At 35.2% G+C, this 462,519-nt stretch overlaps 102 protein-coding genes, 3 long non-coding RNA genes, 6 other non-coding genes and 2 pseudogenes across 137 annotated transcripts; 64 read left to right on the top strand and 49 right to left on the bottom strand.

Annotated features, from left to right (window-relative positions):
• Positions 1-39,680: 39,680 nt before the first annotated feature.
• LOC106420107 (putative zinc finger protein CONSTANS-LIKE 11) lies at positions 39,681-41,902 on the bottom strand. 2 transcript variants are annotated; one of them, XM_013860942.3, is made up of 4 exons: positions 40,984-41,902; positions 40,707-40,892; positions 40,309-40,595; positions 39,681-40,202 (listed from the first exon to the last, which is right to left on the bottom strand). In XM_013860942.3, the coding sequence occupies exons 1-4, from the start codon at positions 41,494-41,496 to the stop codon at positions 40,052-40,054; spliced, it is 1,137 nt and encodes a 378-aa protein (XP_013716396.1). In that variant the 5' UTR covers positions 41,497-41,902; the 3' UTR covers positions 39,681-40,051. The 2 variants fall into 2 exon arrangements, with proteins under 2 accessions (XP_013716396.1, XP_022564693.1); XM_022708972.2 differs by having other exon boundaries at positions 40,062-40,202; positions 40,305-40,595.
• Positions 41,903-42,115: 213 nt separating this feature from the next.
• LOC106419858 (choline-phosphate cytidylyltransferase 1) lies at positions 42,116-44,886 on the bottom strand. Its single transcript, XM_013860700.3, has 8 exons — positions 44,632-44,886; positions 43,863-43,976; positions 43,678-43,773; positions 43,528-43,570; positions 43,290-43,445; positions 43,119-43,199; positions 42,567-42,665; positions 42,116-42,480 (listed from the first exon to the last, which is right to left on the bottom strand). The coding sequence occupies exons 1-8, from the start codon at positions 44,787-44,789 to the stop codon at positions 42,259-42,261; spliced, it is 969 nt and encodes a 322-aa protein (XP_013716154.1). The 5' UTR covers positions 44,790-44,886; the 3' UTR covers positions 42,116-42,258.
• A 121-nt stretch (positions 44,887-45,007) lies between these two features.
• Positions 45,008-47,174, bottom strand: LOC106420012 (probable pectinesterase 8). Its single transcript, XM_013860848.3, has 5 exons — positions 46,526-47,174; positions 46,231-46,402; positions 45,910-46,116; positions 45,459-45,718; positions 45,008-45,319 (listed from the first exon to the last, which is right to left on the bottom strand). Exons 1-5 carry the CDS (start codon positions 47,095-47,097, stop codon positions 45,163-45,165), a joined length of 1,368 nt encoding a protein of 455 aa, XP_013716302.2. The 5' UTR covers positions 47,098-47,174; the 3' UTR covers positions 45,008-45,162.
• Positions 47,175-49,040: 1,866 nt separating this feature from the next.
• On the top strand, positions 49,041-52,150 carry LOC106420080 (protein GRIP-like). Its single transcript, XM_013860910.3, has 4 exons — positions 49,041-49,998; positions 50,310-51,314; positions 51,399-51,629; positions 51,718-52,150. The coding sequence occupies exons 1-4, from the start codon at positions 49,921-49,923 to the stop codon at positions 52,081-52,083; spliced, it is 1,680 nt and encodes a 559-aa protein (XP_013716364.3). The 5' UTR covers positions 49,041-49,920; the 3' UTR covers positions 52,084-52,150.
• A 257-nt stretch (positions 52,151-52,407) lies between these two features.
• Positions 52,408-55,895, bottom strand: LOC106419810 (ubiquitin-like modifier-activating enzyme 5). The gene is made up of 14 exons (XM_013860646.3): positions 55,652-55,895; positions 55,328-55,396; positions 55,126-55,239; positions 54,918-55,046; positions 54,754-54,822; positions 54,335-54,487; positions 54,102-54,138; positions 53,799-53,881; positions 53,497-53,571; positions 53,324-53,398; positions 53,151-53,237; positions 52,941-53,059; positions 52,811-52,863; positions 52,408-52,708 (listed from the first exon to the last, which is right to left on the bottom strand). The coding sequence occupies exons 1-14, from the start codon at positions 55,730-55,732 to the stop codon at positions 52,563-52,565; spliced, it is 1,290 nt and encodes a 429-aa protein (XP_013716100.2). The 5' UTR covers positions 55,733-55,895; the 3' UTR covers positions 52,408-52,562.
• A 166-nt stretch (positions 55,896-56,061) lies between these two features.
• On the top strand, positions 56,062-58,602 carry LOC106419824 (vacuole membrane protein KMS2). Its single transcript, XM_013860662.3, has 8 exons — positions 56,062-56,301; positions 56,639-56,850; positions 57,027-57,105; positions 57,182-57,469; positions 57,552-57,700; positions 57,792-57,908; positions 57,989-58,168; positions 58,245-58,602. Exons 1-8 carry the CDS (start codon positions 56,253-56,255, stop codon positions 58,425-58,427), a joined length of 1,257 nt encoding a protein of 418 aa, XP_013716116.1. The 5' UTR covers positions 56,062-56,252; the 3' UTR covers positions 58,428-58,602.
• A 1,827-nt stretch (positions 58,603-60,429) lies between these two features.
• BNAANNG16210D (phosphatidylinositol/phosphatidylcholine transfer protein SFH10) lies at positions 60,430-63,806 on the bottom strand. Its single transcript, XM_013860850.3, has 7 exons — positions 63,434-63,806; positions 63,192-63,309; positions 62,585-62,673; positions 62,457-62,503; positions 62,268-62,356; positions 61,484-61,617; positions 60,430-61,275 (listed from the first exon to the last, which is right to left on the bottom strand). Exons 1-7 carry the CDS (start codon positions 63,536-63,538, stop codon positions 60,607-60,609), a joined length of 1,251 nt encoding a protein of 416 aa, XP_013716304.1. The 5' UTR covers positions 63,539-63,806; the 3' UTR covers positions 60,430-60,606.
• Positions 63,807-70,307: 6,501 nt separating this feature from the next.
• Positions 70,308-70,381, bottom strand: TRNAN-GUU. The gene has a single exon. It is a non-coding gene; the product is annotated as a tRNA-Asn (tRNA).
• A 2,446-nt stretch (positions 70,382-72,827) lies between these two features.
• On the bottom strand, positions 72,828-73,919 carry LOC106420043 (transcription repressor OFP12). The gene has a single exon (XM_013860878.3). The coding sequence runs from the start codon at positions 73,839-73,841 to the stop codon at positions 73,032-73,034; it is 810 nt and encodes a 269-aa protein (XP_013716332.2). The 5' UTR covers positions 73,842-73,919; the 3' UTR covers positions 72,828-73,031.
• A 173-nt stretch (positions 73,920-74,092) lies between these two features.
• Positions 74,093-80,359, top strand: LOC106419960 (non-specific lipid transfer protein GPI-anchored 21-like). Its single transcript, XM_013860798.3, has 5 exons — positions 74,093-78,342; positions 78,497-78,523; positions 78,621-78,677; positions 78,867-78,932; positions 79,033-80,359. The coding sequence occupies exons 1-5, from the start codon at positions 78,021-78,023 to the stop codon at positions 79,176-79,178; spliced, it is 618 nt and encodes a 205-aa protein (XP_013716252.2). The 5' UTR covers positions 74,093-78,020; the 3' UTR covers positions 79,179-80,359.
• Positions 80,360-82,164: 1,805 nt separating this feature from the next.
• LOC125578648 lies at positions 82,165-83,170 on the top strand. The gene is made up of 3 exons (XR_007316734.1): positions 82,165-82,371; positions 82,561-82,626; positions 82,727-83,170. It is a non-coding gene; the product is annotated as an uncharacterized LOC125578648 (long non-coding RNA).
• A 2,180-nt stretch (positions 83,171-85,350) lies between these two features.
• LOC106420103 (protein SOSEKI 1) lies at positions 85,351-88,640 on the bottom strand. The gene is made up of 7 exons (XM_013860938.3): positions 87,810-88,640; positions 87,274-87,447; positions 87,117-87,186; positions 86,910-87,025; positions 86,359-86,830; positions 85,991-86,095; positions 85,351-85,913 (listed from the first exon to the last, which is right to left on the bottom strand). The coding sequence occupies exons 2-7, from the start codon at positions 87,404-87,406 to the stop codon at positions 85,718-85,720; spliced, it is 1,092 nt and encodes a 363-aa protein (XP_013716392.1). The 5' UTR covers positions 87,407-87,447; positions 87,810-88,640; the 3' UTR covers positions 85,351-85,717.
• Positions 88,641-90,935: 2,295 nt separating this feature from the next.
• Positions 90,936-91,519, bottom strand: LOC106419958. Its single transcript, XM_013860797.2, has 2 exons — positions 91,318-91,519; positions 90,936-91,201 (listed from the first exon to the last, which is right to left on the bottom strand). The coding sequence occupies exons 1-2, from the start codon at positions 91,517-91,519 to the stop codon at positions 90,936-90,938; spliced, it is 468 nt and encodes a 155-aa protein (XP_013716251.2).
• Positions 91,520-92,368: 849 nt separating this feature from the next.
• LOC106420150 (beta-hexosaminidase 2) lies at positions 92,369-95,055 on the top strand. 2 transcript variants are annotated; one of them, XM_013860992.3, is made up of 3 exons: positions 92,369-92,486; positions 92,724-93,558; positions 93,922-95,055. In XM_013860992.3, exons 2-3 carry the CDS (start codon positions 92,778-92,780, stop codon positions 94,869-94,871), a joined length of 1,731 nt encoding a protein of 576 aa, XP_013716446.1. In that variant the 5' UTR covers positions 92,369-92,486; positions 92,724-92,777; the 3' UTR covers positions 94,872-95,055. The 2 variants fall into 2 exon arrangements, with proteins under 2 accessions (XP_013716446.1, XP_013716445.1); XM_013860991.3 differs by having other exon boundaries at positions 92,444-92,581.
• A 249-nt stretch (positions 95,056-95,304) lies between these two features.
• LOC106420120 (B3 domain-containing protein At2g24670-like) lies at positions 95,305-96,779 on the bottom strand. The gene has a single exon (XM_013860958.3). The coding sequence runs from the start codon at positions 96,399-96,401 to the stop codon at positions 95,493-95,495; it is 909 nt and encodes a 302-aa protein (XP_013716412.1). The 5' UTR covers positions 96,402-96,779; the 3' UTR covers positions 95,305-95,492.
• Positions 96,780-97,007: 228 nt separating this feature from the next.
• Positions 97,008-99,219, top strand: LOC106419853 (probable uridine nucleosidase 2). Its single transcript, XM_013860696.3, has 9 exons — positions 97,008-97,165; positions 97,427-97,542; positions 97,637-97,696; positions 97,786-97,971; positions 98,051-98,155; positions 98,230-98,326; positions 98,452-98,559; positions 98,651-98,786; positions 98,947-99,219. Exons 1-9 carry the CDS (start codon positions 97,114-97,116, stop codon positions 99,053-99,055), a joined length of 969 nt encoding a protein of 322 aa, XP_013716150.1. The 5' UTR covers positions 97,008-97,113; the 3' UTR covers positions 99,056-99,219.
• An 882-nt stretch (positions 99,220-100,101) lies between these two features.
• Positions 100,102-100,809, bottom strand: LOC106419957 (B3 domain-containing protein At2g24670). Its single transcript, XM_013860796.2, has one exon. It carries the CDS (start codon positions 100,807-100,809, stop codon positions 100,102-100,104), a length of 708 nt encoding a protein of 235 aa, XP_013716250.1.
• Positions 100,810-101,294: 485 nt separating this feature from the next.
• On the top strand, positions 101,295-110,551 carry LOC106420083 (type I inositol polyphosphate 5-phosphatase 13). Of its 2 annotated transcripts, XM_022707888.2 has the most exons (10): positions 101,300-102,476; positions 102,549-102,801; positions 106,817-107,627; positions 107,732-107,856; positions 108,154-108,238; positions 108,440-108,605; positions 108,708-108,748; positions 108,814-109,081; positions 109,516-110,003; positions 110,078-110,551. In XM_022707888.2, the coding sequence occupies exons 1-10, from the start codon at positions 101,648-101,650 to the stop codon at positions 110,372-110,374; spliced, it is 3,363 nt and encodes a 1,120-aa protein (XP_022563609.1). In that variant the 5' UTR covers positions 101,300-101,647; the 3' UTR covers positions 110,375-110,551. The 2 variants fall into 2 exon arrangements, with proteins under 2 accessions (XP_013716368.1, XP_022563609.1); XM_013860914.3 differs by having other exon boundaries at positions 101,295-102,476; positions 108,440-108,748.
• A 765-nt stretch (positions 110,552-111,316) lies between these two features.
• Positions 111,317-112,402, bottom strand: LOC106419829 (selenoprotein F-like). Its single transcript, XM_013860667.3, has 4 exons — positions 112,146-112,402; positions 112,017-112,075; positions 111,757-111,938; positions 111,317-111,586 (listed from the first exon to the last, which is right to left on the bottom strand). The coding sequence occupies exons 1-4, from the start codon at positions 112,342-112,344 to the stop codon at positions 111,511-111,513; spliced, it is 516 nt and encodes a 171-aa protein (XP_013716121.1). The 5' UTR covers positions 112,345-112,402; the 3' UTR covers positions 111,317-111,510.
• Positions 112,403-112,755: 353 nt separating this feature from the next.
• Positions 112,756-113,722, top strand: LOC106420013 (protein FAM136A). Its single transcript, XM_013860849.3, has 3 exons — positions 112,756-112,946; positions 113,226-113,363; positions 113,440-113,722. The coding sequence occupies exons 1-3, from the start codon at positions 112,818-112,820 to the stop codon at positions 113,620-113,622; spliced, it is 450 nt and encodes a 149-aa protein (XP_013716303.1). The 5' UTR covers positions 112,756-112,817; the 3' UTR covers positions 113,623-113,722.
• Positions 113,723-113,748: 26 nt separating this feature from the next.
• On the bottom strand, positions 113,749-117,413 carry LOC106420114. Of its 2 annotated transcripts, XR_001283928.3 has the most exons (5): positions 114,882-117,413; positions 114,622-114,724; positions 114,289-114,388; positions 114,128-114,213; positions 113,749-114,025 (listed from the first exon to the last, which is right to left on the bottom strand). It is a non-coding gene; the product is annotated as an uncharacterized LOC106420114 (long non-coding RNA). The 2 variants fall into 2 exon arrangements; XR_007316733.1 differs by having other exon boundaries at positions 113,749-114,213.
• A 243-nt stretch (positions 117,414-117,656) lies between these two features.
• LOC106420020 (ras-related protein RABA5e) lies at positions 117,657-119,268 on the top strand. Its single transcript, XM_013860856.3, has 2 exons — positions 117,657-118,119; positions 118,757-119,268. Exons 1-2 carry the CDS (start codon positions 117,786-117,788, stop codon positions 119,077-119,079), a joined length of 657 nt encoding a protein of 218 aa, XP_013716310.1. The 5' UTR covers positions 117,657-117,785; the 3' UTR covers positions 119,080-119,268.
• Positions 119,269-119,469: 201 nt separating this feature from the next.
• On the top strand, positions 119,470-125,728 carry LOC106420139 (histone-lysine N-methyltransferase ATX2). The gene is made up of 24 exons (XM_013860981.3): positions 119,470-120,086; positions 120,161-120,212; positions 120,297-120,371; positions 120,456-120,675; positions 120,951-121,077; positions 121,197-121,301; positions 121,438-121,643; positions 121,726-121,818; positions 121,920-122,017; positions 122,101-122,262; positions 122,423-122,566; positions 122,665-122,712; positions 122,811-122,928; positions 123,000-123,065; positions 123,172-123,233; positions 123,369-123,425; positions 123,557-123,625; positions 123,727-123,922; positions 124,230-124,475; positions 124,575-124,636; positions 124,721-124,798; positions 125,018-125,113; positions 125,205-125,308; positions 125,393-125,728. Exons 1-24 carry the CDS (start codon positions 119,635-119,637, stop codon positions 125,532-125,534), a joined length of 3,078 nt encoding a protein of 1,025 aa, XP_013716435.1. The 5' UTR covers positions 119,470-119,634; the 3' UTR covers positions 125,535-125,728.
• A 475-nt stretch (positions 125,729-126,203) lies between these two features.
• On the bottom strand, positions 126,204-129,499 carry LOC106420140 (aspartic proteinase 36). Its single transcript, XM_013860982.3, has 10 exons — positions 129,154-129,499; positions 128,948-129,077; positions 128,621-128,868; positions 127,833-128,060; positions 127,374-127,536; positions 127,213-127,286; positions 127,029-127,116; positions 126,867-126,942; positions 126,555-126,626; positions 126,204-126,464 (listed from the first exon to the last, which is right to left on the bottom strand). Exons 1-10 carry the CDS (start codon positions 129,390-129,392, stop codon positions 126,322-126,324), a joined length of 1,461 nt encoding a protein of 486 aa, XP_013716436.1. The 5' UTR covers positions 129,393-129,499; the 3' UTR covers positions 126,204-126,321.
• A 550-nt stretch (positions 129,500-130,049) lies between these two features.
• BNAA09G50190D lies at positions 130,050-131,443 on the bottom strand. 2 transcript variants are annotated; one of them, XR_001283905.3, is made up of 3 exons: positions 130,957-131,443; positions 130,731-130,869; positions 130,050-130,375 (listed from the first exon to the last, which is right to left on the bottom strand). XR_001283905.3 is itself a non-coding variant. In XM_013860836.2 (2 exons), the coding sequence occupies exons 1-2, from the start codon at positions 131,312-131,314 to the stop codon at positions 130,790-130,792; spliced, it is 438 nt and encodes a 145-aa protein (XP_013716290.1). In that variant the 5' UTR covers positions 131,315-131,443; the 3' UTR covers positions 130,612-130,789. The 2 variants fall into 2 exon arrangements, 1 of the variants encoding a protein (XP_013716290.1); XM_013860836.2 differs by lacking the exon at positions 130,050-130,375 and having other exon boundaries at positions 130,612-130,869.
• Positions 131,444-133,602: 2,159 nt separating this feature from the next.
• LOC106419843 (endonuclease III homolog 2, chloroplastic) lies at positions 133,603-136,272 on the top strand. Of its 2 annotated transcripts, XM_013860684.3 has the most exons (11): positions 133,603-133,800; positions 133,879-133,976; positions 134,123-134,186; positions 134,492-134,566; positions 134,671-134,789; positions 134,928-134,994; positions 135,085-135,176; positions 135,259-135,396; positions 135,486-135,590; positions 135,682-135,765; positions 135,878-136,272. In XM_013860684.3, exons 1-11 carry the CDS (start codon positions 133,656-133,658, stop codon positions 136,019-136,021), a joined length of 1,131 nt encoding a protein of 376 aa, XP_013716138.1. In that variant the 5' UTR covers positions 133,603-133,655; the 3' UTR covers positions 136,022-136,272. The 2 variants fall into 2 exon arrangements, with proteins under 2 accessions (XP_013716138.1, XP_048597908.1); XM_048741951.1 differs by lacking the exon at positions 134,492-134,566.
• A 216-nt stretch (positions 136,273-136,488) lies between these two features.
• On the top strand, positions 136,489-142,121 carry LOC106420137 (ATPase family AAA domain-containing protein At1g05910). Its single transcript, XM_013860979.3, has 11 exons — positions 136,489-136,666; positions 136,992-137,267; positions 137,537-137,638; positions 137,727-139,577; positions 139,656-139,844; positions 140,011-140,147; positions 140,230-140,472; positions 140,708-140,894; positions 140,984-141,049; positions 141,149-141,398; positions 141,500-142,121. The coding sequence occupies exons 2-11, from the start codon at positions 137,040-137,042 to the stop codon at positions 141,907-141,909; spliced, it is 3,663 nt and encodes a 1,220-aa protein (XP_013716433.1). The 5' UTR covers positions 136,489-136,666; positions 136,992-137,039; the 3' UTR covers positions 141,910-142,121.
• Positions 142,021-147,944, bottom strand: BNAA09G50160D. Of its 3 annotated transcripts, none has more exons than XR_001283929.3 (20): positions 147,799-147,939; positions 147,529-147,707; positions 147,031-147,433; positions 146,794-146,941; positions 146,426-146,536; positions 146,128-146,338; positions 145,560-145,989; positions 145,331-145,478; positions 145,094-145,204; positions 144,786-144,996; positions 144,232-144,658; positions 143,996-144,143; positions 143,760-143,876; positions 143,525-143,666; positions 143,251-143,445; positions 142,952-143,170; positions 142,804-142,870; positions 142,591-142,716; positions 142,435-142,501; positions 142,021-142,354 (listed from the first exon to the last, which is right to left on the bottom strand). XR_001283929.3 is itself a non-coding variant. In XM_013860980.3 (20 exons), the coding sequence occupies exons 2-20, from the start codon at positions 147,676-147,678 to the stop codon at positions 142,188-142,190; spliced, it is 3,609 nt and encodes a 1,202-aa protein (XP_013716434.1). In that variant the 5' UTR covers positions 147,679-147,707; positions 147,799-147,944; the 3' UTR covers positions 142,021-142,187. The 3 variants fall into 3 exon arrangements, 2 of the variants coding, with proteins under 2 accessions (XP_013716434.1, XP_048597907.1); XM_013860980.3 differs by having other exon boundaries at positions 142,580-142,716; positions 147,799-147,944; XM_048741950.1 differs by lacking the exon at positions 147,799-147,939 and having other exon boundaries at positions 142,580-142,716; positions 147,529-147,780.
• A 2,075-nt stretch (positions 147,945-150,019) lies between these two features.
• LOC106419956 lies at positions 150,020-153,883 on the bottom strand. Its single transcript, XM_022688252.2, has 11 exons — positions 153,103-153,883; positions 152,935-153,001; positions 152,705-152,859; positions 152,553-152,619; positions 152,296-152,467; positions 152,117-152,210; positions 151,909-152,003; positions 151,737-151,814; positions 150,383-151,641; positions 150,213-150,279; positions 150,020-150,134 (listed from the first exon to the last, which is right to left on the bottom strand). Exons 1-9 carry the CDS (start codon positions 153,244-153,246, stop codon positions 151,545-151,547), a joined length of 969 nt encoding a protein of 322 aa, XP_022543973.2. The 5' UTR covers positions 153,247-153,883; the 3' UTR covers positions 150,020-150,134; positions 150,213-150,279; positions 150,383-151,544.
• A 146-nt stretch (positions 153,884-154,029) lies between these two features.
• LOC106420130 (protein SEMI-ROLLED LEAF 2) lies at positions 154,030-159,716 on the bottom strand. The gene is made up of 19 exons (XM_013860970.3): positions 159,620-159,716; positions 159,316-159,523; positions 158,736-158,810; positions 158,538-158,653; positions 158,347-158,461; positions 158,140-158,268; positions 158,007-158,054; positions 157,801-157,922; positions 157,233-157,719; positions 156,689-156,838; positions 156,336-156,596; positions 156,102-156,251; positions 155,916-155,991; positions 155,705-155,832; positions 155,425-155,613; positions 155,140-155,280; positions 154,942-155,067; positions 154,632-154,835; positions 154,030-154,539 (listed from the first exon to the last, which is right to left on the bottom strand). The coding sequence occupies exons 2-19, from the start codon at positions 159,448-159,450 to the stop codon at positions 154,381-154,383; spliced, it is 2,811 nt and encodes a 936-aa protein (XP_013716424.1). The 5' UTR covers positions 159,451-159,523; positions 159,620-159,716; the 3' UTR covers positions 154,030-154,380.
• Positions 159,717-160,133: 417 nt separating this feature from the next.
• TRNAT-UGU lies at positions 160,134-160,205 on the top strand. The gene has a single exon. It is a non-coding gene; the product is annotated as a tRNA-Thr (tRNA).
• A 1,015-nt stretch (positions 160,206-161,220) lies between these two features.
• LOC106420131 (calmodulin-like protein 7) lies at positions 161,221-164,220 on the top strand. Its single transcript, XM_048741949.1, has 3 exons — positions 161,221-163,465; positions 163,672-163,754; positions 163,884-164,220. The coding sequence occupies exon 1, from the start codon at positions 161,347-161,349 to the stop codon at positions 161,800-161,802; it is 456 nt and encodes a 151-aa protein (XP_048597906.1). The 5' UTR covers positions 161,221-161,346; the 3' UTR covers positions 161,803-163,465; positions 163,672-163,754; positions 163,884-164,220.
• BNAA09G50100D lies at positions 163,407-164,220 on the top strand. Its single transcript, XM_013861033.3, has 3 exons — positions 163,407-163,464; positions 163,670-163,754; positions 163,884-164,220. Exons 2-3 carry the CDS (start codon positions 163,688-163,690, stop codon positions 164,051-164,053), a joined length of 237 nt encoding a protein of 78 aa, XP_013716487.1. The 5' UTR covers positions 163,407-163,464; positions 163,670-163,687; the 3' UTR covers positions 164,054-164,220.
• A 612-nt stretch (positions 164,221-164,832) lies between these two features.
• On the bottom strand, positions 164,833-166,866 carry LOC106420185 (B-box zinc finger protein 24). The gene is made up of 4 exons (XM_013861032.3): positions 166,744-166,866; positions 165,857-166,367; positions 165,400-165,693; positions 164,833-165,322 (listed from the first exon to the last, which is right to left on the bottom strand). The coding sequence occupies exons 2-4, from the start codon at positions 166,037-166,039 to the stop codon at positions 165,095-165,097; spliced, it is 705 nt and encodes a 234-aa protein (XP_013716486.1). The 5' UTR covers positions 166,040-166,367; positions 166,744-166,866; the 3' UTR covers positions 164,833-165,094.
• Positions 166,867-172,526: 5,660 nt separating this feature from the next.
• Positions 172,527-179,445, top strand: LOC125578647 (putative nuclease HARBI1). Its single transcript, XM_048741948.1, has 2 exons — positions 172,527-175,525; positions 176,928-179,445. Exon 2 carries the CDS (start codon positions 177,407-177,409, stop codon positions 178,733-178,735), a length of 1,329 nt encoding a protein of 442 aa, XP_048597905.1. The 5' UTR covers positions 172,527-175,525; positions 176,928-177,406; the 3' UTR covers positions 178,736-179,445.
• On the top strand, positions 175,842-176,708 carry LOC125578250 (glutathione S-transferase T3-like). Its single transcript, XM_048740600.1, has one exon. The coding sequence runs from the start codon at positions 175,842-175,844 to the stop codon at positions 176,706-176,708; it is 867 nt and encodes a 288-aa protein (XP_048596557.1).
• A 143-nt stretch (positions 179,446-179,588) lies between the features above and the next one.
• Positions 179,589-183,626, top strand: LOC106419876 (delta-9 acyl-lipid desaturase 1-like). Its single transcript, XM_013860719.3, has 5 exons — positions 179,589-180,024; positions 181,588-181,728; positions 181,845-181,985; positions 182,133-182,239; positions 183,249-183,626. The coding sequence occupies exons 1-5, from the start codon at positions 179,701-179,703 to the stop codon at positions 183,445-183,447; spliced, it is 912 nt and encodes a 303-aa protein (XP_013716173.1). The 5' UTR covers positions 179,589-179,700; the 3' UTR covers positions 183,448-183,626.
• A 1,012-nt stretch (positions 183,627-184,638) lies between these two features.
• Positions 184,639-187,785, top strand: LOC106420060 (delta-9 desaturase-like 1 protein). The gene is made up of 5 exons (XM_048740599.1): positions 184,639-184,953; positions 185,055-185,072; positions 185,788-185,928; positions 187,385-187,491; positions 187,587-187,785. Exons 1-5 carry the CDS (start codon positions 184,639-184,641, stop codon positions 187,783-187,785), a joined length of 780 nt encoding a protein of 259 aa, XP_048596556.1.
• A 9,882-nt stretch (positions 187,786-197,667) lies between these two features.
• On the top strand, positions 197,668-199,428 carry LOC106419874 (delta-9 desaturase-like 1 protein). The gene is made up of 5 exons (XM_013860717.3): positions 197,668-198,032; positions 198,119-198,259; positions 198,334-198,474; positions 198,567-198,673; positions 199,074-199,428. Exons 1-5 carry the CDS (start codon positions 197,718-197,720, stop codon positions 199,270-199,272), a joined length of 903 nt encoding a protein of 300 aa, XP_013716171.1. The 5' UTR covers positions 197,668-197,717; the 3' UTR covers positions 199,273-199,428.
• LOC125578645 (probable hydroxyacylglutathione hydrolase 2, chloroplastic) lies at positions 199,360-204,348 on the bottom strand. Its single transcript, XM_048741946.1, has 8 exons — positions 204,174-204,348; positions 203,799-203,957; positions 203,519-203,722; positions 203,323-203,446; positions 202,908-203,008; positions 202,726-202,800; positions 199,779-199,877; positions 199,360-199,666 (listed from the first exon to the last, which is right to left on the bottom strand). Exons 1-8 carry the CDS (start codon positions 204,225-204,227, stop codon positions 199,514-199,516), a joined length of 969 nt encoding a protein of 322 aa, XP_048597903.1. The 5' UTR covers positions 204,228-204,348; the 3' UTR covers positions 199,360-199,513.
• Positions 204,349-205,147: 799 nt separating this feature from the next.
• Positions 205,148-207,113, bottom strand: LOC125578646. Its single transcript, XM_048741947.1, has one exon. It carries the CDS (start codon positions 206,447-206,449, stop codon positions 206,237-206,239), a length of 213 nt encoding a protein of 70 aa, XP_048597904.1. The 5' UTR covers positions 206,450-207,113; the 3' UTR covers positions 205,148-206,236.
• A 660-nt stretch (positions 207,114-207,773) lies between these two features.
• LOC125578644 (pentatricopeptide repeat-containing protein At1g06143-like) lies at positions 207,774-209,690 on the bottom strand. The gene has a single exon (XM_048741945.1). It carries the CDS (start codon positions 209,551-209,553, stop codon positions 207,844-207,846), a length of 1,710 nt encoding a protein of 569 aa, XP_048597902.1. The 5' UTR covers positions 209,554-209,690; the 3' UTR covers positions 207,774-207,843.
• Positions 209,691-217,840: 8,150 nt separating this feature from the next.
• Positions 217,841-219,246, top strand: LOC125578643 (ethylene-responsive transcription factor ERF094-like). Its single transcript, XM_048741944.1, has one exon. The coding sequence runs from the start codon at positions 218,359-218,361 to the stop codon at positions 219,046-219,048; it is 690 nt and encodes a 229-aa protein (XP_048597901.1). The 5' UTR covers positions 217,841-218,358; the 3' UTR covers positions 219,049-219,246.
• A 2,085-nt stretch (positions 219,247-221,331) lies between these two features.
• Positions 221,332-223,849, top strand: LOC106420109 (TOM1-like protein 2). The gene is made up of 4 exons (XM_013860948.3): positions 221,332-221,492; positions 221,691-222,192; positions 222,887-223,171; positions 223,251-223,849. Exons 2-4 carry the CDS (start codon positions 221,707-221,709, stop codon positions 223,620-223,622), a joined length of 1,143 nt encoding a protein of 380 aa, XP_013716402.1. The 5' UTR covers positions 221,332-221,492; positions 221,691-221,706; the 3' UTR covers positions 223,623-223,849.
• Positions 223,850-227,570: 3,721 nt separating this feature from the next.
• Positions 227,571-230,965, top strand: LOC106420108 (transcription factor GTE4). 2 transcript variants are annotated; one of them, XM_048741938.1, is made up of 5 exons: positions 227,571-229,760; positions 229,849-229,897; positions 229,992-230,105; positions 230,201-230,292; positions 230,524-230,965. In XM_048741938.1, the coding sequence occupies exons 1-4, from the start codon at positions 228,039-228,041 to the stop codon at positions 230,248-230,250; spliced, it is 1,935 nt and encodes a 644-aa protein (XP_048597895.1). In that variant the 5' UTR covers positions 227,571-228,038; the 3' UTR covers positions 230,251-230,292; positions 230,524-230,965. The 2 variants fall into 2 exon arrangements, with proteins under 2 accessions (XP_048597895.1, XP_048597894.1); XM_048741937.1 differs by having other exon boundaries at positions 227,572-229,760; positions 230,201-230,287.
• A 351-nt stretch (positions 230,966-231,316) lies between these two features.
• LOC125578641 (LOB domain-containing protein 2-like) lies at positions 231,317-233,034 on the bottom strand. The gene is made up of 2 exons (XM_048741941.1): positions 232,954-233,034; positions 231,317-231,985 (listed from the first exon to the last, which is right to left on the bottom strand). Exons 1-2 carry the CDS (start codon positions 232,969-232,971, stop codon positions 231,365-231,367), a joined length of 639 nt encoding a protein of 212 aa, XP_048597898.1. The 5' UTR covers positions 232,972-233,034; the 3' UTR covers positions 231,317-231,364.
• Positions 233,035-233,658: 624 nt separating this feature from the next.
• On the bottom strand, positions 233,659-235,622 carry LOC106420203 (metacaspase-1). The gene is made up of 5 exons (XM_013861053.3): positions 235,124-235,622; positions 234,605-234,935; positions 234,272-234,392; positions 233,953-234,183; positions 233,659-233,854 (listed from the first exon to the last, which is right to left on the bottom strand). The coding sequence occupies exons 1-5, from the start codon at positions 235,482-235,484 to the stop codon at positions 233,795-233,797; spliced, it is 1,104 nt and encodes a 367-aa protein (XP_013716507.1). The 5' UTR covers positions 235,485-235,622; the 3' UTR covers positions 233,659-233,794.
• Positions 235,623-235,629: 7 nt separating this feature from the next.
• On the top strand, positions 235,630-242,255 carry LOC106419954. The gene is made up of 4 exons (XM_013860792.3): positions 235,630-235,877; positions 235,958-236,002; positions 236,199-236,542; positions 238,752-242,255. The coding sequence occupies exons 1-3, from the start codon at positions 235,779-235,781 to the stop codon at positions 236,529-236,531; spliced, it is 477 nt and encodes a 158-aa protein (XP_013716246.2). The 5' UTR covers positions 235,630-235,778; the 3' UTR covers positions 236,532-236,542; positions 238,752-242,255.
• On the bottom strand, positions 236,810-238,565 carry LOC125578642 (heavy metal-associated isoprenylated plant protein 28). The gene is made up of 3 exons (XM_048741942.1): positions 237,773-238,565; positions 237,586-237,661; positions 236,810-237,418 (listed from the first exon to the last, which is right to left on the bottom strand). The coding sequence occupies exons 1-3, from the start codon at positions 237,776-237,778 to the stop codon at positions 237,030-237,032; spliced, it is 471 nt and encodes a 156-aa protein (XP_048597899.1). The 5' UTR covers positions 237,779-238,565; the 3' UTR covers positions 236,810-237,029.
• Positions 242,256-243,047: 792 nt separating the features above from the next.
• On the bottom strand, positions 243,048-246,372 carry LOC106453639 (protein AGENET DOMAIN (AGD)-CONTAINING P1). The gene is made up of 3 exons (XM_048741943.1): positions 243,534-246,372; positions 243,274-243,451; positions 243,048-243,190 (listed from the first exon to the last, which is right to left on the bottom strand). Exon 1 carries the CDS (start codon positions 245,410-245,412, stop codon positions 244,975-244,977), a length of 438 nt encoding a protein of 145 aa, XP_048597900.1. The 5' UTR covers positions 245,413-246,372; the 3' UTR covers positions 243,048-243,190; positions 243,274-243,451; positions 243,534-244,974.
• LOC106451399 (ribosomal L1 domain-containing protein 1) lies at positions 246,318-247,384 on the top strand. The gene has a single exon (XM_013893328.3). It carries the CDS (start codon positions 246,435-246,437, stop codon positions 247,209-247,211), a length of 777 nt encoding a protein of 258 aa, XP_013748782.1. The 5' UTR covers positions 246,318-246,434; the 3' UTR covers positions 247,212-247,384.
• Positions 247,385-248,494: 1,110 nt separating this feature from the next.
• LOC106420232 (ras-related protein RABA1a) lies at positions 248,495-249,663 on the bottom strand. The gene is made up of 2 exons (XM_013861088.3): positions 249,265-249,663; positions 248,495-249,099 (listed from the first exon to the last, which is right to left on the bottom strand). Exons 1-2 carry the CDS (start codon positions 249,486-249,488, stop codon positions 248,652-248,654), a joined length of 672 nt encoding a protein of 223 aa, XP_013716542.1. The 5' UTR covers positions 249,489-249,663; the 3' UTR covers positions 248,495-248,651.
• Positions 249,664-249,818: 155 nt separating this feature from the next.
• LOC106419998 lies at positions 249,819-251,074 on the top strand. Its single transcript, XM_013860835.3, has one exon. The coding sequence runs from the start codon at positions 250,210-250,212 to the stop codon at positions 250,822-250,824; it is 615 nt and encodes a 204-aa protein (XP_013716289.1). The 5' UTR covers positions 249,819-250,209; the 3' UTR covers positions 250,825-251,074.
• Positions 251,075-251,248: 174 nt separating this feature from the next.
• LOC106420090 lies at positions 251,249-254,119 on the top strand. Its single transcript, XM_013860922.3, has 5 exons — positions 251,249-251,736; positions 252,096-252,292; positions 252,393-252,509; positions 252,599-252,653; positions 253,838-254,119. Exons 2-4 carry the CDS (start codon positions 252,104-252,106, stop codon positions 252,650-252,652), a joined length of 360 nt encoding a protein of 119 aa, XP_013716376.1. The 5' UTR covers positions 251,249-251,736; positions 252,096-252,103; the 3' UTR covers position 252,653; positions 253,838-254,119.
• Positions 252,978-253,748, top strand: LOC106419952 (glutathione S-transferase T3-like). Its single transcript, XM_013860790.1, has one exon. The coding sequence runs from the start codon at positions 252,978-252,980 to the stop codon at positions 253,746-253,748; it is 771 nt and encodes a 256-aa protein (XP_013716244.1).
• Positions 254,120-254,522: 403 nt separating the features above from the next.
• LOC125578249 lies at positions 254,523-255,742 on the top strand. The gene is made up of 3 exons (XM_048740598.1): positions 254,523-255,084; positions 255,403-255,653; positions 255,731-255,742. The coding sequence occupies exons 1-3, from the start codon at positions 254,523-254,525 to the stop codon at positions 255,740-255,742; spliced, it is 825 nt and encodes a 274-aa protein (XP_048596555.1).
• Positions 255,743-257,795: 2,053 nt separating this feature from the next.
• Positions 257,796-264,357, top strand: LOC106420119 (probable CCR4-associated factor 1 homolog 1). The gene is given in 2 exon segments (XM_048741939.1): positions 257,796-259,122; positions 259,124-264,357. Coding segments are annotated over 2 exon segments (1,113 nt in total). The 5' UTR covers positions 257,796-258,031; the 3' UTR covers positions 259,146-264,357.
• Positions 264,358-265,155: 798 nt separating this feature from the next.
• On the top strand, positions 265,156-275,555 carry LOC106420093 (callose synthase 7). Its single transcript, XM_048741936.1, has 40 exons — positions 265,156-265,776; positions 265,851-265,951; positions 266,077-266,168; positions 266,268-266,355; positions 266,452-266,562; positions 266,655-266,807; positions 266,898-266,987; positions 267,076-267,167; positions 267,282-267,405; positions 267,686-267,820; positions 267,905-267,981; positions 268,063-268,153; positions 268,235-268,357; positions 268,435-268,552; positions 268,636-269,020; positions 269,250-269,310; positions 269,533-269,614; positions 269,698-269,747; positions 269,817-269,903; positions 270,034-270,138; positions 270,232-270,326; positions 270,424-270,505; positions 270,586-270,749; positions 270,856-270,979; positions 271,081-271,184; positions 271,407-271,515; positions 271,599-271,750; positions 271,838-271,947; positions 272,026-272,145; positions 272,238-272,306; positions 272,409-272,586; positions 272,668-272,779; positions 272,860-273,101; positions 273,215-273,298; positions 273,374-273,486; positions 273,558-273,787; positions 273,863-274,660; positions 274,743-274,793; positions 274,881-275,066; positions 275,146-275,555. Exons 1-40 carry the CDS (start codon positions 265,542-265,544, stop codon positions 275,407-275,409), a joined length of 5,787 nt encoding a protein of 1,928 aa, XP_048597893.1. The 5' UTR covers positions 265,156-265,541; the 3' UTR covers positions 275,410-275,555.
• A 590-nt stretch (positions 275,556-276,145) lies between these two features.
• LOC106420096 lies at positions 276,146-276,677 on the top strand. Its single transcript, XM_013860930.3, has one exon. It carries the CDS (start codon positions 276,146-276,148, stop codon positions 276,539-276,541), a length of 396 nt encoding a protein of 131 aa, XP_013716384.1. The 3' UTR covers positions 276,542-276,677.
• Positions 276,678-276,686: 9 nt separating this feature from the next.
• On the bottom strand, positions 276,687-281,340 carry LOC106420097 (4-hydroxyphenylpyruvate dioxygenase). 2 transcript variants are annotated; one of them, XM_022707625.2, is made up of 7 exons: positions 280,980-281,340; positions 279,700-280,909; positions 278,036-279,632; positions 277,852-277,952; positions 277,427-277,499; positions 277,180-277,264; positions 276,687-276,981 (listed from the first exon to the last, which is right to left on the bottom strand). In XM_022707625.2, the coding sequence occupies exons 2-3, from the start codon at positions 280,845-280,847 to the stop codon at positions 279,458-279,460; spliced, it is 1,323 nt and encodes a 440-aa protein (XP_022563346.2). In that variant the 5' UTR covers positions 280,848-280,909; positions 280,980-281,340; the 3' UTR covers positions 276,687-276,981; positions 277,180-277,264; positions 277,427-277,499; positions 277,852-277,952; positions 278,036-279,457. The 2 variants fall into 2 exon arrangements, with proteins under 2 accessions (XP_022563346.2, XP_022563347.2); XM_022707626.2 differs by lacking the exon at positions 277,180-277,264.
• Positions 278,595-279,541, top strand: LOC106419950 (peroxisomal and mitochondrial division factor 2). Its single transcript, XM_048741940.1, is given in 3 exon segments — positions 278,595-278,831; positions 278,834-279,085; positions 279,088-279,541. Coding segments are annotated over 3 exon segments (675 nt in total). The 5' UTR covers positions 278,595-278,611; the 3' UTR covers positions 279,291-279,541.
• Positions 281,194-283,011, bottom strand: LOC106420094 (pentatricopeptide repeat-containing protein At1g06580). Its single transcript, XM_013860928.3, has one exon. It carries the CDS (start codon positions 282,967-282,969, stop codon positions 281,476-281,478), a length of 1,494 nt encoding a protein of 497 aa, XP_013716382.2. The 5' UTR covers positions 282,970-283,011; the 3' UTR covers positions 281,194-281,475.
• Positions 283,012-283,156: 145 nt separating this feature from the next.
• On the bottom strand, positions 283,157-289,716 carry LOC106419869 (anaphase-promoting complex subunit 5). Of its 4 annotated transcripts, none has more exons than XM_022707621.2 (20): positions 289,320-289,708; positions 288,992-289,151; positions 288,793-288,914; positions 288,232-288,436; positions 287,764-287,938; positions 287,593-287,671; positions 287,427-287,512; positions 287,110-287,239; positions 286,670-286,702; positions 285,986-286,234; positions 285,806-285,883; positions 285,451-285,713; positions 285,291-285,350; positions 285,094-285,161; positions 284,845-284,950; positions 284,562-284,727; positions 284,342-284,440; positions 283,979-284,243; positions 283,622-283,689; positions 283,157-283,455 (listed from the first exon to the last, which is right to left on the bottom strand). In XM_022707621.2, the coding sequence occupies exons 1-20, from the start codon at positions 289,488-289,490 to the stop codon at positions 283,303-283,305; spliced, it is 2,736 nt and encodes a 911-aa protein (XP_022563342.1). In that variant the 5' UTR covers positions 289,491-289,708; the 3' UTR covers positions 283,157-283,302. The 4 variants fall into 4 exon arrangements, with proteins under 4 accessions (XP_022563342.1, XP_013716163.1, XP_022563343.1 ...); XM_013860709.3 differs by having other exon boundaries at positions 284,562-284,703; positions 289,320-289,693; XM_022707622.2 differs by lacking the exon at positions 286,670-286,702 and having other exon boundaries at positions 289,320-289,716.
• A 108-nt stretch (positions 289,717-289,824) lies between these two features.
• On the top strand, positions 289,825-289,897 carry TRNAA-AGC. Its single transcript has one exon. It is a non-coding gene; the product is annotated as a tRNA-Ala (tRNA).
• Positions 289,898-291,689: 1,792 nt separating this feature from the next.
• On the top strand, positions 291,690-293,780 carry LOC106419994 (1-aminocyclopropane-1-carboxylate oxidase homolog 3-like). The gene is made up of 3 exons (XM_013860827.3): positions 291,690-292,403; positions 293,003-293,324; positions 293,427-293,780. The coding sequence occupies exons 1-3, from the start codon at positions 291,883-291,885 to the stop codon at positions 293,679-293,681; spliced, it is 1,098 nt and encodes a 365-aa protein (XP_013716281.2). The 5' UTR covers positions 291,690-291,882; the 3' UTR covers positions 293,682-293,780.
• A 631-nt stretch (positions 293,781-294,411) lies between these two features.
• Positions 294,412-297,916, top strand: LOC106419996 (1-aminocyclopropane-1-carboxylate oxidase homolog 3-like). 3 transcript variants are annotated; one of them, XR_002660803.2, is made up of 4 exons: positions 294,412-295,236; positions 295,679-296,000; positions 296,103-296,409; positions 297,632-297,916. XR_002660803.2 is itself a non-coding variant. In XM_013860830.3 (4 exons), exons 1-4 carry the CDS (start codon positions 294,716-294,718, stop codon positions 297,633-297,635), a joined length of 1,011 nt encoding a protein of 336 aa, XP_013716284.1. In that variant the 5' UTR covers positions 294,412-294,715; the 3' UTR covers positions 297,636-297,916. The 3 variants fall into 3 exon arrangements, 2 of the variants coding, with proteins under 2 accessions (XP_013716284.1, XP_022564236.1); XM_013860830.3 differs by having other exon boundaries at positions 296,103-296,266; XM_022708515.2 differs by lacking the exon at positions 297,632-297,916 and having other exon boundaries at positions 296,103-296,578.
• Positions 297,661-299,560, top strand: LOC106419992 (1-aminocyclopropane-1-carboxylate oxidase homolog 3). Its single transcript, XM_013860826.3, has 3 exons — positions 297,661-298,190; positions 298,762-299,083; positions 299,174-299,560. The coding sequence occupies exons 1-3, from the start codon at positions 297,661-297,663 to the stop codon at positions 299,426-299,428; spliced, it is 1,107 nt and encodes a 368-aa protein (XP_013716280.1). The 3' UTR covers positions 299,429-299,560.
• A 396-nt stretch (positions 299,561-299,956) lies between these two features.
• LOC106419997 (oxygen-evolving enhancer protein 2, chloroplastic) lies at positions 299,957-301,665 on the top strand. Of its 2 annotated transcripts, none has more exons than XM_013860833.3 (4): positions 299,957-300,334; positions 300,560-300,792; positions 300,885-300,935; positions 301,228-301,665. In XM_013860833.3, exons 1-4 carry the CDS (start codon positions 300,088-300,090, stop codon positions 301,486-301,488), a joined length of 792 nt encoding a protein of 263 aa, XP_013716287.1. In that variant the 5' UTR covers positions 299,957-300,087; the 3' UTR covers positions 301,489-301,665. The 2 variants fall into 2 exon arrangements, with proteins under 2 accessions (XP_013716287.1, XP_013716288.1); XM_013860834.3 differs by having other exon boundaries at positions 300,224-300,338.
• Positions 301,636-303,923, bottom strand: LOC106419995 (PTI1-like tyrosine-protein kinase 1). 2 transcript variants are annotated; one of them, XM_013860828.3, is made up of 8 exons: positions 303,687-303,923; positions 303,292-303,416; positions 302,962-303,215; positions 302,766-302,892; positions 302,419-302,692; positions 302,212-302,344; positions 302,047-302,133; positions 301,636-301,944 (listed from the first exon to the last, which is right to left on the bottom strand). In XM_013860828.3, exons 2-8 carry the CDS (start codon positions 303,374-303,376, stop codon positions 301,813-301,815), a joined length of 1,092 nt encoding a protein of 363 aa, XP_013716282.1. In that variant the 5' UTR covers positions 303,377-303,416; positions 303,687-303,923; the 3' UTR covers positions 301,636-301,812. The 2 variants fall into 2 exon arrangements, with proteins under 2 accessions (XP_013716282.1, XP_013716283.1); XM_013860829.3 differs by having other exon boundaries at positions 303,292-303,435; positions 303,687-303,857.
• A 139-nt stretch (positions 303,924-304,062) lies between these two features.
• Positions 304,063-310,372, bottom strand: LOC106420065 (ribosome biogenesis protein BMS1 homolog). The gene is given in 18 exon segments (XM_022707974.2): positions 304,063-304,937; positions 305,031-305,234; positions 305,313-305,561; positions 305,640-305,849; positions 306,258-306,497; positions 306,584-306,802; positions 306,863-307,213; positions 307,293-307,628; positions 307,785-308,077; positions 308,218-308,458; positions 308,542-308,758; positions 308,846-308,928; positions 308,930-309,037; positions 309,116-309,234; positions 309,580-309,670; positions 309,761-309,844; positions 309,846-309,911; positions 309,991-310,372. Coding segments are annotated over 18 exon segments (3,411 nt in total). The 5' UTR covers positions 310,123-310,372; the 3' UTR covers positions 304,063-304,769.
• A 451-nt stretch (positions 310,373-310,823) lies between these two features.
• Positions 310,824-313,544, top strand: LOC106419903. Its single transcript, XM_013860748.3, has 2 exons — positions 310,824-311,008; positions 311,274-313,544. Exon 2 carries the CDS (start codon positions 311,304-311,306, stop codon positions 313,365-313,367), a length of 2,064 nt encoding a protein of 687 aa, XP_013716202.2. The 5' UTR covers positions 310,824-311,008; positions 311,274-311,303; the 3' UTR covers positions 313,368-313,544.
• A 170-nt stretch (positions 313,545-313,714) lies between these two features.
• Positions 313,715-317,793, top strand: LOC106419949 (calmodulin calcium-dependent NAD kinase). The gene is made up of 7 exons (XM_013860788.3): positions 313,715-313,992; positions 314,064-314,449; positions 314,530-314,591; positions 315,142-315,363; positions 315,452-315,895; positions 315,990-316,134; positions 316,610-317,793. The coding sequence occupies exons 1-7, from the start codon at positions 313,983-313,985 to the stop codon at positions 316,880-316,882; spliced, it is 1,542 nt and encodes a 513-aa protein (XP_013716242.1). The 5' UTR covers positions 313,715-313,982; the 3' UTR covers positions 316,883-317,793.
• Positions 317,794-317,802: 9 nt separating this feature from the next.
• LOC125578639 (probable galacturonosyltransferase 6) lies at positions 317,803-321,085 on the top strand. 2 transcript variants are annotated; one of them, XM_048741932.1, is made up of 9 exons: positions 317,803-318,148; positions 318,275-318,309; positions 318,482-318,523; positions 318,621-318,744; positions 318,828-318,886; positions 319,077-319,339; positions 319,452-319,809; positions 319,878-320,402; positions 320,575-321,085. In XM_048741932.1, the coding sequence occupies exons 1-9, from the start codon at positions 318,037-318,039 to the stop codon at positions 320,848-320,850; spliced, it is 1,794 nt and encodes a 597-aa protein (XP_048597889.1). In that variant the 5' UTR covers positions 317,803-318,036; the 3' UTR covers positions 320,851-321,085. The 2 variants fall into 2 exon arrangements, with proteins under 2 accessions (XP_048597889.1, XP_048597888.1); XM_048741931.1 differs by having other exon boundaries at positions 317,804-318,148; positions 319,071-319,339.
• A 212-nt stretch (positions 321,086-321,297) lies between these two features.
• Positions 321,298-322,512, top strand: LOC125574955 (DNA-directed RNA polymerase III subunit RPC8-like). 2 transcript variants are annotated; one of them, XM_048741935.1, is made up of 7 exons: positions 321,298-321,418; positions 321,509-321,601; positions 321,701-321,788; positions 321,864-321,948; positions 322,025-322,088; positions 322,177-322,266; positions 322,375-322,512. In XM_048741935.1, the coding sequence occupies exons 1-7, from the start codon at positions 321,308-321,310 to the stop codon at positions 322,456-322,458; spliced, it is 615 nt and encodes a 204-aa protein (XP_048597892.1). In that variant the 5' UTR covers positions 321,298-321,307; the 3' UTR covers positions 322,459-322,512. The 2 variants fall into 2 exon arrangements, with proteins under 2 accessions (XP_048597892.1, XP_048597891.1); XM_048741934.1 differs by lacking the exon at positions 322,375-322,512 and having other exon boundaries at positions 321,298-321,601; positions 322,177-322,365.
• Positions 322,513-325,953, bottom strand: LOC125578640 (prolycopene isomerase, chloroplastic). The gene is made up of 13 exons (XM_048741933.1): positions 325,381-325,953; positions 324,952-325,158; positions 324,780-324,879; positions 324,607-324,689; positions 324,479-324,535; positions 324,247-324,399; positions 323,917-323,995; positions 323,681-323,829; positions 323,456-323,590; positions 323,253-323,366; positions 323,069-323,179; positions 322,889-322,997; positions 322,513-322,807 (listed from the first exon to the last, which is right to left on the bottom strand). The coding sequence occupies exons 1-13, from the start codon at positions 325,771-325,773 to the stop codon at positions 322,734-322,736; spliced, it is 1,764 nt and encodes a 587-aa protein (XP_048597890.1). The 5' UTR covers positions 325,774-325,953; the 3' UTR covers positions 322,513-322,733.
• Positions 325,954-327,019: 1,066 nt separating this feature from the next.
• On the top strand, positions 327,020-327,594 carry LOC125578638 (monothiol glutaredoxin-S11-like). The gene has a single exon (XM_048741930.1). The coding sequence runs from the start codon at positions 327,118-327,120 to the stop codon at positions 327,415-327,417; it is 300 nt and encodes a 99-aa protein (XP_048597887.1). The 5' UTR covers positions 327,020-327,117; the 3' UTR covers positions 327,418-327,594.
• Positions 327,595-328,222: 628 nt separating this feature from the next.
• On the top strand, positions 328,223-330,480 carry LOC106419809 (transcription factor RF2b). The gene is made up of 4 exons (XM_013860645.3): positions 328,223-328,791; positions 328,881-329,013; positions 329,716-329,800; positions 329,894-330,480. The coding sequence occupies exons 1-4, from the start codon at positions 328,382-328,384 to the stop codon at positions 330,241-330,243; spliced, it is 978 nt and encodes a 325-aa protein (XP_013716099.2). The 5' UTR covers positions 328,223-328,381; the 3' UTR covers positions 330,244-330,480.
• Positions 330,481-330,598: 118 nt separating this feature from the next.
• LOC125578849 lies at positions 330,599-330,685 on the bottom strand. Its single transcript, XR_007316930.1, has one exon. It is a non-coding gene; the product is annotated as a small nucleolar RNA snoR114 (small nucleolar RNA).
• A 3-nt stretch (positions 330,686-330,688) lies between these two features.
• On the bottom strand, positions 330,689-330,759 carry TRNAG-GCC. Its single transcript has one exon. It is a non-coding gene; the product is annotated as a tRNA-Gly (tRNA).
• Positions 330,760-331,955: 1,196 nt separating this feature from the next.
• On the top strand, positions 331,956-334,311 carry LOC125578637 (probable thylakoidal processing peptidase 2, chloroplastic). Its single transcript, XM_048741929.1, has 6 exons — positions 331,956-332,813; positions 333,166-333,234; positions 333,324-333,392; positions 333,575-333,661; positions 333,738-333,805; positions 333,903-334,311. The coding sequence occupies exons 1-6, from the start codon at positions 332,169-332,171 to the stop codon at positions 334,027-334,029; spliced, it is 1,065 nt and encodes a 354-aa protein (XP_048597886.1). The 5' UTR covers positions 331,956-332,168; the 3' UTR covers positions 334,030-334,311.
• Positions 334,312-338,321: 4,010 nt separating this feature from the next.
• LOC125578635 (UDP-xylose transporter 3-like) lies at positions 338,322-341,237 on the bottom strand. 3 transcript variants are annotated; one of them, XM_048741926.1, is made up of 9 exons: positions 341,083-341,237; positions 340,833-340,880; positions 340,579-340,756; positions 340,042-340,226; positions 339,880-339,947; positions 339,503-339,635; positions 339,247-339,408; positions 338,892-339,164; positions 338,322-338,553 (listed from the first exon to the last, which is right to left on the bottom strand). In XM_048741926.1, exons 3-9 carry the CDS (start codon positions 340,697-340,699, stop codon positions 338,425-338,427), a joined length of 1,071 nt encoding a protein of 356 aa, XP_048597883.1. In that variant the 5' UTR covers positions 340,700-340,756; positions 340,833-340,880; positions 341,083-341,237; the 3' UTR covers positions 338,322-338,424. The 3 variants fall into 3 exon arrangements, with proteins under 3 accessions (XP_048597883.1, XP_048597882.1, XP_048597884.1); XM_048741925.1 differs by having other exon boundaries at positions 340,833-340,883; positions 341,083-341,216; XM_048741927.1 differs by lacking the exons at positions 340,833-340,880; positions 341,083-341,237 and having other exon boundaries at positions 340,579-340,775.
• Positions 341,238-341,395: 158 nt separating this feature from the next.
• On the bottom strand, positions 341,396-343,633 carry LOC125578636 (nardilysin-like). Its single transcript, XM_048741928.1, has 6 exons — positions 343,416-343,633; positions 343,117-343,320; positions 342,900-343,003; positions 342,669-342,819; positions 342,467-342,588; positions 341,396-342,396 (listed from the first exon to the last, which is right to left on the bottom strand). The coding sequence occupies exons 3-6, from the start codon at positions 342,959-342,961 to the stop codon at positions 342,150-342,152; spliced, it is 582 nt and encodes a 193-aa protein (XP_048597885.1). The 5' UTR covers positions 342,962-343,003; positions 343,117-343,320; positions 343,416-343,633; the 3' UTR covers positions 341,396-342,149.
• Positions 343,634-344,598: 965 nt separating this feature from the next.
• Positions 344,599-347,079, top strand: LOC125578634. Its single transcript, XM_048741924.1, has 6 exons — positions 344,599-345,179; positions 345,259-345,536; positions 345,814-345,986; positions 346,079-346,139; positions 346,231-346,292; positions 346,809-347,079. Exons 1-6 carry the CDS (start codon positions 344,660-344,662, stop codon positions 346,813-346,815), a joined length of 1,101 nt encoding a protein of 366 aa, XP_048597881.1. The 5' UTR covers positions 344,599-344,659; the 3' UTR covers positions 346,816-347,079.
• Positions 347,080-347,810: 731 nt separating this feature from the next.
• LOC106420039 (transcription repressor OFP4) lies at positions 347,811-348,981 on the bottom strand. Its single transcript, XM_013860873.3, has one exon. It carries the CDS (start codon positions 348,888-348,890, stop codon positions 347,985-347,987), a length of 906 nt encoding a protein of 301 aa, XP_013716327.2. The 5' UTR covers positions 348,891-348,981; the 3' UTR covers positions 347,811-347,984.
• Positions 348,982-351,203: 2,222 nt separating this feature from the next.
• Positions 351,204-351,911, top strand: LOC106420104 (transcription repressor OFP17). The gene is made up of 2 exons (XM_013860940.3): positions 351,204-351,402; positions 351,485-351,911. The coding sequence occupies exons 1-2, from the start codon at positions 351,204-351,206 to the stop codon at positions 351,778-351,780; spliced, it is 495 nt and encodes a 164-aa protein (XP_013716394.2). The 3' UTR covers positions 351,781-351,911.
• Positions 351,912-352,491: 580 nt separating this feature from the next.
• Positions 352,492-355,828, top strand: LOC106419947 (annotated as a pseudogene).
• A 1,564-nt stretch (positions 355,829-357,392) lies between these two features.
• LOC125578633 lies at positions 357,393-358,157 on the bottom strand. The gene has a single exon (XM_048741923.1). It carries the CDS (start codon positions 358,091-358,093, stop codon positions 357,590-357,592), a length of 504 nt encoding a protein of 167 aa, XP_048597880.1. The 5' UTR covers positions 358,094-358,157; the 3' UTR covers positions 357,393-357,589.
• Positions 358,158-364,822: 6,665 nt separating this feature from the next.
• LOC106420116 (GDSL esterase/lipase At1g06990) lies at positions 364,823-366,985 on the top strand. 2 transcript variants are annotated; one of them, XM_013860954.3, is made up of 3 exons: positions 364,823-365,632; positions 365,930-366,191; positions 366,605-366,985. In XM_013860954.3, exons 1-3 carry the CDS (start codon positions 364,838-364,840, stop codon positions 366,793-366,795), a joined length of 1,248 nt encoding a protein of 415 aa, XP_013716408.2. In that variant the 5' UTR covers positions 364,823-364,837; the 3' UTR covers positions 366,796-366,985. The 2 variants fall into 2 exon arrangements, with proteins under 2 accessions (XP_013716408.2, XP_022563960.2); XM_022708239.2 differs by having other exon boundaries at positions 364,829-365,632; positions 365,930-366,185.
• A 163-nt stretch (positions 366,986-367,148) lies between these two features.
• LOC106420221 (gamma-interferon-responsive lysosomal thiol protein-like) lies at positions 367,149-369,025 on the top strand. 2 transcript variants are annotated; one of them, XR_007316732.1, is made up of 6 exons: positions 367,160-367,506; positions 367,705-367,770; positions 367,857-367,997; positions 368,084-368,176; positions 368,652-368,930; positions 368,963-369,025. XR_007316732.1 is itself a non-coding variant. In XM_013861074.3 (5 exons), the coding sequence occupies exons 1-5, from the start codon at positions 367,237-367,239 to the stop codon at positions 368,856-368,858; spliced, it is 777 nt and encodes a 258-aa protein (XP_013716528.2). In that variant the 5' UTR covers positions 367,149-367,236; the 3' UTR covers positions 368,859-369,025. The 2 variants fall into 2 exon arrangements, 1 of the variants encoding a protein (XP_013716528.2); XM_013861074.3 differs by having other exon boundaries at positions 367,149-367,506; positions 368,652-369,025.
• Positions 369,026-370,110: 1,085 nt separating this feature from the next.
• On the bottom strand, positions 370,111-371,060 carry LOC106420004 (protein LIGHT-DEPENDENT SHORT HYPOCOTYLS 6). Its single transcript, XM_013860842.3, has one exon. It carries the CDS (start codon positions 370,830-370,832, stop codon positions 370,236-370,238), a length of 597 nt encoding a protein of 198 aa, XP_013716296.2. The 5' UTR covers positions 370,833-371,060; the 3' UTR covers positions 370,111-370,235.
• A 3,013-nt stretch (positions 371,061-374,073) lies between these two features.
• Positions 374,074-374,147, top strand: TRNAI-UAU. Its single transcript has one exon. It is a non-coding gene; the product is annotated as a tRNA-Ile (tRNA).
• A 1,899-nt stretch (positions 374,148-376,046) lies between these two features.
• Positions 376,047-381,708, bottom strand: LOC125578632 (6-phosphofructo-2-kinase/fructose-2,6-bisphosphatase-like). Its single transcript, XM_048741922.1, has 23 exons — positions 381,398-381,708; positions 381,250-381,313; positions 380,294-380,586; positions 380,000-380,218; positions 379,727-379,936; positions 379,544-379,639; positions 379,342-379,440; positions 379,218-379,247; positions 379,083-379,136; positions 378,855-378,908; positions 378,706-378,783; positions 378,540-378,631; positions 378,396-378,453; positions 378,194-378,268; positions 378,028-378,075; positions 377,776-377,873; positions 377,429-377,504; positions 377,260-377,322; positions 377,061-377,152; positions 376,779-376,847; positions 376,634-376,697; positions 376,413-376,478; positions 376,047-376,309 (listed from the first exon to the last, which is right to left on the bottom strand). Exons 1-23 carry the CDS (start codon positions 381,569-381,571, stop codon positions 376,232-376,234), a joined length of 2,250 nt encoding a protein of 749 aa, XP_048597879.1. The 5' UTR covers positions 381,572-381,708; the 3' UTR covers positions 376,047-376,231.
• Positions 381,709-383,302: 1,594 nt separating this feature from the next.
• Positions 383,303-383,971, bottom strand: LOC125578631. The gene has a single exon (XM_048741921.1). It carries the CDS (start codon positions 383,889-383,891, stop codon positions 383,514-383,516), a length of 378 nt encoding a protein of 125 aa, XP_048597878.1. The 5' UTR covers positions 383,892-383,971; the 3' UTR covers positions 383,303-383,513.
• Positions 383,972-384,902: 931 nt separating this feature from the next.
• On the bottom strand, positions 384,903-386,823 carry LOC125578630 (ran-binding protein 1 homolog a-like). The gene is made up of 4 exons (XM_048741920.1): positions 386,562-386,823; positions 386,308-386,459; positions 386,095-386,220; positions 384,903-385,518 (listed from the first exon to the last, which is right to left on the bottom strand). The coding sequence occupies exons 1-4, from the start codon at positions 386,714-386,716 to the stop codon at positions 385,274-385,276; spliced, it is 678 nt and encodes a 225-aa protein (XP_048597877.1). The 5' UTR covers positions 386,717-386,823; the 3' UTR covers positions 384,903-385,273.
• Positions 386,824-387,552: 729 nt separating this feature from the next.
• Positions 387,553-391,720, bottom strand: LOC125578629 (protein SMAX1-LIKE 6-like). Its single transcript, XM_048741919.1, has 3 exons — positions 390,278-391,720; positions 389,395-389,647; positions 387,553-389,315 (listed from the first exon to the last, which is right to left on the bottom strand). Exons 1-3 carry the CDS (start codon positions 391,420-391,422, stop codon positions 387,858-387,860), a joined length of 2,856 nt encoding a protein of 951 aa, XP_048597876.1. The 5' UTR covers positions 391,423-391,720; the 3' UTR covers positions 387,553-387,857.
• A 1,938-nt stretch (positions 391,721-393,658) lies between these two features.
• Positions 393,659-397,042, top strand: LOC125578628. Its single transcript, XR_007316731.1, has 4 exons — positions 393,659-394,742; positions 394,873-394,942; positions 395,107-395,278; positions 395,669-397,042. It is a non-coding gene; the product is annotated as an uncharacterized LOC125578628 (long non-coding RNA).
• Positions 397,043-398,015: 973 nt separating this feature from the next.
• On the bottom strand, positions 398,016-401,828 carry LOC125578248. Its single transcript, XM_048740596.1, has 5 exons — positions 400,665-401,828; positions 399,324-400,517; positions 398,961-399,080; positions 398,291-398,852; positions 398,016-398,179 (listed from the first exon to the last, which is right to left on the bottom strand). Exons 1-5 carry the CDS (start codon positions 401,826-401,828, stop codon positions 398,016-398,018), a joined length of 3,204 nt encoding a protein of 1,067 aa, XP_048596553.1.
• Positions 401,829-405,922: 4,094 nt separating this feature from the next.
• Positions 405,923-407,595, top strand: LOC125578627. The gene is made up of 5 exons (XM_048741918.1): positions 405,923-406,142; positions 406,232-406,494; positions 406,717-406,809; positions 406,947-407,006; positions 407,104-407,595. Exons 1-5 carry the CDS (start codon positions 406,040-406,042, stop codon positions 407,296-407,298), a joined length of 714 nt encoding a protein of 237 aa, XP_048597875.1. The 5' UTR covers positions 405,923-406,039; the 3' UTR covers positions 407,299-407,595.
• On the bottom strand, positions 407,541-409,836 carry LOC106419813 (O-glucosyltransferase rumi homolog). The gene is made up of 7 exons (XM_013860648.3): positions 409,563-409,836; positions 409,222-409,460; positions 408,783-409,133; positions 408,521-408,710; positions 408,387-408,451; positions 408,091-408,301; positions 407,541-408,012 (listed from the first exon to the last, which is right to left on the bottom strand). Exons 1-7 carry the CDS (start codon positions 409,674-409,676, stop codon positions 407,665-407,667), a joined length of 1,518 nt encoding a protein of 505 aa, XP_013716102.2. The 5' UTR covers positions 409,677-409,836; the 3' UTR covers positions 407,541-407,664.
• Positions 409,837-411,207: 1,371 nt separating this feature from the next.
• On the top strand, positions 411,208-412,903 carry LOC106420200 (flavonol 3-O-glucosyltransferase UGT71C4). The gene has a single exon (XM_013861049.3). It carries the CDS (start codon positions 411,313-411,315, stop codon positions 412,735-412,737), a length of 1,425 nt encoding a protein of 474 aa, XP_013716503.2. The 5' UTR covers positions 411,208-411,312; the 3' UTR covers positions 412,738-412,903.
• Positions 412,904-415,029: 2,126 nt separating this feature from the next.
• LOC106419946 lies at positions 415,030-416,343 on the top strand. Its single transcript, XM_013860786.3, has 4 exons — positions 415,030-415,115; positions 415,248-415,574; positions 415,652-415,831; positions 415,907-416,343. Exons 2-4 carry the CDS (start codon positions 415,251-415,253, stop codon positions 416,117-416,119), a joined length of 717 nt encoding a protein of 238 aa, XP_013716240.2. The 5' UTR covers positions 415,030-415,115; positions 415,248-415,250; the 3' UTR covers positions 416,120-416,343.
• Positions 416,344-419,983: 3,640 nt separating this feature from the next.
• Positions 419,984-421,903, top strand: LOC125578625 (nucleolin 1-like). Its single transcript, XM_048741917.1, has 5 exons — positions 419,984-420,159; positions 420,428-420,498; positions 420,934-421,257; positions 421,339-421,458; positions 421,533-421,903. Exons 1-5 carry the CDS (start codon positions 420,076-420,078, stop codon positions 421,768-421,770), a joined length of 837 nt encoding a protein of 278 aa, XP_048597874.1. The 5' UTR covers positions 419,984-420,075; the 3' UTR covers positions 421,771-421,903.
• A 58-nt stretch (positions 421,904-421,961) lies between these two features.
• LOC125578626 lies at positions 421,962-423,916 on the top strand (annotated as a pseudogene).
• Positions 423,917-427,071: 3,155 nt separating this feature from the next.
• On the top strand, positions 427,072-430,081 carry LOC125578623. The gene is made up of 3 exons (XM_048741913.1): positions 427,072-428,089; positions 428,297-428,719; positions 429,655-430,081. The coding sequence occupies exons 1-3, from the start codon at positions 427,266-427,268 to the stop codon at positions 429,902-429,904; spliced, it is 1,497 nt and encodes a 498-aa protein (XP_048597870.1). The 5' UTR covers positions 427,072-427,265; the 3' UTR covers positions 429,905-430,081.
• Positions 430,082-430,150: 69 nt separating this feature from the next.
• Positions 430,151-432,829, bottom strand: LOC125578624 (GDP-mannose transporter GONST2-like). 3 transcript variants are annotated; one of them, XM_048741916.1, is made up of 10 exons: positions 432,298-432,829; positions 432,094-432,225; positions 431,831-432,023; positions 431,620-431,759; positions 431,400-431,529; positions 431,225-431,323; positions 430,991-431,145; positions 430,782-430,892; positions 430,578-430,675; positions 430,151-430,478 (listed from the first exon to the last, which is right to left on the bottom strand). In XM_048741916.1, exons 2-10 carry the CDS (start codon positions 432,204-432,206, stop codon positions 430,435-430,437), a joined length of 1,083 nt encoding a protein of 360 aa, XP_048597873.1. In that variant the 5' UTR covers positions 432,207-432,225; positions 432,298-432,829; the 3' UTR covers positions 430,151-430,434. The 3 variants fall into 3 exon arrangements, with proteins under 3 accessions (XP_048597873.1, XP_048597871.1, XP_048597872.1); XM_048741914.1 differs by having other exon boundaries at positions 430,776-430,892; positions 432,298-432,822; XM_048741915.1 differs by having other exon boundaries at positions 430,776-430,892; positions 432,094-432,219; positions 432,298-432,822.
• Positions 432,830-433,322: 493 nt separating this feature from the next.
• Positions 433,323-434,349, bottom strand: LOC106420146 (josephin-like protein). Its single transcript, XM_013860988.3, has one exon. It carries the CDS (start codon positions 433,864-433,866, stop codon positions 433,471-433,473), a length of 396 nt encoding a protein of 131 aa, XP_013716442.1. The 5' UTR covers positions 433,867-434,349; the 3' UTR covers positions 433,323-433,470.
• Positions 434,350-434,980: 631 nt separating this feature from the next.
• On the bottom strand, positions 434,981-436,370 carry LOC125578621 (leucine-rich repeat extensin-like protein 3). Its single transcript, XM_048741911.1, has one exon. The coding sequence runs from the start codon at positions 436,284-436,286 to the stop codon at positions 435,246-435,248; it is 1,041 nt and encodes a 346-aa protein (XP_048597868.1). The 5' UTR covers positions 436,287-436,370; the 3' UTR covers positions 434,981-435,245.
• Positions 436,371-436,741: 371 nt separating this feature from the next.
• Positions 436,742-438,126, top strand: LOC125578622 (proliferating cell nuclear antigen-like). The gene is made up of 4 exons (XM_048741912.1): positions 436,742-437,130; positions 437,218-437,370; positions 437,546-437,643; positions 437,732-438,126. Exons 1-4 carry the CDS (start codon positions 436,812-436,814, stop codon positions 437,951-437,953), a joined length of 792 nt encoding a protein of 263 aa, XP_048597869.1. The 5' UTR covers positions 436,742-436,811; the 3' UTR covers positions 437,954-438,126.
• Positions 438,127-438,389: 263 nt separating this feature from the next.
• On the top strand, positions 438,390-443,305 carry LOC125575141 (receptor-like protein 1). The gene is made up of 9 exons (XM_013860750.3): positions 438,390-438,818; positions 439,100-439,255; positions 439,338-439,409; positions 439,490-439,564; positions 439,640-439,711; positions 439,783-439,857; positions 439,925-439,999; positions 440,221-440,289; positions 440,558-443,305. The coding sequence occupies exons 1-9, from the start codon at positions 438,398-438,400 to the stop codon at positions 442,759-442,761; spliced, it is 3,219 nt and encodes a 1,072-aa protein (XP_013716204.2). The 5' UTR covers positions 438,390-438,397; the 3' UTR covers positions 442,762-443,305.
• A 156-nt stretch (positions 443,306-443,461) lies between these two features.
• LOC125578620 (receptor-like protein 1) lies at positions 443,462-448,625 on the top strand. Of its 2 annotated transcripts, XM_048741909.1 has the most exons (6): positions 443,462-443,901; positions 443,981-444,136; positions 444,250-444,321; positions 445,808-445,879; positions 446,099-446,167; positions 446,249-448,625. In XM_048741909.1, the coding sequence occupies exons 1-6, from the start codon at positions 443,466-443,468 to the stop codon at positions 448,447-448,449; spliced, it is 3,006 nt and encodes a 1,001-aa protein (XP_048597866.1). In that variant the 5' UTR covers positions 443,462-443,465; the 3' UTR covers positions 448,450-448,625. The 2 variants fall into 2 exon arrangements, with proteins under 2 accessions (XP_048597866.1, XP_048597867.1); XM_048741910.1 differs by lacking the exons at positions 443,462-443,901; positions 443,981-444,136; positions 444,250-444,321 and adding an exon at positions 445,457-445,705.
• A 647-nt stretch (positions 448,626-449,272) lies between these two features.
• LOC125578619 (receptor-like protein 1) lies at positions 449,273-454,227 on the top strand. Its single transcript, XM_048741907.1, has 5 exons — positions 449,273-451,086; positions 451,165-451,320; positions 451,404-451,478; positions 451,729-451,797; positions 451,897-454,227. The coding sequence occupies exons 1-5, from the start codon at positions 450,660-450,662 to the stop codon at positions 454,074-454,076; spliced, it is 2,907 nt and encodes a 968-aa protein (XP_048597864.1). The 5' UTR covers positions 449,273-450,659; the 3' UTR covers positions 454,077-454,227.
• Positions 454,228-454,368: 141 nt separating this feature from the next.
• Positions 454,369-455,186, top strand: LOC106420184 (ras-related protein RABA2b). Its single transcript, XM_013861031.3, has 2 exons — positions 454,369-454,587; positions 454,669-455,186. Exons 1-2 carry the CDS (start codon positions 454,423-454,425, stop codon positions 455,146-455,148), a joined length of 645 nt encoding a protein of 214 aa, XP_013716485.1. The 5' UTR covers positions 454,369-454,422; the 3' UTR covers positions 455,149-455,186.
• Positions 455,187-455,932: 746 nt separating this feature from the next.
• Positions 455,933-458,248, top strand: LOC106420038 (methylsterol monooxygenase 2-2). Its single transcript, XM_048741908.1, is given in 8 exon segments — positions 455,933-455,962; positions 456,440-456,499; positions 456,502-456,579; positions 456,877-457,022; positions 457,214-457,333; positions 457,415-457,646; positions 457,679-457,797; positions 457,875-458,248. Coding segments are annotated over 8 exon segments (846 nt in total). The 3' UTR covers positions 457,936-458,248.
• Positions 458,249-462,519: the final 4,271 nt, after the last annotated feature.

Raw genomic sequence — 462,519 nt, 5'->3', positions numbered from 1 at the left:
TATATCTTATGTCAATAATTATAAATAATTAAAAATAAATATAATAATTTATTTTAATTTTAATTTAAGTGTATTTTTTACAGTGTTATTGTAATATGAATCATTTCAAAATTATTATAAATGAATAAATACTTTATTTTAAATTTAAATCATATGATTTTTTAGTTATAGATTTTTTTTAAAAAAAAATCTTACATATGTATATATATATACACACATATGGATACGCTTTCAACACGTACTCGCTTCCTAATTTTTTTAAAAATCTCACTTATGTGCTTTCATACGCTTCCGCTTCCACGTACCCGCTTAAGTTTCCATGTAACATAACTGTAGGTAAACTTAAAATACCATGAATATGTATTATTAATCTGCAAAAGAAGCGGTTTACGTAGTTTCTAGATATAAACGTAATCCCTTATATATTAATTGAGAAATATTACAACGTTATTTTGTAGCCACGTGTCACCATGAGAATGAAATTCAGAATTCTTAGATGAGTATTTTTTAAGAATTTTTCATCAATAGGTTGTATTTTTAAATAATTTTCTTAAAAACTGTTATTTTTGAAAAGTTTTCATTTTCTTGAGAAATATTGTAGATTTGGGTTTGTGTGTAAGAAATTAGGATACCAAGAATATTTGTGGATAGATGAGTATTTTGTAAGAATTTTTCATCAATAGGATGTATTTTTAAATTATTCTCTTAAAAACTGCTATTTTGGAAAGTTTTCATTTTTTTGAGAATATTGTAGATTTGGGTTTGTGATTTATAAATTAGGATAACAAGAATACTTGTGGATAGATGAGTATTCTTTAAGAATTTTTCATCAATATGTTGTATTTTTAAATAATTTTCTTAAAAAACTGCTATTTTTAGTAAGTTTTCATTTTCTTGAGAAATATTGTAGATTTGAGATTGTTATTTATAAATTAGGATAACAAGAATATTTGTGGAGATGAGTATTCTTTAAAAAAAATTCATCAATATTTTGTATTTATAAATTATTTTCTTAAAGACTGCAATTTTTGGAAAGTTTTCATTTTCTTGAGAAATATTGTAGATTTGGGATTCTGATTTATAAATTAGGATAACAAGAATCTTTGTGGATAGATGAGTGTTCTTTAAGAATTATTCATTAATAGATTGTATTTTTAAATAATTTTCTTAAAAACTGCTATTTAGAAAAGTTTTTATTTTTTTGAGAAATATTGTAGATTTGAGTTTGTGATTTATAAATTAGGATAACAAGAATACTTGTGGATAGATGAGTATTCTTTAAGATTTATCATCAATAGGTTGTATTTTTAAATATTTTCTTAAAAACTGCTATTTTTGGAAAGTTTTCATTTTCTTGAGAAATATTGTAGATTTAGGATTGTGATTTTTAAATTAGGATAACAAGATTATTTGTGGATAGATGAATATTATTTAAGAATTATTCATCAATAGATTTTATTTTTAAATATTTTTATTAAAAACTGCTTATTTGGAAAGTTTTCAATTTTTGAGAAATATTGTAGATTTGGGATTGTGATTTATAAATTAGGATAACAAGAATATTTGTGGATAGATGAGTATTCTTTAAGAATTTTTCATCAATATTTTGTATTTTTAAATAATTTTCTTAAGGACTGCTATTTTTGGAAAGTTTTCATTTCTTGAGAAATATTGTAGATTTGGGATTGTGATTTCAAAATTAGGATAACATGAATATTTGTGGATAGGTGAGTATTGTTTAAGAATTTTTCATCAATAGGTTGTATTTTTAAATATTTTCTTAAAAACTGCTATTTTGGGAAAGTTTCATTTTCTTGAGAAAGATTGTAGATTGGGATTGTTATTTATAAATTAGGATAACAAGAATATTTTTGGATATATGAGTATTCTTTAAGAATTTTCATCAATAGGTTGTATTTTAAAATAATTTTCTTAAAACTACTATTTTTGGAAAGTTTTTATTTTCTTGAGAAATATTATAGATTTGGGATTGTAATTTACAAATTAGGATAACAAGAATATTTGTGAATAGATGAGTATTCTTTAAGAATTTTTCATCAAAACGTTGTATTTTCAATAATTTTCTTAAAAACTGATATTTTGGAAAGTTTTCATTTTCTGAAATATTGTAGATTAGTGATTCTATTGTAGATTAGATAAATTTATTAGGATAACAAGAATATTTATGGATAGATGAGTATTAATTATTCATCAATAGATTGTATTTTTAAATAATTTTCTTAAAAACTGCTATTTTTGGAAAGTTTTCATTTTTTGAGAAATATTAGAGATTTGGGTTAGTGATTTATAATTAAGATAACAAGAATAATTGTGGATAGATGAGTATTCTTTAAGAATTTTTCATCAATAGGTTGTATTTTAAATAATTTTCTTAAAAATGCTATTTTGGAAAGTTTTATTTTCTTGAGAAATATTGTAGATTTGGGATTGTGATTTTTAAATTAGGATAACATTGAATATTTGTGGATAGATGAGTATTGTTTAAAAATTTCATCAATAGGTTGTATTTTTAAATAATTTTCTTAAAAACTGCTATTTTGAAAGTTTTCATTTTTTTAGAAATATTGTAGATTTGGGATTGTTATATATAAATTAGGATAACAAGAATATTTGTGGATATATGAGTATTCTTTATGAATTTTCATCAATAGGTTTTATTTTTAAATAATTTTCTTAAAAACTACTATTTGGAAAGTTTTTTTTTTTTGAGAATATTGTAAATTTGGGTTTGTATTTATAAATTAGGATAAACAAGAATATTTTGTGGATAGATGCGTATTTTTAGAATTTTTCATCAATAGGTTGTATTTTAAATAATTTCTTAAAAACTGTTATTTTGGAAAAGTTTTCATTTTCTTGAGAAATATTGTAGATTTGGGATTGTGATTTTTAAATTAGGATAACAATAATTTTGTGGATATATGAGTATTCTTTAAGAATATGAATTTCAATTTTTTTATGAGATATTTGTTTTTATTTTAAAATAGGATATTTTAGATTCAACTTTTATTCATCAATATATTGTATTTTAAATAATTTTCTTTAAAAACTGCTATTTTTGGAAAGTTTTCATTTTTTGAGAAATATTGTAGATTTGGGTTTATGATTTATAAACGGATAACAGAATATTTGTGGATAGATGAGTATTCTTAATGAAATTTTCATCAATAGGTTGTATTTTTAAATAATTTTCTTAAAAACTGCTATTTTGGAAAGTTTTCATTTTCTTGAGAAATATTGTGATTTGAGATTGTGATTTAAATTAGGATAACAAGAATATTGTGGATAGATGATTATTTTTTAGAATTTTTCATCAATAGTTGTATATTTAAATAATTTTCTTAAAAACTGCTATTTTGGAGAAAGTTTTCATTTCTTGAGAAATATTGTAGATTTGGGATTGTGATTTTAAATTAGGATAACAAGAATATTTGTGGATAGAAGAGTATTCTTTAAGAACTATTAATCAGTAGATTGTATTTTAAAATAATTTTCTTAAAAACTGCTATTTTTGGAAAGTTTTCGTTTTCTTGAGAAATATTGTAGATTTGGGATTATGATTTTTAAATGAGGATAACAAGAATATTTGTGGATAGATGAGTATTCTTTAAGAATTATTCATCAATAGATTGTATTTTAAAATAATTTTCTTAAAAACTTCTATTTTTTGAAAGTTTTCATTTTCTTGAGAAATATTGTAGATTTGGGATTGTGATTATAAATTAGGATAACAAGAATATTTGTGGATAGATGAGTATTCTTTAAGAATTTTCATCAACATATTGTATTTTTAAATAATTTTCTTAAAAACTGCTATTTGGAGAAAGTTTTCATTTCTTGAGAAATATTGTAGATTTGGGATTGTTATTTATAAATTAGGATAACAAGAATATTTTTGGATAGATGAGTATTCTTTAAGAATTTTTCATCAATAGACTGTATTTTTAAATAATTTTCTTAAAAACTGCTATTTTTGGAAAGTTTTCATTTTCTTGAAAAATATTGTAGATTTGGGATTGTGATTTATAAAATAGGAAAAAGAATATTTGTGGATAGATGAGTATTCTTTAAGAATTTTTCATCAATATTTTGTATTTTTAAATAATTTCTTTAAGGACTGCTATTTTTGGAAAGTTTTCATTTTCTTGAGAAATATTGTAGATTTGGGATTCTGATTTATAAATTAGGATAACAAGAATATTTGTGGATAGATGGGTGTTCTTTAAGAATTATTCATTAATAGATTGTATTTTTAAATAATTTTCTTAAAAACTGCTATTTTGGAAAGTTTTCATTTTCTTGAGAAATATTGTAGATTTGGGATTGTTATTTATAAATTAGGATAACAAGAATATTTGTGGATATATGAGTATTCTTTAAGAATTTTTCATCAATAGGTTGTATTTTAAAATAATTTTCTTAAAAACTGCTATTTTTGGAAAGTTTTCATTTTCTTGAGAAATATTGTAGATTAGTGATTCTGATTTATAAATTAGGATAACAAGAATATTTGTGGATAGATGAGTATAATTATTCATCAATATATTGTATTTTTAAATAATTTTCTTAAAAACTGCTATTTTTGGAAAGTTTTCATTTTTTTGAGAAATATTGTAGATTTGGGTTTGTGATTTATAAATTAAGATAACAAAAATAATGTGGGATAGATGAGTATTCTTTAAGAATTTTTCATCAAGTTTGTACTTTTAAATAATTTTCTTAAAAAATACTATTTTGGAAAGTTTTCATTTTCTTTGAGAAATATTGTAGATTTGAGATTGTGATTTTTAAATTAGGATAACATGAAATTTGTGGATAGATGAGTATTGTTTAAAAAAATTTCATCAATAGGTTGTATTTTTAAATAATTTTCTTAAAAACTGCTATTTTGGGAAAAGTTTTCATTTTTTTGAGAAATATTGTAGATTTGGATTGTTATTTATAAATTAGGATAACAAGAATATTTGTGGATATATGAGTATTCTTTATGAATTTTTCATCAATAGGTTGTATTTTTAAATAATTTTCTTAAAAACTACTATTTTTGGAAAGTTTTTATTTTTTTTTGAGAATATTGTAAATTTGGGTTTGTTGTAATTTATAAATTAGGATAACAATAATATTTGTGGATAGATGAGTATTCTTTAAGAATTTTTCATCAATAGGTTGTATTTTTAAATAATGTTTTAAAAACTGCTATTTTGGAGAAAGTTTTCATTTTCTTAAGAAATATTGTAGATTTGGGATTGTGATTTTTAAATTAGGATAACAAGAATATTTGTGGATAGAAGAGTATTCTTTAAGAATTATTCATCAGTAGATTGTATTTTAAAATAATTTTCTTAAAAACTACTATTTTTGGAAAGTTTTCATTTTCTTGAGAAATGTTGTAGATTGGGATTATGATTTTTAAATTAGGATAACAAGAATATTTGTGGATAGATGAGTATTCTTTAAGATTTATTAATCAATAGATTGTATTTTAAATAATTTTCTTAAAAACTTCTATTTTAGGAAAGTTTTCATTTTCTTGAGAAATATGTAGATTTGGGATTGTGATTTATAAATTAGGATAACAAGAATATTTGAGGATAGATGAGTATTCTTTAAGAATTTTTCATCAATATTTTGTATTTTAAAATAATTTTATTAAAGACTGCTATTTTGGAAAGTTTTCATTTTCTTGAGAAATATTGTAGATTTGAGATTCTGATTTATAAATTAGGATAAAAGAATATTTGTGATAGATGGCGGGGTTCTTTAAGAATTATACATTAATATATTGTATTTTTAAATAATTTTCTTATTAAACTGCTATTTTGAAAAGTTTTCATTTTTTTTTAGAAATATTGTAGATTTGGGTTTGTGATTTATAAATTAGGATAACAAGAATACTTGTGGATAGATGAGTATTCTTTAAGAATTTTTCATCAATAGGTTGTATTTTTAAATAATTTTCTTAAAAACTGCTATTTTTGGAAAGTTTTCATTTTCTTGAAAAATATTGTAGATTAGGATTGTGATTTTTAAAATAGGATAACAAGATTATTTGTGGATAGATGAATATTATTTAAGAATTATTCATCAATAGATGTATTTTTAAATATTTTCTTAAAAACTGTAATTTTTGGAATGTTTTCTTTTTTAAGAAATATTGTAGATTTGGGTTTTGTGATTTATAAATTAGGATAACAAGAATACTTGTGGATAGATGAGTATTCTTTAAGAATTTTTCATCAATAGGTTGTATTTTTAAATAATTTTCTTAAAAACTGCTATTTTTGGAAAGTTTTCATTTTCTTAAGAAATATTGTAGATTTGGGATTGTGATTTAAAATAGGATAACATGAATATTTGTGGATAGATGAGTATTGTTTAAGAATTTTTCATCAATAGATGTATTTTAAATAATTTTCTTAAAAACTGCTATTTTGGGAAAGTTTTCATTTTTTTGAGAAATATTGTAGATTTGGGATTGTGATTTATAAATTAGGATAACAAGAATATTTGTGGACAGATGATTATTTTTTAAGAATTTTTTATCAATAGGTTGTATTTTTAAATAATTTTCTTAAAAACTGCTATTTTTGGAAAGTTTTCATTTTCTTGAGAAATATTGTAGATTTGGGATTCTGATTTATAAATTAGGATAACAAAAATATTGTGGATAGATGAGTTTCTTTAAGATTTATTCATTAATAGATTGTATTTTTAAATAATTTTTTTTAAAAACTGCTGATATTTTTGAAAAGTTTTCATTTCTTGAGAAATATTGTAGATTGGGGATTGTGATTTATAAATTAGGATAACAAGAATATTTGTGGATAGATGAGTATTTTTAAGAATTTTTATCAATAGGTTGTATTTTAAATAATTTTCTTAAAAACTGCTATTTTTGGAAAGTTTTCATTTTCTTTGGAGAAATATTGTAGATTTGGGTTTGTGATTTTTAAATTAGGATAACAAAAATATTTGTGGATAGATGAGTATTCTTTAAGATTTTTCATCAATAGTTGTATTTTTAAATAATTTTCTTTAAAAACTGCTATTTTTGGAAAGTTTTCATTTTCTTGAGAAATATTGTAGATTTAGGATTGTGATTTTTAAATTAGGAAAACAAGATTATTTGTGGATAGATGAATATTATTTAAGAATTATTCATCAATAGATTGTATTTTTAAATATTTTCTTAAAAACTGTAATTTTTGGAATGTTTTCATTTTTTGAGAAATATTGTATATTTGGGTTTGTGATTTATAAATTAGGATAACAGAATACTTGTGGGATAGATGAGTATTCTTTAAGAATTTTTCATCAATAGGTTGTATTTTTAATAATTTTCTTAAAAACTGCTATTTTTGGAAAGTTTTCATTTTCTTGAGAAATATTGTAGATTTGGGATTGTGATTTAAAATAAGGATAACATGAATATTTGTGGATAGATGAGTATTGTTTAAGAATTATTCATCGATAGATTATATTTTTAAATAATTTTCTTAAAAACTGCTATTTTGGGAAAGTTTTCATTTTCTTGAGAAATATTGTAGATTTGGCATTGTTATTTATAAATTAGGATAACAAGAATATTTGTGGATATATGAGTATTCTTTAAGAATTTTTCATCAATAGGTTGTATTTTAAATAATTTTCTTAAAAATTACTATTTTTGGAAAGTTTTTATTTTCTTGAGAAATATTATAGATTTGGGATTGTGATTTACAAATTAGGATAACAAGAATATTTTTGAATAGATGAGTATTCTTTAAGAATTTTCATCAAAATGTTGTATTTTTATAATTTTCTTAAAAACTCATATTTTTGGAAAGTTTCATTTTTTTGAGAAATATTGTAGGTTTGGATTCTGATTAATAAATTAGGATAACAAGAATATTTGTGGATAGATGAGTATTCTTTAAAAATTATTCATCAATAGATTGTATTTTTAATAATTTTCTTAAAAACTGCTATTTTTGGAAAGTTTTCATTTTTTTTTAGAAATATTGTAGATTTGGGTTTGTGATTTATAAATTAGGATAATAAGAATACTTGTGGATAGATGAGTATTCTTTAAGAATTTTACATCAATAGGTGTATTTTTAAATAATTTTCTTAAAAACTGCTATTTTTGGAAAGTTTTCATTTTCTTGAGAAATATTGTAGATTGGGATTGTGATTTTTAAATTAGGATACCATGAATATTTGTGGATAGATGAGTATTGTTTAAAAAATTTTCATCTATAGGTTGTATTTCTAAATAATTTCTTAAAAACTGCTATTTTGGGAAAGTTTTCATTTTTTGAGAAATATTATAGATTTGGGATTGTTAATTATAAATTAGGATAACAAGAATATTGTGGATATATGAGTATTCTTTATGAATTTTTCATTAATAGGTTGTATTTTAAATTGTTTTCTTAAAAACTACTATTTTGGAAAGTTTTTATTTTTTTGAGTATATTGTAGATTTGGGATTGTAATTTAAAAATTAGGATAACTTGAATATTTGTGGATAGATGAGTATTTTTAAGAATTTTTCATCAAATGTTGTATTTTTATATAATTTTCTTAAAAACTCATATTTTGGAAAGTTTTCATTTTCTTGAGAAATATTGTAGATTTGTGATTGTGCTTTTAAATTAGGATAACAAGAATATTTTTGGATAGATGAGTATTCTTTAAGAATTATTCATCAATAGATTGTATTTTAAAATAATTTTCTTAAAAACAGCTATTTTTGGAAAGTTTTCATTTTTTTGAGAAATATTGTAGATTTGGGTTTGTGATTTACAAATTAGTATAACAAGAATACTTGTGGATAGATGAGTATTGTTTATGAATTTTTCATCAATAGGTTGTATTTTTAAATAATTTTCTTTAAAACTGCTATTTTTGGGAAGCTTTCATTTTCTTGAGAAATATTGTAGATTTGGGATTGTGATTTTAAATTAGGATAACAAGAATATTTGTGATAGATGAGTATTCTTTAAGAATTATTCATCAATAGATTGTATTTTAAAATAATTTTCTTAAAATCTGCTATTTTTGGAAAATTTTCATTTTCTTGAGAAATATTGTAGATTTGAGATTCTGATTTATAAATTAGGATAACAAGAATACTTGTGGATATTTTTTTTTTGACATCGAATACTTGTGGATATATGGTATTGTTTAAGAATTTTTCATCAATAGGTTGTATTTTTAAATAATTTTCTTAAAACTGCATTTTGGAAAATTTTCAGTTTTTTGAGAAATATTGTAGATTTGGGATTGTGATTTATAAATTAGGATAACAAGAATATTTGTGGATAGATGAGTATTCTTTAAGAATTTTTCATCAATATGTTGTTTTTAAATAATTTTCTTAAAAACTGCCATTTTTGGAAAGTTTTCAGTTTTTTGAGAAATATTGTAGATTTGGGATTGTGATTTATAAATTAGGATAACAAGAATATTTGTGGATAGATGAGTATTCTTTAAAAATCATTCATCAATAGATTGTGTTTTTAAATAATTTTCTTAAAAACTACTATTTTTGGAAAGTTTTCATTTTTTTGAGAAATATTGTAGATTTGGGTTTGTGATTTATAAATTAGGATAAAAAGAATACTTGTGGATAGATCAGTATTCTTTAAGAATTTTTCATCAATAGGTTTTATTTTTAAATAATTTTCTTAAAAACTGCTATTTTTGGAAAGCTTTCATTTTTTTGAGAAATATTGTAGATTTGGGATTGTGATTTTTAAATTAGGATAGCAAGAATATTTGTGGATATAAGAGTATTCTTTAAGAATTATTCATCAATAGATTGTATTTTAAAATAATTTCTTAAAATCTGCTATTTTGGAAAATTTTCATTTTCTTGAGAAATATTGTAGATTTGAGTTTCTGATTTATAAATTAGGATAACAAGAATACTTGTGGATAGATGAGTATTCTTTAAGAATTTTTCATCAATAGGCTGTATTTTTAAATAATTTTCTTAAAAACTGCCATTTTTTTAAAGTTTTCAGTTTTTTGAGAAATATTGTAGATTTGGGATTGTGATTTATAAATTAGGATAACAAGAATATTTGTGGATAGATGAATATCTTTAAGATTTTTTCATCATATGTTGTAATTTTAAATAATTTTCTTAAAAACTGCCATTTTTGGAAAGTTTACAGTTTTTGAGAAATATTGTAGATTTGGGATTGTGATTTATAAATTAGGATAACAAGAATATTTGTGGATAGATGAGTATTCTTTAAAAATTATTCATCAATAGATTGTATTTTTAAGTAATTTTCTTAAAAATGGCTATTTTTTGAAAGTTTTCATTTTGTGAGAAATATTGTAGATTTGTTTTGTGATTTATAAATCCCACTATATAAAAGGGACTATTTTTAAGCTTCTTAAACTAGCCACATGCTCAAAATAATCAGAGCCAATCAAATTGCCACGTCACTGCCAGATTAGGCTTCAAATTAAAATCACGATCTGGCTTCCTGTGCGCTAACTCATTCTCCGACTCCGTATTTTTGTTTGCGCCATCAGCCGAAGTGAAGCCAAACTCAGATAATCACTTTCACCCAGCCCGCCCATTAATCCCATCAATTGATAATTCACTTTATCCCAGTCCAGCCCATTAACCCTATCTACGTATTGTGAGACTCAAGCCAAAGCGCACACAGCTTTCTCATCCTCTGAATAACCTAATCGCCGTCTCCCCCATTACTTTCTCTCATGACGACCCATCTCGAAGCCCATTCCCGAGCCATCTCTCATAAGCAAAATCCCGTGTTCTAAACATCCCGTGTTAAATTTTTTAAAATACTCATATCTTAGAAATAGTTTAGAAAATATCTTATATAAATGTTTTTTCTTGAATAATATTTAATTATAATTTTTTGTATCTTTTACATTTTATAATAAAATTATTGTTTTCAGATAGCTACAAAATATAAATAAGAATTATCTTATTTTTAAAATTTTTTGATAATTTTATTATATTATTTTAAAATCATTATTTAATATTAATATAAACATATAAATTTTATTGATTAAAATAAAATTCGTTTTTAATAATATAAAATTCATTAAGGGTATTCTTTTAATTAACACATTAGCGAATCAGTTAGAAATTAATAATAAATCAATAACCTATCTAAAAGTCTAAAACCTAATAAAATATGACAAATAAGAATAACTAACTAATTTTAATTAAAATGAAATTTAATATTACTAAAAAAAAATCATTTTTAATATATATATTTATAATATTAATTAAGGGTATTTTTAAATTAATAAATTAGTGACTTAGCTAAAAATAAATAATAAATCATGATTTAGCGAAAAACCAATAAAAACATGACAAATAAGTAAATTATTTACTTAAAATTATGGATAATATAAAATATAATTGATTTCTTTAATACAAAATTAAAATAAGAGTTTTGTTAAATAAAACATAAGTTTGCCGTATCGGTCTAACAAAAAAAAACAATCATAATAGTGTCGTAGGAATTATGTTTTTTTCCCATTAGCGAATAAAATTGAAGCATAGTGTTGGAGGATAACTCAACGTGTAGACAAGATTATGGAGATTGACATGGGAGTGAGGTAACGGACACAACTTTTCTTTCGCAAAGAAACGCTCCTGCTAGACATCCTGGATAAATGAAAGAGACATATCTTGACTTGGCTTTGTGTTAATGGATGGTGACTTTCCAATGCTGTTGGAGTAAGGACCGATATACACGCACCAAATCACCACTGTAAGCGGAAGCTGAAGGTTTGCTATGGGCAATGCAAGTGATACTGAAGTTTAGAACAGAGAGATGGTCTTTCAATCGACTGTGAACAACTGGTTATGCTTATTCAAAAGGAGAAAGATTTGGCCTGTGTTGGACTCGGAGCTCAACGAAATACAGGCTGTATCTAAAGAATTTTCTGAACTTTCTATTGCTTATATTCCTAGAGCTTAAAAATTCCGTATGAATAGCCTAGCAAAAGGTGTCCGATCACGCGCATCTCAATCAGCTTTTGTAAACCTTTTTGCACCAAGTTGCTAGCCCCACAAGCTAGCATGAGGATGTCAAAAAAGAGAATAAATAGTTAAAAGTGAAACTAAATATCTCAATGAACAAATTATCAGAAGTCCATATTTATTGGTGTCTATTAAGGACAAACAATTTTTTTTAGACAATTATAGAATATAGTCACGAAAATCAATCTAATATATATAATTAAAAAAACCATCAAAATTTTCAAATTATTACACCAAATAAGAATATAAAGACCAATAATTCTCTTAGTATAATGTGTTTGGTAAGATTCAAAAAAATTAACTTACTTACAGTAAGGAAAAACTAGATTTTAATTCTAAATTTACAATAAAAACATAACATTTTAAAAAACTAAACAATTGACATAATAGTACAAAAATATAAAAAAAAAAAACAAAATACTATCCGCGCGTAGCGCGGACAAGGACCTAGTTAGGATAACAAGAATATTTGTGGATAGATGAGTATTCTTTAAGAATTTTTCATCAATAGGTTGTATTTTTAAATAATTTTCTTAAAAACTGCTATTTTTGGGAAGCTTTCATTTTCATGATAAATATTGTAGATTTGGGATTGTGATTTTTAAATTAGGATAACATGAATATTTGTGGACAGATGAGTATTGTTTAAGAATTTTTCATCAATAGGTTGTATTTTTAAATAATTTTCTTAAAAACTGCTATTTTGGGAAAGTTTTCATTTTCTTGAGAAAGATTGTAGATTTGGGATTGTTATTTATAAATTAGGATAACAAGAATAGTTTTGGATATATGAGTATTCTTTAAGAATTTTTCATCAATAGGTTGTATTTAAAATAATTCTTAAAAACTACTATTTTGGAAAGTTTTATTTTCTTGAGAAATATTATAGATTTGGATTGTAATTACAAATTAGGATAACAAGAATATTTGTGGATAGATGAGTATTCTTTAAGAATTTTTCATCAATAGGTTGTATTTTTAAATAATTTTCTTTAAAAAATGCTATTTTTGGAAAGTTTTTATTTTCTTGAGAAATATTGTAGATTTGGGATTGTGATTTTTAAATTAGGATAACATTGAATATTTGTGGATAGATGAGTATTGTTTAAAATTTTTCATCAATAGGTTGTATTTTTAAATAATTTCTTAAAAACTGCTATTTTGAAAAAGTTTTCATTTTTTTTAGAAATATTGTAGATTTGGGATTGTTATATATAAATTAGGATAACAAGAATATTTGTGGATATATGAGTATTCTTTATGAATTTTTCATCAATAGGTTGTATTTTAAATAATTTTCTTAAAAACTACTATTTTTGGAAAGTTTTATTTTTTTGAGAAATATTATAGATTTGGGTTTGTATTTATAAATTAGGATAACAAGAATATTTGTGGATAGATGAGTATTTTTAAGAATTTTTCATCAATAGGTTGTATTTTTAAATAATTTTCTTAAAAACTACTATTTTGGGAAAGTTTTCATTTTCTTGAGAAATATTGTAGATTTGGGATTTTGATTTTTAAATTAGGATAACAAAAATATGTGGATAGATGAGTATTCTTTAAGATTTTTCATTAATAGATTGTATTTTTAAATAATTTTCTTTAAAAACTGATATTTTGAAAGTTTTCATTTTCTTGAGAAATATTGTAGATTTGGGATTTGTGATTTTTAATTAGGATAACAAGAATATTTTGGATAGATGAGTATTTTTAAGAATTTTTCATCAATGTTGTATTTTAAATAATTTTCTTAAAAACTGCTATTTTGGAGAAAGTTTTCATTTTCTTGACAAATATTGTAGATTTGGGATTGTTATTTATAAATTAGGATAAAAAGAATATTTGTGGATAGATGAGTATTCTTTAAGATTTTTCATCAATAGGTTGTATTTTTAAATAATTTTCTTAAAAACTGCTATTTTTGGAAAGTTTTCATTTTCTTGAGAAATATTGTAGATTTAGGATTGTGATTTTTAAATTAGGAAACAAGAATATTTGTGGATAGATGAGTATTCTTTAAGAATTATTCATCAATAGATTGTATTTTTAAATATTTTTCTTAAAAACTTTATTTTTGGAATGTTTTCATTTTTTTGAGAAATATTGTATATTGGGTTTGTGATTTATAAATTAGGATAACAAGAATATTTGTGGATAGATGAGTATTCTTTAAGAATTTTTCATCAATAGGTTGTATTTTAAAATAATTTCTTAAAAACTGCTATTTTGGAAAGTTTTCATTTTCTTGAGAAATATTGTAGATTTGGGATTGTGATTTATAAATTAGGATAACAAGAATATTTGTGGATAGATGAGTATTGTTAAGAATTTTTCATCGATAGATTATATTTTAAATAATTTCTTAAAAACTGCTATTTTGGGAAAGTTTTCATTTTCTTGAGAAATATTGTAGATTTGGCATTGTGATTATAAATTAGGATAACAAGAATATTTTGGGATATATGAGTATTCTTTAAGAATTTTTCATCAATAGGTTGTATTTTAAAATAATTTTCTTAAAAATTACTATTTTTGGAAAGTTTTTATTTTCTTGAGAAATATTGTAGATTTGGGATTGTGATTTACAAATTAGGATAACAAGAATATTGTGGATAGATGAGTATTCTTTAAGAATTTTTCATCAAAATGTTGTATTTTTAAATAATTTCTTAAAAAACTCATATTTTGGAAAGTTTTCATTTTTTGAGAAATATTGTAGGTTGTGATTGTGATTAATAAATTAGGATAACAAGAATATTTGTGGATAGATGAGTATTCTTAAAAATTTTTCATCAATAGATTGTATTTTTAAATAATTTTCTTAAAAACTGCTATTTTGGAAAGTTTTCATTTTTTTTTGAGAAATATTGTAGATTTGGGTTTGTGATTTATAAATTAGGATACAAGAATATTTGTGGATAGATGAGTATTCTTTAAGAATTACATCAATAGGTTGTATTTTTAAATAATTTTCTTAAAAACTGCTATTTTTGGAAAGCTTTCATTTTCTTGATAAATATTGTAGATTTGGGATTGTGATTTTTAAATTAGGATAACATGAATATTTGTGGATAGATGAGTATTCTTTAAGAATTTTTCATCTATAGTTGTATTTTAAATAATTTTCTTAAAAACTGCTATTTTGGGAAAGTTTTCATTTTCTTGAGAAATATTGTAGATTTGGGATTGTTAATTATAAATTAGGATAACAAGAATATTTGTGGATATTGAGTATTCTTTATGAATTTTTCATTAATAGGTTGTATTTTAAATTGTTTTTCTTAAAAACTATATTTTTGGAAAGTTTTTTTTTTTTTGAGAAATATTGTAGATTTGGGATTGTGATTTAAAAATTAGGATAACAGAAATTTGTGGATAGATGAGTATTTTTTAAGATTTTTCATCAATATGTTGTATTTTTAATAATTTTCTTAAAAACTCTATTTGGGAAAGTTTTCATTTTCTTGAGAAATATTGTAGATTTGTGATTGTGATTTTAAATTAGGATAACAAGAATATTTGTGGATAGATGAGTATTCTTTAAAAATTTTTCATCAATAGATTGTATTTTTAAATAATTTCTTAAAAACTGTTATTTTGGAAAGTTTTCATTTTCTGAGAAAAATTGTAGATTTGGGTTTTTATTTATAAATTAGGATAACAAGAATATTTGTGGATATATGAGTATTCTTTAAGAATTTTTCATCAATAGGTGTTATTTTTAAATAATTTTCTTAAAAACTACTATTTTTGGAAAGTATTTTTTTTAGAAATATTGTGATTTGGGATTGTGATTTATAAATTAGGATAACAAGAATATTTGTGGATAGATGAGTATTTTTAAGAATTTTTCATCAATAGTTGTATTTTTAAATAATTTTCTTAAAAACTGATTTTTGGGAAAGTTTTCATTTTCTTGAGAAATATTGTAGATTTGGTATTGTGATTTTTAAATTAGGATAACAAGAATATTTTTGGATAGATGAGTATTCTTTAAGAATTTTTCATCAATAGATTGTATTTTAAATAATTTTCTTAAAACTGCTATTTTTGGAAAGTTTTCATTTTTTTGAGAAATATTGTAGATTTGGGTTTGTGATTTACAAATTAGGATAACAAGAATACTTGTGGATAGATGAGTATTCTTTATGAATTTTTCATCAATAGGTTGTATTTTTAAATAATTTTTTTTTAAAACTGCTATTTTTGGGAAGTTTTCATTTCTTGAGAAATATTGTAGATTTGGGAGTGATTTTTAAATTAGGATAACAAGAATATTTGTTGATAGATGAGTATTCTTTAAGAATTTTTCATCAATAGATTGTATTTTAAATAATTTCTTAAAAATCTGCTATTTTTGGAAAATTTTCATTTTCTTGAGAAATATTGTAGATTTGAGATTTGATTTATAAATTAGGATAACAAGAATATTGTGGATATTTTTTTTTTTGACAAGAATACTTGTGGATATATGAGTATTGTTTAAGAATTTTTCATCAATAGTTGTATTTTTAAATAATTTTCTTAAAAACTGCCATTTTGGAAAATTTTCATTTTTTGAGAAATATTGTAGATTTGGGATTGTGATTTATAAATTAGGATAACAAGAATATTTGTGGATAGATGAGTATTCTTTAAGAATTTTTCATCAATATGTTGTATTTTTAAATAATTTTCTTAAAAACTGCTATTTTGGAAAGTTTTCATTTTTTGAGAAATATTGTAGATTTGGGATTGTGATTTATAAATTAGGATAACAAGAATATTTTGGATAGATGAGTATTCTTTAAAATTTTTCATCAATAGATTGTGTTTTTAAATAATTTTCTTAAAAACTGCTATTTTGGAAAGTTTTCATTTTTTTGAGAAATATTGTAGATTTGGGTTTGTGATTTATAAATTAGGATAACAAGAATATTTGTGGATAGATGAGTATTCTTTAAGAATTTTTCATCAATAGTTTTATTTTTAAATAATTTTCTTAAAAACTGCTATTTTGGAAAGTTTTCATTTTTTTGAGAAATATTGTAGATTTGGGATTGTGATTTTTAAATTAGGATAACAAGAATATTGTGGATAGATGAGTATTCTTTAAGAATTTTTCATCAATAGATTGTATTTTAAATAATTTTCTTAAAACTGCTATTTTGGAAATTTTCATTTTCTTGAGAAATATTGTAGATTTGGGTTTGTGATTTATAAATTAGGATAACAAGAATATTGTGGATAGATGAGTATTCTTTAAGAATTTTCATCAATAGTTGTATTTTAAATAATTTCTTAAAAACTGCTATTTTTGAAAGTTTTCATTTTTTGAGAAATATTGTAGATTTGGGATTGTGATTTATAAATTAGGATAACAAGAATATTTGTGGATAGATGAGTATTCTTTAAGAATTTTTCATCATTATGTTGTTTGTAAATTTAATAATTTCTTAAAAACTGCTATTTTTGAAAGTTTTCATTTTTTGAGAAATATTGTAGATTTGGGATTGTGATTTATAAATTAGGATAACAAGAATATTTGTGGATAGATGAGTATTCTTTAAGAATTTTTCATCAATAGATTGTATTTTAAATAATTTTCTTAAAAATGCTATTTTTGAAAGTTTTCATTTTTTTGAGAAATATTGTAGATTTGTTTTTGTGATTTTAAATTAGGATAACAAGAATATTTGTGGATAGATGAGTATTCTTTAAGAATTTTTCATCAATAGTTGTATTTTAAATAATTTTCTTAAAAACTGCTATTTTTGGGAAGTTTTCATTTTCTTGAGAAATATTGTAGATTGGGATTGTGATTTTTAAATTAGGATAACAAGAATATTTGTGGATAGATGAGTATTCTTTAAGAATTTTTCATCAATAGTTTGTATTTTTAAATAATTTTCTTAAAAACTGCTATTTTGGGAAAGTTTTCATTTTCTTGAGAAATATTGTAGATTGGGGTTGTGATTTATAATTAGGATAACAAGAATATTTGTGGATAGATGAGTATTCTTTAAGAATTTTCATCAATAGGTTGTATTTAAAATAATTTTCTTAAAAACTGCTATTTTGGAAAGTTTTTCATTTTCTTGAGAAATATTGTAGATTTGGGCTTGTGATTTAGAAATTAGGATAACAAGAATATTTGTGGATAGATGAGTATTCTTTAAGAATTTTTCATCAATATGTTGTATTTTTAAATAATTTTCTTTAAAAACTGCTATTTTTGGAAAGTTTTCATTTTCTTGAGAAATATTGTAGATTGGGATTGTGATTTTTAAATTAGGATAACAAGAATATTTGTGGATAGATGAGTATTCTTTAAAAATTTTCATCAATAGGTTGTATTTTAAATAATTTTCTTAAAAACTGCTATTTTGAAAAGTTTTCATTTTTTGAGAAATATTGTAGATTTGGGATTGTTATATATAAATTAGGATAACAAGAATATTTGTGGATAGATGAGTATTCTTTAAGAATTTTTCATCAATATGTTGTATTTTTAAATAATTTTCTTAAAAACTGCTATTTTTGGAAAGTTTTCATTTTTTTGAGAAATATTGTAGATTTGGGTTTGTGATTTATAAATTAGGATAACAAGAATATTTGTGGATAGATGAGTATTTTTTAAGAATTTTTCATCAATAGTTTGTATTTTAAATAATTTTCTTAAAAACTGCTATTTTGGAAAGTTTTCATTTTCTTGAGAAATATTGTAGATTTGGGATTGTGATTTTAAATTAGGATAACAAAAATATTTGTGGATAGATGAGTATTCTTTAAGATTTTTCATCAATAGATTGTATTTTTAAATAATTTTCTTTAAAAACTGATATATTTTGGAAAGTTTTCATTTTCTTGAGAAATATTGTAGATTTGGGATTGTGATTTTTAAATTAGGATAACAAGAATATTTGTGGATAGATGAGTATTTTTTAAGATTTTTCATCAATAGGTTGTATTTTTAAATAATTTTCTTAAAAACTGCTATTTTGGAAAGTTTTCATTTTCTTGAGAATATTGTAGATTTGGGATTGTGATTTATAAATTAGGATAACAAGAATATTTTTGGATAGATGAGTATTCTTTAAGAATTTTTCATCAATATGTTGTATTTTTAAATAATTTTCTTAAAAACTGCTATTTTGGAAAGTTTTCATTTTCTTGAAAATATTGTAGATTTGGATTTTGATTTATAAATTAGGATAACAAGAATATTTGTGGATAGATGAGTATTCTTTAAGAATTTTTCATCAATATTTTGTATTTTAAATTATTTTCTTAAAAACTGCTATTTTTGGAAAGTTTTCATTTCTTGAGAAATATTGTAGATTTGGATTGTGATTTATAAATTAGGATAACAAGAATATTTGTGGATAGATGAGTATTCTTTAAGAATTTTTCATCAATAGTTGTATTTTAAATAATTTTCTTAAAACTGCTATTTTGGAAAGTTTTCATTTTTTTTGAGAAATATTGTAGATTTGGGATTGTGATTTATAAATTAGGATAACAAGAATATTTGTGGATAGATGAGTATTCTTTAAGAATTTTTCATCAATAGTTGTATTTTTAAATAATTTTCTTAAAAACTGCTATTTTGGAAAGTTTTCATTTTTTGAGAAATATTGTAGATTTGGGATTGTGATTTATAAATTAGGATAACAAGAATATTTTGGATAGATGAGTATTCTTTAAGAATTTTTCATCAATATACTGTATTTTTAAATAATTTTCTTAAAAACTGCTATTTTTGGAAAGTTTTCATTTCTTGAAAAATATTGTAGATTTGGGATTGTGATTTATAAATTAGGATAACAAGAATATTTGTGGATAGATGAGTATTCTTTAAGAATTTTTCATCAATATTTTGTATTTTTAAATAATTTTCTTAAAAACTGCTATTTTTGGAAAGTTTTCATTTTCTTGAGAAATATTGTAGATTTGGGATTGTGATTTAGAAATTAGGATAACAAGAATATTTGTGGATAGATGAGTATTCTTAAGAATTTTTCATCAATAGATTTGTATTTTAAATAATTTTCTTAAAAATGCTATTTTGGAAAGTTTTCATTTTCTTGAGAAATATTGTAGATTTGGGTTGTGATTTATAAATTAGGATAACAAGAATATTTGTGGATAGATGAGTATTCTTTAAGAATTTTTCATCAATAGGTTGTATTTTAAATAATTTTCTTAAAAACTGCTATTTTTGGAAAGTTTTCATTTTCTTGAGAAATATTGTAGATTAGGATTGTGATTTATAAATTAGGATAACAAGAATATTTGTGGATAGATGAGTATTAATTTTTCATCAATATATTGTATTTTAAATAATTTCTTAAAAACTGCTATTTTTGGAAAGTTTTCATTTTTTGAGAAATATTGTAGATTTGGGTTTGTGATTTATAAATTAGGATAACAAGAATATTTGTGGATAGATGAGTATTCTTTAAGAATTTTTCATCAATATGTTGTATTTTAAATAATTTTTTTTTTCTTAAAAATGCTATTTTGGAAAGTTTTCATTTTCTTGAGAAATATTGTAGATTTGGGATTGTGATTTTTAAATTAGGATAACAAGAATATTTGTGGATAGATGAGTATTCTTTAAAAAATTTTCATCAATAGGTTGTATTTTTAAATAATTTCTTAAAAACTGCTATTTTTGGAAAGTTTTCATTTTTTGAGAAATATTATAGATTTGGGATTGTGATTTATAAATTAGGATAACAAGAATATTTGTGGATAGATGAGTATTCTTTAAGAATTTTTCATCAATAGGTTGTATTTTTAAATAATTTTCTTAAAAACTGCTATTTTTGGAAAGTTTTCATTTTTTGAGAAATATTGTAGATTTGGGTTTGTGATTTATAAATTAGGATAACAAGAAATTTGTGGATAGATGAGTATTCTTTAAGAATTTTTCATCAATAGGTTGTATTTTTAAATAATTTTTTAAAAACTGCTATTTTTGGAAAGTTTTCATTTTCTTGAGAAATATTGTAGATTTGGGATTGTGATTTTTAAATTAGGATAACAAGAATATTTGTGGATAGATGAGTATTCTTTAAAGAATTTTCATCAATAGTTGTATTTAAAATAATTTTCTTAAAAACTGCTATTTTTGGAAAGTTTTCATTTTCTTGAGAAATATTGTAGATTTGGGATTGTGATTTTTAAATTAGGATAACAAGAATATTTGTGGATAGATGAGTATTCTTTAAGATTTTTCATCAATAGTTGTATTTTAAAATAATTTTCTTAAAAACTGCTATTTTAGGAAAGTTTTCATTTTCTTGAGAAATATTGTAGATTTGGGATTGTGATTTATAAATTAGGATAACAAGAATATTGTGGATAGATGAGTATTCTTTAAGAATTTTTCATCAATATTTTGTATTTTTAAATAATTTCTTAAAAACTGCTATTTTGGAAAGTTTTCATTTTCTTGAGAAATATTGTAGATTTGGATTGTGATTTATAAATTAGGATAAAAAGAATATTTGTGGATAGATGAGGTTCTTTAAGAATTTTTCATCAATATGTTGTATTTTTAAATAATTTTCTTAAAAACTGCTATTTTTGCAAAGTTTTCATTTTTTTTAGAAATATTGTAGATTTGGGTTTGTGATTTATAAATTAGGATAACAAGAATATTTGTGGATAGATGAGTATTCTTTAAGAATTTTTCATCAATATGTTGTATTTTTAAATAATTTTCTTAAAAACTGCTATTTTTGGAAAGTTTTCATTTTCTTGAGAAATATTGTAGATTTGGGATTGTGATTTTTAAAATAGGATAACAAGAATATTTGTGGATAGATGATATTCTTTAAGAATTTTTCATCAATAGTTGTATTTTTAAATTTTTCTTAAAAACTTAATTTTGGAAAGTTTTCATTTTTTTGAGAAATATTGTAGATTTGGGTTTGTGATTTATAAATTAGGATAACAAGAATATTTGTGGATAGATGAGTATTCTTTAAGAATTTTTCATCAATAGGTTGTATTTTTAAATAATTTTCTTAAAAACTGCTATTTTTGGAAAGTTTTCATTTTCTTGAGAAATATTGTAGATTTGGGATTGTGATTTATAAATTAGGATAACAAGAATATTTGTGGATAGATGAGTATTCTTTAAGAATTTTTCATCAATAGATTGTATTTTTAAATAATTTTCTTAAAAACTGCTATTTTGGAAAGTTTTCATTTTCTTGAGAAATATTGTAGATTTGGGATTGTGATTTATAAATTAGGATAACAAGAATATTTGTGGATAGATGAGTATTTTTTAAGAATTTTTCATCAATATTTTGTATTTTTAAATAATTTTCTTAAAAACTGCTATTTTGGAAAGTTTTCATTTTCTTGAGAAATATTGTAGATTTGGGATTGTGATTTATAAATTAGGATAACAAAATATTTGTGGATAGATGAGTATTCTTTAAGAATTTTTCATCAATAGATTGTATTTTTAAATAATTTTCTTTAAAAACTGCTATTTTTGGAAAGTTTTCATTTTCTTGAGAAATATTGTAGATTTGGGATTGTGATTTTTAAATTAGGATAACAAGAATATTTGTGGATAGATGAGTATTTTTAAGAATTTTTCATCAATATGTTGTATTTTAATAATTTTCTTAAAAACTGCTATTTTGGAAAGTTTTCATTTCTTGAGAAATATTGTAGATTTGGATTGTGATTTATAAATTAGGATAACAAGAATATTTTTGGATAGATGAGTATTCTTTAAGAATTTTTCATCAATAGGTTGTATATATTTAAATAATTTTCATCAAAACTGCTATTTTTGGAAAGTTTTCATTTTCTTGAGAAATATTGTAGATTTGGGATTTTGATTTATAAATTAGGATAACAAGAATATTTGTGGATAGATGAGTATTCTTTAAGAATTTTTCATCAATATTTTGTATTTTTAAATAATTTTCTTAAAAACTGCTAATTTGGAAAGTTTTCATTTTCTTGAGAAATATTGTAGATTTGGGATTGTTATTTATAAATTAGGATAACAAGAATATTTGTGGATAGATGAGTATTCTTTAAGAATTTTTCATCAATAGATTGTATTTTAAATAATTTTCTTAAAAACTGCTATTTTGGAAAGTTTTCATTTTCTTGAGAAATATTGTAGATTTGGGATTGTGATTTATAAATTAGGATAACAAGAATATTTGTGGATAGATGAGTATTCTTTAAGAATTTTTCATCAATAGGTTGTATTTTAAAATAATTTTCTTAAAAACTGCTATTTTTGGAAAGTTTTCATTTTCTTGAGAAATATTGTAGATTTGGTGATGTGATTTATAAATTAGGATAACAAGAATATTTGTGGATGATGAGTATTAATTTTTCATCAATATATTGTATTTTTAAATAATTTTCTTAAAAACTGCTATTTTTGGAAAGTTTTCATTTTTTTGAGAAATATTGTAGATTTGGGTTTGTGATTTATAAATTAGGATAACAAAATATTGTGGATAGATGAGTATTCTTTAAGAATTTTCATCAATATGTTGTATTTTAAATAATTTTCTTAAAAACTGCTATTTTGGAAAGTTTTCATTTTCTTGAGAAATATTGTAGATTTGGGATTGTGATTTTTAAATTAGGATAACAAGAATATTTGTGGATAGATGAGTATTCTTTAAAATTTTTCATCAATAGGTTGTATTTTTAAATAATTTTCTTAAAAACTGCTATTTTGGAAAGTTTTCATTTTTTTGAGAAATATTGTAGATTTGGGATTGTGATTTATAAAATAGGATAACAAGAATATTTGTGGATAGATGAGTATTCTTTAAGAATTTTTCATCAATAGGTTGTATTTTTAAATAATTTTCTTAAAAACTGCTATTTTGGAAAGTTTTATTTTTTGAGAAATATTGTAGATTTGGGTTTGTGATTTATAAATTAGGATAACAAGAATATTTGTGGATAGATGAGTATTCTTTAAGAATTTTCATCAATAGTTGTATTTTTAAATAATTTTTAAAAACTGCTATTTTGGGAAAGTTTTCATTTTCTTGAGAAATATTGTAGATTTGGGATTGTGATTTTTAAATTAGGATAACAAGAATATTTGTGGATAGATGAGTATTCTTTAAGAATTTTTCATCAATAGATTGTATTTTAAAATAATTTTCTTAAAAACTGCTATTTTTGGAAAGTTTTCATTTTCTTGAGAAATATTGTAGATTTGGGATTGTGATTTTAAATTAGGATAACAAGAATATTTGTGGATAGATGAGTATTCTTTAAGAATTTTTCATCAATAGATTGTATTTTAAATAATTTTCTTAAAAACTGCTATTTTAGGAAAGTTTTCATTTTCTTGAGAAATATTGTAGATTTGGGATTGTGATTTATAAATTAGGATAACAAGAATATTTGTGGATAGATGAGTATTCTTTAAGAATTTTTCATCAATATTTTGTATTTTAAATAATTTCTTAAAAACTGCTATTTTGGAAAGTTTTCATTTTCTTGAGAAATATTGTAGATTTGGGATTGTGATTTATAAATTAGGATAACAAGAATATTTGTGGATAGATGAGTATTCTTTAAGAATTTTCATCAATATATTGTATTTTAAATAATTTTCTTAAAAACTGCTATTTTGGAAAGTTTTCATTTTTTTGAGAAATATTGTAGATTTGGGTTTGTGATTTATAAATTAGGATAACAAGAATATTTGATGGATAGATGAGTATTCTTTAAGAATTTTTCATCAATAGGTTGTATATATTTAAATAATTTTCATAAAAACTGCTATTTTGGAAAGTTTTCATTTTCTTGAGAAATATTGTAGATTTGGGATTGTGATTTTTAAATTAGGATAACAAGAATATTTGTGGATAGATGAGTATTCTTTAAGAATTTTTCATCAATAGTTGTATTTTTAAAAATTTTCTTAAAAACTGCTATTTTTGGAAAGTTTTCATTTTTTTGAGAAATATTGTAGATTTGGGTTTGTGATTTATAAATTAGGATAACAAGAATATTTGTGGATAGATGAGTATTCTTTAAGAATTTTTCATCAATAGGTTGTATTTTTAAATAATTTTCTTAAAAACTGCTATTTTTGGAAAGTTTTCATTTTCTTGAGAAATATTGTAGATTTGGGATTGTGATTTATAAATTAGGATAACAAGAATATTTGTGGATAGATGAGTATTCTTTAAGAATTTTTCATCAATAGTTGTATTTTTAAATAATTTTCTTAAAAACTGCTATTTTGGAAAGTTTTCATTTTCTTGAGAAATATTGTAGATTTGGGATTGTGATTTATAAATTAGGATAACAAGAATATTTGTGGATAGATGAGTATTTTTTAAGAATTTTTCATCAATAGGTTGTATTTTTAAATAATTTTCTTAAAAACTGCTATTTTTGGAAAGTTTTCATTTTCTTGAGAAATATTGTAGATTTGGGATTGTGATTTATAAATTAGGATAACAAGAATATTTGTGGATAGATGAGTATTCTTTAAGATTTTTCATCAATAGTTGTATTTTTAAATAATTTTCTTAAAAACTGCTATTTTTGAAAGTTTTCATTTTCTTGAGAAATATTGTAGATTTGGGATTGTGATTTTAAATTAGGATAACAAGAATATTTGTGGATAGATGAGTATTCTTTAAGAATTTTTCATCAATATGTTGTATTTTTAAATAATTTCTTAAAAACTGCTATTTTGGAAAGTTTTCATTTTCTTGAGAAATATTGTAGATTTGGGATTGTGATTTATAAATTAGGATAACAAGAATATTTGTGGATAGATGAGTATTCTTTAAGAATTTTTCATCAATAGGTTGTATTTTTAAATAATTTTCTTAAAAACTGCTATTTTTGGAAAGTTTTCATTTTCTTGAGAAATATTGTAGATTTGGGATTTTGATTTATAAATTAGGATAACAAGAATATTTGTGGATAGATGAGTATTCTTTAAGAATTTTTCATCAATATTTTGTATTTTTAAATAATTTTCTTAAAAACTGCTATTTTTGGAAAGTTTTCATTTTCTTGAGAAATATTGTAGATTTGGGATTGTGATTTATAAATTAGGATAACAAGAATATTTGTGGATAGATGAGTATTCTTTAAGAATTTTTCATCAATATGTTGTATTTTTAAATAATTTTCTTAAAAACTGCTATTTTTGGAAAGTTTTCATTTTTTTGAGAAATATTGTAGATTTGGGTTTGTGATTTATAAATTAGGATAACAAGAATATTTGTGGATAGATGAGTATTCTTTAAGAATTTTTCATCAATAGGTTGTATTTTTAAATAATTTTCTTAAAAACTGCTATTTTTGGAAAGTTTTCATTTTCTTGAGAAATATTGTAGATTTGGGATTGTGATTTTTAAATTAGGATAACAAGAATATTTGTGGATAGATGAGTATTCTTTAAGAATTTTTCATCAATAGTTGTATTTTTAAATAATTTTCTTAAAAACTGTATTTTTGGAAAGTTTTCATTTTTTTGAGAAATATTGTAGATTTGGGTTGTGATTTATAAATTAGGATAACAAGAATATTTGTGGATAGATGAGTATTCTTTAAGAATTTTTCATCAATAGTTGTATTTTTAAATAATTTTCTTAAAAACTGCTATTTTTGGAAAGTTTTCATTTTCTTGAGAAATATTGTAGATTTGGGATTGTGATTTATAAATTAGGATAACAAGAATATTTGTGGATAGATGAGTATTCTTTAAGAATTTTTCATCAATAGATTGTATTTTTAAATAATTTTCTTAAAAACTGCTATTTTGGAAAGTTTTCATTTTCTTGAAAAATATTGTGATTTGGGATTGTGATTTATAAATTAGGATAACAAGAATATTTGTGGATAGATGAGTATTCTTTAAGAATTTTTCATCAATAGGTTGTATTTTTAAATAATTTTCTTAAAAACTGCTATTTTTGGAAAGTTTTCATTTTCTTGAGAAATATTGTAGATTTGGGATTGTGATTTATAAATTAGGATAACAAGAATATTTGTGGATAGATGAGTATTCTTTAAGAATTTTTCATCAAAATTTTGTATTTTTAAATAATTTTCTTAAAAACTCTATTTTTGGAAAGTTTTCATTTTTTGAGAAATATTGTAGATTTGGGATTGTGATTTATAAATTAGGATAACAAGAATATTTGTGGATAGATGAGTATTCTTTAAGAATTTTTCATCAATAGTTGTATTTTAAATAATTTTCTTAAAAACTGCTATTTTTGGAAATATTGTAGATTTGGGATTTTATTTATAAATTAGGATAACAAGAATATTTGTGGATAGATGAGTATTCTTTAAGAATTTTTCATCAATAGGTTGTATTTTTAAATAATTTTCTTAAAAACTGCTATTTTTGGAAAGTTTTTTTTTTTAGAAATATTGTAGATTTGGGATTGTGATTTATAAATTAGGATAACAAGAATATTTGTGGATAGATGAGTATTTTTAAGAATTTTTCATCAATAGTTGTATTTTTAAATAATTTTCTTAAAAACTGCTATTTTGGAAAGTTTTCATTTTCTTGAGAAATATTGTAGATTTGGGATTGTGATTTTTAAATTAGGATAACAAGAATATTTGTGGATAGATGAGTATTCTTTAAGAATTTTCATCAATAGATTGTATTTTAAAATAATTTTCTTAAAAACTGCTATTTTTGGAAAGTTTTCATTTTTTTGAGAAATATTGTAGATTTGGGTTTGTGATTTATAAATTAGGATAACAAGAATATTTGTGGATAGATGAGTATTCTTTAAGAATTTTTCTTCAATAGGTTGTATTTTTAAATAATTTTATTTAAAACTGCTATTTTTGGAAAGTTTTCATTTTCTTGAGAAATATTGTAGATTTGGGTTTGTGATTTTTAAATTAGGATAACAAGAATATTTGTGGATAGATGAGTATTCTTTAAGAATTTTTCATCAATAATTTGTATTTTAAAATAATTTTCTTAAAAACTGCTATTTTGGAAAGTTTTCATTTTCTTGAGAAATATTGTAGATTTGAGATTGTGATTATAAATTAGGATAACAAGAATACTTGTGGATATTTTTTTTGACATCGAATATTGTGGATATATGAGTATTTTTAAGAATTTTTCATCAATAGGTTGTATTTTTAAATAATTTTCTTAAAAACTGCTATTTTTGGAAAGTTTTCATTTTTTGAGAAATATTGTAGATTTGGGATTGTGATTTATAAATTAGGATAACAAGAATATTTGTGGATAGATGAGTATTCTTTAAGAATTTTTCATCAATATGTTGTATTTTTAAATAATTTTCTTAAAAACTGCTATTTTTGGAAAGTTTTCATTTTTTGAGAAATATTGTAGATTTGGGATTGTGATTTATAAATTAGGATAACAAGAATATTTGTGGATAGATGAGTATTCTTTAAAATTTTTCATCAATAGGTTGTATTTTTAAATAATTTTCTTAAAAACTGCTATTTTTGGAAAGTTTTCATTTTTTTGAGAAATATTGTAGATTTGGGTTTGTGATTTATAAATTAGGATAACAAGAATATTTGTGGATAGATGAGTATTCTTTAAGAATTTTTCATCAATAAGTTGTATTTTTAAATAATTTTCATAAAAACTGCTATTTTTGGAAAGTTTTCATTTTTTGAGAAATATTGTAGATTTGGGTTGTGATTTTTAAATTAGGATAACAAGAATATTTGTGGATAGATGAGTATTCTTTAAGAATTTTTCATCAATAGATTGTATTTTAAAATAATTTTCTTAAAAACTGCTATTTTTGGAAATTTTCATTTTCTTGAGAAATATTGTAGATTTGGGATTGTGATTTATAAATTAGGATAACAAGAATATTTGTGGATAGATGAGTATTCTTTAAGAATTTTTCATCAATAGTTGTATTTTTAAATAATTTTCTTAAAAACTGCTATTTTTAAAGTTTTCATTTTTTGAGAAATATTGTAGATTTGGGATTGTGATTTATAAATTAGGATAACAAGAATATTTGTGGATAGATGAGTATTCTTTAAGATTTTTCATCAATATGTTGTAATTTTAAATAATTTTCTTAAAAACTGCTATTTTTGGAAAGTTTTCATTTTTTGAGAAATATTGTAGATTTGGGATTGTGATTTATAAATTAGGATAACAAGAATATTTGTGGATAGATGAGTATTCTTTAAAATTTTTCATCAATAGATTGTATTTTAAATAATTTTCTTAAAAATGCTATTTTTGAAAGTTTTCATTTTTTGAGAAATATTGTAGATTTGGTTTTGTGATTTATAAATTAGGATAACAAGAATATTTGTGGATAGATGAGTATTCTTTAAGAATTTTTCATCAATAGGTTGTATTTTTAAATAATTTTCTTAAAAACTGCTATTTTTGGAAAGTTTTCATTTTCTTGAGAAATATTGTAGATTTGGGATTGTGATTTATAAATAGGATAACAAGAATATTTGTGGATAGATGAGTATTCTTTAAGAATTTTTCATCAATAGATTGTATTTTTAAATAATTTTCTTAAAACTGCTATTTTTGGAAAGTTTTCATTTTCTTGAGAAATATTGTAGATTTGGGATTGTGATTTATAAATTAGGATAACAAGAATATTTGTGGATAGATGAGTATTTTTTAAGAATTTTTATCAATAGGTTGTATTTTTAAATAATTTTCTTAAAAACTGCTATTTTTGGAAAGTTTTCATTTTCTTGAGAAATATTGTAGATTTGGGATTGTGATTTATAAATTAGGATAACAAAATATTTGTGGATAGATGAGTATTCTTTAAGATTTTTCATCAATAGATTGTATTTTTAAATAATTTTCTTTAAAAACTGCTATTTTTGAAAGTTTTCATTTTCTTGAGAAATATTGTAGATTTGGGATTGTGATTTTTAAATTAGGATAACATGAATATTTGTGGATAGATGAGTATTTTTTAAGAATTTTTCATCAATATGTTGTATTTTTAAATAATTTTCTTAAAAACTGCTATTTTGGAGAAAGTTTTCATTTTCTTGACAAATATTGTAGATTTGGGATTGTTATTTATAAATTAGGATAACAAGAATATTTTTGGATAGATGAGTATTCTTTAAGAATTTTTCATCAATAGGCTGTATTTTTAAATAATTTTCTTAAAAACTGCTATTTTTGGAAAGCTTTCATTTTCTTGAAAAATATTGTAGATTTGGGATTTTGATTTATAAATTAGGATAACAAGAATATTTGTGGATAGATGAGTATTCTTTAAGAATTTTTCATCAATATTTTGTATTTTTAAATTATTTTCTTAAAGACTGCTATTTTTGGAAAGTTTTCATTTTCTTGAGAAATATTGTAGATTTGGGATTGTGATTTATAAATTAGGATAACAAGAATATTTGTGGATAGATGAGTATTCTTTAAGAATTTTTCATCAATAGATTGTATTTTTAAATAATTTTCTTATTAACTGCTATTTTTGAAAAGTTTTCATTTTTTTGAGAAATATTGTAGATTTGGGTTTGTGATTTATAAATTAGGATAACAAGAATACTTGTGGATAGATGAGTATTCTTTAAGAATTTTTCATCAATAGGTTGTATTTTTAAATAATTTTCTTAAAAACTGCTATTTTTGGAAAGTTTTCATTTTCTTGAGAAATATTGTAGATTTAGGATTGTGATTTTTAAATTAGGATAACAAGATTATTTGTGGATAGATGAGTATTCTTTAAGAATTATTCATCAATAGATTGTATTTTTAAATATTTTCTTAAAAACTGTATTTTTGGAAAGTTTTCATTTTTTTGAGAAATATTGTAGATTTGGGTTTGTGATTTATAAATTAGGATAACAAGAATACTTGTGGATAGATGAGTATTCTTTAAGAATTTTTCATCAATAGGTTGTATTTTTAAATAATTTTCTTAAAAACTGCTATTTTTGGAAAGTTTTCATTTTCTTGAGAAATATTGTAGATTTGGGATTGTGATTTATAAATAAGGATAACATGAATATTTGTGGATAGATGAGTATTGTTTAAGAATTTTCATCGATAGATTGTATTTTTAAATAATTTTCTTAAAAACTGCTATTTTGGGAAAGTTTTCATTTTCTTGAGAAATATTGTAGATTTGGATTGTTATTTATAAATTAGGATAACAAGAATATTTGTGGATATATGAGTATTCTTTAAGAATTTTTATCAATAGGTTGTATTTTAAAATAATTTTCTTAAAAATTACTATTTTTGGAAAGTTTTTATTTTCTTGAGAAATATTATAGATTTGGGATTGTAATTTACAAATTAGGATAACAAGAATATTTGTGAATAGATGAGTATTCTTTAAGAATTTTTCATCAAAATGTTGTATTTTTATATAATTTTCTTAAAAACTCATATTTTTGGAAAGTTTTCATTTTTTTGAGAAATATTGTAGATTTGTGATTGTGATTAATAAATTAGGATAACAAGAATATTTGTGGATAGATGAGTATTCTTTAAAAATTATTCATCAATAGATTGTATTTTTAAATAATTTTCTTAAAAACTGCTATTTTTGGAAATATTGTAGATTTGGGATTTTATTTATAAATTAGGATAACAAGAATATTTGTGGATATATGAGTATTCTTTATGAATTTTTCATCAATAGGTTGATTTTTAAATAATTTTCTTAAAAACTACTATTTTTGGAAAGTTTTTTTTTTTAGAAATATTGTTGATTTGGGATTGTAATTTATAAATTAGGATAACAAGAATATTTGTGGATAGATGAGTATTTTTTAAGAATTTTTCATCAATAGCTTGTATTTTTAAATAATTTTCTTAAAAACTGATATTTTGGGAAAGTTTTCATTTTCTTGAGAAATATTGTAGATTTGGGATTGTGATTTTTAAATTAGGATAACAAGAATATTTTTGGATAGATGAGTATTCTTTAAGAATTATTCATCAATAGATTGTATTTTAAAATAATTTTCTTAAAAACAGCTATTTTTGGAAAGTTTTCATTTTTTTGAGAAATATTGTAGATTTGGGTTTGTGATTTACAAATTAGTATAACAAGAATACTTGTGGATAGATGAGTATTGTTTATGAATTTTTCATCAATAGGTTGTATTTTTAAATAATTTTCTTTAAAACTGCTATTTTTGGGAAGCTTTCATTTTCTTGAGAAATATTGTAGATTTGGGATTGTGATTTTTAAATTAGGATAACAAGAATATTTGTGGATAGATGAGTATTCTTTAAGAATTATTCATCAATAAATTGTATTTTAAAATAATTTTCTTAAAATCTGCTATTTTTGGAAAATTTTCATTTTCTTGAGAAATATTGTAGATTTGAGATTCTGATTTATAAATTAGGATAACAAGAATACTTGTGGATATTTTTTTTTTTTTGACATCGAATACTTGTGGATATATGAGTATTGTTTAAGAATTTTTCATCAGTAGGTTGTATTTTTAAATAATTTTCTTAAAAACTGCCATTTTTGGAAAATTTTCAGTTTTTTGAGAAATATTGTAGATTTGGGATTGTGATTTATAAATTAGGATAACAAGAATATTTGTGGATAGATGAGTATTCTTTAAGAATTTTTCATCAATATGTTGTATTTTTAAATAATTTTCTTAAAAACTGCCATTTTTGGAAAGTTTTCAGTTTTTTGAGAAATATTGTAGATTTGGGATTGTGATTTATAAATTAGGATAACAAGAATATTTGTGGATAGATGAGTATTCTTTAAAAATCATTCATCAATAGATTGTGTTTTTAAATAATTTTCTTAAAAACTACTATTTTTGGAAAGTTTTCATTTTTTTGAGAAATATTGTAGATTTGGGTTTGTGATTTATAAATTAGGATAAAAAGAATACTTGTGGATAGATGAGTATTCTTTAAGAATTTTTCATCAATAGGTTTTATTTTTAAATAATTTTCTTAAAAACTGCTATTTTTGGAAAGCTTTCATTTTTTTGAGAAATATTGTAGATTTGGGTTGTGATTTTTAAATTAGGATAGCAAGAATATTTGTGGATATATGAGTATTCTTTAAGAATTATTCATCAATAGATTGTATTTTAAAATAATTTTCTTAAAATCTGCTATTTTTGGAAAATTTTCATTTTCTTGAGAAATATTGTAGATTTGAGATTCTGATTTATAAATTAGGATAACAAGAATACTTGTGGATAGATGAGTATTCTTTAAGAATTTTTCATCAATAGACTGTATTTTTAAATAATTTTCTTAAAAACTGCCATTTTTTTAAAGTTTTCAGTTTTTTGAGAAATATTGTAGATTTGGGATTGTGATTTATAAATTAGGATAACAAGAATATTTGTGGATAGATGAATATTCTTTAAGATTTTTTCATCATTATGTTGTAATTTTAAATAATTTTCTTAAAAACTGCCATTTTTGGAAAGTTTTCAGTTTTTTGAGAAATATTGTAGATTTGGGATTGTGATTTATAAATTAGGATAACAAGAATATTTGTGGATAGATGAGTATTCTTTAAAAATTATTCATCAATAGATTGTATTTTTAAGTAATTTTCTTAAAAATGGCTATTTTTTGAAAGTTTTCATTTTTTTGAGAAATATTGTAGATTTGTTTTTGTGATTTATAAATTAGGATAACAAGAATATTTGTGGATAGATGAGTATTCTTTAAGAATTTTTCATCAATAGGTTGTATTTTTAAATAATTTTCTTAAAAACTGCTATTTTTGGGAAGCTTTCATTTTCATGATAAATATTGTAGATTTGGGATTGTGATTTTTAAATTAGGATAACATGAATATTTGTGGATAGATGAGTATTGTTTAAAAAATTTCATCAATAGGTTGTATTTTTAAATAATTTTCTTAAAAACTGCTATTTTGGGAAAGTTTTCATTTTCTTGAGAAATATTGTAGATTTGGGTTTGTGATTTATAAATTAAGATAATAAGAATACTTGTGGATAGATGAGTATTCTTTAAGAATTTTTCATCAATAGGTTGTATTTTTAAATAATTTTCTTAAAAACTGCTATTTTTGGAAAGTTTTCATTTTCTTGAGAAATATTGTAGATTTGGGATTGTGATTTTTAAATTAGGATAACAAGAATATTTGTGGATAGATGAGTATTCTTTAAAAAATTTTCATCTATAGGTTGTATTTTAAATAATTTTCTTAAAAACTGCTATTTTGGAAAGTTTTCATTTTCTTGAGAAATTTGTAGATTTGGAATTGTTATTTATAAATTAGGATAACAAGAATATTTGTGGATATATGAGTATTCTTTATGAATTTTTCATCAATAGGTTGAATTTTTAAATAATTTTCTTAAAAACTAATATTTTGGAAAGTATTTTTTTTTGAGAAATATTGTAGATTTGGGATTGTAATTTATAAATTAGGATAACAAGAATATTTGTGGATAGATGAGTATTTTTTAAGAATTTTTCATCAATAGGTTGTATTTTTAAATAATTTTCTTAAAAACTGCTATTTTGGGAAAGTTTTCATTTTCTTGAGAAATATTGTAGATTTGGGATTGTGATTTTTAAATTAGGATAACAAGAATATTTTTGGATAGATGAGTATTCTTTAAGAATTATTCATCAATAGATTGTATTTTAAAATAATTTTCTTAAAAACTGCTATTTTTGGAAAGTTTTCATTTTTTTGAGAAATATTGTAGATTTGGGTTTGTGATTTACAAATTAGGATAACAAGAATATTTGTGGATAGATGAGTATTCTTTGAGAATTTTTCATCATTATGTTGTATTTTTAAATAATTTTCTTAAAAACTGCTATTTTTGGAAAGTTTTCATTTTTTGAGAAATATTGTAGATTTGGGATTGTGATTTATAAATTAGGATAACAAGAATATTTGTGGATAGATGAGTATTCTTTAAAATTTTTCATCAATAGATTGTGTTTTTAAATAATTTTCTTAAAAACTGCTATTTTTGGAAAGTTTTCATTTTTTTGAGAAATATTGTAGATTTGGGTTTGTGATTTATAAATTAGGATAAAAAGAATACTTGTGGATAGATGAGTATTCTTTAAGAATTTTTCATCAATAGGTTTTATTTTTAAATAATTTTCTTAAAAACTGCTATTTTTGGAAAGTTTTCATTTTTTTGAGAAATATTGTAGATTTGGGATTGTGATTTTTAAATTAGGATAACAAGAATATTTGTGGATAGATGAGTATTCTTTAAGAATTTTTCATCAATAGATTGTATTTTAAAATAATTTTCTTAAAATCTGCTATTTTTGGAAAGTTTTCATTTTCTTGAGAAATATTGTAGATTTGAGATTGTGATTTATAAATTAGGATAACAAGAATACTTGTGGATAGATGAGTATTCTTTAAGAATTTTTCATCAATAGGATGTATTTTTAAATAATTTTCTTAAAAACTGCTATTTTTTTAAAGTTTTCATTTTTTGAGAAATATTGTAGATTTGGGATTGTGATTTATAAATTAGGATAACAAGAATATTTGTGGATAGATGAGTATTCTTTAAGATTTTTCATCATTATGTTGTATTTTAAATAATTTTCTTAAAAACTGCCATTTTTGGAAAGTTTTCAGTTTTTTGAGAAATATTGTAGATTTGGGATTGTGATTTATAAATTAGGATAACAAGAATATTTGTGGATAGATGAGTATTCTTTAAAAATTATTCATCAATAGATTGTATTTTGAAGTAATTTTCTTAAAAATGGCTATTTTTTGAAAGTTTTCATTTTTTTGAGAAATATTGTAGATTTGTTTTTGTGATTTATAAATTAGGATAACAAGAATATTTGTGGATAGATGAGTATTCTTTAAGAATTTTTCATCAATAGGTTGTATTTTAAAATAATTTTCTTAAAAACTGCTATTTTTTGGAAGCTTTCATTTTCATGATAAATATTGTAGATTTGGGATTGTGATTTTTAAATTAGGATAACATGAATATTTGTGGATAGATGAGTATTGTTTAAAAAAATTTCATCAATAGGTTGTATTTTTAAATAATTTTCTTAAAAACTGCTATTTTGGGAAAGTTTTCATTTTCTTGAGAAATATTGTAGATTTGGGTTTGTGATTTATAAATTAGGATAATAAGAATACTTGTGGATAGATGAGTATTCTTTAAGAATTTTTCATCAATAGGTTGTATTTTTAAATAATTTTCTTAAAAACTGCTATTTTTGGAAAGTTTTCATTTTCTTGAGAAATATTGTAGATTTGGGATTGTGATTTTTAAATTAGGATACCATGAATATTTGTGGATAGATGAGTATTGTTTAAAAACTTTTCATCTATAGGTTGTATTTCTAAATAATTTTCTTAAAAACTGCTATTTTGGGAAAGTTTTCATTTTCTTGAGAAATATTATAGATTTGGGATTGTTATTTATAAATTAGGATAACAAGAATTTTTGTGGATATATGAGTATTCTTTATGAATTTTTCATCAATAGGTTGATTTTTAAATAATTTTCTTAAAAACTACTATTTTTGGAAAGTATTTTTTTTGAGAAATATTGTAGATTTGGGATTGTAATTTATAAATTAGGATAACAAGAATATTTGTGGATAGATGAATATTTTTTAAGAATTTTTCATCAATAGGTTGTATTTTTAAATAATTTTCTTAAAAACTGCTTTTTTGGGAAAGTTTTCATTTTCTTGAGAAATATTGTAGATTTGGGATTGTGATTTTTAAATTAGGATAACAAGAATATTTTTGGATAGATGAGTATTCTTTAAGAATTATTCATCAATAGATTGTATTTTAAAATAATTTTCTTAAAAGCAGCTATTTTTGGAAAGTTTTCATTTTTTTGAGAAATATTGTAGATTTGGGTTTGTGATTTACAAATTAGTATAACAAGAATACTTGTGGATAGATGAGTATTCTTTGAGAATTTTTCATTGATAGGTTGTATTTTTAAATAATTTTCTTAAAAAATGCTATTTTTGGAAAGTTTTCATTTTCTTGAGAAATGTTGTAGATTTGGGATTGTGATTTTTAAATTAGGATAACGTGAATATTTGTGGATAGATGAGTATTTTTTAAGAATTTTTCATCTATAGGTTGTATTTTTAAATCATTTTCTTAAAAACTGCTATTTTTGGAAAGTTTTCATTTTTTGAGAAATATTGTAGATTTGGGTTTGTGATTTATAAATTAGAATAACAAGAATATTTGTGGATAGATGATTATTCTATAAGAGATTTTCATCAATAGGTTGTATTTTAAAATAATTTTCTTAAAAATTGCTATTTTTGGAAAGTTTTCATTTTTTTAGAAATATTGTATATTTGAGATTGTGATTTATAAATTAGGATAACAAGAATATTTGTGCATAGATGAGTATTCTTTAAGAATTTTTCATCGATAGGTTGTATTTTTAAATATTTTTTTAAAAAACGGTTATTTTTGGAAAGTTTTTATTTTCTTGAGAAATATTGTAGATTTGGGATTTTTATTTATAAATTAGGATAAAAAGAATATTTGTGGATTGATGAGTATTCTTTAAAAATTATTCATCAATAGATTGTATTTTAAAATAATTTTCTTAAAAACAACTATTTTTGGAAAGTTTTCATTTTTTTGAGAAGTATGGTAGATTTGGGTTTGTGATTTATAAATTAGGATAACAAGAATACTTGTGGATAGATGAGTATTCTTTAAGAATTTTTCATCAATAGGTTGTATTTTTAAATAATTTTCTTAAAAACTGCTATTTTGGGAAAGTTTTCATTTTCTTGAGAAATATTGTAGATTTGGGTTTGTGATTTATAAATTAGGATAATAAGAATACTTGTGGATAGATGAGTATTCTTTAAGAATTTTACATCAATAGGTTGTATTTTTAAATAATTTTCTTAAAAACTGCTATTTTTGGAAAGTTTTCATTTTCTTGAGAAATATTGTAGATTTGGGATTGTGATTTTTAAATTAGGATACCATGAATATTTGTGGATAGATGAGTATTGTTTAAAAACTTTTCATCTATAGGTTGTATTTCTAAATAATTTTCTTAAAAACTGCTATTTTGGGAAAGTTTTCATTTTCTTGAGAAATATTGTAGATTTGGGTTTGTGATTTACAAATTAGTATAACAAGAATACTTGTGGATAGATGAGTATTCTTTAAGAATTTTTCACCAATAGGTTGTATTTTTAAATAATTTTCTTAGAAATTGCTATTTTTGGAAAGTTTTCATTTTCTTGAGAAATATTGTAGATTTGGGATTGTGATATATAAATTAGGATAACAAGATTATTTGTGGATAGATGAGTATTATTTACGATTTTTTCATCAATATGTTGTATTTTTAAATAACTTTCTCAAAAAGTGCTATTTTTTGGAAGTTTTCATTTTTGTGAGAAATATTGTAGATTTGGGTTTATAATTTATAAATTAGGATAACAAGAATACTTGTGGATAGATGAGTATTCTTTAAGAATTTTTCATCAATATGTTGTATTGTTAAATAATTTTCTTAAAAATTGTTATTTTTGGAAAGTTTTCATTTTCTTGAGAAATATTGTAGATTTGAGATTGTGATTTATAAATTAGGATAACAAGAATATTTGTGAATAGATGAGTATTCTTTAAGAATTTTTCATCAATATTTTGTATTTTTAAATAATTTTCTTAAAAACTGTCATTTTTGGAAAGTTTTCATTTTCTTGAGAAATATTGTAGATTTGGGTTTGTGATTTATAAATTAGGATAACAAAAATATTTGTGGATAGATGAGTATTCTTTAAGATTTTTTCATCAATATGTTGTATTTTTAAATAATTTTCTTAAAACCTGCTATTTTTGGAAAGTTTTCATTTACCTGAAAAATATTGTAGATTTGAGATTGTGATTTATAAATTAGGATAACAAGAATATTTGTGGATAGATTAGTATTCTTTAAGAAATGTTCATCAATAGGTTGTATTTTTAAATAATTTTCTTAAAAACTGTTATTTTTGGAAGGTTTTAATTTTCTGGGAAATATTGTAGATTTGAGTTTGTGATTTATAAATTAGGATAACAAGAATACTTGGGGATAGATGAGTATTCTTTAAGAATTTTTTATCAATATTTTGTATTTTTAAATAATTTTTTTGAAAACTGCTATTTTTGAAAAGTTTTCATTTTCTTGAGAAATATTGTAGATTTGGGATTCTGATATATAACATAGGATAACAAGAATATTTGTGGATAAATGAGTATTCTTTAAGATTTTTTTATTAAAATTTTGTATTTTTAAATAATTTTCTTAAAAACTGGTATTTTTGGAAAGTTTTCATTTTCTTAAGAAATATTGTAGATTTGGGATTGTGATTTATAAATTAGGATAACAAAAATATTTTTGGATATTTAAGAATTTTTTATCAATATGTTGTATGTTAAAATATTTTTTTAAAAAACTGTTATTTTTGGAAAGTTTTGATAAACAATAATATATTTATTTTATCCCGCGTAATTGTAACCTAGTTAAAAAGAATTAACAATCATTTGGACATTAGGGGAAACATCATTAAATCGGTGAAGAACTTCTATTAAAAATTGCTATGAGCAAACACCTACACTATGTTCTGCTTCTTGGAGACTAATCATTTTTTTCTCTTTGACTGTCATATCAAAGTCTCTGAGGCAAAAGCGAGCCTTCCTTTTCCTTACATATACATGGACGGACACTTAGGTTGAAAAAAAGTTCTCTAGCTAGAATTGAAATGTATTATTGTTTATCAAAACATTAATACCATAATAATAAAAGCTCCCCCCTGCCAAAAAAAAGTCTCTTTTAATAATGTAAGTGTTTGACCTCTCTATCAAAATTAAAAAAAGCGTACGTCGTCGTACTATAACTAATTTTCTGGGCAATAAAAAAAGAGAGTCTAAACACATCATGGAGCCATAACGAAGATGATCGATCATATGGTTGCACGCATCTTTTTATTAGGTCTTCGTTTATTAGCCTCTTTGATCAACTTTTTAATTAGGTCTTGGTTTTATAAACCTCTTTGATAGTATTATTGGCTCGTGGGTCATAATCATATTCTGCATCAGCTTTTGTAAATCTTCCTTTCAGTCGTTTCTTCGTATCAGCTGAAGACTTTCGAGATTCATATCTAATTTTCTTCCCAAACCTGCATGCATTCAATATAACCTTAATATTGTACGTATAATTTTTCTTTTGGTGTTATCTATACGTTAAATGCAATATATCTCATGAAATAATAAAATAATACCTACTTGCGTTTCTTTTTCTTTTCAAGATATCTCTTCTTTGCCTCTAATCGATACTGGGGTGTGTATATAGGAGATTCAAGTAATTGATCATCCCATGGTAACATCTCATCGACATCAGTCAGAATCAACTGCGATGGTCGACACTCATCATGAATATGAGCGTTAGGGAATAATATTCCAACATTATTATTGGTCTCCTCCTTTGCCTTTGATTGAATCATTTGATTCGTGTTGGAATCTTCACAACTTGCATTACCCAAAGCTTCAATGTTGTAATCTGTATGTATAACCTATGACATACCCGATGATGAAGCCAATATAATCTTTAACCAAAAAAGTAGAGAAAGATAATTAATCAAAACATCAATTTGCGATAGATTTATGTTGATGTTTGCTACTACCTCGGTTGTGGTTTCATCATTGTGTTTCATTATTGCATCGATTAGTTGATCGGTTAGGATCAATTCTTCCCTGTAAAGATATTCTTTTTGGTCTAATAGTACTGCCTTGTTGTCATCAAAATTGTTCAACCAAACATTCTCTATATCTTTAGTTTCGTAACCTTCCAAGCCTGAATATGAAAACTCCTGCGTAGAGTGACACGTCAAAATAAGAACAAAAATGTATCATCATAATAATATAATCCCAGACACATCTAAACTAACCATAAGAATATACCTTAGAATTGTCCATATAATCGGGCTGAAGCATTTGCCCTCGTTGATCACTATTATTCTTTGTATGATTATCAAAATTTTGAAAAATGACAGAGGAAGATGATGATGAGTCCCCATTTTTGGGAGATAATGGAACAAAGTGATATCCCCAACTGAGATCAGTTAAAGAAGATGACAAAGAGGAGGAAAAAGAATCAAGATCGAGATCTCGTGGAAAACTATAACCAGAATGATTATTAGAAACGTTACAAAAAGGAAAACGTGAGGTGACGGTGGCGTTTGGAACGCATGTTTGGCATAGGCACAATCCTTGCTCAAGGCACTGGACATCTGCGGCCTGCGAAACGCATTTTTCGCACAACAGAAGCCGCGAGTGATCGGGACTATCCATAGTCACATAGTGGTGTAACTTCCGGTCACATTGAGAACAAATCCTAGCCAAATGTGTCTTACAATAAACAACGGCTTTTCCCATATTGCAATGGTCGCACATTGGTGAACTCATTATATGCATTTTTCTCAAAAAAAAAAAAAAAAAAAAAAAAAAAAAAAACCAACGAACAAAATTTAGCAATCTGATCTGAGATTTTCAGATTGAGATATACACAAACCACACGTAATAGGCTTCTGCTTTTCCCAGCTTGTGTTCTCTTAATTTATAGTAAACGTGCTAAGGATCACGCTAAGTGAATTAGCACGTGCTAAATGTGGACATGCCTGTAGATCGGGATATTCCGTTTGCTTTCGATTTTTTCAACTTAAGAAAAAGATTTGTTATAAGGATCTTAGCTTTTGAATCTAAATTTACATAGAACATAATTATATTTCAAAATTATGGTTATTTGGGGTCTAAATCTTTATCCATGTTATACCAATGTCGGAAAAAATTAGTGACATATATGTCACGTAAAGAAAATAGTATCTTTTGAAATTTTGTCATTAACCAGGCCTAACCAAAAACATAACTCACTGAAATCACCAATTAGAACATCTAATGTTACAAGGTTTTTAAAAAAATTAAACCAAACAAGAAATATTAAAACAATGCATGGTTATAATTTTTTTTTTTGAACAATCCTGGTTATAATTTATAAACTAAATTATACAAAATAAAACAAAAATCTAATAAAAAGAGGGCAGCAAAAGGATTGTCTTTAAAAAGAAGATCACATAAATGTTTTCTAAACTCTTGTAGCTAACTAATAAGTCATTTGATAAGCATTTTACTGCAATAGTGAACAATAGGGCACTAAAACAACATAAAAAATATCTTCCTCTAGTTACTTTTTAATGCTTTTGAGGCACTACATTGCTCTTCAATCTCGTCATAGTACTCTTCTTCATCGTCTTCGTTGTCTTCACAGCTGTCAACAATGTCATGCTCGAAATATTCTTCGTAGAACTGTTCCTCCGTGTCTTTATGCTGACCCGTCTCGAGCAATTCTTTGGACTCTTGTCTCATTAACTTCTCTTGGATACGGTCTCTGATGGCAGTTCCCTAATATACAAGTTATTATTTTATGACAGATTAGTGCAAACTCCAAAATCACGAAAAGAGGATTTTTATTAGGTTTGCTAACTTACCATCTTATGGCAGCCTTCTTCAAACATTTCAAGGAATCCAGCTACCCAACGATCTGCATTCTCCACCCACTCATTACGTACCATTTTCACAGTTTGGATCTGCAAGGATTAGAACGAGTTTGATAGATTAGAGGGTAATAAATCTATGTAGTGTTAACCAAATCATTAAAACTCGATATCAGATATCAAAGTTATCAGAGATCTTAAAGAGAGAGAGAGCTCCACCACAAGACATAATACAGTTTTCATGCGTGGGCTTAACCACACTCGCAAACTGTATGCCACTAAAGTCTACAGATAGATAATTCAACCACTTGGTGTGCCATATTTAAACAGAAGAATCCTGACGAAAAACTCTCAAAAATAGAAGGTACATAAACTAGAACAATGATAGTGTCTCAAGAGCTAAGATAACTACATAACCTTTAACACTTGGTATGCCATATTCAATGATAGTGTCTCAAGAGCTAAGATAACTACATAACCTTTAACACTATAAACAAGGGACTCAGGATGATCAATCTACAAAGGAAATGTGAGTGAAATACAAACCTTTTCACCAACTTTCTCTTGTTGTGCTTTGACCTTCTCCTGAAGTTTCTTCAGCCTCATATTAACTCTAAGTCTCTTCTCCTGTTGCAGGTCAACACATCCAAAGTTTACTCCTTCGTAGAGAAAATTTCAAAACAACAAGATGAGAAAGGTCGAGAAATGATGTCATACTTTCACAAAGCTAACTCCAAGATCCTCCCTTGAATATCCCCTGTCAAGGTTACGCATGACATACTGGTTATAATCCTTCACTATCCTCATTATTATATCCGAAGTAGATATCCCTTCAGTCCGCTTAGTCTCCTTGAACCTCCCTACTTTTTTGACCTGCAATGAAAACTCAGTGACTATATCAGTCACAGATAACGGCAACAGAAAAAAAACAGTATGAAAATCAACTCAAACTCACGAACTCATAGACATCTTTTCCAGCTCCGCTAGCATCAGCATACCTGTGAATAATATATATTAGTCGACGCTAATTGTTTGAAACAAACTTCACTATTCAACACTAAAGTCCTGCATTCTTTTTACAAGACAAGTGATAAAGAAAGCTTACGGAAGAGCATCATGAGCCACATAGGCAATACGGTGCTTGTCAAGAAACTCTTGGTTGATCACCCATGGTGCATCAGGGATAACTTCATCCACCCATCTACACGATAAAACAGATTCAACTTAAGCTAAATTAGTTAAACCATCTCCATCACTAGTACTAACATGAGTGAGATAAACAAAAATTACTTGCAATGTCGAAGAGATTCATATCGTTCTTGATCATTCATCACAGTCTTTCCCTTGTACTTGTGAGTAGTATCATCATTGCAGCATCCCACAAGAAGGTAAGTGTTTGGAAACCTGCTTAGCGAATACCACAACAGTGCACACAATATAAGCACTAAGCACATAAATGACAAAACGAATCTACCTACAAGGCTACAAGGAAGACTTGAAGAGTCATCAAAATCAATGCCGTATGCTACATATCTTGACTACAATCACACAATCAACACTAAGATAGGCACCGTTGGTGTTTACGTGTCGCGCGACCTGACGACTAAGATTATGTTCGTTTACATGTTGCGCGACCTGCGACGAAACCTGCGACCTACTACTAAAATTATGTTTGTTTACGTGTCGAACTGCGATCTGCGACCAGTCGCTCGATCAAAATTTTCTTAATTTTTAGTCGCTGTCTTTTCAGGCGACTTAAATCGGAACCTACGACTGGTCGCGCAACATCAAAACGAACACAATCTGCGACTTGCGAAGGTCGCATGTTAAGCGACAGCAAAACGAACAACAACCTGCCACCTGCAACTCATAGGTCGCAGGTCGGGCGATAGGTAAACGAACAGGGCCATACTCTAATTCGAATGAACTTTCTCGTTGCGAGAGATACTATCACCATGACTACCATAAACCACAAACATATACACTGTAACAGCTACGCAAATCGAAATCGAGATCGAACAATGAGGAAACATTCCCGCGAGAGATAACGAGTACTAACGATTTCTTAGCTTGTTCGAGAGATCGAGCGTGACCGAAGTGGAACAGATCGTAGATCCCATCTGCGTAGACACGGATTGGAGGATCAGACGGAGGCGAACTCTCCGTGACGGCGGCTGAACGTCCGTCTCCGTTACGATCTCCGGCGACGTTAGTCATAACTTCCGGTAGGTTGCGAAATTCGCAAAGGTGCGAGCGTTGTTCCTCTTTATTCTCTCGAGCAGCATTTTCCCGAGGAATATGCGGAGCATGTGAAGAAGATGCAATTGCAAATTAATGTTTTCTCAAATTGAACCGAACCGGCCGGTCCGATTATGGTTAATATACATTTGAGTTACTATACTCTTGGTTAAGCAACAAAATTAGGAACTCCACGATTAGATTGGAGAAATGTTAATTAATGTCTAGATTATGTTCAACAAGTTTTACATGTACAACTCATTTCGCATTTTTTTTTATTTCAGTCCCGTAAACACAATTTGTTACTGTACTGTTATAGACAATAGAGTTAGAGATTATGATTTATCTCTAATTAAAGATCGGATAATTGTAACCACTGGTCTCCATCAATAAAAGTCATGTTAACGAACTCAGCAACTTGAGTGTCATTCAGCTTCTGAACATACGGTGCCCTTTTCGAAACATCAGCTCCTGGTCCCGAACAATTATACTCTCCATAGAATATTGTCCTAACCCCAACAAAGAAAAATATGGATCTTACTTAGTATTATTCTTGTTAAATCTTTTTTTTTATTCTTGTTAAAGAGGCGAAACATAATCTAACTTTCGGTAAGAAAATATAAAAGTGTATTTAAAGTGTGTGCTTACGCATCCCTTGAGGGGTCGTTGAAGTTGTTCCAGCCTTCAGATGCAATAACATCGGTCATATAAGTGGAAACAAAGATAACACGCGAGTAAGGCCTCCATGCACGACCTAGCCACACATGTCCAGTGCCGCCTATTGTGCAGTTGACGAAGGCAAAGCCACTGTTCTCATCCTTTGAGTTACGGCCATTAGCAGTCACGGCTCCGTTGACCGACTTTGACCCTGGGCTCACTTGGTTCGCCATTGATATTATTTGACAATCCTACTAGGAAAAAACTTATTACATAAACATACCAAATTTTAACTTGGACTTAATGTAACTTGCATGTACTTCTTTTTGGCTCGGAGATATTTGTTTATAAATTATATTAAGTTATTATTTATAGCGTCGATAAAATGAAGTCCATTAAACTATATAACGAAAAGTCTAATTATCCAAGTAAATATATATACCTGGTAGAGAGATTTAGCGTTGCCAAAGATGAAATCAATGGAGCCTTGAATGTAGCAATTCTTGAAGTAATGACGACCTCTATCGTCATGAAGAGTGTCTTGAGCTCCAAAGAAACCACATCCCAAAAACGCAGATTGATCTCCCCCGATTCTTATCGCCACCGCCTGAGCTCCTACATCTCCAGGCTTCGGTATAGGAGCCACGTTCTGTCACCAAAATATATCCCAAGACTAATATATATATTTCATTCTAGGTTTCTAGCCTTTCAATTTAAGTATGGTATATTGCTTGTGAGTTGTGTCAAAAGATAATGAAATTACCATGAAACTTATGTTCTTAGCGACGAACTGAGAACCAAAGACTTGAACCGTGGCACAATAAAAAGTGCCGTTAGCCGAGTAGGCCGTATCGTTCCAAGCTATGGCTGTCGTCTCGAACCCTTGTCCTTGTAACGTGATATTTGGCTTAGTCTTCGGAATCACCACTTTTTCACTGCCACACAATAAGTATATTTTATTTACTTTTACGTATTAATATTTTTACTATAATTAATAATTAAACAGGATCGTTATAACAATTACTTAGTGGAACAAAAAGGTTATCACGAAAACATACTAGTACATGCCGGAGTTGATCCATATCACGTTTCTTTTCTGGCTAAAGTTTCCGATTGCGTCCACGGCTGATTGCACTGTCGTGAAATTGCAGCAGCCTTTCTTATCGACGCAGAGATAGGACGTCGTATCGGTGTCTGGTGGAGGTATGTTTTTGGGGAAATCGTCGCATATTGATACTTTCTTTTTGGTATCAGATGGTTTTTTATGGTGGTGGTGATGATGATGGTGGCGGCGGCTGTAAACGGAAGTTATAGCTGAATATGATATAGCTTTGATTGTATGCAGAACATCGAAAGGATTGTGCATGAAGGCTCTAGGATGTGTGTCAAATAGAGTTTTGGATGCTAAAATGGCCACGATGGCAATTCCTATAGATAGAGGTAATGAAATTGTTCTAAATTTCATATTTTTGGAACAAAATGATATTTGGAGAAAAAAAAGTATTTGGAAAATTTTCAGGTTGTTGTTTTTCTTAAGAGGGAAGGGGTAGAAGGAACTTGATGAATAGGAGAATGCAAAAAATAGACATATATTTATACGAACAAGGTAATGAGAAACATGAAATTGCATGAAGTATAAGGATTTGTTGGAATGCCTTGCAAATTACCCTTTTCTAATCTTTGCTTTCTTATAATATTAAACAATCCCAATCGACCAACCAAAAATGCTCATAACTTCTACAAGAAACATTAGAAAGAAATATTTACATGTATCAACTTATCTCAACTGTGAAGTGATTATAATATATAGGAATTGTAAATATATGTAGTGTGTATAACTCATAAAAAGGATTATTCATATATATTATGTTAATCATTTAGATGGATAAATTATATACAGGTACATTTTGTTGTTGTTATACCAAAGAAAGAAACACTTCAATTCTAGATATGCATTTTCAATAACTCATTATTTGGAAGTTGGGTACACATTTAAAGTTATTGATTAGTTATTTGACTATTTTGTCTTTAACTTTATGAAAAACTAGGATAAGGCTATGATACAAAAATATACTCCCCTTGTATCATTTTAAGAGGTGTTTAAGGTTTTTGCACAAATATTAAGAAAATAAATTTTTTTATGTAATTAGCTTTGGTAATATTAAATAAAACTAATTCAACCAATAAGAAAAAGATGCAGTATTTTATAATTGGTCAAAATTTTAAAATTTCATTAAATTTCACCTATAATTGTGAGAACATTACATATTTTGAAACAAAATCAAAATCTTTAAACACCAGTTAAACTAGTTAAACTGATACGGAGGGAGTACCAATTATTAACAATGAACAATATAAATCGGGATCGGACCATCATATCAAACTCAAACCGGGAAAACCAAAATAAGGGATGGAACCGTGGAAGAGGAATTTAGACAGTTAATTCATCCGTTGAAATTGCCTTTCAAAAATACAAAGAGAGACCTATATTTCTGCTGTTCACGTTATAAACTCTAAAACAATTAAAAGAGAGATTTGTCTTCGTCTCTTCCATTGACATCTCTTGGTCTTCTTCTTGTTCTCCTCGTGCATTTTCATTTCCCCATTTACGAGAAAATTTTTTTTTTTTGAAAAAACAAAATCCAAAAACTAAAAACAGAGAAAGAAAAACATATTGAGCAGATTCAAGTAAGCATCTCAAATCCACCGTCATTTCTTTTGTTTTTTTGTTGGATCTGGTGATAGGTCCAACTCGTCTTTCTGTTTTAGATTGTCTTTAAATCTAACTATATCTGATAGTGACAACGATAACTTCTACTTAGGAATTCAACAGATCAATGGATGATGCATCACCTTCCTATACTAGTAGTATGCATATTCTTTTTTCTGTCTATACGTGAGTTGTTTTAAAATTTAACAATTGATTATTCTTATATTACCGATTCATTTCTCTAAAAAAACACGAATGGATCGTAATATTAAACGTGGTAACTCTTTTGATGATATTTCTTTCAAGAATTAGGCTTCACTTGCAACTTTCAAGCTATATCTCTATCTATAGATAGCGTTTAGAAAACTAGGTTAATGATTACAATTTCTTAATTCATCGAATGTTCTTCGTTTATATCGTTTTATGCCCGGTTTAGCCTGATACAGTGAGAATTTGTCATTTTGATGAGACGTTAGTAGTATCTTCCACGTCTCTAGTTTATAACGGCCGTGATAGTTTTTGTTTTGTGTTTAACCAAAACTGACAGAATAATTCAAAAATAAAATTTTGTTTTGGATTTGTGCACACAAATTAAAGAAACAATTAATTTTGTCTATTTCTTATATAAAAACACAACTATCTATACACTTAACTATATTTCAACCAATAGAAAAATATATTGTTAAATAAAATTAATAAATTTTGCATTAAAAATCGAAAACGATATTTATTTTGTAGCAAAAAAATTTCTATTTTGTGAACTATTTTTCTTGTTTAGTTAGTAGTATATTGTGCCATCACTATTCATCTGGTCGCCATTGCTTATGATTTTCTTATTATTATGTTAATTGTAATAAGTTTGTGATTCTTTATCTTAGTTGTATACTTGGATTTAAATATATTTGTTTTCAAATTTTATTCGTTTCCAATATGTTTTAAAGTAATACTAGTGTTTCCATTTGAAATTTCTTTTCGGATAGTCTTCTTGTCAAATACTACAAATTTAATAAACTACTATTGTATACACAATTTAAGAGAGGGCTACCAACTTTGTGGGCGTTAAACATGCCCTTTTATTTGTTAGTTGACTTTATATATTGACACCCTAAGCACATCTTGGTTTGCACATACATAAATTACTCGTTAATATTTAATAATACCTCCGTGCGTGGCTATCCTTTCTTTATTGGTTGGTAAAGCCACCGTTAACTTGTTAGCCTTTCCAAAAAAAGGTTACATCGAATCTTGATAAGTGCGTCAATCTCAAACGGTACAGAACAATGATCACATAGTTGAGTATGTTTATGCTTTATGCTTAATAGTTTCATCAACCAAAAAGTAAGTTTGTTGCAAATTCTGTTTGGAGTTTGGTTACTTTATACTTGTGTATGATCGTAAGCCTTTGTTCTATTCATAATCTTTTAAAGAATGTTGTTGGCAATAATAAATCCACCATTTACTTGAAGATTACAGTGAGACACTATTTAACCAATTATATTTTACAATCTATTTTCATGAATGGTTGAAAAATTTTGGTTTCTCTTTCTTACAAGCTACTAAAGGATTTCCATTTTCTATAAGATAAAAATGTTGCGGTTGGAATGCAACTGAACTTGATCACATATCTTGTTGATGCAAGAAACAAAACTTATAAAACCATGGTGAATTACTCATTATTAGTACCATTTTCAAAGCCTTAAATTTGTCATCGGTTGCAGAACAAAAGGTATTAGGAACTGCTTGATGGAAAAAGAGAATTCCGAGGTCCATGTAGTGAAAGGTGCACTTGAGGATGTAAAGACGGTCGATGTTTCTGTTAAGGTAATGATCTGTTTGTTCATAATGAAATACTTTTACAAAATTTTAATGTTTTTTTCTCTTGTCATTGAACATACAGGTTATCCTCTATAATCTATTGTTGTACAATACTACAATTCATTCAAGTTCACTCCTAACTACTCTAACTATAGGAGAATTGTTTTCTTTTATATCTTTGACATTAAATAGATTGATATGACAAATAAAATATTTTAATTCTAGACGTGCCCTTTAAGTAGAACTGAATCTATCAACTTTTTATTATTACTAGTTATCATACGAGATTTAAGTATTGTGACTGTTTTTGATTACAGGATGTGAAGGGAGAAATGACCAAGGAAGATAAAGTAATTACGAAAGAAGAGGAGGATACTACATCTGATGGTGGATTCATAAAGGTTGAGAAAGAAGGGATTGACACTAAGGATGGTGAGAAAGCAGAGAAGCAAGTTCCTATTGAAAGAAGCTCAAGCACTCCACAGAGAGAACTATATGAACTGCAAGAAAAGGTGAAAGCACTGGAGCTGGAACTGAGCCAGGAACTTGAGAAGAACAAAGCTGCTGGATTAAGGGAAAGCGAGGCGATGGAGAAGCTGAAATCAGCTGAAGAGAGACTTGAGAAGCAAGCAAGAGAAACAGATGAAGCTAACAGAAGAAGCAAAGAGATAAAATATTTGCATAAACACTCAGATCTTAGCATTCAGAAGGCAATGAAGGAACTCAATATCATAGATACGGAGGCCAAGTCATTGACCGAGAAATCGAAACATTTGGAGAAGAGAATAAGATTATATGAAGACAAGTTGGCTGAAGCATCTGAAGATCTTTATCAGTCATCCTTGGAGAATGAGTTACTATCAGACACAAACAATCAACTCAAGATCAAGATTCAAGAACTTGAAGGCTTTCTGGTTGCTGAGAAGGAAAGGTTTAATCAGAGAGACATAGAAGCTAAAGACTTGGCTACAAAGTTACAATCCCATGAAAACCTAATTGAGGAACATATTAAGAAAGTCCTAGAAGTATCTGAAGTTGCTGATACTAGAAAAATAGAGCTTGAAAAGGCTCTACAGAAACTCAAGACTTTTGAAGATACAATCAAAGAGCTTGAGAAAGAAAATGGATCTTTAGCCGAAGTGAATCTAAAGCTGAACCAGGAGCTAGCCGATCATGGGTCAGAGACCAGTGGCTTTCAGGCAATGTTCGCTGCTTTAGAAGCTGAGAAGAACCAAACAGCAAAAGAGCTACAGGCTTCAAAGGGGGCCATAGAAAAATTAACAAACAAGCTTACTTCTGAAACAGAAAGATTAAGATCACAGGTAGACAAAACATTCACAGAATCTAAAAAATCATGTATTAGTAAACCATCTCATGATATATTTTGACACTGCTTTCTACTTTAGGTTAAATCCCTTGCAGAAGAGAATAGCCAAGTCAATGAGATACATCACAGCACAAAGAATGAGCTCATAAATATTCAAGAACACCTCGGAGTAGAGAAGTCTAAACTGGATGCTATGGCATCCGAAATCAAGAAGCTCACTTCTGTGGCTTCTGAAAAGTCGGTGTTGGAGTCCAAGTTTGATGAAGTTGAAAAACAATTGAAAAACGCTGAAGCTCAGTTGAAAGAAGAGGTAACAGTATAACTCAGGACAATGGGATAACATTTTAGGAATGCTGATTCACAATTTGTGTGGTGTTTCTTGTGTCTTTTTTTTTCAGGTCGAAAAAGTTGCAGAACTGACCTCAAAATTGCATGAGCATGAAGCTAAAGCAAGTGAACAGGTTTCGGTGGACGAGGAAGCAATGAAGCTTCATAAATCAAACTTGCAGGAAACTGAGACTATAGGAAAAGGAGAAGTAGAAGTTAAGCCTCGAGATATTGATTTCTCTTTTCCAACTCCAAAGCAACGTAAGAGTAAGGAGGAGTCAGATCATGCTTCTTCTGCTTCACATTCGTCTTCTTCTTCAGGAAACGTTACAACAACTCAGAAAGCTGAAACATCTCATTTCATGACATTGAAGATTGTCCTCGGAGTGGCTCTTGTGTCTGTCATTATAGGTGTCATTCTTGGTAAAAAGTATTGAAAATTCTTAATGGTGTGTCATTGCTTTTTCTTTTTATGTATGAAAGATTTCTTCTGGTTTGGGTTGAGTGTGTTTTGTTTTTTACCATCCTTTTTATTAACCCTTTCATGTTTGCCAAGTAAGGCTACTTTTAAATATTCAAACCCGACCCGAAATAACCGAACTCAAATTAAAAATATTTAAACCCAATAAAAATATTCAAAATGGATTCTAAACTTCAATACCAAAATACCCGACCCGAACGCCCATGCCTGTAGAAAACCATGCAATATCTGCAAAATTGTATAACTTCAACTTTGGTAAGCCAATAATAAAAGGGAGAAATCATCATCCAAAAAGATTATTGTTTATATGCCTGTGAGATCCAATTTATCAAAACCTCAAACACTCTTTTCTTTTGCTTTTACACAATTGCGTTTGTCACCTCTTTCAAGTAAAAACTGATAAAACAACTATATTATGTCTCACAATAAAAGACTTCAAGCAGCATTAAGAGCTTCGAGCTGCTTCTTCAGATCTTCAAGGTCGTCCTCTTCCTCCTCTGCCTCTCCAGACCCTATAGCTATTGCCTTCTCATACTCATCTGCGACTGGAAGCTCCCTAGTAAGCCCTTCTGGCAATGTATCTATTACAACCACAAAATCAATTTCAAGAATTGTCAGAAGAAAACTTCAAATTTTAATACACTTTCACATAAATGGTACAGAGAGTCCCAAGTTGAAACTACCTGAACTTGAGGAAGCTTTTGCTGCATCCTTCTCATTTTCATCATCAACCACACTTACAAAAAGACATAAGATACACATCAGATCTCTCGTTGCATATATGTCTGTTAACTAATTTTACAGAGTTGTTACCTTATGTTCCACTCATTATCATCATGGAGTGGACCATCATCAACAGCTGTTAACGCATCAGCTTCCATCTTAGCTTTGGCAGCAGCGTCCCTTGCTGGTTTTGCAAGCATGTACTCTTTCTGCATTTTTGAGATTTCCATTTTTAACCTTGGAACAGTGAAACAAAAACGAGCTGAGAGAGTATTGTAGTTGATTTTCACTCAAAGTTACCTGCCGTTCCATACAAGCTGCGTTAGAGCATTGTGGATTTGGTCTCATTTGCATGGTTGGGAAAAAATCCTTCAGTGAATTGTAACCCTGTGGACGTCAAGTAGCAGAATCATAAAACGATTGAACTTCAAATGATTCATTATGATAATGCAAGAGGAGCTAAGACTTTTTACCAAGTATGGAGAAACTTCACCAAAGTTTAGTAAGAACTTGAGAGAGTTTTGAACCAAAAGCCCCGCAACAACACCCTGAATTCAAAATTAAGCAAACACATTGTCTGCTACATGATAACTAGTTATAATATCCAAATGTTCTTCAACAGTACTGTAAGGTGGTTGACAATTACCATAGTAGTAGGCAGAGATGCAGCACAGACCCCTTCTCGCTTAAGTGTCCGTTCATCAATTCCAGATGCCACGACCTATAAAATATAAATAGATTATTTAGAGGAGATGCAAGTGTAGTATTAACAGCACCCTACCAAAGTTCTACTTATAAAGATTCTGGTATGTTATTTAGAGGAGATGCAAGTGTAAGTTAACAGCACACTGAATCATAAAATCCTTAAATTTACTAATGTTCTACTTCTAACATTCCTCAAGCATCTAGGCAGTTGTATGACTGATGTAAGAAGGAAAAATAACATACCAGAGGAGGTGCACAAGCAAAACAAGCAGTTTCTCCAGGAACCAGAAGCTGTATGTGACCTGAAACGGCATCTTCAGAAACACCTGCACAAAATATCGTATTCTATGTCAGCTCAAATACAGACTTCACGAGCTGAATGTGATTCATAAATAGATGACTGATCCATCAGAACTGGTGAACTGCGAACAGACAAGACTGCTACAAAATATGACAATCCCTTTGTGCATAAGAGCCACGGAGACATGCCAATTCATAGGTTGTTTCCAATGATACATGCAATTATAAGCTTTTCATAGTGTTTACCTGACTCCATCCACGTTTGACTTAACTCATTGCATGCCTATACAATATATCCATCAAAGAATAAACTCAAATCAGAAGCTGTCTATCTTTACCACTCACAAGCATAACCAGATGTTGTAAGTAACAACTCATCTACAATAAAAGATCGAAAAGCTTGATGGAGAAGTAAAAACTATGTGGCAAATTTGTAACAAAAAGAAGGCTCTTTCTCGAGAAAAAAAAAAAAGAGGTACCTGGTTGACAGCCATCCTTGCTTCATAATTATCAACACAGCTCAAAACAAGATCCACACCACATCCCTCCTTGGTAGGACAAAATGACTTGTTCTTCAAGCTCGACGTGAAGGTCTCAAAGCCTTGCACCGTTGTTATGTTCATTGTGAAACTCTAGGAGAAAAAATGCAAATTGTGACTTCAGTTAAGTGAGTGCTAAAGTAATAGTTCTCAGTAGAAAAGAGCAGAAACAATAAACTATCCAGAAAGAGGCAAAAGAAACGAACATCATACATCAAAGACCTCCTACATAATATGAAAATAATTTAAAGCGAATCCATAGACTTTTCATTTACAAGCAAATATGATATAAACAACCTATAAACTAGTATCAGGTATGTTTAATCCCCATGAAGAAGACAATCAAGTAGAGAACTTACCTCAAGGACTACGTCAGGGTTAATTTCTGCAAGGGTCTGTACAGCAGCATCAGTCTTTGTCATACCAACCTACAGTCACCATTACTCGGAGATCAGAACACAGACAAGACTAACTGAATGAAAAAAAAAAAGAGAGATTGCAAATTAAAATGAAAAGAGAGAACCTGATCAGGTCGGAAAAAGAGTCGGTTCATGTTAGCAAGTTCGACAGTGTCATAGTCATACAACAAAAGCCGACCAATACCACATCTAGTCAGCATTTCAGCAGCAACACTTCCAACACCTCCAATGCCCTGTCAATGTAAAGTTGTATAAGCTATAAATGGAGAGAAAAAGTTGGAAACAAAGGCAAAGAGAGAGAGGGATACATACAACAATGGCGACTGAAAACTCTCTGATTCTCTCATAGTTCTCGACAATACCCATCCGCTGAAGAGCCATAAGCCTACTGTAAGGATTACTATCTACCACTTCCGAACTCAATTCCTGCAATAGAGGAGATCCCCTTGAGCTCAGACTGTTTTGCATTGATTATATAAATTAGAAGAATTTAACAAGTTATATAAACTCATACCTTGACTTTGGAACGCCGGTGAGGGTTACACTTAGACAGAGCCGCTAGATTCTCAACATGTGATCGCAGCTGTATGATTCATCAAAAACATAAGAGCAATTCAACAACAAAAGCTTTGACATTTGCCATAAAGATGAATGCTTTCAATAGAATCCAGATCAATACAAGGATAACTCTTAAACAGTTAAACACCAATGCATGTGAAAAGTTCAGTTCTTTTCGAATTTAAGACAGCAAAAACATAATCCATGACACAAAAGAGACGGACTTGGAATAAGTAAATAATCCACTTAAGAACGAGATCAGAAGCAAAAGAACAAACACCTTCTGGATCGGAGCCGGATCGGAGAGAGATTTCTCGAGAACGTTGAGATCATCGAGCAATGCTTTCAATTCAACCTCCATGAGCACTACGAAATCTGCGATGCTCGTTTGAGAAATAGAAGGGATTTGGAAGAGAAACTCTGGAGTTGGACAAAGGGTTTTTTTAACTTTTTTAAGACAAACAAAAAAAAAAACGTTATTACACTCGCGAAGGTAAGAACAAAAACAAGTGTTGACTCCCAAAAAAATAAAGAACATAACAGTTGACCGAGAAAAGAGCCTTTTTAAAGTTAAGAATCCAATGGGCTTTAAACTAAGCCCATTAACTATCCCCATCGGCCCGTTAAATTATTTTTAATTTTTCAAGTTGAGGATCGAATTATAAAAACCAAACACGCCCAACAAAACAGGAACCTGATATTTTGGTCGCACACCGTAAACACAGGAGAAGAGAAGAATAGGAAAAAAAAAAAAAAAAGACGTAACTTTCAAATCGAGATCGAGACATTGATTTCGATTCAATTCCAAGCTCCACCAACATACCCAGTGTTCATCAGAGCCCAGAGTTTCAGTAGGAATCGACAAAATTTGCCTCTGGAAGATGGGTTCTTCGAAACGTGCTTCTTCTACAACAAATCCTGCAATCTCAGGTGCCCTTCTTCGTTCCCCTTCATAAAGTTTCAAACTTTAGGTTTAAACTTCCTACATTGAATCTGATTGGTATAATTAGACAGAGATCATGGATTTTTAGAGCTTGAGTGGTTGTCTAAACGATGTAGCAGCTCTTTTATTGAGTAAAGTTTGAAACTTTTTAGGGTTGAACATTGGATCAGATCGATATGATTCATTGATGTTCGCGCATTCTTAGATGATTATCCCAATTGATATGAATAGACAGAGAGATCCATTGGTGTTTGATTTGATTCATGAGTTTTGAGTTTTTGTTTGTCTAAAAAGTAATAGTCTCTATGTTTTTTTTTATGCCAGGTTTGCGAGAGAAGCATCAACAGGATCTAGAGAAACTCACATTGACCTCGCAGCCTTTCAAGACCTTTAGACTATTTGTCGCTGCTGTTTTTCTTTATCTAAGAAGATCTGCCTCCTACCTTCTTGCTAACGGCGGCTTGTTTATGCTCTTCACTATCGTTTTTGCGGTAGTTTCAGCTCTGCTTGTGACCCTCGATGGCCCACACGTTAAGGTAAAATAGCTTAAAACCGTTTCTGTCTGTGTGTAGCTTTAGGCAAAGGGAGTGGTTACAAAGGAAATAAAACTCTGCTTGTGATCTTAGCTGTTAGCTCATTCGCTTCTTTATTTGAATTTTACATATTTGGATGAAGCAAATTGTAATATCTATTTATTTTCTACCAAGTGCAGCACCTTGAGGAACTCTCTGAGTACGTTAGATTTGGGCTATGGTGGATCTTCTTAGGTGTTGCATCCTCAATTGGTCTTGGTAAGAATATGTTTTAAACACCCTCAAGGCTGATATTGTTTTGATGAATACTAACAATACTTTTTGACGATTTCAGGATCTGGTTTGCATACATTTGTTCTTTACTTGGGTCCTCACATTGCATTATTCACCATAAAAGCAATGACGTGCGGTCGCGTCGATTTAAAAACCGCAATCTACGACACAATCCAGCTGAAGAGAAGCCCCTCGTGGCTTGATAAACCTTGCAACGAGTTTGGCCCACCAGTTTTCTCGTCAGGAGTTCCTCTTAGCAGCATACTGCCTCAGGTTCAGATAGAGGCCGTTCTTTGGGGTTTAGGAACAGCGTTGGGAGAGCTCCCTCCTTACTTTATCTCAAGGGCAGGTAAAAGACTCAAAACTTACTTGATGTTTGTTTATGAAGAAGCTAAGGGAGTGAGCTGCTAATACTCTTGGCTTCTTTGCAGCGAGTCTTTCCGGAGGAAAAATGGAAGAGCTGGAAACATGTGGTGGTGACGGTAGTGGATTCATTGGTAGACGATTAAATAATCTCAAAGGCTGGTTATTGTCACACTCACAATACCTCAACTTCTTCACTATTCTGGTTCTTGCTTCGGTATGTTTCTGATGCGCCTTCTGAACAATTCAGTGCTTCTTATGATTCCAGAAAACTTATGATTTTGGTGCAACGTGTCCTTACAACTCAGGTTCCTAACCCATTATTCGACCTTGCTGGAATCATGTGTGGACAATTCGAGAAACCATTCTGGGAGTTTTTCCTTGCAACGTTGCTTGGAAAGGCAATCATCAAAACGCATATTCAGGTTTGTTAGCGTTTCCATAGTACTTTTGTTTTGTGGCACTTTCCTTCAGGGTTGATCTCAAACTCTTGCTGTTTTTGCAGACGGTCTTCATCATATGTGTATGTAACAATCAGCTTCTTGACTGGATAGAGAACGAGCTGATATATATATTAAGCTTTGTGCCTGGTTTTGCTACTGCGTTGCCTGCGCTCGCAGCCAAACTCCGCTTAATGAAGGAGAAGTACTTGATTGCTTCACCTCCAGTGACCTCTGACATCAATGTAAGAGATTCTTGTTTCTCTTTACTTCAGCAAATAACGTTTTGCATTGTTAAATGATTGTTTTGTTGGTTCTCAGGTAAAGAAATGGGATCTTTCTTTTGCATCCGTGTGGAATGGAGTCGTGTGGCTGATGCTTTTGAATTTCTTCGGCCAGATTGTGACTGCAACTGCGCAGAGATACCTCAAGAAGCAACAAGAAAAAGAATTAGATGCCTTGACCAAGAAGAAGTCGTCGCCAGTCTCAAAGAAATCGAATTAGTCCAAGAAGTTTATTGATAATTTCTAACTTTTGGTTTTTCTTTTTCATAGAAACCACATAAGCTTGTGCTGCTTTTCATCTGAGAACCAAAAAAAATAGAAAATGTGTCCTGAGAAGAAAACATAGAAGAGAAAAATTGGGAGTTTAAAGAAAGTACTAACTTTGGTTTGTTTCATGATGGTTTCACATTTTTAATCATTAGTTTTCACAAGTATAACATTGCGATTATTTCAACTATTTTTTATCAAAAGTTTTGGTTAGTGTGGAATATAAATTAATATTGTGATTATTTCAACTATTTTTTTATCAAGAATTTCGGTTACTGTGGAATATTAATTAATCTTGTTCATAGTCTCTTCAGTTTAAGATATATTTTGTTGTTCAGAAATAAATTGATCAACTAAAAAACTCCAAGATTAAAATGCATATATGTTAAATCAAGAAGAAACTTAGGGGTTGGTTAAAGTCCCCATATGATGCTTCCAATATTACTTGGATTTCAAGTTTCTAGTTAATTCCGGATAAGGAGTATTAATTCTCACTCTTTTTTTTTATCGCAGACAAAGTTACTGGAAAGTAACCAACATTTAACCAATGGTATTAACAAAAAAACTAACAAAATTAATGAGTTTGTCCGCAAGCTAAATCAATTTACTTCAAAGATATAGTTTCGTTTAAAAGAAGAAATGAATTTTATGAAATTACTACATAAAGTAACAAACGAAAGGGACAAATGAGAACTCATTACTGCAGAAATCGACAAAGAATAAAAGTCGAGAAGAGTAACAAAAAGAAACTGTTCATCTGTCTTTAGATTATTTTCCCCATGCGAAGAAGACACACATATCAACAGTTGAACAAAAAGAAAATGACCCCGAAAATTATGCAAGTAAAGGCCATTTTAATTTAACTTTATGAAAAATAAGTATACTTGGATAAAAATACATATGCGTAATTCCAAAAAGAAAATGCTTAACCCAGGTTACGTCATATCGCTTCACAAATGTGATTTTCAATAAACCTTGATGCAATGAAGACAATTGCTCCAAGACATAATACGCATTTCTCTATGATGATATAAAAGTATCTTAATAGTATAATTTTGCTTGCAATAGTACACTTAATATTATAATGCAACACCATGCAAATACACACAACCACTACAAAACAGAAGAAAGTCCACCTTGACCTTTTCATTCAATTATAACATTATACACTTACTCAGTTTACACATATTCCTAACAAATATTAAAACTAGTTGGATAAAGTACTGTCAAACCCATAACCTCTATGGCTTATTTACATATCTGAATCCTTTTGCGTTAAATTTGAAATTATTTTGAAAAAAAATGCAAGGGTTAAGTTTATGTATGTATCTCAGCTTTTTACGAGGTCCTCCTCCATTGGGACTAATTCTGAATAAATAACTAAGTAGGTTTGACAAAGAAATAGGTTTGACAAAGAAACGAAGTAAAAAATTATAAGGGTAATGTGTATACATATTTCAATTAAAGTGCATATACGTAGCTTTCTCATACAAGGTTAGTGAATGGATTCAAGAACATCAAATGTCTCTTTATTTGTCTTTTAGCTAAAATAAACGAAAAACTTTAACTGCTTACACTTTCTTTTCAGTTTTTTACTACTATAAGATTATTTGTCAACGGTTTGCTTATTTATTTATTTATTTTATGATTAGTAAATAATGGGGTCACATGTAGGTACTTGTATGAATAAAGAAACAACGGCAACATCGCATTTTTCTCATTTGAATTTCCCCAAAAGAACCATTCTCCGTCACGACCACGTTGTCTTTTCTTCAAAACGAAGACTTTTTGCATGCTTATCCCGAACTGTGGCCATGGTAATTATTAACTATAATCATGTATGAAAAAAAAGCTAAAGTATTAAAATTCAAATCATAACTTATACAACGCATTGAAAGTTCAAAAATGTTTGGAATAATTTAGATAGTTGAAGAAATCAAACCAATAGAAAAAAGTTGCTGAATAAATAAACAATTGATCAAAATTATTAGAAATACATCTTGACGAACTAAACATACATATGATAGAAACAAACAATAATGGATAACTCTCATAATAAAATGGCCACAAAATGGTAACAAAAGTTATATACTATACTACGTACTTCTTTAACTGGTTGATAGCTTCATGAGTTAGAACCTTTGAGATAAAGACACGTGGCGGCGTCTGATCTGGCTAGAAACAATAGAGACAAGACCACCGAGTGGGGGCCGCATCTTTGACCTATAAGTCATCTCATCGTACGGCCTACGATAAAACTTGAGAAAAGGAACGAACGAATCTCGCGGCTTCTCAGTTTTACTAACTTGTGACTCTCGCCGGAAAAACACCGCCGGAGACTGGAAGAAAGACGGGCGAGGTATCCGCGGGTCACGGAGGGTTCCGATAGAGTGACGGTCGCTAGTCCTAGCTGGCATCGGCGTGGAAGCGAAAAAGCTTCTCCTTGGTCCATCGATGGGCTCGCGCCTAGCCGCGGGTGACGCGAAGGAGAAAGAACGCGCGTTTAGCGGTGAGATGTACGCGCTCGTGTGTCCGAGTTTGGACGACGATGACGTGTCGGTGAGAGTGAGGCACCACGGTTTGACCGTGTCGAGACCGTCGCGGGACACGGTGAAGGCGAACCTAGAGGATGCGGAGGAGCTAATCTTGTCCGTTGGTTTTGTTGGTGACTTGTCGAAACGGAGGGAGGAGACTCGTGATGGGTATGATGAAGTGAAGTCGTCGTAGTCATACAAGTTTTGGAAGTCTAACATCGATACAATCGTCGTGGTCGGTGACAGATCCACGAATGCACGAACACCCTACACGTGAACGTAGAGGATCAGTCTCACTGACTTCAACTTAAAAAGTCTTGATGTTACGTACTTACGTTACTTTAGATAGGTGAACTAACACTTTGACTTATGCTAACTATATTCAAATTTTCAAAAATGCAGTCACGTTAGATGTACAGCTAAGTTTACTATAATATTTCGTATATGATAGTAATGCAATTGTCAAATTAATTACCTTCCAAAGGTAGGAGAAAAGAGAAGGAGGATCGATGACGAAAGTTTTGTAAAGACGACAAGGATAATACTCTGCAACTATTCTGAGTGTAGTCACAAGTATGTTCATGAAGGCTGATGCTGATTTGAATAAGCCTGAAATTTCAAAATAGTTGAAAAAATATTAGCTAACCATTCACAATCAACGTGTGTATGGAATGAATAATAACCTTTGTTACAAAGACTGAAAAAAAATATGAACGCAAGTATTTGTTTGTTCAATATTTGATAATCTTAAAAAAAAAATTTTGGTCAATGATAATCTTAAATTTAAAAAATAAATAATGCATGAAAATGGAAGGTGTACTGTAGGAGTTACAGAGGATCAGAAGAGGAACATTTAATGAAAAGCTGAACAGTACTATCAGTGTTTGAGAAGTGCTGCAACAACTGTAGAAGCTTGACATAAGTTAATGCCAATACTACCCTCAATAGTTTGAGACTGTGATTCGTGTGACCGAGACTAAACAGGGATACTACGGACAATTTCAGAGCGTTATCTCTCCTACTTTCCTGCCGGGGTTCCGACATGTTCCGGTCCCCAAATTTTACCAATCTTCTTTTGGTTAAAAATAGACATTTGTGTTTCATATTCACTCACCGTGACAATATTACCATTGAGGATAAAAGACAAAACAGAAATAGTTACTTATACTTTTTTGAATTTTTTCACTTTTTCTCCTTTATTTAGAAACCTTGTTTTCCTAAATAGTTTTCCTACAACAAAAGATAGATATCGAACTTACTAGCATCGAAAAGGATGACAAATTCTTCGACGTTCCTGGACATGGTTGAGATTGCCACCTCCAATGTAAAGACCACCAAGCGAATCAACCTTTTTAAGAAAAAAATTAAACCAATATAGATTAATTTTGAGAATTTCTTTTATTTGATATTTGATGTTTTATTTTGTGTATATGGTGATTTATGCTTACTGTTTCTGCGTATGTAACTTCTGATAATCTTGTTTAATGCGGAAAACCTAAGAGAAAAATGTATTAATTTAGGTTTTTGGGAATAAATGATAAACAAAATCATAAAAAGGTGAGAAACATTAAGTTACCAAAACGGGTCTACACTCGTCGTCAAGACCGGCGACATAGGCAAGACCTTCAGCTAGCTCCGCCGTGAACTCGTCGGCGATCAAGCTCTCTGTAGCATGTTAATATATTTATAATAAATTTCAAAAGAAAAAGGTAAAACAGAATCTTGAAAATTAAACAGAAGAGGTTAAAATAAGTGGGTGTCATAATGAGTGGATATTCACTTTAACGCTCGATGTTCAAACATGGGACACATCAAAACCCGAGAAAAAGCAACGAAACGTCTGTTCTAATTACACAAAAGAAATACAAATATCAAAACTATAGCCACTAACAAATCTACCACCTATCTATACACTACAACACCATGCTAACTTTAAGCTTTATGTTATTTTTATCCTCACTTTTGATTGTTTTTAAAAAATTGACCGTTTATTTAAATAAAGCTTTGGACCTCTGAAAATGTAACGTACGCGTGTTAGTACACGAATAAATATATATACACATGTATTTATGTATATTAACATATACGTAGAAGAACATCATATATACTGATAAAGACTGCAAATATACGTGCATAGACTATATGAATAAGGTTTTTAAGAGAGAGAGAGAGAGACAATATACCGATGCCAAGAGAAGATCTCCATGAAAGGCAAGACCTTAACTGTTTAGCTGCTCTCTTCACATTGTCTCCTTTTGTTCTCAAGAATCTACTGACACAAGCTCTGTTACAGAACTTCTCCTGCAATAATATTACCCGACAATAACAAAAATTAAATAGAGTACCAAATAAATCAATACATAAAAAATAAACCAGTAGCTAAATTAATGAAAAGATTAGTGGGCTAATGCATTAGTAAACAAACCTGTTTGAGAGTGAGAGGAGAATGTTTACGAAGGAGATGAAGAACCGCTTCAACTTTGTCGACGCTCTCTACTGTTGAATGATCCTTCTGCTCTTTCTTCCCCATTTTCTTGAGATATCAACTCAAAGATATCTTCTTCCTTCTTCTTTATTTGTGAAAGAGATTGATAAAATAGCCCGTTGAAACAACTATACCAAGCTTGTTCTTCAAGCTAGAGAGAGAATGTGTGTGGGAAAAAGAGATTTTGAAAAAAAAAATGGAAGTGAGAATGGTGTGAGAGAGAAAGAGATTCCCTTGTTGTATATATTTTGGTGATTGAGGTTAACGGCAGCTGACGCCGTTGAAACTACTCTAGCCCAATGTCATGGACTCATGGTCATGTCTTGAATATTTTATTGATATATTAATTTAATAAGCAAAAAAATAATTTTCATCAACTTTTGTTTTGTAAACAAGCAAAAAGGAAAGTGGATATACTTAACATAATATTACCGAGAGCCTAATGAAATGATTTTTTTTTTTTTGAAAACATAGAATCAAATAAAAGTTACATGATAGGAAGGGAGTAATTAAGAACATATAATTTTTTTCAAAGATAGAAGGTCAAAAAGAGGTCAAACGGCGTGAAGAGTTTATAACAGCTGCTTGCCCGTTGGAACAGACATTTTTACAAGGATTCGACTTTTACTTAAAAACTCGTTGAACTTTCAATAGTAGTTTCTAAAAGCAATAATATTTGATCACATCAATCTCTCTTTTTTCCCTTTGAAATGGATGAATATTGTTGTTAGCGCAACAAACATATTCTTCTTTTTGTTGACGTCTACTACAACAAACATATTCTTCTTTTTCCACGTATATGCTATAGTATACTACAAGTCTAGAACTAACGTATTATTATTGAGGTTTCAAACAATATATATTTATATCAAATTAAACTAGTCCAACTTGTTTCGCATGAACATATAAACAAAACATGACAATTGTTTACTTCAATGGGTGTGAAATCATGATAACATCGGATCTTAAATCAACATGTTACTTTGCTTCAGACACAAGCTATTGCTTATTGAAAGTATCATTTTACATCAAAACAACATTGTATTGTCGAAGATGGTAAAAGCTAAAGAACGCGAAGAAATTTACAAATATTATTCACACAGTCTTGATAAATACACGGATGATATACGTAAAACATGTGAAGATACGTATATGACATACTTTAAAAGAGGAAACAAGAAATGGTCAATAGATAGGTTGACTGGGCAGGTGTCTCTCGTGCTATGAATCGGATTTAATTCACATCACTTTTGTCCCCGGCGTAGTAATTACGCATAATTTTAGTTTATTAAGTAGTCTTCAAAGAAATTAAATGCCAAAAAAGTAGCTTCAAAGAAATTAAATGCCATCACTTTGTCACTCCTACAGAAACAACAAACAACGACAAAAAAAAACAAAGAAAGCAAACATCGGACCTATTAAAGTTAATTAATAACCGGTTGTAATATTTTAAACGTATTAATGAAATTAGTAAAATATTAATCTATTGAATTTTTAGTCTGAAATTAATTAATGAGATATAATTCTCTATTGTTTTTTATCAAGCGAACCTAAAAATTCTATTTTCACTCTATACTTGACAAAGAATCATAACATGTTTTGGTAAATTTTGTTTTAATCCCTATATTCCTAAAAGATCCATGTTATAGTTTTTTCACACTTATTAAGAAAACATTTAAAATTATATTCTCCAATACATTGTTTTTCCTAATTAACTATTTCCAATAACTTTTAACCAATGAAATTTTATTAATTTTGAAAAGTATAATTTTTCATTAATTAATGTATTGAAAATGTAAAAAATGTATCTTTTTCAAACAATTTTTTTTTCTTCTAAAAAATTGATCTTTAAGGTACAGAGGGAGTAATATACAAGCTTAATATATTTTCCAACTTGTATAGCTATAATAAAACGTTCGAGTTTATCTGATCTCGTTATAATAAAACGTTCGAGTTTTTTTTGGTTTTTTCGGAACTTGATAATCAATACTATTAAAAGGGAAGGAGTCTAAAAAAATCTACCTATAAAAGTTGTTTGGACCCTTTCATTTAATTCATTATTTTTGGTCTTACCTTAAATTTATACTAGCAATATGTTACCATATATTTTTCTAACAATAATTTAGTCAATTCTTTTATTTGTTTAAATCTCACTCTTAAATCCTAATCATTACTATTACTATATTTATCATTTTGATTTTTAATCGTAAAAGCATTGAAACTAATGTTTTATATTATCACTTTTATCATATAATATATAATTTAAAGCAAGATAAATTACAAGACATATATGTGTACATTCTAACTTCCTCTTTCGTTTATAATAAAGTAATTATATCATATATAAACTTTCCCACTAAAATCTCATATCATATACTAAACTTTCAACCATCTATAGTTTGATAATATTTTCATATTTAAAAATGATTTTTCTGAATATTCATGTTACCTTCAAAAAATGAAGAAATTCATTGGTTCTATTAAAGCTAAACCGACTTCACGATATCAATATTGATTATTCAAGATTTTGAAAATTATTTGTTTAGATATTATACTTTTATATACTTTTCACTTACAACAATCAATACTATTAAAAAGGAAAGAGTTTTAAAAAATCTAATATAAAAAAGTTGTTGGAGTTATGTATAACTATTTATTATTTTTCTGATAATACATTAATCATTCTAAACGTACAATATTTTAAATATTTTTAACAGATCTTAATATTATTTCTGATGATATCTTTACTCAGAAAAATATTTCATCAACCATGTTTTTGTACAATAACTTTAAAAATTATATCAAAAGGTTGTTGGACCTGATATGAACGTAATGTGTCCACATCTGTTCGGGTATTTAAGATCCTAAAAGAATTTGAAATATATAAAAAATCTGAAAATACCCGAAACACGAAAAGTATTTGAAACTCCAAACAAATACCAAAAAAGTTCAAATACCTAAAAATTTAAAATCTTATTCAAAATCTGATACGATGAACTGAAAAATATCCAAAATTTTATCCAAATACCCAATTTTTTTTTTAATTTGAAAAATTTACCTGAAATCAAAACTCTAATCGTAAACCAAAAACTTAAAAACAATATCCATAATACCGGAAACATATTCAAAATATTCAAATATACCTAATAAACATATATTTATGATCGGGTCTAGGGTAGGACACAGACTCAAACAAAGACCTGCGGGTAAAAAAAAAACCAATAGGTTATCTTCTGTGGACATGAACTAAACCTATAATTTTGGATCGGTTGGTTTGTTTTTTGATCCGGATATAATTCTCATGTCGAAAAGAAACTTACGTAAAAGTGTACATATAAAATCTTAAATAAACTAATTTATAGATTATATAGCTGTTAAAAATTATATTTTTCGATATAATAAAACTTTGTATTATAATATAATCTAATAACTCCGCGCTTTCCAAGCACGGGTCAAAATCTAGTGTGTAGATTATAATTTGATTTTATCGATCTATTGTTTTCTCTACCAAATATTGTTTGGAGTCTGTAGTTTTCTTATACAATTTGAATAATAGACTCTTGAAAAATGAGAGTAAGAGAGATCATTGAACACTGAGACCAATGAACTATCTTGTGAAATTGTGATAGCACGGCATGGACAATCTGTACACGTAGTTAATAATTAAAATATCGTACAACTCACAACGGTCCAAGTTATAAAATTAAAGTTTGGTGATATTTGATAAGAATACAAAGGTTCATCAGTAGGAAGTGGAAACGACAGTTTAAAAGTCTATGTCTTTGACAGCCAACAGCACAAAATCAAATATTCGTATCAGCAAAGGTGTACCTTCAAGTAGAATATAGTGACCTTGTGTTTTTCTTTTGTATTATTTTTCATATTGGCTATAAGATTTCATATGCATAATCTTTGGTTCATTTAATTGTTCTTATCCATACCATTTCAAACTTCTTTGACCAAATATGAAAGAATTAACCAAGATAGAGATAGCTAATGGTAAGTACTAACTTGGAGCATCGGGTAAACCTATCTGTTTTGGGTTTGATTTTTGTTGGTAATATTTTTTTACTGCTTAGCCAAACAGTTTACATGTTAATTTAATAATAGATATTTGATTGTTTCTAATATTAGTCAAAAGTCTTTTTAAACCCGGACTAGTTAGTATGATACTCAATCCACTATGTAGCGAGCGAATCTGATAAGAAATATATATATATTTTTAAAAGAATTATGATATAAATGATGTAAAACTATAAAATAAGTATAAAAGATTATCATAATGATAGAGATCATTCAATTCAACAAAATAGTGTCACACCCGAATAGCAAAATGCCAAATTGTTCACATCCGCAACGTTTATCATAAACGTGTTTCTTTTTCTCTTCTAGACAATAGGTAAATCTTTGTTTTTATGAACTAAATATTTTCTTAATCAAATACTCCCTCTGTTTTCTTTTAAATGACGTTTAACAATTTTTCACACAAATTTAGGAGATTAAGACAGTGCCTAATCTATCATTTTGTATATACAACTCATTATTACGACAGATCATAACACAAGGATAAATGAAATCAACTTTAGTTATTATTTGCCTATATTTTAGGAAACGTCTAATATTTTGAAACAAAATCAAAATGCTAAAACGTCAATTATAAAGAGACGGAGGGAGTATTATTCTTTCAAAAACAGATGTCCGGTTTTTTCTTAACAGAAAATAAGATAAATAGAAGTCTTACTTTTGATCAAAACTAATAACTTCATCCTGGAAATTAATAAGAAAACAGAGGCATGTACATAAATGAAAAGCTGGAGGAAAAGAGGATGAAGCCCGTGAACAAATAATTGAATGTGATATCAAAATGTATCTTTGATGAAAATAAAAGCATACTTACTTAAATAAAATAAAGTACATATTTAACTATATCATGACTCATGAGTGACCTTTTACTTTTATGGCTCTTCTGTTTGTATTTACCCATATTTTGGAAGAGATGATTATAAAATACTATCTGCATGGAAGGAGGAAGTATTTATTAGTAATATACAATGCGACGACTTCGAGTTAATTTCAAACTTTTCATTATTAATCGCATGAAAAGTCACATGATTATGTTTGTTTGTTCATTTATAACACACTTATTGCATTTAAGTAGTACTTATTTAGTTTGGTTATCTTTTAATGACGATTGTAAATAACCTTTAATTCAAATAAATTTGCATGCATAGTTGACCAACCCTTTTATTCATGAACTGTTTTCTTTAAAATCTCGATTTCATCAGTAATCAAACAATGTATGTTGAGATCTATTCGGTTAACTCAATGATTACTTAACCAAAAAATCACATGATAATTTATCTAATGTTATTTTGATAGTAATTTTGAAATTTACGTTGACTATTTTAAAATTATGACTAATCAATAAATAGGAAAAAACTAGACTGTTCTCTGAAATTGAAAATTTCAATTTCACCTCTGTTAAACGTACATACAATCAACTATGTACGATCAGCTCTGATTACAATCTATTAACCTATTCAAATGTGAATTAGTTATAGATTTTGAACAGTGGTGACATTATTATTACAGTAATAATTGACTTAGCCACTTTTGGAAATATTATACTAGTTAAGTTGGTCTGACGCATTATGTCAACAACAACTCACGTGACCCCTCAAGACTCTTACTTACTTCTTCTCATTCTCACTAAACATTTCTTTCATATGTTACGAAACTTCCTACAAACTCGATTTCATCTTCTCCTTTCTGTTGGGTTCTAATATCTAATTTCAAATTTTGAAATCGATGTAAGTGACAAGAAACAATGATACTTTCACTGAGTTAGTGGCGTTTGTTAAACATTCGATATTTATCGCATCATTTCACATTTTTACATATCTTTGACTGATCAAACAATGTATTAGAGATGAATTAAGTGTTCTGCCTTTTCTTATAGCCAATACATAGGTGATTACATATAATTGGTTCCTCCTTCCATACCCGTTCGGAAAGGTAGTCAACACAAATACATTGATATATTGGAGAAGGTAATTGTTGGGATTGATTTATAAATGTGAGACGAACATAGCATGTATATAATGTTTAAAACATAGCAGGTATGAAAAACAATAAAATGAGAAATATAACAATTGCGTCGGCCCATGGACATTTGAATTTTTGTTAAAACACATAAGCACAAACCATAGCCTATTTTCCCAGTATAAACAAAAATGTTGGGCTTCATATGTACATTCCGTTGCCTCTTTCCACAAGAAGGGTTTGTAACATAGAAATTCGCTGTAGTTAGTAGATCAATTTCCTCACTAAAGGGGGCTTAATTGATCAAATCACAAACTATATGGTGCATTTTGATAAAGATGAATTACTATAAATATCATTCAGCTTCATTCATCAACTGTCAAAACATGAAAACAAAAGAGGAAGAATGTTACTTCTCCAGCTACACTCTTCTGCCCTCTCCACTTGCTCAAATAATCACGAATCGATTCGATGGCACCAACAACTCTTTCCTTCTCTGCATCATACTTCTCCTCTGCATGTAATCCCGAAAACTCAAATGTGGCCAAGAACGAAGCACCGACACAGTTCAAGAATCCACGACGAGCAAACAAAGATGATTGGTCTTGTACATAACATAACCGTGAGAAGATTTCTCTTGATGATCTTCGTCTGTTTAATTGAAATTTTCAAACAGTTAGAGGACAGGCTTTTGTGAAAAGTGAAATGCATACAAATTCGTTCACGAGACTTGATTGATTCAAGAAGTCAAGAAGATAAAAACATAAAACTGCGCTAGAAGGAGGGGTCGAACCTCCGACCTTGTGGTTAACAGCCACACGCTCTAACCAACTGAGCTATTCCAGCTTGCGTTAACTCTAATGCGACTAATATTATTCTTCACAATGTAAAACGCCACCATATGAAATTATGAATTTTTACTTTTATCTTATATATTAATTATATATTAAAACAGAAGTCACAATATCTTTTATCTATGAAGCGAAAAGTTTAATTTTTTAAAAACTTTCTAAATTTGTAAAATATTACAATATGTTTGAATATGACAATAAAACAATATTTTACTAACTTATGTATATATAGTTATGATTTTAATAATGAAATAATAATCTAAAAATATATATATAGAAAAAGATAAAAATACATGTGAAACTTTGAAACAATATATTCAAAGAAAAAAATATACAATAAATTTATTATGTTTTAAAAATTGATAGACACATATGTATTATAATATATACCAATTTAGAATTGAAAACAAAATATTTATATAAAAATAAATGAAAAGAAAAACCTGCGTGGTTGCGCGGATCGAAATCTAGTTTATTAATTATAAGTAAGTTAGATATTTTTCAAACAGGACATACAATTATATCAATCCAAATAAGTCGCAGTTTAAATGCTATACGAAAGAAAAAACTTATATTATAATATCTTGAATATAATAAGATTATCAATTTCTTAGATCATCATTTTTTTCAAGATGGATTTACTTCATGAATTGGATTCAAAGTTTTTTATTTAGTTATTTTCACTAAATTAAAATAAGGGTAACCATATGAGCGAGAGTTGAACTTGACTGGAGACACAGTTACAACTGTAAAATCGAATGCTAAAAATCATTGGTTAAGAAGGTTGAAGTATTTCGATCAAAAAAAAAGAAGGTTGAAGGAAAAAAACTCTTTATTTTCGCCTTTGCAGCATATGCTATATCACATGTTTCAGTCAACCATATGTATTAGTTTAATTAGTCTGATGAATAATTTTTTATACTGGAATCACCAAACAGCATAATTAAAGGCAATATGTATAGTATATCATATGCATATCATATATATATGTAAATCACGACTCTTCTATATCTCTAGACTTATCTCTCTCAAGCACATGTGAGCAACACACATATGTCACACAAACATATATACATATACTTGGCCAGGTAGAGTTGGAGACAAGCGGCCTAAAATCAGGCACTAATTATACCAACTTATATTGTATATAAGACAAGCAATTTGCTTAGTTCCTGCGCCAAAAACCGTATGCTTGCTTAAAAAATAATGTTAGTGTGCTTTTAAAGTCTTGCACAAATCGAATATACATAATCTTATGCTTTTTATACTTCTAATTTACTTTTAATAATCTGGCTTGGCTAATTGAGTTATCTCTCATAATGAACAATTATCAGTAATTCGGCTAAATATGCATGGACCTAGCTATAAGGCTTCACCCAACATCCATCTTAGGATTCTCTTATTTTGTTTTTTTTTGTCTCACCTTGTGTTATGTGAAATCTCTTGCATGGGGAAGAATCACAAATTTAACAGATCTCAATATTTGTGAATACGAGTGATTAATATATTACTTGTATGTATCATCATTCCTAAATAAGCCATGTTTTGATGTGCTTCCTTTTCTTAAGAAAAATTGAACAATAAAATGAACGTGGCTAAGATTTTCTAAATATTTTAAGATTGATGTTCTCATTCACGGAATATATTTTTATATAAAAACATTTTTGTAAATAGATTTCCTCTATTATTTACACAATTCAACTTTATATCTAAATATCCAAATCTTAGTATTTTATGAACAAAAATTAAGCTACTCTATTTCACTAAATAAGTCTTAATAATATAATACGCGCCTTTATGCGACAAGAGTCTCTCGATGCCTTAAGACGTGGTTTGGAGTCATTCTATATACTATATCCACTCAACCTTGTCCAACATTCATGTTCAAGTTTATTATTCATATAATTTTTTGGACGCATTTCATTTGCCTCGTTCAATTGCAGAACAAGAAACTTATACAAAATTTTATTTAAATTACGAGAAGTTCCAATTTCACAATCACGGTCATCTTATTGGTCGAACTCGTGTTTATTATGCTACTGTATGGTTCGTCTAGCTATGGGATATGTCTATCGCCATGATAGCACTAAACCAGCGTATTGAAAAAACTGGTGATATTTTTATCCAACCTACAATTTACAAATTACAAATCATGAATAAATAAAAAAAACTCTATGTAAAACTTATCATATATATGTCCATTTTAGTTCTTGTTTCGATGTGAATGTAAGTGAAAACAGCACGAAAAACATAAGAAAGTCAATCTATTTTTTTTAGATTCTATATATAATTGATACGTTAGGACAGATGAAATAGTACCAATTGTCAGTCGACATAGTTTTCTTTGTTTGTCATGGCACTTACACCTGGCGAAAATTTTATCACTTCAAAATGATAAAACGAGTATCAAAATTTCAGATGAAAACGATAAATCCACAATGAAGTTTCACAATACATGTTTTATTTTAAAAGGTTTAAAACAAATCTAACTGCATGCGATCGAGACAAAACCCCACGCCTCTCTCGATTTTCTCGTATCATTACACAATAATTACATTAAAATATTTTTTTTGTCCTAAAGCGTTAATCCCAAAAAAACATAACATGAGTAGTTTTTTTACTACATAACATGAAAACATCCCACGTCAGCTTGTCCGGTGACCGTCCGATAAGAGAGAGACGAGAATGTCGGCGAAAGCTCTGATAATGAACTTATGTGTATCTGCTGCATTCAATGAGAGGTAACTGAGTAACAGCTCGTGCAAGAACTCGTAACGGCGAACATCTCCTGCGTCTGTAACGGCGTCAAGCATCTCCTGCATCGATCGCCTGAAGTCGTTGTAAGGATCAGGAGATTGCACATATTGTTTCACGGCGGTTCCTCCAGTGAGAAGCCTAGTAGTAGTCGTGGCAGTGGCAGTTTCGTAGTTAAACCGGGGACGGAGATCCGGCGAGTCGGTGATTAAGTTAGAACGGCCAGGGGAAGAGACGAAGAAGCGACGGGAGGCGAGAACGGAGGTTAAGTCAGGAGGGGGAGAGTGTTCAGGGGTAAAATCGTAATCATCAGATTCATCGAAGGACGCGGAAGAAGAATAAGCGGCGGTGGAGGTCGAGGCAGTGAATGTCGTGGTGGAGGAAGGTTCGGCGTCGATGAGGCGCTTGGATATGGGGCGGTCAGTGGGGGAGGAGTCGCTGTAGAGGAGGTTGAAGTTGTTGATGAGAAGAATGGATGGACGGTTGGGATCGTCGTCGGAGACGGCGGCGTCCGACGGAGATGAGGAGGGATTATTGAGATTTGATGGGAAGCAATGATGGAAGCCTTTCCACATGATTCTTGGCATTGTGTTTTTTTTAGAGAGAGACCACGAGATAATGTATTGAGCAAGTGGATTAGCTAGGTGGCCATGAATGTCTTTATATATGATGCACGAGTACGACCATGTACTCATTTGCATACTTGCTTACTCGGTTACTCCATGCATCGTGCGTTGCTGTAAAGGTTAAAACCAAATTATATTAATCTTTATTATGCCTACTTATTTTAGATGAAATACAAACTTACACAAAATTATGAAAATTATATGAATCATTACCGGATGCATGAAGGAAATCAGTTCATTTTAATTCTAATCTTAAATTGCTAATTTTGGTTTGTTAAAGTTGGTTTTATATAGTTAACAAAACCCATATTCTGTTCTTTTTGGTAAAAAAATTCATATTATATTGTCGTTAGTGAATCTAATTATGATTTTTGTTAAATTTTAATAAAATAAATTATCATCTGTAATACTACAAACAATCTATAAATAAAAAGGAATTCTCAGTTCGAAATTTAATATTGTAAATTTAATAAGAAATTATATTTCCTTTTTTGTCTATAGTTTATGTTGAGATAGTGAATCTGAGCTTGAGGAAGCCTACCTGTAAAACTAAAGGACCACAAAGCTATTTGTTTGTTTATAATTGAAAGATGGAAAAATAATTTAAATAGAGATGAAGATATGTATATGTTTTCATTATCTAATGTGCCATATAATGATAATGATTCCAGATGATGAGGAAATATATCATAATAATAAGGGTAATGACTCCAGAGTTTATACTAGTACATTACTTTGGATATTACTATAAATTATAAAAAATCAGTATCTACTTCATTTCTGTATATAATTTTCTCTTCTTCTACATAAATACTTGAATGTACATAGTGAAGGTCAATAATGTGGATATATACACTTCAATAATTAGAATCCAAAAAAGTGTAACATTTTATTGTCTTTTTGTATATCCACTTATTCTGAATATAATGGCAAAAACAAAATTCGTGGATGTAATTACTTCATTTCATATTGAGAATTCAAGAAAATAATACACCGAGTAAAAATTGCAAAAGAAGAAGAATCATTGTCCTTGCAAAACAGCAATAACTCACGAGGGGGTATTTTCTTGGCTTACCTAAAGTGTGGTCATCTCATGACTCAAAGACGAGAGATCGATGTTTGTGCAAATTATACTGACTCACTGCACTGCAGATTTTTCCGCCTCTTAACTAAGCTTTGTTTTTCCCTTCACTTGAAAGTACTCTTTTTTTTTTCTTTCTAAAACTTCAAAGTACTCTTTTGATTAGCAAGACATTCACCAGATGATATGATGTCCGATGATCAGATGAATGTGCTCTTTGACAAGAAGCGTTCCACAAGCATATCTTAAAACAAATTACAAACTTAGTTTTTTTTATATGTTACATAGAAAACCTACTGACTGTTTCGAATATAGTTAAGAATTAAATTATAGTTCAATATTTTTTTTTCTCCAGTTAAATCGTGATGCTTGTCACTATGCTGAGAATTTTTTTGAACTTGCCAAAATTTTCGGCTTCCATTCAATTTGGTTCTAGAATTTGATTTGATTCGGTAATTTTTTGTTCAATTTGGTTTCCGGTTTAAGTTGACAATCAATTAATTACTTTGGTTTTCTACTTTTACCTCCAAAAGTTATAATCAAACCTTACCAAAAATCCGAATCAAACTAACCAAACTAACTAAATTTTGAACCGAACTAACTAAAATTAACCTAATTTAACTGAATTTATCCAATTTTTTTTTAAAAAAGTTAAACTAAAATCTAACTGATATAAAACTTTGGTTAAGTTCAATAGAATTTCCAAAAGCCCAAATAACCGAATAATATCATTGAATTTTACTTGAGAAATCTATACATGGCAACTTTCTTTAACCAACAGCGATACTTAGATTTTATCAATCTATATCGATGTTACCCCCTGTCAAAACTGGGATCTGGGTGAGTGACAAGTCACACAACATCACTCATGAATATTTATACAAACAAATATTGATACCACATACTAGTTGGACAATAGTATGGAACTTATAAATACTATTTTAATACTAGGGGCCTTTATGACCTTATCATTGTTTGGTCTATAAATAAGAAGTGGTGTCAAGGTGTCAGATAGAGTGTACAACATTATTTAGCCCACAAGTTGTCATTTTCTTATGTATTTTGGGATCAATATCTATTTTTGTATTATTTTGAATTCATCATATAGTTTTATTGGATTTATCACAAGAGGAATCTCATCAAATGCAAAGTGTGTGGTTGTTTTCCTTGGGCTGGGGGTGTCAATCTCTATCACTTAGGGAGTTAGGGTTGTTGTCATTGTAGGGACATGTAAAAACTTGTCGACAAAAACGCTCCATTAGTGGGAGACATATCAAGATTTCACATGATTCTTGAAGTTGTGAAAGTTGTAGATAATTCCATAATACACAGTCCGATTCAAGATCGTTTTCAAAACCCTCTTAATAAGTAATTAGTGCCGGATTGCAATCTTACAATTTTGTGGACTTACCAATCCCTATGAAGCAGCTGGTTAGAGTCCATTTGTTTATTTTACTAAAAATGATAAAACAAAATTTCAGCTAGAGATTATCAAGTTTATAAATGTCATTGTGTTTTCTATACAGAAGTGACTCTTTTAAGCTTTTTTTTTACATCAGTGATTTTTTTAAGCTTTATCTCACTTGATATACCCATGAATATACTAAAATACCTTTTGTCAATTTATTTACATTTTAAATGGTAAAAGTGATGGATTAACCAAAAAAATGAATTATCTTTCAAATATGAAACAGCTACACAGTAAGTCAGTAACAGTCACAAGAACTTATGTTCATGACTATACGACCTAAAAGATGACAATATGTCAATGCTTGGAATGAAGAAACCAAAAAAAACCAATCCATTTTTTCCTTATAAGCTTCTAAGTTGGTGTCATTGTGGTACCCTCTAATACCACTACACTATAAGATTCCGTGAGGCTGAAAACATCCAGAAAAGCTCCCGGTTAACATTCTTTGCTGCTTGGAACATCATGTGTGCCAAAAGATCAGTTGCTAGTGACACCAAAGTCGAACCCTCCACCACCGAGCTTAGGTTATACTCAAGAACCCACGTGTTGGGATCAAGTTGCAGAACCGATGTGCTACATTTAGTTTTCCCCCACGAAGTATTGGCCTCATGTATAGAGTAACCGAATCTCCCTTCTGACCACTTCAAGAAGAACATCACAAACAAGAGAACAAGAACAAAGACTTACACAAACAGATACTAAACAAATAAAGCATTGAGATTTGAATCTAAATGATTTACCTCAGTGACTCGGCCTGATAACACCGTGATTGAACTTGTGGAGAACCTGACCGAAAAATCCTGATGTCTGCAAAGGCCATCCCCATATACTCAACTCTTCAGTGACAGATTTATACAGAACACATTTTGACATCAACATCAGACCATCCACAAAAAAAAGACAGTAACTTTCGATCAACCAAACGGTCTTTATTTGCCCCGGATTTTGTCTTTATTTGTTTATTTTACCGTCAGTTTGATATTTAAATATCAAGTCCCCCAACGGTCCTCGGGTTTTTGCGGTTTTGTTTCACGTACAAAGACTAACATACCCTTCATACGCAAATGAATTAGAATTTAGAACTACATGTGTTTAAGTATTAAAAGTGAACGATGATTATAAATGCATAGACAAAACGTCAAACGTTGATTAATGTTTCCATACGACTAATTCAAAACACTTCACAAGCTCTTTCTACATTTGGAACAACTAGTAATACTGGAGTTAATTTATTCAGAATTTACTTCTACCATAACCAGAAATAATCAATCAATGTACGTGTTAACTAACTCACTCAAGTCCAAAATGGTAGGACGCTTGGCTTCAAGAAACCTTAGTGTTATTAGCTAAATAATTAAAATATATAACCAAATCATCGTAATCTCTTTTTTCTTTTAACAAGCATAGCAAACATTTTTCTTAGTATGCGTGTATATATGATCAAACATTTATGGTTGATGGACTTTGGTTTACAGAACCAAACCTAAAGGCTAAAAACTAGCTTTCAGTGGTAAAAGTTAGTTAAGGTGAATAGGTGATTGCGCTTCAAATGTCAAAACAAAACCAACTTCCATGAATTACTTTACTAGCCTCCTCTATCCTCTATATATATCATTCACAAGGAATCATAAAAACCTCATGACCATTTGGTCTTGAATAGAGAAAAAAGATTCAGCTTGCCAAAACCACTAAACAGAACAAAATGGATCCCAAATCATTCCTAATCTCAGCTCTAATCTTCTCTCTACTTTCAAATTCTCCAATACTGATGAGTCTTGCTCAAATCAACACTCCATGTTCACCAACCATGCTCTCTAGCGCTACTGCAGGGTGCATGAGTTTTCTAATGGGAGGTGCTAGTTCTCCGACTTCGGATTGTTGTAGGGCTCTTAAAACGTTAACCGGAACCAGTATGGACTGTTTGTGTCTGATTGTGACCGCAAACGTGCCACTCGATCTTCCTATTAACCGAACTCTAGCCATCTCTCTTCCTCGTGCATGTGGTGTCCCCGTTCAATGCAAAGGTACGTATCTAATTCTTTTTTAGATATTTTTTGAAATTTTGAGTCTATTTTATATTATGTTTTGCTGTTTATATATATATATATATATATATTTTTTTTTTTTTTTAATTTCTTTCTTTTTTTTGTTAACGTAAACATTTGTGAAATCTCGCAGCTTCTTCAGCACTCCTTTATGCTCCAGGTAAATTGTTAATTAAGGATAATTTCATTGAGTTTGTTTTAATCTCTTTACGAATTACTTTCTGTATATTAGCATATAAGATCAATATGACTTATAGGCCCTGCGTCTCTCGGTCCAACCACTTCTCCTCCTACAGAAACCCAAATTCCTGAAGGTAAAGTAACAAAATTCTATAACTCCAAACCATTTTCCTCATCAATTGTTTACTTACATTATCGAGTTTATTGACATCACGTCGACCGGATTATCCCGAAGGACCCGTAAATGTTAGTAAATACTTTTGCTGACCCGAGTATTAACAAAGTTCATTATTAATATTCATTAACATATACGTTACTCTCAGGCCCTGCTTCTTTCGGTCCCGCCACTTCTCCGACAAGTTCGATGGATCCTGATGGCATGCCTGATGGTAAAGCACACTTTTTTTTAAGACTTAAAAAGTGTTTTTTTTTCTAAGCATTTTCTCATCATTTGGTACTGATATATTCGAGTTTATTGACATTGAGCAGACACGGATGTTTCCGGACCGCGCAACGGAGGAGACCCGAGGGAGCCACCAAAGACTTCAGCGTCGTCGCCTTCCTCTTCACTCTCTCTCAAGCTTTCGCTTCTTCTATTTGCTCTGTTTGCCTTTGAGTTTATCAGTTTCTTCTAATTCGTAATATATGATGTTCTTTACTTTCCTCTTTATATGATTCTGGTTTTAGCTAGGGATGTTAACGTAGGGTAAAATAACCCAGCCCAGCCCAACCCACAAATAACCCAACCCAGTTTATACCCAACCTGCAAAAACCCAGAAACATCAGGGTTGAAATCCAAACCCAGAAAATAAACCCAATATGGTATAGGTTTACCCGTGGGTACCCAAAGTATTATCTTATTTATTCTGAAGTTTAGCAGTTTTGGCAGGAAACCTCGCTTTTGCGGTTTTGGCGGAAAAACTCGTTTTTGATTTTGATGGAAAAACTCGTTTTTACGGTTTTGGGAAAAAACTCGGTTTTCGGCTTTGACGGGAAAACTCGATTTTTCGATTTTGGCGGGAAAACTCGATTTTTCGATTTTGGCGGAAAAACTCGGTTTTGCGGTTTTGGGGGAAAAACTCGGTTTCTCGTCTTTGGCGGGAAAACTCAATTTTCGGTTTTGGCGGAAAAACTCAGTTTTACGGTTTTGGCGGGAAAACTCATTTTTTGCGGTTTTGGCGGAAAAACTCATTTGCGGTTTTGGCGGGAAAACTCATTTTTTTTGCGGTTTTGGCGGGAAAACTCGGTTTTTGCGGTTTTGGCGGGAAAATTGAGTTTTACGGCACTGGCGGGAAAACACCTTTTGCGGTTTTGGCGGAAAAACTCGATTTTGGGGCTTTCAGTCGGAAAACTCGATTTTACGGTTTTAGCGGGAAAACTCAGTTTTGCAGTTTTGGTGAGAAAACTCAGTTTTGCGGTTTTGGCGGGAAACTTAGTTTTATGGTTTTGGCGGAAAAACAAGTTTTGTGGTTTCGGTAGAAAAACTCGATTTTTCGGTTTCAGCGGGAAAACTCGTTTTTGGTTTCTGTTAGAAATATTAGTTTTAGGGTTTTTGCGAAAAAAAATCATTTTTTGGTTCTGACGGAAAAAAACGTTTTTGCAATTTTTATATAATTTAATTAAAATGGTAAAAATCTATATATATAATTGAAAACCCATGGGTACACCATTACCCTTTTGTATTTACCCAACATAAATATGGGTTTTAAAATTAATACCCATGGTTGACCCAATTAATCTTAGATGGGTAAAAACCCAGCCCATTATTAGTGGGTTTGGGTAAACCCATGGGTAACTACCCATGTTAACATCCCTAGTTTTAGCCAGTCCCTTCTAAATCTCTATTTTAAAGTTCTGTAATGTTTTTTTTTCTATATGGGACAAGGCGTTATATTGTTGGCTATGAACTTCTATTTTAATGCAAGATTGGTCATTAGTTTATCTAGAAACCCAAGTCCAACGATCATTACAAGACAGCATCCGTCGCAATTGTCATTAAATATTTTTTTCTTCTTTGTGTAATTCTCATGACACTTGACATAAACCTTTTACTATAATAAACATTACTAGATTTTGATCCGCGCTTTCAAAACAGTTTGATGGCAGTCTTTCCCTAGCAATACACGGGCTAAGAGACAATTCAGTCTAAGTATTTCTCAAGTTTAGCTACAAGTGCATTACTGAATCTCACGAATCTCTTTTTGATTAAGTGAGTCTAGTCCATGAAAACAGCAAAAGGTAGTATTCATATGTGGACTTACTTCAACTGCATCGTTTCCCTTGTCCATAACCATAAAGCAAAAAATTTTTTTTATCAAGATACCAAACGTACAAGGACAGGTGAGACTAGGCTGGGGGTATCAGGCTAAGGTTTATTTAGAGAGAACAAGGCGAAGAAGTAACCCTAAAAAAAACTAAGATTAGCCTAAATCAATGGACACACTACATACAGATCTCCAACTCACCGATCAGTTGTTGGCAACCGCAACAAAACGGCGGCATGTAGGACAACAAGGACGCACGAAAAGCCATCTATAGACGCAATCACGGTGAAATCTATGCAAACAAACTGGCAGCCTAACAACAACACCACCACCAGAACCTCTTTGCAGATCTTCGAGGCATATTGGACAACCTTCTTCTTCTTCTTCGACTTCTTTTGTTGAATGATTAACCATCCATGATTTCACATAGTTTATCAATCTCCTCACCTTCCTATGTACGTTGACGTAAATCTCTTGGGTGACCCGAATGAACATGTAGCCGAATATGAGGCCAAAAACTAGGTAGAGAGGCCTCGGAAGCATAATATGATGTGGATTGTAATTTGGATCTGGCCAAGTACCAAAACATGCGTATAGGGTAGAGCCGGAGAAAAATCCCGTTAACATGAAAGAAAAAGAACCTGCAAATATCAATTGACATATTGAAGCCTCTCGAATGCGGTCGGGTCTGGGTAAACGAAGAAGATCCATAGAATTGTTTATGTCAAAGACTATTGTTTATTCCTAATTTTGCTTTTGCTTTTGTCTTCATGACTGACTTTATTGTTTTCGTGTACAAAAGCAAAAGGAGAAAATATAATAAAATTGTTACTACGACCAAATCTCCTATATATTAATTGAGGAATACTTTGTAATAATTTGAAAAGATTTATTGTTTATGTGTCAATCAATTAGGTAGTTTATTAGTTCTACGTGTCAAACTCACATTGAAATTGAAAAACAATTTGGTCCAATTCGATTTTTATATCTCATTAGAAACATTTAATATCAACTACATGATATCATATGATATTAACTAAAGCAAGGTGACTATTTATTATATATTATTTCCTTAAATAAAACCTACGGAATTATCTAATGTGATTATGATATATATAATAATTAATGATTTTAAATAATGAAGATTTGCTAATAATCTGTATGCTCTATATTATTTTTGTTTAATTATTTACTATTAAAATAAATCACACAATTACATTAATCATATATTAAAATTTTAGATTTTTTGTATATGTTGGATTTTGAATTTTTCAAAATGAGTATAAATTACTAAAACTGTTAAATGTCTCACATAAACTTTTATGATCAATGTTTAAATTTTTTTCTATAATAATAGGTGTAAACATTTGTGAAATCTCGCAGCTTCTTCAGCACTCCTTTATGCTCCAGGTAAATTGTTAATTAAGGATAATTTCATTGAGTTTGTTTTAATCTCTTTACGAATTACTTTCTGTATATTAGCATATAAGATCAATATGACTTATAGGCCCTGCGTCTCTCGGTCCAACCACTTCTCCTCCTACAGAAACCCAAATTCCTGAAGGTAAAGTAACAAAATTCTATAACTCCAAACCATTTTCCTCATCAATTGTTTACTTACATTATCGAGTTTATTGACATCACGTCGACCGGATTATCCCGAAGGACCCGTAAATGTTAGTAAATACTTTTGCTGACCCGAGTATTAACAAAGTTCATTATTAATATTCATTAACATATACGTTACTCTCAGGCCCTGCTTCTTTCGGTCCCGCCACTTCTCCGACAAGTTCGATGGATCCTGATGGCATGCCTGATGGTAAAGCACACTTTTTTTTAAGACTTAAAAAGTGTTTTTTTTTCTAAGCATTTTCTCATCATTTGGTACTGATATATTCGAGTTTATTGACATTGAGCAGACACGGATGTTTCCGGACCGCGCAACGGAGGAGACCCGAGGGAGCCACCAAAGACTTCAGCGTCGTCGCCTTCCTCTTCACTCTCTCTCAAGCTTTCGCTTCTTCTATTTGCTGTGGGGACACACTACAGTTGATTAATATAAAGAACAAATCAGCATATTTTTTCCTAATTGGGGAACAAATCAGTCAAACCATATATACAAGACGTTTTTGTTTTCTTGCTGTTATACAAAAGGGAAATTTACCATGCAGGAGTGAGACGTTTCTCCTTGGGATGCAAGTCATCTCCAGAATATCTATCTGAGTTCTCTGAGTATTTGTACGTTGGTGGGAAATAGATCTTTCCTTCGTTCCATCCTTTGAACACATGGCCTCGTTTCTTCTCCATTCTTAACTACATGTAAACATTCTTCTTGAAATAAGAAACTTAATGCTCTTTGTTCAGACCACTATGTACAAACGTATCTGGTAGTTTTCTAGCAACGCTCTCCAGTTCTGCATAGGGCTTTGGCAGATCGGTAAGACAGTGCTATCCGGTAATTTAGATCGCCAAGCCATATTACACGGCTGGTAAAAAAAGATATGATGAAATGGATCAAGTCAAGATACTGGCAAGTATAAAAACAATGTTTCTTGAAGTATGGATCATTAGTCTTACTAATGCTGAAGGATATTCTCAGGGGACTTGTCGTCTTCTGAGGTCTTAACGCGAGGAAACCTTTGTCTTCTTGAGTATCTCGATGACATCCGAGTTTCTCTTCAGCTCATCACCTTTTTTTTTGTGCCGAAGTCAAGTGCGTACAAACAAAGCAAAATCTCGTTTGATGGAGCAACATGCTTATTGAGATCGATCCCTAAAAAGAAGAGGCAAAGACATACGCTCACTCACAAAACAGAGTACTCTGTAATGAAGAACATATGTCCAAACCTTATTCCCAAGCAGATCCCATTAGTCCTCTGCCAACACAAGATACTTTCATGTTCTTGACGTGTTTCCACAGGAATAGGGCAAGGCAAGGCGTGTGGTACCCGCTAGTTCCTGGTCGGTTATTGAGCGTTTTCGGGATAAAATATAGCCATTTATGAGCAGGTCCATTGTCTTCAGCTCCAAGGATATTACCAGCATTAAGAGGAACAATCACTTGAAACCTGAAATAGACCAAAAATGATTCAAGAAAAGACTAAAACGAAGTTCATCAAAAGATGATGTGTGTTTGAATCATACCCGAGGACATACATATCTGCGGGAGCTGATGAATGAAGCCAGTCAATAAGGTTTAATGTCAGAAGGAGGAGAGTGTCCAGCTACATTCCATGTAGCAGTAAGGATTCTGCTCCAAGTAATCAACACCAGGATTTTTAGTAGCAATGGATCATAGTTTAGTTATGACATATGTGATGTGTTTTTTGTATATATAAACCTGTAGTTTTGGACATCAATGATCCTAGGATTCTCATAGTTCATTCTCCCTTGCCTAGCTTGCTGCTCACAGTTCTTACTGAGATTCTCTGTGAAATCAAGAAATCATCAGTAAAAAACATTGTACTTTTGTTAGTTTTGATGACGCCATAAATGTGGACTACATGTATGGTTTTTACCAGTTTTAGGTTTCTTGATTGTGTTGGGTGCTTCTTCTGCTGAGAAGCTACTTATGCGCTCTGCTTCAGCTTCTTTAATCAATATCAGAAACAAGATTTATCTCAGAAGAGACAAAAATAAAACCTAACTCTACAGGAAAAAAAAGAACAAATAAAGACAAGAGAGAGTTTACCAACAGAAGCAGGATCATAAAGAGGTCAACTGGAAAATTTATAGAAAATGGCCTCATCGGTATCCTACTTTACATTTCTATAGATGAGCTTTGCAAAAAAAAAAAACAAGAATTCTTAGTCTCAGATCAAATATTGTGCTGTTGCTTTCAAATTTATGAGTCTGCTTGTGCTCCTTGGTTTTGTTGTGTTTCCATTGTCAAAGCTGAGAAAAATTGGCTGAATGTGGAACTTGGTATGAGTTGGGATGGAAACTAATCCTAATATAGTACATAGCATCAAGACCATGGTTGTGTGTACCTCTTCCAGTTCAGGTACTTGCCCTCAGTTGCGTATTTCATATGATAGAGGCTTAATAACTACAACTAGCAATCTCCATACCAAACCAATAACTAATCTAGCAATCATCTTTCAGATACCAACAGATTCTTGTCTTGAATAACGGGAAATAAAAAAACTGACCTATGGTGGACAGCAACACTGAAGCATAGTAGAGTGATACAGTGTACATCTGCGCGATCTCCATTTCCGCCAAGTTCTTGTCACTGATCGGAATGTTAGATAACCAACTGTTCTTTATTTCCCCAAGTCTGTGAAAATCAGAAGCTTGATGGTAGAAGATGCAAGCGGTGAGATGGACGTCCCCAGCTAGAGATAAGAAAAACAAAGCATAATTGGAAGGATAGACAAACTGAGTTTTCATTTTTATTTCAGTAGTTGAGGTTAAGATCTGCCCCATATGATACAATCATTTAGCTGCTTCAAATTTTCTTCCTGAAGCTGCAATGTGTAGAGGCGGTTGTCCAGCCGTATTTCTCAAGTTGGGGTTCATGTTTGTTTTTAGAGACTCCGAAGTAACGCCACATTGTTTTCTAAGATGGTTTTGCATAGAAGTTCGCCATTAGCATCTTCCCAAGAGATGGAACCAGTCGAAGTAATCATTCAACAACTCTATCATGCTCATTTCTCAATGCTTCAACCAGTTAACTAATAATATCAATATTTTCGACTGCACTGTCTTGACGTAAGACTTGCCAAGTTACTTCAAATGATTTCTAAAACATAATTTTTCAAATTGTGACCCAATAGTTACTACAATATTCAATTAGATTATCCAAATCCAGTGTATGGTGACCAAATACCTCCTGATTTTTGAACAAGGTTTGCGCTTCATCAAACAAAAATTCGCTAAACTAGAAAATCAACAATAACTAAACAGCATCATTCTTTCAGAATAGTCCTGACTAGACGTGAATGTCCTGATGGATTTCCATGAATGTTTCTGCACCGTTGATGCCTCGGTTTAACGACATTATTTCCCATCATCAAATCAGTCCTCGCTGATGGACTTTTCATCTTTGGACACAATTTCATGTGTGAATGCATTTTCTCCGGTTTGAATGACTTCCCACATTGCCTGTATTATGAATCATCATTGATCATTCATTAATTATATGATTCGCCACAATATCACTAAGTGATAGTGAGGCTTACGAGCATAATGGAGCCATAGTAGGCTTGCTTGAAGCCACCTTTGGTTTACATAACTCAATTGTCTCTTTCATCTTTATGCTACTCCATGCCCCTTCTAAGCTTTTCCTATAACCAAGAACACGTGACCAATTGATTCAAATTATTAATATGATATTAGGCCTGGATGATAAAATATAATATAGCTTGAGAGCGAGAAACATTCAGCCAAAACGTAATGGTTGTAAATATATTATACACCAAAGATTAGTCCCACTAATATGTGGCATTAACAGCTAAAAAGTAACAAATTTAAAAGAACTAAACAAAAAAAACCACTAATTGATTAACTGATTAAAAAAAAAGAGAGTAATTAGTACTTTGGAGCATACCGAGCATTCTGCTGTTGGTGGTATTGGAATCTGCGTTCATCTTCCCAAGCCGCACCAAAAGCCCCAGACGCAGACTTATTCAAAGGCACCAAAACGACATCGTTTGTGTCCATACCACCACACTTCATCAAGTTCCTTAGCACATGGGAGGCACGCAAGCTCGAATAGCTCTTACTCTTAATAAAACTCGAAGACGACGACGTCGAGGACGATACACTGGGTCGACCCGACTCTATATCGTTACCCGACCCGTTTCCCGTCGAAACGTGTCTTTCACCGGATACTTTTTCCCTGTCTGGTTTCTTGAGAACGACCACGTCTTCTACGTTCGTGGTGAATTCATCAGTGACTGTCGACGTTGTAGCCGTCGATCTCTGAGAGCAGAAGACCGGAGATTCTTTGTGGATCGTCTTAGCCAATATTCCATCGTTTCTTGTCTCCCAAGCTTTCTTTGCCGCATGAGGAGAATCCTCTGTTTAAAATAACCATTAATTAAAGAAGCCTTACTAATCAAAGTTTCTGGAAATCTTAGAGATAGTTACGTGACATACCCTTTGGAGGTTTTAGAAGAATCTCAGATCCTTTTAGAACATATTCATTGTCGGAGATTGGTGTAATAAGATCATCATCCGATAAATCTTGCCATACATATCCGTTCTTATATCTCCTGTATATCACAAGAACAATATTCAAACCATTGGCACATATATAAATCGATAAATGTCATAATTATTGATTGAGAATGTGACAGTTTGTACCTCTTACACGACCAAGAATATGCGTCAGGCATTGCATCGCCTCGTACACCCGCTAGCCATCGCTTCACATCTGCATTTTTAACAAACTTTTAGATGAGATTGTTCGAAATAAAAGAGATTAAGACAAGAAAAAAGTAATTAAGAAGAGATGATTAACCTCGAAGGAAGACACCATTTCGAGAGATATGATGAACAGACAAAAGATGAGGCTGGTCAACATGACCGGAACGGCTGAGGAAATAAACTAATCTCACTCTTCTTACTTCTCCTGCTCCACCATTACTTTCCATCTATCTCTCTTTTTGTCTTCGAATTTATTCTTCTGTGTGTCCTTTACAAAAGAACAATAAGCCAAAGCTACTTATAGATTTTAAACAATATGAAAACAGTCTCAAAGCTTTTCAGACAAGAAAGAGACAAACAAGATCAGACTAAGTAACACAAGGCCTTTTTTAACTTATAGACTCTTAAAAATGATTTTTTTTGGAGAGCAAAGTTTATTTTATCCCCCACAAAAAAAAATTGAAAGTTTTGAAATATTTAAGTAAAAAGAGAAACCAATTAGACATGTTTGTGGAGACAAAACAAAACATATGCATAGATAGAGATGAAAAAGTGTATTGCGGATTAACGGAAACTGCATGTTTCTCGTAGGACTCCAAAGAACAAACATAGGGTTTCGAGATCACTCACCTTTTGTTTTTGAAATTTCCTTGGTTCAATATATTTTTATTGGAACTTCTTTCTCTTTTTTTTCCCTTTTAATGCTACGTGAAGGCATACAAATCTTGAAAAAATACAGGAAAGGTTTAGTAAGAAGAGATCTTGAAGGAGAGATTTATGGTCTTAGTCTATGTAAAGCTAAAAATAGAAAGAAGATAAAGTCTTATAAGCAGATTTATCGTGATTTAGCAACTTAACATATGCATTATCCCTTAACAACATATACCCTTGCCTTTAAAGATCTTTGACCAGGACTAGCATTTATGAAAAAATAAAACTTCCTTTTAATAATTTGATACTTCTTTGGTTTCTCTTTAATTAGTTTGAGACTTTTTTGAACTGAGCTAATCCTTTTTTGGGTACTTAATTGAATTGAGACCCTTGCGAAATGATACAATTCTATTTTATTGTGCGGAAAATGTAGATCATTCCTTACTTGTAATCTCTTATGATAACATGTATGTAACATGTGGAAAAGCAAGAATCGAACGTACATCATTCGAAGTATCGTTCTTTTGTTTTGTTCAAAATAACATTGTAGTCTTCAAAGAAACATTGTAGTCTCTGTCTCTAACATGTAACAGAAAGATCACAAGTACTTCTTTATAAATCATCAACGTCCCTCGTTCATTCTAAAAATAACTCATAAAGAGAAATTACCTTTTTACCGTAAGATTAGTTTTTCTTTTAAAGAGTTTTTTTAATAGCCATCGATTTATTAGTTCTTGTGTTGTTAAGGGATATATCTTGTGGTGATCATAGTTGAAGTACGATTATAGGCATAAAAGGATATAATAAAATGGATTTGAGCTGAGAGGAAGAAAATTAATTTCACAATGAGAAAATTGGAAGTTCTTTAAACTGAATAGAGTTACGCTTTCCAAGATCGATCACATTCTCTTTGGCTAATAAAAAACAGTTTTTTTTTTGACAAAGCTAATAAAAAACAGTTTCAAAGAGTACATGCGTATACTTCATAAATGGTTCAGCATCGCTAGTCGTTGGTGGTCCTCTTCGTTGTCATGCCCATCTATTCGAACATATACTTCATAAATGGCTCAGCATCGCTAGTCGTTTTATAAAACTCCATTATTTATTTTAAAAATAGAGTTCTAAATGAAATATGAATATAAAAAAAAATCTACAAATAGAATAAATTTTATTTTTTGTTCTTATTCCATTTTCCACTTCATTTTTTAGAATAAATAATGGACTAAATAATGTAGTAAGGATGAAGATATTCTTAGACTCTTAGCTCCACCTCCAAATGGATTGTTACCGACACTGTTACAGTTATACATACTACACTAGATAATAACCCGCGCGTTACGCGGAATGTGATTATTAGTTTTGTTTTTTAATAAAGAGACACTAATCTGTTTAATCTAGATATCGGTTCGGTTTTAGTTTTTTTTTTTGGTTTTTAATCTCCTAAAATATAACTATCATTTTAAATCAATATTTATTTGGTTTATTCAGTTAAAATGTTTGCGGTTTTTTTTTCCTGTGATAATCAAAAATTACTATTATTTGTTTATTTTCATGTTATGAATCTTAGATAGTCGTGATGTCGAACCAATAGTTTCATATTATAGTTTCTAAACGGATAATAGTTTAAAAAATAAAATTATTAAGACAAATTATTTTACTACAATTTGGTCGATAGTGAAAGAAGCATTAAGAAAAAAATATTTTAACGTCCTAAAAATTAAATATTTCAGTTGTGGTAAATACTTACTTATAAGGTGTTCACATCAATGTGCACATGTATGTGTATGTAAAAGTATATAAAATAGTTGATAAATATATAAAGATACTGTTAATTAATATTAAATGATATTTTTTTCAAAATAATACATGAAAAATAAAATTCTTAAAATAAAATTATTTTAAAAAAAATATTGTAAAATTTATATAAACTATAATAAATAAATTATACATAATTATTTAAATATATGTATATATATGCATATAACAGATCAAATTGGTTATCCGTTCCTATAAATATTGATATTTGTGATTTGTTTTTTTTTTCATGGATATTGCATTTTAGTATTTGATTTGCTTCGTAGAATAACAGATATTCAGATTTTTTGGTTCGAATCAAAACGGATAACAAATCGGATCAAAATTTATGAATAATTTGTCGAACTCTATTCGTAAACATTAAAAATAACGTAAAGAAGAACCATGCATGTGAGTTTTATATTAAAAAACGTAAAGTACATAGTGTGAACATATTTATGTAGAGTTTGGCTGAGAAGCTCTCTACATATGACATGTGTCCATTTTAGTGTGAACGCATTTATTACAATGCCTTTACACGTGACATGTGTCCAGTTTAGTGTGAATGCATTTATTACAATGCTTCTCCTTTAATATATAAGGGATTCGTATACAAATTATTATGTTTTAGTTTCTTTGTATATAAAATTTGATGTTCTATTTTTAATTAATGCATTTTATTTTTAAAACTAAAACATAAATTAAAATCTAAAAACATAAGTGAAAACTTTATCGAGAAACAAATAAAACTAACAAAAACCAATAATTTAAAGTATATATTAATTTGTATAAATACATGTGCAAATCCTAAACATCAATTTTTTTGGTAACGAGTCATCTTATTATATTTTTAGGCAACATTTCTGTTCATTAGATGAAAAATCTAGTACAACAGTGGCCAGATAAATTACAACGAATCTACTACTTCCTCCGTATACCATTATAAGTGATTTTTAAGGATTTTTATTTTGTTTCAAAATAAATGATGGGGGTGATTGGTTAGACTGTACTGTAAAAAATTTACTGTAGAATTTGTACTGTAGGTGTATTGGTTGTAGCTGTACATTTACTAAAGTATATTTTTTCTGCAGAGATTTTTGCTGTAGTTATGATAACTGTAGCTGTAAACTATTGGCTGTACTTTTGTAAAATAAAACATGATTGGATAAAATGTGTTGTAGCTGTAAAAAAAACTTTTCTGTTAATTTAAAAATATAACAATTTATAAAATCTATCCAAAATAAAGAAAACCATCTAAAATTAAAAAAAAAAATAGTCAAAGAAAAACCACCATCTAAATAATAATAAATTTTATCTACGAGAATTCCATAAATTCATTGCAATCTCATCTCGAAAGCCTTCCATGTATTGCCGAGAATCGACCATTTGTGCATCTTCATGGTCTTCAATCTCTTCATCTATTTGATGGCTGCCCCCTTGCTGCCAATTTGCTTCAAAATCAGGATCTGGTATACTTGATTTTCGTACAAAGTTATGCAGTGTCATTGTTGCTGCCACAAGTTTTCTTGTCGTTTGAATGTCATATCTTGCTCGATCTTGCATTATCCTCCATTTTCCTTTCCACACTCCAAAAGTTCTTTCAATAACACATCGAATCGAAGAGTGAATACGATTAAATTTTTCTTTGAAATTGCTCGGTGGTGCTTGATTTTGAAACTGACCGTGATGGTACCGAGATTGTCTATATGGTGCCAGATATCCACGACGTAAAGCATACCCTGAATCAACAAGAAGTATTTGCCTAAAGGTGGATGCGGAAAAATAGGATCTTCCATAGCCAATGCTAGAACCTTTGCATCATGAGCAGACCCAGGCACACCAACATATGCATATGTGAACAACATGTCTAAGTTGCATATTCCTAGAATATTCATGCTGCATTGATTTTTCCTGTTCCAGTATCGTTGTTGATCTCGTCCTGTTCCAGTATCGTTGTTGATCTCGTCCTGTTCCAGTATCGTTGTTTGGTTTTCTTACCGATGGACACGTTTAGCTCCAACAGGCAATAGTTGTTCTTCTTTCTCACGTGAGTTGGAAAACGTATTTAAAAATTTAGTTTTCTAGACTTAATGCTTTGAAGAAGAAAAGCTAGGTATTTATAAAAGCTAGGTATTTATAAAACAAGTGTTACGTTAGGGTTTTCCTTACGTCGTATGTTGATGAAAATAAAACGTGGGTTTTTTTTTCAGTTATGAGTTTATTTTTTCTACAGCCCAAATAATAAGGATGTAGGATTTTTGTCTAAAACAAATAGAAAAGTTAAGGTTTTATTTTTTTTGCTGTATCTTGAAAAAATAAAGCTACAACTTGATTGGCAAACATTTATTAAATTTTGCTGTAGACTTTAATTTAGAAAATAAAGCTAAAGCATGATTGGTTAGGATTAGTGCTTTAGAAAAAATTAAAGCTAAAGTACTAAGTTAAAGCTCAACCAATCACCCCCGATGTTTTCATTTTTCTAGACAAAATTTAATGCCACTTAAAATTTGTAACCAATTACAAAATACTGTATCTTTTGTTTATTGGTTGAATAACATAAATAACATAAAACTTTGTATTTTTATAATCTTTGTGAAAAAAACTTAAAATAGTACAGAAGGAGTAATAAAGCAAAGAAAATACGAATTTAATGTTTAATTGTTAACAAAAAGATAAAGAAGATTCTTGAATCATAACTTAATAATATTTTTTGTCGTTTACTCATTTAAGGGTAAGGGTAGTGAATGCATCACTATCAATCTCAGATCTTATTATCCGGAAGTGAAGTAGTCCACACATTTATTTATTGCATTTTCATCAAGTCAACCAGCCTTCGTCGTCGCTCGCCTCCACCGTTAAACTGTAAGTTTTATATCCTCTCTTAACGGTTCTCTGCAACTCCAACTCCTTATAGAAAGCTTAAGCTTGGCTAACGAATCCAAGTTCCCCTTTTAGAGGTATCACTTCTAGGGATAAGTCACTTGAATTGAACAGTATCACTTGGATCTCTTCTTATTTCTGAATTCTGATACTGCTGCTTCCTGTCTAAATGTTTAATCTAGTGATGCAATTACTATATTTGGTTTCTTCTTTTTGCAGTTTTGAATACCAAATGATAGTTGAAACACCTTGTGGTTAAAACCAGGAACAATCATGTTTACTTTTCCCAAGCTTCATCTGCTACTAATCTTCTTCATTTCACTTCTTTCTTCGTTTCTCTCCACTGCCTCACCTATCAACATTTGGCCAAAGCCAAGATTTCTATCATGGCCACAACACAAAGCCATCACTCTCTCTCCAGACTTCACCATCATTTCCCCTCAACACCAATACCTTACAGCCTCCGTTACACGCTACCACAACCTGATCCACTCAGAAAATTACTCTCCGCTCATCACCAGTTCCATCAAACTTATCAAACGCTACACCTTAAGCAAACTTGTAGTCACTATCACAGATCTTTCTCTTCCCCTTCACCACGGTGTTAACGAGTCTTACACCCTCTCCATCCCCTTTAAAAGCTCCTCAGCTCACTTATCAGCTCATTCGGTTTGGGGAGCTATGCATGGCCTTGAGACATTCTCTCAAATAACTTGGGGAAAAGCTCCTGAGTTGTGTGTACCAGTTGGAATCTATATTCAGGATCCTCCTTTGTTTGGTCATAGAGGGGTGTTGCTAGATACATCAAGGAACTACTATGGAGTAGAGGATATAACAAGGACCATCAAGGCTATGAGTGCAAACAAACTCAATGTGTTTCATTGGCACATTACTGATTCACATTCTTTCCCATTGGTGCTTCCTTCTGAGCCTTCACTTGCTGCAAAGGGATCTTATGGACCGGACATGGTATACACTCCTGAAGATGTCTCAATGATTGTTCAGTTTGGTTTGGAGCATGGTGTTAGGGTTCTTCCTGAAATAGACACTCCTGGTGAGTCACTGAGGGCCTGAGCATTTTAGACTCGAAAATCCGACCGGAAACTGACCCAAAAAACATGTTCGGATAGGGTCCGGGTAAAGGCAAATTAACTTGTCGGGTCCGGGTCCAAAACTATTGTATATATTAGGTATATTTCAATATTTCGTTTTTTTTTTTGGTATTACATATATATTTTTAAGTTTTGTGTTCGAGTATTCGGTTATAGTTTCGAGTTGCAGGTAAAATTTCATATTTTTGGAAATATAATTTTGGGTATTCGGGCAAAATTTTGGGTACTTTTCGGGTCTTCGGGTCACTCAATGCTTGATTTGCTAACATATCTTGGTTCTAATGGATACTGTTGAAACTTTTCAGGCCATACAGGTTCATGGGGAGAAGCTTACCCGGACATTGTCACATGTGCCAACATGTTCTGGTGGCCAGCTGGAAAAAGCTGGGACGAGCGGTTAGCCAGTGAACCGGGGACTGGTCAGCTTAACCCCTTGAATCCAAAGACATATGAAGTTGTTAAAAACGTTATACAAGATGTGGCTAAGCTATTCCCTGAGCCTTTCTTTCATGGAGGTGGAGATGAAGTCATCCCAGGCTGTTGGAAAACAGATCCTGCAATCACTTCCTTCTTGTCCTCTGGTGGAACACTAAGCCAGCTTCTTGAAAAGTACATAAACTCGACGTTACCTTACATTGTGTCACAGAACAGGACAGTTGTTTACTGGGAAGATGTTCTGTTGGATGCACAAATCAAGGTGGAATCATCATTTCTTCCTAAAGACCACACAATCTTGCAGACTTGGAACAACGGTCCTGTGAACACCAAGAGAATAGTAGCTGCTGGTTACAGAGTAATTGTATCTTCATCAGAGTACTACTACTTAGACTGTGGTCACGGCGGGTTTCTAGGGAACGATAGTCAATATGATCAGCAAGGAGGCGGTGGTGGTAGTGGTGGTGGCTCTTGGTGTGCACCGTTTAAGACGTGGCAGACCATATACAACTATGATATAACGGATGGTTTGGTAGATGAGGAAGAGAGGAAGCTTGTGTTGGGAGGAGAGGTAGCGTTGTGGTCAGAGCAAGCTGACCCTACGGTATTGGACTCAAGGCTGTGGCCGCGTGCCTCTGCGTTTGCTGAGAGCTTGTGGTCAGGGAATAGAGATGAGAGAGGTGTTAAGAGGTGTGGGGAAGCTTTGGATCGGTTAAACCGTTGGAGGTATAGAATGGTTAAGAGAGGGATTGGTGCTGAACCTATTCAGCCGTTGTGGTGTTTGAGGAATCCTGGGATGTGTAATGCTGCAGTTTCATAGTGCTTCAGAAGATCTATAAAGAAAGGAAATAAATGAAAATTTGATTTAACTTAAACAAAGTTATTTTTCTTCTAATAAAATTAGCATGTCTGTGATAAAAGAGACATTTATGCTTGTTAATGTCACAAGCTAAAGTTGTAGGGATATTTTTACGAATGGTTAAAAGTTATGGGGTTAAAGGCTAGACAATGCCATCTCTCTCTTCAAGAGCCTTCATGAGTTCAATTTGCATGTCTGATATTGAGACATTAGTAGCATATGATGGATCATATAACTAGTGAATATAAGAAAAGGTTTTACTAATTACAGCATCAAGTGAAGTAAAATAATTAGGTTTCACTCTTTTTTTGTCTGGACATAGCAAACCATATTAAACCTTAGCTGATGTTGCTTCACTTGACAAATCTTGATGCGTTTTCAGTTTTGACTTTGTTGAGAGACATATAGTAAATTAAATAAAATCTTTGCCAAAACTTCTTTAATCATTGATATCATCAAATGTTTACAGAAGCTAGCACGAATAAAAATCTCAAAATTCCAACAGTCTGAGAAAAGCCAAACACCCTGAAAAAAAACCTAAGACCTCTCAGAAAAAAAACCTAAGACCTATGACAAGCATTATTACTTGGGTTGCAAGTCATCATTAGACTTGTCATAGATCACTAAAGCAGAGCTCATCTCCTCAGGATTGGCATCTTCTGAATCACTAGCCGGAGGAGGAAGAAGAAGAAGATCGCTAAGAGGAGCAGGAGTATCGAGGACAAGAGCAAAACTGAGTTCACCATCAGAGTGGTAAGACCAGAGTCTAATCTTATCATTCTCACCTAGACCACAACCTTCGACCACTTTATTCCACCCTGTGACCAAATTGTAAATAAAAGTGGGGCTCCCTTTCTCCTTAGGCATCTTCCACCTCCTCAAATTCACACCAAACTTCTTTAAATCATCAGAATCCACGAATTTAACCACGAGTTTCGCGTTAACTCCAGTCTTGTGCTTCTTCCCCTCATCTTCTTCTATGAGCCCTTGTTCCGCAATGCTCAAAAACTCCAAGTCCATGATTTTGCTGCAAGGCATGGAGAGACGGTTGTGATTATGGTTAACATCGGTTGCACTCAGTTCCTTCTCGATGATCCTCATCGGCTCATCCTCCTCTCCCTCCACCAACTTCAACAACCAATCAGGAGTTGGCTCTGACGCCCACGAAGAAGCGGCTACTACTTTTGCCTTCTTCTTAGGTTGTTTTGTAATAGGAGGAAACGGAGGATGACGTTTCTTGCGGCGCAAGGGAGGAGATGCATCTTCTTGACTCACGTATTCCACTATAGCAGTTGAGCAAGAAGGATGCATAGGAAAGCTTCTTCTCATCTTCCGAGAAGAAGATCTCTTCTGCTTTGGAACTGCAACTGGAACTGGAACTGGAACTTGAACAGGAACTCTATTCTCCTTCTCCATTGTCTTCACAACAACTCTAGGTTTTGAACGACTCAGAGCAATTAGTATATGTGCGGCTTCAATATCACTAATCATTGTACTTAGTATAGCTCTTTTTCTTTCTCTACTTTGTGTTCTAAATTTTGCCAAAGCAAGCCAAACAAAGTCTATATATAGAGATAGAGATATCTCAATTCCATCAGTATTTGGGATTTCCTTTTTTTTCGTTTGTTAATTAAAAAGGCTATTTTCCTTTTCCTAATTGATATTACAGAAGCGATTTCTATAGTTATCTCGTTTTATTATTATTATTATCGATAAACATAATTTTACTGTTAGTAAAAAAGGAAATAGCGTTGAGATCATTCTAGCTTCAGTATAGTTAAACACAACTAAGAATGGAAAGAATATGCGACGACGTTTGAATAAAAAAATTTCTTTTTTTTTCTAAACTTTTTTATTATGGATAAACATAAGTTTAATGTTGGTAAAAAAAGGAAAAAAAAGTTTGATTAGCGTTGAGATAATTTTAGCTTCAGTAACGTTAAACCCAATTAAGAATGGAAAGTATAAACCGAACCTGAGTGGTCAAAATTAGACATAACCGGTGTCTGAGAATTTTGTACTTGTCTGATGTAAGAAGAAGACGCCAAAAAGGAGACACGATCGCAGACCACTTTTTATATGATTGAACTCTTTTGCCTTTTTGGTTTATTTTAATGTACTTTTGGGATAAAGAGAGAAAAAGACATAAAAGGTGGTGTCTTTACGGTGTTTGGGTCCACTCTCTTCTCAAAGTTCGGTGGCGATGGTGGGAGAGCAGCGCAAGAAGATTATCATCGATACTGATCCTGGAATCGGTTTCGTATCATCTCCTTTCTTTATTAAAAATAAAAAAGATTTTTTTTATTGGATTCGATTCGATTCCGATTAGCCTCACTCAATGAATAGTCTCTGTTTCTGTCTTTTGGATCTTCTAGAATTTTCAAAAGTTTGTCTTTTTACTGATCCTTTACATAGAACTAAGAGTTTACTGATTCAAAATCTTGGTTTTACGAAAAATTTGAAGATCTGAGATGGATCCATTTGTTTTTCTTTCACCGTGCTTGATGATAATGTAGATGATGCAATGGCGATATTCGTGGCGCTAAACTCACCAGAAGTTGATGTCATTGGACTCACTACTATCTATGGCAACGTCTACACCACTCTCGCCACTCGTAACGCCTTGCATTTGGTAACCTTTATTCTCTTCACTTTTGGATCTCATAATCAGAATCAAATAACTATATGATAAGATGACGTAAGCATATTTTGTGTAAATTTACTAGTTGGAAGTTGCGGGTAGGACAGACATTCCTGTTGCTGAAGGAACACATAAAACTATCATGGTATGTTTCTACTTCTATGTCCTTTACATACTGAATGACACCATCTTTGACCACTTTCTCATATCTCTGTGCCTTTAATATTGTTAAAGAACGGCACAAAGCTTCGAATAGCTGACTTCGTTCACGGTAAAGATGGGCTTGGCAACCAAAACTTCCCACCACCTAAAGGAAAGCCTATTGAAAAATCTGCACCTGAGTTCTTAGTTGAACAAGCTAAGCTTCACCCTGGTGAAATCACTGTTGTTGCTTTGGGACCGCTGACCAATATGGCACTGGTTAGACTTTCTCATGCTCGTTTTTGTAGGTTTTACTTATCTCACTGTCTCATTTGAAGATTTCATTACTTTGATGCAGGCTATTCAGCTTGATCCTGAGTTTTCCAAAAATGTTGGACAAATTGTACTTCTTGGTGGAGCATTTGCGGTAAATGGAAATGTTAATCCAGCATCAGAAGCTAATGTAAGTTCTTTCACCCATTACCCTTATACACATTAGTGACTAGTTTATATATCACCCACTATCTTCTTGTGTAGATTTTTGGTGATCCAGAAGCTGCGGATATTGTGTTCACATGTGGTGCCGATGTGATTGCTGTGGGAATCAACGTGACTCATCAAGTTATCATGACAGGTTATTTTAAAAAATCTTTTTGCCTGCTTTGGTGTTTTATGCATATGTGTACAAATGTTTTTATAACATTCTTTCTTATCATCTGAACTTCTTGTTTTTTTTGGCTGTGTTTCTGCTTGATTTAGCTGATGATAGGGACAAATTGGCCTCATCCAACGGGAAATTAGCTCAGTATCTCTGTAAGATCCTTGGTGTGTACTATTCTTATCATCTTGACGCTTATGAGATTGAAGGTATGATTTGATAATTTTTTTCTGTAAGACTTTAAAAGTAACAAAGCTTATGCGTTTAAATGGTCTCATGTTAACTTGTTTTCCACGGTAGGTGTTTATCTTCATGATCCTACAACCATCCTTGCGGCTTTCCTTCCTTCTCTGTTCACTTATACTGAAGGAGTTGTTAGAGTGCAAACAAATGGTATCACTAGAGGACTCACTTTACTGTACAACAATCGAAAGAGGTAAGATTCTTGAAAACAGGTTTATATAGTAGAGAGAATGTTTACATAACCTGAAGCCTTTCATTAGGGATTTTTGAAGCTAACCAATTGTAAGAAGAAGATTAGAATAAAAAACTTTGGACTTATAAATGGGGCAATGAAATCATGTGATGTGAACCAGGTTTGAGGAAGTGACCGAGTGGACAGACAAACCATCGGTAAAAGTGGCAGTGACGGTTGATGCACCAGCGGTCTTGAAGCTCATAATGGATAGGCTTATGGAGTCTTGATCATTTGGGTTACTTACATCTCTCTTTGATGTTGCTCTTCTTGTGAGCCATTTTCTCTTTTGGTTTTAACACAATCCATATTGAAACAAGGCTCTTGTTGCAGAATTGCAACTCAAAACATCATTCTTATGTTTTATATCTTATCAACTGAATATTATTTCTCATTTGATGATCTACCGATACTAAATAACACAATACCTATTCCACGATCTACCAATAATCAATAGCATTTTAACTCAAAAAGTCTTAAACTGTTAAAGGATTGCAACTGTGTGTGTGTGATTTTTGTAGTGTTCTGACAAAATTTGTGAGGAAACTTCTGAAAAATTGAATTGACAACAATCTGTTGTAACTAAGTCTAATATTATGTCCTGAAAATTTTTGAGTTCACTAATTTATGGTGTTTTGGTTTCCATCAAACTTAGGTGATGCATACATTAATACATATCACGGAATGTAAAAGGGTTCTGGAATGGACTTAACTAAGTTTATGAATATTACCTAAGAGAGGACGAGATCAACAAGCATACTATCTTGAAGCATGAGCGAAGTTTGTAACTTCGGTATGCAAGTGCAAATTCATTAGTAATAACTTTTTTCAAATTCTTATCGAAAATTCTTTGAAGAAGAAGTATCACTTTGCCTAGGATAAACTGCAAACATTTCTTGACGCCGAGGGACCAATCAGAGGGTTTTAATAAATACAGCGTCAAGTAAACTAAACTAACTAGGTTTCATTCTCTTTTATGTGTACTTCAACTTTTTGTATTTGTTTTGGTTTCGTAAATCAGAATCACTAGGAACGTCTGCTAAGATATCTTGAGGATGCCCTAGCTGATGTTGTTTCAGCTCACAAATCTTGACATATAGTAAATTAAATATAACCATTGCCAAAACTTCTTTAAACCATTGATATCATCAAATCTTCATAGAATCAAACCACGCTTAAAAATCTCAAAATTCATAATAAAGATCTAGAAAAACCCAAAAAGCCCTAAGAAAAAATAAATCTGAGAAAAACCTTAGACCTTGAAAGCAACACTTCCTTAGTTGGGTGGCAAGTCATCATTAGACTTGTCATCGATCACTAAAGCAGAGATCATCTCTTCAGGTTTGGAATCTCCGGAATCACTAGACGGTGGAGGAGGTGGAGGAGAAAGAGTAGTGAGAGCAAAATAGAGTTTGCCATCAGAGTGGAAAGACCAGAGGCGAATCTTATCGCTCTTCTTTAGACCGCAGCCTTCATCTTCGACCACCTGCTTCCACCTAATCAAACTGTAAACAAAACTGTGGTTCCCCCGTGTCTTGTGCATGTTACATCTCCTCAAATTCACATCAAACTCCTTTAAAACATCAGAATCCACAAGTTTAACCACGAGTTTCGCGTCAACTCTAGTCATGTGCTTCTTCCCCTCATCTTCTTCTTCTATGATCCTTTGCTCCATGGGGCTCAAAAATTCCAAGTCAATGATGTTGCTGCAAGGCATAGAGAGACGGTCGTGAACTCGGCTAACATCGGCTGCACTCAGCTCCTTCTCTATGATCTTCTTCAGCTCGGCTCCGTTCTTTTCTGTCATCAACTTCAGTAACCACTCAGGTGTTGGATCTGTCGTCCACGAAGAAGAAGACGCTCCCACTGTCTTGAGTTTTGCGGCTCCCTTCTTTTCTCTCTTCAACTTCAGTAAGCACTCAGGTGTTGGATCTGTCGTACATGAAGAAGAAGACGCTCCCACTGTATTGAGTTTTGCATTCATAGTATAAGTGGGCGGAGGACGCTGTGACTGGCTGATTATAGTTAGTATATTTGCGGTTTGTTCATCAAGATAAAACATTGTACTATACTTTTGGTTCTTAATACGCCAAAGTAAACAAGAAGTTTTATATATATAGACAGAGAGATGCAATCCTCCTAATTTTATTTGACCTAGTTCCATTATTTCCTTTTTATTTGTATTTTCGAGCTATTTTCCTTAACCAATATGAGAAAATAACGCGATTCGTAATTATCCATTCATTCTCGTCATAAAATAAATATTTAACTCATGAAACCATACTTATCTTTTGTATCTTATCAACTGAATATTATTTCTTATTGCTGACAAAAAAAATATTCTCTTATTTGATGATCTACCAATAGTAAATAAAAATCCCTAGCTATCCCATGATCTACCAATGATAAATAACATTTTTAACTCAAAAAGCCTAAAACTGTTGAGGATTGCAACTGTTTTGTTTTTGTAGTGTTTTGACAAAATTTGTGAGGAAGCAAACTTCTGAATTGACATCAATACTCATGAAGACAATAAAAGGCTAAAAGCATAAGCTATAAATGGAACGAATGATACGACGACGTTTTTTAATAAAATAAAATATCGTTATCTCAGACAAACATTCGCTTCCGTGTGCAACACTCATCAAGACAAGAATAACAAAGAACATTCGCTTCCGTACATTTCTCGTCGTCGTCATGCTTCTCTCTCTCCCGCAACCACGTGCGTGCTTTCCTCTCATCCTCTCACTACTCTCACACATTCTTTTCTTCATTCTCTAATCGTTTGAGTTCCTCTGATCATCATCACCCTCTCATCATCCATGGATACGCTTACCATCGAAGGAGAAGACGAGGCGGCGTTGGCCTCCCTCGTCCCCGCTCCTCCGCACCGCAAGACGCAGTCCTTCAGCCACCAGTTCGACCTGAAGCCTCACCCTCAGATCCGCCGCAGCCGCAAGCACAGCCTCGACGAGATCCCTCAATCCGCCGCCTTAGCCGCCGAAGCTGCCGTCTATTTCGACTCCTCCGACGACGAGTTCTCCACCGGAGGACTCGTCGTCAACGGAGATAACGTCTGCGACGGAACCGTCACCGGCGAGGATTACGCCGTCGTCACGCCTCCTCCCGACGCCGTCGTCGGGGATGACGACGTCAAGCCGCTCCCGGAGTTCATCGGCGCGGGAGGCGGTGCAGGAATTTTCAAGGTGCCGGTGCGCGCGGCGGTGCATCCCGGACGGCCGCCGTGTCTGGAGCTGAGGCCGCATCCGCAAAGAGAGACGCAGACGGGGAAGTTCTTGAGGAGCATTGCTTGTACGGAGACGCAGCTCTGGGCGGGTCAAGAGAACGGCGTGAGGTTCTGGAATTTGGATGACGTGTACGAGCCAGCGAGCCTGATCGAGGGCCAGGTACGGCGAGGGGATGAGGATACGTCGCCGTTTCATGAGTCGGTTATTACTTCTCCTACACTGTGTTTGTTGGCTGACCAAAGCAACAAGCTTATGTGGAGTGGGCACAAAGATGGGAAGATCCGGGCTTGGAAGATGGATCCGCCTCCTTGTGGTTCTGATGATGATTTAAATCCTTTTAAGGAGCGAATCTCCTGGCTAGCTCATCGTGGTCCTGTGAATTCAATTGTCATTAGCTCTTATGGTTAGTTTACTCTGGCATTGGTTGGTTTGTTTGATATGTTCTTGTTCATCATGCTTTATGTTTATGATGTAGGTGATATGTGGTCATGCTCTGAAGGAGGTGTGATCAAGATATGGCCGTGGGAGTCGTTGGAGAAGTCTCTTCTTCTTAAGCCGGAAGAGAAACACATGGCTGCGTTGTTAATAGAGAGGTCTCCCATTGACCTCAGGAGCCAAGTTACTGTCAATGGGACGTGCAGCATCTCTTCCTCTGAAGTCAAGTACTTGTTAAACGATTCAGTAAGAGCTAAAGTGTGGGCTGTGCAGTCACTCTCATTTTCAATCTGGTAGGTTTTTTTAATCTTCTCTAGCAAATGACATACTAGTTTAAGAAAAAGATTTCTTAAAATTCGATTTAAATGGTTCAATATGTCCTAAATCGGTTTAAATAAGTTTAAATAGATCAATATAAATTGGTGTAAATTAACTAAATCAAACAACAAGGCTAATGAAAATCCACAAATTTGTTTGATTTCTTCTTTTTATATATCCAGTCTATACTATTATTTGCGAAGTAAATTTTTATAATGAAGCTCTCACGTTGAAAGTTAGAGTGGTTAATATATCCTTAATGAATAAAATGTATAAATAAATTAAAAAATAAAAACGAAATTTTAATTGATTTTGATTAGATAATTGATTATTATTAAAAATAGTAAGAATTATCCAAAATCTGAAAATATAATTTTAAAAAGAGATAACTTCTGTATATATTGTATTGTTATCTGAAAAAAATCTTTAAGTAAAAAGTTAAAAACATAAATTCTATAACTAAATATTAATTAAATAAAATTATTAATTATAATTAAAAATAGAATATTGAATTATCCAAAATCTAAAAATATAATTTAAAAGATAATTTATATATATATATATATTGTTATCTGAAAAAGTATTTTAGTAAAACGTTAAAAACATAAATTATATAATTAAATATCAATCAAACAATTTTTTTAATTATATAATTTTAAACTATTATTTGCGAAGTAAATTTTCGCAATGAAGTTCTCACGTTGAAAGTTAGAGTGGTTAATATAGTTTAACCCTTAATGAATAAAATGTATAAATAAATTAAAAAATAAGAACGAAAGTTTAATTGATTTTGATTAGATAATTGATTAATATTAAGAATAGTAAGAATTATCCAAAATCTGAAAATATAATTTAAAAAAGAGATAACTTCTGTATATATTGTATTGTTATCTAAAAAATTCTTTAAGTAAAAAGTTTAGAACATAAATTTTATAACTAAATATTAATTAAATAAAATTATTAATTATATAATTAAAAATAGAATATTGAATTATATATATATATATTGTATTGTTATATGAAAAAATATTTTAGTAAAACGTTAAAAACATAAATTATATAATTAAATATTAATCAAATATTTTTATAAATTATATAATTAAAAATATAATATTGAGTTATTTTAAGATTTATTTTAGTAATGAATCTATATATATATATAAAAATATGTTTGTCTCTCTCCTAAGCTATCCACGTGGAAAGTCACTCTCTGACAGACCGACACATGTCTCTGAGTTTTATTTCTTTGGCTAGACTTGAGTTTAACTTTGGGCTTATAGTATGAACAATTGAAAGAGTTTTTTACTCTTTAGTATTATTGAATGTGTTAATTATTTCTTAATACATAGTAGATAAAACAAAAAAACACACACATTACGATATGGACGTGATATTATTATCAAAGCAATATTTACCATATGTACCTCATCCTTTGATAATTTATAAAGTAACAACGAATCTATGAGTTCAGCAAATTTGCAATTACCTACTTTAGAATTTTAAGTATATAAACAGTCAACAGTAGTGTGTTGAATATTATATTCATATGATTTAGAAGCTTTTACAAATTTTTATTTTTAAACATACACCAAAAACTTTATGAAAGTAAATATCCATTCAGGTTCTCAACCACTTCAAATACCACCAACACCAAAAAAATTTAATCAAGTGCACAAAAACTAAAATATATTTAAAACTACAATAAATACATTAGTTATTGAAAAATCATTTTTAAAAAATATTGTGGATGCATACATAAATATTAAGAGAAATGTATAAAAGGAAATAAAAGTAACAATAACTTGAAGAACAAAATATATAAGACTCAAAATATTTATGATTTGTGGTATAAGATATATTCAACTTATTGTCACAAAAAACCTAAAAAAAAAATACATATTATAAGAACATTAAAAATCACTTTAAAATTTTTAACATTTTAAGAAAAACTATAAATCAATAATATTAATATAAAATTTTATCCCAAAAACTCAGCACTAAATGCATAAACAAAAAAACAAACAAACCCTAAACCCTATAATCCTAAGCATTATTCAAAGTCAAACCTTAAATCCAACATAAACCAAACGCTAAACCTTTTCTACTGCCTAAAACCCTAAATCCTACCTAACCCTAAACCTTACATAAACCTAGACCTTAACCCTATCTAACCCTAAACCCTACATAAACCCTTCATACTACCTAAACCCTAAACCTATCTAATTGTAAACCTACCTAACCCTAAACGTAAACCCTACCTAACCCTAAACCCTATTTAACCCTAAACCCTACCTAACCCTAAACTCTTCCTAACCCTAAAACACAACCTAAAACCTAACCCTAAACCCTACCTAACCCTAAACCCTTTCTAGCCTTAAATCCTATTAACCCTTTCTAACCCTAAACCATGCTAACCCTAAACCCTTTCTAACCCTAAACCCTACCTAACTCTAAACTCTACCGAACCCTAAACCCTACCAAACCCTAAACCTACCTAACCCTAAACCCTACCTAACCCTAAACCCCTTCTAACCCTAAACCTCACCTAACCTTAAACCCTGCCTAACCCTAAATCCTACCTAACCCTAAACCCTTTCTAGCCTTAAATCCTACTAACCCTAAACCCTACTAGCCCTAAACCCTTTTTAACCCTAAACCATGCTAATACTAAACCCTACCTAATTCTAAACCCTACCTAACCCTAACCCTAAATCCTACTAACCCTAAACCCTACCTTACCCTAAAACCTTTTTCTAGCCCTAAACCCTACTAACCCTAAACCCTACATAACCCTAAACCCTACCTAACCCTAAACCCTACCTAACCCTAAACCCTACCTAACCCTACCCTAAACCCTGCTAACCCTAAACCCTGCCTAAACCTAACCCTAAAACTCTACCTAAACCTAACCATAAATCCCGCTAAAACTCTACCAACCCTAAACACTAAAAAATAATCTCAAAACTTAAAGCTAAAAAAACCTAAACTCTACCGCTATGTAATTTGTTGTTGTGATATTCAAATAACAAATTACATAGCGGATTTTAAATCGTATATCCGTTATTTTAATTGCCAAAATATTTTGAAAGTTGTATTTTATGAATAAAAAAAGGTAAATTATATTTTAATAACGTTAAATTTTGTTAAAATAGAATGAAAAACTATTATCATAAATAAATAAAGAATTTTGATGAAATTTGAAAATCTTCGAATCGATAACAATTAATTAGTAATATTTCAAAAACCCTTAAACTATTATAGCAGTAGAATCTCAAAAAAAAAAAAATTAAAGTTCTCAAACATTTATTTGCCAATAAACATCCTTAAATCTTTGCTGATTCACAAAAAATAATATTTTTTACGTAAATTGGAAACAAGTTTTATTTTTTGACTAGAGACCCAAGTTTAAATTATACCACTAAAATATTTTAATATTTAATTATTCAGAAATAACAAGTTAATGTTCTTAAAACAATAACCATCCTTAAATCTTTGCTCATTCAAAAAAATAATATTCTTTACATAAATTGGAAACAAGTTTTGTTTTTTTACTAGAGACCCAAGTTTAAATTATACCACTAAAATATTTTAATATTTAATTGTTCAGAATATATATATTTATATATTCGAGAGTATACAATGCATAGATGATACTAAACTGATCGCAAGAATTCTTTTTGGAAAACACAATATAACTAGTATAGTATACAAAGAACTTTTCAAAAATTTAGGAAACTTTTTAAGCCCGCATCGCGGGCAAAACACCTAGTTTGTTTATAATTCATCAATTATTTTTATAATTAAACCCAAAAACTTAAAATTACTGATATAAATACAAAATATTTTAATAAATAGATTAATAATTTTTTAACATCTAGGTGTTGTCAAGGCCAGGATAAGCTAGGCATATAGAGTTTTAGTTACTGCCTAGTGAATTTTTGAACATTGGGTTATGTTATGTTCCTTTTAATCACTTTTTGATCTGTGCAGGGATGCTCGGAGTAAAGACCTCTTGAAAGTTTTAGACGTGGAGGGGCAAGCTGAGTGTCGTGCGGACATGCCACCTCTACATGGCCAACAAGGTGACCACGAGACGAGAGTAAAGTTTCCCACACCTTCCAAAAAGGAAAAATCACCGGGCTTTCTACAGCGTTCACGTAACGCCATAATGGGAGCTGCAGGAGCTGTTCGCCGAGTCGCCACCAGAAGTGCAGGAGGGTTTGTGGTGGAAGATACAAGGAAAACAGAAGCTATCATCTTAGCCGTAGACGGAACAATTTGGACCGGAAACATGAGTGGCCTAATCGTCCAGTGGGATGGAGATGGGACCCGCTTGAGGTATGTGAACCATCATCACAGGGCTGTTATGTGCTTTTGCACTTTCGGAGATCGGATCTACGTGGGATATGCGAGTGGATACATCCAGGTCTTGGATCTTGATGGAGATTTAGTATCAAGCTGGGTTTCGCATAATGAGCCTGTGATAAAGCTGGCAGCTGGTGGTGGTTTTGTTTTTAGTTTGGCCACTCATGGTGGAGTGAGAGGATGGTATGTGGCGTCTCCAGGACCTTTGGACAATATAATCCGAACGGAGTTGTCTCAAAAGGAAACTTTGTATGCAAGACAAGACAGTGTTAGGGTTTTGATTGGTACGTGGAATGTTGGTCAAGGAAGGGCTTCACACGGTGCACTTATGTCGTGGCTTGGGTCTGTCACTTCAGATGTTGGTATTGTCGTTGTTGGGTTGCAAGAAGTCGATATGGGGGCAGGTTTCCTTGCCATGTCTGCTGCTAAGGAAACGGTAACTTCTTTTTCTACACTTTTTGATGTTGCTTGTTTGTAAAGATAAAGGTCAATGGCAGCTTTATGAGCTTGGTTGACCTCGTATTTGGATCGTGGTTGTAGGTTGGACTTGAAGGAAGTGTTGCGGGGCAATGGTGGATTGATGCAATTGGGAAAGCACTTGATGAGAAGAAAACTTTTGAGCGTATGGGTTCAAGGCAGTTGGCAGGGCTTCTTATATCTCTTTGGTAAGTGAAGTTTTCAGTTATGAAATGATGCATGTTTGTAAGGTATACCACAAGCAGTTGTTTATCTTACATGATTAATCAACTAATAATGTATGTGACACTTGTTTTTATTCCCATTCTATTTTATTTTTACCTTTTTTTAATTACTAGGAGGTTCGGGCCAAATCCCTAATCCCCCAATGCCCGAAACCACATCATTTAATATTAGTTTCGTTCCAGCAGTTACTCAGACGCATTCATAAATCACATTTCTTTTCCGTGTTTAACTGTACTTCTATGTTGTAATTTTCTGCTTAGGGCGAGGAAGGAGATTAGAACACATGTTGGAGATCTTGATGTTGCAGCAGTCCCATGTGGCTTTGGCCGTGCCATTGGCAACAAGGTAGCTCTTACACTATCTCCACATTTTTTTTACTTGAAATCTGATTATTGAGCCTATTCACACTCATGCCTTTTAGCACTTCAGTATCTTTTATGTCTTTTATGAGGAAGAAAATTATTTTTCAACGTGTTCTCACTTGCAATATATTTCTGAATTCATATTTTTATTCTTAACGTATTAATCTCTTACTTGTCTAAAAAGGGTGGTGTGGGTCTGAGAATCAGAGTTTATGACCGTACCATGTGCTTCGTGAACTGCCACTTGGCTGCGCATTTGGAGGCAGTTAACCGCAGAAACGCTGATTTCAATCACATTTTCCGGTTAATGGTCTTCTCACGAGGACAAAACCTAAGTAACGCTGCAGCTGGTATGGTGTTGTTCCTGTTCTTGTCTTGCTCACTTGGCTTTTCCACATATTTATTTTGCCTGCTTTACTCTTCTGGTTTGCCATGGGCCCTCTCTCTTGCAGCCGGTGCCTCAACAGCCGCTTATACACTAAAGACTACCACTGTATGTTACTACAACATCTATTTGCTCCTATATCTTTGTAATGATCATGTTTCTTTGTTTCTCAGAATCCAAGTCCCGGCGCTGAAGAAGTCAAGTCTGATTTAGCAGCAGCAGACATGATCGCATTTTGTGGGGACTTTAACTATAGGCTGTATGGTATAACCTATGATGAAGCGAGAGATTTCATTACGCAGCGATCCTTTGACTGGCTTAGAGAAATGGACCAGCTTAGACAAGAGATGAAGCTTGGTAAAGTCTTCCAAGGAATGCGTGAGGCATTGATCACTTTCCCTCCCACTTACAAATTTGAAAGGAACCGCTCAGGCCTAGGAGGTACCAATTATATATACCTGAATTTGAGACAGTTTTGTTCTGTTCTGTTTTCTGCATGGTTCTAAAAACTGGTCAAAACGGTGTCTAGGCGCCCAAAACAATTTTAAAAAAAATCTTATTTATACAATTTAAACCATTATAAATCAGTTTAATAGATCTAAATTAGTTTAAATCTGCTAAATTAAATAATAAAGTTAGTACAAATTCTTTTTTTTTTGAAATGAAAAGTTAGTACAAATTCACAATTTTGTTTAATTTCTTTTGTTTTTTTATATATTTAATTTTGATAATTCATCAAAATGATTTTATAATAAATCCAAAAAACTAAAATATCTTCCATAAATATAAAATATGTATACAAGAAATCAATATTTCGTTAAGACAGAGAATTGTTTCGGAACCATTAAGCTTGCTTTATGTTCTGTACTCTCCAGGATATGATTCAGGAGAGAAAAAACGTATTCCTGCATGGTGTGACAGAGTTATATACAGAGACACCCAATCAACCCCATTCTCAGAGAGCAACTTGCAATGCCCTGTAGTCTCATCGGTTATAATGTATGAAGCTTGCATGGATGTTACTGAGAGCGATCACAAACCCGTGCGCTGCAAGATTCATGCGACCATAGCTCACGTTGATAAATCCGTAAGGAGACAGGAGCTGGGGAAAATAATAAAGTCCAATGAAGAGATAACATCTATATTCGAGGATCTAAAACATGTTCCAGAAACAACTGTGAGCACCAACAACATTGTTCTTCAGAGTCAGGACACAGAGACCTTAACAATCACAAACAATTCAACCACCAGCAAAGCCATTTTCAGCATTCTCTGCGGTGGTCAGACTATAGTTAAGGATGATGGAGAAGAAGAGGCTGAGTATAATCCACGAGGCTCCTTTGGTCTACCTCGCTGGCTTGAGGTATTAAAACTCTATTTCAATGGCAATGAATCACATGTAGTGTTTATTCAAGAATCTTTGTTTTGTTTTTGTAGGTTTCACCAGCATCCGGGATAATTAAACCAGAAGAAGCCGTGGAAGTGAAAGTTCATCACGAAGATTCACACACTGTGGGAGAGTATGTTGATGGTATCCCACAGAGTGAAGACACTCGAGATAAAGAAGCAATCCTTATGGTGAACATTAGAGGAAGCTGCTCAACTACATGGACAAGCCACTCTATCAAAGTCCGTCACTGCTTCTCAGCTGGAGTATGTCTCCTTGAGTCCAAACCCACAAACCCAACAGAGAACCTAGACGGTTCACCTCGAGAAGACGGTGAGGAGCACTAGTAGCATTGACCGTTTACACTTGTAGCATTCTTTGGAGAATCTATTTTTTTGTGTCAGAAACTGTAGATTTCTTTCCTGATACTATTCCTCGTATTCAACTTTTGACTCTCTTTAGATTCAAGTAGACTTGTGTACACATTTGTTACTCTTACATAAATAGATGATGTTCTTGAGACTAGTCTCACAGAGTGTACGTTCTCTTGATGAATTTGTTTTGTTAATAATAAATCCACAGTAGAATAAAATATATTTACAAAACAGCACCATGCATTGACCTTGACCTTGACCTATTTAACCGGAATAAACCGAAGTAGCAGGCCTTAAAATATATCCGGTCTTTTCTTTTATTTTACAAACCCTAATTTGCTTTCTCAATTCCTCCGCACGAAAGAATCTGATCTTGTCTTTCTATTGAACACTGAGACTAGAAGCTGTCGATTTGGAATCGATTGAAACTTCATCTCTGAGTATTGTTAGCAAAGCTGAGAGCTTCTTGAGCTATTATGGTGTGGTGTAACCATTGTGAGAGCTTCTTGAGCTAAGAACATGCCTCCCCCAGCCACAGCCATGGAATCTGTTACCAGAATGCTTGTGAAAAATGTAAGAGTGTGTATCTTCTTCAATGGCTTTAAGACTTTTGGAGTTGTTGTTTGTTCCTCTTTCTGACTTGAGTCTGGACTTTTACAGAGGCTTACTAGGTTATTGGAGGAGCTCTCTAGATTATCTTATTGTTTCCTTCCTTCTCATGGCATTTACAACTTTCTTCTCATTTTTTTCAGCCAATTGAGAGATCACCCAAGAGATCGAAAACCAAGACAGAAGGAAGTGAATAGTTTTGAATGTGGTGCATAGGAAAAACATTATGCTATACGAATTTTCCACCATAATCCATTGTCCCATGTCATCTCTCCATTCATTAGTTAATTATACTAAACAACTAAATACAAGAATCTCATTACCCTTTCATAAGAACATTAAATAGAAGTCATTAAACAAGGAGATTGCTAAGTTTCAGAACATACAGACTACTGAGGCGGAAGGAGCAAATAGCTTGGAGAAAGTAAAGATAAGTCTCGACCACAATGTGTTCTTAACTATTTGGTTTGACACAAAGGTATTGAGCCCTACATGCGATCTTACAAACTTGCTGAAGTGGGCTTGACCTTCTCCCGCATGTACTGCAGTAGATGCTCACGTTTCCAATTGTCGATTCTGTAAAGAAAGCAAAATCAAGAAACAAAGAGGGTCAAACACATCACTAGCCTCAACCCAATTTTCATTTGGAGGGTTTCTGCTACAGATCTATTGATAGTTACATTTACACATTTATCTACCATGCTAACATGAACATATTAGATTAACTTGACAGTCTTAAATCATACCTTATGGTTTCCTTATGTTCACCATCTTCATCAAGCATGATCAACTTGGGAGGTGAGTTGAAAATGTACTGAACGTTAACACTAGGGAACTTTTCTTTCTCTTCTTCAATAAAACCAACAATCTCAGGGTAGAAAACCAGCTTCCTCATACACACCTCTAATATAGCACCTGAATAAGTAACCTGAACAAGTCATCATCATCATCACTGTCGTTAGCGAAGTTACAATCTCCATCATCTTAATCTATTCCACAGCATTACCTTACTCATCGAATCCTCAGAATCATCAGCGCAACATTTCAAGCAATCAGATACCAACTCTGCAGAATACAATCCACAATCATAGATCAAGCGTATACTCGAATCAAACACGCGTATGAGGGAACGAACCTTGATCCTTGACGTATTCAGAGAGTGAGTGGCAATCGGAGCAGAGAGCGAGGCCGGTGAACCCTAGATCCTCGCACTCTTTGCCGCTCAGCTGCTCTTTAGCTGAGATCGTCCATGTCAACATCATAATCATCACCATCGTCTTCGTCGATGATGCAGTCATCTTCGTCCACCCTCGAGCCATCTCTCTCTTTCGCATCAACAAATCCAAAGTCTTCGCAGAATGTCGTTGATTCAATTGCTAGTAATCCGATCCGGTTAATCCCGGTTTTAAATATCGGAAAATGCAATTGTTAATTGGTCTAGAACATCGTCTTCGGTTTAATAGAAAACCGGAAAAACCTCGACCGGTTAATCCCGGTTTCAATTATCCAAAAATGCAATTGGGAATTGGTCTTGAACACCATCTCCGGTTTAATAAAAAACCGGAAAAGTCTTAACCGACCGACGTGAGAAGTGGTTTAAAAACACAGACGCCTTTGCTAATCTCCGATCCGGTTAATCCCGGTTAAAAATAATATAAAAATTGCAATTGATACCGGTTAATAGAAAACCGGAAAAGTCTCGACCGACCGACGTGAGAAGTGGTTTAAAAACACAGACGTGGCTTGTGAGCATCTTAAACCCCTAAAACCCTTAAAAAGTCAAAATCACCTTCGCGAGAGAGAGACGATGGATCACATAGCGGCGGCGGAAGAGCAAATTGTAACGGAGAGGCTTCGAAGAAAGCTCGAGGAAGTCAATGTTTCTGCTCAGTCCCAGCTCTCTCCTATTCAGGATCACATCAATTTCACCCTTCAGGTATATGCTCTTGTTCTCCTAGTTTAGGAACCAATTGTTAGAAGAATAGCCCAGAATCCGAAGAAAAAGGGATGATTTTAGTGAACAATTCATCTGTTTTAGTGAAATTCGCTTGTGGTCTGAGCTTAGCTCGAAAAACAAATTTCAATTTCATATTAAGATTTGGTCTCTAAGGTCACTGGAGAAGAAGATGTGTCTATGTTAACTAACTTGCTGGAAACTAATTGTTTTCTTCTCCATGTTAAGTTTCGGTTAACTTGATGATGATCTAATTTGCAGCAAGCTTACTTCAAGTGTGCGTACGAGTGCTTTGACAGAAGCAGGAAGCAAGAGGAGATAGCTAACTGTGTTGAGCACTGCAGTGTTCCTGTTGTCAAATCTCAGCAGTATTTCGAAGGCGAAATGGCTCAGTTTCAGGTTGTTAATAATGATTATATTAACTCACAAGCCGTGCTTTTTTTGTTGCTATGTTACTGAATTTTATTTTTTTCAGGAAAGGATGAACAGATCTCTCATGGTCTGTCAAGACAAATTTGAGGCTTCGAAGCTCCATAAGAACAGGGTTGATGCGGCCAAAGATATGGAAGGCTGCGTTAACCAATCCATTGAGGAGAGTCTCAACACGTTGCCTCACATTGTGCAGAGGATGAAGACAGCCTTTTCCATTCGCGACTAAAACAATATGCTTTGTAACTGTGTTCTGGCTTCAGATTTGATAGTTGTTACTTCCGGTTTTCTGATATTGATTATTGTTTTAGTTGAGACTCTTTTTTTCAGTCGAACCAAACCAAACCAGCAGAAGTAATACAAGAAGAAGAAGCTTTAAGCCTGAAAAGGATTACAGAATCTGACCTCGAATTGAACATTATGAATCCCATCTTTATGATTATTAACATCTCAAACCCAAAATTAAAATTTCTACTTTTAACTAATATAATGAGCTAGAATGACACAAAATATTTTAATACTAAAAGGAACAAACAAAAGTAAATAAACACATTAGTTGACTTCTTGGCTGTGAAATCTTCATTCTGCAATCTTTCCATCGCTTCCTTTTTTAGTTTCTCCAGTAAAATCAACTGTATTAAGAAAAAGTGGTGAAAATATAATTGCAGTCATCACTTGGAAGTTAAATTAATGATTTAGAAAAGGAATATTAAAAAACAATAGGAAAATCTCACGCCGTTATGTACAGAGATCTGAAAATCCCGAACACGTTGATCTGCTCGCTCGTAACAAACCTTCATTTTGTATGAATATAGACCACCTGCATGAGAACCGCGCAACACGTGTTTTAAAATGGATCCGGTCATAAAAAGCAGCAAAAGATGTTTGATTGTACCGGCTCTGTTATTTGCCCGGTGCTTTACTTTTGCTTCCTCAAGCCTCTTGGCAGCCTGCTCCAGGTAATATTTCTCCTCTTTTTTAAAGTACTCAAGGGACTTGAGGTCAAGAGATTGAACGAAAGAGATCAACAAAAAAAAAACAAATTGTTGTTGTTATTATTATTATTATTAACAAACTACTAGATAGCTACTGAACAGAAATTCAATTCGACAGCCAAAGAAAAATAAGAGTTCAAAAGAGATGACTATTGGTAAGTCTTTAACTATGACCAAAACAAACGGTTCTAAAAACTTTAAGAAAAAAACAAATAGTCAAACCGGGAACATACCTGCTTTAGGTAGTCTATTGAATTTTGGAGAGCGTAGATATTATCTTTGTTGGATTTCCCGGCGAGCCAAGTTAGGATCATTATAAACACCCTCTGATCTCCTCTACCAAAATCCAAGCAATCAAATAAATATATTATAACATGCATATACTTGCATTCCAATAGCATTAGGGTTAGCAGCGTCATGAAGTTAGACCTAAGGAGAGGTACGTTTCTACAATACCAGAGAAACAAAGATTTTTAGGGTTTTACGAACTTACTTTAAGACACTGCGATTGTGACCAACGCACAGACCTGACGGATCAAGAGGAATATCAGAACAAAAAGGCGTTGAAACTAGTTTTTATATCGAACAACTGAGGGTTGCCGAATCTAAAGCCAAAAGGATATGTCCAACCGAGTCATATAAACGTGGAATGACTTATTCTATCATTTCAAAAAAAAATAAAAAAAATTACTTCCTCTATTCTTAAATGACTCATGTTTTAGAAAAAAAAAATCAAAATACAAAAACTAAGTTTTCAATATATTGTTTTATGGTAAACTGTAAGCTTAAAAAAAAACTGTTTTTATTGAAAATCTATTAGCTAAACATTCTAGAAAATATTTAATTACAACAAAAACAATGTATAGACAATAAAACATTAACATGTTCATTTAATATGTCTTAAAATTTTTAAATGAGGCTTTTTGGAACTGATGGAGTACCATTTAGGTTGTAACTGGTAAACATGTTTAGGAATTGGTGGAATGAAAATTAATTGAATAACATTAATGGAATGTAGAGAAAAAAATGGAATAGATTCATTCCATTCATTCCTTATCAAAAAAATTTATGGATCTTTTTGTAATTTGTCAATTTATTTTTAAAATTGATGGAATGATCATTCTATTCCATTCAAGACAAATGGTGAATTTATTTTTGGAATTAATGGAATAAGTCATCACATAGCATTTCATTCCAAATATTGATAATTTAGTTGCACCCTTACTTTTAGCTTGAATGAAATAGTCAATTTATTAGTTCCAAAGTAATTTTAGGTAAAATACAAAGAGAATTATTCCATAACAAATTTGACGAAGAACAAATGAAATGAATTATGTTCTATTTTTTCTATATTTCATTCATGCTATCCCACTAATTTATATTCCATCAATTCTAAAGCACATTTACAATTACAACCTTAACCATTCATAATTATTATTTTTGTTTTGTTTCTTTATGCATTAACTTATTTCACGTGATGATAATGTGATGACTTATGGGTTGTGAGGTATTCATTCCACAACACTTGAATTATTTTTCAGTTTCTCTGCCTAAATAGAAACTGCCTAAATTAGTGGACACTTTTTGTACATATTTAATATTGTAGCTTCGAAGTTGTATCAAGAGATATGTTGTCTAGCGAGAGAGTAAGATTTGGAGATGTTTCCTCCTCCCAAGTCGTTTTGAGCATTCATTTTAGTGGAGATAACACATCGCCTAATTCTTTGAGTGTGTAGCCTGATTTTTGATTATATGGTATGCAACTTTTTAAATTTGGAAATTTCAATAATGCATTGTTTGAGAAAATGGACAATTCATATTCAAAGCTAAGCATAGATTGGCTTATGTACTCTCTAAGCTTTTACTCCCTGGTATCAACTTCTCCGTGTGGCTCAACTTGTACATGTGGTTGAGCTTCTCTTTATTTCATCTTTGTGGTAGAGATTGAAGTAGCTTAACTCTAATTTCTTTTGTCAATAACTTAACTCTAATTAAGATGTTATATCTCTTCAATATTATTATGATTTACAACTAAGCAATCAAATCTTAACTCTTCAAACCAGCAAAGCAAAGCTAGAGCATGCAATTGCAACTTCTGATACAGCCAATGCCCTAAAGATAACTGCAGATGCTATGAAAAGTGCACTAGAAAACTTGTAAGTGAACTTGTAAGTTACATTAAATATATGGGTTCACTTTTGGATTATCTTCTCCACTTTTGGATTCATCAGCATTTTCCTCATAATTTTGTATCCTCTTCATCTTTTTTTGTTTTGTTTTCTTGGTCTCAGTAGTCATGAATTATCTCATTTTATTGGCATTATCTTTTCAACCACTTCCCTTCTTGGTCAATGATTCTCTGATCCTCTCTGGCTTTTTTCGTCATTCATTCTTTCATCTCTTTACCTATCTTTTCAATTAAAAAAATCAATTTACTTCAATCAACGGTTTATGATGTTAATCAATATTCTTCGCCAACCGATTCATATCTCTATTTTCATCTGAAACTTATTCATGAAACTGTAATAGTTTTTTGGTTATTTTTTCAGTTGATGTCTTATTCAAATCATTCTGATAGTTTTACGGAGCTAGATTTTTTTAATCTGGTGTCTAGTGACATTTTTACTTTTACTTTGTTTTTCATATTATATCTTTGTATGCTTTTGATCCTATCCTGATCATGGATCCAATATATAAACTTTTTTATTTGAAAAAAAAAATCCATTTTTGATTTTGAATTTGCCTGGATGATAGCTATTAGCTAGCAATTTAACTTTACTATAACTTCTCTGACAAAACCAAAAGTAACAAGATTTGCATCCGCAAGCACACCATTCGTGTAGTAAGACATAAGCACATAATTCTTACCCGAGTTCTATACTTCTAAAATCACTTATGTACTAAACAACAATAAAGCGAAGAACATCCTCATTATGGGAGTAATTCGTATATTTCGACATTATTATATGTAAGTAAGAATAAATGTTTTGTATATTTAGATTTTGTCATGGTGCATAAACCTCAATAGGCCATAGTTTTTTTAGTAGATGTTGAGATCGGGCTTCCGACTAACCAAAATACACTAGTAGCGTGTATGCACGTTACAAAGGTAGATTCAACCTTGACTTTTTTTGGTCAATAGATTCAACCTTAATTAAAGATACATTTTCTTCAACTATAATGTATTAGACTATTTAATATTTTCTTACCTATAGATATACTTTAGCGTATATATAATTTATAAATTACGTGAAAACGTCAATGATATTAAGACGGGCACTTAATGCGCAGTATGTCCTCTTGCCAGCTTGTTGCACCGTCCACCGTCTCCTCTCTCTAAAACCATTCCTACTTCTCTCTCTCTCTAGAAACCAGAAGAAAGAGAGAAGCTATAACGATGTATTCAGACGACGAAGGGAGAGAAGAATATCTGTTCAAGATCGTGGTTATCGGCGACTCGGCGGTCGGAAAATCAAACCTCCTGTCACGGTACGCTAGGAACGAGTTCAGCGCGAATTCCAAAGCGACAATAGGTGTGGAGTTTCAGACGCAGAGCATGGATATTGATGGCAAGGAGGTTAAGGCTCAGATTTGGGACACTGCTGGCCAGGAGCGCTTTCGTGCTGTTACATCCGCTTATTACCGTGGCGCTGTCGGTGCACTTGTTGTCTACGACATTAGCCGCAGGATGACCTTCGAGAGCGTCGGACGTTGGCTCGATGAGCTCAAGAGTGAGTCTCCATTTTGTTCCATGGCCCATTTTTTTTTGGTTGAATACGTTTCTGATTAACAGATTTGAAGACGATGATGAGATGCATTCGGATTAATTCATAGAATATCGGTGTGGTAGATTATGACATGATCTGTTGTTCAAAAAAAAAAAAAAAAAAAAAAAAAAAAAAGATTATGACATGATCTTGCTACAAAAAGTCGTAGGGTTGACTAGAATTATGGAATATTTTAAACTAGTTTTGGCAGAACACTATTAAGATGTTAAAGTGCTAATCACGGTAGGTACTATTAGTCTATTACATTTGAAGGGTCAAGGGATGGCTTTGTCTTAATATTTTGAAGATGTTTCTGTTAGGACACAACGGTAGATTAAGTATATCACAAAAATACAGTTTTGGAATTTAAAAACATAGGAAGATTGCTAAAACGATTGTAATGAAGAACATATGAAATGAGAATAATCAACCGACTTCTTCAGTTCTGCTGAACTTCATGTGCTCTTAATCATTGTTCATAATTTAACTTTGTTTCTATGTACACGCATCGTTTTCGTTTATTCATATAAATCAATAGAAGTGTTGGCATATCAGTAGGAGAAATAATAACCCTTCTTGCTTTTTGTTTTTGTTTTTGCAGTTCATTCTGATACAACGGTGGCGAGAATGCTGGTGGGGAACAAGTGCGACCTAGAAAACATAAGAGCAGTGAGCGTGGAAGAAGGCAAATCCCTAGCAGAAGCCCAAGGACTATTCTTTGTAGAAACATCGGCTCTTGATTCAACTAACGTTAGAATAGCTTTTGAGAAGGTCATTCTTGATATCTACAATAACGTTAGCCGTAAACAACTAAACTCGGACACTTACAAAGATAAACTCACCGTAAGTCGGGTAAGTCTTGTTAAGGACGATGATAACACTGACTCTAAACAAAGCTCCGGTTTCTCTTGCTGTTCCAGTTGATACTCAAATCACAATCTATTTTGATTTTCTTCTCATTTGTTTTTCTTCCTTTCTTTCTCATTGTAACTGATCAAATTATTGTTGTCTCATAGAAAAAAAATGTAATTCATTCCTTTTATAATTTTGGAAAATATTTTAATTATATTTGTTTGTAATATTTTTCAATTTTAAATAACTCTCCACCATCAACCTGGAAATTTTAAGAAAAACATTTAAATTTAGAAAAAGGAACCTGCATTAGAAAAAGGCATCTTCTGAATAACTTCCATTTTATTGGTTTGATTTGATATTTATTCCAAATTAATTTCAAATATACAGTGACTAGAAGAATTAGAGAGACTCTAACCCAATCAGAGTCTTTAGCCAAAACCGTTTACATACACTTGAGGAGAAGGTGAGAGAGTGAGGAGCAGATCTGGAAATAGAACCGGCGGGAAAGAGATCTCCCCCGCATCATTCATCGTCTTCTCCTTAAACCCTAATTTTTCCAATTCCAAATCTCAATTTCAATTCAATTGCATCATCAATAGCTAGCGAGTGAGCGACCTCTCTTCAATGGCGAGTGTCCCCGAGGAAGAAGAAGACACCCAAATCAAACCCGAACTCCCCCTTCGCTACGCCTCTCTCGAGCGCGTCTACTCCGTCTCCTCTTCCTCCTCCTCTTCACTCTGCTGTGTCAACAACACCAGCAATGCGATGATCTCCAGCAAGGTCAAAGCCGAGCAGCTCCCAGTCACCACCGACGCTTTCGAGTTGCGCCGACCTGAGATTGTTCGCGTCTACAGTCGCCGTAGGAGACGACTACCTGAGGAGGAGAAGAAGAAGAGAAGGAGGATTGGTAACAGCGAGCTGATGAAACTGGGAGTGGATTCGACTACGTTGAGCATCTCCACTACTACTCCGATTTTGAGAGGATGTAGAATTAACGCTAATAATCAAAACGGATCTTCGAAGAGGAAGGGGAAGAAGCTTCTCCAAGCTTCTCCCACAGCTAAGAAATGGATTAGGTTCGTTAAGATTAACCTAATTGTGGTTTTAGATATGACACGTCATTGCTTCATGTGCTCTATTTGTATTTCAGGTTAAGTTATGATGGTGTTGATCCTACTACTTTCATTGGACTGCAATGCAAGGCAAGCGGCTTAGCTTTGTGGTGGTTATGTGTTTTAGCTTATTCTGTTGCGTGTTTTGACACTTGATTGTTGTATCATCTCTAGGTTTTTTGGCCATTGGATGCTGATTGGTATACTGGTTCTATCATTGGGTATAATGTAGAGAATAAGCATCATACTGTAAGTTTATTTCTCTTTATTGGTCTTTCTTTTTCTGATGCCATTGTTTTCGGTATATCTAAGGGCTTTTTCTTTTCTCTACAGATTAAGTATGGAGATGGGGATGTTGAGGAGTTAGCTCTTCGTCGTGAAATGATCAGATATTTAATATCTCGTGAAGAGATGGAGCGGCTGGATCTGAAGTTTGGTAGTAATGATGTGGCTGTCGGTGGTCAGGATTATGATGAGATGGTTGTGTTGGCTGCTTCTTTTGAGGGGTGTCAAGATTTTGAGCCTAGAGACATCATATGGGCGAAACTAACTGGTTAGTGTGTACCCTATACTAAACCTGTTTGCTTGTACAGTTATTTGCTTAACTTCTTGTAGAAAGTATTTAGGCATATATAACCTGCCTTAATGGTATAAGAAACGTGTTGCTGTTAGGAAGCATATAATTTACCAGACTATTTTCTGTTAGGATTTTGTGGTGATTAGCATGTTTTGCCTAGCTTCAAACACTCTTGTTTCCGAAAGAACTTTTGGAAAAGCAATTATGCCTTACTGAGAGCGCTACTGCTGTTTGTTACCTTTTCCGGACAGGTCATGCTATGTGGCCAGCGATTGTTGTGGACGAATCTGTTACAGTAAAGCGGAAAGGTCTAAACAACAAGGCACCAGGAGGAAACTCAATCCTTGTACAGTTTTTTGGCACTCATGATTTTGCTAGGTTAGAAAATCTTCATAAACCTTTAGAGTTATTGTTTGTTATTACTACGGAATTGTTGAAACGAATGTTCCAGTATAATTATCGAGAGGAAATTGACATTTTGTCACTTGGTTGTCTAGAATACAAGCCAAGCAAGCGGTATCATTTCTTCAAGGGCTTCTCTCAAGGTCTCCCCTGAAGTGCAAGCAACCTCGGTTTGAACAGGCGATGGAAGAAGCAAAAATGTAAGTTCTCATGCTTTTCACTGGCATTCTACATTTTTAATTTGCCAATATAGCGAAGTTGTTTACAAATAGTCTATGTTTATCTGAACATCAACATTCATGCATGTGCGAAATTGCTGTAATTGATCTTACCCAGGTACCTAAAAGAATTTAAGCTTCCAGGAAGGATGGATCAACTTCAAAAAGTTGCTGATACTGATTGTTCTGAAAGGACTAATAGTGGAGAAGAGGACAGCTCAAACTCTGGTGATGAATACACAAAAAATGGAGAAGTCTGGTTGCGACCAGCGGAACTTGGAAATTGTTTGTATACGATAGGAGATCTGCGGATAATAAATCTTGGTAATCTATGAAACTTGTGTATTATTCTTGGTTAGAATGGACTATGCTCATTGTGCATAGGCGTATGTCGATTGTCTTCCAGGAAGAATCGTGACTGACTCTGAGTTTTTTAAGGACAGTCATCATACTTGGCCTGAAGGGTATACAGCTATGAGAAAGTTCATATCACTAAAAGGTAAATTATTTGTCATTTTCGTGCTTTTCTATATTAATCAGGCAGTTTCTGGTTTTGGTTGATTGAATTAGTTGATCAATATGCCCAATTTCTTGCTTCAGATCCTGGTGCATCTGCCATGTACAAGATGGAAGTGCTTAGAGATGCTGAGTCAAAGACTCGTCCTGTTTTCAGAGTGACCACAAATAGCGGTGAGCAGGTTAGTTTTCTAGGTGGAATGCTTGTGTGCATATAAAGTTTGTTATAGCCATGTGTTACATTGATACTTGATTTTTTTTACAGTTTAAAGGAGACACTCCATCTGCCTGCTGGAATAAAATATACAGTAGAATAAAAAAGATTCAGAGTGCTTCGGATAGTCCTGATATATTGGGTGACGGACTACATGAATCTGGTACAGATATGTTTGGCTTTTCCAACCCAGAAGTTGATAAACTTGTACAGGTACGCATTATTAGGAATCTTTTATTTTTGTATGGAAGTTTTAGACCTTCAAGCTATAGGCATTAAATATTTCTTTGCATCTCTTTGCACTTTAAGTTTCTCAGTGAAATTTTATTCTTTCCTATTGATGCTCTATGATAAGGCTTGAGCTAACTGGCAGGGGCTACTACAATCCAGACCAACCTCAAAGGTTTCTCAGCGCAAATATAGTTCGGGGAAATATCAAGATCATCCTACTGGTTACCGACCTGTGCGGGTTGACTGGAAAGATATTGACAAGTGCAATGTCTGCCACATGGATGAGGTTAACAATGTTTCGTTTGTGATTAAATATTTTATATGCTGATCTTACTATAGAACGCTTTAGTAAGTTAGCTCTGACTTAGAATTTCTTGTCTGCAGGAATATGAGAACAATCTGTTCCTGCAATGTGATAAATGTAGAATGATGGTATTGATCTTTCTTTCTTATGTCACTTAAGATATCTACTCTATAGTGGCTGGTATCCTTTATACTTCGAGGTGATGCTAGAGTTGATTTTGGACTAGGTCCATACTAGATGCTACGGGCAGCTGGAACTCCGTGATGGTTTTCTGTGGTTATGCAACTTGTGTCGTCCTGGCGCGGTTGATATTCCTCCACGATGTTGTCTTTGTCCTGTAGTTGGTAATTTAACCAAACCTGTTCGGTATGGAGTCTTATATGCTTTCATCAGTGACTAATAAAAGATTTATCAGGTGGCGCTATGAAGCCGACAACTGATGGGCGCTGGGCTCACCTGGCGTGTGCCATATGGATCCCAGGTCCACTCTTGACCTTTTATTATATTATTCTGATGTGTATCTTTTCTGCTATAGATTCTTCTTTTATTTTCGAAGATGTGTGAGTAACCCATGTGATATCATTCAGAAACATGCTTATCGGATGTCAAGAAGATGGAACCCATTGATGGGGTTAATAAAGTCAACAAGGTTTGAGTTCTTCATTTTCACTTTTCTTTACATATGTTGCCTCAGATAGAGTCAGTGGCCTTCGAAACATAGTATGATTTCTAGTAGCCGCATGACGTTTGATCAGTTGTGCTATTTTCTTAACATTTGAAATAGGATCGTTGGAAGTTATTGTGCAGCATCTGCGGGGTATCTTATGGAGCTTGTATCCAAGTAAGAATTCTTTTGATGACAAGATAAAATGATTCTTTGTGTATCCTTCACATAAGAGTATTTTCGAGAAGAAAATGTTAGCAATATTACTGGCACTTAGAAGAACAAAGTAATGAGCTACATATTTTCAGTGTTCAAACAGTTCTTGTCGAGTGGCATATCATCCACTATGCGCACGAGCTGCTGGTCTCTGTGTTGAGGTACTTTCATATCCTATAGGAGATCATGAGATTCTGCATCCATTCATATACGTTATGCGTTTACTCAACCACACAGCTTAGCTATGATTGCATTCTTGTAGCTTGCGGATGAGGATAGGCTTTTTCTTCTATCAATGGAGGAGGATGACGCAGATCAGTGCATCCGCCTACTTTCATTTTGCAAGAGGCATCGGCAAACATCAAATAACCACCTAGAAACAGAGTACATGATCAAACCTGTTCATAATACTGCGAAGTTTGTCCCACCTCCTAATCCGTCAGGGTGTGCTCGTACTGGTATGCAGTTGCATTGATCAATACCTGTTTCAAATAAAGTGTAGATTTACAGCACCTCTTTGGGATGAAATTGTATTGCTAGTTATTCTCTTACCTCACATGTAGCAATGTGTGTCTTTTCGTTGTCGTCATTGATCTTACATTATTCTCTGGTCGCTTTTACAAATTATGCTCATAGATCTAGTCTCATGTATTTTTTCACATTTTGCTTGCTTGTATTCATGCTCACAAATAAGGGGGAACTCTATATGCCAGTTTATAGCTTTATCTTGTATAACTGCTAACATTTTTCCTCGGTTTCTGGTAGAGCCTTATAACTCTCTTGGAAGAAGAGGACGAAAGGAACCTGAAGCTCTCGCTGGTGCTTCTTCAAAACGATTATTCGTTGAAAATCAGCCGTATATTGTTGGCGGATACTCTCGACATGAGTTTTCCACGTACGAACGCATACATGGATCAAAGGTGTCTCAGATCATCACTCCAAGCAAGATTTTATCTATGGCCGAGAAATATAGATACATGAAGGAAACCTACAGGAAGAGATTAGCATTCGGTAAGCATTTTAACAAGCAATCCTAAAAGATGTTACTACTCATTCAAAACTAATTTTCTCTGATCCGTTTTCCTCTGAAATGGTTCACTTACTTTACAGGGAAATCAGGAATTCATGGTTTTGGGATCTTTGCAAAGCTTTCACACAGGGCAGGAGATATGGTTAGCACTCTTAACTTGAAATGTAAATTCTTGTATGGCTAAGTATCATAGTTATGAGAATATTGTGAATTTGGGTGGGTGCAGGTTATTGAATACACTGGAGAACTCGTTAGGCCTTCAATAGCTGACAAGAGAGAACATCTTATATACAACTCAATGGTGGTGCGTATCTGACCTTGTACATTTGATACTCGATAGAAGATTTCTATGGAACTATATTTAACTTTTTTTCCTGAGCACTGGAACATTCTTTTAGCATTCCCCCGGTAGTATCTACACATCTTACCAGCTTTCACTCGCTGATTTTTGGTCTCTGGTATTTTCGGTTGAGTGTTGAATTGTAAAATATCAGTTTAACAAATAATTAATTTTGTGATATAGGGTGCGGGGACCTACATGTTTAGAATTGACAATGAGCGGGTCATAGATGCAACAAGGACAGGGAGCATTGCCCATCTGATCAATCACTCATGTGAGGTATGGTCAATAACTCTTTTTGAGTATTTGAATTTGACTTAGTTAGCATCTGCAGTATCATAACATTACTTGTGGATTTGATTCTGTACAGCCAAATTGCTATTCGAGAGTCATTAGGGTTAATGATGATGATCATATTATAATATTTGCAAAGAGGGATGTCGCAAAATGGGAGGAGCTGACATACGATTATAGGTTCTTCTTCTTGCTCTTTATTTTCTCAGGTGCTTTTGAAATTCTTTTATCATGTACTGATTCTCTCTGTCTCCAAACTTGCAGGTTCTTTTCAATTGATGAGCGACTTGCATGTTACTGTGGCTTCCCAAGATGTCGAGGTGTTGTTAATGACGCAGAAGCCCAAGAACAGCAGGCAAATATTTATGCTACTCCCTGTGAGTTAAAAGAGTGGACAGAGGCCTGAGAGAATGATAGAAGAAAACGAAAGCCTGTGAGAGAAAGGTTTTGACCTAACTACAAACTTTGTTCCAACTACTAAAAACTTAGTGTTTCCCATTAATTTGTAGAAAAACATAGATTTGTAAGCACAGTGATTAGAGATTGAACAGGGGGTTATGTTTTGAGTCAGAAATAAGAGATGCATAGTTTTCTTCATCACTCCTTTAGTCCTACTTTGGTCATCTCTTACTTTTTCAAACAGGTAACTTCAAACTTTGAATTGTAACCATAGTATATACACATGAGAGGGAGGATCAAATGTATAGGGTTTTGGAGAAAAGTGTGACAGCAAAATCAGCGAATCAACGGTGGAGCAGACGAGAGAACCAACAAAGTTCAGAGTTGAGTTGATGAACAAATGTCCAATCATCAACCTTCGTCTGAAATATCAAGGGTTTTCTCAGTCGCTTGTGGACCCCACACTCCTCCGTGTTCTCTCCTCTTCCGCCGAAACAGTGCTATCAATGACGGCTTGCCGTTGAGTCCAATCCAGACTCTCGTTCAACTATAACTCACACCAGTTTGGTCGGAGCCCCCTTTCTTGGTCGTTTCAGTGCGAGTGAATCATCAATAAATTGCTCTTTTTTTTTGTGCACCATCAATAAAATGCTCTAAATCAATAAAAATAGATCTCTTTGTTCATCAATCTACTGGTTTTTTTTTTTGTATTATCTATATCCAGACCACCTTTTTACCATTTGCGATCAATATGTTGAATCTATATACAAAGGAGAAGCTATAAGTTGTCTCTACTATAGGAGAAAAAGAGTAATGAGGAGGAGTAACAAAAGTGAAAACAACGACGTATCTAGAGAAAATGCAGAAGAGATGAAATGTGAGCCTACTAGATGAACTGTTCCTGTTCCTTCATCTTTTACTTTGATGCTTGATGAACCTGCAAAGAGACCGGACAAAGACAAAATGTGATTCATATTCAAAAAAAAATCACAAAACTGTGAGACATGAATCTTGGTCTATCACTTACAGTTGTACTCAGTCCACCCAATGAGCTGATTTTCAAGATCGTAGAGAACAAGCTTGTTTGATAGGACCAAATCTGCAAAGGGAATGTAAGATATTGAGGGAGCGAACGGGATTGATTCAAACACCGTGCAAGAATCACTAAAGTTTGTCATTAAGTCATGCTTTTGTATAATACATTGCAAAACTATAGATCTAAATTTACAATTTACAAATTACAATGGTAGAGATGACGTGACACAACGCATGATCTAGAGCTTGCTAATGGAAAAGAGGAACAGAGGTGAAGAAAGGTTTGTGAGTATTCTTAACGTACCTCCCAAAAGTGTCATGTTTCTCCTATCTCTGGATTGCATTCCACTATTTTGCCAACCAATGCACCACATTCCTTCCTGTTAAACAATTTACTTTCATGAGTATGAGGCGAAATGGGCAGCCTGATGCGACAAACCAAACAGAAAAGGCTGAAAATGCTTACATAAGGGAACAGATAGTCATGCGGATAAACCCTGAGGAAGACCGAGTTTTCAAAATGGAAAGTGACATTCGGAAACCCCTCATCAACTCTGCCGCAAAGCAAAGGTAAGTTGTGGTTCATACTGTGTAAGGTATGCAGTTCACAATTTGCAGTAATGATAATTAACTCAAGAGATAAAACTTACTTTCCAGAGTACTGAAAGCATTTGTAATCTTTATCAACTATGTGAACTTTCAGAGAAGGCTCCTGCGAGGTTATCTAACAAGGAAGATCCAAATATATGAGAACATAATCTGCAGAAAAAAAAAATCTTTGAAAACTTAAAAAGTTTTTTATGCAAGGTACCTTTTTCACCAATGGTTCGTAGATTATCTCTGGAAGATAGGCCAAGGTTGTACCACTGTCAATTATTGCTCCTTTTCTATCTCCCGGTTGAAATAAATCAGCTGGGATATCTAGAAACTCCTGACCAACTTGAACTGCTGTCATATTGACATTGTAGTGTGGTCTACAATTAAAAAAGAAGATAGTCCATTAACAGAAAATAACTAGAGAATCGAGTACATTCACCACATCAGTAAACGCAAGAATATTCAATCTATTTCACGTAAACACTCCAGCTATTCCAATGTTACACCAAGAGGTTTATATCTCAGCAGCAAGCATGTAACACTAGTCTAAAGCAGGACTATAACTAGATTGGCATGGTAGCTCTACCGGTATCTCACTAAGATATCTACCCAGATTGTAAGGCGATGATTTCATTTCCAGCATATGATTGAAAAAGAAACAATATTGACATACTGATTGGGTACCAATGGTGTCATGTTTACTTTTGGTTGTACCACACGTCCAATGGCAAATATACCACCCCCATTTCTTCCATCTAAGCAATGAGCAAATATCTTTTTCACTCTTCCTGATGACGCCAGCTGAGAAATCATTGAGGAATTAGCTTTTCCAAACCCAAGTATTCCGTCAAGTGCTTCTTCATTAGAAGAGTCGAGATCTCCTGACTGCCTAGCACCACACCTTCAAAATCATATTACAATTAAAACATTAAGAAATGTAAAGAGGTTGCAAAGAGGAATGAAAAAAATTGAAATGGACAGCTAGAATATAATTTTCACAGAATTTTAGGGATTTAATAAGCAAATCAATCAGTTATCATAATTCAAAACAAAAGATATTTCAGTAAGGCATATTGTTTATCTGCAATACTTCACTCCATGAGAAAAAAACCAGAGACCAGACATGGTGGAGACTTATTCACTCCACGAGAATATCACCAGACATGGTATAGAACTTATTCACTCCACGAGAATATCATCATCACACATGGTGGAGAACTTATTCACTAAAATTGAAAGAAAAAAAACACAGAACAGATTCCAGGAAGCACTCTTAGTTCGGTCAGAATCTTAAGATTATTTCTTTAACCAATCAACTTTCTGGCCTACCTATGTGCTTTATCAACTGTTCGCCAATTAATCAATTTAACAGCCTTTACCAACAGTCACCACAAGCAAAGGAAAACTTGTCCTCTTTTCAGTATCTATGCAAAAGTCTATGCAGCAAGCGAGATGACTTACCCAAATATGACACTCCCATTCGCCGTCTTAGTCTTAAGATCCCCAGCCACACTATCATACTGCACAACGTCTTTCACAAAATAGCCAGCAGTAGAGCTCCCATCTCCATAAATCTCAAGATACGGACACGACATATTAGCTTTACATCCAGAGAGAGGACCGCCACTAATCTGGTAGCAAAAATCCTCATCACACGAAACCAACTTCGCGCTTTCTGACTCCTCAATGTCGTACAGTGTCAGCTCAATCTACATACAACACATCAAAAAAAAAAATCAAACCTTTTGATAAAAAAAGAATTATTGAAAGAGGAGAGTGAATGCTTACACCAAGATTGCTTCTTTTTGGACACTGTCTACACTGTATACAGTTAACCCACATGATATCACTCCCTGTGTCTACTTGCACGTAGTAGCTCTTCGCAGGCGTTCCGATTCCAATCTTCGCGTAATACAACCTAAGAGAGAGCACACAGAGAGAGATCAAAAATTGGATTCAATCAAAGAGAATTTTGAATTGAGGTAAGCACGAACCCTAGGATGTCAGGGCGACCGGTTCCGCCGAGAGGTAGATCGATGCCGGCGAGAATTGTGAGCTGGCGCTTGTCGTCGTGCTCCTTGAGGGCGCTGAGGGAGCCTTGGAGCCTTGGGTAACGGTACTTGACGTTGAACACTCCCGGATTCGAAGAGACGCTGACGAGAAAGAGCGTGAGAATCGGAATCAGCGTGAGTCTTGCGCGGATGGAGAAATCGGCGATGGGTGACGTCATCATCGTCGGGCCGGCGAGGGCGACGACGGCGACGAGGGAGCTGAGGAAGTTAGAGAGAGAATAAATATCAGAGTCAGTTTGTTGGTCAGTTCTATGACCAATACGATACAAGCCTCTTTGTATTTTAATTTGCCTTCGTGGACTTTTCGATTTTTTAATATATTGACTTAATCTTCTTCACACATATACGTTGGAGAAGCCCATGAATAATTCTTAAATAAAAGCCCATTAAATGGTTTGATGATTGAACGGCCCAACGAGCTTTGTTAAGTGGCCCAAAGTGTTTTTTTTTTCTTTTGTAAATGAAGAGGCGGTGATTCATTGCGTCTCCTCTTTGTTATTACATTTGATTTGTTAAGTTCCTCATTACAAATAGCTGAAAATATGTAATCTCAAGTGCAGCTAGAATGTGTTGATTACTTAACCAGTGCTAGTCTAACCCAGTATTGTTATATTTTGTGTATGCAGAGGTCAATCAAAAGAAGTAACTTGTCCATCATGAGTCTAATGTTCAGAATTTATTAATTAAGAGGCTTTGTGTTTATATAAGCCCTTGAGGACTATGCTTTTAGAGAGGAGAAAACATTTATCAAAAGCTACTTAAGCTTATCACATGCACTCTAAAGATCCAAAAAATGAGTTACTCATATTCACAGCATCTAGGAAAATAGTCATCAACTTATTCACCAATTAAGACAGTTACTGAAAACACAAAGAAGATGAACACACATAACATCTGAAATCATTTATTTCTTTCTTTTCCTCCTCCAAGGAGCATCACAAAAATAGGCAATTTAGCCATAGATTGTTAAACTTCAACCCATATTGACGAAGATGGAACGAGTTGGAGTATAGTAGTAATGTCATTTGCCTTCATAAATAAAGGTTATGTTGATCCAGCTCCAAGTTAGCATTAGTTACCTCATCAAGTAGAGAGGTCCATAACCAAATAGTGATAGCTCTCATAACACACACGTCTCTCACCACTGCACAAGGACAACAATCCAGATTTTATTTCTCACGTGTACTAAGCTTTACTTTGTAGTTTAAGATATCCATACATAAAACACAACACCACACTCAGTTAACATATTAAGTAAGTTATCTAAGTAGGGCCATGAACTAGTCAGGTGAGTGAGATGAATGCTCTATAAATCAGAAAGAACAAGAATCCAGCTTGTTTAGTTGTCAGATGTTAAGCTCTCAGAGACTATCAAGGAAATAAGAAAGAATTTTTTTATTCAATGATTCCTTTATTTCAGTTCATAAAAATTAATTAGACTAGGATACATGGTAATTATAGTCAAGAAACACTATAGATGTTTTAGTTAAGTCCCAGACCTTCCAATGCCTTCCTGGGATCTCCTCTAAAAGTTCAGGCATCATGACAATGAATACGTTCACTTGCACAACTGGACAGTACAGGCAACGGCTTGTGCCCAGTACTTGAGCCTAGCTTTCACATCATCCGGATTATCACCTGATAAACAAGAAAGCAACCTTAATTAACACTTGTTCACATACTAACACTACTAAGCAGCAAAACTAAATGAATAAGATTACTCACCAGGGCTAGATATCTTCCAGTTAGCAATCGGAGGCGACGGAGGAGAAGCGTCCACCGACGAACTCTCCGGTGTCTTGTTGTTGTTCTTATCGTCGGAGAATCTCCGCCTCATGGAATAACAAAGCTCTAAAGCAGGTAGAGTGTTGCAAAGCTCAGGGATCTCGTCGTAGCTGAAACCAAAACCAAGATCTAGACAACCCTTGAGATCTTCGAGATCGTCATCAGTCAAGCTCTTGGCTCTTGTCAGATCGTCCTTATTATCCAGCGTGGCGAGAGTCTCCACGTAACCCTCCACCAACACGTTGCTCTTCTTCCTCTCCAGCTTCTTGTAACTCTCTCGATTAACAACACAACCCATTACTCACTCTTTCTCAGTTATGTTATATTTTTCTTGTCAGGGCCTCTCTGTGTTTCTTTCTGTATCTCTTTTCAGTTTAGTGTCTTGTCGGGAGAGAGATGTAGAGTCCGATGTGGTTTACTTATAGAAGCCGCAATGAGCTGGATGTACGTTCGTCCATGATGACGATGGATGATGGATGGTAACATCTTCTCGCGTGACTAAATGTCGTATTAAATTTTGTGGGGCCCAAACAAATAATTGATAACAAAATTCACGGCCACAAGTAATTACTTTCGTATCAATTATCATTACTTCAGAATAAAAACGATTTTATAGAAAGTTTTTCGATTTTTAAATGATCAATCATCCGTAACTCTCAAGTCACATGTCCACCTTAATCAGCCATTAGTTTTAAAATGTATATAGATATAGATAGATGCGCACCACTAGTTATGCGGTTAATTATCAGGCTTTTTGAGCCATGTATATGTTATGAGCAAATATATAATTGTCACGTTGTAACTTGTAAGGAGTCCCTTTTGTATGAATTGTGAGAAAAAATCGGGGTTATAATTATTTACTGAAAACTTTGATAAAAATATTTTTTAAATAAAATTTAGGAACTTATATTTATATAACTTCCAAAAATGTAAGTGCCAAATCCAATGTTTCATTAGGTTGTTTTTTAGAAAAATGGTGTCAATAGCGGATGTACGTGTGCGAAGATGGTCGCATTTGCCCACAAAATTTCCAATTTCTTTTGTAATACAGACTATACAGTATACCCAAATTTTTCCTACTGTCTCTTATTAAAATTACATTTTAACCTTGGTTTTTATATTTATGAGTGATTTGTCCTCTCTAAATTTATATGCTACATCCTCCATTGATGGTGTCAATGTAAGGACATGGTTGTGACACCAAAGATATACAGCTAGAGTTGCGACTTGGAACACGTGAATGAAAACGAATGGAGAGATCCTAAACTGAAGATGAATATAGACCAACAAACCCACGTTCCCTTGTCTCTGTCGCTCTATAATTTAGCTGGTATGAGAAGATTACAAAGTCACATCATTATTGTTGTTGAGCTCACAATTATTAATACATGGTCCACAATTTTTTCTACATTTATGTCTATTTTCCAGGCGTATCTACAAATGAAATGCTAGGAGCTTTTTCTTCTTAAAAATGAACCTACTGAATTTTAGGAGTAACGAAAACTAAATTCCACCGAATACACTTTTTTCTTTTAAAAATGTTATATTTCTTAGATTAAAATATTAAAACTCGGTTGCTGTGTAAAGCTGAGGTTGACCACTTGCACTCGTGGTGCGAGCCATAACGGAGACAATGGTGGGATCCACACGATCTAACGCTTTCGGTTTTCCTTTTAACCCTTGAATGGCTACACACACCTGGCCTAAAGTTAAGACCACGATTAATGTAGGTCTTTTGCGGAGAACTTCTTAGCGAATATAAGAAACGTTTCTTAGTGAATATAAGAGACGTATCTTAACTTTTAACTAAAAAAAAATTAAAATAAATCTTTTAAATAAAAAATATAAAAACATGGTTAATGAAGGTTTTTAGGGATGGGGTTCTTAATGTATAAGAACTGGTTTTTAACTTTAACAAAGAAAAAAGTTAAGAACCGGTTCTTAACTAAGTTTTTAAGAACCGGCTCTTAATTTTTCTCTTTGTTAAAGTTAAGAACCGGTTCTTAAATTACGATAAGAATCCTACTCCTAAGAACCCTCATTAATCATGGTCTAATGATATATTTATTAAAAGTTCTTAGTGTAATATAAGAACCGTCTTTTAACTTTTAACTAAGAAAAACTAATAACTGACTCTTAAATAAGATATTTAAGAGACGGTTCTTAGTTTTTCTTAGTTAAAAATTAAGAAACGGTTCTTATATTACATTAAGAACTTCATCCTAATAATCTCCCAATAAATATGATCTAAGAGACTTTTTTTACTTTTTTTTTTAGTTAAAAACTAAGAAAAGTTCCTTAAATCCGTTAAAAGACTCTTCCTAAAAAAAACCTGTATTACTCATGCCCTAAACAGAACTTTCCGCCCAATAAGCTAATTACTAAATTTAATATTTTTTCTTAGTAATTTTATTTCCTTTTGTAAGAAGGCGCGAAACTCTCTGATTCGTTGATTTGGGTATCATTTGTAACCCATATTCAAATATCGCCCCAATCAAACTTGTAATTAGGCTTGGAAAGTAAATGGGCCCAATCAAATTACTGGTCCATTGAGGGATGATTAAAATTACAAAATAAATAGTTTTTCTTTTCTTAGGAGGAGCTTTTAGCTTGTTTGTAAATGGTCATTTTGAATTTGAATGAAAGTAAAAGCTCTTATGATTCTCACCTCCTCCGCTCGAGCTTTTAGTGCTATGAATCGCCGGATGTACTCTACTCGATCCATCTCCGCAGAATCCCTAACTCTTCCTTCCGATTCCAATTCCAATTCCAATTCCAATTCAGGTTGGATTTTTATGGTGAATTTTGTTATTTTGATCGAATTGCGTAGATTGTTTAATCCAATGCTTGTTTTAATATCAGAATCAGCCAATGGAGCTTCCGGGTCTGAGACTCGAGTATCACCTCTAAGGAGGAAAAGGCTAAAGCAAGAAGTTTTGGATTCAAGCAGTAGCCATAAAGTAACAATTTTCAAAATACTAAGATAGATGTTGAAAGTTTAGAGCTTTATAGCCAATTCGTTGACCCATTTTGGTTTGTAATCTGGAGAAAGCTTCTTTTATAACTTTCACTTTTTTTTCTTCTATTTGTTTATGTAATGATGCAGGAGATGTGTGGAGTATTACCAGATATAGAAGATCTTTCGTACAAGAAGACAAATGTATCTCCTAGTAAGTCTTAGCGTATACAGTACATTTCCTCATTAGATGTCTTAATGGCTTAATATATACAAAGGGACTTTGATTAGGTAACGTTGGATCCAATCCAACTAGTGATTCAGGGTAATACTAGATCATCCCTTTGTATTTGTGGTATAATGTCTTGTGGTTCAAGTCTTTTTATCCAGTTTATTGGTGAAATGAATGTTGATGATGAGTTTAAAAAAAAAGAGTAGGGATGATGCGTCTGAGCGAAAAACTTGTTGTGGCTACGCTCCAACTGATAGTAGAAGTTATTGTATGAAATGGTTTTGCAGGGGAGTCAAAACTAAACTCGTATGTAAAATCAACAGAAGCTAGCACATCCGCATCGTCGTCGATCAGAACAGCAGGTTGGCTTTCACGAGATAATACTAGTCGTAGTGGCATGCATCTTGGATTCTTTATGAGGAAATAAATATGATGTCCCTCCCTAAGATGTTATATTGTATAATAGGCAAACCACCTGAGAACTGGGAAAAGGTGCTCGAGGGTATTCGAAAAATGAGATCTCCAGAAGAAGCAACAGTTGATCCTGTTAATTGTGATAGAACCGGAAGCTTTTTACCTCCCAAGGTATAATATCTTACTTACTCTCATTTGGTAATTGAGCTATAGCTGACTGTTGGATTGTTTCCCCTTTTCATAAATTCAAAAATAGGCTTTGCCCTTCTTGTTTCTTTTGATTCTCACCTTATCTCTTATTATTTATAGGAAAGGAGATTTTATGTTCTCATAGGAACACTACTTTCAAGTCAGACTAAAGATCACGTAACTGGTGGTGAGGTTTCACTTTGAACTGCTTAGCCCCATGTTGGGAGAACGCTTAATTTTCACCACTCTAGTGTATATCTGACTTCTAAATATGCAGCGGCAGTAGAACGTCTTCGTCTAAATGGCCTTCTCACTCCTGAGGCCATTGATAAAGCCGATGAATCAACCATTAGGGAATTGATTTACCCTGTATGTTGTTATATTACTTCTTGTTATTGAAGGCCTCTATTACTTAATTTTGATATGAAACTTACTTGCCGTTTACTTTTAGGTCGGGTTCTATACTAGAAAGGCAACTAATGTGAAGAAAGTTGCGAAACTTTGTCTTATGAAATATAACGGTGACATTCCAAGGTCTTTGGAAGAGCTACTCTCACTTCCAGGAGTCGGTCCTAAGATTGCTCATCTGGTAATAAAATTATAAATACTAGTCAGTTTTGTAAGAGAGATGTACGTTTTAAAAAGTTCTCAAAGGTTTCTTGTGATGTCCTGCGATAGGTTTTGCATATAGCATGGGATGATGTTCAAGGGATCTGCGTAGACACACATGTGCATCGCATTTGCAATAGGCTTGGTTGGGTGACTAAACCAGGAACGAAACAGGTGCTTTTCAAACATCATCCTTTGATAAATATTAGCTCTTAACACTTTGATAAAGATTCTATTCATGTTTTGTCTTGCTCTTTGTCACCAGAAAACGTCTTCCCCTGAGGAAACTAGAGTAGCTCTGCAACAATGGCTTCCAAAGGAAGAATGGGTCGCTATTAACTTTCTTTTGGTGAGATTCCAACTTTTAAGAGATGCATGAAACATAATATTATGAACATGTCCTTTGTATAACTCCACTGAATCCACTTCTCCATTTTTTGGTCTGAAACTCATACTTACAGGTAGGTTTCGGACAAAAGATATGCACACCGCTAAGACCACGCTGCGGAGTTTGTAGTATCAGTGAGCTTTGCCCTTCTGCCTTCAAAGAGACCCCAAGCAAATCATCCAAACTGAAGAAACCTATCAAAAGCAAGAAAGTTTAAATTGCTTTTGTGGCTCTGGAGTCTCCTCCTTGATCACTTCAAAACTACTTTGTGATTAGTCCTCTGTAAAAGATAAATTGTTTTAAACAAATTGTATAGTTTATGGAAAATTGAAGAGCAAAGAGCATCCCCTAATAGTCTTAAGCGATTATCGGATACTTAAGAAGAGGCTGAGATTGCTGAAGATTGTAAATCTGTGATGATATATATTTATACTTAATTATTATGAATGAGCTTAATTATTATGATGATATAATTGGTCACTAAAATTTGATTTGCTACGATCACTTGCTGTTGCTTGTGGTCTGCTAATTGCTATTAGTGTTTAAATGATATAACTGAACAAACTGAAGTTTTGGGGTCAATTTGTGATATATGATAAATTTGGGGGAGTAGTTTCGAAATAATCCAAACTCGTTAAGAGAATATCCACGGGCTTATGAAAGACAGGGATATAGATACTCCAAAGCCCAAACAGAGAGCGTTGTAGAAACTTTTATTAAAGCAGCAGCCGAAAAAAAAAAACGCTCGAAGAAAAAGAAAAGAAAAAAGAGCAAACGAAGACGAACCTGCAAAATTCTCCAGTCTCTCTCCACTGACACTTTTCGGGATCTTTCCTCTCTTCTCACCTTCTCCAATCCTCAGGTACTCGCGTCTCCACGTTATCATCAATCTCTTAGGCTCGCTCGATTTTTCGCATTATCGTAATTGATTCAGCTCGTTCTGAGTTCTATAGCTAATGCAATCGGATAAACAGTCTGTTACAGCTGTTCGTAAGGAGTAATCTCTTCTACGTTATCGGAATAATCGTTAGATTAGATTGAACTGATCGCTTCCAGATTCTAGGGTTTTTGATTAGGTACTTTCGTTGTAAGTGCTCTGAGGTTTAGTAACGTCCCTTCTGAGGTTTATCTATGTGACTGCATGTGTATTTGAAATGTGATTTTTGAATCTTGTGTGTGTTTTGTAGTTTATGGAAGGAGGAGATAGTTAATCAGAGTTAGTTAGCGTTTTCCTTATGCTTCCGAAGGGATCGAGTCAAGGAGATGAGACGGATGCTAAGCCTGTTAGAAGCAGTGATAGGCTTAGGAGGAGGCCTAGATTGTATGGTCGTTCGTGCTATTACTACTCACCGAACATGGTGCATAATAGGAAAAGGAAGAACACAAAGACGAGAACGGCAGCTTCGCAGATTGCAAAGATGCTTCATAAAGGGAATAAGCCAGCACGGGCATCAAATGCTGCGGTAAGCATCAAATTGCTGTTAAGTTTAGTGAATGAGTGGAAAGAGGAGTTAGTGCTGTTAAGTTTAGTGTTATTTAGAGCATTTGTCCTCCCTTGGAGTTTTAAGTAGATGACAGTGTTTAGTTGAGGTGCCTATTATTTATGCCGCTATGATGTTTACATTCAGAAGAAGATGATCATTACTGTCCAACAATAATGGGGTTTTGACCCATACAATTTATATTAGTCTGATTGAACAAGAATGTTGATAACATTGCTAATGACGTGCAGCCAGATGCATCTGACCTCCGACGTTCCACGAGGAAGAGAAGAATTTCTGTAAATCTTGAAGACTATACTGACAGTTCTGGAGCGGAGGATGAAGATATGATGGTCAGGATATCTGCCTCTTTGATTATGTAACCTTTTCTGTAAGTACTGTGGTATCCTTTTTGATAATAAGTTTCTGATCTTTTTTCAGAGTCCAGCATATCGAACTTCGAGGAGTAGGGTCAATAATGGAGTTCATCGAAATTTCTCAGCTTCAAAAAGTAGAAAGACATTGGAAGCTGAATCGGCACCACGACGTGAAGGCCTCCGTCCTCGTCGTTCAAAGATACTTGCTAATAAACGACTGAAAACAGAATCTGGCGCCAATCGAGATTCATCAGAAGAGAAAGATGGCCAAGATGAAACCGAGAATGGAAATGAACTAGATGACCATGATGCTGATGATGGCGAAAACGAGGTTGAGGGTGAAGACGAGGGTAATGGAGAAGATGAGGGTGATGGCGAAGATGAGGAGGAGGAAGAAGAAGAAGATGGTGATGATGATGTTGATGTTGATGAAGAACAGGAGGGAAGAAAGAGATATGATCTGCGAAACCGTGATGAAGTGCGTAGGATGCCTACAGAAGAATTTAATAAGCAACAACAACCTAGATCTCCTCGGAGAGTGTTGCATCAAGGCATAGGCACCAGGGCTGGAAGGGATGTCAGGAGAGGCGGGTCTCGACTTCACAAGCGCCACCGCTCTACAAGAACAGATGATTCAGATGATTCTCTTCTTGTGGATGAATTGGACCAGGGCCTTGCAATTCCCTGGGCTCGAGGTGGAAACAGATCTGGACCACCTTGGCTATTTGGGGGTATGGACATGCACGGGTCAAGTTCATTGGGGTTGAATGTTGGAGCTTCTGGTTGGGGTCACCAGAGTGATGGTTTAACTGCATTAACCTCCGGGGTTCAGACTGCTGGGCCAAGCTCTAAAGGCGGTGCAGATATTCAGCCACTGCAGATCAATGAGGATATAAATTTTGACGACATTGGTGGTCTGTCCGAGTACATTAATGATTTGAAGGAAATGGTTTTCTTTCCGTTGTTGTACCCAGAGTTCTTTGCAAGTTACAACATTACTCCTCCCAGAGGAGTATTGCTATGTGGTCCTCCAGGCACTGGCAAAACACTGATTGCTCGAGCATTGGCATGTGCTGCTTCAAAAGCTGGACAGAAAGTTAGCTTTTATATGCGGAAGGGTGCTGATGTCCTTAGCAAGTGGGTTGGCGAGGCTGAGAGACAACTAAAGCTACTCTTTGAGGAGGCTCAGCGAAATCAGCCGTCGATAATTTTTTTTGATGAAATTGATGGTCTTGCTCCTGTAAGATCTAGCAAACAAGAACAGATACATAATTCTATTGTTTCAACTTTGCTGGCGCTGATGGATGGCCTTGACTCACGTGGTCAAGTTGTTCTAATTGGAGCAACAAACAGGGTAGATGCAATAGATGGAGCATTACGTCGCCCTGGTAGATTCGATCGAGAGTTCACTTTTTCTTTACCAGGCTGCGAAGCAAGAGCTGAAATATTGGATATCCACACTCGTAAATGGAAGAATCCTCCTACTAGGGAACTGAAAGAGGAACTGGCTGCTAGTTGTGTAGGGTATTGTGGTGCTGATCTAAAAGCGTTGTGCACTGAAGCTGCCATTCGTGCTTTTCGTGAGAAATATCCACAAGTTTATACTAGTGATGATAAATATGCCATAGATGTTGGTTTGGTTAAGGTTAACAAAAGCCACTTCGTAGAGGCAATGTCAGCTATAACTCCTGCTGCCCATAGAGGGTCTGTCGTACAATCCAGACCACTCTCTCCGGTTGTATTGCCATGTTTACAACCACACCTCCTCAAATCCATGAGTTTAATATCAGATATTTTCCCCTCGTCAGCCATGTCATCAGAGTTCACCAAGCTGTCAATGCTTTCATTTGGATCCGCAATTCCTCTCGTTTATCGTCCTCGCCTTCTGCTCCTTGGTGGTGAAGGAGTTGGACTGGTAATTGCTTGTCGTTTCTTGTGATTATCCTCACAAGGCGTTATTATTATGAACTGAATTCACTTGTTGGCTCAACAGGATCATCTTGGACCTGCTATTCTACATGAGCTAGAAAAGTTTCCTATTCATTCTCTGGGACTTCCATCTCTTCTTTCGGATCCTGGTGCCAAGACCCCGGAGGAGGCGTTAGTACATATATTTACTGAAGCTAGGAGAACAACACCTTCAATACTTTACATACCGATGTTTAATAATTGGTGGGAAAATGTAAGTGTGTTTCTTACTACCTAAATTCATTTTGCTGCAGTTACTTGGGGAGATAATGTTTGCATGTTTGCTTACTATAATGCATTTTGTTGTCTTACTGGTTGTAGCAGGAACTGGTTTGAGTTTTAAGTTGCCAGTCTAATGTTCTTGCTACTGATGATTGCAGGCGCATGAACAGCTTAGGGCTGTATTTCTGACTTTATTAGAAGAATTGCCATCAAATCTGCCCATACTGTTACTTGCTACATCTTATGGTGAATTATCTGACATTGAAGACCAGCCAGTATTTGACAATCGATCAGTGTAACTTTTTCATTCTTTTGGTTGTTCATTCACGCTTGTGGTTTTCTACTCAGTTTCTTAGACTGTGTAACTTTGCATTCAGCTATACTGTGGACAAACCATCAAGCGAAGACAGGTCTTTGTTCTTTGACCGTTTGATTGAAGCTGCTCTCTCAGTCATTTCCGGCTTAAATGGCAAACCTGATGGATCACAAGCTCTTCCAGAACTTCCCAAGGTTGTAAAAGAACCTACTGGTCCAAAACCCGCAGAAATAAAGGCCAAGGTGGAAGCAGAGCAGCATGCCCTCCGAAGATTGCGTATGTGTCTCAGGGATGTTTGCAATAGGTAAATGTACATTGGCCTTGACTTTCAAAAAACATCCATTCAAAGTGTCTGCTCGACCCATAATCTTATGAAAGGCCTACTGCGCACAAGTCTCAAATGTTCTTTTTATATCTATATTCTTATGCGGTAGCACAGTTGGTTTCTTGGATATATTCCAGATGAGCGCGTTTTAGTTGTATCTTTTTACTGTTTTTTTAATATATATTATAACTTGTGGGATATTTTTGTTGTGCAGGATACTATATGATAAAAGATTCAGCGCATTCCACTTCCCAGTTACTGACGAGGATGCTCCAAACTATCGCTCAATAATTCAAAATCCAATGGATACGGCTACTCTGCTGCAGCGTGTCGATGCTGGCCAGTACCTCACTTGTTCACCGTTCTTGCAAGATGTTGATCTCATTGTGAAAAATGCCAAGGTGCACCCCTATTTAACAGCACATCTCTTTTTAATTGGCTATAAAACCTTGGAAGAAAGTTTGGTCTCATGTTGATCTCATTTATCCAGGCTTACAATGGAGATGATTATGCTGGAGCGAGAATTGTCAGTAGAGCCTATGAGCTTCGAGATGTAGTATGTTTTCAAGTCTCTTTCCATGATTTTTTTTCTTTTCTGCAGGCGTATCATCCCTCAGAGCTTTTCTCTGAAGCCATAATTATCTATATGTTTCAGGTGCTTGGGATGCTGTCGCAGATGGACCCAGCATTGCTAACATATTGCGATAAGATCGCAGCTCAAGGTGGCCCTTCACAGATACCAGATGACCTGAATGGATCTATCCTTGGTTTAGCTCCTGTGGTGCAGATGGGGACTGTTACTAGATCAAGTGCCCGACTTCGAAATCTGCAGCCAGAGGTTAATATAGATCGAGACTATGAAGGTCTTAAAAAGCCCAAGAAAACAGCTGATGTTGTCTGTACAGGTAACATGCCTCTGCAAACGCATAGTTGGTTACATGTGAAGAATCAAACTTGTTGCTGGATATTGAACAATAATTGTTTGTGTTTATATTATGATGAACAGACTCTGCTGCAGACAAACACCAAGATCCAGACGTAGAAATGACATCTGTGGAAGCAGCAGGCAATTCAAACTCACCAGCGCCTTGTTCAGCAGATGGTGATGAAGAAGATCAAAGCGAGCAGCCGTCGAGGAAAGAGGAGGAGGCTTGTGCGGAAGAAGTGAGTGGTGACTGTTCCCGAGATTCAGTGAAGCCAGACCAAGACATATCAAGCGGGATAGAATCTGTGAAGGGAGTGCTCATGGAGCGTACTGAAAACTACAGCATCCCGCAGATGGAGAGGGTTTATACTCGAATCATGAAGGGTGTTCTTGAGACTTTGGACAAAGGGCTTAGTGATGATGATCAAAGCCCTAAGCATTCAATTTTGAGATTTTTATCGGAATTCGCCCAGCTTCAGGCGAATTTCTGAGGCTAATCTTTTCTCATATCGTTTCACTAGGTTATAGATTTGGTAAGAAAAGAATGAAAAGGAACCAAAGTTTTTTTACTTTTAAATCCGGATTTTGTCTGACTGGAGAAGTTGCAAGAACAAAAAAGTAGTACATCAGTAGAATCTTCTTGTAAAGTTAAACTTGCAACTTAATTTCTAAAACAGGTCCAAAAGCTGTGAACTTAATGATCTTTACAACCTTTTTCTACTCATGTTGGAAGTTAGTTTGGTCCTCTTGAGTTTCTCTTGGATCTCACTCAGTCATGACGAGAAGTTGATGGCTGTTGTCTTGTGTTGTGTTGTAACCTACGTAGCAGGCAAGCTGCCGCAGATTCCCTAGCTTCCTCTGCATCAGACTTTTCATCTCCACAGATTGTATGCGCAAAGCGAGTCTCCTTTATTCTTACTTCAGCTTCATACCCACCTGTATTGGACAAAGCAACAACATCCACAAAAGATTTTGAATTAGTAGCATGAATTTCACATATGAGCTCAAATCATTACCATCTGTTGAAGACACACGATAGGTTGGTAGTACCCAGTTATTCTCCAGACATAAATCATCGAGTTTCTGCAACAAATAAGGGACATGAATCTTTTTATTTGAACCTGAAGTGATCAAGATTAAAGAGTTACCCAAAATTTTTACCTGACACATACTTTTGGTAAAAGGAAGAGGTTCAGAGAGCTTCACTCTCTTGTTGCTTTGAGATTCTTGAAGGCTACGCCTCGGGTATGCCTCATTACAACACTCAAGTATTGTTTCTAGTTGCAGCTCCCAGTTACCTATACAACACCCATGATAAAGCATTCAAAAGTTCATACAAAAATAAAAACTCCGTCAGAAAGGTAAGTATGATAGTATATACACACCTTTGACGTTCTTGATGAGTTTGTCACATTCAGCAATCTCGTCTTCTATGTCTCGCTGCTGAAGAGTCTGGATCCAAGTAAGAAGGGAGCAAATAAGAATATATGCTATTAAATTCTTTAATCTTTGATCAAATTCTACAGTTATTACCAGCTTATCTCGTTTGCAATGAAGAACTTTCAACGCAGTCTCAGAGAGTGATGATGCTCTAGAGAGAAGAGTAGTTTGTAGCTCCTCAAGGTTTAGGTTAGAGTCATGAGCAGAAACAGGAGATGCATTATTAAGCTTAAGAATGCTCTTAAGTTTGTCAGTAACAGCTTTCTTCCTCTGGTTATCTCTTTCTCTTTGATAATTTGAACCAGACCCAACCTGCATTTGCAAAATGGTGATGAAGAATACTAGATAGAACATAGAATGTCTGATTAATAGTGTAGGTTTTAGACTTTCACCTCCATACCACCTCTCTCTCCATTATCTTTACAAGGACTCATTTCATTATCTGCATTATTAGCCTTCAACGCAACTACCGTTTCAACCTGGGGTTCCACTGCAGGAACTGTTCTTCCTCTCAAGTTACGAGAATAGAACTTGGGAGCAACTTTTTTTCTAGCTTTAGGACTGCTACGTGAAGCATCATTTCTAGCCTGCAATTTTTTAAATGTTTAAGTTTTCTTCTGCAGAGCCAGTTTCCTCAACTCAGTTATCAGAATTACCAATACATACATTAGTATCATTACTCCTTTTTGAAGTAGCATTATCTCCTCCTCTTCCAGGAGTGTCGAAAATATCAGACTCATCTGCCTTTCCATTCTCATCAAATACAGCTTCTGCTTCTTTCTCTATCACGAACTCAGTGTCTTTTCGCCTAGGAAAAGAAAAAACAGAATCAATTAACAATGCTGCTCCTGAACTGATGCAAAGAATAGCAAGTTGTAAAGACAAAAGGGTTCAGATATACCTGGAGAACCAGTCTGTTATTAGACTGGCATATGGAAGAACGTGGAAGTATTCCACTACGAAACTCGTAGACCATTCAGAGACAGAGAAGCTCTTCTCAAACAAAGGACCTTGCATGCTATATTCATACAGAGAAGAGCAAAGGAAGCTGATTAGTAAGATCAATAGAGACCATCTTGCCAAAATCTTACAAATATGAAATCAATTTTATTTGTAACTTCCTTTAAATCTACTTACCATTTAAGTGCTTCTTCCACAGGGAACTCTCCAGAAAATTTGTCTTGTGAAGTGCACTTCATTATGTAAAACTGGGCCGTTGTCTTCTCTTCACTCAATGAGGGTACCAAATGCCTCTCCAAGATCACAACATCTTTGTGATTAATACCTGAAAAAAATTCAAAACTGTTTAAGTAACTTCCACCAAGAATGCAACTACAAAGTAACCATATGGTTAACCTCTCTCTCTTACTAACCTGTGGCCTCCTTAATAGCTGCAAATGCAACTTTTTGAAAGATAGCCTCTTCATTCTGGCCTTCAGCAGCAGCAGCTTTCTCAAGTAGTGACCACACACCTTGTGTGATGGAACTATGTTGAAGATAACAACAAGTCTTCTTTGAGTCGACTAACAAGACTGCAACTTTCTTTATGGGCCACTTCTTCAAGCTGGAAAAATCTGAAGAAGCATCCAAGCTCATGGATAAGCTGCATGCATCCACAATAACCTTCTCTAGAAATATAGTTTGTTCCAAAACTCCATCTTCTCCAGAGTCCGTAAAATGGGGCAAGAGAGCAGGCCTCATAACAGTAGTCAAACTACGGAAAGAGTCAAAAGACAAGCACTCAAGATGAGGATGCTCTCTTCTGTGGTAATAATTGTACAGCAGCACAACAGCATGAACCTGAATCAACACCATTTGCAAAAAAAACATAAATCAAGAACTCTAAAAGACACCACATTGTTGTCTTAGATGTCTAATTAGAGATTTTGAAGTCCACCAAGAGAGTGAGAGGGACTTTAGAACTCACCTGTTTAGCCACTGCTTCACGCACAGCCTTGGAAGGAACATCAGTTGGAGAAGGTTTGGGTGGAAGCAAAGGGTCGACTAAATTCTCTAACAAAGCTCTAATGGCGTCCCCTGTGTGACAAACATCAGACTCATCTGCCTTTCCATTGCTTTCGATCTCATCACACACAGTTTCTACTTCTTTCTCTATCACAAACTCAGCGTCTTCTCGCCTGGAAAAGAACAAACAGAATCAAGAGAGGTGCAAAACAAACTCAGAAACTGATGCAAAGAATAACAATTTGTAAAGCCGAGAGGGTGCAATTATACCTGGAAAACCAGTCTGCTATTAGATTGGCATAAGGAAGAACATGAAAGTATTCCACTATGGAATTGGTAGACCATTCAGAAAAGCTCTTCTCAAACAAAGGACCTTGCATGCTATTCAAGCAGAGAAGAGCAAAAGAAACTGATTAGGAAATATCAATGCCTCTCTATACTTACATAATATCTAACCAAATTTATTAAATATGAATCAGTTTCTTTATAGTGCCAAAATCTACTTACCATTTAAGTGCTTCTCCCACAGGGAACTCTCCAGAAAATTTGTCTTGTGAGGTGCACTTCATTATGTAAAACTTGGCCGTTGTCTTCTCTTCACTCAAGGAGTGTACCAAATGCCTCTCCAATATCACAACATCTTTGTGATTAATACCTGAAAAAGATTCAATACTAATAAGCATCTCCCAGCAAGAATGCAACTACAGTAACCATATGATTAACCTTTCATACTAACCTGTGGCCTCCCTAATAGCTGAAAATGCAACTTTTTGAAAGATGGCCTCTTCGCTCTGGCCTTCAGCAGCAGCAGCTTTCTCTCTTTCAATGGCTTTTTCAAGCAGTGACCACACACCTTGTGTGATGGAACTGTGTTGAAGATAACAGCAAGTTTTCTTTGAGTCAACCAACAGGACTGAAACTTTCTTTATGGGCCACTTCTTCAAGCTGGAAAAATCTGAAGACGCAACTAAGCTCATGGATAAGCTGCATGCATCCACAATAACCTTCTCCAGAAATACAACTCCATCTCCAGATTCCTTAAAATGAGGCAGCAGAGCAGGCTTCACAACCGTGGTCAAGCTACGGAAAGTCTCAAAAGACAAGCATTCAAGATGAGGATGCTCTCTTCTGTGGTAGTAGTTATACAGAACCACAACAGCACGAACCTGAATCAACACCATTTGCACCAACTCAGAAAGTTAACAAAAGAAAATGAAAGTCTAAAAGACACAACATTGTTGTATTTTCGTCTAATTAGAGATCATGAAGTCGACCAAGAGACAGAGAGGGACTTTAGAAACCACCTGTTTAGCCACAGATTCCCTGAGAGCCATGGAAGGAACATCAGTTGGAGAAGGTCTGAGTGGAAGCAAAGGGTCGACTAAGTTCTCTAACAAAGCTCTAACGGCATCCTCTGTCGTACAAATATCAGACTCATCTGCCTTTCCATTGCTTTCCATCTCATCACACACAGCTTTTGCTTCTTTCTCTATCACAAACTCAGCGTCTTCTCGCCTGTAAAAGAATCAGGAGAGGTGCAAAACAAACTCAGAACTGATGCAAAGAATAACAATTTGTAAAGACAAAAGGGTGCACATATACCTTGAAAACCAGTCTGCTATAAGATTGGCATATGGAAGAACATGAAAGTATTCAACTATGGAATTTGTAGACCATTCGGAGAAGCTCTTGTCAAACAAAGGACCTTGCATGCTATTTATGAAGACAAGAGCAAAAGAAACTGATAAGGAAAGATAATTATATAATCTGAGTCAAATCTTTAAATATGAATCTATAAGTTTCTCAAACAAAGGACCTTGCATGCTACTTAATTGTCCAATCACTCAATTAATGAAGTAAAGCCAGTTCAAGAGACTATCTTGCCAAACTTATGAGTCAGTCTTTAAATATTGAAATCAATTTCGTAGATGAATATGTAACTTTCCTAACAATGCCAAAAATCTACTTACCAGTTAAGTGCTTCTTCAACAGGGAACTCTCCTGGAAAATTATCTTCTGAAGTACACTTCATTATGTAAAACTGGGTCGTTGTCTTCTCTTCACTCAAGGAGTGTACCAAATGCCTCTCCAATATCACAATGTCTTTGTGATCAATACCTGAAAAAGATTCAAAATTTTCTTCAGCCACTTTCATAAATAATGCAACCACAGTAACCATATGATTAATCTTTCATACTAATACTAACCAGTGGCCTCCTTAACAGCAGCAAATGCAGCTTTTTGAAAAGTGGCTTCTTCACTCTGGCATTCAATGGGTTTCTCAAGTAGTGACCACACACCTTGTGTGATTGAACTGTGCTGAAGATAACAGCAAGTCTTCTTGGAATCAACCAACAAGACTGCAACTTTCTTTATGGGCCATTTCTTCAAGGTGGAAAAATCAGAAGACTCGTCCAAGCTCATGGATAAACTACATGCATCCACAATAACCTTCTCCAAAACTCCATCTTCTCCAGATTCCTTGAAATGAGGCAGCAGGGCAGGCCTCATAACAGTAGTCAAGCTACGGAACGACTCAAAAGGCAAGCGTTCTAGGTGAGGATGCTCTCTTCTGTGGTAGTAATTGTACAACAGCACAACAGCATGAACCTGAAATCAACACCAAGATAGATAAAGACACAACCTTTATTGTCTTAAATGTCTAAATTTTTGAAGTCCATCAAGAGAGGGACTTTAGAACTCACCTGTTTAGCCACGGATTCACGGAGAGCCTTGGAAGGAACATCACTTGGAGAAGGTTTGAGTGGAAGAAGAGGGTCGACTAAATTCTCTAACAAAGCTCTAATGGCGTCCTCTGTCGGACAAGCAGGTAAAGAGCAGTCTGCTTCCTCCATAATCTCAATCCCTAAGCGTCAAAGGTTCACTGCATCAAAATTTGTAGCGAGGAGAGAAGTTAAAGTTGAGATCTTTTTTGTTAATTTCGATTGAAATGAAGAGAAAGTGTGAAACTTTACCGGAAAAGGAAACCCTTTTAGGCTTTGTAATGAAATTTCCCTAATTGCCGTTTCTGGAAAATGAGAAAACTTTAGAAAAAGTGTCAGCTTTGTAAGTTATAGGCAGAGAGAGACAACAAGGAGCAAAGAGGAAGAAGCTCATAAAGACTACTTCATGTGTTAACACAAAAAGCATTTGTTTTTGTGTTTTTGTGTAAATAATAATGAAAGAAATTCGAAAAGGCGCCAATACTTTTTGTTTTCCCTGAGGTTGGTTTCACTGTAATATTTTGGCTCTTTGGAGGGTATTTTAGGGAGTTTTTTTTCTTTGCAGATAGTGTATACATAATTTGCTCTTTCTTCAGTTAAGTGGGTGTCTTTCAGAACTCAGAAGACAAGTGTCTTAATCTCTTTACTACGTTTCTTGAGAACTGAGAAGATCAATGGTGATACTGTTTACTGAAGAACGTGGTGGTGGGAACACCAATGCTGCTGATTCTCATCTTCCTTGTCGGATGGATCCAACCCGTACACGAGTAAGCAGATACTTATTTGATGCTAAACGATTATACTAATACTTGGTAATTTTATAAGAGACATGAGAACAAATTATACTCACTCTGTTCCGTAAAATTATATAATTGATATTTCACACATCTTAATAAAACACATTAAATTTGCATAACTTTTTGTGTTTATTTTTTTTTCATAATTTTGAACTAATAAAAATTTAACTAGTACAATTAGTTAATAAACCATGCATTGAAAATATAAAAATAAATCTTTTTGAAACAAAATTTTTTGTTTTGTATATCATACTATTTGTTTACAGTTTTAGTTTGAGATTGTTATTTTCCCTTACATTTATATCAGGTTCAGTTTGAACGTTAAGGTTTTTTTTAAGTTTACAAAAAGTGAAGCAAAAGTTTACAAAAAGCTTTTCTTTTTAAGTTTACTAAAAAGTTATTAGAAGTTAGTCACAACTTCACCTAGGTAATTATTACGTATGTCCAACCCATCTTTCGTCATTCAAAACTCAAAATAAAGCGTTCTACATGCCCATACTTTACTCCATGGAGCTTTTCTTATTGGTTGCGTAGTACTCCTTGATCGTTGATTCTATTGTTTCCAACAACCGATCACCGTACCTACTTACTTTGTCCCTGAACGCAAGTTTAAAAATAACAGTATAACACATGAATGTAATCAAACTCGTTTGAGTTCTTATCTCGATGATTACTGAGTACAGTTTCTGGAAGCAAAGATAACTTACTTCCCAAGGCCTTCTATCTCAAGGAGTTCCTCTTTGTTTCTCGGAATCTTGGTGCTTATCTTCTGAAGCGTTGGGTTGCTGCCGCCACAACACACAAAGTATTTTGTAGGTGCATGGATCAAATTGATAATTCATAAAAAATAAGCAAACAAATAGTTTTTTTTTTATCAAGACTTACGTGAATATATAAGTTCCCATGACACCACCAGGGCATTCTTTGACAAGAAGTGAACGTAGCTTCCTCAAGGCTAAGAACAAGTTGGTGGTAAGATCCTATACAAAAAAGATCAATGAGCCATAATATTATAATCTCAGCAGAAAAAATGAGACTAGATTACAAAGAGAGATGGAGAGAGATACCACATCTCCAATTGCAAATGATGTTAATGGATCTTCTTCTGAGGTTTCACCGGGTGTACTCGGCTGCTTCAATATTTTTACTGAAGATGGGGATCTGCATATGCAACTCTTTAGTGACGTTCAATATTTAACAAGCTTGAAACAGATAAAACACAGCAATGATTTTGCAAGAACCTGAAAGGTCTTCTGGTACGAGATCGTTGGCTGTTGGTTTGCTCTGGTGTAACGTATTTAGCAAGCAAGATAGCCGCTGCGGATTCCCTAGCTTCCTCAGCATCTGACTTTGCCTCTCCACAAATTCTGTGTGCGAACTGAGTCTCATTTATTCTTACTTCAGCTTTAAATCCACCTTTTTGAACAAAGCAACAACATGTAATTCAATTGCAATGTTAGTAAAGGAGCTTGCCATATATGATCTAAAACCCTTACCATCTGAAAGAGACACATGATAGCTTGGTAGTACCCAGTTATTCTCTAGACAGATATCATCGAGTTTCTGTAATAATATAGAAGAAACGAATTTTTTTTTATTTGAAAGTGAAATGACCAAAGACTCAGCAGTTTAACCAAAAACTTACCCGACACATACTTTTGGTAGAAGGAAGGGGCTTCAGCCTCTTGTTGCTTTGACATGCTGACTTGTCATAAGATTTTTGAAGGCTACCCCTCGGGTATGCCTCGTTACAGCTCTTGAGTATTGTTTCTAGTTGCAGCTTCCAATCACCTATATAAACAATCCCCGGGATCGATAAGCATTCAAGTTCATGTAGAAATGAAGCACAAAAATAAAAAGGGAAAGTACCTTTGATGTTCTTGATGCGTTGATCGCATTTGGCAATCTCGTCTTCTATGAACCGCTGCTCAAGAGTCTGCATGCACGCATTCACAAAGAAGAAGAGAGCAAGCTTCGGATATGCTATTAGCAATCAATTAAGTACATGTGTGTCTTTGATCAAAGTCTATAGTTATTACAAGCTTATCTCGTTCCCAAAGAAGAACTTTCAATGCAGTCTCGGAAAGTGATCTTGCCCTAGAAAGAATAGTCGTTTGTAGCTCCTCAAGGTTTAGATTAGAGTGAGGAGAAGAAACATGAGCTTGAATGTTATTAAGCTTCATCTTCTTGGTATTATTTTCTATGTGAGTAGAGAAGGGTGTTTTTTCCTTCTTCTTTTTTTTTCTTGTTAAGACAATAATGGAAATTCGAAAGGGCTCTAACTGTAATCGTTTACATTTTGGTTTAACTGTAATTTTGTATCTCTGTAAAGGGTATCTAGAGAGTTCCAGTCTTGGTACAGTAGGTTGATCTTATCTTTATTTAGAGATTCCTGAAGTGATTGATAGATATGAGTCTTTTAATCTAATTTAAGATTTTGACATAACAGCCTATAGCTCAAAAACCTGAAAAGGCTATGATATCTATTAAACAAGGCACTATAATTGTGTGTTTTAAACTGTTTTGAACGTAGAAAAGTTCAGAACAAAGAAAAAAAATACTAATTAGCAAGAGAACTAAATAAAATATTTTGGTGAATGAACAATCGTGTGAAAAATTGTTCAACAGTAAATCACAAATGTAGTGTCTATCTAATTCTTAGAAATTATTCAAATGCTTTCTAAAAAAATTTATCTTTTGTGAATTGCCAAAATCTCATATTCATATGCAGTTTGTGTTCTGGTTATTCACAAAAGAGACGGTAAATAAAACAATCAACAATACTTCACACCAATGGTAATGCAGCCAAAATGAAAAAAAGCAAAGAAAAACGAAAGAGACAATTCAAGTTTCTGCATGACTTTTAAGCTGCTTCTGTTCTTGGACGACAGATTGTTCAGATTAAAGCATCCGATTTAAAATCATTACGTAGGTTTTGTTACCATGCAGATTTGTTTAAACCATACCGAACTGGGACACAGCCACTTAAAAAGATGATGCATGAAAAACTAAACACTGAATAACAAGTTTCTGATCTACTTAACATTAAGGTTTACCTAGTAGGCCTTAGAAGTTTACAAAGTCTTTGAAACTAAAGTTTCAGAGTGGTCACAACTACACCGAGGTAATTACTCTTTGCCTCAGTTCCTAACACATCTTTGTCCTTCAAACTCCAAATAAAGCTTTCTCCATGCCCACACTTTACTCCATGAAGCCTTTTTTATTGGTTACGTTGTATTCATTGATCGTTGATTCTATTGTTTCCAACAACCTATCACCGTACTTTTTTACTTTAGCCCTGAACACAAGTTTAAAGATACACATAATTTTTCTTAAATCATTGCTTTGATAATTACTGAGTAGAGTTTCTGGAAGCCAAAAAAAAAAACTTACATCCCGAGGCCATCTATCTTGAGGAGTTCCTCTTTGTTTCTCGGAATCTTTTTGCTGATCCTCTGAAGCGTTGGATTGCTGCCACCACAAACACACGAGCATTAATATTTTGTAGGGGGCATGGATCAAAATTGATAATGATCTGGTAGCAGCTTCAACTTTTAAAACTTACGCAAATATATGATATGACATGACACCGTGAGGGGATGCTTTGACAATATCAGAACGAAGCCTCTCCAAGGCTGCGTATATGTCCTCGGCGAGATCCTAATATAAAAATGTCAATGAAAGCACAAACTCAGCAATCCAAAAGTGGTAAGATTAATCTCAAGACTAGACTACAAATAGAGAGAGAGAGAGAGAGATATATGTAACAAAACTGCTGTTTGAAGTGGAAGACTAGTCTGCTTCTCCATTTTGAATGGATCCTCGCTGGGTGCACTCGGATTCGTTACTTTAACAGAAGAAGAAGATCTGCAACCGAATATGAAAGTCTTAGCTAAGATATATCTTTGACAAGCCTAAAACAGATAAAACACAACAATGATTTTGCATGAACCTCAAATGGTCATTTGTTAAAACATCGTTGGCTGTTGTTGTGTTCTGGTGTAACTTGGTTAGCAAGCAAGCCGCTGCAGATTCCCTAGCCTCCTCAGCATCTGACTTTTCTTCTCCACGAATTTTGTAAGCGAACTGAGTCTCCTTTATTCTTACTTCAGCTTCAAACCCACCTATTTGGACAAAGCAACAACATCCACATGTAAGTTGTTGTGTTAGTAAAGGATATGTATTTGCTATGTGATCTTAAAAACTTACCATCTGATAGAGACACATGGTAGCTTGGTAGTACCCAGTTATTCTTGACGCAAAGATCATCAAGTTTCTGCAATAAAATAAGAGAAAAATGAATTTTTTTTTTATTTCAACATGCAATGATCAAAGACACAAGAGTTTCTCAAAACACTTACCTGACACATGCTTTTGGTACAAGGAATAGGTTCACAGAGCTTCATCCTCTTGTTGCTTTGACATGCTGACTTGTCATGAGATTCTTGAAGGCCACGCCTAGGGTATGCCTCGTTACAGCTATCAAGTATTGTTTCTAGTTGCAGCTCCACATCACCTATATATGTATAATCCGTACGATAAGCATTCAAGTTTATGTAGAAACAAAGTTGGGGCAAAAGAGGGAAAGAACCTTTGATGTTCTTGATGCGTTCATCGCATTTGGCAATCTCATCTTCTATGGACCGCTGCTCAAGAGTCTGCATGCATGCATTCACAGAGAAGAAGAGAGCAACCCTTTAGAAGAAGAACTTTTTTTTAGAGTACATGTGTATCTTTGATCAAGAGCGAGAGTTATTACAAGCTTATCTCGTTTGCAAAGAAGAACTTTCAATGCAGTCTCAGAGAGTAATGTTGCTCTTGAAAGAAGAAGAGTCCGTAGCTCCTCAGGGTTTACATCAGAGTGAGTAGAAGAAACAGGATCTGGCATGCCATGAAGTTTCATCTTCTTTGATACCTCTTTCTCTTTGAGTCAGACAGCACTCATTTTCACACAATCTTCAAGTTTTTTCGATGGAAACGAATGAGAGAGAGTGAGGAAGAGAAGAAAAGGGAAGGGAAGGGAAACCCAACTAGTATAAGAAGAGAAGGTGACGGTCAGATTTATTTTTCTTGTTTAGAGAATAATGGAAATTCGAAAAGGCGCCAATCGTTTACATATGATTTGACTGTAATTACTAATTTATGTCTCTTTAATTAAGGGTATTTGAAAAAGTTCTGAAGTGATTAATTGATAGGAGTCTTTGAATCTGGATTTGAGATTTGACATAACAGTCTAAAGCTGAAAATCTGAAAAGGCTATGATATCTAATTATTTACTAAAGTCTGATTTTTTTTTGCTCTTTGAAGTTCTTTCAACAGAGAACAAAACACACTAATGCTCACGCAAATAAAACAACACTTCACATTATTGCACATAAAATAATACAAAAATAAAAACAAAGAAGACAACTGCAGAGTGGTTTGAGCGATGCAGAACAAGTGGTTTAATTGCGGTGCGGTTTTAACAATTATAAAAACGTATAGATATATAGTATATGTAGAAATTTTTGTTACTGTTAACTGTAGTGCGGGACGGAACGGTTGTAACATTCGAAGCCTTAAACAGCTTCTGTTCTTGGACACATAAACATTTTTCTCATCACAACATACAAATGGAATGATTTAACCATAGTTGCTTCCAAGAAGAGCCAAGACGTGGCTAACTGAATATGCAAGATTTTACGAATGTACCGGGGTTTAACACTTTATTTGACTTGTTAATCCATTAATACAAACCACAAGACTGGTTTCAAACTCCAATTCGTACAACACAGAACAAAACACACGCAGCTCACCACAAACAAACAAAAAATAATCAACAACAAATGCTTCCTTGATGATACAACATTTTTTTTGTTCATCACACATTACAAATGGAATGAATCGAATCATATTTGCTTCCAACAAGAGCCAAGGTGTGACTAATTTGTATATATGAAGCACATGATTACACGTGATAATATATATATATATATATATATATATTATACCGTGTGTCTATATATATATGCAAGATTTTACGTAATGTACCGTGGGTTTAACATCCAGCTGCTTTCAAGAACTTATCGTAGGGGCTTGAAGGCGGCAACCGAAAAGAGTTTTGTTCCACTTCGAGTGAGCAGGATGCGTACTGGCCTTGAGGTTGGACGTGTGTCACAGTGAGTGCCTTCTGATCATCTTCATCAGCTTCTTCTGTCTGCAACACCAATACCAAAACGAACTTTAAGGTTGATGAGAGGACAATTAGTTTCAAAGAGAATAGAGTAACAAACTCTCTATCTCTCTCACCTCCTTGAGAAGAAAGAGCTCCTCCTTTTCATCTTCTTCTGAGAAAGTTATAGCTTTGGTTGCTTGGGGTTTGAAACTTAGAAGCACAGACATCTTCTGCTGCTTGCCCGTCACGAGAGCTTCACACTGGTTCATCATCTGGTCATAAGGTACAGGAAGGGAGGAAACAGGGAGACTTGCTACTTGCCTAGCAGTTTCTGATACCTACACATCACCAATGAAAGAAAAATTACATGAGAAAAGAGGATCACAAAAGAAAACAATACAAATTACTAATTAGTACGAAGTACTGAGTGTGTATGTATATTACCGATTCTAACAACTCGTTGATACTCAGAACATCTACAGGGTTAGTGTTTGTGGACAAGGACGTTCTGTGACTCCCACTAGCCCCCGGTGAAATTTCTTCAAATGCAGCTATTTCTGAAAGCTCAGCCTGAAGAATAAACGCAATTTCAGTAAGGAACTCACACACCTGAAGCAAGTTTTTCTGAAAGAGTCACTATACCTCTTCAAAAGCTGGAAGTTCCATTTGATTAAGAGGAGAGCTAGGTCCTGGTGTATCCATGAACATTGGTGCACCAAGCGGGTGTGCATCATCTCTTGAAAGATCTGACTGAATCTCCTTTCTCAAACTTGATTGCTCCTCCTAAAAGAATCACACACAAAACATTTTCAGAAAAAGGCGAAGATCATTGCAAAGCTCCAGCAAGTTTATCCTAATTTCTTTTGTTTCCTTATGTATATTACACTGACCAAACACAACATTAGGACAATATCATTAGATAAGTACCTCGGATAATGTCTGAAACCTCGATGTGAGATGAGTGATAATGATTTCCTTAAGGCGACTATCATTTGCCACAATCTCTGGTGAGCTGAGAGCAGCACTATCATCTTTATCAGATCCATCTTCCTGTGGAAATCCAGAACATCCAGCACGCAGTCTGATATCTCCTTCCAGTACAAGATAAGGATCAACCTATTCAGGACACGAAAGAATTGCACATACAAATTAGAAGACAGCTGAGCATCCAAAAGCAAGAGATATGCAATATTTAACAAAAACTAACCATTTGGCCAGTTAAAGATTCTTTGACAATTGGAATTAGCTCCGGTATGTTAGAAATCTTGGCACTGAAAATGAGCAAGTATGATGCAAACGTGAAGATTGATCTTCTACGAGAGAGCTGCCAATCTCCTTCATAAATCATACCAAATATATGTCAGAGTTGCCTTGTATCTAAGCCAACAAAGTAGGTAATTTCACACTCTTTAAGTTACCATCTTGGTTCAATGAGAGATTCCGAAGAGAGAACGCAAGCTGAAAACACCGCACCAGAGCCATGTGATTTGATTTCTGCAAATTGCATTCACCAAATTAGAGAAACTTTACAATCTATATAGAGAGGATCCATCAAGTATATATGGTACTCTTTTTAAAACATAGCATAAGATAAGTGGACTAACCTTTGCTAGTGAAAACAAAATAGTGGTATTAAACGTGCTAGCCATCGCCTCAAAATTAGCAGGGGTGTTCTCGGTAGAAGTCGCTTGGATCCATAGTGATGTAAGGAGCATGTTTACTTGGTGACTACTTAGTCTGAGTGAACATAACGACTGTAAAAACCATGAAAATTACAATATAATCAGCTCACTATCAAATACATTCAAAAATCAATAAAGAGATGTGCTAATCCATACCTTTATACCACCATCATTTAAGCTATCCAAGGACTCACAACTAAGACTTGTATGAGATGTGTGGTTTACATCTTTACGCAGATCACTGTTTAAGGATTCATCAACTTTATCCCTCTCCTCCTCCTTATGTTGGTCTGACCAAGGCAAAAGAAGAGTTCGAAGAAGCAGAACTGAGAAAACATTGTGTGCTTCAACTCTAGTTTCATAATCCGTGTGGGACATTGCAAGGAGCAGTTGGTGAAACAAGGCATCCGGAAACACCTGGGAGTACAGAACCACAGTAAATCCGTTAGAACAGAATAATAGTCAAGAAACAAAACAAAAGCTGTTGCAGAAAAGAAAAAAAATCTCACTTTCTTGTGGTAAGAAACATTTGGGACCACTGATATAATATGTGCAGCACGGAGAATGGCTGATGCTGTGGTCCTAGCAATTAGTACATTGGTGGATATCATCTCAAGAACCACCGCCAGCATATCAAGAATGGGCCCTGCATCCCCAACCTTATAGCAAAACCAAAACAAAAAAATTCAACAAAGTTATGTGATTGTCCACAACTTGAGACATATAATACACAAGACCTAGGCATTAACAAATTATTGATTTATTTTACATAATTTTACATTTATACTATAAGATATTTGATTTTTTTTTAAATAATTATTAATATTATTTTGATGAATTAGCCAAAGTAGATATATTATTTTGGATTTGTACTAACATTATTGCTTAATTTAACAGATTCAGACTAACTTAGATCGATTTAAACTGAATTAAACCAATTTTGACCATTTAAAATAGTTTAAACCGATTTGAATCGCTAGGACTGAGTTGCTGCCTATTAGCAATACTTGTGAAGAGGGTAGGATCAAAACCACATAAAACAGTAAAACTAACCTTATTTGAGAGCTCTGCAATGCACTTATCTAACGCAAGCTGCAGGTCAGAGTTCTGCTTCGCTACCTCAGCAGGCAGATCTGACTCAGCTGCATTTTGCAGGCACTTCCTCAAGTGCTTAATCAAGTCAGCTATCACAGCAGTCATAGCTCCTGAAGCTTGCTGCTTAGCATGTAGCGCAAGGCATGTAGCTACATTCACCATGTTAACTTGAACTCCTTGTTGCTTCGTTACATTCTTATGATCCAAGTGCTTGATCAAAGAAGATACCAGCACATGACAGTTCTCTCCTGATTCTTCCAGACGAGACTGCAGAAACAATAAAACAGAAGAGGCAACGCCCTTCTCTGGAGACCAGTAATCTCTACTGTCGAAAGCATTCAGAAGCGGTTCCAGAACACGGCGAACAGTGGTGGTTTCCTTTGCTAACTTGGCTATATTGCAAAGGCATACCATAGACCAGTATGAGGGGCTCTTGGAGATGTCCCTGAAATGGATTTAACAAAAAAAATCAAATAATAAATACCTGATGCATTACTAGTAATAATAAAGTTCTGAGAAGCCTTACATGTTTTCCAAGTTAAAGTCAGTCACAGGATTATGTTTGAAAGAAACCATTTTACCAGCTTCATTGGTATCTTCTTGGCTCTTCTCTAAATCCATATAATTCTCCAGAATCACAGAAATAATCTAATTCAAGATGAAAAAAAAAGGAGTTAATAATCTAACTACAAAGCACCAGCACTTGTATGTATAAAGTAACCGATGACTCACCATATCCAAGTCAATTGATAGTTGGGCATGCTCACCAATAAAAGATACCTGACAATAACTATTGGTTAGTAACAAAATAATATTTTATCTCAGTAAAGCAAAATGAACAAGTGAAAAGAAAAAAACTTATTACCATGAAAGCCAAAGCTTGCATTCCTGCTGAGCGTAAACGGAGTGATCTTTCATCATCTCCCATTTCTTGAGCAAGTTGACAAAGCTTAGGGATTAGACCTTCTAAGTTGAACATGTGTGAATTCTCAGTCTGTATTTTTAACAAATGTGTTACCATATGACATTTTATGTAGTCCAAGCTAGACAAGTAGCAACTGCTCAATGTTACCTGTAAGCTTATAAAGTCAACAAGGGTATTGCAACCCAATATCTGAACTTCTTCATCTCTTGTTTGCTCTAAAAGAGTTCGGACCACGCTTAGCAAACTACATGAAAACAAAGGCCTACAATAAAAGAAAAAAGAGTTCAGTATCATATGATAAACTAGTTATAAGCAAGCTTGAAGAAACTACTACTTACATCTGCTCCTTACATGATGAAAGCAACTTCTTGTAAATGCACAAGACGACTTTAACTGATCCGATGTTTCCATTTCGCAACTCTTTGTAGCATTTCTGCTCAAGGTACTCTGTAATCTGTCAAGCAAATACTAACAACACATGAGAATATAACTGAGAGAAGTATGGCGAGCAGCTACACAAAAACATGCAACCCCACCTTTGGGATTCGTAAAGGGTTCCTTGACGCATACTCACAAAGCTTGCCTATTTTTCTATCATTTGCCTCAGCTTCCTGCCAAACCACAACAACATGTGCAAAAACATAGAAACTTTAAGAAGAAGCCCTTGTAGCAAAACCAAGTATATATTCATTCCAAGACTACCCTCTAAATAATCACTACACAGAAAGAAAAAAAAAACTGAATAATCTAGATGTTCTTCCTTAGCACCCAAAAATTGAAACTTTTAAAAGTTTAACATAAAGCTTCAACAAGACTACCCCTCTAAATAATCACTAAACAAAAAGGGAAAAAAAAACACTTAATAATGTAGATGATCCCCATTAGCACCCAAAATAACTGAATCTTTAAGATGATTAAAATTAAACTTAACAAGTATAAAACAACAACAACAAGACTAGGTGATCTACATTAGTACCAAAAAAAATGAAACTTTAAGAAGATTAAGATAAAAACTTAACAAGTACTATAAAACTTCAACAAGACCAGATGATCTTCATTAGTAACGAAAAATTGAAACTTTAACACAATTGACTGATAAAAAATAAAAGAGTTGACCTGGTTACGAGGGAAAATCTCAGCGAGCATCTTCTTGTAACGTTTAACGGGATGCCTAGACCTAGCCCTCAAGGAAGGACAGAAGAAACAGAGGTTACCACAGGCGGGCAAAACCCGTCTGGACATAACCCCCATTGTCTTCTAAAATCCTCTTCTCCCCCAGCAGCAACCCTAATTCAGTATCCACCTAACCTACCCAGATCGCACCCTGTAAAAATAAAAGGGGAAAGATTTTTACAATTGGGATCACAGCAAAAGGAATCAAATTTACACAATAATTGAACAGAGAGATCAAAGATTTTACGCGAGGAAGATGGATGAGGAGAGAGGCAGCCGCTGGAGAGAAAGGGAGAAAATCTAATCCAGCTCGCCCGCTCAGAGGTGGCATCCTTCTTCTCTCGTCTCTTTATCATTATTACTTAATAATCTCATTATTAAAAATCTTTTTCTCTTTTGATCAAAAAAAAAAAAAAATCTTTTTTTCTCTCTCTCTCTTTCCGCCATTAATGTCGGAAAGTGTCAGTCCGAAAGACAGCGTATATTACGATTTTACCCTTTGAAATATCTTTGTCTTGATCAGACAGAGTATTATACTTGGTCCGAGCGATATACGGTCCGGGTTTGGAATGGAAGGTTCTTGTCGGCCCGTGCGCTAAGATTCAACTAATGGGCTACAAGTATCGGCCCATATAAAACAACCACAAGCCTTTGTGATACCTTTTTAGTTAATTGAGTTTGACCAGTAACGATGGTTTGGGCCATACAAATAATAACAAGTGATTTATTGTTTCAATCTAACTATTGTAGCATTCAACAAAGCCCGTATAGCTCAGTGGTAGAGCGTCAGTCTTGTAAACTGAAGGTCCATAGTTCGATCCTGTGTGTGGGCACTTTTTTAAATTCAAGCTTTAAAATATTTTCTTCTTCTTTTTCCTAGTAAAATAGAAGAAGACATACCTAGGAAAAATCCTTTTTGCGTCTAAATTTTTCCATTAAGATCGAGTTATGGATTCTTTAACCAAAAACAAAATCTTTTTGATACTTTCCTATAATGGTCACCACTCCATTGGATTTTAGTTTCTTTTTGCTAGCTGTCTTTCTTCAAGAAAAATATTAATTAAATGGAGTTATATAATTATAGTAAATTAATTGTTCGAAACTTTGAATATTGATGAATTGAATGTTTGGACCAAAACGTGCAACCAATCCTCCTCTAAGGTGGGGAGGGTAAGATCCATACTTGCCAACCATTATTTACAATCTAACTGTCTTACATCAAAACATATATTTGCTCATCTTATTTGAGAATATAACTGAATTATTCTTGATTTAATGGGATTAATTGTAGTTGGCATTTTTCTTGTGAAACTTTTGATTGTGATGATAGGTCTTACTGTTATATTGATAAGAAATCAAGCATACATATTGCGTTGTGCTCATAATAACCACTCATCAGATTTCGAGAATGTGAATCCTACGGCTATGTCGTGCATGAGTTAATTAAATATATCTCTCCTAAACATGGTTATATGTTTTCTTTTGTGACAATAATATAATGTGTTTTCGTCACAAAAATGGCACTTGCGTTGTACGCATAGAGAGACATGGAGCCGATGACGTGAAAGTATTTACAAAAGTATATCTTTAAAAGATACAGAAATCTATAAGACTATATATTATTTGAAAGCTGACTCCACTTTTCCCGTAGTCCTCCTTGCTTATTTGTTTGGTAATGATTTGATTGCATTCCCAGTTAAAATAACATTTATAATATACGATTCCAGAAAGTCACAAGAGTTGTATCCTTTTTAAACCCATCAACATTTTCTCTCAACCATTAATAATAACACCAACCAAAAGACAAATCTCCCTCTTCGTGTCCCTCCCTACTTTTGCCAACTATAATGTATCTCGTTGCATCTCTTTGAGTTCTTTAACTTCCCCCAGAGTTCTGAATCGTCTGCCCTAATCGTAGCCCACACTATTCTCATTTTCTTTTTCCACACGCAACCTTATAACACTAAAGAAGAAATGGATCCAACTGAGCTCAAACGCGTGTTCCAAATGTTTGACAAGAACGGTGACGGTTCAGTCACGAACAAAGAGCTGAGCGAGACGCTACGAAGCCTAGGGATTCACATCTCCGACAAGGAGTTGACTCAAATGATGGAGAAGATCGACGTGAATGGTGATGGGTGTGTAGACATAGACGAGTTCGGGGAGCTTTACAAGACGATAATGGACGAGGAAGACGAAGAAGAAGAGGACATGAAGGAAGCTTTCAATGTGTTTGATCAGAACGGAGATGGGTTTATAACGGTGGATGAACTGAAGGCGGTTTTGTCATCCTTGGGGCTCAAGCAAGGTAAGACATTGGATGATTGTAAGAAAATGATTAAGCAAGTGGATGTTGATGGTGATGGTAGGGTTAATTACAAGGAGTTTAGACAAATGATGAAAGGTGGTGGTTTTAGCGCTTTGGGTTAATGTTATTTTGTGTGTGTATGTTTATTTCGTCTTTGCTTTAATTCTATTTATAAATATGAAAAGCACAAAAGAAAAAACACACAACACACATGTTTATCACTACATATAGCGCCAACTCCGTTAACTAATAGTTGATACCGGCGGAGGCTAGGCCTTAACGGCGTCTTGGTGGCAGAGCCGGCGTTTGATGACATTTTCTTCTTTGGTGGCTAGCTAGGGCCTAATGTATTGTATCCGGTTGGTTTCGGTTTTTTAATCCAATTCCATTTTTGTAAACCGCTTCTAATCTCCAACTACCAGGGTGGTATAGACGTACCTATATATACATGCAGGGCCGGAGGCAGCTTTGAGGGAGGGGGGACCCCTGTGAATTTTTTATATATATATTTATAAAGAGGACCCCTATGAATTTCTATGAAAAATCACTTTTTGGTTGTATTTTGTATCAAAAAACTAGTGAAATGTCTCCAAATTAGTTGATTGACCACTGTAATTTTTGTTCAAATTAATTTGAACATATGACTTTAAGTTTATTCTCCCATTTAATTAGCATTTTTCCTTGTATCCTTATTTTTTTTAATTGAAAAAATCCCAATACTTCTATCTTTGACACATGATTAACCATTTTCATTGTACATATTTTTTCCTTTATAATTATGTTTTAGATTTTCTTAACTGTGTATTATTTCTGTTAACCACACTAACTTTTATATATCAAATTATATATTTAATATTTTATACTAGTATTTAAGTATATTTGGCTATTAATTTAATGACCCCAGTAAAAATGGTGGCTGGCTCCGCCAATATAATCTATATGTTAATACTTAATACGTATAGTTACTTCATAGTTTTACGTTGCCACAGTCATGCTTATGCAACTAAATCGGGACTTTGGCGTGATGATTTAGTCGAACTAGGCTCCGTTCGGCTTCAAAATACATTTTGACAACATTCTTTGTCAATAACATCGTCGAAAATGCCTCGTTTCTTTCCAACAACCATTTCAAAAAAAATTGTCGGTAAGTTTCCAACAAACTGACGATGAACGTCCTTTCCTACACTAAAACTCCGATCAATTATTGGCTGTCTTAAATGTACCGGAGATCATGGCCCTGCGACGACTTTCCAAAATATTTTGCTGACTTTTTTTGTAGTGATGTTGCCAACCTAACTCTGTCGGCATGGAGACTTTCCAAGATACTTTATCCGTTCCGAATTTTTTTAAAGAATTATGATACATATTAACGTATTATTTGTTGTAATTAACTATTTTATAAATTAATTTTTAACCAATAAAACTTTAATAAACACTATTTTTTTTTTAATTTTACAATTTACCTTTAAATAATGCATTAAAAGCCCATATATAACAAAATGTTGACGATATGGCCATATGGGCTTTTTTACATATAAGGCTAGGTATGAAATTCGCCATATCACTCTGTTAGAGATTATACTTCGGCCCATACCGAAAATTCAAATAATAATGTGGTTTAATTTGGTTTAAGATATTACATCGGTTTAAATCATCCGGTTATAAACAATTAGACCAGATAGTTGCTACCACTACGATTCAGTCCACCGCCTGGAGAGACAAGACACTCTTCCTCCTGAAAAGTTCGTCGCTTTCAAGCTCTCTGGATCTTTGAATACGTAAAAGGTTTCTTTTTCTCTCTCCTTTCATCGCTCTATCGATTTACTCAAAGCCCAACCAGTAGCAATCAGTTTTGAAAATTTTGTAAATTTCAGTCGACGGTTATTTTACAATCTCTTAAACTCGTTTAGCTGTATTGAGATTTAGGGCTTTGGTTTCAAAAATTGTATTTTTTTTTTTAATTTTAATTTTGGAATGAATGTGTGATGCAGTGCTGCAAGGGGCAAAATGGGAAGAGAAAAGAAGAGTCCTGGATTGAAGATCCTCTGGGTTTGGACTATTGGCACTGCTGCTAGTATGACACTCTTTCTCTAATTCATTATTACATTCTAATCCTTGTTGATTTAACAACAGTCTATGGATAGATTAATAGATGATGATCTGTAATATTTTGACTAATCTTTTTTTTTTTTTTTTTTTGCAGTATTGGTGGCGAGTGTTGTCCGGACAAGAATGCATGACATGGAGACGATGATGAACCAGGAACAAGCACCACCGAAACAAAACCAGAACGTAAATGCTGGCCACTCTGTCTTAACGGATGAAACTGTTTTGCCTGAGTCGGATCGAGAGATTGCCAAAGAACTCAAATGAAGTACAAGACTTGTTCTGCTGTTTTTTCTTCTTCTTGTTTTATCCTCTTCCTTTTGTTAGTTTATGTATGTGTAGTTTGCGACTAATATTATCATTAGAAGATCCTAGATGATGTTACATAGAGAATAATCTAAAAAATGAATCGACCAAGAAGTTTTATGAGTGAATGAGAGTACACAACAGATCATTTTTAGTTTAAGTCTCTGTGGCATCCTTTTGCTTGTTACACTCGGCGAAAAGGGATGTCGTTGCTACACTAAGGTAATTTGATTGCTTGTTAATCAAGAAAGCTAAATTGAGACTCTTATTATACACTTACAAAAAAAAAAATTGTAGGATTTTCATGGATCTGTTGAAGCTTTCAATGTGAATGCGGTGGATACTACTGGAGCTGGAGATTCATTCATCGGCGGGTTTCTAAGCCAGATTGTCGATGATCAGTCTGTACTCGAGGTTAAACGTAGCCCTAGACCTCTCAGTGATCTGTTGTGTACTCTCATTTACTGATATTTTTTTTTTGTTGTTGTTGAATTAGGAGGAAGAGAGATTGAGAATAGTGCTGAGATTCTCAAACGCTTGTGAAGCTCTCTGTTTTCTTAAAGACAATTAGAGACGTTGTTGCAACCTTTTGAGTCCACAAAGTTGCTCTTGTCTAATTTTATTTTATTTTTAATTCCTTGCTAATGATTCTGTTGGATCTCTTGCTAATAAAACGAAATAATTTTTTTTTCCTGAGGCATGAATCATCTCTTTCTCTGTTGGTTTATGTTATAAAATAGAGTAGGGGAAGTTCCCTTTTATTCAAGTTTGGTAGTAACACAGATTATATCAAACACCATGTTCTAGGGGTATATGAACAAACTCAAACACAAACATCTCATAGAGACTCGGACAAAAACGAATAATGTAATAAGCTTCCAACATAGCTTACTCAACTTAGAGGATACTATATAGATATGCCATTGACTCCACGCATCATTCTCCTTTTGAAGATAAGTTTCTAGCTTTACTTTTCTATAGAGTAATGTCTACATATAGCTTTTAACCTAGATCAGGGACAATGAAGTGCTCTTCATCATCATCATCACCACCTCTGATCTCCAACCTAGGCTTCTTGTATGATACGTTTGACTTCATCGGTCTGTATGAATGAACCTGACCCATATGCGAAACAGAAAGCTCGGGAACTTCAGCTGCAGGAAGAGTCTGATCACCGAAGAACCCCATGTCTGAAAACCACTCAAACTCCCCAAGATCAAGCTCTCCTTTCTGCTCAATAAGAAACTCAATAAAAAAAACTAGCTACAAAACAAAGTATTAATCAACATATCAATCTCAATCTCTACCTTATCGGTGAACTCAGGCTCAGAGAAGTGAAGGAAATCATCAACAGCCCACGGAAGAGGAGTAGTAGCAGAAGAAGAAGGCTGCTTCTGGCTTAGGGTTTTAGCTGGAATCTCCTTAGACTGATCCTTCTCCGTTTCTTTGGTGCAACTACTTGAGCTAAGAGCCACTTTGATCCCAGTAGCTAAAAGCCTCTGGTGATTCGCAGATCTAGAATTAGCAACATGGATGGATTCATCACAGTCCTTACAAAGCAGAGCTCTATCCTCAACACAGAAAATAAAAGCTGCCTTCTCCTACAAGTCACAAACAAACATAATGAACATATACTTCTTCAGTTACTGTAATATCTATGTCTTAAACTTTGTAATAAATTAATAATATCTAAACTTTTTTTTTGGACTGGTTTCTAATTAATCTTTAATTTCTTTTTTTTTTTTAAATAATATCTGAACTTACTTGGCAGATATCGCAACGAGGGAACTTGGTGATGAGAGAATCGAGATGGAGGCGTTGGTGCTTGCTAGCGAGTTTGTTAGCAGCGTGAATCTCGACGTCGCATTTAGGGCAAAGAGCTGCTTCGTCGGCACAACATATAACCGTCGCCGGAGCATTCTCACACACATCACACTGTATCTTCATCTTGCCTCTTTACAAAACTACAGTTCTTGATGTATGGGTTTTGAATCAAGAATACTTGAATCAGAGAGTAGCTTTAGCAAAACTTAGGTGAAGAGAAAGTGTTTATGAGATGGAGAGATGTGAAACAATAAAACAAGTGGTGGTGAATGAAAGGGGAGAAGAAGAAGAAGAAACAGAAGATAAAGAGATTTTGATGAATCAAAAGGAAACACTTACAGCTAGGTCACGTGGATCCCACTCTTGTTCTGTGGCTCACGTTACTCCTTTCGGTATCTTTCCAAATTTGGATACTATTCACAAAGTGGAATATTATTCGACTCCACGTAATCTGAAAAAATGACATTTTGGAGTTATTCGTTGGAATGACGACATTTCATGTAACATGCACCACCAGTAGATAGAGATATTTTCACATTTTGTAATTCATGTTTTTGAAAAACTTATTTCTGTTTGTAAATTGTCGTTTATGTTTTGATTTTTGCCCATACATTCAAGATTTTTTTTTTTGGCAGAGCTTCAAAGCCAAAACCAAAAGAACTTGAATATGTCTAAAAAGATTACAGACTTGGATTCAAAAACCCTTTGTTATAACTTATAACCAAATCCAATAACTTATTAAAGAGCTTAGGACCATACAAATAGAAGACTGTAAACTACCAGAAGACAACAAACAAAGGATTCACTAACAACTTCTGGACACGCACCTTCGGAACTATCTTATTTTTTTACTCTAGAATGCAATGAATCCCAAACCCATGAGCCTCTGATCATGAGCCACAGCTTTGTAATTGGAAAGAGTAAGGAGATTTTCCAAGCACCTCATTATATTACCGTTAGATCAATAAGATGGTCATATTAATATATACTAGTATATCCTTCCGTGCTTTGCACGGTTCCTTTTCAATGTATTTCCAAATTTGATTGGTATATTAGTAAAGTTAACAAATTGCGTAATAATAAATATATAAATGTATCATAGATAAGTTGGAATATATACTCCACAATCCACATAGCTTCACATATGTTCTAATAGAAATTCATTGCACTCTTTTTTTTAAGGGAAAATTGGAAATATAGGACACTTTGAACTTTGATTTGTCACAATAAGATTTTGTTTAAGTTTTGTGTCTTATTAAGATTTTAATTAATGTTAATACGATTATACCCTTAGATTATTGAAATTTTAATTTAATTAAAATATAGAATGTTTATTAATTAGATTTATTTATAATTGTTTTTACATTAGGGATGGAAAGAAAAATCAAAAGCATTAAAAGTTACGTAATTGTGTCTGTTTCATTTTTTCTTCTTCCACAATTCAAGGCACGACATTTTTTCACAAATACCTTTATGAGGTTTCTGTTCTCATCTTCTTCTTTATCTTCTCAGATTATTGTCTCCATCTTTACTTGATATCCTTCTCAGCCTCTTTGATTTCGCATTGTGTCATGTGAAGATGGTTTATAGCATCTTCGATTTTATTTCGTATTTGATTTGATGGGTGATTTTCTTTTGTTCTTGATTAGATCCTTTGTTAAAGGCGGCCATTAAATCGGAGTCACCAAACTTATTTCACGTTTTTAAGTTTTGAAAGCTTGAAACTGGAAGATACATGCTAAATCTACAAATTTAAACCATACCCAACAAAAAAATGCAAAAATAATGGACGAAATCAATCAAAGAAAGCATGGCGGCTCTGTAAAAATATCTCTGTAACCCTAAAAATAGTCGAGGAAGATGATGACTTATTTACGGTTATGCCATTAATGAAAATAAACACTAAAAAGAGCAAAATGCACTTCTTGGGGATCGAACCTGACAACCGGGCAACATAAACCTACCCAATTCCCACTAGGCCGCTTCAATAAATGATGTTCTCTATACAAATCACTATGTAATATAAACAATTTTCTGAAAATTGAAAAACAGTGTTTAAAATTAATCCCCGATTAATCGGTATTTAGTAAAGATATTTAAAAAAAAATGGAACTTCCATATTTTTGGTTTAGACTAAATTTATTAAAGATATTAAATAAAATATTCTTTGAGAGATTTATGATATATTTAGTTTAGATTCAGGAAACATTTTCAACTGAATATGGAAGTTTCCATATTTTCCGGATTTACCTAGAATATGTATACTACCTACGCAGAACAAAATATAGTAGGCGAGAAACATATTCTTCTTTAAGGCATCATAAAAGGTAAAAGGCAGAACAAGTTATGTAACATAATATAACCGACCTATATCATTGAGTTGTGGCTATATATCGTTATCAAACTGTAGGTAGACCGAAGACATCTTTCTTGATTATAACGTAATCAATTCTATTTGTGCTAGATTATACAAGAAATGTTAGTTTACAGTATATACCCTAGATATATCTATGTTTAAAACTTAGAATCGGATATATAAACTAGGTAGATTACCAAAATGAGTTTTCTAACTGTACCTAGAAGAGAAAATAAAATATGATTCCAATTTTTTTTTTAAAAAAGTTTAAACATATATATTGTCATACTTATGTTTCCAACACTTATCATATTTTTTTACATTTTTAAAATTCAATTTACTATTTTTCTCATTAAAAAAGGGTAAAACATGTCCAAAATTACCAAAAGTATGAGAAGTCTTATTGTGACAAACAAAAGTTCAAAGTGTCCCATTTTTCCAATTTTCCCTTTTTTTAATTCCCTGTAAAAATTGTTTCTACCAATTTTATGTTTAACAAAAACTTGAATTCTATCTCTTTAATATATAAGAAACGTCTACAAAGATAAATTCCATCTATTTAAACATGTATCTTAAATGAAAATGAAATTACCTTTCTGCCACAAAAACAGATTTTCACATAATTTCTGATAGTAATAATCTGTGAAACAAAGCTTTGATTTCCCACATTTTCTTGAAAAAATAACTACAAAATAGAAGCACTGAGAAGAAGACAAAAAAAACCAAATAGAACAAAAAATACGAAACTATTGAGAAGAAGAGGGAAAAATATATAGGTTAACAATATACTAACACCACATTTATTATTCTACTTTATATATGTGCCTGATAAATATATATATATATATATATCTTTTGTTTTGCATATATATGGTTTTTAACACATTTTGCATATATTTAGCCTATCTTTTTTTTTTCTTGTATAAATGCTCCACTAATCGCATATTTACTCGTTTCCTTTAGAAACATCATCTAAACATGCAAACAGTCTTCTTTTTTTTTTGACAATTCATGCAAACAGTCTATTAACTTCCAAAAAAATTATACTTTTGATTGACATATTTACTTTCTAAAGAGAGCAATAAAAGTTGATTTGCAATTAGCAAAGTAGATTGAATTTATTTATTTTTACCTCATTTGCAAACAGTAGTGCTTCGATTTCCTTTTTTTTTAAAGAAATAAACATTGAAACAACAGTATATTTAAGTGACATCTTCTATCTAAATCACGTTAAAAGAATCAAATATCCAGCAAAATATAAAAACAAATATAAATAGAGTAGTCATAAACCTGTATCGATTTTCGTTGATGCATTGAAAAACTGTGAAAACTTTGACGAAGAATACGAAACATATGAAACATGGAGAAGAAAGTGAAAAGCAAATAGAAAAAAATAAGTTATTGGAATTTATATAGAAGATGATACCGTTTGATTTTGTGTCATGGAAGTTATAACGTGAAAGTGGTAGTAGTGCTCAGAGACAATCTATTCTATTAAAACAGCAGCATGACCAATTGATAAAAAGTTGTGTCCAACTAATTACTTTTTTTTTTATTTAAAAATAAAACAAGATGTACCTAATTAATTAACAACAGTTTGTTTCTATTACAATATTATATATTTTCGTTTGATCGTGGACATAATGTGTTTAGTGGCTGCCATACTTTCGTTGATAATTTCTAATATAACCGCATGTTCATATAACCTTAATATAAATGTCCTATTAATAATTAAATGATCATGCGTCTTTTCATTTACATTGGATCTTTTTATTTACATTGGGTCAAAATTTAAAAAACTCATTTTTAATTGAGAATTTGTACTTCCTACACACCAAATATCCCTTATTTGCACTCCATACACTATATCCCTCTAATTTTCTTCCCCCCATCATTTCCATTTTCCCCCAATTTTATGGTATCTCATCCTTTTTAGTATATTCAGCAAATTAGCTCTTTTTAATTTCACGACAAATTATTATGTGTAATAATAACGTTATATAAATCATTATATAAAAAATCAAATCATGAAGATTTAATAAAAACATATGTTCAAAAAAAAAGATTTAATAAAAACATATAATTTATCTATTTAATTACTATAAACAAAATTGTAACTATATTTTTTTAAAAAAAATATTAATAACTGTATAGAAATAAAGTACAAAATAAATGTATGAAATGACTATGACACAAGTGTATAGTTATGCAACATCACAAATTCAATACAATTATCAAAACCTCTTACTAATAATTAAAAAAAAAATTTACACAAATATGATTACAAAGAGAAACATAAATATGACTACAAAGTACAAAGAATAGAAGAGGGCACTCGGGTCCTTGGGCCAGGTCTTGTCGGGTACGGAGCCTTCGGGTCTTATATATTTAGATCTAATAAGATAACTAGAATTTGTAGAGGTTTGGTTCTGTTCTGGAATGGGTTCGGTTTGGATTCGGTCTAAAGAAAACCCAAAAAAACTTAAAAATATTTAAATATCCAGAATTTTTCTGTTATCCCAGTTATATTTTTGAAAATCTAAAATTTTATCTGAAATCCAAACCATTACCCTAAAACCAATATCTGAAAATATTTAAACACCCAAAAATATCCAAAACCCAAAAATCTGACCCCAAAGACATGAAAATACCAGAAATCTTATATGTTATCCGAATTATATTTTTAAGAACCTAAAATTTTACCCTAAATCCAAAATCATTCCCGAAAACCCATATTCGATATTTAAAAAAATACATGATACCAAAAATATACTGAAACACTCATATATACCTAATATATACTAAAATTTTCAGACCCCCTTCGAGTCTTGGATTCGGGTCGGTTCGGATCCAAGATCCGCGGGTCCTCCACAACAAGATCCAATAGGATAAAAATATCGGTTCGATTCCTATTCGAACCAGAATTTTCCGGGTCAGTTTCAGATCGGATCTTCGGGTCCGGATAAAATGCCCAAACATAACAAAAAAAAACACAAATATAAAATTAATTAAAAAAAAATTAAACAAAAATATACCCGCCCTTTGTAGGGCGGGTCAGAATCTAGTTTAGGGATCTAAAACAAAATATATCTTTAAAAAATTTGTTCTGTGTTAAAACTATTTTTCTTGCATTGAATTTTCTGATAGACTTTTTTTTTAACAAAATATAATGTGTTTTAGTTTGATTGGTCATGTATCTAAATTTGTAGATAGAAAAATTATGAGAAAAATTGTTTAAAGTGGTAAAATTAATTTTGAACGTGAATGAGATCATTTGAGAAAATATAGGAATTTAAGTATTTGCAATTACAGAAAATATAGGGTTAACGTGGAGGTTTTTTTAATTAATTTTATTTATATTTTTTTTGTAAAATATTGCTTATGTATCAAAATTTTATTGGTCAAATGACTTGTGCTTTAGTATATAAGGGATGTCAATCAAAGAAGTTGGAGTGTGTCCATAATTTATGGGCCGTGTGGTGAAAGAAAAGGCCCATAATATACATTTGTATTTGAGAGAGAAGATAAGGATACACATGATCTCACCACAATTGATAATTGAATGGGTGCAATAACTCTTCCTCTCGCTACCTAAACTGAAACATACTTCAATTCAGATCTAATCCTAAAATACAAATGGCATCAACTTTTTAAGGTAGATTAAGCTTTCCTGTTTAATTTTTAGCAATTTCCTTGGATCATATTTAATTATGCGAATGCCTTGTGTAGATTCGTTGGCTCTAAAACTGATCCATATCATTATTATATAGACCACATGGCAAGCCTTAGTGTACACATAACTGAGTCCATGCAAACCATAACCACCGAGGTGCCAAGACAAGTATAACACAAAATGTTATACAAAAACATTCTTCTTCTTTTTTTTTTTCTTAAAAAAAACATTCTTCTTGTTTAGGCCAAAACTAGTAGTTTGGCTCAACTATCTCGTGTTCAAAACGAATATTGTTAAAACAATTTTACTTTAGAGTTCAGGGGTCTTATTTACAACCCAGACGTATTCAGACATCAGGTTTTCCCAAAAATAAAAACTGTTTGATCCTCAGGTTCATTATTGTGTCATCATGACAAAATATCGTATGCTGTTGAGTAGAATTTAAAATTTAAAATTTTAGTCCAGTAAACACAGTTACAGAACAGGCTCGAATCAATGGCGAGGCATGGCCTTAAATGATAGCAAAAACAGACATAATTGGATTGGACACCGACCTGTATTGTACCATTAAAATCTCTGAAATAGAGGAAGTTTCACATTTTCTTCATTGAGATCTGTGATTCAATACATTTACTCGTTGATGTAATGACCTATGAGAGATATAGGTTAAAAACGATTTAAATAAAAATAACACTTACATAACTTCAACTTCTGGTGAAGACTAGTTAAAGAAAGAAACAATGGGTATGCCCATTTGTGGTGTTTGCAGGTGCGTCATTGACTTTTTGGCCCCAAGTCTAATTAATGTCTATTGTAGTTATGATGTTGAAACTATGGCATTTTTGCCTGTGGGTACTCTTGAAATCGTTCATCTACTACAATAGTTATACTGCCCGCAGTTTATACATTCTATGTGCAGTTGTGGTTTTGATTTATCTTTAATTAACTCTTGTTTTATTTATTTTATTTTGTATCTAACTTGGTGAATTCAAGATTTATTTGCCTTAGAACATTCTTCACAGAAATTTTGAACCCAAAGATCTGTCCAAAATAAACATAAATTGATATCCCATAATGCACAAGTTTACCAAATGAACACAAATGTGGGTATTAAAGCTGATCAGTCAAAGTGTTTCGTTTCAGTAGTATACCTGATTTCGAAAATATTGCTATATTTGTAACAAAATTTTAACTTAATTAACATTTCATGGAACCGTCTTAACGTTACATATACAATAATTGGCCACTATATGACGATGCTTAGGAGTTAAAGAACTTCCATGTAAAAACCAGCTAAGATACACAATGTAAGCCAGTATTCTTGTGTGTACGAAATTTGATCTTCCTAGATACAAAATTTGATCTTGTATATAAAATTGGCATTTAACATTTTTCATCCCGCAAAGATCGTGGGATTAATGTTTTCGTTGTTACGATGTTGAGAGTACGAAGTTATGGTACGTATGGGTGTCACGAAAATCTTGCACTCAAAATGAATAGAATGGATAATGGCTACATTCTGTGTATAAACGTTCACATGGACCAACAAAGTCATTTTTCATACCTTTTTTGTTTGTCTACTCGTAATTTTATCGAGATGCATATATAGTAACATAAAATTTAATAGATGCTGATGTATATATATAATGAACAAATACAAGGAACTCTTTTTTTTTGTAGATCAATAATAGATTTGGATATATCCATTATTTTAAGCTTTTGGTATCTGAAATTCTGTTTAGATGGATAACAATGAATTCCGCTGTTGCTACCAAGTTCAAACTTATAAGGTATGGGTATGTCTATTTAATGAAGGAATGGGTATGTCATGGTTTTGGAAATGAATCTTATTTCGTTCATACGAGTATATGCTTAGACACACACATGGGAATAGTAGTAATTGAGAGCGGACTAAAAGAAAAATGCATACACATATAATTTCCTTCCTAAACAGTTTCGAGACTTGAGAATTCACAATTCACCCAATATAGGCACTCGTATCAAGTTAGATTTATTTTATACTCTTGGATAGTTGGATGATGTCCGTTAAAATTTATATCGTATATAAGAATTTCTGTGACAATTTAACATTTACACCCAAAAAAAAAAAAAATTTCTGTGACAACCTTGTAAGTTTTTGTACATGATCTTGATTTGATTTGCAAATCTCTATTTGACAGCATGTGTGCTTTGACCCATAATTTGATTTTTGCTGGAAAAATACATTTGGACAACAATAAACATATTATTTTTTTCCAAAATAATACACAAAAGATTTAGAACAGCATGTTACAAACACCACTTCTGAATCTACTCAGATAATAGTCTCCATCTCCCAGGTTCTATGCATACATTCATTGAACCAGCATCCATACAGTTATAAGAAATACTAAAATAGTTCATAATTTTTTTTGGGTACTTAAATACATTCTTTGTTTTATTTAAGAAATGAGCATAGTACATGTAATGTATATAATATACACTAAACAGTCGATATGGAGCTCCGTGTCAGCTTTTATGCTTCCAGGCATCATCTCTAGCTTCCTATAGCAATAATATTAACAAGTTAATGGAACTGTTACGACGACTAAACGTCCCAACTGCAACAATATACATATACGATGGAAAAGTGGCGCTAGAGAAGAAATAAACCTATTTAGAGCATCTTTATCGCGGTTAATTAAACCCGTCTCTTCCTTTTTTTTAGATTAAAAGAAAATTAAAAAAAGAAGAAAACGCAAGAGACGTGTGTTTTGTCGTCTCGTGAAGGAACGCCTCCTGGTGGACGCGTGTCAACAAACGAGAGGCTGGAGGTTTGGTTACGCATTAAACGCATCTCAAACTTGTCTTTCTCTCTCTCTCTCTCTCTCTCTCTCTCTCTCTCTCTCAAGCTCTCGACGAAGGCGATATGTTTGGCGATTTGATAGATTATGCTTGTGATTGAGCCTCTTGTTGGTATGATCGGTTGTTACATGTTGATTCTCGTCGAATCCTTCTCTCGATGGTTCTCCTCGACGGCGCCGGAGCTTTTACGCGGTGGCTCGTCTCTAATCGAAAGGTAATCCGGTTCTTTGTCTCATGCATGTGAGTGATCTCTGTTCAACTTGTTCTGATTGCAATTTCTTCTTCTTTTTGGGTTTGTGCGGTTTGATTTAGTGTATCGGTGGCGACGGAGATCTCCTCTACGGTGCGGGAGCTCTCCTCGACGGCGACGGAGCTCTCCTCGATGGCGATAAAGCTGTATGTCGGTGGCGACGGAGCTCTCTCACAGTGACTCTCCTCGAATCGAAGGTAAAGCTTCTGTTGTCTCATGTTCTGAAATTTTTTTTAATTTTTCATGGATCAAAATCGATTTGTTGTATGGATGGATCAAATTTGATATGTTCAAAAATCACTGATAAAATCGTTTTGTATAAGTTCTGACTTGTTGTTTGAGTGTGTGGGTTTCTCAAATACATTGTTGATCAAGTTAGTAGTCTCTGACTTCCGGTTTCTCTGTTTGTATGTTTTCAATCTCAACGATCCACGGTGCAAGAGGAAGGAACCTCAAAGCAGAAGAGTGCAAAGCAGAGCAATACAGGTAAATGTCTACGTCTGTCCAATTTAATGAGCGCCTTGATGTGGAGTTAGGTAGTTAATGTTCTGCTTAGTGATATATTATGGTTGAGTTAGTAATAAATAGGTGTAATGGCTAGGTTGATGGTTAGATAGAAAGCGTGGTTGAAGTGTGATAAATGTGTTAGGTTGATGTCAACTCCAAAATCTTCTTCATCTATTTAAGATAGTGTCTTCGCTTTCTCTCTTCTGTCTCAGCTTCTTCTTCTCTTCCTTCTATCTTTCTGTCCGTGTTCTTTTTCTTCTTATTTTCTTTCTATCTTTTTGTGACGTTCTCGGGGATGGATTCTGATCCATACCGGCAGAGTACTAACTATGTTGATCTCCTTACGAGTCAACATGGTGTCTTTGGTTCTTCATCGCAAGTCCCTGTCTTTGGGACTGAAAGAGCTGAAGCTTCAAGCGTCCCTCAAGATACTACCGCAGAGCGTAAGGAACGCAGGATGTGGACGCCTGTAGAAGATATGGTGCTCATCAGCTCCTGGCTTAACACAAGCAAGGATCCAGTTGTGGGAAATGAGCAACGTTCTGGGGCATTCTGGAATAGGATCGCCACTTACTTTGCGGCAAGTCCCAAGATTGCAGCCACTGAACAGCGAGAATCAACTCATTGCAAGCAGCGTTGGCACAAGATCAATGATCAAGTCAACAAGTTCTGTGGGTCTTTTGAAGCAGCAACCAGAGAGAAGACAAGTGGGCAAAATGAGAATGATGTTCTCAACAGAGCTCATGAAATCTTCTTCACCAACCACCGAAAAAAATTTATTCTTGAGCACGCTTGGAAGGAGCTCCGGAATGATCAAAAATGGTGTGCCACTGCTACATCTAAAAACGAAGGAAACACTAAAAGGAGGAAGTTAGATGAGGGTTCACAGTCTGACAATTCACACGCACCTCAAACAGCGACTGAGGAGGAGCGTCCCCCGGGTGTTAAGGCAGCAAAAGGGAAGAACAAGAAGAATGCCAAGGGGGAGGAAACGCTGTCACAGTTTCAGACTATGTGGGAAATTAAACAAAAAGATTTGGTCTCCAAGGACAGGATAACAAAAATGCGGTTACTTGACCGCTTACTTGCAAAGCAAGAACCCTTAGATGAGGTCGAAAATGATCTAAGGAAAAAGCTCATGTATGAGTTGTTGTCTAACTAGTTGAAGTATTGGTTTAAGAGTGTGTTAGTTGAACTTGTTGTTGTTTCACGTGTTTTAAGAGTTCGTTTAAAAGTTTGTTTTAGTTGATCTTTATCTTGTTGTTGTTCCACGTGTTGGTAACGTTTTAATATATGATATTGTTCTGTTGCGTTTATTGCTCTTGCTATATGAACTTATTAATCTTAGTTAAATTTATATTACGTTTTTCTTTCTTGGCAGACTGGAGCATTGGAGCGTGAGTGAAGAAAAGACAAGGAGACAGTGAGTCACAAACACACATGTGAAGGAAAAGACAAGAGAGACGTTGGAGCATAGCTCATGTCACGGACACACACTTTATTGTAGCATAGCTCATGTCACGGACACACAGTTTATTGTGTATTATTGTATCACATGTCTATCTGCCAAGTCTTGTATTGTTTTGTATATCACGGACACAAGGCTTCAAATTTTATATAAATGAAACTTCTTCTATCTCTCTCAGTATCAAACTGCCATCTCAAGTCCTTCTATCTCTCTCAAGTTATCTCAAGTGTAATCACTTTCTCAAACTTCTCTTTTATAAACACATAATCACTTTCTTCCTTCACAAGTTCTTCTTAATCTCTCACTTTATAAACACTTCAACACCTAATTAATTTCTTTCTTCACGTTAAACTCTTAGTCACTCTCTATTTAAACTCTTTTTAATCACGTTAATGGCTTCCTCTTCTTCTCAAAACACTTTTGATGATGCTTTTGATGATACATTTGATGATACATTTGATGAGCTTTTTGATCAACATTTTGATCAAGCATTTGAGGATTTTACCATTCAAGCTAATCAAGAAGAACGAAGAAAAAAAAGAAAAAAACGAGTTTATATTGAAAGACATCGTGAAGAAGGGCATAATCGTTTATGGAACGATTATTTCAGTCAAACTCCAACGTATCCTCCTAATTTATTCCGACGACGTTTTAGAATGAACAAGCCATTATTCATGCACATTGTGGATCGACTCTCCAACGAAGTTCAATATTTTCGGGAAACAAAAGATGGTCTCGGAAGGAATAGTCTCTCTCCACTTCAAAAGTGTACCGCCGCCATTCGTGTCTTGGCATATGGTTCTGCAGCTGATACCGTCGACGAATACCTCCGGCTCGGTGAAACAACAACTCGGTTATGTGTAGAAAATTTCGTGGAAGGAATAATATATTTGTTCGGCGAAGAATACCTAAGAAAACCAACACCAGCTGATCTTCAACGTCTACTTGATATTGGAGAGTATCGTGGCTTTCCCGGGATGATAGGAAGCATCGATTGTATGCATTGGGAGTGGAAGAATTGTCCCACCGCTTGGAAAGGGCAATATGCTCGTGGTTCAGGTAAACCAACAATCGTTTTAGAGGCGGTTGCTTCATATGATCTCTGGATATGGCATGCGTTTTTTGGACCTCCAGGTACGTTAAATGATATCAATGTTCTTGATCGTTCACCAGTTTTTGATGACATAATAAATGGTCAAGCTCCGAAAGTCACTTTCTCTGTCAACGAACATCAGTATAATATGGCTTACTATCTCACCGATGGTATTTATCCGAAATGGTCAACTTTTATCCAATCTATTCGTATACCACAAGGGCCGCAAGCAGTTTTATTTGCTCAGCATCAAGAAGCTGCCCGAAAAGATGTAGAGCGGGCTTTTGGAGTCTTGCAAGCTCGTTTTGGCATTATTAAAAATCCTGCGAGGAGTTGGGATAAAACCAAAATTGGGAAGATTATGAGAGCATGTATCATACTCCATAATATGATCGTAGAAAACGAAAGAGATGGTTACACACAATTTGATGTTCGAGGGTTCCAACAAGGAGAAGACCAAGGAAGTTCACATGTTGATCTCACGTATTCTACAGATATCCCTTCAAATATCGCAAATATGATGGGTGTTCGAACAAGAATTCGTGATACACAAAAGCATCAACAACTGAAAGATGATTTGGTTGAACACATATGGCGTAGATTTGGAGGTGGTGAAAACAACAACTGAGCTCTCCTGCTTATTTCAAATAATTCTCGTTCATTTTAATAACCTTTGTTTTCATGTTTTTAATTTAAAATCTATGTTTAATATGTTGTCTTTTATTTACTAAAAAATATAAGTTTTTAAATAAATATTTAATATTATTTTATTTTCAAGAACTCCAAAGCAAGAGACTTGCAATGCAGACATCAAAAACTCAAGGTTCTTGACAAAGTCTCTTTAACACCTTTATGTCTTAAATATTATTAATTTTATCTCAAGAGACCCTTAATGGAGTTGTGGGATAATGATGCTCTAAGTTTGTATCTCTCTCTCTCTTTCTTAAGTTTGTATCTCTCTCTCTCTCTCTCTCTCACACACACATGAATGCCATTACATCAGTTTTCACAGACATAACCTAGAACGACATATCAGCTTGTCTCTGTGATTTTAGGAGGAGGCAAGCAGAGAGAGAGCCACAAAATAATATATATGCATATAAATCACAATCACTACAATATCAATACGAGTTTTGTGACATCTTTATGCTTACATAGTTACATGCATGATGCATCTATCCAAGGATTGTAAATTTTTTTGTTTTTAACTTTATATAAACACAGCAAGTTAATGTAGCTAGTATTAACGACTACTTCCCAACTGTAACAAGCCAACAATTTACAGATAATATGAAAAGGGAGCATGCACAAGGCGAATGCCAAAACCTCGTGCCCCACAAATTTGAATCACGCCTTAATCCCCCGGAAACCTAGGCACGTGTATGTGCATGCATTAGAGAATAAATTACGGCGTCCGTTAGTAAGTCAGTCCAATCTATTTAATTCCTCCTTCCCCTCCAAGTTACTATAAATAACAACGATACTCATTCACAACCTTACTCACAAAAAACCATCATAGCACTCTTTGTGCAAACTTCAGATCCAAGATAGTCTTTTTGTTTCATCGACTTTCACTAAAAAAATTACTACAAAATGTCAATGTCATCGGAGGAGGAAAATCACCGGAAAAACGTAGAGGACAAGGCTGAGATGGGGAGGAGAAAGAGGGCAATTTGGGAAAGAAAGTGGAGGAGACTGGACATTGTGAAAGCTTTTGCTTCTTTCTTTGTGCATTTCCTCTGCCTCTTAGCTCCTTTCAATTTCACTTGGCCAGCTTTACGGGTTGCACTCGTTGTCTATACGGTGGGTGGGCTCGGTATTACCGTCTCTTACCACCGTAACTTGGCTCACCGGAGCTTCAAAGTCCCTAAATGGCTCGAGTATTTGTTTGCTTATTGTGGCCTCCTTGCCATTCAGGTTCGCTCTCTTTATTTTCTATTTTTTCACATTTTTATTTTAACAATCTTTTATTTGTTTTATTAACAACATGCATTTGAACCCTACTGTCACTACAAGAAAACATCAAATTAGTGACTTATTCTGCAACTACAACTGGTAGTTGCAAATATATATGACTCATGTTAATGTTTTTGCAATTGTTTTGTAACTAGAATAAAAACATCATATATTAGTCGCAAATGTATGACCAAATTTATTGGTTATAATTCTGTTATTTTATTGTGACACATATGAGGTATCTTTGCAATTAAATAGCATGGTTGCAAAACATTAGCAATATATTACAACTTAGGGGTGTTAGTGGAACTTAGATTTCTATAGAATTTGTTGATTTTAAAAGTTGATAGATTTGTTAAATTTAGAAAGAGTTGTAGAGAATTTTGTATATTGTAAAAATCTATGAAAATAAAGTAATGTAATGATTCTAAGAATTCAAAGGAAACATGTACTATTCTCAAAATCTTGTTTTGTGAGTTAAAATGTTAAGAATTTAACTCCCAATAACACTTATTTTAATAGATTTGTAGAATCATTAAAATCTAAACTTTTTGAATAACAAATGATTTTTTATAGAATTATAGAATCATCAAACCAATAACATTAGATTTTAATGAGAATGTGAAAATCTATAAACTAATAACACTAGACTTGAAAATTCTAAAACTCATTATAAATCCAATTTCCACTAACACCCCCTTAAAGTGAAACTACGTTTGTTGTTGCAAAAGTTTAGTTACTGATTAGTTGCAAAGTAATTTAAATGTGACAAGTGTACCTAATTTTAGCAACTATTCCCATAGGAGTTGCAAAATAGTCTCAAAATTTTATCTATATAATTATGGTTACAAATCTGAGATACTAGTCCAAATTAATTATTAGTCTTTCTGTTTGACACTCAATCTGCAACACTTTTGTACCTCACATGTGTTTTCGTAGTTCCTAAATTCCATACACAACACGAGTGCAATAGAAGCTACATAATTTCTTAATTAGTTTGACCGGTTGAGTTACTATATATAAATGGATCACTGGATGCAACCATCAATCTTTAACAAAACTAATATTTATCACAGTTTTGTCGAAAAAATCCACAGAATGCTACAAATCGTAGGTCTGATCTTGTGTGGACTCATAAAAAAGAAGAATACTCAACCACTAAATTTTTGGATTTAACATTTATCAGACTACAAATTTGTTTTTAGAATAAAATTGTATAGAATGACTAATTCACGTAGATTTCAAATTTTTTTAACCATTTGGATGGAATAAAAACAAATCTCATTACAATAATTTTTTATGGAATGTATAATAAATGGAATGTAGTCATAAAACACATGATTATAAAGTTCATGAATGAAATGGAATGATATAGAATAGAATTCCATCTTTTATTCCATAATTTCTCTTATTCTTTTCACTTGCATTCTATTTTTTAGTTCCATTTATTCATAATATTTATAAATTTTATAACCAGCTATTTATTCTGTCCTAAACAATGAATATTTATTTTGTTTGTAACAGGGAGATCCGATTGATTGGGTGAGCACACATCGATACCATCACCAGTTCACAGACTCGGATAGGGACCCACATAGTCCAAGGGAAGGGTTCTGGTTCAGCCATCTCCTATGGCTATTTGATACTGGTTATCTTGTAGAGAAGGTAATTAACTATTGGGGGTGCTAAGTAACAAGATTAGTTTACTTAGATCACAATCAAAGTTTAATATCATATTTTTTTGTTTGATCAAAGTTTAATATCATATTATAATGGCACAGTGTGGGAGAAGGACAAATGTGGAAGACTTAAAGAGGCAGTGGTATTATAAATTTCTTCAAAGAACGGTCATGTACCACATTTTAGCATTTGGTTTCCTCCTCTATTACTGTGGTGGTTTATCTTTTCTTACTTGGGGAATGGTAATATTCTCTCTTGTTTTATTTTACTTTTCCATTTTATTTTTGAATCTTTGCCAAAAAGCGTGTAAACGACTATATATATGACTAATGCATTTGTCTATTAATACTAAAAATGATATAAAAAAAATTGTAATAATGGGTGTATAGGGTATTGGGGTAGCAATGGAGCATCATGTAACTTGCTGCATCAACTCTCTTTGCCATATTTGGGGAAGCCGAACCTGGAAGACAAATGACACTTCTCGTAACGTTTGGTACGTAGTACAAATCTTTGATCAACAATGATTCATAATGAGTGCATATACTAGTGTCATTTCATTATGTATACACAAATTCTTCAGTCGCTAATTTCAATTTATAAAATATATTGGGATTTCTATTGACCATAGATAATTTATATTTTAGCTAGTTAAATGAAAGATGCCTCAACCAAATTTAACATTTTACCAAAAAAAAAAAAAAAAAAAGCCTCAACCAACCACTTCTGTTTGACAAGGTTGGTCAAGATATTAAATTTCACATTTTCCAAGAAAACGTTCAATTTAAACTAGATTGACCAACTAGGAAAAAACAACACAATTGTAAGTCTGATATGCAGATGAGTACAAATCGTCTGAAATAGAAACTCATTTTGGCCAATTTCAAAGGCATTTATTTAGTTCATCATCCATAAACACGACATACGTATATATTTGACTTTGTTTTTTTTTTGTATGGTCCATCTCAGTTAATACCACGTACATTGTTCTAAATTGTGTATTTTATTTTTTAAGTAGATTTTGTTTTCACTGTTTGATTTAAGAAAATACTTAGTAAGATTGTACACGCAAACAACTTTTAATCCGTGGTTCATATTTGAATTTTAAACTTAGCAAAGATATATTATTAACAATTATTTTCTTAGACTATGAACTAAATATATTTTAAAGTTGAAACATATTTAAGCTGATAAATGATAATAAAGTGAATAAATTATTATTTGGAAGCTAATACTATTTGTAACACAACCAGTCGAAGACAAAAGTCCTATGCATAGATTTTCCCGGACTTTCAGACTGATGCAAACTTGTTTTGGTCCCTGACTCGCTAAGATGTACAGAACGAATAAAAAACCTTTTTAACAAATAAATAAATGGGGGAAGGTCTATGCATGCATGTAAATTTGGGGAGTGGGGTGCATGTATACGCATTTTTTTAAATTGGCAATATATAATGATAATTATTTTTGAAGAAAATAATTAAGTGGTAGAAAATGGTAAATAGGTGGCTGTCTGTATTCTCATTTGGAGAGAGCTGGCACAACAATCACCACGCGTTCGAGTCATCCGCGAGACAAGGCTTGGAATGGTGGCAAATCGACATATCTTGGTACATCGTCCGCTTCCTCGAGATTATCGGTTTGGCTACTGACGTTAAGCTCCCTTCAGAGAGTCAACGACGGCGTATGGCTTTGGTTCGTTGAAAATGGAGGATATTAGCTCGATTTCTCGTCTCCGTTAAGTTTACGTTAATGTCTACGTACGCTTAAAGTTTTCGGTAAACGTAACACTTGTAATATCATTGTGCTATGCGGTGTTTTTCGCTGTCATGTCGTGTGTGGTATTGGAAACGAACATGCTATAAGATTAAAGTTGCAAACTATGATTTTGACTCTGTGAGAGAAGCTTTAGTTGACAAAACACAAGGTTTCATTAAATAAAATTGAAAATCAAACTTCTAGGACCAAACCTAAAACGCAGCCAGACCTACTATGTAGTACTCTATCTATCAACCATCGATTTCCACGGTCCCCAAATAAACCCAATAAAGGAGCTCAAAACAAAACTTTTATTGCCCTTAACTCTAGCCCGCAACTCTAGTATCCACAAACTTCGAAAATGAAACATTAACGCTCTATATACGAATAAGTATATACTGAAAACTACCAACAAAGTGTGCACGGAAAGGGTATACTATTAAAACGTATTAATTGATGATTATGCAGTATAAGGAATTTTGAAGTGTGAATATGTGATATCATAAAACAATACAATAAACGAGATATTCACATGCACTAATCAATCATACACTAAGATAGTGAATTGATCAAACAAATTACAGAGGAAACAAGCTTAAAGTTTATGGACGTTCACTATTTAAAACTAGAAACATTTGTAGATACAAATGTTTTACAATTTCCTAAATGTCAAGAGGTATCAATATGCGCATGCGTGTAATTTTATGACGTAAAAGCATTCGTAAACTACCCATATAATAGTTACAAATGTCCATGCTGTACATGTGCTTATTATGCTTAGCTCGTAATTCTTGGAGTAACCAATAAATGATCAGGATCGCTACGCAAAACATTAATGGATAGCTTGTCTACCAAAAAAAAACACTAATGGATAACTTATCGAAAGAAAAAAAACCTTAATGGATACGAAGAAAATTGGCCAACCAAATGGCTTTATTTCTTTCCTAACTAAATCCTCATTTGGAGCCAATAGGCAAATGCGAGGAAGAGTGCAAGTAAGTTATTTCGTTGTTAAGTAGTGGTGATTACTCAAATTCATAACATTACGCCTGAATGCACCAACATCATCCCATATATATATACAATCAAACATTTGCTAAATCATAGATCTCGAAACACAAAACCCATTAGTCCGCGATGGATGATACCACCAAAGAAGATGGCTCTGGCTCTAGCCGAAAACCTGTGCGTAAGGAAAAAAGATCATATATCTTTAGGAAATGGACATGGATCGATGTAATGAAAGCCTCCTCTGTTGGGACAGTGCATTTGTTGTGTATCTTGGCTCCTTTTAACTTCAAATGGGAAGCTCTCCTATTCGGTGTTATTCTCGCTATGATGTCTGCCCTCAGCATTACGTTCTCGTACCATAGAAACTTGGCTCATCGGAGCTTTAAGCTACCTAAATGGCTTGAATATTCATTTGCTTATTCTGCCCTTTTCGCGCTTCAGGTAAATATCATTTAAACTGAAAACAAACATGAGACACACATGTATACTCACCTTTTTTTTGTAACTGTATACTCATCTATTTCATTTGTCTTTTTGGAAAGGGTCATCCAATAGATTGGGTGAGCACACATAGGTTCAGGGCCGGCCTTGGGCTAAAGCCCATGAAGTTAGGGCTTTAGGCGCCATAATAATAAGTAATAGAGGGGCGCCAAATTTGCTGAAGTTCATGTTAGTCTAGTGGTCTTCAACTTCTAGTGTTGTCCTTCATGTGCGAGGTTCGAGGCCCACTGCATTTATTTTGATTTTCCTAATTTTTCCTTTTCTGATAAATTGCATCTACTAAAGATTTTTTCAATCATGAATACGGAAAATTTGGTTACACGTTTCAGCAATCCTAACTTTATTATTATGCATGCATGTATGTCTCTTCTGTATTTTTTTGTAAGTTTTTGTAATATTGTTAGAAAATCATGAAATTCAGAAAATTTAAAACTATCCTAGACATTTAATATTTTGCAAAAATCTATGAAAACAATAAAGTTGTGAAGTTGATGTTATCGTACTTATATGTTTTGCTTTATCAATATACTATATATTTTGTTCATTTTTCTTTGTATTTGTATAAAACTCTATTAAAGTTAGTATTAGAAATTAACTAAGTGAACTTAAAAGATAAATTAAAAAAAAACAGACAAGATGAGTTACAAATAATCTTTAGATCTTTTGTAATCATTTAATTTAAATTTTAATATCTGAGACTATTTTGATTATATTTTAAAATATAATAAAATTTTAACTGTAGTTAAAGGGTAATATTTTTATTGTTCGCTTTAGGCACCGGACAAGTCCGGACCGGCACTGCATAGGTTCCATCACCAGTTCACAGATTCGGACCGTGACCCACATAGCCCCATTGAAGGTTTCTGGTTCAGCCATGTCTTCTGGATATTTGACAGCAGTTATATCAGAGAAAAGGTAACACAACGTTATAATATCTTTACCCTGGGTCGCATTGGACTAAATCCCATAAAACTAGGTTTTAGGCGCCAAAGTTATATAAATGTTAACTCTCTTTGGTCAAGTGGCTTGAGTTCTTTACTTCTTTTAAATATTCTTCACGGATGCAAGTATGAGTTTGCGATAACTGAAAGATTCTGCTACAAGCCATGTTTGTGCAAACACATCAGTTGACATATAAAAAAAAAGAAGTAAAAGGAATCAGACTTTTGTTCTTTTCGTTTACAAATTATAAAATAAAAATCAAATTGAACAAAATAATAATAATAAAAAATAAAAATCAACTAAAAACCAAAACCTCTAATTATCTTTTCAAATCAATGCTATTTACCATAGATGATTCAACTTTCCACTTTTATTATCCTATTTTTCTCCCAATTATTTTTATCTATATATTTAAAAATAAGAACACCCATGAAAATAATTGTTTGGTTCTAATACTCTTAGACAATTGAAAATTCCGTAATTTTACAAATTAAACAGATTTTAAAGCGACCATTGTCTTGTGTTATATTTATCAGTTTATGTATTGTTCTGTTTTTTTCACTTTAATAAAATAAAGCTATTATAAATTTCATGCATTTCTAGAAAGTGATGCTGTAAACAAAATAAGAAATCAGCTAAGTTGATACAAAAGAAATTGATGTAATATGAAACCAATGGTATTCTCTGGTAACCTGTTCAATGGAGATGAATATTTTAGAATCATAATTTTAACAGTGTAGTAGATTAATCTATTACGTTTTCTGTTGAAATTGCAGCATTGTGAAAACAATTTTGGCTTTTTGTTTAGCTTGATTTTAAAAGTTTTTTTTTTCAAAAAAAATTGTTGTTATTAGAGGGCATATTTTTATAGTGTGCTTTAGGGCATCTCCATCTCCACTCTATAATTTATTCCAAATATGGAGTAAAAAATGGAATATGAACAAACAATAAAAAATCACTCTATTTATAGAGTAATCACTTTTTTTTGTTTTTTCATTACTCTATTTTCCACTTCATTTTACAGTAAATTATAGAGTTGGGATGGAGATGGTCTTAGTAGCCACGAGACCTCGGACCGGCAACGTCTCTAACAAACCAATATTTTTTTTTTTGAAAAAGGGCTTTAACAAACCAAGATTCTTATGATAAAACAATGGCTAACGTACGTACATGTTGCAACCATGCAAATTAATGTAAACAGTGTGGAGGACGTGACAACGTGATGGACTTGAAACAGCAATGGTTCTATAGGTTTCTACGAAACACAATTTGTCTCCACATCATGACGTTTTGGACCCTCGTCTATTTGTGGGGTGGCCTACCTTACCTAACTTGCGGCGTGGTAAGAAAGTTTTATTGTATTAATGTTAAAACATATATAAACGAACAAGAAAATTCTCATCTATCTAGTGAAACTAATTTGCAACAGGGTGTTGGAGGAACAATCACTTATCATGGGACTGGGATCGTAAACTCGGCTTGCCATATTTGGGGCTCACGAGCCTGGAACACCAAGGACACATCTCGTAACATTTGGTATATATTATCTCTAGTAGTTTTTTTAGAGACATAATCAATCCATAACACCTTAACCGAAAATGATATTGAGTAATACTTGTGGAATGGTGTAGGTGGCTGGGACCATTCACAATGGGAGAAAGCTGGCACAACAACCACCATGCCTTTGAAACCTCGGCTAGGTATGGACTGGAATGGTATCAGGTAGACTTAAGTTGGTACCTCATTTCGTTCTTCCAGGCTCTCGGTTTAGCCACTGACGTCAAATTGCCATCAGAAGCTCAGAAACGGAAGCTGGCTTTCGCTCGTTAATCTCAACTCTAAACCTATATATTTCACTTTCAACACTGTTGTCTTCATTACATATATTCATTACTCGTTCTTTTGTTTTTAACAATCAGTTCTCATGAACATGTAAAACTAGTCTGATTCAAACAAATTAACTTACATTGCACGCTGCAAGAACATGTCGATCTGTACACCCTTTTAGATTAATATTTATCAGAATATTATTTATGGTATTTTAGCTATTTTGTCTAGCTAGATATTTATATGAATTTTTAACAACCTAAAAATCCTTCGATTCTTAGTACCTTTCAATTCTATCTTAAACCAGGAACATTTTTTTTTTTGTAACTGGGAGATCCAATTGATCGGGTAAGCACACATCGATACCATCACCAGTTTACAGACTCTGATAGGGACCAGTGCCGTGCTAAAGATTTTGGGGGCCTAAGAGAAATTTTTAAAATAATCTTATTTTATAATTATAATGAAAATAATTTTCTAATACAATATATCATATTCATCAAATACACAACTCTAACACTGTAAAAAAATAAATTTATTAAGTAAATATACTATATTATGTCATATAAGAAAAATAAATTGATTCAGAAAGTGAGTTAGTCAAATCTCTCGAATTGTTTTTCTTTTAAATAAATCTAAACCACTATATTAGAAATTATTTTAAATTTTGGAGTCCTAAAAAAATCATATTAATCGGAAGTCCGAGGCGAGTGCCTTTTTCGATGGCACGCCGCTGATAGGGACCCACATAGTCCTAAAGAAGGGTTTTGGTTCAGCCATATATGGCTATTTACCGGTTATCTTGTAGAAAAGGCAATTAACTATTGGGTGTAATTAAGAAGATTAGTTTACTTTAATCACAATCAAAGCTCAATATCATATTGTAATGGCACAGTGTGGGAGAAGGACAAATGTGGAATACTTAAAGAGGCAATGGTATTATAGATTCCTTCAAAGAACGGTTCTTTACCACATTCTAGCATTTGGTTTCCTCCTCTATTACTTTGGTGGTTTGTCTTCTTACTTGGGGAATGATGATATTTAACTCTTTGTTTTTCTTTCTGCTTTATATGTTCATTACTTTCCAAAAGAATATCTTGAAGATATATATACCTACAAGAATGCGTTTGTCTTCTTACTTGGGGAATGCGTTTGTCTATTATTACAAGTATTAATAAAAATGACAAATAGTTGTAATGTTGGCGTATATGTAGGGTATTGGGGGTAGCAATGGAGCATCATGTGACTTGTGCATCAACTCTCTTTGTCATATTTGGGGAAGCCGAACCTGGAAGACCAATGACACTTCTTGTAACGTTTGGTATGTAAATACGTATCTTTGCTCAATAATGATTCATCAAGAATACATATACTAATGACATTTCATTTGGTATGTACAAATTCTTCAGTTGCTTTCAAGTTACAAAAGAGATTGGGATTTCTATATTGGCTTTAGATAGATTATAATGAAAGATGCCTCAAGCTTTAATTTTGGTTAACGTAACACTTGTAATACTATTGTATACTATGCGCGGTGTTTTGTTGTCATCCCGTGTATGGTACTGAAAGTCTGAAACCAACCCTACTCAATTAATTTACGTCCGTTTTCGTATGAGCGAAATTTTAGTATGCGTAATGAAGTTTGCAAACCACATCGTGACAAAGCAATGTCAGTATTGTAAGCCACTAGATTTATCATTGGCTTATTTATAAACATATAATACTGTCGTTGTTAGATTGTTTTTCAGGAAAACATGCAAGAAAATTAGAATTAAGCAACAAGAAAACATTTGACCAAAAAAAGCAAAAAGAAAACGAAAGAAGCGGATTGAACAAAAGCAGGCAGAAAAATGGTTGCTACCGTCATGAAGAAGGCTATGTACGTACTAGAGTTACTTTGTAACGAAAAAGTTACAAACTATGATGTGAGAAGCTTTAGTTGGCAAAACATGTACAGGGTTAATTACATTACCAAAACAATATTGAAAATAAAACGTCTATGAGCCAAACCTAAGATATAGTCCATTGATTTCTTCCTTGGATATTTCCAACTCTACTCTAATTTTCCTTCTAAATTTGAATTTAGAGTAAAAATGCTTGTACTCTATATTTTACTCTATAATGGTGTAAGCCTATTTTTTACTCTATATATAGAGTAATTTTTTTAGTTTTTGTTCATCACTCAATTTTTCACTCTAAAATAGAGTACCATTGGAGCAACATCCAACTCTATTATAGAGTTATTCTATTTTAAAAGAAAAAACAGAATAAACCTTTAGAAATTGTCTCAAACTCCAAACAAACCCAAAAATGAAGCTCGAAACTATTTTTATTGCGCTAGCCCACAACTCTAGTATCCAAAAGTTCGAAAATGAAACCTTAACGCTCTATATATAAAGAAATAGATAGTGAAAACTACACAAGAAAGTATGCATGGAAAGGCTATATTAAAGAAACTGATGATTAAGTGAATAGGCCCCCCTCCATCTGCTAAACTTCGTCTGGGACCTGCTCCTGGTCCTTCACCTGAGCCTGCGATGAAAAAGCGACTAGGGAGACCCCCAGGCACAAGGAAGGTCGCGGGGAGTCCTGCTCCTTTAATTGGCACAAGCCTACGCAAGCGTAAGGTACAAGTAACTAAACCACCACTCTGCCGGCGAAAAATTCAGACAAGCAAAGAAACAGAGTCACCAAGAAGAAGAAGATCTCAAAACAAAACCGGTGCTGGTGCACCTAGAGCAAACACGAGGGAAAACTCAAGCACAAGCAACTCCGAGAACCAACCGCTGTGCAAGCTCATACCGGCTACATCAAAGAGAAGGAAGACGGATTTTCAGAATCCGTCACTTCCCGGTCCTTAAAAATTATGATATGGAACTGTCAAGGGTTGGGGAATCCCTTGACAGGCCAGAGAATCCGGGAAATCAGTAAAACCATTTCACCGGACATCTTCTTCTTGATGGAGTCAAAAAATCCCACTGAGGTCGTCTTAGACAAATTCAAGCACTCAGGCTACGAATTCCACTATATTATACCACCAGCCGGGCATGGAGCTGGAGGATTGGGTTTATTTTGGAAGGAAAAGATAACCCTTGAGGTGTTAGATGCAACACCCAATCTTGTAGACACTTGCATTACTTATGAAGGAAAAGTTTTCTTTGCCTCTTTCATTTATGGAGACTCAGACTCGCAGAAACGTCGTTTGTTATGGAACCATCTCACGACACTTGCTGAATCACGTGATGCCCCATGGTTTATCACTGGCGACTTCAATGACTTACTCAGCAGGGAAGACAAAGAAGGTGGCCCGACCAGAGCTGAAGGATCTTTTAGCGACATGCGTACTTTCTATGCCGAGAACGACCTCTATGATCTACAATACTCGGGTGACTCCCTGTCATGGCGCGGACAGAGAGGAATCCACTATGTACGCTGCAGGCTAGACAGAGCCGCTGCAAACTCCAAATGGGCGGAAATATATCCAACAGCAAGAAGCATGTATATGGCGTACGAAGGCTCTGATCATAGACCACTGCTGTCTGTATTTGAACCAGGAAAGAAAAAAGGGAAGGGGCTTTTTAGATACGATAGGCGTTTAAAAGATAACCCTGAAGCCACCCAACTTATAGTAGATGCGTGGAAAGAAGAAGCCAACAAACCAATCAGCCATCGTATAGCTCGGGTTCGAAGTGCAATCTCCATATGGCACAAGAATAAGCATCTCAACAGCAGAGAAAAAATAGTAGAAAAGAAGATGGAGTTAGAAGAGGCCCTTTCAAGCACAGCTAATGATCTTGCGCTGATCCGAAAAATCTCTGAAGATTTGAAGAAAGCTTACGCGGATGAGGAAGCGTATTGGAAACAACGGAGCCGCCTACTCTGGCTCAGACTTGGGGATCGCAACTCTGGGTATTTTCATGCAGCCACAAAAAATAGAAAGCGGGCAAACTCCTTCTCAGTAATCGAAGACGCCGAGGGGAATATGGTCTATAAGGAGGGGCAGATCTCCACAGTGATAATAAACTACTTCAAGGACCTGTTCACCAGCGCTGGTAGAGACGACTTGGATATAGTAGAAAGGGCCCTAACACCCAAGATTACAGCGGAGGACAATGAGCGACTTGTCTCCATCCCCAGCGCAACAGAGATCAAAGACGCTATCTTCTCAGTTCACGCCGACAAAGCGCCCGGCCCGGACGGTTTCTCTGCGAGCTTTTTCCATTCGAACTGGGATTCTATTGGAGTGGACATAGTGCTGGAGGTGCAGAAATTCTTCGAAACTGGCTTTCTACCCGAGAAGATCAATGAAACCTTTGTCCGACTAATCCCAAAGATCCAGAATCCGAAAGCCGTCTCGGACTACAGGCCCATAGCCTTGTGCAACGTTTACTACAAGATCTTCTCCAAGATCTTGACAAAGCGTATGCAACCACTGCTAGCTCAGGTCATCTCTGAAAACCAGTCCGCATTCGTCCCTGGGAGAGCGATTTCGGATAACGTCCTCATTACACATGAAGTCCTCCACTACTTAAAGACGTCCAAAGCAAAACAGAGAGTCTCAATGGCGGTGAAAACTGACATGAGCAAAGCTTATGACAGACTCGAATGGGGATTCATTCGGAGAGTATTATTGCGGCTGGGATTCCACGCAAAATGGGTCGACCTGATCATGGCTTGCATCACATCTGTTACCTACGCCTTCCTCATCAACGGCTCGCCTAGAGGAAGAGTTAAACCGAGCAGGGGAATCCGACAAGGAGACCCACTATCACCATACATATTCATCTTGTGTAGTGAAGTGCTCTCGGGGCTGTGTAACAATGCGCAAGCGGACGACAGCATGGAGGGGATCAGAGTAGCCAGGGGCTGCCCTCAGGTTAACCACCTCCTCTTTGCCGATGACACTATGTTCTTCATTAAAGCGGACAAGGACAGCAGCTCGGCTCTGGTTTCTATCCTGAAACAATACGAGTTAGCGTCGGGTCAGACAATCAACCCAAACAAGTCGACTGTCACCTTCTCTTCCAAAGCGCCGGGACCTTTAAAGACAGCCATCAAAGACGTGCTGCAGATTCAGAAAGAGGGAGGTATTGGCAAATACCTTGGCTTGCCCGAACACTTCGGTAGACGGAAAAAAGATCTCTTCACTGCGATTGTGGAGAGAATAAAACAGAAAGCGAAGAGCTGGTCAAATAGATTCCTCTCTACAGCCGGGAAACTCACCATGCTGAAAAGCGTCCTAACGCCAATCCCCTCCCACTCGATGACTTGCTTCAAGCTTCCTGTCTCTCTTTGCAATAGAATACAATCCGCATTTACGCGCTTCTGGTGGGACAGCAATGACGGGACACGGAAAATGGCTTGGGTCGCATGGTCAACAATGACAAAACATGCTTCGGAAGGAGGATTAGGTTTCCGCGATGTACAATGCTACAACGATGCCTTTCTTGCTAAGTTAAGCTGGCGAGTCTTAAACCACCCGGAAAGCCTGATGTGCAAAGTACTTCTTGGCAAGTATTGCGCCAACGAGAGGTTCATGGAAGTTGAGACAAGGGCCAACGCATCCCATGGGTGGCGTGGAATTATGATAGGACGGGACCTTCTCGCAGCAAACACTGGCTGGACGGTGGGTACGGGTGAGGATATAGAAGTATGGAACGACCCCTGGTTGGATAACGCAAACCAACTGCGTCCGATTGGACCGGCTCCCGAACTCCTAGTTCATCTAAAGGTTGCGGACCTGATTGACCCTATCCAACATGACTGGGACAGAGCAAAGATCCAAGCCACCATCCCTCAGTATGAAGATACTATCCTCAGAATAAAACTGAGCAAAACAGGAGCGGCTGATAAACTTAGCTGGCTCAAAAACGCAACGGGTGACTACACTACCAAGTCTGGCTACTGGACAGCGTATGAAATGATGCGACAACACGAAGAACAGCACCACCAGGCGGAGTTCGACTGGAATAAAGGGATTTGGGGACTGGAAGTTGCCCCTAAGATCAAACTGTTTCTGTGGAAGGTTTTCCAAGGAGCATTACCAGTGGGAGAAAGATTAATCTCGAGGAATATAGCCGGTGATCCAAAATGCGTGCGATGCGGTCTCACTGAATCTATCCATCATCTACTCTTTCAATGTGAGTTCACTCAAAGGGTATGGGCACTAGCGCCCATCACCCCAAACGTTGAGGGTAGCGGATTGATAGACTTTCCTGTGGATTGGCCGAACCTGCTAAGGCTGAACTGCCTTCCCCCAATTGGTCTCACGTCTGCTGTACTTACCCCTTGGCTTCTCTGGTCCTTGTGGATCGCGCGCAATAACCTCCTTTTCAACAAGAAAATGGCCTCACCAGAAGATGTCATCACCCGGGCTGTAGCTGCTTCGAGAGAATGGCTAAATGCACAGGAACCAACTGTCAACAACCCCCGAAGAAACCCTAGAGTGGAGACAACAGTTGAGAACTGCCACTGCTTACAAACAGATGCAGCATGGGGAGCAGATACAGGACTCGCAGGCCTTGGATGGACCGTCCACAAGAACTCAGAGCGTTCAGAATTTGGTGCACACTGCTACTACGTGGCGTCTCCTCTGGTAGCGGAGGCACTAGCCATGCGCGAAGCAGTCCAGAAATGTCGAGAGTTGGGGATCCAACGCCTCCGATGTGAAACTGACTCCGGTCTGCTTGTCAAAGCAATTACCTCAAGGAAACCAAGTCCAGAACTCTATGGCATTATTTCCGACATTGTTGCCTTAATCTCAGAGTTTGAGCTGATTCAATTCAGGTGGATCCCACGGGAGAAAAACAAAGCTGCCGATGCTTTGGCTAAGAAAGCTTTGCGCCTTGAAACTGTTGTATTGAACTCAACCCTTAGGGGTCTTTAAAGTTTGAATGAATGAATGAATGTGTTACAAAAAAAAAAAAAAAAAGTGAATTCTCTGTAAAGAATTTTAAAGCGTGATATGTCATATCAGAAAAATACAATACACAAAATATTAACATGCAAATACTTTCGTATTTGTATTTATATAATATTTTATTCTTACTAAATTAAATTCGTATCCCTTATATATTAATTGAGGAACATTTGAAAAGATGTAACCTCAATTTTGTATTAATTAAAAGAGGCCCCAATGCATAGGTGGCACTCAATTAGGTAGTCAATTACATTCAATTGAAAAATAAGTATGTCCACATTCGATTTTTATATGTTGTTAGATACATAAGTTGGTCAAACTATATGATATAATGATATGATATGATATTTTCTTTCCTTAAATAAAACCTACGGAATTACCATAAATGACTAATATATATATGACAATTAATGATTTTAATAATAAAGATTTGATAACAATGTATATCTCCTCCATCATTTTTTGTTTAATTTTATATTATTAAAATAAATTAAACAATCAAATTAGCTATAAAAATAAAATTTAGATTTTTTCGTATATGTTATATTTTGAATTTTTAAAAACGACAATAAATGACTAAAACTATTAAAATTATTATGTTAAAAATTAATGATCAACGGTTTAACATTTTTATTATAAGAAGATACACATGATTTTAAAACCATATGAGTAAAAAATATCGTTTAATAATAAAATAAATAAATATATATATATATATATATATATATATTAAACACTATATACCATAAGATTACATAAATATTTTAATATTAAAACTTTCAATGAATTTTCAAGAACATTTATAAATTATAAACTTATTAAAGATTTCAGATTGAAAATTTTGTTATCGATGATTTAAATATTTTGTTATAAAACGATATGAACGATCATTGAACCGTATGATTATAAATTCTTATTTAATAAATAATTATACTATTCCTAGAAAAATAGGTTGGTCCATCTTAACTTATATTACACTTTTTATTAAACTAACTATCGAATTGATAAATAACGTACCAAAAAATGTTTTGCACTTTTCTTAAATAAAAGCTACGAAATTACCTAATATGATTAACGTATATGTGAAAATTAATTATAATGAATAATAAATATTTGATAACAATTTTTGTATCTTAGTTCTTTTTTTAATTTTATATTATTAAAATATATTTAAAAATCACATTAAATATATAATAAAAACATTTAAAATTTTTCTTATATGTTATATTTTGAATTTTTCAAAACGTCTATAAATTATTAGAAATTTGAAGATCCCCACTCTGAAAATTTTGTGATCAATAGATTATTTTTTTGTCATAATAAGTTACAAATGATCATAAAATTCTATTAATATGAACTTTTATTTAATATTATAAGAAGATACACATTATTTTAAAACCATATGAGTAAAAAATATCATTTAATAATAAAACATATATATATATATATAGATTATACTATATACCATAAGATTACATAAATATTTTAATATTAAAACTTTCAATGAATTTTCAAAAACATTTATAAATTATAAACTTATTAAAGATTTCACATTGAAAATTTTGTTATCGATGATTTAAATATTCAGTTATAAAATGATATGAATGATCATAGAACTGTATGATTATAAATTCTCATTTAATAAATGACTATATAAAATATACTATTCTTAGAAAAATAGGTTGGTCCATCTTGACTTACATTATATTTTTTATTAAACTAACTATCGAATTGATAAATAATCTACCAAACTTTTTTTTGCACTTTCCTTAATTAGAAGCTACGAAATTACCTAATATGATTAACGTATATATGAAAATTAATTATTATGAATAATAAATATTTGATAACAATTTTGGTATCTTAGTTCTTTTTTTTTAATTTTATATTATTGAAAGATATTAAAAAATCACATTAAATATATAATAAAAATATTTATATTTTTTCTTATATGTTATATTTGAATTTTTCAAAACGTCTATATATTATTAGAAATTTGAATATTCCCACTCTGAAAATTTTGTGATCAATAGATTATTTTTTTGTTATAATAAGTTACAAATGATCATAAAATATAACGCATATGAATTTTTATTTAATAAATATTCAAACTAAATAATATATATATATATATATATATATATATATATAAACACTAATGATTTAAAGCAACAAGATTGGCTGATCAATTTAGTCGTCCAGTTGAAATCTTTCAAAAGTATGTGAAAGACTAAAGTCAAAATAAATATGGATTTAGAATAGTAGTTATATTTTACTAACCAAATACCGAAAAAACCGAACCGAACCGAAACCAACCCGATATCCGGATTGAACACCCGTAATCCAAATGAAGCCAAACTATTGTTTCATTCTCCAAAATATAATAAAAATAATAACTTAATCCCGCGCAAGGCGCGGGTCTTATCCTAGTTGGTTATATAAATATATTACACTGTAATCATATAATCTAAGATAGTTAATAGACACTATATCACAAATAAACATAGAGGAAAAAAGTTTAAACTATGGACGCTTCACACTGATTAAATATTCGAGACATTAGCAGAAGAAAAGTTTTCCAAATTTGGATACTTTAAACATTTAGAAGGTATCAAATTGCGTTTTTAAATTTATGACGTAAAAGCATTCGTAAAGTATTCATATAAGTTACAAATGTTCATGATTGTACATGTGCCTAATATGCTTTGCTCGTAATTCTCGGACTAATCAATCAATCGGGATCGATACGCAAGACAATGAATATTTGAAATGAAGAAAACTGGCCAACCAAATGAATTTATTTCTCTCCTAACTACATTCTCATTTGGAGCCAATAGGCACATACGAGGTAGAGTGTACAAGTGTATTATCTCGTTGTTAAGTAGTGGTGATTACTCAAATGCATAGCATTAAGCCTTAATGCACCAGCATACTCCCATATATATATATATACAATCAAACATTTGCTAAATCATATAACTAATACTATCTCAAAACACAAACCCATTAGTTCTTAATGGGTGACGCAACCAAGGAGGATGTCTCTGGCTCTAGCCGAAAAGTTGTGGGAAAGAAAAGAAGAGCGTATTTCTTTAGGAAATGGACAAAAATCGATGTAATGAGAGCCTCCTCTGTTGGGACCGTGCATTTCTTGTGTCTCTTGGCTCCTTTTTACTTCAAATGGGAAGCTCTCCTATTCGGTGTTATTCTCGCTTTTCTGACTTCCCTCTGCATTACGTTCTCGTACCATAGAAACTTGGCTCATCGGAGCTTTAAGCTACCTAAATGGCTTGAATATTCATTTGCTTATTTTGCCCTTTTCGCGCTTCAGGTAAATATCATTTTAACCTAAAATAAGCATGAAACCACAAATGCATGTATATATACTCAGTTATTTTTCATAATCTTTTTGGACAGGGTCATCCAATAGATTGGGTGAGCACACATAGGTTCCATCATCAGTTCACAGATTCGGACCGTGACCCACATAGCCCTATGGAAGGATTCTGGTTCAGTCATGTCTTCTGGATATTCGACACCAATTACATCAGAGAAAAGGTATAATATCTCTACCAAACCTAACCATTCTTGAACTACGTACATGTTGTAACCATGCAAATTAATGTAAACAGTGTGGAGGACGTGACAACGTGATGGACTTGAAGCAGCAATGGTTCTATAGGTTTCTACGAAACACCGTTGGTCTCCACATCATGACGTTTTGGACCCTCGTCTACTTGTGGGGTGGTCTACCTTACCTAACTTGCGGAATTGTAAGAGAAGTCCTCTTGTACTAATGTTAAAAACATATATAAATGAACAAGAAAAATGTCATTTATCTAGTGAGACTATTAATTTGCAACAGGGTGCTGGAGGAGCGATCGGTTACAACGGGACATGGCTCATCAACTCAGCTTGCCATATCTGGGGCTCACGAGCATGGAACACCAAGGACACATCTCGTAACATTTGGTATTTACTAGCTCTAGTAGTTTCTTATAGAGACATAAAGAGAAAGACTAAAACATATATGCCTAGAGTCGTCTTTTAACATATGTAATATGCAAGTGAAAAGTGTAGCGGTCCAACATGATCTAGATCTAAAAATAATATTTTTTTTGGAAAATATATATGTAAATTAGGATGTACAATTCAAAATTTTATATATCCTTCTAAATTTAGAATTTATAAATTTCAAAATAAACTTTAAACATAAATTTAAAATTAATAACTTTAAAACTATATCATTATGTCGTTAAGTATACTATTAATAACTTTTTTGAACATGGTTTAGAAATAATTTGAAACGGCACTCGTAATCACCATATCACTTTCACCGAAGATGATATTAAGTGAATGTCGAATGATGTAGGTGGCTGGGACCATTCACGATGGGAGAAAGCTGGCACAACAACCACCATGCCTTTGAAGCCTCAGCTAGGCATGGACTTGAATGGTATCAGGTAGACTTGACTTGGTACCTCATTTCATTATTCCAGGCTCTCGGTTTAGCCACTGACGTCAAATTGCCATCAGAAGCTCAGAAACGCAAGTTGGCTTTCCCTCGTTAATCTCATCTCTGATTCTATCTATTTCGCTTTCAACTTTGTGTGTTCTTGATGATATGTACTCTGTGACTTTATTTATGTAAAACTGTGTTGGTAACAATCAGTTCTCATGAACATGTAAAACTTGTCTGATTCAAACAACTTAACTTTTTAAGTACATTGCACGTTGTAAGGACAATGAAAACATTATTAAACCAAACTATTCATGATCTGTACATAGCAAAACATTATCTAATGATTTAGCTTAAGCTTTAAAATTGTCCTTTGCTCTTCTTATAACGCCCAGAGCTTCTGCTTCATCTGCAGTCTCTGGTACACCTAGAACCCGGCGAATATCCATGTTCCCAGTGCGGAGAAACGGGTTGCACGCTTTCTCCATTTTCACCGTCGTTGGAATCTGAGATTAAACAGCCACAAGTGATCACTTCGGAGACTTATTTTATTATCTATTGCAACAAAAGTAACATGTATGACAGTGAGATTACTGAAACGAGAGAAGAAAGATTTACCGTAGGTAACTTCTTGCCACGGAGCTCTGCAATGTAAGCTGCATAAGACTGGAGTACCTCGTTAGTTGGTTCTACAGATAACGCAAACTTGGAGTTACTCTGCAAAATAAAAAAACCATTTAATGTTAGATAAACTAGATTTTTTAACCGCGCTACGCGCGGATAAGATATTATATGTATTTCACAATTCTAAAAAATAATATATAATATTGTATTATATTATTTAAAGAATATAAAATAAGACTACATAACATAAATATATTTTTTATTTTTTCTTTGTGAAAATCATTATGTTGTTTGATTGTTGTACTTAATTCACATATTTGCATAGATATTTGTGATAGATGAATAACTATATTTTTATTATCAGTAAATAATATATATTTATTATATAATATAAGAAAATTGAAATTATTTACTTTTTAACAAACTTGTCTCATGTTGGGGACTCGGTTATAGACATATCATATTCGAATGAAACATTTTTACACTTATCAATCTTCTTAACAATTAAGAAACAAATCTAATCTTCTTAACAATTAAGAAACAAATCTGAATATCAAAACAATATCTCATACGATCTCTTTGTGGAATAACTGCTCTGAAGAAATTGAATTTATGCATCAAAAAAGACTGAAAATGGATGTGCATATGTGTTATCTAAGTCAGTTTTAAAAAAAAAACTATTTATAGTTCATATATCATTTATGTCCATCCTATTTTTTTGTCCATCATTTCTTAAACATCTTGAAATAAGTAATGCTAATTAATAATAAACTTTTTGCTCACAAAATAAAAATCAAATTTGTTTAATTATCGCTTAATTTGTCTAACTGATATATGTATTTCTCAATTCTAAAAAAATAATGTATAATATTGTATTACATTATTTAAAGAATATAAAATATGACTACATAACATAAATATACTTTTTAAATTTTCTTTATGAAAATCATTATGTTGTTTGATTGTTGTACTTGATTCACATATTTGCATAGATATTTGTGATAGAAGAATAACTATATTTTTATTATCAGTAAATAATATATATTGATTATATAATATAAGAAAAATAAAATTATTTACTTTTTAAAAAACTTGTTTCATGTTGGGGACTCGGTTATAGACATATCATATTCGAAGGAGACATTTTTACAGTTATCAATCATCTTAACATTGAAAAAACAAATCTAGATATCAAAACAATATCTCATATGATCTACTTGTGGAATAACTACTCTGAAGAAATTGAATTTAGGCATCAAAAAGGACTGGAAATGGATATGCAGATATTTTATCTAAGTCTGCTTCACAAAGTACTATTCATAGTTCATATATCATTAATGTCCATCCTATTTTTTTGTCCACCATTTCTTAAACATCTTGAAATAACTGATGCTAATTAATAATAAATTTTTGCTGGAAAAAAATCAAATTTGTCTTATTATCACTTAAATATTTTATTAATATGGTCTAAGAAGCTTTTAAGTGATATCATAGTTTAATTTATTAGTTTTTTTGTTACTTTTTAGAGGTTTTTGTATTTAAGATTTTTTTTTCATATTAAACTTCTATTTCTTTCACAGAATTGATATATATATATATCATAAAAATTACCATCAAATCAGTTTTACTTATTTATTATTTTGTTTGAACGAAAATACACTTTTTAAATAATTTAATTTAAAATATAATTATATATTAATTTGCTGTATTTTAACAATTTCATTGATTTAATTAATTTGCTTTGGTGGATAACTTAAAAAGTTTTCATATGAATCTGGGAAAGCAAGCTTATGTTGTTATATTATATTTATTTTGTGTATATAGAATCTATATATAATGTTAGTTTAATAAAGAAAGAACATTATTTTTTTTGTAACTTCAAAAAGATACATTATTACAATTTGAAATGAATCAAAATTGAATAAAATGGTAATTAAATATTTGTAAATCTAATTGTTTAGTTGGATTCTCATGAAAAAAAAATCGATTGGTTAAACAAATGTTTTAAAAAAAATTGTGGTATTTTTTTGTCTATAAATTATAAATTTATTGAATTAATATATTTAATTATTGCATCCTTAAATAATATTTTATTAAGACATTAGAAAAATATGTTTTGAGTTGTTTTGTCAAATTGTACAAAAATCTATGCTTTTTCATATTTGTAACTTCAAAAAGATACATTATGACAATTTGAAATTAATCAAAATTGAATAAAATGGTAATTAAATATTTGTAAATCTAATTATTTTTTTTATCTTGTTTAGTTGGATTCTCATGAAAAAAATCGATAGGTTAAACAAATGTTTCAAAATTTGTTGTGTTATTGTTTTGTCTATAAATTACAAAATTTATTGAATTAATATATTTAATTATTACACCCTTAAATAATATTTTATTAAGACATTAGAGAAGTATATTTTAATTGTTTCCTATGCTTTTTCATATTTGTCACGAAAATTTATATGTTAAACTTACTTTTACAAAATTCTTAACTTTGTCACGAAAACAAAAATCTATGCTTTTTCATATTTGTCAACGTTCTCACACTTTCTAAGAATATATTAGCTTAGTCACTTACTTATTTTTTTTTTACAAAACAAAGTATCGGAGTCTTGAAAGTTGAATTTATATTATTGTAAATGTACATAAGAGTTTGTGATTATATACTTAGTGGTTCTTGTATATGTGTCCAAGAATGTTTCAATGGCTTAGTGGTAACTGTCCTATATATATATCATACTAACCCGGGTTCGATTCTCACCTTCGCATTGTTTTTTTTATTTTTTACGAAAAGTAAATGAGATGACATGGCAATTTCGGGTTCTCTGATTGGTTGATTTTTCTATCCTATGTGGACACCCTCTCCAAGGCTTATATCCCCCTTTTAGTATAGTATAGATTTTCCAAACGTATGGTACTCAATATAATGATCACAAACCAGTGTATATTCATGGCCACAATATATGCTTGTGTCATCTGGCAAAGCAACTATCCTCTGGAGCGAAGCTAGCATCTTCAGAACAAGATCCAGATTGTTTGAAAAGAAGAACACAAGGACTGTTAAAAAAATACAATGCTCTGGCAATGCAACCATGAAAGATTATTATAAATGATGCATACCTGCTCTGGAGTACCTTCAAAGAGCTTACCACACGATAAGCTAAATAAGGTGTCCCCAGTGAAAACTGCTCGTGCCCCTGGAAAGTAGAAACTAATATGGCCTACAAGCAAAAAATGAGAATTTTTTAGAACAAGGCTTAAAACAGTAAGCCTGCCGGTTCGGGTAGTTCGGTTTTTGTTTAATTTGGTTCGACATAAATCTTACCGAATTAACCTGAAATAAAATTTGATTTGGTTTGGTATTCGGTTAGTTCAGTTCGACATAAATCTTACCGAATTAACCCAAAATAAAATTCAGTTCAGTTTTGGTATTCGGTTAGTTTGGTATACGGATAAAATAAGTGAGCTTTGAAACCACTATAAAGCAGGACTATACTAAGTTAAACACTGACAAGGTAAATTGCTGTAAACCAACCTATTGTGTGGCCAGGAGTTTCCATAACATGGACTTCATGGCCAGCAAACTCCCACTTATCACCATCTTCCAGAGCTATATCAATTCCAGGAATCCGTTTCCTATCTACAGCTGAACCTACCACCTAAAGTACATACCAGGTTATATAGTGTGCAATTAATTATTTACAAGAAAATTGTAGAAAACACTTGCTTACCTTTGCACCATACTTTTCTTTTAATTCCAAGTTCCCACCAGTGTGATCATAATGGTGATGTGTATTCAATATATATGATAGAGTTCTACCGTTCTTATGCAAGGCATCCATAACGGGAACAGCCTCAGAAGGGTCAACCACACCAACTGTACCAGTATCCTCGTCGTGTAATATATAAGCATAGTTGTCCGCAAGACATGGCACCTGCAAACAATAAAGGATTATGACGTTTTAATCAGACACAGAGATATAAGCAAGAAAAGTATCACAAGACACAAACCAGTTCAATTTGCAATGAGGAAGAGATATTGGAGGCACTGCAGAATCTTGACACGGGAAGAGATCTACTCTTAAGAGGCGAAGAGAACAACTTCATCGCACCAGAGGCAAGACCTTTTCTGAGGCTAAGCTGTCTCATACATGGCTGACTTGTTAGCTTCTGATAAACAGAGGAAAACAGAGTTTTAATCAAAGATATGAACAAGAAAATTTATTAACAGCGAAGGGCTAAGCTTTAGAGTGATAAGCTTATGTGCATAACTCTGAAGCTACTAGAAAAATAATTACCAAAGCAAAATTTACAATCCTGACACTGAGAGACAAAGATTAGAGGAACTATACAGCACGAGTTTAAAGAGGGAAAAGAAACACAAACCGTAGAACATCGAAAGAAATAGGCTGCAGAAGAAACTTTCGAGATAGCTTGCATCTCTCTCAGCTGAGAACTCTTTCTTTGCTCGATGGAGTGTAGAGAGAGAGAGTCGGCGCGATTTCTACAGAGAGGGGTGAGATTTTTCGTGAACGTTCTAACAGCAAATACCGACCCAATCTCCACTTTTACTAAACCAAATCAAATTAACTAGACCGAACCGAACCAAACCAATAATCAGGGAACCAACTGTGAAATTGATATTGAGCCACTTAACCTGTTTGTATATATATATATCTTTCATACTTGGATATGCTATTTTTAATCATTTCCCACCCTATTCGATTTCTTATTTCAAAATTAAACCTTTTTTAATTTTACTCTGTTTTCATTTTATAATAGATTTATTTAATAAAATAAATTTTTTTTCATAAAATTATTTTATTTACAAAAATAAAATAAAGTTATACATTATAAATGCTCTTACGAACTTGTTATTTTTTGTCATCTGAAATTCTATGGATCCCCAAAGCCAAAGCCATTAAGTAAAATACCGAGTATGATTAAATCAAATAAGATCGAAACAATGTTCTTAGACATATTTAAAGTTGAACCTCACCAGTCACCCTACTATATTAGAAGTATTGAATTTTGTAAAATCAAAATAAGGGCTGACTTTGAATTATATAATAATTCTTTTAATACACATTCATATAGTTTTTTTGGTAACTTACACATTCATGTAGTTTCTTCCTTGAACTTTCCAGTTTCGTATACCGATATACACGCTCAGGCACACATGAGGTTTGCCGTGCTTAACATTTTAAGACCTAAATCAAAGTTCTGAGTCAAGATCGGATCGGCTTTCTAGTCCTGTAGAGAGGTCTGGTCCAGTGGTCAGGTGGATAATTATGCTATCATTGAGGCAACAGGTTCACCAGCCAATTCAGTTTTAGCATGTAGATCTCACTTAACATGCAGATTTTATATGAAAGATCAACTAACTAAATTAGTTCATTATACGCATATTTTCAAACATGAAAAATAATAATTATCTAGTTGCTTGGCAGCTTAGCTGTTCCTGAAATGAGTATATATTCATAAATGAAAACTTTGACGTAATAGATTTAGTACATTTCATATATGGTAAACGCGTCCATTGACATGTAACATAGTTTATCTTTTTTCATTTCATAGTTCACATTAAACATAACGTACCCCACACGCTTGAATCAAATGTTGAACACCATTATTCTTTTTGTAGCTAATATACAGTCAAAGTCAAAGATAGTGAAGAGAAAAAAACCAAAGTGAAGCCATGAGATGTTAGCCAAAAATACTCTCTCTATTTGTAAGTGGCACTATCGAATTACAATAAAACCAAAAAAAAATTACAATAGCTACTAAAAGGCCCTACAACAAAAATTACGTTCCCATACGTAAAAGAAGTGATCAGTTTATGTTTCCTTTGGACTAATAATAGTTAAAGAGTAGGAAAAAGATATATGAAGACACATACTATGTTAGTTGACATTTTTTGTTGTTTCCTTAGACATCAAGCGCGTTTAAGCCATTAGGACGTTCCCAACCTCCCCCGTTGAGATACGGTTCGTATTCTAGGTGCTGGAAAGGGGTCCGGTTTGCGGGTCGGGTCGAAATTGTTGCACCAACCTTCCCATGTACACATAGACGTAGGTGCCATGGGTGACCGATCACTTGATTATTTATCATTGCTGGTATCATATTTTGTTTGTTTCAGAATAATTTCGTGAACTTCATATATTGCGTACCACCAATATAATCTTGGTTTAATTATATCAAAATATCAAACAGAAATGCCTAAAATAAAAGAATAATGATTAAAAAGTTACATGTTTTCTTTGAACTTTTAAGTTACATATGAGTTCATAAACAAATAAAAGAATAGCTAGCTTTGACAGCTCTTACAGAGTTTATAGTTCGAGCCGATACACAAAATTATAGTTGTGTTTATTGCGTTAATTAACCTTAAGAAAATAAATAAATAAAATTTAAATAACCAGTATGTATAATCAGACTAATGTGACGGCTCAGCCGTGGCACGTTCCCGAGCCTTTTGGGTCGTTGGTACAACCGTTTGGACCTGACGGTGGCACCGTACCTCTTTGCAGCAACTGGAGCACGAACTGGATCTTACCATCGGTTCGTAACGGCCTAGCCGCTTCGACTGGTGTGGTGGCCAAGAAAATCACCAAGAGTCCGAGCAAAATCACTCCAAATATCAATTGCCTCTTCATCATCATTTCTATCTCTCTCTTTTTTTTTTGCGTGTTCAAGTAAAGAATAAAAAAAAAAAAAATTCTGGTTTGCCAGTAGAAGCTGTTGTATGTCTTTACCTCCTGTTTGATGTGTATCACTTTAGTTCGATAATGACCTATATATAAGGTTTCGATTACGTTGTTGGTTGATTTTTAAATTGGTAGCTTTGTGTGACTTTGGGGCTCTTGGTCTTACTTCTGATATTCTTGTGGCTTGACTTTTACTTGGAAAGACTTGGTTTTCAAATTTGAACCAAACTTATAGGAATTGATCAAACAAGTTAAGATGACACGCTGCTTGGACCGCAATGTATATCACAAGTAAACATGAAAAAAATAAGTGATAAGCCAAATCACTATACCGGTTACAACCGTTAATTAATTAGACTCCGGTCCAGTTTGTACTTTGTACAATTGTACTCATTGATTAATGTTTAGCTTTCGACATTTAATTTGCTACTCCATGCGAGTCTAGTAAATGTAAGAGAGCAACCGGTTAAGCTTAAGAATTGTGGTTAAACCAATAGTTTTTTTTGTATAAAAATAAACTATTAATTATTATTTTTATGTTGGTCAACCAGACTATTGATTCTTTATACTTTTTTTGGTTTTCCAACCCTATTTTAAACGTTTCATGACGTAGATTCACATTCCATTTTGGAGGTCAGGATGACATGCAGAGCCGGTCCTATAAGGAAGCGGAAGAAGCGGGTGCTTCCAGCCGCAAATAAATATTAAATTTAGCGGCCACATTTAACCAAAGTTACTCAGTAGCTCTAGTGGTAGTGTTGAATCTTTAGTTTGCGGATGTTATGGGATCGATCTCTCATAATACATAATTGGCCACTTTTTACATCTGGCTTCGAGCCGAATAATTTCACGGACCGTCTCTGATGACATGCCATCACCTAAAAAACGAAACCACTAAGCAAATGAACTTGGAAATTTCAAATGTCTCATAAAGCGAAAAATATATTCAAATAGATGAAAAATATTCAATTCACTAGTTTGATTCAGTCTTTACTCTCATAGACTCCACCAGAAAAACGAAGACATGCACTTGTAGGTGTGAGTATGTAACATTAAATATACATGAATCAGTATATGAAATTTCAAAGAAATTCGTAACTCACAAATACATTACGACAGTGAGAAAAAAAACAGCTTATTAAATTTTAGTTTGTTTTGATATGTCATTATGTCTTGGGCTTTGACTTTGTGTTACGCGGCTAACATATATTTGACTTTTCTCGGGTGGCTATTCTACGGAACCAAGGCTCTGATGAATGGTGAACTGTGAAGATCTGGGTTTCTACACTAAAAACATCAATTTGATGAACATCTGGTGATAAAGTACAATGAGTAGCTTCTAGTAACTCCTAATATACACCTTCAGATTCCTGCACGTATCCAGCTAATGCCATCTGTTCATATACCTCATCAAGCAACAAGTAAACCTCATCTGAAGCAGAGTGAGACTTATCAGCTGCAGCAAACACATGAACTCGTTTACCTAACTCGATCCAACTTGTCCCTGGACATAACTTTTCTATACCCAACCCTCTCATCCTTCCTCTCACCTCTGCAACATCTCTCCACCTGTTTTCTCCAGCATACATGCTAATTAAAAGCGAATAGTACCCACTATTCCTCGGCTCCAGAACCATCAGTTTCTTAAACGCTATCTCAGCTATCTCTAAGTTCTTGTGAAGCCTGCACCCATCAAGCAACGCCCCCCAGATAACAGCATTTGGTTCAAACTCCATACTTTCAATCAGCTCTAGAGCCTCTAGAATCAACCCAGCTTTGCTGAATAAAGCAACCATGCATCCGTAGTGTTCAATGTTAGAGACAATGGAGTAATCACTACTCATGCTACGGTATACTTTCTGCCCTTCTTCTACAAGACCAGCGTGAGTAGAAGCGGTTAAAACACTAACGAAAGTGACTGCGTTAGGTTTGATCAACTCCACCTCCATCTTCTCAAGCATTCTCAGTGCTTCTCGTGCATAACCATGAGCCGCTAACCCTTCGATGATTGCATTCCAACAGAACAGATTCTTTTCAGGCAAATTAAAGAACACAAGAAGCGCTCGGTTCAAGCAGCCGCATTTGGAATACATATCCACCAATGCTGAGCCAATGTAGACATCAAGAACAAACCCGTTCTGCACCGTGTACATATGAACCTCTTTACCTATCTCCACCACTCCTAGATGCGCGCAAGCTGATATAACTGTCGACATAGTCACCTCATCAGGAACAATCCCTGCCTCGGTCATTTTGTAGAACACTGAGATCGCTTCTCTATACCTCTTGTTAAACGAGTAGCCTTTGATCATACTCGTCCATGTGATTATATCCTTCACAGGCATCTGATCAAACAATGACTCAGCTACTTCCACGTTACCTAATCTCATATACCCATCAATCAAACAGTTCCACGTGGCAACATTCTTCTCAGACATCCGGTTAGCTAACGCATTCGCAGAGTCCATATCAAAGTCTCTAACATAAGCAGAAACCATAGTAGTCCAAGTAAACTCATCTCTCTCAGGCATTTCATCGAACACCTTCCGTGCTTCCTCAATTCTACCCAATCCCGAGTAAAACACGATCAGAGTCGTCTGAATTTGAACATGGAAGCAAAACCCAAACTTCCAGATGTGCGCGTGAACAGATTCACCAACCACACGATCGAAAAGAGACGCCTTTACGAGAGAAGAGTAAGTGTAGCTCGACGGAGAAACATAGTCTCTGAGCATACGGACGTAGAGTTCGAGAGATCGAATCGGGAGAGAGCACGTGACGAAGCCTTTGATCAACGCGTTGTAGACGAATACGTTGGGTTCCTGCATCTGGGTCATGGAGGAGAGAGCGAGATCGATGCGGTTGAAGGAAGTGCAGGCAGTGATGAACTGGTTCATAAAGAAACAGTCTTGGTTTTGGCTGGTCTTGACCATTGCGGCTAGAGCTGAGTCCAGGAGCTTGGGGGATGAGCATTGCTTGATTAGCTGCAGAATCGGGAGGTTTTCGAGAAGTGAAGTTGAGCAACGTCGGAGGCTGGAGACGGTGGTCAGAGCATTCATGTAAGAATCTAAGGTTGTCGGTAAAGACACGACTTTAGTTTATTAAGAAGGCATAGAGACAAACTAGCGAAGACACTCCGGGAGAGACAGAGGGTTTAGACTTTATGAAAAATCAATTAAAAGAGGAAAGTCCAGTTTTGTGGCTGCCTGTTAATTATAAGGCCTTTGGGTTTAAAAAAGAGAGAGTCCATCATGTGCATTACTTTGTTGTTTTGGCCTTGCATGTGCAACAACTTAAAAAAAAAAAAAAAAACTTTAAGCAAGCTATGATATGGTTACTTTCAAAATTTAAAATATTTTGATGAAAACTATCTGAGTTTTTGTGATTAATTAGTTACTAATAAAAAAATTTGCTCGATTTTCTTTCTCTTCACTTATGTTTTTCATTTTGGTAGATTATATTATGATGTGGCGTATCACTCCATCTTTTAATATGGTTAGTTGTTTTACAAAAAGTATCATACTAGTTTCTTTAGAAAAAGCCGCTATCACCATGTTATTGTTTTGTCTTGTGTCTCACTGGAACAACGAATTGGAGGGGAAGAACCGTAACACTCTTTGAGAGTTTTTAATTGGCTAATGTTAAAGCCTAATAAATTATATTGCTAGCTACTTGCCTAATTTTGATGCACAATTTAGATATAATAATAGTCAATCAGTTGATTTTTTTATATGTTAAACCAGATATAGATATGACGTAGCTGGGATTCATTCGATACGGTCATAACCATGTATCCCCACTTCAAATTATTTATGGCCACCAACGGCTAACGATGTTTCATTTATTGTTGTTTATCACTGCATACTTTCCACTTATATCATAATATATAAAAGAGGTAAATAAAAATAAGAAACAAGCTTCCAATTTTTTCGCGTGGCTGGCGACTAAATCATGCCCAAATAAATAGACACGTGATGGAATTGAAGGTGCATGCACTTTCTTGCTTTCCAGATGAGGAATTCAAGTCGAGCATGAAAAGAAAGATTCTCAGGACTAATTAAAAAACTCAAATTGCTATACGTAATTGACAACCCCATATAAACTCACAATGCTTTCATTTTATCTCTACTTGTAGTGTAGATTTTGGAACATATATACTTTTGTAAAACATTTACTTATATTAATTTAAACGCTCACTAAATTTAGACGAACGTAACCAAAAATGAATTTGACTATAAAATGATAAACGAAAATCACTAATATATGAAGAAAGATAGAAATATGAAAAGGAGAAGAGATCCATAAAAAAAGTTCATTTGAATCCTTAAACCATTGTTCAAAAACCATGCATGTATATATATAAATATATATATATATATATATATATGTTCCAAAACTAATAGATAAGTTTGACCGACTGATTATCAGCTATTTTCTATAAAATTAATTCTAACGTATACGTATTTCCAAACTATAATGTTTATGGTGTACTAATTTAGTGATATTTAACTTGGAGTTCTTAAAATTTACTAGTTCAATTTTATTTAATTAAGAGAGAATTTTTATGCATAACACATAATACTATTGATGGTTGGACATAAACACAAGAAAATTTTATACTTCAAAGAGTTATATAAATATCAATTTTATGTCTTCATAGTTTTATCGAGATGAGAACATGCATTTATCAGTGTTCTAAATCATACATCAACACAAAAATCTTAAGTGGCTATTAAACTCAAATAAACAAACAATATTTTTCATAATTTCGGTAAACAAATCAAGAAAGCAACAAAAATTTGTAGCTTGAAAACACCACAAATATTATTGTTATTTTTAAAATCTTTATTTATTTTTTATCAAACAAGTTATTTTTAAAATCATCCATCATTTTTCCTTCTGCAAGTTGAACCATTATTGTAGATGATTGAAACCAACTACTTTTTTTGCTGGAATTTAATAATTTCCCAATCAAACAATTTACCTTCCTTTTATTAAAGTTATTTAATTAGTAGGGACCGTAAATACTGATAGCATTGTATGTCTGAGTTTTCTTGGTCGAGAGGAAAAATAAAGGACTTTCTAACCTGCATTTTAATATTACCAATTTAAATTGGTTCACCGTCGACGCTAGCAGGCCCGGGCAAAAAGAAAATTACATATCAAAAACAAATAAAATTTAAGAGAAAGAGTGTTCATGCACCCGTCTCCCTTCGCTCTTGCTAGGTGTTATTATTGTATCCTCAAGTTGCGTTATAACTTATAAGCCAATAATAATTCAATGGTCCACCACTATAGGCTCATGCATCCCACTCAATTGATTTTACTTTAAAACCCAAATCTTTACATAACAATTTATTAGTCTGGTACATATCCTCTTACACTATTCTTAACTACGTTCTAAAACACTATTCCTAACCATCTTCTTAAGAAGTTGACCGAAAAAATTATCTTCTAATCAGAATGATTCATCTCTGGTGGTAAAAAAATTACGGCTATAACTTCTGCCACTCGGATTCGATTTGCACTGGGAGAGAATATTTACAATGCTTGGATTTCTGGTAAAGAAGTGAAAACATCTTTTTTGCCAAAAAAAAAATTATCTCTAAGTTTTTCTATGAGTATCACATATCCAGTTCTCAAAATGCAGACTTATCCTAGAATGATTCAATTCGAATATACATTCTTACAAAATTAAAAGCCTTGTCTCCATGCCAAGTACCATAAATTGTTTGAAAAGAGACAATTTTAAGTTTGTAGTTCAAATCATAGTTGTATACTTTGTATTAAGAATCCAAACTCATGATATTTGTTGGAAACTTTTGAAGGTGAATTTGTGGGAAATTATTCTCCAAAACAATCTATTATTGTCAAAAGTAGTCAGATGGTATGGTGTATACACCTCATGCTGATAAAAAGGAACCACCAGTATTTATTTCAACAAAACAATCTATCTGGATTAATCTTATCAAAGGCTTGAAAACTATTTTTGAAGTGAAGAAAGATCAACAATTTTATGAAATTGTTTATATAGTTTAATAGTTATCTTGTTTAAATACACTTTTTCAAAATTTTGCAACAGAGGAAATGTATTCAATATTATTTGTTTCTTAAAATAATTTCCTCTGTGGCAAAAAAAAAGAAGTCTCAAGATATATTGTAATCGTTGGGAGCTATTCTTTTTGGGATATTTCAGATAGTTCTCCACCTCAAATGGCATCTTGGTATATATATTTTTAGTAAAACACAGTCATAAGAGTTTATTTGCCAAAACGATCAAACTTTGGCCATTCGTTATTATCGTTTGTAATCAATAGAAAACCGTTTTGACAAAAAAATCATTATATAATAACAAAAAACTGTGAGCATAGCTCCAACAGGATATATAAACTTTTTTCGTGATAACGATATGACATTGTATCAAGGGGTATGCACTTGGACAGTAGAGTCAATATCGACCTATTTTAGAGAATAAACCTTAGATTCTTTTATTTATTTTTCAAAAATTTGCTATTCCATCATTTTATTAATTTGTTAAACTAGGCTGTAAAATCTTAGGCTCAACCTTGTTTTAAATATTTTTTTGCCTTGGTTGAACCTAACTGATCTCAACTCTCTTGTAAAATTCTACTAACATTTCATTGTATGAAATTCAAAATTTTGGCAAATATATATATTTATTGTCCATCTCTTTTTTGTTATCCATCTTTTTTGGGTGCCATTTGTGCTATCCATCTTATATCCAATACCTTAGGTTTTGAGGTTTGCATGCATATATGGTACGTAACAGAAACAAACACCCACTCTCTTACGCACAGTGTGACACTAAACACCAATTATTCGCACAACTATCTAAAAAATGACACTAAATTACATTCTTACATATCTAGGACCTGGTCTTGGATACACAACCTAAAGAATCGGCACAACAAAACCTCATTTAATCAAGTTCTGTACGTCTACCAAAACTTAGCACACATATATACGAGTTACAAAAAAACGTTGAGTATTACTGTATAATGTATCGGATATTTGTCGCAGACTGCTAGAGCAAATGAAGATAAACAAAAGCTATTAATTATATCAGATTGATCGCTTAAGTTTTGAAAAATGCAAGATTTTCCATTCTACAGACCAGCTGACACTTTCAAATAATCTATATAGAGTTGTCGTTAAGAGGTCCAATGATTCTTTTGTACGCTTAGAAATCGAACCTTCTCATCTACTGTCAATTTATTAGGTTTCAACTTGCAGCCAAACGACCCCGCATCAGTCTTATCAGTCGTCTCTTCTGATTATATGGGGTATTTTTCATCCATATTGAAAGTCAGAACTTTCTTTTTCATATTTAAGAAAGTTTTACTATTCTAATTATCTGACAACCACTATGATATGATCGTAACTAACTTACATATAGGGGTGTCAAATAGGCCGTCCGGACGGATTTGGGTGTGTCCAGATGGGCTTATTTTTTTTGGGCACGTTTGGTCAAAACCCAAATAATACCATTTCCAAATAGGACCATAACCAAATAGGACCATGTCCAGTTGGACTGTCCATGGAATCCAGATGTCCACTTAATGTAAAAAATCTAATTTTCAATTTAAAAGATGTACAGATTCTAAATGTCAAATATAACATTTTGAACTTACTTAAACTTCATATTTTAACAAAAGATACTTAAAATCTTAAACTAAGAGCTATCGATGAAATCCAGACTCTACAAGTCTATAATCGAACATAACTACATAAGTCGAACTCTACAACTCTTAATCCCTAAATCCCTAATCCCTAAATCGAGAGAGAGAGAGACTGTAACAAACCTGAAACAAGTCGGCTTACGAGAACGTTTGGGCTTGACCGTTTGAGTTACGAGAGAGAGATTTGATGGAACATTTGGGTTACGAGAGTGAATAAGATGAAGTGAAGAAGATCGAGCTCTCTCTCGTGATTCACGAAAAGGGAATTCTGATTTTTTCTCAAATCGATTAACCCTAAATATTTTAAAAATTTGGGCCGCCCATGTCCATCTGGTTTTGCCCATTTAGGCCATGGGTTTATTTGGGCCTCGTCTATTTGGACACACATTTTTCCAGACGAATATGGACTATCCATATTAGTCCATATTAATTTGGACATGGGCTGTCCATGGACAGCTAGCCCATTTGACATCCCTACTTACATATAATTAGAACTCCGCACACTAAGTAACACTGATCATACTACAATTTTTTTAACGCTGGTTTATTATATTATCTCAAACTATAAAATATATAACATAGATAATTTTATAACCAATAATTTTATTTATTTTATAACAATTCACAGTTAAATATATCATTCTAAATCGTCCTATGAAGATGATTCTACTTACATCATCGGAAACCCCTTCCTCTCTCCTCTCACCCCTTCCTCCCCCCGACTCTCTTCTCCAAAGTTCACCACCATTTTGCTTGCTTTTTCCGGCGGCCGCTCCGCCGTTCGCGGTCGTCGGATCCCCTCCTTTCTCCTGTGTGTTTTCTTCTGTCTTTATCTTCTTTGTGCTCTCTTATCTCTGCGGCAGGGAGAGCTCTGCGTAAGCTCAGATCCAGAATTTTAAGTTTCAGATCTGTGGCCTCCGGTGGCGAGTTTAGGCGCGTGAGGACGGTGTCTGTCTTTCCTATGGTTGTGGCCTTCAGTCTCGTGCTTGGAGTTCCGGCGTTTTTGTTTTGCTTGGTGTGGGCTCTCGGGTGAGCAGTGGCACGTTGACGCCGGTTGGGTCTTCTTCACGGTGGTTCTCTCGGTCTTTGGTCGGGGTGTCTGTCCGTGGTTGGCTCTGGCTAGGAGCTTTGTGGCAGGCTTCTTGTTTCTGTTCAGTCTCGGGTTATCGGTTGTCCTTCCGGTAACGGCGCGTGAGAGTCAGTCCGGAGCTATAGTCGGTAAGCTTGGTCTCTGGTCTCTCTAGTGGTCACGCGTTTGGTCAGAACTTTGTTTCTTGCTCTGTTCGATCTACGGATCTGGGGTGTTGCAGAAGTTTTTGCCTCCGTTTGTGTGCAGGTCCGATGTTGTGGCCCTCGGGTTACTCTCGCCTTTCCTAATAAAGATGTGGGGTTTGGCGGTGGCGGTCGTCGTTTCTCCATCCTCTCGGGTTTTTGGTGATGGTTTAGCTGTGGAGTTGTTTGGGTTAGCAGGAATTGGATAGGCTTTAGTTTGGCTCCGGCTTTCTAGCGTGCTTGGTGGTATTTCTTCGGAAGAGGTGTTTCTGGCCGGTCCCACTGCTCTATATGAGCCTTGGGTTCAACGGGTGTACACGGTCACGGGTTGGTGAGTTGGAGGCAGCAATCTTCAGCACCCTTCTCCGAACGACGGCATCGTCGGTTGTGAGATTCTCTTCGTGCTGCCGGTTAAGTATCTCTCGGGTTAGCTAGCGAGTTTGGGTTGTGATTCTTTGGGCTGTTTATGACGTTTGAGTTCTCCGGAAGCTGCAGGAGCCGTGTGTTTCAAGGTTTGAGGGCGCCTTTCTCTCCGGTAGCTCGTGGCGACTGGTAGCTCTCTCTGTTGTCGATTCGCTTTCTGGTCCTTCGCGCTAAAGTTGAAGTTTTGTTCATTGTCAGCTTCTTCTTTGCTTCATTAGTTTTTCGTTGCTTAGATCTCTTTTGTTTAGTTTATTTATGTTCTTCTGCTACTAGTTCGCTGTGTATCGTCTGTAAAAAATTGAAAAGTTGGTATAATAATTTAACATTTTACCAAAAAAAAAAAATGATTCTACTTACATCATGTTAAATATATTATGTAATATTTTTTTGATTTGACAAAAAAAAAAATTGTTAATTTGCATTTTTCACTTTTTCTATAACTCAAATTCAGTCAAACCAATAGACTAAGAGAACTTCCATTATTATACTAGGAATCCAAATTCTAGTTTAGTACGCAATTCCCGTTGATTTTGATGGTTTAAGTTCGAACTCGTAACTTTGGTTGTTTTTAAACAAAAAAAATAAGGAATCATTAGTACACGATTTACTGCTATTGAGTTTGACCATTCTTTTTACATTGTGTTTTTGTTTACTGAAATGTTTGTATAATGGCTAAAAATTACTAATTCGTATGTAAATAATGTAATGCATGGAGGTGGACGCTTAATGATGTGATATAGGGACAAGTCATAACAAGTGTTGAAAATACTTTTATACCAGCAATAACAGTGAAAATAGAAGCTTTGGGATCTGTACATTATAGTATTATAACGCTCCAATTATAGAGGCGGCGGCGACGAAACCTGAGCCAATACAACTTCTTCATCTTGTAACAGAAAACATAGTCAATTCCGTGAAGCGCGAATATTATTATGTGACAGTCAATCTTTATACCCCGACAAGACTACCCTCCTGCAATACAATTTGACCAAAATATACCTTGTTTGATAAATCTATTATCAGTTTGTAATTACTTTTAGCCTTTGTAATGAAGAATTATATATTCTAGTTACATTTGATAATGATCAAAATGACAGTATATATTTTTGGCAAAAAAACAGTATATTTCTACTACACATCATTCATCGAAGGTTTTATTAAGTTGTTTTACATATATAATTTCTGGTACACCGTGAAAAACACTCGGAACATGTGAAAAGAAAAAGTATAATAATAAACTAATATTATAACATGTGAAGAAACATAATAATAAAGTAATATTATAAGTTAATAACTTGCATGGAGACGTTGAAAAAACAGTGATTCTTATCAGCTTTTTGTCGCATGTTTGACCCATTTAGCCGCATATTTGTAATCACTATTGTCAGTAAAACAAATCTTGCATATTAAAATTGATATGTTTTGTATAAAATATATTGTTTGTTTGACCAAAAAAACACATATATTGTTAGTTTGTTACTATGCATGTGCTATATAAACGATTTATCTATTTAAGATACAATGTAGCGGTTTAATGTTAGCATTCTACAATTTACTCGAGTTATTATACTAGTGTGTTGCAGGCTGTGATCAAATGGTAGATGAAACCTGGGAATGTGCTAAAACATCCTCCAAAATCTGAGTGTCTTTAGAAACAATCAGACTTGAAATTTAGTGTATGTAATTAGTACATTAACATGTAAAATCTTATTTCTGACATTAGTTAGAAAACATTCAAAATTTGAATTAGACATATAATGTTTTTTTTAAAGGCAAGACATAATGGCTCTTCAGAAAAAATCATATATGTAGTACTAACTACGTTACTATCAAATGAATATAAACCGATATAATATAAAGAATCGTTATATTATTTTTTCAAATTCGGATCACATTTTGATGTTTCGTTTAATTTCTTATCTCGTATTCTCTTCCATTATATGCTAAATATAGTAATTAAGATGTAGCCATAAATATTGTTACCAATAAAAAAACTGTACTAACGACATCTCGAGAAACAAACGCCAACATGGCAAATATATGCCATGTCAACAAATGGGTGACCTCATGTATTTTGTCGGAAACACGCCGCCGTACGTCATTCCCTCACACTTGGTCTTGTCCCACGTGGAACAATGCACCCACCTCTGTGTTATCGTATTAGAGATAGATCCTATTACGTATTTTACCTTCTTTTTTTGGCTTGTTTCTCTTATATTATCTTTTTGCATGGCCCCATTTTCCATTTTTCTTAAAAAAATGGTTATTGAGTTTTTTGGGAGGCAGCCTTGTTATTGATTGGTTGCAATGAAATAAATATATATTAAATATATATTATATTATTAATAGCTCCCTCATTCAAATATCTAATCAGTTCCCCATCTCGTGTATATATATCCCATATATTTTCCAAGTTTATAGCCACTTAATATAGAGATCTTAAGAAGAAAATCGTTAAAAAGATTGTAAATGGAGTATCAAACTAGCTTCTTCTACGAAAACCAAGCTCGAGAGTTCTCACCGGAGAACTCTTGTTCAACAAACTCATGGAGCTCACAAGAATCATTCTTGTGGGAAGAGAGTTTCTTACATGATCAATCATTTAGCCCTTCCTACTACTCTGACGACTTCTTAGCATTTGGATCATCACTCATCAAGGAAGAAGAAGAAGGAGAAGACACCGTGGCGGCCTTGGAGGAGGAGGAGAGGTCATACAGAGGAGTGAGGACGAGGCCGTGGGGGAAATACGCAGCCGAGATAAGAGACTCAACGAGGAAAGGGATAAGAGTGTGGCTCGGGACGTTCGACACTGCGGAAGAGGCTGCCCTTGCTTATGATCAGGCAGCTTTCGCTTTGAAAGGTGACCTTGCGGTACTCAACTTCCCCGTAGATGTTGTTAGGGACTCTCTCCAGAAGATGGAGGATGTAAATCTCGATAACGGAGAGTCTCCGGTGATAGCTTTGAAGAGAAAACATTCCATGAGAAACCGACCCAGAGGAAAGAAGAAGTCTCCTCCATCTTCCTCTTCCTCTTCGTCTTCATCTTCAAGAAGTAGAATACAAAGTGTTGCTATGAAGCAAGAAAGTACTACAACACTTGTAGTTTTTGAGGATTTGGGTGCTGAGTACTTAGAAGAACTTATGAGATCGTGTTCATGATCATCTCTCTTTTTACAATGATATGAGATTTAAGTGACCTCTGATTTTTATAATAGTTTTTATTGTTGTCGGATTTTGGAAGGGCTGTGATGGAGATGTTGGAAGTGTATAGACAAGTGGTCTACCGTTGCGTTATTGTTGGAAAGCATGTATTATGAATTATCTAATACTACGTAAATCACTATACCTTAATGCTTATTTTCTTATAATATATTTGTTAATCCAAGTTGATCGTATCTTTTAAATATCCGAGAAAAAGTTGTTAAAAGGAAACCCAAATCCAGTATAAAGATAACTTTGTATTCTAATCACAAAGTCAAGGCTAGAACAAATTTTTTTTTATCTCTAACCAAATCACATGATTGATTAAAGGATTCATGCTTGGTTGTCTATAATCACAAACTGGAATATATTTATCAAAGAATTGATCACAAACCTTCATGTTGAACAACAAGCTGCGTTGCTCGGCTGCTAAGTGGTGAGGTAAGCTCAAGTTGGTCAAACACTTAATTTGGAAACGAGCTTGATAGTAACTTGGTTTCCTATGACTAGTTCATCAACCTCCATGACGTGATGTTAAAACCCAAAAAAGCTCAATCTATAAGTAGTAACATTAATAGAAACATTATATACTAATGTGATTATTAATGATCATTATTGAAGTAGTTAATAGTAGAACACACATTAATCAGTGGAGTAGCTTCCATGTATTGTTTCTCCAAAACTTCCATATCTGTTCTTGAAGTTTCTTACTTGAAGAAGAAGTTAGGTCTATATAAGTAAGTAACTAATCCTCGGTGGGATTTGGTATTAGGTTCTTTAAGTCACCAATCCTGTCTTTGAAGTGAACTCTTCTCTCACGTTCTGTAGGAAAAACTTTCCTCTTTCTAGAACCTTTACGGCCAAGACCATTCTCAGGGTTGTTAGTTGTTAGTAGTATGTGATACATATTACATATGCTGGACCTTGAAAGTTTTGGGGCATTGAACTATGGAGTTGGTGATCACAACTAGGAGTAGCATCTTGGTTGTTAGTTGAAACTTTCCTCTTTCTAAAACCTTTACGGCCAAGACCATTCTCAGGGTTGTTAGTTGTTAGCATGTGATACATATGCTGGACCTTGAAAGTTTTGGGGCATTGAACTATGGTGTTGGTGATCACAACTAGGAGTAGCATCTTGGTTAGATAGAAACGGAAACAGATACGCGGAATGTGATTTTTGATTTTTTTGCTTTGGAAACATTTTAGAAACGTCTATAAATATATATATTTATATATGTAACTGATTAATATTTGCATTCATTTTTATTATGTTTAGTATATCATAGAATACAAATAAACAAATAGCCATTATATTTAATCATACAAAAATAAAAGAAGTCATCTTTAAACATCAAAATGATATAAAAAAAATAAAATAACAAAAATCCAGTACTTAAATATTAAATAGTTTAACTAAAATAAAAATCATAACAACAAGTCATAACCAATTGGAAAGTTCTATTCAAAACAGAAACGCAAGTTTCCAAAATAGAAACACAAGTTTTCACTAAGTTTTCAAATTGAGATTTTTAAGAAACGAGTTTCCAATGCGTTTCCGCGAGTTTTCGAGAGATTCCGATTCCGAAACGTGAAACGGACCTTCAACCGAGTTTTCATGCAACATAGAGTAGTATTGATGTGAAGCTAGGGAAGAGTCTTGTGTGCTGAGGTGAAACTCAGAGAGATCTTCTAGGCTGCAGTTGATGTTGCTTGTGCTGCCGGCAACCGTTACCGATGGTGGAGACTCCACCAGAAAGCACCGAGGCCTATAGAGATAAAACATTTTAATAGGACTCCATTTAATATAAAACTACCAATTTTTTTAAAAAGTTGCTTTTATACATTGATTTATAAAAAAAATATTTTAACATAGTGTCTGAAAATTTTGAAAATTTTGAAAAATATATGTACTAATTAAATGTATAATAGGTTTTCTTCATTTTAGTTATATTTATATCATTTTGCTTTGTTTTGTATAGTTTTTTTAACTATAGTTTTTGATACTATACAAATATGTTTTTCCATAAAAAATTCAATGGGCCCCAATTATGTCAGGGCCTCACGGCCTGGCTCTGGAAGCACCCCGTTAGTTTTCTCAGCCTCCTCGTCGACGTTGTCTTTTAGTATGGAGAAAGAAATATTTTTATCAAATTAGCCCCGAATCTATTCTCAAGTTTCAAAATTCACATGTATTAAAACATTGAACAAATTAGCCCCCACGATGAGAAATTTGACCAATAAATCTGTATTGACTTTCTCAACATGCCACGTGTACACAACCTTTATCCTCCCTCTTTGCTACTTCTCTTCTCATCATTTCGATCCGACAGGTTTGTTTGAAGATTCAACCTTAAAAAAAAAACAAAAACAAATTTGATCGTCCGAAAGAAACTACATCTCAGGTTCGTTCCTATTATAATTTTTTTTTTGTTTCGTCCTTCAGATTCTCCTCTAATTTTAAGGATCTACACATTTTAATTAGATCCAATTCATTGCGATTATATTAGAATTTGAAAGTTTTGGTTTGCTTGATCTCTCTATTCGAATTTGACGATTGTTTAGTGTTAAATTGAGAGAAAAGTTTTGATTTTTATGTGAAGGTGATTCACAAGAACGATGGACAAATTGAAGATAGCTGAGTGGGGAGAGAAGCTGAAGACAGGAGGAGCTCAGATGAGCAGGATGGTGAGCGACAAATTCAAAGACATCCTCCAAGCTCCCACTTTGGAATCCAAAATGGTCGATGAAGCTACTCTGGACACTCTAGAGGAGCCCAACTGGGGTATGAACATGAGGATATGCGCTCAGATCAACAACAACGAGTTCAACGCCACGGAGATCGTTAGAGCCATCAAGAGGAAGATCTCTGGTAAAAGCCCTGTGGCCCAAAGGCTGAGCCTTGAGCTTCTCGAGGCTTGCGCTATGAACTGTGACAAGATTTTCTCTGAAGTTGCTTCGGAGAGAGTTCTTGATGAGATGGTTTTGTTGGTTAAGAACGGTGAAGCTGATTCTGAGAATAGAAGCAGAGCTTTTCAGCTTGTTAGAGCTTGGGGACAGTCTCAAGATCTTGCTTATCTTCCTGTCTTTAAGCAGACTTATCTGGTAATAATAACCTCTTTTGAATCTGATTTGCCACGGTTTTGTTTAGGCATGCGGGTTTGGGTAATTTGGTTTGGTAGTTAGGTTTTCGGTTAGTGCAGTTCAACATAAATCTTACCGAATTAATCCCAAATAAAGCTAAGTTTGGTTTAATACTCGGTTAGTTCGGTTTGGGTAGTTAGCTTTTCAGTTAGTGCAGGTCAACATAAATCTTACAGAACTAATTAGTTCGGTTCAGTGTTCAGTAAAATCGTACTGAAGTTTTAGATTTGGATTATATTTTGATTAATTTTGTTAAAATTTTGGATAAGTTCAGTTAATTTTGGTTAGTTCAGTTGTTTTGGTTTGAAATTTGGTTAGTTCGGTTTTGTTTTTGATATGGTTTGGTTATATATTTTTAAGATAGCCAAAGTAACTGATTGCCAACCGAAAAACCAAACTTAAGAAAAAATCTACCGAACTAACCAAAATTTTTGGTTTGGTCGGGTTCAAAATCCCAGCCTTAGTTGTGTTAATGTGCTTATAATCCATGCTTGGTTTTTTTTTTTCTTGTTGAAATGTTAAATTTATTTGTCAACAAAAGAAAAATATGTTTACAATACGGGAGGAATTGGAAAAATAGGTAGAGGCATTAGCTTAGGAGAAAAATAATAATTGATAAACTAAGTGGTTCTTCCAATCCATGCTTGGTTGTTAGAGCTTGGAAGGAGATAATGGTTTAAACTCTCGTAACGAGGAGAATCCAATGAGTGGACAAAGCTCTCTGGAGTCTCTCATGCAAAGGCCTGTTCCAGTTCCTCCACCTGGTAGCTATCCTGTTCCTAATCAAGAACATGGTCATGGAGATGATGGTGGTGGTCTCGACTATAACTTTGGAAACTTATCGATCAAGGATAAGAAAGAGCAGATTGAGATTACACGGAACAGCCTCGAGTTGCTCTCTAGCATGTTGAACACTGAAGGGAAACCAAATCACACAGAGGTAATCTCTGCGTTATTCACTCATGCAAACATATATAAAGATAGAGTAATGTTGTTTATTATAAATGTTTTGGTCACAGGACGAGCTAACGGTGAGCTTGATGGAGAAATGCAAGCAGTCACAGCCGTTGATTCAAATGATCATAGAGAGCACAACAGACGATGAGACTGTTCTTTTTGAGGCTCTCCACGTGAACGATGAGCTCCAACGCGTTTTAGCTATTTATGAGAAGACTGATGAAAGTGAGAAGAAGACGTCCATGGTGGAACAAGAATCATCGGGAAGCAAAGATGCTGGTCCGAAACCAACAAAAGAAGAACATCATGTGAAACAAAAGGATGTTGACGATGGGAAACATTCAGAATCATCAGGATACTCCAACAAGGCTGGCAAAGAAGATAAGCAGGTGAAAATAGAACTCGGGTTATCGAGTGATGAAGATGAGAAATGAGCAAGTCTGTGTGTTGTCTTCCTAGGACGTGGTTATCAGAATGTTGGGGAAGCTTTGCTGTTCTTTTGATGTTTTCTTCTGCAATGTACGTTCAACTATACATATGTGGAACCTTGTTTGGGTTCATTTTCTTTGCTCTTGACATTTTAAAAACCGTAGGTGAATCTTCACCCGCCACCGTATGTATTCATATACGTTTGGTGTATTCATACGAGGTGTTTTGGTCAGCTTTTATGGTATTTGATGATGTATATAATAGTATAAAGTAGGGCTGGGATTGTGAAAATTTCGGTTAGGTCGGTGAGGAATTCAGTCCGATTCGGTTATTTTCCTTAAGTTTATTTTTGTTTTGGTTCGGTTTGGCAATCGGTTATCTCAAATTTTTAAAGCAAATTATAATCAAACATATCAAAGTTTCAAACCGAACTAAGCAAAATTGACCGAACTTATCCGAAATTTTAACAAAATCAAATCAAAATGAAACTAAAATAAAAAATTTGGTAGGAGTTTCAAAAATCAAACTAACCAAATATCAAACCGAATTGAACTAAATTTTATTTTGGATTAATTTAATAAGATTTATGTTGAACCAAATTAATGGAAAACCAAACTATCCAAACCCAAATCCAAGGTATATTCATCCAAAAAAGACACTGATTTAAGTGAGTGGACTAAATTGTTAAATAGGAGAGTTATACGGCGGTTATATGGCTAATTACCCAATTCATACGGTTTAAGGAAAAAACTTACTTGTGTTCAAAAAAAAGAGGAAAAAACTTTACCTCTTTCCTCGGATTTGATTCTCTGTATTTTTAACAAAGAAATCCATGCAAATCCATTCAAATACATTATGAAATCAAATCTGTTGGTAAATCTGTATGATTGAATAACACTTGATTTGAATTAGAATTTATGAATCATTATACGAATAACACATTATTTCAAAATATATTTTAAAATCATAGAACCAATAACACTATATTTAGTTTGGAATTTCAAATCCATCAAAATATGTATTGAAATTCATGCAAATCAATTCAAATACATTATGAAATCAAATCTATTAGTAAATCTGTATGATTGAATAACACTTGATTTGAATTAGAATTTATGAATCAATAAACGAATAGCACATGATTTCAATACATATTTTAAAATCATAGAACCAATAACACTATATTTAGTTTGGATTTTCAAATCCATCAAAATACACCAACCAATAACCCCCACTAAATGAGGAGTTGAGGAAGAGGAAGCTCAGAGGTAAGCCAGAATCAGTTTCAGTTTTATTTTATTTTTCAGTGTGAAAAACACGTACACTTTATCTTTTTCTTGTTTTGTTTGTTTGCATTACTATAAATTACGTTTCTAACATGAATGATTCTAACACAAAAATTATGAAGCTATATGCCAAATCTCTTCATCTTTTAATGAACGTCAGTATATATAAAGTTACTACATACACATCACACGCCCATCTCTTCTCCAAGCAAAGCAAAAGCAAAAAAGAAAAAAAAATGATTCAACATTTGAAAACTCTTTATGCTGTGGGTAGTAAATTGTTCATGTAGGCCGGAGAGTGCTAAAGGAGCAGGGTATGAAGATGAAGATGAAGCGCAGAAGAGGTGAGCGAGAATCTATTATGTTATTTTTCTCCACTAAAAGTCACCTACTTTAATCTCCCCTCTTTTTTTCTCATTTTTTTAGGCGGGAAGGAGAAGGTGGAGTCAGAGGCTAAGTCTTGAGACTTAAAAGGGGTTTATTGAATTGATGATTTGATAGGATTTTATATTTTGACTAAATCTCACCTTATTGAATCTAGTGTTTATACAATGGACTTATCATTTACACAATTTCCATCGAATCCTCCCTTATTGCAAAATAAATATTTCATCTAATAAAATATGTATGAAACTATTTGGAATTATTTTTAAAATTGTTTGTAGTTAAAATTTAGTGAACACAATGGTATTTGAAAAATAATTAACTGGTTTTTCTTTTTCTTTATTTAACTTTTGGCAAAAAAAATTTTGTTTCGGGAGAATAACAAAAACCATCTTTTATCTGTCAATGGAGAATAGAAAATATTATCGATAGACTTATCATCATCATGAGAATGCGTGGACTGATTTTGCTGTTTAGGTTGATTTTTGGAAACACCAATTCATATTCTCCCCCGAAAATTTCATGGGTTTGCTCTGTTTTTAATTCTTATGAAATTTGTTTCGTAAAAAGAAAGAGATATAGAGAGTGATGAAAAAGAGATGTACAGTTTGGAGACCATTTATGATGAGAAAATAAACTTTTTTTAACAGTAACATCAAGGTTTTCCGATGCTATAATTAATACTATAAATAATTCTAATATCCAGACATGCAAAGTCTTTTATAAGAACTGGAAAAGGTGTATGATTTATTTATGTCATGCGGCATGTTCAAAAGAGAAGAGACGAGATGAAGCTGATGAAATGATCTTCCGTGATTATGGTAGTTGTTTGTTTTATGTTCTTTTAAAATATTAAAAACTTACAAATCACTAATTTTTAGAAAACAAAGTCTGCCAAAATTACCCATTCAAATTCCTATCAAAAACTCTCATATCCTTTTCAAAATCTACAAATTTCATATCAACTCCATTAAATGTAAAATCCCAATCCATCACTATATTTAGTTTGGATTTTCAAATCCATGAAAATATGTATTGAAATCCATGCAAATCCATTCAAAAACATTATGAAATCAAATCTATTAGTTAATCCGTATGATTGAATAACACTTGATTTGAATTAGAATTTATGAATCATTAAACGAATAACACATGATTTCAATACATATTCTAAAATCATAGATCTAATAACACTATATTTAGTTTTGATTTTCCAGTCCATCAAAATATGTATTGAAATCCATGCAAATCCATTCAAATACATTATAAAATCAAATCTATTAGTAAATCCGTATGTTAAAATAACATTTGATTTGAATTAGAATTTATGAATAATTAAACGAATAACACATGAATTCAATACATATTTTAAAATCATAGACCAATAACAATATATTTAGTTTGGATTTTCAAATCCATCAAAATATGTATTGAAATTCATACAAATCCATTCAAATACATTATGAAATCAAATTTATTAGTAAATCAAAATATGTAAAAAAAATTAGGAAAACATTGGCAAAAAATTAATAAAAAATAACGAAATGATAACAAGAAAAATAAGAATAGGCCGAAGAAGATACATAACATATGTTGTAGATGTTAATGTGATAATTAAATATATAATTTCACAAGCATTTGTTATTACTAATATTTCTCAGTTATTTTTATATCAAATGCGATTTTCAGTGATAAAAAAGCAAATCCGACCCAATTACGGAAACAAATATCATCTAAAATTGCCTTTTCCATCTCCGGAAATCGTCTTCATTTTATGTTAGGATTTGAATTTGAATTTGAAGATTTCGAGTTTTTAAAGTTCAATGACGAAGATAATTGATAAAAAAAAAGTTAACAAAAGTCAATTATAATTTAACAGTTGGCTATTTTAGTTACCAATTTTATTAAATCAACTATTAGTTGGGGAATAAAATTATGCAAGTGACACCTCAGTATTAAATTGCTGATTTCAAATAGTTGAAGATTTAAGTGGTCTTTTTTCCTTACTAAACTCATAGAAAGTTTTCTTAATACTTTAAAAAATCAGGCTTAAAGAAAAAAAACAAATAAATTTCTATTAGTTTGTGAAGTTGGCTCTTTTTCCTTATAATAAATAATTATAATCACTTTGGTGATTAAACTTTAAAGTATACTTTTTTTCCAAAAATAATATAAAAAAATTCAATTTTTCTTTTACATGAGTGTTGTTCTTTTAAACTGATTTTTTGCCCAATTGATTCTGTTTCCGGCCCAACCCTAAAAGCTCCGGGTCGGGTTTAAAGAAAAAGGAAAAATCAATCTCGGGTTGCTCTTCTTCACCTCTCTCTCTCTCTCTCTGCGGCGCCTTCCTTCTCTCTCCCAAGCTTCCTTCGATTCACTTTCTTAAAACACCAATATTGCTTCCTCTTCTTTCGTTTCTCACCTCATGCCTTCTCCTTCTCTTTCTCCCCAGGGTTTGTTTCAATCTCGAATCACATAGAGATTTCAATCGACCTAATTGTCTCGCCTCTCATCAAAAACCCAACCCCAATTTCTACACTCGGCATCTACTCAATCTGTGGCGTAGAAACCCCTAACTCGTGGTCATTTTGCACACTCTCCCAAATCGAAAAAGGCTCCGTCTTGAAATTAGGGTTTCTCACGGTGGAGGCTTTTTTCCGATCTAATTTGAGATTTAAACGAGGCAAGTGAAGGAAGAAAGGGCATCAATCGATCGAGAATCGTGAAATTAGGGGTTTTCGAAGTTCATGTATGGCTTCGGAGCCTGTTAACGGAGATGGAGCTCGAGAGAAGAAGCAAAGCATTAGAGTTTATACGAGGAAAGGTAAAGGCCAGAGGAAACATTCACCCTACTTTGCATTTGACGGCGGCGATAAACCAGAAAACAATCATGCGACTCCACCTGAAACCCTAGCTCGAGAGTCTCTGGATCCTCTCCATGAGGCACGTGCCACTGCACCTGAAGCACGTGCCATTTTAGACGATGTCAATACAGTGGTTGTTGATGAGAACTCTATCAAGGAACCTCCTAAAAGCCTTCCCCTTGAGGATGCTACTAACATGGTTGTTGACAAGAAGGCTATTGAAGTGTCTTCTGAGGATGAGGAATACGAAGATCACCTTATAAAAGAAACTCATCCTGAAAATGCTGCTGCTGAAAGCGTGCCAATGGAGGAGGATGTAGATGGACGGATAAGGATACATGTAGCCTCCAAGTCTAAGCAGCAGAAGGAGGAGATCAGGAAGAGGCTTGAAGATCAGCTCAACGTGGTCAGAGGTCTTGTTAAGAAGATTGAGGACAAAGAGGGGGAGATTGGTGCGTATCACGACTCTCCTCTCACTAACGGAGGAGGAAGGATTCTCTCAGGGTTCGCGTCAGCTGGACTTCCTCGTGAGGTCATCAGAGTGCCAAGGCCTTTGAACCAACTCAGTATATCAGTGCTGGAGAATACTCAAGGAGTCAATGAGTATGTGGAGAAAGAGAAGAGAACACCCAAGGCCAATCAGTTTTACAGAACTTCAGAGTTCTTGCTTGGTGACAAGTTGCCACCGGCAGAGAGTAACAAGAAATCAAAATCGAGTTCAAAGAAATACGGAGGGGAGGCTGGTCATGGTTTTGGTGCAGGCTCCAAAGTTTTCAAGAACTGCAGCGCTCTACTAGAAAGGCTGATGAAGCATAAGCACGGTTGGGTGTTCAACGCTCCTGTAGATGTGAAGGGTCTAGGTTTGCATGATTACTTCACCATTATAGAACACCCTATGGATTTGGGAACCGTCAAGTCTACGTTAACGAATAATATGTACAACTCACCGAGAGAGTTTGCCGAGGATGTTAGACTTACTTTCCACAATGCCATGACTTACAACCCACCAGGACAAGATGTCCATATCATGGCGCAAGTGCTGTTACAGATGTTTGAGGAGAGGTGGGCTGTTATAGAGTCTGATTACAATCGTGAAATGAGGTTTGTCACTGCTTATGAGATGAATCTTCCAGCTTCTACGATGAGGTCTAGACTTGGTCCAACGATGCCGCCACCGCCTATCAATGTGAGGAATAGTACAATGGATTGGAGTAGTCGCCCTGCGGACTTGCAGCACCCGAAACCAACCACAACTCCTGGCAGAACACCGACCAGTGCAAGGACCCCTGCTCTGAAGAAGCCAAAGGCAAACGAACCGAATAAAAGAGATATGACGTATGAAGAGAAACAGAAGCTTAGTGGCCACTTGCAGAATTTGCCTCCAGACAAATTAGATGCGATTGTGCAAATCGTTAACAGGAGGAACACTGCTGTGAATCTAAAAGATGAAGAAATTGAAGTCGATATTGATAGCGTTGATCCGGAGACTTTGTGGGAGTTGGACAGGTTTGTAATCAACTACAAGAAGGGATTAAGCAAGAAAAAGAGAAAAGCCGAGTTGGCTATGCAAGCTAGAGCAGAAGCTGAGAGGAATGGTCAACAACAGATGGTACTTGCACTCCTGATGATCCACTCCTTTTATCCTTTCTTTAATCTGTATGTTCGTCTTTATATATATATATATTCTCTTATTACAGGCTCCAGCACCAGTGGCACGTGAGTTTTCTAGGGAAGGTGGCAACACAGGTAATTTTACAGGCCATTTTGTTAATTCCAGTTGCCTCTGTTTGGTTTGAACTACGTAGGGGTTATAATTGCTGTTTCTGCTTTGTCGTATCAGCTAAAAAGACACTCCCTACGTCATTACCGTCTCAAGTGGAGAAGCAGAACAATGAGGCAAGCAGATCAAGTAGTTCAAGCAGCTCTTCCAGTGGGTCCAGCAGCTCTTCTAGTGGTACGTTCTTTTATTTGAGTTATCTAACTAATGTATTGCCTTGGTGCTGCTGTTGTGATTTTGGTGACTAAACGCCATCTGTGTTTGGTATGCAGATTCGGACAGCGACAGCTCTTCTTCGTCATCTGGGTCAGATCAGACCTAGAGACTACTGTTCAAGAGGGTTTGGTGTTGACAAATATGTAAGGTCATCCAAAGATTCATCTATTATCCATTGTTAATCTGTTAAGAAGCTTTTGTTGACTGTTTGCTAAATAGCACATGTGGCATCTTACTTGTCTCTGTTTGGCATGGTTGTAATACATTTGTATGTGATTGGTCTTGTTCAGTTCATAAGTCTTGGTTCCTAATAGATTGATTATGCCTTAACGGTTTCTGATTATATAACCAGAATTATTATGCTTTGTGGGTGAAACAGGGCGTTTGAAAAGATGGAAGATTAGAGTTAGAAGAGCATTTGGGAGGTTAAAGATGAGGTGACGTACAGGCTTGAGGCAGAAATATTACAACGTGGTTTTGTGCAAGGAAAGATTGTATTATATTCACGAACTGTTAGATTATAAAGAAGTATATTCTTTCTTTTTCTTTTTTAGAATTGGTAGTTAGTTTGATTATGTGGCTGGTCTACTTTTAGATATAACCGTAGGGTTGGTTTGGTCTGTTTCGGCACTTTTGTATATCTCTGCCTCTCTCTCTATCGTTCTTCTGGTCTTTAGCTGTTTAGTTGGTTTGCCTCATAATATTTTCTTAGTTAGGGCTTTTGAATCAGCAAAAAGCATCACAACTGATTCTTGATGACTTGTGTTTTGTAAGCTTGTTATCAAGCAGATTTGTTTTGGCCACTTATCACCTTCTATCTCTTTGCTATGCCTTAATATTTTTCACAAACCTTTTCTTTGTTATTGCATCTTGAAAAAAAAAAAACTCTTCCCCAAGTGTAGACTGGCTTTTGATTTTGCACGCAATAAATAACAGCTTCTCTTGTGTTCGGAGTTTTACGTGTGTTAAACCTAACCGGATATATATTCAATGGGTTTTCGTTTAACCGGAAACTCGGTTCAACGACTAAGTTCGTTAAATGAATTTTAATCCTATGAAATGTAACTTATATTCGCACCAATTAATAAGCATACAACTCTTTTAGTTTTTATTACCATTAAACCTCAATTACACAATTCACAATCATATAAAATACACTACGAATCGCATTAAAAATAAGAAAGAAAAAAACTCAACAATGTATAATAAGCTAGAATTACTTAGTGTGGGAGATGATGTTTAAACCCATTAATCACAGCATAACATTGTTGCCTTTGATCTTGCTTTAAATTTCCCCAGCCACCTTGCAAATTCCTTGATGTATATCCACCGTTTATAATCTCCCGATTCACACCAACACCATTGTTATTAACAACACTAAACCCACCCGAGCCACTCGAGTTTATCGCTGATCCGTTCTTGTTGTTATTGCTATTGTTGAATACACGTTGTTGATTATTATTATTATCCCAAGTAACAAGAGATTGGTTATGAATTAAGCTTTTGTACAGCTTGAGCTCTTCACTCTGCCTCATGTACTCTCCATAAGAGCCAAGGACCGGATCTTTCTGTCTCCATAGAGCTTCCCATGTCAAAGAATCAGTCAGCTTAGGGCGGTCCTCTTCACGTACGGTCCGTACCATTTTCTGTACGTTACTAACACCAAACACTTTGTGAACAGCCTGAAACTCCTTGGTCTTGCGAGCTGGAAAATAAGGCGATAAGATGCATTCGTTGTTGCATTTCTTTCTCTGGTGTTTGCATGAAGCACAAGCTTGATGTGGAGGTGCGTTATTGGAGATGTTGCTGTTGTTAAAGTTCATTTGCATCATGTCATCTCCCTAGTGGTTACAAATATCACATTTTAAACAAGATAAATTACATTTCTCTGCGAACCAATATGGTTTTAGAAAATGTCCACGTTATAGATTTACAAAAATGTTTATTTCTTTTTTTTTTGTATAAAAAAAAGTGACAATATAGCAACAAATAGCACAAACAGAATTACATGTCAAAGTCTAGAGAAACATTGGATTCAAAAAAATTCTACATATTGATTTCCTTAATAAAAGGTGTTATTTTAGGGTTTTGACAAATGTTTTAAAATCTATATTATATTCTTTACCGTTTCCGAAATAAAATTATTTAGTTTCTTTTCCAGATAATCAATTATTTTCAAAAGGATAATATTCAAATTTGTTACAAAATTGTGTTGACAACATAAATTTACATTGTTAAACAACAAAATGCCTAAAGATATATATTAAAGTATGTCATATTTATCGATTTGGAGGAGTATAACTATAAATTATGAGTAAATTACGAAAACAAAGATGATGTTATACGTCCCAACATCATAAGAGAAACTAAGGAGTCGTAATGAATTAGTTTCACGAAATCTAATATTCTAACCAGAAACACAACTTACAAGTGCGAGTTCATACATACGAACGAATACATAATATGGTCATTCCACCATTCTTAAATATATTAAGAGAGAAAATGTATTAAATATGTAAAGTATAACAAATGATTATGTATCATACTCTATAGATTATGAAAATCACTTCTACGTCTGCATGTATAATACATGCATGGATGTATCTAGTAGCCTACGTCTGCATATGTATCTATATATATATATATATATATATATATATGCATGGATGGATCTAGTAGCCTATAATTGAAGCCTGATACATAAAATATAGCCACGCCATAACCGTATATAGTCATAATTTACAAGAGAAAACATCTATCTCAGAAGAATAAGAGTAGTGAACATAACTTCAAGAAGGGTCATACAAACCTCTTGCCTTTCCTTCATTTGTGGGTAAATAGCAACTGGATATATGTGTTTATATCGATGACAAAGGGATTAATATAATGGTGCACAAAGAGTCTATTAATGTACACGAAAAGATTGTTTGGTTCAATGAAAGAAAATGGTGTTTGGATGAAAGGTCGATTATGAGATTTTAGGTTGCTCATGACAAAAGGAGAATAACAATTTAACAAACCGATTTTAAAGTAATTTTTAATAATAATAATTAGATTTCGGGAAATTATAATTCCAATAAAATTGTTACTATTTTCGGTATTTCTGAATGAAAATGTGTGGACAGTCAATATAAGAATATGTTAAAAACTATTAACAGTTTGGTTAGACAATTATTTGAATATATGTTGTAAAAAAAAAGACAATTATTTGAATACATATAGCAATGAAACATGGGAACAAGTCTTAATACTTGCACATTTTGGTCCTGCTCTTAGTATAATGAGGATCTTACCATGTTCTTATGCATTATGGACGAGAGTTTGAGATACCTTGTTATGTTTGATTACCAAATACGCAGTTTGAATTATGTATTTTTGTTAGTATGAATTTCTCCATGTTTACCACGTGAATTAGATATTATCACCTATAGAACGAGCAAGGATAGTAGCACTTGTCTCTGTCAAGATTCTGCTTGCTACTGCATATATAACAGCATAAGCATAAGCATAGACATATAGCATATCATATCCTCATTAAAGCAACGAATCAATGTCTTACATATTATTCTTTTGAAAGAAAAAAGTAAAAAAAAAAAAAATCAGATGGACAGATTCGCATCGCACTCGCTATACATTAAGTTTTGTCTTTACTAAAGAATGAAAGGCTTTGCATAGACATCGAATGGTTCACAAGCAGTAAGTTGAGGCTCCTGTCAAAACACAGATTCAAACACACATTACTACCAATTCAAACACGCATTACTACCAATTAGTCAGAACAGGAGTAAGTGAAACAAGGATTATATACCTGTCTTAATCCACCCATACCACTTCCCCCTGTCAGAAGCATGGTCAGCACACTCGAAACAACTCCACCACCGCCACCACCAACACTAACACCACCGCCACTCCCTGTATTCCTTATCGTTGTACGCATAGAGTTCAGAATGTTTCCATAGGTTGTACCTTGTGGGCTGCGTTCAATCGCTTGGATAAAACAGAAAGTCATAGCACCAGTAGACGTGATCTTCGACAACGCCTGTACACACACACACATGTTTTCAATCATGAGTTTAGGAACACAGCTACAAATGCAAGACATATGACTTAAAACTCATTCTACTTACTGATGTATCCGCCGATGTCTGATCATCATCACATCCACTTATTGATATAGCTTCTCCACCAGCTGTTCCTTTCCACAAACCTGACCTTGGCCTATGGTCTTCCCACACATACTGCCCAGATCTGTTTCAATATCAAACAAGTGTGTCCATCAACGGCAATTAAAAGAACATATTGGAGCACTATTATAAATGCATAATTTTTGAAATTATCAATTTCTAATAACTTCAACCAATAGTAAGTAATTCAATAAATCTAATTAATTCTCTTGAAGTTTACAATTTCTATATAGTAAACATAAAAATAATTTTTTTTGTGAAGGTAAAAAAACTAACCTGTCCATTCTACATAAGAACGGTAAATCAAGAACAGTTCCACTATGGCAAGCATCAATAATCGAATGAAGCTTAACACCATGCGGAAGAGGACGCACAATAGTCGCATTAATCTCATCATCAACAATCATCCCCTGAGTTTCGAAGTCCAGAGGACAGAGCGTCTCATCATATCCATCAACTTCATCACCGTTGTAGTTTCTTTGACGAGAGCCATGACCAGAGTAGTGAAAGACAAGCGAGTCGCCAGCTGTACATCCCTGTACTAGCCAATACAACGCCATCCTCATGTTTTGCTTGTTAGGGATACGGTACGGGTCAGTTTCTTCCTCTGCATCAAACAGTTAAACATCATGAGAATTAAAATAAAAATATAATTAAAATGTGTTTTTCACTTTAAACCGTGTTCTAAAAATGCCTAGACGTCCGATTCGGTTTATACCGGTTTAGACCGGTTTAGACCGGTTTAGTATTAGTTTAATCAGTTTTCAAGGACAATCATCACGGTCATCTCTTTACCGGTGAGCATGAGAATGGAATCTGGGGCGAATTTGAACTTATTGATGAGAAGGTGACGCATGCACTTGGCGTCGTTGATGCATCCCTTAAGCTCGTGGCGAGAGAAACGGTACGAGATACCGCAGATCACAGCTCTTTTCCTGCCGTGAGGGTGAGGAAGCTGACCGAGAGGCGCGGGGACGTGCGAAGGAGGAGGAGCGACGGCGGAGGAGTGCGATTGAGGAGGAGGAGGGGCGGAGCGAGGATCGGCGATGTGAGTTATGGCTTGGCAGAGAGCGCAGCGTATGGATCGGGCGCCGGATGGGAGCTGGAGAGGGGTTCGGCAGCCGGAGCAATTGACGAGCATCGGAGGAGGGTACATGATTGGCGGGTGATGATACTCTCTCTCCGGTGAAGAATCTGATGAGGAGGAGAACGCGTGAGGAAGACGAAGAGGAGGACGAGTCAATTATTATTAGAGGAGACGCACTTAATGGAAGAAGAAAGCTAGATTAGGTTCTGACTAGTCACCAAACACCAACTTGCTCTTTAATGGGCTTTATTAAGCCCATTTAATAGTATTAAGCCCAATGTAACTTTTCGAAATTTGAATTTGACAGTAAGTCTCTTTATATTTCGCTCAGCGCTAAACCAACAAGCAAGAGAGACGGAGGAGATGAAGGGAGGAGGAGAGAAGAAGATGACTCTAGAAGAGTACGTTGATTACTTCAACTCTGGAAAGTCCATCGACTTCACTTGCTCATACCTCAATCAGGTATTTTGATTCTTCCGTCTGACTCTGATAGATCTGATTCTCCTCCTCCCTTTCTAACATTTGAATACTCATCTCTGTAGATCCTTCATCTGCACGGTTTCCGAAAGCTTCACCATTCGACTAAGGTAACCATCGATCGATCATCTCTTAAACCCGTAGAAATTTGAGAAAACAGCTTTGAGATTTTGGTTTGATCGAAGTTTTGAAGCTTCAGTCATCCGATTCCGTTAATTTGATTGTTTCTGTTAAATACTGGTTTACTCTGGTTTACACTAAACCAACTATACAATTGATATCTACTCTCGCGAATGATTGTACCAGAAAACTGTTGGCGAAGCCGTAGACGCAGTGGAGCTGCTAGATCTCTCTCGCTCGACTCTGAATCAAACCACACTCTCCTCATCGTCAGCTTCCCTGACTCTCGATCAAGTGATAAGCGATATCGAAGCTCTCAAATTGCAGGAATGCTGTATCACCTCTCTCCAGATCATCAGTTCAGATGATAGTAGTACTCGAGCAGTGGCCAATCCGAAAGAGCGATCGAACAAGAGAAAGAAGCAAGGAAACGAAAAGAAGATGATGAAGAAGAAGAGGAATGTTAAGAGCATCAGATCTGTGAATGAAGCAGCAGCTGAAACCTCATGCTCGTCCTAAACCACTCTCTGGTAATTTCCAATTAAGCTTTTACTATTCCGTAATCTCATGCTCCCTGTAGCTTGTGATTGAAATTTTTTATATCAATTGGGTACTTACGTTTACGTAGATAAATAACTATGGATTATACTTCGAGAAAAAGACTACGCGTTATACTATAAATGGTATAACAATGCGTATGAGCTCTGAGTGACACATCAATTAATTACCATTTGGACGCAATTTTTACCACTATATGGAAAATAATTTAAGAGAAAATTGTGTGTTACTTGTTTGCATATTGAAACTGATAATTATATTAATCTCTTTAAACTTAAAACAGAATTAAGTGCCAAAAAAAAACTTAAAACAGAATTAAGTAACCACTTGAGCTTAAGTTACATTACATAAGCACACAAAAAGTAACACATAATAGTTTTTTTTGAAGTAATGAACTTAGTTATGATTTCATACTTACGCTCGTACCATATAAGTACTAAGCAAAAAAAAAAACCACTTTCACATAATAGAACAAGCAGCATTAGGATTCTCGTCGCTGAACTTAGAACCAGCTTGGTGGCTGAAGATAGAGGCATGAACAGGATGATGCTGGTAAGACGAATAGTCGTTGCTATCGTAACCGTGCTTGTAATAATTGTAAGAAGAACCCGGGACCGGTGCATGGTGGTTGATTGGGCCGTTGCAGCCGTGAGGGTTGTAGAAGTAACCACCGTTTGTGCTATTGCTTCCACCGCCGAGGAGAGAGCTGTGGTCAGGGTTGAAAGGAAGCTGCCATAGCTCAGCTCTCCTACCGGTTTTTCTAACTTTCTTTAGAACTTTCTTCTGATCGGCGTAGCCAGTCACCGTCACTTTCTGCTGCACCATGTCGATTTCTACCTCATCCACTCCTGTTTTCATTCAACTGAGTCAACATCTCTAACTATTTTTAACACCCTTAGTTTTTGAAAATTAAAGTAAATGCAACTCCAACACAAGCACAACAATTTTTTTGATATAGTCTATGATTTACAGGAAATATATAAAAGCAATTCTCTATAGATCAAAGAGTTTTTACCTCTCATCTTCTGAAGGGCAGATTTAACTCTGCTCTCGCACCCCACACAGTCCATGTGAACTCTCATTTCAATAGTCTGAAGATAGATCAGAGATTGTTAAAATTCATATACAAGAAAAGACATATATGAATCAGAAAACATTTAGAAAATGCAAGAAACAAAATTCAAAACCAAAAGAATTCTTACCGTCATCTTGCACTTTATGTTGGTGATTTTAGAATGTAAGTAGTCAGATGCAAAATTTGTAGTTTGCGTTGAATAGTTTGATGAATGAATGGCATTGGCATTTGCACTGTATATATAGTGTTCCTTGCTCTTCAAGCTTACGCACCTATTTTCTTAGTATAAATTTATAAGTTTTTTGGTAAAATAAAATTATAAGTTTTCTATATTCCAAATCATTTAATAACTTGGGGACCAACGTAAGATAATAAGGTATTATTTTGCACCGACCTTTGTAAAGCGTGTAGTCCCAGCTGGGAAGAGGTTGCTTCATATGGGCATCCACAACGGCCACTTATTGTAGTTTCATTATATGTATATAATTTTCCGGCGTTTGCATGTATTTCGAATTTATATATACTAGAGACTTCGGCCGCGCTACGCGCGGAAAATGTTGAGTTTTAATAAGTTTGAGATTGAAAATTTAGACGATAGATATAAATCATGTCTTTTAGCATAAGTCTGCGAACAATCTCATGTAAACTCTTATTCTCTATATATTTAAATTGCTTAGTAAAGTTTGAAAGACATAAGTTGAGTTTAAGATTTTATAAAGAAGTAAGATTTTAAAAAAAAAAGCAATGAAAAAATTGTTTAAAATGCAAATAAATCAAGGTATCAAGCTATGTGGGAAAGAGAATAATAATCCGGATGATGCATGAATTAAAGTCACTCTTTGCTGCATGCTTGTGCATGATTTTTTATTCGCCTTTTGAAATGCTTTATGTAATCAATTGATTTGTTGAAGTAGAAATTTTGTTGCTGGTGATGAACTGAGTAGTAGTTTGCATGGAAAATATTGAATATTATTGTTCTGTTGATAAAAAAAATAGATATGTATTATGTTTTGATGTGTTTAACAAAATTATTTACCTTGGAAAAGTTTAGGAATTATGCTTGTGATGATGACAACTTTAAATTTCGTATTCTTCTTGTTTTGTAGGATGCTAAAATCTGCCGTTTACTTGTCGCGCAGTATGAATTTAACAATTGTCGACCTGAGATAGAGGTATATGTATGAAGAGAATTATGATTTCGTTTTACCTACTGTGTTAGACTTACATGTTTAGTCGTAGACCAATTGGGGCATCAATATTGAATTCTGGGTGGTACGGATTTATTTTTTGTATTATGAGTATCTGCCCGACGACATCTGCACAATGATTATGAGTTAGAATAAACATCCATATTTGTTTAATTGATATTGGGCTGACTTACTTACCTGGTAAGTAGGTGGGTGTAGTGGCTAAGCACAATAGATTTTTGTAATTCTGGGGAGAGAAATTGTGAACTGGAAATATTGGACCAATGTCTGTAACTTTCGATGTTATTGTCTTTTGATCGATCTGAATGTAATACGGCAGTTGGGTGAGTTTTCGATGTCGTGAATTATGTATGACAGAAAATCCTGAAAATTCAAATATTTTTTGGATTATTTGGCTGAATGTTTCCGGTGAACCGACCTTCTAAATAGTTGTCCCTGAATGTGAACAAATTTTGATGTGCCGAACCAATTGAGTAAATAGTGAGTATTTTAAACCAAATATGTTGAATTGGAAAATACATATATATGTATATGTTAAAGTTTTAATAAAAGGCTTACGTGGTGGTCGTAGCACATGAAGCCGATGCAAACTTTAGTATTATCCGCTTGGTGTTTTCTGATGTTCCAAACACTTCTTATATAAACCGTGATAGGGCGCACTGAGATTCCTTCCTGAAGTTGGTGGATTCTTTGAGGAATGTGTTGCATGTGAGATATCAATGTAAAACATGCGATTTTAAGCAAGAATATACATTCTCCAGTATTACAAAGTTATAATATATTTAAATTAATATTCTGTTAATTATTAAATATTTCATAAAAATAAAAATAATTTATTCTAATGTTGTTTGAATTGATAATATATGTACATACTTTTTTGTAAAATTATTAGGTCTGCGAGTGCAACCAAAACAATATCATTCATACAAAGCATAAGAAATTCATCCGAAATTACAGTTGTCTTACCTACAAAACTTCTAATAGTATAGTTAGCTAACTTCTTAATACAAATTTTATATCATTGACTATATAGATAGATATTCTTACATTGCTTACCACGTTTTTATCTGAAATACATAACTTCCTGCAAAATTGTAATTGCTATTGGAATTACACAAGAATGTCCAATACGATATAATAGAGTTGTATTTTGTAGTATGAACATTATAATTAATATATTTTCGGCGTCTTCTAATATGTAATTTGGCTTGTCTTTTTGGTCTACAAATTGTAATAAATAAGTAAAATATATATATTTTTTTTAAATGTTTAATTTTAATAAATTAGCACTCATCATTAAAATGGGTTATAATTTGTAAAGTATATAATATTGTTTACAAAAATAAATTTATTAACATAGGCTAAACTCTTATATCTATAACTATATATTATCTAAAAATAAATTTATTCGTAAACTATGTAATATATTTTCTAATCACCAGATCGAATGGATTGACGTAAAATTGTTTTAAAACTATCAACAGTATATTGTTTAAAAATGTTTATATAAAAAATATAATAGTATATAATAAACTTTAGTTCATATACTATTTAAAAACATGTTATTAGTAAACTTTGAAGTTTTGGTAATTAATTTAGAATATTAAAGAAAAATCAAATTTAAATTATAAATTTTCTTAAATAATATGATATATGCTACTATGCATAAAAATTTACTAAAATAATAGAGCTGCATTATTTAAACAGAACAGAATTTTTATTTCTAAATTCTGTAAAATACTACAAGGATAGATGTCAAAAGTATAATATAAATTAATTTAAAATGTGTTATATACAAAATATATAAATCAAATAATAATATATTTTATTGTACTTAACTTGAAATATAGCAGTAAGTAAAAAACTAATAAAAAGTTAAATGTATTAAAAAATCACTATCCAGTAACAAAAAATAAATAAATAAAAATCACTATATATTAATAATATGGAATAAAAAATATAAACGATAATATCATAGAGTTACACAATATATAACACTAAAATATAAATTATACATTTAGAACATTGGTTTGGAGTCTGTTTTTGCAAGTCTTTCTCAGAATTTTTTTATATTTAGTCTATAATTCTTCTCTATGTAATTGTCAATCCAATCTTTGATAAATAAAAGGGTTGGATAACGTGTTGGAGCAAGGATAATAAACGCAACAAATGGCCTCAAACAATTATAAACCTTAAGGGTAGAGCCTAGCTTAAAAGCAACGAAAAGTATAAAAGCTTCTACGCTGAACAATTCGAATCAGTTCTGAGATTTAGCCATGGCTTATTTCCGATTAAACACTGCAGAGAATGAAGCAGGAGATGACTTGTTTATCTGCAAGCGATGTGGCTTGGTTGGAGGGTGTGTTATCCATTCTAGTCTTGAACAGCGACTGTTGCAACCAACTCGCTGCAGATCAGATATGTCAATACAGATACCTGCTTACTAATATGTTGAGTTAATATTGATTCTATTTAGCTTACAGAGCTTCTGGAGAATAGTCGTGAGAAGGTGGGAGAGAGGAGCTGTTGGTTTAGGCAAGAAAGAGGTAGGTTTATGAGAGAATCGTTTACAACAGGGTATTAGGCAAGAGTTCCACTATTCAGTTCAAAGAAGCATTGTTAAGAATATTAACTTTCCTTTTCATACGCAGATTGATATAAATATGGTATTCTGTAATGATTTCAAAAAAAAAATACGTTTGTAGAGTAGACATTGAGAGGTATTAATATGTTTGCTTTGATTGCGTAATAGTAAATCACAGTTTCAAATCATTAACGTAGGCAATTCAAGCAAAAAAAAATGAATGATGAAAATCATTTCTTCTTCCACTTTGTTTCAAAAGAGGGAGTCATTCTTTATGACTAAAGGAAACTTCAATCCAAAAACATCAACAACAAAGAAAAAAAATAATGCAAAGAGAGTGGTGCATATAGATGGAGCGCAAAGTCAATCCTGTGAGCGTTTAGTTTCTTCTGATTCTCACCTCCTCTTCAAGCATCTGCACACTGCATCATTTGAGACAATTGGAACAATCAAATCAAAATTTTCCTAAATTTTAGAAGTATCGTAAACAAAAAATATCAAAAGTGGAGTTTTATCTTTACTACTACTACCTTCTGCTCCAAGAAACGAACCTGAGAAGATAGAGCTGTCCCCCTTTATGTCTATGAATATTCACAAACTTAAAGACTCGTAGCACTCTGTCCTCATCACACCAAATTGCAGCATAGGTAAATACAATACATAAAAGATCATAATACAATATGTAAATTGCTCAGAAGGATAAGAAGAAACCATATATCGAAATTGTATTAAAAAAACTTAAACATAAAAGTAAAAAGCCAGAAGTCTGAAAGGAAAAGAACACAAAGCCAAAAGAGAAACATAAAAAAAAAGACTTGGAATGCAGCAAAAAAAAAAAAACAATCACTGCATAAGAAGATAAGTAGAAAACCCATTAGCCACTCTTAGGACGTTTTTCCTCATCTGCCTCAAGGATCTCAGTGGCTTTTCTAGCCTTATCACCTGCAGTATCTCCAGAGCTTCCTTTGCGGTCGGTGGAGATCGAAGATCCGTTTGGTTTCACAGACGCGGAGGAGACGACGGTCTTCTCGCTGATCTTGCAGTCGGTGGAGATCGAAGATCCGTTTGGTTTCACATACGCGGAGGAGACGGCGGTCTTATCGCTGATCTTGCGGTCGGTGGAGATCAAAGATTTGCCGGTGGGTTCCATCGCAATGAATTTTAGAGAGAACATTATCAACTTTGAAGGACGCATAAGATAGGAAAACATATTTATAAACAGAAAATTGGTGAGGAAGGTGGAAAGGATCCATTGAATGATTTTAGTATAGTTTTGGTTAGAGGAGTTAATGGAGATATTACTCGGCAAAACGGTTTTGGAGAAAATATATAGAGATGGAAGAGATGGAGGTCGAAAGGCGAGAGAAGATCGAAGGAAGAGATGGAAGTCGAAAGGTGAGTGAAGATCGAATTAGGGTTACGAAGACAACGCATAACACATCGGGTCGGGCCAGCATCTGCAGACTGTGGGCCGTAAGAGCAACATTATTGGTAGGACTAATTTTTAAGTCCTTAGCTTATTTTATTATTATTTTATATTAAGAGACAAAAGTAAGAGACAATTTCAAAACTGTAGATTATTGGTAGGACTTCTTGTTGTCTCTAATGAATGTGCAAATGGGTGTTCTTATTCATGAAAGTAGATCGAAAATTACAACAAACGGTAATCATATCATCGGCGAATCTAACAAACGACAAGTAATCTAACAAACGCAAACCATTAAACATCTCCATAAACTCCAATGAAACAAATCTGCAATTTACAACAATTATAGACTTCAAAAGCCTTACCAAGCAAGAGAAAATAGGACACATAAACGAATCAAATGAAAGTACCTCTATGTTGAGCCCAAGACTTTACACAATTCTTATGGTACTTCTTACCACAGCTTTTACAAGAAAGCATCCTCCTTGCTCTCTCACTTCCTTGGCTTTCTCCCCAGAAGCACATTCTGCACGTTACATTCACGCCGGACTGAGCCAACTCTTCACCAACCTGATCGTTAGAGGAAAGCTGTCCAAAAAAACAAACAAACCCGATTCTTTATATCATCAACAACGAATACTAGTCAACGCAATTGGTAAAGAAAGTTAACCTCATTGACACCAGATTTAAACCTCTCATTGACACCAGATATTCGAAGGTATCCTGGTGGATCTTACGCCAGCGCAATTGAGGTTTCTCTCCTTGATCGTTGTAAACAACTTCAGTGTAGAAGTGCTTGGACAACGTCATTGTAGATGATAAACCCATTGTATCCCAAAGAAAATCACAAAGAGAACGAACACAGACGAAGCTACCTTCTACTCGTATAACCAGATACGAAACCAACAACATGAACAAATCCTTTCAAATCAGCATTGAGTACGATTTTATTATCATCAATTTACAAGAACAAAACCAGATTACACAAAGGATTCTTAAATAATTTTTTTTTGCTCAATTCCCTATATCTACCCTAATTTTCAATCTAATTTACTCAAACACCAACCATTCAATCAGATTACACAAAGCATACAATCAAATCGTCACAACAAAATCCAACCAATCCCCAAAACAGACAAGATTGATCGAGAATGACAAAAAATTCATCCAACTCTGAAAACAGAAGACAGAGGAGGAACACATACCTGATTTTGATTGGAAGCGGCGGAGAAGGTTTGTATATGAGGACAGAGCGGTGTGGATTGAGCGACAACAGATCGGGAGAGAAGAGGGAGACGATGAAAACGAGAAAGACCGTAATAAGATTCGGTCTTCCTTTCAGAGGCTGACACGTGCACTTAAGGACTAGCATAAAAACTTCTTAATTAGCAAACGTCCCTCTCCTTTTTCTTTATTATTGATTTAAATTAAATGATTATTATGCTAAGATATGTCCATAAGGACGGCGATAATCGTGCTCTAAGATCAAGATAAAAACAGGCAGAAAACATCAGAAACCCAAACCACGATGACGTGGCGATTTGCTGCATTATTACTGGATGAATTTACATGCTGATGTGGACCCCCTCAGAGGGCTTTATATTTGGCTTTTAGTATAGTTTAGATTATAAGAAAACAATATATATTTTCGATAATCAAATCATTTGTATGGGGTATTGATTGTTGAGTGATCTTTATTGGAAAATAGTTTAGACTACAATCTTAAGAAAAATGTATATGATGGCTGACCTTTATTGGCTGTAAATGTGAGGGATGGGAGAAGAGAGTTGACTTTTGGAATCAGTTCATGCATGTAAACTTGGGAGCAAAGCATGGACGATTGACACTTAGTGCTCAGCGTGCGACACTGACGGATCTTGTCCATACTAGCCGACCAATAACGTTCATAATCAATTTTTTACTGCTTAACCAATCTAAAGTTATCTGTTAAACCGGTTTAGAGGGTTCAAGAGTTCCGCTGAATTCGTGAAAGAATGTGGCTTTAAAAATTAAATATTTTGTGACACAAAAATTATTAAGTGGAATTTAAGAATATTTATCTAGTTATTAATACTAAAGACAACAGTTAATGACAAGAAACATGTCAGAATCTAAGAAGCACGTTGTTGCCTTGCTGCTGAAGAAACCCAGTGTCCGTTAACCAAATCAAAATGCCTTCTGAGACGTTCAAGTGGGTACTCGCACACATCATTGGTCGTGGGAAAGTAAACGGAGAACATATCGCCTTTTTGTCCGATGATCTCTCCGAACCACCACGCGTCTAAGTCGAAAGCATCAACCTTATCATGACGTCTAAACGTTGACGGCTGAAATAATTTGGGTGGCATCGGACGGATTTCGTCAGCGGAGATGATTTCGATCAATGGCATAGGGTCTTCACCTTCTGTCACAAGGTTCTTGTACTTAACCTTGTAGAAGGAGCCGCAGGGAAGCTTGGACAGTACCTTGGCCTCGAAGTAAGACCCGAAAAAACCATCTTGTTTGCTGCATACTTCAACTTTATCTCCTTTCACGAACTCCTCTTCCATTGTTAAAGAATGTTTATCACTGATTTTGTGTTTTATTTGTGAAGATACAAGAAGAGGGGTTGTGTGTATTTATAAAGAGTTTGTTTCCTTTTTTGTAATTTCCTTTTTAGTTTCGAACTGCTTGTTGTTTCCTTTTCTTCTCTGTTTTTTTTTGTTTCATTTGTTGGATTAAGCTTGAAGAAAAAAAGAAACTTGAGAAATAAGTTAACTTCTAATCCTACCGAGTTATGGTTTAAAGGATTAGGAAAATATCCAAATATGTTATACCTAATGAGTTTAGGAAATTTGAGATATATATAAGGAGATGCAAGTATGTTGCATAACTTATGAGTTTTGTGATTGTGTGAGAGCTTGAGGTTTTTGAGTGAGTTTTCCTCAAGAGATTAATAAGAGAGTTATTCTTATTATTGAGTTTATACAATTCGAGATTCTATATCATTTTCGTAATTAAATGGAAATTAAATGATTAGGCAATGAGGAGGCGTATTATTCTATTGACAATCTAATGTACATGAAATTTTATTGATAATCTAATGTACATGAAAGTGACTGTATCGTCACTGGTTATCTTATATTTTACAATTAAGGCATAATTGATAATTTTGGCAAATATTACTAAAAAGCATGTGTAATGAGATTCTCAATCTCAATCTCAATCTAAATCGAAATATAAATATTTTATATTCTAATAATGAATCTCTCAAAATAATAAGAAAACTACACTAAAATATTTTTATTTTTATTTGAATATTCAATATCATTAATTCTAATATATTTTATTTTATTACATTTTGAGACATTTTTAATACTATACCCAAGGAAAATAAGTAAACGTTTGTTGAAAACGCTAAAACGCCGTTAAAAATAAATTACAAAAGAAAAAGGAAACGGCAACGCTGAACGCTTCATAAAACTCGTACAATAACAGTCCTAAACCCTTTGTTTAGATCTCAAAGCCCTAAAATCGCAATTCTACCAGTCTTCTTCGCCCCGCCGCCTCTCCCTACTACTCTCACCGGAGAATGAGTTCCCCCGCCGCTCCTCCACCGTTATACCACTCGAAAATCGACGCAAAGAACGTCAACAGAGCCTTAAAGTCTCTCCTAAAATGGCGTGACTCCAAATCCAACCCACAGAACTCATCAGAGCCCCTCGATAACAACAACAACAGCGACGACGGCGGCTTCGTCTACCTAGTCGTAACCCTAAAGAAGCCTCCTCAAATCGACCGCACCAATCCGATAACGATCCCTCTCCCTCACCCTCTAATCGACTTAATCGACTCCCCTCCGGAGCTTTGCCTAATCATCGACGACAAGCACAAGAACAAAATCACGAAGGAGACGGCTCTGAAGAAGATCGAAGCGGATAACGTCCCGATCACGACGGTGATCAAGGTCTCGAAGCTGAAGGCGGAGTTGAAGAAGCTGGAGGCGGAGGAAGGGAGGCGCCACGAGCTCTTCTTCGCGGAGAGGAGGCTGATGCCGATCTTGCCGAAGCTTCTGGGGAGGGAGTTTGTTAAGAGGAAGAAGAGTCCGATCGCGATTAACTTGAGGAGCGGGAACTGGAAGGAGCAGGTTGAGAGAGTTTGTGAATCGGCTTTGGTCTACGTGGGAACGGGGACGTGTAGCGTTGTGAAGGTGGCGAAGTTGTCTATGGGGAGGAAGGAGATTGCGGAGAATGTTGTGGCGGTTATGGAGGGGATCGCGGGTTCGATTCCTGGGAAGTGGAGGAATGTTAAGTTGTTTCATTTGAAGTTGCTTGAAAGCTTGGCTTTGCCGGTTTATGAATCAGTTTGAGATATGGAGAGCTATTGAATGTTTTGGTTGGTTACAAGTTTTTGGGTTAATTTTAGTGGAGTTTTCTCTTATATGATGTGGCTGAAAGTGTTTAGATTATGCCGAGATTGAACTGAACAGAACCATTACAATGCAACATGTGATTTGAATGCAGAAAAAACACTTCCTTTTCAGGTAGACGTAACAAATCACATAGAATGGCTTTAGAGATTACATTTTTGTTATGTATATGAAAGAATCAAACTTTCATACTTTATTTGAACGACTTTGTATCCAAAAGTGAATGTTAATTTGTCCAGTCAAATTCTTTCAAAAAAAAAAAAATTTGTCCAGTCAAAAACTTGTTCACTAGAGCTGCGTTTCATCTCATGCTCATACGCTAAAAACTTGTTCATAAACTCAATTCCGACACTTTCCTACCAAAAAGTTACCGAGTTGAAACCACTTTAACTTCCAGACTCAGTGTTTAATCTGTATGTTTGTCAGTAGAGCTTGGGAGTTCGTGTATTGAATCAAAGATAAAACCTCTGTAACAACTAAAACGAATGAGCATGTAACAAAACAGAAAAAGGGTTTGTACTTTGCAACATAAGTATTATGAAAAATGACTTTGTAAATTATAATTCTTTTTGTGAACAAAGCAGTGTGATGAAAAACCAATCATTAACACTTCATAAATGGTGAAAGCAAAAAAAAAAAAATTTTACAGAATAAATCTAATGGTTTTTTTTTTTTGAAAAAGGGCTTTCATATTAAAAAACGATAAATGTTACAAGATAAGACATGAGTCTTATAGTTTGATAAAGTTTGCATGAAAAGATTGAATCTCAACCAATGAAACAACCAAAGTTGACTAGAATAACCAACACTGCAATGAAAGGCAATAACTAGTGATAAGAACCACGACCGCGGCGGCCACGCTTCCCTCTCCCTTGAACCGTCTTCCATTCCATGTCTTGGTATTTGCTAGGGGGTTTTGTTTCCCTCCCACCTCTTGTCAAGCTGAGCGAGCTAGAAGGCTCGGTCCCATCTTCATCCACTCCCACATCTCTTGACCCTTTGAACTGAGCAGGGCTCTCAAATGCAAAGGGTGTATGTGTTGTGGCTTGAGGACCAACGACTAAAGTTTCACTAACCTCAGTGTTGGTAACGGTTGATGGAGATGACTCCATAATAGATGCTGCAGTGGGAATAGGTTGTGAATCTACTAAAGTGGGTAAAGTGGGGATAAAGTTTGGCGAGGCAGTCGGGTTCTCCTGTTGAAGGGTAGGAGTAGCTTCTAGTTCAGATAAGAGACCTTCAATCTCTATGGTATGTTTCTCAGGCTCATGGGCCTTACAGGCCAAAGTTCAATTTTAAAAGCCCTTACAGGCCAAAGTTCTTTTTGTTTTATTGCAAGAGCCACCCTAACCAAGACCAAACCAAATCTACAATCACACTCTAGTTAGAGCAACAACCCATTCTCTTAAGAACCGATCCGTCTTCTTTAACATTAATCGTCTCTCCTTTCTTTGGCAAACCAGACGAAGACCCTCCTTCTCCTTCTCTGTTGGTTCCATCAACGCTTCGTTTGCTCACTATCTTATGAATCTGAGCCAACACTTCGGTGAAGGCGTTTTCAACGTTGGTCGCATCCAACGCCGACGTCTCCATGAAATAGAGAGACTCTCTCTCAGCAAAGGCTTTAGCTTCCTCTGTTTTAATCGCCACCAAGTGACGCAGATCGCACTTGTTACCTATAAGCATCACAACAATGTTCGGATCCGTGTGCCCTCGTAGCTCCCTTAGCCATCTCGCTGCGTTCTCAAACGTAGAGTGCCTTGTCACGTCATAGACGAGTAACGCACCTACAGCTCCTCTGTAGTAAGCGCTTGTGATCGCTCGGTATCTACCAAAAAACCCATAAACAATTCAAACATATTTATTTATTTATTTATTTTTTCAATTCAAACATAATAACAAAGAGTCAAAGAGACAGAACCACAAGAGATGTAATAACTTTTCATAAAGAAACCAACTTATGATTGAAATCAGCTTTGACACGTCATCATACCTCTCTTGACCAGCAGTATCCCAGATCTGAGCTTTGACGACTTTGCTGTCGACTCTGAGTGTCTTGGTAGCGAACTCAACGCCGATGGTAGACTTTGATTCGAGGTTGAACTCGTTCTTTGTGAATCTCGAGAGAAGATTCGATTTGCCGACGCCGGAGTCTCCGATCAAGACGAGCTTGAAGAGGTAATCGTACTCTTCGTCGACTTTGTAGCTACCAGCCATGAGATGGGAGAGAGAGAGGATCGAATGATTTTTTTTGTTTGCTTTGCTTTACTGTTTGTTTTGTTTCTGATGATAATGATTCAGATAATGACGATGAAAAGCTTTTGTCGGGGCTCAGAATCGCTTATGCTTCTTTTTTTGAATTTTTAATAAGATTTTTTTTTGTTGATGATTAAGAAATTACTACTACTTTCAAACTTTACTTATGGTTGACTTTTTAGTTTCCCGCTTTTTAAACTACATATTATTTATTTGTTTAATTTCCTCTCATAATATCATTTATTTTTGAACCTATAAGTTTTTTTCATCAGTTGTATATAGGGGGATTCATCAGATATTCTAGATACACAATTTATCAGAAATTTTAGATACAGATTTATCAGTATTAGGTAAAATTGTAATTTTTTTAAATATTGTGAAGAGTTATCAATCTTGAATTAAATATACACAATTTTGCTTGTTGTATGTATAGAAACTAGAAAGAGCTACATCATGATTATTCATTTTTATTACAAATGTAATTAAATTGGATAAGTTGATCACCATCTGTATTAGTATAAAACAAATGATAAGTTAGTGCGTCCCTCTCTTGTGGGCTATTATAGTTTTCTCAGTTCAGTTGAAGAGCCCATTGGGCTTTACGTAATTTGTCGTTTTATTGTCCGATTGCTTTTCCGGTATTAATGACTCTTTCCGTTGTTTGGTTTGTCTTTAATGAGTGATGGAGCTTGAAAAGGAAAAGAAAGATCCAAAGGAGGCGAAAAGTAATGGGAAGATGAAGAGTGCGGCTTCGATTCCGGATAACTACGTATCCATTCTTCAGCTCCAGGAGCGCTGGATGAAAGATAAAGAGCGGAAACAGAAGGAAAGAGAGATTGTACAGAGAGGAGTGAAGCAGCAGGTGAATGCCGTAGAGGAACCAAGGGTGAAGCTCAAGGAAATGGGGTATGAGGTATCTGCAATTGTGAGCAAGAAGGACGAAGATGGAGGAGATTCGAGGAAGAAGAAATGGTCTAAGAAGAAGGTGAATAAGAAGAATCAAGGTGGGCCTGTGGAGGCGGTTGTAAAGTGTGGATCGAACAACAATCCGGTGAAAGAGGAAACTCAGGGAGAAAAAGTAGTTCAGAACAGAGAGAATGCTGCTTGTAACTCGATCGGTGTGGAAACTCAGTTTAAGCAGCGAGTAGAAGAGGGAGGAAGAGATAGAAATGTCAACGGAGCTGTGAGATTGAACAGCGGAAAAGGTTATTACAGAAACCAGAAACATGATTGGTCGTCTACACGTGTAATTAAGGCAACAAAGACTATGGTGTGGGTGAAGAAAGGGGGAGAATGATGCAACTGGTGGTGGTGGGAATGGCGTCTGAAAGCATTAGGTCCAAAGTCTAGTGTTTGATTCATGTTTGGATTGTTGCATTGTAGTGGTCTGTATATAATCTTAGAGCATCTTTAATGGTTCCCTTTAATTGATCACATCTGTAAGTACTAGTCTATGTGACTACCGCTGAATCTGAGACCAACTATTGAAAGACACTTTTTGTTAAGCCTGCCATTACGGGTGAGTTTGAACTAAGATTTTCTTATTACATTGTCTCTTTCTCTACAAGTACTTCAACAATCTTGTCCATAGCTTCACGGTTGTTCCTTATGTGTTCCAAAGCTATCTCATAGGCTTTGTCCTGATAGTGTCTTGACCGCTAAATTAATGCATTTGCAAGCTTCTCAGACCATGGTCCAATTTCAGACATCCCAAATGCTGTCACCATCTGCAAGTATATAAAGCAGTGAAATATTGGCCTTGGTCCCAAAAAAATTTGAAGATTTTTTATTAAGAATATGCCTTCAAATTAAGTTTTTTTAATTAAAAGTTTTAAAATAATGTATATAAACCTTGGAATCTTAGATCTGGTCCTGGGTAACTGAACAAAAAGGGAAGCTAGGACTTTGGTAGATACATGCTTAGACCATCCGCAACGCGGGCTGTTAAGTGAATCCTTAACATAAATTCTTAAGGTAAAGGAATTAAAATAATATTAAAAAAGATCGGCAAGCTAAGAATGAGTCCTTAATTAAGAGAATTAAGGACCAAATCCTTGATGTGCTGGCACCTCATCATTGGCTCGGGAAAAGGGTTGTGTTTCGTATGAGTGAGAAAAATCATTCATTTTCGCGAGCAACTGAAAAAAAAAAGACGAGACGCGATAAGAAAGGGGATAGAAGAGGCGATAAGAGAGCGTCTTTCTTGAAGGTAAATCCGAGCTCTTTGTTCAATTTCTTTACTTCTGGAGTGGATGCATGTTAATTTCATCAGTTTATAGGGTTCGATTGTTGGGTTTAAAGAGATTTACGGCTTCTAATCGAATTGGGGATTTTATCGGATTAGGGTTTTCCTGAGGCTACGCTATTTTCTTCTTCTCGATTCACTTGTTTGGTGTTTCTTCGCTATTAAAGGTTCAGGAGTGAGGTGATAATTGATTAAGGGTTTTCGTCTGTGTTTGATAATATCTTGTTCCATGTTTATTGAATGAAATTCGTCTGATTATAACAGCTTATCTGTTTCGAATGGCAGCAATCTCGTCAAGCTTAAAGTTTTTTTTATTTTCGCAGGTTGTAAAATGGAGGAAGAACTGCGAGATATGAAGGCACGCAAAGCACACTACGACATGCTCCATTTCGTTGCAGACGCGCAACAAGGGATTCCCAAACTGTGCCCCTGTGGATCAATCACGAAGGAATCCGTGGATGAAGAGGATACATATGACTACCTCCCAGGGAAAAGATACTTCATCTGCAAAGACTTCGAGGTTTGTAGTGTTGTGTCTGTTGCTTTTTGATCAATTGCGGTTTGGAATATATTTTTTTTGGATCCATTGCTGTTTGACAAAGTTTATTCTTCTTTGGCAGAATGACGGGATGCATTTTAGGCAGCCATGGGTTATGGGTGTGCAACAAGAGGTAGAGAGGCTCAAAATAAGGGTTCACGAGCATGAGAAGCTTCTCAGGGAATGCGACGAACTGAAGGTGAGTTTATATGTTAACAGAATCAAAACATTGATAGTTGTTTGTATGTCATTCTAACCTATTGTTTTGTTTCTCTGATGTCTGTTCAGGCCCAGGTGAGGATGCTGCTTAGGCGTGTGTCTGACCTTGAGAGAGTCGTCTGAGGTCAGTGTTTAAAGTTACATGTCTTCTTTAACTCTCTAGTTAGAATTGAAACGGATAGGAGTGTCGGTAACTTTGTAGTTTGAAAACGGATTTGATTCCAATGCTTTGAAAACATTTAGTTTGTAGTTTGTACTTTCCAACTTGGTAGTTATAAATGCACACTAAACCACCATTAAATTTACCGTAACTGTATCTTGCAAAGTAAAATTGCATTTAATTGTCTCTAGCTGTTCTGATTTGACATATTTCTACTAGGATTAAATGTTGAATCCCTTATTTAATCCTCTCTGATTCTAGTAGAAAATCACAGAGAGGTCATCAAAAATGGCAAGTTCCCATAGTTTTGTTAACCTCTTAGCGAGTCAAGGATCAGTCGACCTTGACTCAGTAGAAACTCCTTTGTTTAGTAGCCAATGTCCTGAAGAGTCTAGTGTTAAAGAGAGGAGAAAGTGGACTGTGAAGGATGATATAATTCTCATTGGTGCTTGGCTCAACACCAGCAAAGATTCAATAGTTAGTAATGAACAAAAAGCTGGTGCCTTCTGGAAGAGGATTGTCGACTATTACAACTCCAGTCCTCTCCTGGTTGGGACAGTGCCAAGAGAACTAGGTCAATGCAAGCAAAGATGGGCTAGGATCAATGATTTAGTCTGTAAGTTTGCTGGATGCTACGACATGGCACTGAGGGAGCAGAGAAGCGGGCAGAATGAGAACGATGTGATGAAGCAAGCGTTGGATATCTTCTACAGTGACCAGAACATGAAGTTCAACTTGGAACATGCCTGGCGGGAGCTTAGGCACGATGTTAAATGGTGCGCAACGTATCTGGAGAAGGACAAGGATAAGCGAAAACCAGGGGATTCTCCAGTTCCAGAGCCAGAAGAGAGACCTATAGGGGTTAAAGCTGCTAAGGCTGCAGGGAAGAGGCTTAAAACGGGAAAAGAAGAAGAATTGTCGAAGCTACAAGGACTGTTGGAGACGAAAAAACTAATCTCCAAGCAAAGTTTGCTAGAAAGTTTGCTTGCAAAGCCCGAGCCTCTCTCTGAGATGGAATTAGCTCTCAAAATGAAACTTTTATCTGAAATGTTGTCCTGATTGATGGTTTGTTAGCTTTAGTGATGTTTGCTTTAGAATTTTGGAACTAGTGTTTACTTTAGTAACTCATCTCCTATTCTCTGTTTCAGGTAAAGCTGAAGACCATGTACCAGATGAAGACAAAGGATGCTGTCTCTTCCTTGTTCATTCACGGGTTCTTTGTTTATGTGTTGCTTTGTATCTGACCCAAGTCACGGGTTATTTGTTTCTGTCTTGCTTTCCTATTTCCATGTGCACCAAGTCACGGGTGTCTGTTTCGTTGTTTCTTTGTATTTCCTAGTTGCCTTTATAAGTCAGTTTGTAGTGTCTCTTCTTGTACTCACTCTTTGTTATAAACTTTGTTAAGAAAACCAGTTCTTCTGCTTGTTCTCTTCGTGTTCTTAATCCAAGACTCTCTAGCTCATAATTGGTTCAGGTTTGAAATTATAATCCTCATTCTTAGTTAAAGCTGTAGTGAATTTTGAGAGGTTAATTTGTTTAGTTAAAGCTGTAGTGAATTTTGAGTTAATTTGTTTAATTGGTTCAGGTTTGAAATTATAATGAATATGCAGGTCTTCGGCCATTTCAAATAGTGAATATGATCAAATTATAGTAGAGTAGTAGAGTAGTTACCATTGGCAGATGAAGTCGATTTATTAACTAAGAAAAAAACAAATAATTAGTTCTCTACTACACGTTTATAATATATTCATGTGATAGATCTTTTTAAAATCAGTTTTATTATAATAACTACCATTGGTAAGCATAAATAATTTTCGTATAATATACAAATAGATGGCAGATGAAGTCGATCGAAGATTAAATGCGGCTTTGGATGAGGCTATCGATGAATATTTTGAAGATAGCTACAACAACATTTTGGAGAACCAAACAAAGAAACCGAAGAAACGTGCATACGTCGAAAGAAACCGCGAGGATGGCCATAACCGTCTATGGAAAGACTACTTTTGTGATGATCCGACGTTTCCGGCTCATTTATTCAGACGGCGTTTTCGCATGAACAAGGAAGTATTCATGCGTATTGTCGATCGCCTATCTGAAAATATTCCATTCTTTCAACAAAAAAGGGATGCTGTCGGAAGGTTAGGACTATCTCCTTTACAAAAGTGTACGGCAGCTCTTCGTATGCTTGCTTATGGTTGTGCAGCTGACGCTGTTGACGAATATCTCCGACTTGGTGAAAGCACAGCACTTTCGTGTTTAAGCAATTTCACTGAAGGCGTAATAGATTGGTTTGGACCTGAGTATCTACGAAGACCCACCCCAGACGATCTTCAACGACTACTCGATATTGGAGAGATACGCGGTTTTCCAGGGATGATTGGAAGCATCGACTGTATGCATTGGGAGTGGAAAAATTGCCCAACCGCTTGGAAAGGACAATATACACGGGGATCAGGAAAGCCGACAATTGTCTTGGAGGCTGTAGCTTCACAAGATCTTTGGATATGGCACGCTTTTTTTGGTCCCCCAGGTACTTTAAACGATATTAACGTCCTCGATCGGTCTCCTGTTTTTGATGACATTTTACAAGGTCGAGCTCCAAGGGTACAGTACGTGGTCAACGGACACCAGTATGATTTGGCGTACTACCTCACCGACGGCATATATCCGAAATGGTCAACATTTATCCAATCTATCTCACTCCCTCAAGGTCCTAAAGCCGAGTTATTTGCTAAAGTTCAAGAAGCAACCAGAAAAGATGTAGAACGGGCTTTTGGAGTATTGCAAGCTCGGTTTGCAATTGTGAAAAACCCGGCTATTTTGTGGGACAAGAAACAAATAGGGATGGTTATGCGAACATGTATCATACTGCACAATATGATAGTAGAAAATGAACGGGATGGCTATACTCAGTTTGATACATCTGCGTTTGAAGAAGGAGACTCGAGTAGAAGTTCACAGGTGGATATGTCATATTCTACCGACATGCCTTCAAATCTCGGTAATATGCTTGGCGTACGGAGTCATGTTCGTGATAGGCGTACACATGAACAATTAAAAAATGATCTGATTCAAAATATTTGGAACAAATTTGGTAATGATGAAGATGTTTAAATTTGTATGTTTACATTTAGTCATTTAATAAATGATAATTTATTATTTAAATGTTTTACAAAATTATTAATTTTTGATTTTTAAGATTCAATTAAAAAAAAAAAATTAAGAACTCCAAAGTGGATAACACCATTGGACTCACAATTATGATTAGAGTCCTTAACTATTCAAAAAAAAAAAAAAATAATTTAAAAATACTAAGGATTCCAATGGTGGGTAACACCATTGGAGGTGCTCTTAGCCAAACCGGTGATCTGTTGCAAGTCACCAACTGCTCCAGTTGTCTTCTCAGACTCACCAAAGATGACTTCTTCAGCAGCTTCGTTTAAGAGGTTTGTAAGATCAGCTCCACTAAATTCAGACGTTCTCATGGCTATATTACTTTGAAACACCATTCTCAAATTTCTTATTCCCTGAGTGAACCTTGAGTATCTCTGTTCTTCCCTTAACGTCTGAAACATCAACAGACACCTGCATTAAGAACAACCAGCAGTACAAGATCAATGCAAATGTTTCAAGATGTGTCCTGTCCACTGGCCTCGCGGCTATTTCATTAAACCTCTGTTTGTTTTTTTCTCAGTCCTTTTTATTACATTTTGATTATATCCAACTGTATTTAGCATATAATATTCCAAGTAATTTATCATGTACAAATTAAAAATCTAACTCGAGAATCATAACATTGTAGTATTTTATTTTAAAAAGTTAAATACTACTACTTAATAACAAAAAGGAGATTAATGTCGAGGAAGACAAAACATGGAACATATAAATTTAGCAGTTGCGGGCGGCGACGTATTCAAGAGCCAATTCGCGCGGACTCTTCCCTGACATCAGCTCGGTCATCGCTGGCGGTAAAACCTTCACGGTTACTGTCCATCCTTCCACGTCAGTCCCGTTGAGTGCGAGTGCCTTCTCTTCTGCAAATTCTCCACGGAGAGTCACTGTACTACATTTATTGCTGATAGCATTGGTATCAGGATGTCTAGGCACATCCACGTACTCAACCGTTCCACAGGATCCAAAATGTTCCTCAAGTGATCTGTCGAGATCAAAAGGGTCGAGGGAAAGATCATATCCCTCCACGCTAATACGAACCTTGTTTTTGACAAACAAGTAATGAGATTCGATCGTATCCTGCAAGGCTCCATCTATAAGCATCTCAGAGACAAGGGTACTCCTAGCTGAGCTACCGATCTCCTCAGGAGGAGGAGCAACTTCTGTAAAGACACGGAAGAAGGTTTTCTTGCTGCTTCCCACCTCATTGACCTCGTCCACTACAAGGTAAGCCACTGTGGGAATTTCCATTTCTGTACGCATGACGTCAATAGTGAGGAACAATGGATCATCAGCATACTTTCTGAACACAGCGTGCATGTCCAAATTGTTCACGTGAGGTTCAGGGGAGGTGCTGTACCAACCAACCACAACGTCACGCTCACTGACGCTCTCGAACATACGAAGCATTGACTCGTGGTGGGTCTGATCAAAAGACCATACGGAATCCTCCTTGAAAAGCACTGCGTAGCTGTTGGTGACACTAACGATACCACCGTGCCTCCAGCCGAGAAGAACACCGACACCACGCCTTCCCGTGTTTTTGACGACGCAATGGTGCTTGTGGAAGATATTACGCAAGACAAGTGGATGAACCACCACCTTCTCGATCGTCATTGGTAACTCGATTTCTCTGATCTGTTTTTTCCAAGACTTTTGCTTCTTCAACTCCGATGTTTTAGTTATCTCAAAATTGCCTTTTTGTATGAATTTTTATTTTATTTTTGTTAAGTAAAGCTAGATTTCTTTTTTTTTTATTGGACGACAAGTAAAGCTATATTTCTAAAATTTAGTTTAATGAAGAAAGGATAATTTCTAAAAATCTAACTCATTATCATTAAAAAAAAAGAATATCCAAAATTGGAGCGGATTTGAACAGCTCAGATACCAGAGATCACAACTCACTCAATGTTTTTTTTTTAAATTAATTGGGGAGCAAGCTATGATAAACATCTTATTAATTATATCAGAGATAATACCCAATAAATAAGGAAACTGAGGTATACCGATTTTATTAATTAAAAAGAAAAAAGGAAAAGATAAAAATAAATCTACCTTATAAATCAAGAACCCTAAAGGTTACAAATCAAAGCAGACTTATCGTATTCTCATGCCTCTTCCTCCTAAACAAAGAGCCCTAGATTTTTTCTTCTTCTGCAACAGAACCGATGAACGTGAATCATCATCACCGCTTAGGACCAGTACCATGGACGAGGACAGTATGGGCGGAGAACGTTGATCAAGAGCTGGCTTGTTTGAAGGAATGTCTTAAGCTATATCCAAAGATAGCTTTTGATACAGAGTACCCTGGGATCATGCACCGGACATACCTACACTCCTCGGACGATGATTGCTACAAAACCATGAAAGTTAACGTCGAATCGTCAAAGCTGATCCAGTGCGGCTTCACTTTGTTCAACGCGAAGGGAGAGATTGGCGGCGTGTGGGAGATTAATTTCTCCAACTTTGGTGACCCCTCGGACACGCGCAACGAGAACTCGATCGATTTTCTGAAGAAACACGGCGTGGACTTGAACAAGATTAGGAGCGAAGGAGTGGATATGTTTAAATATAACTTTTTCCCGAAGTTTTTGTCTGCCCTCTACTCCCAGAAGCACGTGGACCACGTGGAGTTTGTTGCTTTCCAAGGAGCGTACGACTTTGCTTACGTCCTGTCTATTCTCAACTATGGAAAATTACCGGAGACTAGAGGGGAATTTGCATCAGAGGTTGTGAGAGTCTTTGGCGAAGTTTACGACTTGAAGGTGATGGCTGGATACTGCGACGGGCTCGGTGAACACCTCGGTTTATCTAAACTAGCTCAGCTTCTCAATATCCCACGTGTGGGAAGAGCGCACCATGCAGGTTCAGACAGTTTAATGACCGCGCTTGTGTTTATCAAGCTCAGACATGTGTTTGAAGACTCTAAGTTTGCTAAAGGGATGCTCTATGGAATTGGGAAAAGAATGATGGTTACTGCTACTACCACCACCACCGCCATGCCTTCTTCGGTCTCTATGCCTATGATGTGCCAGCAGAATCTAGTTTCATATCCTTCTTCGGATATGATCTTCCATAATGCTTACATGCCAAGCTATGATCATAATAATCAGGTTCTCTTCTGGAACCATTTAGCTGTTCCGTGGATGTCTTATGATAATGGTATGTATGTCAATCAGCTTAATCATGTACCGTCGAGCACATTCGCATACCCGTATCAGACACCGTATGCTGCTGATTACCTTGGTCAGCTTCCGGATTTACTACAATAATTATTGCTAGTTTGAGATTTTTTTCCAGCTTTTAGGACTTATTTAGATGGAACTGGGATTTTTTTTGTTTTATTTTTCTAGCCTTGGTTTTCTTTAATATTGATGGGTTGTTTTACTCTATCAACTGTGGGCATGCTTGTCTGCAATCTGTTTTAAATAAAACCAAACTATTCTACATATCTTTCATGAACTATTGTTTTTCTTTCTTCCTCCATACAGATATCATATATTATGCACATTGTGTCATCCCTGCTCCAAATGGCTATAATATTAGGTTGCTAGTGCTCTGTATGAAACTTGGACAAATTCTAGGTAGCATATATATAAGCTAGTGGCTAGTCTAAAACCACTACTTGTTAGGTGTGCACTAGCTAAAACTCAATCAAGAATCATAATGTTGGATTGTGGAGAACTATAGTTTCTACTTAATTCAGCAGAAACGTTATCCTTGTTTACATTTCTGGGGAGTGGCCAGGAAATTTTGAATTGAACCTTTGGTGCCTGCATCAACGTTTAGATAGATAGTTATGCGTCTACCTGTCACAGTCAAGCTGTAGAAGCACGGTCAGTATGTTTGTTACGGAATTCATTCATAGAAGTGTGTGAGTAAAAGGAATATACTGAAAACATGTGAGAAGATGCGTATTAGCTACTCTATGTTTGTTGTCAACCTCCACTCTTGTATCATTGATGCGGTCCCTGGTACGTAGCTCTACTGCCACAACATAGTTATGTTCATATCCCGCAACATTCAATCTCACAGACCAACCAGGAAACAGCCTAAAATCTTTGCCATACTATTAAACTGATAAACTGAATCTGCATGTATATTTTGTTTTCGAAAAGACAAATAATAATTTGAGAAGTCCACTGAAAATCGAAAAATTATCATAAAGTTTTTATTACATTAACATATAGTCTTTAACCAAAGGTTACGCAACTTGCATTGTCACAAAATAACGAGTCCGAGCGGTGATGTTTACGTAAAACTGCACCAAACTCAAACAACCAGCGGTTGTGACTCCTCCAAATCTCAATCAGCTCCGATCAGATCCAAACACCACTCTCGATCCAGCATGAGACGACTTCTTATTTCGTCAATGTTTTGATTTGGTTTTGAGCTCGGAATCATTGAGTAGCTCCTGATTTCGAATTGGTTGGAGCTTGATCCCCCCTTGTCGCATTTCACTCCATTTTTTGAGCTGAATTGGAACTCAGATTCGTTCATGTTGAGTTCCTTTCTTTTATGTGCTTGTTTTCATTCTGCTTTGGAAGATGCTGTGTTTGAATATAATTATACGAATATGGTGTAAATTATACAAACTAAGTGTTGTATTTAAGTAAAATAAGATTTATAAATAAATATAAATGATATTTACATGTCACAATAATAAAGTTTTATCACGAAGGGGAAATAAATAAAATTCATTGATATCAAAATAAAGAAACTATTTTATAAACAAAAAAGAGATGAAACAATCCATTTAACAAGTGTATACAACCAATAGCGATTTATTCAATTTGTTTAATAAAATACAAAAAAATTAGACTGCTAATATATCTTCATCTTTTTAGTCAAGCTATAAAATTTTGGTGAATACGAATAATTTGATGGTTGAAATATACTTTTGTATCATCCACTAATTATACACTTTCCATTCAAACTCTAAGTCCACCTAACAAACTTTATTCACTAAATAGGCATGTTTGTATTTAATTTGGATAATTAAAAAGCCGTAACGAGTTTTTCATGAGTAAAATATTCCATGTTGCACAACAACATAATGACACACATGTAAATTTTACATTAGCCGAGTTAATATTAATAAAACAAAAGTTGAGTCCTCTTCAACTTAAGTATGAAGTATAAAATCATGCACACCAAACACTCTTTTTCTCTTTCAGTCGCCATCAACACTTCTAGAAAATCTCATAAAAACAAGATTAAGCTTGGCTGTTTTGTTGGATATTATACCAGTGAGCAGTTTGAGAGAGTACAAGCAAAGATAATCTTTATGCTCTTTAGCGTAATGACGATATTGTGGTATTGTTTTATGGAGAAACAAAAACAAGCTAAATACTCAAAGAAAAAACAAATAGCAAAATCATATTCCATGCCACTATCTCTTCCACGTTCGTAACATTGGCCATGATCGACATCCACTTCTTCATTACTCTCTTTAAATGTAATTGTTAAATGTGTTTAGAAATTGATGAAATAAAATTAATGAGTATAAATAAAACACATCAAATAAAATAGATTCATTCCTTGTTAAATTTGTTACAGAATAATTTCTCATGTTTTTTGTTTATTTATTTGTGGAATTTATGTAATAACTATTACATTTCATTAAAGTTAAATGGTAAAAATAATTTTAGAATTGATGGAATAAATGCATTCATAGTGCATTCTTAAATGCATTTATTATACTATTTGTTGCTTTTTATCAATAGAAAGTTATGTAATACAAAAAAAATTCCAATTCTCATTTTTGTATTTTTGGTTCATAGAAAACCTGACATGGAATAACCCCAAAAGTTTTTTCTTAAAATTCAGCAAGGCGCATTAGCTCAGTTAGTTAGATCGCCTTGCTGATAACGCAAATGTTGCATGGAAAATCTAGCAGCCGCCGCCGGATTGGATAAGTGAATGAATTTGACCACCACCACCAAACCAGACAGCGTTTTATTTTTATGTATTCTTTCATATTTCAAAAACATCGGCTGCGCACGCATCTGTCCGCCGCCGATTTGTATTTTGTATTTTTGTATTTGTATTTCGGATCGTATTATGTATTTTGGATCTTATTTTAATAATATAATAATTAATATTATCTCTGAGCGGGCATACTATCTTTTATTTAAATTGAATGGGTTGTATTTGTTTTGAGCTCTCGAATCCGACCAAGATTGAGAGAATTTCTCTTTCCGGCGTCAGTATTGGTCGGAGTTTAAGTCTCCATTGGCGCTTCACCCGATTACTTGAGCCGATTATTTGGAGCTTGCTTTGATTGAGTTGTGTCCTGCTTAGAACATCTTCAACCCAACCTCAAATCTTTAAATTTTGAAGTTTTTATCATTCCAATCCAACTTCAAATTCTCAAATTTTGAGATTTTAAATAGTGACACTTCAAATTTGAGGTTTTACTATTCAAAACCTCAAAACTACTATTCATTTTCTTTTTAGTCCTTACAATTATTTTCTTTCGCAAATACATCTATTATTTTCTTTCGCAAATACATCTACTAACTCTATTTAGAATACCTTAAATACACCAAAATAAAATAAAATTGAATAAATATTACATACTATTAAAATAAAATTCACACAAATAGAAGTATACATTAAATAAAGGTCACACAAAATTAAATACATTAAACAAACTTAAGATAAGTTAAAACAATTATAAACATTTAGGGTATGAATGGTGACCAAGGAACGACGAGGAACAAATGCATTCCCTAACATTCCTTAAAAAAATCACCATTCACAAGGAATAATTTTTCTTTCTCATTCCCTATCATTCCTTTTTTTCACTAGTAGAAATTACTCCTATAGTCACGTTTTAGTCACTTATGTGTGTGACTATTTTTTGATTAGTCACGAAAAAGTCTCGATTAGTCACAAAATATGAAAATAGGAAAAAACGTGACTAATCGTGTCATTTCCGTGGCACTAATAGTCATGTTTTTGTCACAAAAGATAATGTGACTAGATATACACACGTTTTGCCACAATAATTTCGTGACTAATCGGACATAATTAAAAACCGTGACCAGATGGTGTTACTTTTTTTAAGTAGTCATGAATTTGTCACATTTTGTTCACGACTATTTAAATCTGTAAACCCTAAGTGAAATTTTGAAACCCTAAACTCTGAATATGCAATGTAGTTTACTATATTATAGCTTAAACTAAGATCTAACTCTTATACAGAGTTAAAAGATTTTAATTTCTTTTTTCAAATCATAACTTTAAACATAACCACAAACCCTACTTCAAACCCTACTTTAAACCTTACCACAAACCTTATCCAAACATCAAAACTTAAATAATAAAATGACTCAAATATAAAAATTTTAGTTAGTTAAAAATGTAAATAAAAAATATAATTTTATATATACTCAGAAGTCAAATTTGTAGTTTAAAAACAATTTTTAATTTTTCTCCTTTTAAATGTGAACTAAATCATTTTAAATATGGATTGAATCCTTTAAAATTTTAAATTCCTCAATTTTGAAGTTAACTTCTACATTACATTTTTAAATTTTATATCTAATAATCTAAATTATCTGAAAACTATGAACCAAATACCTAGAAATAACAACCTAACGATAATAACAAAATACATATAATGGTAGAGGATGCATGTGTTACAAAGAAAAAAGAAAACAAAGTCGGGAAAAAAAGAAAAAAAAAGAAAGAAAGATAAAAGCAAGATACTTTAGTGAAATTTTCTCATTGGTCTATACCTTTTGACAAGGATAACTGTCTTAACCATTGATCAATTTGATCTAATGGCTCATATTACTTCCTTCCTTTTTCTCTCGTTCTCCCATGTACCTTTTCCTCTGTAAACAAGTATTATCTTCTTCTACAAACGATTCTCTTCCTCTTAACACAAACAAATCGATTTCATCGATTCTGGTCACCTAATTCCTTTCTTCTACTCCACTCACATAATCTTTTCACCAACCACTATAGTATTTTATCAAACCGAATCTCTTCCTTCTGCCATCACCAGATCTCCTTCACTGTCTACCAAATCTACTCCTACGATACGATGTTGTTGTTGCGCCTGAGACTGGTGTGAAATGCAGTTATCGTCGGAGTTGTTCTCGCACACGGAGATTCGATGTTCGGCATCAGATCTAGATCGTACAAACATCTCGGCTCACAGATCTGGTATGAGACAATTTGGAGTAAAGAACAGCTGGAGTAGTGGAGGCACACCAGAGGCGAAGGATGAGATAGCAGAGACATGCCGCATGTAGTGACGAGGCGGAGGAGTGACGAACCGCAGGCAGAGGCGCGACTAACCGAATGCAGAGGCGCGACGTGACAAACCAGAGGCTAGGGCGGAGCTGTGCCGGCGAAGTTAAATCTCCGGTCAAGCTCACGCTTTTGTATATGTGTGTATATATGTTATACTTATATGTATGATATATAAATATGTATATGACACCATATATACGAAAAACATATTTGTATTGTTTTTTAATTCATTAACTAGATTTTGACCCGCTCTTAAAAGAGCGGGTATATTTTTTGTTTTACACTTTTGTTGAAATTTAATTTTTATATTTGTGTTTTTAGTTATATATATGTTTTTCTTTATATAATATTTATCTTAAATGATTAATAAGATATTTTCATAATTATATTAAAATAATTGGACTACATCTATATCAATAAGTCATGTTTCTGTTTTAATAATATTGATTCTTAATTTGCTAATTATTTTTTTTTTGTTTTTTTTTTAATAAATAGTCACGGAATAGTCACAAACACTAAGCGTGACAAATATAAACCACGAAAATAACAGTGTCAAAAACGTGACTGTTTTATACACGTTTAGTCACGGTAAATTTTGGTCACGATCGTATACACACGAAATTTTTTCGTGACTTTTCGTGTCTACATCAATGTATAGTCACGAAAAATTAGCGTTAGTCATGAAAATTTTCGTGTCTATATAACATTTTTCTACTAGTGTTTGTAGAGAAATAAAGAACAAATTAATTCCTTGTTAAATATGGGATGGAACAACCATTCCCTTTCGTTCCTACAATTTTATTCCTCTACATTCATTTTCTATTCGTTCCTCTTGATTTTCTATTCGTTCCTCTTGTTTCGAGAATGGTCACCAGTGAGACCTTTAAATATACATATTTTACAAGTGGTACCAAAATACGGGAATTTATCGGTTAACCGGTATGGATGTTTTTATTATATATGTTTCAATTAATTATCTTGGTGTTGTTGGGCATACATTAAAATGACACGCTGTTAGTTTGTGAAAACCTCAAAGGTCATGTAGTCTAGATTTCCATAGAGCCATCGTCTTTCGACATCCCCGGGAAGCAATTCCTCAAACTTTCCGGGAAAAAGAAATCGCATAATCATCGGTTTGCTTTCGTCTACCGATACATACAAAAAGTCACACCTTACAAAAAAAGCGCGCGAGAAATCAATTTTATAAGCTTCTTCTTACCTCTGCATTCTTTTCTTCTTCTTAGAGCAATCGAATAACCCTAAACCCCACTCAACGAATCTCCATCTCCATCTCTCTCCGCCTTCGCATCTCCTTTCCCTCTGCTCATATAAAACCACGATGAGTATTATAATAAACATCGATTCGCCGAGAATTGCCGTCGAAGAAGAAGAGGAGGAATCGATCTGGTTATGGCGAGTACCAGCGGAGGAAGAGGCGGCGAGGACGGGAGGCCGCCGCAGATGCAGCCTGTTCGTTCTCTTTCCCGGAGGATGACGCGAGCTGGGACGATGATGATGATTGAGCCTAACGAAGACGAGAGTATCATCGATAGCGAGCTTGTGCCTTCTTCGCTCGCTGCTATTGCTCCTATTCTTCGTGTAGCTAATGATATTGAAGAAGATAATCCAAGAGTCGCTTACCTCTGTAAGATTCTTGTGACTCTCCTATCAAAGTGTTGTAGATAGAGTTTGAGTGTTTACTCTCTTAATCTTTGCTAGGTCGCTTCCATGCGTTTGAGAAGGCTCATAAGATGGATCCAACGTCAAGTGGACGAGGCGTTCGTCAATTTAAAACCTATCTATTGCACAAATTACAAGAGGTAATTTTATATATATCACTTGATTGATTGGCATGATGTTCTATTCGATGGATGCGAGTATTATTCAGTTGATCTCAGCATTTGGATTCAAATTCTTGAATATTTGTTTGTTGTTGTTGTTATAGGAGGAACCGACGAGTGATCCGAATGAAATTCAGACGTACTATCAGAACTTCTATGTGGATAATATAGAAAATGGAGAAGGGAAAAAGACACCGTGAGTATCTTCTCTTCTTAAGATTTTGTAATCTCAGTGATGTCTATTTAACTCTTTTTTTTGTTTGTGTGTGTGTCTATCTAACTTTGTTCATTATAGGGAGGAGATGGCGAAGCTGTACCAGATGGCGACTGTATTGTATGATGTTCTGAAGACTGTGATTCATCCAGCAAGAATAGACGAAAAGGTTGATTAGTGTTTCCCTACATCCCTGTATGATTGATTATCCTTAGGAGTGTCTTTGTGTGGCACTTGACTTTTTTTTTTGATTGTTGGAATGTAGACCCACAGGTATGCTAAAGAAGTTGAAAGAAAGAAGGATCACTATGAGCCCTACAACATTCTTCCACTGGATGTTGGAGGAGCAAAGACCGTAATAATGGAACTCCCTGAGGTTGTGTGTGCATAGTTTTCTTACTTACTTAAGCTTGTCATCAGATAGTACTCGTTCCGAGCTCTTACCGATGTTTTTCCATTAAAATTTAGATTAAGGCGGCTATTCGAGCTGTATGTAATGTGCAAAATCTTCCTCAGCCAAGAGTTCCTTCAGCCTCGACTAAGCCAAACGAAGTGGATAGGGAAAAAGCCAGAACTTTCAATGACATTCTCGAGTGGCTTGCTTTGGTTTTTGGTTTTCAGGTATAAGTTTCTTTCTCGCCATTTTTAGTCTGTTTAAGTTCTTATAATAATAAGTGTCTTGATTAAATTTCCTATTTTTGATGGTTAAAGAGAGGAAATGTAGCTAACCAGAGGGAGCATCTCATACTTCTACTTGCCAACGTTGATGTGAGAAAGAGGAATCTCGAGAATTATGAAGATGTAAGTACTCTGTGGGTTATCACAAAGCTTCCTTTTTTTTTCTGGAGGATATATTACACACAAATTACTAACTACAATTAAAATATAGGTGAAGCCTAGCACCGTGAATAAGTTGATGGAAAAATATTTCAAGAATTACAAGTCATGGTGCAACTATTTGCGGATGGAATCATATCTCAGGTATCATAAGGATCTTCTCTTAGATAATTCAAGTTCTTAACGCTCTTGGGACTTCGAAAAGCTTTCCTTCACATCCCTTCTACCCTAAAGTTTCTATTGGTGGATGGTTGGCAGGTTTCCTGCAGGTTGCGATGAACAGCAATTGAGCCTTTTGTATATTGGCCTTTATCTTCTCATATGGGGTGAAGCATCGAATGTCCGTTTCATGCCTGAATGCCTCTGCTACATATTCCACAATGTAGGTTTCTTTTAGTTAGATAATCCTATTGTCTCTGTTTCTGTGACTAGCAAATAGCAACACACACACCTTTAAAATGTGTCTCTAGTTATCTAAGAATACTCTGTGATTTGCTTGGTAATGATCTGATATACAATGATTGAGGAGTCTTGTGATGATGATTGCATATGTGTAAATTCTACCTGAGATTTTATAAGGAAAAGTCCTTTGATTTGTTCTCATAATATTATGTTGTAAGATTATATGTAACCATGTTTAAAGAAATGACTTTCTTGTGAAGATGGCGAACGAAGTCCATGGAATTCTGTTTAGCAATGTGTACCCTGTAACTGGGGAGACATATGAGGCAGGTGCACCTGACGATGAGGCATTCTTAAGGAATGTTATAACACCAATTTACCAGGTCCTACGCAAGGTATGTCAGTCTCTATTCTAGCTTTCGTTTTTTTTCCTCACGTATTAGTTCACTAAGAAGACCAGGTCGTTTTGTGGGAAATAGGAAGTCAGGAGAAACAAAATGGGAAAGGCAAGCCATTCAAAATGGAGAAATTATGATGATCTGAATGAGTACTTTTGGTGAGTAAACTCATGCTTGATCTGGTGTTATATGTTTGTCATGTGTTGCTATCTGAGCAAATTCATTTTACCGTTTCATAGGGATAAAAGGTGTTTTAGGCTGGATTGGCCAATGAAACCTGAGGCAGATTTTTTCATCCACACTGATGTGATTTCACAACGTCCGAATGAGGTTTTAATTTTTCTTAGTACTAGTTTTTATCTTTATCTTTAATCTTGACGTCTTCTTAGTACTAAATTTTATTAATTGCAGAGGCACGATCCAGTCTCTCATGGAAAAAGGAAACCCAAAACTAATTTTGTTGAAGCTCGAACGTTTTGGAACCTCTATCGAACTTTTGACCGAATGTGGATGTTCCTTGCGTTGTCTCTACAGGTAGAGTCTAATTTAAAATTCCCACTCCACTTCTGCTCTATTTGATAAATATATGTAGTAATTCTATGATTTTTTAGGTCATGATAATAGTTGCATGGAGCCCATCAGGATCTATTCTTAACATATTTTCTGAGGATGTATTCAAAAATGTGCTGACCATTTTCATCACTTCAGCGTTCCTTAATCTTCTACAAGGTAACTTCTAACTCCGCTTCAGATTGACATTACCTCTATGCTGAATATTTAATGCCCTATTGTCGTTGTTTGATGAAATGCAGCGACATTGGACGTAATTCTTAGTTTTGGTGCTTGGAAGAGCCTAAAGTTTACCCAAATTCTGCGGTACATCACAAAGTTTTTAATGGCAGCCATGTGGGCCATTATATTGCCAATTACATACTCAAACTCGTTGCAGAATCCTACTGGACTAATAAAGTTCTTCAGTAGTTGGATTGGGAGTTGGCTTCACCAGTCGTCGTACAACTATGCTATTGCATTATATGTCTTACCAAATATTTTGGCCGCTGTGTTTTTCTTACTCCCACCTCTGCGTAGAATCATGGAGCGATCAAATATGCGAATTGTTACATTTATTATGTGGTGGGCTCAGCCAAAACTGTATGTTGGCAGAGGAATGCATGAAGAAATGTTTGCACTTTTCAAGTAAGATGATGTTATTCATTGTAGTTTTTGTCTCCATTTTTCCTTATAATCCCTTTTCTCATGCATACTGAGAAAAAGTTCAGCAAGTCATCGTTTTTGATACATTACTAATATAGTTTTGCATATTGTTTCAAATTTTCAATATTGCACACGGCTCATGGTACGATAACATTGATTACAAGTTAGTGTATGGTTCATGATTAATTCTTTTTAATTTATGTTGTTTCAGGTATACATTCTTTTGGGTCATGCTGTTACTTAGCAAGCTCGCATTCAGCTACTACGTGGAGGTGAATAGCTTGTTATGCTGATACTTATAAATCATCTTTTCTTCTTTCTACTATTGAGTCTATGCTCTCATGTTTACCTCTAGTAATATCCTCATTTAGTATCCTAATCCTTTACTAATTCGAGAGATTGTAGTCCTATTTATTATCTAAAACGTTCGATATAGGCATATCTTGTTACAGTTATATTTTAACATGTACTTTTGTTGATGATTCCCTGGACAGATATTACCACTTGTCAAGCCAACGAGGTTAATATGGGATATGACTGGCGTAAATTATCAGTGGCATGAGTTCTTCCCAAATGGTAATGATCCTTCTACTCATAGTGTCCTTATTTACTGCTATTAACTTCTTTTCGTTCTAAACTATGTTGATATATTCATGCAGCCACTCATAACATTGGTGTAATTATCTCCATATGGGGTCCGATTGTCTTGGTAAGTTATTTTTATTAAATAAATTGGCAAGAACATTTCTTAACACCGTGAAATTTGATTGATATTTAGGTTTATTTTATGGATACGCAAATATGGTATGCCATATTCTCTACTCTATTTGGTGGGATTTCTGGAGCTTTCAGCCATCTTGGGGAGGTAATTTTTTCGTCTTCTCTTTTGTTAATACTATGAAAACATGTTTCTGATTCTTTAGGTTAAAACCCAACATTGGGCAAAGTTTTCTTAGTTATTTTATCTCCATTTGTGTGTGTGTGTGTGTGTGTAGATACGTACACTTGGAATGTTGCGGTCCAGGTTTAGATTTGTTCCATCTGCGTTCTGTGGTAAACTTACACCATTACCTCCAGGCCATCCAAAGAGAAAGCACTTGGTATTAATCATACATATAAATGTAATTTTTAAGAAATTATACGCCAACTATTATCATATTATGGCTGACAAATGGAACATTTGAGTAATGCAGGAGGAAACAGTGGACGAAAGAGATATTGCGAGGTTCTCACAGATGTGGAATAAGTTCGTATACACTATGCGGGATGAGGATCTGATCAGCGATAGGTTTGAGGGATTTTCCTATAATATAGACCCATCACACTAACCCCTGAAGTTCATTTAAGAAATTTACTCATGTATTATGCTTGTTTTTGTTGTGTAGGGAAAGAGATTTGCTACTTGTACCTTCGTCTTCTAAAGATGTCACTGTTCTGCAGTGGCCTCCTTTCTTGCTTGCTAGCAAAGTTAGTTATACAGATATCTCTGGAACATCTTCGCGCTGTCCATTATCTCTTCTTGATGATTTGTTCTTTTTTGATGACAGATTCCAATAGCATTAGACATGGCTAAAGATTTCAAGGGAAAGGAGGACATTGACTTATTCAAGAAGATTAAAAGTGAATACTATATGCATTATGCAGTGGTTGAAGCTTATGAATCGGTGAGGGACGTAATATATGGTCTTCTTGAAGATGAATCTGATAAAAGGTTTGTTTTCCTTAATAATTAGAGTTTACATCAGATCTATGCATTCTTAACCTTATCTACGCCAGTGCTAACTATATACTATACTGCTGTCTCCTAATCTATTTAGGATTGTAAGGGAGATTTGTTATGAAATTGATGTTAGCATTCAACAACATAAATTTTTAAGTAAATTCCGGATGACTGGTATGCCTTTGCTCAGTGATAAGCTTGAGAAGTTCTTAAAAATCCTGGTAACGTCAATATATTTTTCTTTTCTCGTTCAATACCAATACTTTCTTTTTGTGTGTTTTTATTATTCGTCCTACTCAATGAAATCTGGTCGTGCTGACAGCTAAGTGGTGATGAGGAAGATGATACTTACAAGTCTCAGATAATCAATGTTCTCCAAGACATTATTGAAATCATCACGCAGGATATTATGGTTAACGGTCACGAGTAAGTCTTAATCGTTCGTTCATATGTGAAAGTTTGGCTCATTTTCCATGCAACAAAAGCTCCTCTGTTTTTTCTTTCTAGTTTTTAACAATCTTTATAATGAATTATGAGCTTCACTTTGAAATATTCATTTAACATGGTTTGTCTTCCTATCTGTAAAATCCTTACAAAAAACTTCACTATAAAATATTTGTGTAACATGCTTTGCCTTCATACCTGTAGGATCCTTGAGAGGGCTCATTTTCAGAGTGGTGATATTGATACGGACAAGAAAGAACAAAGGTTCGAAAAGATAAATCTGTATAAGCAGGACGCGTCTTGGAGGGAAAAGGTAGACATTTGTTTCTGTCTAATGTGAAAAACCAACCATGTCTTCTACCTTTTTGATATCATTCTTTCATTCTTACTTTGTAGGTTGTAAGACTTTTGTTACTTGTGACTGTTAAAGAATCTGCAATTAACATCCCTCAAAATTTGGAAGCTCGTCGTCGTATGACATTCTTTGCAAATTCCCTGTTCATGAATATGCCAGATGCTCCTCGAGTCCGTGACATGCTATCGTTTAGGTACATCTTTGAAAACCTTGGTAAATCAAAGTGATAGTGGTCTTAGACAAGTTCTAAGCAACATTTATTTTCCACATTTGCGTCTAGTGTCTTAACTCCTTATTACAAAGAAGATGTTCTCTATTCGGAGGAAGAATTGAACAAGGAAAATGAAGATGGAATATCTATTTTATTCTACCTACAGAGAATATATCCTGGTGAGTTTCTATTGGTGCTTTTGTACGTCTTTTATAACATGTTTTGAGATTTACCCAATGGAAGTGTATGTTCAACAGAGGAATGGTCGAATTATGTCGAACGTGTAATTGATGTCAAACGGAATTTTTCTGATAAAGAAAAGACAGATCAACTCCGTGAATGGGTATCGTTTAGAGGCCAGACCCTTTCAAGGACAGGTATATGCTATCAGAATGTTGTTGGCTTTGTACTTATACGTATACGATTCTCTTCTGCCGCTAAATGTACTGAAAATCCTTACTATTTCTAGTTAGGGGAATGATGTACTACAGAATGTCTCTCGAACTTCAATGTTACCAGGAATACACTGGAGAAGATGGTTTGTATTTCCTCTCCATTCTCAGTATTGAATTATTGGGAAATTAATGTTGCTTGGAGACGAAGTTTTGTTTAAAGAACTCTATTTTTTTCCCTCTTGCAGATACCAATGATGGCTACCTTTCCTCAGCATCAAATGAAAATTTTATGAACCGCGCACGAGCTCTTGCAGATTTAAAATTCACGTATGTAGTGTCATGCCAAGTCTATGGGAACCAGAAAAAGTCAAGTGAGGGCAGGGATCGAAGTTGTTACAATAATATTTTACAGCTCATGCTCAAGTAAGAAACTTGTCACTGTTTGAAATCAAACCTTCATGCTTACTATTCTAGCTTAGTTCTAATTTTATACATTATTGTTAGGTATCCATCCTTGCGTGTTGCCTATATAGATGAAAGGGAGGAGACAGTTAACAATAAATCACAGAAAGTATTCTACTCCGTGCTGCTCAAAGGTGGTAACAAATTAGATGAGGTAAAATAAGGCAAATTTGTATTCATAATTTCTTACATAAATAGGTCTTACCACATATGAACTTTGTTCTTTGATTTTAGGAAATATATCGTATCAAACTTCCCGGCAATCCTACTGAAATTGGCGAAGGAAAGCCCGAGAACCAGAACCATGCCATCATTTTCACTCGTGGTGAAGCACTTCAGACCATAGACATGAACCAGGACAACTACTTTGAAGAGTCTTTCAAAATGAGAAATGTGCTACAAGAATTTGATGAAGGTCGTCGTGGCAAGAGAAACCCAACAATTTTGGGTCTTCGTGAACATATATTTACTGGAAGGTATGAGATTCGTTGTATGTTCGGTCGTTGTTGATGTTAATGAATATGTCTTCACCTTTTTTGGCACTATAGCTTCGTTGTTATCTTAATCTGATTTCTCTATGACTCCACAGTGTTTCATCACTTGCTTGGTTCATGTCGAATCAAGAAACAAGTTTCGTTACCATTGGCCAACGTGTTCTGGCAAATCCTCTGAGGTATTCTCATATCTCGTTACAAGCAGTCTCTGCATCATCAAATCTTATTATAACTTAACTCACTTGTTTTTACAGGGTACGTTTCCATTATGGCCATCCTGATATATTTGATAGAATCTTCCACATCACAAGGGGAGGCATTAGCAAGGCTTCAAAGATAATAAACTTAAGCGAAGATATCTTTGCAGGTAGTGAAGAGCTCTTCACTAACATTAAATTTGCTTATTTATTTGTGATGGCTAATCATGGTAACATCCAGGGTACAATTCAACACTTCGTGGGGGTTACATCACACACCACGAGTACATCCAAGCAGGGAAAGGGCGTGATGTAGGGATGAATCAGATTTCGATTTTTGAAGCCAAAGTTGCGAATGGTAATGGAGAACAAACACTAAGTCGTGACGTTTACCGACTTGGACGCCGGTTTGATTTTTACAGGATGCTCTCCTTCTACTTCACCACTGTTGGTTTCTATTTCAGTAGCATGGTATGCCTAATTGAATAGTTACTTCCTCTTGTATTGTTCAGACGAGTAAAAAACATGTCTTGTTCTGTGTTTCAGATAACGGTGGTCACAGTATATGTGTTTCTTTACGGGCGTCTTTATCTAGTATTGAGCGGATTGGAAAAGGAGATTCTGCAAAGTGCAACTATACATCAGTCCAAAGCCCTTGAGGAGGCATTAGCAGCGCAAACTGTTTTCCAGCTAGGTTTTCTGATGGTTCTACCAATGGTTATGGAGATTGGCCTAGAGAAAGGGTTCCGCACGGCCTTGGGTGATTTCATCATTATGCAGCTTCAGCTCGCCTCAGTTTTCTTCACGTTTCAGCTGGGAACAAAAGCACATTACTTTGGGAGGACGGTTCTGCACGGAGGTTCCAAGTACAGAGCAACTGGTCGTGGATTCGTTGTCTTCCATGCCAAGTTTGCGGAAAACTATAGACTATACTCGCGAAGCCACTTCGTCAAGGGACTTGAGTTGGTCATATTGCTAGTAGTCTATCAAGTTTATGGGAACTCGTACCGTAGCTCAAGTCTTTATCTATACATAACGTTTTCGATGTGGTTCCTGGTGAGCTCTTGGCTGTTCGCTCCGTTTATATTCAACCCGTCTGGGTTTGAGTGGCAAAAGACGGTGGATGACTGGACTGACTGGAAAAGATGGATGGGGAACCGCGGCGGCATTGGAATCGTCGTTGAAAAAAGTTGGGAATCATGGTGGGAATCAGAGCAAGAACATCTGAAGCACACTAATTTAAGAGGAAGGGTTCTTGAGATACTTCTCGCACTGCGTTTCCTCCTTTACCAGTATGGCATTGTCTACCACCTCAACGTCGCTCATCGCGACACAACATTGCTGGTATATATAGTATTCTTTGTATACTTTCCCTCTTTTAGCTTTTAAAAAATGCCAATAACTCTGAACCTTTCTTCTTTTAAAGGTTTATGGACTTTCTTGGGCGGTTTTGTTGTCAGTTCTCCTCGTCCTAAAGGTAAGAATGCTCCAAGAAACTAATCTGCTATCTATATTTAGAGATAGTCTACACATTGATGATATGTTTTGTTTGATCATTGCACAGATGGTATCAATGGGAAGACGAAAGTTCGGAACAGATTTTCAGGTTATGTTTAGGATTCTCAAGGCGCTTCTCTTCCTCGGTTTCTTGTCAGTCATGACTGTATTGTTTGTAGTCTGCGGCCTTACGATCTCAGATCTATGCGCTTCATTCCTAGCTTTCTTGCCTACGGGCTGGGCCATTCTTCTTGTAAGTTCCGTTCCACAAACTTTCTCAGCTTTTTCTTTTGTATAGTCTTGTTAATCTGTTTGGTGTTGTGTTTTGACAGATCGGGCAAACGCTGCGTGGCGTGCTAAAGGGAATAGGAATATGGGACTCGATTAAAGAGCTAGGGAGAGCGTACGAGTACATAATGGGGCTTCTGATATTCACACCCATTGCGGTTTTATCTTGGTTCCCGTTCGTGTCTGAGTTCCAAACCAGACTGCTGTTTAACCAAGCCTTTAGTCGCGGTCTCCAGATCTCTATGATCCTCGCAGGAAAGAAAGACAAAGAGACACCTTCCTTCTCTAACAAAAACTCTATTAATTAATAATGTTTTTGAATATTAATTAATTTATAATTTTTTTTAAAAAATCTATATATTTTTTATGCATTTTTATTTAAAACTAAAAAGAATACTGAATTTTAATGTATATGAATTGATTTAGTTTTATAGATATAATTTTTTTAATTCAATTATTTAGTGTATATCTACATTTTAGGTGTAAATAACATCGTATATTTTATGTAAAGTTTTTGGGAAATCTCGTCATCTTATCAAATTAGGAAATTACACTTTCATCCTTCTCTCTCTGTTCTAAGAACGTCTTCTTCTACATACACTCTAGAAAGGTAACTCAGCATCGAGAGAAAGTCAGAAAGCACCATATAGACCAGACGAAACCTTCCTCCTTCTCGGTATGTACACGTATCTGTTGCATCTATTTTAGATAGCTTTCTTACAATCAGATTGGTTTATCCAGACTGAAAGAAAAAAGGTATTCGTAGATGCAGTCGTAGGAGATTAGGTCCTTCTTTCATGCCACAATTGGTAAAGCTATGGCCTTTTCTGAGACCCATAACGTTTTAAGTCCTTTATAGAACCTTGTAGGTTGATTTCAGGAAGTGTTGAGTCTCTCTTGTCTTATTCTAGGTTTTTTTCTTTGTTCTTGCAAGATTCTAGGTCTTCTTCATAGTAATTGTGTATGTGCTTTTGAGATCAAAGCTGAAAAACACTTTGATTCATGTTTCTCTTTTGGATTACAGTTGTTACTGATCCAAGGAAGATGCAGCATGGTGGGAACAAGAGTGGCAAGTCCTCCACCAATGTATGGGCTAACAACGCTAATCTGGCAAAGACAATGGGAGCTTTAGATGAGTTCAAATCTGGATTCCCGTCAAAGGGTTTAGCAACCGTGTCTAACAAATGGTGGGGGACAGGCGGACAACGCCAAGATGTTACTGAAGATGGAGGAGATGTCAAGGACGAAGAAGCAGCTTCTGAGAAGCAGAGTTCTTTGCTAGGTATTAGAAAAAGAATAGCTGAAGAAGGAAGAGAAGCTCTTGAGCTTGGTGTCAGTCAAGGGTTTGGTTCCAAAAGACCAGACAAGAGAGATCAGCATCTTCTGTCTCAGATCTTTGGGTCTTCACTGCCAAAGGAATGGGTTAATGATTCTTCCTGAGTTTGTTTTATATTGTTTAGAACAGAGTTTCCTTCTTGAATTAGTTCTCTGTGTTGTTTGTGATCCCTAAGTTCTTAACTCCCCTGCAACTATGTATTATGTTTTGGTGTTGAAAAAGGATGAAGAACATTCTGTAGTCACAAAATAACTAAAGACACCACAAACACTGTAGTATTGGTTTGGTCATGTCTCAAAGTGAATTGGATATACATCAATAAATAAGTTATGTCAGTTCCAAAAACATAGAAACAAATGATACATTGACAATGAACTTTGGAGGAAAACATAATCAGAGGAGATGCCGGAAAGGGAGGTGAAGCAGCATAAAGGTTTTTGTAGGTATATGTTGAACTTGAAACTAGACGTGCATGCCCTTGGGAGGTTCCAGGCTCTTCATGCTCTACCGTGTCAGGAACACTGCCTGCTTTCATGTCAAATGCCTATACAAAATGTACTTAAAGCTGTGAGTGCAAATAGAAAATTATCAGGAAAGAGATTCAAATGGGTTATCAGAACAGCCTAAGATAAAAATACTGAATACAGCAGAGACTTCATCAGGCAAACTAAAGACTTGCATCTCAAATCCACTCAACTCCTGGAAAGGATTAAAGCATATGGTCTAAAGTATCTATCCTTACCCCCAACTAAATGCATAAGAGAAAACTGAAGGCAAGGTGATATCAAAGGCAATGCTTGACTTATCCTTCCGTTTTGAAAAGATCCCTAGGAAAACATACAAAGTATAGCCACAAAGCAGAAGGTATCATACATTCATTCCTTAGACAAACCAAGAAAAAAAAAGCAAAGGTTCTGAGACAGCCTACAAAAAGCGCTAATCAAACCAAAACATCCTAAAGATGTGTACAACGAAAGTTAAAATTTTACCTTTTGAAGAGTTCTGAAAAGTAGCGTGTACCGTTGTAAGCTACGAACCACATCAAGACTACCACCAAACCATCTGAAAAAGAGTTGAGGACAGGCAAAGAGCCAATGAAAGATGCAAGCAGAGATCTGATATATTTCTAAATTTCCAAAATCTAACATTTCCCCACCAAACTGATTTTTTCAATCAGAGTTAGTATTTAACTTACCAACTTTAAATCTTAAATACTATTCATCAGAAACTTATTAATATCTTTTATAAGATTTAGACGATAACACTAGTGAAAAGAAATTCAGTGCCAATCATATACATCACCAACAAAAAAAAAGTACAAAATCAAAACTTTGCATCTTTCTAACGATCGAACAGTACAAAAATTCTCGAATTAGAAGAGAGACCAGATCATCACTCAAAAAAGAAAGGATACTGAAGAGGTATCGTTCCCACCAATCAAGCATGTAGAGCCCGAACGTGACATTGTAAAGGTAGATTTTGCGTTGAACCCAGTTCATATCTGACTCAAAATTCCTACAGATCAAAAAGGTAAGAGACTGCAAATCTCGATTCAATGATCGGAAAAAAAAAAACTTTATCAAAGACTCAAACTTTACCGCGTAAATCCAGCAGAAAACGTGATCCAGGTAGTCGAGGGAGACTCGAGATCTATGAAACAGTGTCCAAACTTTTTAGAGATTCGTAGTGAAAGAGAGAAAAATCAAAAATTGGACGGAGACGTCAAAGCTTGGAAAAGTCTCTGTCTTACGGTTCCGAGTTCCGACCCACGGTTTAAAGTAACCAGTTAATTAGTGCCGGTTTTTTCGAACCAAACCGGATAAAAATCATTACATTAGCCACGTAGGACTGATATGGTCGATTCAGACATGATCGGTACGGTACTTAAACGTTGATTTGTCGGAACCCGAAACCCTTTTTCCTCTCTTTTCTTTACGGGAAAAAAATCATAATAAAGTCGAAACCTTTCCTTCCTCATTTTTTCTCTACTTTATACATTTGATTCAATTCCCTCGTTGGCCTCGTTACTGCCGGAGATGGCGGAAGAGAGAAGCAGTAACGGCGGAGAGACGGTGCAGAATGATGAATGATGACAGTTTCTATGATTCCGATCAACATGACGATGGTGAAACTAAGCGGAGTTGAATCGATAGACCGGTCTGACGCCGGCGGAGATGGAGGAGTTGAGAGGAGAGGAATCCAAGGCGAGGCGTAAGAGCCTCAGAGCTCGAGACAGAAGTGTCGCGGCTTCAGAGGGGGGGGGGGGAGAGAAGCTCCGGTCTGAGGTTTCTCAGAAAAGGGATGGGATTGAGAAGTTGGAGAAGGAGGTGACTGGTTTTATAAGTGTAAAGGAGGAGAACGAGAAGAGAATGAAGGAGTTGGAGACCAAGTTTGGTATCTGGAGGTTAAAGAGTTGGAGGAGAGGAACACGAAGATGAGAGATAATATTGATAACAAGGAGAAGGAAGTGAGTGAGTTGAAGTAGAAGTAGAAGATCAATGGTTTGGAATCGAACGTTGCAGAAGGGAAAACAGATAAGAAGGTTGTGGAGGATTCATTGAGAGAGTCAGAGAATAAAATGGTGGCGATGGAATCAGAGACTGTGGAGTTATAGAGACAGATTGATTAGTCTGAGAAGATAATCATTGGATCGAAGAACCACTTAATGGCATTGTGCTTAATTCACGGTCCCCTACTAGTATGACTACTGGTTCTGGTGGAGCTATGGCGGCTGTTGCGGTTGCAGTGGCCGGAGCAGCCGTCGTCTGCTACATTTACCACTCCAAGAGGGTTCGATTCAACTTAGAATCTTTTAACTCCTCTGTGTGTTTGGTCCATTTCACAGTTTTGTAGTCTTCTTTATTGGGTGTTTGCTTACACATTTTTCATTAGTTTATACATTGTTACTGAACCTAAAAATGGGAAGACATTTCTGTAATCATCGTTTACTATTTTATAGTATAACATAAAACAGTTTTACATATCAATTACAACCCTTTTAGTTTAGTTCTTCTTCTTACTCACCCCACAAGCTGCTTGGCTTCAAGAGTCTTCTCATACTCTTCAATAGACTTAAAGAGCTCAGAGAAGTTACCTTTACCAAACCCACCACATCCTCCGCTCTGGTAAACCTTCCCTTCCTCATCCTTCTTCATGCATCCCACTCTCTGTATTATCTCTATAAATATCGTCGGCCTATCACCACAACCATAAAGACATTCTCAGCATCTAATCAACACAAAAGAGACAAGTCTCCTCTTACCTGTCACCAAGTGGTTTTGTAAAGATCTGAAGCAACGTCCCCTGATCATCTCTATCCACAAGAATCCCCAACTCCTCACACTCCCTAATCTGCTCATCACTCAGCACATCTCCAATCCTCTTCTTGAGATTCTTGTAATAAGTAGGCGGAGGAGAAGGCATGAAGTCAAACCCTCCAACGCCGCTCCTCTTCCTCATCTCCCTCAGCGTCCTGAATATGTCCTCGCTCATCAGCGCCAAGTGCTGCAGCCCGGCTCCTTCGTTGTGTTCAAGAAACGTCTGGATCTGGCTCTTCCTCTTCGTCCCGTGCACCGGCTCGTTCACCGGCAACAGAACCATCTCGTCGTTGTTGGCTAAAACAGCCGAGTTTAAACCGCTCTCGGCTGTTCCCACGTCGTCTGCCGTGAACTCCGCGAACTGGTGGAAGCCGGTGAACCCCGCGAGGTAAGTTAAAGCTGGGCCGAGCTCGGGGACGTTCCCCACTGCGTGGTCGAGACGGCGTATACCGTAATCTAGCGGAAACGACGACGTATCGTCAACAGATTCAAATCCGGGGAGGAAATTAACGGCTCCGTTATGATAACTAACGTAACGGAGGACGACGTCTCCGTATAGTTTAACTTCCGCGATCGTAACGGCTCCGTTGAGGACGTTAGGAGGGGATGAAGGAACGGCGCCGTTTGCTACGCTGATGGAGAATGCTGACTCAGCGTCTTCGACTTCGATGGCGACTGCTCTAACGCCGAGTCCGTGCGAAGAGAAGAAGGAGCGGCAAGAGACGTGATCGAAGGATGGGATTGAGGCTGTAGAGGTCTCGCCGGCGGAGAGAGAGGGAGAGTAGGGAGCGGTGAAGAGGAATCGGAGGTCGCCGGAGGTGAGTAGGTAGGAGGCGTGAACCATGTTTCCGGTGGAGAGATCGGATTTAGCGGAGAATCGCATTCCGAGTCCCCACGAGAAGCGGCGGGCGACGTTGGTGGCGTCGCCGCACCAGAACTCGATGTGGTGGAAGCGCTTTACCTTGAACTTGTCGGACTTTGGATTCTTCCTCACGAACTTGGAGAATCCGACGAGCTTGAATCCCGGCGACGCAGCCGAGGCAGCGTCGTCGTGATGCTGACTCTCTGAAACGGCGGCGTTTTCGTGCCCCATAGATTTCCAGCTTCTGCTTTGAACTAAACTCTGTTACGGAACTGAGTGTGGTTCGTTGAGCTCTACGTACACATATAATAACGATTTTAATTTATTTTTAAAAAATCATTTTATTTTGGAAAAGAATCTTACGGTGTATACAGTCTTAAGATAGTCAAGATCAGGTGTTGACTATTGTTGGACATCCAAGAGTACACGTGTACGGTCAGATTTTCATTAAAAGGAAACGTTACGTGATGTACCTCCTCCGCTGGTGCTGGTTGGGCCTGACTCCTTTGTCCAGTGACGGAATGCGTACGTGTAGGACTTATCCACCGTTGAGAAACATTGCATTTTTCCACAAATATCCAAAAGACAAAACTACTTTCTAATATTTTATCTGTATATGAAATGTTACAACACAAAGTGGAATTAAAATTGATACTCGCTTTCTATGTACAAAACAAATGAGCTTGTGTGTTTGTAATAAACTACACATGCAACATCTAATGCTCGAGTGACCACCTACTTTGCTTCATGCCTAACTTATAGTTTGCTTTCCATCGTACACCAGCCTAACTAATGGTCAGACGCATTTCTAGAGACTTTAGAAAACACTCAACCCCTCCTAATCTCTAAGGTCTATATGCTAATGACCTCTTTTATACCTCCACTCAATTGGCATAAACCCATCCATAATCATTCTTATACACAGATCATGCGCTTCACGCCACATTCCTTTCCTAAAAAATCCTACTATCATTGTCATGTACGTTACAACATCAGGCATCACTCCTTTGAGACCGAGACTGCAAAATAAACACCAAGCCTCTTCCACCATACCCGCCTTGCACATCCCTTTGATGATAATATTATACGTAATAATACCAATAACCATCTCACTCTTTTCCATATCCTCCAATAACACCAACGCCCTTTCTACACATAAACAGTCTAACAAAATGTTGTAAGTAAAAATATCACGACGCACGCCGCAAGAAACCATCCTACATAGAATCTCATCAGCAGCATTAAATCTCCCCAACTGACAATACCCTTGGAAGAGAGTGTTGTAAGTGACTCTATCACCAACCAACCCATCACGCACCATCATGAAGAAGATTCTCATCCCGTCATCCACCCTCATCGACTTGCAAAACCCGTTAATGAGAGTATTATAAGTCACCAGATTCGGGGAGCAGCCTCTCCTCACCATCAAACGAAACATGTATTTAGCCTCATCTAGACGATTGTTCATACAAAGTCCATTAATCAACGAATTGTAAGTAACAATATTCGGATCTACCGATCTCCGAATCATCTCTTTGTACACTCCCTTAGCCTCTAGAATCCGTCCTTCTTTCACAAACGCATCGATCACAGCGCTGAAAGTAATCACATCCGGCTTGATCCCTTTCTTCATCATGTCACTGAGTAATCTCGCGGATAAACCCCACACACCAGCGCTGAAAAGGCCAGTGATAAGAGAGTTGTAACTAACAACGTCAGGTCTAACTCCAACGTTCTCCATATGGTGCAAAAAGTCAATCGCAGCACTCAAACATCGATTTTCGCAGAGACTAGCGATGATCGTGTTGTAGATTACAGCGTTAGGTTCGTAGTCCCACTCCACCATCTGATCAATTAAAGATACCGCGTCGTGGATTCTATTCGCCTGGCAGAATCCGTTAACCAGTGATCCTAAGGTAACCACGCTGGGGTTGTAACCAAGCTTCATCATCTTCCCGAGGAAAGAGAGAGCGACGGAGAGTTGAGAGCATCGGCATAAACAGTCTATCAAGATGCTGAAGCTGTAGAGATCGTGCGGGATTTTAAGATTTTCCAATTGAGTGAAGAGGTAGATTACGAGATCGTGGTGGTTCATTTTGGCGATGGCGGTTAGTAATCGACTGAAGTCGATGATGGAAGGGAGGGGACGAGAGTCGGCCATGTCGTAGAACAAATCGACTGCGTCGTGTAGTTTGATTGAGTGAAGCTCGCTTCTCAATCTCTCTCGGTAGTTACTGTGAGAGGAAAATGCTCGGAGACCGTGTGAGAGAGGGTTACCTTTCGCGAGGAGATGACGATGGTGAAGAAACGTTTTCGCCGTTAACGCAATCGCGATGGTAATCGATCTCCGCATTCGTAGTGGATTTCGTTTCGGCTAATTGGATTCGTTCACCATCTGCTAATGTTACGGCGTCGCGCTGCAAATTCTAGGGGGAAAAAACGCCGAGCAGTTCTCCGGCGAGCTTGATAAGTGTCTCCGTTGAGTTTTCTCACTCGAGGTTTTGGGATATGTAATTGTTGTTCAGCACCAAACGACGACGTATCGATAAATGGGTCTCCTTTTAATTAGTTTTTAGTTACGTAATCACTTCAGCCGTTTGTTTCCTAGAACAAGTCTTAAGGAACATGTTGCAACTTAAATTACAAAGTTTGCACAGTAATGTTATTTAGATAAGGTCACAGATTCTCATGCCATGTTAGGTTCAACGTCTTGAGGATTATTCAGGGCTGTTATATGCTTCATAAACAAAGCCGCAGCTTCTTCCCTCTCCTCGGGCCGTCCCAGCTTGTCGTATACCATCGCCATTAAATACAAAGCTTCAGCTGTCAATTCATGGTACTGCACGATAAACACAATGGTTAAAAAGAAGAGTAACGGTAATCATTCACGATACTAAAATCCAAATTATCTGTATTGATGAGCTAAACCGAAGCTGGATCAATACAGAGTTCAGGCTTATATTAAAACATAAACTACATGGTATTCTTAATGTGGCACAAGTTACCTCCAAAGCTTGAAGCTCATCTGAAGCTTGCCTTAGAGAATCCAAGACAGTGTCAGAATCTGTGGAAACTGGCGAAATATATTCACAGCCCAACAAACAAAAGTCAGAACCATTTATGAACTCGCAACAAGCAAGACACAAAACTTATTCGTAGAGATAGATTCTATTCATTATATTCTAAACATCCTCGCTAAGCTTCATATTACAACCATAATGTCGTTCACTTCAATTTAATCTAATAAAACACAGAACAAGTTGGAGTGTTGCTTTCGTTGTTCGTCCCCCTTCATATAAATATTATAATCGTGCAACGAAGCATGGACTATAGTCAAAGCAGTACAAGACAACAAAAGGTACCTGAAAAGCTTGGATCAGAAAGATAGCAGTTTGCTTCAAAGATGTATGCTCGAGCACGCAACTCAAGACCTCCATGGCCAAGAATCATAGGGAATGCGCCATGCAAAAGGTTTAACGCTCGCTTGGAATGATTTGATCCAAGACCACGCCACAGCTCGGCCAGAGTGAGAGTAGCTGATGCTTTGAGAAGATCCAAATTGAATGACTGGCAAAACGAGATGCTTGCCAGCGCATACGGAAGACCCATGACCGCATTTCCTGACTTCTGAGAATCAAAAGAGAGAGAACCAAAAGGTATAATGACATGTTAGTCGTTACTACTGCAAGCTCTAAAGCTACTAAGTTTTTGTAGCCATATCATACCTTATGGATTTCTGCTAACAGAAGAAGAACAGACGCCTTTTCGATTTGCAAATTGAGTTTATGACACGTGCAAAAGAGGGAGTGTGCCGTATTTGCTGCCTGTAGAGAACGTAGTAACAAAGCAAGATGAAGATACGCTAACAAAGTATAGCACATAATCTGTAACAATATATTGCACATGGATTAAAAAAACAGATGGTCAACAAGGATTCGAGCAAACCTGGCTATACTGTTTTGCAGCAAGCAACGTCCTAGCTTCACGAAGACTTGCTTCTACTTTCAGCTCCATGTCCACACCCATGGTGGTTGATGCCAAACCTCCTAGCTCATTGCACATTCGTTGAGCTAGCTTTAGATTCCCACTAGTGGATTTAACAAAGTTAGAACTACATATGAGATAATAATACATTAGAGAGCTTCTGTACAAATTATAACTTGAGCAACAATTTGTACAGGAGAGAGTATAACAAGTAGTGGCATGTATAGGAGACTGGGAAACTTACCGATGCAAGGCATGTTCATGTACTAACTGCAACTTGAGCAACATTATTTTTGATTTTGATACGGTTAAGAACTTTTCCTCCGCAATCGTAAGAGCAGCAAAGGCATCTGGAATAGCATTGGTTACAGAAAAGAGGTCAACGTAGGAAAAACATGGAGCAAGGTCCTAATAAACATAATCAGAAAACTGAGCATAAAGACATGATATTCCTTGTACACTGGCATTCATGACATTGTACAGAGAATCTAACCTTTGTATCCCTTATGTAGTGCCAAATGTTGAATGAGCTTCAAGTATGCTAACTCTGCGTCAGATGAACTACAAGAAATAGATCAAAATGACTCAAAACAAATGCAAGAAATCGTTCTGGAAAAGAGAAAGATCTAAAAAAGGGAGAGAGAGGGGTTGAGAGAAGAACAAGAACGTGAGACTTTTTTTGAAAATTACCTCGAAGAGTCACCAAATAAAGTTGCATACACCAAGGTATTCATCCGAGCCATAGGAGCGCTAGAAAAACAAATGGATTAGTAAATTCGGAGAGTTATGCAGTAGAGCTTTAAAAAAATATAATAATCATCTTCAAACAGAATGCCAGTATCAATCATACCTGCCATATAACTCCCATGAAGTTGCCCGTAGTAAATAAGAAGCACCTATTATTTGTGATACAGACCCAGGAATCGAGACCAAATGATCACAGAACTTGAAAAAAGTCGAATTGTTTCTATAACTAGATTCTCGGGAATACACGGGTTGACTCCATGGTTTTTGCAAGTCTTTAAGCCAAACTGAGCTTAGTGAGCCATCAATTGTCATTTTAGAGCTTTCAGAAGAAAAGTCGCTAATTAGGTGTGCGCCTAGTCTTATCTCCTGCCATGGATTATTCAAGAACTGATTAGACTTCAAAAGGAGATAGGAATATTTCACTCTAGTCAATAATTGTTACTTAGTATATTTAGTACCTTGCAGACGCTAATTGGACAAGTTTTGTGACGCATTGAAGCTTTGGGACCAAAGGAAAGCAGAGGCCTTTGCACATTCTGTATTACAACAAAATAACTATATTGATTTAGTGAATACTCAAGGAATCAGAACAAAAATAAACAAATAGATAATTTGAATGTAAAAGTTGGTGGACTTACCATCAACTCAAATTTGGCCATCGCAAGATGATTAGAAGCCACTAAGCGTTTTAACTTTAGAGTGTCAGCTCTCCTCAAGGACTCTTTCAAAAGTATGTACACCCTTTGTTGTACAGATAATGACGACGCAGTGCTAGTGACGGATGAGTACGAGGCTCCGAGAACACTGGTGGTACTTGCAATGCCCATTTCTGATAACAAGTTGCTCATTGCTGCTAGTGTATAGGCTAGACAGGTATCATTACTAAGCTGCAGAATCAACAAACCTTTTAAATACAATAAATGAACTAAAGCTTGAATAACAGAATCTTTAAACAATATAAGCTCTTAATGTTGCTCATGTGATTGCATATTCGAGCCAAACGAGAGAAATGTGATTCTTCTAGCATATACCCAATACAATGAATTTCATATATGCTAAGAATGCACTGCCCCATGGAACCATCTAGAAATCGGTACGTAAATATGGGAGTATATTAAGAGTCAGTACAGTAAAAATAGAAATCTAACATAACGGGTGTAAAGGGTCCTAAGTCGCTTACAGAACTTAGTAATATAAGAATAAATTAAACCAGCTCAATATTCAGCTTAAAAAACTTTCATAAAAACACGCTCTACAGGAATTTATCAAACACCAATATACTATAAACAGAGCTGCATCAGATGAATAAAGTGATCATATACCTGTTGTGATACACGCACAGCTTCTGTTAAAACCTGCGATTGAGGAGAAACCATATTATAAGCGAACCAAACAATGATAAGACCCTATTTCATGTCTAGTGAGGTCACTTATATTATATGTATGAAGTAATGCCAGCAAGTCCGATAGTTACTCAATTCGAAGTGAGCCATGTGAAGGTTAACGTTGGAAAAATTTCAAGTTTCTCAAGTAAAATATGTATATACACAGAAGTAAAGTAGCTCAATATGATTTCAAGTAATCTATCAAAGTGAAGGTGTTAACACATTCAAGATACATCACAAATGAGCATCACTTGTTATTAGCCTCACCAACAGCCCAGTAAAGAGTAAATTATTCAATGTACAATTTGGTTCAGGCAGGTTTTTAAGGTCAAGAACAATTCTGTGGCCATAGAAGCTATGAGAGAGTTAATGCTCACCTCTAGAGCCAGATTAGGATGCCCAAAGCGGAAATGCATCATTCCTAAACATAACAAACCAATCTCGTACCGTCCATGCATGCTACAACCAGTTGAAGGAGGAACAAGGTCAAATCCTTCAGTCCCTGCACTTTTAGGCAATGAAACATGGATCAGATCATGTTTGAAACACAATGCCTAGTGCCACATATCTATTAGGCAACCACAACTGGATATTTACAGGAGCCCCATGCAAGCGATAAAAGCCTTCCATCAGAAATAGTATTATTACTATTATACATTTATAGCAGAGGAAAAAAGTTAAGAGTTCAGATTACCTGTAATCAAAGTAACGGAGGAGATTATCTAAAGCAGCAAAATAGTCATCGCTGTGAAGTTTATTCAAGTAACGCAAAAAGTGAACCTGCATCAATGAAATGGCGTAAATAAGATGTAAGAATATCAAAGGAATCAAAGAATAAAAATTTCTGAAAGGAAAATTACACGATGCAACTCAGGGGCTAAATTTTGAAGCTGCTCAAGAAACCTTTCAATCGAACTTGAAGAGAATGAACTTCCATGGCTGACATCAAAATATAAGGAGATGAAAGTCAAAACAAAATTAGCAATACTTTTCACAGAAATATATCAGAAACTAATAACTAGAGGCTTTACGTTTCAATTGCATCAGCCTTTTCCATTAAAAAGCCTTGTATCTGCAAATTTGTCCGAAGGAATAATGACTCATCAACCCGGGTATCCTCAACTTTACTTGAAGAGGCAGAAGCAACTGAAGTAGCCTCTGCAAATTTCCTGGTACTTGATTTTTCCGTCCTAGTAACTAGCAAACCTGCATATTTCAATTGTTATGTGCATTACTATGAGATTGAGAAGGTACAAAACAAGTGAATCTCAAAACATAAGAATGAAACGATAGAGATTATTTTAATTAGTATATTATTTCTATATTACGGAAAGGAAATCTTCCGAAGGCCAAATCTGAACCATAAACATATATGAGGACCGTAGCATTCAAATTACAGTCCGATCACGAATATAAAAACTCTACTTCCTCAATACTTTCTAGCACCTGAGGTTCTGAAAAAACTCTTCTTTTAGCATAAATGCCTGAATAAGGGATACCTTCTGTCACTTTAAAAAGTGCTTCCGGCGTATGAAGATGAAAAGGGACACTTCCACTAGCATTTTTGTGTAGCTTGGTTGTTTTATCCATCTGATCATATTGTGTTAATGACTCCAGATTACTATTAGAAGCATCATACTGAGCAAAGCTTGAATGGGCTTCTCTGCAGTAGGCTTCAATGCTTGAAAAAAGATGACAAACTCCCTGCACAGAAATCACATAAAAAATTAAATGGACTGGTTCTTTCAGACACTCACTTTTGTTTTAAAGCAGCCTGAAGAAAATTGACAGAAAATGGAACTGACGTTTAAGAGTTTTGCCATAGATCTCATATACTAAAGCACTTTTAGTTGGGTACACATTTTAAATCTAGCCTAGACAAGTACTCATGCTTTCAAATCCGAGTTCAAACAAAACCTCATACTAAATACTAAACACTTTTTTTTTTGAACAACTACTAAATACCAAACACATTCTTTAGAATATTAGGTTGAACAGTAGTACTATTATTCAGTCTCAAAATAAAACAAGAATGACAAAAACGTAAAAAGCAACAATACCTCGAACGATAAAAGGTTAAATGCCAAAATACAACGACGAACAAACATTCCCAAGATGCTATTCGGATCCAAAACAATCTGATCATCTTGCACAGCTCCTGAATCAAGGCTCCCAAGTATTCCTTTCATATAAAAATAAAACAATAAATAACAAGATCCAAACATGATGCAAAGAAGAAAAACGGACCTTTAAGCTAACCTCGCATGTCAGTAAAGAAATTCAATAGATCATCTGGTGAAGACAAATATGAAAATCTATTAGTCAAATTCTCAGTTAGCCACGCATCCACGTCATCCCCAACTTCTCTCAATTGGTTGATGAGCTCTTCCAGCTTCATCTCATACATACCATCGCATGCCTGCAACATTAATGCAAAAATTTCCTCAGGGCAGTTGTTCCAAATCCACACTCCATCATCATCATTCATCGAAACCAATAAGAAACGGAATCGATATAAGCTACAAGATTCTCATCAACTCTGAGCCGTTAGATAAATGCAAATCCAAGAGAAAACGAAGAGTGAGACCTTAGTAAGAGAGAGTAAGTAGAGGCCGAGGCGGTTGTGCTGAGAAACGGAAGAGAAAGGGAAAGGGAGAGACATCTGAGCAGATGGAGCGTATATCTGCAGGAGAACGCAAACGGAGATCTTGTGCGGAGTCACCGCGAAAGCGCCGGCTGTTCTCGTTAATCCGGCCATCTCTCTCCGTCGCCGCAGAGCCAATAAGATACTCACTCTCACTTCATATTGACGATGTAGCTCAGTCTATCGCCGGTTACTTACGTCCTCCGACGAGCAGCTGGGATTAGGTCACTTCGGAGAGAGGTTTAATTTTGGCTCGAGTCGCCGGGAAAGTGAGCACTGGTTTGAAAAGAAAATAAAAAATAAAACCATCGGTTACCATTTTCTTAAATTGGAGAACCGGTTATTTATTTCCGGTTAACAATCGGGTGGTACAGCCGGCGTCCAGTTAACAGTATCTTTTTACCTGAAGAGATAAAATAATGTTTGTTAGCTTGACATAAGCATCGTCGGGGATGTAGCTCAGATGGTAGAGCGCTCGCTTAGCATGCGAGAGGTACGGGGATCGATACCCCGCATCTCCATTTATTTTTTTGAACTCAGCTGGAAGTTTAAAAGATACTTATTACTTTCTCTTGTTACATGGCTCCGAGTTTTAGGCACGAAGTTTTTTTACTTTAAACCTGGTGGGTGATTCATATGGTTGAAACAATGTTTCAGGGATGTTGTGATGGAATACTCAAAGTAAGCACCTCTTATTTCCTCCATAATCCCTTATATATTAAAATAGAAGCATTGTAATAAATGTATTCACACTATAATAGACACGTGGCAGCTTCACAATGATTTGATAATAAATATGTTAACGCGTTCACACTATATTCATAAATGTGTTCACACTATGTACTTTGCGTTTTTTTAAATATAAAACTCACATAAATAGTTCCAATAAAACTCTGAATTTTTCGGTTCGAATAAAAATAGATAACGAATCAAAAGTCAAACTATATATATATATATATATTATTTTATTGTTTATGGATAAATTTAAGCAAAATATTCATAAATTTTGATTCGATTCGTTATTCGTTTTGATTTGAACCAAAAAATCTGGATATCCGTAACTCTACGAAACAAATCAAATACTAAAATACAATATCCAAAAAAGAAGCAAATCACAAATACCATTTAGGAACATATATCTAATTCGATATGTTATATGGATTTATATACATATATGTAAAGAATTATATATATATATATATGTTATATATATTATACTTTATATCAGTTTTACAATATTTTATGAATTAAATTTATTATATTAGGTACTAGAATTTAAAAAAGTTAAATAATGTTTTATTTTTGTAATAAAATGTTATTATTAAAATTTTCAATTATTTTAAAAATTTTATTTTATTTTATTTACGGATCAAATCAGATATTCTTTAAAATTCTAAAACATTTCGGATATCTGAGTCACCGAATCTAGGTGGCTAAAGATCGAATCGACACGAATGCTTCCAAATACTCAGATATTTGATCTGTGCCCACTCCTATTTACAGATACAATTTTATTTTCTTTATATGAAAAAATGACTAGTGGCAAAGCCTTTTTTATTTTAAATTAATTTTATTTTTACTTTTCATTTATTATTTTGAACAAAAAAATCATTTAATATTAATTAACAATATCTTTATATATTTGTCAACTATTTGTATATACTTTTTACATACATACATGTGAGCACATTGTAACTAAGTATTCACCACAACTGAAATATCTAATTTTTTTGAAAGTTGAAATATTTTTTCTTAATGTTTCTTTCACTACCGACAAAATTGTAGTGAAATGATTTGTCTTAATAGTTTATTTTTCTTAAACTATTATCTGTTTAAAAACTATAATATGAAACTATTGGTTCGACATGACGACTATCTAAAATTCATAATATGAAAACAAACAAATAATATTAATTTTTCGTTTCTACCGGGAAAAACCAAAAAAATCAAACATTTTAACCGAATAAACGAAAATGAATGTTAATTTAAAATAATAGTTATATTTTAGAAGATTAAAAACCAAAAAAAAACTTAAAACCGAACCAATATCCAGATTAAACAGATTTAATATCTTTTTATTAAAAATAACGAAACTAATAATCACATTCCGCGCAAGGCGCGGGTTATTACCTAGTGAAAAATTAAAATATGAACACAATGGATATTGATGTATATATAATTACAGATTAATGTTAGCATAAGAAAAATATCAAAACAGTGTCTGAAAAAGAGTATGTGTATTATATCTAGTCAAAGATGCGGGAGACTTTTTATTTTCTCTGTAATAAATAATTTCTTGTTTAAAATGACAGTGTCAAAGCCAGTAGGCCAGGGGTACTGACTCAAGCCGTTGTCTTCTTCCTTCTTTACCAACCATATCTCTGATCTATGGTCTTTGCTGTAACCACTTGTCTTATCTCCAAACCCCATGAAGACAGTTTCGTTTTTTCTTTCTGAATTACGTTTATTATCAGACTGATCTGTTATCTGATAGACAGAAAAAGCAATGGAGACGACGAAGCTTGCTTCATACGATCGTGTAACTGAGCTTAAAGCCTTCGACGAGACCAAGACAGGTGTAAAAGGACTCGTAGACGCCGGAGTCTCAGAGGTTCCACGCATATTCCATCACTCATCTCTCAAACTATCAAACCCTAAACCACTTTCCTCTGACTTCACGACGATCCCAACGTTTGATCTCGGAGGACGAGTCTTCGAGGACGAGACTAAGCGCAAGAACGTGATTCAAGGGATTAAAGAGGCGTCAGAGAAGTGGGGTTTCTTCCAGGTGATTAACCATGGAGTTCCTCTCGATCTTCTCGAGAGGATGAAAGATGGAGTTCGTGGGTTTCATGAGCAGCCACCAGAAGTGAGGAAACAATACTACGGGCGAGATTTCAGTAGAACGTTTCGGTATTCAAGTAACTTTGATCTCTTCAGCTCTCCAGCGGCTAACTGGAGAGATACTTTCTCTTGTACCATAGCTCCAGATCCTCCGAAACCAGAGGACTTGCCAGAGATTTGTAGGTATGATATGATGACCCCATTGCTTAACCTGCTTTGATAACATGACCGATTCTAGAAACATGGTTTGGTTCTCAAAATTTAAAGAGCTATTATACATAGGTTGCATTACCCTTGCAGATTCAGTTTATTCAGTTAGTTCGGGTTGAGTATTTAGTTCGGCCACAATCCCGCCGAAGTAAACAAAAAATTTGGTTTGGTTCGGTGCAGTTTTTGGTTAATTTTGGTTTTTAGTTTTATTTCCATTTCAGTTAGATTTCAGTATAATTTTCTAAAAACTCAAGATATTTTTGGTTAGTTTGGTTAAATTAGGTTATTTTCCATTAGTTAGGTTAATCCAGTCCTGTTATTATGATTACTTTTGGTTATTTTGGATAATTTGGTTGTTTTTTATATTTTTGAAAATCGAAAACCGAATCTAACCAAACTGAAAACAGATTTCATAACCGTAACCGAACTGAAAACCAAAATTTCGGTTTGGTTCGGCTGGTTTGGACAAAATTGCAGGCCTAAGTTGCATGGTCCCCCAATTATATGAAAAAAAATATTAAGACCAACTCAAATATGTTTTATTTTACTCTGGACATGGTGAATTGTTTCAGGGATGTTATGTTGGAATACACAAAGCATGTGGTGAATTTGGGAGAGTTTCTTTTTGAGATGTTATCAGAAGCTCTAGGGTTAGAACCTAACCATCTGAATGAGATGGATTGCTCAAAGGGTTTGCTTATGCTTAACCATTACTACCCACCCTGTCCACAGCCTGACTTAACTTTAGGCGCAACTCAGCATTCAGACAACTCTTTCCTTACGGTTCTTCTTCCAGATGAAATTGAAGGGCTTCAAATCAACCGTGAAGGGCACTGGTACGATGTTCCTCATGTTCCCGGTGCACTCATTATCAACATCGGAGATCTTCTACAAGTTAGTTTGCATAATCACTGCCTTTTTCTCTGTTTTGCATCGTATAGAATGTTCTTCCTCTTTGTTCAAAGGTTGTATTTTATTTTTGGTGTTGTGATGCAGCTTATAACAAACAACAAGTTCATTAGTTTGGAGCATCGTGTATTAGCAAATAGAGCCACCAGAGGTCGAGTCTCGGTTGCGTGTTTCTTCACCACTGGTGTAAGACCGAATCCTAGGTTGTACGGACCCATTAGAGAGCTTGTGTCTGAAGAAAACCCTCCAAGGTACAGAGAGATCACCATTAGAGACTACTCTGCTCACGTCAATGCCAAAGGTCTAGACGGAACCTCTGCTTTGCTCCATTTTAAAATATGAACATAGTGAGCTGCAGCTATCTCAAAACATAAGCGACATGAAACTATATGTAATAAAAGAATTCCCAAGAGGTTCATAAGCATCTTTATTTATGCTTCACTCCTAAGAATCTTATCAAGTTCCGATAAAGCTGAAAAAAGTATATTCACGGCTCATGAGTCATGATAGGCATGCACGTTCGGATTTTTTCCGGGTCGGTTTGTTTGGAACTCGAATAGTTTGGTTTGGCCGAATTGAACCGTTTTCAGTTATTTCAATTTCAAAAAAATTCACTGAACTTAACCTAGACTTATGAATTCGGCTAAATTGGTTAAAATTTTAGAAAATAAGTTTGGTTATTTCGGTTCACCATTTTGGCTCAGAATTTTGGTTCGGATTTTTGGTTTATGTTAGTGGAATGAAAGATCATGTAAAGCAGAATATATTACTCCCTCCGTTTCGTTAAGTTAGATATTTTAGAAAATAAAATCTGTTTCACAAAGATAAGGTTTTATATTTTCTATGAAAAAATTATGATCTTCAAAAAAATTAATTAACTTTATTGAATTAATATTAATTAAAAATTATTGAAAAATAAAAAATATAGAAAATGAAAATTTATTATAGTAATTTAATATATTTTTTAATATGTGCGAGAACACTAGAAAAATGTATCTCTGTGAAACAGAGTATTAAACACAAATAATCTCAACGAATTTTGTTAGGTTATTGTTCACCATTACTTGTTCAGAAAAATATTTGTAAAGTTCTGCTTCTGAGTGCTTTGAACATTATTTATGATGAATCTGACGCGGAACAAGAACAAGTATATATTGTTTAAAATGACAGTGTCAAAGCCAGTGGCCCAGGGGGTACAGTCCCAAGCCGTTGTCTTCATCCTTCTTACAAACCTTATCTCTGATCTATGGTTTTGCTGTAACCACTTGTCTCATCTCCAAACCCCATGAAGACAGTTTCTTTCTTTCTTTGTGGGTTACGTTTATTATCAGATTCCTCTGTTATTTGATAAACAGAAAAAAAAAAAAAAAAAAAGCATGGAGACGACGAAGCTTGCTTCATACGATCGTGTCAGTGAGCTTAAAGCTTTCGACGAGACCAAGACAGGTGTAAAAGGACTCGTAGAAGCCGGAGTCTCAGAGGTTCCACGAATATTCCATCACTCATCTCTCAAACTATCAAAATCTAAACCACTTTCCTCTGACTTCACGACGATCCCAACGTTTGATCTCGGAGGACGAGTCTTTAAAGACAAGACTAAGCGCAAGAACGTGATTCAAGGGATTAAAGAGGCATCAGAAAAGTGGGGTTTCTTCCAGGTGGTTAACCATGGAGTTCCTCTCGATCTTCTCGAGAAGATGAAAGATGGAGTTCGTGGGTTTCATGAGCAACCACCAGACGTGAGGAAACAATACTACGGGCGAGATTTTAGTAGAACGTTTCGGTATTCAAGTAATTTCAATCTCTTCAGCTCTCCAGCTGCTAACTGGATAGACACTTTCGCTTGTAACATTGCTCCAGATCCTCCAAAACCAGAGGACTTGCCAGAGATTTGTAGGTATGATGATGACTCCGTTGCTTAAACCTGTTTATTAAGTTTTTTGGACTTCTAAATTAAAACTAATTGGCGTTAAGTGCAGTAGTTCAAATCAGTGTACGTCCGCTATGATTCCAAAGTTAAGTTTGTTTGGTTTTCAAGTTAAAATCAATTGAGGATTAAGTGAAATGACTAAAATCTTTTATATATTATTTAAATCTTTTTCATATTTCCGTTCTGAAACTTTTAACTCCAACACGGTCCTCGGCACATCAGATGAATGAAACATTCAGTTTGGTTTCCAAATTTTGAAAAGCTATATTATACATAGGTTGCATGATCTCCAAAATTATCAAAAAAGTTCAATAAGATTAACTCAAAAATGTTATGACCACATAAATCTCCAACTCAGCCTTGTTTGATATGTTATCTAGCTCTATTCACATAATGGAAAGTGTTTCAGGGATGTTATGTTGGAATACACAAAGCATGTGATGAATTTGGGAGAGTTTCTCTTTGAGATGTTATCAGAAGCTCTAGGGTTAGAACCTAACCATCTGAATGAGATGGATTGCTCAAAGGGTTTGCTCATGCTTAACCATTACTACCCACCCTGTCCACAGCCTGACTTAACTTTAGGCGCAACTCAGCATTCAGACAACTCTTTCCTTACGGTTCTTCTTCCAGATGAAATTGAAGGGCTTCAAATCAACCGTGAAGGGCACTGGTACGATGTTCCTCATGTTCCCGGTGCACTCATTATCAACATCGGAGATCTTCTACAAGTTAGTTTGCACAATCACTGCCTTTTTCTCTGTTTTGCATCGTATAGAATGTTTTTCCTCTTTGTTCAAAGGTTGTATTTTATTTTTGGTGTTGTGATGCAGCTTATAACAAACGACAAGTTCATTAGTTTGGAGCATCGTGTATTAGCAAATAGAGCCACCAGAGCTCGAGTCTCGGTTGCGTGTTTCTTCACCACGGGTGTAAGACCGAATCCTAGGTTGTACGGACCCATTAGAGAGCTTGTGTCTGAAGAAAGCCCTCCCAGGTACAGAGAGATCACTATTAGAGACTACTCTGCTTACTTCAATGCCAAAGGTCTAGATGGAACCTCTGCTTTGCTCCATTTTAAAATATAAACATAACATAGTGAGCCGGGCCTGGCAGAGCCTGACTTAACTTCATGCGCAAGTAAGCACCTCTGTCAATAAAATGGATAAGAATGTGCATGTAAACTATCTATAATTATTTACAGAATAATGTAACATAAGAAAAATATGAAATGTGTGTGAAAACGAGTATCTATACTATTAAAAGGGAAGCATTATTTAAAAATCTACTTATAAAAGGTTGTTAGACTCTTTCCTTTTTTTATTTTTTGGTCTTCCTTATATATTATATGTTATCCCTCTTTAATCTCACTTTGTTATCAACAAAATAAATATTATTAGTTGGGCTTTGGGCGTTTAACTTAAAAAAGATAATTTAACTGATACAACCCATTCAGAAAAGAAAATTATAAATCCAATTAACTTTTGTTACAGAAAAAAAAAATTAACCAAATTAACTTTACATCCATTTTTTACAAAATCCCAAATTATGAAGACCATTTTATACATAAATACATATAAATGTAACATTATTTAAATTGTATGGATTTCTAATAATAAAATATCTGTCACAAACTGATTTTTTTTAAAAAAAATTGATAATAGTTTGATAGAAAATTAAAAAAGGAAAAAGAAATAATACTTGCTTCACTATTTTGGTAGATTAATAATTAATATATTTATAAATAAACTTAACAATATTTGTTAAAAGAAATTTCTTATACATGTCAAGTGTATATTAATATATCAAAAATTTATATTAAAAAAACATATTATATTTTTTTCAGTGGATTAATAACGGTTTTTTTGATTTTCAGATACTTTTACTATATTCATTTTATTATATTCTATCCCACTATATATGAGTTACTAGATCTTACGGTTCGACCACAAGTCTGATTCGGATATGAAAACTCAATGAAAACGTTGTACCAGACTGAAATAATAATAATAGAACAACTTTTAAATATTTTTAAATATCTAATAATAAATATAAATTTATTTAATATTTGAGTTTACGGTCACCAAAAAAATATCCGCGCTTCTTAAACGCGGGTCAAAATCTAGTTTGTATTATTATCTAATCAAAGATGCGTGAGACTTTGATATTCTCTATAATAATTTCTTGTTTAATAAGACAGCGTTAAAGCTAGTGGGCCAGGGGGTATTGTCCCAAGCCGTTGTCTTTTTCCTTCTCACAAACCTTATCTCTGATCTATGGTTTTGCTGTAACCACTGCTCTTATCTCCAAAACCCCATGAAGACAGTTTCTTTTTTTCTTTGTGGGTTACGTTTATTACCAGATAGTTCTGTTATCTGAAAACAAAGTTCAATGGAGACGATGAAGATAGCTTCATTCGATCGTGTCAGCGAGCTTAAAGCCTTCGACGAGACCAAGACAGGTGTAAAAGGACTCGTAGACGCCGGAGTCTCAGAGGTTCCACGCATATTCCACCACTCATCTCTTAAACTATCAAACCCTAAACCAGTTTCCTCTGACTTGCAACATCTCACAACGATCCCAACCTTTGATCTCGGAGGACGAATCTTCGAGGACGAGACTAAGCGCAAGAACGTGGTTCAAGGGATTAAAGAGGCATCAGAGAAGTGGGGTTTCTTCCAGGTGATTAACCATGGCGTCCCGCTTGATCTTTTAGAGAAGATGAAAGATGGAGTTCGTGGGTTTCATGAGCAATCACCAGACGTTAGGAAACAATATTACGTGAGAGATTTCAGTAAAAAGTTTATGTATTTAAGTAACTTTGATCTCTTCAGCTCTCCAGCTGCTAACTGGAGAGATACTTTCTCTTGTACCATAGCTCCGGATCCTCCAAAACCAGAGGACTTGCCAGAGATTTGTAGGTATGATGATAACTCCATTGCTTAACCTGCTTTGAGGCACACATCTAGATGAAACATTTGGTTTAGTTCTCAATTTTTAAAAAGTTATCATACATGTTAGGCGTCTGGGTTCAGTTGGTCCGGTAGTTGGTTTGGTTTTTAGTAATTTGGTTTAGCATAAATTTTACTGTATTAACCCAAAATAAATTTTGGTTCGGTATTCGGTTAGTCTGGTTTTGAAAATTCTCTACCAAAGTTTTTTTTTATTTCAGTTAGATTTTGGTTTAAATTTGTTAAAATTTTGGATAACTTTGGTTAAATTCGGTTAGTTTGGTTTGAGTTTGGATATGGTTTGATTATAAATTTATTTATCTTTTTTAAAGAAGAAAATTGACAAAACCATTTAAAAAAAAAAACCTACCAAATCCGAACTAACCAAAGTTTTTGTTTGGTTTGTTTAGCGGATTCGGTTTGGTTCAAAATTAAAGGCCTAATACATATTTTTGCATGGTCCTCAAATTGTCAAAAAAATTAGTAATGTTAATTCAAAAGTGTTTGATATGTTATCTATTTATGTAATGAATTGTTTCAGGGATGTTATGTTGGAATACACAAAGCATGTGATGACTCTAGGAGAGTTTCTCTTTGAGATTTTATCAGAAGCTCTAGGGTTAGACCCTAACCATTTGAATGAGATGGATTGCTCAAAGGGTTTACTCATGCTTAACCATTACTACCCACCATGTCCAGAGCCTGACTTAACGTTAGGCACAACTCAGCATTCAGACACCTCTTTCCTTACAGTGCTTCTACCAGATCAGATTGAAGGTCTTCAAGTCAACCGTGAAGGGTATTGGTTTGATGTTCCTCACGTACCCGGTGCACTCGTTATCAACATAGGAGATCTTCTTCAGGTTAGTTTGCACAGTCAATGCCTTTTAACTCTTTTTTGCACTCATTATGTGCTTCCTCTTTGTCAAAGGTTGGTGTTTTCTTTGATGCAGCTTGTAACAAACGACAAGTTCATTAGTTTGGAGCATCGTGTATTGGCAAATAGAGCCACACAAGCTCGAGTGTCCATCGCGTGTTTCTTCACCACTGGCGTAAGACCGAATCCTAGAATGTATGGACCCATAAGGGAGCTTGTGTCTGAAGAAAACCCTCCAAGGTACAGAGAGACAACCATTAGAGACTACGCTGCTTACTACAATGCTAAAGGACTTGATGGAACCTCTGCTTTGCTCCATTTTAAAATATGAACTACAACTTTTCCACACACATTATATTCGACATGGATGTGTATGTAATATATTTAGATTTGTAGATTCAAATTACTCTGAGAACAATATCAAAAGTGTGCCTGCTGAAATAAACATATCACATTAGACACATACGTTTTTTACACTTGAGAATTTTATAAGCGCAGAAATAAAAGTATCTTCATTGCTCTTGAGTCATGATATACATATGAAAGTAATACTGTTCGGTACAAGAGCCAAATTAGAGGATAACTATCTTTCCACTGATGGAACAATGAGAAGTGCTATGCACATTCCACTTTTCTTAGGTTATTGTTATTTACGATTACGTGTTTAGCAAGATATCTGGAAGATGTTCTTCGACTAGTTCTGACTTCTGAACCCATTTTTTACTTGAGGCTCCTGTAAGTTTGAACATTTATTTATGTTGAATCTGACGTGGAACAAGAACAAAACGTATCTGCCACGTGGCGCATTACAAGACCTCAACAACCTTATCTGGACATCAACAGAGAGATCCTGTAATATCCGAAGCCAGCCAATCATCTTCACTCTTGATCTCACCTTCATGCATTATCACACTCCACAACTCTCAAAAAAACACTTCCATCATAAACCAGAGAGAGAAAAAGTAAAGGAGAGAGAGAGAGAGAGAGAATATGGCGTACAGCGCGTGTTTCCTACACCAGAGCGCACTAGCCTCCTCCGCCGCGCGATCATCATCTTCCAACTCATCCCAGCGCCACTTGTCACTCTCCAAACCCGTTCAGATAGTGTGTAAAGCACAACAACACCATGAAGACGATAACTCCGCCGTCTCTCGCCGTCTCGCTCTCACACTCTTGGTCGGCGCCGCCGCCGTTGGCTCCAAAGTATCACCCGCTGATGCCGCCTACGGTGAAGCTGGTGCGTAAAAAAAAAAGAAAAGATCATTTCATTTTCAAACCATATATGATACTGGTGGTCTTGAATACGGTTTGGACCGGTTTAATAGCTCAAGAATGTCCGGTTTATTATGGTTAATTATGATGTACTATAAACAAACAATTAAACCAATCCTGAAGCATCTGAATGATTCAAGACTCTTGTAAACAAATTGTGATGTGTTCTTTATGTTCTTGGTTTTTGCAGCAAATGTGTTTGGGAAGCCAAAGAAGAACACAGACTTCACTGCATACAGTGGGGATGGGTTCATTGTGCAGGTGCCAGCTAAATGGAACCCAAGCAGAGAGGTAGAGTATCCAGGACAAGTCCTTAGGTATGAAGACAACTTTGACGCCACTAGTAATCTCAATGTCATGGTCACTCCTACTGACAAGAAATCCATCACTGACTATGGTTCCCCTGAAGAGTTCCTCTCTCAGGTCTTTCCTCAATGACATCTACATAGATTTTTGATACATAAATAAAAAACAAATGATATGTGAGACTTAATGATGTTTGGGTCTTTTGGCAGGTCAACTATCTCCTAGGTAAACAAGCTTACTTTGGTGAAACTGCCTCTGAGGTAACCTTCCCACTTCCATTTGTTCATAATAGAATATGATAACTAAGCAAACCTTGAATACTGTATCTAATGTTCAATAAATAGCTACGCGGTAATAAGATGTTTTACATGAGATTATTGATTACTCGGGCGCCTAGACCGATTTTCTAAAAATCATTCTAGAAAAATCTTTAATTTAGGTCCAATTTGCAGAATAGGGGGAGTCGATTTTTAGAACATTGACTGTATCACTATTGTTATCTTTTTGTACATTTGGAGTATTGAGTATCTGTGAATCTGATGTTCCTTGCAGGGAGGTTTTGACAACAATGCAGTGGCGACAGCAAACATTTTGGACACAAACATTCAGGACGTTGGTGGGAAACCATACTATTACTTGTCGGTGTTGACAAGAACAGCAGATGGAGACGAAGGCGGTAAGCATCAGCTGATCACAGCCACTGTGAATGGAGGGAAGCTATATATCTGCAAAGCACAAGCTGGAGACAAGAGGTGGTTCAAGGGAGCCAATAAATTCGTCGAGAAAGCAGCCACTTCTTTCAGTGTTGCTTAAGAAAACACAACAGAACAATCCTCTGCCTTTCTTTCTTCATTTGTCTCTTTGTAAAAAAAAGGGAAAATGAAACTGAGCTTTTGAGAATTATCTAGATGATGCTACCTAGGAAGCTTCACTTGTGTACCTGTGATGATAACAGACTCATTTGCAATAATGATATTATTATTATTAATAGTCAAAAGTCTTTGTTATCTCTCCCACTCACATAATCTCTCTTCTTCTAGCACAACAAAACTGTGTGCAAAATCAATCATCCATCAAATGAAACATTATATCATCTTTTCATAGTTATCTGATAGTTTGCAAATGAAAAGAAGAGTTTCAACACTCTGGCGCTGGAGAGGGAGCTGGAGCTGCAAGTTTGAGGAGCGGCTGCAGAGCCTTCACAACTATGCTCATATTTGGTCTAAACTCAGATTCATATTGCACACACAATGCTGCCACAGCTGCTAGCTGCATTTTTGCCACAACAGATTTTTACTTATTTTTGTAATTTTTGGATTACAGAAATTTAAATGATTCATATCAATCCTTAAGGTATGAAGAGAGAGGTACCTTAGCAACTGCTTTTGGAGGGTAATCCGCTTTAAGCTTTGGATCAATGCATTGTTTAACTTTATCTTCACTGAGTCTTGGTGTCGCCTGAGCATAATAGCCAATAACATCAGATTACAGAAAAAAAAGTAATGGTTCTATATTTGGAGAGCAGCGTATACGCACCCAAGTCACAAGACTTTGCTGACCACGAGGCATGGTGTGATCAACCGGTTTCCTCCCTGTCAGAAGCTCTAGAAGAACAACCCCAAAGCTGTACACATCACTCTTCTGAGTCAACTGTCCAGTCATTGCATATCTGCAATATTCAGAAAATATTAGCTGCTGCTTATTATAACAAACCAACCAATGGTTACAAGAAAAAAACATTACTCTGGAGCATGATAACCAAAAGTTCCCAAGACTCTTGTCGAGTGAAGACGAGCAGCGTTATCAGGTGCTTGGTTCGAGAGATTGAAATCAGCAATCTTGGCCTTGTAGTCTTCGAAAAGAAGAACGTTGCTGGATCTTATATCTCTATGGATTACAGGGGGCTGAGATTTCTCGTGAAGGTACTCCAAACCCCTAGCTGCCTCTACCGCGATTCTCACCCTCGTTGTCCAGTCTAGTGTTGGACCTGGCTGTGCTCCTTGAACTCCCTTCCTACCTGTAACCAATCACATGGACAAAATGGTCAAACAAGGCAACTGAAGAGAGAGAGTCTCAAAGTCTATTCTCACCATGTAAGATGTCATGCAACGATCCCATTGTTGCAAACTCGTACGCAAGGACGCGGAGGCTTCCATCAACGCAAAAACCAAGTAACTGAACGAGATTCTCATGCTTGAGTCTAGAAACCATTGAAACCTAAGGAGGAGAGCAAAAGTATTAGTACAACAAGCTGAATCAAGAAGAAGAAGGTTGGTTAATGATAACCTGACTCAAGAACTCAGCATCTGACTCAGCTTCAGGTGAGACATCAAGTTTCTTCAGAGCAACAGCTACACCATCGTTCAGCGTCGCGTAATACACTCTTCCGTAAGATCCTTCTCCAATGAGGGCCTTTGATCCGAAATTTTCAGTCTTTTCCTTGACTTCATCTAAAGACAAGGGAGGAACCTCTACGGGAAGAGGTTCCTTCTGCGCATCAGACTTTGCAACAGCTGCTGGTTTTGGATTCTTGTGATTCGCTACATACATGAACACACTCACCACCACTAACCACAAATAAAATAAAATGTCAACGTGTAGATAACAACAACGTACCATCGGATTGCTGGTGAGAAGATTTCAAGTGTTCCTCTTCGTTGGAGTCTTGTATCTGACAAGTACAACAGATCCACTTGCGCATCCTTGTTCACTAAGAGATGTTCCACCAACCTTTTCGGCTCCTGAAAGAGATTTAAGTAACTGAATAGTTACTATTGAGATTAAATTAACAACCTTTATGGACTATTGATTGTGGACTTTCCACATGTAGTCTCCAAAGTTCATCAAAATCAAAACTTTCAATCAAGAAACAGACACATGATCCAACAGCATCTAGTACACTGAGAACATTCTTATAAATTCTACATGCAAAAAAAAAAAAAAAAAAACCTTCTAAAAAATCCAATTTTCAGATGCAAACAGAGAAGGAAAAGAAGAAGAGAAGACGTTACCCGTCTAAAATATCTCTCCCTGCGTCCCTTTCGATGTTCCTCTCCAATCTCTCTGTCGAGAGCTCGTCGCGTGCGATCGTCGCCTCTGCGTTGATGAGAGAGAAAGAGAGGGGAGTTTGCTTGATGGAGACGAGTGAGAAAGAAGGGAAGAGAGATTAAGGAATGTTTATGGCCAAAAAGCAAAAGTTAACAGCTTTGGCGTTTTTTTGTATTTCTATCTAATTCTTTGGCAGTTTGCAACTTTTTTAATCACTCCCTCTCTTTCTGCTTAATGACTTTTTTTTTTAATAATGAAATTAATTTATATTCTTTTACTTACCTAATTTCCAGATATGTAAACCTTATCTCACCAAATAATATAAAGGAGATTAGCTGACCAAAAAACAATAACAACGAATTTTACCAAACTTTCTTCGTATTTTCTGGTCAATGGTCATTGTTTTATAACGAAATCAATTTGACTCAAGTCTCTACCAAGCTGGGATTCTATTTATTTGATAATTATATATTAGCTTTACTTACTTGTTATACCACCAGGGTTTTTTTTTTATCTGACTTTTTTTTTTTGGGAACATCACATTAGATTTTTTTTAGACTTATTTGATACTGCTAAATAAAGTAAGTGTGCCAAATATTTTTATAGAATATTATCTCTTTCACAAATAGAAAAGCATGACAGAATAAGACTCTATACTCTAACAAAAATAATGTGTTTGCCGAGGAAGATTGTTTAGGATATTTTGATCATCCCACCATCATGAAAGCTGATTAAAGAAGCTTCGTATATTATTAGTATGCATGTGATTTTTGGTTTTGTCACAAATTTTATACATACTTGTGGGCCTTGTGGCAGTTGAATTTAAAATTCTGATTATATCACTAGACCAACAATTGAAAGAAAAAAACAATCATAGAATATGCAAATCCAAATGATTTATAGAGTAATTCGATATCTAGCTTCATTTCCAATCTAATTTCAGTTAGTTTTTTTTCCTTTAAATAAATGACATGAAAGTTTGAAGCAACACTAGTTTGAGATCAGAAAAATGTAGTAATCTTGGTCTTAGCAAAAAAAAAAATGTATTAATCTTGGTTTCGTCTCATCTTCTTATTCTTCTGTTTATTATCTTCAGTACGATACCTCTCACGTCTCTCCTCTCTGTTACGTTTCTTAGAGATTACCTCCTTCTTAGCTTTCTCTGCCTCATACGCTTTCCTCTTCTCCTGCTCCTTTGCTTTTCTCTTAATCATCTGTATTTTTTTATTCACAGTTCCAAAGTCCATTATTATTAATAAAAAGAGATCACATATACCAACACAACTTTTATGCATAGACAACATTACCTTGACTTTATTCATCAGCTTCAACTGCTGGACTATAGCAAGAGCCTTTCTTTCTCCCGGCTCCATTACAACAGCTCTTCTAACATCTAGTGACGGTCTCTTTCGCCCTGGTTTATTTTTGGGTTTGGAAGCAAACGGTAACTCTTCTTGTAGTTTATTTGAAATCACCAATGGATTGAACTTCTTTATCTTCCTTTCAATTGGCTACAACAACAAAAAGATATAAATTATTTGTGGGAAACGTCACCTTCCTATATACAATGTTTAATAGACTTTTCTTACCTTGTAGAGTGAATCCTTATTCACCGGAATAGGAATATTATGCTGCCTACGAAGCTCCCAAAACGTTCTCATCCCTGTCCAGGTCTTCTCCCGAGGCTGCAACGCTGTAGTTAGAGGATTGTAAAACTGTGGAACTTCCACCGTCGGCCAAGCCTTTAAGAAGACTATGTCGCTCATTTTTATTTGATCTTCAAATGTACACCTCGCGATCCCTTCCTGTGCATTGTTATCGAGCATGTTTTTTCCAGCCTGACAAAAAGGCAAAGGCTATTAGTATAGAACAGGAGAGCAAACATGAAATGAAAATGCTTAAGCTAATGGGTGTACCTTTTTAACTTGTCCTCTAATGCCATTAACTGTCCGGACAGAGGAACCTTCGAATCGAGCTATTTCAAGGTCAGAAGTGAACATGTCTTTGATGAAGGCAGTTTTTTTCTTGATCTTGCATGGGTGACCAACCAGCTTGATTTTCTTTGCGATACGGGCTTGGTGATTATACTCGAGTACTACAGAAGTCGCTGTTATCCTAAACCCTGCCTGAAGACACACACACACACCAAGATAGCTAACATTCAGTGGGAAAGTAGAACAACAGATCTCTCAGCCGGGGAACAACAGATGTAAATTTGAGAATTTCGGTAAAACATAAATTTTGATTATTAATGCTTTAATTTTTTAATAAACTATACCTAATAATTTTTTTACCAATAAAATTTTAATAAACACAATTATCTTTTTAAAAGTTTACAATTTACCATTAAATTTTTTTCTTAAAAAAATTGACCTTACTATGCATACTTGTATACTAGTATTGGCTACTGGTTAGTCACAACTTAAACTCACACTACTCGTTTCATAAAGATGCACTTCACTTAACCAAATATATATATCACAAAAACTCAATCACACCATCAAAATCTCAAGCAAAACAGTGCATTAGCATACCTGATTACTCGACAGGTTTTGGAAAGCGACAAAGCCAGTGTTGGGCGGGACAAGAGGACCCCAGAACGTAGCAAGGCAGTGCATGTGTTCCGGAGTATACTTGAGCATTCGATGCCTATCATTGCGATCCTCAATGGCGTATACAGGAACAGTCTGATAGCGTCTCCATCCAATAGACACAATAATGGGATCTCTCGTCTTCAGTACTTTCTTGTGCCACCTATGTTTCTTCAACCGTGCCTAACGACAAAGAAAAAACATATTATATTTTCATGATGAAAATAGTTATAAAATGAGAAAAATGGTTGTAAGCCTCAGCTCCTTACCTGCATATATCCTGCATTATCCTCGCCGTAACCGATACCTCCGATAAGAACTGGATGACACGGATCAAAGAACTCGACCATCTCACAAGGAACATTGTGAATCTCTAGACGCAAGTATGTTCCAGTCCGGAAACCTTCTACCTCAATTCGAGTATCCTCATCAAGGTCATTGAGCTCTAACATGTTCATTTGTTTTCTAGTTTCAAGCTCCTCCTTCATCTGGAAAAGCAAATAGAGTGAGAAAACAATAGAGAATAGGTGGCAAAAACATTTACTAACTTTATCAACGTATCCGAGTTCCTTGGCTTCACTATAAATGGGATTGTTCGCATCAAACTTCGCTCGGAGAGCCAGCTTTTGATGCCTACGCTCAACTACTTCACTATCTTCATTTTGATTTGTACCAGACTCCACGTTCTCTGCTTCTAGATCCTCAAAATCACCACCTTCATCGCCAGGGACTGAGTTTTGATTTCTCAGGGCAGCTTCTGACCAATCACCAGTGGTGAATCGATTACGGATGATCTCACAGTCTTCTTTCTCTTTCCAAATTTTCAGGTTTCCATAATTTACAAATCTTGAACAGTCATCTGCGTTGACATATCCCACATTAATTGCACCACCTAAGTTCTGGAAATAGATTAAACAAAGAGCCGTTAGTATGAGACAAGAATCACCAAAGTTTGAATGGTCTTTGAAAATGACAAACCTTGCTTTGTTCTCCTTTTAGCTTAAAGAAATCTTCAGCATCACTTTCTTCATCATCATCACTAATTGCATGGGTTTCATTTATCAAGGGAGTAGTAGCTGATGGTCCCGGTCCACCATAAACAATTTGCATCAAGTTGGGTTTCTTCTCTCTGCCCTTCTCCTTTAAGGGTTCTTTCCATTTTGATATGTTACCAAGGACCTTATCTTCTGCTTCCTGGACATCATCTTCATCTAAGTCCTGCGAGTCAGACGCAGAGTCATCTTCTTCGTCTTCAGATTCATCACCGTCAAATTCAACATCTTCTTCTCCCTCAACATCATCTTGGTCTGAGCCCTGCGTCACACCCACCATGCTTGACAAATCAGGTCTAAGCGAAACGATTTAAAAAATTGGTCTAAGCGCCCGTCTAAACAATAATTTTCTATCCTAAACACTTTAATAATGCATAGAAGTAGTACGAAAAATCAGATCAAGCAAAGAGATTATTACCATTGCATCACTATCGCCAACTTCATCTTTGAAGATAGCTTTCCTCCTCAACCGACCACCATGGATCTCATTTTTCTGCTTTGTTTTACCATCGCTGCTCTCTACATCCATTACACAATCTTCAGCTTCATCACCAGACTCTGATGACTCTTCCTCAAGTTTTCTTTCTGAGCTGGTGGAAATAGTCTTTTTACCAAATAAATTGATGAACGTCTTCCCTAACTTCTCATCAACAGAATATTTTGTGTTCTGCAACGACTTCACCAAATCTTCACCTACATCCCTTCCCTTTCCTGCCAAGAGAAAAAAAATGTCATAATTAGAGATCCTAGAACGACCAAAAGTTTAAATTAAATTAAATGCTCCAAAGAGACCACTACATAAACATATAGGACACCATATGGTACTAAAACTTGGGAAACAAGTAAGTAACCTTTATTAGTAGAATCTCCATTTTTATCATCTGTTTTAGAGTACTGAACAAGGTGATCATTTATGTTGATGTAAACAGCATCTTTGTCATACAAAAGATCTCCAATCCCGGACATAGGAGCGTAGAAAAGTTTTTCTCTGTCCCGCAGCCCCTTCTTCTTGGCAGCTGAGGGTAAAGGACAAGGATCAGGTAAGGCAGTCACCCCGGCTAAACTATAATCACCAACTCCAGCAATATGAACCTGATAATAATCATAAGAGATTATATATATTATTTAAGGCTAAGAGGATTCAGTATTTTAAGGACAATAATCTGATGACATACCTTCATCCCTTTTTTTAAGTTACAACCACGTAGGTAACCATACAACGTGACATTTCTATCGCATTTCTTATCCATCTGAAGTTTCTCGGGCGGTGTAACATCTTCCATACGATCAGCCAACACATAAGGATGTGACGTTCGCCACTTCAATGGATGAAACTTGGTTAAAGATAAAGATATAAAGCAGGAAAGCTTGTCAACTTCAAGTTTTGAATACCTGACAATAAAAGATATAGATCAAAGGTGAACCTCTTCCACACGTCATCCTAAATCGATGAAACTATTCAACGTGGGTGATACTTACTTCCCATGAATGAGACCAGATAAATAAAACAATTTAGCTCCTTTGTATATTTCGGTCCAAAAACGATGCGTGAGACGTTTTTTTTGTTTTCCTTAGCTTCTTTACGTCGTTGAACTTATCCAGGTGAGTGAGGACTCCCATAACTTTGGGAAATCCATGCACTTGCATTATATTGAGGAACTCAAAGGTTTCCTGCGGATTAATTAAACAGATTAAAACACAGTAAAGCGAAGAAAAATAATAGTCAATGGTGTATGTCTCACTACTCACCATCTCAAAACCATAACTCCCGTCTATGAGAAGAATAGCTAGATCAGCAACCTTGGCACAATCCACCATCCCATTGATATCATTAGGACATTCCACAAACTGTATCCGATTCTTCTTACCTAAATACATGACCAGCCAAACATGAGAAGATGAATCAAACCCTAAACCTTAAAACTCACTATATAAACAATGTTCAAGAAATTTCTACATCTTTATATTTATATTAGATATTTTAGTTTCTTTTGTTTCTAATTATATATTTTTTGACGAATTATTTTTTTTTAACAAATTTATAGATTTCACTAACATTATTGTTTGATTAAAAAAATTTAGACCACTTTATATCGATTTAGACTCATTTTAACAGATTTAAATCGAATAAATCGAATTTAAAAAAATATTGTTTCCACTATAACTCATTAATATAAGAAAACACTAATGAAGAATGTAGCACAGAACAGAACCTTGTACAATGGTAATAGGTCCTCGAACTTCCGGTACATTCTGGTGTGTAAAGTGCTTCACAAGGGACTTAATCACAAGAGACTTTCCGACCTAAAGTAACCAAACAAACAAAGTGGCAAGAGACCATCAAAACCAAAAAAAAAAAACATATACAGAGAGTGTCTAAAAACAACACAGTACCCCTGGGGGACCTTGAACAACGACGACGAAAGGAGGAGGATCGCCGTAATTACGATCAATAGTCGGAAGGTGAATTCGCCGTACGTTGCTCCTTCTCCACAGCGTGAAGCTTCAGAATCTTCGCCTTAGCAGCCGATGTAAAGCTAAACGCCTGCAGAATCAAGTTACAAGTTGTTGCTTGTTACTCAAGAAACTCTCTAAGAGACGTTTAAGAGATGAGAGGGACTTACTTTAGGGTTTTGCTTCTTGTTATCGGAGACGCCACGTTTCTTCTTGTCGGTTTCGGATTTCTTCTTCATGGTACGACCTGATTTGGGAGCCCTGTGCGACTTGTGAGTCGGCATCAACTCATCGGCGGCCATGGCGATGACGAAAGTCTTATTCAGGCGAAGAGGAGAAGAGAAACCCTTTTTTTAACCTCGAATTTTTTTTTATAGCGCCAATATAAAACGGTTAAGGAAATTAGACCGGGAAAATCCCGATTTTTACTGTAAAACCAATAAGACGGTTAACCGGGTTCCAACTTCCTTTTTTTTTCCTTTTATACCGATTAATTATGCATTACAAACTAGAAAAACATTTCGCATACAATATTACAACCGGTAATTCTACATGTTTTACGAAGATTAAAGTCTTGATTGCACTTTTAATCACTCCTATGAAATTCATTCATGACAGTGTGCTGAAATTGTATATTTTTTTCCAATTTTCTGCATAATTAGTATTTTCCGGTTCGAGCTTAGTTTTTCATTTTAAATTAATTCCAGTTCGATGCCGGAATAATGTAGAATGCTAAATTAAACCGGAAAAAAACCTAGAATTTTTACTATAAAGCCAATAAGACGGTTAAGGAAATCAAACCGGTCTATGTCTATGTGTTAAGACTCCAAAGTCATTAACACAAACAAATAAGAACATATATGGGCTTCTCTCATACTAATCAACTAGTTTACCGATACTAATGATCGTGGTGGGCCTTAGTAATCTCAATTAGTGGGCCGCCTAAATCCCCTCGAATGAAATAAATAGAAAAAAAAAACTTAAATACCCTTCGTTCTTAGTCGACGTCATCTCTTTATTCTTGTTGACCACAGAAACATTCTCCTTCACTTTCTCCAGCAAGACAAACAGTTAAACCCTACACACAGAATCTTAACCGCTTCTCTTTTGAATTATTCACTTTCACTTTTGTACTTTTTCCTTCAATCGGGTCTCGCTGGATTCAGATTCTTCTCATCACTTCCTATCGTGAGTTCCACAATCCTCCTCATTTCTTATATAAAATAGTTCCTTCTCTTGCCATTAGCTAATGTTATATGCTTCCTTTGGTTATATTCAGAAGCATTGCGTATTTTTTCTCTTCTCTGTGGCTTTGCATGCTCAATTTTGTGAATTTTTTCGAGTTGGACTTATACAGTGTGGAACATTGTTGTAAATGATCTCAAAATAATTTTCTGTGAATTTTCGATCAAAGTTTCTGACTATATACTTCTCATGATCAATACATTGACAGCAAGTGACGAGCTTTGGTTAGTTATTGATTATGGCAAACGACGAGCTTGTGAAGCCTGAGAACCCTCACTCGTCGTTCAGACAAGATCATTTCACTGGAATCCGACACAACTTTGAGCTGTTCCCTACTCACGACTACAACTCCGAATTCGAACAGCTACTCGACATCAACCTCCAGATCGGTTCTCCCTACGAGGAAAACGAGGTCTGGAGCCAGTTCCAAGAACACAAAGCGACGGCTCTTCAAGACTCAACGATTCATCACAACGATGACTCTGTAACCGAAGCCACTGGAGCTAGACAGAAGCAAGAGATTGATGATGATAACTTAGACTTGGCTCCTTCTCAATGCTGGTCTGTCCCCGGTATGACCGTTGGTAAGGAGTTTCCGGACGCCAAAGCCTGTAGAAAATCGCTGCGAGAAGCAGCGATCTCTCAGCGTTTCGAGATGCAAACGATCAAATCCGACAAGACACGCTTCACCGCAAAGTGCACGTCCCAAGGCTGCCCTTGGAGGATCCACTGCGCCAAGCTTCCTAAAGCTCCAACTTTCACTATAAGAACCATTCACGCCACCCACACTTGCTGTGGGGTTCCACATCTCGGTCATCAGCAAGCCACTGTTCAGTGGGTTGCTGATACCGTTGCAGAAAAGGTGAAAGAGAATCCTCATTTCAAACCGAAGCAGATACTAGAAGAGATCCACAGAACTCACGGGATTGCATTGTCTTACAAGCAAGCGTGGAGAGGGAAAGAGCGGTTAATGGGGAGGCTACGCGTCTCCGGCTCGTTTGAAGAAGAGTATCGTCTCCTTCCACAGTACTGCGACGAAATCATGAGATCAAATCCAGGGAGTTTAGCTGTTGTTCACGCGAATCCTAAAGATGAGAGGTTTCAACAAGTGTTTGTATCATTCAAAGCGTCGATCACCGGGTTTTTAACTGCCTGCCGTCCTCTCATCGCTCTCGACAAGGCGGTTTTAAAGAGCAAGTATCCGGGAACATTGCTCGTTGCTAGCGGATTTGACGGAGACGGAGGCGTGTTACCGTTGGCGTACGCTGTTGTCAACGAAGAGAACGGTACCAACTGGTATCAGTTCCTCGCGGAGCTTCGTAAAAGTCTTGAAATGAACAGTGAAAGTATACGAAAGCAGGTTACTATAATCTCCACCATGGAGAAAGCTGTTGTTGACGGTGTAGAGTCTAACTTCCCAGGAGCGTTTCACGGCTTCTGCGTTCGTCATCTCGCGGAAATGTTCAGTAAAGAGTTCCACAGCTCGGTTCTCGAGAGCCTTCTCTGGGAGGCTGCGCATTCTCCTACCGTCTTAGAGTTCAATGCGAGACTCAACAGCATCCAGCAGATATCTCCGGAGGCCTTTTTATGGTTACAGAACATCTCTCCTTCGCGATGGGCGTCGGCGTGCTTCGAAGGAACGAGGTTCGGGCAGTTAACAGCGAATGTGGTTACCGATTCGCTTAATAATTGGATTGAAGATGTCTCTGGTCTTCCTATCATCCAGACGATGGAGTGTATCCACCGCCGTTTGATGAGTCTCTTCAAAGAGCGACGCGAGGCGAGCTTGCATTGGTCTGATGTGCTTGTTCCTTCTGCTGAGAGTCGAATGCTTGCGGCTATAGCGAAATCTCGCGGCCACCGAGTTTACAGAGCGAACGAAGCTGAGTTTGAAGTCATGGATAGTGAAGGTAACGTTGTTGTGGATGTACAAAAACGTTCTTGTCTGTGTCGTCGTTGGGAGGCTTTCGGTTTGCCGTGTAGCCACGCCGTTGGAGCTCTCTTGTCTTGCGAAGAGGATGTGTATAAGTACGCGGAGAGTTGTTTCACTGTGGAGAGTTACAGGAGAACTTATGGTGAGAGTATAGAGCCGGTTTCGGATAATGTTGAGTGGAGAGAAAAGGTTTTAAAGATAGAAGGTGGTGGTGGTGGAATAAGAACGCCAAACGTAACAGGAGGTGCTCGGAGGGGGAGGAGGAGGATAAGACCAGTGGATGATGGTGATCGTGTGAAGCGTCTGGTTCATTGTAGCCGGTGTCAACAGACGGGTCATTTCAGGACAACTTGTATTGCTCCTATGTAATATTAGTAGTCTTGTTCCTTTGTCGAGTTTTTAAAATAGGTTTTAGGACATTATTTGGTTGAGGATGTTTCGATTTCTCGGTCAATGACTTGACCCTCTGTATCTATGATATTGAGTTTCTCCTCCATCGCCTTCTGAATGCTAAGATCTGATTGTTTACGCAATTTTTTTCTTTTATCTCTATGCTTCTTTTGTTTAGCTCATCTATTTATCTTGCTTGCTTCTCAAGTCTCTCTTCATATGATAATTATTCGAATAATTACGGTTTTTGGCCAAATCAGATAATATTAATTTTGGTTCACACAGAATCATTATCATAATAAATCAATTCAAGTTTACTCGTTCGATGCTTCTGCTTGCTACTTGTAAAGGTCTGCTCTATTATTAGACTTCGTTTCAGAGACCAATGTATCTCCTGCGTAATCGGTCTGAGCTATTTTAGCAACATACGACTAAATTGGATGGTGGTGAGGAAGCCATAATCATTAATCTCGCCGCAGTGAACGGAGAAAAACACAAAAGAGACTCAAAGAACACAACAACAATGGCGACAACGACCAATCTTCTGAGTTCCATCAAAACTCACACCAATTGATCCCCTACCAATCCATAGCCATGCAGAGAGGTCCAGTTTTTTTTTGGTTTATTATTTTCTTCTTGAATAGTCTGAAACTGAATGAGTTGTTGTTGTTGCAGAGTACACGCAGGTACTGGTGGTATCATCGATCAGTTTGATGCTAGCAGCCGCAGCGCATTACCGTCTCAGGAGACTACGTGACACCAAAATCATCCCTCGTCTAAAAACATCTCACAAACACAAAGACCATGAGAAACTCGAGAGGTTCTCTCATTACGTGGCGAGGCAGATGGGGTTTAAAGACAGAAGAGACTGTCCGAATCTCTGCAAGCTAGCAGCAGAGTACATCAGCAAATCAGAATGCTGTGAAGAAGACATTTACAGCTTCTTCTCTCAAGAGCCTGACGCTGATTCTCTCTTCATTAAGCTCGTTGAGGAGTTTGAAAGATGCATTCTCAGCTACTTTGCCTTTCATTGGAGCCACGCTGATCTCATGATTAGTCAGGTTTGTGTGTAAAAATATCCCTTTCTCCTGTCATGAACAAATTATAGACCAAAACACTCAATGTGATATATCAATCTCAGATTCTACATGCGGACACTGAGCCTAAGAGGAAGCTGAAGCAGATTGTGATGGCAGCTACAAGGTAAGGAACAAAGAACATGTGTTGTGCTTTAGCAATGTTCTAAAAATCGGTATAGGTGGCTTCCACCTAGGTGACAAATTGATCATAACCGAAACGATTTTTTTAAAGTTCGATTTGAGTTATTCCAATCCATTTAAACCGATCTAGACCAGTTAAATTATTTTAAATTGGTTTAAATCGATCTAAATTTGTCTAAATCGTTTAACTAATATCAAAGTGGTTATGACTAATTTAATTATATTATCTTCACCAATATAATTTGTCTATAATTAAGTGATAATCATTTTTCTCCAATTTTATTTATTTTTTGTTATATCTAAATTTTAGTATTTTACTAGAGGGATTCTCTAATGAAGCACAATAAGCATAAAATATGTGATATAAATATGAAATATGTAATAAATAAATAATTCGTTAACGCGTCTAGACACCGAATGACTATTTAAGTGCTAGTCTTCTATTGAGCGTTTAACTACCATCTAGCGATTTTTTGAACATTGTGTCTGTGTTTTAGTGTGATACATAAATGATAGTGTGGTATGTGGTATAGGGAACAGAGGATCAATAGGGTGACTAAGAACTTAAAAGTAGCAAGAGTGTTCAACACTTTGGTAGAGGAGATGAGAGCAATGGGGATAGCGTCTGTGGATGACTCACAGTGCACTGAGGTTATGGAACCAGTGGCTCACAAAGACAGAAGCCCGGTTCTACTCCTCATGGGTGGTGGGATGGGTGCAGGCAAAAGCACTGTTCTTAAGGACATACTCAAGGAGTAATTAAACATCTCCTTAATCATCAATATATTATACTTAAAGAATGTGTTGTTGAAGCTTACCTTTGTTTTTATCATATGGATTCAGAGCGTTTTGGGCAGGAGCAGACGCTGTGGTAATTGAAGCTGATGCTTTCAAGGAATCTGACGTCATATACAGAGCCTTGAGCTCTCGTGGACATGTAGATATGATCCAGACAGCTGAACTGGTTCACCAGTCATCAACAGACGCAGCTTCATCGCTGCTAGTGACGGCACTGAACGAAGGGAGGGACGTGATAATGGATGGGACACTCTCTTGGGTACCATTTGTGGTGCAGACGATAACAATGGCGAGGAATGTGCACCGTCACCATTACAGAATGGGAGCTGGATACAAGGTTGATGATGATGGGGTAATCACAGAGGATTACTGGGAACGGATTGGTGAAAGACAACAGCTGCAGGAGGATGGGAGGAGGAGGAAGCCGTATAGGATAGAACTAGTTGGAGTCGTGTGTGATGCATACTTAGCTGTTATAAGAGGCATTAGGTGAGTGCAAGCAAGCAAGCAACTCTTTATCTTATCTATCCTTCAAGTTTGTCTCTTAACTTGCATGTTTTTGTTTTTTTGGCTGGGAGTGTAGGAGAGCTATCATGTGTAGAAGAGCGGTTAGGGTGAGATCTCAGCTAAGATCTCACAAAAGGTTTGCAGATGCGTTTCCTACGTATTGTAGCCTTGTTGATGGTGCTAGGCTCTACTGCACCAATGCTCTGGAAGGCTCACCAAAGGTTAGTGTTCAGACTTGAACCAAAAGAACTAAACTCTCAGATCAATGCATAAACCAAGTTCTTAGACCAATCAAAAATGCTCCAACTCATTCACATAGCTCCCTCTCTAAACCTTCACAAGTTCACTCAAATTAACCAAGCTATACTTCCTTGCACTACGCATGGACTAATTACAACCAGTGTTCTAAAAATCGGTCTAGTACGTTCTATGCGTCAAATCGAACCTAATAACAAATTTTTTTAACAGTATATAAGAAATCGGTGTAGGGGATCAAAAAATTAGTCTAGGCTCCTGATTAATCAGTAATCTCCTATATGGCCTAATTACCACCTAGCAATTTTTTGACATTGGTTACAACAGTCATACACTAGACTAAACAAGAATTCTCACCTCTACAACAAAACCTAGAGTGTTGCTGTTTTGTAATTAGACAAGAATCACTAATAACAGGTGAAAGTTGTGGTTTTATGGCAGCTGATAGGTTGGAAAGAGAAGGAGAAGACATTGCTGGTGGATCCAGAGGAGATAGACTGTTTGAAACGAGTGGGAGGTTTGAACGAGAACGCAGACTCAATATACCAGCTCTATAACCAACCGAACCCAGCTTGTGAAGCCGGATCAATCTGGAAAGACATTGTTCTTTCACCTTCAAGGTTTAACATTCAACAGGAACTCAAATACTCCATTCAGAAAGTTGAAAGATCTAAACAACAACAACATCCAAAGCTCAAAGACAAGAGAGTGTAAAGAGTACATCGATTGTAAAAGTAGGGAGGAACATTTAATTTGTTGATTGTGTATAACCTCAACGTTGACTTAAGTAGCTACGAGTTTGCTTCTTGTAACCATTGATGAAATGAAACATCCTTATAAGGGATTTAGCTATATTATATATGAACTACAAGAACTTTAGAGATTGAACCACTTCAGGATCATTTACAGACTACCGCCTAGAGAGTGAACCAATACTAAGATCGCCAACACACTAAACACTAGATTCACTTATTGGCCTTCCTTAAAGCCCTCTTCACTGCAGCTGGTGATCACAAAACATGATTTGTAAAGCAAAATATATCTCAAATCTACATTGCCCGTCTACCGTTGATGTTATATGTTCTTATATTAAGAGATTGTACAAGGCATTTCGACTGCTCATGCAGTTCAAGTAATGATCCCGGAGATTCCATAGAGAGGAATAAACACTAGTAGAGCACCATGTCTCCACAAAATCTTATTCTCGCAAAAAGAGTGTTAAAAGTTCATCAAATGTAGCATTATGGAAGCAATTCCTATACCACAGAGTGTTGTTAATCATGTTAATTATGTTTTGTTCAAGTATATAATACTTGTGGAGAGACTAAACTCAATTTCACCTCTCCACAATTTACCTCTAACTCTTACCATTCTACACAAATAAAATGAAACAGAAGATTTAACAAAATAAAACGAACACGGTTAACATTTAACAAGGCAAATCCAAAAGGCAACCTAGCCTAAATCCATCTACGTGTCTATTTCCTATTGGTGGTTATTATAAATTTCCAAAAGAAGTCACATAACTTCACATGTACACCCGCCCGCACCTGATCCGCATCACCGCGTCATTAACCTAAAGTACATTAAATATATATCATTAAACAATGATTTAAAATAAATTAGAAGAGAATGATTCATGAAGGAAGCTCTGAATCTAAACTCCCCCAGAAACTCAAGGCGAAGAATCATACAAACTGCCATTTCTAGAGGAACCCAAAACCACCAGAAGGATCTATAAACCCTAAGTTTATCCAGCGTCTCGCCTCTTGCTTGTTGATCAAGCAGGACATCTCCAGAGAGAGATTCGTTGCTTCTTCTTCTTCCTGGAGAACGATTAAGATTTGGGTTTAGTGTTTGGCATATTCATGAAGCAAAGTCGTCGATGGCAGAGGACTCTCCTCCTCTCCCTGCTATCGATCTCTTTCTTCGCCCCGCTTATCCTCCTCTCGAATCGGCTTCAGAGCATCACTCCCGTTGGTCAGCTTCCTCTCCTTTATCCTTTGGATTCCTTTTCGTAACATTTTTAGTGAATGATCGTGTGTTGTTGACTTGATCTTTGACTGAATCTATTCATCTGAGTTTGATTTGGTTATCATTTCGCAGGTCGGAGAGAATCGATCGAAGATTTATCCAACTTTGTAAGTGTGATGTTATCTGCTAATACAATCAATCAGTTTGAGAGATTCTTCACTGATTGTGTGCTAAGTTTTCAGATCTTAATCTTGCTTTTATTATACGCTTCAGGCTTTTATTATACTCTTTAGCTTTTATTATGCACTGTAGCTGATCTGCTACCATTTTTTTATGTAGAGATACAAGACAAATGACCTTAGACTTAATGCTATCGAACATGTAAGTTTGGAACTTACTTTACTGGTCCCCAGTGTCATCTCGTCGAAACCCTTTTGACCATTCATTTAATTACAATTGTTTTAACTTTGTGATTCAGGAAGGTGGAGTAGGCTTGAAGGGGCCAAGGCACATTCTCCTCAAGGATGGGGATTTTAATGAAAGTGGTGCTGTTATTCAGTCCAACGAGGATGAGAAAACAGTTGATTTCCCAAAAACTGATGGTGTGATCATGTTTTCAAGCTTGCTTTTTTTTTTTGTTAATTAACTCTTCAGCTTTCTTATCTCTAGTTGTTACGAGTTTCAGGAAATGATTTTAAATTCAGGGAAGAGTCACAACGGAGGACAGAAAGCTCTGATGGGAAGGTGTGTGTTTTATCTAACTGATTTAGTAAATAACATGAACTTGATGGATACTGAGGCTATGAAACAATTCCAGTTGCTTAGTTGATCTAGTGAATAGAAAATCCCAGTTAGGCTTTCCAGTTGTTATGAACGTATTAAGATCAGACGTATCGACGTTATGATTTGTTGTTTTGTTTTGTGTCAGGATCAGTTGCTAACAGTTATTCAACTTGCTAATAAAACGGATTACAAACCCCCTTTATCCAAGGTTGAAAAGAGCACAAAGGCTCAGCGTGATGGAGCAATAGATGTGAAGATAAAGGAGATCAGAGACAAAGTTATACAAGCTAAGGCCTACCTGAATTTTGCCCCACCTGGAAGCAATTCTCAGAGTGTGAAGGAGTTGAGAACTCGAATGAGAGATCTGGAACGTGCTGTTGGTGACGTGACAAAGGATAAAGATTTGTCGAAGGGGTAAGCACATCTGCTTGATTCAAGAGGAGATGATAGTTTAATTGCATCCGTGAAAACCCTTTTTGTTTAAGAAGATTCTTATGGTCACATCTGGTGTGGTTGTTTCTTTCAGCGCTCTTCGCAGGTTGAAGCCCATGGAAGCTGCACTATACAAGGCTAGTCGTATCTTCACCAGTTGCCCTGCCATGGCTACCAAACTCCGTGCCATGAATTACAATACAGAAGAGCTAGCTCAGGCGCAGAAAAACCAAGCAACATATCTAATGCACCTTGCTGCAAGGACCACCCCAAAAGGGCAACACTGTCTCTCCATGCGTTTGACATCAGAGTACTTTGCCCTGGATCCTGAAAAAAGACAGATGCCTAACCAGGAAAATTACAATGATCCTAGTCTCAGTCATTATGTTGTCTTCTCTGACAATGTTTTGGCTTCTGCAGTCGTTGTTAACTCTACAATATCTTCTTCAAAGGTAAATTTTTCACATTTCTTCTGTTTTATTTTGACAATAGTGTGCTGAGTTATGATTGCTGTTTGCAGGATCCGGAAAAAATTGTATTCCACGTGGTGACTGATTCACTTAACTACCCATCAATCTCCATGTGGTTTTTGCTAAACATTCCAAGTAAAGCTACCATCCAAATCCAAAACATTGATGATATGGATGTCCTGCCTTCAGATTTTGACCAGTTGCTGATGAAGCAAAACTCCAATGACCCAAGATTCATTTCTACTCTCAACCACGCACGCTTCTATCTCCCGGATATATTCCCGGGTTTGAACAAGGTGGTACTCTTTGACCATGATGTAGTAGTTCAGCGAGATTTAAGTAGACTCTGGAGCATTGATATGAAAGGGAAGGTGATTGGTGCTGTAGAGACTTGTCAAGAAGGTGAAGAAGCTTCACTCCATTCAATGAGCACATTTATTAATTTCTCAGACGCATGGGTCGCTGGGAAATTCAGTCCTAAAGCGTGCACGTGGGCGTTTGGGATGAATCTAGTTGATCTCGAAGAATGGAGAAGACGGAAGTTGACTTCTACATACGTAAAATACTTCAACCTGGTACGCAGAACACCCTTAATCTCTCAAATAACTAATACTGTAGTCCTATAGCTTGCTTAGAATGCGTCTCATCAAACTAGCAGACGACATAAGTGAAGCTAGTATAGTTGTTATATGTGTGTAATGAACCTAAACTTAACAGAGATAGTTGGGATTTTCGTTTTTTGGGCAGGGAACAAAGAGACCGTTGTGGAAAGCTGGAAGCTTACCAATAGGGTGGTTGACTTTCTATAGGCAAACATTACCGTTGGACAAGAGATGGCATGTGATGGGGTTAGGTCGAGAATCAGACATCAAAACGGTCGACATCGAACAAGCGGCGGTAATACACTACGATGGGATCATGAAGCCGTGGTTGGATATTGGAATAGAGAAATACAAACGTTACTGGAACAGACATGTCCCTTACTATCACTCCTACTTGCAACAGTGCAATATTCAAGCTTGATACGAAACGGATTCAGATAAATTAGGTTCAATTCTAGATTTTTTTTTTTTTTTAAACAAGCTTCTCAGCATGTTACCAATGTTTTGATTAGCTTTATTCTTTAACTCCTACGTGTTAATTTTTTCATATTTTCCAGAGCTTACTTTATCTTAATCTTGTCTAAATAGAATCTCTCTTCTACTTGTGAATTGGCACTGTGTAATGACTGTAATAAATGCTCTGTATAATTCTCTCTCGTTGAGCTTAATAAATTTATTGGGCCAACTGAAAAGCCCATTAAAAGTCTACTCACGTGCATACTCACGTGATCATCTTCCCCCAGTTATAAGGACTAGGGTTTATATTCAGATTCCAACATCGCCTAAGGCTATTTGAATTCAGAAGATCTAGGCGCCAAATCCGCTAAATCTCAAGGCTTAGCGTAATCGTCCGAAGCTTTTCGAAAAAATCTGCAAACATGTTCTGTCTTAGCGAGATGGAAGATACAGTAAGAGTGCCTCCGGATCTCCTTAAGCTCCCACTCGAAGTTGCCATTAAGAAAGTGCTTCAAAAGTTATTATTGAACAAGGTTTGCTCATTGACCTTCTGTTTCCCTTATACATACACACTCTCTAATCTTACCAAAAAGAGTTTTTTTTTTAAAAATAAAATACAAAAGGTTCTGTCAATTGGCCTCTGCGTGACTATTTACGACATAAAATCAGCAGAAGGAGGTTTTGTCTTACCCGGTGATGGTCCTGCCACCTACAAGGTACAATTCAAATTACTCATCTTTTTCTTCATTTCACACTGTTAGTGGCATCATTGTTTGACCCAAATCTTTGTTTACTGTTCTTTGTGATTGTTGTAGGTACGTTTTAGAATTGTAGTGTTTCGTCCATTCGTTGGTGAGGTCATTGCTGCAAGGTTCAAAGAATCTGATTCCAATGGCTTACGCTGTGAGTACTACTAGTGTTGTGCATAATGGTTACTTATAACGTTTTCATATGCACACTTATGGTTCCCTGTGGCAGTGACTCTTGGATTCTTTGAAGATATATATGTGCCTGCTCCACTCATACCAAGACCTAACCGCTGTGAGCCTGACCCTTACAATAGGTATTGAGCTTTTTTTTTACCTACATCTTTATATAATTACTGGATCACAAAGTGAAATGTTTTTGACATTTAACAGGAGTCAAATGAGATGGGTGTGGATATTTGAAGAACAAGAGTATATTATCGACCATTCATGTCAGGTTAACTTCTTCCTTTTTTGGTTTCCCATTTTCTCTTTAGGTACAAAGTTTTGAAAAAAGTTTATAACTTTGCGATGTGAATAAGCAGATCAATTTTAGAGTTGAGAACATTAGCTATCCACCTGTTCCAACTGAGCAAGCAGAGGACGCAAAGCCTTTTGCTCCTATGGTGATCACTGTAAGTTTTCATTCTCTGAAGCTATATTACACTTGTATTTGCATAATTTATATAACGAAACTAATTGTATTAAGCCTCCTACTGAAGGTTTTGGTGTGAAATGTGCAGGGGACTATAGATGATGATGGTTTGGGCCCTGTTTCTTGGTGGGAGGGTTGTAGTGAGAGGAATAATGAAGATGATGATACATGAACCAAACTTCTTCAAACTAGTATGTTTTTGTTAACATAAGAAGTTGAGATTAGATTCCTTGCCCATTATACTAGGATTAGATTCCTTAATTTGATTTTATCAGTGTATGAAGAGAAAGACAAAAAAAGTATTGGATATGGAAAAATATTTTTCTTATCTATGTGCAACTCTTCTTGATCCTAAACCACAAATAAAAAAGGTTGTTCATAGTAAAAGCCGCTCCTATGGACTTGAGCAACACTTCCACTAGCTTTGTGTCCTGTACCCTTTAGAGACTATGCGAGTGTCCTTAACCAACCAAGTAAACCAAGAAGACCAGCATCAAGTACCTTTGATTTTCTCTCAAGCCCTACAAATCAAAATATGAAAAAAAAATGTTAGCTTCTTACTCTCATAGCAATCAACAAGTCTCTATTACAAATTTTCTCACCAATGTCAGCAGCTACACGATGAGCACACATCACTCCTGAGAAAGCCACAGCTATAACTCCCTGACCAGGAAAACAACTATCCCCAACGCAGTACAAACCATCTATAGCCTATTACAATCAGCCAAAACCATTTAGTTAAGCCCCAGAAGGGAACCATCTACTCTTTTCTTTTGACTTACAGTTGTGTTAAACGGCATGCCTAGTAAACCTTTTGGTGTTCCTCTTGGCATTGGTCCATACGTTCCCTTATCCCTAGCAAGATATCGCCTGTGTGTTCTTGGTGTGCCCACCTGCCTCATAAAAACACCTTAGATATATAGATGTGAATGGCAAATCTAGGCAGGAACATAGATTAAGCCTAACCTCCTTAAAAGTAATAGATGAACTGAGACCAGGAAACAGTTTTTTCTCTAGCCTCTGTATGATTCCAGCTGCCACCTCTTCTTTTTTAGCCTCGTACTCTTTAGGAGTGAGTCCCTATAGTACCATAATTTAGATGAAATGGTCAAATAAGATGGCATATCTAATTGATGCTTGGTGTAACTCTTTTAAGATCAGCCTCTTACCTCCCAATCTTCGATGGAAGAAGTTGTAAATATGTGGAGTATATGTCGACCATCTGGAGCCAAAGATGGATCAAGAATGGTTGGAATGCTGAGGAAGATACTGCCATAAGGCTCCTCCAGATTCTTCCAATCATCCTAACAGGTTGCAACAAAAGAACATAACCCATTCAAACAACTATGAATCTGCCAAAGGGAATGGATCTTCTTAGTGAGAAGATAACAAACCTCAAGTACGAAATGATGGCAATCTGTATCTGGAGGGAGAACCTCTGCTTTAACACCCATGTGGATTGAGAGAAACGATGGAGCCTTCACATAGACTTTCTGGAAGTTTTCTTCTTCTTTTGGAAGCTTTTCTCCTTTCAACAGCTTCCCTACAGCACCATAATACTATGTTAAAGTATTCTTACAGAACAAAACACTTATGCAACAGTTTGGTAAGTCATTGTCTTTTCTCTTACCAAACGTATCCCATCTTGTAGCATTAGAAATTATTGTTTTAGCGAAGAACTCTCTTCCATCTGCTAGCCTTACACCCACCTGAAGATAAAAAAAAACACAACCAAATAAGAATTTCAAGAGGTTAAGCAAGAATCAATGTTCAAGAACTCGGTAGGGGTAGTTGGAAGCTTTATATGGGATTATTGATTAGGCGGGCGCCTAGAACGATATTTTGAGCATCTAAACCGATTTTTTTAAAAATTGTTTCCTTTAGGTCTGATTTGCTGACTAGATCGAGTTTTAGAACAACAACTTGGAATATATGTAGCAAGAGTTATACAGAAACTTACAGCCTTTCCATCATCAAGAATTATGCTTTTCACATTAGCTTTGTAGAATATTTCACTTCCTTGATCAACTAGTCCTCCTGCTAAAGACCTTGCAATCCCACCAACACCACCAACAGGGTAGTTAATCCCTCCATAGTGCCTGTCACATAAAACCTGTCCTTGAACACTTAGAAACTGAACAGAAAGGGAAACATGGAGTAGACACCAAAATGCCCAAAAACAAGAATCCTACCATACTTGCATTGATCATCGGCGTCTGCAAAGCATTCACTGTGCTCACAATGAAACACTGCAGGCAAAAAATACAAATGGTGTAAAATAAACTGTGCATGTTTGGACCAAATGACATTTTTTGCTCACCTCTGCGTCAATGAAAGACAGCAATTGCGGATCTTTTATGTACTTCCGAGCTATATCCCCAGCATTTTGAGGCAAGTAATAAGCTGTAAAGCAAACAGAACAACATGAACAGATTCATATCAGTACATTTTACCAATGTATACACTCACAGAAACAAACATCAAAAAGAGTACCGAGTGTCAAGCATTCAAGGGGCTTCTGAAAGAACTGTCCAAAAAGGTAGATAGGCTCTTCAAGTGACTTCAGTTCCAAAGAGTTCAATGAGTTGAAGATCTGTTCCAGTCTGTAATCTTTAAATACACACTCTTACAAATATTCAATTAAGTAAAAAAGTCACATCAGAACCTTCCAGCAGACGCCATAGAACCCAAGAACCCCTTCCTTCTCGTGCGGAAACTTGCTAATAAGCTCATTAACGAACTCATCATACTCTCTATGAACCTGAACAGAGAGATCATTGGGAAGATGGAAATGGACAGTGGTGGGATCAGGTATAACCTCCATCTCACGACCAACTGCCTTCAACGCCTGAGTTATCAAGTTTAGTTTCCCCTGTCCCCATCAAAACTAAACTCATTAGTCCATCTCCGACCACACTCTAATTTTAGAGTAAAAATGCTCTAATATTACTCTAGTTTCACTCTATAAATGAGTTAAAAATTGATTTACTATATAAATAGAGTAATTTACTTATTTTTATTTTTCAATAGAGATGATGGTGACTCAACATTCTCATCTAAAGGGAGAGTCTTTACGAGAGCAAACGAAACAAACCTTATCGCTGAAACCAAACATGACAGAGGAACCCACATCGAATGTGTATCCATCTCTTTCGTAATAACCGGAGCTCCCACCAGGGATGAGATACTTCTCCAAAACTAGAACTTTAGCTTCTTTAACTGCTAGCTGAGTCGCCGCAACTAATCCTCCAATCCCAGACCCGATGACGATGGCGTCGTACACTTGACTCTCTCTCTTCGTCTCTTCTTTAACGGTAGTGACCGTACTCGTAGAAACAGACCTCACAGCAACCACATGATTCTTCTTCCGATGCTTTAAAAACCCAAACTTTGAAGTACCCAGTTTGTAATTTGAAGTCTTCAAGGCGGAGAACAAAGAGGAGCTGCGATCAGCACACGTTACGGGATTGTGGAGACAGAGATTCATGGTTCTGAGCTTGGTTCGTCGTCACTGTGTTGTGTCCTTTGGATAGTACCAAACCTAATCAGTTCTTCTTCAGACAGATTTAAAAAGTGTTGTCCTTTCATCCGAATTTGGAAAATTGGTTTTCATCACATGGAAGGACAAAAAAATGTTTGGTGAAGAACACTCAGAAGTGCAGGATATTACAAAAAAAAAAAAAACTTTATTTTAGTGACTTCTAATCGTGGCCGTTGATTATTCATTAATTTTGGGGCGTAATGTCTTTTAGTTTATTGTCGTTGGACCTTTCGGGCCTTTGTCTCTTTGTTTGTTACACCTATCCGTTGGGCCTTCCTGTAGCCTTTGTTTAATAAATTATCAATGACAAAAAAAAAAAATTGACATTAAATAATACCTAATGTTTTAAAAATCGGTATAAATGGCACCTAATCGGCAAATCGAATATGAGCGAAACGATTTTTTCAAATTGATTTTAAAAAATTTGGTCTAAAAATTCTAAAATATCAGCGTAAGCAACCGCGTAAACAATAATCTTCTATAAGACGGTTGACTACTGCCTAACGATTTTTAGGACATTGCCAATGCTCATTAGATTATTATAGGTATTAATAATGCTAATCTTTTTTGTATCATGTTTTGTTTAAACTCTCGTAGGATTTATATGGCGCGAAAAGGACAGAAAGGTTTAATTTCGTGGTGAATCTGATTCCATGTCCCGTATTCATAGAATCTACAGAATAAATCAAATGGCCCAAAAGCATCAAGCATCAAGCATCAACTAATATTCTACGACTATTCCTGTCTTCTTAGCAACTTGAACGAGTATGTTGAGACCGTATCTTTGAATCTATGAAATAAAACGTTGGAATGACCAATGCAACTCTTCTTGGTTCTTTCAAGAAAAACAAGAGGTGTGTAACGCGGCTAACGCCCAAGAAAAGGTTCGGTCCTCGAATCATCTTGCTCTCTTTTTTAGCTACTTGTAAGAGTATCGTTGAGAACTTATCTTTGAATCTATGGATATAAGAACATGGAATGAGCCAATGCAACTCTTCATGGTTCTTTCAAGAAAAATAAGAGGTGTGTAACGCGGCTAACTCTTAAGAAAAGGTTCGGTCTCCTCGAATCATCTTGTTCATAGTAAAGCCTCTTTATGGATCCTTTTCAACACGATCTTCTTGTGATCTCTTCCTTTAAAAAAAGTATTTGGATTCTGATTCTTCTTCTACTTGGTTATAAATAGCCTTGAGACTCAAGTAACCAGACTCACAAGCAACACCAAGCTCGATCTCCGGGTTTGGTCTCAAGGAGTCTTTGTTATAAGACTCCTTTCACTCCATCAAGAAAATGGACAAGGTTATGAGACTATCGTCAGAGAAAGGAGTGGTTATATTCAGCAAGAGCTCGTGTTGTTTGTCCTACGCGGTTCAAGTCCTCTTCTTGGATCTCGGGGTTAGCCCTAAGATCCACGAGATCGACAAGGACCCTGAATGCCGGGAGATGGAGAAGGCATTAATGAGGTTAGGCTGTTCAAAGCCGGTTCCAGCCGTCTTCATCGGTGGCAAGCTCGTTGGTTCGACCAACGAAGTAATGTCCATGCACCTAAGCAGCTCGTTGGTTCCCCTAGTCAAGCCATATATATGTTAAAGAAGGGTTATTTCAAAAAAAAAAAAAAGCAATGGTAAAGTAGCTGCTATCGAAATGAACTTTCAATAAAGGAAAACAAAGTTGAGTCAAATCTTTGTAATGCGTTATAGTATTGTATCGCTTGTGTAAAATGTTGTGATGTCTTATTCATGGATTTATAGCTTTCTCCACGTCTAAGTTCAAGTTGCTTTAAACTTTACTGTCATCAGCATTGTGAAAACTCTTGCTAGTCTTTCTTTACTAATTTCCCCCATCAAATTTGATACTCCTTCCATTTCAGTATAAATGATATTTTAAAAAGAATATTTTGTTTAATTTACATGAAATTTTGAGATTTTAAGGTTAACTTTAATTTTAATAGAAATTATTTAACCAATTAAATTTTATAATATTTTTTATAACTGATTAAATAATTTAAAAATTATATCTTTAAAATAGTTTTTTTAGAAAAAAATATAATTTTTTTTTATTCTTTGTGTATTAAGGCAAAACATCAAGTATTATAGAAAGGAGGGAGTACTATATAATGCAAGATCTTGAGTCAGACGTGGGGAGATGTTATGCAATAGTTGTTAATTAAAAACTTTGTTGAGACAAATATTTAAAAAAGAACATGTAATCGTAGTAGTACTAGGAGACTAATTAAGCTGTATTAAGAACATAAACACGAATAATTAAGACCAGATTAAATAAGATATAATGTAATGTAATGAAAAAAAGAGGGAGACAAGATGCACGTGTCAATGTGCCTCTCTTTTTACTTTTCATCACTAACTTAATAATAACCTTTTTATAAACCGTCCAATTAAAAAACAGTGACGTCACTTCTCTCTCTCTCTTTCTCCTCCTCCTACGCTCTTCATCTGAGATAGAGAGAGAGAGCTTCATCTCCATCATTATCTCCTTCTTCTTCCTCACAACACACATTGACTCTCAAAATTCGCACATTCACAATCAACCTCTCATGGAGAAACCAGATCCTCAACCTCCAAATGCCGTCGATCCGATCCCCTCCTCCTTCCACCGGCGATCTCGCTCCGACGACATGTCGATGTTCATGTTCATGGATCCGCTCTCCTCCTCCGGCCCGCCGCCTTCCTCCGACGACCTTCCCTCCGACGACGATCTCTTCTCCTCCTTCATCGACGTCGACAGCCTCTCCTCGAATCCGCACCCTACTACAATCGCGTTTCCGAATCACGCCGCCGCCAACTCCGTTCCGTCCTCCTCGTCGTCTCGTCCTCGCCACCGCCACAGCAACTCCGTCGACGCGGGATGCGCGATGTACGCTAACGAGATCATGGACGCGAAGAAAGCTATGCCTCCTGAGAAGCTCTCTGAGCTTTGGAACGTCGATCCCAAACGGGCCAAAAGGTATCTTTCTTTTTAGGCCCATTAGGCTTTATTTGAATTGAAGATCAATGAGAGAGAGAGTTTCAGAGTGATTTTGGATTTGATTACAGGATCTTGGCGAATAGGCAATCTGCAGCTCGTTCGAAGGAGAGGAAAGCAAGATACATTCAGGAACTTGAGCGTAAAGTTCAGTCTCTTCAGACCGAAGCCACCACTCTCTCTGCTCAGCTCACTCTCTTCCAGGTAATGTAAAGTTTCAACGATGTTTTGGTTAATCGAAGAGTCTCTTTGTTTGATTTGAAAACAATAAAAGATCTTTGCTCTGTTCTACAAAAGAAAGTAGCTTTATAGGCAAGTTTCAACCATGTTCAATGTTGTTTGATTTCAAAATGATAAAGTAAAGTTCTATGCTCTGTTCTACCTACACAAGAAAGTAGCTTTGAAGGGTAGTTAGTTTCAACCCTGTTTTGGTTAATTCAAGAGTCTCAGTTCGAATGTTGTTTGATTTCAAAACAATAAAGTAAACATCTTTGCTCTGTTCTACACAATAAAGTAGCTTTATAGGGAAGTTTGAACGATGTTTTGGTGAATTGTAAGAGTCTAGTTCGAATGTTGTTTTGATTTCAAAACAATAAAGTAAACATCTTTGCTCTGTTCCACTCAAGAATTAGCTTTATAGGAAAGTTTCAACGATGTTTTGGTGAATTCAAGAGTCTCAGTTTGATTTCAAAACAATAAAGTAAAGTTCTTTGCTCTGTTCTTTCTATACAAGAAAGTAGCTTTATAGGGAAGTTTGAACGATGTTTTGGTGAATTCAAGAGTCTCAGTTCGAATGTTGTTTTGATTTCATAACAATAAAGTTAAAGATCCTTTTGCTCTGTTCTACACAAGAAAGTAATTTTATAGGAAAGTTTTTGTGAATTCAATGTTGTTTGAATTGGTTAGAGAGATACAAATGGACTGGCCAACGAAAACACAGAGCTAAAACTCAGGTTACAGGCAATGGAGCAACAAGCTCACCTTCGTAATGGTAACAACAAAGTCTAATCCTTTGTATGTGTTTTGGTGTCTGTGATCTTCAATCTCTCTGCTTTTGTTTTTTTGTTTGTTAATGCAAACATAGCTCTAAATGAAGCACTGAGGAAAGAATTGGAAAGGATGAAGATTGAGACTGGAGAAATCTCTGGTAATTCAGATTCCTTTGACATGGGAATGCAGCAGGTTCAGTACTCTCCTTCCACTTACATGGCGATTCCACCCTATCATCATGGCTCAATCAACAACGGCCAAGATATGCAGCAGATGCACGGATACAATCCAATGGAGGCCATGTCCAATTCTCAGAGCGTGTCTGAGTTTCTTCAGAACGGGAGATTGCAAGGGCTGGAGATAAGTAGCAATAATAATAGCTCAAGCTTGGTCAAATCTGAAGGACCTTCTCTCTCTGCTAGTGAGAGTAGCTCTGCCTATTGACAAAGACATACCATGAGGTTCATCAATACAACTGTTAATAGGCTTTAAAATTCATTTGATTTGATTTACTTTCTACTACTATTTATTATTCTATTTTTTTTTTGAGGTACTGTGTTGGTGTTGTGTTGTTGTGATTGTGAGTTTCATTGTTTGCTACTCTCATTGTTTGTTCTTCAAGGAACAAATGAGATTCTAATAAATTATTGTTCCCTTTGGAAATGAATGTATTTTGGTGCATTTTCATATTGTTCTCTGTGGATTCATTTGTGTTTTTAAACGGAGCCTGTTTTAGTACATCTGTGTTACCATCTTATGATCTTTTTTCATGAAATGAAAATCCAAAAAAAAAAAAAGAGAGCTCAGGGTGTGGCTATACCATCTGGAAATCAGATGAATGCGATGGACCCAACCATCCATCGCTAAACCATTTTCTTCACAGCTCAGATGCACCAGCCGGGAATCGAACCCGGGTCTGTACCGTGGCAGGGTACTATTCTACCACTAGACCACTGGTGCTTTGATGACACTCATAAGCTGTTAAAATATATTATATGCATTTAGCATCAGAAACTTGTTTTACTTATACTCTAGTCTAGTCATTTGTAGATTGGTAAGAAAATGAAGTTTCTAATAGTCATATGTATCTGTAATATATGTTGTCTTTTTTACATGGAAGAACCACTTTAGCAGTTAATTGTCTAGGACAAGCGTGAAGCTGATAATGATGATTAGCTAACCCAATTACTCTGGCCCAATGGCTACATATTAGCCTTCAGCTTGGTATTGCTACTTCTACGGTAGATACATGGACACTCAGAGATTACAAATAAGCCTTCTTGTAAACCTTTTGTCCTTTCTTCATATCTTATCAACCATATCAAAGGATACAAATTGAGAGATTAGTGTTTATCTATGTCGGGAAGACATTAAAAACGCTAAAATGAATTGTGAACAGATAACAAAACTGAATCCATTTTTTGATTAGGTTGTGGTCAAACCTAACCTCACAAAGTTAATGACTAAGCTACTCAAATTCGCTATTTTATTTTAAGAGTTTTAAATAAGAGTTTTAAATTCGCTATGAATGTTTGTTCCAAGTTCTTCCTTTCCTATTTTTTGGTACCATATTTGGTTGATTGTTCTTTTGGAACAGAGGTGTTTGTTTGCTCGATTTTGCCCTCTATGGATTGTAAAGCTTAGAACTTCAATGATCAATGGAATTTCAGGGGAAAAATATATATATATATATATATAGTGTCTACTCCAAAAGAAACATCAGTGAAGCATTTCTTAATACGAGATGACGTATGCGCTGTGGTCATGCGGCTTCCTTTATGTTACGTAGCATGAATTATATATTAGATTTTGTAAACAAAAAAAAACATAAAATATATTATCAAAGTATAGATAATGGAATGAATTTACTGTAATTTCATACATGTATATGATTTTAGATATGACAACGAATTTACACAATGTCAAAACCTTACAATATAACAAATTTAACAAAAAAAGGTAGTCTAGGATTATAATGTGTAGGATAGAAAAGTAATTTAGAAGAGCAAATCTAATTGTACATTGTGTACGGGAAACAAAAGTAAATGTTTAGAAGAGAAAATCTAATAAAGTATTGGACACGAATGGTAAAATTTACATATTGTGGGCCCCGTCTCATTTGGCCCCAATATAACTGATCTCTCTCTCTCTCTGGAGAAAGAGACAAAGCTTCTTCCCCCATATCTCTGGGAAACTCCACCTGAAAACTCGATCTCGCCGGCTGACCGGGCCGGCTCAACTTGGAATCTCAAATTCCCCGATCCGATTTAACCAGTTTAATTTAACATAACCGGTTTAATCAACATTCTCTAGCTCGCCTATTCAATCTACCTCCTCTCCCTTAAGCCTTAAACCCTAAATCGACCGTTATGGCGATTAGGGTTACCTTCACCTACTCCAGCTACGTCGCGAGGAACATCGCTTCCTCCGCCGCGGCTCGCGTCGGCAGCGGAGATCTCCGATCATGCCTCGATTACTGCCTCCGTCCCAGGATCTTCAACCACAGTCAGATTCCCGACCTCGACAAATCATCTACATCCCCATCGTCCCCTCCTGCTTCAATGTACACCACCATCGCCAGAGAACTCCTCGAAGAAGGAAGCCAGAGTCCGATTCTCACAGGGATGATCTCGATCATGAAGCTAACCGGAGCTCCGGATCTGCTGGGGATGAACAACGTCCTCGGGATCTCTCCGTTCAAGACTTCTTCGGTGATTCCGTTTCTGAGAGGGTCGAAGTGGATGCCTTGCAGCATTCCGGCGACGCTGACGACGGATGTTGCTGAGATCGATAGGGGAGGGAGTGTGAAGCTGGAGTTGAGTAATAAGGGATCTAATGTTGGAAACGGGTGGGTTAATAAGATGTTGAATATGTGCTCGGAGGATGCTAAGGCGGCTTTCACGGCTGTGACTGTTTCTCTTCTGTTCCGTTCGGCGTTGGCTGAGCCCAAGTCTATACCTTCGTTGTCTATGTATCCTACTCTTGATGTGGGTGATCGTGTTATGGCTGAGAAGGTGAGATTACTCGTTTCTTGCTCTATTGTATGATTGGTTATAATGTTATATTGATGGTTGATGTTGAGATGCTTTTAAAAACGGTGGCTTTTATCAGTGTAAGGGTCGAGAAGGTGATTAGTACTTGTTTCTGGCTATATAACTGTACATTGTGAGTATAATGAGATCCTATATATAATAATTTCTATGATTAATTATAATGTTAGATCCATGTTTGAAATTGAGAGGCTTTTGAAACGGTGGTTTTATCAGTTCTATTCTAGGATTCACTCAAGCGTTTAATTAGTGGTTTGTGTGTGCTTCATGTCTGAGTGATTGATTGATCTGCGTATGTGGTTTTGGTGCTGGTCAGGTCTCGTACTTGTTCAGAAGGCCAGAGGTTTCTGATATAGTCATCTTCAAGGCTCCTCCGGTTTTGGTGGTAGGTAACAAATCACCTTTTCTTGTTTTCCAAATTTTTTAAAACTTTGTTACATAGGTGTTTGATGTTCTCCTTTGGAAAAATTGCAGGAACATGGTTACAATTGTACTGATGTTTTCATTAAAAGGATAGTTGCAAGCGAAGGTGACTGGGTTGAAGTAAGCCCTTATATCTAAATCAATTGTTGGTTGGTTCTATTCCACCCATTGAAGTCTTTTGCTCACTTTTATTGGCAGTACTTAAGTAGTGGCTTCTTGATAACCTGCATCCTCAAACAAGCCCTTGTTTTTATGTTTCTGTATCTTTGTTCTGTCTAACCTATCGAGCTTGTGTCATATAGGTTTGTGATGGAAAGCTCTTAGTGAATGACACCGTTCAAGAGGAGAATTTTGTATTAGAGCCAATTGACTACGAAATGGAACCAATGGTAAGCAAACTTGTTTGACCTTAAAAGTTGTACAAGAGTAATGTATCTAAGTTGGTTTCTCTTGTTTTATTTGCAGTTGGTCCCTGAAGGTTATGTCTTTGTCCTAGGAGACAACCGCAACAAAAGCTTTGACTCTCATAACTGGTAATCACGTTAGAAAATATCTATAGCTATTTCATGGCCCTTGTTAAAATTATGGAAACTCTGTTGATTGATTCGTAGATGAATGTAAAAAACGCAGGGGTCCACTACCGATAAAGAACATCATTGGAAGATCCGTGTTTAGGTATTGGCCACCGAGCAAAGTTTCAGACACAATACACCACCATGAGCAAGCTATCCAAAAGGGGGCTGTTGATATTTCCTGACCGGCGCTGATGGTTCTTAGGATTAAGCAAGGATTTGGATGGATGATGAGGTGGTGCCAGCCATCATTTTGATCGTGAAGCCGATAGAGCAATTCTTTCGTTCTGTGTACTCTTATTGCAAGACATGGAATGCTATGGGAAACCCCAAAGGAAAAAAAATTGAAACATTTTTTTGTTGTTGTGTTGAAACTTAAAACCTCAACCAATGGTAAGACGAGCTGTAACAATCGCAGATTATTTTAGTGTCAAAACTATATCATTCTAATGTGATTTTAGCTTCAATTTTTTTTTTCATTTCCAACTAAAACACCAAATGACACTAGAAAAATATTATCTATTAAAATATTATTAAATCAAAGATTCTTTTAATTATTTAATACTTTTGATAAATACTCACTATTCTTATAACATACATAATTAATTATTTTTAATAAATATTGGACTTATAAATTTAAAACAATTAATATATTTATATCACAGTATAATAATAATTTTGAAATACATATGAAATTAAAAATAACTAAAAACATATAAACAAAAATACATTACATCTAAAATAATACATACATCTTTTACTAATTATTTGAATTAATATATTCACCCCATAAATGTTTGATTAATGCATTTCGAAATTCAAAATGAGCTTCTCACTCTTTTTTTTGTCGGAATTCTTAAAATCAAACATCATGAATCAACACTTATCATCTCAACTTCTACACTTGAAACTTCAACTCGTTCTTATTGTTGCATTGTTATCACATTCATCCTCTTAGATCATATTATGCATTATAATACAAATTGTCATTATATCATGTAATATCAAACATCTTAATATCAAACTGAAGGAGAAGCATCTGGAAGAGAACAAGTTCAAGGAATCAAATGTCACCAAATGATCAAAAATATTATACCTCGTATTATAATTACTTTGGTGGAACTGAAAATAATTTCTGGGCCATTATATTATCATGTCAGTTTATCTTATAATTTTCAAAATTATTTTCTTATATGCATTTAAAATCAATTTAGAAAGCACATAAAAATTATGATAAGTCAATCTAATATCATGACTATGTAACAATATAATTTATTTATAATTTTATAAAGATAATATATTTAATTAAACTGCTTAAATATATCACGTTGCTACAATATCAATTTTATTTAGTGTAACATTATAGCAAAAACAACATAATACTATAATAGCTGAGTACAGGTGTTAGCACCATCTCATGCTAAAATACGAAGAAAAAAAAGAAAAAAAAAAGAAAAACATACAAGCATCTTCTCCAAGCAATGTGATACTATATAGACACACACAAGCAGGTCACAACAAGAAAGCACAAATAAACATATTGCCTGCTTGGAAAATATTCAAAGTTTTTCAAAATGTTTGGAAGCATGTTGGTCTAGTGGCGATGAGACTTGGAAGGAATGCGTAGAGGAAGATAAAAGGTAAATCTGTTTTTTATTACTAATTCTAGTTTGAATATAACAATCATAACTTTACTTTTTTTTGCTATCTTAATTTTTTTTTAAAAAGGAAACTTTTAGGAGTTGATATTAGATTCAAGAATTTAATTGACTTTGAAAGAATTCAATTGAAGACATAAATGATAGATTTTGAAGTATTTCAAATGATTTGATGATGATTTTAATGTATTTGTCTAATTCTTTTATTTTAGATTTTAAAGAAATATAATTAAATTTGATAGGAACCAATTCATATAAATTTTCATGAATTTTTTGAATCTTTATATAAAATGCACAGGGAAAGAACAAAACTTTTGCTGATTAAATAATAATACCATAATTATTTTTATACCATATTAACAGACAAAGTCAATTTTCATACTATATAAACAGACAAAGTCATTTAAAAGTGAAATAACGACTCTACTAAGAAAAAAAATAATAAAAGCCAATTATGTTTATATTAAATTATTTGATATCGTACAATTGCTAACAAAATTAAATAACTTTTTGCAGGTTTCGATGAGATTTTATTCGATAGTTGAATTTGAGAGTTTATGCCAACATGTCGTGATATGTTTCTCTTTTCTTACACTTCATTGCACCACGCTGCACTTTACACATTTCACTGCATTTCTCTCAACAAGTACATATCATCTCAACACTCCCCCTCAACACTCCCCCTCAAGCTTGATCAAGGAAACCGATCAAGCATGGTTTAGTTTGGAAACCATGAAGACCTCTTTCATTAAAAACCACACCAAAAAAAAATCCATTAAAAAAAATCTTGAAAAAAAAAGGTGGAGACTCCATGGTTTAGGGCCTGACCATTAAACTAAGCGAAACCGAACCATAATTTTATGTGGACAACTTTAATTTAGTTTGGATGGAAAAACTGATCCGCAAAACATTCATTATTGGCTATATTTTTGGTTATTTTATATTGGTTAAACCAACAAACTAAAATAATTAAGAGCAAATCTGGCAATAACCGAAATGTAAAAAAAATTCTTTTTAAATAGAAATTTGAAAATAAAATCGAACCAAGTTAATAAATAAAATAACAAACCGAATTTCATACCAAACACGACCAATGTCATTTCCTCAAACCAAAACCCTAAGAATTCCATATACAAATCTCAAGGATTCATAAAAGGCCAAAACAGATTAGCCGCGTAAGGAAAAGCAAAGACAGTCTGCTTGCCAATAACAAAAAAACCAGTCGGTTAGCAACATGATCACAGCTTAACCTAGTAATACTATAATAGCGCTGAGTACAGGTGTTAGCACCCCTTCATGCTGAAATACGAAAAAAAAAAGAAAAAAAAAAAGAAAAACATACAAGCATCTTCTCCAAGCAATGTGATACTATATACACACAAGCAGGTCACAACAAGAAAGCACAAACAAAACATATTGCCTGCTTGAAAAATATTCAAAGTTTTTCAAAATGTTTGGAAGCATGTTGGTCTAGTGGCGATGAGACTTGGAAGAAATGCGTAGAGGAAGATAAAAGGTAAATCTGTTTTTATTACTAATTCTAGTTTGAATATAACAATCATAACTTTACTTTTTTTTTGCTATCTTAATTTTGTTTTAAAAGAAAACTTTTAGGAGTTGGTTTGGATTCAAGAATTTAATTGACTTTGAAAGAATTCAATTGAAGACATAAATGATAGATTTTGAAGTATTTCAAATGATTTGATGATGATTTTAATGTATTTGTCTAATTCTTTCATTTTAGATTTTAAAGAAATATAATTAAATTTGATAGGAACCAATTCATATAAATTTTCATGAATTTTTTGAATCTTTATATAAAATGCACAGGGAAAAAACAAAACTTTTGCTGATAAAATAATAATACCATAATTATTTTCATACCATATTAACAGACAAAGTCATTTTTCATACTATATAAACAGACAAAGTCATTTAAAAGTGAAATAACGACTCTACTTAGAAAAAAAATAATAAAGCCAATTATTTTTATATAATAAAATTATATATAATATTAAAAAAGTTTTTTTCCACTTTATAATATGGATTACATCAAATGATATACTTTGTCATTTCGTTAAAACGATAATATAAATTGATAACGAATATTACATTTCCAAATTCATCATATCAATAAGTTTGACATACATATCTAATAAATAAATGCTATAAAGAATTCTCTTCAAATCCTAACTCAAACCTTAGAATTGCTTCTTTACATTTTATAATTATTATTTTTCATCAAATTCTTTTCAAATACAATTATCATGAAATCCACCAAAATTGAATAACACAAATATTTAATAGATTTAGATAATTATTGAACTGAATAACACTAGATTCTAAAATATTTTAGAAAAATTATTTAAAATACAAATTTAAAAGAATTTATGAAACATATAATTGGATAATAGAAGAATTTAATAGAAACTTCAATTCCTTCAAATTTAGTTGAACTTATAAATTGAATAGATGAGCTCAGTATGAGGCGATATCATGAGGTCTGTACCGTGGCCGGGTACTATTTTACCACTAGACCACTGGTGCTTTAATGTTTATGATACTATAATGAATGATTTTATTAACTTGGTCAATATGGAATGAGGAAAAAAACAAGAAATTGGTGAGGAAAAACTGAGTGGCGCATGTGTGAAAATCAAATACACTTTCCAGTGATGATGAATATAGCCATAACTTTGGAATATAGATTGAATCATCAAAGGTATGTTCCCTTTTCTCTCTACTTATATACGGTGTTGAAAGCTATAGCTATGAGATCTTTAAAAGAGAACAAACAAACAAACAAACAACAAGAGGAATTAAAAAAAAAGTTTTTCCTTTCTTCTGACAAATCTGATAACAAAATAGAGTTTGATATATATATATATATATAAGGAAAAAAAAATAGCAGTGTTCAGTTTTTTAGGCTTGAAAATCTTTATTTGAGTTCCATACAGGAGCTGTCGTCTTTTGCACACCCGCACCACCATCTGATAACACTCCGCTTCCATTTTCAGCTGCTATTAACGGATCCTTCTCGCCCTCTTTCATCTGCCAAACCCAACAAGTAACATCAGTTTCTTTCTTGTTCACCAATATAAGCTATAGACCTTTACCAACCAAAACAATGCCTAGGATACGGTTTGCTTCTCTGATAGCAGTCTTACTGAAAAATCAATAGTACCATAAACGAAATCTGATTCACGTGAATCATCTAATTGTTTCTTTTATCATGGAGAAAAGGGTTTCTGTTGTATAAGTCATACGAGAGATGTAGGTGAATCCTATTTTTAACAAGGACCAGGGATATATTTGTTGGTGTCACGCATTCAATAGTATTAAGCTATATATATAGCCAAACAGAAAGCTATTAGCTAGAGGAAATATACCTGAGGCAATTGGGTTGATGTTTCACTTGCCTTCTGCTGAGTCTCAACCGAGCAGAAATAGGAATAAACAACCATTCCTATCACAGCCACCATAATACCAAGAATGTTTCGCCAGTTGAATGGGTCCTTCAGCAACACGTATCCAAATGCCAGAACCAGGCATGTTTTCAGATGTCCCAGAACCTGATATGTGACCGGAGACGTTTTCCCAATGACCAGAAAAGTGCTGAAGTTTACAGAGACTGATATCATGCAGGACAGGACGATGAAAAACTGCAGTAAACAAAGAAGAACATGTAAATAATATGTCGAAAGAAAATAATATGGGTAGAATCCCTCGCAGGTTGAGTCTTACCACAACTTGAGAAGTGTACTTGAAAGCAAACACGTTCTGGTTGGTTAGGAGCCCATCTAAAAATGGTCCAGTGACGAAAAGTGTGATTGCTTGATAAGGGCAAGACTGATAAAGAAGCTGCGTGGATGAGACTTTGAACTTCTTCTGGATGGTATTTGTCATCTGTGTACAATTGGTTAAAGATAACAGCATCGAATTGGCATAAGATTATTGAAAGAAAAGAGCAATGGGAGAAGAACGGCTAAGCATAGGATACGATTTGAGCAACACAAGTTGTGATAACAGCCAGCAGGGACAAGACAGAACCCAGCATATTAAGCTGAAGATCTGTGACGGTTGCAATTCCAACACCAAGGAGAAGGATGGTTAATGAAAACTGAATTTTTCGACTGCAACAAAACAAAGAAGCGTGTCATTAACTATGCCCTTGACTAGAGACTAGCTTGAGAAACTCGTGGAGCCATGAAAATTTTATGAGGACGTATTATCATCACAAAGGGACATAAGACTATCACTAAGTTGCTGAACTGTTATAGCATAGAAAAGTAGAACAGATAGTATCCTCCAAAGTAACAATCACTCATGTTTAACAGAAATGCACAAAAAGCAAGTGAGAGAACTTTGAGTGCTAACCTGAACTTTTTCCTGAAGAAGAGAGTCTCCAAGAGAACAGTACAGGGGATGATTGCTAGCTTTGTCATCTAATACCAACAGAAGAGAAGAGACCGGGGTTTGAAACACACAGAATGCAAGGATATCATCATGTAGCAGCTAGAATGAGAAAGCTATTATTACCTGGTAAAAACCAACGGAGTTAAACCCCAGGCTGAGGTTCAATAGTCCAATGGATATCCCATTCAATATGCCAAATCCCATCACAGCTCGTGGATCAAAAGGCTTGTGTTCAAACATCTTCATCCATAGTGCCACATGAAGGGAACAAAACGTGACCAATAGATGCCAACTTGTCAAAGTAGTCGCTGTACGTAAAAATAATAACAAGAGTAAGTACAGAACAATGATGACCAAATGAAACAAACAACTTATATAGTAACCAGAGAAATTCAATTCTTCTGGTGACACACAAACATTGTTTAAAGTCAAAGGAGCGTCTAAAGTGTTTAAACATTATACCAAAGATAGAAAACTTTCTTAAACATTTACAATCATCTATGCATAACCATAAGGGGAAAGAAGAGATAATCACCTAACAATTCCAAATATAGTATCAAGTAAAATGATATCTAACCTATCCTTCAACTCATCCGCAAACGAATAGATCAAAGGAGCCTGAAACACACGGGGGAAGCAAGAGTTGAATAAAGGTTTTACCGAAGGTGAAGCCAAGGGTGCTAATGAGGGCCTTGTTACAGATCACGATCGACACAGACGACACAACGGACAGACTCAAAGCGCCGATTGTTCCTAGCTGGAACTTCTGCCCCTCGCTCATCTTCGCTCTCCTAATTTTTATTTATCTCTCTCGCTTCAATCACCGATCTACAACGATCTATATCCACACCAAACAGATTCCACATATTCATACACTAGCGAGTATAAACGTAATCGATCTGGTGAAAACGAACCTCATTCGTAAATTTGCGAGAGAACTGAAGCTGGGGGAGGAAGCTCAACTGCTGCAAAACGGAGAAACAGAAACTCGTTAGCTAAACATTTAACAACGAAGATTTATAGAATGTCCAGAAGCTATAAACCCTAGATCTGCCGTTGTGAGAGAGAGATCAGAACTTATTTCGACGGAATTTGAGGGGACGCGAAATGAAAGAAGGAGAAGATAAGGAGCGAGAAAGAGAGAGAGAGAGAGAGGAAGCTCACGTGAGAAGGAGAGAGAGGATTCAAACTTCGACGGAGGAGAAGAGATTCAGAGGTTTCCTATTTTCGCAATCTGACGATGACGATGGTCTTCACTCACCACCGTACAGAGGAAAATAGAATGAGAGAGGACGATGATGGTTTTCGTGGGCCCCACCAGCAAATTTACCGCGGGCTAAAATTGTAGTTTTACATTAACGTTACCTTTTACCGTAAGTTATTTAAATGGGCCTCAGAGATATTATAATCTACTGTTTGACAAGCTTTCTACCTTAACCAACCGACAAAAATATAATTTTAAATGAATATCCTCAAATAATAACAAAACATACTTTTTTCTCCCAGCGATTAGGGGTGGGCATTTCGGTTTAGTTTCGGGTTCGGTTTGGGTTCGGTTTAGTTTGGGTAATTTGGGTTTTATAAAACTCAAACCAATTAAAACCAAAGTAGCTTTGGTTTGGGTTCGGTTTGGGTTTAATTCGGTTCGGTTCGGTTTAGTTTAGATTTAGTTCGGTTTACATTATTATGGTCGAGTTTGGTTCGGTGTAGTTTGGGTTGGTTATAAAATATAAAGGCATTATTTTTATACTTTTATTAAAAAATAATCAACTCATAAACGATAGAGTGAGAATATAAAAACTTATGCTACATGATTTTATATATAATAGTATTATTTGAATGGTATTTATAATTTTTTTTTAAAGATATAGAAGTTATGAAAAAATGAAAAACGAAACTTTAGCTAAAATTTACAATATGTTAATACATATATATATATCATATATATTTTTACTATATATATATTGGATTATCGGTTTGGTTCGGTTTGGTTCGGTTTAAACCCAAACCAAACCAAACCGTTCGGGTTGAGTAAAACATGAACCAATTGAATTACATAAAGAATACGGTTTGGTTTGGTTCGGTTTAACTTCGGTTTGGTTGGTTCGATTCGGTTCGGTTTGGATTTTTTGCCCACCCCTACCAGCGATAAAGGAAGTTTGAGTTAATGAAAACAATATCAAGGAAAAATTGAAGCAATTGTGTAAATAAATAGTAACTATTGTTGCTCACTAGCAGAGGCTTGGGTAAAACTGAGAGGTCGACTTGAAAGCCACAGCTTCTGCGATGACTTGCTGCACTGACTTGGGATCTGTTTGAGTTTCTTTCATATTGGTGTCGCATCCCCATACCCTAACCGCAAGCCTACGACATTTGGGTGATGATTCTCGGAAGTAGGTTTTGTACCAGCTGATCACATCTTTCTTCTCTATGCTTCTTAGCTCTTCTGCTTCTTTGTGGGAGTAATCAAACATGTACCTGTGAAAAAGAGTTTTTTCACTCAGTGGTCGATATGGAACCAAGCAACAAGTCATTGTGATCCTTTTACCTTTTGTCGACAATCTGACTCCATAACTCGTTTGTTTCAGACAAGAGAGAGGGATCCTTTTCCAGCAATCTAGCAATCACACCGCTTCTATAATCTCCAAAGGACTCTTCATCGAGTTGTTCCTGTAATGTCAACATTTGAGAACCGAGTTGAGAAATGATTTAAACAAAGCTCTTCATTTTTTTTTTGATTACAGACGTACCAGAAGCCCTTCGATGTCTTTTATGAAATTGTCGATTCTCCCGAATAAATGAACTGGACCGTACTTTGAAGATTGAACACAGAAACAGAAACCGTGGACACGATAAGTTAAGCGAGGGCCGCACTCAACATAACCAAGCTGCTCCTTTGTCCTATAACCAAGATCGCATTAATTATATGACTACAAGAGGATTGATCTATAAGCAAACTAGAGAAACATGTGATGACTAACCTTAACTGACTGAACAATGGCTCTTCTATGATTTCGTGAAATAGATCCAGCATAGCTTTCATTTTTGTTGACTGAGCTTCCTCGGGTTCGATTTGATAGTAAAGCTGCAAAACAGGAATCACGTTCAAACTCATAACCATGTCTATATATACAAGAAACCTACTACAGCTTCTACTTTGCTGACTCTCATCACAAGAACAGAGATTTGTCTTTTTACCTCGACTACTGAGTTTGTTTCAGATTTGTTCTTCACGTTGACAACTCTTACAAGTTTGGCACTCAGAGGGAAACACGTTATCTGCTCTCTGTGTCTAGATTTGACTGGGAGCGGTTCAGTTGTCAAACTGTTTTTGAATATGCGTGATATGTTTACTGCTTCGTCTTCCGACAAATTACCATGACATAGAGCTTCAATAAATATCTGCAAACATAACCAGTGAACAATCGCTAAAGAAAGTAGTCTTGTATTAAGTAAAAGTGGAATCACAGTAGCTATGGTTGATGGCAGAATGCTACCTGAGAGCGGACTACAGGGATAAAGCTGTTGAGATCAGTGAGAGACAAATCATTTAGTACAGACAACTTCTCGTCGCTGTCATAGATTCGTTTACACAAGAGTTGCTACCCATAAAAAGCATGTGTTCTGCACAAAACATTAACATGAGAGTGAGTCAACACTAAAAACAAAGAAAGTGAATTCAAAACTGATACAGAAGATGAAAATACCAAGAAAGTGAGCGAGGCCTTTTTTTTCAAAAAAAAAAAAAAAAAAAGTGAGCGAGGCCTTGCGCCTCCGGAGGATCCAAGAAGCTTCCCATTGCAACACACATTGCTGCAGCTGCCTGAAACGCACATCACAACACACATGAGTTTAAAAATCAAATTTGATTAAAAAGAGTGATATATCTTAAATCGAAAAGAACCTTTTTAGTCTGTTGCTCTCCTTTCTCTTTCACTTCATCTTCATCCATATCATCTCCTTCTTCGTCGTCACCTTCATAGCTCCCGTCACTATCTTCCTCTTCTTCTCCGTCATCATCATCATCTGAATAAGCAGACCACACAATCCGTTCTCCAGCTCAATCACTCTGTATAGCCTCCTGGTCGTTGGGCGACTTCACCACTACATTGTCCAAGCTCGTAACGGCTTTCGTTACAGACATTGCGATAGCGACTCGTGAAGAAGTGCTGCTGCAGCAGCTGCTGGAATCCTGGAAGAGTATATTCTTGAGGTCTCGCTGCCTCCAGGGGCGGATGTAGAGAAAAATTTATAGTGAGGCATAATTGAAATATTTTAAAGAATTAGGGGTAAATTTGCTAAAAACAAAGAGTTTTCAAAATCAAGATATCTTGCCGTTCTTTTTGTAGAAAATTAGCATGTAAGCCGGTTATGCTATAAAAACGACACGCGTTGTTGTTTTAAGGAACGTAAATAGCAAAATAAAAACGCTACGTCTTCGCCTCTGATTTCTTGCCGTTCTCTCCGTTGAGATTTGGCATGTACACCGTTTCATGCTAGAGAAACCGCACGCGTCGTTTTTCTGAGGAGCGGAAATAGCCAAAAAAAAAAAAAGACGCTTCGTCTTCGCCTCTGTTTTCTCGCCGTTCTCTCCGTTGAGATTTGGCATGTCCGCCGTTTCATACTAGAGAAACCGCACGCGTCGTTGTTTTAAGGAACGGAAATAACAAAAAAAGGACTTAACCGTCGTCTTCGCCTTCGCCTTCACACCTCCGGGAGAGTTTGATTTGAGTCGGCAACGATGGCATTGTCGCAGTGGAAGGAAGCTATCCTCGAAGGAATTTTCACGGAGATCGAGAAAGGACTCGTGGAGGATAAGAATCTCGAGCGGTTAGAGAATCTAGTGGAGATTCTCCACAAAGAAGGCTCTAAAGTCCCCCAATCAGTGAAGGAATCGTACTGTCAAGTCGCCGTAGAATGTACAGCGAGGTGTCTCACTAACGAGAGAGACGCAAAAGAAGCTTACACCGAAGCAATCAGATCGATTTGGCTCCGTAGGGTTATGCCTCTGTGCGATAAGGTCAGTTGTTTGGTTACTCGTGACCTCTTGAATAGCTGCAAAAGATTGTGGACGGCTCATGGTGACGCTAAGGCTCGTGAGGCCTTGATGGATGAGAATACGAGAGAGAAAGCTTTGGCTTCTTTGAGGAAAGTTGTTTCTGAGCTGCACCCCAACATTGATTGTGCCTATGGTGAGAGAGATGAATCTGAAGAGACTAGTAAAGAAACAGGAGAGACAGAGCCAATGGAGGAAGACGAAGGTCTTACACTACACTCTCTTGAACCTTTTGAGGTTTTTTAGAATTGGATTAAAAGTTTTTTTTGATTTTTTTGTTATAGGGAGACTCTCAGATATTGAAGAGGAAGGACCTTGTGGTGAGTTAGAAGCTGCATCTCCGCCACGGAGGATGAAGACCATTTCCTCTGCAGTTGTTGCCAAGGCGCTTGAAGAGCTTAGAGCTTCTAAAATCGACCTGATGAATGCCTTGGCAGAAGCAGGAGGACCTTCAAATTGGAAGGTTGCTTCGACTACACAACAAGAGAATGTTGTTGCTGGTCCTCCTGCAGCAAACAAGCCTAGCTTGATGGAGAGAAGAGCCACAGCACAGACTTGTGAGGTGAAGTTGTTCATGTTTTATTGTTTCATCAGATGATCTATGCTATTGTCTTAGGTCTTCCTGTGTTTAAGTAGCTAATATAATTGAACATTCACTAAGTTTAATAGCACTATTCATTCTTTAATCAGATGATCTATGATGTCGTCTTAGGTTTCCTGTGTTTAAATAACTAGTATGATGGAACACTCAAGTCACTCGTATTCACTAATGTGGGACTTGTTTTGTTCAATCGAGTTGTTTTTTCACATTTTGTTTGTTTGTTTGTTTGTTTGATTAGTGGGAAGACTCAATTGATGATGATTCAGATGGAGAAAATGGTGAAGCGGATAATGAACCAAGAGGTAAAAGGATTGTGGTGTCTCCTTGGAAAAGAAACCTTGTTGGTGGTAGAAGGCCGAAGATTCCTTGGAGTACTGCAGAAACGCTGGCCGTTATGAAAGGCTATGAGAAGTACTTGAAACCTAAAAGTTTTCTTAGATTTTAGATTGAACATCTGTCATGAATTAATGTTGATTTGCTATACTCTTTTTGTGATTTTTCAGGTATGGTGCAAACTGGAAGCGGATCAAAGATGAGTGTGATATTCTAGTGCGCAGAACTAATGTACGCAGCTTCGTTTATCTCTCTGCTCTTTATTCATCTCTCTTAGAGTTGATTTTATCACGTTTCTAATGGTAGACACATTATCTCACAGGGTGATATTAAAGATAAACATCGAGTTGAGATGAGGCGTCTAGAGCGCCATCCTTTGAGTAGGTGAGTGCTTAGGTGGAGAAAAATGACATGAACTCTCACAAACAGTGAGCCATGTTCGTAGAAACTAATAGTCGCGCTTATTTTCACAATTCTTTTTGAATTGACACTCTACTTGTGGATCTGTGAGCAAATGTATAATACAAAATATGTTCTCTGGATTCGGTTGCTCAAAAAAAAATGTTCTCTGGATTCTCATGAAAGACTATCGACTTCAGTACTTTACCATGTGGTCACGCTGCTCATGCTATAAAAGGGCAATTTGAATTGTGTAGGAATGGGTTTTATGGCTCCATGTGTTTGACCATTCATGTCATTAGTTGTTGATTGTATTATTATCAAAAGTCATGGTAATCTTACTTTTTGATCAATTAGTTGAGCCTATGAGCTTAGGGTATTGGTTTTTCAAATAGATGATGATCGTCCTTGTTTACTTTAGCCATGCCAACTCCTACATGTCTGTCTCATTATTATTACACAATTCATTTAATTTAATTTTAATTTTGTTTTTGCTTATAGGAACTGAGAAAAAGACATCAGACCTCTTTTGCGCTGACGATTAACAAAATGCTGAACAAAGATGTGTTGTGGCATCTATGGAATGTAAAAGGATGGGTAACATTTTGTCGCCTTCTTTTAAACCCTTGAGAATTTGTACATATGATGATGATAATATCTAGTGACTCTGCTTGTTTAAGTAAACTAGGTTCCTTGATCAATCTAGGAGCAGTTCATTTCGGTTTTTATTGGCTTGGTTAAACCTAACGAACATTATTCTTACTTGGAACAAGTAGTGGCACCAATGCAAATATCTATTAAACGTTATTGTTTGTGGTTGATGAATACCCAAAAAAAAAAGATGGCCATACCGTACTAACTGTATTGAGAGGTTGGAGGAGATGGGCATTGGGAAACAGCAACAAGACAGTGGTCCTCCCTCCTCCCATCTTCTTTTCTTTGCAACAATACCTTTAGGTTTTGAGACTTTCTCTCTGCTTTTCCTCTTTAATCATATCCTTTCTTGTGTCAGTGTTTCTTTCTCTCTCTAGCGATTATCTCTTCTTCAGGTTCTATTTTCGTGTTTCCTGCTTCATTTATCATTAGGACAGGAACCCATCGCTACTCGGTACTCGATGGCTTTCTGACTTGTCTCCGTGTGCTTCTTGTCACTACACTCTTGGCTTTTTTCATAACTATGGCTAAAACTCGATCAAATCCTAATATAATCCAAAGTTTAATCTTACTACAGTTAGTTATTGCTTTTTCCTTTGGAGACTTTTTTTTAAAATCATTACTGCATTTAAGTAGAATTGTAAAAGTCTTTGATTTGTAATTCACTTCTAAAAATACTTTAAATTGCTTTTAACGTTTGAAAAAAAAAGCAAAAAGCTGTTGTTTTAAGCAAATCTTCTGTTTTGGTATAGACTCGTGAGAACTGGGGGTATGTTGCTGGTTTTGTTAAAATGCTCAATTATGAATAAGTGTAAGTTCATTATGCTCACACATCACATCACATCCATCGACAATAAAACGAGTGATCGATCTATCTTTATTACGTTAAACAGACAAAACACAAAACTGGTCTTGCAAAGATAATGTCCACACAAGTTAGTTTAAACACTCTTTATATAACACTCTTTAATAAGAACAACTGTTTTTTAACAGATAATTATAGCTAAAACAATAACATGTTTTTTACTTTGACGCAACTTTAGAGTTTATGACTTCAAGCCATACTTGAACGAAAACCTTTAGGATAAGATCATGATACTCCTTTGGATTCAATGAAAGGTAACATGCTAGCAGTTCCCTCAAGTCTTGTGAAGCTCTGATGTTGTTCTCTTCTATCATCTCCACCATTGATTCTCTGAAATCTTTCTTCGGATCAAGAGAGCTCTTGATCACTGCGAAACTTTCAAGAACTTGTTTGTTCTGCGATCTTGATTTGCTTCTACGCGCTGGGACTTGAACCCTAGGAGAATTCACTTTGATTTTTATCCTTGGAGAGTTTGATGATGATCTTCTTCCGTTAGAAACATTCTTTTTGATCCTACACGCTTCTTCTTTCTCTTTATTGTTGACCTTAACTGAAAGATGATGAGGTTTACGCGATGTCTTGGTTCGGTTACTTGCTGGACAAGCTTTCTCTGTTGAGTCAAACACCTTCATCTCTTTGAACATTCTCTTCTTGAAATCTCTGCTATTCATGTCGATGACGTTGGAAGAAGCAGAGGAAGAAGAATCTTGGTTCGGAGGAAAGTTGATCTTCTTCTTGTTAAAGCCTGCAGATACAGAAGAAGAGGGAGGAGGAGAAGGCTTGTAAATAGTCTTTCTTTTGCTCTCTATCACGTGAAGAGAGTTTCTTGGTGAATTATGAAGGATCTTAGATTCTAAGGAAGTGTGTGATCTACTGGAGAAGTAAGTTCTTGAAGAGTGAGGAAGAGACTTATTAGACTCAGAGGACGCTTTTGTTTTCTTGGTAGTGTTTAAGGAACAAGAAGAAGGACGAGGATGTTTTTTTCTGGGTTTGGTCATGTTCTTGAGCTTGTGGAGCCATTCACTTGGGATCATAGCTGAAAATCTGAACTTATAGTTCCTCATGACTGTTATAAAAGTGTGTGATCTTCTCGTAGAAAAGAGAGAGAGAATCTGTAGAGTTTTTTAGAAGTTGAGGAGTATCTATGTGACAGATAAAAAGAAATAAAGAGAGGATTTGAAAAACGACAATGTAAGAACAAAAGTAGGGTCCACCTCGTAGAATGTCTGTTCTTTGCACCAAACGGTCGCCCTAACCCAAATTGACAGAGTTAAACTCAACCAAATTCAAGTAAATTATCGGATTTAAAGCGGGAAACCATTACATATCATGTTTGTTTTCTCCATCTAACATAATCTCCATTATATTACTCAGTTTTTTATTATGGAAATGAATTTTACTACAATCCTATTTCATTTTAAAAAAAATTGCAAACAAAATATATTTTTTTGCGTAAACATATTTATTTCATTATGGAATTGGAAATTGAATAAAATTAGCATATATTTTTACTGTAGAATGATATTTAGATTGGAAACTAAATAGAGTTAGAGATGCTCTAAGTTTCTCTGTATAAACAATACAAAAAGTTATGGAATATTAATCTCTTCTCGGTTTTATCATCCAAACTAAAATTTGAAAGAATTAAACCAAGATCGAATTAAAATTCATAAATATCAAAAACATTATGTACCATTATATCTTAAATATTTAAAGGAATCTAATTGAACCGAAACCGGCTTAACAAGAACATAAGAGCATTTTCAATAAGCAGTTTTTCGTTCAAATTCTCAGTATTTAAAAAGTGGAAAAAAAAAGAGAAGAGAGGAAGAAAAGATGTGAGAGAGGAGAACTGTTGCTATGTTAAAAAACTTTGCAAGATTGATGCGAGACTCCTGTTAAATGTACCATGCAATGAGTGGTCAATTTATATTTTTTTATTTTAAATTTTATTTATTTAATATATACACTAATGTTATTGTTGTTTTATGAGAGACCATGGAAAGAGCTCTCATGTTAATGATGTTTTAACAGAAGAAAACCCCAAAACCTAAATTCAAAATGGAAGTGCCCACACCTAGGGTTCCAAATTAGTTAGATGCAATCTTTTTTTTTTGAACAACTAGTTAAATGCAATCTTTTGTTTTATTTTTACAAATAATTTCAGTCGAAGTTTTTTTTTTTGTAATTTCAGTCGAAGTTAAGACTAATATTAGTCTCTCAAGTTTGTGAAATAGCTGGGTACGCATCTTGTAGCATCAACAATGGCAAATACCCCTTTGTCAAAAAAAAAAAAACAATGGCAAATACCGTTTGAAATCACAATAGAAAGATTTGTTGTTCTTAATTATATGAACCATTCAACCACATTATACCACGTCCAATGAATTTCTTTTAAGTATTTGCGTTCATACGTGAAAAATGTTGCTTTTATTCGTCATTTATGAACGTCAACAACCATGGACTATTGAGCTCCACAATGAATGAATCTAGTGAACCCCATCATTTATTTTAGTGAGAAAGTTGATGAAAGAATCGTTTTGTAATGTCGTCTTCAAATTTTGTCACTAGTAGTAGCTATGTCGATTAGTGGTGTAACAGTATATACAGAATATTTCTGGTACGTTAATTCCAAAACATGATTCGGTGAACGTGACAAAGCGATTCAACAAAAGAGGTTAAACATTATTTCAGGTTGAAGTCCAATCTCTTTATATCCTATGTCATAATATAATAATAATGGTGTAAAAATACTGTAGAGAAGAGAAGAAAAGACAGTCTTGCATAAAACTCGGCGACCAATACGATGTCTAAATATAAACTTATGGTCTCATCAACTGATACGTGTGCTCTTTCATGCTTTTCACTAGCTTTTTAATTTGTCAACGACTCGTACCATAAACATTCAAAAAGTTAATATTGTTTGCGTTTTCTTTTCATAGATGTTGTACAGGTTTTACTAAACCAATGATCAAGAAATTACTCTAAAGTTGTCTTTGCATTTGAAACAGCTGAGATCATAAATTAATTATATTCTTGATAACCATTTTCTTAATTGATATTACTAACTAAGTCCTTAATTAATTACTAATTAATTCAGTTAGTACGTTCCTCGATTATACGACTAATTAATTCAGATACTGTATAGTTTACTCAAACGACCTTTTCTTAAACATATAGGTCACTATGTTACAATGTCAAATCACATTAAAGTAGATTACGATTAGACAAGGGGTTTAAAGTTCATGGGACACCAGTCACACCACCATCATCATGACTTTTAATGCAAAGACGTGAAACCCACGTAAACACGAACCACCCTCCCAACAAAACTACTACAACAGCCAAAAAAACAAATCGAGTTGGAACGGTTGAAAATGAGATTGAAGTCAAATTTCATTAAACTGAAATCAAAGATTTCGAAATCATGCAACCGGTTCATCTCCTTCTTTCAGGCTCGAGTTCGAAATGTGAATACCACACAATCTTCTTCTTCAACTATGTTGTCTTGTCTTTGTTTCCTCAGTACTAATAAGGAGCAAAGGATGAGCCAGATCACACCTAGAAGCTCCTCATGTAACAATAAAAAAAATCCTTTGTAACTATATTTCGGTTATTTGATTTTAATTAATTTAATTCTGTAATGCCATTGATGCAGCTAGTGTGGTCGATGATCAAAACCTTCTGCTCTCAAGAAAGATGTTTTCGTTGGCTATGACGCAAAGAAACAATCCAGCGAGGACGATTAAAAGAGAGGAAGATGCTGTGAAAGAGGCTTGCAGAAGGTTTGAGGACTATATGATCCATGTGATCGTTGAGGAAGGGAAGTTTGATGACTTGATGGACATGGAAGAGGTTAACTATTATTGGAATAATCTTAACGATCCTATCTTCATTGAGCTTGTGACTAGGTTCTATGGAGAGCTCTGCACAGACTTGTTTCCAAGCGACTGACGCTTGAACATGATCAAAATGGGTTTTATCTTATCTTTTATTATTTGGTTTTACAGCAAGTGAGAGGTGGGAATAACGTTCTTGCAACGAAATGAGGGAAGCTTGAGTTCACTATACAAACTATTTGTCAATTAATGGATGGCATGTTTTTTCACACAACTACAATATTTTGTTCCATATTGTTTTCCCTCAACCATTTATTTCAAATCATATACATAGATGCTTAACCTACCAAGGATGGGCTCTGAACATAGACCGATGACACATTGCCTTGGCTTCATATTGCCTAGCTAACTCTTAAAATCCCCAATGACAAAATACTCCTTCTAAAACATCATCTATTTTGAAATGGAGGGAGTATAAGATTGCAGGGCTCCAAATTATCATTTTTTAATTAAGAATACTCTAAAAATGTTTATATTCCCATAAATCTCAAATTCATGCATAGCCCGTCATTGTTGAGATTTCATTAAAAAAATTTACAACCTGAAAGTTAATTCAAAACAATCGCAGTTTGTTGGAGAAGAAAAGGGAGTGTAATATATGTATATATATAAACACCTTTCGCATTCAAAACTATATACTATACAATAAAATATGACCGCAAAGAATTCAAAACTTTTGAATCTGAATCTAAAATCCTATCTTCACCTAATAAAGTAAGAACAAAAAAGTCCCCCTTGTCTTTTCATTTCTCTTATACTTGAGCTAATGTCCCAGTTCCTCATAGAGTGTCCAATGTCTCAACAAGATCGTCCTAGTGCTTCTACGACCAACCTCCTTCCTGTGGTCATGAACGGTGACTATTACGGCGGATCATCGGCTGCAGTTCCCTTCAAATGGGAATCTCAGCCCGGAACTCTGAGACAACGACATTAACCGGTCTCACCTACAAAACCTGCAAACCCTAGAAAACCCAACACTCACCTCGGTTCCGTGTTCAACAAGAATCGTGGCGCCCCATCTTCTCCAGCTGCTTCATCTTCGTCATCCTCGTCTACAACATCTTCTATGCCATCTTCTCCGCTGAGAACACATGATTTGTACGGAAGGAACAGCCCTAGATCACTGTTATCCGGATCTAAACATTATCGTGCTAAATCTTTTGGATGTTACGCTTCCATCATTAAGGTGTTTCTAAGAGATGTCAAATGATTCTTATTTACTCTTTTTGAAATCTTGGAAATAATTTGTGAAGCTACTTTTCCTGGATTCATTTCATCTCCATGAATCAATATTAATTGGATGAGAAGTCAAAACCATATGCTTATATATATCAAACTCTGATTCTAAATTAATCACATGATCCTACTCTCCGGAAATTAACGGTTCAAGCTGTCATTTACAGACTTTGGCGTGAGAGAAACCAACGTCTACATAATGGAATTTCATCACCACCGCAAGTTAGCTTCAAGGAGATTGACAGACAAATAAGGAACGCCATACTGGCAAGGAAGCATCGTAGGAACTTCAAAAACATCATGGGAATCTGGTTGGCACATGAGTAATGGCTCAAATCAGCTTCTGTAGTTTTCTCTAAGCTCTCCCCTGTTTTTATCTTTTTTTGGCTTGGGATTGCTTCTCCTTTTAAATCTTTGTACTAGTACAAACTATCTCATTTGATAAATGAAATTCACATACTTATCAAAAAAAAAAAAAGATGAAAGTGATATTATTTAAGATCAGATCTACGCATGTTCAGTATTGCTTCACTTTTGAGCAGTCATGTGAGACCATACTAAATAAATAATAAATTTCACATATGGTCTAATCTTGTATTGTTTTTTTTTTTTTTTTTTTGAACTACTATAATCTTGTATTGTATTTTATTTTATCCAATCATTTTGTTGATTATTACTCTCTTTTTTTTTTTGTTCAACCAAATATTTCATAAAAGCTCAAGCTAAGTGTTCAAGTAGTACAGGGCAGACTTTGCTAAAGCATCTGCAGCAGAATTCAAATTCCTAGAAACATGGACAAAAGAAATAGAACAAAACGAAGAGGATAGGTTCTCGATATCCAAGTTGATTCCGTAGAGTTCCACCGGATGTTGCTTCGAGTTTAGTGCTTTGACAAGCACTTGGTTATCTGATTTGAGGCACCTGTCACGTGACACCACATGTGCTTTAAGTCTGCTATGGAGTTCCACACATTGGCTGATTCCAAGCTGAGTTTCTTTTCTAGTGTGGAAATAAGGCACTGAGATTCATAAAAGTTTTTGAGTTTCTCATTAGAGTTTTTGCGCTACGGCATAAATTAGGGCACTAATTGGTTGCTTTATTTCCAAGCTTCCTACATAGTGAAAGCCTAGTTTGAGGGAACCATACATAGTTCACATCTTTGTTTACAAATTTTCAAATCATTCCAATCAGATCAGGTTTTGGTTCTGATACAATTTTTTCACAGGGTTTGCTAAACTTTAAAATTCAAAAATCATTTTTTCCTCTGTAGATTATATTCAAAATCATTTTATATGCGCCCACTCTAAATATTTTAGTTTAATCAGTTTCGCTGGAAAGTTGAAGAATTACTGGTTTGTGATGGTTTTTGGTTTGAGAAGGGATTAGTAGTAGGTTGAAGGATCTAGGAACTTTAGACTAGAATGTGTGATGAGATAGAAGAGTGGTTAGGACCTCAAGGAAAATTAAAACCACAGAATTTAGAATGGTTGGAAATTATGGGTTATTAACATTAACCAACCAAAGAATAGTCGAAATCCATAAATAGAAACAACAAAATGTGGGCTTCATCTCTCTCTCTCTCTCTGTTAGTTTCTCTCACTTCCCTTTCCTCTTTGATCTTTTGACCTAGAAAGCAACATTAATAAAAAAAAAACAGAGTCTTCTGTTTTGTTATTCATCTCACTAAAAGATTCTCAGCTTAGTTTCCTCTGTTTTAGTTGTTGTCTGTCTCTACGACCCGTCGAAACGCTACAGAAGCAAGAGCAAGCGAACCATCCTCAACACAAGACAACGAAACCTTCAGTTCCGTCTCCTCCTCTGCGTTTACAACGTAGAAAACGTACCTTCGATGGTCAACCTTCTGGAAGCTGCTTACCCTAGTCGCTTCAGCCCTATCTCCGTCTTCACGCTACACCTCGTCGAGCTCAAAGGACGAGCTCACGCGGTGCCCATGCCGCATCACCTCATGAACAAACTCGCAAATTGTCAACGGGTTCCAAAAGTTCGAGCAGCAGCACCAAGGAACCCTAATGGCTCAGCATTTCACAGCTGCGGCTCCCTTCTCTAGCATCAACGACGATATTTGCACTCTCGCACTTGACAAGAAAGCTGCTCTCATCGTCACCCCGTTCCATAAACAGTACGGGATAGACGGAAACGTCGACCACGCGAACTCGGCGATACGTAGTATAAACCTTAACGTGTTGGACAAGGCACCTTGCTCGGTCGGAATATTTATCGACCGAGGAGAAACAGAAGGCAGACGCTCTGTCCTAATGAGCCACACGTGGCGAAACGTAGCTGTGATATTCATTGAAGGCCGAGACGACGCTGAAGCCCTAGCCTTCTGCATGAGAATCGCTGAGCACCCGGACGTGAGCGTCACGATGATTCACTTCATACACAAGAGCTCTCTCTACCTCAACCATCAAGCAGGTGAAGAAAACGAATACTCAGAGGCTCACCTTATAAACAACTTCAAGAACTTTTCACTCAACAAACCCAAAATACATTATAGAGAAGAGATCGTGAGAGATGGCGTGCAGACCACGCAAGTGATTAGTGCACTAGGGGATACATACGATATGGTGGTTGTGGGTCGTGACCATGACCTAGATTCGTCTGTGCTGTACGGGCTTACGGACTGGAGTGAGTGTCCTGAGCTAGGTGTGATCGGAGACATGTTTGCGTCTTCGGATTTTCATTTCTCGGTTCTTGTGGTTCATCAGCAAGAAGGAGAGTCTCTTGGGATGGACGATAGTTGTAAATTACCAGATTCGCCTCCTAGGATTGTGGATCCGAGAGTACACCCACGTTTCTCTGTCGAAGAAGGGTTTACTTCCATTGATCTTCATAATAACCGTTAATTAGTCTTTTTTCTCCTATTTTGTTAATATTTCATTTTTTTAAGGGTAAAAATAAAAAGTGTAGTTTTTGTGTTTGTTATAAAACTACAGATCGTTAAGTAAGCAAAGACATTTTTTTCAAATAGTCAGTTGTTTTCATTTAAAACTGATAGAAAATATCTCTCACAAAGTTATTTGGGGAGATGAAGTGGGGATCTCAAAGTTGTTCTGTGGATAGAACCAGACGGACGTGGCATGCTTCCATGCAAGAGAGTAGCGTCAGATATATAATTGGGATACCGAGTGGGTCATTATATATAATGTAATGACGCTATATCATTCTTTGTTAAATTGCAAGAGTTACATAAAGTTTTGGCGGTAGATACTAGATTGCATCAGTACGTGTATGTCTATTACGAAAATTAACAAGAGAAAACCCTCAACCTAATACAAAGGAAAGTTTAGTTGAATAAAAGATGATAGAAATTGATCGTTGATTTACCATGACATAAACCAACAAGCATTAATGACTGAGGTGTATCGAGAAGATGGGATGTTTGGACCAAACTGAGTAATCTATGCATAGTTTTTTTTTTTTGACAAAGTGCTTTTAATAATCTATGCATAGTTGCACATTATACATTAATAGATCATATTTTAGACCATAGAGAGAAATAGAATATAAGAAAAATAAACGAGTGATAAAAAATGAAATGTCTTAGAATGGGGCATAGAAGAGGGAAACCATGTGAAGGTAGCTGATGAAGATGGGCTCGCCAGCTTTCATTTCTCTCTTTTTTTTTTCTGGTTGTTTTACTTTATTAATAATAAATTCTTGAATCTGATATTTTATTGCAAGAAATTCATTTTTCTATAGATATCTTAACTTGTACTTGGAGCCATCTCCAACCTTTTTGTTCCAGTAAAGAACTTCAGATTCAAATTATGAATATACATGCTTTATTTGTGATTTAATGTTTAAGACTATTGTATCTGCTATAACTATATGTGAGTCGTTGGTAGCTTCAAAATGAAAAGCAAAGCTATACACACGACAAATTTCATGGTACATGAGATGAGAAGATAAATATCATTTGTTTTCTAATGCATAATCATTGATATACTTTCTTGTCCGTGTATGGTTTACATTACAAGTTGTTTTTCTTTTATTTATGTTATTGGATGTTTCATTCAAAAAAGAAAGAAAGAAAGAAAGATGTTAATAGAATTATTTGGAACAAATGGTTTTCTTCCAAGTTCAAAGGCCATTCGATTGGTCCACCCACATGTGAAAACCTGCGCACTAACTATCATTATTAATTATTATTTTATACTAGCTACCTAACTTAAGTATAATTAAGTCTAATCATTCAATGTGATATTTTCTGTTAAACGCACATTTCATCATAGTCGTTAATCATTTCATTGATGCTTTCTCCAGTCTTTAATTCGATCGAATACACTTTTCGGATTATTTCATTGTATCATAAATTCATTGAATATATAGTTATAACAAGGCTGGTTCATCGATTCATTTTGGCCATAGACCAAAGTCGATTTTGTGTATGTTTCTAAGATAGATTAATGGTTGAAATATAATCACTCAGTGGCTTGAAATTACAACATCATTTAAAACAGATTGTATCCACAATATATAATTTCGTGAGATTTTTTCCCCAAACAAAACAAAACAGAAAATAAAAATGATCTCTAGGAAAATAAAAATCCGGCTTCCGGACAAAAAACACCATTAGCTAGAAGAAAAAGAAAAGTGAAGAGGAATTAATTAAGATCCTCAGAGATGCTGTCAAGGTGAGGCTGCCACGTGGAAACTGACGCGGATCTGCTATGTCGCCGGCGATGACGGTGTTCTTTACTAGTCGACGTCGACGACACAACTTCTTCTAAGTACTTCTCAGTACACAACTTCACAGATTGATCATCATCTTTAGGGGCGTCAACGGTAGGGTTGTTGTTGAGAGTCTTACTCTGACGATGACTATCTTTTCTCCTCCTTTTCTTCTCCGGCAAAGAAGAATCAGGAATAAGAAAATAGATACTTCCTCGCTTGAGCTCAGATTCAGGGGACAAGATCAAGATCTTGCGGACAACTCCTTGAGAACATGGTTTGCTTAGGACATGGTTTGGGTTTGCTTGGAGAATCTCTCCGGCGGTTATTGACCGTGTGATCTCCTGAACGTGGCCGTTTAGATGAACGATCCTGATTAAGTCTAGTGCTCCACATGGAAGCACACAAGCTATACAACACCTTAAGCTGTTTCCCATCTCTCTCCTACTTCTTTATTTTTCTTTTAGGTGTTTATGTATTGATTGATAATCCGATTTATGGGAAAGAGCAAGCTGGAGAGGAACGAGGTTATATAGGAGCCAACACTTCACGTAACAACAAAGCGGACTTGATCATACGTATAGTAAATGACTGAATTGTCCTTTTGCCATCTCGTTATTAACTAAACACACTCTCATAACATGTGCTTTCTCACTATCCTAGTCCTTGAAAAAATAAGATAAATTTAGAAGATTAAATTGACTATAACATGTAATCTAATGATTTGTATTATCCTATTATATAAAAGGGACTAAATCTTTACTTTCTAAGCCTTGCCACATGGGCAAAATAATGTGAACCAATCAAGATGCCATGTCATCCGGACTTGAGTTTGAATTAAAAAAAATAAACTATTTTCGGAGCCCATTCGACCCATTTCGAAGCCTATTCCCGAGCCACTCTCTCATAAGCATAATCCCGTGTTCTAAACATCCTGTGTTAAATTTTTTAAAACACTCATATCTTAGAAATAGTTTAGAAAATATCTTTATATAAATGTTTTTTTCTTGAATAATATTTAACTATAATTTTTTATATCTTCTTAACTTTTATAATAAAAATATTGTTTTCAGATAGCAACAAAATATATATAAAAATTATCTTATTTTTCAATTTTTGATAATTTTATTATATTATTTTAGAATCAATTATTTAATATTAATATAACATATAAATTTTATATGATTAAAATAAAATTCTTTTTTTAATTATATATAAAATTCATTAAGGGTATTGTTTTAATTAACACATTAGCGAATCAGTTAGAAATTAATAATAAATCAATAACCTATCTAAAAGTCTAAAACCTAATAAAATATGACAAATAAGAAAAACTAACAAAATTTTAATATAAAATAGAAATTTAATATTACTAAAATAAAATTTATTTTTTAATATATATATAATATTAATTAAGGGTATTTTTTAATTAATAAATTAGTGACTTAGCTAAAAATAAATAATAAATCAATGATTTAGCTAAAACCTAATAAAAACATGACAAATAAGCAAATTTACTAAAATTATGGATAATATGAAATATGATTGATTCTTTAATACAAAATTAAAATAAGAGTTTTGTTAAATCAAACATAAGTTTGTCGTATCGGTGTTACAAAAAAAAACAATAATTAATAGTGTCGTAGGAATTATGTATTTTCCATTAGCGAATAAAATTGAAGCAGATTGTTGGAGGATATCTCAACGTATAGACGAGATTATGGAGATTGATATGGGAGTTGAAGTAACGGACACAACTGTTCCTCCGCAAAGAAACGCTCTTGCTAGACATCCTGGATAAAATGAAAGAGATATATATGAACTTGGCTTTGTGTTAATGGATGGTGACTTTCCAATGCTGTTTGGAGCAAGGGCCAATATACACGCACCAAATCACCACTGCAAGCGGAAGCTGAAGGTTTGCTATGGGCAATGCAAGTGATACTGAAGTTTGGACACAAAGAGATGGTCTTTCAATCAACTGTGAACAACTGGTTATACTCATTCAAAAGGAGAAAGATTGGCCTGCTTTGGACTCGGAGCTAGACGAAATACATGCTGTATCTAAATAATTTTCTGAACTTTCTATTGCTTATATTCTTAGATCTTTAAAATTCTGTACGAATAATAATACATGCTTTTGTGTCCGATCACGCGCATCTCGATCAGCTTTTGTAAACCCTTTTGCACCAAGTTGGCTAGCCCCACAAGTTAGCATGAGGGTGCCAAAAAAGAGAATAAAGTTGAAAGTGAAACTAAATATTCCAATGAACAAATTTATCAGAAGTTCATATTTATGTGGATGTCTATATGGGACAAACAATTTTTTTTAGACAATTATAGAATGTAGTCACGAAAAATCAATCTTAAAATATATAATTAAAAAAAACCATTTAAACAAATCATCAAAATTTTTAATATTACAGCAAATAAGAATATAAAGACCAACTATATTCTCTTCATGTATAATGTGTTGTGGTAAGATTCAAAAAAAATTAACTTACTTTACAGTAAGGAAAAATTAGATTTTTAATTCCAAATTTACAGTAAAAACATAACATTTTATAAAACTAAACAATTGACATAATAGTATAAAAATATAAAAAAAATTAAAATATTATCCGCGCGTAGCGCGGACAAGGACCTAGTTATTATAAATACCTATCATTTATATATCGCTCAGTAACTATCATTTCAATTAGTATATATTTAGCATTACAGACGTGAATTTTGTACTGGTAATCTAAATAATTAATCAATGGTTCTCCAAATGTCTATATAGACTGAGCAAAGATATTTCTGAAGCTATGCGACAAACTTTGAATGGATTTTTTTCTTGTATTCTTTCTCGAATAATACCAAATCTTGAAACTAGGAGCATGTTGGGATTATAAAGACTTCTCGTAACTAATAATGTGAAACAATGACCAAAGACTTGGAAACTGGAAAGGATTATCTATTTAAATCAAATGGTAGAGTACACTACATATAGTTAAGTAGGATTTGATATCAATGTTGGAAGTAACAATACATTAGTTTTACTTAGTTAACTTTATCCTTGTTACTATTAAAACTACATACTCTCGTTGTCTGTGCTCAAGCTTTTTCACTTTTGGAGAAATATATTAAGAATGCGTACAATCTATTCAAGATTTCATACCGTGTGTAGTTCCATTTCTATCAATAGTTGAATCCCATACATATATGTATACTTTATTGTTTTCACATGCAATCATCGGTTTAAAGAATTGAACATTAAACAAATAGATACAATTTTTTTTTACTTCTGAAATAAAAACAGTTGTCTTGAAGCACAAACCAATAGTACAGTGCAGGCATCATCATGAATAATTTTTCTTTTCAATGTTATTCGTTTAAGTTATTATTCAAATGATTAAATCTTAATTGCATTGTTAAATATAAGAATCATTTAAGTATGCTCATTTATAGTATACAATTTGAGCTACTTAATTTATTCTGTTGTTTTACAGATTTCTTTTAATGACTATGGTCACACTAATTAAATTCAAAACCGTACGTTGATATGTACTTAACTAAGATATCTGCAACTAGCGGAGGCTTAAGTACTATACATAGTACAGTTGAAGACACGTTGGTGTCGGAGATCAGTGAGCAATTAAGCTTACTTGATTAAGCAAGAGAGGGGACAAGTAATCCGCAGGACCACATCAATGTGTAGTTGAAAAATTTGTCATTTGAATACAAGATGATTAATGGTAAACTTATTAAGAGCCCGTAAACCAAAACTGATGTATTTACTGGTTTAGAAAAAGGGAGCTCAGTCTCTAAACTCTAATTTAAGATCCTAATGTGGAATAATCAGATTCTCACAATGTGTACATGCCTAAAAGTTTATTATTGTTGCCAGTGCATGTAGATATTACGTAGAGATGTTATAAAATTTTGATGTCTTGACAGTTTCTAAAGTTCTATTTAAGTGCATTTTGTCGCTCTTCCTATAGTAAATATTTGAAATTTTCCAGAATTTCACATGGTCTGGTTTGTTGCATGCAATGCATGCTTCTGTTTACATCAACGTCAAAAGTCTCTTTGGCTCATTTTAATCAGGTTTAATCTTCCAAAAAAGCATATAAGAAACAAAACAAAATCTGCAACTGAAATTCTGAAACATTTTTTTTTATCAATTCTGAAACATTTAATTCCAGGCTTATTAGTGAAATTTTTTATTAGAGAGTTATTTTTAGCAAATTCACCTAAACCTAGACGATGAGTTGGTCACATTTCGTCTTAAATCTGCATCTTCAGAAGAGGACGTGGGCACATATCTCGATCAAGAACGTAATAAGAGCATGTATTAAATAAAATGTAAGAAATCTTGTGGCAGAAAATAAATCATGAAAACGAATTAACGACATAAGAGATGAAGCTTCGTCGTACGGAGATATTGGGCACCGACGACGTACGATTGGCGCGGAAAATATCATTATTTCAGGAGTATTAACTCCTTAATTCATTTTTTTTTACAACACTCCTTAATTAATTAGTTTAGTCAGAGAGTGGCGAACTTAGGGAAAGTACGGATGATATTCTCGGTGTGTGTGCGCCACAATGTGTTAAAAACTGAATAATCTATCTTATGAATCTTTAAAAGGGTTTAACGGGATCATAATTAAAGAACGTGAGCCATACCTGTCTTGTTCTACAATTTCATTACTTCCACGCTGGAACATTAACCACATAATAAAAAAAACGAAAAGAATCCAAAGAATATGCAAATGTAATTATTTGGAGAACGTATAGCTGGTTTTTGGTCAACATGAGGCCTGTTCGTTTACTAAACGCGCTGCGTCAACACTAGCGGCTGAAATTTGTTTGTAATTTTCTTCTGCACTGATCGCTGGTGAAGGAAAAACGAGAACGCGCGTTAGAATGATCGATGGAATCCAGTGATGTTTTTGCCGCTGAAATAACTAGCGTCACTGTTTATCTTTTCTTTCTCTTCTTTGCGACTGAAAAACATGGATGCTCTTCCATTCTTTCTTTTCTCTCTTCGTTAAGTTCTCTCATTTTCCCTTTAAACTCAGCCGCTAGTATTGACGCAGCGCGTTAAGTAAACGAACAGGCCTATGGTCAATTCAATCAAAGGCTCCATTAACAAAGTTCTAATTCTACATTTTCTTCTTCTAATCCGACTTTTTTTAATGTAACTATGACAACCCACATTGCGGTAAATGACTTAGATTCTACCTTCTTCATTTCTTTGGGATGAACCATATAAGTAAATCCTTAGTTAGGTCGAAAGTATAAAATGCTGCACGTATAACGTTAGAGCAACTCTAATGGGAGTTGTATAAAGAATCTAAGAATAAACAGAAAAGGAAAAAATTAAAAGAAATTAAGAAAAAAAAACAGAGAAAGTTTTAAAAGCGCCTCCAATGGAGGTTCTTTCCATTGGAGTTCTTAATATATGTGTTATGTATATCTTCCTATTCTTAAGAACTTCTACTTTTTACATGTCATTATCTAAATGCATCTTTTTCTATATGTAATTTAATTTAAATCAAAACTTAATTATTTAATTTAAATATTATTATTTTGCTATTAAGAACCCTTGTTTTATATACCGAGCGTTAAGAGCATGATTAATGGGGGTTCTTAGGGTGAGGTTCTTAGCGGAATATAAGAACCCGTCTCTTAACCTTTAACTAAATCGGCTCTTAAATAAGATATTTAAGAACGTTCTTAGTTTTTTTAATTAAAAGTTAAGAGACGGATTCTCACTCTAAAAACTTCTCGTTAATCATGTTCTAAAGTTGCTCTTATATATGTGGTATAGGTGACATCTTCGCAAACAAAGTTTCATATTTGTTTTTTTAACTTAAAAATATATGGGTTAAAGTCTAACTAATCTCCGAAAAGAACGGTATTGGCGACCAGTTCCATTTCAGATTGTTCTAATAAAATCTAAGACATGCATGACCCTATTTTTGCCTGGATATGGATAAAGATTAGCAATGGCCAAGGATGAAGCTCAACTAGGACTTGAGTTACTTGTACTAAAGGTCCACAGTTCGAGTACGCTTGATAATTTGGGCGGGGATTTAGTAACCAGTCCTTGTCTCCGACCCTATGAGGATTAGTTGAAAAGTTAGGCTTGGATCACCGTCCGGTCTACAAAAAACATATATAAAGAATATCAGCTTAATTCTATACAAATTCAAATATAATTTCGTGCCTTCAATTTTTCCTCTTACCATTGTGTTACCATTGCTTAGTTAAGTTTCGTATTGTTTAATAAGAGAGGGAAGAAGGAAGATAACACTATTACATTATCAACAGAAAATGCTAATAGTATTCTCCTAAAGCCGAGGAAGATTTGAATTTAGCCACTCTTTGTCCTTATTGTTGTAACCAATGGAAAGCATTATTATATAATATGGCATGAAGTGGTATTTTAGGGGGGGCGTACCTGATCGAGTAAAGACAAACCAATGGACTAATTTAAAAGTTTTAGTATAGATTTTGGAGATATCTCCAGCCTATAACACACACGTTTGGTTAGATTTACCCTAGTGTGGAATATCTTATTTGTTTTTCTATTGGACTGATTTGCGTAATCTTAATTGATCTCCCCCGCTGCACGTACTTCCATTCCAGACTAGTTTTCGTGTAAGAACTTCGGAGAATCCAATTCTTTAAGAGATATTCTACCAATATATCAGTATTTAACAACCACATACACTGTATATACAAATATGTGCATGATCTCGTTAGTTTCCATGTACGTATATTTTAACGTTCCAGAGGATTTGTGCATGCATTTTTTATTTGTATAGGCTTATGATTGACCATAATCTCCATACCTATATATCTATTATATAAATCTTAGTTAGTATTTTCTTTGATTGAATGTAGATGCATGCCGCTGTCAAAAAAAAAAAAAAAGGAATGTAGATGCATTCCTTTAATAAAATTATACTGGAGTGATCATGAGAGTTTAGGTTGTAGAGAATTAATTACTTTCATAAAAAAATAGCTTACATACATTTATATAGTGTGTAGAATTATAATACAACACAAGTCTAACTTTTATTCCTACCCTAATATATACTACAAATCTTTTTAGCATCTACTTCTCAGATTGAGAAATCAAGCCTCAGCTAGTTGACGTCTAGACACACCACTCTTATGGGTTTTATATGAAGCCCATTTTAATTTCATTAGCCCGTGGATGTAAAACCGTCTACGGGAGGTTTGAGCAAAACGTCAATATTACCACGGCAGATGACATATGTGAGGCTCTTTCCAGTGGTCCTATAAAGAAACAAGAAGATCCCAAAAGAGAGAAACAAAGTATAAAAATGTTGATCCATGAAATTATATTCATCATGATCGTAACAACTATACAAATATCAACGACATGCCATGCAGATCCCACCAACGAGACCATCAACAACGCATCAATGTTCCCGGCGATTCTCGTGTTCGGAGACTCCACAATCGACACCGGAAACAACAACTACATTAACACAATCATCCGAGCTAACTTTCCTCCTTACGGCTGCAACTTCCCCGGCCATCACGCGACCGGAAGATTCTCAAACGGTAGACTCATCCCTGACTTCATTGCATCCCTTATGGGAATTAAAGACACCGTTCCTCCTTTCCTAGACCCGCATTTGTCAGATTCCGACATTCTTACCGGAGTTTGCTTTGCCTCGGCCGGTTCAGGCTACGACAACTACACAGATCTCGCTACTTTAAGTCTATCCGTAGACAAACAGGCAGACATGTTCAGAAGTTACATGGAAAGGCTGAGCAGGATCGTAGGGGACGAGAAAGCGGCTAAGATAGTCGGTGAGGCTTTGGTGATTGTAAGCTCGGGAACTAACGATTTTGATATAAATCTATACGATACACCTTCTCCTCGTATCAAGCTCGGCGTTGAAGGTTATCAAGATTTCATTCTCTCGGTTGTACACAACTTCGTTCAAGTAAACAACACATCCTTACAAATACTTGTGCATTGGTTTTCGTCTTTTAAATAATTAATATGCTTCAATGCATATGGTTCACGATTATAATTTTTTATATTAGTTTCTAACATAAGTATATGGATTTGGACTCCAATATTTTTTGAATTTCTATTTTTTTTTGGAAGGGGTGGGGGGCGGGGGTGGGGCGGGGTTGGTCTAAATGTTAAAAATTATATTATGCTTTTCAATTTTTTGGTCTGAATATATTTTTATGTTGTATGTTCTTAGAATATTAAGTCTTTTATGTGGATATAGGAACTATATGACATTGGGTGCCGGAAAATAATGGTACTGGGACTACCACCGATTGGATGTTTACCGGTACAGATGACGTTTGCTAGGCAAAAACAGAACGAGAGACGATGCATCGACAAACAAAACTCAGATTCACAAGAGTATAACCAGAAGCTAAAGAAGTTCTTAACCGATATTCAATCCAATCTCACTGGTAGTGTCATCTTCTACGCCGATATCTACGGAACAATATTGGACATGGCTACTAATCCCCAAAGTTACGGTAACGTACCGCTCTCTTTCATCCCATGCACATTACGTTTCGCAATAAATCAAGCTCTCCTTGCGTTCCACCTTTTTAAAAAATTAAATTCATGGAAATGTATAGAAGTTAAATTGCTATATTGTGGGTATTGTCTGTTTGTTTGTTTTTTTTTTGCTAAGAATGTAAATGAAAAAAAAAAAACTGGAATTACACTAACAAATTTCTTTGCCTAAAATGATTGATTCTATGGCAAAAATAGAAGCAAAAGCAATGGTACTTACTACTTTGTCGACACTTTATCTTGTTAGCTTTCAATTTATAAATGAAGTCATGCACTCACATTATAGGTTACGAGAATTCAAGATGAATCTACAAAGCAATTTTATCATCGTCTTACAAACAGTACTAAATCCATTTTTTGAAAAGGACAGGTATAAAGGAGACAACGAGAGGATGCTGTGGAACAGGAGAGCTGGAGCTATCATACTTGTGCAATCCTTTAACTCGGACTTGTCCCGACGCTAACGACTACCTTTTCTGGGACGACATTCATCCTACCCAACGTGCTTACCTCGTCGTCAGCCTCAGTCTTGTTGATCAAATCCTTCACGTACTCCAATAACCTAAAATTTTCCTTTGATATATAATCTGTATACATGAGGTTAATCTATGTCCCATTTGCCTAAGCAAAGTACTGACAAGTATTTTATTGGTCCTCTAGTTCATCACATGTATGAGATTGATTCTAAGCTTTGATGTATATTGTCTCTCTTTAATTCTCGGTCAACTGCTTAACCCAAAAATTAATGTAGCTAATTTGATGTATATTCGGAGCCTTTGTTATAAACGTTTGGGCTTTTATGAAATTTTATAATTAGTATTTAGGCTTTGAACAAGGCCCATACAAAGAATGAGACGGGCCTTATCGGTTAAACCAATGTAACGGACAGACAATCAGTTATTGTCATCTGTTTCGCACCGAACATATCGAGATGCGTGTCATCACAGATATTATTAACAAGAGGCGAAGACGATACAACAGAGCTTCTCTTTCCTTGCAGTCATGGCGTCGACTTCGACGAGCAAACTTCTTCTCCTAATCTGCTACGTTTCTCTTATCTTCTCTGTATCATCATCATCATCTGATCTTCCATCTTCTCCGAAAGTGTCGCTGGGCCTGTACTACGAGTCTCTCTGCCCGTACTGTTCTTCATTCATCGTTAACCACCTCACGAAGCTCTTCGAAGACGATCTCATATCAATCGTCGATCTCCATCTCTCTCCGTGGGGTAACACCAAGCTCCGCTCCGATAATGTCACTGCCGTTTGCCAGGTTGATTAAACTAAACTCCAATTGTATTTTGATCTGAGATATCCTCTCGTTTTCTGCATGATTGTAGCGATTACATTAAACACTGTCGATAATTTGATTAAATTTAAGCTTCAATTGTATTGTGATGTTGTTTGTATCTAAGATCTTGTTTCGTTATCATGCATGATTACGTTAAACATTGTTGCTAATTTGTTGCAGCACGGTGCGTTTGAATGCTTATTGGATACGGTTGAGGCTTGTGCGATTGATGCGTGGCCTAAATTGGTAAGTACGCTGATGAGATTTGATTGTGATCTTTTTGTTTGGTAAAGCATAGATAGTGTGAGATCGTTACATTTTTTTTTTTGTAGAGCGATCATTTCCCGTTTATCCACTGTGTTGAGAGTTTGGTGACTGAGCACAAGTACGACAAGTGGGAGACTTGTTATCAGAAGCTCAATCTCAACTCTAAACCTGTTTCGGATTGTCTCAGCAGTGGACATGGAGACAAGGTAACTTAGTCCCTTTTCTTTATGTACTATGTTCTTGTTCGGAAGCTTCCGTTGCATTCTTCACTAATCGTTTTCATTTGCTGCAGCTTGAGTTGAAGTATGCTGCAGAAACGAGTGCACTTCAGCCTCCTCATCAGTACGTTCCTTGGGTAGTGGTTGATGGTCAACCACTTTATGAGGTTGGTTTGGAATAATCTTTTTTAGAATTTACTCTGTTCTTATTTAGACTAATTTACGCTCTCTTACTCTCTGTTTATGAATGATGTCTCTATATTAACTTGTTAGTCGTTCATACTTATGACTGATTTGGAATTCGGTTGTGCAACACTTTGGATTTAGTGTATTTAGAGAGTTGGGTCATCTTCAAATGTAAATTCTAGCTAACTAAACTAATGAGGAAGACATGTTTTTATAGGGTTATCATAGATTAGCGTGGAGAAAATTAATTGACTTACCATTTTTTTGGGTCAAATGTATGATGCGATTACCAAATGTGGAATCTTATTTTTCTTGTGAACTGTAGTTAGCAGACGAGAAGTGAAGTGTCTTCATGAGAGTCATGATCAATAGAAAATGGATGTGATCAGTGGGAACATTTTGTGTGCTTGATATTTTTTGGCTCTGAACTTACCACAGTTTTTTCTGTGATTGCAGGATTATGAGAACTTCATAAGCTACATCTGCAAAGCTTACAAAGGTACTAAAAAGCCTGATGCGTGTGCCAAATACTCATCCAGCCACTTCATTCGAAGTGCTAAAGTGAATCGCTTCCCTCTGGTTTGCCGGAAGGGTGTCAACAGGATGTGGGATTTGTTGGAACGTGTCAAAACCTCTTTGTTGTCGTACACAGGCCTGCTATAAACACCTTCTCTTTCTTTTGTGATATGTAACATGATAACTCTCAGAATTTATATAGATTCTGAGATATGATGAATAAGTATTAATTATTATCTATATATCACAAAATGTATGGTTGTTGGGTTGTGTAAGAGACCGGTTAATAATGTCAAAGTAAATTGTTAGTTGTTTTTGCTTCGGCCTGGCACCTGATGATTGGTCCATAATTGTTTGGTCTACGCTTCTAGTCTCCGATTAAAATGAAATTTAATTCATGTACCTAATTGGTTACAACCTTACAGATATTATTCGAAAATAATCATATAATAAACTAATATGGCTTGGCTGCTGGCTCGTCCTTATCAAAGCCCATGTGGTGATTAGCAACGAAACAAATTTAGATAATGATTTCGAGGACCACTCTAAGCTATCTTTAACAATCAAAATATCTCAAATACAAGCGCTGAAATTACTTATAGGTGAAGGCGACATTGTACATAGAATTAAGGACCAGAAGCTAACGGTGAGGGAACTACACGGTCTTACAATAGGCCAACCAAAAACTACGTTCATTACTAACTTATTAGGTCAGGGAAAAACCCCTACTTCGAGTACATCACTATTGTCTATTTATACATGGTCTACGAACACGTGTGGAAATACATGTATTCGGACACAGTAAACACGAGGCCTAATGTCCATCGGAAATCGTGATAGTCAATATTGTCTCATGACCATCTTGTTCTGTTTCTGTGACTTTTTACCATCTTTCTACGTACACGTGCGTGTGTACGTATCTTAAAACACATACGTCATGCATGAGACTATATATACAATATAAAATATGTTAACCTATATGTTATTACAAACATATGTTTAACTAGATATATGTGCACAAAAAAAAAAGATATATCATATATTATATGAAGCAGTTACTTTGCTTATATGTACACAATCTTGATAGGACTAGTGTTTGATATTATTTTTGTAAAAATACGGAGTGATTTATTTACATGCATATATATACTAATGTATATGACAGATTGATTCGTACATACCTATTTGCTGATCTCTGAACTCTTCAACATCACACTGAATTTAAATTCCATGATGGTTATCAAGGGATCAAAGAGCTCCATAATTAATATAGAAAAGTTAAATACAATATATATATATATATATATGAATGAAAACCTCGTTAATTAGTCCTTAAAAATGTGTGGAATTCATAAGAATTAAAAGAAAAATTCAAGAACGTAATTCATCAAAGATCAACTGAACTAGAACAAAAATATATTTTCGATAGTTAACTCAAGAAGGTGATGTGAGTTTTTTTTTGGTGATGTGAGTTCCAGACATGTATAATGTATTTAATATATCATGACAATAATAATAACGTAATTAAGGAGGTACAGCCTCGGCCAGAGACGACGGATCACCGATGTTACAACCATCTCCTTCACTTTGTCTCGACGGAGCAACGTCAACTCTCACGGTGGTAACAGTTGTTGGCCGTTTCCGTTTCTTTTTCTCGTAGGGTCTCCCACGGGCCTTGGCTTGACTTTCTCTGACTTCCCTCAAGTAAATCCTGACCGCACGTGCCGCGAACGGGTTCGACTCGGGCCGTCCACCGTTCTCCTCATAGGCTGCTCTCAGCCGTCCGATCAGGGCATCGAGAGACCCCCAGGCTTGCTTGAGAGGACAAGCGCAAGGAGACGGAGGTTGCTGATGGCCGAAGTAAGGACACGCCGCCACGTGGACTTTGGTCTTACCGAACTGATCTAAGTACTTGAGGAACTCGATGGCATGTGCCCCGCTACACCGTGACAAGGAAAGAGGCGGCTTGTGGTTCTTGAGGTACTGTAAGAACGTGGTCCAGTCACGTCGTTTCTGTGACTCGTACCTGCTAGGCGCCGCAGGCGGTGAAGAGGGGGTTACGATGGACGGACCCGGATCGCCTTCGCTGACAGGCCCCGGTCGTTGTGACCCTGAATCCATCCAAAGTAGGGCTTTGGCTTGTTTTCTTTGAGAGAGTTTGATTTAGAGTTGGTTTTGAGGATACAGTGAATCAAGATTTTAGTGATTAGTGTTTTAAAAGAGAGAGAAAATGAGAGAAAGAGTGTGAAGTTTTGTTTAGGTTTGGGGTTTTTTTTATTTAATTTTCAAGACAATAATAAGAGAGGAAAACAGAGGGTTCTGGGTTGAATAGTGTGAATTGTGAAAGAAGAATGAAGAAAGAAACTAAATCACGTGGTCATGGCCCTACTCACAGGCCACTTGACACTTTTTACTTTTCCATTTAGGTCAAGGGTAGCCCTATTCTAAAATCTTTAACATTTTAAATTATATTTATACCACTATTATTAGGGGGATTTATCTAGTTATTGAAATTTTAAGCCAATGAGGAAATGTCAAGTATAGAAGCTAGATCTGAAAATAGTTTGTAGTAATTTAAAATTACTGGTTTACATCTATTTAGTTGTATGTTTACTCTTGTCATGCCAAAAATGAATTTTGCATGGAATAAAATATTAGTATACAGGCCTATTATGACGAGATATATATAGCCAATATATACATCAACCCATGGAAAGGAACAAAAGCAAATACTATTTTGTGTTAATCACTCTCAAATCCGAATCCACATTGGACTAGACTTTTGCTGATATATGCAAAGCCTTAGATTTTCAAATTTTGTTATTAGTTTAGTTCTTCTTTCAAAAAATATCATCAATAAATAATCTTAGTTGCGGTACATTTTAATATTTTTAGCTAAAATTGGTGTCACACTCGGGGTTGGATATATTGTGTTTTAAAAATTAGCACAAAAATCCAAATATATCAAAAACTTACGTTTAAAAAGACTGTGAAAGGGGTTACAAATGATTTGCCTTTTTTTTACAAAAGCCTGACGTTTGTGAGACTTTTGATAAAAATCATATTGTTTATTTGATCTAAGACACATATGTGACAAACTAACATAGACCACCGTGTTTGAAAATATCAAATAACATATCAAATCATATAACAAATCAAAACATATAACATATCAAATCATATTCGTTTGAAAATATTAAAATCGAATACACCACCGTGTTGCATGCTATCATTATAATGACTGGTTGTTTATTTGGAATCTGACAAACATAGAAGTTTGAAACTTCAGATTCGAGTACATCTCCACCATCCAAATATGAAAAAAAAAAAAAACTGTTTGGCCCCACCTTGCACTACATATGCGTGCGTGTGCTTGAAAGTTTTTAGAGTTTTCCTGCATTTTAAATTTTACGAATTTTATAAAAGTCACATTGCATGACATCTCAATTACCTTGTACCGGTGTAGGTGCCAAAAAACATGAGCTTTTCGGGACAAGACTGATCGAACCATTGGTTTTCTTACATGCCATACTGTTTGAATCTCCAGTGTCGCTACACAAGCTACTATTACTAAGTTGGCTTAAAAGTTACGTTCTAACTCATCATATTTGGATAGAGGTTTCAGTGTGTCAATGAAGACATATTTTTTTCATTATTTCTCAGGCAATGATTCTTTGTTCTTTTATGGCATCAATGCGTTTTAGGTACGCGCATAATTATTAATTATGGCTACCTTTTTTTTCTGTTTATTGTTGTTTGTTTGTTTTATCCAATAACTCAATAAGAAATTAGGTACTGTCCTTTTGAATGTATACACAATATCATGGTATGCCCATTGACAAGACGTGGCATATACATATATATCCTTTGTTTCCAAAAATAATGCGTTTGGTTATCTCAAGATTATGCAAGAACAACTGTGTTCTATTTTAAGTAAATTTTGGCTCAAAGGCTTTTTATTTAGGGTCTGGCGGGTCACTAATCAAATGAAAAAAAATAAGAGTTTTCTTTAAAGCTAATTATACTGGAAACAGAAATCAAAGAGCAAAAATCCACATCTGTATCTGATTAATTGATAGTTGTGGATAGTCCTTAGACCATATGCAAGAATAACAACTCGAAATTAAAAGAAAATATCTTGTATCAGTTATTTAGATTATTCTCCTCGGTCCTCAGCATCTTGTATTAGTTATCATTTATCTGAATATTTAGACAACAGCTTTAAATGATTCACATAGAACAATCCTCAGCATCTGTAGTTCCAAAGCTTTCCAAACAATATTATGTGTCATTTTATCTTTCTATTCTAGTGCAATATAGTTTTTCGGCTTTAAGTGATTCACATAGATAAAGTTATTTGCACAACAACAAGCATCTTTAAACAGTTTTCCTCATGGAAACATAAAATAATCCTTATAAAACATATGAATTTGAATTTATAATGGTTAGATTCACATCTGGTAAAAGTCTATACATGATTTTTGACCTATAAATGGGAATTACATGATATTAAGTCATGTTAGTTTTGTAAAAAAAAAAGCTGAAATTTTAACCAAGTATACTACTATTCGAGCTATTATGTCTTTTGTTTTATTTCATTTGTCTGTTTCGTACTCATTGCACGTTTTTTTAATTCACTGCAAAAATTCAAAACCATAATATGTAGAGATAAAAGATCAGAATTATCAGGATTCGTTGCCTGTTCTGTTTAGCACTATGATTATTAGTAATTAGGAGGCCACAGAAGTCAATGCAGTAGCCCCCACAATGTGCTTATGAATAAAAATGATTTTTTTTTTTGATTATGGTTGGTGCTTACGACCCACCACCCACACATATCAGTTTCTTTATAACGACTATTCAATCTCGTGTGTTGCCTGGTGGATGGTGATCATGTCAAACCATCGATTCTCTTTCCAATACCCATCAGTCAACTGTCCATTCGAATACTAGATTCATTTTTCTAATTCTGCATTGGTCCTTAATTCTGAAAACAAAACAAAACATAAAACAATATAAAGTATATGAAATCATTTAGACTTATTACTATTAGTATGAGTTTCAAACCCATGAAACTTGACGTATATACAAACATAACAATATATAATAACTAATTTATAATGATGACTGACAATTTATCATTTGAGGGTTCAATTTTTCACATTGTTCTTTCAAATCAGCAAAAGACCATGTACAATTGTCTAGTAAATATGAATTTTCAACAAAAATGTCAGATTTGATGTATTATGTGTTTAATGGAGAACTAAAGAGTAAAGAAGAATGGTGAAGAGAAAAAAGATAAATCAGGAAAGTAGAACTGCATTAAGTATACAAAGGCAATGGTAAAATAAAAATCACAAATGGTCCCGTAGCTCAGTTGGTTAGAGCGTTGGTCTTATGAGCCGAAGGTCGCGGGTTCGAGCCCCGCCGGGACCATTATACATTATAAGTTTTTGTTTCTCTTAACGTTTACCTTCCTTCAGTCTCTCTTTCTTGAATGACAAGATACCAAACAAAAACACATTGTCGACCACTTATATCTCTTTTAACATTGTAAGCTTTGTTCAGTTACGTTCTTTTTTTAACTTTTTACTAACAAACTCAAAGATGAGCGACTCTCGGACCGAACCCAAGGAAACCAAACGGTATACTAACTTACTAGATTTAAAAATATAATCACTTTGAATATGTCGATATTAAAGTTATAGAAAGAAATATTACATGTTATACAATATGGGTTTAAACTAAATTTAGTATGTCAATATAAATTCTGTTTTTTTTTAACTTGTATATTTGTTTTGTTTAATTGAAATATTTTATCATGCAAGTAAATCAATAAGAATAAGCAAATATTAATATAAAATAAATTATGAAATGACAATTTGAAACCCTTTGCATAGAGTAAATGGATTAAAAAATTGAATATTGACTTTCAAATGAAGTGAGCTATCCATGTTAAAAGTAAATAATTAAACTAATGGTAATATATCGAGCTCTTTAACTAAGTGGTTTAACACACATTGTTCATGTGATGCCTAAGCTCTTAGCTTAGTATGATATATATAGTCACAAAATATGATGTTTAAACGCATTTTATTTTGGTGAAATAAATATATTTTCAGCATAATTCAATCATAAAATCCTTGATTTCTCCTTTCCAAATTTCAATTTTTGGAAAGTATTATATGCAAGGAAAACAAAATATGAAACAATATATTAATCATGATATTTGACTATAAACTTAATCATTTCAAATTTTTAAATTGACTCATAATTTATCTATCACCATTTATGATGATTTCCTAATTACAAAGTCAAGGTGCTTAAATTAAGAGATTGACTGAGCATCTATATGGATTTCTTTTTTGAATAGAGAGCAAACAATACTTGCACACGCAAACTTTAGCTATACACTTACTAAGTAATATAACTGTTTGAGTAATGAATAAAGCAAATTTAGATCAGTTTGTCTTCTGTTACTCATAATAGAAAAGATAAACAATTTTTTAAAACATATAGAAAAAAACATTGCCAAAACCATTAAAAAAAAACAAAACAAAGATTATCTAATATTATGATTGGCGCATTGCCTTTGTTAAATGTGTGATTAGAATTAGTGATTACAATTTCAAATATTCACTTTCCAATCATCCATGTTGAAAGTGATTTTTTTATGAAATATTTGAAATATTGATTATTAAAAATATTTTAAAATGTTTTTTAATATTAGTTTCCGTTCATTATTGATTTCTTATTCATATATTCATATAAAATATTATCTAACATGTACCCATATAAAACTATTGTAATTTTAAAACTATTTGAAATGTTGATTATATACAACATGGGTATTGATAAAATTAAAACTATAATTAAAATCGTAAATACATGGACATAATAAAAATGTATACTTTGCGAACATTTAAAAGTTGTTTGACTATCTTTTTGATGACATATATTATTCTTAATATGAAAATTTTATATACATAACTTAGTATATTTGGAATTTATATGCAAATATATTTAAAATTTGAAGAAAACAATTGTTATATTGTGAAACGTAATTTATTAGCAAATATATGAATATACCATAAATGATTCGTAACATACAATAATATACAATATATTCGAAACTAATTAATATGATCAATGGTAATTCATGTAATTAATCTAGTAAACTAATCCTTATTAGATAAAAGAGTTGAGAGTGATTGTAGAACTGCCACGTGTAAATGGCACTCTTGTAAATCACACATGAAGACAAAGTTTATTCTTAACAATGTTCCTATTTTAATATATAAGGGATCACGAAGGCAGAGTAATTTCAGTCGGATCTATAGTATAAAACTTGATTATAATGAAGAATATAAGATGTTCAGATCACAAGAGGATTGGAGAGTATACAGAATAAATAAGAACTGGGAGGCCAAAATGCACCCACTGATAGTAAAAGTATAAATAAATAAAAATCTTTGGGGACGACTTGTTGAGATTCAGACATAATAGTTGTTGTTTGTTGTTCAGTCCATCAGTTTGTAGCGCTTCTCTTGCACACCAGAAACTCCCATCTGTATCTCTATGATTGTGTGAAGTGGCATCTGTTCAATACATTCATAAATGGCAATCTTGTTACTATTATGTGTGTGTGTGATGTGTCTTAACACCCAAATGGTTTTTATTATACAATCTAATTCAGATTACCTCGATCTGGGGTATCTCTTTGAGGGGACGATCCGCGAAATATGCATACAATGCCCTCAGAACAGCCTGTGTAAAAACCAACCAACCGTAAGAGGAGGAACTCATTCATAACTCAACAACACAATGCCTCTAGACTTTGATCATGTGGACAAATTCTTCGTAATCCAGAGCCAAGGAGGGTTTTAGACATTCAATTATTAACAGAGCGTTTGGAGTGTAACCTGGTGAGATATCACGACGACAGGAGCTCTTTGTCGTTCTAACTCAATGATCACAGGTTCAAGCCTGCATTGTCAAAAAAAAGTATTGTTTGCTTTAAGGTTTTCAGTTTATGACTGAACGTAGGAGAAGAAGTGACGACCATACCGTTGGATTACATCAAGGTAGGACTCTCCACGAGGGTATCGGTATCGCAATTTGTCCTTTAACCGAGATCTGCAGTCACATGCACCAGAAGATGAGTCAAAGAAGTCTTAAGAGCTTATTGCCAGTTACAGGATCCATAAACTTGTACCATAGAGCTTAGACATGCAGTCAAATATACAATATGGAATGTAAGTTGGTTTATTTAACAATTAGCAATCTAGTTTCGTGGCTTTATGATGCGCAAAACTATTGAAACCAATCTAGTTCTATCTAGTCACTTACTCGTACTCTTCTGGCATGTTCTTCTTTATCTCTTCGTATGTCATCCCATCGCAAACTCCAGAGTTGATCTCATCCAGGGCACGCCATTGCACCTAAAGATGAAAAAATAAAAAAATGATTCTTCCTTGCACCAACATAACATATGATTACAACACATTTAAGAGTCACAAGATGCACTGGTAGTTGGTAAAACGCCAACCTTGGGAAATCCAACTATGGGACCTGCTGTTAAGATTGTTCTCTGAAGTGTACTGGTCCAAATCTGAAATTTACAAACGTCAATCAATATTACCGTATTAGCAACAAGCTTTGACACAATTTGCCAATACGTCAGAATTTAAACATTCTTAACTGTCTGAAATACTTACCGAAGCAGCCTTTTCGTTTTTTAGTCGCTTCTCGACAAAGTTAGCAAGTTTCTTTGCATAAATTTTTCCAGATTCACTGCGTTTCAAAGTTGACAAATGTTAGTTACCAGGACACATTTTCACATTTCAAACAAGAAATACAGTTTCCACGCTAGGATTAGCGTTTTAATCAAGATCCGAAGTAATCAACTGAGGAAGAAGTAGCATCAAGACTTGTCAAGCCAAACTACTGGAATATCGTATGGAACAAGATGAAATGAAAACAAAAGGAAGGCATCTGCTCAGAGCAGCACTTGGCATGAGATACTCACATTTGAGAGTTTAGAGGAAACTGAGCAAGAACATACCTTATAACACTGTCTCCTCCAGTTCGGCCTCTAACATTATCCATACTTTCTCCATGCCGGGTGAGTAGTATTGGTCGTGGAGTGAGATGCGTATTCACCTAATTGAAGGTAGAAAAAAAATGAATGTTGACTCTTGACGATGAGATTAGTCACCCTTGCAAATATATAACTTATAAGCTGATTTTTCATGTAACAAATAAGCTAAAGAAATCTCAATAAAGAAAACAAGCAAGAGACATAGCTAATTCATACCAAGAAAAACACAATTCTTCCAGGAAGGTAACCACTTATATTGTTCACCTGCACAAAGAATAGATTAACAGTCAGGAATAATCAAAACTATAAACAATCCTTTGGAAAACAGTATGAAACTCCATCAGTGACACAAGTATTCATCAAGCACATATATGAAACATACTTGTATCTGTCCACCATTACCGCTGACCATATCAATCATTTTGATGTAAGAACCTTCTTCAACAGGCTCATAAACCTGGTAAGAAAATAATAAACTCAACATTTAAATCCAGTACCAAGGCAACGGTGCATCACAACTCAGTCAGCTATGCTTTATCAGAGTAATTAAGACACATATAGAAACTGCAGGTTTGTATAGCTACCCTCTCATAATTGGCCAAACGGTCTCTAAAGTCTTTAACTCCAGCTTCAAAATCCGTCCTGCAGAAAAGCATAAACAATTAGTTGGCAGGTAGAAGAGGTCTACTAGAAAGGAAAAAAAATGAGTTGCTAACAGAGAACCCTACTCTTCTTCGTAATCAGGACTTTGCTGGATTTTAAGACGTATGTTTCTTTCTATAATGCGTTCATCATTGCATAGTGTTTCCAGAAAAATTATCTACATAAGAGATTAAAGGTCAATCAGTTTCTGAATAGTTACAAAGTCAATATCAGCCGAAGATGGTCATGTACCTTACACTTTCCTTCAGCCATTTGCATCAACATGTTCCGTCGAACTCGTGTGCTGTTAGTTGCATCAAAGACTCCAACCTGCAGATGAAAACTGATTACAATGCAAGATATAAAAACCAGGAAAAAAAATCTAACAGACAGATACTTACTTGACCACCATCTTCCATCCAAGCTATCATGTCCTCCATTGCAAGTGCTGCTACCTAGTGGCATGTGATATATTAAAACTATGTGCAAAGAAGAAGATAAATAGTGTTAACACTGATCACTGAATCAAACACCTCCCAAAAAGTGCCATACCAATGAATTTAGAGGCAGAAATTAGAAGAGACAGTCACAAACTGGCAGAAAACTACGCAATTAAAGTTACAACTTACCTCGGTTCGTGCCTCTACGCCTTCTTGATTGTCAGCTCGAAAAAAATCAGCACACTACAAAAAAAAAAGATCACTCGTTGTTCATCACTAATCATCCAAAGAGGAGGGCAGATACTTATAAAACCCCAGATTTACCTGGTTAACTCCATGTTTAAGCCGTCGGTACTGTGAAGAAATGGAGCAATGATTGAGTCAATCTTTTTCCAGAAGTGTTGCAAACTACAGAATATGCAGAAGCTACACAAAAAAAAAAGCAAACCTTTCCAACATTAAAATGTTTAGTATCGTGCCCCAACCAGCGTAGATATCTTGTCAACTTTGCTGCAGTAAAAGTCTTTCCTCGAGCAGGCAAGCCTACCTAATACAATTTGTTGAGAATCAGTCTCTTTTACCATTTAAGTTGCTATGTTCAACAAAATAGCCTGCAGAAACGATGAACAGCGTCTATATGGAAAAATTACCAGGACAATTGCTAGATGTCTATCCTCTTTAGGTCCAAGCATTTGATCAGCTACTGCTGCTGCAGCAACAGCTCCTGCAGCCGCTGGCATTGAATTCTACCCATTTACAAGAAAAAAATGAGGTTAAAAACTCTTAAATTTAAGATAATACCACAGGAAATAGAAAGTAGCTGATGCCAAAACCTTGGTTTGCGCATCAAGTTTGAGGTCAGCCAAAAAAGAGCTTGCGCTAACAGACTTGACTAGCCTAGGGGAGCCAACACCACGATCAACAAAGAGTCCCCTTTGACCATCTTTCTGCTGAATTGGTGAGAGTACCCCCGCTGACTTTGACTCACCCGCTCCTGAAGGCGAATAGGTATCCGAGTGATCGGGAACAATGATCTCCATGTCCTAAGGGTAAGATATATGGTAATAATTAAATAATAGCCATCAACCAATGCATAGGCAATCTACCTTTTCAGATGGCGATCCATCCTCGCTAACAGCAGAAACTCTAGGACTCTTCGATGCTGCCTTTGGAGTATCGTCATTAACAAACGAACCAGAAGCTGAAAGAGACCGTGGATTCTCTGCATTGTCAGCTGCATAAACAAGAGACGACTGTGCAGAAGGCGCAGGAGCAGGAACTTCATAATGCTCAAGATCAAGCTCCAAACTTTCTGAAGGACAATTCTGTAAGAAATGAAAAGAGCTTTACAACACCTTTATATCTCCTAAAACAACAAAGAAGTTAAAAGGACAAAGCACCTCGACAGGCGTTGGATCAGGATTGATGCTGACATCAGGGATACCACGTACAGTAGAAGGCTGGAGATTCTCCCTATATGCTCTCCAACTAGCAGCAAGATCAAAGGGTGAAACTCTATCAGCGTTGATGAACACTCGGAACTCAACAATCACATCACCTTCAAGCTTAAACAGAGCAACCCTAGCATCTCCTTGCAAGGAGCCACCAGTAAGAATCCTGTTTTCACCTTCCTCCACTATGCAAGGCGTATCTCTATACTTTGGCTTCAACAAAAACTTGAAATCCAAAGTCTCTACACATGATCAAAACACATTCGATTATAGCAAAGGCGTCAACTATATGCAAAATTAAGCATGGGCACAATATCCTGACCGAACCGAAAAACGAGGTTCACTTCGGATATGGATCATATCAATTATCCGAGTGGATCCTATATATCTAAAACCGAAAAAGCAAATTGGAGAACCGAATGGATATCCAAATTTCTATAATATAGTTTATACACTTATAAATTAACTATATTTAGTTTTAGATAATCAAATATTTTAAAATATTACCTATAAATCGAAATAGCCAAAAAATTGAATTACCATAATACTTTTTATCCAAAATATTTTAAATTATCCAAATTATTCAAACTTTTATTTGAGAACCCAAAGAAAATTAATGTTTTACTCCGAAAAATAAAAAAATCTGACTTTAACCCGAATCAACCAAAAATCAAACCGAACTGGGTCCGAATAGAATCTGTAATTACCTTGGATATTAGCAGGACCCAACTTTGTTACCCGAAGCGGGCCGAATTGATCCTAAACCTATAGAACTGAACCTAGAACCGAATGCCGAAGGCTATATGCTAAATGATTGCCTAATCATATAGTCTCTAAAAATGATGAAAACACGATTCGATCATAAGATTGGCGTCAACTATATGCTAAAGGATCGCCTACAATACCGTGATCAGGAGGAACGACGAAGCTCAGCTCCGACATTGACGCGGATTCACGTAGCATCGGAAGCTGTTAAAGAAAAAAAAAATCGACGCTATCAAATTTCAGATGGAAATGCACAAATGACGAATCACAAAATGAACGGATGCTCACAGCATTGGAAGGATCCCACGAGCCGACGAGAGGAACAGAGCCGTAGACGTGAGGAGTGAGCTCGCCTTCAACCTTGGAGTTCTCCATTTTGAGTGACACGTAGAGCTGACCTCCTCCTCCGCCATTGGAACCATCCTCCTCGTCTTCAGTGTTCTTCGATGCACTTGACCCCATTTGGAACACCACCGTTCTCGCTTAACCAACCGTCTTCTGATTTGAATTCAATAATGCGATCAAACAAATGGATAAGAGATTTGAGAGAAAGAGAAGAAACGAAGAAGCCACTCCGCACGCTGATTTAAAAAAAAATATTTCCTTTTTTCCAGAAAAACAAAAAAGAAAAATCGGTTGATATCCGGTCGGTGATGTAATATTTATAAATGATGTAAAGGGGTGGAGATTTTCGTATTAATAGTCAAGAATAAACAAGCTCGGTCAATTACAAGAACTAAAGATGCTCGTCTAAACAGTTCGTCTAAACAAATATCTTTCTATTTTATGGTTTGAGGTCGTCTGGGCCGAGCTCGCCTAATGGTCGAGGTCGTCCAAGACTGTCTGTGATGAAGAGGCGATGCTCTCCTTTTCTGTACTTTCTGTACTTTTCTGTACTTTTCTGAGCGTCCTTTCAATGATTCTGACGTCTTCTATTTATAATGACGTACGTTTTGTCTTCTAGCGAAATCATCAATTGTTGCTTAACGGGCCGAGCCTGATTTTGGGCTTAGCTCTTAATGGACTGGTGCTAAGCCCATCTCCAACAGAAGGATCCCACGAGCCGACGAGAGGAACAGAGCCGTAGACGTGAGGAGTGAGCTCGCCTTCAACCTTGGAGTTCTCCATTTTGAGTGACACGTAGAGCTGACCTCCTCCTCCGCCATTGGAACCATCCTCCTCGTCTTCAGTGTTCTTCGATGCACTTGACCCCATTTGGAACACCACCGTTCTCGCTTAACCAACCGTCTTCTGATTTGAATTCAATAATGCGATCAAACAAATGGATAAGAGATTTGAGAGAAAGAGAAGAAACGAAGAAGCCACTCCGCACGCTGATTTAAAAAAAAATATTTCCTTTTTTCCAGAAAAACAAAAAAGAAAAATCGGTTGATTCTCAGTGGTACGTTGGGATAACCGGATAAGAGAGCAAATACGTGGTGCTTGGTTTGGGTCGTTTCCGGTCGGGTCGGGTTCTATTTGTTGCTTATTGGGCTGGGCCTTTTTCTTGTTTTTTTTTGTTAGAATTAGAATGAAGACTACATAAGAGGTTAAGTTGAGTACAACAAACTATGTTAATGTTAATATTAGATAATGATAACTTTCCTAAACACTTAATATAAAGAAAAATATCTTAAGATAGTACTAAAAAAATTTATACCACAAAATATAGATTCTAAGAATCAAAATGGGGCATTTGAGAAGAGATAAATATACACTTATACTCTTATAATTAACTAATTCAAACTTTAGGGTTTAGAGTTAAGGAGTAGGGATTTGGGTTCGAAGTTTAAAATTTTATGAAATAAAAAATAAATATTTTAAAAATAGTTTCAAAAAGTATTTTCGAATTACAAAAATAAAATTTATAAGATAACATATAATCTAAAACTTTTTTTTTATTTTTTATTTTTTTTTAACAGGACTTTTTTTTATTTATCTAGGATGTTAGTATCTTTTTATCTATTAAATGAAATATTTTGGTTATTTTCCTCTTTGTGATCTATTTTTATGACCAAAACTTGAAAATAATCTATTTATGTGAATTGCCCGTAGTGGGTGAATGTCAATTCAAAAGACGAGTAATTGCAAGATCTTTGAGTAGTGTTAGTAAACGTGTTCGATTCTTTGGAAATCTATTTGGATGCTGGTCCGCAACATGTAGTAAGATTTCATAATCTATTGGAAACCTAATAACTTTGAAAATCTCTTATACCTTGAGATGGTTGACACTTTACAAACTGTATATACGGCATACCAAACAATATATAAATAAACAGAAAGAATCACTCTAATACAAATAGAATCGCTTATCAACAGTTTACCCCCAAATCAATCTCAAACCAAACCAAACATAAACCTTACACACATATTTAAACGGCGAACAAATACTCCCGTCTAAAGTCTAAACCAATAATAAACCGGCTAAAACCGATATACCCAACCAACCGACCGCAAGTTTCAAGCTGCCGCTTGAACTATGTGTTCCACCAGCACCAGCGCCAGCAGTATGAATTGGAACTACACGTCCCACGCCCCTTGAATGGCTTCTACCTCCGCTACCGCCGCCACCAGCACGGCCTCCTCTTTTGATAACGACAGCCAGCTCCCGAGCCTTTCCTTCGATGCTAACAACATCTGGCTTTGGGGAGGCATTGATGAGAGGAAGAGTGTTGTGGTTCGTATCAACTGAAGAAGGCAGCGAGCTAACGGAAGGAAAAGTGTGATGAAGATGAAAGATGAAGAGAGTATATATAACCAAAGATATTCTTTTCAAACTCATTTTCGTTTTGTTTCTGTGTCTTCTCTCTTTTCCTGTTCGTTATGTATTTATATAAATGTTGGTTTAATCCTTCACTTGCAGCTGAAGCAATAAATAGTTGGTTGAGATATAAATTAAGACGCGGCACGACTGGTTGCCTCTTTCGACCTTAGTCTCGTTAAGAAGCTGCTCAGAATATATCTAACAGATATTTATACGTATCCATTTATATATTTATTTGAACCATTTTATTCAAACAATATAAATAGATTTTCTAAAGGGCTAAACCATATATAAAAAACTTAAGTGATTTAAAAGGGCAAGGATAAAAGAGTTCTGATATGGATGTTAGCCCACCTAAATTTGTTTTTTGTATTTTCTAAAGTTTGTGGACTAATAAAATAATAATTAGAAAGCAAAATGAAAAAAGAAATCAAAAGTTTGGCCGCGTGAACAGTTTGAGTGTTTGACCCATATAGACAAGTGGCTTTGATCCCTCGCTGTTACGGAAAAGCATAGATGACATGACATATTAATTCAATTTTTGGATTTGAATTATTTATAGAGATATCTTTTAAAAGGTTGATAATTATTACTTCTTGTATTCCTCTGACTATTTTCTTTTGATAAGTAGTTAATTTTTTTTAAAAAAATCTTTCTTTTGATTATAAGGTTAAGATATCTCATATGTAGTACTGACTTAGTTTTAGCATATGCTATTAATTTTTCCAGTTTCAAGTTCTTAAAAATGTATTTGTTGTAAGTTTATTATCCACGTAATATGTTATAGACTGTATTGATATTAATAAAATTTTAGTCTACCAGAAAAAAAAAATCTCATATGTAGTAACGTAAAAATCAATTGTCTAATATGCTAGCTAATTTCTGTCTTCATCTAAGACTAAATCAATTTGCGATGGAGCCAGGAAGATTGGCAATGACAGTAAAAAAACATTTACCCTGAATTCGAACTAGAGGGACGCTAAGGCTATATAAACGAATGTTGTGAAAAGGAAAACAAAAAAAAATTAATAAAATTAAATCAACATGCATATAATTTTGTAATTCAAAGAAATGAAGACTTCTGACTCTTGTCCATAAAAATAAGACCATACAAAAACAACCCATAAGAAACTTTAAAACAATGAATCCAATGTACTCTTTCTGATGACCGACCTTAATCTCTCATATCACTCACCCACGCTTTCGACTCGAAACTATAAAACCCAAAACGACTCAGCAAAACCCAACCCCCCCAAGCGATCCCCCAACCACTTGATATGATTCGACAAAACATGTGTAGATAGTTAGTGCCAAGACACTAGCAGACTCGAGATGGATGCATCAAAACACTTTTAGGCTATAATAATACCTCGCCAAAGGAGCTTAAACATTGATGCATCTTAAGTTGAGGGAGCAACAGCCTCTTCGGTTTTCTTTTCTTCATCAGCTTTCTCTGGCTCGGTTTTTGTCTTTTCCTCTGGTTCCACTTCGGTCTTTACCTTCTCCACAGGTTTCTCCTCTGTTTTCGTCTCTTCCACGGTCAACTTCTCAAGAAGACCAGCTGCGTCAGAGGCGTCTTTGCTCTCTTCTTTCTCTACTTCGGATTCAGCAACTTCATTGAACTTCTGCATAAATGCTTTGCAGTCTGAAAAAGCAAAATAAGACTTGATTACTCATGCAGCTCTACAAACTTTATAGTTCATGGCACTATCAGCTCCGAAACAATTGAAAACATGCACCACAAAGTAGATCATTGCCTAAACTTTTCCGTTCATAACACAAAATTAGTTCAATGAATGTCATAACACATGATCTAGCAGCCATAGATCACGCAAGCTGTGTCACTACCAAGTTTCAAGACAACAATAATAAGAGGGCAATACTGTGTGAAAATGAAAAGCTAATCAATTGACAGCTCTAAAAAAGAGCTATAATGAAAGCTTTAAGGTAAGATCTTTCAAAGACACGAAGCCATAATATAAATAAAGCTAAGTTCACGATCCAATAGTAATATATCCAATGGCCGTAAGCTAAACCAATTATGTACTGATAATAAACAAGACAATGCAACATGCATAAAGGCCAATGAAACAAGTAGCAACCAGCTTGGCAAAACAAAAAACAGTAATCAGCAAGTGGAGATCAGTATAAGATATGGAATCACAGTCGCGCAACACGATCTAATCTACATGATAACGGCACAATTCAAGATCATACTTACTCTCAATTGAAGCAAAACGGATGCAGAAAAGCTCATCCTTCAGCTCCCCATCAGCAAAGTCACGAGCGTGCCACACGCAGGACTTTTCATTCCCAACGTGTTCCTGAACACTCATGCCCTGTTTAACTGCAGAAGATCCGAATACGAAAGTTAAAATTAAGTACACAGTAACCTAAACACAGATCTAAACAACTTAGATTAAGCTTAATTTACCGAAATGATTAGCACAGATCTTGAGAGTTTTCGATTGCCTCATAACGAGCCTAATCTTGCCAGTGCTCTTATGCTTCAAGAGCTTCACAGTACCAGCACCTCTCTCCTTCCACTGATTCGCTTCCTTATCGAACCGATACAGCTTCGATTTCCTTCGATTCACAAACAAAATCTCCAATCAAAAACCTCAACCGAAGCTAAAACCCTAGGAAAATCGATCAGATCTGGTTGACCTAGATCACAAATACACTTACAGATCGAGGACGGCGTCTTCGTCTTCCTCACCGGTAGTGACGGCAACCTCCTCAAGCCTAACGATCGGAGCGACCTGAGCTCCGGTGTCCTCATCCTCGTTAGCTCCGGATTCCTCCGCGTATCTGTGCTCGTGCTCGGGTTCGTTGGTTGCCATAGTATCGACGGATCGAGGTTTCTTCGTGGATTCAATAGTTCGCTTACGGTGCGGCGTATGAGAAAGAGAGCGAGAGAGATTGGGGTTTTACAACATGGGTACGACATTTTATAATTGGAGTTATTTCGCGTTGAATTGAAGCTAACAATGGGCCGAGCTCCTATCAATACATTATCTGGCCCATTTACTTTGTACTTTACTCAAAGATACAATATTGGGGTCTTAATTTGGGCAGAATACATTTATTTAAACCTTAAAAATGATTATATTATTGTTATCTTAGCCTTATATAAAAACTCTATAAATTAATGTTAGGAATATGGTCATTTATTAATTTACGGAGTTGTTAGTTTACAAAAAATTCCTTTTTAGATTTTTCTATTTTTGAATATTTTTATTTATAAAATAAGAAAATAGTTGATTTTACCATATATACATTAATTAAGTTTTAGAAACTATAATTTCATATTTTTATTATATTATTTAGTGCATATTTTTATGTTATGTCGTTTTAGATAATTTTACTAAATATTGTTAAAATATATTAAAATTTTAAGAATAGAGACAATTTCATGGTAGATATAAAACCAACAACATCAGATTTAGTTTATACTTATATATATATATGTATATAAATTTATGATTTATATTTACATAAAATTTTCTAAAAATTATTATCTTATTATATTATCGATTTGTCATATTTTGAAGTGACTAAAGAAACCAGAAAATTTTGTTAATTTCTAATGTTTATTAATTTATCGAATATTAATTTTTAGGGTTTCTACTGTATTCACATTATTTTAAATATCTAAATATTAAATTTATCAGTTCTGTTTTGAAAATAATACTTATATATACAGACTTTTCTATTGTTTAATGCATACACATATTTGAAAGTTGGCCAAAAGAGTTTACAACACAATTAGGAGATACCTAGACACAAAACGCCAAAAAGTCTGGGAAATTAGTAAAACCCCTAACCAAACTTATGTACCAAAGTGATACCTCAGCTAATAGTCGTAACTATATCAATACATTCTTTAATTTACATGCACAAAACTCCAAACCAAAGCCTCTGATGACAAAACAATCAAGACTACCTAATTTATTACCTCATTTATACATCTGTGAACTGTGATCACATCACATCCACCCTCTCCGGCAACTCTACTCCGCCAGATAAATCTCTAGAAGCAACCAGCTTCACAACGACCTTGGGATTCAAACCATACTTTACCCTCGCTTCAGCAAAGCTAGGAGCAAGAACTGTTCTCACCCACTGATCAACAACGTCCCTCCCTTCTTCCCCCGATGACCAAGAAGCCGCAAGAATCTGAACCATCACGTCCTCATCTATCTCTAAACTTGTTTCACCTCCAAAACACATCTTAAAATGCGAAACGATCTTCTCTCGAATGCTTTTAGCTAACCCATCGAAATCAACCTCCTTGAACGTCACCTTTCCATCTACCTGCTCCATGAAACCATCGAACCAAGCTCTTGCCTCCTCTGTTTCAAGATCCAAACTAACTCCTGACTCATCCAGTGGTAGATTCAGATCAAGATACGAACGCTGCACCTTCTCTGCACGCAGCTCTGTCTCTTCCTCGTGTTTTCTCTTCTTTACACCATCAGCTAACTTAATCTGCAGTCTCCAGCTTTTCGCGCTGAGAACTCTCTCCTCAGAGAACGTCACAGGCTCATTAATAACATGATCTTTCTCCTTGGCGATAATAACAATTACATTCTTCATACTGATCACTCTCCCATGCGAGTCACGGAGTCTCCCTGTACTCACAGCTTCAGACAATCTCCTCTGATCCGGGAACTCTGACTTCTCCACGTTTTCGAGGAACACAACTGAGTGTGGCTTTCTAGATAACTCTCCCGTTAGGTAATCAACCACTGTCTTGCCTCTATAAGAGTGTTCTCCCGCGAAATCCACAGAGATGCAGTTTTCTTGGCCACCAAAGAAGGCTTCAGACAGAACCGAAGCTACTTTCTTCTTCCCGACTCTATCCGGTCCAAGAAGAGCCAGCCAAGTTCCACTCGTGCGGTTTCTTCTCGCGTCGCAGATGATTTGACTAATTGCATTCGCAGCTTCGGTCTGGTGAGGGACTTTACGAGAGAGTGATTCTCTGAGAGACTTGAAATCGTTCTGATACTTGTGTTCTAAGGAAGAGCTTAGAGTCGTCACCAGCAACGGTTTCTCTCTCATTGTGTTTGTTTCATTCTCACTTTTTGATGCATAGATTGCTCCCAAGCCTAAGTCTGTAGTAACACAGCTCAAAGGAGAACCCATAACACGGTTAGGCACTGATGTAGTGAGATCCTCCTTTTGTTTTGTATTTGAGAATGGCTGATTAAGCAGTTTACTGGTGGTCTCAAGAGAGCTTTCAGGAGTTCTGCTTGGAGTCCCGGGACTACTTTTCTCAGCTGGGCTTCTTACGGTCTGAACTGGGAACTGGGGACTCACGGTCGGATAACCGAGTTTATGAAACGCTGGAGTATGATGGGTACTTTGGCATATGTTGTCCCATTTCTTCTGGAGAGCTGTGGTTTGAGAGGCTAATGTGTTTGTGTCATCATCTATAGCCTGCACTGAGTAAGAAGCAAAAACTCTCTCAAGATAGTTGCATTTACACATGTGAATGCAACTGAGGATAAAAACGAACCTTGGTGCTGCTCGTCGGTCCCTTGTCTAACTCGGACTCTGCAGCGCGTAACCAAGAGGGTAACTTCTCAGGAGATTGATCAGACGTAGAGTGACTTGAACCGGTTTTGACAAGGGCAGCTACTTCTTGCAGATACTTCTCGTTGCAGAGGTGACATCTGGGGAGCGTTTGATTCAGTGTGTTACTCAACGGTACTCTATAGTCTGATGTAGATGAAAAGAAGCCTCCAAACGGAACAAACGATCCCATCAAGCTGAAACCAACAGGTTTGTACTATATTTTAGTTGCTTGATCAGTTGTAAACTCACGGTTTTGAACAAAGACAGAACATCAAGCTCTAGAGATAAATATATGGTTTGCTTCCAGACAAATGGGAAGCATAAAGCTGACAAAGAAGTGGATATGTTAAAATTAGGCCTGCAGATTTTGTTCGAACCGAACCAAAATTTTCAATTCTTGGTTCAGTTACGGTTTCGAGTTTGGTTTAGTTCCGCAGTGTTTTTAAAAAATTATTCGGTTTTTGGTTCGGTTTCGATTTTCAAAAAACCCGAAAATAATCAAATTTTTAAGAAAAGTTATACCAAATTCTAACTGAAACAAAAAAAAAATGGTTATTTTCAAAATTAAAATTAAAAACCAAAATTAACCAAAATCGAACCGAACTGATGTTTTTCGGTTGGATTGTGGCCAAACCGAATAAACCGAACTGAAATAACCGAAACCGCAGGACTAGTTAAAATACTTGAGATTATGTTTTCAAGATTGACACAAACAATAAACTATTCACACCAATACATAGTGATCTTTCAAGTCCATTCAGCTATCAGATTTTTTAAAAACTCACTTCTGCAGTCTAAAGTGAATGCATATTGCAAAAGCATACCTTGATTTTGGGTAAACCCCTTGAGTCAAGGGTCTTGAGGATGTGATAGGAAGAACATGAAGGTCCCAATCTTTATCAACCGTAGGAAACCGTTCCAAAAGCTTCGTGTAAGTCTCGTTGCTCGATGCACATCCAATGAACCAAAGTTTACCACTTCGATGTTTCAACAAATCCGACAGCTTCAACACCAAACACTCCAAAACATTGGAAGAAGTTTCGCCGGTTAGGACCTTCAACTCTCCCAGATTAAGCACCATCCCCGATGATTTCGAGCCATCTCCCTCTGCGACTCTTACTAGATCATCAAGCTCCTCGTCGGTTCTTGATCCATCGGCTAAAACGTCGTTAATCTCCTTCTCTATGCTAACTATGCTTAACCCGCTTACCTCCGGAGGAAGAAACGTTTGGTTCCCACTGTTGATCGCGCCCGTGAACGTTTTAAGAGCTTCGTTAGCGCAGTTACCGACAAGGAGAGGGTTCCTCCTCTCTTTCCGACACAACACTTCTCCGATTCTCCGACAATTCTCATCCAAACCACTGCTCCCACTAAACGGGAAGAGAGGAGGACAGCGAGAAGCTCTCGAGAAGCGGGAAGAGAGCTGCGTCACCGGAGGGTGAAGCACGTCGAGCTTAATATCGGAGCTCCGAAACCCCGCTTCGGTGAAGACCCGGTTCACAATCGGATCGTCGAGGATGGATAGTATAAAGTACTTCAACTCAACTTTCAAAACCGTCGTCTGACATCCGCTGACGTGGATCTGCTGAAGGTGGTAACTCTCGGGGTGCCGTCTCTGATTCGCCTGAGACCGTTTGATCGCCGCCATGAGCGAATTCGACACCGGCGGATCTTCCTCCTCCGTCGTCGTAGTGGATTTAGACGAAGACGGGATTCTGTCGAGGGAGACGCCGACGCAGAGCTCCAGAGCTCGGAACTGAAGTCCCGAGGAGTACGGGGTGCTCCGGGAGGCGCGTGAGATGCAGACCTCCCGGAGAATGGACGACGGCATCGCTAGAAGAGCGGATACGGCGTGGAGAGACGTTGTCTGCGCGTGGCTTCTCCGACGAGCTACTGCTACAGCATCGTTGAGGGCACGAGCGGCTTCTTCGGTTAAGCATTCTCTCGCCGTGTTCACCGGCGTCGGCATCGCCGGGAGAGGATAAAAAAATTAAAGTAAGAAATAAAATCACCACAAAGCCCCCTCTCCAATCAAACCAACCCACACTAACAAAAATTCAGAAAAATATATTTAAAAAGAAAAAACAACCAGGCGTGAATTTCTGGAGAAAATGATATTTATTGGAAAAACAAAATAATCAAAAAGTTAAAAGGTCTCTTTAGCTTAAAAGTAGTTATTATAAAAATAAATAATTGTTTTTCTTCAATCCGCAAATCTTACGCATGGATATGTACAGATTACAGAGGGAGTCACTGTGTTTGGTTGTATACTGCTTGTGGGGACCTCCAGTATATTTGTCAGATTGTTTAAAATTTTCATATTTTAACATTTATTTTTAATTTTTTATATATGTGGTGCTCGTAGAATCTCTCTCCACTTGAAAAAAACATGTCACAGAAGGTTCGATTAACAACGGCTGCAATTAAACCACACATTTTATTATCTTCTAACCATGTCTGTATTTTCATGAAATAAAAATCTATTATTTAAATTATAAACTATTTGATTCTTTGTTCTATCTTTTTATTCATATCAAATTGTTCACTGCTTTTTTCATCGAATATAAATTTGACAATAACGTTTGAAACTTTCATAACATATATTATAGGTTCTATGATGTTACTATATATTCTAGGTTACAAATATTTTTTATCCGAAGTTTTAAAAAGTTTTTAGTGTGTTTTTTTTGTCGTCAGTTTTAAGTGTGTTTGTAATAAGATATTTTAAAATTTTGTGTAAATTTTGATTTTATTGAATCTATACAAATAATATATTGTAGCATATGTAAGCTAGTCATCATGGTCTCAGAACACGAGGGAGTCACATCTCTCTACTTTTTGCACCTTGTCTTGTAGTATTTGTTTATAAACTAGTAATTAGTTTTATGATCCAAATAGATTGGGATTAACCAAGAAAGTCAACTTAATCATTGAAGGAAATAATAAAAAGCATCGAGTGGTAGTAGACAATTGACTAAAATTTTATGAAAGATTAGGTGAATGTCATAAGATAAAGAGGAAACGCATAAGTGGTCAGGGGCCCAAAATTTATATGCTTCTTTTGCGTCATTGTCATCCAATAAAGATATTTTATTACAATTGTTTTCACTTTACTTTGCACTTATTCTTAAAATTGTTTTCACTTTACTTTGCACTTATTCTTACTCTCGAAGTCTCGATCATCAGTTTTTGTTACGACTGCTGGAAAATAAACAATAAAATGTAAGTAATGTTAGAATTACAATGAAAAGATTATAATGAAAACTAATTGAAAGACATTTCGAAGAATCATGCATCTATTGCAATGTATCTAATACACACCCACGCTAAGATGTTTTAAGTTACGTGTTATTATGTAATCAAAGAGGGAACAATTATTGGCCACCTCAATATTTTCTTACAGATTAAAAGACATATTGGACTCATGCCAAATTAAGCGTCGACAAGCAAGTACGATATATAACTTTCCTTCATGTTTACTCTAGCTTAGCTTTTGACATCGAAAATATCGTCAATAAGTACTACCAATTTTATTTTTTCACTTGTATATATACTATATTTGTATACTTCACTCTCGAATATACCAATATACTTATTAAACACATGTAATAATTGATATATGAATAGGTAAATGCAAAACAAAGCAAAATGACTTAAAAAGAACGGCGTCTTTTTCATTTTCGGATTTTCCAGAATCAGTTCTTCAAAATTCAGGTTGTTGTGCCAAGTCTCTAACTAATAGTATGACTTATGCAATTCAAATAACTGGGAGATAGATGTGGCATCTGAATGATCAATCCATGATAATTATACAGATGTAGCCTAAATTAGTTACAAACTTTGTCGTATAAAATTAATTTATTCTCATATTTTGTAAGTCACGTTATAATCCATGGGTTATAATTAGCAGAAAGTATTAAAAACACAATTAAAACCGATGATTAACGTGAACCCTTAATCCCTGATCCTCTGTCGATAACACAGTAATAAAGACCGTTCAAATGCCAAAAGTGAAGCTAGCAACATCACTTGTATGAACCAACGGTCACTGTTCGATCATTGGCACTTCATAACTGGATAATGTTACTATATCGATCAGCCAATAAAATTGCAACACATGATAAGAAATTACACGTGAATTATAGAGGACTAGTCCTCCGCGGAGAGAAGAAGGTAACTCCAAAGAGAGAGAGCAAAGCGTTAAAACCAACCAAGTGGACAGAAACTCTCAACACAACCAATCACCCCAGACTCACCCCTTCTCATCCTGGATGATGATATCAACCAAAAGGTATTTGATTCCTTTTGGTTTTAGCCTTTTAGGACATAGGTGTTGTGAGAACCCAACTTTTCTTTGGTATATGTGCTATTTTCTCTTTTCTTACATTACTTATACAAACGTCAGCTACTTTCATAAGGAATCCATTTGATAGTTGATTAGAAAGTATTGATTGAACCCATACTATAGTTATCTTGTATAGTAATGCTTTTTCAATACGTAAACCTAGCTCTGAATTATAATATGTGGTTAATCAAAGTCCTGATCTATTGTTATCTAATTATCATGGTTCGCTGGCACCTATTGGTCATTTAGATAATGACATTCATGTTTGATGTGACATTTATGTTATCTCAAGTTCTGTTTAATGTTTTTGTGCTTATTCTAATTCACTTTTAAATTTTACAAAGTATTAAAGTCCTTGCTACTTAAGATGTACTTAAGACGGTCAACCATATAAGATTGGTAGTGGAAAATATTGAAATCTAATCATCTAACCTATACTAAAAGGGTTATATGAGCATCAGAGAGTGTGTCCACGTAGGACAATAAAATCATCCAATCAAATTGTCTTAAGATGCCATGTCAGCTTAGTAAAAAAAAAATCTACAATGGCGATTCCTTCTTCTTCTTCGACGCTTTTCCAGTGTCTCTATCCAACTTCTCAGCCGTTTCAAGTTTTCTTCCATGATCTTTATTTCACGATTTTGTTCAAAGATCATATGGACCCCTCAATATATTCAAGTTAATTTAGCCCAAAGCCTTAATTGAAACCTAAAAGCAAGATGTGTTCACGCCGTCGTCTTCCTCGAACATCTTCGCTCTGAAACTGTGATTAAGTTAGTCGCTAATAGAGGTTGTTCACGTTTCATAGACTCTTCCTTCTGCAATCATGGAGATAATTACTTTCGTTACGTTTCTATGTCTATGTCGGCGTCGTTTTGTTTTCGATTAATCTCCTCTTAGATTCTTAAATCTCTTCCTAGCGGTGGATCTTCCATTATAAAAAGGTAAGATCTCATCTCATGAGAATCATCCTCACAACTCCAATTGCATTCTAAAATTTCTTTTTATATATAATGACTAAATTCCGTTTTACTTGCTGAATTAAAATTCGGCTGTTGATCTTCCGTTGTCAAGGTGCGGCTGCTCAGAAACGGAAAAGCGTGACGAGTTGATGGGAGTTGACATAATCCTCTTCGATGATAAGGTGTTTCATTCTTAAAACTCTTTAACAGCTTCTTCTTAAACTACATGGACGTTTTAACTCATAATTATCCAAACTTCTGTATTCAGATATTGATTTAAACTCTTTTGAATGAGAAATCTTGAAACTGTTTGTTGATTAGGCTTTCTTTTTCACATGTGATTCAGTCGACACTCATGCCAGCCACCGTAATGTCAACCGTCTCGACACCTTCCGGCACCACCGTCTCAAGGCGGGTACTCTGTTCACTGTTAGCAGATTCGAGGATGTCTCAATCGTCTCACCACCTTTCACTCTATCCTCGCTCTCCTTCCTCCTCTCGAGATCTTGCTCATCATGGTTAATCTCCCTTCTTCATCTTATGATTTGAATCAGCTTTGAAACTGAACTTTGATCTTGGATTACAGCTTGTGGAGTTTTAGTTCGTCTACGAAATTAAATTGTCTCCTTGATGTTATGTATGTTGTTTGATTGTGAGTAAAGTCTAAATGGTGTGTCTTTTTAAAATAGAAAATTTAGATCTTGGATTTTTTTGGGTTTAACCACAAGCGCAACATTGTTCTATAGTTGTGTTTGAGAGAGATTTAGTGTGTATCCATGTGTTTTCGATGCAAAAAACATAAATTCTTTTGCTATTTATCTGTGTTTAAATAGTGGAGCATTACGTGGCTCTAAGGTGTGAGTATTGTTGGGTACTTTCACACTAACAAGAGGATTGATGATGTGCAGCTTTGTGGTGATCACTTCTCTCGCTATTTTCCTTCCTCACCAATTCTCTTGGTAAAATTTTGTATCCTTTGCACTCAGGTACATTAGTTGATTGAAGCACTAACTAGGTAACCATCTTATGCTCTTTTATTTTTGAACAACAAAAAGCTTGAAGCCTTATCAAATGGTAAAAATCGAAGGCATCTGATGCAGGTTGGTATTTTAACGAGGACAAAGTTTTGGACAGCTTAGTATAGCCTCTTTTTTTTGTTTTCATACAACTTTTTTGTGTTCAGACAACTTAGTATAGCTTGGAAATGAAATTTAGAATTAGCCAATTATGTAAGGAATATTTATATATTACGGTCACTCTACACAAGGATATTGTTATTGCTATATAAGAAATATACTGTTAATAATATATGAAGTCTTAGAAGCTTGAATTTTTTTAGTATTTGCATTCATTAGTTTTATTGCATCATGCACAAATGCTGTCATATATATAACATGACTAAACTGTCTACTTGAATTGTGTGCGCAACCATCTTGACACCAAGCTCATATTGTTTATTTTTTATTTTTTACTTTCTATTTGATGCAATTTAATTTTGCTGTAGTTAATGTCAATTTTTTCAATTTTTTGTTTTTTTTCTAATACTTTTTTCTATATTATATGATAGCTTTCTGTGAAAGATGTTTCTAATAACTGGAAAATGGTTGGAACAGATGTAGGAAACAAACTATTCTTGAAAGAGCCATCATCCAATGTAATTTTGTTAGATTGCATTTCATTCGAGTCCTGAGAAATGCAAAGTTGTGACATATTTTGTCAGATTACATTTGATTATGTCTCCAAGTAAGCTATAATTTATACACGACCTGAAGATGAAAATACATGGAAGACATGAGTGCTTTCTCTATATTTCTCTAACGTGCAAGAATTTCTATATTTCTCTAACGTGCAAGAATATTTTTTCCCTACAAATAATAGGAATCCTAAATAATAATTTTGGGAACTTTTTTCTAATATTAGATCATTATTTTTTATTAAAACACAATGAGCAGTGGACGACATATACATGCATATGCTAGACAATTATCATAATTTAATCTCCTAAATTTTAAACCAACAAAGTGAAAAATCTAACTAAAAAAAATTTACAATCCCCATAAAAGATCATGACTATTAACACAAAAAGTATTAAAGACCAAGAACCAGAAAATACTATAAAAAAGCAATACCAACAAAATACAAGCTAGAATGCACTTGACATTTACAATACCCATAAAAGATCAGGACTAAAAATTGTATACAAAAGGACAGAATTCAAACAAAAAATACATTACATCCATACGCGAGGAACCGATTCTAGACACCATGCATTTACGTTAGTACATTTTGAAAAAAAAAACACACAATACCCTTACACTAATCATTATGTTTTTTTATCAAATCACTATGTTATGTTTTGACCAAAAGATAAATAATTAGATATGTAGGAACACGTATACACACACAGTTAAAAAAAAACCAGAAAAAATGCTCTGGTTTAAATGTTAACTAATTCATTAACTAAACCAATTGCTTAAGCAAACCAGGTCATTACAGTTTTATAAAAAACATAAAATGCTTCTACTCATTTTTTTTCTCATTGAGAAAGCTTCAGTTCAAAATCTATTAGTTAAGCAAATGGGGTTAAGTAAATTTTGTTCGTGTTATATAATCATAAATTTTTGAAAAATTTAAATATATATTTTTTTAAATATACTATTGGTTGTAAATATAAGGAGATAGTCCATTAAATTACTTAGAGACTAATTGGAAACAAACTTATTTTAAGTGAACTGAAACATTAAAACAATTTAACCAATTAAACACTATAACTAAAATTTAATTAATTTTTTGATCATTATGCACTTCATCTTATATATAATTTTTAATTAAAAAAATGGATATAAATTTTTTTGAATAGCGTAAGACAAAAAGATTGAATAATTTAAAATTATTTTATATTTGTCGATAGCTACTTATATGTTTATGATAGATTATAAAATTTATATATTAAAATAAACATACTAAATATATAATAAAAATTTAAATTTAAACAAAAATCCGGGCGTAGCCCGGACCGATCCTAGTAATCCATAATGAGATTTTCATTAGTTACGTCCTTAAGTGGCGTTTCACTACTTCTATCATAGTCATGTAAAACAAAACAAAAATAATAATATAAAAGAACTGAATAAAAAATCCATCTTGAATTTTTATGTAAAATGATTATCAATGTTTAGTAGATAGAGAAAGATCTTTGTCGTCTAACCTAATCTTTTTTTTTTTTTTTTTGACATCAATAAAAAGAAAACAGACTCATATAGACTCTGTTAACCAAGAGGGTAGCTCTGCATCCATGTGAACGACGAACGACGGTTGGATTCTTGCACTGCGTGCTAGTTTGTCCGCCTGTGTGTTCTGTGTTCTTGGTACATAGATGATCTCCGAGCTCTGAAATCCCGTGCTAAGGGTCTTGATATCTGTCAAGTAGTTTGCAAACGCTGGCCATTCTTCTGGTTCCGAAACCATCTTCACCAATTGAGAACAATCTGTTGCAAATGTGACCCGAAACTGCCGCAAATTCCGCATACATTCCATTGCCCAGATTAGTGATTCAAACTCTGCATGGAGAGGTGAAAGACTGGCTCTTGTGTTTCTTGCACCTATCAAACCGTCAAAACCTGGTAAGGTGCTATACCATCCTTGTCCCGAGAAAATATCGTTTGCCTTCCATGAGCCATCAGAGAAGCACCACCTGCCCGGTCTCACCGGTATGGGAGCCATATCTCTCTGGTGTGCATCATGCTCAGGAATCACCTGTGCATCAGCCCACAGAACAGATTCTGTCTCGGCCTTCCCAAGAGTATCACGAGGATCAATATCCAGATCACTAAATACCTTACTATTCCTTGCTTTCCATATGTACCAAAGTATCCACGCAAATTGATGATCATCCATCTTTGGAGTAACGCGCCAAAATAGATGATCTATGTTTGCGTAGAGTGATTCCGTTGGAAAGATTGCAGGATTAGATGGAATCTTAGAAAGCGCCCATGTCTGAATTGCCGGTGGACATTCAAAAAAGACATGGTTTATAGATTCCTCTGGAGCCCCACATCGAGCACAACAGATATCTCCTTGCATCCCTCTTGCCTGCAAATTTTTCCTAACCGATAGACATCCAGATAATATTTGCCACAGAAAATGCCGGAGTTTCGGTGGGCAACGAAGTTTCCAGCAGAAGGCCTTGAGTGAATCTACCGTGGGTCCGTAGGTCTCTGCCTGAGATTGCTGATCTGGGTATACCCGTTCCACCTGATAACCTGATTTAACCGTATACCGTCCATTTTTCGCAAAGTGCCATCCATCTCTATCTGCCATCTGAGACCTACTCAGTGGTATACTTGTAATGATTTTCACGTCTTCAGGATCCACCAAGGTGTGAAGAGCATGTAAATTCCATGAGCGTGAGTCTGGATCTATGAGCGAGTCAACTGTAAGGTCTGGGTAAAGAGAAGATTGGTTTTGATTTGCTGGTCTCGGGCGAGTGGTTGGGAGCCATGGATCATTCCATACGGATATGGTTGATCCTGATCCCACCCTTTTAATTAGTCCTTTGCTTACCAGAGATCTAGCAGAGATAATACTCCTCCACCCATAGGATGGAGAGTAGGAACGAATCGGATCCAGGGGTGATGCATTCCTGTAGTACCGACCCTTAAACACGCGGGCAAACAACGTGTTCGGCTTCTCAATGAGTCGCCATAACTGTTTACCCAGCATTGCTGTATTAAAATCCATTATGTCCTTAAAACCCAGACCACCCTGGTCCTTAGGCGCACAAACTTTATCCCAGGATTTCCAGTGCATACCTCTTGTGCTTCCCCCAGGGCTCCACCAAAATCTAGCCACAACACTAGTAATTTTCTTCGTATTTGCTTTGGGCAAGCGGTAACACGACATCACATGATTTGGCATCGCAGTGACTACCGATTTAATTACCACCTCCTTTCCCCCCTTAGTAAAATATCGAAAAGTCCATCCATTAACCCGAGAGCTTACTCTATCCTGTACAAATCCAAAAATTTGGATCTTTGATCCTCCCATATTCTCTGGGAGACCTAAGTAAGTACCCATACCACCAACATTCTGTATTCCTAAGATATCTCGCATCATCTGTCTTCTTGAATCCTCAATCTTATGTCCAAACTGAATGGACGATTTTTGGAAATTAATCAATTGTCCAGAAACTGCAGCATAATCCTGGAGGATCCTAAGAATGGTGTGACACTCTGCCTCTTGTGCTTTGCAGAAAAAGAGGCTATCGTCCGCAAAGAGAAGGTGAGATATCGAAGGACAAGCGCGAGCCACCTTCATCCCAGTCAACTGATTCTCCCGTTCCGCTTTTTTAATATTCGCAATTAGCGCCTCTGTGCATAATATAAATAAATAGGGGGATAACGGATCTCCCTGTCTTAAGCCCCTTTGTGGGATAATAAGACCCCTTGGTTGACCATTGAGTAAAACTCTATATTGAACCGATGAGATACAGGCCATCATAAGTTTAACCCAATGAGTATCAAATCCCATTTTCAGCAAGATTGCCTGGATAAAATCCCATTCAAGCCTGTCATACGCCTTACTCATATCTGTCTTGATGGCCATAAATTTACCTTGGCAGGCCTTATTGGCCCTCAAACCATGAAACATTTCCTGTGCTATAAGGATATTATCCGAGATCAGACGTCCTGCCACAAAGGCTGATTGAGTTTCTGATATAAGCGATGGTAAACATATCTTCAGCCGTTGGCATAATACCTTAGAAATAATTTTATACCCAACATTACATAGGCTTATGGGCCGTAATTCCGTCATCCTTGTCGGCCTCTCTGTTTTTGGAATCATACATATATTAGTAATGTTTAACCGTGTATCCAGTTCCCCCGTAAGCAGAAATTTATTTACCAACTCCACCAAATCTGACTTAATGATATGCCATGAATGTTGAAAGAATAATGCAGTCATTCCATCAGGGCCTGGGGCTTTGCCTGGATGCATCATAAACAGAGCTTGCCGGATCTCTTCCTCAGTAGCCAGTCTTAATAACCACCCATTCGTCTGCGTAGAGATAGATGGTTGTATTTCTGATAAAAAATTGTCGAAAGCCGTTGGAGAGGTAGTAGTGAACAGCTCATCAAAGTAATTCACTGCTACCTTCTCCACTCCCTCGTCATCCGTTATCCAGTTACCATCAACATCATGTAGTCCAACAATTCTATTTCTCACCCGCCGCTGCCTTGTCAATGCATGATAAAATTCTGTATTGCGGTCCCCAGATGAATACCACATATTCCTACTCTTTTGAAACCAATAGTCTTCTTCATCCTTATATGCCTCTTGTAACTTCCTAGAGACATCCAGGATATCCTCCTGTGACCTGTTATTATCCATCTGAACCTCCTCTAGAGCTTTTTGTAGCTCATTTATTTTTTCCTTTCCGAAAGGGGGATTATCCTTTCTCCACTTTGCAATTTCATGTCGACAATTACTAATCTTTGTGACAAACGGTTCTGGTTGGGATCCATTTTGTTCCTTCCAGCCGGAAGTGATAGCCTCTAATAAGCCATCCTGTCCGATCCAACGTTTGTCAAACTTAAACTGTCCTTTCCTCCTTACTACTTTGTCCTCCAGATAAGCCACCACCGGTCGATGATCCGATGCCACCATACGGAGGTATTCCGTGTATGAACATGGGAATAGAGTATGCCATTCCTCATTAGCCAGAGCCCGATCCAAACGACATCGAACCATCACTGCACCCACTCCCTTACCCCTCCGTCCTTGCCAGGACAATTTATTCCCACGTGCTGGGAACTCTAATAGTCCGCCATTCCGAATCATAGTATTAAAAGGAACGAAAGAATCAGGGCTCCTTATCGCCCCTCCATCTTTTTCATGATTACCAGTGATCTCATTGAGATCCCCTATGACAAACCAGGGTTCAGAACGCGCAAGCCCAAACCGGGTTAACCTTTCCCATACTTGTTCCCTTAATTCCTGAACTGGATCCCCGTAAACAAAAGTGATGTAAACTCTTCTTCCAAGAGCCACTGCTTCCACATCTATCATCCTATTACTTGTGTAGGAAATTTTGACCTCAAACTCATTATTATAGTACAGGGCTAAGCCCCCACTTCTGCCAATGGGATCCACCGTAACCAAGTTATCATAGCCAAAATGTGCTTGAAAGTCCTGCATAAACTCCTGGTCTTGCTTTGTTTCGGACAAAAATAAAAAATCCGGTTTATGTTTGTGCCAAATCTCCCTGAGATAGCTAATAGTCCATTTACTACCAGCTCCTCGACAATTCCAACTTAATATTCTCATATAATTAATTGGTAAATACTCCATAGAGCTAAATAAAAGTAGGATTGAAGAGTCCCAGCTCCGTAATATGCCATGGCATTCCCATTCCAAAAACCATATATCCCTCCACCGTAATGATTCCCCTTCCCCCCTCCAGGATGAATGTCAAGTAAAGATAATATAACCTGTCCAGCAGCATTGCAAGGTATTCCATAGCCATATCTATTGTAACGCATAAACCAGTGCCCAATCACACACCTACGTAAAATCAGGCCCATATCATAGTGACAATACCTTATCACCATAGGCAAATCCAACCACCACAATCCGGTAATCCAGTTCCACATTAGTATCCAGAAACACGACTGGTTTAAGGAGACCAGTTTAGTGATCAGATGATCCTGTGTCCCTTCCATGTGCGTGAACCAAATTATTCTCCATAGGCACACACATAATACTTCTCCCATCATAATAATAACCATTAACCAACATAGAGGAGAAAACAAACACCCCCACCAGTATCCAAAGATACTCTTTTCCTTTCCACCCTTCTCTTTTCCACAATTGTTCAAAAGTGATAATGTTATATAGAAGACCGTTTACTCTCCATCTAAGAATCAAGAGATCAATACCGAACCTAAAAAAACTAAAATAGCAATGGTTTAAGCTTCTATTATCCGAAATCCTAGTTACCCCAAAGGTATCCAACAATTGAGATCGCACAAATTCACCTAGCAACCAGATATAAGAGATCACAGCACATAAACTTAAAAAACACCACTTCTCTATTATTATTCCATGCGTAGATAAACTCCCACCCCAAAGCAACAAAATCCAAACAAAATTATTAAAGAAAACCCCAGAATCCCAAATTATAGAAGACATTGCATGTATCATCATAAAATCAGTTCTTCATTAACTGTTTCGGGTGTAAGGAACCCTTTTCCTCTGGCTGCTTAATTCCAGCCCCCTTCCTATTACCATGTTTGAGCACTGCACGCTTGCGAGGAGAGAGGAGGACCTGACCAAACTTCTTGGTATTGATACCAATGTTGGGCAACCCTGCGGGTTTGCGCGTGCCGGTTTTCGTCTCCACCTGCACCTCCTCTGTTCCTCTCTCATTGCTCTGATGACCATTGTCTCCTATCTGAATAGTCCTGTCCTCCGTGATAGTATCCTTGGTCTCACTTTCTGCTATGGTTAACGGTTGCTCCATAGATACCATCAAAGCATCAAGACCATCTTCCTGGAATTCCTCCTCTCCTAATTTATCCTCCTCCCCTGCCCACTCTAAGCCCTCGTTGGAACCGAACTGGTCCAATGTATGAAGCCCATCTGCTAACATCGCATCCACCAAATCCAGCCCGTTCTCCACGCCAGTCGTATCCGTAGTTATCTTTGCGGATTCAGAGACTGGTACTGTCATCTGCTCCAATCCCGCCGCTGCGGGTTGAGACACTACCTGTAAAGGAGCCTCCTTCGCATTGCCACTCCTACGGAACTCTCCCTCCTCACGTGAGTCCTCTCCTGATCTGCGTAAAGGAGTGTGTTCCCTCCTCGGGGCCGGGTTGTTGCGAGATCTCGCATCCTCTTCCTTACGTCTTGTTGTTTCCCACCGAGCTCCTCGATGGCGTGAACTTCCCTCTTCAATTTTATTGTGTGGACGGTACGTCGATGATCGCTTGCTCCCACGATCAGGAACCCGTTCCCATTTAGCTTCCTGTCCCTCATAGACCTTGCCTTTTCCTTTCCCTTGCGGTCTTCTCCACTCCTTGTCCTTCTCACTCTGACCATTATCCCCATTGATCACCACTCCTTTGTAACTTCTAGCCCGTTCCTCATGTTTCCCAACTCCTAGATCTTTGTTCTCCGATGGTTTCACCGGGTTCGGGTTAAGAGGGCAGACCTCCATTGCGTGGCATAAGCTCGCGCACAATGAGCAGTGTCCAAAAAGTTTCTCGTACTTGAGCGTTACAAGCACCTCTTCCCCTTCATAATATTCCCCACCCTTGAAATCCACCATTGAGTCAAAACATAACTCGTTCCTACCATCGAGGACAACCCTCATCTTACCATAGTCAAGATCAACATCTGTTGTTTCTCCAAGTGCATCCCCAATACTTTGGAATATGGCGGTTGACCAAAACTCCGTAGGAATGCCCACCAATTGGATCCAGAAAGGGATCGCGAAGGGAAAGTCCTTGGCCATCTTGGGCTGCCACCGTGCCAGCGTTATCATCCAGAAATCAAAATGGTACGGCTGGGACTCCAGAACCGCCACCAGATCTTCCTCAGCATCGAAGTGGAATTGAAATCTCCCGTTGCCCAAATCCGCTCCTGTGACCCGGTCCTCCACCTTCCAAATCTTCGGCAGCATCAGCAACAAAGATGATGTCTCCTGCTTTGGCGGATTGAGGCAACGCCCAATCAAGGTCTGTGAGTAACTCTTAATGAGGTCCGAGTTATCAAAGTGGGGAATCGATATCTTTATCCGCTTTCTTGTTCCTTCACCATTCATTCTCTCAATCTCCTTTCCAAGAAGTAGCCCCTGAGACATTGTTACAAAGAACACAAAGAAGAGCTCAAATGTGTATGTCTCGTTTAAAAGGAAAGAAAGACAAGTATGATTTGCCTCCTTCAGAAACTGTACTATATAATAAACCAGACCGAGATATGAGTATCTAAATTTTCCTTTACGATATTCAGAATCAATTAAATCAATTCGAGAAATCCCATTGACAAATACATCCTTGTGAATCCTCTGCAACGAATGAATCTTTTCCATAAACACCCACTCAATCAAAGTTAATTCTAAACAAAGTATGGCTACTTCTAGCTGTCTGCTTCCTAAGAAGAAAGAACAAGATACCGATTTAAGGAGATCGGATCTGTTACCTCGACAACATAGAAAGAGCCTCTTGATCCTCTCTTTCCTAACCAAGAAAATCCATGATACTCCGGAATCAACTTTTAATACCAATATCCCCAAAAACTGCCGGAATCGAATATTCGATCCGCCATCACTGAAATCTGCGACGATCTCCCCTGATCCTTCCTCCTCTTGCGATTCTCCTCGAATCAACAAGCCCAATTGAATCCCTGGATCCCAATACCAATCGATCATTGCAACCCTAGAAAAAAATCGCTAGTTTCATCGCCGTCGAGAGAGTTTTTTTATATTTCTTTGTCGTCTAACCTAATCACAACTACATAAACATGTTGTCTGTGTTTATTGGTCGAGTGTGCGTTGTGACTTGCATTTTTAGATAATTTGTTTTGTAGTAAAGGTTATGTTGCCCTCGGTATTTGGATCGGTTCGGATAAGGTTATCACCGGTTTAAAGTCGTTTCTACATACTCGCTTAATATGTGAATCATATATATTTATAAAATAAAATAGTTCACATATTAGTCAAGGTACTCTAGTACACACTTACCCACGCCTATCCAATTTGAATTTGAGTCATCAAAATGTCAATTTTATAAAAGTTTTAATATGGAAACACTATGTATATATACAATACAAGAGAATACATAATAGTTGAAGTGGTATAGTGAGAAGTACCTAATAGTTGAAATGGTGCAGTGGGTAACCCATCTGAGGTTGGGTAGGAACCGAGATTTAACCGATACCCATAGTAATAGAGGCATAATCAATTGGATAAAATGACTAACCAAAACCGAACCAAACTGGTCCATTTGAGGTCAAAATGACCAGGGGCCAGGATTAGTGCTAAGATTCATCCATTTGCTGATGAGATAATAAGGCTCCAAAAGAAAAACAAGGAATGGGCCTGGACAATAACAAAATAAGAGAGGCCTTACTAAGCCCATTAACTCCTTTTTATTGAAACGTAAATCTTTCTCTTACGTCACCTTCGTGTTCCTTCAGGCGACACTCCACCCCTCCTCTTTGCTAAAACCTCAGATCGAACGACTGTAATTCGAAAAACCCTAAACAAGAAGAAGAAGAAGATGAAACTCGCGCATTCCGCGATTCGATCCCTTAGCGACGTAGCTTCCTTTCAAACATGTCGTCCTTTCGTATGTAGAAGCCTCTCCACCAACGCTAATCAAGGTAACCCATCGTACATTTCTACAATACTGTCTCGTTTTCTGTTATTCTAACCGCCGATTCCAATCATCGATCTCTTTTCGAGTCATCAGACGATTGGATGTTCGGCGGCAAAGACGAAAAAACCAATAGCTTCTTCCAGCATCTTGGCAAGGCTGAGAAGGATAAGCGCGACTACACAGGGTTTAGTAGATCACAAGGAAACGGCTCGAGATTCGATCCTTCATCCGATGGCGTGGATGGAAAATTAAAGGAAGCTGCGTTGATTTACAACGTTGATGATGACGAAGGTGTGAAGGATGGTTACTCGTTTAGGCCCGATGTTAACACTTGGAGAGTTAATCCTTTCCCTAGAGTATGTTTTTCTTACAACTCTTTTTATGCGTTGTCTTAATGATTTGATTCATATGTTATTAGGATTGCATTTGTACTGTAAAGTCAGGGTCTTTTATCACTTAGAAGTTAGAACATGTAAATTGAATGTGTAGTCATGTATAGTGTTTTCGTCTTTCTCCTTAGTCTTTTCTTGTTTGCTTTGATGAGACAGTCACTAAACGTGTTTTGTTTTCCAATACAGGATATAAACTATAGAAGGCAGATGCAAAAGCCTAGGCAGAATACTAAGGCGGAGATCACCACCGAGGAAGTTCTTAAGAAAGCTGACTTCAGGGTGAGTTTGCTTAGTTTACATATGCTTCAGAAGCAGTGTAGCATTTGTTTCTTTTGTGGGTTTTGTGTAAATAGTAAATACCGAGGCTTTGTTGGTTCTTTGTGTACTCACTGATGGAATATGGCTTTGTTGGACAGAATGTTAGATTCCTTGCACAGTTCATCACCGAAGCTGGGATCCTCGTTAAGAGGAAGCAGGTTAGACTGAATGTTTCTTCTCGCTTTAATCCAACAAAATGATGTTTTGTTAGTGTACATGCTGAAATCTCTTTATTTTTATCTATCTCTTGCACAGACTGGTATTAGCGCAAAGGCACAAAGGAAGATTGCTAGAGAGATCAAAACGGCCCGTGCATTTGGACTGATGCCTTTCACAACAATGGGTACAAAGGCTTTTACATTTGGGAAAACCATGGAGAACAGAGACCAAGATTTCGAGTATGAAGTGGTTGACGATGATGATGAGTATGATGACAACACACCTGAGTAACTCCAAAGGGTTGGATCCACTCTCTGTTGCCTGACTAGTGAGGTCTTGTTTTCATTTCTTGGGTTTTGTTCGGCTGATATTTGGAATAATCCGATGGTAGCAAGTTGAGTATACATGATTGACTGTATTTCAGTAGCTGCTCTTCAGTTGACAATAGGATTTGTAATTTTTTTTTGTTTAATTTTGTTACTTTGGAAGTTAAGGGCATGACTGATCAGTATCATTGTGTCTCATTCCAAACATTACTCTGTAAGATTATGGTTACTTTATTCCACAAATCAAGTCATTATCAAAGTATTATCTCGTGCTAAAGCTGATGATGAAAAAAAGACTAAACCAAAATTTTTATGTCCCAAAAAAGTCAACTTATCTAGAACCCCTCTCTGTTCTTGTCATCTCCATGTGTCTGACATCTTCGATTGTTTTTTTCTTCTGTTGGATCAACCTCTGGAGTATACTCCTATCTTCATCTGGAAGAGTACATGGTCGATCCAGAGACGGTACAGCTCTGGACTTTTCAAGTAGGTCCCGCTCCTTTTGCTCTGCGAAGCAAAGCAATGATCCTTCACAGACCTCTTTAGCAGAATACGGCTTCTCTGGTTTGAACTTCTGAAGCTTTGAGTACTCAGTGATGAGATGAAACATGTAGTCATACACACGGTTCATGCTAATGCTTTCCATGTAACCTTGTCCTCTTTTCCCTATTGCTTCAGCCTATCAAAAGGGAAACATCTTAAGAAACATGAATTGGTAAAATCTGATATACATAGATGAGAAAAGTTGAATTCATACATCAGAAGGGTTGGCATTGCCCCAGTCCACAGCGAACTTAATGGACCGGCATAGATCAGTGGTAGAGACAGGCCAATAGTTTTCCTTGGGAAGGAGGCCTCTGCTGAAGAAATCTTCATACTCTGGTGAGATTATGAGTGTCATGGAACCACATGACATGATATACTTTAGAGAAACTGACCACGCGTAACCCTCTGCATATATCTTGTACCTTATAATACAAGCAATCTCAACCAAATCAGATTATCCTCGTATCATTATCATCCACTCATAATTTGCTAGAAGTAAGGACTTACCGGTGATTACATTGGTTGGCGAGCTTGGACTGTTCAAACCCACCTTTTGCCTCTTCTGCCCAGTTCTGTATTAAAACAACGCACATCAGCATCACTGCCACTAGACTAAACTATCTGATTGAAAAGGGCTGTACCTGGCGCATAATCTGTGCTCCCCATAACCTTGAATGGTTACATTTCATCAGCTCCATCCTTATAGGCGAAACAACGTCAGGATTCCCTTTCCAGTAAGCTCTAGGTTGCTTGCTGCCCCAGCTACTTCTCTTAGACCCTTGCTTTATATCCCCAAACTCGTCATCCCACGGCCTTAGATTCGTCTCCGACCTTCCATCACAACACTCACAAGAGTTGAGTAATAACCACAAAACACATGTAACTCAAGAAAGAGAAACTTACCATCCCCAGAAGGACCAATCAGGAAAAGGAATGTCCAAATGAGCTTCATTGGTGCAATAACGAAAAAGCGGAGCTGGGAAAGAGTGAGTCTCAGTCCGGTTGATGATAGGTTTATCCATACAATCAAACATCATGTCAACATCAGGAACCATGCCAGGATACTTGTTGAGAAGCTGCAGAATCCCCCAAACGGTGAACATCATTCTGCTCTGCACACAGGCGTAGTAGAGATCAACGTATAGCTTTCCAGAGAGTATCACCACTCTAAAGGCAGCACTCTCTTTTGCCTTCTCCACGTGCTCTTTAGTCACACCTGTCTCTCCCCATGGCTCTAAGTCCCGTTGAATCCATCTGGCTTTTCACCAAATCACAATGGTTTACTCGAGTCCAAATAAAGAAAGTTTGATACTTTCTGACTCATTTCAAAAAACCCACAAACCTGAAAACGTCTGGGCACTTTGGTTGCTTGGTTTTACGACCCGACAAGGAATCCGACAGGAGACTCTTTGGCTGGATAACAGGTTTGTAGGGACAAGAGAAGTAGGAGCATTGGAGGATTCGGTAAGCCTGAGAGCGTCTCGAGGCTTCGCTGAAAGATTTGCGCGGGAAAATGTGCCACGGCGTTGGTTCTAAGTTATGTCCGGCGAGAGTTTTTGTCTGAGCAATAAAGTCGTCCACCTGTTCGACGAAAAATTCTTAAAATCACAATTTGCAGAGACAACAAACAATTATAATTCAGCTTCAATCAGATCCGTTAATCACGGAGAAAACAAGCGATGCCTTGTAGAAGAGAAGAGCGGTGAAGGAGAAGAAGGAGAGAGCAAGAAGGCATAGAAGGAGGTAGGAAGGTGATCGTGGTGAGGTTTTCTGAGGGAGACGAAGACGAAGACCCATTGTTTATCTTCTTCTTCTCCTTCTGCAAAACGAAAACTTTTCGTTTTCTAAGCCTTAGAAGTTATCTCTGCTTTGATTGAATGAATATACAGTGCCCCCGCTCGATTCGGAGCTAACTTATTACTTTTCCTAATACATCAGTTTGTTTCTATTTTAACTCTACAAGTATATATATATACCTTCATATTATTTATATCCGCTTTAATTTTATTTGAGAAATTATTAGTAGAGGAAAATGTATTAATGTGCAAGAGAATTATGATATATGTGAATTTAGGTTTTGAACAAATATCTAGCAAACATGTCACATGTAGTATTTGTATTATTATTATTTTTCTGTCGAATGTAGTGTTTGTAACTATCATTAAAACATTACATAATGGATGTTAACCTTTTGGTGTCTTACTCATCAAAGCGTCTTAAGTTTGGCATAATTAAACAGATTCATCCTTCTTCACTTCATGTGCTTAAACTTTGAAAGGATCATTCAACTCCCATGCACCGGTGAACTGGGTAAACGTGACATCCAAGATTTGAGAGACAAGGGTTTCTTCCTCCTGATTAGTCTTCAACATTTTTTCGGCGGCTTTCAAAAGTAAGAGAAATTAAGTTACACTAACGCCTTTGTTGTATTGTAGTCTCTCGATAATTAAACTTAATACTGAAAAAAGATTATCCCTCTTGATTAAGTTATGAAATGATCTTGCTGACCACACAAGTGGGCTCTCTCTCTCTCTCTCTCTCTCTCCCGCACTAGTGAATCATATGCCATCCTTATAGTGCAGCAGGGACACCTTTAAAGGAGAGTGAGCAATCCCTTTAAGAAGGGCCTGTAATGGTGGTGAAGGGAAAGTAGATAAACGGTGGAGCTTAGGAGGTTGCTGAAGTTCCCAAATGGGTTTCTATATTTTGTCAATGGGTCTGAAAAACATTGAACGTTTAGTGTTACCGGGAACTTCATGCATCATTGTATCATGAAGATTACCGATTACATTGCGTGGAACACCTTTAGAGTGTATGTTGGGGAATCAACCGAGAATCATAAATATTTTGGTTCGTAATTTTAGACCGAAACAATGGGCCGTGGAATCGTGTGTAGTTGGGCTCCATAAGTTGATATCTTGGCCCATAAAGCAACATGTGGTAATTTATCAAACTTATCTCATCTCACTAAAGTGTAAATAAAGTGAATAGTGGGTGTCGGTGGCTGGTGTCGGCGGTTGTGCGGTGAGGCGGAGATCAAGTCGAGGCGGACGACGCGTGGCGTGCAGACTCTCCAGATGTTTACACGTGTCCAGCCTGTCTCCTTGGTGCGTCTCTAGGGCGAACCGTCTGATTTCGTGGTTTGGGTCTGCTGGGCCGTTTTTCATTTTGGGCCTCGGCCTTTGTTGTAAGTTGCCCCTCATGCTAGTGGGCTTTTTGTTTGTGGGCTCCGGCCGTGGGCTTGGCCCGTTTAATCAATAAAAACAATTTGGGGAAAAAAAAAAAAAAGTGAATAAAACAAAGTTTGGTCGACATGTGGACATTTTAAAAACACAAACGGTTCTTGAACAGACCAAATGGTGTGACATGTGATAAGTTTATATACACCACACTTGTTCTCCATTTTCACTTGAACAAACCAAATCTCAGAGAAATGGCGGAAAAAACAGAGCTAATCTTCATCCCAGTTCCATCCACAGGCCACCTCCTCGTCAACATCGAGTTCGCCAAGCGTCTAATCAATTTCGACCGTCGGATCAACACCATCACCATCCTCCAATTACACTCCCCAACCAGCCCAAACGCAGCCGTTTTCGCCAAATCTCTCGTCGCTTCACATCCCCAGATCCGCCTCCACGACCTCCCCGTTCTCGACGATCCTCCGCCGTTGGATCTCTTCTACAGAGCTCCCGAAGCGTACATAGTCCAAATCATCAAAAGAACCACTCCTCTCATCAAAGAAGCAGTCTCCACCATCCTCGAGTCTCGCACTAACTCTCGTGTAGCCGCTTTGGTTCTTGATTTCTTCTGTAACTCGTTGATCAAAGACGTCGGCGACGAGCTTCACCTCCCTTCGTACATATTCTTAACCTGTAACGCTAGATACTTGAGTATGATGAAGTATCTCCCCGATCGGCATCGGAGAGTCGCGTCGAAGCTCGATTGGAGCTCCGGCGATGAGGAGTTGGAGATTCCGGGATTTATCAACCCTATTCCGGCGAAGTTTCTGCCGTCCGGTTTGTTTAAGGAAGAAGCTTACGAGGCGTACGTTGATCTATCGCCGAGATTTGGAGATGCGAAGGGTATTTTGGTAAATTCGGTGGCGGAGATTGAGGATTACACGTTTGGGTATTTCTCTCAGCAGCGGGAGGAGGATTATCCTCCGGTTTACCCGGTCGGACCGATTCTCAGCTTGGAGGATAGAGCGAGTCCTAACGAGGAGGAGAGAGATAGGATCGTGAGGTGGCTCGAGGAGCAGCCGGAGTGTTCTGTGGTGTTTCTTTGCTTTGGGAGTAGAGGAAGCGTTGATGAGGTTCAGGTGAAGGAGATAGCTCAGGCGCTTGAGGTCGTCGGGTGTAGGTTTCTATGGTCGATTCGGACAGGGCCTGTAGAGACGAGTGATCCGACGGGTGTGTTGCCGGAGGGGTTCATGGGGCGAGTGGCGGGTAAGGGGTTGGTTTGTGGTTGGGCTCCGCAAGTGGAAGTGCTGGAACATAAGGCGATTGGTGGGTTTGTGTCTCATTGTGGTTGGAACTCTACGCTTGAGAGCTTGTGGTTTGGTGTTCCTGTCGCCACGTGGCCGATGTATGCTGAGCAGCAGCTGAACGCGTTCACGTTGGTGAAGGAGTTGGGGTTGGCTGTGGATCTGCGGATGGATTACGTGTCTGGTCGTGGGGGGTTAGTGACTTGTGACGAGATCGCAAGAGCCGTCAGGGATTTGATGGATGATGGGGAAGGGAGGAGGGTGAAGGTGAAGGAGATGTCTGATGCGGCGAGGAAGGCTGTGATGGATGGAGGATCGTCTTCTGTGGCGACGGCTAGGTTCATTGATGAATTGGTGGAGGATGGTGCAGGCTAATGGAAGTGCAATTCAACATGTTTGGTTATCTAATCTCTGATCTTGTTTTGTTTCGCCAATTAAGAAACTTGTAAAACGATCATTATGGCTTTAAACGGTATGGCAGTGTCTAATTAATATTTGATGCAAATCGGTTTAAGTTAATAGCATAGAATTGTGGATGTAACTTACTTGTGTTGGTAATGAGGAAGTGACTGAAAAGGGTCAATAGAGGAGACTTAAACGTCTTAGATAATTCATCAGCCATATGATCCATCCTCACCTGTAACATTTAGGACAATACGAGCAATGCAATTAGACCAGGTCTGCAGGAGTCCTTGATATTAATATCATATCACTCGTGCTTCCAAAACTAAGAAAACAAAAACTTAAAAATGTTGAATTCACCTGCATGAAGATATAGCCCTTCTTATGTTACTTGATGCAGCTGCAACTTTCTGCACGATGCATATAAGACGAACATCAAAAACCAATGCTTAGAGGAAATAAAAGTTGGTTCAGGACTGGGAGGAAAGATCAGACCAGCAAGGATTGGATTCTTACTCTTGCACAGAGCTCCAAGGCTTTTAGATTGAAATGCAACATGTGGAAGACCTGTTAGAACGGAGCTCAAAAATTAGTGAGACATATACAGGTACACATAGCTCCAAGAATTTTTTGGTGTAAATTCCTTTTTAGAGTTGTTCTAAGTATGAGTTTCTTTTCTTGTTTTTGGGTCTGATGACAGACTTAACATTGTGTCTTTTTCTTAATAATAATAATGTTAATTTTCAGTAATTAGTGTGTTAATCTTCGTATGCCAAAACTTGAAACTCGAAGCAAGGATTGAATGGATGTTTTGCCGATAAATGGTGTAATGAATGTTCCGTGCTTTCTTTCCAATTTACAAACCAAGGATCAATCACCAATGTATTTGATCTATCGGCTAGCAACGCTCCTGTGGTCACCACCAGGGTCGGGCATGGGGATTGAAACAATTACCGATTTAAATCTCTGATGCCCAGCGTAGAGCCTTGAGATAAAATATAATGTAACTAATTGATCAAATCTACACCGACTCAATCTACGTCTAATTCATGTTTTATGGAGATCGTCAAAGTCAAACAAAATGATTCATTCCATTGGTTATAAAGCAAGAATATATTATCCTTTTTCTTTGTCTAGTACCTAAACTCACGTATCTCTTTCTGTTTATTTAGATAGATCATGTTAAAACCAAAAGATTATTAGAGTTTTTTTTTTTGGTAAAAATGTTAAGAAATTATTAGAGAGTTAAGATACCAAGAGAGTTTTTTGACTTGTTGGTTGTATATTATTGATCCTACTCTCTCCTAGTTTAATATAAGGATCAGTTCAGTATTGTGTGAATCAGTTTGTAGTCAGATATCAATCACTATGAGTAATGGAACTTTGGATTCTAGTTTAATTTAAGAAGAAGAAAACTCTTCTTTTTAACGTACCTAAATACATAAACTTTAAATTTTTACCTTAATTGATTTCTGTCCCATTTTTCCATCGAATAGATATAGAGATTTTTTTTACTTTTATATTACCAGAAACTTTATTTCTTCAACCTACTTTTACCCCAAAAGCTATCTTCCAACATACGAACATTATTTTTTACTTCTTTTTTTCCAAAAAATAAAATCAGTATATCAACCCATACTTTAACCACAAACTTTTCATTCATCATTTTTTTTCTTTGCATCTAGTACTTAAACTCATGTATCTCTTTTTTGATAAAAAAAAAAAAACTCATGTATCTCTTTCTGATTCTTTTTATAGTTCATGTTAAAATCAAATGATTATTGAAGCGCTAAGATACCAATAGAGTTTTGATTCAATACATGTAATCAGTTAGTATATATTGTAGCTGGTTTTATATTATTGTTCCTACTCTCCTAATTTAATATAAAGGATCAGTGTTGTGAATCAGTTACTAGTCAGTAGTCACTAGTCAGATTTTTTTATAAAAAAGACTTTATCACTAGTCAGATTTTAATCACTGTTGAGTAATAAAACTTTGGATTTTATTTTAATTGTAGAAGAAGAAAACTCTTTTCTCAACGTTCAAAATAGATAATTTTTAACTTGTAAACCCACTCTTACCTTATTTTCTCTCCGTCTCATTTATTCAACGTACGCAAATAGATAATTTAGTTTTTTTATGAAAACTTTTACCGCAAAAACTAACTTTCAACATGCGAAAATAGATAATTCACATCTTACATTTATTTTACCTCTTAAAACTTTTAACTCTTTAACTTTTTATTTATTTATTTTTCCTTCAAAAAAGTTCATTATATCTACCCACACTTCAACGACAAATCTCCACTCTCATTTTTTTCAACATACTTTTTTCCTCTCAAGCAAGATACGTAAGTTATTTATTTTTAGTGATCTTATTCTTCTTCTTTTCTTTTTTACATGAACAAATGACATTGCATGCTTAATATCATTTCTGTTGGTTCGGATTTTAAAAAATCTTATATATTGATTTCCTGTTGCAGAATATGACTTTGTCCACAAATTGGGAAGATGTTTATCAACTCGTCGACGACTTCCCGTGGGTACAGTTTTATAGCACCGGTTGGGCGTATTCTCTTATGCGGCACATGAATGCGGCTTGTCGCATTGCGAACTTGATTGGTCCAGAGTCTCTCTCCGTGACATACTTGGTCCAGTACATGAGCGAGTTTTCTATGCTAACAGACACGTTGGGCATCCCTTTCCTCGAATCGGTTAGGCCCTTCCTGATGTATGAGGGTATGGTCCTGGATGATGATTATCAAAGATTGTTTGCTCAGTTTTTAAGGCTCCCGGCAATACCACTTCCGGTAAGTAAATGTAACTTATACTATATTGGTTTCTTTTTGTATGATAATAACTACCTCTTCTTTCTTTTTCTATATAGACTGGAATCCGTAGGTTCGTTGTTACCGATATGAGAGTTCATACTCTTGATCTATATCGGAATGCTGAAGAGTTTGAAACTAAATTTATTGATGTAATGCGTTATTCCCCAGTTACTGCTTCCATCCCAAACTATGCTTCTTTATCTGAGTTCTTAGCCCCTGGAAACTTCCCTGAAAACGTGAGTTGAAAGCTATATATATTTTGCTGTTAACTTGAATTTTAGTTTCATTTATTTTAATTTTTTTTTTTGCAGAAGATATATTGTCCAACTATCACGGAACTGCTTTCTCATTGCCCAAGTTGCCATGCTATGTTTGCTACTGGTATAGGCAAGTCTCAAGGAGTTCCTTATGTCAGGTTTCGAGACAGTTCTGGCTTAATCGACGGTGGTTTCATGCACGTTGAATTGGGCATGGGAGTCATTGATCAGTTTGTGGAGTTAATCGGAGCATATATAATGATGTGATCGGTGCCGAAATGATCTAGAGCCTGCTACGGCAATGCTTCTATCTCTACCCCCTATCTATATAATCGCGATATCTATTACTTTTGGTGTAATGTGTCAGCTTTTTTTTTTTTGGTGTAATGTGTCAACCATAAAAAAAAAAGCGTCAGCTTCTAATAAAACTATATGAGAATGCATAATATGTGAACACTATAATTATTAAATTGCAAATATTCGTTTGTGTCTACTAGACAAAGCCAATGCAACCATTATGATAAAGATCTAATCACTTACTGAAACGCTGAAGGATTCTGTTTCTGTATTTTGGTTCTAAATGGCATTATCGGTAAGAAAGAACTAACTGATTCGTTTATCAAAAAAAAAAGAACTAACTGATTCATAACTAAAAGTGGGTCACTCCGAAAAAATCTTTTCAATGCTAAGTAGTCAATGCCTCTTGAAGATTAGTGTGGTAACACCGTAATAACATACAGTTCTTGAACAGTTAGGAATTGTTTGCGTCACAACCATAAATAATAAGTAAAAAAAATTGTATTTTGTATATGAAATAAATATTTTTTTCATAAAATGGAAAATGGAAAACGACCTAGTTATGGAGACAACTAGGACCGTCACAATAAAGTCAAAAGAAAACCATTATAAATTTCCAACATAGTTTTCAGTTATGTACTGCATGTCTTTTTTTTTGGACTAATGGCTTTCAGAATTTTTGCATGTCTTTTTTTTTTTCTGGAACTGTTTCTGCATGTCCTGATTACTCCCGTTAATCTTTCATATTTTTTGTTTTGTATGCAATATATATTAAAATGATGTGGCATACATGTTAATGACAATGTTTCGTAACCACAACAATACATAATTTTATCTTTTAAACTATTAAATAAATAAAATTATTAGTTTTATCACTTTAAAAAAATCTATGATATATAACAAGCCAGTTATTTTATATTTTTCTGTTTATTTATTTATATATACAGATTTTTATGAGTAACTAATAATTTTTCATAATTATAAATCTACTTATACATTAAGTTATAATTTTTTGGTCAATATGACATATAATGTTGGGTTCACCAATAGAATACATAAAAAAAATAACTTTTAGATTTGATAACTGGTAGTTTTACTTTTATTTCATACCTTTTATATATCTATTTTTAGATTAAATATTTTATATATAACCAGTGTATCATATAATTTTAAAATAATTGTAGTATTCTTATAAGTAAATATAGTTTAATGTTTTATTTATTAGATATTAATAAATTATTTATACTTAATATTTTTTTAAATGATAATTTTGGTTAAATATAATATCTTACCATACAAAAGTAATTAATTTCTGTTTCTGAAAGTATAAGACTTGCTTAAGAATGAAATTTTGGTTAAATATAATATATTAGCATAACTAAAGTAATTGATTTTATTACATAAACTTTAAATTTTTACCTTAATTGCTCTCCGCCCCATTCTTTCAACGAACATATATAGATAATTTTTTTTACTTCTAACCAGAAAACTTTATTTCTTCAACCTACTTTTTCCGCAAAAACTATATCAACCCACACTTTAACCACAAACTCTTCATTCATCATTTTTTTCTTGCATCCAGTACTTAATTAAACTCATGTATCTCTTTCTGATTATTTAGATAGTTCATATTAAAATCAAATGATTATTGGAGAGCTAAGATACCAATAGAGAGTTTTGATTCAATACATGTAATCTGTTAGTATATATGGTAGCTAGTTGTATATTATTGCTCCTACTCTCCTAATTTAATATAAAGGATCAGTATATATTTTGAATCAGTTAGAGCATGATAATTCATGGGTTCTTAACAAAAATTCCTATGATTAAAACAATTAAAATAATAAAAAGTTAAGAAAGAAAAATTGAAAGGTTCTTAATTATTAATTTTAAGAAACGGTTCCTATTTTGACACACATATGTGTCATATATTAATTGGTTATGTTTTATAAAGAAAAAAATAAAAAATAAAAACATTAATATAATATTTTTTTTCTTTAAGAACCTCTTACAGGTTTTTACCAATAATCATAAAGCATGATTATCCACAAAAACTCATTAGTGTTTTCTAAAGATAATTTAAATATATAAATATACTTAAGTGGAGTTAAGAAACCCTATTAAGAAACTGTTCGATTTTGTGCTTCCAATGATAGTTTCTTAAATTAAGAGTTTTTTAAAAAAAAAATACAAGATAAAATTTATTTATTTAATAAAATGTATTAAAAGATAAAATTTTCAACATAGATTTTAAAATTAAAAAACATAAAAACAAAGATTAGTAAAAAAAAAGATATCCAAGCTCAGTTGTCGTCTTCATCACGTCCAAATTTATACCATATATGTTCAACTAAATCAGCTTTCACTTGTTGATGCATTTGTCTATCACTAATTTTTAATTTAGTTCAAACACCTATCATATTGACGATATTTGTTGGGATGTCTGTAGAATACGTGAGATCCACATGTGAAGTTCTGTTATCTTCGGCTTGTTGCAACTCTGAAACATCAAATTGAGTGTAACGGAAAAAAAAAAGAAAGAAAAAAAAATAAACAAAGAAAAAAAGATAGAGAGGAAGAAAAAAAACCCACCTTTCCTCGTTTACTTGCTGACACATGACACGTATCCCTAGAAACTCTTTTGTAATTGGTCACGAAAGACTCATATTAAGGATCAGTTACAAATTGACTCATATTAAGGATCGGTTACAATTATTTAATTAGTTAGATTTAATTAAATGATCCATTATTTAAAAACTGAGCGGAGAAACCACGATAATGATGATCTTAGTCACTAATCAGATTTAGGGGTGTTATTGAATTGGATAATTAGAATAAATATTGGAATTAAAGTATGCAAGTAATTTGATGGAAAAGATATTCAAGTCCCATTTCCTACAAAGTCTTGATAGAAAAAGTAGATTTGTTTTAGTCAAAAAGATACATTGAATTCCATTAAAATTGACCATAACTGAATTATAATTAAATCTATAAAATATTGAATACCACGGGTTTTTAATGGATTTAAATTTTATTTACTAAATACCCAATCCAATAACAGTGTATTTAGGTCTAGATTTAAATTCTACTCAATTCTATTAAATTATCCAATTTTTTTTTACCTTTATCACTACTCAGATTTTAATCACTATTGAGTAGTACAACTTTCGATTTTAGTTTAATTGTAGAAAAAGAAAGCTCTTTTTTCAACGTCTGAAATAGATAATTTTTTAACTTGTATACCCCCACTCTTAACCTTTTTTGCTCTCCGTCACATATATTCAACGTACCCAAATAAATAATTGGATTTTAGTTTAATTGTAGAAAAGAAAACTCTTGTTTACAACGTTCGAAATATTATTTTTTTAAAACTTAGTATACCCATTCTTATTTTATTTGCTTTCCGTTACATATATTCAACGTACCCAAATAGATAAATTTAGTTTTTTTCGTGAAATTTTTTACCGTAAAAACTAAGTTTCAACATACGAAAATTGATAATTCACATTTTACAGTGATTTTATCTCTTAAAACTTTTCACTCTTTAGCTTTTTTACTTTTCTTTTACTTCAAAAGACTTTAATTTTATCTAACCACTATTTTACAAGAAAAGCTCTCCAATATATTTTTCTTCAACCTACAAAAATATATATATTTGCGTTTTACATTTCTCTTTCCAAAAAAAAACTTCATTTTCTCTACACGACTCTTTAGAATTTTACCACAAATACCATCCACTATCTTTTTTTCCAAAGTACAAAAAGAAAAAAGAATGTTTTCGCTTTAACTATAAATTTATATTAATAATAACCTTTAAATCACTAACAAAAAATAATCACCAAGTATAAAGTCCCTGAAAGTTTGAGTCAGAAAATAAGATATTCTTCCTAAATTCCCTAGAGACAAAAGCATCGATCTTATCGTCCATGGAAGGATCTCCTCTCGCCAATTTTGTCAAGGAGTCGATGGAGAGATCCAGATCCTCTCCTCGGATTTCTGCTCCGTACACGGTGAGTTTTTTCTTCTCCGCGCATCTAACGCGTCGTCACTTTGGCCCTCTCCTTCTTTGCTTTTGATTATTGTTCAGAGCTTCAAAGACTTAATGCATGTTTCTTCCCAAACTTATATAGTGCATGTTTCTTCTCTATCTCTCTTACCCAAACCTTCTCCTAACTCTTTTGTTCCTGTTTTTTTGTCGGCGATTGTACTTTTTAAATTAATGATACATATGTATATACTTTTTAAAGGATTCTAATTACATTTTTTTAATAATTTTAGTGGAAGAGGCCGTTCTCCGCTGATGCACATCTAGAGGTCGTGAAGTCGTACTATGATTATGTCAAAAGCAGGTGAAAATAGATTTCAGTTTTTTTTTGTTGTGTAATGTTGATAGATAATTAGCAGGTCGAACAAAAAAACCATTGGTTTTTGTGTAAAAAAACCATTTTTGTATAATGTTGATACCAATAAATTTTCTATTATTTGGTTTAAATTGAATAGCTATATTCGTGGGAATATCTAGCTAATATATGTGTATATATTTATGATTCTGAATGACATGCTGTGGCTAGTTTGAAGTGAGAAGTCTGATTCCAACCACTGCTTTAATTTTTTATTTTATTCTCTGCTTGATGTTCTTGGTCGTTTTGATTGTAGTAGCTTAGCTACTGTAGCTAGGCCTTCGGTTTGAATCTTTGGTTTTTTGTTCGACCTGCTAATAAAAGAGAAATAAAATAACTTCACTTTCAAATGTGTTTGCTAATTGGTTCTATTTAAAAATTCAGGATAAGGATCGGTGTTGAAGGGTACGACACTTCCCTTCAACCCATTGAACTCTACCGGGCTTTGGAGAGTCTTTTCAAGGCATGTGGAGAATTCCACAACATCCAGATTCGCAGCGATCCAGTAACAAATGAGCTCCAGAGGTCGTGCATTGTTATCCTGCGTGGAGAAGGCGCAGGAGACAAAGCCTTGCAACTCGATGGAAGTGATATTGGAGGAAAGAAGATTGTCGTTACGAGTTTGCCTCCAGGACTCAGTGACCTCAGCACTGGGTTGAGTACTGATGTACTCGCTGCTAGGCACGTTGCACATGATCAAAGAAACCGGTAAGTTTTATTTATGCTATTCACATTTTCTTACTTATGCAAGTTGTGTTAATACAATGCAGTTTTTTTTTACTCTTGCAGTAGCGAAGGCGTATCCGTGACTGGATATGCCACTTCTCTTCCTAGAGATGGTATCAAGAATGCTTTGAGTAACCATTTCTCCACATGTGGCGAGATTACCGATGTTTTCCTTCTCAACAGGTTAGAAGTTAGAACCTTTCTCCAGTTTTGTTACAAAACCCAATTCGTTTAGTAACCATTTTTTTTTTTATCAGCCGTGCCCTCGTCTATTTCTACGGACTAGGCTCCAACCACCGTGCGGTTCAGCTGTCTGGAACTGACCTAGGAGGCTGCACACTGGTGGTCAAGGCCTTGCCCTATCCAAAGCCCAAAGAACCCGCTGGAGCTAGTGGCTGGACCCGTTTGCGTTACCGTTTTAGGTTGGCTACTCTCGCAAAGACAAGGGGGGGAACAAACACATCAGATGTGAGAGGAATTCGGGTTTTTATTTAATGAATTTCAGCTTGTTTATTTGTTCGGTTTAGTATATGTTTAATTACTACAAAAAAAACTTATATTTCGGATATGTTTAATTACTACAAAAAAACTTATATTTCGGGTATTGTTTAATTACTACTTGATTTCACATGGACAGTTTTTTAATCATTTGATTATAACAGAGAATGTAGAACTTACAAGTCTTCTCGACCGACTTAATCTTATTTGGTTCAAGAAAGAATTTACCGTTGGAGAATTATTTACGAATCACCCATCAATAACGACAACAAAAACCGCCTAGCATGTAAATAAATTATCAACAATCATGACAGTTCTTGTGTGATGATATCACAGACAGATTAAATTTACATTCGAAATTTACGGGAGACGGATCATAAATAATCAAGCAGTCTTGTTCCACGCTGAACTGCTAAATACGAATGTTCAATCCTCTTTTCGTCCTATTGAGTATTAGTACGAGACTGTAAAATATTTTATTAGTAACTGTTATTTTGGCTGTAATTGTTTATTTTGTGTGGAAAAAGAGTCAGAAGCCCATTGACTCAAATCGATATGTCTTTGGGTGGGTTGATAGATCAACTAGGTCTATTCGTGTTATTTGATAAGAACATGACTAATGAGAGAGACCCGTACATCAGTCATTCAATAATGAAAAAATATCGTGAAACATCGAATAATGTGGCTAAAATTCGATTAAGCTTTGTCAAATTTCGTTGGAGGTTTTCCGTACATCAGTAATTCAGTTGCATACTAGAGAATCGTTAAAAATAAAGTCATATATGTGCATTATTTTTCGTTGGAATTAAAAAAAGTAGGTATTTTTTATTCACAGAATAAAAAGTAGTTGCTTAATGAATTTGACAGATATGTTCATTGTTGAGTATATATTTATTAGAAATAGGAAAATGAGTTTATAAAAAGGAAAAACTCTTGATTACGCTGAAACACCCTCGGTATACAACTCTATAAAGGTTCCAGGCGGACGGAGAGTATACGGTACGGGGCACATGCCCCCAACTAACTTTTTAATTTTCTTTAACAAATACTATAAAATGTATATAAGTGACCCCAACTCAAAAATAAAATACAACGAAATTTTTTTGTGCCCCCTATTAAACATGTTTCTGTGTCCGCCCCTACTGGCAATTCCAAAACGCAAGTCGGTGGCATCTCACAAATCAAAAACCTGTCTGAGCTTTAAGCGAGAGAACGAAACCAGTCTCCTTGTGTGAACACCAATCTCCCCGGTTATCAAATCTTTGTCTTAAAAAGCTTCATCGTTTCTAATCTTTTCGGTTTCTACGAAACCCTATATTTCGTGTACGTAGGAAGAACCAAGACATTGAATTTTGAATTTGATCGTGGAGAATGAGTGATCAAGATTTTGAAGGGAGTAGTGAACCAGTGGACCTTATCAATCATCCTTCAGGGATCGTTCCCACTCTTCAAAACATCGTCTCTACAGTTAACTTGGACTGCAAGCTTGACCTAAAAGCGATAGCTTTGCAAGCACGTAACGCCGAATATAACCCTAAACGTTTTGCTGCTGTGATCATGAGGATAAGGGAACCGAAGACCACAGCGTTGATATTTGCCTCGGGAAGAATGGTCTGTACCGGAGCCAAGACCGAAGACTCCTCCAAGCTGGCGGCTAGGAAGTACGCTAGGATATATAATTCAGAAACTTGGATTCCAAGCAAAGTTCAAAGATTTCAAGATTCAGAACATCGTAGCTTCTTGTGATGTGAAGTTTTCCTATATGGCTTGAAGGTCTTGCCTACTATCACCACGCTTTCGCAAGCTACGAGCCGGAGATGTTTCCGGGTCTTATTTACAGGATCAGAGGGATGAAAGGAATGAAAGGAGCACAGATTGTGCTACTAATCTTTGTGTCTGGAAATATTGTTATCACTGGAGCCAAGAAGAGAGAGGAGACCTACAAAGCCTTTGAGAATATCTACCCGGTCCTCACACAGTTCCAGAAGAAGTTCACCAGATAGGCCAAGCGCGGATCTCGGAGTTGTGTGTGGTCTTGTGTCCCCTTGGATTGCTAAGCTTTCTTCGATTTTTTTCCTTCCTTTAACGAGTGTTGATTTGATGTTTGGAATATGAGAAAGATTCATATGGAAGTATATTTATGTTTCAAACAAATATCTTTCAGAGTTTTGTAAGCCATACAAGGCATAGTAGAACTGTAGTATGCTTATATATTCTACTACAGATAGATCATGTAATAAACACGTTGCTCAATTGTATGCATCGGTAGCAATATGGTTTCGTGTTCTAACACATGCATAATATGAGAAAACTCTTATTTCTTAGGTATGTAACGTTTGATATGAACAGTATGTAATAGAATTACATGAGTTTTTTTTTTTTTTTTTTGTAAAAGAAGAATACATGAGTTTTAGACATTTTACACGATATGAAGTCTTTTTGATTGATTCCCAAGTTTGCGTAAATCTATTATTTGTAAAGCAGCTGGTTGTAGTATGTCAAGATAGCCAACAGACAGAGCCCTGACCATAAACGTTTTGACCATAAGCATTTTGATATTAAAATCACCCTTACACAATTTTTCTATACTAATTGTCGTGACTTTTTTTTATTTTACAATTTTTGCCGCTCATCTAATAAATCCGGAAACGTGTTTGGACCGTCTTGGTGGTGAAAATCCATCTTCATCTCCTTAGGCGGAATAAAACAATCGATGGAGAGTCCATCTCTCCTCCATGCGAGTCACAGAGATTCCTCCCTTGAGATTCTCTCCAAATCTTGATATCAACACATCCGTTCTACCTGAGTGTGCTATCACCACTTCACTAACTTCTATTGTTCGGAAATCCTCCATCCATGACGACATTGTGCTTGCTTGTGAATTTAATTTTCACATTTGTGTATGTATGATAATTGTTAGCATTAGTCTATATTAACACCGTCTTCATTGCCAATAATTAAGTATTGGTAGCTATGCCGTATATTTTCATACTTCTGTTTTTTTATTAGTTTAATATTTAAATATAGCTACACTCATAACTCTTTAAGTCAAGGTAAAGAATGATCAATGTCTAAAAATTCTTTTCAACTTCTATACACCTTTGTTTTAGCATTGTCCAGATTTAGTACTATAAATTACTCCATATGTTTCATTATAAGTATCATCTGAGACTTTTACATACAGACTAAGAAATCATTTAATTTTGTATGTTTTTCATATAAAAATGTTATTACCCATACACCTACTCCTATTTCAACCAATAGAAAAATAAAATGCAAAATAAAGTTAATAAATTATGCATCGAAATACTAAAACGACACTTATTTTATAATGAATTTTTTTCTTTCTGTAATGATACTTAATATGAAACGGAAGAAGTAGCATTATATATAAATTAGTGCATGCAGTCCCTTGGAACCGATCACCTTTAGTAAGTAATGTTAAGAGTTTTTTCCCTTGTTCCTCGGTAGCACAAAAAATGAGGCTTAACCAGGGGAAATTGTGAAGCGGGTTTTCTTTTAGCCAACTCGCACAGCGTTTCATTAGTAAAAGCACCCGAAAACTCCTAAGAATATCTCAAGCAAATTAGGCCACTTTCCCAAAGAACATATTATAGCCTCTGAATTGCTCTGCTCATATGCGTCAGAAATAGATTATTTCATTCATAACAGATGTAACAAAAGTTTATAAAACATCATCACATCCCTTTTAGTTTCTAAGTGAAATGGATGATTTAATGTTTCTTAGAAAAACCTTATAAAGAGCGTGAGAGATATCAAGTTGATCAAAAAAAAAAAACCTTATAAATTAGGTATTTATGAGTTGCAGTTTACATATCTTATTTAAGAAAAACCGTGAGAGATATTATAGTAACTGTCGAAACTAAATTTTTGTTTATTTTCTATGTCGGTAGGAATTGTACTTATTTAAAAAAATGTTTTATATTATATTCTTTTACGTTTCATATAAGTCCAAATGATTTATTGAATTTTGGCAGACTTGTATTTATATATATCAAACAAGGAGATTTTCAAAATCTTTATAAAGCTATATTGTTGTACTAATAAAAAATATAAATCAAAGTTATGAACTAAATCTCATTTATAATCTTAAGATCTTTAATCAAGATAAAACTTGACTTGGTTTTTTTTTTTTGTAAATTTTTCAGTTATTTTCTGATACTCTTCAGTACTCTAGTAGATTTTGACATATTACCAGACCAAAACAAAATTTGATCAATTTAGTTAGATGTTTTCCTCACCTTGTATGCTCTGATCACTTTGGTTACTATTTATGGAAGATATAATTTCTATATAATGCTTCCAGATTTCTAATTTCTTTACGACTTCAACACCTTTAATTGTCTATATTTACTTGATGTTAAGTTGTTCAATAAGACGAGGTGGGAATCGGACAAAGACTTAAGTGGTGTAAGATATTTTATTTCTATCTCCTTCGTACACTTTTCTCTGAAAAACTCTGAAAAGGAAAATGTCCATAGATATGAGGGAAGAGACATTAGCTTTAGTGAAAATGTGTTAAAAGTCAAAAGTGTATGTACATGCATTTATGTTTCTAAAAAGGTTGAGTGTAATTCTCATATGTACAAAAGATATCTTAGATAAGAGAAATGAGAGTGGCTTTTGCCGAGTCGATGCTTCTGCCAGTCTCTCTCTACTCTCTAGGTCTCCCTTTCAACGATGTGTGAACATTTTGGCCATAGCATCGTATCAAGAACCATCACGTAAACTTATTTCATTTTCTACTATTAGAAACAACTAAGCAGTGATTTATAACACATGTATACCACAGGATAGTGTGATGTAAAGACTCACTCTAAATTCTATACTATAATCCCAATTTACCCTTTTAATCTAAAATTTAAATCATAATCACTAATCTCAAACTCAAATATAAAACAAAATATATATTTACTTTGAATTAATGTTATTTTTTATATAAAAAAAAAAATTGTGTGCTAATTTTGTCATAAAACATGATTTAGTAAAATCTAAAGAGTATTTCTCCTAGTTGATTTTTTTTTTAATCTTTAAAAGTTGGGATTAAACCTAATTTATTTGTTACCGGTTTCTCCGTTGCTCCTCTGCGATATTTCGTTGACTATTCTACGTAAACTATTTCACATGCTATTTTTAGAAAAATATATATTTTTTCATAGTTTGATAAATCTTGTTGGCTAAGTGAAAGTATTAAGTGAACAAAAAATAAATAAATCTTGTTGGCTATTGTATAAAAAGAGCAGCTCGCCTTCTAAACTGAATCATCTGCCTCGAGCTCCACTTCAGGGTTATCTCTCTCTCTCTCTCTCGAGTTTTTATTTGTTTCCTTCCAACAAAACACATTGATAGAGTGCGTGAGGAAGAAGAAAGTAGCCTCCAGCTTCTGCTCTTTTTTTCTCCACTTTTGTTTTTGTTATTGCTAAACTATATAATCGACAAGGTAAATATTCTGAAGATATTTTTTTTCCAAAATGGGAATGAAAATAGCTACAACCTCAACTTTGCATCAATGTGTAGCTCATCACTCCTCTTCCCTTTCTCAAACCCTATCTTCCTCCACCGTTTCATCTCTTTCAAAACGACGTAGCATCGGCAACAACGGACGCTCTCTGTCCTGTGAGCTCTGGGAATCATCGAGACACACCAAAACTCACTTGCTTCGCAGAGCTTTTAGCACAAGCGTCGACCCCTTCTCAGAGGAGGAGTTTTCAAAAAAGATGCAAGAGCTTTCTCTCAAGTTCCAAGTCTCCAACGAAGAGGACAACGACATCTTTGGAAGTCATGACTTCAGTATAATGGACACAATGAAACCACCTTGGCATGAGACGGTCCAAATGTCAACCATCGAGAGGAAAGCAAACAGTGTCGAACTTCCTCTCTCGCTTCGGATTATAAAGAGAAAGCTAAAGATGGAGGAAGAAGTTATCAAACAAGTCGGTGAATCATCAGCTGTGAAGAGAGCCTTCTCTTCTATGGTGTTCATGATCCGTGAACTCCAGAGCTTCACATTACACATGAGAGAGCTTCTTCTCTTCGAAGATCTCCAAGGTGTCCTCCTTCGCGTGAGGAAAGAGATGCATGCATCGTTCGTTTGGTTGTTCCAACAAGTTTTCTCTACCACTCCTACGTTGATGGTCTCTGTTATGATCCTCTTAGCCAACTTCACGGTTTACTCTATCGGCACAAACTCCGCCTTAGCTGCCGTATCTTTGAGTTTCGACACGACGGAGACCAATGCCGGCTTAGATAAGGGGACATACAGTGCAACCACTCAAAACCTCTTATTTTTTAATAAGTGAGAGTCCGATTTTCTTCAAAAAATATATTTATTTTTACATTATAAAAATAAGAAAAGGGGTGAAATTTTTTATTTATTCGAAAATATTTTTATTTTGTCACAAATTTATTTATAGATATACTTATAATTTTTTGAAAAAAACATTTATCAGAAACTTTTAATGAAATATTAGTTTAGAGACTTTAATTTTTTTTTTTGCCTTAGGTCCCATGAGAAGTTCGACTCCTCAGTGATCAAGACATTCTCTGTTTCTTCTCCCACCGACGGCGGCAGCGGTGGGAACAACATCCGGCCGGCACAAAGCGGAACAGACGGCGATGGGTCTGACAAGTTCAGAATGTTATCTCAGTTTTCAACTTCGGATTCAGACGTATCTGCGTCGGGACAAGAAGAGATTAAACAGTGGAACTCGATCTTGGAGGAGTCGGAGAAAATGGAAACGTTGGATCACGAGACGATGAAGCAGATGGTGTCTCCGGTGGAGGCACGAGTAGAAGCTGAAGAGTCAATGGATTACTTCAAGACGGAGCTTCTCTACCAAACGGGGTTGTCTCAGCAGCCTCATAACGTTCTCCTTCTCGCTAATTACGCTCAGTTTCTCTACCTAATCATTCATGACTACGACAGGTAATTAACATTTAACCATCGTATTATAATGATAGCGTGATTTAAAATATTGTATTGATTTTGTTCTTTGTTTAGATCATGATTAGAGTGTGTAGATTTGGTTTAGACTCTTGCATGCAAATCTTGCGTTTTACATGTTGCAAAGTCGATCCTTATAGTCACAAGTAAATGTCATGGAGTAATAGTTCAAAAAAAAAGAAGTCATGGAATGATAGATATGTGTAGGGGGTTAAGGAGATATATAAGGTGTTAGCTAACAAATTGTCATAATCAAATCACTATAAGAACCAATCGGATAGGCTTAAAATGAGTGAACCAGTTATCTCTTACCACTTAAGAGAAAGAAGACAACTAGTAGATAGAAAATTCCACATCTCCATTTTCAGAATAAAATAAAATAATGTCACTTGTGTTATTTCCCAAAGATTTTGTCTTTTAGGGTTCAGGGTTCCCAACAAATAAAAGATTTTAAAAAACTTGGCATGATAGTGGAGATATGGTGAAGTTCTGATAATTACTTCTCCTCCAAGAATCAAAATACTACAAAGTAAAAACTGATTTGTTAATAAGTTTTTGCTCTGACAAGTTGTTGATTACATCGGTGTCACATTAAGTGTTCCTAGGCACTAATCGCTAAAATGTGCATAACAAATAGTTCAATACTATTTAAAACCCAAAGATATTTTGATGAAAAAGGTCATCAGAAAGTACATTTTACCCATGACCCATAATTCAATAGCGTTTTCATTGCCGACAACTTTGATTTGATGCACCTGTCACGTTCTATAACCAGAACCCAATTCACTTATAACCTTCTCACTTACCCTTTTATATAGATTCTTATCTCACTACCCTAATGTAACAAAACCACACCTGTGCTAGATCTTTGTCACATTCTAACGTGGCCTCTTATTGTTGTTTGGGTCTGAATACAGAGCGGAAAAGTATTTCAAGAGAGCGGCAAAAGCAGAGCCAACAGACGCGGAGGCGCTGAATAAATACGCGACGTTTCTGTGGAAAGCTAGGAACGATATAGGGAGAGCAGAGGAAACGTTCTTGGAAGCAATCTCTGCTGATCCAACCAACTCATTTTACTCTGCTAACTACGCACATTTCCTTTGGAACACCGGTGGTGATGAGACGTGTTTCCCTCTAGATGCTCCACTTCAACAGAACACAACCTAATAGAAAGAGGCATAAAAAATTGTCTAAATGTAAAGTGTGTTTCTTTTTACAAAACTCATGTCATGTGGCAAATCTCCTTGGATTAATCCATATCGTCACGGACATGTCCTTTTATCTGGACAACCATGCGCCTGTCAGTTTCTCACCAGTTTACGCACTGAGGCTATAATTTGTTTATTAGTGTTTTAACAAATTTGGAGTGCAGTAGTCACATCAGAACAAACCCAAAATCTTTTGAGGTAAACGGATCAGAAAGCTTAAATATACTAAAGAGTCCTCAACAACCATTCAAGTCGAATGTATGGATTACTTATCCATTATCCATGTACAATTTATGGTTGATACGTTAAAGTAAGCTCTCAAAACTGAAAATCGATAGAACCTCCATGTTTCTACCTTGTATAAGAAAAATGTATCCAAAGTTGGAACTATTAGCTACAGATCGAGAAGCCTTTCTCTTCTGTGTTTTTTTTATAGAAAAAATTGTCTTCAGCCTCTGCAACGAGTTGTACTTTGGCTTGGAAACACGGTTATGACATTTTGGCTCTGGCAAAGACAACACCAGCAAATAAACCTGCAAAATCAAAATCAACATACACCAATTGAATCTTTCCTACCTTAACTCACCATAGAAAAAGAGAGCATATAAGTGGAGCAGAACAGTTTTACTCACCAAAAAGTATGCTGAACAAATTTGGGAGACTGAGAGGGACATCAAAGAGTACAAGACCAGATAATGATATCGGAACCTTGTTTAATGAACCCACCAGACTGGCCAACATTATAGAAAGAACATCATACCGTTATAACCCACTTACAAATGAAAGATTATAAGGCAATGTTTCTTTCTGTAGTCCAAAAAGAGAGATACCTGTACGTTGTGGGTCCGGTTTGATGCAAGAACCACATCGAAGTGAAGCTGATGGCCAGACCAAGGAAGCCACTTGCTGTTGCGGCTACCCAAAACATTGCATCTTGTGTCACATCCCTGCCAAAGTGTAAAACACCAACAAATGTAAGGGTTTAAAAAAAAAGACAAGATACTAAATTTCTGGACAAGTGTAGGTCTATTTTAATTGTTCTTACGTGCTTATTACGTATCTCCATTCACCCAGTAAGATGATAAGGATTATGCCAAAAGGCAGTGACAAGAGATTATTCAGCAGCACCATTGACACCTCATTAAGGGACCCAGACTTTGTGGACTGTTTTGCTTTCTCCATGACTCGGCGCAGAGTAAGCTGTGACATAGAGTTGAACAAGATCATCATTATAGAGTGTGTGTGAATCTTGTTACTTGTTTCATAAGGGTGAACTTACTGAATAACTTGCAGTTAGAACGCAGTTGGCAGTCTGCCACGTGTACCCTACCGCGTTGAATGTAAGATCCGTGATGCCTCCGCTAATTGCAGAGATGATCTATATTGCAGACTCTTAGTTTGTTATCACTTTTGACATCAAACAGGGTTGCTACAGATGTGAGATTTTAACTTACCATCATGAACATTGCAGCCCAAACCTTGTTATTCTGCCTTTTTCGGAACATGTATAACTCCCCTATCGCTGTAATAATATTCGTTGCATTCTTCAGTATAGTCACCATAGCAACGTTTATGTATTTCAAACTGGAACAGAAACGTAATGTTACAAAATAAGTCTTTAAAATTAAATTTTCACCAATTAGTCTAGGCTCCTGACAAATGTTGAAACCTTACCTGTACATTCCTGAGATGAGCATGCCCACAAAGATAACATTAACAGGCATCCACACTCTTATCAACTTCCAGTTAAATCTTTCCACTGAAACCACTCCAGAGAGTTTTAGTAGAGCTACCACCAAACAGCTGATCAAGTTCTGATAACACCAACTTTCGTCAAATCATCATAAAGGTAAGGATATCAAGCTCATGGATCAGTATCTCTTACTTGATACAACATCAAAGAGACTCCTGCGTTGAAATTATAGCTGGAGAGAACAATCTTATTCATAATTATCATGCTGCAGGAAGAGACACAGTAAGCTGCTCCAGAAACAAGAGGTCCCGAAAGCTTCACTGAACCGTGGCCACGTCTGGTACCTCCACCAACGGGAAGATACCTCCGTCTCCATCTGAGAAACCTGCAGCGAGAAACCAATAAAGTTCTATTCAATTTTCCTTAACACCATTCAGCCTAAGCATTACTGTTACCTTTCACTAAAGCCACTATGAAGTTGACAGACAAGGCTTTTACTAGCATTATCACTGAATCGATTCGGCTCTGATTCATCGTTAACAATCGCTTCACGTTCCACATCAGTCATATCTTCAAAGCTCCTGCAGCTAATTGAGATTTACGTATTCACGCAACGCGCAAGATAGTAGAGAGAGAGAGACATGGAAGCTGATGATTACCTTGAGAAGAATCGCAGATTCGTTCTCTCCCCCCCTCAATTCGCGGAATCGAAGATGCGAGTGATGCGAATAAGGAAGATGATTACACTTTATATCAGCTCGATAATCGCGGGAAACACGGAGCGTAGATTCGATTCGAATCTGTACGATCGAGTAGTGGGAATCAGATCGTCGCCGCTTTGTGTGAAGAGGACGAAGCGGCGACGAAGGTGGCGAACTGGCCTTTTTAGGAAACACGCAACGCGTAAGAGGCGAGGAGGAACGTGGGAGGAGCGAGAACACCGAGGTAGAGAGAGAGAGAGTAACCGTCCATTTTGAAATCTCCAGCTTCTTTTTAATTATATTTCAAGATCAGAGCCATGAAGGGGAAGAAGATATGTGTTTGAAAACTTAGGTTTGAGGCTACGCCGGGAATCCATGGCGGGAAGATTGCCGGTGGCTGTGGGCGAGAAGTGTTTTTTAAACATGGGCTTGGTGGCCTCTGTGATTTGCTTAAACATTTGGGCTTTGTCATCACTTTTTATTTGATTTGGTCCCCTCGGGTTAATACTTTATTTGATTTTGATCGATATACGATTTGCATACATACAGGAATATTAGTGGACCAAAAACATCAGCAGATTGATGTTTATTTACGATTAGTGGGAGTTTCAGCTTTTAGTAGACCAGCAAAAGCATAGTATTTTATAGCAAATTGAACGCGGCCTATAAGATGCAATCATTATCTAACAAAAGATATGCTAGAATTAGGTGAAACATCAGTATAAAGAGATTAGTCATTTTAGGCTAATCAAATTGTTAACACACATTGAATGGTTCAGGTGTTGGTGTACCATTCACTGAAGGTGGATACAATTGTTTGGATAAGCTATTTTTAGTTTACCTTTAGTAGATTAAATCATGTTACATGATGACATTTAAATATAGTTATTGCATATAATAAATATTCTGTGGTTCTTATGTTTATGAACACTTGAACAGCAAAGGTTGAACATTTCTAGACAGAGTGAGAGAAAGAGCAAGAGGACGATGATAACTGATCACATATATACTTTACTCCATCAACAGAAAGTCACATACAGACGTAGACAATTACATGTGATTCTCATAAATAAGCAAATAGATATAGACAATGAACAACGGTGACAACGGATTCGGGAGAGATGGAACTTGCTAAGAAGTAGAGTTTGATCTGGTGAAGGAGGATGATGAGTTGATGAACTCTATGCAGTCTTCTATAGCCTCTGATCTATGACTGTCATTGCTTATTGGCATGATTGACGGCTGAGATCTCCCTGAGGAGGAAGAAGAAGAAACCTTGGACGCTGGAGACTCTCTCTTCTTCCTCATCACCACTAGACGCAAACCTTTTGCAAATTTACAGCCAAGATGCTTAATCCATCTTGCTGCTGAGGCCTCTGTTTTCCTTGGTAACCTCAATCCGCAGCTCGTTGTGCATCCGGGGTTCTTACCACCATAAGGTCCCTTGGTTGCGGTCTGCTTAGCCGAGGCATCTCTCTGAACCGGTGTAGTCTCTGTATTGATTCGTTTTGTTCCAGTAGCTGACATAACAAGAGAGAGTGAGAGAGGTTTACAGGGAAAAAAATATGAGGATACTGAGAGAGATATAAGGGCATGAAGCTGAAAAAAATAGTGCTAATAGTTCAGGCAAAGAGGTGAAAAGACACGATTAGATGTATTCATAACATCATTACGCTTAGGCCATGATAAGCACTCGAGTCATAAACACATAAATAATTTCTAAGAGTGTAACTTTCCGATCCTATAATACAAAGAACTGTAGTTAAAGTGGATCTACAAATTTTCTAAAGAGAGCTATGCGCAATAGCAAAAAGAGAAGACTAGGTTTAGTTTAATTTTTTCATTCTTTCTTTACGGTCCACATAGGGAATAACCCTTTGTTTAAGTGAAGAAAAAGGTTATTTCTTGTGAAGCAACCATTTGGTATCATTATTCTTTGATATTCACTCATGTGTGCACCAAAACAATCTGAAAAAGTTATTTTTTGACTCCAGGAGGGGCCAAATACAAACGTACCTTTATGGATGGCAGGTTCCTTTCACGAGTCTGCGGCTAGCAAAAAAGAGAGAAAAAAACAAGTTAGTGGTGGGCAGCAGGCACAAGAATATGGGAAAGCATATAAGATGCATTTAATTACATGTGAGAACATTCCATAGGGATCAGAACAATAGTTTCTGCGGTATAAAGTCAAGTGATTAGATGCTAATGGCATGCGATTGACTGACATATATGACAGGCTTCAAAAATGCCAATAGGGAAAAGAATATAAAGCAAAACTGCTAGCAGGATAGATTTAACACCAACCATATCCCCAATGAATTATTATTTGATTCAAGGAGAACATTGGTTCCAATATTACAATTCACAAGAGAGATATTCCAGACATTCATTATGTACAGAAGAAAGGACAAGGAAGTAAAACTCACACACTGGAATCACCAAACAAGGATTGGATCCACATGATTATTCTGCTTTAGTCTTGAACCAACCTGCAAAAGTATTCCCTGCAAGACGTATGACGGTTCATGTCTGAGACAGAGCATACTACCACACCTAATCTGAGCATGGTTCAAACAGTAAACGAACAGAGATTCACATTAGAACGTTAACCCTAAGAGCACAATAGCCTGATTCAAGAAAGAAGCTGAAAGAAGATAAGATACTGAAGATGTTTTTGAAACATTTACAAAGGCACGGAAAGGGTGCCAACCTTCTAAACTGTTCTTCAGACACATAAGAGAAACCGAATACATATAGACATATCATATCCTCAAAGGTTAATAACTTTCCATCACCCATTACTTGGTGATCTATAAGCACACAACATGGAGGGTAACTACGATGATAACAAAGACTTATAACATCACACACTTATGAAACTCCAAAGCTTTTTTTCAGCTCCTCTCCTAACATTCACGGCGATAGTCACGGCAGTAGCTGTTGCTCGGCCCAGCTCCAAACTCGCTCTCAGACCTCTCCGCCGCAACAGCTCTCTCTTCCTCCAAGCTCAACCCACCCATCGTCTTCTGCAACTGCCTGTGATCGTAAGGAGAGTAATCCACCGGCGCCGATGGGCCACTTGGCACTCCATAACTGGAGAATCTCGACCCCACAGGTGGAGCCTCTGGCTTGTACTCGTTCGCCGGAAATGCATCTACGGGAGCTGATGGCTCACTGCGCTGTGGAGCCTCGCTCACCGGAAAGGCATCAACGGGAGCTGACGGCGGCGGTGGAGGGTAGTTGGGAAACCGAGGAGGAAGAGGATTGTGATCAACGGGAGCAGATGGGACACGCGGCAGGCTGTAATTGGAGGCACGATCGTACATAGAACGTGGCGGAGGAGGAGGGGGAGGGTAGTAGAATCTGGAATAGTAGTGATCAGTGAATGGATAAGGTGAGAAGTCTCTGTAATCGCGCTGAGGAGACGGCGAGGTGATCGGAGCTGGAGGTGGGGAGTAATAACGGTTTCCTTCAGGGGCAGAATAGAAATTTTGAGCTTGGATCGGCTGTAAACCATTAGGGGCAGAATAGTAATTTTGAGGTGGGATCGGCCGCTCCTTGATCTCGAGCTTCAAGCGAATCTTCCCTTGGGTCCGACCCGAGGGACGGATCAGCTCGAGCGAGTTAAACGCCCCCTCGTAGTCAACTAATCGAACCAACGGAAACCTAACCGATCCGACGAGTGCTTTCGCCAGATCCGACGAATTGGAATGAAAAATCTCGACGTTGAGGACCGATTCGTGGACGGATCTGGTGAGAGGAAGAGTGATCCGCTCGTTCCACACCGGTTTAGTCGAATCATCGGAGCGAGTGGAGAGGCGGTGATCCGAGTCGAGGTACAGAACCACGTAGGGTTTCAGGTCTCCGTTACGCCAGTTGACGTTCTTCAGGTGCTTGGCTGAGAGGACGGTGACGATTAGTTCAAGTGGCTCAGACGAGGAAGCCATTATACGCTGCGTTTTGAGGTGATACGGTGGTGTTAGCTTTAGCTCTATCGTTTAGCTCAAAGTTTTGAACTTATTCTTTCTTCAAAACCCGCTGACCGGAAGAGAGGCTTTTAAAACTCTTTCGTAGATTTGTTTATGACGCGAAAGGGGTACTAATATCCTTGTGTCCAAACAGATGCTTATCGTTATGGGTTGGGCTTAATAAAGAGGCGCCAATCTGTAAAAGGAGGGAGATCGACTCCCGCCATGAGCCATTGGAATATTTGCAAGAAAAACCCGAAACTTTCACCAATCGTGCAAAATTTATCTTTTTAATAATTACAAATCAAACCTCTTACCTTTTACAATAACAGAAACCCCCTCCCACTGGCGCATTGGCGGGAAGAAAATGTCATAAAATTGCAAAATCCCGCCAGAAAATAAAAAAGCTTATAAAATCGAAACAACCCAGCTTCATCATCACTCTTCTTCCCCAAAACCCTAGACAATCGATTCGAATTCTAAAGCTCTCTGATTAATCCGAAAATGTTGGAGCTACGTCTCGTTCAAGGCTCTCTTTTGAAGAAGGTGCTAGAATCGATCAAGGATCTCGTCAACGACGCTAACTTCGACTGCTCCACCACCGGCTTCTCCCTCCAAGCCATGGACTCCAGCCACGTGGCGCTCGTCTCCCTCCTGCTCAGATCCGAGGGCTTCGAGCACTACCGCTGCGACCGTAACCTCTCCATGGGGATGAACCTCGGTAACATGTCCAAGATGCTAAAATGCGCCGGAAACGATGACATCATCACCATCAAAGCCGATGACGGCGGCGACACCGTCACCTTCATGTTCGAGAGTCCCAGTAAGTTTTTGCGTTTTTTTAACCTCTGCCAGTGAAAAAAAAACGAGATGGTTTTTTTTTAACTGTGGTTTTATTTTATTTTTACAGAGCAAGACAAGATTGCAGATTTTGAGATGAAGCTGATGGATATAGACAGTGAGCATTTGGGTATACCTGATGCTGAGTATCATTCGATCGTGAGGATGCCGTCTAATGAGTTCTCTAGGATTTGCAAAGATCTCAGTACCATCGGTGACACTGGTAACACTCTCATTTGTTTCTGTTAGTGCTCTATATATCAATTAGTCATTTAAATAATCTGACTAGACTCCTGACTATTTAATAATCTCATATAAAATGCTTAATGGTTGCTTAGGGATGTTTTTTTGAACGTTGGTCTATAGAGAGAGACTGATTAATGGTAATTGTTTTTCAGTTGTGATATCTGTGACTAAAGAAGGGGTTAAGTTCTCTACTGCTGGTGACATTGGGACAGCGAACATTGTGTTGAGACAGAACACAACTGTTGACAAGGTATGTCTGTCTATCTATGTCTAGCAATCATTTATGGCTGATTTTGATTGGAGCAACTTGGCTGAGATTTTTTTTTGTATATTGTCAGCCGGAAGATGCGATTGTGATTGAGATGAACGAGCCGGTGTCACTCTCGTTTGCCCTGAGGTACATGAACTCCTTCACAAAGGCAACTCCTTTGTCGGACACGGTGACGATCAGCTTATCGTCTGAGCTGCCAGTTGTGGTGGAGTATAAGGTGGCTGAGATGGGTTACATTCGTTACTACTTGGCTCCTAAGATTGAAGAAGATGAAGAAGAGAAGGCTTAAGACCCTTTTGTATCCAGAGCTTCTTCTATTCATACTAAAATGTCAAAAAGATTCAGTCATGACGATTATGATGTTTTCCCGTTTAATTTCCCTCTAGAATCAGTTGTTTTGTTTGACTTGTTATGTTCTAAAATGTTATGTTTGGTAAAGTTAGTGCTGTTTGAAATTCTTAACGACTCATCTATAAAAGGCAAACGTGGATACAAATGTCAGAGTGTAGCAAAGGCCCCCACAGAGGCTTATAGCTAATAGGTGATGGATATGCCCTCACGGGTCTATTCTCATAGTGGGAGGTACATATAAAAGTCAAAGTTGGGTTCAATTTTCCGTTGACTTGTGTAGTCATGTTCACATTCACATCTTACAACTCTACGAAGCTATTTAACTCTTGTTGGAACACAATCCTCAGTTTCTAACTAAACCATATAGAAAAAAGTTTAAATAATGAGAACAAACGAGAGAAGATGGTGGTGGGTTAAAGAGAAGAAGCAGATAGCTTTGGTTTTCATAACAATGACAATGATGCTTCAGTTCCAAATGAAAGGAACTGTAGGCTGTCTTGAAACTGAACGGATGGGTCTGTTGCAACTCAAGTCTTATCTCAAGAATCTACTTGACGCAGGAGAAGAGGACAGTATTCTAAAGTCATGGACTCGTAATGGTGACTGTTGCATTTGGGAGAGAGTTAAGTGTAGTGACGCTATTGGCGGCCACGTGGTTGATCTCTCACTGGGTCGACTTATACCGGTCGCGTTTGAGTCGGAAACTCGGTCTTTAAACCTGACTTTGCTCCATAGTTTCACTCAACTCCAAAGCCTTAACCTTTCTTGGAACTGGTTCACCGGTTTGTCTGATCACGTCCATGGTAACGTCATGATAACCGAAATTTCTTAATTTTTCTAACGTCAGTAAACCAATAATTAGAAATAACGGTTAAGGCTTAAACCGGTTTTAACGTCCTTATAACTGAAATTTCTTATTTTCCCACTTGCAATCAACCATTAATTAGGAAAACGGTTAAGTCTTAAACCGGTTTAACCAAATAATCAACTAGTGGTTTATGCTCGAAAGAGTATGTAATGCACATAAGGTGTTCGACGTTTTGCTCGAAAGAGAATTTTAGTTTCTCTGTATTTATGTTTCCAGGTTATAAGAGCTTTGGGAGACTAGAGAAGCTCATCACCATAGATTTCTCCCACAATATGTTCGACAACAGTGTTGTTCCTTTTCTGAGTGCTGCTACATCGCTTAGGACTCTGTATCTTGAGTCTAATTATATGGAAGGTGTCTTCCCTCCTCAAGGTTATGCATTTCCTCTAAAGAAAACTTTGTATAAGTAAATGGGAGATGATCTTGATGGCTTTTTGTGTTTGGTGTGTGGCAGGACTTGCAAACATGACAAGCTTGAAAGTTTTAAACTTGAAGGACAACAGTTTCAGCTTCTTGTCTGGTCAAGGTAAACAAATGTTAAACAAAACCTAATTTAGTTTTGTCTTCCAAAACGAAACAAGAACTAAAAGAGACTTTGAGACGCAGGTTTAGCCAGTTTTAGAGAATTAGAAGTGGTGGATCTTAGTTTTAATGGTGTCAACGACTCTGAGGCTAGTCACAGTGAGTGGCTAACTACCAACTCTTTAAAATCATTTATCTGCTGACTTATGACGTCACTTGTGTTTGTTGCTGCAGGGTATAGCAAGGGGAAACTGAAAACACTAGATCTTACTTACAATCTGTTTTCAGATTTTTCACAATTAAAAGGTAGAGCGAGAGATTGTCATTTTGATCCATTTATGTCTGCTGTCTAATTATAGCTTGTGTTTTCTTTCCAGGTTTAGAAAATCTCCAAGAGTTAGCAGTCTTGAAATTACGAGGCAATAGATTCAACCACACGCTATCTACTCATGGTAAGTGTGTAAACTGTTCTTGCAGGAAGATACTTACAGCTTAAGAATGTCTCTTTTACGCATGCAGCACTGAAAGATTTGAAAAAGTTGCAAGAACTGGATCTCAGTGACAATCAGTTCACAAATTTGGATGGTGGCCTAGGTAAGATATGTATAGAAATATAAACTTTCTCCCTCTAAGATAAACACCACAATTGTTCTAACCTGTCTAGTGAAATATTGCATAGACGTTAGAGGAATCTTTTTAATTCATGTCACTTGTAAGAGTAGAAGTGAGGGTTTTCTTGGTTGCCTCGATCTTGATAGAAGTGGAGCATTCAAATCTTTATTTACTTTTGCTTCCGTATGTTCTTCCAACTGCAGGTCTAGTGATTCCTACATCTTTGCAAGTATTGGATCTCAAAAGGAACCGATTATCTTTGACCCCCGAAGGTGAAATATTACAATCATTTGATCTCTTCTGGCCTATCTTTCATTATCTTATGGACTGCTTGATCTTTAACAGAAGAGCCACACATTTGATCAAAAAAAAAGAAAAAAAAGAAAAAAAAAAGCAGAAGAGCCACACCTTCCTAACAGAGTTTCTAAATAGATATGTTGTGAGATCATAAGATAATCAAATGAGTTCCATGTCTACTTGCTCGTTATTGTTATCTACTCTCCTTTTATTGATGGTTTGATGATTATTTGATAATTTCAGGCTATTCAGGGATATGCAGACTAATGAACCTCAGAGAGCTAGATTTGAGCAGCAATGCTTTAACAAATCTTCCTTATTGTCTGGCTAACTTAACCCATCTCCGAACTCTTGATCTGTCAAACAACCAATTGAACGGAAACCTCTCTTCCTTCGTGTTTGGTTTGCCATCAGAACTCGAGTACTTGTCTCTTCTCAATAATAACTTCAATGGTTCGTTCCTCCTCAACTCACTGGCCAATCAAACAAGAATCACCGTTTTCAAATTATCATCAACAGTCAGTACGATCCAAGTCCAAACCGAGAGTTCTTGGGCTGCATCGTTCCAGTTGAAGATCTTGCATCTATCCAACTGCAGTCTCGGCAGCAACATGCTCGGCTTTCTCCTGCAGCAGCATGACTTGTGTTTCGTTGATCTCTCTTATAACAATCTGACAGGAACATTCCCGGCTTGGCTTTTGAAGAACAACACACATCTCCAGACTATTTTACTAAGCGGGAACTCATTCACAAAGCTTCAACTACCTACGCTTGTTCATGGCTTGCAAGTTCTCGATATCTCGAGTAATATGATCTTTGGTTCAGTTCAAGAAGACATAGGGATTGTATTTCCAAAGCTGAGATACATGAACTTTTCTTCAAATCACTTCCAAGGAACCATTCCTTCTTCCATTGGCGAGATGAAGAGTCTACAAGTCTTGGACATGTCTTCTAACGGTCTACATGGGCAGCTACCTAAACCGTTTCTAGTTGGATGCTACTCTCTGAAAGTTCTAAAGCTCTCCAACAACCAATTACAGGGGGGAATATTTCCAAACCATGCAAATCTAACCGGTTTAGTTGGGCTTTATCTTGATGGCAACAGCTTTACTGGGAGTCTTGAAATGGGTTTGTTGAAGTCAAAGAAGCTAACTCTTTTGGATATATCAGATAACATGCTTTCAGGCATGCTTCCCTTTTGGATCGGTAGAATGTCAAGCCTTGCCTACCTATACATGAGTGGAAACCAGCTAAAAGGTCCTTTCCTGTTTCAACTACAGAGCCGTTGGCTTGAGGTTATGGACATCTCACACAACAGCTTCTCTGGTCCAATACCAAAGAACGTGAATTTTCCATCTCTAAGAGAACTGAGACTACAAAACAATGAGTTCACAGGCTCAGTTCCGGGAAATATATTCAACGCTGCAGCATTAGAGGTGCTTGATTTGCGGAACAACAATTTTTCTGGAATAGTACTGAACACTGTGGACGAGGCATCTAAGCTACGTGTTCTTCTCCTACGGAACAATAGCTTTCAAACTCACATCTCTGAGAAGATATGTCAACTCAGTGAAGTTGGTCTTCTAGACTTATCTCACAACAGATTCAAAGGCGTTATACCATCATGTTTCGCTAACATGTCTTTTGGTGCTGAAGGTTATGAGCGTGTCACGTCACTCGTTGCAGTTTTTGACCTCTCATACATTACATTTTTGCGAAACTGTCAGTACGCATCACATCTTAACTTGGATGATAGTGTCAGGAATGGTTATCAAGCTAAGCCTGCAACCATAGTGGATTTTTTAACTAAAAGAAGATACGAGGCATATCAAGGTGATATTCTTCGGTATATGCATGGTTTGGATTTGTCGAGCAACGAGCTGTCAGGTTCAATTCCAGATGAGATTGGTGATCTTCAGAATATCAGATCACTGAATTTGTCGAGTAACCGCCTCAGGGGATCCATACCAGATAGCATTTCGAAGCTGAAGGGGTTAGAGAGTCTTGATGTGTCTAATAATAAGCTGAGTGGAAGCATTCCTCCTTTGCTAGCTGATCTCAACAGCTTGGGATACTTTGATGTGTCGTTTAACAATTTTTCTGGTGAAATTCCTTTTAAAGGCCATCTTGTAACCTTTGATGTAACGAGTTATAGAGGTAATCCTCTTCTCTGTGGACTTCCTACTAATAGAAGTTGTAACCTGAAGAGAGTCACAGAGCCAAGTGAATCAAAGAGGGACAACGAGGAAGAAGAAGAGGAAGTGGGTGATGGTGTGATGGATATGGTGTGGTTTTATTGGACTTGTGGTGCAGTGTACATCTCCACGTCATTGGCTTTGTTTGCGTTTCTGTGCATAGACTCACGCTGGTCCCGTGAATGGTTTTATCGTGTTGATCTCTTGGTTCATCATCTTCAACGCTTCATGGATGGATTCATCTGCAAATGATTCCGTGGGTCAGCCCAAGGTACACTGTTACCATATACACTACTCTTTGTATAAAAGCTGTCATGTTTGGTGTTATTTGTGTTGTATTATGTTTGAATATGGACAATCTGATTATCATATGATTGTCATGTATCAAAGTCCGGCCAAACTTATATTAATGGTATTAGTTTTACAAATTTCTACCTCACTTGTCATGCGTGCATAGATGAATGAAAGATTTAGAATTCTCCTTAGATTGATCATTGTATTCTATATCATATATATACTGTATACATGATATATTTCCTGTCAAACAGTTCTAATAAATCAATATACTTCTCTTTTTTCAATTGCTTTTGCTTAACCTTGAAGGTAAGCTTCGCAGCACAGTTACATATGATGTGAACTCAAGTAGGCTTATGGAGGTAGATTTGAAGAATTTTTTTGGCTAATGGAAACAAAATTGAATCCGTCCAAGTTGGTCCAATTATAATTCTGGTTTCGAGTTGTCATGTTATGAAAAGAACCTAGAGTGGACCCTTGAACCTGTACGCTGATATTTATTTTTATTAAGTCAACAAAAATGTGTAACATGATGGATGGTGAAAAAGTCATGGGACATAATCATTTGTTTTGGACTTGTCCTGGGGCGTTACTGGGACCTATCTCTTACTAATCTTCAATCTCTCTAATTTCTAATTCAGTTTGTGTACCACAGGAAAAAAATGATAATGAGAGCAAACGAGAGATATTGGTGGTGGGTTAAGGAGAAGAACCAGATGGCTTTGGTGTTGTTCATGATAGTAACATTGATGCTTCAACTCCAGATGAAAGGATGTGTAGGTTGTCTGGAAACTGAACGGATGGGTCTTCTGCAACTCAAGTCGTATCTCAAGAATGGTTTTGAAGTAGAAGAAGAAGGCATGATGAAATCATGGAGTCATGATGATCCTAGCAGTGATTGCTGCCACTGGAAAAGGGTAAAGTGTAGTGACGCTACCGGTGGCCGTGTAGTCCACCTCTCGCTTCATAGACTCACACCCGCCAACAATGAGTTTAAAAACCAGTCTCTAAATCTGTCTTTCTTCCATAGCTTCCCTCGACTACAAAGTCTTGACTTTTCATTCAATGAGTTCAGGGACTTGTTTGATCCCATCAATGGTACAGTTCTTGTCACTTTTCGAGAAAACCATCCTTTTATTTTGTTAGCTTAACTCCATTTTTTTCGTTACCGTTTCAGGTCATAAGAGCTTTCAGAAACTGGAAAAGCTGAGGACCCTGGATTTCTACTACAATCGTCTCAACAACAGTGTTTTCACTTTTCTAAGTGAAGCAAGGTCGCTCAGAACTCTAAACGTTAGTCACAATTTACTGGATGGTGTCTCTCCTCCGAATGGTAATGAAGGATGTCTTTGATTCATGACTTGATTTCCTCTCAGATGCATCCCAAATAAAGACAACTAACAAGCGAATAAATAGCTAATGATACCTTTTTTTGTGTCCATGCAGTGTCAATAATGACGAAACTGAAAACATTAGATCTTAGTTACAACGAACTCTCAGATGCATCCCAAATTAAAGGTAAGTCGAGTAGCAGGGTCTTTTACCATATAAAAATATAATCTTATGTCAAGTATCTGTACCATGATGGTACTACCATCTAATCATCATAACTCATTTTTCCTTTTTTTTTTCTGGGATCTCCAGGTCTAGAAAATCTTGTAGAGTTAGAAGTGTAGAGAAACCACCCTTGATAGTGCTTAGCACTAGCTCAAGACCGTAATACCCGAGAACCCGAATAAAAACAAGAAACTTCCAAGTATGAAGAATAATAATACGGAAGAACTTTCAAAGAGATTTAGAGAATTAGAACACTCTTTCTTTAAGAAAACTTTCTTATACTTTACTTGTTCAACTTCTTATGTTGTTATTACAAATGAGAGAGGAGGGAGCTATTTATAGGCTCCAAAAGTACAAAATATCTTACAAACCTTATCTTAATCTCTAGAACTCTCTACCATAATATCTAGATTTTTTCTACTAATACTTATCGAAAGGAGATCTCTAGAACACTTGAGGAGGTGGTGGTGATCTTTTATGGTTTTTCTTAAGGGTGGACGTTCGGGTACCCGTTCGGGTTCGGGTCGGGTATTTCGGATTTTCGGGTATTTCGGTATAGAAGTCTAGAACCCGTTCGGGTATTTCTGTACTTCGGGTCGGGTTCGGGTATTTTTAGTTCGGATTCGGTTATTTCGGATCGGGTTCGGATATTTAGATTTTGAAAAAAAAAATTAAAATTTTCATTTCTCAAGTTTATTGTATTTAAAAATATAACTTTTATTTAACTAATTTTTTATTTTTAATAGATTGAATGGTTAATAGATTTGGACATAACATTTTAAAACTAAAAAGACAGTAATTTAGTTATTTTTTTTTAATTTTGGATATAAATTTTTGTTAATTTTTGAAATAAAAAAACTTGACATACATTTTAAGTGAGTAGCAAATCATTTTTTCCGTAATTGTATGTATATCATATGAACTTAAATTATGTGTAGTATCAATATAAATATTTTATATAAAATGAGAGATATAAACTAGAAACATAAGGTTAATTATATATATGTTCGGTTATCTTCGGATATCCATTCGGGTTCGGGTATTATCCGTTCGGGTTCGGGTATCCAATCTCTCCTTATTTAATACCCGTTCGGGTATTTTGCTACTTCGGTTCGGATTTCGGTTCGGTTTTTTCGGATCGGGTTCGGGTGCCACTTCGGATATCGGGTAAAGTGCCCACCCCTAGTTTTTCTAGAGAGATTCTAGAACCTTAACTTAAATTTGAGTTTAGCCCAATAAAATTATTGGAACCCATAATTAAGCATAACCCAAAATCAAGTTTAACTTCAATAAGAAGTTTTGAGCTTGGCCGGAAATTCATTCAACCACGTTAAATCTATTCAAGGTAAGTGAGTTATTTTTTCTTGCATGAAGAGACTAACGTCTAATGGAAAAAAAAGGAATATTTGTTTCCTTCTTTGTAAGAATGATACTTGTGGTGTTGCAGTGCTGAAGGATATGCCGATGTTGCAAGAACTGGATCTAAGTGACAATAGATTCACCGACTTAGACAGGCTAGGTAAGATGGTCATATACATAAGCATAAGAATAATTAAACATCCAGACCAGTTAGTGAAAAAGAAGAGAAGTAGGTACTGATGAGGACTCTAGATATTGTTTGGTTTGCTGGAAATTTTTTTTTTGTTACTGGAAAATGCAAGAGTTTGATTTTAGATGCCTAATGGAGCATGCAGGACTTTGATGTTATATATTTTATTATCTATCCTTTCAATTGCAGGTGCAGTGCTTCCTTCATCTTTACACGTATTGAATCTTGCATATAATCAACTATCATCGACCCCAAAAGGTGAAATATTACAAACCGTTTATCTATTATCTTTCTCATCTTTACATATCCGTGTCAGTGTGATCATCCTCTAAATTTCAGGCTACTTGGAGATTTGTGCATTAATGAATCTTAGAGAGCTGGATTTAAGCTCCAATGCTTTGACAAATACTCCTTATTGTCTGGGTAACTTAAGCCGTCTTCAAACTCTTGATCTATCCGAAAACCAAATCAGTGGAGAGCTGTCTTCCTTTGTATCTGGTCTACCATCAGCGCTTGAGTACTTGTCGCTTCTTGATAATGACTTCAACAGTTCCTTCTGGTTCAGTTCTCTGGCCAATCACACAAGACTCGAAGTATTCATGCTGTCATCGAAACTTGGTATGATCCAAGCTCAGGCTGAGACCTCCTGGCTTCCAACGTTTCAGTTGAAGATGCTAAAGCTAAAGAACTTCAATCTTGGCAGCACGATTCCTAGCTTCCTTGTTCATCAAAATGACTTACGCTCCATATATATTACTTATAGCCAGTTGAAAGGAGCATTTCCGGACTGGCTTGTGCAGAATAATACAAGGCTGGAGGCTATTAGACTGAACAACAATTTGTTGACAGAGCTTCGACTACCTTCTAGGCTTGTTCATGGCCTACAATTCCTTGACGTCGCGTGTAACATGATATACGATTCACTTCCAGAAGACATAGGGATTGTTTTTCCACATTTGAAGTTTATGAACTTTTCTTCAAATCATAATAATGGAACCATTCCATCTTCTATGGGTGAGATGAAAAGTCTAGAGTTCTTGGACATGTCTTCTAATCGTCTTTATGGTCAGCTACCCACAACGTTTTTACATGGTTGCCACTCGCTGATTGCTCTGAAGCTCTCCAATAACCATCTCCAGGGGGAAGTATTTCCGAGACATGCCAATCTTACTAGTTTAGATTTGTTGTTTCTTGATGGCAACAATTTTGATGGGAGTCTCGGAAAAGGTTTGTTGAACTCGAAGCGTCTAGCTGTGTTGGACATATCAGATAATAGCTTTTCCGGCGCACTTCCATATTGGATTGGTAAAATCTCATACCTATCCCATCTACTCATGAGGGGAAACAAGCTAAAAGGTCAGGTGCCTCATCAACTACAAAATCTACATCTTGATGTTTTAGACATGTCAAACAATAGCTTCTCTGGTTCCATTCCAAGGAATCTTAATGTTTCATCTCTCACAGAGGTAAGGCTACACAGCAATGAGTTTATAGGCTCAGTTCCGAGCTATTTATTCAAGGCTAAGGTATTACAGGTGCTCGATTTGCGGCACAACAGTCTTTCTGGAATGTTTCTGAATACTACTATTGGAAATACATCTAAGTTAGGAGTTCTTCTACTAGGGAATAATAGCTTTCAGACTCATATCCCTGGGAAAATATGTCAGCTAAGTAAAGTTGGTCTCTTGGACTTATCTCACAACAAATTCAAAGGCGCCATACCATCATGTTTTGGTAACATGTCTTTTGGTGCCCAAACAAACAACGCAATAATCAGTCCATATCATTATGGAAATGTATTTTCATCCTTCCAAAGCTGGCATTATCCATCAGCTCTTCACTTTCTTGATACCGAAGTAGAGCTTGGCCTTCAGCCAACACCAGGAACTACAGTTAATTTTGTATCGAAAAGCAGATATGAAACATATCAAGGTGATATTCTTCGATATATGTATGGTCTGGATTTGTCAAGCAACCAATTATCCGGTGAGATTCCAGTTGAAGTTTGGGATCTTAAGAACATCAGATCCCTGAATTTTTCGAGCAACCTCCTCATCGGCTCCATACCAGATAGCATTTCAAAGCTGGAGAATTTGGAGAGTTTGGATTTATCTAACAACAAGTTACATGGAAACATCCCTCCTCAGCTAGCTGATCTCAACAGTTTAGGAGTCTTCAATATCTCATATAACAATTTGTCAGGTGAAATCCCTTTCAAAGGCCATCTTATGACCTTTGACGAAAAGAGTTACAGGGGCAATCCTCATCTCTGTGGACGTCCTACTAACAAAAGTTGCAACCTCGAGGGAGCCACAGAGCCAAGTGCATCAAAGCGGGCCAAAGAGGAAGAAGAAGAGGGTGATGATGTGATGGATATGGTGTGGTTTTATTGGACTTGTGGTTCAGTCTACATCACCACATCATTGGCCTTGTTTGCGTTTCTCTGCATAGACTCACGCTGGTCACGTGAATGGTTTTATCGTGTTGATCTCTTGGTTCATCATCTTCAACGCTTCAAGGATGGCTTTATCTGCAACTGAAACCATGGGTCACCCTAAGGTACACTATTACCATATATACTCCTCTTTTTATTAAAGTTGTCATGTTTGGTATTATTTGTGTTGTAATATGTTTGCATAAGGACAATCATGTATCTTAAAATACGGCCAAACAATGCCTAATGATTAGTTCAAAAGTTAGTGTTGTTTGAAAATAATCAACAAAAGGTAAACGTGAATACAAATGTCAAGAGTGTAGCAAAGCCGCCCCCCCCCCCCCCCCCCCCCCCCCCACCCCCCATAGAGGCTGATAGCTAATAGGTGATAGATATGCAGTCACGGGCCGGTTCTCATAGTGGGAGGTAAACGTAAAAGTCAAAGATGGGTTGAGTTTGCCTTGGACTTATGTAGTCATGTTCACATCTTACAACTCTTTTCTAGGTGGTCTTCAATGAAGCTATTTAAACTCTAGCAGGAACCCAATCCTCAGTGTCTAACCATAACATATAGAAAAACTTTTTAAAGAAAATGAGAACAAACAAGAGAAGATGGTGGTGGGTTTTCATTACAATGACAATGATGCTTCAGTTCCAAATGAAAGGGACTGTAGGTTGTCTGGAAACTGAACGGGCGGGTCTGTTGCAACTCAAGTCTTATCTCAAGAATCTACTTGACGCAGGAGAAGAGGACAGTATTCTCAAGTCATGGACTCGTGATGGTGATTGTTGCATTTGGGAGAGAGTAAAGCGTAATGAAGCTCGACAGCACAGTTACATGATGTGAACTTAAGAAGGCTTTTTTTTTTTTAACGCTTGTCAATCAAAAGTATTCCTACAATTCTAGACCAAACTGGTCAACAACTAAAACTCAAAAAAAAAAACACCAGTAGGCATCTATAGACTATCCCATACAAATGTGGGCAAGAAGTAAATTCAAAAACCCAAAAATGCCATGAGATTGCGAGAGTGAGAGAGATAGAGTCAGACTCCCAAAGCAAGAACAACATAGATGCTTTTAAACCTCTCTCACTGTTATGAGAAACCACCTTTTCCCCGGACAGACAACCTCTCCATCACAAAGAAACCATGGCTTCATAATCCGGCAAGTTAAGACACATTGATCTTCATAAAACTTCAATGCAGCGAAGTCGGACAACATATGACACGACCATGGCTTCATAATCCGGAAAGTTAAGACACATTGATCTTCATAAAACTTCCGAATGCAGCGAAGTCGGACAACATATGACACGACAGGTAAACGCCTACACAGAAACCATCATGAAACAAGTAGCAAGGCCTAACCATCCACAACAAGACCTGAACATTGGTGAATGGCAACAAAGAACCTAAGCCGGTGCACAAGAAAAGGCCATTATGATTCCGTTGCAAAAGAACTAAGTTAGTAACGCCAATGACATAGCTCCACCCACCCCACCAAAACCATCAAGCAAAAGAGATACCAAGGCAGACCCGCCATTGACAATATCTCAACACAGAAGGTCAAACTTACCAACTTGAAAGGAGAAACAGATTAACCGCTGCTTTGTAGGAGCTCTCAACAATACGAAGCAGAAGAGAACTATGGTCGACAGAGACCACCACCAAGAAAATAACCCAACTCAAAATTCAGAATCAAACGGGAGATGAGGGATCACCAGAGAATACACACAAATATATCTGGAACCATATCAGAGAGGAGAAGAAGGAGACACCACATGACACGGAAGAGGAGAGGAGGAAGAGCCTCCCCCGGCTGTGGCGGAACAATATTAATTAGTTATACAAATTCTACCTCATGATTGCATAGATTAATGAAAAATTCAGAATTCTCCTTAGATTGATCATTGTATTCTTTATCAGACAGTTCTAATAAATCAATATACTTCTCCTTTTTCAGTTGCCTTTGCTTAACCGTCCACACTGTTTTGAAGGTAACCTTGACAGCACAGTTACATGATGTTGTGACCTTAAGTAGGCTTATGGAGGTAGATACGAAGAATTTTACGCTAATGGAAAACAAAATTGAATCCGTCAAAGTTGGTCCAATTATATCTCTGGTTTTGAGTGGTCATGATATGAAAGAACCTAGAGTGGGACCTTATCTCTTACGTGATGGATGGTTAAAAAGTCATGGGACTTTTCCATTGGTCTTGGACGTGTCCTGGGGTGTTATTGGGACCTATCTCCGACAAATCTTCAATCTAACTACTTTCTAATTCAGTTTGTGTACCACAGGAAAAGATAATAATAATGAGAAAATATGAGAGATATTGGTGGTGGGTTAAGGAGAAGAAGCAGATGGCTTTGGTGCTGTTCATGATAGTATCATTGATGCTTCAACTCCAGATGAAAGGATGTGTGGGTTGTCTGGAAACTGAACGGATGGGTCTTCTGCAACTCAAATCGTATCTCAAGAATGATTTTGAAGTAGAAGAAGAAAGCATGATGAAATCATGGAGTCATGAGGATCCTAGCAGTGATTGCTGCCAATGGGAAAGGGTAAAGTGTAGTGACGCTACCGGTGGCCACGTAGTCCACCTCTCGCTTGATAGTCTCGAACGCAACTATGAGTTAAAAGACCATTCTCTAAATCTGTCTTTGTTCCATAGCTTCCCTCGACTCCTAAGTCTTGACTTTTCATTCAGTAGGTTCAGTGACTTGTTTGATCCCATCAACGGTACAGTTCTTGTCACTTTTCGAGAAAGCCATCCTTTTATTTTGTTAGATTAACTCAAGTTTTTCGTTACGGTTTCAGGTCATAAGAGCTTTCAGAGACTGGAAAAGCTGAGGACCCTGGATTTCTACCGAAATAATCTCAACAACAGTGTTTTCACTTTTCTAAGTGAAGCAAGGTCGCTCAGGACTCTAAACATTAGTTACAATTTACTGGATGGTGTCTTTCCTCCTAATGGTAATCAAGGATGTCTTTGATTCATTCTCTTTAGCCAATGATTTAATCATCATAACACATTTGTCTTTTTTTGGGATCTCCAGGTCTAGAAAATCTTGTAGAGTTAGAAGTTTTGAGCTTGGCAGGAAATACATTCAACCACGTTAAATCTATTCAAGGTAAGTGAAGGGAAAGAAAAAAAAAGTACTGAAACATATGCCAATGTTGCAAGAACTGGATTTAAGTGACAATATATTCACCGACTTAGACAGTCTAGGTAAGATGGTCATATACATAAGCAGTGAGAAAGAAGAGAATTAGGTTGTGATAAGGATTCTAGATACTGTTTGGTTTGCTGAATATTTTCTTGTTACTGGTGAATGCAAGAGATTGATATTATCTGTTTATTATCTATCCTTTCAATTGCAGGTGCAGTGCTTCCTTCATCTTTACACGCATTGAATCTTGCCTATAATCAAATATCATCGGCCCCAAAAGGTGAAATATTACAAACTGTTTCTCTATTATCTTTCTCATCTTTACAAATCAGTCTCAGTGTGATCATCCTCTAACAAGTCTTATTTTGACTAATTTCAGGCTATTTAGAGATTTGCGCATTAATGAATCTTCGAGAGCTGAATTTAAGATCCAATGCTTTGACAAATCTTCCTTATTGTCTAGGTAATTTAAGCAGTATTCGAACTCTTGATCTATCCGAAAACCAAATGAATGGAGACTTGTCTTCCTTTGTATCTGATCTACCATCAACGCTCGAGTACTTGTCCCTTTTTGATAATGACTTCAACGGTTCGTTCTGGTTTAGTTCACTGGCCAATCACACAAGACTCACAGTATTCAAGCTGTCATCGAATCTTGGTATGATCCAAGCTCAGGCTGAGAGCTCCTGGCTTCCACCGTTTCAGTTGAAGATACTAAAGCTAAAGAACTTCAATCTTGGCAGCACGATTCCTAGCTTCCTGGCTCATCAACATGACTTACGCTTCATTCATATTAGTTATAGCCAGTTGAAAGGACCATTTCCTGGTTGGCTTGTGCAGAATAATACAAGACTGGAGGCTATTAGACTGAACAACAATTTGTTGACAGAGCTTCGACTACCTAGGCTTGTTCATGGACTACGATTCCTTGATGTCTCGTGTAACAGGATATACGATTCAATTCCAGAAGACATAGGAATTGTTTTTCCACATCTGACGTTTATGAACTTTTCTTCAAATCATAATAATGGAACCATTCCATTTTCTATGGGCGAGATGGAAAGTCTTATAATCTTGGACATGTCTTCTAATCGTCTATATGGTCAGCTACCCGAAACGTTTTTACGTGGTTGCTACTCGCTGAGTGTTCTGAAGCTCTCCAATAACCAACTCCAGGGGAAAGTATTTCCGAGACATGCAAATCTTACTCTTCTAGAATGGTTGTTTCTTGATGGCAACCGTTTTGATGGGAGACTCGAAAAAGGTTTGTTGAACTCAAAGTTTCTAGAGCTGTTGGAAATATCTGATAATATGTTTTCCGGCACACTTCCATATTGGATTGGTGAAATCTCATACCTATCCTATCTATATCTGAGGGGAAACAAACTAGAAGGTCAGGTGCCTCATCAACGACAAAATCTACAGCTTGAGGTTTTAGACATGTCGAACAACAGATTTTCTGGTTCCATTCCAAGGAATCTTAATGTTATTTTTCTCGGAGAATTAAGACTACACAGCAACGAGTTTATAGGCTCAGTTCCGAGCTATTTATTCAAGGCTAAGGGATTAGAGGTGCTCGATCTGCAGCACAACCGTCTTTCTGGAATGATTCTGAATACTACTATTGGAAAGACATCTAAGTTGGGAGTTCTTCTACTAGGGAATAATAGCTTTCAGACTCAAATCCCTGAGAAAATATGTCAGCTAATTAATGTTGGTCTCTTGGACTTATCTCACAACAAATTCAAAGGTGCCATACCATCATGTTTTGGTAATATGTCTTTTGGTGCCCAAACATACGACCGTACGTTCAGTCCATATACTGGACGAGGATTACAATTCTTGCAAATTTGGAGCTATAAATCTGCTCTTGGTGACCTTGTTGATGCCGAATTAGAGGATGACTTTCAGTCAACACCAGAAGCTACAGTGAACTTTTTTTCGAAAAGCAGATATGAAACATATCAAGGTGATATTCTTCGCGATATGTTTGGTCTGGATTTGTCAAGCAACCAATTATCCGGTGAGATTCCAGTTGAACTTTGGGATCTTAAGTACATCATATCCCTGAATTTTTCAAGCAACCAGCTCATTGGTTCTATACCAGATAGCATTTCAAATCTGAAGAATTTGGAGAGTCTGGATTTATCTAACAATAAGTTACATGGAAACATCCCTCCTCAGCTAGCTGATCTCAACAGTTTAGGAGTCTTCAATATCTCATATAACGATTTGTCAGGTGAAATCCCTTTCAAAGCCCATCTTATGACCTTTGACGAAAAGAGTTACAGAGGCAATCCTCATCTCTGTGGACGTCCTACCAATAAAAGTTGCAACCTCGAGAGAGCCAGTGTATCAAACCGAGCTAAAGAGGAAGAAGAGGGTGATGGTGTGATAGATATGGTGTGGTTTTATTGGACTTGTGGTGCAGTCTACATCTCCACATGGTTGGCCTTGTTTGCGTTTCTATGCATAGACTCACGTTGGTCCAGTGAATGGTTTTATCATGTCGATCTTGTGGTTCATCATCTTCAACGCTTCAAGGATGGCTGCAACTGAGCCTAAGGTGCACTATTACCATACATTCCTCTTTATATAGAAAGAAACATGTCATGTTTGGTGTTATTTATGTTGTATTATGTTTGAATATGGACAATCTAAATCATAATTTTTAAAATTAAAATATAAATAAAATGTGTGTTTCCGTTTTCACCTCGTGAGCACAGAGAAAATAGAAAAGAAGCGTAAAACAAAACGTTTCTATTATCGTTCCTTGTGGCTTACTCAAGAGGTCAAACATTCTAATTCTAGGGTTTCGATTCACGCCTTGGATACGTTTGATCTCTCTCTCTCTCCCTCCTTCGACATACACAGGTTGATCCATACGCTAGCATTTGAGAATACAATGGCGAATAGATTAGACAATGAGTATGATTACTTGTTCAAGATCGTCCTAATCGGCGACTCAGGTGTTGGCAAATCCAACATTCTCTCCAGATTCACCAGAAACGAGTTCTGTCTCGAATCCAAATCCACCATTGGCGTTGAATTCGCCACCAGGACATTACAGGTGATCATTGTAACAGATTCGCACATCGCTGCTTGTTGTTTTCGTTAGCTCAGATCTGAAGATGATCATCTGTTTTAATAGGTTGAAGGCAAAACAGTGAAGGCTCAGATATGGGACACAGCAGGACAAGAGCGTTACAGAGCGATCACAAGCGCTTACTACAGAGGAGCCGTTGGAGCTCTTCTTGTCTACGACATAACCAAGAGACAAACCTTTGAGAATGTCCTGAGATGGTTACACGAGCTTAGGGACCACGCTGACTCCAACATTGTGATCATGATGGCTGGAAACAAATCTGATCTAAACCACCTGAGATCCGTTGCTGACGAGGATGGTCGGTCTCTGGCTGAGAAGGAAGGTTTGTCGTTTCTTGAGACGTCTGCTTTAGAAGCGAGTAACATAGAGAAAGCGTTTCAGACGATCTTGTCTGAGATTTATCATATTATAAGCAAGAAAGCGTTGGCGGCACAAGAAGCTGCGGGGAATCTTCCGGGGCAAGGAACTGCTATTAACATATCGGAGTCATCTGTAGATAACAAAAAAGGTTGCTGTTCTAATTAGTTATTATTGACTAATCAATCATTTAAATGCACGTTTGATTTCAAGAATATATTATTTTGATCTTCAACCAGTTTTTTTTTTTGGTTTTCTTGGCTTAATATCAGCAAGTATAGCATTTACCTTCTTTTTTTTAATTTCAGTTCGTTGTTTTGTTGTTACTGGATTTATGTTGCAAAAGCTTGTTTAGTTGTATTTGGAACAGTGATCACCAACACCATTTTTTCCAAAAAAGGAAGATCATTGTTTGTGTATTGTTCTATCTAAAAATATTATGCACACACATTCACAGGTAAGCTGATTAGACATGCAGTGTTACATGGTGATCATTCATTGATTCTCCTTGTGATTAGTTCATGGCTGGGTCAGTGTATATGTTCTTTGATCATTGGAACCAAGAGTGCAAATCAAATAACACTCTACTCATAGGATATCGAGGGACAATGATCATGAGTGTGATGATGGTGATCATTTCACACCAAAGGCACAAAAACAATTTCGATCGGATCCTCAAAACATTAAAACAAGTGGAAATAAATCTGATATATAAGAACTATATATTATAAGAAAATAGAAATGTTGAAATAAAAATTGAGAAGTGGAGGATGATGGATGCGCACGAGGGGGGGTGTGAGCATTTACTAAGGCTGAAAAGAAGGCCTGCTTCAGGCTCAGATAGAGAAAGGGGGCCTGAAGAGATTATTTTTTTAAAAGAGGAAGTTGAGTGACAGTCTGTTTGTTCGTTCCACTCGTGGCCTCTCTCTCTCTCTCTCACAGAGATCCATCAATGGCTTCACTCGTCGAATCCGGTTGGCAGGTACTCTTCTCCATTCTCCTCCTGTTTCCTCCATTCCTCGTTTTCGTTGATTACTACGATTTCCTCTTTGTTTTCTCCGTCTCAGCAGACTTCACTTTGGCTACATTGTGTTACTAATGCGTTTGATTCCACTTAGCTTCTTGTGATTGTTTGATTTGAGTCGATTGCAGTAATGTGGTTAGATCTGAATTTGACTATGCTAGTTTCCAAATCACGTAGAAATTATGAGCTTGTTTCCAGGTTGGAGTTTAAACGTGGTTAGGATACTATTGAATCTGGACCTAGATGCATGAATGATGTGTATATTGATAGTTGCCAAACTCACGTTGAAACTATGAGCGTTTTTCGGTTGGAGCTTAGGGTACTTTTGAACGATGTATATATTGAGAGAGATAGAGAGAGAGACGCATGATTGAATAACAGTGCTTATTATGCTATTACCTTCGGAATATGAATGATCTTTTTTTTTTGTGGCAGTACCTTGTGACACATTATAGCGACTTTCAACTGGCCTGCATTGGGAGCTTTCTCCTCCACGCGAAAGCGTCTTCTTCTTATCTGGCCTCCCTTTCATTTATCTGGAAAGACAAGGCTTTCTCACCAAATACAAAATCCAGGTCCATTCTTTTCTCAATTTATGAACTTATAGCTTTGCCTGATCTTTTCAATAGGATCTCGTAGAGGTTAAATCACCAAGGATTTGGTTTGGTTCAAGATGAAACAATCAAGTTAGCCCACTAGTCTATTTTCTTATTCTTTACTTTTGGCTACAAGGTTCCTTTGATGAATAAAATTTAACATTCATTCAAAAAAAAAAAAAAAAAAAATCACCAAGGATTCAGTCACTGGTAAAAAAAATTTGCTTCTGAAAGCTCATCCTTTCTCTCAGCTTATACCTTACTTTTATGATGCAGACAAAAAACAACACGCCTGCAGCTCAAGAAAAATGCATCACTCGCCTCTTGCTTTATCATTTCTGCGTCAACTTGCCCCTCATGATGGTCTCCTATCCTGTCTTCACAGCCATGGGAATGCGAAGCTCTTTTCCTCTGCCGTCCTGGTATTATCATCAGGTTCTTTAGTGCTGAATTATTTTTTTCTCCCTTTGGGTTCTCATGTTGAACTCTTCGAATTGGCAAATTCATAAGAAAAAGTGGATAGTGTCAGTGTGGTGACGAGCATCATGAAAAGAACCTGAGCTTATGTTTGATCAGTTATATTAATATAAAGACCCTGGTGATGCTCCTGCAGGAAAGAAGTGTCTGCACAGATATTATTCTACTTCATCATTGAGGATTTTGTTTTTTATTGGGGTCATCGGATCTTGCATTCTAAATGGCTCTACAAAAACGTGCACAGTGTGCATCATGAGTAAGTTTCAGTATTCACAATCATTTTAAATTTTTTAGTTTAGATAAATCCCTAAACAGCAACCGTTTTATGACGTCTCAGATATGCCACACCATTTGGTTTGACATCAGAGTATGCTCACCCAGACAAGATTCTATTCCTGGGTTTTGCTACCATAGTCGGTCCAGCACTCACCGGACCCCACTTGATTACTCTCTGGTTATGGATGGTGCTGAGAGTGCTTGAGACAGTTGAGGCACACTGTGGCTATCATTTCCCATGGAGCCTCTCAGATTTTCTTCCTCTGTATGGAGGGTAAGATCACACATCTATAGCCAGCCCTCTTAAAACTCAAATCTATAATAGATTTTGTTAATGGATTTTTTTTGTTAATGGAATTACAATGCTGACTTCCATGACTACCATCACCGACTGCTCTACACAAAGTCTGGAAACTACTCTTCAACTTTTGTGTATATGGACTGGTAAAACTTCTAAGCTGTTACCATCTCTTTGCTTCTTTGGAAAGAAAGAGATCTTAACACTTCGTCTTGTTCTTCAGGATCTTTGGTACCGATAAGGGTTACAGAAGACTGAAGTCTCTTAAAGAAAACAGTGATTGAAACAAACGTGAAATCTGGATTGCCAAGAACATTTGTTGCTGGAAATGTGGATTTGCTGAGTGTCCGTTTGCATCTCTGTGGAGGTTTTTTATTCTGCAACCTCGTCTTCTCTCCCATTCTTGCTTCCCATGTTGCTGCAGCTGTTTCTGTGTCTTAGTTTATTATGTTGTTTAGGATTGCTACAAATGTGGCATCGTTGAAAAACATTTGTTACTAGTATGTGTTTTGGGCAATCGAAGCATTTGGTAGAGGCACCTATTTGATTTGTAGCTTTAGTGTTACTCTCGCTGAGTAAAAGCTAGTTTCTACTATATATCGATTCTCTGGCCCAGATTTATTTTGCACACACGTATATATCCTAAATATTGGGTGTGTTCCGCCCGGTCCGTTTGAGATTCACTGGGTTAAGTAGTAACATCGTTTTCATTTTGTGTAAATTCTAACAGGACAGGTAACTTATCTAGTTATCTTGACATTCGATCTGATCAGTCATCATGTATAAATAAAACACTCTTACATTAGATCAGTCAGTTATCAATCACCCAACACCGACACGTACCAATGTGCATATGATATTATGTGCATGGCCCTTTCGGTGGTGGGTCACGTCCTTTTTGTGGTGTAGGGTTACCATTTTCGACACGTCCATACTCTCTACCCAATTATCTTCTCTCTTCCTTTCCGTAAGATTTCGAATTTCTCCTACAACAAACGTGGCCCACCCGTTGCAAAGACTAAACGTGTTTATCAACAAATTAAAATTCCATTTGCTGTCCTAACCACGCGTACTCCAATGAATGGTTTTGTATAAAAGCAAGAAGAAAGAAAATATGTACATGCTTTTTTATTTATTGAATTTTGAACTGATTCCACCAAGACAGGTGGTGACACATCCAGAGGCGTGCTTCATGTGTTATCAAAAAGGCTTTTGCCTCAGGCCCCCAAAATATATAGACATTTTAGGGCCTCAAATTTTTAATAATCCTGTGTAGCATAGTGGTCTTATTAAACACACTATCTTGTCAACTGAAGTTCGAACCTCACAGTTGCTCTTCTTTTCTTTTATCAGAAAAAAATATTTTGTTTTATTGTTAATTTTTCGAAATCAGAAAGAAAGATCCCTTTCGTGATATCAAAATTTCTAAATAGAAAAAGAAAATAAATCTCAACTACTTTATACATGATCTATATATATATATTTTTTAAATTGTATATTTTATTTCTTACGCGTTATCCTACATGATCTATATGTATTTGGTTTCTTTTTATTTAATCATTACCATCTCTTCTTGTATTCGGATATATGTTTCTTCATGTATAGACCTTGTCATTAATTTATTTTTTTCTAGTGCTTTTTGCTTTTTTTTGTCTTTTGTTAAGTTAACATCTCATACTAATTTATACTATGGTAAGTTAATTGTTTATTATAGAGCTAATTATAAATAGTTCTTTTAAGTGATTAATTTTTCTTAATCTTTACTAATTTAAATCATACTACTGTTAATTTTTCTTTAACTATACATTATATTTTGAGTGATTTGCACCATAAATATAGAAAGATCGGCAAATTTGCGCGGATGGAAAAGTAGACGGCCCAAACTGAAGGCCCAGCTTCTGAGGGGATGTAAAGACGACGGTACCCCTATTGCTCGCTCGTCTCTTTTTCTTATGTAGTGAAGCGGTAAAGTTGTGTAATGATGACATGCAAGTAATGATTGCAAAACATATATATACGACTGTGCTGTTTATAATTGTGTGGCCCCTGTCTAAAATTAGCATAAAAATTGACCATTCGCCGCGCATTGAAAATGTAAAACTTTTCGCCATTTTAACACGGGTAACGTAGCGGTATGCATGCTGAGAAAACTGTACCGACGTGTGTATTTGTTTTGCTCTATATAACAAGTGTTGGTACGTGGGTGAACCACAAACCATAACTATCACTTTCTTAAGCTCTAGCCAAAAAATAGTCTTTAATGGCTTTTTAAGGTTCTCTTCATCACTCCGGTTCGGGAAGTAATAACAGGTCAGTTACTTTTGAACATTTATGTCGTATCTTCTGTTGTTTCGACGATAATGTTTACATTTATGATGGACGCACGTCAGTCTTAACATTCTATGTCTCATAAACATTCTTTATCTGAACATTCTTTTTGCATGCGATAGTTTGCTTTGTCATTTTGCTTTATTTAATGAAAAATATTTTTTCAGATGGGGAAGCTTGTTAGGCTTTGGCGTGGTGAGTGGCTCAAGGAAGACGACGGCGCTTGGAATTTCAATGCTGATCCTACTGACTTTGGGTTCGGTGCGATGATAAGAAACAATGAAAGTTACGAATCTTTGCTGGACGTTGTGAGGATGAGATACGTGGTGGGGCAAGGGACTCCCGTCGTACTGTCTTACCAGTTTCCGGCATGGATTCTCGGGCCACTAGGAAGGCGATCTCTGCCGATAAACGTCACAACGACCGCTGACATACCAGTCATGCTGAGTGTAAGGGAGTGGTTCACCGAACTCGTGCTCGTTGTGACCATAGGAGCTGAGAGCGTCGCTAGGTTCCATTTTAACCGGAGGGACAACTTCGTTGTTAGCCGGAAGCGGTTTGTCGTTGACGGGAGTCAAGACGAGTATGCGAGAAGAGAGTATCAAAGTAAGTGTACGGATATTTCTGTTGGTGACCTTTTGATTTATCATTATTTTTTTAGATCATTATTGTAAATTAAGTGTTGCGCTTTTATTTCAGGGCTCGTGGTTGGGAGGAGGATGACATGCAGCAGATCGGTCTTAGAAGAAATTTTCAATGAGCAGGAGATGATGGTCCTGCATAGGGTTGATCTTGAGATGGACTTGGCCGACACACTCCAGGAACAAGCTGACATGCGATTCGAAGCTGTTTCACGCGAGGTGATAATAGTGGAAGACGACGATGCAAATATGACTGATGCGCAAACAGGTACAGTTTTGTTTTGGTAGTTCGCATCGAGTCCAACACTATTATGGTATATCTATTTCCGGTTAACGTGAGCGCCGTGCGGTTATATTGGATTTTCACCGGTTAATGTTTGTGATGTTTACATTACATAGGCGGATGCGATGATCATGGGCCGTCCCCGTTGCCCCTGACCCAGACACCAACATCCCCGTCTGCTATGGATGCCGTGACTGAAGGTGAAGTACATTAGTATATTTTTCTTAACGCATGTAATATTGTATATATTATCCGGCTACGATTTATGATGGATGTCAAAATAGTATGTTAACCGGTATTATGTCATATTTATATCCGGTTAAGTTAAACGATATCCGATTACATAGTTATTTAACCGGTTAATGTTTTGTGTTGTTTACATTACATAGGTGGAGGCAGTGGTCATGGACCGACTCAATTGCCCTTGACCCAGCCACCAACAGCCCCGTCTTCTGCTGAGGCCGTGACAGAAGGTGAAGTACATTTGTATATTTTCCTACGCCTGTTTTTTGTCGTATATAGTATCCGGTTACGACTACAGATGTATCTTAAAATAGCAACTTAACCGGTTAAATTGAACGATATCCGGATGCTATAGATGTATTTATATCCGGTTAAGTTGAACGATATCCGATTACATAGTTTTTAACCGGTCAATGTTTTGTGTTGTTTACATTACATAGGTGGAGGCAGTGGTCATGGACCGACTCCATTGCCCTTGACCCAGCCACCAACAGCCCCGTCTGCTGCGGAGGCCGTGACGGAAGGTGAAGTACATTTGTATATTTTCCTACACCTGTTTTTTGTCTTATATATTATCCGGATACGACTACAGATGTATGTCAAACTAGAAACTTAACCGGTTAAATTATGATGATTTTGTAGTGCCTTTGCAACTAACACAACAAGCTCCGGCACTCCCAGAAGACGCCGTGAATCGAAATGTGATGTTTAAAATCCGTCGATGGACAATGGAGACGCCTATGGATTTTTGGGAGGGTCTGATGGGTGAAGACCTTGTTCTCCCTCAAGGGGTGGAACCAGATCGGGCTGTAGTGGAGGGTGAAGGACGAGCAACCGATAGAATATGCCTTGTAGGTGATGAAGAGGTTGCAGCAGCTCCCGAAGAAGATGATGCTTCCTCTACTGGATCGTGTGCAGATTTGGAGATGGAGGTCCCTCCCGCTGTTACTGTGCCGGACGAGACTCATGAAGCTGCTAACGCTGAACCAGAACATGGTAACGAGTTGCTCGCAGCGTTTGAGAAGTTCTTGGGTAATGATACAAAAAGTTACTCCTTTTTGATTTAACTACTACACATGTGACAACATGAATAATATGACCTGTGTTATTATATGCAGCATCAAGAGGTGAGGGTAGCCAAGTGCCTAAACCTCCTCAGCCCGTGGTCGCGCCTGTGAGTGGAATGTCGGTTAATGATATATGTCAGGATAAGACCACTGTGGTCGTGGCAGCTAAGCTCGGGATCACAATTGACTGCGGTGGTGTGGCAGACCCCGGCCCCAAGGATGTGACACCTAAGAGCCAAAACTCCTCGTCTGATGAGAGTGGAGCTGATGGTGGGTTTAACTAAAGTTATTTAAGCGGTGTGGACT

This window comes from Brassica napus, chromosome A9, assembly GCF_020379485.1.
Source record: "Brassica napus cultivar Da-Ae chromosome A9, Da-Ae, whole genome shotgun sequence".
Lineage (NCBI taxonomy): Eukaryota > Viridiplantae > Streptophyta > Magnoliopsida > Brassicales > Brassicaceae > Brassica > Brassica napus.
Note: the sequence above shows the minus strand (reverse complement) of the source record. Positions and strands in the feature narration are given on the sequence as shown.

Excerpts from the sequence above, each read along its gene's own strand:
- LOC106420107 (XM_013860942.3), bottom strand. The coding sequence starts at position 41,496 with ATGCATATAATGAGTTCACCAATGTGCGACCATTGCAATATGGGAAAA. Across the intron at positions 40,596-40,706 it reads ATGATGAAACCACAACCGAG|GTTATACATACAGATTACAA; the intron begins GTAGTAGCAAAC and ends GGTATGTCATAG. Across the intron at positions 40,203-40,308 it reads GAAAAGAAAAAGAAACGCAA|GTTTGGGAAGAAAATTAGAT; the intron begins GTAGGTATTATT and ends GAATGCATGCAG.
- LOC106419858 (XM_013860700.3), bottom strand. The coding sequence starts at position 44,789 with ATGACTAACGTCGCCGGAGATCGTAACGGAGACGGACGTTCAGCCGCC. Across the intron at positions 43,977-44,631 it reads CTCGAACAAGCTAAGAAATC|GTTTCCAAACACTTACCTTC; the intron begins GTTAGTACTCGT and ends TTCGCTAAGCAG. Across the intron at positions 43,774-43,862 it reads GAATCTCTTCGACATTGCAA|ATGGGTGGATGAAGTTATCC; the intron begins GTAATTTTTGTT and ends TTTATCGTGTAG.
- LOC106420012 (XM_013860848.3), bottom strand. The coding sequence starts at position 47,097 with ATGCAATTTCATGTTTCTCATTACCTTGTTCGTATAAATATATGTCTA. Across the intron at positions 45,719-45,909 it reads ACGCTAAATCTCTCTACCAG|GATTGTCAAATAATATCAAT; the intron begins GTATATATATTT and ends TTTTCCTAGTAG. Across the intron at positions 45,320-45,458 it reads AACGACCCCTCAAGGGATGC|GACAATATTCTATGGAGAGT; the intron begins GTAAGCACACAC and ends TGTTGGGGTTAG.
- LOC106420080 (XM_013860910.3), top strand. The coding sequence starts at position 49,921 with ATGGAAAAAGAGAATTCCGAGGTCCATGTAGTGAAAGGTGCACTTGAG. Across the intron at positions 51,315-51,398 it reads CAGAAAGATTAAGATCACAG|GTTAAATCCCTTGCAGAAGA; the intron begins GTAGACAAAACA and ends TTTCTACTTTAG. Across the intron at positions 51,630-51,717 it reads AAGCTCAGTTGAAAGAAGAG|GTCGAAAAAGTTGCAGAACT; the intron begins GTAACAGTATAA and ends TTTTTTTTTCAG.
- LOC106419810 (XM_013860646.3), bottom strand. The coding sequence starts at position 55,732 with ATGGAGGTTGAATTGAAAGCATTGCTCGATGATCTCAACGTTCTCGAG. Across the intron at positions 55,397-55,651 it reads ATCCGGCTCCGATCCAGAAG|CTGCGATCACATGTTGAGAA; the intron begins GTGTTTGTTCTT and ends TGAATCATACAG. Across the intron at positions 53,238-53,323 it reads GTGAAGTTTCTCCATACTTG|GGTTACAATTCACTGAAGGA; the intron begins GTAAAAAGTCTT and ends TGACGTCCACAG.
- LOC106419824 (XM_013860662.3), top strand. The coding sequence starts at position 56,253 with ATGGGTTCTTCGAAACGTGCTTCTTCTACAACAAATCCTGCAATCTCA. Across the intron at positions 57,106-57,181 it reads TGCATCCTCAATTGGTCTTG|GATCTGGTTTGCATACATTT; the intron begins GTAAGAATATGT and ends TGACGATTTCAG. Across the intron at positions 57,470-57,551 it reads TTACTTTATCTCAAGGGCAG|CGAGTCTTTCCGGAGGAAAA; the intron begins GTAAAAGACTCA and ends GCTTCTTTGCAG.
- BNAANNG16210D (XM_013860850.3), bottom strand. The coding sequence starts at position 63,538 with ATGGGGAAGAAAGAGCAGAAGGATCATTCAACAGTAGAGAGCGTCGAC. Across the intron at positions 63,310-63,433 it reads CTCCTCTCACTCTCAAACAG|GAGAAGTTCTGTAACAGAGC; the intron begins GTTTGTTTACTA and ends ATATTATTGCAG. Across the intron at positions 61,618-62,267 it reads TGTCATCCTTTTCGATGCTA|GCTTATTCAAATCAGCATCA; the intron begins GTAAGTTCGATA and ends TTGAAATTTCAG.
- LOC106420043 (XM_013860878.3), bottom strand. The coding sequence starts at position 73,841 with ATGCAAATGAGTACATGGTCGTACTCGTGCATCATATATAAAGACATT.
- LOC106419960 (XM_013860798.3), top strand. The coding sequence starts at position 78,021 with ATGGATCCCAAATCATTCCTAATCTCAGCTCTAATCTTCTCTCTACTT. Across the intron at positions 78,524-78,620 it reads AGCACTCCTTTATGCTCCAG|GCCCTGCGTCTCTCGGTCCA; the intron begins GTAAATTGTTAA and ends TATGACTTATAG. Across the intron at positions 78,678-78,866 it reads AGAAACCCAAATTCCTGAAG|GCCCTGCTTCTTTCGGTCCC; the intron begins GTAAAGTAACAA and ends CGTTACTCTCAG.
- LOC106420103 (XM_013860938.3), bottom strand. The coding sequence starts at position 87,406 with ATGGAAAGTAATGGTGGAGCAGGAGAAGTAAGAAGAGTGAGATTAGTT. Across the intron at positions 87,187-87,273 it reads AAATGGTGTCTTCCTTCGAG|ATGTGAAGCGATGGCTAGCG; the intron begins GTTAATCATCTC and ends TTAAAAATGCAG. Across the intron at positions 87,026-87,116 it reads TATTCTTGGTCGTGTAAGAG|GAGATATAAGAACGGATATG; the intron begins GTACAAACTGTC and ends TGTGATATACAG.
- LOC106419958 (XM_013860797.2), bottom strand. The coding sequence starts at position 91,519 with ATGAATATTCTAGGAATATGCAACTTAGACATGTTGTTCACATATGCA. Across the intron at positions 91,202-91,317 it reads GCACCATATAGACAATCTCG|GAAAATGGAGGATAATGCAA; the intron begins GTACCATCACGG and ends GAGTGTGGAAAG.
- LOC106420150 (XM_013860992.3), top strand. The coding sequence starts at position 92,778 with ATGTTTACTTTTCCCAAGCTTCATCTGCTACTAATCTTCTTCATTTCA. Across the intron at positions 93,559-93,921 it reads TCCTGAAATAGACACTCCTG|GCCATACAGGTTCATGGGGA; the intron begins GTGAGTCACTGA and ends GAAACTTTTCAG.
- LOC106420120 (XM_013860958.3), bottom strand. The coding sequence starts at position 96,401 with ATGATTAGTGATATTGAAGCCGCACATATACTAATTGCTCTGAGTCGT.
- LOC106419853 (XM_013860696.3), top strand. The coding sequence starts at position 97,114 with ATGGTGGGAGAGCAGCGCAAGAAGATTATCATCGATACTGATCCTGGA. Across the intron at positions 98,560-98,650 it reads TGACGCTTATGAGATTGAAG|GTGTTTATCTTCATGATCCT; the intron begins GTATGATTTGAT and ends TTTCCACGGTAG. Across the intron at positions 98,787-98,946 it reads CTGTACAACAATCGAAAGAG|GTTTGAGGAAGTGACCGAGT; the intron begins GTAAGATTCTTG and ends GATGTGAACCAG.
- LOC106419957 (XM_013860796.2), bottom strand. The coding sequence starts at position 100,809 with ATGAATGCAAAACTCAATACAGTGGGAGCGTCTTCTTCTTCATGTACG.
- LOC106420083 (XM_013860914.3), top strand. The coding sequence starts at position 101,648 with ATGGATACGCTTACCATCGAAGGAGAAGACGAGGCGGCGTTGGCCTCC. Across the intron at positions 109,082-109,515 it reads GAACCGCTCAGGCCTAGGAG|GATATGATTCAGGAGAGAAA; the intron begins GTACCAATTATA and ends TGTACTCTCCAG. Across the intron at positions 110,004-110,077 it reads GTCTACCTCGCTGGCTTGAG|GTTTCACCAGCATCCGGGAT; the intron begins GTATTAAAACTC and ends TTGTTTTTGTAG.
- LOC106419829 (XM_013860667.3), bottom strand. The coding sequence starts at position 112,344 with ATGCGAAAGAGAGAGATGGCTCGAGGGTGGACGAAGATGACTGCATCA. Across the intron at positions 112,076-112,145 it reads TGAATACGTCAAGGATCAAG|AGTTGGTATCTGATTGCTTG; the intron begins GTTCGTTCCCTC and ends TGTATTCTGCAG. Across the intron at positions 111,939-112,016 it reads CTGAGGATTCGATGAGTAAG|GTTACTTATTCAGGTGCTAT; the intron begins GTAATGCTGTGG and ends TGACTTGTTCAG.
- LOC106420013 (XM_013860849.3), top strand. The coding sequence starts at position 112,818 with ATGGATCACATAGCGGCGGCGGAAGAGCAAATTGTAACGGAGAGGCTT. Across the intron at positions 112,947-113,225 it reads ACATCAATTTCACCCTTCAG|CAAGCTTACTTCAAGTGTGC; the intron begins GTATATGCTCTT and ends TCTAATTTGCAG. Across the intron at positions 113,364-113,439 it reads GCGAAATGGCTCAGTTTCAG|GAAAGGATGAACAGATCTCT; the intron begins GTTGTTAATAAT and ends TATTTTTTTCAG.
- LOC106420020 (XM_013860856.3), top strand. The coding sequence starts at position 117,786 with ATGTATTCAGACGACGAAGGGAGAGAAGAATATCTGTTCAAGATCGTG. Across the intron at positions 118,120-118,756 it reads TTGGCTCGATGAGCTCAAGA|TTCATTCTGATACAACGGTG; the intron begins GTGAGTCTCCAT and ends TTGTTTTTGCAG.
- LOC106420139 (XM_013860981.3), top strand. The coding sequence starts at position 119,635 with ATGGCGAGTGTCCCCGAGGAAGAAGAAGACACCCAAATCAAACCCGAA. Across the intron at positions 120,213-120,296 it reads TCATTGGACTGCAATGCAAG|GTTTTTTGGCCATTGGATGC; the intron begins GCAAGCGGCTTA and ends TATCATCTCTAG. Across the intron at positions 121,819-121,919 it reads AAAGTTCATATCACTAAAAG|ATCCTGGTGCATCTGCCATG; the intron begins GTAAATTATTTG and ends TTCTTGCTTCAG.
- LOC106420140 (XM_013860982.3), bottom strand. The coding sequence starts at position 129,392 with ATGATGACGTCACCCATCGCCGATTTCTCCATCCGCGCAAGACTCACG. Across the intron at positions 127,287-127,373 it reads ACGAACCATTGGTGAAAAAG|ATAACCTCGCAGGAGCCTTC; the intron begins GTACCTTGCATA and ends CTTCCTTGTTAG. Across the intron at positions 127,117-127,212 it reads TGCTTTCAGTACTCTGGAAA|AGTTGATGAGGGGTTTCCGA; the intron begins GTAAGTTTTATC and ends GCTTTGCGGCAG.
- BNAA09G50190D (XM_013860836.2), bottom strand. The coding sequence starts at position 131,314 with ATGGGTTGTGTTGTTAATCGAGAGAGTTACAAGAAGCTGGAGAGGAAG. Across the intron at positions 130,870-130,956 it reads CTGGAAGATATCTAGCCCTG|GTGATAATCCGGATGATGTG; the intron begins GTGAGTAATCTT and ends CTTGTTTATCAG.
- LOC106419843 (XM_013860684.3), top strand. The coding sequence starts at position 133,656 with ATGAAAGTAAAAGCTCTTATGATTCTCACCTCCTCCGCTCGAGCTTTT. Across the intron at positions 134,790-134,927 it reads GAAGCTTTTTACCTCCCAAG|GAAAGGAGATTTTATGTTCT; the intron begins GTATAATATCTT and ends TATTATTTATAG. Across the intron at positions 135,397-135,485 it reads GTCCTAAGATTGCTCATCTG|GTTTTGCATATAGCATGGGA; the intron begins GTAATAAAATTA and ends GTCCTGCGATAG.
- LOC106420137 (XM_013860979.3), top strand. The coding sequence starts at position 137,040 with ATGCTTCCGAAGGGATCGAGTCAAGGAGATGAGACGGATGCTAAGCCT. Across the intron at positions 137,268-137,536 it reads CACGGGCATCAAATGCTGCG|CCAGATGCATCTGACCTCCG; the intron begins GTAAGCATCAAA and ends AATGACGTGCAG. Across the intron at positions 140,473-140,707 it reads CTCAGGGATGTTTGCAATAG|GATACTATATGATAAAAGAT; the intron begins GTAAATGTACAT and ends TTTGTTGTGCAG.
- BNAA09G50160D (XM_013860980.3), bottom strand. The coding sequence starts at position 147,678 with ATGGAGGAAGCAGACTGCTCTTTACCTGCTTGTCCGACAGAGGACGCC. Across the intron at positions 146,537-146,793 it reads GTTGAAGAAGCACTTAACTG|CATGCAAGGTCCTTTGTTTG; the intron begins GTAAGTAGATTT and ends CTTCATAAATAG. Across the intron at positions 145,205-145,330 it reads GTGGGAGAAGCACTTAAATG|CATGCAAGGTCCTTTGTTTG; the intron begins GTAAGTAGATTT and ends CTGCTTGAATAG.
- LOC106419956 (XM_022688252.2), bottom strand. The coding sequence starts at position 153,246 with ATGAAACTTCATGGCATGCCAGATCCTGTTTCTTCTACTCACTCTGAT. Across the intron at positions 152,860-152,934 it reads ACGCATCAAGAACATCAAAG|GTGATGTGGAGCTGCAACTA; the intron begins GTTCTTTCCCTC and ends ATACATATATAG. Across the intron at positions 152,004-152,116 it reads GTCTTCCACTTCAAACAGCA|GATCTCGCCGAGGACATATA; the intron begins GTTTTGTTACAT and ends TTTTTATATTAG.
- LOC106420130 (XM_013860970.3), bottom strand. The coding sequence starts at position 159,450 with ATGGGGGTTATGTCCAGACGGGTTTTGCCCGCCTGTGGTAACCTCTGT. Across the intron at positions 158,654-158,735 it reads ACCCTTTACGAATCCCAAAG|ATTACAGAGTACCTTGAGCA; the intron begins GTGGGGTTGCAT and ends TTTGCTTGACAG. Across the intron at positions 156,597-156,688 it reads ATGTTTCTTACCACAAGAAA|GTGTTTCCGGATGCCTTGTT; the intron begins GTGAGATTTTTT and ends CTGTACTCCCAG.
- LOC106420131 (XM_048741949.1), top strand. The coding sequence starts at position 161,347 with ATGGATCCAACTGAGCTCAAACGCGTGTTCCAAATGTTTGACAAGAAC.
- BNAA09G50100D (XM_013861033.3), top strand. The coding sequence starts at position 163,688 with ATGGGAAGAGAAAAGAAGAGTCCTGGATTGAAGATCCTCTGGGTTTGG. Across the intron at positions 163,755-163,883 it reads GACTATTGGCACTGCTGCTA|TATTGGTGGCGAGTGTTGTC; the intron begins GTATGACACTCT and ends TTTTTTTTGCAG.
- LOC106420185 (XM_013861032.3), bottom strand. The coding sequence starts at position 166,039 with ATGAAGATACAGTGTGATGTGTGTGAGAATGCTCCGGCGACGGTTATA. Across the intron at positions 165,694-165,856 it reads CTCGTTGCGATATCTGCCAA|GAGAAGGCAGCTTTTATTTT; the intron begins GTAAGTTCAGAT and ends TGTGACTTGTAG. Across the intron at positions 165,323-165,399 it reads AGCCTGAGTTCACCGATAAG|AAAGGAGAGCTTGATCTTGG; the intron begins GTAGAGATTGAG and ends CTTATTGAGCAG.
- LOC125578250 (XM_048740600.1), top strand. The coding sequence starts at position 175,842 with ATGGATTCTGATCCATACCGGCAGAGTACTAACTATGTTGATCTCCTT.
- LOC125578647 (XM_048741948.1), top strand. The coding sequence starts at position 177,407 with ATGGCTTCCTCTTCTTCTCAAAACACTTTTGATGATGCTTTTGATGAT.
- LOC106419876 (XM_013860719.3), top strand. The coding sequence starts at position 179,701 with ATGTCAATGTCATCGGAGGAGGAAAATCACCGGAAAAACGTAGAGGAC. Across the intron at positions 180,025-181,587 it reads GTGGCCTCCTTGCCATTCAG|GGAGATCCGATTGATTGGGT; the intron begins GTTCGCTCTCTT and ends TGTTTGTAACAG. Across the intron at positions 181,729-181,844 it reads CTGGTTATCTTGTAGAGAAG|TGTGGGAGAAGGACAAATGT; the intron begins GTAATTAACTAT and ends ATAATGGCACAG.
- LOC106420060 (XM_048740599.1), top strand. The coding sequence starts at position 184,639 with ATGGATGATACCACCAAAGAAGATGGCTCTGGCTCTAGCCGAAAACCT. Across the intron at positions 185,929-187,384 it reads GCAGTTATATCAGAGAAAAG|GGTGTTGGAGGAACAATCAC; the intron begins GTAACACAACGT and ends AATTTGCAACAG. Across the intron at positions 187,492-187,586 it reads GACACATCTCGTAACATTTG|GTGGCTGGGACCATTCACAA; the intron begins GTATATATTATC and ends GGAATGGTGTAG.
- LOC106419874 (XM_013860717.3), top strand. The coding sequence starts at position 197,718 with ATGGGTGACGCAACCAAGGAGGATGTCTCTGGCTCTAGCCGAAAAGTT. Across the intron at positions 198,260-198,333 it reads CCAATTACATCAGAGAAAAG|TGTGGAGGACGTGACAACGT; the intron begins GTATAATATCTC and ends TAATGTAAACAG. Across the intron at positions 198,475-198,566 it reads CTTACCTAACTTGCGGAATT|GGTGCTGGAGGAGCGATCGG; the intron begins GTAAGAGAAGTC and ends AATTTGCAACAG.
- LOC125578645 (XM_048741946.1), bottom strand. The coding sequence starts at position 204,227 with ATGCAAGCTATCTCGAAAGTTTCTTCTGCAGCCTATTTCTTTCGATGT. Across the intron at positions 203,723-203,798 it reads CCTCATTGCAAATTGAACTG|GTGCCATGTCTTGCGGACAA; the intron begins GTTTGTGTCTTG and ends TATTGTTTGCAG. Across the intron at positions 202,801-202,907 it reads TTGAAGGTACTCCAGAGCAG|ATGCTAGCTTCGCTCCAGAG; the intron begins GTATGCATCATT and ends CTTGTTCTGAAG.
- LOC125578646 (XM_048741947.1), bottom strand. The coding sequence starts at position 206,449 with ATGATGATGAAGAGGCAATTGATATTTGGAGTGATTTTGCTCGGACTC.
- LOC125578644 (XM_048741945.1), bottom strand. The coding sequence starts at position 209,553 with ATGAATGCTCTGACCACCGTCTCCAGCCTCCGACGTTGCTCAACTTCA.
- LOC125578643 (XM_048741944.1), top strand. The coding sequence starts at position 218,359 with ATGGAGTATCAAACTAGCTTCTTCTACGAAAACCAAGCTCGAGAGTTC.
- LOC106420109 (XM_013860948.3), top strand. The coding sequence starts at position 221,707 with ATGGACAAATTGAAGATAGCTGAGTGGGGAGAGAAGCTGAAGACAGGA. Across the intron at positions 222,193-222,886 it reads TCTTTAAGCAGACTTATCTG|AGCTTGGAAGGAGATAATGG; the intron begins GTAATAATAACC and ends CTTGGTTGTTAG. Across the intron at positions 223,172-223,250 it reads GGAAACCAAATCACACAGAG|GACGAGCTAACGGTGAGCTT; the intron begins GTAATCTCTGCG and ends TTTTGGTCACAG.
- LOC106420108 (XM_048741938.1), top strand. The coding sequence starts at position 228,039 with ATGGCTTCGGAGCCTGTTAACGGAGATGGAGCTCGAGAGAAGAAGCAA. Across the intron at positions 229,898-229,991 it reads TAGGGAAGGTGGCAACACAG|CTAAAAAGACACTCCCTACG; the intron begins GTAATTTTACAG and ends TTGTCGTATCAG. Across the intron at positions 230,106-230,200 it reads GTCCAGCAGCTCTTCTAGTG|ATTCGGACAGCGACAGCTCT; the intron begins GTACGTTCTTTT and ends TTTGGTATGCAG.
- LOC106420203 (XM_013861053.3), bottom strand. The coding sequence starts at position 235,484 with ATGTACCCTCCTCCGATGCTCGTCAATTGCTCCGGCTGCCGAACCCCT. Across the intron at positions 234,184-234,271 it reads AGACATCGGCGGATACATCA|GCGTTGTCGAAGATCACGTC; the intron begins GTAAGTAGAATG and ends GTGTGTGTACAG. Across the intron at positions 233,855-233,952 it reads GTATGGGTGGATTAAGACAG|GAGCCTCAACTTACTGCTTG; the intron begins GTATATAATCCT and ends GTGTTTTGACAG.
- LOC106419954 (XM_013860792.3), top strand. The coding sequence starts at position 235,779 with ATGAAGGGAGGAGGAGAGAAGAAGATGACTCTAGAAGAGTACGTTGAT. Across the intron at positions 235,878-235,957 it reads CTTGCTCATACCTCAATCAG|ATCCTTCATCTGCACGGTTT; the intron begins GTATTTTGATTC and ends TCATCTCTGTAG. Across the intron at positions 236,003-236,198 it reads AGCTTCACCATTCGACTAAG|AAAACTGTTGGCGAAGCCGT; the intron begins GTAACCATCGAT and ends TGATTGTACCAG.
- LOC125578642 (XM_048741942.1), bottom strand. Across the intron at positions 237,419-237,585 it reads TGCCCTTCAGAAGATGAGAG|GAGTGGATGAGGTAGAAATC; the intron begins GTAAAAACTCTT and ends GAATGAAAACAG.
- LOC106453639 (XM_048741943.1), bottom strand. The coding sequence starts at position 245,412 with ATGGAAGAGGAGTTCGTGAAAGGAGATAAAGTTGAAGTATGCAGCAAA.
- LOC106451399 (XM_013893328.3), top strand. The coding sequence starts at position 246,435 with ATGAGTTCCCCCGCCGCTCCTCCACCGTTATACCACTCGAAAATCGAC.
- LOC106420232 (XM_013861088.3), bottom strand. The coding sequence starts at position 249,488 with ATGGCTGGTAGCTACAAAGTCGACGAAGAGTACGATTACCTCTTCAAG. Across the intron at positions 249,100-249,264 it reads GATACTGCTGGTCAAGAGAG|ATACCGAGCGATCACAAGCG; the intron begins GTATGATGACGT and ends GTTTTTTGGTAG.
- LOC106419998 (XM_013860835.3), top strand. The coding sequence starts at position 250,210 with ATGGAGCTTGAAAAGGAAAAGAAAGATCCAAAGGAGGCGAAAAGTAAT.
- LOC106420090 (XM_013860922.3), top strand. The coding sequence starts at position 252,104 with ATGGAGGAAGAACTGCGAGATATGAAGGCACGCAAAGCACACTACGAC. Across the intron at positions 252,293-252,392 it reads TCATCTGCAAAGACTTCGAG|AATGACGGGATGCATTTTAG; the intron begins GTTTGTAGTGTT and ends CTTCTTTGGCAG. Across the intron at positions 252,510-252,598 it reads GGGAATGCGACGAACTGAAG|GCCCAGGTGAGGATGCTGCT; the intron begins GTGAGTTTATAT and ends ATGTCTGTTCAG.
- LOC106419952 (XM_013860790.1), top strand. The coding sequence starts at position 252,978 with ATGGCAAGTTCCCATAGTTTTGTTAACCTCTTAGCGAGTCAAGGATCA.
- LOC125578249 (XM_048740598.1), top strand. The coding sequence starts at position 254,523 with ATGGCAGATGAAGTCGATCGAAGATTAAATGCGGCTTTGGATGAGGCT. Across the intron at positions 255,085-255,402 it reads GATGATTGGAAGCATCGACT|GTCCTAAAGCCGAGTTATTT; the intron begins GTATGCATTGGG and ends CACTCCCTCAAG.
- LOC106420093 (XM_048741936.1), top strand. The coding sequence starts at position 265,542 with ATGGCGAGTACCAGCGGAGGAAGAGGCGGCGAGGACGGGAGGCCGCCG. Across the intron at positions 267,406-267,685 it reads TCTGCTACATATTCCACAAT|ATGGCGAACGAAGTCCATGG; the intron begins GTAGGTTTCTTT and ends TTTCTTGTGAAG. Across the intron at positions 268,358-268,434 it reads TCCTTGCGTTGTCTCTACAG|GTCATGATAATAGTTGCATG; the intron begins GTAGAGTCTAAT and ends ATGATTTTTTAG.
- LOC106420096 (XM_013860930.3), top strand. The coding sequence starts at position 276,146 with ATGCAGCATGGTGGGAACAAGAGTGGCAAGTCCTCCACCAATGTATGG.
- LOC106420097 (XM_022707625.2), bottom strand. The coding sequence starts at position 280,847 with ATGGGGCACGAAAACGCCGCCGTTTCAGAGAGTCAGCATCACGACGAC. Across the intron at positions 279,633-279,699 it reads ACAAAACCACTTGGTGACAG|GCCGACGATATTTATAGAGA; the intron begins GTAAGAGGAGAC and ends TTGTGGTGATAG.
- LOC106420094 (XM_013860928.3), bottom strand. The coding sequence starts at position 282,969 with ATGCGGAGATCGATTACCATCGCGATTGCGTTAACGGCGAAAACGTTT.
- LOC106419869 (XM_022707621.2), bottom strand. The coding sequence starts at position 289,490 with ATGGCCGGATTAACGAGAACAGCCGGCGCTTTCGCGGTGACTCCGCAC. Across the intron at positions 287,939-288,231 it reads ACTTTTTAAAGTGACAGAAG|GTTTGCTAGTTACTAGGACG; the intron begins GTATCCCTTATT and ends TGAAATATGCAG. Across the intron at positions 287,240-287,426 it reads CTCCGTTACTTTGATTACAG|TGCAGGGACTGAAGGATTTG; the intron begins GTAATCTGAACT and ends ATTGCCTAAAAG.
- LOC106419994 (XM_013860827.3), top strand. The coding sequence starts at position 291,883 with ATGGAGACGACGAAGCTTGCTTCATACGATCGTGTAACTGAGCTTAAA. Across the intron at positions 292,404-293,002 it reads GACTTGCCAGAGATTTGTAG|GGATGTTATGTTGGAATACA; the intron begins GTATGATATGAT and ends GAATTGTTTCAG. Across the intron at positions 293,325-293,426 it reads ACATCGGAGATCTTCTACAA|CTTATAACAAACAACAAGTT; the intron begins GTTAGTTTGCAT and ends GTTGTGATGCAG.
- LOC106419996 (XM_022708515.2), top strand. The coding sequence starts at position 294,716 with ATGGAGACGACGAAGCTTGCTTCATACGATCGTGTCAGTGAGCTTAAA. Across the intron at positions 295,237-295,678 it reads GACTTGCCAGAGATTTGTAG|GGATGTTATGTTGGAATACA; the intron begins GTATGATGATGA and ends AAAGTGTTTCAG. Across the intron at positions 296,001-296,102 it reads ACATCGGAGATCTTCTACAA|CTTATAACAAACGACAAGTT; the intron begins GTTAGTTTGCAC and ends GTTGTGATGCAG.
- LOC106419992 (XM_013860826.3), top strand. The coding sequence starts at position 297,661 with ATGGAGACGATGAAGATAGCTTCATTCGATCGTGTCAGCGAGCTTAAA. Across the intron at positions 298,191-298,761 it reads GACTTGCCAGAGATTTGTAG|GGATGTTATGTTGGAATACA; the intron begins GTATGATGATAA and ends GAATTGTTTCAG. Across the intron at positions 299,084-299,173 it reads ACATAGGAGATCTTCTTCAG|CTTGTAACAAACGACAAGTT; the intron begins GTTAGTTTGCAC and ends TCTTTGATGCAG.
- LOC106419997 (XM_013860833.3), top strand. The coding sequence starts at position 300,088 with ATGGCGTACAGCGCGTGTTTCCTACACCAGAGCGCACTAGCCTCCTCC. Across the intron at positions 300,335-300,559 it reads TGCCGCCTACGGTGAAGCTG|CAAATGTGTTTGGGAAGCCA; the intron begins GTGCGTAAAAAA and ends TGGTTTTTGCAG. Across the intron at positions 300,936-301,227 it reads TTGGTGAAACTGCCTCTGAG|GGAGGTTTTGACAACAATGC; the intron begins GTAACCTTCCCA and ends TGTTCCTTGCAG.
- LOC106419995 (XM_013860828.3), bottom strand. The coding sequence starts at position 303,376 with ATGCGCAAGTGGATCTGTTGTACTTGTCAGATACAAGACTCCAACGAA. Across the intron at positions 302,345-302,418 it reads TTTGGTTATCATGCTCCAGA|ATATGCAATGACTGGACAGT; the intron begins GTAATGTTTTTT and ends TGAATATTGCAG. Across the intron at positions 302,134-302,211 it reads AGCAAAGTCTTGTGACTTGG|GCGACACCAAGACTCAGTGA; the intron begins GTGCGTATACGC and ends TATTATGCTCAG.
- LOC106419903 (XM_013860748.3), top strand. The coding sequence starts at position 311,304 with ATGGCAAACGACGAGCTTGTGAAGCCTGAGAACCCTCACTCGTCGTTC.
- LOC106419949 (XM_013860788.3), top strand. Across the intron at positions 314,450-314,529 it reads CTGATCTCATGATTAGTCAG|ATTCTACATGCGGACACTGA; the intron begins GTTTGTGTGTAA and ends TATCAATCTCAG. Across the intron at positions 315,364-315,451 it reads CTTAAGGACATACTCAAGGA|AGCGTTTTGGGCAGGAGCAG; the intron begins GTAATTAAACAT and ends ATATGGATTCAG.
- LOC125578639 (XM_048741931.1), top strand. The coding sequence starts at position 318,037 with ATGAAGCAAAGTCGTCGATGGCAGAGGACTCTCCTCCTCTCCCTGCTA. Across the intron at positions 318,524-318,620 it reads GACTTAATGCTATCGAACAT|GAAGGTGGAGTAGGCTTGAA; the intron begins GTAAGTTTGGAA and ends TTTGTGATTCAG. Across the intron at positions 319,340-319,451 it reads GATAAAGATTTGTCGAAGGG|CGCTCTTCGCAGGTTGAAGC; the intron begins GTAAGCACATCT and ends TGTTTCTTTCAG.
- LOC125574955 (XM_048741934.1), top strand. The coding sequence starts at position 321,308 with ATGTTCTGTCTTAGCGAGATGGAAGATACAGTAAGAGTGCCTCCGGAT. Across the intron at positions 321,789-321,863 it reads TGATTCCAATGGCTTACGCT|TGACTCTTGGATTCTTTGAA; the intron begins GTGAGTACTACT and ends TCCCTGTGGCAG. Across the intron at positions 321,949-322,024 it reads GAGCCTGACCCTTACAATAG|GAGTCAAATGAGATGGGTGT; the intron begins GTATTGAGCTTT and ends GACATTTAACAG.
- LOC125578640 (XM_048741933.1), bottom strand. The coding sequence starts at position 325,773 with ATGAATCTCTGTCTCCACAATCCCGTAACGTGTGCTGATCGCAGCTCC. Across the intron at positions 324,880-324,951 it reads TCTATGGCGTCTGCTGGAAG|ATCTTCAACTCATTGAACTC; the intron begins GTTCTGATGTGA and ends AGACTGGAACAG. Across the intron at positions 324,400-324,478 it reads CGATGATCAATGCAAGTATG|GTTTTATGTGACAGGCACTA; the intron begins GTAGGATTCTTG and ends GTTCAAGGACAG.
- LOC125578638 (XM_048741930.1), top strand. The coding sequence starts at position 327,118 with ATGGACAAGGTTATGAGACTATCGTCAGAGAAAGGAGTGGTTATATTC.
- LOC106419809 (XM_013860645.3), top strand. The coding sequence starts at position 328,382 with ATGGAGAAACCAGATCCTCAACCTCCAAATGCCGTCGATCCGATCCCC. Across the intron at positions 328,792-328,880 it reads GATCCCAAACGGGCCAAAAG|GATCTTGGCGAATAGGCAAT; the intron begins GTATCTTTCTTT and ends ATTTGATTACAG. Across the intron at positions 329,014-329,715 it reads CTCAGCTCACTCTCTTCCAG|AGAGATACAAATGGACTGGC; the intron begins GTAATGTAAAGT and ends TGAATTGGTTAG.
- LOC125578637 (XM_048741929.1), top strand. The coding sequence starts at position 332,169 with ATGGCGATTAGGGTTACCTTCACCTACTCCAGCTACGTCGCGAGGAAC. Across the intron at positions 332,814-333,165 it reads ATCGTGTTATGGCTGAGAAG|GTCTCGTACTTGTTCAGAAG; the intron begins GTGAGATTACTC and ends GGTGCTGGTCAG. Across the intron at positions 333,806-333,902 it reads AGCTTTGACTCTCATAACTG|GGGTCCACTACCGATAAAGA; the intron begins GTAATCACGTTA and ends TAAAAAACGCAG.
- LOC125578635 (XM_048741926.1), bottom strand. The coding sequence starts at position 340,699 with ATGAGCGAGGGGCAGAAGTTCCAGCTAGGAACAATCGGCGCTTTGAGT. Across the intron at positions 340,227-340,578 it reads CACCCTTGGCTTCACCTTCG|CGACTACTTTGACAAGTTGG; the intron begins GTAAAACCTTTA and ends TTTTACGTACAG. Across the intron at positions 338,554-338,891 it reads CATCAACCCAATTGCCTCAG|ATGAAAGAGGGCGAGAAGGA; the intron begins GTATATTTCCTC and ends TGGGTTTGGCAG.
- LOC125578636 (XM_048741928.1), bottom strand. The coding sequence starts at position 342,961 with ATGAAAGCTATGCTGGATCTATTTCACGAAATCATAGAAGAGCCATTG. Across the intron at positions 342,820-342,899 it reads CCATTGTTCAGTCAGTTAAG|GACAAAGGAGCAGCTTGGTT; the intron begins GTTAGTCATCAC and ends TCTTGGTTATAG. Across the intron at positions 342,397-342,466 it reads AGTCAGATTGTCGACAAAAG|GTACATGTTTGATTACTCCC; the intron begins GTAAAAGGATCA and ends TCTTTTTCACAG.
- LOC125578634 (XM_048741924.1), top strand. The coding sequence starts at position 344,660 with ATGGCATTGTCGCAGTGGAAGGAAGCTATCCTCGAAGGAATTTTCACG. Across the intron at positions 345,537-345,813 it reads CCACAGCACAGACTTGTGAG|TGGGAAGACTCAATTGATGA; the intron begins GTGAAGTTGTTC and ends TTGTTTGATTAG. Across the intron at positions 345,987-346,078 it reads GTTATGAAAGGCTATGAGAA|GTATGGTGCAAACTGGAAGC; the intron begins GTACTTGAAACC and ends GTGATTTTTCAG.
- LOC106420039 (XM_013860873.3), bottom strand. The coding sequence starts at position 348,890 with ATGAGGAACTATAAGTTCAGATTTTCAGCTATGATCCCAAGTGAATGG.
- LOC106420104 (XM_013860940.3), top strand. The coding sequence starts at position 351,204 with ATGAGATTGAAGTCAAATTTCATTAAACTGAAATCAAAGATTTCGAAA. Across the intron at positions 351,403-351,484 it reads CACACCTAGAAGCTCCTCAT|CTAGTGTGGTCGATGATCAA; the intron begins GTAACAATAAAA and ends CCATTGATGCAG.
- LOC125578633 (XM_048741923.1), bottom strand. The coding sequence starts at position 358,093 with ATGGGAAACAGCTTAAGGTGTTGTATAGCTTGTGTGCTTCCATGTGGA.
- LOC106420116 (XM_013860954.3), top strand. The coding sequence starts at position 364,838 with ATGAAGCCCATTTTAATTTCATTAGCCCGTGGATGTAAAACCGTCTAC. Across the intron at positions 365,633-365,929 it reads TTGTACACAACTTCGTTCAA|GAACTATATGACATTGGGTG; the intron begins GTAAACAACACA and ends ATGTGGATATAG. Across the intron at positions 366,192-366,604 it reads TACTAATCCCCAAAGTTACG|GTATAAAGGAGACAACGAGA; the intron begins GTAACGTACCGC and ends TGAAAAGGACAG.
- LOC106420221 (XM_013861074.3), top strand. The coding sequence starts at position 367,237 with ATGGCGTCGACTTCGACGAGCAAACTTCTTCTCCTAATCTGCTACGTT. Across the intron at positions 367,771-367,856 it reads TTGATGCGTGGCCTAAATTG|AGCGATCATTTCCCGTTTAT; the intron begins GTAAGTACGCTG and ends TTTTTTTTGTAG. Across the intron at positions 368,177-368,651 it reads ATGGTCAACCACTTTATGAG|GATTATGAGAACTTCATAAG; the intron begins GTTGGTTTGGAA and ends CTGTGATTGCAG.
- LOC106420004 (XM_013860842.3), bottom strand. The coding sequence starts at position 370,832 with ATGGATTCAGGGTCACAACGACCGGGGCCTGTCAGCGAAGGCGATCCG.
- LOC125578632 (XM_048741922.1), bottom strand. The coding sequence starts at position 381,571 with ATGGGGTCAAGTGCATCGAAGAACACTGAAGACGAGGAGGATGGTTCC. Across the intron at positions 380,587-381,249 it reads CGTCGTTCCTCCTGATCACG|AGACTTTGGATTTCAAGTTT; the intron begins GTATTGTAGGCG and ends GATCATGTGTAG. Across the intron at positions 378,632-378,705 it reads TGGCTGAAGGAAAGTGTAAG|ATAATTTTTCTGGAAACACT; the intron begins GTACATGACCAT and ends TCTCTTATGTAG.
- LOC125578631 (XM_048741921.1), bottom strand. The coding sequence starts at position 383,891 with ATGAGTTTGAAAAGAATATCTTTGGTTATATATACTCTCTTCATCTTT.
- LOC125578630 (XM_048741920.1), bottom strand. The coding sequence starts at position 386,716 with ATGGCAACCAACGAACCCGAGCACGAGCACAGATACGCGGAGGAATCC. Across the intron at positions 386,221-386,307 it reads GATCTGTGCTAATCATTTCG|TTAAACAGGGCATGAGTGTT; the intron begins GTAAATTAAGCT and ends GATCTTCTGCAG. Across the intron at positions 385,519-386,094 it reads CCGTTTTGCTTCAATTGAGA|ACTGCAAAGCATTTATGCAG; the intron begins GTAAGTATGATC and ends TTGCTTTTTCAG.
- LOC125578629 (XM_048741919.1), bottom strand. The coding sequence starts at position 391,422 with ATGCCGACGCCGGTGAACACGGCGAGAGAATGCTTAACCGAAGAAGCC. Across the intron at positions 389,648-390,277 it reads GGGGTTTACCCAAAATCAAG|CTTGATGGGATCGTTTGTTC; the intron begins GTATGCTTTTGC and ends TGTTGGTTTCAG. Across the intron at positions 389,316-389,394 it reads GACCGACGAGCAGCACCAAG|GCTATAGATGATGACACAAA; the intron begins GTTCGTTTTTAT and ends TACTCAGTGCAG.
- LOC125578248 (XM_048740596.1), bottom strand. The coding sequence starts at position 401,828 with ATGATAGATGTGGAAGCAGTGGCTCTTGGAAGAAGAGTTTACATCACT. Across the intron at positions 399,081-399,323 it reads TTATCTCTGCTAGATCTCTG|ATGGCAGATAGAGATGGATG; the intron begins GTAAGCAAAGGA and ends AGTAGGTCTCAG. Across the intron at positions 398,180-398,290 it reads ACTAATCTGGGCAATGGAAT|ATATCAAGACCCTTAGCACG; the intron begins GTATGCGGAATT and ends ACTACTTGACAG.
- LOC125578627 (XM_048741918.1), top strand. The coding sequence starts at position 406,040 with ATGAAACTCGCGCATTCCGCGATTCGATCCCTTAGCGACGTAGCTTCC. Across the intron at positions 406,143-406,231 it reads CTCCACCAACGCTAATCAAG|ACGATTGGATGTTCGGCGGC; the intron begins GTAACCCATCGT and ends TCGAGTCATCAG. Across the intron at positions 407,007-407,103 it reads TCCTCGTTAAGAGGAAGCAG|ACTGGTATTAGCGCAAAGGC; the intron begins GTTAGACTGAAT and ends TCTCTTGCACAG.
- LOC106419813 (XM_013860648.3), bottom strand. The coding sequence starts at position 409,676 with ATGGGTCTTCGTCTTCGTCTCCCTCAGAAAACCTCACCACGATCACCT. Across the intron at positions 408,711-408,782 it reads GATTGGTCCTTCTGGGGATG|GTCGGAGACGAATCTAAGGC; the intron begins GTAAGTTTCTCT and ends TTGTGATGGAAG. Across the intron at positions 408,013-408,090 it reads GCAATGCCAACCCTTCTGAT|GCTGAAGCAATAGGGAAAAG; the intron begins GTATGAATTCAA and ends CCCTTTTGATAG.
- LOC106420200 (XM_013861049.3), top strand. The coding sequence starts at position 411,313 with ATGGCGGAAAAAACAGAGCTAATCTTCATCCCAGTTCCATCCACAGGC.
- LOC106419946 (XM_013860786.3), top strand. The coding sequence starts at position 415,251 with ATGACTTTGTCCACAAATTGGGAAGATGTTTATCAACTCGTCGACGAC. Across the intron at positions 415,575-415,651 it reads TCCCGGCAATACCACTTCCG|ACTGGAATCCGTAGGTTCGT; the intron begins GTAAGTAAATGT and ends TTTTCTATATAG. Across the intron at positions 415,832-415,906 it reads CTGGAAACTTCCCTGAAAAC|AAGATATATTGTCCAACTAT; the intron begins GTGAGTTGAAAG and ends TTTTTTTTGCAG.
- LOC125578625 (XM_048741917.1), top strand. The coding sequence starts at position 420,076 with ATGGAAGGATCTCCTCTCGCCAATTTTGTCAAGGAGTCGATGGAGAGA. Across the intron at positions 420,499-420,933 it reads TATGATTATGTCAAAAGCAG|GATAAGGATCGGTGTTGAAG; the intron begins GTGAAAATAGAT and ends TTAAAAATTCAG. Across the intron at positions 421,258-421,338 it reads GCACATGATCAAAGAAACCG|TAGCGAAGGCGTATCCGTGA; the intron begins GTAAGTTTTATT and ends TTACTCTTGCAG.
- LOC125578623 (XM_048741913.1), top strand. The coding sequence starts at position 427,266 with ATGGGAATGAAAATAGCTACAACCTCAACTTTGCATCAATGTGTAGCT. Across the intron at positions 428,090-428,296 it reads AACCTCTTATTTTTTAATAA|GTCCCATGAGAAGTTCGACT; the intron begins GTGAGAGTCCGA and ends TTTTTGCCTTAG. Across the intron at positions 428,720-429,654 it reads ATCATTCATGACTACGACAG|AGCGGAAAAGTATTTCAAGA; the intron begins GTAATTAACATT and ends GTCTGAATACAG.
- LOC125578624 (XM_048741914.1), bottom strand. The coding sequence starts at position 432,206 with ATGACTGATGTGGAACGTGAAGCGATTGTTAACGATGAATCAGAGCCG. Across the intron at positions 431,146-431,224 it reads TTCTAACTGCAAGTTATTCA|CTTACTCTGCGCCGAGTCAT; the intron begins GTAAGTTCACCC and ends TCTATGTCACAG. Across the intron at positions 430,893-430,990 it reads TGGAGATACGTAATAAGCAC|GGATGTGACACAAGATGCAA; the intron begins GTAAGAACAATT and ends ACACTTTGGCAG.
- LOC106420146 (XM_013860988.3), bottom strand. The coding sequence starts at position 433,866 with ATGTCAGCTACTGGAACAAAACGAATCAATACAGAGACTACACCGGTT.
- LOC125578621 (XM_048741911.1), bottom strand. The coding sequence starts at position 436,286 with ATGGCTTCCTCGTCTGAGCCACTTGAACTAATCGTCACCGTCCTCTCA.
- LOC125578622 (XM_048741912.1), top strand. The coding sequence starts at position 436,812 with ATGTTGGAGCTACGTCTCGTTCAAGGCTCTCTTTTGAAGAAGGTGCTA. Across the intron at positions 437,131-437,217 it reads CTTCATGTTCGAGAGTCCCA|AGCAAGACAAGATTGCAGAT; the intron begins GTAAGTTTTTGC and ends TTATTTTTACAG. Across the intron at positions 437,644-437,731 it reads AGAACACAACTGTTGACAAG|CCGGAAGATGCGATTGTGAT; the intron begins GTATGTCTGTCT and ends GTATATTGTCAG.
- LOC125575141 (XM_013860750.3), top strand. The coding sequence starts at position 438,398 with ATGAGAACAAACGAGAGAAGATGGTGGTGGGTTAAAGAGAAGAAGCAG. Across the intron at positions 439,410-439,489 it reads CAGCTTCTTGTCTGGTCAAG|GTTTAGCCAGTTTTAGAGAA; the intron begins GTAAACAAATGT and ends TTTGAGACGCAG. Across the intron at positions 440,000-440,220 it reads AAATTTGGATGGTGGCCTAG|GTCTAGTGATTCCTACATCT; the intron begins GTAAGATATGTA and ends TTCCAACTGCAG.
- LOC125578620 (XM_048741909.1), top strand. The coding sequence starts at position 443,466 with ATGATAATGAGAGCAAACGAGAGATATTGGTGGTGGGTTAAGGAGAAG. Across the intron at positions 443,902-443,980 it reads CTTGTTTGATCCCATCAATG|GTCATAAGAGCTTTCAGAAA; the intron begins GTACAGTTCTTG and ends TTACCGTTTCAG. Across the intron at positions 444,137-444,249 it reads TGGTGTCTCTCCTCCGAATG|TGTCAATAATGACGAAACTG; the intron begins GTAATGAAGGAT and ends GTGTCCATGCAG.
- LOC125578619 (XM_048741907.1), top strand. The coding sequence starts at position 450,660 with ATGAGAAAATATGAGAGATATTGGTGGTGGGTTAAGGAGAAGAAGCAG. Across the intron at positions 451,479-451,728 it reads CCACGTTAAATCTATTCAAG|GTGCAGTGCTTCCTTCATCT; the intron begins GTAAGTGAAGGG and ends TTTCAATTGCAG. Across the intron at positions 451,798-451,896 it reads AATATCATCGGCCCCAAAAG|GCTATTTAGAGATTTGCGCA; the intron begins GTGAAATATTAC and ends GACTAATTTCAG.
- LOC106420184 (XM_013861031.3), top strand. The coding sequence starts at position 454,423 with ATGGCGAATAGATTAGACAATGAGTATGATTACTTGTTCAAGATCGTC. Across the intron at positions 454,588-454,668 it reads TCGCCACCAGGACATTACAG|GTTGAAGGCAAAACAGTGAA; the intron begins GTGATCATTGTA and ends CTGTTTTAATAG.